This window comes from Chelonia mydas, chromosome 3, assembly GCF_015237465.2.
Source record: "Chelonia mydas isolate rCheMyd1 chromosome 3, rCheMyd1.pri.v2, whole genome shotgun sequence".
In the NCBI taxonomy this organism is placed as follows: domain Eukaryota; kingdom Metazoa; phylum Chordata; order Testudines; family Cheloniidae; genus Chelonia; species Chelonia mydas.
Genome location: NC_057851.1, coordinates 159,995,351 through 160,571,848, shown reverse-complemented (window position 1 = coordinate 160,571,848; position 576,498 = coordinate 159,995,351). Strand labels below are relative to the sequence as shown.

General features: G+C 41.8%; 3 protein-coding genes, 1 long non-coding RNA gene and 2 pseudogenes across 7 annotated transcripts; 4 read left to right on the top strand and 2 right to left on the bottom strand.

The window, feature by feature from the left end:
* Window positions 1-844: 844 nt before the first annotated feature.
* On the bottom strand, window positions 845-175,985 carry PTPN14 (protein tyrosine phosphatase non-receptor type 14). Of its 2 annotated transcripts, XM_043543657.1 has the most exons (20): window positions 175,199-175,985; window positions 171,465-171,677; window positions 105,778-106,102; window positions 97,831-98,000; window positions 59,927-60,024; window positions 57,034-57,101; window positions 54,243-54,313; window positions 53,676-53,763; window positions 49,822-49,910; window positions 47,196-47,283; window positions 46,409-46,491; window positions 43,175-43,232; window positions 39,463-39,541; window positions 35,959-37,445; window positions 32,439-32,582; window positions 26,398-26,616; window positions 18,147-18,275; window positions 16,579-16,813; window positions 14,115-14,278; window positions 845-8,566 (listed from the first exon to the last, which is right to left on the bottom strand). In XM_043543657.1, the coding sequence occupies exons 3-20, from the start codon at window positions 105,949-105,951 to the stop codon at window positions 8,438-8,440; spliced, it is 3,573 nt and encodes a 1,190-aa protein (XP_043399592.1). In that variant the 5' UTR covers window positions 105,952-106,102; window positions 171,465-171,677; window positions 175,199-175,985; the 3' UTR covers window positions 845-8,437. The 2 variants fall into 2 exon arrangements, with proteins under 2 accessions (XP_043399592.1, XP_007064812.1); XM_007064750.4 differs by lacking the exon at window positions 171,465-171,677.
* LOC122465187 lies at window positions 72,011-88,997 on the top strand. Its single transcript, XR_006289836.1, has 3 exons — window positions 72,011-72,212; window positions 73,880-73,885; window positions 88,987-88,997. It is a non-coding gene; the product is annotated as an uncharacterized LOC122465187 (long non-coding RNA).
* A 16,996-nt stretch (window positions 175,986-192,981) lies between the features above and the next one.
* CENPF (centromere protein F) lies at window positions 192,982-269,166 on the top strand. Of its 2 annotated transcripts, XM_037895725.2 has the most exons (19): window positions 192,982-193,132; window positions 198,836-199,042; window positions 201,338-201,534; window positions 207,836-207,951; window positions 209,146-209,237; window positions 210,959-211,250; window positions 213,369-213,571; window positions 224,150-224,275; window positions 229,045-229,173; window positions 231,469-231,591; window positions 234,998-235,133; window positions 238,254-241,816; window positions 253,708-256,017; window positions 258,065-258,241; window positions 259,777-259,938; window positions 261,476-261,638; window positions 263,385-263,858; window positions 265,059-265,252; window positions 268,036-269,166. In XM_037895725.2, the coding sequence occupies exons 2-19, from the start codon at window positions 198,881-198,883 to the stop codon at window positions 268,243-268,245; spliced, it is 8,829 nt and encodes a 2,942-aa protein (XP_037751653.1). In that variant the 5' UTR covers window positions 192,982-193,132; window positions 198,836-198,880; the 3' UTR covers window positions 268,246-269,166. The 2 variants fall into 2 exon arrangements, with proteins under 2 accessions (XP_037751653.1, XP_037751654.1); XM_037895726.2 differs by lacking the exon at window positions 229,045-229,173.
* Window positions 269,167-286,091: 16,925 nt separating this feature from the next.
* On the bottom strand, window positions 286,092-395,727 carry LOC122465086 (annotated as a pseudogene).
* On the top strand, window positions 344,810-346,382 carry LOC122465280 (annotated as a pseudogene).
* KCNK2 (potassium two pore domain channel subfamily K member 2) lies at window positions 369,291-576,212 on the top strand. Of its 2 annotated transcripts, XM_043543656.1 has the most exons (10): window positions 369,291-369,401; window positions 370,218-370,262; window positions 373,933-374,089; window positions 407,660-407,850; window positions 451,404-451,714; window positions 470,842-470,956; window positions 523,787-523,947; window positions 529,157-529,343; window positions 540,950-541,089; window positions 574,550-576,212. In XM_043543656.1, exons 4-10 carry the CDS (start codon window positions 407,817-407,819, stop codon window positions 574,865-574,867), a joined length of 1,266 nt encoding a protein of 421 aa, XP_043399591.1. In that variant the 5' UTR covers window positions 369,291-369,401; window positions 370,218-370,262; window positions 373,933-374,089; window positions 407,660-407,816; the 3' UTR covers window positions 574,868-576,212. The 2 variants fall into 2 exon arrangements, with proteins under 2 accessions (XP_043399591.1, XP_037751652.1); XM_037895724.2 differs by lacking the exons at window positions 369,291-369,401; window positions 370,218-370,262; window positions 373,933-374,089; window positions 407,660-407,850 and adding an exon at window positions 447,427-449,107.
* The last annotated feature ends 286 nt before the right edge of the window (window positions 576,213-576,498 follow it).

Here is a 576,498-nt window from a genome sequence, read left to right as displayed (position 1 = left end):
GAAATCTGAGATGGTAATTATTTTGTAGCCGCACACCACCTACCCAGTCTGCTGCCTTAGTTTCCCCTCAGTTCCAGGGCTGATTGCCTGCCTTCATTCTCCACCCTGTGTAAGCAGGCTTGTTTCTCCAGTCCAGGAAGGACTAACCACACCAAGTTTTTCAAGTCCTTTCTGAAAGTCTACATGACAAAATTAAGTCTACCTAAATTAATCAGCTTACAACCACTGCAGCAATTAAAATTGCTTTTGCATGCCCACATTACACTCCATGTGTCAGTGGTGCATGTCCTCACCAGGAGCAGTTGCACTGATTTAACTGCTGATGTAAGCAACACAGCGGCTGAGGCTACATCGACCTCAGTGCTACACTGAGACTACGTCGACCTAAGAGGTGGAGTTAAGCCAGGGTAGCAAGCGAGTTATAGCAGTAGGAGCTACGTTTTAGTGTAGATGCTTACAGTTAAGTCGATGTAAGCTGCCTTCATTGACAGAAAAATCCACAAAGTGATGCACACAAGGCAGGATGACACTCTACCTCCCCTCTCCACTGTTCTTGACTCTGAGCATGAGAAGATTACACTAATCCAGTGTGACCACTTCCAACAACTGCTACACTACCTCTCTTTGATAGGGCTTTCCTACCATAACTAGAATGATGATGACAACCACTACCAATGTTTATAATCCTACCCCAAGCAGTGGATGTCAGAATTTTCTACTCTTCTTCCTTCCCTAAGGCCTTTGGTGTGCCAACCTAAGAAACATTGGAGGTGCTCAAATACTGCACTGAAGGGTGCAAGTTTAAAACCTTAAGCTAGACAGGAAGGGAAACAAGTGAATTTCCTTAGGGGAAAAAAAGTTTATTGCATACTATGAATACAAAGGATAGACAATCTTTTACAAAAAAAAAAGCTTAGTGAGGCACGAGTCTCACATCTGAAAAGGCATATAGGAAACTATTTACACAAAGGCAGTGAAAGATGTCAAAGTTATTGCAGTCATCTAATGCTGAATAGTTCTTTTTATAAAGAGAAGAGAAACAGTGCAAAAATACTGTCAAAAGTAATCAGTTTTATACACAAGATAAAACTGATAAGCATAAGCTTATGTACTGATATGAAAAATATACATTAAAATATAAAATAGCATGCATAGTTTTTTTTAAAGACTTTCAATAGTATAAAATGAGTATGCCATTCATCTTGAATTAAAGGGGGGCAGAGGGGAATTGACCTCAATTGTCTACAAAATGTATACATACCATGAGGCTGAGAAATTGTTAAATCATTGTCTTGGACTTAACTGTAATGTACAGAGTTACAGAACAAATACAAAAGCAAGCATTGAAATACTGAAGTAAAATAGAACATCCAGTGATGTAAAACTAATTTAACATGTTATGTCATGTAACACATGTCCCACACAATTATACATGTGTAAACTTTTTTCCTTTGAAAAATATCAACAGTAGGTAATCAATTCCTCTCCATTTCACTCGGGCACCAATCCTCCTGAGCTGATTAGGACTCTTACCTCTATAAGGAGTGCTGAACTGGGGCCCTAGATAGGTGAATATTGACATTAAAATAAATTGCAAATTTTAAAGATTTGATTTGTTTTTAGAAATGTTAGTTTTATTTCCACTATTTCGAAATAGTGCTGGGATTGTTCAGTTAGGGCTGCCGGTATATTGCTAAATTTCCATTTGCTGCCAAGGTGCACAGTCCTGTAGTTCGTGTGCTTGTAAAGCACACAATGAGAGTTGCATATGCATCAGATGCAGAAAAGCTATCCTTTGCATACAATGAAATACTGATCAACTGGCAAATGCATGGATAGGCTGGGGACTTCATAGTGGTTTCAGGTAGAGCATGTTATGGTTTTATTTGCTGGAAGAATTGGATGAATATAAATACTTACATTTTTGACACACATTGTCTGGTAAATAACAGTTGACATTAAAACAAAGGTTAAACAAAACTTCCTAAAAGAATTTACCCTAAAGCCTCAAGCTTCTGAGTCCAGAATACATAGCAGCCAAGCCATTCCCTCCCATCAAATGAGCAGTCCAGTCTTGTTTCATTGAAGTCAATATCTAAACGCATGAAAAATTCTAGGAGAAGTCAGACCCTAGAAACTCCCATTGATGCCGTGGGGACTGCAGATGCTCTGCCTCATTCAGAATTTGGCCCAATGAGCCTGATCCTGTTGATGCTAGAGTCCATATCAGTGTTAGCAGGCTGACTAGCTCATTCAGGCCCGCTTTCACAAGGAGTATTGAAAATGAAATTTACAAATAATCCTCAGGTGGCACCAGATTATGCCACCGTCACTCCCAATGCATAGCATCTTTGTTTACAAGAAATACCACTGATTCTAAATGGGTGCTGCCTGGGACTATTCATAGAAGATGCTATTTGTCATAAGCATTGGTCGCAGAATTTGGCCCTAGACTCACTCACTTTTCCAACCAGTGCACAGGAAATTCCCTTGAGCAACTGCCATCAATGCTAGTATGTTCCTTTCCTGGGCATGTAGGTTGCAGATTCTTGATCTGACAACAGCCAGTTCGATCACAATCCCACCCCCTGAGAAGCTTTGAGAGGCAGACTGTTGAATAAAGCTGTTATGGCCAGTAAGTCATGAATTTGCTTCTTTTCCCCACTGATAAAATGGCTTGCAGTAAAGAGGGGAAGTTACCATGCCATCCTGAAAAGAGATCTATCAGAATTTTAAGAAGTCAATGTGTGCTACTGAGACTAAAGAAAGGTTTAAAAAACAAAACATACTTTCTGTACTAGTTTTAAAAGATCTTCTCTGTGGAAGTACCTAGACTTAACAACACCTTTCCAACTTGTTCTACACTTCACAAGTTGTGTTCCTGTCAATTTAGATGAAATGAGGAAAACTATGTTTTTAATTCTATAAATACTGAATGATACTTGGAGCTGGGACGACAGATAAATAAGCCACAGCTAAGGGGGCAGAAGCGTCCTTCAGTGAAATTGGTTTAAATGTCTGGACTGTGTTAGTAATGTGAGCAGGTGCAATTAGTGAAAGAATAACCACAGCCTGCTATCCTCTCAATCCAGAACAAAGCAAACAACAGCTGACCACTGTTAATGTGAGTGAAGTGAATGTATTCGTTCCACCTACAATACAAAGTTACATCAGGTTTAGTATGAAAGCCTCAAGACTATATTCCACTAACTCTGAAACCCTGTTTGGTGCTTAGGGACCTCGCCAGGGCCCAAGTGGATGTAACTCAGTGTCCAGACCATTGTATCAGACTGTGAAGCTAGGTATTTTTGCATGCAGAGTTTCACCCTACCCTGCCCTACTTGTGCCTGGTCACATGCCCATCTACCATTTATATGCATGGCACAATGGCCCCAAATTCTGCAGCAGGTACCTTCAAATCACGTCATGTTCAGGGTTCCTGAAGAGACAGCACCCAGCTGCTGGCATGGCGGGTTGTGGCAGGTCTGCAGAGGGAAGTTGAGGCAGCCAGGGACAAGGCGGTGGAATGCAAACTTCAGAACTTATGGAGTTCTGATCAAACTATTTATGAGTGGATTCTAAATTTAGCAAAGCCATTTCTCCCATCCCTGACCTCTATGAAGTTGAGAGCATGAGCTGCCCATGAGCTGGGGAATTGGGCACTATGGAATTTGGGGTCAATATTAACTATTAGCAGTTCAAAATGTTTAATATTAAACCAAAAAAGTTATGACTGTTAAACAGTAACATTTTATCTAGAAAAAAAATGAATGCAGGCTTATTGATCTACTCAAGATTCCCTTTTATGAAGGAGATGAAGGAGCATAAGTCATCAACAGGGATATAGCATGGGCTAGTATGTCAGACAGGAACTGGCAAGAGTTGGAAGAAGTCTATTTGGAATTAGTTTTCAGAATTGCTTCAAGTTGCTGTGCAGTTCAATTTGTGGGAGTTGGTGCTTTAAAAGTGGTTTCTTGCAAACTACCCATTGCCCACGCTTTGATGTTAATACAGCATGAAAACCACAAATATAACTAGAGTTTTCATTCTCCTTTTCCTTTTAAAAGCTCCAGATGCTAAAACTGTCGGAGAGAAATGAAAAGATACTGTTCCTTTAAGTCCCATGTTTCATTTCTACTGTAACAAATGAAATTGGATAGAAAATGCTTATTCCTGTCCTTCCCTTAAGGTTAAGAAAATATGTTCCAAAGAACGTGGGTGTGATAAAGCTGCAGTCCTTCAGCATCAGAAGATTCAGTTTTTCCTCTACAATATGGGGTAGATTCACCTCTCTCAATTGTGAAACCCTGGCATGATGAAGTTACAGTTACAAATGGGACTAGAGAGGAAGCTCTGGAGACATACACCATCTCAGTTCATCTAAGATGCTAGCTGATCTAATCAAGATAAAATCTAGCAGGAAAAATACACTGAAGTCAGAAAAAAGGAAAAGTATAAAATTACCAAGCTTTCAATAAAAGGGAAAGAGTGAGTCACCTTGGACTCCAGCTACCATTTTAGTAACCAACTGAAAGTGGTTGTTATGTTACCATCTCTCTGGCTCATTAATAGGCACCTTTTGCTAATGGGAAAGGCATTTGGTGCCATTTTGTAATTAATTTTTTTGAAGAAACCTATAATGTGCCTTTGCACTACAAAAAGCCACATAATGACAACAGTGCTGAATTTTCTTCCTTTTTAACACAGCTATGTATGCTCTCTCATAACTTTTTTTCCTGTGCTTACAGAAGATCCAAAGCAGCAGTAGTCATATACATTTCAGCCAAGATATCTGACTAATACGACCCAGGAACAAATTATTTTCCCTTCTGATTTTCTACCTTTCAAATCCAAATGGAGCAATGGAACTTGACAGCACTGAGTTCAAACTTAATTCATCATTAGGAAATTATTCAAAAAGCTATAACAAGATAACTAATGTAATACACTTTGCTTCAAGGTTTATTCCTTGGCCTGATTCCCAGATATAAAGCATCTCTGTGCAATTACCAGGCAGATGCCACTGAAAAGACTTTAAATGGTTGCTGCTAATTTAACAAGAGAAATGTTGGCACTAGCAGAAGGTATTAGAGAAAAACTAAAGATGACTGAAGAATCAACTGATTCTTAAACATAATATCAAGATAGTTTAACTAGGTATATATTATTTCTCCTAACCATCCTTTGGTGACTTGAACTGAAACCTCTCTCTTCTTTTCTCACCATTATACCTTCACCGTGGTACGTTATTGTAAATGCTAAGCTACCAGCATAGACAACATCTGTAAGGCACTCAGACCCAGAGCCTCAAAGGTATTTATTTAGGTGCCTAATGGGAATTAAGTATCTAAAATACCTTTGAGGATCTGGTCTGAGTGTCCTCCACTCCCAACTGAAGTTGAGGGCACTCAGAACCTTGTAGGAGTGAGCGTTTAACCATTTGTTTAAAACAATCACCTGGCCTTTGCAAACAGCTTTAATCAGAACAAACAGAAGAGTTTACATTTGGCTGCCAAAGTCCGGGAGACAAGTTCTGAAAAAGCAGCAGCTTGGGGTGACCATACTGAGTGCAATGTTTCACCCTAATCCTGGCTCTCCTATAAAGTTGACACACTGCAGGCTCTGCTTGCTGGACTACGGTGGGTGTTTCCAGATTAGGGGTTAGGGAGCATGGCTCTAAACCCACCTACAGTCACTATGTACCCATCCAGTTTAGATTATTTCTAGAGTAAGATAGGTGGAAGCTATAAAATGGGTCATGGCTCGCCAGGATAAAACAAATAAAACACAGATGACAGCAGTAAATTCTGTCATTTGGGCGAAGTGTGGAATTTGGCCCTGATTTATACATTGTATAAGCTCAGTCAGGCAATAGCAAGGGCCTGAGTAGAGTTTTTAAAGTTAAGCTTCCTTTTTTCTGCTCAAAACTAACACAAAATCGGCCCATCAAAAATACTGCCGAGTGACTATACCAGACCCAAAATGCTCTTCCATCCATTTCTTTCACAAGTGTTGTAATATAGTGTCGCTTGCATACATTTAAAGCAAACCCTTGACTGAAACCACATTTACGCTTGGATTCGCTAATGTTTTCTGGTATTTCAAGCAAAGCCTGCTTGGGCCTTGCAGCGTGATGTACGCAGGTGGACTCCTGCCCCTGGCTTCCGGGGGTCGCCATGGGAGTGCACTCATGACCCTGCACTACAAGATCAGGGCTGTCAGTCATATGGGGCTAAAACTGAGAGCTGATGAAAGCAAATGCAGTTCCACTGAGCTCAGTACATTACACCGGATTTGAATTTGACCCGTTGTACCAAGTTTTCTAAGATATGGTGGTTTTGGTTTTTTACGAGTCAGCGCCACCCAGCTAAACTGTTAAAAAAAAAAAAAAAAAAAAAGTAATTAAGTACAGGAGCTATCGCTTTGGGACAAAGCGATCCACAGTGAACGTGTGGCAACAGTGAAATAATTTAATGACCTAGAGGATGAAACTTGCACAAAGGATGTGGAACAGTCATCCAGTATCAAGGGAAGGTAGAGGGAAAAGAGAGGAAAGGGATGGTCTGGTGGTTAAGGTTCTGGCCTGGGATTTAGAGCCACAAATGGAACCCACATCTCCTGCCACAGACTTCATGTGTGACCTTGGGTAAATCACTTAAAGTAGCTGTACCTCACCTCCCCACTTGTATAATGGGGATAACAATTCCTTTCTCTCCCCATTTGTCTGTCTTGTCTATTCAGATTGTAAACTCTTCGGGACAGGGATTCTCTCTCCTTATGTGATGTAGTAGACTGGGGCCTTCAGGGACTACTGGAATATAAATAAAAGGAGAGAAAGGATATAAAGAGACCTGGGATAAAAATGGGCAAATGGCCTCTGCAATTTAATGTAGGGGGCTGGGTTGGGGGAATGAAAGCTAAGAAAGTAAAGCTTGCCAGTCCAGAAGGGCTAGTGCGTGATACGGTCATAAACTGCAAGACACTGACTGGGAAAGAATCTGAGGGCAGGAGCAGACTGTAAAAATTTCAGCTCACTATTTTGGCAGCAGCCAGGACAGTAAGCAGAACACAGGGATATAGGTCAGAGAGCACAGATCACTATGGCACTGTACGAAGGGCTAGAAAGTAACCCATCTAAGTGACAGAGACAACGATTCGTGCAGAAAACAAAACTCTGCGACTGGAGATGAGATGTCTAGACCTTAATGACATTCCTTGCCTGAATAAGGTGAGTGGGATTTGGCCTTGTGACAACAATGAAAGCGTTGGTCATTTTTGAGAACAATGTTTGACTTCTATTTTCTGGGTTGCAACTGGCTGACATTTTTCTACTGCTCAATCCAAAGCCCACTAAGGTTGATGGAAAGCTCCTACTGACTACAGCGTGGTTGGGTTCAGGGCCCTAGCAAGAGTATTACAGCTCTTTATCTAGGAAGGGATCAAAGGCTGGTGGGTATTAACAAAGGTCATGACTAAGGTATAATATGGCTTCTTGTCAAGTACTGAACTGCAGGGGTAATTCTTGCCAAATTCTGAACATCCAAGCTCTCTGTATACCTTATTACAGTGGCGTTGGAATGATTTTTATCGTGGGGGTGCGCAGAACCATTGAACAAAACTGTAAACCGTGTATACGATGGAAACCACTTCAACCCAAGGAATACTGCCACGCCCCCAGCATTCCTGCCTGAAATACCCTACTGCTTTGTAATCATAGAATAGAATATCAGGGTTGGAAGGGACCTCAGGAGGTCATCTAGTCCAACCCCCTGCTCAAAGCAGGACCAATCCCCCATAATTGCCCCAGATCCCTAAATGGCCCCCTCATGGATTGAACTCACAACCCTGTGTTTAGCAGGCCAATGCTCAAACCACTGAGCTATCCCTCCCCCAAATGCTTCCATCCATTCATTCATTTAGGGATGCATGTTTTGGCTTCTCTGCATTGTATCTTCTCTGTATTTATCATTGGATTGGCCCATTACAGAGTCTTAACGGACTTTTAGCAGGTCTTGTTTTCATGGTAAAAGCCACAAAACTGGCTCTAAAATGTTTTTACTGGAAAAAAGCCATTCCCTGAAGACCTGTTCATTTCATAAACCATATAACAGAATACAGGTCAACAGAACACCCCTGGAGAGGATGACCTTCCCTATGGACACATGGCAATGCAGATCAGTTATGTCAATCCAAACCTCACCACAAGTTTTACAAGTTCAAGAAATTCACAAGTTATTCCATGAAAAATAAATTACCTTGTACAAAATAATTTGTGGCACTCTCTCCTGAAGAACAAGGACTCCTTACTTTTGAGGCAACTTGAGCAAGTGCAATATTTGCACACCATGAAAAAGACACATTGTCAAAAGAATGTGTCTATCTTGCCAATAAGGTTCAGTCCAATCCACAAATACTGCGTCTGGGATCTCTAAGGAGATTAAATGAGTCTAGAGTTTTGTAGGAACTGGATGAGCACTCGATAGACAAATTTGTACTGAGCGATGGTCTGAATCATAAACATTCTCTGCTCCCGCAGGTGTCTCAGCATCACCGGAACATCCACTTTCTGGAAAGTGAAGATGACAAAGATGTGAGGCTGTGTGTTAATTAAACCCAACACCACCAGAACCCTCCGTTGACTAAGTGTAAGGAAAGAACAAAGATAACTCATTTATAGTGAATCACCACAGTTTGTTTTGGCCTTGCCTTCCGCATTATAGCAAGGAATATACATATATATTATACACACAATATGAAAGGATACCAAGGTTCCAATCCTGCTTCCACTGAAGTCAGTGGTAATTTTAACATAAACATCAATGGGTTTAACATTGAACACCTGGTGTCTTCCAGCTATGTATCACTGTTACCTCATATAGTGCCACTAATTGAATGTGTAGTAAAAGGTTATTCAGGAAACTGAGCACTCTCTTAAAATCCTACCTGGAGGCTTCTTGTTAAATATAGCCACACTCAGCTTGTCAAAAATTAACCAATTTTGTCACGTTACCTGACAAATCATATGCTGGGAAAATGGAGAATTTCAATAATCAAAATTTAATTTCTTGGGTCAGCTCCCCTCTGCCACCCACTGTGCATGCAGGCATGGTAGCCATTTGCACTCTGATTCATGGTCAATTTTACTTATAGAGGAAGGACATTAAGGTTCTACAAATCACGGGAAGCAATCAAGAGTCCAAACAACATTGGGTTCCTGCCAGAACAGAAGGTTTGGCAAATATATCATGACAGTATGATGCAGCTATTGCTCCCTCTTTTCAGGCCACTCAATTCCTCGCCAAAAAAGAGGAAAGTCACTGGCAACATCCACAAGACCCAGAAATCTGACACTTGACAGAGATGCTCTGACCTTCTTTAATTGTCAAAGCCAGGACATGAACCAGATTGTGTGAAACACAGAGAGGCTTGCAAGATGAAGCATTAGAATTCACTGGAAAATATATGAAGCATTAGCATTGTATTGCCTGCATTGAGAGAGCAAAAGAAGAAAAAACAACATAGGTAACTTGTTAGAACCAGGTATGTGAGGAGTAGTTCAAAAATCATTGAGCTACAGCTCTCAAAACTACCAAGGCCCAAATTGAGGGACCAAAATACTATTCATGCAGGAAACTTAAAGACCTGAGGAATTCATTCCTTTGGTGTAAATAATTCTTTCCATAACCTCAAGTTCATAATTTCTGATGTAAACTATTTTCATTAACAAACGGGGGAGGGGAGGGAGCATCAAATTTGGGTGGAATGTGGATGATTTTGGGAATAAAACTAACAAGAACCCTCAAGAAGACAACAGCCAAGAGGTTTGCATTCAACCTCCACATTACTATGGACCCTGTTCCAGGTTCCTGGAACAACAGTTGTGTGCTGTCTCTTACATGCCGAAAGAGAAAACCCATGTCTCGCTAAAGCAATGCTATACTATACTTTTCATTCCAGAAGCACAAGTTGGAACTAACAAAATCTTTTGGCTGAAGTCAGCAGCATTATGAGAATGAGGTTAAGGCAAAGGGACAGGGATATAATTGGTACGGCCTTTAGCCACCAGAGGCTTTCTGTATTAGGAAACTATTGTGGTTTCCATGCATTATGGGACTTGTTTCTAGAAAGTGAAAATTATTTTTTAAATAATTTTCACTTTCTCATTTACATTTCTGTGCCTTTACGTAAAACGATGGAGGCCCTAGTTTTAATTAAATAAGCCCAAACTGACATGATCACCAATGTTCCCTCTACAATTTGTGCGTGTTTGTTTTGTACTGAGCAGGTTACAACATGCACTGGACACTATATTTTTGTCCTTAGGCAAAGCTTACACTTGAAGTGAGGGATGTGTATGGGAGGTTTGTGTGGGTGTGTGCAGGAGGGCTGTGCGTGTGGTGAGCGGTGTGCAAAGAAGGCATTGTGTGCGTGCATGGGTGCACGTGTGAGTACACTGCAGAGCCCAGTCAGGCCCCTCACCAAAGCTCCTGCACAAGGGGCACCCCGGAGCTGCCACCACCTCCTCCAAGCCAGTGTATCCCTGAGATCAGAGGCGCTTCCACTCTCCCAGCAGCGCGCCTGCACATGTTCTGTCATGGGCGGGACGGGGGCGAGCAAAACAGGTTCTTAAAGGGCTACACCACATCCCTGCTGGAGCCACCACAGAGAAGAGGAGAGCGGCAGTGCCTGACCTGCACCATATATACAAGATTGCTGCACGGCTGTGCAGTTTACAGGGAACACCAGTGATCACAACTTTAAACGTGGAGCTATATTTATGCCATTCCACAAACGAGCTGTTACAGGAGACATGGATGCCAGTTTTGGTTAGACGTATTCCTGGATGTTTCATCACATGACAATCCTGGAGGGTTGGCAACCCTAACTGGAGGGTAGTTATAGATGGCCCATAAGTACCAAGAAGGGTAGAAATTGTGATGAGGATTTTCATTTTATTTTCAAATCCGTGCAGATGAGAGCATAAGCTCCTGTTTTGGGTTTACACAACTAAACCACAGAATGCCTGAGCATGGAATTTGATGGTTAGAAAAGCAATTAGGTCATGTTGAGCCAAGCCATGTCAGAACTTGCCTGAACAACGACAAGACAAAAAAAAAAAAAAAAGAAAAAAAAAAAAAGGCAGCAAGCCAGTTTGGGCCTGCACAACCCAAATTCCAAGCTCAGCATTTGACAGTTTGTTGATTTCTACTAGGCCAACAACATTTGGTAATCAGTCACTTTCTGTGTCATCACAACACGGGTCAGGCTTTGATTAATCTCAGAGCTATTTTGTGTGTGTGTAACACTAAGCCTATCACACACATGTAACTTCTATATTTATAGTCAGCCTTACAAGGATGTACAACAGGCCATCCCCGACCTATCTCAGGAGAGCTTACTTAACCACTTTATTCCAGGAATGGGGGAATCTTTGGATTCAAAAGCCACCAGAGTGTATCTGTCAACACGAGATTAATAATGCTTAATAAAAGGTGATATTTAGTAAGATACAGAATTAAAACAATTACTAGCTTTGCCTTCCACACTACAAACATCTTTCTCACATAAGGGGCACTGCAGCAAGGATCACTCGTTCATGTTGGAGTGCCAGGTCAGTGCTAGATTCAGGTATACTGGGATCTGACTTTTCTGATTACTATAGTACAATGTGTCCAGAAACCGTGCATTGTTGATTTGAAAGGTTACTATCTATAGAGTAAGACATGAAAAGTCCACACTCTCAGCAGTAGTGAGAACTACAGGCTACATTCCACCAGCAAAAGCATAGAAGCCACAGTTAAAAAAGCTGCAGAGCAATTGATAATGTTGTTGTAGTTAAAGCTCAGAGCTGAGAAACAAGAGATCTGGTTTTATTACCAGCGCTCCCACCAACTTCCTGTATGACCATTGGCAAGATGGTTAATCTGTGTGTGTGTGTCAGTTTCTTCATCTGGAAAATGGGGATAACAACTTATCTATTTACCAGGTGGGTTGTGAGAAATTCCCTAATTCCCAAGGCTGCAAAGCGTTTTAAGGGGATATTGTATGGAGTGTAAAGAAATTGGCAGTTTTATTTCTGAGCCAATAGAAATAATTCTGCTCCAAAATAAATAGAAAAAAAGCACAGCTCATTTACAACAGGGGTAATGTTTTTGTATATGAAAAAAGTTTTTATCCCTACAGTATGTGATGATCACCATAAGTATCCATCCTGATTCTCTTGAAAACAAATAGCTCAACTGGGGGGGGAAAAAAACCCTAAAAACTGAACTACTCATTTACTGTAAATCTATTTAAACCCATTTTCTTGAGCTACAAAGTCTTGAAGAAAAAAACACACTAAAAAACTGGCATTAATATGTCACCATTAATTATGCCAATACTCAGGAGAAAGGAGAGTTTGATTAAAGTCAATAGAGACGCTCCCCGCTGTCAAGAGCTCTATATTCGCCGAGTGTTTTGCTGAGCATTCCTCAGAGCCCTAAAAACCGTCCCCCGCACCCAATGTATTATGGGCTCCATTACCAAAGGCTCAGACTCATGCCAAATCGTTCTTCTCACAGAAGAACTGGCTCCCTCTGTAAGCCAAAGACACACCAAGATGGCCAGAAGGGTTGCACGATTGTTATTTAATATTTGTCCACAGCAGCACTAGTATGAGGGGTTTCTATAGAGTGATATGAAATGCCTCTTCACCACAAACGACTGAGCATGCTATCATCTCTGCAGCACTCCCAGCCCTCAGCTAGCTCAAGATCCATGAGTCAAACCTCAGCTTGAATCCCTCTCTCTGGGAGGGTGTAGGGGGAAAGGATTAAGGAGGAGTGAGGCTGAAATGAGATCAGTGCAAAGTTAAACAAAAAAAAAATGTTTAAATTGCTCTATGAAAATAAATTCATCCTTAGTGTCACTCAGTTGCGGTCAGAGCAGTTACAGTAGGTCTGAATTTATTCCAGTACCTCTAAATGATCACCCTGCAACTACTGTGTGGTATACTCTGCAGTACCACACAGCCAGGCATTTCCTTTTATTTTGGTTAACTAGCCAGCAATTACCAGCCTTTGGAAGATTTTGGGAATGCGGGGGAGAGAGAGAGAGAGAGAGAGAGAGAAAGGTACATCATCAGTGCTGAACAAATGATGGGGAGAAAAGTCCACTGGCACTTGTCCCTCTGTGCCAACAGGCACACATTCTTGAGCGATAGCATTTTTTCACTTCTCACCCCTCCACACATGGGTATCAGATTCTCTATTTCAACAAATAGATAAGGGATTGCTGTGGGGTATAGGTGAAACCATGATGATGTGTGTCTATTTGTAACATCTGCTGCATTCTTTCACCTTTAATATCTATACAAGGCGTTAAAGTCTTCCAGCAGTTCACTTGATGAAGGAAGCCCCTACATTTCAATAGCTGTTTTCCTGAGGTTGGCATTGTACACCAACATCATATTTTTCTTCAGGACGTAGTGTTTTTGCTGCACTGTTCCCCAATGACAAAGAACATAGCAGAACAACAAGTCGTTACACACTGTAACTTTTATGTTGTTGATAGTCTGTTAGAGTACCAGCCTGCGTAATAGGTCTCATAATACTGGCTGTGGCCCGTCAACCTTTTTTTCCTGTTATTTTTGAGTCGCAGCTGAGCTTTGTTCCAGTCTAGAAGCCAAAGACAATGAATGTGAGAGAGGGAGAGGGAACGAGAACATGCTGAAGACAGAAGCTAGAGAACTAAATCAATAGCTCAAACCAGTTTGGAAGCCAGCACACTTCTCCAACAGCTCTCAAGCTGCTCTTTTACATAGTTCTGTCTCCAGATTGACTAATTAAGACACAGGTACAGACCCATCTTAAATTAGATTGTAAACTCTTCGGGGCAAGTGTCCTATCTCTGCAGTGCTATATTAAAATAATAAAAATAAAAACCAACAATACCTACAAAATAGTCAAGGTACACATGGTAGCTAGTGACAAATCTCTGCTCACTGTGTCTGGGTACACTAACACAATGAGATAGATGATATTTTATGACTAGGTTCCCCCCACACAAATGTAGTAAATGACTCAGTGGACCAGCTAAGAGAAAAGCAATTATTAAGGGGGAAGTTTACTTACTTCATTATGTTCCAAGCAGCCAATCATCAGTTCTGTTAGGATAACCACCCCTGTCCTCCCCACACCTGCACTGCAGTGAACCACGATTGGCGGGTTGCAATTGTTGCTAGCATCCAACACGCTGTTGGTATGGCGACGTACTGACTGTATCTCCTCCAAATAGGCTGTAAGATAAAATGCAAATTATGCTGTAAAATCCTGTATGGCTTCACATAAAAGTTGAAAAATTGATGAGAAAGTCAGTTTTCTTTTTAAGTGACAATAATTTACAGTTCCTACAAGACACTAATTATTTGGCCACTGTGCACTGAGCAGCACTGAATCCAGCAAGTACCAGCTGGGTTTCAATTATTACTTGGGAGTTTGGTCCCTTAAATTAAATAGTTCTTTTAAAAAAATTAAATTCTGTTTTCCCCTCTGCAAATCCCCAGTTCCCCAAAGCAGATGATTCTAGACATTACTTACAGCAATTCCTGCTATTAACAGGCTGGGATCAAAAACAACAGCTAAGTCCCCTTGAAAGTACCGCCTGCCAGAGCCAGTAGCGGATGGGAAGTGAGCATCCATCTGCCCTTTTCTTTCCTTCCCTTGTAGACTGAGTGAGAATGTCAAACAGGTCTCTACTTTTTTGTTTATTTTTCAACAGGTATTAGGATTTTTTTTGGACACAGTTCTCTGTGGCTTTCCTGTAATCTCTACTGCAAAGTGTAAGGATATCAGAAAGTCCTCTTGTCTAGCTCTAACGCTCTCCAAAATAGTGGTTTTTTGCTTATTAAAAGTATAAACATTTCAGATATCCCAGTGGCTCAGATGGTTGGGTAAACACAATGCAAACTAGGACACTCAGGTTCTGACCAGGGTATGGGTCTCTCCCACGGTTATTCCAGCAGGAATTGTATGACCCGCAGAAATGAAGTCTCTGGACCTAATTCACCATTACATTGCACCCTGTGGAGTCCTTCCCACCTGTGCAAACTGGGTGTAAAATGCCATCAGAATCAGAAAGGTGGCATTTTACACCTACTTTGCACAAGTGGAAGTGATTCCATTAGGTGTACAGCAGTGGTGAACCATGACCTCTATATCCAGCTGTCTCAATGGATAGCTAGATTCCAATTTTTACAACTTCACAATTGCTGCGGTTGAATGTTGGAAGACTGTCCTTTCAAAAAAAAAGCTTGGAAATACAATGAGAAATAGAGTAGCCCAACTTAAAGTGGTGGCTGAAAACTCCATTACTAACCCATAATACCCTGAGTCATTTCTTTGGCAAAGCTGAAAATTCTATTTGCATATTATTCCCTCCAGTTGTAAAGTTAAATAAAAGGGGTGTGCATTCCTTAGGGTCATTACGGTAGCATTACTATTACTGGTGTATTAAGTGTTTATTAGTAATAAAGTAGTAAGGAACAGTACTGAATTAATAAAAGTCAATACAATGGTTGAGAATTTTTCCTCTCACCCAAGCCTCCCACACTTCAACTATGTACAGCCCGATAATTAAAACACTTCCTAGGCAGGTAGGGAGTTAAGATTACTGCCCCTGACTGACTAACAATTAGGCATATCTTATTATTTTTATGACCCTACTTCCCCTATCTGATCTCCTTCTTGGCTGGCCAAGCTTGTGAAGGCCTTACACTCCACTTGATGATATTTCTGTATTTGTCTGTCTATATGTAACACAATAACTTTTGAACGCCACATCCAGTCAATTCCAAAACGTCAGGGAACGTTCTATGCACCCATGGCTAGAACCCCATTGATTTTGGAGAAAAATGGAGAACTGACAGAGGGAAAAATGGGGGACACATACAGATCAAATAGCCAGTTGATGGCAGCCATTAACACCTTCCAACATAATAATACTCTATCTCATGTCTGCTCATTCTCCCAGTAGAGTTAAACATATTGGCACCCTAAGTGACTTATCTCCCAGATAAACAACAATGGGGAGCATGGGAAATGGGGGTCCTTGATATGGAGGAGGGAGGAAGTGAGGGCACAGAACCCCTGGTCGGGGGGAACTGAGGACCATATTCGAAAGACGGGGACACACACAGCCCCTAGCACGGGAGGAAAGGGGTAGACAGAGCCCTGGGGAAAGGGAAAAGATGGGGGAGGGGGTGCACACAGAGTGCCTGCCTTGAGGGAAAGAATGGGGGGCCCTGGAATGAGAAGGGCACACAAACCCTGGGATGGGGGTGAAGTGGAAATGGAGGGGAAAGGAGCACACAAAGCCACTGGCAGTGGGGAGAAGGGGGGAAGTTACAGGGAGCCCCTGAAATACAGGGAGCTTGGAGGATGGCATATAGGGAGCTTATCGGCTGGAATAGAGGGAAGCCAGGAGCCCCTGGCATGTGCAATGAGTTCGGCTGACAGAAGCTACAAAGCGTGCAATGCTCCCTTGATTCTTAAAAATGTTCATGGACCATAAATGTGTGCATTAATTAAGGAATCTTACATAAAAATCCTTGGACTTCTTCTGGGCAACCATGATCAGGCCAGTCAGTATATTGCAAGTGCCACACTGTCCTCTCCTGCCCAGACAAAAGATGCTTGACCTTCAGCCCCGTAGTAGCATAGCATCCAGAATCTGTGCGGAACTTAGTTGTCACCTTAAACTTCCCATACGTGGTTGAGCTGTGCTTAGAGCCAAGTTTAGGCCAGTAGCGATGACTCTTGCTTCTTCCTCCTTCCTGAACCACAAAAAGCAAAATTAAAATGATTCTTCTTGTAGTGTCGCAATTATAATTCTCACAAACAGAACCACTTGTTCAGCTAAACTGGGTACTTCTATTTATCTTCTCTTGTAAGAGAAGAACAAGGGGCTTCCCAAGAAACTGAATGGCATTAAATGTAAAATGCCACATTTTACAAAATATATATTTAATCTGTGGAACCTCAATGCCACAAAATATCATTTAGTCCAAGAGTTTAGAAAGCTCAAGGCTTGAACATTTATATGGTTAATGAGAACATCCACAGTTACATTACAGCAGGCCCGCCGACAGGGGTAGGCAAAGGGGGCAATTGCCCAGGGGTCCGGGCAATTTAAAAAGGGCCCAGGAGCCCCGGGCCCTTTTAAATCATCCAGGCAGGCTGCAGGGCTACTAGGCACACATGACCACTGTGAGCCCCGCGCTTTGGGGAGCCCCGCGGGCCAGCGCGATTGGCCACAGCGGTCGGTCCTGGATGTGACGGATTCATCACCCGGAATTGCTGTCGACAGGCCTGCATTAAAGAGACTAAAAAAAAAAAAACCTAAGGAAAAAACTCTCATCCTTCAGGGCATACATCAGTCAACTTCTGACTGCAATAGGTGAGGAAGAAACTTCCCCATAGGTAGGTTATTTCATAACTGTCCAGTAAGAGGATTTCGTCTCTCTAACCTCTGACAATCTGATACTGGTTTATGTCAGAGATGCGAAAGTGGACTAGACAGAACACTGGGCTAATGTGGTATTTTAATTCCTATGTTCTGATAAGGCAGGAGGGTTCAAAGCTGGATGTAGTGTTAGTTAGCAACGTGTGCCAGTTTTTATAACATAGCACACAGTTCTTGGATTACAATAAAAATAATTGTTTTGCTTGGCATAGGAATAAAAAGGTTTTTTTTTAAATGGACACTTCTCCAGGAACAACAGCTTCTGGTCCCTTTTCAGCGATAAGGATGACAGTATGCAGAACTGGCCTTGGATGGGCTGGGAATAAATGTCTTTTTAACCAAGAGCAGTTCAGGGTACTCATTCCAATGGAAACATTTTTGCTTTGTTTGGCAAACCAAAGTCTTACAACTGAACTAAAGCTTGGAGGTTGTTGTTTTTTATTTTAGTAAATGACAGGCTAAATACTAGAGAGCTATAAAAGACAAGGTCACAGCAGTAGATTATCTCCAGACACGTGTTCAAGGGGAATAAAAGGAGAAAATAAAAGGGCTGCTAAAGAAAAACAGATTATTGGAATGGGAAGCAGTGACAATGGTAGAGCTGCTCACATTCAGAAAGAATTGCTCTACGTAATTTTACGTACCTCTTCAGCTGTGACCATGGCTATAACATTCACCCCCTGCTCCCACACCATCTGCCAGAAGTCATGGCATGTGTGTGGCAAAGGTCCTTGTGTGGCTATATAGTGCCATTCCTCCCCACCTACAGTAACCTAGGAGTCAGGAAAAAAAAAAATACAGTTAATGCCAGAATTTTCTGCAGTGCCTGTGCTAATACTATTTTTAAACGTAAATGAAGATTATAAAACCTTTTACTCTTAAGTTTCCACACTAATCCATCCTACAATTACAGCAAATCAGCAAAAAATTAACCTTGGATGCATACAACTCCTCTCTTATCACCCTGAGCACAAGGGCCTGGGCAAACAAAAAAACACCCACAAGATTTTATACAGCTGGCACGTTAAACACAGACATCCGCAGGGCTAGTTTACAGCAGGGACCAAAAAGCAAGTTTTAGAGAAGCCAGAAAAACGGTTGTTCTTTGAGATGTGTTGCTCATGTCTATTCCATTCTAGGTGGGTTCATGCCCACATGCACAGTCGTTGGAGATTTGTGCCTTAGCAGTATTTGTAGGGTCGGCTGTAGCATCCCTTGAGCTTATGAGTTGATATATTAGGCGCCGTCGACCCTACACGCTCTCAGTTCCTTCTTGCCGGCAACTCCAACAGAGGGGTAGGAGGGTGGGTAATAGAATGGACATGAGTAACATCTCGAAAAACAACAGTTATGAAAAGTTAGGTAACTGTTTTTTCTTCTTCAAGTGCTTGCTCATGGTGATTCCATTCTAGGTGACTCACAAGCAGTATCCTCTGAAGTGGGCTCGGAGTTCACAGTCTAGCAGCGTGCAGCACTGCTTTACCAAAGCCAGCATCATAAGGACATAAGAACATAAGAATGGCCATACGGGGTCAGACCAAAGGTCCATCCAGCCCAGTATCCTGTCTACCGACAGTGGCCAATACCAGGTGCCCCAGAGGGAGTAAACCAAACAGGTAATGATCAGTAATCTCTCCTGCTATCCATCTCCACCCTCTGACAAACAGAGGCTAGGGACACCACTCCTTACCCATCGTGGCTAATAGCCATTAATGGACTTAGCCTCCATGAATTTATCCAGTTCTCTTTTAAATCCTGTTATAGTCCTAGCCTTCACAACCTCCTCAGGCAAGGAATTCCACAGGCTGACTGTGCGCTGTGTGAAGAACTTCCTTTTATTTGTTTTAAACCTGCTGCCCATTAATTTCATTTGGTGGCCCCTAGTTTTTATATTATGGGAACAAGTAAATAACTTCTCCTTATTCACCTTCTCCACACCACTCATGATTTTATATACCTCTATCATAACCCCCTTAGTCTCCTCTTTTCCAAGCTGAAAAGTCCTAGCCTCTTTAATCTCTCATATGGGACCTGTTCCAAACCCCTTGTCATTTTAGTTGCCCTTTTCCGAACCTTTTCTAATGCCAGTATATCTTTTTTGAGATGAGGGGACCACATCTGTACGCAATATTCAAGATGTGGGTGTACCATGGATTTATATACGGGCAATACAATATTCTCCGTTTTATTCTCTATTCCTTATTTAATGATTCCTAGCATCCCATTTGCTTTTTTGACTGCCGCTGCACACTGCGTGGATATCTTCAGAGAACTACCCACGATGACTCCAAGATCTTTCTCCTGATTTGTTGTAGCTAAATTAGCCCCCATCATATTGTATGTATAGTTGGTTATTTTTTCCAATGTGCATTACATTAGCTATCTTCCAGTCATTGGGTACAGTAGCTGATTTAAAGGACAGGTTACAAACCATAGTTAATAGTTCCGCAATTTCACATTTGAGTTCTTTCAGAACTCTTGGGTGAAAGCCATCTGGTCCCGGTGACTTGTTACAGTTAAGTTTCTCAATTAATTCCAAAACCTCCTCTAGTGACACTTCAATCTGTAACAATTCCTCAGATTTGTCACCTACAAAAGATGGCTCAGGTTTGGGAATCTCCCTAACATCGTCAGCCGTGAAGACTGAAGCAAAGAATTCGTTTACTTTCTCTGCAATGACTTTATCATCTTTAAGTGCTCCTTTTGTATCTCAATCGTCCTGGGGCCCCACTGGTTGGTTAGCAGGCTTCCTGCTTCTCATGTACTTAAAAAACATTTTGTTATTACCATCATGCCAGGCCTGCTGGGTCAGCATGTAATGGGATGTGAAAGTGTGGACAGACGACTGGTCGCCGCCCTACAGATGTCCTAGATAGGTGATCTGTGATGTTGATGTGTAGGGAATGATCGTGACTCGACCAACGACCTTGAGTGCTGAGGTTGACCAGGTGGGCTCCCCACCCCAGGTCCGAGGCATCGGAGATGGGGGTCACCAACAGGGACAGAGCCATGAAGGGAACTTCTCCCAACACCAATGCAGAATTCTGCCACCTGGTGAGTGACAACAGTACTTGGTCCGGGACCCTGACCACACAGTCCATGCTGTGTCTGTTTGGGACGTAGACCGATGCCAGCCCCGCCTGCAGGGGCCTGAGGCGGAGCCACTTCTGCCGGATGACACAAGTGCAGGCTGCCCTGTGGCCCAACAATTGCAGGCACCTGTGAGCGGTCGTGAGAGGGTGGGCTTGCATGCACAAGATGAGGTCAGCCATGGCTTGGAACCAATGAGGAGAAAGGTTCAGGCCTTGGGGAGGAAGGTTCAGGCCTGAGTAGAGTTGAGGACTCCTCCAATGAACTCCATACGTTGCACTGGATTTAAGGTAGACTTTTCCTCGTTTATTAACAGCCCCAGGTCACGACAGGTGGAGAAAACCAGATCAAGATGCTGCTGCGACTGATCCCAGAACCAGCCCTTTATTAGCCAGTCATCGAGGTACAGGTAAATTTGACCACCCCGGCACCTCAGGTAAGCTGCCACTAGTGCTATGCACTTTGTGAACACTCTTGAGGCCGACGAGAGACCGAAGGGCAGCGCCGTGCATTGGAAATGGCGCTGGACCAGCACAAAATGGAGAAAGCGCCTGGTGCCCTGGAAAAATGGAAATACGTGTCCTTCAAGTTCCAGGCAGTGTACCAGTCTCCCAGATCCAGGGAGGGAATAACTGAGGGCAAAGAGACCATGAAAAACTTTAACTTCTTGAGAGACTTGTTGAGCCGGCGCAGGTTCAGAATGATGTTCAGGAGAGGGCGAGGATCGGTGCTTGCCCAAAGAGTGGTACCAGGGAGCCGGAGACCGGTGCCCCTACAGGAAACAATCCTGCACCGGGGAGTGGGTGGGGGGAAATAGATGCCTGGGAGACTGCACCATGGCGATCTCTGGTGGGAGGCCCGACGGTACCATGGAGATCGGCGTTGTGACTCAGGTGTCCCGTTGCCATGGAGACCTTGGCGTCAGAAACCTGTGTCTTCTAACCAGGGACTAAGGCTGTGGTGCCGGGATCTGAGGTGGTGATGGGGATCAACGCCTGTGGTCCAGGGACCGGGGATGCTCTGCTGCTTTAGAGGGCGGTCCCATAACCAGCTTGCCCGTAAATGCCAGGGCCTTAGCCGGGTCCATCACCTGGCTTGGTGTCTGTGGTGCCAGCCGGCTTACTTGCTCTTTGGCTGCCAGGCCCGCTTTGGGCACAGATGATCCTGCTAGGGATCAGAACCCTCTGCCGCTCCCAGGAGTCGGAGGTGGGTCCCTGGCTGGGCTAGGGGCTCCGACTGCAGCAGCAATTCCAGGGCGGGCACATGGCCTGACACTAGTCTTTTGCCCAAGGCCCCCATTTTCCGCGGTGTCAGCAGGCCCGTCGACTTTGACTGTTTCCCTTAGGCACTAGGGAAAGGGAACAGTGCAGGGTGGTTTGGTGGATTCTGGTGCTGGCGGTGCACTGCGCACTGATGCCAAATTGCCAGGCATGAAGTCCGATCGAGAGGGCTCTGAGGTAGGACGAAAAGCAGCCTCCACAGGGAGGGCCCTCAAGTGAATATCCCACTTCTTTTGAGTTTGAGGGTGAAAGTTTTTGCAGATCCTGCACTTATCCTTTCTGTGGGACTCCTCCAAACACTTTAAACAGCTATCATGAGAGTTGCTAAAGGGCATCAGCTGGCTGCATGCTGAGCATGACTTAAAGCCTGGGGAAAGGGGCATGCCCCGCTCTGAGGCAAAGTCCCAGCCGGGACTCTAACTCCTAAACTACTAGTCTAACACTTAACTTAATGGTCTAAGTACCTATCAACTAAAAACAAAGAAGACAGAACAACGGACTCTAAGAACCGCTAATGTTCTTGTAATGCAAGACAAGACCAACCATCACGGTGGTAAGGAAGAACTGAGAGAACGTAGGGTTGGCGGCGCCTAATATACCAAGGGGCGCTATAAGCGACCCTACAGATACTGCTAAGGCAAAAACCTCCAATGACTGTGCACACACCTAGAATAGAATAGACATGAGCAAGCCCTCGAAGGAGAATACTTCTTCCTGTTTTTGCAGAAAATTAAGACAATGCAGTGCACCAAATGGAAAAAGGAAAATCTTTGTTTAAGGGCCTGATTCAAATCCCATTGAAATCACTAAGGATATGTCTACACTGCTGCTGGGAGTGAGCCTCAGATGAGCCTGAGTGCCCGAGCTGCAGCCCGAAAGCAATGTCCACACTTTTATTTTTAGCGTGCCAGCTGGAGCCTCTCTAGTTCAAAACTGTCTACCTGGGACAGGAGGCTCACTCCCAGCTGCAGTGTAGACATACCCTAGAAAGACTCCTGTTGAGTCCTATGGGCTTTGCATCAGGCCGTCAATGATTGCTCTGAAAGAAAGTCTGAGCACTAGGCAGATTCTATATACATTTTAAAAGACACTGCATGGCTGCAGATAACACACAGTTTTGTAAGCACCATTTGAACATTTTGCATCAGGAAAGCAAGAGGCTGATTAGTCCTCTGATGTCACTAGATTTGATCATGCTTAATTCTTTTATAATGGACAAAAATTATTTCTAGTAAGTAGTCCTGTTCTGTGGATCACTTTCAAAGTTGCAGTTGAGCCTGTTCCCAAATCATCCAGTTATGCCCACACATTGCATATAATACACTGATCTGATATGCCAGCAGAATTTGCTTTGAATTTCTCTTCCTCCACTAATTTATGGTGTTCAGTTCAGTGGTTGCAATCTATCATACAATAGATATGGCACATTTAACCGTTTTTCAAAAGTAAATTATGAAAATCCTTTCCCAATACATATAATTGACCTAACAGATCTTGAAAAAACACTTTTGGTGCGTTTGCACTGCAGCATATAAACAGGTAATTAAAAAGCATATTTGAAACAAGATATACATGCTCTATACTGTACAATAATTAAAATGTACTGTTAGATCACCTTGAAAATTCCCATTTAAAACAGATTATTTGTAATCCTCCCATGAAGTAAATCTTCTAAAATACTTAGATAATTTAAAATTTACTCAACGATATGTGTAAAAATCTGCCATTTTAACACTATCACCAACTAAACGTCACTTTTTTTTTTTTCATATCCAAACTATTTTTCAATTCTTCAGGTAAAAAAACCCCAAAAACATTTAAAGTCACTAAACCTAATTATTTTTTTTAAAATACCTTTAGCAGCTTAAAAACAAAACCAGGTGAACCCATTATTTTGTCAAAGTTAAAATATATATATATATATATTTATATTTTCTGTCTCTCAGACTGGGACCTCTAATTCCAAGTTTCAGCCCAGAGCAACTTTTTATTGACAAAGTTATAAATCCCAGAGAAAAAGATTGATATTATAAGGGCTGACACAACCATAGATATCAAGGTTCTGGCAGCCAATGCTATAAAGAACAATCAATAACTCTGACAAAACTAAGTGCGTACCATACTTGAGATGCAAGTCTTTGTATAAATTTTAGGAAAGAAATGTCAGTTTAGTTTGTATTGCTGAAACAACACTAAACTTAGATGTTTGGCTTTTGCACTTAGATGCCACAATGATTAGAGCTGTATTTAAATTATTGTTTTCAATATACCAGGAAAGATTTTTTCAGCCTTAAATCTAGCTCCTTGTTTTGTTTCCTATTCAATCATATACACCACTCTCCTGTATGGATAGTAACTACAATCTGTGGGCCAAATCCAGATAATTAATGAACAGTGCTTAAAACCAGTTGAAATTTCAGATACTCGACATCTGGACCCGTATTTGTATATGTAGCTGTATTCAATATATGATTTTTTTATTTGATTGCATTTTTGTGTAATATGAACCTGATCCAAAGTCCACTAAAGTCAATGGGAATCTTTTTCCATTAATTTCAATGATCTTTGGATTATGCTTTAAGTGCAGCAAAAAAGTTTTTTTTTTTTAAAAATCCATAACTTAAATTATGATTTGTGTCCCTGTATTCAGACTCTGCTTAACATCTTGACAGGATAGGCCACTGTTAAGTAAGCAGAGAAGTGCTGACAACCCACAGGGACTGCAGACTTAGTGGTGGAGGGGGTCATGATCCTCCAGGCATGGATCTTATCAAAATGATATAGGAGCTGTCTGTCTTCTGGCCCAAATATCCAGCCTCCTGGTATCAGATAGGATAGAACCATAAATAGTCTGGAGGGAGAGTGATGCCTGGAATGTTTACTGCATTCTAATGCCCTGACTGCAGGTTATTAAAAATTGAGTATTGGGCTGCAAGCACACACTTTATGCTACGGAGGTAAATTTCACAGATGCAATTTCACCTTCTAAGCAAAAAGATCATCTGCTTGGCTTCTGTAACAGCCACTAGGAGTTCAAGGAGAAAATACTGGCAAGAGCCAGAGTGTCAGATAGTAAAACATTAGTGCATGTTCCTGCATGCTCTCTAGATCTCAAATGAGTGTGTGTCCAATAGTGACACACAAGATGAAAGGTGGACTCTTAAAATTGGCTGGGGAAAATTCTTTTTCTGGCTGATACCACCTTATGGGCAAAATTTATATTGTTAGAAATTTTTTCTCCCACAAATTAGATGAAAAAAAATGTGATTCAATAATCTATCATTCTAGCAATGGCAGATGATGCCAAACAACAGTATCTGCTACCCACCAGGACTCTGGTGTGAAAGTGATAACCCCCCAGGATCCTGGTTTAGAAAGGTATTTTGAATCAACAGGATTTAATATTGTAAATCATGACTAAGATTAGCTCATCTCTTCGGACTTAAAGGCCTTTCTTCCACGAAGGTGTAAATGCACAAAATGTTTATTTATTATTATAATTTAATTTTTTTTCATTTAGCTTTGGACAATGGGAATGCCACATGCCAGATGACAGCCACATGCCAGCCTGGCATGAACTGAGTACCACGACTTCTCTCAGAACAGAGTGATAATCACCAGGGGGCCTTGAAAAGCTGTTATTAGAAACTGAGAAGATAAAAATGAGTTTGCAGCCACCCTGAGACAGCTTACTGCTGAAAATGACTATATAGCAGGCTTACAAGCAGCATACAGGGTCAGACTGTACCTAAACCATTCATACAATGAATTTCTGAACAGTAACATAACTTCATTTTACAAAACTCCCATTTGAAACAAGGCAATATGAATGCTCATATGACCAGTCTAAATGAAAGTCATTATTTTAGGGGTCTGATTTACTAGACCACTGGACATGCTCAAAAGGCAAACATGCATTTAACAGCCCTACATTTTAAAAATCAAGCCCCATAAGATTTAAAACTAAAAGAGAAGCTCTGGGGCCAGAACTCCTACTGATTCAGTGCACTCCCCTTCTCCCCGCACGTTTCCATTTAAAGTTTCCCCTGGTGGAAGCACTGCCTATCCTCCTCCCTTGGGAGGAAATTCCCGCTGGACCAGCTGCTCCTGCAGGGTCAGGGTGATGGAAATTGTATTGGTGAGAACTAATATGGGTAGAGCTAGCCCATTAGTTAAATTTGAGATATGCTGAATGCCCTTTTCAGCTTAACGCAAGCATTTAGCCGCTAGTCTATGCAGCATTGCAACAGGTAAGGAAATTTCTGTACAATGATTTCTAGGTCCCAGAAGTGTAATAAATACATCAATTCATGATTGTTCACTAAGCCTTGAAATTAGGAATGTGATGTAGTGACATTGTCGTCCCAGGTAAAACAACCTGCCCATTTTTTAGACAAACGTAGGTAGATGTGAGTAAATAACTTTTTGCAAGTCCTCTGTTAGAAAACAATGGCCATCCCTGTAACAACATACCCACTCCCCTAACATTTCTTCATGTGCCATGTTATGCTTCAAAAGCCTTTACCTTTATGTGCGAGGCATTGATATAGCCTGTATTATTTTCTTTGGTTGGCACCAGCTCTACTCTGTTCTCCTCATAAGGAACAACTTCCCTGATGCGGTTGCGCTCAGCATTTTCAGGCAATGCTGCAGTGGTGAAGATCCCATCTGCCTTTTTCTTTGGAATTTGCTCATATTCGGTGAATACCATCCCCTCTTCCAACTTCCTCTTCAAGATTTTGCACTGTGATTTAACAGAAGGAAAGGAATACTCTCATCAATTAATTTTTCGAGACAGAATGATTGCAAAAGTATCATAGGGCAGTATTTTATCTCAATACAGAACGAATCATCAAAAACTAGGATGTTCTCGTCTTTTTGCTTGGAGCTATACTGCTTACTATACACAGTTTTATGTGGTATGAGAATGCATAACTCTGTCTGATTCAGTGTAGTTAAATCAGCAGAGAATTTTATGTTTCTAGTACATTCTCTTTTTATAGTTATAGATTCTGGTGCTAGATAAAGCAAAAACCTTCTAGTTAACAATCCTGATTCCATAAATGGACTTATCTCAAGTATATTTTTGAAAAAATTCTCTTTAAAAATAGTCACTCTTTTCTCGCAATTAATTTAGGTCCACATTTTCAAAACATGGTCTTAATCTGTACATTGCCATTTCTGTGCACATACAAAAAAAGACAGTTACCTTTTTCCGTAAGTGGTGTTCCTCGAGATGTGTTGCTCATGTCCATTCAACTTAGGTGACTCCCAGCAGTACCCCTGGAGGAGGGTAAGGAGTTCACGGACATGGAGATTACAACACAGCTCTGCTGAACCCAGCATCATTCCTGGCCTGCTGCGTGATGGCATAGTGGGCCATGAACGTGTGTGTACCGAGGACCACGTCATGGCTTTACAGACGTCCTGGATTGGAATGTGTGCCAGGAAGGCTTTTGTCGAGTGGGCTCTGATGATCGGCGGCGGAGGGACTCACGCTAAATTGTAGCGGGTCCGAATGCAAGAGGTGATCCAATTAGAAATCCTTTGCATGGACACCGGGAGGCCCTTCATCCTATCAGCTGTAGAGATGAAAAGCTGAGCCGACTTATAGAAAGGTTTTGTCTGATCTAGATAGAAAGCCAGGCCCTTCTGACGTCTAAAGCTTGAAGGCGTCTCTCTTCACTAGTCTCATGGGCCTTCGGGCAGAAGACCGGAAGAAAGATGTCCTGGCTCATATGGAAAGCAGACACCACCTTGGGAAGGAAAGCTGAGTGGGGACGGAGCTGGACCTTGTCCTTACAGAAGATCGTGTATGGCGGTTCCGAGGTCAGGGTTCACAGCTCGGAGACTTGCCTCACCAATATCACCACCACCAGGAAAGCTGCCTTCCAATGATAGGTGAGATAGGGAGCACAAGGCCAAAGGCTCAAAGGGCGGACCCGTGAGTCAAGACAGAACCAAGTAGAGATCACACTAAGGGGATGGGGACCGGACTTGAGGGAAAAGCCTCTCAAGGCCTCTAAGGAACCTGACCGTCATGTCATGAGAGAACACAGTCTGCCCCTGAATTGGCGGATGAAAGGCCGAAATGGCCACCAGGTGCACCCTGACAGAAGAGTTCGCCAGGCTCTGGTTCCTTAAATGAAGCAGCAAGATCGACTGCACCAAAGAATGCAAAGGGGAGATGCACCGTTCGGCCGCCCAGCAGTAGAACCTTGTCCACTTTGCCAGGTAGTTCTGCCTAATCGAGGGCTTTCTACTCTCGAGGAGGACCTTCTGGACTCCGACCAAACAGGCCCGTTCATTCAGGTTCAGTCACGCAACATCCACGCTGTGAGGTGGAGAAACGTGAGGTTGTGGTGCAAGAGTCAGCTGTGATCCTGTGACAGCAGGTCCAGTCGGTTTGGCCGGGGCCACGGAGGGATCGCTGACAAACTTGAAGCATCCCAAACCAATGCTGGGGAGGCCATGCCGGGGCGATCATGATCATGCGCCTTGTTCCTCTTGATTTTCACTAGTACCTTGCTGATGAGCTGAATCAGAGGGAACACATACATCAGGCTTCCTGCCCATGGCAGGAAGAAGGCATTGGAAAGGGAGCCCTTGCCCAGACCTCATCTGGAGCAAAGCCTGTGGCACCTCCTGTTCTGCCTGGTGGCAAATAAGTCCACTTGGGGAGTTCCCCACCTCTGGAAAATCATGCCGGCTACCTCCAGGTGGAGCAACAACTTGTGTTGAGAGGAGAAGTCCCTGCTTGGTTGATCTGCTAGTGTGTTCCTGGCCCCCAGAAGGTGACACGCTTCTAGACGGATTCCGTGGTCGATGAGGAAGTCCCAGAGACGGAGTGCCTCTTGGCAAAGGGCCGAGGATCACACTTTGCCTTGCCCGTTGATGTAGGACATCGAGGCTGTGCTGCCCATCAGGACTCTGACCACTCTGCCTGACAAGTGAGGTAGGAAGACCGCACATGCTCTGCACACCATCCTGAGCTCTTTGACGTTTATGTGTAGCATTGAGTCCTCTGGGGACCACGTCTTGGGTCTGGAGGGTGCCAAGGTGCTCCACACAGTCAAGGTCCGAGGGATCCGAAACCAACTCAACTGAGTGAGGAATGCTGACGAAGGGCACTCCCTCCAGGACCTTCCCAGGGTCGGTCCACCATCGCAGCAAGGTAAGTACCGTCGCGGGGATGGTGACGACCTTCTCCAGGTGGTCCCTGGACTGGGAGTAGACTGTCACCAGCCATTGCTCCAAGAGTCGCATCTGGAGCCTGGCGTGGCACACCACACACATACACACTGCCATGTGACCTAGTATGTGTAGGCAAACCCTGGCCGTGGTCACGGGAAACGTGGAGACTTCCGTGATGACATCCGTCAGTGTCCTAAATCTCTCCAGTGGCAGGAACACTCTGGCAGAGGTTGAGTCGAGCATCATTCCAATGAACTCTATCCTCTGTACCAGAACTAACATGGATTTTTTTGTCATTCACCAACAGGCCGAGGTGACGGCACATGGCAAGCAGCACCACGACATCCCCTTGGACCTGGAGTTGCCCTTGACGAGCCAGTTGTCGAAGTACAGGTAGATCTGGATTCCTGGACGTCTGAGGTAAGCTTCCACCACCGACATGCACTTGGTAAATACCCATGGTGCTGCCACTAGGCCAAACGGAAGAACCGCGAACTGATAGTGGTCGGGACCTCCCATGAACCAGGGGAAGCGTCTGTGTCCCTTGAAGATGGTGATGTGGAAGTATGCATCTTTCAGATTGAGGGTGGTGTACCAGTCTCCCGGATCCAGGGGAGGGGATGATGGAAGCTAGGGAGACTATGCGGAACTTCAGTTTCGCTAAGTAGCGGTTCAAGCCCTGCAGGTCTAGTATGGGCCGCAGACTGCCATTGGCTTTGTGGATTAAAAAGTATCAGGAATAGAACCCCTTGTTTCTGTACCCCACAGGAACTACCTCCACCGCACCCAGCTGTAGTAGACCCTCTGCCTCCTGTACAAGAAGATTCTCATGAGGGGGTTTCTGAAGAGGGACGGGGAGGGGGAGTGGGAAGGGGGGGGTAGAAAGTAACGGAAGGATGTAACCAGCCACCATATTAAGGACCCATCGGTCCAATGTTGTAGATGCCCACGCAGGGAGGAAGGAAGAAAGGCGGTTGGCAAACAGAGAGGAGGAAGGATCAGGGAACAATTTGGTAGGTCACCCATAGGTGGTCCGGCAGCTTGCTCGCCCACTTCCTCCTGTAACCTGCAGTGGGGTGGGAGAGGGCGGTAGCCAGTCTCTCTTAAGCTCCAGATACTGAGCGCGCGGCCTGAGAAGGCTAAGCAAACCCCCCATGGGTACCACTGTGCCGGCCACGGAGTCTGAGGCCATGGGCCTGGTTGCAGTGCTGCAGCTGTAGTCTGCACCGTAGGTGCTGGGGCCTGTCCTGCCGCTAGGGAACCTTGCTCCGAACCGAAGCCAAAGTCCGAGCGGTCGCTCCCCTGCGACAAACACAGGGCTGCTTGGTGGCTCTGTCCTGATCGGTACCGGTCGCCCCTCCTGGAGTTGGATCTGGCTGACCTCGACGAGCGTCTGAATTGGGACCTTGGGCACTAGTGGCACTCGGCGGACCTGCGACAGCCCTGGGCCAGCGATCTATGCCTCACGCTTAACGAGCAGTACCAGGATGTGGAGCAGGATCGGGAACTAGAGCGGGCTTGGCGTCACGAAGATGTAGCCGCATGCAGTGATGCCACCCTGGGGGATCGGCGATGGTCCACGGAATGGTACCGTTGGTCCCCCTACCTGTCCCTGGAGCAGTACCGGTGCCGTGGAGATTCTGGGCACTGATTCCGAAACTCCTGCCAGGGGACATGTGCCTCCAGAGGTCTGCGCCCGGTCACCGGCGAGCTGCGCCTCGAGCCTCTCTGCCCTTGTCCCAAGTCCAGAGAGGGGATGGGGCTGCAAGGCTTCTACCTATCATGGTCAGAAGCGTGTCGGGTGTGTGAGGGCAACCACTGGCGGGACGTCCCCCGCAATGGGGAATGCTACAGGAAAGGTGGAGACTGTGGTGGTGGTCCCAATGCGGGTTTACCCCGGGACCCCGCAGGGGCTGGAGTGGCCAGCACTGGGAGGGACATAATGTCTTGCGTTGCTCGGAGGGCCTCCGGCGTGGACAGCACCTGGAGCTGACGAGGACCTCCACCACTATCCAGGGTAGCCGGCAGGTAGCGGGTTGGGCTACACCGCTTGACCTGAGCTGGGGCCCCGGGATCCCAAAGTGGGTGAAGAGGCACCCAAGACAGGGCCTTGGTCCACCCCAAACTTGTCCTTTCCCTTGCGGAAAGCTGGAAACCTTCCTTGCCCCATCTTCTTGGGCTTCTTGGCTGGAGCCATGGAAGGAAACCGGTGCCGGCTCATAGATGGTACTGGCAGGGCGCTGCACACTGAGGTCATGGTACTTGGCGCTGAATCAGAGCACTGCTCCAGCATCGGGGTAAGGGCAGACTCCATCCGGAGCACCTTCAAATGAATGTCACATTCCTTCTTCGTCCTGGGCTTGAAGGACTTGCAGATTTTGCACTTATCACTAATGTGACCTTCAACCAAGAACTGTAAACAACTATTATGTGGATCGCTAATGGGCATGGGCCTTTTATCTAACTTAACAAATAGGTTGAATAAACTAGAGGGAATCTATATACAGTAATATTTGCAAGAGGCAAATGAGTTCGAACTAACGAAAAGCAACAGCTCTAGCTGAAGCAGTATCAGTTCCATGCACAGTCGCTGGCGGCAAGAAGGAACTGAGGGTGGAGGGGGCCAGCAGTGCCCTATATGCTGCAGCATATGCGCGCCACTCCAGGGGGCTCCAGAGCTGGTCCCTTTCGGATACTGCTGAGGGAAACACTTCCGGCACTGGTGCATGTGGCGAGCAGACACACCCCTAAGTTGAATGAACATGAGCAATCACTCAAAGAAGAACCTCTGATGTGTATCTGGGAGAAATGGGCTTACCATATGTAATTGCTGTCATTTACTTGTACAAACTGTATAGGGTGCAAAATTCCATGCACAAAAATCAGTTAATGGCACAGATATTTTTATTTGTTTTTAATTGCATGCATATGCATACACAGAAATGCAAAGAGAAATCATTAAGAATGAATCTTTTTTGTCTCTTGGACTGCAACTAGGGCTCTTCTCAGCAACCTACATGCATCATTCAGCACATTATGTTACAACAAAGAGTGACTGGTGTATCAACCTCCCTGGCCAAGAGGAGATGTGCAATATTTTAGATTTAGGGCTTGATCCTGTGCGACGCTGAACACTCCCTGAGGTGCAAACCACCTTCAACTTCCACTGACTTCAGAGGGCATTCAGAACCTCTTACAATTGTTCATCACCCAAGATTTTGGCCTCACCGAAGCAGTGACAATACCAAAGACCTCCATCACTGATGGTGCTCTCAGCGTGGCCACCAGTAACAGTTTCCAGTTTTTAAAACTTCAAATGCATACAATTGCTAGAAACAATGGAATAAATAGCACTTTGTGAACCTTTCTTACCCTCTCATCCATTGGCACCTTGGCTACTTCATCCTGGCTATCCTCAGGCACTGGAACTCTAGCAACGGAGAGTCCATTTAACGCTGCCAACATCAAGGGCCTCTTCTGGGCCTCCAGGCCTGCCATCTTCTGTTTCTCTAGATTCTTTTGGCAAGAAAAGGCATGTTTTTCATCTCTGTGTTATCTATAATGCCAGTAAAACACTGGAATGTTTTTTTAATCTCCAAAATCTGCAACTCTCTAGCCAAGGAATGCAGATGATCACCATTAGCAGAGTAAATTCAAATAAAACCTCCAATTCTTCCTATTATTCCCCAGGGGCCTACTCCTACATGAGCACAGAATTTTAATTTCAAAGGAACAATCCAAAGGTAAAATATAGCTTACTTGCTACCAAAAGAATTGCAAATACAAATCTTGGGCATCTTTTCTGTAATGGTAAATTGCTAGCAGGACATAAAGAATCATCCCACCACGTCATGATGGCAATACTTATGCAAACATATCCTATACTGGTTTTAAACGGTGTTCAATTCCATTTACTGCAGCAGAAAACCATGAAAAATATACACTGCTTGCCCCACTGCAAGTTTTATCTTTGCTGAGGTGTTTGTTTAATGCTTAGAATGGGAAATACTTTGGTAAATTTAAACTACTGTGTTTGGTAAATGTCCAGCTGTTAATGGTGCCCACTGTATACTGGATGCTAAGAATGATCTCATGGTGTTTAAAAACATATTTTAATATGATGTGATGCACAGAACTTGCTTTACATCATATTCATGTAGTACATTACACTGCTGTATGGAGAGTTTGAGTTCTAATTTCGTTCTGTGGCTAGTGGGAAATGATACATCTAAGAGGTGGAGGGCCACAACTCCAGGAAGGTGAAGAGGGGGAAATATTTCATTTCATTCTCTTGGCGACTCTTCCCGCCTGATTTTGGGGGAAAGCAATGCACAAAGGCTGTCTGGATCACAGCTGCTTTTGAAAACTGCTATTACAGCATGGTCCAAGCTCTCCTGCTGGAAAAGCACTCCCCACGGGCATATAGTAAATGGATTGTTTCTGGAACGGGCCAGTCTGCAAACTTTTTCATTGCCATTAGGTACCTTGCCATAACTGCATAAAGATACTCATCCTACTGGTGAAACTAGCAAAAATTAAAGCCATGTTTTTACCAGATTTACAGACAGTTCAAGATCTGGTAATTTTGCCCAATTTCCGTTTGGTTTTCTGCTATGGCTTCATAAAAATCTGCTGTCTTGGACAAAACAGAATGTCCCAAAGTGAAAATGGTGAATTCTGTGCTTACGGGATCAGCCATGGCACCAAATTCACAAATGGTTAGCTGATAGTTTTCAGTGTCCATGGTGAAAGAGGTAGAAATGTCATGTGATTCCTGAACTAGACTGGAAACCATTTTAAAAGCAATTTGAGCATAAAAAAAGAGAATAACCTCTGTTTGCAAAAAGCAAACATGCACATGGTGTTGATGGGGTGAACAAAGTTGATCTAATACTGAATGAATATCCAGAACGGAGGTTCTCAGATTATTTTGCCACTCCTGGCCCCAATACCCCAAGCTTTTCTCTCTCTTTCCCCACATCTAGAATCCTCTGTGCCCAGTCTCACAATCCTTTGTGCTTCTCTGGTCTCTCCAAAAGTCTAAAATGCTGTAATACACACACACACACAAATTTGTTTTGAATTCCTTGGGCTGTCTACAGCTAAGGAAGACAATTACACTCAATGCATAACCCTTTGACCACTTCATATCTGAAAGAGATCAAAAAATATAATTCAGATAGTTTTACTGAATATATTCTGGGATGCTACACAGTTAAAAAGCCTTACTACTGCAGTATTTACATGTGAGAGTTTATATTTTGCAAGCAGAAAGTTTATAACTTTTTTTTTTGTTTGTTAAATAAAAGCTTAGATACTGTAGGGAATAACGTAATCTCTAGGATACAGCTTTGTGGTCCATCTTGAGACCTTGACCCCAAGAATCAGAACCAATGATCTAGGAAGTGACAGTTTTCAGGATTTGAGAGATCCATTTTTGCATTTGTTCTAGCAGAACTCAAAGGAAATGGAGGGCCCGTCAACTTTCAGACTAACAAATAATTTTGTTCTCACTACTTCTAAATCATTATTTCAAATGCAAGAATCAGTGATAACAAAATGGGAGCTTTCTAAACAAGCTTGAAAAATCCCCGGGGGTATAGTAAAGTGTTTCATTCTAAACGTAGATATTAAGTAACCTCATTTTATTTGCTGACTAATAGCCCCGCCATGAAGAATATTAACAGCAAGGCTAGTATTATTTCCTAAACACCCCCAGATCACTTGGACATCACATTAATGTAAATGGATTCAAAATTTCTTCTGCTCTTGGACCCATCCTGAAAAAGAAATATGCACTTTCTTAACTTGATTTCAATAGGACTATTCACAGTTTCTAAAGTTAAGCCCATGACTAAGTCTTTATATTTTGATACCTTCCCTGCTGTCTATCATCGAGGTCTATGGAAGACCAGACTTTATATCTGTCCATTTATTATATTATATTTTAGGGAACATATGTTCTGTATTCCTACAACAAGCAGAAGAGATGGACACTCAATAATAAGTCTCTTCAAAAAGGCATGTCAGTAATGCAGGATGTCTAAATTAAGTTGTTAAAAAAATAGCATTTCACAGTTAGTCACTCTTATCAGTTTAATCTCTTTAAACACTGTGCTCGCCAGGTATGCGCATAATTCATTAACTGAGTGTTGTGGGCTGGTACTTTCATCTGAAAACTGCTGTAGTGTGCAGCTGTGCAGGAAAAAGCAGTTGCGTAAGCATCTTATGTTTGTTCTAGGAAACTGAATGAGAATTTAAGGATTCCCATTCCACACGCTTCAGAGAAAGAAAAAACAGCATCTCTACTTCCTCAAGTTAGCAGTATTGCTCCTTTTGTTGTGCTTCAAGTCACTAGTTTAGAAAATCAGCAATCCAAATTCTAGTGCCACCAAAGTTTTGTCCTCATAAAACTCAGTCACGTAGGTTAAGTAAAATTGTAGGCTAAGCATATGCTACATCACTGTCAAAGCAACAATCCTAAGCGATAAGCCATCTAAATGTCATGGGTTGGACGCTCCGCACTAACACTGCATATTATGCAGTGCTTTGCTTTATTTCCCTGCAAAGTAGGGATAATATGCTACTGAACCAGAATTCTCCACTCGTACTGGTGATGGCATTGCAAACCTATTCAAATTACAGCGCTCTAAATGACTGCACAAGCAGCCAGGCAATGGAGAATCAGACCCTGCATTTTTTACTCACTTTTACCTTCCAGCTAATCCTATGACTGTCAAAAACTCTTTTCTGCATAAGGCTGTTTTACATTCCTCATTGTTTAGGATATAACCGTTTTCAGTTACGCATTTTGGGAGATTAAAAAAAACAACAAAAAAACAGGTTGGTTCTTTGGTTCAAAGAAGCCTCTGCATTAGAGAAAGATACTTACCCTCATCATCATCTCTCTTTCTATAATGCTGTCCTCGATAGAAAACATTTCGGACACAGGCCTTTCCTTCACTGGTTCTTTCTTGACCCTCTCCTTTACACTCGTGAGGTCAGGCTCTGAGATAGATGGTCCAAGTGAGGACCCATTCATTGTCATTTGATCAGTTCGAGACACACTAATGGCCTTGGTAGGCCCTGGCCTCATGGCCTTGGCCCTGGCTACAGCCACTGAAATGTTTACTTGGTCCTGCCTCAGGGCTCCATTGCTAACACTTTTCCGTGGCCCGGGATACTCAGGAGGAGGTTTATTTGGTATTCTAGCCAAAGCAGCTTGCAACTGAGCACTATATTCCACATTTTCGTGGAGCGGTGCTATCTGTGACACTGATTCTGCAGCTTCTTCTTCCTCTTCGCTTTCGCTGCTGTGTATCAGCATCGTGGCACTCGAGAACGTCTTCTTGTGATGGTAGCAAGGGAGCTGCTGAACTGCATGTTCCACCTGCAATGCCTCTTCTGGCTGCACCTGCTCTCGCAAAGTGTTTCTACGCGGCAGAGGGGCATTTAAAGTCTTTAAAGCCATAGCTTCTATACCACGTACCATATTGCTGATGACCTCCAAACTATGGCGCTTGTTCAAAGCTGCATGATGTTTGACTGCCATGAGGGGCTCACTAACCTCCTGGAGTGACTGATGAACCACTGGCAAGCTGTCCTCTTGGAATGTCTTCACTGAGAGCTGGACCTTCCGAGTAACCAAATCAGGGCTACTGCCACTGACATATTTATGACGGTGGCTCGCTAGGTCAGGTGTGCTGGTGGCAGGACGCGGACGTGGATATGGAGGTGGTGGCCTGAAAAGGTAGTTTTTTAACATATGGGCAGTACTATAGTTTTGACTGCTCTGCAGCTGCATGTTAGCCAGTTCTGGCGTGCTAACTGTGTGGGATATGGCACTGGCTGCTGCCTTATTCTGCACAGCATTATTAGGGTTCATTTGGTCAGACGGGGCAACAGGTTTGTTATAACCACCATGCGGCCCATAAGGAACGGTATAGGGATGTCTCTCTCGAATCTCAGGTTGGCTGTAAACCAGGTCTTCTGGTTGGTTGTAAGCATGTGTGTTTCCAATATTGAGGTTCCTTAAAGATTGACTTTGGCTATCCATGTGAATAACCCCTCTCTTCATTTGCCTCATGACAGTTTCATAGTCTGGCGTCGGCCTGTAGGACGGCACTATGATTGCACTATGTCTATGGCTGGGGATGTAGTCTGCTCTCATGATATCACTTCCTGGGATGCTGAGATTGGAGGACATTGGAGACGCCTGAACAAAGTTCTGTGAACGGTTGAGGGAGTTCATGCTGTGGGCACTGCACATACTGCCATTTGGCCCATTACCATTTAAGTAGCTGAAGTCCATGGGACACCTGTCCAAGCTGGTCTGAGACCTACAATAGAATGTTTCTTCATTTCCATGGAAAATGCTGTCTGTGTATGGTAGAGATAAAGAATAGGACACTTTAACAAACAAGGGCACATTCAATGTCACGATCCTCAAAACCTTTCCTAAATAAAACCACCAAAACTTCAAATGCATTCTGGACCAGTGATTAAGAGGCAGCCTTGTGTACATCCGTGCAGGACGTGTGGTCTCAGGACTGGCCTTTCAGATTGTTTTGCCACTCCTGTACCCAATACCCCAAGCTTTTCTCTACCTTGCCTCACATTCCAGAATCCATTGTGCTCTTTCCATCCCCCCAAAAAGTCCAAAATGCTGTAATACACCCGCACGCTGTAGTTTGTTACTTGTGTCAGAAATGGGATCAAAACAATACTCCAGATCCAAACGTTCCTGCAATTTCGGAACATTTGGAGGTTGAACACTGTCTGTATCATTGGCTGCACCTACATCCTAGATCCAAATCACGCCCATGCTTTGAAACAGTTCAGATCCAGACCCTCTGGCAGGTTCTTAAGGTGGAGGAAGTGGTTGTGGAACTCTCTCTTCCCCCTCCTCCATCTGCCTCTCAACAGGTTCACAGCTGTTATCTAAAGATACATCCCACCATTGGCAGCACTAGGCCCCAGAGCTACTGTACCACTGAACATTCTCTGAGGTCTCCTCTTGATATACTGCCCTCCCTGCCCCAAGCAAGCAGAGATTGTGAAGGGGGGGCGGGGTGTCCCTCCAGGGCTGTAGCAGGTTCCTCAACATCAAACCAATTTCTTGTCTCCAGGACTCTAAGCAAGCCAAAGCAAGCTGATCATGCCCCCGAGGAAGCAAAACAGCCTACTGATCAGGTAACTGAAGCACAGAAATTAAATGATTTGGCCAAGGTCACAAAGGGAGTTTTCGGCACTGGCAGGAATATAAAAAAAAATCAGATCTCGAGTCACAGCTGAGTGTCTTAACCATAGGACTATCCTTCCTCCTAAATCTCACAGGACTCAGAAGGATGGCCACCTCCAATGATTCTGGTGTAAGCAATTGCCCAACATCATATGAGAAGTCTTTGGTAAAGTCCACTCCTGCTGCGTCTCAGTCCATTCCTTTCTATGGCCCCTGCCTCATGCACGAGACACAATCACTACACTAAGATTCCATCATGTGACATGATTGGCTAGGGCACTTCAGCTGTGTCTCTCACAGTATGCAGACATAGCTTTGAGAAAATCATTTAAAAAGAGAGGGTGGTTAAGTGAACGACATGTGACTCTGCCACATTAGAGGCCAGGGCTCTGTTTCCAGTTCTAGTGGAAGTGACTTGGTGCAACATTTCCATCATCTCATCTGCCAAAAGGGGTGGTGGGAAATGATAGTTGTGTCTCCCTAGTGTAGAGGTATGTCAATAACAATGCATGGAAATACAAACAGATGTCAGCAGAACATATGGTCTCCTCATGCCCAGGCCAGTGCACTAGGCTACAGGATATTTTGTGAGAATCTCTCTCTACTCCTTAGATTCCAGCCATCATACTTTCCTCAGACAACCCTTCTGAGGCTAACCCTGCACAGAGCCAAAAACACAACTTTTTATTCACACGCTTCTGAAGCTTGACTCTGGTGACAGGCACTAGAACAGAGCAAAGGCCATCAAGTAATATACAGGCTATGTGGATCTACTCCCCCATCAGCTCCCCAGTTTCACTTGATCTGCAGAAAAAAGCAGTATAAGAAAGTTGCAATTTTAAAATCAGGCCATTTGGGGAGACCTGTAACTTGGCAACCCCTTGACTAACTGACCCCAAACATGCCCTATAAACTCTACCCACAGCACTTAACTGGTATGCCAAATTCCAAGCCCATCTAACGGTGCAGGTGTATTTTAGATAAATTTGAAAATTGGGCTTTAAACAGAACCCTGCTGCAACCTTAACTATGAAGTTATTGTGGAGGAGTGATACTAACTCCCATTTGGCGAGGATGGCATTCTGGAAATCAAGATCTGATGAACAAGAGCCCCTTTGCTGGCACATTAAGCTGCAGATCTCTGAAAGGAAATACCTTGTGAGTTGTTTGTTTCAGTGTAGTGTTCTCCGCACTGGACATGCATAGGTGGCAGTATAAATGGGTGCTGTCTTGGCTGAAATAAAAAAAAAAAACATGAATAACCTCGGCAAACTGGAGCTTTGCCACAGTTTTTGAATATGAAGTGCAGAAGAAATTACTCTTGATTCTTTCCGCAATACAGAACGTTTTCTTACAGAGTTCTGCAGAAGTGTACAGAGCTTTACAAACAAAAGACACAGGGTAATGAGTTCAAAAATGCCTGTGTGACTTAGGCATCTACATCCCATTTCCAAAAGTGACTTAGCTACTTAGGAGCCTGGTTCTTATTGAAAATCACTGGGGCTTAAGCTCTCTAACACATAAGTCACTTTTGAAAATGGGATTAAGGCTCCTTGCTCACTTTACTTTTCAACATTTTCACCCAGAGTCCTTGCCCCTGAATAGCTTAGAAACGAGGCTTTGACAAAAACAAGAGGAGACAAAAACACAAGGAGTAGTAGGTAGGAGATGAGGGCAAAGGCAATAGCAACATGAGGTGGCTCAGCAGAGTCACGCAGTGTCTTGAATGCAGAATTTCAGTGAGCAAACCCCCAACTGATAAATATTGCAGCTAGCACTGTGATATGGTAGGAATCAGTGGCAGGGATGCTTTAGTATTAAATCAATGGATTATTTAAAGGTAATATAGGTAATAATAAATAAATAATAAAGGTAATAATATAAAGCATGGATGATTTCATAATCAGCAGTTTTGTCCATGCATAAAGTGAAGTATTTGGAGGATGGCACTGCAGCCACCTCGGCTGTGGGTGTGATTAAGTTGAGAAGTTTATGGAAGCACACACAGTTGTGTTCAGAGAGAGACAAACTGTTCCGAGTTCTGAGCAAATGTACCTGCAGAACCACCTCAGAGGCACCTCTCACACAGGCTGGTTCCAGGAGAGCAAAATACTGACTGAGCCCATAGCTTCAAGGAGAGAAGAGGCACAGTTCACCTTTGTGCAGAGTCAAAGGTGAACAATGACAGCCAGCCACTGAACGGGCGAAAAAGGAGATAGGCTCGGCTTACACCTATATTTTCTATGGGATCAGGGGAATAAAAAAAGTGAAAGCGACTGTGATGAGGCATCTAAATCCTTGCACGCAATATGACAGGGAAAGGGTTAAGTCAGAACCAGAGGAAAACAGGAAATGCTCCTGCTGGACCCAGTTACAGGTGAGGGTGTTCCGAAGAGCATGGCTCTAGGCAGCAGAGAATGGTTCTACTGGCAGCCTGAGAGGCAGAACTTAGTCTGGCAAGCGCTGAAGGAGCCTACGTAGGTCTGAGCCAGAAAAAAAGCCTTCACACTAAAGAGAACGGGTCTCCTGCTAGGAATGTATCATATATATTAGGAAATACAGGAAACAAGCTGAATCCCACATTATTGTGGGACTGGTCTGAAGGACTCTTCTGTTATTGGAAAAGCAGGACTTTTCTGAGAGACCAGACAAAACAGTCTACCCTGAAGTAGTTGGGGAGTAGCTTGAAGCCTGGAGGAGTCAGAAATCCAATTCAGGGATCACTGGGGGGTTAAAAAACAAAACCACACTAGAGCATCTTACAGGCTTTCTTCCACCTGTGTGAGAGTCATTGGAATTTTGGCTAGAGTAAACAGACTTTTGCTCAATGGAAATAAAAAAGTACAGAGTTAATGGGCCCGATTCTCATTTATCATCAAGACCATGACAGAGCAGTATAAAAGGGGCTTGAAGTGGGTATAAATGTAATTATGCTGCCAAAGCGGTATAAGGAGGCCTTAGTGTAAATGAGAATCCAGGCCACTTTGTCAAATGTCAGAGACACACCACAGACTTCACTTCATTATCCCACTTCTGCCTACTGATTTATTACAAGGCTACCATAGAAGACCAAGGAGTAGTGATAGTGCTATCTAGAACTGCTGTATACAGCTCGAGGAGGCTGTCTGCAAGGCTAATTGCTATAAAGAACAACTACTCTAACAAGTGAGCAAAACTACTTTTAAAAAGAAGCACGTGAAAGTTCATTTGAACAGAGAGAAAACCAGGCTGTTTTTGAGAGGAGAGTCACCTATTCCTCTTCTCATTGCTCTCAATCCATTTTCTCATTTGCCAATAGTTTACACATAGAATCTAAACAAAGGAGGCATGATTAATTTTTCCTGTTAAAATGTAGGCTTCCATTTTCCATATCTGATAGAAAGAGGGTCTTGTTTTCTTTGCGATAAAGATGAGGCTGATCAGATCATAAGGCATTTAAGGGCCCTTTCATTTTCTTACATTAGCTATTTCACATCAAGGCTCATAAAGCAAATTAGCAGAGAATAAGAATTTTATATTTTAAAGAATGTAACACAGAAAGTGCAATAACCAAACTGTGGTAACCAATAGCTCTCTAGAAGTAAGCTTAAAATGATAGGCAGTTTTGGAAAGGAAACTGGACAGGACTATTAGTTTAAAACATAGGTACCTGCCCACATGTGAAAACTATTAAGCTTTTGGAGAGAAAATTTGACAACTTTTAATACCACTGAAATAGAATGGACTAGAACAGATTTGTAGAAGGAACAGAATGAATAAATGGTACAGATTTTGTTAAAACACAGGCACTGCCCATCTTGAAAAGGGACAGCTGCTGTGGATGGAAAAGAGGTGTCAAAAACAGAACTACCAACACTGACTGTCACACAGACATATGCTAATAAGATTTATTACTTCAGGAAGGTGCTACAAATCAAGAAAACTGTACTTCATTACTGGGCCTGAATGAGGCAAGAAGGAAGCCTATCTTCTTTTGTTTCACAAGCAAACCATTTTATACAGCCATGATAATCTTTGCCCTCTATGGAAGGGATTGGCAATGTTATTGCACCTTGCATTCTCTCTCAGGTTTTCTGCTGGAATTCGATATTTCTTGGGGGTGGTTCAAGGGTGCTGGGAGAAAAATGTAGCAGCAAAAGAAAGCTTATCCCTACAACTGGCTGAAAAATGGAACATAATGTTTGCAAAAATTTCTAGGAAAATTGTCTCATTTTTGTGAAAATTTCAATTAAAAATATTGTCAAAAATTGAAAGCAGCTCTATTTAGCTGCGTGGATTTACAAAAGAAAGAAAATATTGAATCACAGAATTATGTACTGATTGTAAAATTTTTACTCAGAAATATTAGGCACTTCACAGAAACACATAACGAGATAAAGTTCCCAGTGTCTAAATGCAGACTTGACACCTTAGGGTGACAAAAAATAGAGGACAGAGGAAGGGTTCAGGGCAACACACTGTAAAATCATGCAGTGATTCAGTTTTGGCGTATGTATGTTTTGAGGTTCCGTTACGTATACAGTAATAGATTTTTCAAATTCTACCAACCTGCAGGAGATTTCTTACCCTGCAGGACAAATCCCATTGAACATCACTGCATTCCTGCAGAAAAGATGTTCCATTTTTGCAGGACAAGTAGAAACATTAAAGCCCCAAGGCCTATAAGTTTTAGAATCAGTAGTACTAATTTGTTCCATTTAAATGAACGCAATTCCTGTAGGCAATATGGCAGGAATGAGTTTCAAGAATGCCGATGTCTAGTCAATCAATATATTTGAACTTTAGAAAATGTCCCATCTCATGAATTGCCCCATCCCTGTATCAGCAATACCAGCATTATTATTGAAGACCGCACTATAGTACATACCAAGGATGACCTACTCCAGGTGGGCCGCCGTCTGATAGGGGGAGGAGAACTTGATTGTCTGTGGGGAAAAGTGGAGAGAGATATTAGGAACTGGTCTTACTACAAAGTTTAAATTCTGATTCAAGACTGGCTGAGGAAAATAAGAGCCTAAGATACTGAAAGGTATTCCTTATTGATAGATATATATCAAATAAAACAGATGGAAATAATTCAGTTCCTGCTCTAAGTATAGATGTATTTTTATTCCAAAATAAACATGCTTTCTGGCCATTATCCTATTGGCCTAATTGGAAACAAGGGAAAGAAAATAAACTCTGGTTTATAAATGACAAATGTAAAACGTAGACGTCTCTTAAGGAAGCATGGGCCAGCTCTCAAGATGATACAGGTGAACAGAAAAAACATTGAGAGCATCTTGGAGAAGTCACAGCAAATCACAAAAAGGCAGTGCACAGATCAAGAGAGGAAAGAGCGGCTGAAGGACAAAGCTAGGGAGGCAGGTATAATGTTGGAGTAGCCAGATGTAGTGGGAATACTTTAAAAAGGAAGGGGGAAAGAAAAGAAACTTTGAGGAGTCAGAAATATAGTTCTTACGTGTAGAGAGGAAAGGTGGAATTTCTCCTCTTAGAATTTCTGATCTGGTGAATGATGTTATGTGCGATTAGAGGAAATGCTCACAGAGGAAATACAAACAACAACAGAGTCATTTTAACACAGAAGTTGGGAAAAGTGTTCAGTCAGAAAACACACTGCAATATGTTGCTTGCTATCAATACATGTAACTCTAACACAAATGGTGGTGCAAGGACAAAACCAGTTAACTTAGTAACTGTATTTTAGTCCTATTTATTTCTCTCAGCAACTTCATTTTGCTACTTATTTTTATCTGAAAATAGAAAAATGCAAGTGTTTTTAGATGTTATATATCTGAAGTGTCTCTCTATACTGGACTTATGGTATCCGAGCACCTACCCCTCAATGTCAAGGGATAAATAACTTGAGCAAACGCCACCGCTTATGAAGTCTGAATTTAAGCAGCCTTTACTGTAATAGGAGAATCTTCTGTGTTGACCCTGGTATATAGTTTCAAAGTAGAAATATGCTCCTTTCCAGGATCCGCTCAAAGTTTTTTTTACCCTTTTAACCTTCACATTGCTTTTTGTTTTTCTAGAGGAGAGAATCAGAAGCTTCCCTTTGAACTTGCTCCTCAAACTGTGTGTGATGTTGCACCCCATAATGCTCTATAGAAATATGCTTATAAGTGTAAATATAACATAACTGGAATATGTTTTACGCTAGATATCCCATGTAACATATCTTTGCAAAGGTTCTGTTCTACTGCATTTATCATTTTTATATCTGAAGTCATGAGAGTTGGCTCTATGCTTCTATTTCAAGTGTTTGCTGTAGAAAGAACCTAAGGCAGATTTGGTCAACATAGTGTGAAAGGGTTATTCAAGTAAATGGAAGTACTTGGTTAACAATGGACCTTGATAGATGTCAATTCACATCTGAGCGTTCCTGGGAACGTTCAGGCTAACATGTGAGCAATGGCTCAGCCTGTAGAGAACTGAGTCATGCATGAACATGCGACTTGCCCATGTGACTCCAAAGCTCCATCTTGTAGCTGTAATTCTACACAGGGGGAGAGAGGGATGTCCACCCACAAGAGAGAGACTATGTAAGCCCCTGGAAACCCCTCCATTTTGTCTTCAGCTGTCTCAGAAGATAGCCTCTCCACCCCAAAGAGATGCCTGAAAGAAACTGGAACAAAGAACAATAACTACAGGGGTGTGAGTGTTTGCTGGACCCAGATTAAGAGGAAGTCTAGTCTGTAAAAGAAGCTTATTGGAACATCTCTAAGAGTGAGCTTTACCTGCATTTAGTTTCTTACTGTATTAGGCTTAGATTTGCGTGTATTATTTTACTTTGCTTGGTAATTTACTTCGTTCTGTCTGTTATTACTTGGAACCACTTAAATCCTACTTTTTATATTTAATAAAATCACTTTTTACTTATTAATTAACCCAGAGCAAGCAAGCAATTCCTGCGGGAGCAAACAGCTGTGCATCTCTCTCTCTCTCTCTCAGTGTTACAGAGGGCGAACAATTTATGAGTTTACCATGTATAAGCTTTATACAGAGTAAAATGGATTTATTTGGGGTTTGGAGCCCATTGGGAACACTTCTTAAGTTGTTTTCAGTTAAGCCTGCAGCTTCTGTGGGACGTGGTTCAGTCCTGGGTCTGTGTTTGTAACAGGCTAGTGTCTGGCACAAGCAGGCAAGGTACTGAAGTCCCAAGCTGGCAGGGAAAATGGGCTCAGAGGTAGTCCCAGCACACCAGGTGGCAGTTCCAAAGGGGGTTTCTGTGACCCAATCCATCACACTGTTCAAGACAAAATTAAATCCACAATGTTGGATTATGAAAGTGCAAACATATTTCTACCAAGAAATAAATAAAATATTGGAAACATGTCCAACTCCCAAGAATAGTAGAAGGCATTTGAAATCTGATCAACTACAAGCTTCTTCTTTGGGTGATAAGGCAGTAGTCATATTTAGAATTTTCTTCATAAGCCCTCCACTAACTTACCCCATTTGAAAATTTATTTTATGCTCGCGTATGTGCGCACACACTCCCCCACACACCTTCTAGTCTTTCCTTCCATTATTTTGGCCTTCCATTTTCCAACAGATGACAACACCCAACAGAACAGATGGATGTCCATCTGGGTAAACAGAACTGTGGTGATGATGATGGGAGCTTCTTCGCAGTTTTACAGTTAACTAATCAATGTGTTGGATACTTTACAGGGAATTCTCTCAGTGCATGGCATTGCTCTATAACCTAGCATTATTCTAAAAATGTCAAACTCTAAAATCACAGCTCTCCACTCCAGTAGGTGGATACATGTTGAAAGATATTTGCAGCTAATAAACTGGCCTTTGTCCCTACACTATACAACCTAAGCTCCATCCATTCCTCTTTCATTAGGGTGCAGAGGGCAAGCTCAAGGCCTGTGCATTACTAAGGGCTCAAAATAGACTTAAGCGGCATATAGTGATACATAGGCCTCATATGGTACAGGAATTATTCCTTTGTTATATCTTAGTAAAAAGGAGAGAGGGTAAAGAGTAATTGCACATTTTTTTTTTTTAAATGACAGACAAGCCAAAAATCAGAGCACTTCCAATGCAGTGTACTGAAAAAGAAATCTGAAGTATGCATACTCACTCTGTGCAGATTTTATTCTGTTTGTAAAACTTATGCCTTGCAGCAAACAGCCGTGAAATATATTTTGCATTTTCAATATCATCCTTTAAAACACAAGAAGAAAAATTGGAAAAGCCGTCTGATTATTCACTCTGCTGCTATTACAACGAACTGATTTCAGCAACCAAAAGCGTGTTCTAAAAATTCAACGGCAATAATGCCTTTTAAGGGATGCCACACACAAAGTCAGCTGCCAAGAACATCTGCAGTGCCCTCAAACCCTGGACCACTGAAACGCATCAGCCACTTTGCTGCTAATGACAGTGAAAAAACAAAAAGAATGGTTAGAGCCAGGCTGTGTAATTTACACACTGGCCTGTGTTGGGGGTTATGGGGAGTTGCAGTTTTCTCAGAGCACTGCACAGTCCCTCCTAGAGCTCCAGAGAGCACGTATACAGGCTCCACCATTGCTCAGGCAGCTGCAGCTATGAGAGCATGGCGTGGTGAGGGGCCATGGACATTTCATCCAAAAGGCAGTCATGTCCACAGAGCTCCCAATAGAGTGGATTTCAGGCTGTCTAGAAGGTATTATGTACATTGTAAAGTAAAAAATAAATTGAGTTCACCCTCCAAATACAAGTGATGGAAATGTTGGAAAGGGTGAGCAGGTGACCAACTGAATTTGTGATTGCCACCCAAATGCAGGGGAGTGAGGTCTCAGCTCTATTCAGATATTGGGACTTGAAGTTCAGTCTTTCTGATATACTGAAAAGTTTTTCTGTTGATACTGTTGAGGTACTTTGCTTACTGTGTGAAAGAGCACGGTTTCGTCTTTGTTGATCAACTCTACGATGATTGAAGACTTGTTATGTACTATATTCCCAATATCATTCCACCTGTGGAAAAGAAATGCTGCTGACTTTGCCAAGACACACAGTCAAACATTTCACCAACACGTTAGGAATGTAATAGTTAACGTGCAGGTTCATTTTATGTGAGAAATGCTGTTTGATGAAGAAACACAGCCGGCAAAAAATCACATGCTGTGATTAAAGAAAAAGCCACCCAGAAACACTGCAGAATTTAGAGTAAAACATTTATTCTTCAAAAACAGCAATGTTAAGGGTTACAATAAAAGATATAATTGGAAATATATGAATGCTTAATTGTAAACTGAACTGCATTGTGTCACAATTTAATTACGATTTGACTGTGACTAGCTGGCAGGGAAATATGTACAGTTCTTGTTGGATTTTTTTTTCAAAACTGTTTCCAAATTTCCTAGATTGAGGCATAGTCCATACCAGAAAATTAGGTCACTTTAACTACGTTGGTTGGGGCATGAAAAATCCATACCCTGAGCAATGTAGTTAAACCAACATAAGTCCCCATGTAGACAGCAAGAGGTTGCCAGAAGAATTCTTCCCATCGACCTAGCTACTGCCTCTCGGGGAGGTGGATTACCTACACTGACAGGAAAATCCCTCCTGTCAGCATAGGTAGTGTTTACACTAAACCGCTAGAGTTTGTTAATGTGCTTTGATCTAGTCGTTTTTGAAATGAGACTAAAGTGCACTAACGAATTTTTAATGAATATCAGCAGGGCCCACATAGACAGTTAGTTCACAGCAGGCTAGTCCAGGGTACATGCACACACCAGTTTGCCCCAAATTAATTGTTTGTGTAGATAAGCCCTTACCCATTACTGTTTTTATACAAACAAAAGATACCATGTTACTATTTTGTGTTTTATGTTCCTAATTTTTTTTTGCCATGTGTTAACTTATTCTTTCCTCCAGTGACTGTCAGGTTGGTTAAGATCAGTATTATGACCTTTTTACAACTAGTTGGTGTCATTTGTGTCCATCACATGAAAACTTTTGGGATAGAAATGATTTGCTCTTCTGGAAAATGTACTTGGATACATCCGGTCATTACATGCATGGGAATGCATGCTGAAACAGAACAAGCAAGCATTTTCTGAGGACATCTATACCTTTAAAAAAAAAAATAATCTGAGAAGTGTCTCACTTTTGCAACCTACATTTTCAAGAAATCTTGGGAATGGCACAATTTAAAAGAAATCTACTCTGATTTCTTCATAAAACTACACATTCAAAAATGAAAGATACATGAAAAATGCAAAAAAAGATGGGAATCTTGATGATGTTGGAAAAAATAATCTAAGCCCTTTAAAATAAATGTTAAGGTCTTTGGAAAAAAAGCTCCAACCACTGGCTAAAAACTACAGTATGACTCCTTAAAACATCTGTTTTACTACGAGTGCTGTACAAACATTCACACACCAAGAGCACTGGTCAGAAACAAATCGCACAGATTGTGGTTTATCATTCTAAGATAACAATGAAATAAACAAAAATAACCCATGAGACCACAGAAACAATAAAAAATGGGGACGGCAGATGAAATCCTGGCTCCACTGAAATCAATGGGAGTTTTGCCGCTGTCTTCAAAGAGGCAAGGATTTGACTCAAAGCTTTTTGTTACATTTTTTTTTTGATAGAGCAATAAAGTTGGGTTTTTTTGGATAGAATAACAAAAAGATAAACAAAATTTAAACAACTGGAATTGATAAAACAATCCTTTGGCCAGAGGCTCAAATTTTGCATTAGCAACACTGGGTAATCCCACAATGAGAAAAACAAGGGCCAAATTTAAATTCAGATATCACTTTACCAGATTCTGATCTCAGAAACTCTTTATCTGAAGGCTGCTCAGTGTCCTATGCCAAATGAGTTAGTTTCAACCTAGTTTCTCATGGATCATTGTCACATTATTATTTAGATAGCTCCATAAATGAACATAGTGCCACACACATAAAGAAAAGACAATGGTCAAGAATTTAAAAAATGAGCCTAAAATTCAGCTCCTTTACCCTTATAAGTGACCTGATTTTGGGGTGCTGGAACAATTTGTTTAGTGGGGGTGCTGAGAGCCATTGAACCAAACTGTAAACCCTGTATATAGTGGAAACCACTTCAAGCCAGGGGGTGCTGCAGCACCGCCACCATCCCTAGTTCCAGACCTATGGAAGTGTACACACCTAGCAGTCCCCACTGAAGTCTAACGTATTTGCTTTCAGGTGCAAGAAAATAAGTGATTTAAGCATAAACTGACCCTAGAAAGGCAAGAGGAGAAAAGGCATCAAAATCGCATAAGCAATTCAAGTGTACATGATAGCCTTGTCTCTCTAGACATCAACCCCATTCACAGACATCTATCACAGACTATCCTTTACTGCATAGACTTTTATGGCCAAGAGGCCAATCCTGAAAATCCTTACTCATGTCAGTACTCCTTTACTCACAGAAACAGACCCACTGAAGCCACACTTGATGCTGAAGTCATTGGAAAAAAAGCACAGCTTCCTGTAAAAGGAATTCACATTAAAAGCAGATGTCTCTTGATGGTACCTGTATATCACTGCTGGCCTTCCAATTCTATTTTTTATGAAGATTCCCATGAAGAAAATGCCAAGATGCATATCATTTCCATGATTGTCCTGCACAAAAACAACAAACATTTAGTTAATTAATACAAAAACTGGTTTTACATGAAGAACGCCCATGGAACTACAATAAAATGTTTAAATCAAAATCATCCCCTAAGATGTACAGCATATCAGGCATTCAGAGTCTGTCTGTACATTAACTAACCAAAAACCTCCACAGTCTGCAGAGCAATTGCTTCTTATTTACAAGGTATTTACACAGTAATTCAAAATAAATGTCATATGAATATAAGCCATGTGGCTAAAAAGGATTACTGTATGGAGCAACCTAAGGGAAATTAGTGTGCTCTAGTGGAATAAACAGTAGACAGAGTCTGAAATTCCTGCATTTTAATTCATACTATATGGATTTGGACCATTCACTTGACCTTTTGGAGCCAGATTTTCAGACTGGTTTTAAATGGGCCTCCATTTTGATAGGTGCAAATACCCGGGGACACAATTTAGGTAGCTTAGATGTCTAAGTATCTGATCTGTGGATGCAATCTGGTACTCATACATTTAAATGATAAATTGCATCCCAAAAGAATTATTCCTGTTATCTGTGGATGCAAAACAGTAGATCTGTATTTGCAACTCTGGACCTCTGTGACTCAATTTGCCCTTCTCTAAAAGAAATAATACTTACCTACCTTACAGGACTATTTATACAGTGCTTCTAAGATGTAAACCACTGTATAAATACAGCTCTATCCCGATATAACGCGGTCCTCAGGAGCCAAAAAAAAATCTTACCGCGTTATAGGTGAAACTGAGTTATATCGAACTTGCTTTGGCCTCGAGCATTTCCGTTATTAATAGTCAGCAAATCATTTTTGTTAGAACTAACACGGTGTATGCAGTACTCACCTCTGCTCTTTGTCCCCCTCCTTGTCCCCTGACTACTCCCTCGAGAGACCCCGCGCCCCTAACCACCCCTCCCAAGACCCCACCCCCTATCTAAGCCCCCCTGCTCCTTGTCCCCTGACCGCCCCCTCCAGAGAACCCCCCCGTTCCTAATCACCCACAGGACCCCACCCCCTACCCAACCCCTCTGCCCCTTATCCAACCCCTCGGCCCCGGCCCAGCACCCTTAACATGCCGCTCAGAGCAGCCTGTCGGAGCCAGACACGCTGACGCGCTGATGCACCAGAGCACGCATCCCCACCCCCCAGAGTGCTGCTCTACCGCGTTCTATCCGAATTCGTGTTATATCGGGTCGCATTATATTGGGGTAGAGGTGTATCAAGAATTAGTTTTACAATAAGTAATATTACCTTCACTTATTGAAGATAACATGAATTCAGTTCTTTGAAATACAAAGTAACATTTTTGTTTTTCCTATTTTGTACAGAATAGGCACTTTGAGCTTCTTATTTAACATGGTCCAGAATGGCATGAAATAGCTAAACAGGGACATCCCATATACAAAACCTGAAAAAATTCACTTGCTAGTGCCAAGTGGAAAGCTTTCCCTGGAGAGGGCTGGTGCTTACGCCATCACATTTCTGAAGATTTTACAAAAATAAATATGTCTATAGCTCTTATGATTGCCAAGAGATAAATCCAACATGAGCCAAATGTGAAGTGATGCAGTGTTGTCTTCCTGAGTCTGTAGGCAGGTAGTCCAAGTGCTTCAGCTGCTGCTTACTGGTTTGCAAAGCTTCAGAACATGAAATTAAGATGACTTTCAGTGCTGGGTGGGCCACAGTGACACCATCACTCTGCTGCTGCTATGGGAGAATTCTCTGAGCTGCAGCTGAGGCAGGCATGGCTGAGACACACACAGTATATGGGCCAAAGGGACCAAAACAGATTGAAGGTGAAGGAATAGAGGAGACTCCCTTCTGTTCCCCAACACCCTCACACCATTCAGGACATGTTGGAAAAGAGATAGAGGGTGGACCTCTCTAACCTATCTCTCTTCATTGACTGCTGTTTTGAGAAGAGAGGGAATCCTGTATCCCTTCCAGCTTCTGGAGAGTGGTGAGCTTCAATTTTATCAGATGCCTACTACCAACAGGGTAATACAAAAAGATGAATACCATTGGCAGTGTCCAAGACAACACCCTGTTCAAAATCCTAGCTACCTTCTCATTCTCAGGCTTTGTGGATGAACACACGTCTAGATTTTGTCCCAAAGATTCGCTGGTAGTGTGCCCCACACGTGCATTTTGTATTTATTTCTAGCTAGCAAGGGTTAATCCCCTAGTAAGTAGATGTCTGGTACATTTTTCAAGCCCTGTACATGCAGATTCCCAATGCTGCACACACCAGAATTCTTCAAATTATACTCCAAATCTGCTGTGGTTTGGACATTCTCCGCTTAATCATGGGAAGAGCTATAATAAGCAAAGAGATGGTGAAGATTTTATTTTAATTTTTTTTTAAAAGGTGGGGAAGGAAGGAAGAAAGGAAGGAAAAAAGGAATCAGCTCTCAAATGCCCATCTCCAAAAGAGAACTTTCTCCAGGGTCTCTCAATACACTATGTTTGTCCATACGTCTATCCTGCCAGCTCTCCTGGGAGGGTGGTGGTTTTTTTCTGCGTCTTGCACTGTATGAGCATGCAATTGGTGCTTCACCCAGCAACCAACAACAACAACAAGGCAGAATGAGAAATTCTGTTAAAGAAACAAGTTGCCACAGTCTAGAGTTTTAATGGGAATTAATCCCAGAACAAAGCTTTCATTTCTTTTAGATGCATAAAGATTTGACATCAGAAGACCACATAATTTCTGCCTTCCAGTGAAAAAGCCATTAACTTCAGTGGAGGCCATCACAAGATCCAAAGTACAATCAGCCAGTCTGTTTGGTTTTTTTGTCCCTTCAGGCTAACTTCAGGGTTCTCTTATTTTTTAATCTCAGTAGCAGGAGAGGCAGAAAAACACTTTTACTAGGAAGTGCCTGGGGTCAGGGACAAGCAGAACTGTTGAGCAGTCCAGTATTTCTAACAAATAACCACAGAAGGAGAGTTTGCAATTGCAGAACAGGCTAAAAGTGTTCTTCAATTTTTTAGCCACCCAGTGGATCATAGTGACATGTGCTGTTCAAACTTAACCAGGTTGCAGATGGCAGCATGGGGCATTAAGACAAGGAAAACTAATTAAAAATTCAAGGGAATGCAACATAAAAAGGACAACAATATATTTAAGAACCCTGAAAAAAAAACACAACAGTTGTTAGCCTAACGTTACCTTGCTTCTGTTCAGTTGACAGAAGCTAGTACGGTCATACAAACCACATCTAAACATCCTACCTTAGCTAATAAAGTCTCAACTCTCCCGTGAAGTGAACAAGAGTTGTTATATTCATTTCACAAATGAGGAAATTCAGATACAGCAGTTAAGTGACTTTTAACAACAGTAACTCAGAAAATCAATGGCAGTGCTGGAATAAAATCAGGGCCCTGATTCTCCATTGCTGTGCTCCTGATATAGTCATTTACCCCTGTGCAAAACGGATCTAAAGCACTACCATTCCAATCTGGTAATGTTTTACACTGACTTTGCACAGGTATATAGGACTACTCAAGGTGCTAGATAGTGAATGTCCAGAACTTGAATCCTTGCTCTGTTAGAAAACACTTCCTCTCTCTATCTTCTGGTACATGAAAGGGTTCATTCTTCATTTGGATGTACACATATTGCTTACAATAACATGAGTTATACACACACATCACCATATACCCCTCTATTGTCTCTTTTTTTTCTTTTTTTTTTTTTTTGGATGGGGGTTGTAAGAAGGCTATGTAAATAATAGTAACTAGAGCCCCATACCCTCACAGGGAAGCTTTCCTGTCCAAACCCTTCCAGACGTTCCACTTCACTGATGTACATAAGTTCAGCTTCTGCTGCTGGTACGCCACTACAATTAAAACAACATAAGACAGCAAGAAATTGTTCAGTGTAACAAGTCATATTAAAGGTTCTAGCCAAAAAATGGCAGAGCCAGAATAATCTAGATTGACTCACTTTAGATACTACTGAGATTCTGAAGAAAATGTACAATATAATTAAAAAACAGATCATTACTTATATTATCAAGATGAGACAGACATTTTAGTTCATTCTCTATATTGTCATTAGTAGGATGTAGAAAGCACAATCCAAATCTAGAGAGGAGCAACCAATGTGACAAAGAGGCACTTTCTATTCCAATGTCTAAACACAGGTTGGCAACCAGGGCTATTTTATATTTGTAAAATTTTGTGAGAAGCTGATTAAACTTTCTGTACAGACTAAATAAAAACTCAACTTAAAGTAGCAGAACAATAGCCATATGTATCAGTTTCCTACTGCCAGTGAAAACAGAACAGACCTGTATCTTAACATTTTGGGACTCACCTATGAGTTTTATGTTCCTGAGCTACCTTTTGAGTCAGATCTTCCAGGACTGCTTCATCTTGAGTCCAGTCCTATAAGAATACAAACGAGAACACTCTGTTTATTGAGGGATACTAATCAGGAAAGAAACAAAGCAAAACACAGAACAGACACATTGTGATGGTGTATGTTTTAGGGTTGCCACGTGTCTTTAAGCTTGCAGGACAGTGAAGATACCTAATACTGATTGCAATGGAAATCTGGATTTTTTTGTTATTACCAAAAATTTTCTGAGGGCAAGGTACCAGAGCTTCAGGGAAAACTTGGGGAGGGGGATTGGAAATTTTAAGAAGATTGTTAATTCAAAACAAAAAGGGCGCTAGAAATTTCTTCCCAAATACAGAACAGAAAGACTTAACTCTTTTGTTTTAGTAACTGTTTCAAAAAAGGAGGATCAAAAGCTTTGCTGTTCCTTTAAGTGCATAGTAAAGTTTGCCTTGTGTTCTCAACACACAGTTGATGAGGAAATTGTTGTACATTTTGTAAATGTGCTAGTGTGCGTATGGCAGGAATAATTCTGAAATCAATTGAGGAAAGACAAAAGAAGTTTGGTCATAAAATCAAAGCCAAAAAAAAAAAAAAAGGGAAAATTAAAAAGTTACCTAGCAAAACCTCAAAGTGATTATATTCATATAAAAAAAATACGCCTCAAGGCTGTGTGTATTGTATGTGGCTAAACTGCCTTTTTCTTGCTCAATGGAGGCCTCCCTGCAATATTTGTTTCTGCCACAGAAAAATGTCAAAGTGGTATCACGCTAATGAAAAATGACATGGTACGTGCCTGTACACAGCTACACACCTGTGGGGTGTTCTATGTACATATCTTTGTTCTTTTCACTGAAGAAATGCCATTTGACACATAATGTAGCCTCACAAGATCAAACAGTCCAAATGCAGCTGCCCCTCCCCCATTCACCAGCACACTGCAATAATGTATTTTTCAGCAAATCAATGTTCCCCTTTGAGACCTCATCTACTCCTAAGAGCTGCACAAATCTCCTCACCGCTGCTCTAGCACTGGGGCAGTCTACAACAGTTGGCAGTGGTTACAGCGCTAGTATAGGGGGGTTTACCATTATGTTACCTAACCCTGCCCGGGGAAAGGACGAAGTAGAATAGGTGACTCAATGCTGGAGGACAACATGCTCCAAGGGTAACTGCTTCGGCTGGAAGTGGCAGCAACAATACCCCTCTTCAGCGTTGGAGGATGTCTGTGCTTGTGCAGCACCTAGAACAGTGGGGCCCTGGCCCATGACTAGGCTCCTAGGCACTATGGTAATACAGCTAATACATAATAATACAATAGTAGTATTAGCAACATAAAAGGTAGGTAAGAGACAGCGTGATGGCAGGTGCAAAGCAGAAGTCAAACAACCTAGTCTAAACAACAACAGAGGGCAGGAATGGAAAAAGAAGGTATCAATCCAGAACACTGGATTCAAACTCCCTCAAACTAGGGAGAAGTTCATCCAAACTTTGAGACCCATCTTTATTTTTTCTATTGACAGAAAACTAATTGCAGTGTATTGAAAAAGCTCAGTAGGAGTGTAGTCCTTTGAAATGTGGGCACACAGTGGTACACGCACTGCATATCTCTCTGTCCACAGTGCCGCCATAATCTTGCCCCAGGCTGTTACCCACAATATGATAAAAAATACCCCTCATGGAGTAACACCAAAATAGCTAGTAGTAAATGAGAAAAAAAAGGCCTCATGAAAACAAGAATTCTGCTAGTCACTCTACATGCGTTGCTCAGTGGAAGTTAAATGCCATCTGCCACGGCATACACAACATATGGCTTCTTACACTTACGCAGGCTCGTTATTTTCCCCCTCCACTTGCAGTTTTCTCTCAGATACTTCTGAATTCCCAGCACACATGACTGACATTCAATTGCCATTTCTCAGCCACTCTTGCTGTCTGATGAAAACACCTATAGCTTTACAATCTCTACACATTTAATTTCAACTCAGAAAGAACGTCAAGATCAGAGCCTGATCGTTGAAATTTTATGAAGGTTAAGCTCGTTAAAGTTATTCATTCTCCCATCAATTGCTCATTGCTATGGTGTCAAAGTAGCTGGTATCTTACCTCATTCTGTCTTATGGCAGCAATTTTACATTTCTCTGCAGAATTTATCAATGGACATAAAATAGTTCATTAAATATCTGAAAGATTCGATAGTTTCAGATTTAGATTTGAATAACTTTTACTGCACACTTACTGTGGGCCAAACCCTGAAGTCCTCATTCACCTATTATTCAGGGAAGAGGCTGATCCATATTGGTGGGAATTTTTCTTTAGTAAGGACTATATGATTTGCTCTGTAAGTCTGCATTTGTTATATGAGCCAGTCCTCACATCCCATTATTATTTACTGTTTTTATTGCAATACTGCCCACAGACTCCCATCAGGAATATGTTAAATGCTGTATAACTTTATACTTTGTTCAAGTAAATATATTTACTCTACTGAAATCTGTTCCTAGGGGAGAAATAAGCATGAATAGAGCTCACAAAGGGTTAAATTTATGCTTCATGTAGTTGTTTAGCTAAATGTAGTTGGTAATGGTAAATGTAGCTGTTTAGCTAAAACCATATGAAACAATCTCTTTGGAGGCAAAGCTTACTTTAGTCATTTAAAAATTTAGCACTAGCTCTTTTCATTGAACTATCAACACCACCACCTCTGAGGGATGGAGAAATTACTCATAGGAGACCATGAAATAAAGAGAGGAAAAAAGTAACTCACCATAGGAAACAGAACATATTCTCGGAGGAAATCATGAGATTCAAACTGATTATAGTCACCAAAATCCGCTGGAAAAAACAACATCACATTTACTCATATTACATAGCACTTTCCATGGATACTAAAGCCTCAATCCTGTGAACCTTTGACTCACATGCTTAACTTTAAGTGTGAGTTCTCCCACAGAAACCAAAGTGTTTGTAGGATTGAGGCCTTGAACACCAGTTTAAAAAACTCTCTTTTTTTTTTTTTTTTTTTTTTTTAATGTCCATACCTGAGTTAATGGTGTCACTAAAGACCAGTTAAAGACTGACCTTGGCACAATTACACAAGGATCCTCTCCTTTTTTTCAGTGCCCCACTCCTTGGAGCACAGGGATTGCTACTCCATACTGATGCCTCATTGGCTGCTGCCATCCCAAAAGAGATGGGGTGGCTTCTGGTAGGCATTTTGCTCCTCATAGCTTCCATCCTCCCCTAACACATAGTACAGTGTGGCCCTGAACATTTCACTCAGTCTTTGCTAAAACACCACAAAGACCTATGTGAAAGGTGCTAGATTTAACATCCCAGGAGGCTGAAATCCCTTGAAAATTAACAATATCAATGCAGAGCTTTAAGTAAACTTGGATTTTCCTTCTCATCCCAGACTGATATATACCAGGCTAGCCAAAAGTTCCTGCCATGGGCGCTAGTTTAATACTTTATTCCCTCATCCTGGCAATTCCCTCTCATTTGCCCCCCATTCTCTCTATCCATTAAGGAGCGGATACAATCTTGGCACTCACAGCACTGCTCTTAGTCACCCACATGCAACACCCAAAGGATTATTATGATTTAAATGTTCTTAAAATAGTGCAGTTTTGAAAGTGCTTCCTAAAAATTAAAATGCTTCTTCTGAAATACGCACACACAAAAACCCCAAACAAAAACCACCCCGCACCTCAAAAAAGCCACGTCTAGATTTATCTATTTGCTAAATACACAACAGCTTATAACTAAAGAATGAACTTGCTGAAAAGTTATTTTATTTTAACTGAACCAGATCAAACCCCATCTACAATATACTAGTATTTAGAAGTTGGAAATCCCCACCATAAATCACAGTAGCCAAACATTCTTGCTAAGCTTCTAGACAATTTCACATAGCACAGGATGCCAAAAATGCTGTTTCGTTTTGTTTCACCTCAGAGTTATGTTTTAAAATACACAGGGAATCAAAATGGACATAAAACACAAAGTACGCCATTAAAAATAATTGAATATATTCCAAGTCTCTTTACAGGATCATGTGCAAAAGATAAAAGACAGCAACACAATGTCATGAGTAAGCAACAAAAATGGAAGTGTCAGATGCAGCTATCTATCATGATAACAGATTATGCAGAAAATTCACAACAAAAGAAGTGATTATTATTCAAACCACTTACAAAGACAGGAGAATGGACAAGTATATGTTAAGCCACTGGAAAGGTCCCAAACTGAGACAGAGTAATCCAATTTGGTGTCTGTCCATCACCAATTCTTGGCCTTGTACTTTAGGAAAACCTCATTAAACCATACTGAAAAGTTCAAGGTGGACATATCTTTTCAATTATACTAAAAGATTTCAGGGCAATGGTCAGAAGAAAACATTAGGATTTCTTTTTTCCTTTTGTTTTTGAACACCCAATAGGACATTAAAATGGTATTTCTACCAGCGCTGGCAAAGATCATATTAACTTACTGAATACTACTACTCTTCACCCATTCAACAGCTTTCATCCTGGGCACTCAAAGTGCTCTAAACAGGTGGATATTAGTATTCCTAAACTGAAACAAAGAGTAATTAATGATCTGGCTTTCAAGGTTGTGAGCATCCACAGATCTCACTGATGTCAGTAGGGATGGAAGATGCTCAGCAGATCTGAAAATCAATCCACAAGAGACTTGCAAAGGCCTTTGAGCCAGTCAGTGGCTGTCAGAGGTAGCACACAAGTTCTCTACTGCTAGATCCTTGTTCTAACCACTAGATCACACAGAAATGGAAGTTCCAGAAGGTCACAAATTAAGCTCTAGAAAATTTCATTTCAGCAACAGAATGCTCTACAAATAAGCAGAGACAGGATGGTCATATGTTCAAATAGGTTTCAAAAATGTCTAGGGACCTGTTGTACCACAAAAATCTTTTAATTTTTGAGAAGCCAGTAACTGTGCTATTATTTTAATAATATTAGCTATTATTTGTATGTACAATTACCTGATTTGAACATTTACATTTGGATTCTTTTCAGCAGGCACATCTGTTGCATCAAGTTTTGAAATTCTGCCTATTAAAGTCTATTAGAACTAGACGGTCTGAGAGATGATATAACCTAATACACATTTATTTTTCTATATTATAGGTATACTTTTTATCTCTCTCCTTACTAGGCTAAGAGTAAAATCACAATAATAAACAGCTGTAATAACCACTATTATGTACTCTATAGTACTTCTGATAGGAAGTGCCCGCTACAGCAAAGTGAATTTTTAATTAAAGGCAAAATTAAATTCAGGTTGAAAATGGAATTACACTGAAAACAAAGTTTGAAAAACAGTCAGCTCTCATCATTTTACAAAGTAGTCCACTATTATTACAAGAAGAATCTAGATTTGTTTGTTGTTAATCCAGAAAATCCAATGTTGGAGCTGAACAGTGCTTATATAGTACCTATGATCCCAGCCCATGATCTTACACCTGAAAGTAAATCAAGTAAAGTAAAGAAAGCCCAATCCTAGTCCTACTGAAATCAATGGAAAGACTAATGATCCTTAACATGAATTGGGCTGGGCCTAATTAGTGTCAAATGAACACTTGGAATTAACTATAGAGGGCAATGTTGGAAGAGGACTAGCAGGTAATTTAATTTTACCTTGCACAGCTAAGCCAGCCAGCCGGATCCCCTGATCCAACGAAGAACGCAATCGACCATCAAGAACATCTTTTTTCACTTGTAGGTAATACTGATACCTGTGAATAAGTGAAACAACAAAACGAGACCCAAAGTTTATACACTTGGATATTTTCTACAGAACAAAGATTGCTGAAGACAGAACATTTTTACGCAAAGGTTGTGTACTTAAATTGTACTGTGCATGTTGCAGATGCCACACACAGAACCTTAATTATAGCACTTTAAATATATAGACTAAAATCACCAGTGTGATCCCTATCAGGACCATTGTTCCCAACTGTACAAGAGAGAGAAATCAGAATTCCATTGTGTGCTTATTGGACCACACCACAAGAGTGACAGCTTCTGGAATTGCATCCACCCATAAATTCTGTAGGTGCAACTGAGGAACGTACATCCTTGTATGCAGTGTTGTTGTAGCCATGTTGGTCCCAGGATATTAGAGAGACAAAGTGGTTGAGGTAATGTCTTTTATTCGACCAACTTCTGTTGGTGACAGAGAGAACCTTTCTGAAGAAGAGCTCTGTGTAAGCTCGAAAGCTTGTCTCTTGGAACATACATCATGATATTCCCAGATCACATGCAACAGAATGAAATTAGTCTGGGAGGAAGGCACAGACAGAATATGGAGGATAACAGGAAATGGAATTAGGCTTGGTCTAAATTTGTACTAGTACAACTGTTTCTGTTACAGGTTTGATTTTTACCAAGATAGTTAAAATGTGTACAATCCTTCTAGTGTGCCTTATAGTGGTATAGCTTATCCCTCTTCCTGTATGTACAAGAACAGTTATGCTGGTATAACTGCATCCACACTAGGAGAATTGTACTGCTTTTACTATACAGAGTTAAAGCAGTAATCTGTTTGTGTAGACAAGTCCTAACAGTATTAGAAAAGATCCTTGTTCCAACTGTAAGAGCAAGTAGCTCGAAGTGCCATCTGACATTTCTGTATGCTGCATTAATCTAATAAAACCTTTCACATTCTTCTAGAGTGAACTCCTAAATCAGAACAAATGAGATTCAGGATCTTGCCACTAGACAGCACCAAAGTTCTGATGAGACCTGCATTCTCAGGATTACAGCAATAGTAGCAATACTATAATTTGATCAAGGCAGCATTTTCAGTGTAAAGCCCATTTTCATTTCCTTAAATTAGAGAAATTCCCCTTTGAGCTGAAATTTTTCAAGTTTACTTAAAGCCCAAAAGTTGAATTTTAGGTGAAGTAGGTGAAGAAAACCTTTGCAGATAATTTTGGGTTACTAGACTTAAAAAAATAAATCAAATCAAAGCTAAATTTTTTTCACACATTTTCTTGTGCTCTGGTAACTCACAACCAGTTTCACGTTATAAATTTTGATTTGGCATGCACATAAAGACCAAAGAAAATTGAAAGACTCCCATTAATTTCAAAGTGCTCTGAACAATCTGATTGTGAGAAAGGAAAGCATGAGCCAATGAGAATAGCACATAGCCTCTATGCTTGGCCTTTCTACCTCCAATCTCAAATTTCACAACTCTTGGATTGTGTGGCCTGGAATTCACTTTACTGTGCAAAACATAGATAATCTGAAATTGCAAAAAAATTGGCACCAGAGGCAGGCAGAAAGACTGCCAGACTTGCCTTTGACATCACCTTAAATGGAGGTAGGAGGACACTACACTTACAATTTCACAATCTGCACACTAAATGACTTGTAGTCCATGGGAGTTTTGCCACTGAGTCCAGTGGGGCCAGGATTTCAACCACAGTTCCTGCAAAAACTAGAGACAAGCCACACTGCAGAATACACAAACAGCAGAAAATATACGATGATACCACAGTACCTGCATCAGACGTCATGACAAGATTTTGAAAAGTAACTAGTGATTTTGGGTGCCTCAAAATTCAAGACCAGTGGTCCCCAAACCTTTCATTGTCATGCCCCCCCCCTTGCCCCTCTCTGTGCCCCTGATCCCCAGAGTCAGGGCCGGGAGCAGAGTTGCGGCTCCGGCGGGGGGAGTCATGGACAGGGGTAAGAGGACTGAGGCTGGGGCCACAACGAGGGTTGGGGCTGGAGCCAGGAATGGAGCCGCAGCCAGGGGCCGGGGCCAGGGTCATGGCCAGGCCATAGTTGGGGGCTGAGGCTGATCCGGAGCAGAGATGGGAGTGGAGTGGGGCTGGGTGGTGTTCCCTCCATGCCCCCTGTGGGGGGTGGCCCAGGCCCTGCCGTGTCCCCCTGAACGTTCCTCCACGACCCGCTAGGGGGCACACCCCACAGTTTGGGGACCTCTGTTCTACGTGTTTAACTTGCAACACCTTTAGAAGGCTTGATTTTAGGAAAGTTCTTAGCACCCACCTTTGTGATAACCAGGTTCCTTTATAGTATCTCACACTGAACACCCAAAAATGGGGACACCCACAAGCACAAGTCACTTTTTAAAATCTTGACCTGAATGTTTTTTACAGCACCTGTATAAGGCACTGTGTTGTGCGGCGTTGAATTGTATTAAACGGATAGCATATATTAAACCTGACTGGCTGCTGTTGGGTCTGGAGATTGGTTATTAGTTTATTTTCTAATATTTGCTAATGTTCCCGATATATAAGCACCCATGATAAAAAGAAAGAAATCCAAATAAATAAATAAATAAAGCAGTAGAAATGTAACACCTACCAACCTTATCGAAAATACATACTGTTAACTCAGTATTTATTAGAGTATTCCCTTGTACTTCCCCATATTTGCTGTAGGAAATACTACAGATATGGAAGTTAGCCAACTGCAATCCTTAGTTGGGGGGCATGGATCAGCGTTCATGTCATGCTCCCCCCATCAGTACCCAGCCTGGGCCGGGCAAGCTAATGATCCAACCAGCGACCAAATTTGGTGATGAATCCTGATCATGTGCCACTTGAGGCACATTGGGTACATGCTAAGAAGAATCCTTATTTAGGCTCTGCTCCAAAGCCCATTGAAGTCAATGGAAGGTGGACTTTAGATCACACCCTTGGCTATCTAACGTATCTGTCAAGTTTTTAAGTACTGTCACTTTATAGTACTCTTGCACAAAGAGTTAAGTCATAGCTGCTTATGTTATTTCTACTAGGTGGTCACCATTTTCTTTATAAACCCTTATTTTCAGAATTTATAACTTGATCATAAACGTATGCTGTGGGCTGAGATTTTGGCATGCAAGGGCTCAACCTGGAACAATTTATTTATTTATATTTACAAAACAAAAGGTCTGCTTGGACAATTTTCAGCCAATCATTCTTTTCTTTAAAAAAGGAAATTAACTGGCTCGGGATGGGTATAATTCCAAATATAGGCACTGACTCCATGGGTGTTCCGGGGCTGGGAAAAATTAGCAGGTGCTCCTCACCCACCAGCAGCCAAGCTCCCCCCTCCTCACCCCCAAGCGCGCCACGTTCCCACTCCTCCTTCTCCCTCCCAGCCTCCTCCCAACAGCTGTTTGGTGGCGCTTAGGACTTTCTGGGAGATAGGGGGGAGAAGCGGGGACGCAGCGCGCTCAGGGGAGGAGGAGGTGAAGAAGAGGCAGGGCAGGGCAGGGGACTTGGGGGTGGAATGGGGGCAGGGACGAGCACCCACCAGGCAGAGGGGAATTTGGTACCTATGATTCCAAAGCCACTTTGTTAATTTTAAAAAACACGTGTGGCATCCCCACTCTTTGATCTATTTTAAAGGAATATGAACAGCTGAGTTTAGGCCCAAAATTCCAGTCTTAGCTTTGGCTGGTGGTTGTTTTTTATTTTTAAAGGGGGTTGATTGTTGGGGATGGGTATCAAAAGCTACCATGAAAAAAAATGGCTATCTGAAATTAGCAAAAAGTTATAAACACAGCATTTTCTTTTTGGGTGGAAAACATTTGCTTGCAGGAGAATAATATGGATGCACAACCCCTCCAAGGGTACAGTAGAAAAATGTAGCCCTGACAGGAGCAGAGTAAAATCTAGAAGCCTGCTACGGTTGGGAGAAGCTTGTTGAGATTGAGAGATAATAAGGGGCTCTGACATCACCTTTGCCATGGGAATTGCCATGGGATTGAACAAATGTTGGGACTGTTGCTGGGTGCCGACTCTGGTTCTATTCCTAGATAGGGGATGGTCATACTCCAACATGCAGAGTCCCTGGGAAATCACCAATTCCTTGACATCACACTAGATCATATGTGTTGTGAGGAAGAAGTGATGGGCTCCACTTTCTAGGAAGGGGTGGAATAGAGGAGAGACTCCACTACCGCTCCATAGGTACAAAGCTCATCCATGCTGCAAGGCCATGGTCTGGCTCTGTGCCCGTTCTGCAGGTGAGTCAGGCTATGGCCCATAAGCTGTGAAATCCTTAGGGCTCCTTCATATGAAATTATATTAATTAAACGTTATGTCACTAGCCAAGATTATGTGTTTTTTGTTTTAACAGAAATTAAATATTCACTTAGAATCCTAGATGAATAAAACTTTTTTTTTAAATTGCCTAAATAAATATTCACTTCAGAGAAACTGCCTCAGAAAAGTAGATAAAAATATGTATTTTATAAACTTTCAACGTTTTATATGTTGGAGAAATAAGCAAATATAATAGACAAAAACATGTTTGCTCATTGCTACAAACTGTTACACAAGATGGCAGAAATCAAGAAGTTCACAATTATGAAGCCCTGGTTCAGAGTTATGGGGAAAGGGGAGAGAATTAAAATATGAGTTGAGAACTGAGGTTCAATCTTCTTTGCTAATTTTGGGTTAACTTTTGAGCATAGTTTTTAAAGTTTAATAAAGTCTACCGCTGTATGCCAGCCTGTAGTTAATTCCAAGGGGAATGGGAGTGGACAACAAGTCTGAACAAAACCATAATTACAAGGATATAATTTCCCACAACTCCATTCAGCAAACACAGAAAACATTACGAGTATATTTGTTTCTATTGCTTCATCAAGTGAGTCCCGTTCTTTAAAAAGTAACAAAACTGCAAGCAGATATCAGAAAGTATCTGAACTTTGTTCAAATACAAAACCTGCCAATATCAATATCAATCAGTTAATACCACAAAAGAGAAAAACCAAATGAGCTTAAAAACGTGGAAAAAGGGTGCAGGCTTAAAACTTCATTCCATGATCCAGAGCCTGTCTTAGCTAGAGCTCCGTATATCTTGAGAAACTCCAACTGACAACATAATTTTTCATTGCAAATTTAGCACAGCATATATCATCGCTATCTTTCATATTGGTTTCATTGTCATGTTTGTTTACAACATTTTTGGTTTAGTATTCGTAACATGACTTCACCTACTGGGATGCTTCAACCACCACACTCTGTCTGATGCATAACCGGTGCCCCTATTATAACAAGGAAATAATTAGGTTCCCCATTTGTTTTAGACTTTTGTTATTTTGGGTGGTGGACTTCTTAAATCTCAAAAGCAAAGTAGGGACAGGCATGGTGAATATTGGAGGAGAGATTATCCTGAGAAGTTTATGGGGGCATTCAAAGATAGCAGGTATGCGAGTCAGTCCTGCAGAGCCATATCAGTGTTGGGTCCTTCCCTTTTTTTGCTACAAACTCCCAGATAGAACTCTGTAAGGAAAACATTGCATTCAAAGCACTCTGTTGATCTCTGCTTCTTGGGAGGAGGACAATGTAACTGCTGCACATATAGCGTACTGCCTCCGGTTGACAGATTTGGTTAGCAGGGCTCATGCTCCCTAAGCTTCAGATCCCAAGCGCCAACCCAAGCTGCAAGTTCAATTCACTGTCTACACTGCTATCTTTAGAGCGCTAGCGCCAACCCTGTTAGCCCAAGACCATTCAGCTGGGTTCAGAGGCTTGCTTCCGCGGGCTATGTAGACGTACACTGCAGACAGAACCCAGGAACTCCAGAGCCAAAAATACGGCCCCTTATATTTCAACTTAAACCAAATGAATATTTCAAGACTTGTGGTGCTTATAAACTGGCATTGCAGTAAGACTAGTGTTACGCCAACAGACCGCAGTCATCAGCGAGCAGGATCGAACCGGGGACCTCTGGAGCTTAGTGCATGAGCCTCTACAGCATGAGCTAAAAGCCAACTGCCTGTTAGCTAAGGCTGTAGAGCAGACTCATTAATCTCACCCTCTAAGTGTTCCCGTTGCCACTAGCTGGGACAGAACACCACACCCAGAAGGTGTGTGGGTTACACAAGCGCTAGAGAAGAATGGGCATTGGACAGAGGAAGCTGTACAAATCAATCAGGACCCCTCCCTCCTCTTTCTGGCTTCCAGTCCTCAGGAGATGCTACAGCAGATCTTCTATACTGTGCAAGGGATTCTCCCCAAGTGTGCGCAAATATTTGACATAGGAATAGGGCATCCCCGTAACATACACATTCACCAAGTTAGATTCAAAAAGAAAAGAAATCATGAAGAATGTTTAACTATCCAACTGTGAAGAAAAGAAAACAACACAATCAGTGGCAATCAGGCTGCTTTCCTTTACACTCCTGCAACATTTGTCGGCAACAGAGAATCTAATTTCTTTGGTTAAGTCACCTAAAGAACAATAAAATATAATATGTACTGAAGGGATTCTATGATCTGTAATGTACTTTGAATATTTCTATTGTACTTGCCTCCACTGTGCATCAAAAGTGTGGGCTTCTTTGCCAGACACATCAGTTTTGGAGGGTTGGCAAATGTTATTTCTAGTTTTTTAAAAATAAATGCAAGTCTGATTTTGCTGGGAATTTTTGCCAAGTATAAATAAATATATTAAAGAATATTTTAAAAAGAAAGATTTTTTAAATTTGATTACATTGGATGTATTTGAAAAACGACAAGTTCTTGGTAGTAGCTTACAAAATGTGCATTGCTTACTCAAGAGGTACAACGCCTTTAGAATTGTCCCTAATGATGTAATTACTAGATTCACCAGCAGTTTTTAATAACTCATTAGGTACTTCTTTGGAGCCAAGCCGATCTGTTAGGTAACTGCTAAACTACATAGTTTTGTTTTGTTTTTTTAATGGAGGAAAGAAGAGAATGGCTGTAATGTTACATAGAAGCAATCAAAATCATTAAGAAAATGGAGGGGAGGTAGTTTGGCCATCAGAGGCACAGTACAGGATTTTAGCATTCAATCCTTCCGCTCTTTTACTATTTCAGTATTTTTTTAAAAGTGATTAGATCATAATACAGACCTATCAAATTAGTAACATAATAAGCGCCACACTGAATCAAAACACTGGTCCAGCTAGTCAAGGATTCTGTCTGAGAGTGGCAAGTATCTTCTTCAGAGAAAGAAACAAGAAACCCTGCGTTGGGCAATCATGGAATAGCCTGCCTAGAAGGGAAGTTTCTTCTTAACAGCACGCTTACATCCCTCGGTAGAATTATTTTTTAAATATCAGCATCTCCAATATGGATAGTCTTGTTGTCCATACCATTTAAATTGCTCTTGAAATCAATTATATCTTGTGGCAGTGAGTTCCACAGGTTGAGTGTGTTGTGTTTTTTAAAAAGTATTTCCTTTTTTTTTCTTTTAAATTCATCTGTCTTTTATATTTTCATCTTCGGTGCTGATTCAATCATTGGCCTACATGCTGAGAGTACAAAGGAAGGTGCTGATGAGCACTGACTGAAATGGTGAATCTCTGTAATGTAGACAACTCTCCACCAGTCTGAGGTGATACCCATGTGAAAGAGTTTGTGGTAAGCCAACAGCATCCAAGAGAGCGCAATAACTTTTCCTCATTGCAGATAGGTTTTGAAATAATAATAGAAAAAAGGGAAATGTTCAGTCCTTTCAGGCATCCAGATACAACCTTCAGCATATTGGCATCAATAGTGTTACTATCGTGTTATGATTTCTGGTCCTGGATGTGCTGAAACAGATTTTAGAAGCTGTAATTCAATCAGTATAGTTTAATCTAAAGGCACTTTAAAAATAAAAATGTATATATTGATGATTTCATGATAAGTGAGAGTATGGCAAGCCTTCATCCCTGCCACTGGAATAATTTAGATTCTGATAACGAATACCAGAATAACTCTAACTTGCTCCACTGGAATTGCACCAACCAATCTACCAATGGAAGCCTGAGGCTTCTGGATACTAATGACAGCCATTTATCTACTTGTGGTAGAATATCAAATACAGTAGCTGTGTTTCACTAAGGAGTAATATTTTGGAAGACTGTCATTTAGTGGAAATCTGCCACACCCTGCAAAGGGGGAAAAAAAAAAACCAACAACCAAAAAACCCTCAGCAGGCTAGCCAGGAAAAACTGAAGGAAAATGAAGAGCCAGCACTGTACCCATCAGACTCCTCCCTTTAGAAACTCAAGCTGTCCATGCCAACTTTTAAGTGCAGTCATAAATAAAAGGTTCCTGGGTCAGAAAATCCTGGAGCTTGAACAGCCTCATCAAGAAATTCCAGGTTAACTGCAGTTGACTGATCAACAGACCCTGGCAAAGACAGAATCAGAATCGCCTTCTAGAGCTGGGTGAAAAAAAATACACCATAACATTTCATTTTGTGAAATTAAAAAAAAAAGAAAACAGCTTCTGGGAGTCTTTGGCCCTAACTACTGATACAAAAGGTCCTTGCTGGGCCAGGATTATTCCCATGACATCTGTTCACAGGACCAAAAGGGAGGATAGTTCAAATACACAACTCCTATCACCTACCTCTGCCTACTTCAACTCTTTAGAGGCATCTGTTTGCAAACCTGCTATTGTAACTCTTCTCAGAAGGGCTTTTTCAGGGTCAGTTGGGGAATTTCCTTGGAATTCTGGTTGCATCTCCAACCCTTAAAGCTGAGAGGATCCACTGGGTCAACCCTCTCCTGCAGGCTAGCAAATATCTCATGCAGTAAATCTGCCAACTGGACTTTGAGGAGGGGAACCTCCAAACAACCAAAAAACTATCCACAGTTATAGGAAAGTGGCCTACTGAAAAGGAGATTTGTGTGGGGGATAGCAGAAGATGAACGACTTCGATTAACAGAGATGCCAACTTCACAGAGAGTCACATTCCATTCATTTCAGCGGACGTTTTGTGGGCATATGTTCAGATAATATAAACTGTTAGCTGACCTACTCATATTGCCAGTAGCAATAAGAAACATATGCAAAGACAAGTTACCACACCAAACTGATTCAAGCTCCCAAAAAAAAGATGCCGAATATTTTTCAAATTGAGGCCCAGCTACAATATAATCACTTATCTAAAGGCAGCAGAATGTGAAAACCCTAGCACATTTAATTAAAGTTATATCCTAATAAAAAAAATAGTGCTGTACTGCTCATGTTACTTGCAAGCCCCATTTGCTCAATTTACTACTAAAAAGTTGTTCTTATTTATGCATTCTAAAAAAGACTGCCAATCCAAATTTCAGATCTACTGTATTTTGTTCCATGCTATACATAAGCACCACCAGATTACAAACAAAAACGTGCATTTCAGGCATCATGGGCCCAATTCTGCTCTCCTACTACTGTAAACCAGAAGTAATTCTAGGGAAATCAACAGAATCAAATTGGTGTGAGTGAAAAGAGAATCAGGCATTCAAGAAAGAAAAAAGTATAGACATTGGGATTTGGAACTGGATTTGAAATTTTTCTTGTGTAAACTGCTAGTTCAAATCCAGCCAAACTCACTGGGGATCAAAAGTTGTTGCCGTTTGGTGGTCAATGTGAATTGAATTGCTAGCGAAATTCCTAGTGGTCAGACGCCAATCATTATCACATTCAGCATCTTTGCTGGGTGTGTTTGGAAGTGAATTGTGGCTAGGTAAGTGGTGTAGGGCTTTGGTTGTGTGGAACATAGGTTCACCTTCTGTGAGGAGAGAGGTCTATATAGTTTGGATAGCCTCCACCTCAGTAGATAGGGGACCAATCTCTGTGGGGACAGGCTGGCTAGAGAGGGCTAAACCAATGTATCTCAAATGTGGCCACTGTGGCTATGTGCAGCCACCAGTGGCTTTTCATGCAGCCACAACCTCCTGGGTGGTGATTTGGGTTGGGGGGAGGGAAGAAGTGGCCCCTCCCCTGAGGCTGCCAGCAGGGGCTGGGTCTCGCCCCATCTGGAGACACAAACACTGGAGGAACAGGCAGCCAGTGAGTTCCCCACCTGCCTGGGGACATGGGGGTCGGGCTCAGCCCTGGCATGGCAGGCAGCAGGCTCCAGCTACAGGGCTTCGGGCTCCATCTCCAGGCCCTGGGGTCCATTCCCAGGCCCCATCCCCTGGGTGCAGGGCTTCGGGCTCTGGCCCCTGGCTGTGCGGCAGTGGGCTCTGGCCCCATGCTCACCCCCACCCCATCACCCCTGGCCCCGCTGCCTCCCTCAGCCCCCCATCCATTCCCCCTATTACCTTTGCCCTCCTGTTTCCCTACACATCCCCCATCCAGGGCTTAATTTGTCCCCTGGCATGCCGGGGCTGAGTAAGTGTGCTATGAAAAGTGATATTTGTATGTTTGTTAATATCACTTTTCACAGGAGACTTAGTAGGTAGCTGGGTGGTTGTGAAAAGTGATATTAACATACAAGTGTCACTTTTCACAGCAGCAGACTTACTAGCCAGCAAGTCTAAAATTAAAAAAGCAACCAAAAAAGTAAAAGAAACAACAACAAAAGACAAGAATGGGCAAAGCACCTTATTTGTGTTTCTATTCTGTTTAGATTCAGTAAAGACTAGAGTCACCGTACATTATTTTTAATACCGAGTCTTCAAAAAACCCCTAAATAAATAAATTACAATGATTTGGCCATAAATGTGCATATTTATTTGTTTTTCCTCTGACGCGACCAAAAAATTTGTTGAGAGAACCCCGGGGCTAAACTAATAGCAAAAGGGAGGGTAAAAAGAAAAAGATAAGAGCACTTAGCACAAAATTGAGATGCTGAGAACAAATTTAATCAAGAAACTACAAAGAGAGGAAATTCCTGAATTGCCTATACACCAACGCTAGGAGTGTGGGCAAGAAACAAGAGGAATTGGAATCGCTCATTTATGAGCGTAAATTGAGTCTAGCTGGCATTACTGAAACCTAGTGGGATGATTTGCATAACTGTAATGTTAAAATCAATGGTTATAAAGCTATTAGGAAGGACTGAGTTGGCAAAAGGGGGATGGGGAGTAGTGCTCTACATAAAAAATGGCATTACCTGTTTCCAAGTCACTGATAACTCGGAAGAAAATGATCTTGAATGATGATGAAGCAATGTCTTAACAGATAAAGCACAAAATACAGTACAAGTTGGTCTCTGCTACAGACCACCAAATTACTCTGAGGAACAGGATGATTGCCTGCTTACGCACCTATCTATAAAGTGAAGGGAGAGGGGGGAGAACTGTGTGTAGGGTCGCTGTCTAACCTCGCAAACCCAAACACCCTTGTCACACCCCTTCCCCAAGGCCCCACCCTGCTCACTCTATCCCCCCTCCCTCCAGCACTCGGTCTCCCCCACTCTCACTCACTCTCTTTCACCGGGCTGGGACAGGGGTGTGGGCTCTGGGCTAGGGGCGAAATTTTCAGAGTGTGGGAGGGGGCTCCGGGCTGAGCCTGGGGCAGGGATGCAGGAGGGGTGTGGGGTGCCAGCTCTGGGAGGGAATTTGGGTGCAGGAGGGAGCTCCAGCTGGGGCACGGGGTTGGGGTGGTGGCTCAGGGCTGGAGCAGAGGATTGGGGTGCAGGAGGGGGTGCGGAATGCAAGCTCTGGGAGGGAGTTTGGGTGCGGGAGGCAGTTTGGGGTGTTGGTTCCAGGAGGGGACTCAGGGCTGGGGTGAAGGAGGCGGTGAGGGCTCCAGCAGGGCAGCACTTACCTTAGGTGGCTCCCGGTTGGCAGCATAGCGGGACTAAGGCAGGCTCCCTGCCTGCCCTGGCCCCATGCTGCTCCTGGAAGCGGCTGGCATGTCCCTGCAGCCCCTGAGGGTGCAGGGGGCTCCGCATGCTGCCCCTGCCTGCAGGCACTGCCTCCACAGCTCCCATTGGCCGCAGTTCCAGACCAATAGGAGCTGTGGAGTCGGCACTCGGGGTGGAGCAGCATGTGGAGACCCGCTGCCCCTGCCCCTCCCAGGGCCGCAGGGACGTGTCTGCCACTTCCTAGAGTGGCGCGGAGCCAGGGCAGGCAGGGAGCCTGCTTTAGCCCCGCTGTGCCGCCGGACTTTTAGCAGCCTAAAATCTCCCAATTTGGCTTCAGTAGCCGCTGGAAGATAAAGCCCGATTCCGGGAGACTCTGGGTGAAACCGAGAGGGTTGGCAACCCTAACTGTGTAATCATGGGGAACTTTAATTTGAGTGTCATATGCTGGAGGTCTCATGCTGCCAGTACTTTAACATACTTGGAATTTCTAAATATTATAGATGACAATTTTCTAACTCAAAAAGTGCTGAAGCCAACACAGGGGAATTCCATATTTGACCTTGTCTTAATAAATAAAGAAGAACTGATCACAGAACTAAAGGTTAATGGTAGCTTAAGTAGAACTGATCTTGACTTGATCACATTTTATAATGTGCAAGCAGAATAAATTCCAGAACAGTTATTTATATACTTGGTGATTTAATACGGACAGTTTCATAGAGCTGAAAACAATTATGAGCCAAATCAATTGGGAGAAAGAACTGAATCAGAAAAATGTGAATGACAATTGGGAATCATTTAAGTATATGTCACAAGATGCCGAAAAGCCACAATTAAGGGAGAAAGCTATGCTGGTTAAAAAACCAATGTGGTTTAGAGGGGAAGTAATGAGCATAAATCAAAAATTAGGAATTGTAGAAAACTGATAAGGGAAGCCAAGAGACACAAGGAGAAATCTATGGCCAGCAGAGTTAAGGACAACAAGAATAAGTTTTTTAAAATATATTAGGAATAAAAAGAATCTTGATAATTGTACTGGTCACTTACTACATGGAAGTGGTAGGATTGTCAACAATAATGCAGAAAAGGCAGATGCTCAATAAATACTTTTGTTCTATATTTGGGGAAAAACAGATGATGCAAACTCATCGTTTATGCCTTCCATTTCACTAGTATCTCTGGAATATATTAAACAGAAGCTACTGAAGTTAGACATTTTTAAATGAGCAGGTTCAGATAACTTGCATTCAAGAGTTTTAAAAGAGCTGGCTCAGGAGCTAGCTGGGCCATTAATGTTGATTTTCAATAAGTTTTGGCACACTGGGGAAGTTCCAGAACACTGGAAGAAAGCCAATGTGATAATTTTTTTTAATGTGTAAACAAGATGACCCAGGTAATTATAAGCCTGACATTAATCCCAGGCAAGATAATAGAGCAGCTGACAAAAGTCTTGATTAATCAAGAACGAAAAGGGGATAATGTAATTAATGCAAATCTATTTATGGAAAATAGATCCTGTGAAACTAAATTTTTTTAATGAGATTACAAATTTGTTTGACAAAGGTAATAGCGTTGGCGTAATATAAAGACTTCTGTAAGGCATTTGACTTAGTACTGCAGGACATTTTGATTAAAAAAATAGAACATAAAATTAACATGCATTATGTGTATTAAAAAATGGCTAACAGGTCTCAAAATAAAACTAAACTGGGAATCATCAGAGTGGATCTGTTTCCAGCGGGTCCCACAGGAATTGGTTCTTCGCTCTATGCTATATAACACCTTTGTCAATGACCTGGAAGAAAATATAAAATCATCACTGATAAAGTTTGAAGATGACACGAAAACTGTGAGAGTGGTAAACAATAAAGAGGACCGGTCACTGAATCAGAGTGATCTAGATCACTTGGTAAACTGGGTACAAGCAAACAATATGCATCTGAATATGGCCAAACGTAAATGTATACTTCTGGGAACAAAGAATGTAGGGACTTACAGGATGAGGGAGTCTATTCTGGGAAGCAATGACTCTGAAAAAGATTTGAGGGTCGTGGTTCATAATCAGCTGAACATGAGCTCCCAGTGTGATGCTTTGGCCAAAAGAGCTAATGCAATCCTGGGATGAATAAACAGGGAAATCTTGAATAGGAATAGAGAGGTTATTTTAAGTCTGTATTTGGCTCTGATGAGACCTCTGCTGAAATACCGTGTCCAGTTCTGGTGGTCCACAACTGAAGGATGTTGATAAATTGGAAAAGGGTCAGAGAAGAGCCACAAGAATGATTAAAGGATGAGAAAACATGCCTTATAGTGACAGACTCAAAGAGCTCAAACAAACAGAGAAGTTTATGGGGCAATTTAAATTACAGTCTGTAAGTACCTACATGGGAACAAATATCTAATAATGAGCTCTTCAATCTAACCCAGAAAGATATAACATGAAGTGGAAGCTAGATAAATTCAGACTAGAAATAAGGTATAAATTTTTTTTTTTTTTTTTTTTTTTTTAACAGTGAGAGTAATTAACCCTTGGAACAACTTACCAGGGTTCTTGGTGGATTCTCCATCACTGACAATTTTTAACTCAATATTGGATGTTTTCCTAAAAGCTATGCTCTAGGAATTATTTTGGGTAAGTGCTCTGGCCTGTTCTATATGAGATGTCAGACTAGATGATCCCAATGGTAATTTCTGGCATCAGAATCTATGGCCCGGTCTACAGTACGTGATTATTTTGGAATTAGCTGAGTTAATTCGAAATGAAACTGATTCCGTCCCACGACCAAACCAGCTTTTTCGATTTAAAGGGCTCTTTAATCCGATTTCTGTACTCCACCTCGGCAAGTGGAGTAGCGCTAAAATCGAGATCGCAGTTCCGGGTTACAGGTACTGTGGACGCAATTTGACGTTATTGGCCTCCGGGAGCTATCCCAGAATGCTCCCTTGTGACTGCTCTGGACAACACTCTCAACTCCGATGCACTAGCCAGGTAGGCAGTAAAAGCCCCAAGAACTACTGAATTTCATTTCCTGTTTGGTCACCATCAGCACAGTCCACCATCACAGGCGACCATGCAGAGTCCACCATCACAAGAGACCACGCAGTCCTGAATTCGCAGACGAGCTCCAGCATAGTCCGAACGGGAGGTACTGGATCTCATTGCAGTTGAGGAGACGAATCTGTTATGGCAGCACTACGTTCCAAAAAAAAAAGAAACAAATACATACACTAAAGTCTCCAGGACCATGACGGAAAGAGGCTACTACAGGGACACAGAGCAGTGTTGTACAAAAATCAAGGAGCTCAGGCAAACATACCAAAAAGCCAAGGAGGCAAACGGGCGCTCTGGGTCACAGCCCCATACATGCCACTTCTACCGTGAGCTGCATGCAACTATGGTGGGTGACGCCACCACTACCCCACCACTGTCCGTGGACACCTGCAAGGGGGGAGTTGCACAGAACGAGGAGGATGAGTTATTGGAGGATGAAGAGGAGGAGGAGGAGGATGACGACAACAGTGAACAGGCGCGGCAAGTGGGGGGTGGGAGGGAGGGGAGTGTCATGTGAAGCGATCATCCCAGAGAGCCCACAGGCCCTCCTTTTATATGGCAAACCCACCAGCCATTGCTTGCTATGGGAAAGGGGGCCTGGCAGTTTGAAAGCATTGAAATGAATGCGGAAGAAGCAGAACCCTGCGTGCCCCTGCGGCTTACCACGGCTGCCTGCAAGCAGAATTCTGTTGCCCGGCCACGTGGCTGGCTTACACCAAAGTGGCAGGCACTTCAGTATAAGAGGCAAAATGCGACCCTGTACAGAAAGAACATGTGTTGTGTACTATGAATTGCCTGTTCCACTGAGAAAGTGTCCCCTTTGTTCTTTAAAATGTATCTTTTAAAATACTACCCTCCCTTTTTCTCCTCCCGAAGGTGCAGATGTTTCAACACGGCCCCTATATACTTCGTCCCAGAGGCTGGTCCAGATTAGAAGGCAGAAAAAATGAACTCGGGACGACATGCTTACCAAGCTCATGCAGTCCTCCCGCACTGATAGGGATCAGCTGAATGCGTGGAGGCAAACAATTGCGGAGTCCCGTAAAGCATTAAATGAACATGAAGAGAGGAGGAACACACGTGATGAGAGCAGACAGGATGCTATGGTCAAGCTCATGGGGGAGCAAACTGACATGCTCCACTGTATGGTGGATATAATGCGGGAAAGACAGCAAGACCACAGACTGCCACTGCAGCCCCTGTAGAACTGCCCCCGCTCCTCCCCAAGTTCCATAGCCTCCTCACCCAGATGTCCAAGAACACGGTGGCGGTGGGGGGGGGGGGGGGCAGAGAGGCTACAGGGACACACACACTCAACCCCAGAGGATTGCATAAGCAGCAGAAAGCTGGCATATCCGAAATTTGATTTGATTTCTGGACTTGTTCTTCCCTCCTCCTCCACCCCCCTTCCCACAGTACCCACCACCCGGCCCAGTTTACCTTCTGATTTCTCTCAATGTGTTGTGCAACAAATAATAAAGAATGGTTTTTAAACAATTGTGACTTTATTTCCTTTCATATATAGAGGGGTGGGTAACTTCAAGAGAAACACACACAACTGTCAAACCATACCCTGGCAAGTCATGAAACTGGCTTTCAAAGCTTCTCTGATGCGCAGCACGCCCTGCTGCGCTCTTCTAATTGCCCTGTTGTCTGGCTATGTGAAATTGGCTGCCAGACGAGTTGCCTCAACCTCCCACCCTCTCACAAACATCTCCCCCTTACTCTCACAGATATTGTGGAGCACACAACAAGCAGCAATTACAATTGGGATATTGGTTGTGCTGAGATCTAACAGAGTCAGTAAACTGCGCCAGCGCGCTTTCTAACATCCAAAAGCACATTCTACCACCATTCTGCACTTGCTCAGCCTATAGTGAACTGCTCCTTACTACTGTCCAGGGTGCCTGTGTAGGCTGGGTCCCCGAGGATAACTATAGGCATTTCAACATCCCCAACAGTAATTTTCTGGTCTGGGAAGTAAGTCCCTTCCTGCAGCTGTTCAAACAGACCAGAGTTCCTGAAGATGTGAGCGTCATGCACCTTTCCTGGCCATCCCACGTTAACGTCGGTGAAACGTCCCTTGTGATCCACCAGTGCTTGCAGCACCACGGAAAAGTACCCCTTGTGGTTTACGTACTGGCTGCCCCGGTGCTCTGGGGCCAAGATAAGGATTTGCGTTCCATCTATTGCCCCGCCGCAGTCAGGGAACCCTAGCACATTAAAGCCATCCACAATGGTCTGCACATTTCCCAAAGTCACTACCCTTGGTAGCAGCTGGCCAATGACTGCATTGGCTACTTGCAGCACAGCAGCCCCCACAGTAGATTTGCCCACTCCAAACTGATTCCTGACTGAGCAGTAGTTGTCAGGTGTTGCAAGCTTCCACAGGGCTATGGCCACTTGCTTCTCAACTGCGAGGGCTGCTCTCATTTTGGTGTCTTTGTGCTTCAGGGCAGGGGACAGCAAGTCACAAAGTTCCATGAAAGTGGCCCTACGCATACGAAAGTTTTGCAGCCACTGGGAATCATCCCATACCTGCAACACTATGCAGTCCCACCAGTCTGTGCTTGTTTCCCGGGCCCAGAATCGGCATTCCACGTCATGAACCTGACACAAAGCCACCATGATCTCCCAATCAGCACATGCCGTGCTCCTAGGAACGTCAGTGTCCATGTCCTCATCACTATCGTAATTGTACTGTTGTCGCTTCCTTGCCCAGTTTTGCAGGTACTGCACATACTGCTGGATAATGCACAAGGTATTTACAATGGTCAAAACTGCAGTGGAGATCTGAGCGGGCTCCATGTTTGCCGTGCTATGGCGCCTGCACGGGTAATCCTGGAAAAAGGGCGCAATACATAGGAGAGCAGAGTGGCAGCGGAAGAGTGGCTGTTCGGTTCATAATAGCCAAAAAAAGGCGGGAAATGGTTGTCTTCTATAAGCTTTCACAAAGGCGGGAGCCCAGGACAGACAACATGGAGAAGCTCGGTAGCGCAGGAAGAGCGGTAGAGCAGAGTTGGTGGCGGAAGCTGTGCTGCTCGGTTCACAATGGCTGAGCAGAGTTGGCAGCGGAAGCAGTCGATGAGGAAGAGAAAGAGTAGATACTTATAGAGATTACATAGAAAGACGAGAGGAAAAGCGGGGTAGATTCATAGTACCAGGAGAGAAGCAGTGCACTGTACTGCACCATCTGCTGAAAGCAATATGGCGTCTGCACGCCAAAAAGGCGTGAAACGATTGTCTGCCATAGCTTTCATGGCGGGAGGAGCAACTGACGACACACACCCAGAAACACTCGCGAGAATGTTTTTGCCCCATCATGCACTGGGAGCTTAACCCAGAATTCCAATGGGCAGCAGGGACTGCGGGAACTGTGGGATAGCTACCCACAGTGCACCACTCTGACATTTGATGCTAGCCTCGGTACTGTGGACGCACTCCGCCGAATTCACGCGCTTTAGTGGGGACACACAAGAGCGAATGTATAAAATCGCTTCTGAAAATTCGAATAGAATAACTTCGAAATAAATGTAGACATATCCTTAGAATCAGAGAGACCAAGTACTGAATATACTTGGAGACTGAACTCAGCCCTACAAGTTCTCCCTCCTGGTGAGAGTTGAAGTACGTGGGCAGGCCAGTGTAGACTACTGCTGCTCATGTGTGCCTTTTCTGTTCATTAACAGAGGACTCCTTTTGTCTCTAGGCCTGCCAGTTCAGCACTTTTCACCAGCACTAAATTTTTTTGGAAAAAGCGCGCGGGGGGGGGGGGGGGTGGAAGATACATCTAAAACACAAGCTCAGATGAAAAATGCTCTGCAAGTTTTTTGTTCTTCCTGCAAACTACAAGCTGCTACATGTGCCGAGGCCTTGTTAGGCTGTAGGCATGATACAAGCCTTTCAAAACACATACTTCTCTCTTGAAAAGCTTACCCAGCAGACTTGGTCTTTCACTATCCACCAATTTCTACAATATTTAGAAAGAAAGAAACCCCAGCCACAACAGGTCTAACCTCCAGCCTAGAATCTTTACTGTTTGTTAATAATGTATTATACTTTTTGGATACTCTACGTTAAAATAACCCCTTAAACATGAAGTTAGACCTTAAATAATAAAGACCAGTAATAACATGCTTTTGCAAGAGAGAAAGGCATGCCACAACCTGATTCTTATTTACTGTCCTTGAACTCTTGAATTAATTATAACAAATTACAGGGAGACTAGGTACAATTTATAAGCACAATAAACTCCCTAATAACCACCTATAATTTAATCTGGGTTAATCAAAAATACCAGAGGTATTATTCAATACAATAAACCAACATGCTTTTTAAAGTAAAGTAAACATTTGCGGTATTGTCTAATCTTCGCACAGGCTGATCTTGACTTCTTCATGTTGAACTGGCTTCATAAATTTCAGTGACTATAAACCCAAGTGACAACAAACACCTCAGCATTCAGTTTGGCTAGCCCAGTTTCTAGAGCTTGGAGTGGAATGGGAAAAATAAGGCAAATCCACAAACTGAATCAAAGGGGTGAGGGAAATGTACATTTTGGCAGGTTTTCAGTTGAAAATGAGGTGTTTGATGCACACATGTACATTACAGAGACACTAGTACAAGAGACTTGGTGGTTAACACTTTGTTAACCATATTCCTTTGAAAGCCTGCTGAGGCCTGCCGCTCTGATCCATCAAAGCACTTAACCATGTACCTAATATTAAGCACATGAACAGGCCCAACGTGACTTAAATACCTTTCTGAATTGGTAGAAGGCCTTTCTTCCTTGTTGGACAAGACAAACAGAGCCTTCACTCTTTTAGACCTGGTTGTAAAGGGAAAAAACGTATAGCTACTTGATGACAAAATATTCGATTTTGATAACGCTCCTCCCCTTTCCTTTCCACATTTATTAATTCTTTTTTAACATAAAATTTTAAAATATAAACAAATAAAATGAAACAATATTTTGTAGCCCAATTACTCAAGAGGTCAATAATGAATAACATACAACACTTCATCCATAGATCTCAAAGTGCTTTACAGAGGATGTGAGTATCACTGTTCCCATTTCACAGATAGGGAAACAGAGGCACAGGGAGGGATGTGACTTGCCCAAGGTCACCCAGCAAAGCAGTGGCAGAGAGGGTAACTGAATCTAGGTCTCCTGCCTCCCAGTCCATTGCCCTATCCACTAGGCTACACTGCCTCCCCTGTCAAACTCAAGTGGATTTCAAATCTGTTGTGAAAAATCTCTCTCGCTAAACGTCCTTCATTGTGTTTTGTCTGTAAGGAATGAGAGAAATGCAGGCTTCCAATGGGTTATTTGCGACTCTGCAGCTCAATTATTCTCTGATTTATGCTGAATAACTGCAATATAAGTATAGAAACTAAAAGATGACTCATGGCTGTGTATGTGGAGGAATACGTGTCTTGTTAGGGGAAGAGAACCACAAGTCCAAAGAAGTTCGCACTCTCCCCCTCCCAGCCCCCAAGAAAAAAATTACATTAGATTCTGTCCTAAAATACAGATGTCTATAGCTCAGCCTACTTCTTCCACTAACACTGGCTGACTCAGTTCAAAATATGCTGTTGCCTGCCCTGAAAGGTAAGTGCGACTAACATTAGGAGTTATTATCACTGTGGGAAAAGATGGCTTAAGTTACATATAGAAGCAACATGAGTCAACAGTTTGAAGTTTTTTCTGGTAGCCAGCCAGGTTAGTGGTCAAGTAGGTTAGAGTGTCATGCTAAAAAAATGTCATGAGTTGACTAGAGCAAATGTTATGTAGCCTGGAAGGTAAAAACTTCATAGGAAGGAAGTCCCTTAAAAAATGTGCTTTAATTCAGAAATAGCTTGCAACTGCTCTTAGTTTATTCTTTAGGCACAAACAAGTCACTTACGGAATTCTTTTTAAAAGCACTCTGCTCCAGAAGAGACCAAACGTCTTGATTTTCAAAGGCCAGCCACCCATTGCATTCACACATCACTGTGCCTACACTTAGCAGTGCAAACATCTCTGACCCCTACAACAGCACCTGTGCACTTGCATATGTGTGATTTCACAATCTCAAAATAATGGGATTTGTGGGTACAAACTCTAACACTTATGTGTACTCAGGTGCTATTTTATTTAAAGGGCGAGTATACATTCAAACTTTTACAGAACACATGCAGGTGTTTGTACTTGGAAACTGCAGGCTCTGGTACTGGCAGCAGAATTTTGTTTATGCACAAATGGGGGCAGGGTTAAAGCCAGGGTTAAATGTACCTCTAAGTATTCCATCATTAATACTGGGAGACACAGGATCACAAATCTGCAACTGACTAGGAAAGCCATCAGTAGAGCCTTTGGATCAGATTCCAAACTCAGAACAGTGTAAACCTATTTATTTTAGAGGAGGGGTTTTTTTTTTCCCCCTGCAGTGAGATCAGAATCTAGCCCATTCACTGCACAGTGCCTTTGTCACCGACTTGTCTTGGAAATGTTGCACGAAAATATTGCTTAAAATGAAATGTGAGGAGTCAGAAGCTTCTACAAAATAGATAAAAACTATCTGGCTTCAGCACCATCAGTATATCTTAACAAGATACATTCCTGTGAAAGGATTGCCCAAGTACCCTCCCCTTTGCAGTAGTAACTAATAGCTAGCAATCCTGCAGAAAGCAATAAATTGCACTCAACTCTCTGACTTTATTTTCTGCAAAGACCTTGGAGACCTCGACACCTCCATTGGTATGATATAAACTAGACCCCACTTATCAGAAGATAATGGATCAAACCATGGAAGACAGAGAAATTCTAACATCTCAGCAAACATGACCCCGTGTTAGTGAGCAGTGCTCTACTAAAGGCAGGATGTTGCCAGCACACTATGTGAATCAATGCCTTGCCTGCTGGGTGAAGTTTTATTTGGGTGAAGTTTTATTTATTAAGTGGATTTGTTTTATTAAGTGAGTAATTATTCTTTGTAAAACCTTCAAAAACAGCTGAAGATACCAAGTGCCACAGCAGCTGCCAAAGATAAAACAGTGAACCAGTAAACATCTCACTGCACAGGAATCTGCCATCTTCCTACACTGGTATTTCTGCCAAATTCTTGTTGAGATTTTCATAAGGACCTCCACACAAATGCTTCTTTTAAACTCATTCAAAGTCCCCAGGACTGTACTGACATCCAACTGCAGATTTTTTTAGCCTTATATCCTACCAAGAGGGGAAAAACGCTGAAGGTATTTGGCTCAAGAAGAAGGCTGCTTCTAGAACTAGTTCCATGGTTTGTATGTATCTTAAAGAAGGAGAAAGTTTGCCATACCTTGTAGTATGACTACCACATTCAACCATTTTTAATAAAGATTAGATAGGTTATTTCAAATAAGGTTTTCACTGCTTGACTTTTTGAAACATAGTATATTTAAAAAGCAACAGCCCATACATTTTTGCATGACATTTCTTGCACAATTACGTGTGAATCACATAATTGTGTCAAAAATGTGTGAGGTCCTCAGGACTCTCCTGTTTAAAACACAGGCCCACTGTAATATATTCAGGGTTCCTTTATTAGCTGACTCAGTATCTGAGCACTATTACACATGTTCAGTATAGGTGAGAATGTTATTCTGTGATCCTTCAAATGTCATCTATTCTGAAATGTAACTGTAAAAATGGCACTTTCTTACACAGCAAATCTGCTCAGTGTGTGTGTGTGTGGTGCTGTTATAGCTGTGTCAGTCCCAGAATATTAGAGAGACAAGATGGGTGACGTAATATCTTCTATTGGATCAACTTCTGTTGGTGAGAGAGACAAGCTTTCAAGCTACACAGAACTCTTCTTCAGGTCACAGTGTGTGTGTACTCAGTCAGATCTGCAGTGAGAAAGGTACCATTTCTTTACTACACCAAACCAGCACAGGTCTGGGAAGTGAACTGCATTCTTTGTGACTTACACAAAAACAGACTTGTTAACTAGCTCCCAATTGCAGAGTCACCTGTACAACACCATCGTCTTCAAACTGTGCAGTTACACCACGGCATTCAGTGCAGCTGCATATGCATAGCTGAAGGTATAATCTAAGGAAAGTGGGATTTGTACAGGTGTAAGTATGGACTTCATTTGGTTCCCAGTACCTCTACTCTTTGTGGAGGTACACAAACCAAAAGAAACAAAGCCAGGCTTTCAGATCCCAGACTGAATTTACAGCACTGGCATTTAAAAGCAAAATTGATATAGAATTCATTGAGACACAAATGTGGAACCCCACAATACCTAGTCAGGAACAATGGTCTCATGGTTACGGCACTGGACAGGGACTCTGGAGATCTGGATTCAATTGGCAGTTCTTCAACAGTCTTCCTCTCTGACCCAGAACACATCACAATCTCGCTATGCCTAAGTCCCCGTGTGTCATATGGGGATGATACTTCCATTCGCCCACGCTGTCTGTATTTAGATCACAAGCGTTTGGGGCAAGGAGTGTCTCTCCCTATGGGCATGTACAGCACCTCACACAGTGCGGCTCCAATGTCATTTGCTGCTACTCTAATACAAATAATAATTTTTAGAGCCATCCCAGAAAAGGACTATATTTCAATTTTTACATTTCCTAATTGTTCTGTCTATATATATATATATATCTTAATGTAGCATCCAAATATGGTGGGGTGGGGTTTTTTTGGAGGGGCGGGGGGTTGGCATTTCATTTCCTCTGGTTTATTTTTTAATGGAAAATAAAGTGGGATGGTAAGACGGAGAAAAATAAAGTGCCTAGGCATGTCAGTATCATTATTTATTTATTTGGATTGAAAAAGCATCTATCCCAATCTGCAGGCATTTGTGTGAAGTCTAAAAAAATATTCAGAATTTAAGGACAAATATCTCAGCTTTAAAGACGTGCTCATAACAATCCATCCCTGCAGCCAAAGGATACAGCACTCTTTAAAATAAAAAAATAAATGCCACTCTGGCACCACTACACAAATTCTAAAGCAAACTCCCCAACAAAAGCAATGAAACTAGATAAGGGTATTGACTATGGAGAAATGTAGGATGAGGCAAGTGGTGGTAAATCTACATACAGTCCACTGGTTTTCCATGCACTAACTAGCTGCAGGGACCCTGGCACTGTGCACTAAAAGTTTCCTAGCATGCTCTGAGCTACTACTACAGCAGTACTTTCAGTGCATCATGTAGACAAACGTTAAGTGTGACTGAATATCCCCCCAATTCCAGACTCCGCTAAGCCAAAGGCTAGGCATGAATTCTGGGGTCAAGGTTCCCTCATGCAAAACCCTTTCTGCCAGCATTCTCATGGGGTATATCTTCACTGCAGTGAGACTGTGTGATCTGCACCCACATCTGAGAACCCAGGTTAGCCTAGCTAGCCTATGTTTGAGCAGCCACACTGCAAAGCTATACCTGAGTTACTGTGTACTCACTGATGCCGTGCTCCAATTTGTGCCACTAGGACTTTGGTGGGCACATCCCATGGTTCTTTGCACTGCAATAAGCTGAGCCACTCTATGATTCTTTCCCACCAAATAACTGGAGAACTTCTCTGTCCTGCTGAGCACACAGGGAGAACTGTGGGAAGGCACTTGAGAACTATCAGCACTTGAGTGATTTAGCCCGTGTTCTCACTGCAAAGTCAGTGGGTTACCAGCCTGAGTGAGCAGAACCCAGGCTCTAACCCCCACCCCCACGCATGTCAGGTTGAAAGCACCACTTAACTCAGGTGAGAAGTTTTTGTGCATGGACAAGAGAGGGGTTAGGGACAACACCCAAGTAAGAGCTCTGGTTAACTCTGCAGTGAATATGTATCTTTGGTTGAAACCAACATTGTTAGCCCCAGTGTATGTCTGCTGATGAAGCAGCCTCTCACAGGAAGAGCTAAGCTCTTGAGAAAACTAGTCCCAAATCATTTAGGGCATGTGTGTGCCAAAAAAAAGAGTTCCTTCGGCTACACCTGAAGACAAATTGGAAGCAGTGTAACATTCACTCTGCACACAACACTGCCTAATGAGCAGGCAACACTGTTCTATATTGACTGGAAGAGGTATTTTTATTTTTTAGGATAACCCCATGTAAGTCACATCGTCACCTAAAAATTAGGCTATTACGAAGACAGAGATTACGGTGCCTTAACTCCTCCGCCTGAAAGATTGCACTCTTCTCACCAAATGTAGAAGAAAGGGAAGGCCGATGGCCAGAACTGCTACTTGAGGATCCAGGGATGCAAAGTTATCCTTCTCACTCCTAACATAAGAAATTCAGTGGATAGCCTTCTAGCACTACGGCCCTTGAAAAAAATAAATAGCCCTCTCTGATTTATTAATCATCTACACGCCAGCTATACTGAAATTTTGCACAACATATTGGGGGAGAAAAGAGACAACATCAGATTAATTAACATAGGTTATCCATTCACTAACCTCAGTTACTTTCACTACAGCTAGGACCAAATTCCTTTCTGCCAGCCACAAGGAAGAAGGTATAAATAGAACAAGAAAGGTGCAGGTCAGTTCAACAAATATTTCCCTAAAAATGTATGCATGTATGCATTTATTTAAATATTTATTTATTTGAAAAAAACCTGTGTTGTCATGCAACATGACAACATCCTTCTCCTGGAGAAGTTTAGATGTAATGAACATTACATTAATATACAAAAAAGTATCCTGAGCTTCGGTAGGGCTGTCTCAGATAGGTTGATGAGAAACTGTCATTTATAATTAGTGAATAAGCATAAGCTGGTCTTTGTGCTGTAACATGGATCATTTTTATTCAAGTATTTCCTTTCCAATATATAGATGAGAATTAATTGAAAAGAGGGAAGGAAACAGGAAAAAGTCTACAAAGGAAATACATCTAGCTCTAACACATCACTTTTCTACTGTTCCAGCTTCTTAGGCTTGTTTATCTTCACAAAAATCATTAAAATGTGGGCTCTTTTTAGGCTAGCAAATTAGGTGCTGTACACACTGATTCATGGGAAATTATCACAAACCATGTCCTCTCACCAGGGTTCACAGGGATCTTACATGTTGATTTTCTTAAAAATTACATTGCACCCATCATCAAGATATCTAATGTTACTTCCATCAATAATCAAACACAATGAAGGCCTTTATAAACAAAAGAGGGTTTCCCCCCCTTCCTGCCCTACCCCAAACCAAAATTTTGACAAAGTCTCTGAGAGTAAATACCTACATGCAACAAGTCTTATAATCTGAAGTGCTACATGACTAGCTAGATTTGCTGTTAAAGACCACTTCCCTCTACAAACCCTTAGGCTATAGGGTTTTTTTTAAAAAGTTCATTATTCAGAAGGCCATTCATTTCCCTAAGATAGTGTGCCGCATAAACAAAGCTAGACTTGTAATTTTCCACTTCATTTCAAAAGGGGGAAAAAAGTTTAATTTTCATGCATGCTGCAGAACATCACAGGAAGTTTACAATGGTGCCAAAATGTGGTTTTAAAAGAGAGTCTCAATCAAGCATAAAACAAAAACAAAGGAACACATTCAGATCACATAAGCAGACTTCAGCTGGAAGGTGCTTGAAAAATTTATGGGCAGTACTGGAAAAATCTAATGGAGAAAAGCCTACAGCCACAACATACTTGAAATACAGGAACATACGAATTTATGTACTGGATCCTACTAGTGGTCCATCTACCCCAGTTTCCTATCTCCCAACAGCTGCTTCAGAGATAAGTGCAAGAAAGAAGAGGTCATCCAGAGCTAGTGCAACAAACTCATTACAACATATACATAGACAACAGTTTGTCTGTAGGGACAGACCCCAGGACCTGCAGCACCAACACCACAAGCCCCTACAACCTGAGCCCCTAGTGAGTAAACGACAGGTCCTTATCCTCACTGGGGTGAGCCAGTACAGACATGATCACATCCTACACCTTTGTAGCACAATACAATGACTTGAGCAGATCTTTAAAATGATTGTCACGATGTGTGTCTATTATTTCCCTTTGCACGGATTGCAGTGTGTTCTGAGCAACAGGTTTGAAAAGTCTTAGGGAAGCCTAGTCAGCAAGGAGAAGGGTTTGCCATCCTCAGCAAATGTTCCCAACAGGGAATTAAATGTTGAATCTTACTCCTCCTTCAGAGTGAAACAAAGTCCCAAGAAGGAAGCCCTTGTCTATTCTCTGTGGTTCATACAGCATTGTTCATAATGTTAGGGGGTTGCCTCCATGGTCAAGGACAAAATTTCCACCTTTCTCCTGGTTGTGCAGTGTGCATACACCCTCTATCCAGCTGGCTGCCCTCCATCACAAAAATGGCTGGCTGATTCTAGTATTGCCAACCCCCAAGCATTAAAAAACCATGAGTCAGGCCCCCAGAAATTTATCAGATTATTTTTAAATCAATTAGATTTTTTTAAAACAATACACTTGGGGTTCTTCTTGTTTTCATGTTGGGTTTTGAGCCTTTAAGGTGCACTCGAGTCACATTTTCAAGCTTTTCTTTGCAACCGTATTGGCTAGAAATCTGTTACTTTTTATAAAATGAAAATGGAAATTCTCATGGAATTGCATGACTCCAGGAGCTCGGGATTTAACAACTATTGTGAGACACACGATACCACAAGAGTCGGCAAGACGGTTTCCTATATTAGTGTACAGTAGGTGTAATATACCTGTAAGATTAGGTATACCTATTAACAATGGGCTTGAGTCATTCCTGGGTGGTAGGCCCCAGCTATATTACTTCAGTCACGAACATTCTTCCACAAAGAGGCCGAGAGCCAGCTGCCATAGCACACGGCGTGGGTGGGTTCAGCCTAAGAAAGGGCAGGCCAGGCCATCCACCCTCTCCCACTAGTGAATGCTTCCACCAATATAGCAAAGGCAGATCTTGCCCCATGTCTTTAAATAGCTATGATAAAGATGTATAACTTTAGAATACTAGGAACTCAAAACCTAACCCTTGGGGAAAAGCTGCCATTTAACAAGGCACTATACAAAAACCCAGCTGATTTTAAAGGTACACAAGTCCCAGTGGGAGTGACATATGCATGAATATGAGACTAAGCCCCCAAATCAAAATGAAGTAATATTTCCTAATGATCAACATGAAAACATTATGCTTTCTAATGCCAGGACATTGCTGTTACAACATTTCTGACCTTCAAAACATACGAGCCAGCATTTTTCCTCCCCCTCTTTTAAAGTAGCCTGGATTTTAACACTTATATTTACACAACATTATTCCATGGAATGTTTAAATATGTACTCAACTCCACCCCCACCACACGCATGAAAACGCACTAGCTCTCTGGGCTAAAAGCATAGTATAATGTTTTAGATTAGATCTGGGTGTCAACGGCTTCTGAAAATATCTGGCACGAAAAGCTCAGCTTTCAATCACCAACACACAGAGAGAACAAGCTCCTCATTCACTGGAGGGAGTCAGCAGGGAGAAGTGTTTGCCATCCTCAGCAAATTATTTTATAAACAGGAATTAATGCTGAATCTTAAGTCTGCCTTGAAGAAGCTCTTATTTTTAAGTCCACAAGAGAGTTTTACGAGCCATTAAAACAACATTTCTAGCTAACATAAGAAGTGGGGAAAGAATCCACTGAGTGTTGTTAAAGAAAAAAACAACCTCCCTCCCCCCCCCCCACCACATTATAACAACGTGAAGCACTCAGATTTTGCTTGTTTTTTAAAGGAAAATATTAAAGCCATTTAAACACCACTTTGTTTACAATAGGGAAGGGCAATAAAGCTGGTGAATATATTTTGTGCTGCAGTAACTATCAGTATTAAAGAAACCCAGTGGTTTAAAAAAAAAGTGTCACAGAAACACCGAAACAGGAAAAGGAAAATACTTCAGATTATCTAGTCTAATACAGGATTCTTCCCTAAGGTAAATTTCATTGCTTTGTCCACTTTGAATTTATATGATTCAAGTTTCTGCTGCTTCTTTTGGGAGACTGTATTACAGTTCAATCTCATTATTAAGGTATTTATGCTGAAGTCTAACTTTTCCTTTTCTTTTTTTCATCACATTACTCCTGCTATAGCACTTTGGATCAATCCTTCAGGTAAGGCCTATTAGACAATTGCCAAAGTAAGTCTATGTGTAGCCTACTAATAACTTTTAGAGTATCTCTTTAACGTGCATAATCATTCAGTTTCCTTGGAGGGAATTATTGAGTTGGGGACAACCGAGTTTAACTAGAGTAAAGAGATAAAACTAAGAAGAGGGCAATTTAGACTGGATGTCAGGAAAAAAAAAATCTTCCTAACCATGTGATCTATTAGGCTATGAAAGAGCTTCCCCGATAGAGAAGTGGTAGATATCTCACTGCTGGAACTTTTAAAACTAGACATGACAACTCTGCAAACAGTGAGAAGGAAATGATAGATATGACTTCAGTCATTCTTTTCCATTTCTAATACCTGCTGTTTTAAGATAACACTTATTGTGCTCTTTCGCTATGATCGCTATATCTGGAAATGGTTACTTCTCTTAAAGTACAATCAGTGGGCCAGACCTGCAGCAGGTGTAAACTGGAACCGCTACCACTGAAGTCAATGGAGCTACAGCAACTGACGATCTGGCCCAGTGTCTTAACAGGTAACACAAAATCAATACATTTTGGAGGCCTTCAAAGTTACTTAACTGGACAACAAACAGTTAAAAACAAACAGTCTTTTTCCTTAGAGCACTGAAAAGCTACAGAACTGAGACATCAGAATCTAGAGATACCAATGTCTAGATGATAACTCCAGACAGGTAAAATTGTCTAGAGTGGATAAAATCTGCACTGAAGGAGAAATCAAAGCATGCTCACTTGTTGTATAAAACAACAACCTGCTTCAGAGAGGCTGATGCTGCAATGCCGGAAGCTTCCGCTACAGTCCACTGTGAGAGTGAGGTGCTCTTAAGAATAACAGGTGCAGTAACATCGTGGGGAGTGAAGCCTTCTGTGAGGTGGGACAGATGAGGGATGTCTAACACACTACCACTGGTTTGAGACTTAAAATCCCATTTACATACTTCAGTGCGTACTTCAGCAACTAAATGTAGGATTTGCACAGCCTCTTTAGGCTCTCCGTGATTAAGAAGTTGGCTGTGAGGGCAGGAGTTTTAAATCTGAATTAACAGCCGTGACTTCAGTAGAGTTAACCTAGGTGTACACTGATGTGAGAGAGATCAGACTCCAGCCTTGTGTATTTAAATCCCTCCTTTCCACTCCTTGCATCTTTTCTCCCCTCACTGTCAGTTCTCGCACAATTCACCCAGCCTATCACGTGACAAGACGTTTCATTTTATTTTATTTATTTTACAAATTTACATTTGAAATTATTTGTATTTAAAAATTCTGATGATCTTTTACACAATATTAATGTTAAGGATCTTTCTACGTTTCTTGTCGTTCTTGTAAAATCACAGTAAGATACAAGCATGTGGCACTTCTTTGCATTATGCCTTACTTCACACCAGAGGTGTGCATTAATCAGCACTGCCATACAGTCTGTCATGTCTCATGACTTCAGGCAAATGCACTCTTGATTATCCTGAATAAATCCTATGGTACATACCCCATGATTTTCTTGACATACATATGATGTTCTGAATATCTATTTTGGCTAATGGCATTGCTATATTGCTCAAACCCATTACTCCACTTTGAATTCTGAAGCAGACAAAGACTCTCAGCCACAAGGTACAGATGTGACCAAAATTGAAAAGAAAAGCAGTTTATGTACTGTACTACATTAACAGCCAAAATTGTTCCACATCACTGAGCCTGCCACAAAGAGGGACTGACTGGAATAGAAAAATACGTTATCCTTATCAAGGCAAGCAAAAGCACCATTTAAAAACAGTGACTAACGCAAAAACAATCAAATGATATTTGTATTAAAAATTATAAAAACAGTAACCACACTCAGCATTTGAGGATGTTTAACTTATCTAAAAAACACAAAATGAAACAGATTCAAAGTAAACATAAGTTCAAATAGCTGAGATTTTTAAGAGAGGGACTTTTTCTCAATGGAAAAAAAATTGAAAAGGACAGATCAAAAAGAGCCCTGATCAAAACAAACTGATCTTGCCAGCAATTTTCTGTTTTTCCCCCGGAATATATTTATGTTCCACATCTAGTCACAACCCAGATTTTCCCCCAGCCCTATTCTCCAGTGAAGTCAAAAGCATCCGTTCATAACAGTCTGTTGCCATGTTAATGGTAACAGCGGATCATCAATTCCTCACTTTGCATTTGAAGCAAAAGAAAATAGGAGGAGAAGGGCTGTGAAGAAGAAACCTTTGTTTAAAGCATGACCAGTACAGCTGGGAGAAAAAAAAAAAAAAAAAAAGGTGGCAGTGAAACACAGGAAGAAATGGATGTAAACTGAGTTAAAAGAGGGTAGTGCTGGGGCCAGTTTTTCAAAAGGCCTCCAAAAACATGCTTGGCAACCAGAAATGCTCCTTTTACATCTGCAAATACATTCGTTTCCAAATTTGGTCCCTGCATAAAAACTGTACATTGCCTTCCTCAAGGAAAATGCAGAGCTGGGAGTGAGATTCAGATTAGGGGCACAATCCACCATGGTGCTGAGCGACTCCTACAAGATGCAGAGTATTCTGATCTTCCTACACAAATTGGTTAGTCTCTAAGGTGCCACAAGTCCTCCTTTTCTTTTTGCGAATACAGACTAACACGGCTGCTACTCTGAAACCTATACAGACAATAAACCAAATCCTCCAAAGTGCAGCATGCCTCCTGTGAGATGCTGTATGCTTTTGAACCCCACTGACTGCAATTAGAGGAAAGGTGCTCAGCATCTTGCAGGATTTGGCCCCAGAGTCCCAATTCTGCAAAGTGACAAACACGAATACCACTCAAAACAATAAGAAAAGGAGTACTTGTGGCACCTTAGAGACTAACCAATTTATTTGAGCATGAGCTTTCGTGAGCTACGGCTCACTTCAGCTCACGAAAGCTCATGCTCAAATAAATTGGTTAGTCTCTAAGGTGCCACAAGTACTCCTTTTCTTTTTGCGATTACAGACTAACACGGCTGTTACTCTGAAACCACTCAAAACAATGGGTTTAAATTCTACAAGGTACTGAATGCCTCCTGCAACACGGAATTTTTTAAAAAGGCACTGCAAGATGCACACCACCGTGCAAGATCATGCCTGAAGATCTGAATACAATCTTCACACCTCTCCTGAAATTGTCTGCAGTGAGTGGGGACTGACTTACACTTATTCAGAAAACAGTATTACACCCACATGAGAAGCGGCCATGAGAGCATGTGGGGTCTGTTTGCAGAACAACAGTACAATGAAAACAAGTTGGTTTGCTCTAGACATTATACAAAGGCTTATTTTTCAGCACAAATGGTTGGAAGGATGCCTCCTCTGAGTTAGCAGCAAATAAAAGGCAGATTTACAATTTCTAATCTATGCAAATATCTACTCTGCAGGGCATCACAAAGACTGCTTTATATCAGACACCACGCAAATCCAAGGCTCTTTAAATATCCAAAGCAGACACCGCATCTCCACCTGTGATGGCTGGTAACTCGGAGAACAGCTGGACGACTGGAAAAGTTGTTGTTTAACTAGCCTGTAATTGAAATAGTGCCTTCCATGAAAAAAATATTTTGCTAATGTACCAAGACCCCTACTTCCAACTCCATTGCTTCTGCTATAGTTGTCATTAAGGGCAAAGGGCTTGAGAAATCCTAGAAAAAATCTGTGGATAAACCAGGTAGCAAAACTGTGTGAACACTTAAATAATAAAACTGCCACTGATTACGCAGCAAAAAAGAGTCTGCACTTACATTAGACTCCGCTAGGAATTTCTAAACTAGAAAGGAACTTTTACCAAAAATTTCTAGGTGTAGTTTTCTGCCACCGTGGACTTTCTGTTATCTTACTCGCTCATCCAATGTTGAGTTATCATGGTGTGCATTTATAAAGGCAATCATGACCATAGTTCATGGGCTCACTTCACATGATTTAGATGAAGAGTCAATATCATCTTCCCAAATATAGGGCCCTGTTTAGGTGACTAATAAGTTGATCTGTAGTCAGGTTATTAGTAATTCTTCTGTCTAGGCAAGGCAGGGCTTCAGAAGTCTCTACCCCACCCTGCAGATCCCAGTCCTTTTTAACTAATGGACAATTATGTGAAGAGGCATAACAGCCTTCATATATCATATATGTCCTCTGAGCAATTGTTCCGTGACTCCTACCCTCTTCCAGAGGTAAGCTTGTAATTCACCTAATGTGGAATGGATGTGAACAAATACTCGAAGAAGAAAAAACGGTAACTTACTTTCTCGTAACTGTTGTTCTTTGAGATGTGTTGTTCACGTCCATTCCACCACGCACCCTCTTACTCCTCTGTCGGAGTCGCCGGCAAGAAGGAACTGGAGGAGGTCGTGCCGGTGGGGGTATATATATGCGGGGCACAGTGGCGCAACTTGGGGGGCCCGCCGGCAGCCGCTAAGGGGAAAAGTTTCTGACGCTCATGCACGAGGCGCGCGCACACCTAATGTGGAATGGACATGAACTAGCACTCAAAGAAGAACCACACTTACTAATCTTATAGAGCAGGGGCACAGAAAACTTTGCCAGTAAACGAAATGCCTGGAATTCTGCATATTTGTGGACTATGTGTATATTTGTTGACCCTGACCACTTTATATAACAATCCAGTAATATTAATCAAAGTCAGGAATTCCAGGCCCTGCAGTTAGTGGAAAGTCTAGATTTAGAGAAGAGTTTTAAATCACACTCTAAACATGACCAGGCTGAGGCTTAGACATATTTCAAGCAAGAGCAAATTCCTGAAGTAAGGCTCTCTCATTGGCTTCATGAGCAGTAAAATTTTTGGTTTCTTTTTGGTAGTTTTTGCAGCTTTAAACGGAGTGAATGATGTGTTTGATCAGAAGGAGATACTTGAAAAAAAATCAAATTCCAATTCATACAATTTGTAATTAACAGGCCAGATAAAAGGCTGCTGCTAGCATACACTAAGGAGCAGTACTTCCAGGAAGGGGAGCTCTGGAAACTTCATCAGGAGGGCCACAGCTAGCCAATACACCTTCATATATAGAACATGGCCTAGCATTGATCCTATGGAGCAATGACTAGACGTTAAAGCTTCCTCTCCTAGAAATAGGGTAGTTCAATTCCCATCCTGGGGAGCAGCTGCCTCCAGTGGAGCAGTGGTCGTATGATGTTCTCTGTTTGTCTGTGGGTTGCTGTCATTCCTTTTAAGTTTGACTCTTCTCCATAACCATCCTGTTATTCCAGATTTGTCAAAAATTATTAGACTCTTGGCCCAGCTAGTCTTCTCTCAACTGATCTTTGATGCTTCAGACAGATACCCTCCACTGCCCATGGTGGAAGGGGGAATTCTTCCTGATCCCCACAAGTGAGCATCCCATGCCCTGAAAAATGAAATTTCTTGTCCTTATCTGAATTTGCATAGCTAAACATTAGGTACAATAAGATTTTCCAGCTCCTTGATACCTAGGAGTAATTTTGCATTGACATACCACTGTAGAACTATGTAGGGGGTCGTGTTTCCTTTTTTTATTCTAAATTTACTGCCCTTTAATTTCCAGACTCTTTGTTCTCATAACAAGTAACATAACAGAAAGACAGAAGCCACATATTTCCATTGTATCCTCTATAATTTTAATGCCTTTATAATATAATGTACTGTACCAGAGATCCATTAGTGAGTTACTATGTTCACTCTTGCCACTTAATAAGAAAAACTGTCAACCCCAGCTTAAAGAAACACAAAATGTAATTATAGGAATCCACAGCCACTCAAACCTGCAGTACTCGCAAGTACAACAGAGGTTTAAAAGGCCTCAGAATTACCTTCCCAAAAAATTAGTTTACAGCAAGACTGTCAAATGCCTAACACACCTGTGCATGGTAGTAAGGAGGTGTTTCTCTTCTCCCCTGTGAGAGCTACCAGCACTGCAGGTCACAGCATCCAAGGATATGTCTACACAGCAGTAAAACAGTAAAACAGCCACAGCTGGCCTGCGTCTGCTGACTTGGCCTCTCAGGGCTATATAATTGCAGTGTAGATGTTCGGGCTCACATTGGAGCCCCTCCCTGGGCTCAGGGACCCTGTGAGAGGGGAAGGTCACAGAGCCCAGGATCCAACTTGAGCCCGAACATCTACGTTACAATTTTATAGCCATGCAGCCAAAGCCTGAAGCAGCTGACACGGGCCCATCGCAGGTTCTTTACTGCAGTGTAGACATACTGCAGGGGCCACTATTGCCCGTTCCACACAGGTGGGCAGGCAGGGGTGAGGAAAAGACAGTGCCTTAAGTCTGTCCTCCAGTGTGTACACTAAGAGGAATGAGACCCGCTGAAGGGCTGGCATGAATTTCTTCCCCCCTACCCTGAAGCAAGTGGGGAACCAGGGAATAAATTGGGACTGAGTCACAATTCACTCTCTAGGCAGCCCCTTATCCAGGGCAGATTTTATTGTCAGTCTAGTCACCAATTTGGTGGGAAGATCTGTCTGAGGCTAAATATCCAATTGTGAAAGGACAGGGTGGCAAAAGGTGTTCCTTTTAAAACTAGGGCTGTCAAAATTAATCATGATTAATTGCAGTTTTAATCGCACTGTCAATAATAGAATATCATTTATTTAAATATTTTTGGATGTTTTCTGCATTTTCAAATATATTGATTTCAATTATAACACAATTGCATCCGTTATCCGGACATGCATCTGACGAAGGGGGTATTCACCCACGAAAGCTTATGCTCCAATACGTCTGTTCGTCTATAAAGTGCCACAGGACTCTTTGCCACAAAATACAAAGAGTACAGTGCTCACTTTGTGTTATTTTTATTACAAATATTTGCACTGTAATAAAGGTAAACAAAAGAAATAATATTTTTCAATTCACCTCTTTCAAGTACTGTACTGCAATCTCTATCGTGAAAGTCCATTACAGGTAGGACCCCGTAAATGTACACAAACTTGTTCACCTTAGCGATTGGCTGAACAAGAAGTAGGACTGAATGGATCTGTAGGCTCTAAAGCTTTACATTGTTTTATTTTTGAGTGCAGTTACGTAACAAAAAAAAATCTACATTTGTAGATTGCACTTTCACGATAAAGAGATTGCACTACAGTATTTGTACGAGGTGAACTGAAAAAATACTATTTCTTTTGTTTATCTTTATTACAATGCAAATATTTGTAACCAAAAATAATATAGTGAGCACTGTACACTTCGCATTCTGTGTTGTAATTCAAATCAATATATTTGAAAATGTAGAAAAAATCCAAAAATATTTATAATAAATTTAAATTGGCATTCTTTTATTGTTTAACTGTGTGATTAAAAAAAAATCTTGATAGCCATTTTAATCGAGTTAACTCAAGCAATTTAACTCAAAACAAATTAACAGCCCTATTTAAAACTAAAAAACCTCCCAACTTAAATCCACCACTCCCCTGACAAGAAAGAAATCCCCAATTTTAATGTAGAACCTATGTAAAACTCAGTGGTTTATGTGCCCCCTTTACTTACTTGCTCTACAAAAGCCAGCCACTGTTTCCTGAATTTTGTTGTCAAAATGGTGGGAAAGCGACGCATAAACAGTGAATTTACATAAAATAATATTTGAAATTAAAAACAAAAAAACGTTAATTGCAAACCTGTCATGAACTGCAGGAGGAAAAAGGAAATCACAAGAAAAATATGGACAGAAAACAACACTAAGATTTATTTACAGCAGAAGTTATTAGAGAATATAAAGTAGAAACCAAAAATGTAAACAGATGTCAAATGTGTAAGGCTTGTAGAAGAACACAAGCGGCAGACTGAAACTTTATTACTCAAAACACAAGGGAGAGGCAACCCATTCTCTCCTATGCCAGGCATTTAAGTGGTTTCACTGAAGGGGTTATGGGGCTCCTACCATATAATCCATAATTCGGGGTAGGCTCTCCTCAACCAATTCTGCAAGACTCAGCTTGCTCTGAGTCTTAGCCCCTCCCCCCGACGAGGGGGTCAGAGGACGCCAAAGGGTGGGGACTTTGTCCCATAAGGGCCACAAGATCTGTACCTATGCGATGAGCCCAAGGCCCATCAGCAAAATCCCAGGTCTTTTTCCTCTGGGCCCATGCAATACCCTTTTAACTGCACTGGAAGCCAGCAATAAGTTGCTACAAATTAACAACTTAACCAAGTACATCAGTTAGGTTCTAAGCACATTCCTACTTAACCCACTCTGACTCCAAGGTGCTGAAAAGAAGGCAAAAATGCTCCCTGGACTTCTGCCAATTGGACCTGTGCAAGATAAAATTCCTTCATGATCCCCAAACGGGCGACAGGCTCAACCCACAGCATCTGCCAGGTCGGATTCCCATTTCTAGTTCAGGGTGGGTAGGGTGGGACTTCTGGAATGGAGCTGAAAGAGGCTCTGCATGGCCTGTGCTCCATGTTAAATCCCTGGAGCTGGGCTGTGAAGGTCAATCAGTGCCCCTCTCCATCAACCGGTCAATGGATGCCAGAGACTGGATGCCAGAGACTCCAACGGACAGGGAGGAGCTACATGGAGCCCCTCACAGTGAGTGTCTCCCTCCCTTGCTGCTGAGGCTGTCCCTCTTCACTGCTGGCCCCATCAAGTTCCCCCGCCAGTTGAGGCAGGCAGGTAGGATTTCATGTTTTTAATGTGTATTTTATCATCTCGTTTTTGCAGAACACTAGCTGAGATGCAACACACAGAGTAAATCTTTTCAAACGGATATGCCAACTGGTCATTTCTCTCACTGGTTTTACTTGGAACTGGACAGGAAGGGAACAAAATAGATGACACTCAAAAATCTTAAAAATCAAAACAAACAAACAAAAAAGAGTAATTGTCCGTTCATACACAGCTATGCCACAGATTTACTATCAACAGGGTGACCAGAAGGAATTCACATACCTTGTGACCTCCTGCTGCAGTCGGGACACACTGGGCACATAGAACATTACCCCAAAGAAAAGCAAAGGCTCATTGGCAAATTTGTCCAGCTGTTTCTTCAGAGGTTTTTCCAGTTCTACCCATCGTGCTTGCTGGCTCTTGCTGAGAAACCAAAGGCCAAAGTAGTGTGTCTAGATAAAGAAGTCAAATAGAGACAGTTTATTTTCAACACCACACGCACAACTGAGGTCATAAATGCAAATAAAAATGGAAGGCAATAGTGTGTCAATTTTCCCAATGCAGATGCAAGGCCAAAGTTGTCTTTTGCTTTCATTTTTACTTCTTGGGACTAATTTAAAGATGATGTCAAATAATTTTTGAAATACAGTATACATCACAATACGGGATCTGTGCTTTTCACTACTATCTATACAGGGTTGCACATTAACGGTATGTCTACTCGGCAATTAAACACCCACAGCTAACCTGTGTCAGCTGACTCAGGCTCACAGGGCTCGGGCTGCAGGGCTGTAAAACTGCAGTGTGGACATGCATCTGTTGCAGAGAAAGTAGGAGCCAACTGCTAAGCTGAAAAATACCTCTTCTGTAGGAAGGTTTTAAGAGGGGTATGGTGGTAGTCCCCCCCCCACCCCCCATCTAGCACCATGAGATACAAAGAATCTACACATGGAACTTTAGGATTAAAGTAAAAGATTTTATACACATTCAGCCTTTTTTCATGAAGTTTTGAAAGGTCTTGAATTCTTTCTATATCAATATGAAAACACATTATAACAGCTCAATTTTTTTCCCCAAAACAAATGTTTTCTGGCCAGCTCTAGTACTAATAAGCCCTTAAAGTGTGATGTTAGCACGTGTTAGAAATCGATGTTTCTGCATGTATATCTACTGTCCAAGAAAAACGTGTACACTCCAAGAAATTCCAGGTCATGTACATAAGGCTGGGGCCGTGTGGAACATAAGGCAATTTTTAGAAAACTCTGGAAGAAAACTGTACCAACTTTTTTTTCCTACAGCTCTTCGTATGTGTGTGAAAGGTGCCAGACTGAATTCTAGCAAGATGCTCTCTTTCTATCCACAAAATGGGTCCACCATGGGTAGTGCCATCGCAAACTTCCCCTCACAGTACCTCTTCGAAGCACAGTTCATCGCAAGTGCTGCTTCAGTCACTGGCCTCTTTGCTGAAATAGTCCTACAGTGTTGCAATTTCTGCTAGTTGTGGCAGTGGGTTTTTTTTATGCAGATACTTGTCCAGTGAAAACTGGCGATCTGTGTGAAATGAGCTATTCATCTTCATCCAAAGAGCCATCAGATGGTACCAACTTTTGGGAATGATATATCTGGGCTGGTTCGGAATCATTTGCCGAGAGATGAAAGGCACTCTATTCCATGGCTAATACCCAGAGGCAGAGTCTCCACATTTGTGAATTACTTACCTTGCTATACAGGAGGTCAGTAATCTTCAGGTTGTTTAACTCCTTTAGCATTATAAAATATTTGAAAGTGTCAAGAATTAATGCCCCAGTGAACTTTCTTTTCTTTTAAGTCAGGTAGCTGAGATTCAGCTATCTGGTTCAGCTTTTTTATGAGTCATTTATCACGTACACAGAAAAGTACTCTGTGCACTCACAAGTGTATCCAGCCTTTAAGTTTGTGACTTTAAGTTTGTGACTTACTTCTCCTCCCTTAAAGCATTTAGCATATCACTTCTTCTACATTCCATAAATGCCCACTGTACTTTCCACTTTTTCTTCCACAGGCCATCATTCAATTATCTGAGATGCATACTGCCCTTGGACAGCCTGTTACATCTACCAGAACATGCCAGAAACTTAGGGCATGGCTACACTTGCAGGTATAGAGCGCTTTGAGTTAAACCAGCCTTCGGAGAGCGCAGTAGGGAAAGCACTGTAGTCTGTCCACACTGACAGCTTCAAGCGCACTGGCATGGCCACATTTGTGGCACTTGCAGTGGCACTGGGAGCGGTGCATTCTTGGCAGCTATCCCAGCATGCAAGTGACTGCAACGTTCTTTTCAAATGGGGGGGAGTGAGGGGGAAGTGTGACAGAGAGTGTGTTGTGTGTATGTGGGGGGAGAGAGCGCGCGTTTTTGGGGGGCTGAGAGCATGTCAGCATGCTGTCTTGTAAATTCAGACAGCAGCAGACACCCCCCCCCCCCCACACACACAGCATTCCACACTAGTGGTTGCTTCGTCTCGGAGCAGATAAGCAGCTGGCTGTCAGAAACGGAGCTTTCAAAAAGCATATCCACATTCCTGCAGCAATTCCAAAACAATGACAAGAGTGGACGCTTGACTTAAGGAGATTATGGGACGTTTCCGGAGGCTGATCAGAGCGCAGTAATGCAACACCTTGTCCACACTGACGCCCATGCATTTCAGCCAAGACATGTCAAGCGTTAATCTTCTCGCTGAGGTGGAGTACCAGGAGCGCTCTAGCCATGGAGTCAGAGCGCTCTATGTGCCTTGTCAGTGTGGACGGGTAGTGAGCTAGGGCGCCCGGGGTTGCTTTAATGCGCTCTAACTCACAAGTACAGCCAAGCCATTAGAAGTCAGAGGTGAATTCACGTCATTTTCCTTGGAAAGTTTAAAGTAGTTCAAAATGTTTGATTTTATTTTCCCTTAGTTTTTATTCCCAGGGTAAAATGACTTCTGCTGTTCAAAGCCTCTTATTCACAGTATTTATATTATTTCCCTCGCCTCTGAATAACAGATGTAAACTTTAGACTACAAATAATCTTGGTTATTTGGGTGATTTTTAAGATCGCTGACACTGGAAACTTCAATCCAAGATGACACGGATTACTGTAAGCCCTTTTAATACCTTGAAAGTTCAGTACAGTATTTTCAGTACTTGTGTCATTTCACGTTGAAAGTGAACTAGTTAGTTTCAAGAGTTCATGTATTAAAGGATTTCTTCTGAAAGGTGGTAAAATTACTATACTTTTTTCTACTCCTACACATTCCTTTTCCTTGCAATCTCTCCTCTCCTCCCACCTACAACTAAATCTAATCTAATATAGCAATGAATTAGTAAGGAAGGAACATTCATTTGATGATGATTACATATATGGAAAGATTATGTAGCAGGAAATTAGTTTTAACTGTGTGTTTATTATTTTTTTAAGTTTATACTTTGGGATGCATTATTGCTTCTTAATGTTTTATTCCGCCTATTCCTTTAAAATCTTGATGGAAATTCTACATTGATTTTAAACAAAACAGGGACAGTTTGCCTCACCGTACCAAACAACTGCGAAGAGTAGGGCAGAAGTCACAATTTTCAAACAGCCTTGCCTATAATATGCTTCGTATTATACATTTTTATTTAAATATACTTTTTCATCAGAATTTGAGGAGGTTGGAATTTTTCTTTAAATAAAATGTTGTAAAAAGTTCCAACATTTTCAACATTATTTCCATTTTACAGGGTTTAATATACTTTTTAATATATTTCATATATTTTTATTGAAATTTTTATCAAAGACTTTATTGAAATGTTTAGTTTTACTTTAAACTGGGTACCAGTATAACCCTTCCTTCTACTGTTCTACTAATGTACCTCAACCCTGATGTGGAGGGACCCCAACTATAGGGATGAAAGGGCAGAACATTTCAATATCTGTTCAGTCATTGGCCTCTTAGAATCATAGGGTTAGAAGAGACCGCAAGGGTCATCTAGTCTAACCCCCTACCAAGATGCAGGATTTGTTGTGTCTAAACCATCCAGGACAGATAACTATCTGGCCTCCTTTGTGAAAACCTCCAGTGAAGGAGCTTCCACAACTTCCCTAGGCAGTCTATTCCATTGTCCTACTGTTCTTTCAGTTGGAAAGTTTTCACTGAGGACATGTCTACCCAGGGACACATACCAAAGGTGAGCCAAATTAACTGAAGGTGTGAAGTTAAAGTGCATTAATGCACTTTACATGGTGGGTTCAGAGATATAATAATCAATTCATTAAAAATTATCAATGAGACCTTTATTTACACAAAACTTTGTTGTAAAGGCTTAAAAATCCCACAACTTTCAGTTTAATAAATTTTTGCTATACAGTAGTACATCAGAGTTACAAACACCTTGGGAATGAATGGAGGTTGTTTGTAACTCTGAAACGTTCATAACTGAACAAAACCTTATGGTTGTTCTTTCAAAAGTTTACAACCGAACAATGATTTAATATAGCTTTGAAGCTTTACTGTGCAGAAGGAAAATGCTACTTTCCCTTTATTGTTTTAATAGTTTACATTTAACATGGTACTGTACTGTATTTGCTTTTTTTCCCCCCCCCTGTGTCTGTGGCTGCCTGATTGCGTACTTCCGGTTCCAAATACTTCCGTGGTTGACTGGTCGGTTCGTAACTCTGAGCTTCTACTGCATCCTGCAGTCTATAATAGAGACGTCCCTACTCATTTGTCAGACAGCATGGTGGGATGCCTGGAGGAGGAAGGCTAATAACACTTGTTGAAGTAATTAACTTAAATCAAAGGAATCTAGTGACTCAATACCTATTGGTATATTCAGCTATAATGCCAAGTATAAACTGAACTCTAAACAAGAGGAAGAGTCCTTGCTGCTTTAGCCATAAAGCACCAGCATACCTCTAATAGAAGAGTTCCCCCTAATCCCATCCTGGGATATCAGTTCAATACTGATTTAGAGGGGAGATCACCACTTACTGCAGCTGCTTGTTCTTGGAAGTTCTCCCATTCATGTACTGATTGGGTATAATCCTGTTTAGTTTGAGACGGAGACAAGTCAGACACATTTGAGGCAGTAGGACTGCAGGATGCAGGACTTCCTGTTATATCGGGCCAGTCTGTGGACAGGAGTTCTTCCAAGAAAAGCCCAGAGTGCTGTAGTAAGAGGTGCTGATGATTCAGTAAGTAGCACTCTTCCCTCTGCCTCAGTACTGAGCCAGTGATCCATGTGAAGTTCTGTGGCACCATATGGTGCTAGAGGTGCCATTTTTCTTACTTAAAAAGGTAGGGGTACTCCCAACCCCATTATGCCTGGCTACTGAGAGTAGCATAATATCAAGGTAAAGTTTGCTGTGCATGCTTAATATCAACCAACTAATCTATTAAATCAGTTAAAAAGTGCATTATTGATTTACATATCCTTAACCAAAATAAAAAAGAAACAGTTTCATAGCCAGCTAACAGCAAAATTCTTCTGTAATACTTAATACAGATACTCCTCTCCAATAAAAAAACTGGTGTAAGTCCTATTGTACTAAATTCCTTTCCTGATCTCTCTCTCTCTCTCTCTCTCTCTGAGTGTGAGAGAATATAATGCTAAAAGTACAAAAAAAAATTAAGGCCTACAAGGGCTTACATAAAACTTCATCTTATTGCAACTGATAACTGTCAACAACTCAAAATAAATCAGGTCTTCAAGCTGATGCTTACTAGAAAGGATTCAAGTTGATTTTACAGTAGTTACATGGCTATATTTTCAGCTGACCTATGCTTGACCCCTGACTCAGTCAGGGAAAGAACTGCATTCCCTGGAGATCAAATAAAAATATGCATAACCCATTAAATACTGTTTTTCAGTCATGTGTGGTACAGTGATTGATAGCTCTTCCACAACAATACACATAGTCAACTCAAGCAAATTGAGTTTTGTTTTTGACAAAATATTTTCCTTCCAAGTCAGCCTGACTGAAAGGTGTGTTTATTTCTGATCCTGAAGGTACAATTTACAACACATATATAACAGGAGAACTAGTACAAGTATATCAAATTAAAAACACAATTACTGTTTATTTTTAATAGAGTCTTTCATACAATTAACATCACGAGACACCCCAAGGTCTAAAATACTGATTTTTAGATAGACACACAAAAATATATAATTTTACAAAAAAGAGATTAAAGAAGGATTACAAAAACTATCTAGATAAAGGCAAGGTGAGGGTAGGACTCAAGGTTAGTGAGAGAGAAGAGAGGCAATTTTCAGGGAGGAGACATTGTGCAGAGTTGGTTGTGGCGTAACTCACCACCTCAACAAGGGGCATGGCTCCCAGCGCTGGTGCACTGTTTACTCTGGCACTTTAGAGCGCTGCAGCTTGCTGCGCTCAGGGGGATGTTTTTTCACACCCCTGAGCGAGAAAGTTGCAGCACTGTTAATTGCCAGTGTAGACAAGCCCTTAGTTCTGCACCTGTAAAATGGGGATAATAGCACTTCTCTACCTCACAGAGGCATTGTGAGGAAAAATACGTTAAAAATTGTGACATGCTCAGATACTACAAGGGCCATATAAGTACCTAAGATAGAGATCAAGGGAGTAGCATCTGTTTACAGCTCATCTGAATTTTGCCCGACATGCCTTCAGAGAATAGGTTGTGCCAGGATGGAAACCAAAGACATAACATAGGTTCACGAAGAACTGGTGCCACCTGCCAGCTATGCAGGACTTGGGGAAATATGGATTGTAAATTAAAGACCCAGGGCTAATCAGCAAGTTTTGGCAACAGAAACCTGGAGATAAATGTGAACAGGAAGGTGCACACTTCATAGCGGCAGTCCAAACCCAATGGGCCAATCCCTGCCTTGACTTACATCCTGTGAAGCCCTGTTGACCATGGTGGGCCTGCACAGGATATAAGTCAGCACAGAATTTGGCCCAGAGTACCTAAACTTTTTTTTATTTTTTTTTAAAGTATCTTTCTTACAAAATCAATTCTAAAAATAGCCATTTACTCCTATGGCACAAAGTAGAAAATAAAAGAAGGACGAGATATAAGATGGGAAGGCTCAGCCTCTCAACAAATTTTGAGAATAACTATAAAACATAAAAAGCCGCCAAAAGAAGGTCTTCACATATCCACAGGATTTCACTACATACACTACTCAACTTCTATGTAAATTTTAATAAATAAGTAAGTTGCTCTTACCAAAGCCTATTTTCATATTAAAATAGTGTTCTATGCTGCCCAAATTCAAAAGACAATGGACCTGATTCCCACCATTGTAAATTAGAGAGTGGAGTCACTGAAATCAATGATGTCACATCAAAATAAAACCAACGTAACCAGGGCCAAAGATATTGCCTAATGCAGGAAGATGTGTCTTAAGGAACAGTCAGCCATTACACAGCTATCACGTATAGCTTTAGTTAAGGTGTAGGTCAAGTTCTTCTAACTTTTTCTTTTTACCCACTCAACTTTCTCAATCATGTTTCTTTTGGACTGAAACTTCCCACAAAACATGGGTTCCAAACAGAGACGTCACTATGCTAAACTGATGGAATGATCTGATCATCATGTATTTTAATAATATTTTTTTTAAAAATACATTCAAATACTGCAACTATATATACATATTGTCTACACAATAGGGCTGCTACCAAGAAATAAATTCAATTATACATATAAAGAATGAAAAAGAAACAAATCCTGAAGTCTATCTCCAGCTTGTCTTACTAAGGACTATGTAAAAACCTTAGGATTTGGCCCAAAATTTGCACAGATAAATAACTATATTTTGGTACTTTGGTCCTTAACAACTAGTCCTTTTTCCAACAACAAAGTAAAAGAACATTAGTCTACTGACTCTGCCACAAGTAGGAGTTTTAACATTTTTGATGTGATGCCCAAACGTGGAAATTATCAGCTACCCACTCAAAGGTAAAGTAATATACATTTATTTTCATAAGCAAAGAAGAAAGCTCTCTTTCAGATCATGTAGATTTCTTCCCAGCAAGGATGAACATTAATCACAGTACAAACTATAGGCAGTGTGCTGTCATCAGTTTTCATTAAACCAGAATATGTTTGCCAAAGTTCCGTTTACTGATAAGATCAGGCCAACACGAAGAATAACATGATTCTAATAAACAGATTCTACATGACAAAATTGCTTGAGCTAAAAATATGTTAAATTACAACTGACAGATGGCCTTTCCTGGGTCACACTTACTTCACGTAATTCCAGCCTCTGGGCCACCGCCTCCAGACACTCCTGTCCTGTGCTCTCCACTGAGAGTGTGCACTCGATCACATTGTTGTCCAGCAGACGGATTTGTGTCACAAAGCAGTTCTTGCTCAGGACATTATAGCGCCTGGTCCGTCGCAATTTCAGCCCGAAAGGCATGGTTGTTGGGCTGGAAGGCTGCCCCTTCCTGTCACACTTTGGATATCCTCAGCACGTTTTTTGGTTTCTCTTGAATGCCACTCCACTAGTTACTACTCTCCTCCAGGACTGGAAATAGTTGTCCATGCCCAGGGCCAACTCCAAGGGATCCCTGTAAAGAAACATGAAACAAACAACAAATATGAAGCATAGTTAACAATATGGATTAGGATAAGATGTTACTAAAGATCAGTGGAAATGAATGAATCTTAACGGGTTTGAACTCAAAGAAAGACTTACACTTGACAAGTAAAATAGATTCCAAAGCACTTTCTACAGCTCCCCAAAAACAAACAAAATCTTTTAAAACTATATTCCGGCACTGAATTTTAAATGCAACTTTAATGTCAGACTATGTTTGAGGAGCTCCAGAAGCAGCTGCTGTATAGGTAGGGTTGGAAGAATTACATTTTATCAGAAATTGTCGGTAAATATTGATTTCCCCATGCATACGCACACTAACTATATATTTTTTTTCCATCAATAATAATCAAAATTTACAGATAGACAAATTAAGACAAACACAGCTTGAGAACAGAATAAGACATCGAGAACATGCTTCAGAGTTTGATTTAAGAATATTTACTTTCTATATTTTGACATGTGATTTGACAGTTTGTGTTTTAATGATTATAAAACTTTAACTTTTTGGAATCTCAATGTCTGCTGTCATTAAATGATTTGTCTGGACATTCCCAGTGTCTGACGTCTCCTCTCCACTAATTTCCCACAACTGTGAACATTTAAATAGATACAAATTGAAACAATGCTTAAAAATAAACATTGATAAACATTTTTTTTTTAAATTTAACTCTGTCAAGCCCCATTGACACCATTAACCTCCCACCATTAACCTCCACTAAAGGACCTATAACCTAGCCTTGTTCTAAACCTTTGGTGCCCCCAGGCCAGCCCTGAACACTGGCTTGAAGTGCTATGTATTCAAAAGAGGCCTGATTTTCAGAGATGCCGAAGTCAGCAGGAGCTGCCGGTGTTCAGCACCACTGAAAATCTTGCCCAAAATGGCTAGAATACATGTGAAAGGGAAGAAGTGTCAGAAACATTAGAGAGAAACCTCCTGTGGGGCAATTCCTGCCATTCGACTCATTTCAGCTCCATAATACTTACATGTCCCACTCTGAGCTAGGATAAATAACGACAGTCGCAGCTGACAAAGAAGGTAAAGCGAAATGGGAGGAGGAGAGCATGTAGTTTAGATACTATTTTTAATTAAAACTATTCTTAACAGTCATACACATCCCTGACAAGATTTGTCTTTTGGGCTAAAACAGAATGGACTTAGAAAAGGGGACGCAGACTTCTCAAAAAATATAATGAAGTGATTATTTAATTTTGAGGGCTAGAGCTTATTTCCGTTTTAGCTAAAGTCAATTAGGAAGTGGTTTAAGATAAAGCAAAAGAAGCCTCTCAAACCAAAATAAGGGGTTTGCTCTGGTATTACCAAACTAGTTTAAACCCAGTTTAATTTAAAAAGGTGCAACTTTCTCCTGGGCCTAAATACAAAAACGGAAAAGGCTTGGTAGCAAAATCCCCCCAGATTCCTTTTTGGTGAGTGTGTTTTGGGGTACTGCCCTTACGACTAAAAAGGTCATTTGCTTTTAACAAGTATTGTAGAAAGATGAATAGTGAATAAGAAGAAGAAGCTGTCATTTTCGTTCTGCTGAAGAGAAGTAACAAAGTGCTTCCACCAAATTATGCATAATTTAGCTAAATGTAGTGAAATTTTAAACTGATAGTACTTTGCCCACATGTAACATTTGACATGAAACTGCAGCCATCAGTTATTTTCAGTTTTTACTAAGTTGCTATGGTAATTATTAGAAAGGACATAAGCGATAACCACTGCACAGCAATGCAACCACCATACAGTTGGTTAAAGTTATTTTTCAAAACACTTTATATCTTGACATTTACTAGCAGTTAAAACTAGCTGCTGTTGTTGAGCTTTCATAATTGCCCAGGCAGTATGATAACTTTACCATGAAACACACAGAACTTCGAGATGCCTACTGATGTATACTGTAAGTAACCATCTTACACTGGCATCTGTAGGTATCCCATCTCTAACGTCGGAGCGCGCGCGCACACACACACACACACACACGTGTGTGCATTATATTCACATTACTGTGTATTAGTGTATTTATATGCCCTCACATCATCAGAACTTCTGAACACTTTAAACAGAAAATTTATCCTCATACTGCTCTCCTGCCTCATAAGGGTGTTATCATCTACAAATGAGCTGTAGCTCACAAAAGCTTATGCTCAAATAAATTGGTTAGTCTCTAAGGTGCCACAAGTACTCCTTTTCTTTTTGCGAATACAGACTAACACGGCTGCTACTCTGAAACCTGTCGTTTTACAGATGGGGAACCGAGACAAAGAGATTTAAATGACTTGCCCAAGACCATTTAGGAACTCTGTAGAAGATCCAAGATTTGAATCTGTATCTGGAGTTCAGTCCAATGCCTTAACACTCAAATCTTGTGACCTGAGAGTTATTTTTAATATACCCAAAATAATAGTTTGAAGCTAAAAATTAGAAAGAAAAAAAAAGAAATCACAGACAACTTAGGCAGGATAGACCCATGTCTTATCAAATATTTTTGTTAGAACTCTGATTTTGTTCTCATTAGTCAATCCAACTTTAGAGAGCCCTTATCCTGAAGTCAGTATGTTCATTTAGTAAAGCATTTTTTTTAAAATACGCCTTAGCTACACAAGGAAATTTACTGAAATAGCTATGGTAGAATAAACTAATCCAAAATAGCTCCCCATGCGGATACACTCTTCTGGAATAAAAATGACTTTTATTCTGGAATAGTTCCACCCGCAAAGCAGAGTCGGTATTCCAGAATAAAAGTGACTTTTATTCCTGAAGAAAGTGTCCACCTGGGGAGCTATTCGGGAATAGCTTATTTCACAATAGTTATTCCAGTCAATCTCCCTGTGCAGACAATCTTCACTTTATTATTATTATTATGATTATTATTATTAAGCAGCCACAAAGAGGAAGAACAAAAATTCAATTTTAATATGTTAATAGGTACTCATAAAAGAGTGGTGGGTCAATATAAGAAATTAGAGAGGTAAAGCAATGTAGGGTTTATACAGATGAGACAGAATTTGGAAGTCAGGAGATATGGGTTCTATTCCCAGCTTTACCACAGGCTTTGAAAGGCCTTTGAGCTCCACCAATGGAAAGTGCAATAGAAGTGCAAATATAGTGCAAGTATGGTGAGATTTTCCATGGGGCCTAATGGAGTTAGATGTCCAACTGGGCATCCAGCACCCTTAAGCTTCTTTGAATGTCCCAGCCTTACTATAGAATAACTGCATATTACAAATGTTTTAATCACTATATAATATATCCTGGTTCTAAAACAACACTTGCCAGGGCTCTCAGAGTATTATAATAAGAAAAATATAACACTATATAAACACACTCTCTTAAAACACAGCACAAAACCACTCTCATAAAACTAGATATTGCCAGGCAGGAGAGGAGGAAATATTATTCATTTAACTGTATTTAAACAAACACACATAAAAACACTTATCTGCTCCTCTAAGCATCACTGCAGTCAGTTACAAACACAATGCATAAACATTACAAATAAGACTTCAAAAATACACTCACCCACTTATCCAGGCACTGCCACCTCTATCTTCCCCTAATGCTGACTCAAGAAAATGGGCTTTGCAGCACTGCCTGAGTACCAGGCTATTTAAGACCAAGATGAATAGTGAATTTCAAAGTTATGGGGCTGTTACAAGGACGATCCTGCCAGCCACTCCCTCTCTTGTATACCAAGGGAGCTCCAGCTTGCGAGCTTCTTCCAATTTAAACTGCCGCAGTAAGGCACAAGGCAAGAGGCAATCTCTCAAGCTGGATGGTCCCAGTTGATTCAGGCTTTATAGGTCGGAATCAACATCCTAATGTCCACCCAGAAGTCAACAGACAGCCAGTGCAGCTCATGGCATTAATCAGAACCACCGCCATCCTGTCTCATCCTATCAATGGAGATTAGCTTGCACTCTTTAAAAAAAAAAAAAAAGTACATAGACTTTGTGAAGTGCTGCTCTCGCTATATTTTCATATCAATCAATAATTGACTACGCATGGATTACCTATGGCACCTTTTATATTAATTTATTTTATTAATTTTAACAAACCAAATTATTTGCCAAATAAAGACTAAACTGAAAAAATAAACCATCAGTTTTACTCCACCCTCCCACCGCCCGCTTCCCAGAGAGCTTATGCTGAGCCAGCCAGAACCCTTTTATGACAAAATCAGTGATATCAACACAGGAAAATCTTTACCCTTGATTCTGTGCACAAGACTAGCATTCCTGTTTGGTCACATATCAAGAGGCAAGGCAAATTTGCTCTTTGGCTTTCATCACTGTCTTAAGATGACATTTTGCAGGTTTAAATAAAACTTTCTGAAGAAGATATAACACAGAGACCCCTGAGCATGCTCAAAATAAATTTGTTGGTCTCTAAGGTGCCACAAGTACTCCTTTTCTTTTTACAGAGACCCTGGTCACTTTTGGTCCTTAAAAGTGATCTTCAAATACAGGGTGAGGGATAGAGGAATTGTGCTTTTGCCTCACTTCCTTCATTAGGATGTATAAGAAAGGCCTGAAAGATTCTATTTTCCTCTCTCTTCTCCTGCTTCCTAACCCACCCCCCATATCCTTACAAGTACCAGGAATATTGATTCTTGTCTACCGATATTTCTTGGAGAACTCTGAGGAGTAGAGAACTGCAAGAAGAATTCTCTCCACCCTCAACCAAAAGGACAGGAGTGCTGAATTTTTTTTACAAAGAGCTTTTCTCCCAAAAGGTTGTCAGAAGCTGGGATTAAATAAACAAAAATCGACAGCATTTTGAAACAGTTTAACTAAAGACATCTCTTCTCTCTCAATTATTATTATAATTTGTATTGTGGTCATGCCTAGAGGACCCCAGGTGCCAGTTATTATACACCCAGAGAATGAAAAGACTATCCCTGCCCCATATTTCAGTCTACGGTTGCCAACTGTCTAATCACACAAACTCAAACACCCTTGCCTCACCTCCTACCCGCTCCTTCCCTGAGGCCCCACCCCTGCCTCAGCCCTTCCCCAAAGCCCAGCCCTGCTCACTCCATCCCCCCTCCCTCCATTGCTCGCTCTTCCCCACCCTCACTCACTTTCACCAGGCAAGGGTGGGGGGTTGGGGCGCAGGAAGGAGTGCAGGGTGCAGGCTCTGGGAGGGAGTTTGGGTGTGGGAGGCATCTCCGGGCTAGGGAAAGGGGTTGGGGTGCTGAAGGGGGTACGGGCTCTGGCAGGGAGTTTCGGTGCAAGAGGGGGATCAGGGTTGGGGCAGGGGGTTGGGGTGCAGGAGGGGGTGAGGGGTGCAGGCTCTGGCCAGGCAGCGCTTACCTCGGGCAGCTCCTAGTCAGCGGCGCAGCAGGGCTAAGCCTGCGCTACTCCCAGCCAATGGGAGCTGCGGAGTTGGAACTCAGGACATGGGCAGCACGTGAAGGCCCCTGCCCCCCAACCCCAGGGGCTGCAGGCTGCTTCCAGGAGCAGCGTGGGACCAGAGCAGGCAGGGAGTCTGCCTTAGCCCCACTGCACTTTTAGCGACCTAAAATCTCCCAGTTTGGCTTCAGTAGCCTATTTCAGTTTCGTGATATGGTTTGTGCTGATGCATCCTGGCTTCAGGAGTACTTTTGACCACTGGGAACCTACAGCCTGGAGTTTGCTGACAGAAGCCCGTAAATTCTGGGTAGGGAATCTGCTCACAGTCTGTACTAATGGATGGAAAACATGCTTACTATGAGCTATATTCTGCCACCCTTACTCATATTGAGTAGTATCTTATTCCATGAGTAGTTTCACTAAAACCAATGGGAAATCTCATAAATAAGATATACCTCAAATGTGCATAAGGATGCCAGAATCAGCCCCTGTATTATTTTTACAGCAAATTAATTGCACATGCACCAATCTAATTATGGAAACATTTTTAGGGCAGCAATAAGAGTTATATATATATACACATATATATATATACACACACACACACACACTTTAATGACGGCCTGTTTATTTCATGCTAGGGTCACCACTGCTTCCCAGCTGTAAGGTTATCAAAAGAGAGTTAGTATTCCTAGCCAAATTAACAAACTCAAGAGGTGTTTGTAACACCAATTCTTGTTCACAAGCCTACAGGCTTTCAATTAAATCAATTAAGCAAACCAATAAGTGGTGGGTCAAATAAATATTATGTGCATATTTCATTCTGTTTTAAACAAGTCCCCTCGTTATGACTAAGGCCTTGTCTACACTGGCAAGTTTCTGCACAGTAAAGCAGCTTTCTGCGTTGTAACTCCTGAGGTGTACACACTGCCAAGCCACTTAGTGCGCAGAAACTGTGCAGTTGTAGCGCTGTAAAAAAACCCACCCCGATGAGAGGCGTACAGCTTTCTGCACCGCCAGCGTAGACCCCCTGGTCAATTACAGCACTGCGACTGGCCTCTGGGAGGTGTCCCACAATGCCTGTTCTCACCTCTCTGGTCATCGGTTTGAACTATACTGCCCTGTCCTCAGGTTACCAACGCTCCAGGCGCTACTAGCACTGCAAACTGAGCAGCTCCGCGCCCGCCCTCTCCTGCGGCCGCTGTTGCAAAAAACTCTTTCCCAGGCTCCCTCCAGACACTGCCAACACACTCTTATCTGGCTCCAGTCTGTACCTGCTGCATTCCAGTCCTGCCCCATCACAGTCCAGCCCTGCGGACTCCCTGTACCCACTGCGCTCAAACACCCGTCCCTTTGCAGTTTAGCCCTGCTGAAGTACAGTACCCACTGCACTGTACTCCAAAGGACAAGGTTGCATATGATACCTCGACATACACAGATCTTTAACTGTCCCAGGACTCCACCTCCTACTGGGATCCTCCCTTCCCCCATCCCCCACAGTGCTGATGTGTTATTTTTGTTTCTCTCTCTCTCTCTTCTGGTTGTTGTTTTTTAATACAAGAATTGTTCTAGTTTGAAAGCAATCTTTATTTCATTAATTGAAAGCAAACAGAGCCCTGCAAAGCAACTGATAATTTTCTTAAACCTTCATAGTGTATCGTCTGCACCAATCACAATCACCTCCTCGCATTACAAGCACTGCACTCCCGAGCATAGCAACAAATAGTAGTGGATTTCAGCTTCAAATTGCTGCCCCAAAGGCATCCCTGATCCTCATGGCCCCGCGCTGCACCTCTCTAATAGCCCTGGTCTCTGGCTGTTCAAATTCGTCCTCCAGGCACTGAGCATCAGCGGTCCAGCCTTGAGTGAAGCTTTCACCCTTGCCATCACAAATATTATTGAGCATATAGCACGTCGCTATAAGCATAGGAATATCGTCATCAGCCAGGTCCAGCCTCCCATATAGGCAGCACCAGCGGTCCCTGCTTGCAGCTTCCTGAACAGGCCAGTGTTCTGAAATATGCGTGCGTCATGCACCTTTCCAGACCAGCCTGCATTAATGTCCATAAAACACCCACGGTGATCCACAAGTGCCTGGAGAACCATTTAGAAATATCCCTTCTGATTAATGTACTTGGTGGCTAGGTGGTCTGGTGCCAGAATTGGAATATGCATGCCATCTATCACCCCTCAGCAGCCAGGGAAGCCCATTTGTGCAAAGCCATCCACAATGTCACGCACGTTGCTCAGAGTCATGGTCTTTCAGAGCAGGATGTGATTAATGGACCTGCACACTTCCATCAACACAACTCCAGCGGTTGACTTTCCCACTCCGAACAGGTTAGTGGCCGATTGGTAGCAGTCTGGAGTAGCCAGCTTCCACAGTGCAATTGCCATGCGCTTCTCCAACGACAAGGCAGCTCTCATTCTCGTGTCCTTGCGCCGCAGGGCTGGGGCGAGCTCATCGCACAGTCCCACGAATGTGGCTTTCCTCATCCGAAAGTTCTGCAGCCACTGCTCATCATCCAGATGTGCATGATGACGTGATCCCATCACTCAGTGCTTGTTTCCCAAGCCCAAAAGCAGCGTTCCAATGTGGTCAGCACTTTTGTGAATGCCACAAGCAATCTCGTGTCGTAGCTAGTACGCGCGGCGAGATCAGTGTTGCACTCCTCTTGCCTTTGCAGTTTAAGGAACAACTCCACTGCCACCCGAGATGTGTTGGTGAGAGTGAGCAGCATATTGGTCAACAGTGCAGGATCCAGTCCTGCAAACCAAAGAGGCAGAGCACCGAATACACAAACCATTGAAAGATGGCGCCAAATGCGGACAGAAGCACAGGGATTGCTGGGATGCGAATCAATACATCACAGGGCATTGGGACAGGACCCAGGATGTCCTGCGACCACCTCCGCCTTCCCACAACTCTTAGCAGCAGAAGAGGAAGAGATGCTCTGTGGGACAGCTGCCCAGAGTGCACCGTTCCGAATACCACTGCCAATGCTGCAAGTGTGAACATGCTAATGCGCAGGCAGCTGACAGTATGAACACACAACAGCGGTTTCCCTTCAGTGTTCTCTGAGCAGCGCTCTAACTCTGCCAATGTAGACATACCCTATGTGTATTTCAGGTGGGAAAGGCAGTGTCCAGGTTAGAACCTTATTTATCTATCTATCTATCTATCTATCTATCTAAATGAAAATTGGAGATTCTTTGTGTTCTTTACTTAAAGTTTTGTTTCTCATAGAAAAGTGTTTTGCCGACTCAGATTTTGTTCAAATGTTGTTTAGGAAAAAGTTGAGACTCTCAACAAAAGGAAGACAAACAAAAACACCAACAAAACCACAAATGTCACTCCAGGAATCCTGCTAATCTGAATTGAGGTTTGTATTAAATCCTCAACTAGTAAGCTGTCTAAATTCTACTATGTATGCCTGCAACTGATTGCTAATTCAAAACTGAAGTCCCAAAATTATAAGCTGAAGTGAGGTCCCTTTGAAATGGTGCAGCACTAAAAGTTTTAAAATATGTATGGGGATAATAAAACCTCATAGAATTAATGCATATTATTTAATGTTTGCAAAGGTTTTTGAAGATGAAAAGTGCTATATTAAAAAAACAACAACTTTTTTTACGTTCAGGGCTAAGCCAGAGTGCAGTGTACTGACTTCAATTTAAACTTTTAAAAACTTTTCAGCATCTACTCATTTCAAGAGGCAAACTATGTCCTGCAAAATATTGTTCCCAAACCTCTGTAAAACATTGATGCCAAATGTGTCATCTATAAAGTTGGAATAACCTATTCAAGAATGTCTTTCCTGAACACAGACCGTTCAGTACAAAGGCTGAAAGGACACCATCTTAGAGGTGATCCAGTGAAGCATGAGAAACTTCAGCTAGACAGAAAAGATTAAACCAAGAAATATTGAAGAAAATAATTAAACCAATCCATTGCTACCATGGATATTAAATTGGATATGGCATGTTATTTACTTGCAAAGCCATGTGAATAAGATCATTGGGGGGATAAAGTGAGAGAACAGATTTAGCACAACGTAAATCCAAACAGTCTCCTCTTCCAATCCAAAATAAAATCTCTAATAGTTTTTACTGGACCCCTGCCAGATTCCAGGCTGCTAACATTGGACTCTGTGTCCTCGTGGAGATGGGATTGTTGATCCACCTCCTTATCATACATTCTTTACTCTTGCCAGAGTACTTCCCACATATGGACAATAACCTGGATGCACACTGCAGAAACACTATATTACTCTATCACCCTTTCCATCACTCTGACAAGAAACACCACTATTACTATCCCACTTCAAACGAGGAGGACAATGTTCTTGCAGCCATTACTTTTATGTAAATGAATCCAAATGAGTGTGGAAAGATATCAGTCCTCCACCCTTGGTATAATGGAAAACAGCCCTTGGACCCAGAATTGTTGTACTGGCTGTGCATGCCTGTATGTCTCCCTCCAATGGCTGGCTCACATGGAAGAGCTACCTCCCTGCTCACTGGTCAGCGAGTTACTCCTTTGGGTCAAGTAATTTAGTCCTATTTGTCTGGTGCTGAAGACACTGGGATCTATCCCCATTAATGACAATGGTGCATGCAGCAACTGGCTTACTGCATATTTCTAATCGCTAAAGAGGCAACATGGACTGACTGTCCTAAATCTTAGGTGTTTCTGCAGGAAGAACACTACAATAGCCCCTCTATGTGAGCACAACCTAGAGAATGACTAGGGACTAGTCTATACGAGAAGTGCTATAGCAGCACAGCTGCTCCACTGTAGCGCATCTGGTGAAGATGCTCCATGCTGACGGGAGAAAGCTCTCCTGTCAACATAATTAAACCACCTCTGCGAGCGGCGGTAGCTATGCCGGCGGGAGAACTTCTCCCACCAACATAGTGCTGTCCACACTGGAGCTTAGGTTGGTGTAACTTATGTTGCTCGGGGGGTGGCTTATTCACACCCCTGAGCGACATAAATTATGCTGATATAACCTGCAGTGCAGACAAACCCTAGATCTTTCAAATCTGCAGGTTCTCGCTGCAAAGAGCACACTTCCCTACTCTTCTGTGTATCTGCTGGAGTTTAACTTAAAGATGATGTCAGGTCATTTGGTCTCCTTGAAATGGTAGAGACAGATGGCTTTATTTCCTTTTTGCAGAAGTGGACTCCTAACAAGCTAGAATTTAAAAGTGGTGGATTACTTTTTAATCCACATAACATATAATCTGGAAATTTTCGATGCATATTGAGACTGGTAGAACTGGTATAAACTATCTGATCAAAGGAACAGGGAGCATACATATGGGGTTGAGAAAGATAAAGATATACAGCAACCACAAAATACATTTTTCTTCTTTACATTAGCACTCAGACAAAATATTAGCCCTCTCCCTCTGCTGGAAATTGTTTCTAGACAATCTAGTCAAGCCTAATGTTTTATATCCCCCCATACTTCATAAGCGATATGTTGGAAAAGAATACATTTTGAGGGAAATGCGTGCTGAAATAAAACCTCCTGGATAAAACTGAAGAATTTACTCAAAACACAGTCTGGGTGCATGATCAGAGCACTCTTCTTCAAGGCAAAGATGGTGCTAAAGGAAAAAACTGCAGCCTTAACCAACAGTTGAGGAAAAGTAGCCACACTGTATTTAGAGCAGTGGTTCTTAACCAGGAGTCTGGGGCCCAAGGGGTCTGCCAAGCAGGGCCAGCATTAGACTCGCTGGGGCTCAGGGCAAAAAGATGAAGCCCCACCGCATGGGGCTGAAGCCTGAGGCCCTGAGCCCCACAACCCAGGACTGAATCCAAAGCCTGAGCAATGTAGCTTTGCGGGGCGCCCTGTGGCCTGGGGCCCCAGGCAATTGCCCTGCTTACTAACCCCTAACTCCGGCCCTGCCTTTTATATGCAGAAAACCAGTTTTTGTGGCACAGGTGGGCCGTGGAGTTTTACAGCATTTGGGGGGGAAAGGGGCCTCAAAAGGAAAAAGGTTGAGAACCCCTGATTTAGAGCACTACGGTTATGCAAATAACTGGCCAAACTCTGAAGTTCTTGACTTCAGTGATAATTTTGCCTGTGAGAGAACTAAATATAAGCTCACAATTCAGTCCATAGCTCTGGGGCATTTCTATTTTAATTGCGGTTTCTGATAAATTCTGTTAGCCTTATTTACAACATACATCCCCTCCTAGGGTTACTCCTGATTAAGTTCTGATTCAGATGAAAATTCATCTTTCCATCATCATGCTATTTTTTTCTCTATAGAAGACTACAGTGGAGCAAAGCTGATATAGGACCTATGCTAAGCAAAAAGGACAAACAGAATACTTTGCACCCATTGCTGCATGTGCATATGAAGAGGCCAAGGAGACCAATTCCATTTAGGAACTGCTCCCCTGGTTCCCCCATGGCCAGCATTTTGGGACTAGGAGGAGCAGGCAAAAAAGTGTTATTTATTAAGACTGATGGGGCAAGAGCAATGGAAAACTCTGGATTTGGAGTACAGGGAGTCCGCAACCAAAGTCTTCTTGTGTGGTGAAGGGCACAGAAGCAACTGCTGCTCCAAATCACAGGCAGTTCTCTCACTTCCCCTAAAAATATTTAATATCAGCACTGAAGAAGGGTCTATATATTAAGGCCAAGAAGATTCTCGGGATATTCCCGGCATATGCCCTGCTCCTCTTATTATAGGCTTCAGCTACTTTAATGTACTGTATTCTAAGGAGAAAAACTGACCACTTAACATGTATAATTAAATAATATTAAAAAGACTTTTCCTACTACATTCGCTTTTGAATTTAATTTCTAAAATTCCAGGAAGACAACAATTACTGTAAAACTGCGGCCTGTATTTACTACCAGCCTCTGGAGCAATTTCAGCATTCCATATATTACAAAGCAGATGCACACCTAACAGAACTATGTAACCCTGGGCAGGGCATGAGAAGGGAATAATTGATGCAACTTGCTTATGCTGTGCAAGCTTGCAGTTTTAGGGAAGGGTAAAAAATAAGTGTAAGGGAGACAGGACTCACCTGGAGTAATTCATCTAACAAGAATTCTTTCATAGGTTTTTGAAAGAGACAACATTCTTTCCACTGATTAACCATTGTCATGTGAATTTCTCCTGCAGAAGTTTTACACTACAGCCTATCCAGGTAACACAGCCAAGGCAGAGTATATTTTTGTAGTTGATGAGATGTCTCCATGCTAGGAAGTGGGTGGGATTTGGATAAACCCTGCTACATGGTCAACACTCAAACAGAGTCATGGACAAATGATGTTTTTCCTCTAGGATTATAAATCCCCAAGGGCAAAGACTGTCTTCTTGGACAACAGGGGATGGATCACTCAATAATTGCCGGTTCTGTTCATTCCCTCTGAAGCACCTGGCATTGGTCACTGTTGGAAGACAGGATATTGGGCTAGATGGACCATTGGTCTGACCAGTATGGCTGTGCTTATGTTCTTTGTTTCTTCTCCGTACAATGCCTAGCACAATAGGGCCGGCCCTGATCCAAGACTGGGTTCTTAGGTGGTACCATAATGCAAACAAATAATGCACAATTGATAATATCCACACCTAACTTTTCTGGTTGAGCGGACAGTCAGTTTGCCATTTTGTTTCATTTTAACAATTAAAATGACATTTTACCCAGGAGCTGTACCATGGAACATTCTCTAGGTCTGATTCACTGTACACCTGTCTGCACCAGCATGGCTTTCTCGCTCCACTGGGGGATCCAACCCAAAGGATGGGAGGTGGAGGGACCATGACTGCTGCCCTCCCACAGGAGGCTCCAACTCATGTCAGGTACTCCATAATGGTTCTGATGGCACAGTCTCCTGAGAAGATACATACAATCAATGCTCTACTTGGACACCCAAGCCATGCAGTCTCCCAGCCAGCTCCGCCCATTTTTGGTGTCCTCTTCAGATTCCTAAGTCACCTCGCTCAAAGGAAACTGCAGCCACTTTCTACCACTGCCACCTCCTCCTCCGACTGACCTTGTGCCCCTGAGGCGTCTAACAGACCCTATGCTCTCCATGCTTTGCAGCTACCACATCTCCCCTGACACAAATTACTGCACACCGTAGGCAAGACTTTGTTCTAAGTAACCCCACTCTAGGTCTGGAATGACTCAGTTGAAGACAAGTGAATCATTCTAGACTGATACAGGTGTAACATTAGAATTCGATCCTTTGTTTCTTCTCGTTTTTATGTTTAAGAGAAGACGAGAAGGCTACGAGAAGTTAAGATAACTCACTAGAAAACAAGTGAAATGTTAGCCAAAATGTTAAGTGAGGAAAAAGCTTTTTAAAAGTTCCCTCAATTATGTCAATATTGCTTTTTTGTTAATCTTTTCACCTTTCGTATAAAATCAAATGTCACATCCTTTCAAAAATCTGATCACGTCCTCCGTTGGTGAGTGTCCTACCATTGCCTTCTACCTACCTACCATACTTATGAGACACTTATTACCACAGTATCTGAGCGCCTCACAATCTTTAATATATGTATCCTCCCAACACCCCTGCATTGTATGGAACTACTCTTAGCCCCATTCTACAGATGAAAAACTTAGGCAAAAAGACTATATGACTCATCCACAAGGGTCACACAAGACATTTGTGGCAGAACAGGAAACTGAACCTGTATTTCCCAAACATCAAACAAGGGCCCTAAGCATGAGACCACTCTTCCTCATTGGTGGGGGATGGACTCAATAACCTAACAGGTCTTTTTTATTGGCCAAGCTTGAGAAAGCTGTATGATCAACTAGATGATATTTCTAACACTGCATCAGATCAATGCCAACATTTCAGAGAAAGTTTGAGCAATCAACTATCAGAACATTATTGATTTTGGGCAAAGATTGGAAAACTAACAGGAAGAAAACTGGAAGACATATTGGGTAGGTTTACACTCCAATTAAAAGCCCGCAGCTGGGGCTGCAGGGGTGTTTAATCGCAGAAAAGATATCTGAGCTTGGGCTGGAGCCTAGGCTTTAGGACCCTGCAAAGTGGAAGGGTCACAGAGCTCAGGCTACAGTTGGCGCCAGATCGTCTACACCACAATTAATCAGCCCTTTAGCCTGAATCAGCATGGTCCATTCCCAGGTGTCTAATTGCAGTGTAGACATACCCTGTCATCTGTTTAGCATAGCCGCAGCTTTAGACACCTCTTGATTGTCTGCAGATTAAACAACAGTTGATGGTACCCATTAATGTCTTTCAGAATAACAATACCCCTGCTCATCCTCCCAGTAGATTTGAACACACTGAATGACTTAACTCCCAGATGAATAATAATAATAGGGGAAAAGGAGAATGTGGGGACATTGAAGGAATGGGGGGAATCAAGGCACACAAAAAGCCAGGGTGAGGGGAGGCACAATGGGGGACCCTGGTATAGGAGAGGGGTGGAGAGTAGCATTGCAGGGAGTACCTGAAATTGAGGGGGATGGAAACGTGGCACACAGGGAGCTTGTGGGGTGCAATGGAGGGATGCAAGGAGCCCCTGCGGTATGCAATAAGTTTGGCTGACAGAAGCTGTGAGGCGTGTGACCCCCCCACACCCCTCCAGGCTATAACTATTGTGATTCCATTGTGGCATAAAGAGCTCTTCTTGGATTTGAATAGATGTTCACCTTCGCATTAATACTTTTATGAAGTGATCCATGTGAATAATGACAGAGACAACTTGTGTCAATTTCTGCTTTTCTTTATATCAGAGTAGGAAATCTCTTTAAAACGGTCAGTGATGAAACAGGAACTTTCTCTTCTGGCCTCTCTAACTTGTACGAATTCATATCTGGGGGGAAAAAAATACCCTGAATTGTTTTCCTCCTTGAATATGCATACTCTGCCTGTTCATGCCAGCAATGCATTCCTAGCAACTCCACCTCTTTTAGAGGGAGTTATGCAACGCTAAAGAGTACAGCAGAGTTAACCCTTTATAACCTCAGATGTGGTCAGATCTCAAAGTAAACAAGGGTGAGACTGATCGGTACTCAGGGGTGCTGGGACAATTTGCATAGTGGGGGTGCTGAGAGGCATTGAACCAAACTGTAAACCCTGTATATGGTGGAAACCACTTCAAGCCAGGGGGTGGAGGAGCACCCCCCAGTGCCAGCACCTATGGCAATATCTGGATGGAGGGCCTCTAAGGAACCCTTGGGGCTAGTCTACATGGGGAAATTGACCAGAATAGCTATTGCAGAGTAAGCTATTCCACAACAGCTCACCATGTGTTCTGGTGGGCATATTTTATTCCCAGTTAATAGTGTGCTCACAAAGTGCACTAATTATTCCAGAATCAAGTGACCTGCTCCAGAATAGAGTGGCCATATGGAGATCTGTTCTGGAATGACGACTGTGGAATAGCTTGTTCTGAAATAACTATTCTGGTCAATTTCCTCATATAGACAACACCTTTGGTGCTGCAGAAGTGGGGGTGGCAATTCTGAAGTCTGACATACTATATTCTCTCAAACTAAAGTGTAGCACTATGGTCCATTCTGTTGCTGGAGGTTCCATTAACCCTCTTTCGATAAGACATAATATCAAGGTCCTGGACCATCTGTTTGTTGTATATCCCCTTGTCCTACTGCAAAGAAGAGAGGGCTATAATCCTGAGGGGCCTGGCCAAATGATAATTTTGAGTAATTACATTCTGCCTGTTTAAAATTTCCCTTGTGGTTTCAATTGGATAAAGTATGCTTCATTTCTTGTGCTAAACCCTTTCCACATTCCACTTCAGGGTGGCTACATTCAATGGTAATGAAGGGTTCACGCCATATACATGGTATTTCAGTTAGCTATGTTTGTCAATTGCTTTCAGATCCTTCAGGGTGAAGGGTACTATATAAATAAGAAATTTTATTTCCTGATTAAGGTAATTAATGAATGTGCAAAAAAACATTATAGAACAGCAACTAAATAGTGTTTGAATGAAGAATAGTTTTGGGTGTTTGTTTTCACATTTCTTTCATACTGCAAAGACACAAGCAAAATCTTCTCTGTGAATGAATATGCCTTTAAAACACCAATCACCTGGCTACCATCTATACAGTTAAAGTGCAGCAGCCCTTCATCAAAGTGTGTTGTAAGAAAGAGCCTTAGAAGAAAGCAATTAAATTATTAATAATAAATACACTTTTAACATATTGCCACCAGTGTGCATGTAACTTGTCAAACTGTAGATTCTTTGTGGCCTGGATCTTGACTATCTAAAACATAAAAACCCATAACTATCAGTAACAGAACAAATGACTACAGGTTAGGAAAATTAAAAAAAAAAAAAAAAACACACACAAAGGAGAAGTTGCACAAATCCAAGTCAGCTGTTACACAAGTAAAATCTGCAAGCCTGGGTGCCAAATTTAGAAACCTGACTCAGAGGCCTGAGCACGCACAACTATTATTACATTCCACAGGAACTGTGGGTGCTCAGTCCCTTCGGGGTGGGGGAAGAAATTGGGCCACTTATTCAGGTGCCTAACTTTAGCATCCAAGTTTGAAAGACTTGATCTTTGTAGCAGCAACTGATTTAGATTTATTTAGGTGATTTATAGATTTGAATGCCAATTTTAGACACCCAAATTAGAAAATTTTGGCCACGTTGTATTATCAACAGTATGCAAGTCAACAACACCATGTGGGTTAATGAAGTGCTATGAACATTCTAAGCAATAAATTTTCTTCAGAATCAAGCAGCTGGATCAGGTATGAGAATGACCAAAAACTAGTACAAATGGTGCTAGCTGCTGAGGTGTTGCATAATCTCAGATGACGCAATCAAAAGTTAATTACAAATCACATCGACAAAATTTCCAAACAGTATCTATGCTGCTGAATTTAAAGCCAGACCAAAAAAACCATCAAATTTCTTGAAAAGTTCAGTGCATAGTCAATTGTCCGTTAAAAGGCTGAAATTTTGTCAAGCGGCTCTGAGACATTATAAACCACCAGAGCTTTCCTGCCTAAGAGTACAGCAACTAAAATTCTTGTGAAAAGACGACAAATGTGTGTCACATAATTTCATGTAACCAACAGAAGTATCAAAATCTCTGTATTGGTATCACTAGTGTGATCTCATGCCTCTCTCCTGTTCTGAACCCATGTACTGCCAATTCTATGACACCTCTGTTCCTATTCCTCCTCCTGTCCCTTTTTCTCATGGATGCAGTCTATACCTGGAGTGTCATTCCTGATCCTACATTCCATTCCTTGTCTTTTAAATCCCTCCTGAAAACCCAGCTTCTTCCATAATCCCAGTTACATCTGACACAAGATAGAGAGTACTGTGGTACAACAATAGAAGTCTGGAATATAAGCCTAAAAATGAACCTGTACAAAAATTACTCGGACCTCTAAAATGTATTAATCCAAATGGAAATGGGAACAACAAAAACCCACAAGTACGCTTACAACATACTTTTAGCACATGCCATTTTATCAGCCCATACAGTAATTTAACATCTGGAAAGAATAGGCTAAATTCACTTCTGATCACTTGAGAAACCCCCCAGAAGAGTAACTGGGTCTAAGGGAAAAACCTGGTTCCAGCTATTCATTTAATTGACAGATTCCAATCCTGCTCTGAAGTCATTCTCTCATTTGTGCTCAGATTTCTACACAGAAAATACAGCAGAGCCTTTACCATTCAGAGTTGTGTAAAAGAAAAAAAGTGCTCACATGTTTTGTTTTAAAATACAACATTTTTTGAGGATACCAAGTTAAAGGAATTATCCTCTCAACTAAACAGGAATGTAGGAAGGAGAGGTTAGTCACCTTGTGCAGTAACTGGAGTTCTTCGAGATGCATGTCCCTATGGATGCTCCGCTTCAGGTGCACATGCACCCATGAGCCTTTCATCAGAAATTCATCACACATGCACTCTAGTCCTCCTCGTGCTCTGTACTGAGGCTAGATACAGCTGCCCTCAGTTCCTTCTCTAGCCAAGAGACAAGATTTGGGAGCAGAGGGGAAGGAGGATGGGTAATGGAGCACCCATAGGGGGGGACACATCACAAACAACTCCAATTACTGCATAAGGTGAGTACTTCTCCTCCTTCTTTGAGTAGTGTCCTATAGATGCTCCATTTCAGGTGACTCCCGAGCAGTAACCCCTGATGGAGGTGACACCTTCAGAGTCAGATCTAGCACTGAAGACTACATTGCCAACAACACCAGCTCTAGAAGCATAAACCAGAGTATAATGTTTGGGAAAAGTACATATTGAGGTCCAGGTTGCAGTTCTGCAAATTTCAATAACTGGAAAATCCTTCAATATGGCTACGGAAGTAGACTTTGTAGAATGGGCTATGATCACAGAAGGAGGCTGAACATTGGCAATGTCATAACAAGAGATCCACTTTGAGAGTCTTTGAGATGAAACTGCAGAACCTCTGGATCTGTCACCAATTGACACAGAGTTTACGAGACTTTCTGAAAAATCTTTGCTTAAGTCTAAATAGAAGGTCAATGTCGCTTGGACATCCAACAAACATAAGGCAGCTTCCTCTATGGTCTGGTGTGGCTTTGGAAAGAAAACCAGGTGGTGAATACCCTGATTCATATGGAGTTCAGAAGGAACTTTCAGTAGAAATCTAGGATGGGGTCGTAATGAAACTTTGTCCCTGAAGAACATTGTGAAGAGAGGGTTTGCCATCAGAATCCCCATTTCTCCAACCTTTTGGGCAGAAGTAATGACCACCAGGAAGGCTGTCTTCACAGACAGGTGGAGTAGTGAACAGGTAGCCACTGGTTCAAAAGAGGGCTTCATATCACAGTTAAGGACCAAGTTCAAATCTCATACTGAGGTGGGTTCCTTAATCTGTGGAAAAAGATGCATACGTCCTTGGAGGAATCTTGCTGTCATGGGGTAAGCAAAAACTGAAAAACCCTCCACAGATGAATGAGTGGTTGTGGTAGCCACCAAGTGAACCTTGACAAATCTCATAGCAAGAACTGACTTTTCTAATTCCAACAGGTAGTTGAGAACAGTGGAAAGGGAAGAGTGAAAACAGGCAAAGTCTGTCATCACGAACCCTAACGGTGAAATCTCTTGCATTTCTGAGGGTAAGTATTTTGTGCAGAAGTCTTCCAGCTGTTTAACAATACCTTTTTCTTACTTGGTTCAGTAGATCTATGGTAGGATGAGTATTGAGCCAGATGAGATCTCTGTGCCTGCTAAATTTTCCTCTTATTTTCAGGAATATTAATGCCAAGGGACCTGAGAGTGGCCCTAGAATCTTTAAAGTGTGAAAGAATTCATCCATGGACTCAGAGAAGAGTTTAAGCCCATCAAAAGGAGGGTCTTCTACAGTTTTTGTATCTCCCTAGGAAAGCCAGTCATAGCCAAGATGCTCTACACATAACAGCAGATGAGATAGAGTGGGCCACTGTGGGAAGCTTGTAGAGAGATTCCTGCTAAGATCTGACTTCGTCAATGATGGTTTGAACTGTTCTCGATGTTCCATCTGGAGGTGATGAATAAAATTATAGAATGTGTCATAAATTATTAAGGTATATTTTGCCATCAAGACTTGATAATTAGTGATTCAGAACTGCGGAGTTGCTTGCATCCAAATAGGTTGAGATGCTTTTGGTCCGTGATAGAGAGTGTGAACTTCATCTGATGTTGTCTGCCACACTCATTGACTGCCTCTACAACCAAAGAATTTGACTGAGGGTGGAAGAACGTATTTTTCATTGGTATATGAAATATTTTTTGTCCACCTGTTTCAAGTAGGCGGTGCAGTGGCTGGAGTTTGCCAGATGGTTTTAGTAGGATCAAGTATCGCTTCATTCACTGGTAGAGCGACTCTGCCAGAAGTTGATATATGTAAAATGTTCAAAAGCTTATGTTGAGAGTCCTGGACCTCTACTAGCACAGTCTGTAATGATTTAGCAATATGTTTCATCATCCGCTCCTGAAACTGCTTAAAGTCATCAGCAACAGAAGGTGGAGGTGGCTTTACAAGTCTTGTCTGGTTAGGATGAAATATTAGTTTGTGGTGTCACCTCCTTGTCCCCTGCAGCTTACTGGTCTGCAAAAGACTCCTCCTGAGGCTGTTGAGGAGTGAGTGATGAGACAGGGAGTGTCTCCCTCAATGATCCCCATGGGAGGAGCTCTGAGGCTTTGAGAATTGCAGGCAGTATACAGTCTACGGCTCCCAGTAGGGCCACTGAGGTGGATCATAAGGCAAAGGAAAAAGTATTCAATGCTGGTCATGCCAGTAAGGAAGAACATGAGATTGTCTGTACCTTGAGATCTCCCTCTGAGGATAGAAATATGGGGGAATGTCTCTTGTAGAATAGTCAGCGGAACCCTATATGAAGACCCTATAGGTGTCTGAGGAATCATCCTCAACATAGTCCAAAGTCAGTGCTTAAATTTGTGCCAGTGCTTGCCAGAAATGAACCCTGGCACCTCTAGGCTTGACAGTTCATAGCCCCAGCACCTCTGAACTTGCTGCATCAGTTATGAATGCAAAAAAATTGTGTGAGCCCAGCAGCTAATTGCTTGAGCCCCGGCACCTCTTTAATTACAAATTAAGCACTGTGCAAAGTCAAATGCAACTGCCTGTCTGTTGTGATGGCTACCAGAGAGCTAGGAGGTACCAGTCAAAGATACCATCTTGGTGACCCAGTAGACCCTGGTACTGACATTCATTGGGTACTCACTAATAAGCGGGATTCTGGCTTGTCTGACATGAGCAAGTCTCTAGAATATCTAAATCCTTGTGGTATCAGGTATAAATGAGCCAAAGTCAGTTGAGGCTCCACAGGAATCTGTGTTGACACTAAAGGGACTGCCTGCTTTGGTGGTCTCATTTTGGAAGATGGGACAAGTATCGAAGGCAGTGATTGCAGAGACACAGGCCTATTAAATGACCTCCATATCAAGGTTGTAGATAGCCTCTGTTGTACTGGTGCCAATGTCTGGGATACTTGTTCAGCAAGGAGTCTGAAAATGGTACAGGCTTCCGCGAAGTAGAGTGTTTGGTGACTTTGCTAGGTCTATCATGCTTCAGTGGTACCCGAGCTGGATCCAGTACCAAAAGTACAACTGGTACCAGTGTTTCAAAGAACTGTCTTCAAAGAGCTCCTGGTACTAGAACAGCTTGGGCCTTCACAGAACTCTTCTTGGGACCTGAGGTCTCTGGAGTGTGCAGTCTCTGAGGTGACCAGGCTATTTTGAATGAAGACTCTCTACAAGGAGAGCTAGAACTTCTTTTTCTTAGGAGCTTGTCAATACCTTTTGAAGTCTTCTCTGTCAAGGATCTCAGTGACTGAGAAGCAGAGGTCAAAAGGACACTAAGAGTATTCAGAGGCTGATGTACTGGTGTGGTTTCCCTGGCCCCAGATCGGAGGCTTGTCACAGAGCCTGGCTCCACCATCAGGAGCCTAAATTTGATTTCTCTGTTCTTCTTCAAATAAGCTTTTAAAAGAGGTGCAGATCTTGCACTTTGCAGAGTATCCATCACTGACTTGGATGGATTCTTGGCAGGAGAGGCAACATTTGAATCCTGGCATACCACAGCAAAAAACAACCCTTGAGGAACTCCCCTCGGAGGGTTGGGAGGGGTTATCACATGGAAACCCCCCCCCCCCCCCCGTGAAATCACTACCAGATCAAGTAAAGTGAACTCAAACTAAACCTACTAGTTAAAATTAAAACAGCAATGCTAAGCTAGAGGCTTAGCACAACGTGGGCACATTAGATGCTCTATCTCAGGCCGAGGATGGTACAGACGGAACTGAGAGCAGTCCGCCCATGCGGCTATCCTCAGTATGGGGCACAAGGAAGACTAGAGCACTCGTGCAGGCTGAACAGGCACTGCTTCAGAAAATCTCCAATCACAGGTGCATTCTCACCTGAAGTGGAGCACCCCTAGGGACACTACTCAAAGAAGAAGGGCTAGATTTACAATTACAGATTTCTAAAATGCACCAGGCCACAAATACCTCTAAAAATTACCAAAAAAAAAAAATCAAATTATGTGTTCAAAGAACCAAAGTCACAACATATTACGCTCAATGGACCAGCAGGAGATAATCAGGTCCTCAAAATACACACACTGTAAAGCCTAAAAAAGGGGGTAACCATTCCAGCAATATATGTTTTTTAAAGAGACTAAACAAAACCACACACACTCCATGTGCTAAACAATCTGATGTAAACAAACTTGTGCATGATAAGAGGAAAAGATTCTTATCTGTCTTTTAGAGCCTAAGGAATCAATTCTGCTTTAATTGACTGCAGTGATTCAGGATTAGGCCCTTTAGTATTTATGGTATTAGTAATAAAGCTTCAACTGTCTTCACGATGCCCACAGTAGAAGACCACCTCCCAGTGTGTCAGAATGGCTTAATTAATTGAATAGGCAAGCTGATTTAAATGGGAGGACAGGAAAGCTGGGAATGCTTACCAACAGCTGAATTTGAGCACAGAGACAGTACTGCATATATTAAACCTAATTTAAGTTAGATAAATTGCTATTTAGTGCTAACTCACAACATGAACTTTCGAACTTGGGTAGCAGTGGTAAACTCTCAACCTGGTCTCAACAAAATGTGAATTGTACCAATCACTGAAAAAACTCTTTAAAGGCCTATCAGAGAAAGTCTATATTGCGTATGCATGCATGAAGAAAGTGAATCTGTTATCTTTAATTGAATAAAAGCCTTGATGTAAATCATGCTGCTAACAGTTTATGAATAACGGCATTTGTTTCAATCTCATAACAGAACAACACCTCCTTTGCAATACTGAGTAGTAGTCGGAAGTGAGCTAATGGTACAGTTCTTTTTGTATGATAGGATTATTTTCCAATTGCACTGTTTAGGCTTAAAAACTCCAGCCTGAAACAGCCAAAATATTTAGCAGGAAGATTTATGGCTGAAATGAGGGGGATCTTTCTTTGAAGTGACTGACTTCTTTGACTGGTGTTTCAGAATTACAAAGCTTCAAAAGGACCCCTTTCTGTGAACAGCCTTTTACATTTTTCCTTCATCTCCACTGCATATAATTATATTGCTAAACAATGTTTGAAAATAATTAAGTGGACATCAGTAGGGGTGAATGGAACATAAGAATGTAGATGTTACTGAAAACAGATGTCCACTACTGTAATAACGTTAAACAGAGAAAGTGGTATGATTTCCTTTACAACAACTGCATAAACAAACATTAGTAATTCTTCAGAGAGCATTAGCAATTCTTCAGGGAGCTAGAGCATTTTTCATCAAAAGATCTTAAAGCGCTTTACAAACATTAATGAATTTAGGCTCAAAATGCACACGAGATAAGTGCTGTTATCCTCATCTACAGATGAGGCAACTGTATAAGTTGTAATTACGTACTGTTTCTTAATGCAATAGTGTCCTTCTCAATTCTGACTAATTATAGCTTATCAGAATAACCTGCCCATTCCAATTCCGCAGGTTGTTTATATTTTACTTCCTCTAACATATATTATTCTGCTTTAATTATCATCAAGAGAACAGTTTTGCAGTAAAGGCCAGAAAAAAAAAAAAGTGGAATACAAATTTGTAAGTGAAAAAAATGTTGTACACAAAACTATTGAAAATCAATTGAAAAAAGTGTGACGTATTATACTACTGAGTGTAACATGTTATAAGGGTATGTAATAAGCCCTCTACAACCACTGTCCAAAGGAGGGATTGGCATGATGTTTGGCATTTGAATATGGTGCTATCCTGAAGCACCACCTCAAAGAAAGCTTTCAGCTTTTAATGAGATTAAAGTTTATCGTCTCACAGAAAGTGGACATGCTGTGTGGCTAGTAGACCTACTGTCATTCCTTATGTTTTTCTATTAACTGCCCTTGCTATTCAAACAACTGCCTTCAAAACATTCCATGGAAAAACATTTTACATAAGTTTACAAAAAGAGTCATGGGAAAGCTAGAAATCCTACTTTAAAATACAGAGCTTGTTTCCCCAGTTACTCCAATTTTATACCAGTATACAACTGTATATAAAGATGATGAGGAGGAGTCTATAATTGCCATGAAACTGGAGCAATGCAATAATGAATTAGCTGTACATATTTTCTTATCTGCAAACAACATATTTGAATATTAAAACTCTAGAAAAAAAACAGCTAATTTAATTTTCCCCATTTTATTGTTCATTTGCATTTTTTGCACATTAGTTAGCTTAAATAATTCAAACAGAGAAGTCAGTCTCGATTTCTGGTTCTGACACAGTAGCACTAAAGATGCTGCAAAGCTGAAGGTTGCAAAGGAATAGTTGTTTCGATCTAAATGTTTTTGATGCCATTTTTTTTAAAAATATGAAAACACTTCTATTAATGTACTGTCTTTTTATTACAGATGTATACAGAGGTAGCCCAATAGGCCCATGAACTGTTGCAGTCCTCTAGGTGCTATTACAATACAACTAAATAAAAAACAGGTTAATTTTTAAACATTTAAAATGAAATTGTTGTGCAGATTTGGTCCAATGTTTACATTTTGTATTTAATTGGAGAATTAGGAGAAAAACCGATTGCTCCTCTATACATAGCCTGATTGGAGCTGCAGGGGTGGCGCCTGTGGATGGGGCAGCACGCAGAGCCACCTAGCTGCGCCTCCGCGTAGGAGCCTGAGATAAGGGCCGCCAGGAGCCTGCACCTCTGAACCCCTGCTCATGCCCCAACCCCCTTCCCGCACTCCAAACCCCTCAGCCCCAACCCAGAGCCCCCTCCTGCATCCCAAATCCCTCATCCCCAGCCCCATATCAGAGCCTGCACCCCCCCAGGCAGATCCCTCACCTCCCACACAAAACCCAACCCCAGCCCGGAGCCCCCTCCAGCACCCTGAACCCCTCATTTCTGACCCCATCCCAGAACCTGCACCCCCAGCCCAGAGCCCATACCTCCTCCCACACCCAACCCCTCCCTCAGCCCAGAGCCCCCTCCTGCACCCCAAACCCCTTGGTCCCAGCCTGGAGCCCCCTCCAAAACCCCAAACCACTCATCTCCAGCCCCATCCCAGAGTCCGCACCCCCAGTCAGAGCCCTCACCCCCTGTGCCCCAATCCCCTGCCCCAGCCCAGAGCCCCCCCCCACACTCTCTGAACCCCTTGGTCCCAGCCTGGAGCACCCTCCTACACCCCAAACCCCTCATTCCCAGCCCCACCCCAGAGCCCACATCTCCAGCCAGAGCTCTCACCCGCTCATGCACCCCAACCCCAATTTCGTGAGCATTCATGGCCCGCCATACAATTTCCATACCCAGATGTGGCCCTCGGGCCAAAAAGTTTTCCCACCCCTGACATAAGTGCACTCTTAGTAGACTAAGAAACAAATGAGTAAGTTGAATCCAAAGAACACCAGGAGAAGAAACAAAAAGTGAAGTGCGGAAAGACCATGTGACAGTGCTCTTCCTGTAATTCTGTTCTGAGCTAGTCAGCTGGAAGCAGTGCATTCTTTGACCTGGAGCCCAATATGTAGGTTCCTTTGTAAATTAACAAGGATGAGGGCAACAGAATACATTAGTGTCTTAAAGAAGCTAAATAATTTAGTGTAGCAAGCCCACAATCTACAAATTAGTGGATAAGAAGCCTTATATCTGTATCTACTGAAGAAAAAAAAGAAATCAAAAGGAAACCAACTTTCATGACAACTATTTCTCCTATAAAAAGTAGTCAATTAGGTGCATAACCAAGAGACATAAGACCTCAATCACCAAGTTCAACCCTAGATACACAACTCCACTGAAGTTATTGTGTTGTGTGACCCCAACAGCTTTGAAATGTGTTAATCAGTATCTGCAACCATATATCTAATTATAGCATTTGGACAACTACTGGTAAATGGCTTTTGGCAGAACTGGAAACCAAACAGTGGACAGAGCAATAAATGATAGTGACTTGATCATTTACCTGATCATTTACCACAGCCAGATGTTGGTAATAAGAAAATAATAGTCATATCATCACAAAACGGAACATGTATTTGATATTACTTTTCCTATTATATTGGCTTAATAATTACCATGCATCAGAAAAGCACAGCAAATAAAAATGTATTGTTCTATATTTGTCTTCTAGGGACACCTACACTGTGTTAGGCAATTTCCATCACTCACAGGAAGATGCAGTCTCTGCCCGATAGAGTTAACAATTTATTTTGATTAAAACAGGTTCACTAGAATTTCAGTTCTGAACCCTTAACTGTCACTAATGGTTGCTCTTCCCATTTTCTGTAATAAGGTTTTGACAGCTAAATCTTAACAGAATTATTTGCTTTTTATTAAAAAATATCCTTTTTGTTTTTAAAACGGTTTAAGGTGAACTAATACACTCCAAAAAAGTGAAGACCCTTATAACATGCTTACTTGGGACACTGACCTATAAGGCTAAACCACTAAATAATGGGGAAATGGTCATTTTAGAGTAAGGACTGAGCTAAACAACTTCCCCGGAGACTACAGGCACATCTCAAACCTGCCAGAATTCCTGAGTTCACTCTTGAATGGAAGAGGGAATCCGATAATAGGCCACAAGAAGAGGGGAGAAATAATGGCCAATGACAAAGAGCCTGACTGCCTAACTTACCCTCCCCCCTTAGCTCACATTGGGCCTACATCCAATCTGGTGACAAAAGGAGAGAAGAAGCAGTGACTAAACCAACCATGTTGCAGATACCACAAAGAAAGATTAGTACCTCTTCCTCCTGGCATCTGAAAAGCTAGTTAGCTGAAAGGGAATGTTATAAACTTTAGCCATAATTCAGGTGACTATCCCTCAGAGGCTAAATTGCAGTACAACCCTAATAATATAATCAATATGAAGGTTGTTTCAGAACTCGCTACCTAAAGTATATACCGCCGTACCAGTCTACTCTTTAAGAAGCCAACAGATTGAAGAGCTATCCCACAAACAACTGTCTGGTTTCCTGCGGGATATTTTATTTAATCATTGGGGTGCCTTGTGGTCCAGTGGAAACATAACATGTTGCCACAGCAGGGGATTGGCAGGTGACAGAGTTCACATCCAGTGAAATCTCTGTGGTGGCATCATACTTAGCCTCTTGTTGGTAAAAGAAGGAATACTCCATTTTTCTCCAATAATTTCTCCCTTTGGTGGGCACAATGGGGTAGGTTAGACTAGTTCCAGAGAGTACAGTCAGTGTCTAAGACTAAACAGGCCATTTGTATACAATGGTGGGGAAAACAGAAGAATCCTTCTGAAGGACCATTCTAAAAAACTGAGCATGTTTTTGGGGAGTCATGTTGTAAGTGGCAACATATTAGCATGTCAAACTCAGGAAGTCCCAAACTATCACTACTCTGTTAGCATGCCCTGGAATGTTTACAAACAAGTATGTAGAAGCTAGTGAAGAATACGACGACATTTGCTTCACAGACTATTCGCAGGGCTTTTTGTCTTCACCACTCTCAAACACAAAAAAGCTTGTGGAATATTTTTGCATCCTTACGTAATTTCATGGCTTTATTATTATTATTGGCACTTATTAGTACTGCTCCTCAACTACAATCTTACACCTGTTGTTATCAGTGTATTACTCAGAAATATGAAATTGACAGAGAAGTAATGAAGCTGATCATCATGAATGGAAACCGTTGGGAGGGAAGAGGGGGAATCTAAATCTATTAGAACTCTGGAACTTTATTGTCTGCAGGCTTTTACACATGAAAAGATCTCAAAAAACAAAACAAAAAAATTCAAGCTTAGGAGACTGTTTCACATAAAAGCTGTATCTAGAGAAATAGTAAAAAAAAATCCATCCAGCAGTTTGACAGAGAAATGTAAGGAGAAGAGACTGTGGTCATGGGTAATCAGATGACTCTTATAGTTCTAACATATAAGTGGTACAACTATTTTAGGTAATTATAAATCAACAGGCAAGGCATTTTCTGTGGAATAATAATAATAATAATAATACGATGAAGAATACTTTGCAAATATACCGCAACTTTGTCCAAAAGTTCTCAAAGTGTTCCACTAGCATTAATTAAATCTTATATCCCTTGTGTAATAAAGGAGTTTGCTATACACAATTAAACAAACTGAGACACAGGAAAGGCAACTGACCACCCCTAAGACCAGACACTGCATTAGTAGAAAATCTAGAAACAGAATCTAAGAGTCTTGACTCTAATTTCATTCTCTAATCATTAGAAAATACTCCAATTTATACCCTGCTTGGGGAAGCTGATGGTCAAACTTACAATTTGAGACCATTAATCCCCGTGAATTCTGTAAGCTCCTAAGGCTAGGGAACCTTATTTCCTTCCTTCCTTCCTTGCTTGCCAGAACTCTATGCTTAAACATGAGAGAAAGGACCACCAAATGTTGTCTAATTCATATCATCTGTTTCATACGTGACAGAGACAGGAGTGCTGACAGCAGGACTGAATGACTAGTCTCCCACCAAAGTGTTCCCCCCCTTCAAACACCAACAATAAAGTGCACACATCATGAAAAACTCTAATCCACTTAAGTTGCGGTCACCTATGGTCCCTATAAATCTCCTCCACCAAGCTGTCCCTGTGCTCCTCAAAATTTCACCAACTTGGTGAAAGTAAACTATCATCTAGACTAACATATGCAGTATTACCAACTTAAAACATTCAAATCATGGGTCAGCCCTCAACAAAGTCACAAGACTGATTTAAAAATCATGAGCTTGTTAAATAAAATACATAAATAATAAATAATAATAATAATATTTATTTTTATTTACTCTGAAGTGCACTCAAGTCACATTGTCACGCTTTTCTCCATAAGCTTGAGGACTAGATATTTACTTAAAAGGAGAAAGAAAAGCGAGATTTTCATATGGTCACTTGTTTCCAGGAGTCAGGGCTTAAAGTAAAACACCTAATACCATGAGACTAACAATAAAATTGCAAGAGTTGGTGACAATATGCAAAAGGCCAAATACATCTCATTTTTTTGCTGTGCCTTGTCTATCTAGCAGCTTGCTAGAAAATAAAAGGAAACATTCACAAACCCCAACAAAAATATAGAAACAGTTTCCTACTGTTACTTTTCCAATTGCTGTAGTTGCCAATGGCGCGTTACACGACTGTGACTGGAAGGGAGATGGTATGTGCTATTGGAAGGGGAAATAGTACATGCTATTGTGAACAGAAGGGAGGTATCCATGAGACAACCTCTGTATTAAGATTGGTCCACTGATGAACAAGGATGGAGGGAGGAATCTGATAGTAATAATGAATTTATTTTAAATAACATAAGAACCAAACTGCTTTACAACTGTATACAAATAGAACCACTGAAATACAGCCAGCTCCCTTATCAAGAGTGATAGTCAAAATACAGTATAACAGAATAGGGAGGTAAAATTAATCTATAAACAATAGTGCAAGCCTCTAATTTTAGGCATGTTTTTCCTACAAAACAATGAGTGAAATATTCCATGTAACATTTTATTCTTCTGCAAATCAAGTGTACAGCACGCAGACTTCCTGTAGTTGAATGCAGTTTTCTTTTCCATGTGCAATTTAAACTGCCAAGATTAAACAGAGAAAAATATTATATGTATCCATGGATATCTAAATTTAGAAATACAAACAGTTCTCCTGCTGCTGCAGCCTGAAAAAGAGATGGTAGGAAATCAGTACTTGCTAAGAATCATACAGAAGAAGCTGTCATGGTATATGTTGTGAATAGGGCACTGGAGGTATTAAAAGACTAAGATCTAGCAGCACTAGGGCAAGTACACATGCTGGGGTGGGAAAGGGTCATTTATACTTTGCAGTTAAAATGAACTGGAAATGGTAAATGTCAGCATGCTGGCAGCAATAGAAAGATGCCAAATAAATGAGTAAACAGATTGAAAGGTCTGCACTTAGGCCCATACAAAGAAAGAAAGCGGGTTTCTACACACAACTCCTGGCACTAATTTAATTAAAATAAGCACAATCCCCTAACGTGGCTTCAGTTACACCATTATCAAGCTGTTTATATTGGTACAGTGTTCCGGTCAGCTCAGAAGGACTTCAGTGCAGAAAGCATTCTTTAGTACATAAAGAAGCATTGCTCTGATGCCCTGCTGAGCCAGGCAGACCCTGGAGTAGCCAGCTACCTATCCTCTCTTTGAGGAAAGCCAAGATGCCCTTAAAGCAGGGGTGGGCAAACTTTTTGGCCCGAGGACCACATCTGGGTATGGAAATCGTATGGTGAATGCTCACAAAATTGGAATTGGGGTGTAGGAGGTGGTGAGGGCTCTGGGGTTGGGCCAGAAGTAAGGAGTTCAGGGTGCAGGAGGGGGCTGTGGGCTGGGGCAGAGGGATCAGGGCTGGGGCAGGGGTTGGGGTACATAAGGGGATCAGGAGTGCAGGCTCCGGGCAGCACTTACCTCAAGCAGCTCTTGGAAGCAGCGGCATGTCCCTTCTCTGGCTTCTGTGCAGAGGTGCCACCAGGAGGCTCTCTGCGCTGTCCCGTCCACGGGTACCGCCCCTGCAGCTCCCATTAGCTGAAGTTCCTGGCCAATGTGAGCTGCGGGGGTGGTATTTGGGGCAGGGGCAGCACATGTAGCCCCCTGGCTACCCCTAAACGTAGGAGCCGGAGGGGGGGACATGCTGCTGCTTCTGGGAGGCTTGGCACGCGCGCGCAGCGTGGCCTCCAATCCTGCTCCCCAGCTGGAGCGCAGGAGCAGGGCAAGCCCCAGACCTCGCTCCCCGGCGGGAGCTCAAGGGCCAGATTAAAGAGGCTGGAGGGCCAGATGTGGCCCCCGGGGCATAGTTTGCCCACCCCTGCCTTAAAGGCTTTCCACACATTTTCAGGTTTCATCCCACGAGTGTAAGCACTGACACTGGCATGCTTCTAACTGCATGACAGTGACGCTAAAGCATGCAAGTAGTTATACACTGTTTTATCCAGTAGCCATTCTTACACGGACAGAATCTGGCCAGAAATTTTTTAGTAAACTTGTTTGAGGATCTGTTCGTACCCAGGACCTGAAGGAGAAAACAATATATGTTGTGCTGGATGTAGTAATACCTTTCCTTACTAGTGCTACCAACAAAAAGGAAATGAAATCCATTATCTAAATTATACTTAGAACTCCTAGGAGGAGGAGAAATATAGACCAAAACCCTCACAAATCATTATTTCAAATGTGTTGCCCTTCTTTTTAGGTAAAAATTTCAGTTGTAATGCTCAAGACAGAAAACACACATGAGACACAAAACACACTGGCTCTGCGGCATTACAACAGCCAACAAAGCTGAGCAGGCAATTCAGAATACCAGCCTTCAGATAGGTAACAGTTAAATATGCCCAAGCAGCATGGGCCAGGTAATGTGTAAACAGCGAGTTTTCCAGGTCCTCTATGGAGGTGTTAGAGAAGGATGAAAATACTACAGAGTAACAAGGCAGAGAAATTAAGAATCCATCATTCTAAGGGACAGGCTGGTAGGGAAGCTGACTGGTGCGAGTGCTACATGCTCTTCCCCTTCCCAAAACAAGGTGGTGATATGATGAAACCGATGAGACTTGGGTAGTGAAAGCTCCTGTTCTTAAGGATTTCAGTTCCACTTGCAAAGAAACTAGCTGCGAGCAAAAGGATGGTAGGCTGAATGGCACGTAGTCAAGAACTTTCTGCGATCAAGAAGTTTCTTGATAATGAATGGCACTGAAAGAGAGTCTTCCATGTGGAGCACACATTCTGTGGGTATAATTACAAGTACTGAAAGCTTCTTGAGACAGGAGTATTTTCAAATATTTTTAAAAGATAAACATATATGAACTACCTCATTCTTCTAAATGTAAAACAAATCATACATCACTTCAAATTTAAGTTCATTTTCTACTTCAGTTTTATGCAAGCTTATGAACGTAATAACAGCCCTCAAACAAAATACTTATGCTCACTTGAGTATGTATTGCTTCTGCATAACTAGGGCCCAGCGAACAAATAAGAAAGGTACCCAAGAGGAAATGCAGAACCACAGTATGCAAAGAGGCTCTGGAGTAGAAAATCAGACTGGGAAACAGTTTTATAAATGTAATATCCATGTTGGAAAACTGATGGTAGAACTAAGGGGTGAGGAAATGAACTTGAATTAGCCTAGATAGTTGTAGGGCTCCTTCATTAGCTCCCAGCATTCATCACTGGCGCAACTCCATCACTGGTATATATGGTTTCTCAAAGGTGTTTTGAATAGCATTATAGTGTGCCTTGTGAGCAGTTCAGGCACTGGGCCAGTTTCAATTATGAACACACACTATAATTCAGAGGTACCTTCAGGTTGTGTTGTGCAATTTATAAAGCATTGTTACATTATTTTAAAAATAATTAATTTAATATTTGAAGCAAGAATTGCCATCTCACCTTAGGAAGTGAAATTTTGTTTCTCATGTCTTTGGTCACATGTCCAGGATCAAAAGGAACTTTACTGGTCCTGAAAGCTTTTGCACTAGTGGGCCAAACCGTCTCTTATCCTGCAAAGTCATTTGGACTTTTAAAAGCATTCTCATTCTGATGTTGCTTCCCCATACTACACTTCAATTATCACATGATTTTTAACAGCTCATGAATTTCAACCATTGCAGATAAGTTTGTATCAGTGATTCCAGATCTTCAACACTAGTTCTTAATTTTTTGCAACACTCAACACAAACTGCAAAAATCCAGACAAGTGAAATGGGAAAAAGAAAAAGAGTAATCAGATCACCATCATCTTAAAAGGTCTCACTTATCAAGACTTTCCATGGCCATAGACCAATAATTCCTCTCACTGAAAAGCTGAGGTCAGCTTCCCAAATGAATCAGATATGCATTTCTGACCCTGATGTTTGCAAACTGTTGGACCACAGGAGCATTTGATCCTTTGGTTTAACAGTCCTCCTTTTGGCACTGGTCCAGGAATGAATGCCGCAAGTCCCAGATCTCAGAACAGTGCTGCTTTTATTCCCTGCCCTTCCAGAGCAAATGCAATAGAAATGTCCTATTGGAACCGTCCCATTGTATGAGATGTATGTTTTCTTAATTACCTTATGAATGTTCAGCCAACTGAGCAATCTGACCATCTTAATGTTAATAAAATGCATTATTAAACAATAAATTTTAAACTTGGATTACCCATTAATGATGGTGCAATTAAAAATTGGCCTGATGCTATACAAAACAAAAACCAAAAGACCTATGGAAACCCAGGAATTTTGTATTTTTATTAACAAAAATTAATTTTAAAAATTGGAGTAGTCTTAAAAAGTTTACAATACTATTGTGATCTCAATGGTGGCTGCAGAACTAGCGAAATTCCTTATTGTTCAACAGCTTACAGAGTGACTATTGCATTAAAAAGGCAAAAAGCTGTAAATGAGGTGTTTAATCATCATAAACAGAGCTGACCTTAGGCACAAAGCTTTTCCTTGGGATGCCTAAATCCTATATGGACCTTGCAAATCAGGAGCCCACGGAGTTCCCCACTCTGACAGTTGGCCAATATGGGGAGTCAATTCATGGCCCAATCCCCTACTTCCATACAAGGCTGCCCTCATTACATATTTCTTCTCACATTAGCACATCCCTAGAGATTAAGCATAAATGATCAACAGTAGATCAAGAAAACAACAGTGAAAAAAGATATTAGTGAAGTAAGACAAAAGATGTTTCCCCTCTCCCCCACTAAAGCCAGGCTGTGTGTTCTACATTTCAACTTGCTAGAAATTTATCAGCCAGATTCACTCCCCTTGCTCCAGCCACTTTGCATTGGTGAAGTGACAGAACCTCACTCTGAATGGCTAGCTGAGAATCCCCCAGCACAGAAGTTACGCCAACAGGCCAGGGCACCCTGATAACCAGGTAGGTGATTGTTGTGCCGAGGACTCTGGGCCGATAAAAGACGAACGGTACTGACTGAACACACATTACACAAAGACCTCAAATCCTTGTAGCCAAAGGGTAAAAGGTCAGTGAATTCAAGCTATAATGCCAAACCTAGAGAGCTAGTACCCAGGTCATAAACATATGTTCAAAAACTGACAGAAATGGTCATTTGAAATGTGATCTGGTTTCTTTGATACAGCTCAGTAGTTTAGAAAGTGGAGAAATCATATCCTATTAAAAAACAGGAAACTGATTGTAGCAATAAATCTAAAGCTCTGGCTGCTGCTATTTCTTATCTTGGACGAGCAGTTGTTAGTACGTAAGAGAGCAGATTTTTTTTTTTTTAAACAAAAAAATTAGGCTAAATTCACTCTAGAACTGCAGCTTCCACTTGGTGATATAACTGACCCTGTATCAGTGAGCCATAGCCTTTGGACACATGGAGCCCTAAGATTTTCTTTTTGTCATGGCAGGGTATCTTGTTATATTTCTGATGGTTTATTGCTGCCTGCAGGCAAAAATGCGTCACTGAGAAATCAGTGCACTGAGGTTGATGAATCCCAAGGAATCTAATCAGGGACTTTGACAGTACTTGTGTATTCCTTTTTTGTGATCTCTGCACCCAAATGATACCTATAACTCCTCTGATGACATCTCTCCCTGTCTATTAAAAGGAATGAAGATCTGGTCAAAGATCACGACTTTTTTTTTTTAAACTGTTTGAGGATTTGTTTGTTTTTAACACAGAGGTGTAAGTGACTTTCCAGTCTTATTTCCTGCCCAATCTAACCATTAGTCTGCAATGTCTTTGCATTTGCTTGTTGTTCTGATTATTTGTCATAGGAGCTCCTTTGTTCCCTGGGGCAGGCGTTCTATATGCACAGAATACAATTTTATGTTGGATCCATTTTTTAAAACACTCAGTATGGGTCAATGTAGGCAAGAGAGAAACTGACAACTGTTTTAGTACAATGGACAAATGTTCACCAGAAGAGCGATAGAAGTCCCCAAACCATTTATTCCATGCCTATGTTTAGAGATATACTTGATATTTCTCAGTTGGGTATTCAGTTTTTGTATGAAATATTTACAGAAACAAAAATACAAAGGTCTGATGGCAGCATCCAGGAGAAAGTAAGTACTTCCAATCCCAATGGTTTATATTCAGCCCTGGTGCAAGCAGGTCATTTCAATCGAGTTGCAAACACTTGCATCAGTATTGAATATCTAAAACATCTATTTGGCACAAATTTAGGGCCCAATACTCTCCTCAGTGGTTACCAATGGAAGGCAAGAGGAAAGGGAGCTCTGTCTCATTAGCATCCTGTGAGCTTCACCCCTCTGCATAAGAGCCCCAAATCAACTCCACAGCCCCTTTGGAAGAGTGTTTCAACACATGGAGTTCCCTACAGTTTCCACTCCTTTATGTGGGTTATTCTGGCCGAGGAGACAAGGAGGCTCTCTTTGTTTCAAATTATGTTCTTAGGTAGCCCAAACCACTGTGGAATCTGAGCTCCTGTAAGTTACTGTAAACAATTAATGAAGTAGAAGACAGCTACACCAAAGCTCATGTTCTTCTTGCTCTACTTTGGCAAGTGCATTCTTTCTACGTAAATGACACCAGTGTTTTAACTGACAAAACTGCTGCATCCACAACTGTTGTGTAAACCTTTCACTCCAAGTGCCTCATTTTGAGCCGAGACTAGTATCTATTCGAGAACAGTTTCTGAAAAGCATACGATGCCTTGTCCATATTTAGAGACGTAGCCATCCCAGTTTAAAAAAAAAAACAACACTTTGTTTTTATAAACCGTTTCCTTGCATTGTCTCTTCTGTAGTACAGATAGTACCCTATAAAAGTTTGCAAAGTGATTGGGGATACTTCTGGAGGAAAGTTGCCATATACAAAGCACATCATCATCATCATCATCTCAAGCCACCATAATGCCTTTCAACTCAATTATTAAAAGACAGATTTACAGCCACGGAATTCCTTCATGCTTGAGGGCAAACTCTTACCAACATCAACCCATTTATCATACGTTGTTTTATGTCTGCTTTGTTTTTCTTCTGTTTCCAAAAAGGGAATGCACTTCAGAAATGTTACGGACCACCAGATTTGTTTCATATTTTATCAAAACTAAACATTCAAACATTTTATGGAGATTAAGAGATTACAGTCCAAGTGTTTTTATTCTTCTGCATGCAAGGTTCTTTCTTTTTCAATCAAATTAAGTAGTACTGCAAGGTATGATGTTAATTCCTGAGGAGAAATGATATATAACACACACACACACACACGCAATGAAGTTAGCTTGCTTGTGATTGCTTTTAGAGCCTGGAATCCGTTTCAATCTATGCTTGTTTAAAAAATGTAAACCCACATTGTTCATTTGCTAAAAGCCCTGTGCAGTTAAGTATTCAGAATACTAGAACTGATACTCATGTAACTTCTTCCAAAAATTACAAAAATGTCTACAAAATACATAAACAGTAGTAGTAGTTGTATGCAGGATTCATTGGTAGTCACTGCAGAATTCCATAATCTAACCAATTTCATAGTTTTGATAAACCATATATAAGTATTTTAAGTGATGAGTAAAACTTTAGATTTATACCACAATCTGGGAGTGACTATTTACTACTGAATCTAGCACAAAACTTTGCCATGTGTATTGTCACAGAACTTTTTGTATCTAAAATACCATTGCCATGAACACTGCTTCTGATACTGTCCAAAATAGTAAGTCTCTGGGCTTTTACTAAAACACTTAAGCCAAGTTAAAAAAAAAACAACAGGAAATGCAGGACACAGTATGCAAAGAGGCTCTGGAGTAGAAAGTCAGACTAGGAAACAGTTTTATAAATGTAATATCCATGTTGGAAAACTGGTGCCAGAACTAAGGGATGAGGAAATGAACTTGAATTAGCCTAGAAAGTTGTAGGGCTCCTTCATGAGCACCCAGCATTCATCGCTGACACAACTCCATCACTGGTATACATGGTTTCTCAGAGGTGCTTTGAACAGCATTATAGTGAGCCTTGTGGGAAGTTCAGGCACTGAGCCAGATTCAATTATTAACACACACTATAATTCAGAGGTACCTTCGGGTTGTGTTGTGCTCCTAAATCCATATTTAGGCTCCTAAATCCGTTTTTAAATGCCTAAGGAAGTAGCCTGATTCTCAAAAGCACTATACACATAACAGTCTGTGGGAGGTGTTAAGTGCTCAGCGCTTTTGAAAATCAGAGCACTTACTCAGGTAACTAATTAAGGATTTAGGATCCTAACTTTAGAAACTGCTAAGTGCCCAGTCCTCCAGCCCTTTGCTCACATAAGCAAACGGTAGCAGGATTAGGCCCACAAACTGTTCTGAAATGGTTCATTACCTACAAGAATTTTATATGGATTATTAAACATTTTAATTGACTGGGATGTGTCATTCTGCTCTCTCTCAAAAGCAAATATGAGAAAATTAAGCCTTGGAATGCAAAACAATTTTAGCCTTTGGATAATGTAGCTACTATTCCCCCCCAAATTTATCCTCTCTTCAGTTCTCTATTCATATAGCATTTCTCCATGTGGTCTGTTTCGCTGGTTCTAGAGACACTAGGCCAAAGCTGCTTCGACTTCCACCTTACGCATTCCCACTGAGACAAGTGCAATGGGACTGCTCAGTGCAGAACGTAACCCTGTTTGACTGATGTTGGTAACTCACCATCAAAGTCACCATAGTACCTGGACTCTGTCTCATTTTGTTGTGTTGGGGACAGAGCTTTTTCTTTTATTAATCAAATGAAAAGTTGCTTTAGAGAAGGATTTCGGATTGTAGTGCAAGACACAGAGAATAATGTCCAGAAATTAATAAATAGTTTAGAAGTATTTTTGTTTGAGAAGTTAACAGTTGAGACCCCGATATCAACAATGAAAACAAAAGTAGCTGAAGGTACTCAAAATTGATACGCACCCCCTACGTTCCCTTTAAAACAATGTCAATTCCAATACACCAGGAAGTACACAGATACTGCTCTGTAAATCATGAAGGGGGGGGGGGGGGTCAGTATACTCTCCCAAACACAATATTTTTAAAATGAGAATGTAATTTTCACTTCTAAATTTATTAAACCAAACTGCTCGGTACAGTACAAAAAAGAGTTAAAGCATTATTAGCACGTGAGATATTGGAGGGAACAGAGGTGAGATGAAGGAAGGACAGAAAGGATAATGTCACAGCCACCAAAGCACAGAAAAGGGTTTTTGTATTTAGGATAGCAAGGAAAGGATAGATCCATCTTTCATCAGTCACTATATACATTCAGAGCCTGGCCTGTCTGATGAAACAAGAGTGTCAACTATGATGATCAAGTGCCCACAAAATTATTAGCAATAGGAATGGGACACTGAACAACCACCAAGCAATGTTTTTGTTAACTACTAATGTAGTCTTCATTTGTACTTCTACATCATTGGTTCAAAATTCTGTGATGAATATCTAATCTCTTGAATCATTCAATCCTCCTCATGGTCTGATTTTTCTAATCATATGGCATGTAAGGATACAAACATTTTTATTTACAAAGTTTAAATGTCTTTTAGTGGATCTGGGGGAGGGATTTAAAAAAAATCAATTCTCCATATTCACCTTGATCAAAAATACATTCTGAAGATTTATAACAAGACTCTGCACATTTCAATTAATAGAGAAAACACCACCAGATACGGGGTATGAAACTACATACATATTTCTTGCTGCTAAAAGCATGGAAACTTATTTATTACTATGAAAAGAGGACACTTTTATAGCAAGGAAAAGATGCGTTAGTAAGTTTGGTTCATTGGTATTAGTGTACACCTTAACTTGTTGAATATGTCTAACCACCTTACATTTTGTCAAGGGGCCACAAAACCAAATTTTGATGTTTGCAGGTTGGTCTGAAGTTTTAAACTGGATGATGCATATTAAATATATAAAAGTGTCCTTACTTTCAAAGGTGCTGAGAACATCTGAGTATCAGGCCTCTTATTTAGATACTAAATATGGGTTTAGGAACTTAACTTTAGGCATCCAGGTTTGGTATTTTTGACTTGCTTAGAGCTACACTAGTTTGAAAGCGTAGGGGTAAAACAAACAAAAAAACCGAAGATATGTAAAAGCAGGAAATATTTGCTAGAAACAAACGTTGCTGAACAGATGAGCAAATATAAATGATTAATTATACTTAATAAGCTGTGTTACAGTTATATAGTGCTATTGTTTATAAGTGATAGGCATTTAAAATTTGAAATTATTACAGCTTGCAAGAGTTAGGTATTGCAAATTCTCAATCCATGTATTCCAAGGCCAGAAAGAATCATTGTAATCATCTAGTCCAGTGCTACTCAAAGTGGTGGTCCATGGACCGGTGCCGGTCCGCGAGCCATCGGCTGCCGGTCTACGTGCACATTGGGGAAAAAAAATTGCCGGCACCCCACATCAGATAGCTTGAGAAGCACTGATCTAGTTTGTCCTTCTGTATAGTATAGGCCATAGAACTCCCCCCCCCCACCCCACCCCCAAAAAAATTCCTAGAGCATAGCTTTTATAAAAGCATCCAATCTCGATTTAAAAATTACCAGTGATGGAGAGTCCACCTTGACATTTGGTACGTTGTTCCAATTATTAATGACTCTCACTAGTATAAATGTATACCTTACTTCCAGTCTGAAAGTATCTAGCTTCAACTTCAAGCCACTGGATCATGTTATACCTTTCTCTGCTAGATTGAAGAGCCCATTATTAAATATGTTTTCCCACATAGGTACCTATAGACCACGGGTTCTCAAACTGGCGGTCGTGACCCCTCAGAGGGTCGTGAGGTTATTACGTGGCGGTTGCCAGCTGTCAGGCTCCACTACCAAACCCTGCTTCCCCTCCAGCATTTATAATAGTATTAAATATTTTAAAAATGTGTTTTTAATTTATAAGGGGGGTAAGCACTCAGAGGCTTGCTGCGTGAAAGGGGTCACCAACACAAAAGTTTGAGAACCACTGCTATGGGCTGTGATCAAGTCACCCCTTAATCTTCTGTTTGTTAAGTGAAGCAGATTTTGATCCTTGAGGTTATCCATTTAAGGGAGGTATTCTAATCCTTTAAATCATTCTCGTGGCTCTTCTCTGAAACCTCTCCAATTTTTCAACATTCTTCTTTAAGTGTGAACACCAGAACTGGACACCATATTCTAGCAATGGTCAGACCAGTGCCAGACAGAGGTAAAATAACCTCTCTGCTCCTACTTGAGATTCCCCAATTGGTTTTAGTGAACTGTAGTGAACAGACCAACAAGTGGGATGCCAGCAACCGCTTCCTTGCTGGGGGCGGCTTCACCCGTTTCGCCGACTGGCGGTTCATCCACCATGCCTGGCTCAACTGCGTCCCGCTCAATGGAGCCGTCCGCCACGGGAACCGAGACAAGCATTGCAGGAAGTGCGGCTACTCCAACGAGACCCTGCCCCACGTACTGTGCATATGCAAGCCGCACTCCAGAGCCTGGCAGCTGCGCCACAACGCCATCCAGAACTGCCTGGTGAAAGCCATCGCACCGTGCCTGGGGAAGGTCGCCGTGAACTGTGCCATCCCCAGTACTGACAGCCATCTGCGACCTGACGTGGTAGTCACCAATGAGACCCAGAAAAAGATCATCCTTGTCAACATCACAGTCTCCTTTGAGAACAGGACCCCGGCCTTCCGCGAAGCCCGAGCTCGTAAGCTGGAAAAATACGCCCCCCTGGCCGATACCCTGAGAGCAAAGGGCTATGAGGTGCAGATGGATGCCCTGATCGTCGGAGCCCTGGGCGCTTGGGTCCCTTGCAACGAGAGTGTGCTGAGGCCCTGTGGGATCGGTCGACACTACGCACAGCTCATGCGGCGCCTCATGGTCTCAGATACCATCCGATGGTCCAGGGACATCTACATCGAACACATCACCGGCCACCGACAGTACCAGGAGGTGTGAGCTGGTACGACATCATGCATCAACTATGGGAAAGGGACTGAGAGACTTTTTCCATTGGACCATATGAATTGGAACCATAAACTCACTGAACATTAAAAGAAAAGGAGTACTTGTGGCACCTTAGAGACTAACCAATTTATTTGAGCATAAGCTTTCGTGAGCTACAGCTCACTGGTTAGTCTCTAAGGTGCCACAAGTACTCCTTTTCTTTTTGCGAATACAGACTAACACGGCTGTTACTCTGAAACCTGTCACTGAACATTAAATCCGACCAAATGAGGGTAAATCCATCCTCATCATCGTATCCACTCATTATACTCCACACCTGAACATAGCCATTACATGAACAACATACCCCCATATCTCAATGTCTGTACTTTGACCCATTAAACTTTTACCCCCAATCAGGGAGATTGCAGATTATGTATTCCTTACGCCACCCGTTCCTAAACCGAATTTCGCACCCCTTGATAATCTGTACCTTATTCCCTGATAACCAGAAACTTCTATGCTTAAACTCTGTACCATTTTCTTTTTACTTCCACATCATCTTAATAAAATTATTAAATCAGTTAGCCGCCACCTTCTCATTCTTAGCAGATGACTCACCAGAGATAAAGTGTTAAATCTGGCATGTTGCTCAGGTTAACCCTCTGGCTACTGACGTTTCTTTCCTCCTCCCCTTCCAACATCGTAAACAAATGATCACAGTAAGGTAGAGTCTATAGGTGCCTATAGTAGCCTGGTAGGGTTGATCCTCAGACTCAGTGCCATAGTCATTTTGATTGCAGTGTTGTTGTAACTGTGTTGGTCCCAGGTAACATATATATATATATATACACACACACACACACACACACACTCTTTAAACTTCTGTGGTGGAAGGTACAAGATATCAAGCTATACAGAGCTCATCTTCTTCGTGTGTAGCTCGAAAGCTTGTACCTTCCACCAACAGATGTTGGTCCAATAAAAGATATTGCCTCACCTACCTTGTCTCTTTCTAATCACTTTGAGTCTTTCAACAGTCATGAGCAGAACATATCTTTTCATAAATTAACTGAGTCACAAGAGGTCATGTATCATAAAAGAAAATTAGCAATTTTCAGAGGAAATCAGACAACTGCTTGAGAGGTACCACTTCCTTCCCAAGGGCAGATCCAAAAATGGACTCTCCCATCTTCACCCCACAAATTGTTGAATGTGTACCACCACACAGAGAAGCAGGCTCTCAAATACACACCATGCCCAAACCCCACTCCACCCACAGAGGAGGGCTCTATACAGCTTTCTGCCAATTGCCTACTCCATATTGTGGAATCTGGTGAAGCTTCTCTCTACAGCTCCTTGAACCTCCAGCTTCTGAGCAGCTAATGCAGAAAACACCCCAGGCACCTGAGGCCACCAGATCTAAAGATTCCTGGAAATAGCAGAAGTGGTCAGCTCAAGCTCCTTTTGCTGGAGAGCTCCTGTCTTCCTTCCCCTCCTTTGGGCTGCTGCTGGTGACTGGGGAATCCTATGGCATCCCTCTTCTTTTTGCTCTTCACCATGGACTCCTCTTAGGAGGTTCTGGTCCGTTATTACTTCTTCTGATGAGTTTGTACATGCTATTGCTATTCCATGTGACAGGCCTAAAAGGCTCCATGTGCAGCCACAAGTCTGACACCTATTTAGGACTGGCTCCGTCTATCCGGTCGTGCAGTTTCCCTTGTTGGTCATGTGTGCCTTTAACACAGCAACAAGGGAGAAACATTTTTTAAAAAAGGGGAGTGTGACGGTAAAACCAAAATACGGTAATTGGCAGAAGGATTCAAGGGCAAGTTTAGTCCATGAAAGGTTTTAAGTTGGTGGGGTTCCTTTAAAGTCCTGATTTGCTTCAATGAACTGCAATGTGAAAACTGCATTTCAAGTTATTGCAAACCTCCAAATACTAGAGGCCGATAGGAAAAATAATGACTTTACTATGGACCAAAATTTGGCCTCATGTGAAAAGCCAGCATAAACTGGCAAGATAGGCAATAGGTCCTTCCTACAGGCTGTAGTGCACCAGAGGAGACATTACGTCCTCCTGAAGCATGAAAAAGGTGTTTATGTCCTACTAATATTGGGAAAGATATTAATAGTACTGAGTTCTTCAAAAATCATTCTGGTAGACCACTTATTTGGTGGTTTAACTCCTCAAGAGGATATGCCAGAAAATGCACTGGACCCTCCCCATGCCCGATACCAACAAAAATGTGTGCTGCAACTCAGTCTTCGAAAAAGGAGCCTATCAAGGGGATGCTGAACTAAGGACCTGCTTAGACTAACAAAAATTTGCACTGAAATAACCACATTGATGTAGTTACACTTATGCAAATCCTAAATGTAGATCCACTGCACTGGTGCAAGCATAGTCTTGAACCAACAGGTGAAGTTTATCTATACTGGGCAGTTGCATCAGTGAAATGCCTTGGAATAGCTATACTAGTACCAAAAAAAAAAAAACCCCCAAACCACCACAACAGTAAGGACAGGGCCTTAGAAACTTGCAATGGTACATGGTTTAGGCAACTATACTACCTTTCCCCATCAAGTGTCACTTGTATTTGTATGTCCACATCTGTGGAGACAGATGTGATCCTCTGTAATGAAACATATGGTCTTAAACTGGCATTGTTTGCAAACAGGAGGAGCTTCTGGCAGGAGATTGAACATGAAGTGTTCTGCAGGCTGCCCCTCTTAACCCATCTTTGTTTGGATCCTCTGCTGTGCTGAAGCTAGTAGGCTACTTTGTGAGTGGACACAATGCCAACTTAACAGATGGGCAGGAGTGAAGTCATGCCAAAGAACCAGAATGTGCATCTAATTTGATAATTAGGGTCTGAATTCCCCTCTAGAAATATTCAAATGGCAGTCTATGCTGAATCTCCATGCTGAAATGTAAGAGAATATGATTATATAACTCCAGCTCAGGAGCGGGTTAATTTTAAAAATTAAAAAGAAAACAAATCAGTTAGTCAGCCACAAAGGCAAAACTGTGGGCTCCTGTCATTCAGGATTAGTGTTCTTCAAGAAGAGAGAAGACAAGCATTAAGATTAAGCCTTAAGATTATCCCCAGTTATCCATGACGGTCACCTGCAGATCTTGGCCAAAAGTGTTCTGTGGCCTTGCTGAAATAATTTATGCTGAATAGAGAGAAAAATGAGGAACCGATGGCCATTTTACAAAGCATTAAACACAGCTTTCCTGTCCCCAAGAAGTAAAAAGCTATTGGTTAGTCATAAGCAGAGTATGTACAGTTCAGTGGAAACAAAAAACACCAAATATAAAAATATATGGATAAACTTTGAACTGTTGACAATTACTGTCTTGGTTTTGATTTACTGTAGCATAGAACTGTCTACTTTTTTTAAAAAAAGAGTCAAGCGGGGGGGGAGTAAAACTGGGATTGAATTGTAATTTCTTTTCCTATATTCGAACAATGTACACATCTTCTTCATACTTCAATGCAGTGGTTCTCCAACTGTTATCTGCAGACCTCTGTGGGGGCAGGATCTTCTCATGGGCCATTTCCTCACCATCAACCCTAATCCCTTTCTTCTTGTTTTCCAAAACATTTCATGCTGGAGATCACAACCACCAAAAGCTAAGAAAACCACAACTTGAGAATCCACAACTTTAATGCATCCCCCTCCTTCCCTTCATTTTTTCTTCTAAACCACTTATTTTAAAGATCCTCTTCTTCTTATAAGAGAGCTAGTAGTGGAGGATTTACAGCTTTTTAAAACAAAACTATTAAGAGCTATATCACTATCAATCTGAGGATTTAGAGGGGTTTGTTTTGTGTAAAGAAAAAATAAATTCCAAATTCACCTTTAATCCTTATTATAAAGCACTAGATTCTAATATTTGAGAGATTTAAATGTAAGCAGAGAGGCACACTGGTAGTGATACTCATGTTGTCAATACTTGGGAAACAATCTTTCCAGGTCCAGTGGCGTTTTTAAGATTTTTCAGTCCTGAGCAGGGAACTTAGCCACATTTCTTCCATTAAATTAAAATTAATGAATGATGTGGCTTTGAAAACCTCAACCAGACATTTATCATTGAAAGACCTTGTCTATGAAACCTGCTCTCTCTGATTGTCAAACTCTGGCAGACTATCTTATAGATATAATGCAAAGCTTTCTGCTATGTAAATTACCACTGAGGCAGGCATGCAAAATATAACTTGGTCAACTCAATTCAAACAACCAGTTAGAATTATTCAAAAGTTTTGTTTGTTTTTAAATTAATTGTTACTATGGTTATAGACCTGATTAAAAAAACCAGAAGATTTCAACCAATCATTTATTAAACATTTCCCTTTTAGGTCTACATGGATTAAATGATGATACTTAGGGCTGGTCTTCACTATGGGGAGATCGATGCTGCTGCAATCGAGGCAGCAGGGATTGATTTAGCGGGTCTAGTGGAGACCCGCTAAATCTATGGCAGAGCACTCTCCGGTCAACCCTGGTACTCCAGCTCTCAGAGTAAGAGAAGTCGACCGGAGAGCGTCTCCTGTCGACACAGGGCAGTGAAGACACCGGGGTAAATCAACCTAAGCTACATCAACTCCAGTTACGTTATTCATGTAGATGGAGTAGCATAACTTAGGTCGATCTACCCCCTCAGTGAAGACAAGCCCTTAGTAACTAGGAAAGCAGAAGAACCACAAAGTAAAGAAAATTACTGCTGTGGAAATAAAAATAATTAGCATCCTGAAGGCTTTATATCAAGGGGTAACTTGCCCAGTTAAAGTCAACACAGAGTTGAGTGAATTGTGGGGTGAAATCTTCTCCCAAATCTCCTCTTTGGCATTGCCGTAGACTTCATTATAAGAAAGCATAGAAGGATACACCACAGCCATCGCATGGCTTAAGTACTGAAGACACAGTGCTTCCACTTTTAGCAGGTTAGCAGCTTGAATTAAAGCCTACAGTTGAGCCTGAGGTTGAACTCAAGATCCTAATCCAAGTTGTTGTGGCTTCATTGCTACTTTAAACTGGATTAGCTAATTTGAATTAAGAACACTTTTTTCCTGAAATGTAGACAAACCCCGAATGACAGTTCAACCAACAAGCAAAGACCAAAAGATTGTCCAGCATGGCAGACAAGCTATTAGGCAGCTGGAAGAACTTGCAAAACCAAAAGAATCCCTACATCAAATAGTATTTAGAGAGGGAAAAATTTATGGGATTTAACCATATAGAAGACGTGCAAAGAGCAGCCCATGATAGACAGGGATAGTGGCACCTTGTTTGTGTCCTAATCAATGTCCGATAGAATCAGAAGGCTTCAGAAATAACTCTGGGCTTCTAGAGGTCAGAGACTTTGCTTTGTGGGTTAACATTACATTTCCATACCTCTCCTTGTGTTCTTATCTATTGTTCATGACCACATCTGAAACTTATCCCTTCTCTTCCACTATCTTCATCCTAGCCAGTTTTACACTAACAGCATCTCATCTGAAAACGCTGAAGTGTTATAAAAGAAAAAAAAGTACGTCTAAAAAAGAAACCCATCCTTTTAAAGCATGGTGGCTGCCTTCAGAAAACAATCAAACCAAACCAAACAAACAAACCCTTTTGCCCACTATATAAGGTACCTGGATGAGAACCACAAACAAACAAACTATGCCCCCATCTCAAATACTGGACAACCAGTTCAGGCATGTTTTGCAACCGAAGGCTGGCCTGCAAGCACCATACCTGCAAGATGCTCAGAGCTCTCAACTTCCACTTTAGTCAATGGAAGCTGGAGGTGTCAGCACCTTGCAGAGTGAGAGGAAAGGCATTCTATAGGAGGCACTCAGCAAACTGTAGGATCAGGTCCTTGCAAGCAAATTTGGGGTCAGAGCACCTAAATAGGCATTACAGCTGAACAACTAGTTTAGCTCTGCCAGTTGTACAAGCCATGGAACAGTAACAATCCCAGAGAGGAATAGTCTCCTGTTTTCCTAGCCTGAGGGTTATCACCACAATGGCTATTGCCATTAAAAAACAAGCCTGATGCAATTTCACAGAGGTAGAAAGGTGAAGGTCTGTTTGTAAAAGGGAAGGAAGGAATTTATATCCTAAAGTATCAAAAGAAAAAAAAAATCAAAAGGTTAAGTAAAACCCCTAGAATCACTTCATCTGATTACAAAGAAGAGTAAATCACTTTTTTCTTTTATCGAAAACATGATCATAAATAATTAGCGAAACAGGAACTTGTAATAGTTGTCTGCTGATGTAATATGTGATAAAGGAAGTATTGTTTAGCCTTCAAAACACATGAGAAAACCTGGAGATTATTTTAAGGACAATTCTATTATTTACTAGATTTTCTATTCTTAATTTAACATTTGTTTAATATATATAATTTTATATTTTCAGTACAAAAGAATTAACTTAGAATGAGCTGTTAAAAGTCTCCAGCCTCTTTCATGCATTAAACTTTAGCGCAGTTGTAAGCGGGGGAATAGTCCCGCTATTGTGGGGAACTTTCCTGACTTCTGCACTACCCCGGTGGAGTGGGACAGCGAAAGGATCTGAGTCCTCGCTCCCACTTCCTTTACCCAGTGGCCTCCCTGCCCTTGAAGACTCCCCTTCCACTCTCCTGTCTGGCAGAGTCCTCGTAACCCCCGACAAGGCTGGGCCCCGGATTCCTGGGGGGCTCGACCCCCAACCTTGCTGTGGTCACCTAGGACAGGGGCTAGGGTGTCCCCACTCCAGGATACTCTCTCTGCACTGGGCACTTCTCTGACCCACTGACCATTACATACAATTTAAAGCAAATGCAAGTTATTTAATCAACAACTAATTTTAACAAGAATAAGGAAAAATGGGAAAGGTTAAAGGAAACACATCACCCCGCTCTGTGGCAGGGAACATCACAAACAGTGTCTCTGGAATGTCAGGGCAGTTCACAGTCTGTTCCTTGTAAGTCCCAGGCCTTCTTCTCAGGCCCTGGCTGCGCTGTAGGGATGCTGTGGGTTGGACACTTGCTCTGGTGGTGGCCACACGCTCTCAGGCTCTAAGTGGTAGGACCCTTCTTCCCAGTGTCGCCCCACCCTGTCGGGGTTATGATCCAAGCCTGGCCTACAGAGCCTCTGGGCTAAGGCGTCTCCCTGTGCTGGGCCCACTGCCCAGGGTCCCCCTCGGTCTCCCCAGCTTCTCACCGCACCCAGCTCTGGACTGCTCCAGCCCCAGCTACACCACTCTGTCTCAGCACTGCTGCTGCTTCTGTGACTCTGCTCCCAGCTCCCTGGGCTGCTTCTTTGGTCCCTCTGCCACTGGTTGCTACAGCTCTGCTCCCAGGGCAAGTCTGCTCTCTCTGGGTTGTGCCTCTGGCTTTGGGGCTGCAGCTCTGCTACCAGAACAGGGGCTGCTCTCTCTGGATCTGGCACAGCTCTGCTCCCCAGCTCAACTTGCACCCCGCTTTCTCCTTAGCTCGGCCCCACTCTGTCTGACCCAGGCAATTCCAGCTCACATGGAGGACGGGACCTCCCTGGCCTCCTGACTCCCTGATTAGCCTGCCTGCCCTGCCATTCATGCTGACCTGGAGCACTGGCCTCTCCCCATTGTTCCTGGGGACTATCAGTCTCAGGTTGCTGATTTCCCATAGACCCTTCCCCTTTTAGTACTGGGAGCTAGCAACTAACACACCCCCACTGAATGTTAGTATACACAGTACTTCCTTTGTCACAAAGTACTGTGCTGATCCTCCAAACCTGTGCCACATGAGCTGCCTAACTGGCTTCAATGGGACAAGCTGCAGGAGTAAGAACTATCAGCACGTTTAAGGCCTTTTGGAATTGGGACCTACGTCAGCAAACTACACTTCTTGCTGAGAAGCTGCAGTACCAAGGCAACTAATCATGACACACATCTAAATCATTCACGATCACGGAGATACTGGATGCATCAATTAGGAAAAAATAGACTGACAGTTCAATTGTTAGATATTTTAGTACATATTCACTGTATTAGAATGTAATATATTACATATGCATTTTGAATTGTATCTGTATCTCCTGCACCAGGTGCCACACCCACTCAATTTAATTATGTTGCTCTACAACTGTCTCATTCAAAAGGTCATTGTTTAAATACTAGAACTCTCAAATGTACATCTTTCAAACTGTGTTCGCTCTCAGCTCACAGGGCTCTTACTCTTTACTCATTTAGGACTGGATAAAATATAGCGGGCTGCAGCCCCACAGTGGCAGGAAAAGGACAGAATAATCCGTTTTGCAGGCATGAAAGCCAGGTATTTTGTTTGATTTATTATTATTATCTCCACCACCACCACCTTTGGCCCTTAGAGTGTGTCTTTGTAATTTCTCACTATGTGTCAAGCAACACATCTCTGTTTAAATAAGCTCTGTACACCAACTACTACCACAGATGTTTGACAATGTCCTTTGCCCACACTTCCACCAATTTCACACAGCGTTGTAATTTATTCCTACAGCTTTTTTTTTTTTAAACAAAGATCAAAGGGCAAGAAAACTCAGAGGTATTGGTACCAAGTGGATTTTTGACATTCTGCATTTCAATGCGGTGTGCATGTTAGTGGGGCATACATGTGATAATTTTAATTAACATTTCAAGGTGTTACACACACACACACACACACACACACACAGAAAATGATTATTTCATTATCTGATGTGTTTACGATCCCTAGCAGAGGAAATATAACTGTGGAGATATATTTTCTGGGCAAGTCAAGACATTACTTTTTCAAGGCAGAACCCTACAATGAGCGTGTCAATAGGCAACACAACACTGCTATCACAAACAATATTACTGCCTACAGTCTAACAAAATGTTTTAGTTTGCAGGCTTATGAAAAACCATAGAAAAGAACATGGCTCGTGTTGCAAGTAAATATGGTTGGCTACATAAACTGAAGGCACAAAAATAAATAAAACAGCTGTTAGATGAGAAGTTTCCTCCTACTGCACAAAATAGTTCCTAATTTTTGTTTTAATTAAAAAAAAAAAAGGGAAATAATTGCCAACATTGACAAGCTGTTCTCTTACATAGGCAAAGCTGAAGAAGAGAAGGTATCAAATACGCAAAATAAGGCCCTGATCCTGCAGCGAACTCTGCACACAGACGACCGCGTGACGAAACAAAGCTCCACTGACTTCTCCAGCTCCACGCAGGCGCAGGACTCAGGTCTCCTCCTGCACGGAGTCCACTGCAGGACTGACACCTCGAACAACCCCGCACTGTTGAGGCAGCTATGGGTATGGGTTTCAGTGGGTATATGAAATATACTGGCAATACTGTCGATCCTACATGTTCAACAATCAAGAGATGAATAATAAACAAACTTTATTTGCCTTTTGGTTTTTGAGCCACTAGGAGGCATGCAGGTCATATTTCCAAGCTTTTCTCTTCAGCCATGAGGACTAGAGACTTAACTTTCATATTAAACAAAACAAACAAATGAAGGATTCTCACATAATTATTCATCTCCAGGAGGTGAGGCTTTAAGTAAGGCCCGGTCTACACTATACAGTTTTGTCGGCAAAAGGCAGCTTTTGTCAACAAAACAGTGGAGCTGTACACACTACAATGCTCCTCCCGCTGACAAAACTCTCCTGCTTTGCCAACAATATCAAATCACCTCGACGAGAGGCATAACTTTTGGTGGCAAAATTAGATTGACAAAGTGTCAGTGTAGACACTGCATTCGTTACATCACCGTAACTGGCCTCCAAGAGGTTTCCCACAACGCCCACCATGACCACTGTGCTCACAGTTTTGAACTCTGTTGCCCTGCATCCAGCTACACAGACATGCACCCATCTTCTTTCAAAGCCCCAGGAAGTTTTGAAACTGCTCAGCATGGAGAGCTCACATAGCTACTGCTCAGTTAAGCATGCCAGCTCCCAGCAGCAAACATACTCCTGCCAGGACTACAGGGGAGGGGGTGGATCTCCTTGGTTTGTGGGGAGAAGAGAATGTGGGAGAACTCTGAGGGAGTCAACGAATCAAAACATGAATGTGGAATCCTGGGACCACACTAGGTGGAATCACTAGGACCACAGTGGCAAGCAGGCAGGGCAGGGGTGGGGGGGAGAAACAGAGCCAGGGAGGGAGGCGGGGGCTGATTTGGGGTGTCCCTCTCCTGAGCTGGGGGTGGGGGGAAAGGGACCATCAGCTATCTGTGCACCAGCTTCAGCCTCAGGACTGGTTGCTTCCGGCTGCTGCCTGAACTTAGAGAGACAGCATATGCTCACACACTCACTCTCCCCCAAGGCACACACTTCCCCAACACCCCCCCCCACACACACACACACACACACCCACACCCACCCATCCCACAAACACAAGAAGCCAACAAATGTGTGTGTGTTCAGCTGTCAGTTTGGTCACATTACTGAGTGCTACTTTAAAAAAAGAACAGGAGTACTTGTGGCACCTTAGAGACTAACAAATTTATTTGAGCATAAGCTTTCGTGAGCTACAGCTCACTTCATCGATGCATAGAATGGAACATAGTAAGAAGCTATATATATATATATACACACACACACACACACACACACACACACACACACAGAAGGTGGAAGTTGCCATACAAACTGTAAGAGGCTAATTAATTAAGATGAGCTATTATCAGCAGGAGAAAAAAAAACTTTTGTAGTGATAATCAAGATGACCCATTTAGACAGTTGACAAGAAGGTGTGAGGATACTTAACATGCGTTTGGAGTCTGTTTTTGAAGCTTTTCTGTTGCAAAATTGCCACCCTTAAGACTTTTACTGAGTGGCCAGAGAGGTTGAAGTGTTCTCCTACCGGTTTTTGAATGTTATGATTCCTGATGTCAGATTTGTGTGCATTTATTCTTTTGCGCAGAGACTGTCTGGTTTGGCCAATGTACATGGGAGAGGGACATTGCTGGCACATGATAGCATATATCACATTGATAGATGTGCAGGTGAACGAGCCCCTGATGGTGTGGCTCATGTGATTAGGTACCATTAATTTGAGTTTGAATAGAGACTGGGAGTGGATACAACTGAATGATTGCTATACGCTTTTGTAGAACACAGAATAAAAACGCTGTACCATTAAATACCTTAGCCTTTATTTATGGTTAAAAAAAGATAAAACCACACAACTGTGCATAGCTCCAGTTATCATTGTGCGAGCTGTTGAGAGGGGGTGGAGCGATGGGGAGGCTCAGGAGGGCTATGAAGTGAAAAGGAATGTGTGGGCATAGAGGCGGGTGGGGTTGGCAAAGAATTGTGCATCTGCATGTGCTGTAGGGGAGGTTGACCACGGATCTGCTCAGATCTGCTCAGCTGTATCAGAGACTGGAGCATCCCTGTCTGATCCTCCATCACTTTTATCATCCGCTCTGTCGCTTGCCTAGCAAATGCTGCATTCTCTTTTCTGCCCTGCCTTCCGGCTCCCCAGCACTCTTTCCGCTCCCTGGTCTGTCTCTCACCATGCTGCAGCACCTCGCGGAACAGGTCTTCTTTGCTGTGCCTAGGGTTTTTTCTTATCTGCCGAAGCCGGTCTGCAGGGTATGTTCTTCAAGGTCTATGCTGAACAGAAGAGGGATTGTTACATTCCAGCAAATGATTCAAACATTTTAGTAAAAAGGGCCTTTTGCTAGTAGAAATCACTTTCTCTCAGACTCTAGGCAGGCCCACAGCTCCGCGACCACCCCAATCATGGTGAGTGTCAGGAGTGCAGGGAAGGTCGTTCTGCGTACGGATAAAAAGGTCACGGCTTGCAGGGCAGCTTTGCAGAGAACTCATTCTAAAGTTATCCCACACTTTTTCACAAGCAGCCAACCTGCTGGCTGACATTTCTCTGCTGCGGGTGACCAGAGACACCAGAGCACAACTGCTGAATGCTTGCGGCTTTCACCCTGGTCTACATGCAACTCAGCTATGTGCTGCTTTGGTCACAGCTCCAGTGATTGCTAAATGGCATGATACAGTTTCCTACAATGGGGGAACTAACAAGGCTGCAATCCCTTGGAATCTGTGGCAGAGGATTAACAAGTACCTCTTGGAAACTTTCCAGAGCCTCTCTCTGGAGGATTCCCTGCAGGTCTCGATGCCCATCGACACCCTGTTTGGCCATGCAGATTAGGTACACAGGGCAACATCCAGCTCACAGAAAACACTACCTGCCTCCCACTTTTTGATTCCCTACACAAGCCACAGCAACTTACTCAGCATCTCATCTGCTTCCTGTTGAGCACTTCTGGAGTGGAGAAAAGTTCCTGGCTGCCTGCCCCACCGGGCGACCCCACTGGGAGCACCACATCCTCTTCTAGCTCGACTTCTTCATCCAGAATTTCAGCCTGCGGGTTACCCCCTCTTTCTGCTGCCTGCGAAGTATCCACGGGGCTATTGGCGATGGAGGTGGGGTCACCACCAAGGATAGCATTCAGCTCCTTACAGAAGCGGCAGGTCTTAGGTGCACCACCAGAGCGATGGTTCACCTCTCCTGCTTTATGGTACGCCTGCCTCAGCTCCTTTATCTTCGCTCTGCACTGCTGTGTGTCCCGATCGTAGCCCTTTTTGCACAGGCCTCGAGAAATTTGCCCATGTGCGTCCCAATTCCTACGGGTCACTCGCAGCTGCGACTGAACAGACTCCTCTCCCCATATACCGATCAGATATAACAACTCAGCAGTGGTCTAAGCGGGAGCGCGTTTGGTGCGATAGCCCGCCATGCTTACCTGGGAAGCTCCTCTGGGAAGCCAGCAAGCAGGAAATGAGATTTAAAATTCCCAGGTCTTGCAAAGGGGAGGGGCAGGTTGGCTGCAGGGCAGCGGAGTTCAAACCGCTGACCAGAGTGGCAGCATGGGAATTGTGAGATACTTTCTGGAGGCCAATAAAATCGGCGAAAAAGCTGTGGTGTCTACACTGCATGTTTGTCAACAATAAAGGGCAGGGAAAAAACAAAAGTCTCTCACAGGGATGGAAATTTTGTGTCGCCAAAACTAGGTGTTTTTTTTCTAAAAAAGTCACATTGCAGTGTGTACGCTATTGCTGTTTTGTCGCCAAAAGCCAGTTTTTTTGGCGACAAAACTTGCCAGTGTAGACAAGCCTGCAGCGTTAATATGCTCCTTCAAGGCATCCCCCAGCTGAATAGCCCCTGTTGGGCTCCTCTTATAGCCTTGTGTTCATAATGCACAGCACAATGCTGAACAGCAGTGCCAGATCCATGCTTTCTGTCAGAGATATCTGGGTTGCAGGTTACCAGGGCAGTTGAAAAGCAGCTGGCAATCTAGTAGAATGCCCATGGAATGAAGGGATTGAGAAGCCATCAAGTGACACCGTTCCTGCCCCCATGAGGCACTGCAAACCATTCCCAACGCGCACTGCAGCCAGTTGCACAGTGGGATAGCTACCCACAGTGCACTGCTCTCTGTGTCAACACAAGTGCTGCTAGTGTGGATGCGCCCTACTGTCCCAATTCTCCGCTTCTTTGCATCTGGAGCAGTTATTCATACCTGTTGAAAGTAAGTATATTGAAGAATATTAACTTTGTCTTGATCACCACAGTAATTCCAGGCAATCCTGCTCATGCATTTCTGCTACTGTCCAGTGGACAGCAAGTTAATAAAAAAACCTCCTCCAAGGCATGCTTGCTACCAATGGAATGGATTGCTACTGAGAACCTGAGGTTGGAAAAAAAAGCAAGCAAATAAACTGCCAGGGTGTGAGCAGCGCTGTTCCCACAGATAAGTGACTCTTGTGAACAAAGCAGACCACACAGGTCAGAAGAAGTGCACTGCAGGACAGCGGTGAAAAGACTCTTTGTACAGTTAGTGATATTGTGTGATCAATTCCTGTCCACAACAGCACTACACCAGCAGAGTTAAGAACCTTACTCAAACTAAGTCTAATCCAAAACAGAGATGTGGTCACCTGTGCATCACTGAAAGCAGGTCTATGGAACTGTTTAAGGCATGCTAAGCTGTCCAAATGGTAGTTAGCATACCAAACTTCTAAGTGTAACCAAAAGTACAAAATTATGTTACAAAAGAAAGAGATTGCTTGATTCACCATGAAACTGGACTACCTATAAATATATACTTTAAGTGTCTCCTGCTAAGTTTTATACTGCTATTATATGTGGTTATTCCAATCTCTTGTTAAATATAGATCTCCCCCACTACTATAGATTTGCATATGGTAAGAATTATCAAAGCTTGTGAGCACAGATGTCATAAAATCTGTTTTATATTCTCAAACCACCACCAAGTGGGAGACCTATTCAGTTGCAAAAATTAGAAGTCTGTTAGGTTCCCTACTTCATCTTTCTTCCAGTACGGAATTACTGGTGCTTTGTCCAGTCTTGTTAGTGCTGTAAGTAATGCAATTCCCTCTGACATGCTTGAGAAATTATTCCACAGCCTAATAGAGCTGATATCAGGAAGTTTTGCTGATAGAGAAAAATTTAGGTTGCCTTTCTTAGTATCCACCTTTTATTTGCTATTCTTTTTCATCACTAGGTCTCTGCCAACATTACAGTTTCACAGGTTTCTCCCTTCTGCTGAATGTGTTTCAGATTATTTTCCCCCAGACATATTAGCGTACCTCTTTTCTAAACTGAATCGTGTTTTGTTATTTCCTACTCAATTGTTATTTCCTTTATATTGTAAGCCCAGAAGCTTGGTACTACATCTGCTAAAGTAAAGACTACACTCTAAACAGTCACTCTGCTTCTAAAAAGGCTTCCCCATGCTCAGGGAATTCAAAATCATGCCCTACAATATTGAAAAATCTATTGCTTGATCTCTGATATCTATCTTCTTCCTGAACTGAACTTGATACCAGAAGAATCTCCAAACTCATCCACGAATTAAGTTATTATCCCTGATTTTATAAAATTTTCCCCACTCACACTAATTGTTTCATCCTTGGAATGTTCCAGGATAATTAATGACGTCCTTTACTGTTATTGTCATATCCTCTGTACTGGTATCTGGAAGGTAGCATATCATTCTGACTGACTGCAAAACACCACATGGAGCTGTTGAGAAGTACATTCGCTTCCATCCTCTTTATAGCTACATTTTTTGGTTGGAAGGATTAGATTTCCAATAGGCTTGAAAGGATTAGATTTTTATCAGTAAATGTTGGTAAGCATTAACATAGACGCACACAAATCAAAGAAAAATATTTGCTTATTTGACAATAAGCAAAGGAAAAATATTTACTTATTTGACAATAAGCAAAATTTACAGAGAGGCAAAGTAAAAAAGATGCTGCTTGAGAACTTATGAGAATTTGATTTAATGAATATTTACTTAGTAAACGGTCATCATCATGTGTCAAAATATGTGTTTTAATTATTATAAAACTAACTTTTTGATTCTCAATGGCTACTGCCATTAAATAATTGTCTCACCCCCTTATAATTTCCTGCAACTGTGAACATTTAAATTGATAACAAAATGCTTAAAACCCATAATTTTGTGCAACTGTGAAAAATTAAATAGATAAAAATTTAAGAATGCATAAAAATAAACATTGATATCTGCTGAAATTATTCTGCCAAGCTAAATATAAATGAGGCTACTTAGGGGCAAAGAACAACCCAAGCTAAGTGGCATGTAATAATATGCACTGCTCCTTGAAGTTAGCTCTTGGAAGTCCCTTTTATATTACAGATATAATTGCATGACATTTGCTCTATTGGCCTGAATACACAGTCTCACTAGACATGAATATTTACTTCAAATACATTTTATATTAAAAGAACTGAAAGAGAAATTTCACAGCAATTCCCAGAGACTTAATGACAGTTGTTGAGTATACTAAACATTCAGGCATGACCAGAGGACTAAGCTATTTGTTAACAAACTTCTATTGTATCACAAGCTAAAAATCCAAAATTAGCATTTGTAAATCAGGCCGGGAAATCCTATATTCACATTAACAGAGGTTAACATTACTGGCTCAAACAACAAAGAAGTACAAATTGCCTCAAACTCATGCCCACCCCTTGTCAGATATTTTCACAGATTAATTACTGCCTGGGTGACAATCTAGAAAGCCAAATCAGACTTTCCAGAAACCTATACAAAGCACATTTATAACCTTTGTGGATAAAATCATTTGTATGTCGAAGGTAACATCATACCCTTCACTAGGCAAAGTTTAGAATGTTGCAGAAATATACCTCATCTACGTTACTTGTTTATTTCATCAGCAGTGCAGCATTACAAACTCATAACTTTATGTTACAAAAATATGGAGTTGTACTGTAATAACTAAAAAAATATTGAAGTTACTATTATGTCAGTGACACAAAAGATAATAGAAGGAACTACAGCAAAGCAGAACATGGTTGGTAGAAAGAATAGTAAGATGTTACAGGCCAGATCCTCTGAGATGTTGAGCAAAGCAGCCACAGCTCCAAATGACTTCAGAGGAATTTGAGGGTGGTCAGGACTCCGTAAGAGGTGGTCATCCCTTCGCAAGATCAGACATTATGACAGTAAATCATTTCTCTCATAAGCCATATTCCCCTGAAATCATTTAATTTGAAATCAAAATATGTTGCAGGAAATATGCAACTCTAAATGTACGTTTAATAGTTTTATCATTTTAAATTACTTCTCCAACCAAGAAACTTTCAAGCAACTAGCCAGCTAATCATTACTAATGAGAAGAGCAGATAAGGACAATTTGTTCAAACAAACCTACAAAACTAAAATACATTTGCCAGCTTTTATCCTGCCTACTTGTTGTATTCGTTCCTATACCCTTCCTTTTTTTCTCTCTCACCCACCCCCCCGCCCACCCCCTTTGGGATAAGGACTGTGCATTTTTTTATATTTGTACAGTGCCTGGTACCTGCTGACTGCTACTGCAATATAAAAATAATTCAAAATAAGAAAAATAGATGGAAATCTGAACACACAGTACATGGCAAAATAAGGCTCTTTTCCTTACAATACCTCTTCTTTAAACATGCCTCTCAAGAAAATGCTGCAATACAATAGTATTACATGTAAAACATATCCACAAGATATAAAATGTAGCGTCTAGGATAAATTTTATACTTTAAGAGTAATTTATATTTCCTAAATTTCACAAAGAAACTGAAGAAAACCAGGTTTCAGAGTAGCAGCTGTGTTAGTCTGTATTCGCAAAAAGGTAGCTCACGAAAGCTTATGCTCAAATAAATTTGTTAGTCTCTAAGGTGCCACAAGTCCTCCTTTTCTTTTTGTGAATAAAACCAGTTTTTGAAATGTAACCATCAGCAATGAACAAACATACTTGGTATGCTGGTGTTATATACTACATTATCTGGATAATACTCTCTTGTAATATTTTAGTTTTCACTTTTATGGCTGAGACTACTTTAAGCACAAATGAATTTTGTAAGTGTCACTGAACTGTAGAGGGGAAAGGCATTAAATTGTATGTGTCTGCAAGAAATAAGTTTTAAGATAACCATTCCACCACTTCTTTTCTTTGTTCTCGGAGTGCCAGAGGCAAGCAGAACTACTGCAAAGCAATAGCAGCACCAGCGTATGTAGAGAGGCTACTGTGCTGTGATCTGGCTTTACCTTGATGTTGCACGTTCACACAGCTGTCGCAAATCAGATTTTGCAAACAAAGGGTCCAATGTGGCAAGTAACAGGAGCTACAATAAGTGAATTACAAGAGTTCTTATGGGTTGGAGTGGACCAACTGGCCAGGAGGTTTTCTTAGATAGCTTAAAACCTTTAACATACTGTTGAGAGGGTAGGAAGTCACCAAACTGCTGACACAACTCTGTGGCTCCAACCCAGTAGCTGGGAAACTCAGCTAATGAAAGGTGCCTGCCCAGAGAAAGATCCAGGAGGGTCATAAATAAAGTGTGTTCAGGAACCCCCCCTAGCTAACTTCCGACCTCAAGAGTTCATCAGGGATTTCTATCTATACTGAACCTTCAGGTAGTTTTCCCACAAAGAGTGGAGTTCGCTTTCCTCATCTACATGAGGGTGTGATTTTCAAAAGCACTCAGCACTGGCCTACCTCTACTCTCAATGGTGGAGTGTTACCATTGACTGCAGTGGGAACAAAAGTAAGCCCACCTTGTGAGTGCTTTTGAAAGTCCCAGCTCTAATGTTTCACAGCTTGGATGTTTTGTTTATTCTGTGTTACAGTAAACAATTAGGCCAAAGCTTGTGGCAATGTAGGCGAAGTAAGTGCTGTCTCACCAGCCCCAGAAGTGAACATTACCCATTGGTTGGGGGTTTAATGCAGGCTTCTCCAGTAGGGTTGCCCAGTCTTGTGAGGGGAAGTTCTAAGGGGAGAGAACATACAGTAGGCACTAAAAGAAAAGGAGGACTTGTGGCACCTTAGAGACTAACAAATTTATTTGAGCATAAGCTTTCGTGAGCTACAGCTCACTTCATCGGATGAAGAAACTCGAGCAGGAAATTGATTACTAGTAGCTGAATCTCAGACTGCCAAACCCCCATGATCAGGCCTGTCCAAACAGCTAGCTTTATCATCCTCATCAATAAAAGGCTGCAGCCAACTTTATCTACAAGTCAATGTGTGTCTTTTCTCAAAAGAGGGAGTACTGTGATAAGAGCTAATCTAAGAAACCTGAAGAATGTAAACTATTTTTTCTTCGTACGAAAAAACACACAAGCACAAAGCTAGAAGGATTACTATTGACCTCACCCTCTCTGCCTGATTTATCCTGGGTTATGGCCTGCTGCAGCGCCCATTGAAGTCAACATGCCTCGGATCAGGTCCATAGTTTTTAAAAGGATGTCATCCCAAAAGGAAGACAAGCACCCTTCAGATTTATACAGGAATGCTAGTGGCTCCCAAATGCAGGAAACTAGAAACTAAGGCAAATAATTGTAGGTACTTATCTTAATAAATACCCGGGTCTTCATCCTCACTACCAACATGAAGTCAGCAGAAAAAACTTGACTTTTATTTTGTGAATAATGTTAAAATAAGGGAATTGGAAGGAAAGCCCAGGAGAGTCCCCACTTCCATGATACTGAGAAAGCATTTATTCAGTGGCCAGAGCAGGGCACAGTTTAGCAGCAGATACTCTTAGTTCCATTTGGCTGTGGGGAACTTTGCAGAGTTTGTGAATGTGGCTAGATAGGGTACACTTTATGATGCGTAAATTCTCAAACAGAACTCTTTTTCTCAGGCAGCATTGTTCATTTTACCTTAATCTGTAAGAGCCCCCTATCCCTTCTCTTTTGCAGAATTAGTGCACTCCACAGTTTGGACAGATATAGAGACTTTGACAAATCTTTGCAAATATTAGCCAAGTCCGTTATTCTGAAGCACTGAACAGATCTCTTGCTAAGTTTTCATATAAGTGTCTAACACATTATACTCCTGATTTACTGGTATTATAAGAAGTTATGTACTATTGACCCAATCTGTCTGCAGAAACAGCTGCAACTCCTATTGATTTAAAAAGGGTATTTCTGCCCTCAGTTAAAGGGATGGATTTGGCACTCCCTGTTTTCCTTTTGAGTACACCAATACAGTTTTCAAATATTTCTTATTGTACTTTTAAAAAAGTGTTACAATATACACAGAAAAAGGGATTCTTAATAATGTAACAAATTAGAAGTGAGGAGACATGTTGTAATTGAACTGTTTCCCCTCACTTTCACATCTTACACAGAGGCAGAATTTAAAAAAGTCTGTAGTTGTATTAAAGTTTCAGAGATAATTCAATTATTTTTTCTGAAAAACCCACACTCACTAAATTACACCAAGGTCTGCTCCTTACATTCAGAGAATGGCTCACATGTTTCTGACAGTTAGAATGTTTCTCACATTTACCACTGTCATCTAGATGTAAACAATTATCCCAATTTCTTTTTCAAGAGAGAATTCAGGAATATTATGCACATCTTAAATACATGTGTAGTTTACAATGAGCTTTATAGAATTTTTTTTAAATGAACAAATTATACCAAATAGATTACATGATTTCAGTGACAGGTGCCAATGGTAATTGCCCTATGGTACTTTAAATAGGGCCTAAGTGCCAGCTCTTCTCCCCTCTCGGCTAATCCTCATCATTGCCCAGTGTGCCCACCACAATACATAAAACATAAAATATATATTACATCATCGTTATGTTTATTTCAGGACCACAAATGGAAGTCCCAAAATAGGCTTTCCTTTCCAGCATTGGTGTAGCTATATTAAGTCCTCTCATTACAGGTTCATTATTTTTAACTAAAAACCATCACCACAGAGAAACACAGCAATTGTCATACGCTGTCAAACCAGACGTCCACCTAGCCCATTATCCTGTCTATGACAGTGGTTTATATACTATGTGCTTCAGAAGATGGTACAGGAAATCTCATAGTAGACAATTATGGAATAACCCCTAACGGAAGTTTCTTCCTACACCATGTCAGAGAGTGGTTGACATATAGTATATATAAAATCCTTTTATAAAAAAAATCCTACTTGGCCTCAATGATATCGTGTGGCATTGAGTTCCGATGATTGTGCATTGTGTTAAAAAAACCCTACTTTTCATCAGTTTTAAATTTCTTGCTTTTTACATTCCTTGGATGTACCCCTAGTCATGCATTATACGAAAGAGTAAATAAGAGAACATGGTTTACCTTCTCTATTCTTTTACATCCGTATCATGTCTCCTCTTATTCATCTTCCCCCTAAAACAGTCCCAATGTTTTCAACTGATCTTCATATGGAAGTCTCTTAATTACATCCCTTTCTTATTCTGCTATACCTTTTTTGAGATATAGTGACCAGAAATGAACACAGTATTCTGAGTAGAGTGTGGTCACTGATTTAAATATTTTAAATTCTATCCTAGTACAGTACTTTATTTCCTTTTCTGTTCACTGTGACACATTAAGTAGATGTAGAAAGTTCACTGAACCCACCAAAACCCAAGTCTTTTATTCTTAGTGGATATAATAAATTTAAAACCCAGTAACATGTATGAGTAATTCAACTATTCCTTCCAATAGATGTAATTCAATGTTGATATTGTCCTGCCCTTTCATCTGGCTTTATTAGATCCTCTCGGTCTTCTCTAGTCTTCACTAACCCAAATAATTTTGCATCAGCAGCAAATTTTGGCACCTTGCTGTTCAGCCTCTTTATTAGATCACTAACAACATTAAACAACAGTTCTTCAGAGTTCTTTTTTGTTCAGAGTCTAATTCAATTAGACTATTATTATAATTCTATTACTACTACATAAAACAAAAACCTAACTAATGGTGGGGCCCCAATCTTGGTACCCCCTAGGCACTAGAGTAATAAACATAATAAATAATAATAGAAATACACATCTTGTTTTATTTTTCAAAAAAATGAAATAAGGGAAGAAACTTGCTGCAGTCTGTTAAGTTTTCAAAGTTTGGGTTTTACTCCTCACATTAGCAGAGCACCAGGAAAGTCCCTTAAAGAATGTCAAATTGGGATTAGATTACCCAAGGTTTCTGTTAATTCTAGAATACCAAAGGTTTGACATTTCAAATACCATGCTGACTCCCTTAAGAGGAATGCCTTTCATATGGATCTGTTTTAAGATTACGATATCATTAAATTCCTATCAGACAAAGTATTTTTCAATAGCTGCTTGAAAATAACCACAATTCTTTACCAGGCTAGCAGTAGCAGGGAAAACGGTGGAGGATGAACGCTTAGAGCTAGAGGAGCTTTAAAATTCTTGTCCTTAAGCAATCTCTCAGTTACTTTAAGCAGTGATTAGAGCCGCATGTGGTCATGAACAGGAGGAGATGCCACAATACAAAGCCCAAGCATAGGAAAGAAACTTATAAATGTGGATGCACTCTACAAAGTCCAAAAGGGTCAATCCCCATGAAGGGGTTGGAAGGCAAACCACTGTGCAAGCACAGTTATGTCACACTTATTACACCATGATCTAATGTTGCTAATTCATTACAGTAGATCTAATTTCATTACAATATCATCATGCCAATGTCATTACAAATAAAGGCAACTATAATAACTGGGATCCTGCAGTCCTTCCTCTCACAAAACTACCCTTGAACTCAATGAGAACAATTTTTTAAATTACCATGTTATAGTATATTATCAAGTACAAATCCAACATATCAGATAAAGTCAATGGAGACTATTATGATTTCAAAAGAAAAATGTGCCATTTGCTCTATCTTAAGGGAAATGTATCAGTAAAACTATATTAAGACAGAATACTGTAAATCCCAAGGAAATTCTGAGTCATAGTTCCATGTTGTCCTTTACCACACACTAATCGGAATCACTAATCAGAAGGTCCAGCACTCTAACATACGGGTGAAATATACAGTGAAGAGAGAAAAATATACATACAAACTGAATACATACTGTCTATTTGCTCTTGTGGCTAAAACATAGCTTTGGTAATCAGGAGATCTTGATTCCCATGTTCATTTCAGAAATTTGTAAAATTAGAAGAGTACTGCACCACTGCCAAAAAAACAAACAAACAGTGACTCATGACTAAATAAAATGGGACAGAACTATTCAAGTGCAGTAGCTTTAGGGTAATAGTAGTAGCTCACCAATGAAGTGACTAAACGAGGTAAATAGGCATTTATCTATCTATTCCAGGTTGATTTCAATGTGTGTTCCCATTTTTCTTCTTATCCTTTTCTATTTCCATCTCTTCAGTTTAAACAAACATTTTGATATGTTATTTATTGTAATTATTTGCTTTAAGCTTTTTATTCATCATTTTAATCTTTAAATTGTTTTCCTTGGTTTCGTAAGAGGTGGAAAAACAATTTAAAACTTTTCACAAAAAAAGTTGAAATTTCAAGGGTGGGGGCTCACTTCAAAGTGTTTGACATGGAGCAATTTTTGATCTTATTAAATTTCACAGAATTTGTTTTCACCACAAAACTTTACAATTTTTTTATTTATCAAACATTCAATTTATAGTAAATTATAACAAACATAATCAAGAGTTTTGTTTTTTTTAAAAAAGAGCTGAAAATAGAACAGAAACCACACAAAAAAAGGGGCAAATGCATTTTAAGATCTTCCAGTGTAGCTAAATAAGATTTTCAATACAGGAAAAAATTAGATAAATTTCCCTAACAACTTGGATAAAAAAAAATTAAAACAAAACAAAAAGTCTATGAATAATTTTGTCTGTGAAGAGGCCATTTTTTGATTACGCTCTAATGATTTCTTGTGGTTTTATGATTTTTGTTCTTGTTTTCTGTGTTTTTCCCATCATTATTGTTAGTAATTAATTATTTATTATTAATTATTATTATTAAAGGACCTAGATGCCTCAATCTGAAGTGGTCCCCATTGTACTAGGCAATTGTTTATAAAAAGAGAGAGAGAGCGAGAGAGAGAGAGAAGATTGTTCTTTGGGGCAAGGATTATCTACCAAAAAAAAGACTATTAATAGCCAGACAGGTTTCAGAGTAACAGCCGTGTTAGTCTGTATTCACAAAAAGAAAAGGAGTACTTGTGGCACCTTAGAGAATTGGTTAGTCAGACAGAAAATAACCAAACTATAGGTATGCAACACCTCAGAAATACAAACTTGCTACACTCCCCCGCCAACCCCATCTCCCATTATTTAGTTTCCCCAGAACCAAACCCACTCTTCCTCCCCTCTGTGCACATACCAACCTTTCAGCCTGCCCACCTCATAAAACAGCTGCAGGCTCAGTCTGTGAAAACACACTCACAAACTGGCTCAAAGTGTGTGAAGGACTGCTCCTGGGTAGTCTCTATACTCACTCATTTACTCTTTCCCTGGGCTTTCCCTCACCTGGATCACCCCACACTCACTCTCTCCCAGCCCTTCCATCCACTTTTGTTAAGTCGACCAGACCGACGCACATTTGCTATTATCTTTCACCTTTCATGGGCCACCATCCCTCCCAAATTCTTTCCCACCCCCTTATTCCACAACATCTGCAACCACAATCTCTTCACTCCTTCCCACCTAAGGTGACCAGACGTCCCGATATCAGGGGCTTTTTCTTAAATAGGCAACTATACCCCCCACTCCGTTAAAAAAAAGTGACCCGATTTTTCACAGTTGCTATCTGGCCACCCTATTCCCACCTGTCTTCTGGAGTGTCACAAGGCATTGTCTCTTCTCACTGTTTTCCTTCATTTTGGGCCAGGAGTCTTCCTCCTCAGAACACCCACTCGGGAGTCCACATTCCTGGAGTTCCAGAACTTTCCTAACTTTCCAAGGGTCTCTGGGCGGGCCACAAGATGTTTCAAGGGGTTTGGAAACCATGGGTGAAAAATCACATGTGGCATAACTCCATGCTGTTCAAGTGGTGGTGGGGGGGAATGAGGGGGGGAGAGATAAGGGATGAGTGAGAGAGATTCATCTCAAAATTCCCTGTAGTTCTGCTGCATCCTATAGCTAATGGAGTATAGAGATGAGGAGTGTGGCACACTGGGCTCCTTAACAGGCTGCTGCAGTTAGTTGGTGCAGTAGGAGCAAAGCAGAAGAATAGCCTAGTTGGGAGGGGAAAGAAATAGCTGCAGGAGGGAATCCAACTGGGAAGAGAGGGATCGAGTATGGCTGGTAATCAGGGTGATCACCCTGGGCTCTAACTACGAGGGGTGCCAAATCAGCATATGGGGGGACATCCTTCAACCTTTTTCTTTTTTGGGCTCAGTTACTTGGTGGGAAGAAGGGGACAAAAACATTTTTTATCTAGGATGGCAAGACATCTACGGTCCTTGGAATGGCTTCATTTCTGCTACCCCACCCGTTCCCTGGTGGAAAAAAATTAATTAGACATAAGCATAGGACTAAGAGGTCAGGACACAATCCTGTGCTCTAGAATTAACTTTGGACTTCTCTTCCTGGTTCTGCCACACACTAGGATATAACCTTGGGCAAGTCACTTAATATATGTACCTCAGTTTCCCAATCTATAAACTAAGAACAATAATATTGCCTACCTTATGAGGCTCTGTGAAGCCTAACTCAACAGTATTTGTAAAATGCCTTGAGGTCCCCAAATAGAAAGTATTATAAAAATAAAAATTATTAAAATATTACCTTACAAAAGAGTCTTTTAGAACTTAATGAAGATTAAATCAATAGGGTTCTATGGATATTACTCTGAACCACCTGTGTAATAAAGAATTATCTTAAATATTCTTAAATATTAATACAGAACTACATGCTTTTATATAAAATTCCATCAAAGTCTACAGATGGTCAATAGTTTTCTCACAGGAAAAATGGTCTTCACAGCTTGTTTCAAAAACAACAAAAAACTGCCCTTATGAATCTTTCTGTTGACATCAATGTTTTTAGGCACAAGAGGATTAAATCAAGATTGCTATAGTATCCCTACAATATAACAATCTCTATTTTGGTAATTGTGCTTGATAAGTACAATCATACTATGTACATCCTAATTATTATGGCAAAAATGTATGCACATACTTAATATTTACACACACAAGTAGTCCCAGTGGCTTCATTGCATGAAGTTAAGCACATGGGTAAGCCTTTGAAGAACTGGAACCTATAATTAAAGTACTGAGTATGAAAGCCTAATGAAAAACTTTCTAAGACATATTAAATAACTGCATTCTCACAATAGTTATATCAACAACCTAACTACAACTTGGGTACAATAGAACTGACATGCCAAGGAAGGAGCCTGATTTATTTATTTTTTTAAGTGTGCCTTTCATGCTACAGATATGCATGCAAAGCTATTAAATTCAGAGTCAAATAATACACTTGTGCTTTAGCACTATGTAATTAATTCCAGACCCAAAGTAAAGACAAATAAGATGAAAAATATCTGTGGTCCTTTGACTACACTGGTACCCGACAGTTTTCAAAAGCACCTCTGACCCTTCTTTGGGCTGAAAACTTTCTCCATGTTTGGTTTAGCCATTTTTTTTAGCAGTTTGTGCAAATTTGAGTAAAAAAACAAAAAACAAAAAAAACCTAATTCATGGAAGACTGTTCCATATTTAAGCAACAACAACTGAGGCACAAGGCATCTGCTGGCATTTAATGACACGAGCCATTAACAACAGTGGCTAATTAATCCTCAAGGAACACCATTGTGTTATAATAGCTGTAACTACTGGGGTGCAAACATTTGAAAGTCACAGATTTTAAACATATATTTTTAAGACACATTGTATGTACAAAGCAGCACTAAGGGCTCCACCCTGCAGTTTTCATCCATGCAGGCCCTGATCCTGCAGTCACCCCTGTAATTGTACAGAGCCATCGGACCTTTACATGGGCACAAGGGTTTCCCCATACAGATGTGATTGCAGACTTGGGGATCCAGGAGTTAACCCATGGATTTAAACGACTATCATTTGAATAAGGGCTTTGGGACTGGGCCCGAAATCAGCAGTTTGCATGGCTCAGAAACTTCTATATCATGGCCACTGGGTTTGGATTTAGGCCCCAATCCTGCATAAAACTCTGCTCAGACAAACGCCCTGTGTCTGTGCAAAGACCCACTGAAATCAAGGGAGGTCCAGCTGCAGAGTCATTTACAGATCATTGCCCAAATCCCATTCTATGCATGTACAAAAACTACATTAACCTCTTATTTTAAACCAATGTTAGATATGAGTGACAGCCTTCCTAAAAGGGCAATAGCAAACCCTGGAGTCTGTATGTCATTATAATGTTTGTTTGATACAGACAATTTCAAATAAATGGTCAGAAGACACCAGACAAGGGTGACAATCTCCAGCAAGTATCTCCTAAAACTACTTGTCTTCTTTAATCTCTCCTACCCTCACAAGGCTGGCAGGTGGCTTCAAGAGCTCCTGCTTAAGGGAGCCATTTTATAGACTGAAGTCACAAGCACTAAAGAATTCAGCATACAGTAAGTGTATGTTTTCACACATTTTAATAGCAAATGTCTATGCCGAAACAGAGTAAAAACAGTTCATTCTACTGTGAATACTGCCCTTGATTGTGGGCCACATACCACAATCTCAGGAACAACCTCTGAGTGATCACTGTTATTGCCCAGTTTACCAGTAACTATTTGTTTCTATAAAGTTAAAGTTACAAGCCACTATAGATAGAGAGGTGCTTATAATGGAACTGCCTTTGCAACCAAAACTACAGTGTTCCTAATGGGAAAACATTGTAATGCCCGAGCATGCACGCACACAATACCTACTGTATGGCCCAAATGGATTGTAATATGGGAGGTTACTTTGGAATCTTTTAAGATTATTTGACTTTGGCACATTAGAAATGAGAAGAGATGTCACAATGCTCACACAGTCTTGTAATATTGTAATTTCTGCCCAACTTGTTACAGCCCTTGCTGTAGAGGAATGGCCAGTGTAGACTTGACTTGTAACTAACAAAGAACAAGGTAAATCCATCCGGTGGGGTGAGGCAGGGGAGAGGAGGATCCTGGAAACTAAACAGAGTCATGCTGCAGTGTAAATAAGAAAGCAGCTCAGCAGAAAGCTTAGCTTGTCCCCAGCTGTTTACAAATATATATTTATATTGATTCTATAAATCATATATTGTTTAGACATTTGCTTCAGTATATTTCTGGATTAGGACAAGTTTAATTCAGATAAATTTGCATTATGTACACATACAAGTAATGTGTCCATAATTGCGTTACAACAGATGATAAATTATAATGGATGGGAACCGATTTTTAAACGCACACATACGCCATAAATTATGACAAGCCTGTTTTGAAAAAGTCACTACCGCTCCGGCGCTGCGATCAGTGGTACAACCAACTACAAGTTACGCATTAAAACAACGCGGACAAACTTCAGCAAACTCTACTGCTCCTGCTGCTGCTTACCTGGGTTTACATGTAGAGGCGGCTTCTCCTCTCGGGCAGGGGCACTGGGAATGGGCCCCCCCCTTCCTCGGGAAAAGGCAACAAGGGTAGCTCAGGCTTCGTTCAAAGTCCCCCAGGAGGGTTTCCCAGCAGAGAAGGTTTCCGTCTTGACCGGGAGAGGGTTCCCAACTGGTGAGGGGGGGACAAAGTAGGAACCGGTGCTGCTGGGAAGAGCTGATTGCTGCTCAGCTGGGGCGAGGGGAAATCAGGGTGGTGCCGGATTTGGGGGCTCCCGGAGGAGAGGGAGGGAAACTAAACCAACGACCCCCACCCAATAATGTTGTCCCCGCTGCGGCGGGGAAAGTTTGAAGGAGTTTGGGGAGGCGGAGGCAGGACGCTGCGGCCGGGAGGGGAGTTTGCAGGCGGTGAAGGGAGCCGTGGGCTCCCGCTGCAGCCCGCGGGGGTGGGGGAAGGAGAGAGGGAGGGGATTGTTGTCCCGAGAGAGCGAATGGGGCCGGAGGCGGCGGCTGCGGAACGAGTGCGTGTCGGAGTCGCTGTGGAGCGTGGGGCTGGAGCGCGGAGTCACAGCCCTGGAATCCCAGGAATGCGGAGCGGCCGCTGCTACTGCGGGGCCCGGAGACGTCGGGGACTTGACATGGGCTGTTTTGTTGTTGTTTGTGTGTTTTCTTTGCAGAAGAGGAGGAACGAGCCCCGTCCGCGGGAGGAAGAGGAGGGGCGGGCTCCTGCCAATCCCGCCTGCTGCAACTCTGCCAAGGTCGGGGCAGAGCCGCGGGACGGGCTTTTCGCTGCTTTCCCCTCGGAGCCCCCCCTGTCTGCGCTGGTCCCGCCCGCGCCCCTTCGCCTGCGCTACCTTTGCAACCCAGTTCCCCCCCCCCCGCGTTCTTCCAGCCAGTGAGAGGGGCAGGGAGCGAGGGGCGGCCGGGGGGTTGAGGGTGCTGGGAGAACAGGGAGAGTCCGAGTCCGCAGGGGAGGGTTTGGTTTGGGATGGGGGGGGAGAGCGGGAATGTTTGAGGGGGAGGAAAGGGCTGAGTCAGTCCTAGGGAGTGAGTTTGGTCTGCGGGGGCTGAGGCAGCCCAGGGGAGTCTTTTGGAGGCCAGTTTCTCTGCCCCTCCCTCCCCGTTTCAGCCCCGCTTCCTCTGCTCTGCCCCCCAGCCCGCCGTTCCACCTCCCCCCTGCCCTTCAGGCTGTCTGGTCTAGCCGGCCTCCAACCCCACCCCTCATTCTCTTCAGCCCCTTTCCCTGTATTACATAATGGGCCGCCTTTTAGCCTCTGCGCGTTTCCCTGCTTCAGCCCCTGCTCCCTGTCCTGTCTCTTTTTCACATCTTGTGTTAGGACCCGACCCACACGTGTCCAGTGGCAGGGCGCTGGGGAATCCAGCTGCTGCCAGTTCTCCCTACTCCTTCCCAGCTCTTTGCTGGGATCCTCCAGAGGGAGCAGACGAAAGGCTCCCTGGCTACCTGCAATGCTGGCACCACCGTAATTGGAGAAGAAAGAGCAGAGGAAACCCTGCAGCCCCCCCAGATGTGGTATCAGAGATGGGAATGTCATGCCAGAAGCATAACATTTGGTGGATGAGGAAGGGCCTTTCTAGTGGCTGCACTAAGGTTGGCTGAGGAGCATGGTTGGGGCACATTGTAAAGCCAGGCTGCAGCTTCTGCCGAGATGATGAATCAGTTATGAATGAACTGGTGTTAAGAATATGTAGACACCCTGCAAACAATTCCCCAGATATTTATACCGTTTTACAGGTGTTGGGCATTTAAGTAATATATCATTAAAATAAATTCACAAAAATTTTACTCTTAAAAAAGAGCCCTTGTTTGCCTAAAAATCAACACTGAAAATCGGGAGGAAATTACCTAAACCAGATTTTGAACCTTTATATTAAACCACTTTTAGCTCTTAAATTCACCTTACTGTGCTTGATTTCAGGTATGGGAGATTGTTTAGGAGGGTAGTTTGAGTAAAATCTATTTATTCATTTTTGAGTTAGCAGAGCAGGGGAGAACCAAATGGAGGGTAGGAGCAACCCTAGAATAGGGCACAGAATTCCTCTTGGTGTCAGTTAGAGACGTACACAGAATATGCTCCGAAAACTGTAAAATTCCCTACACGGGAGTTAGAGAGTCTCATGAGCAGAGTAATTTCTAAAAAAAAATGGGTGACAATTGGAGGATTGGTTGGTTGTTTTACACTTATGTAACAGATTTTGGTATTCATACATACTTTTCTCCTCATTGAAGGGCCAGGTCCTGCAATACTCATTCAGTACATGAGTAGTCAGTGGGCATTACCCACATCAGTAAAGGTAATAGGATCAAGCCCTTAAAAAAGAGAGAAATAGCACAGTTCCTCAATTTAGATAGATTCATAATTGTGCTTCAGGACCATATGTGGAGTCACAAGTCTGTGTCTTACCCCTGGGATTGTAAAATGTAATTACACTTTGCAGAGAAAGTCCTATTTATCTGAAACGCTCTAACAAAGCTGTTGTGAGGCTTAGTGAAGTAAGTAAATAGTATCCACATCTTACAGATGGTTATGCTGAGAAGTGACTCTGATGTTAAACTGTTGCATTCAAAGGTTTTTCTTGCTCCAGGTCACACACTGAGTCAGATATGGAGCTGTGAATAGCACCCAGCTACAGAACTACAAAGACACATTCAGTCACAGCACAGCAGTAGGCAGTGCACCATGGGCAGAGTAGCTGCAGCTGGTAACAAAGCAGGAGAGGACAGTGGAGTTTAGAGTTTCCTTACTCCAGATCTGTAAGATTCTTTTTTATATTTTTCCCCCTCACAAGTAGAAAAACACAGAGGGTGGGGTGGGATGGGGAAGTGGGCATGAAACTCCTGAAGTTTCTGCTGGATTCTCTCCGCAACTTTGAGGCCCTACCAAGCAGGCAGAAGACTTTACTTCTAAACACCGTGGAGGCTGGCATTCACAGGCATATCTTAATGCCTCACCACAGGGTGTTAGCCACCTCTGTGGTTTTGTTGGGCCCCAGGTACTGCTCCTGGCCCCTTTGTCCTCCTCTAGACCTCACTGCACCTGTACAGAACTCTTCCATTCAAGGAGTTTTAAGTGCGAGCATATGGTAATATTGCAAGCAGCACTAACACAGTGGCAGATACTGGCTCGAGTATCTGCTAGTTTTGAATGGGAGCTGAATCCCAGCTCCTGTCTCTCCTGTTCCAGCACAGTCTCTGAAATACTGAAGAGTCCAAGAGATAAAAATATGCCCCAAAATACAGCAGCTTACAGAGCTGACCCTTTTGCAAAGCCCTGCCTGCAATGGCAAGCTGTAGCACAAAGAGAAAACCCACCCAAATATATAAAAGTTGCTGAACCAAGGAGTGGTGAAAAGCATGGCCTACTGTGTGACAATACAAATATTAATACCTTTATTTGGCTCTTAGATACTATGGAGAGAGGTGCTTTAAGAAATACACAATTAGTTAGTACAGACAAGCTTCTGAGTGGAAATATGTCACTTTGATACCACTCCCACCTTCAGCATGTGTAGGACCCATTGTATTCTTGTTGCCATTCCTTTGCTCCCAAAAACAGAATGGAAAGGAGCATACAGCCCCGACGTTTAAGAAAACATGTTACCAGCTTCCTAGAGACCATGTTTAAACATAACTCTTGCTAGAAAAGTGTTGCCATGATTAAAATATTATTAAAGATAGGTTTCAGAGTAACAGCCGTGTTAGTCTGTATTCACAAAAAGAAAAGGAGTACTTGCGGCACCTTAGAGACTAACCAATTTATTTGAGCATAAGCTTTCGTGAGCTACAGCTCACTTCATCGGATGCATACTGTGGAAAGTATGCATCCACAGTATGCATCCGATGAAGTGAGCTGTAGCTCACGAAAGCTTATGCTCAAATAAATTGGTTAGTCTCTAAGGTGCCACAAGTACTCCTATTATTAAAGATGGGACTCAGTGGTTTTATATGACAGTTTATGGAATTTATCTCTCTAATATCCCATCTGCCCTGGAAAAAGCTTTTTGTTTGGGTATCCTTTTGCAGCAGAGTAGTCCTAACAAAGTTAATATACATTTTGGATTTGCAGAGCAGACAGGACTGAATCATGTTTTAACTCTGTTCCTAAACCATGCTAAAGTCTGGCACTAAGCAGAGCTGTAACATGGCTCAAAAAGAAGTGAAAACATAATCCAGTATATCTATACTGAACGAATGGTGTGTCAACCATATCAGAGGATTATTGTTTTTTATCTGGGTTCCTGCACAGTAGAATGTAAAATGTCTATGGGTCTTGGATATGGTGTACAATGAGATCTGAAATAGTTCTAGCACCTGGTAACACCTGTGTTTAAACACTTCCAAAATGTTTATCCTGGGCTAAAGCAATTTTTAAAATCTTGTTATAACACGGAAAATGTTCAGTCCTTGTTTATTGGCAAAACCATGTCATAACCTGTTTTCAACAAAACTCCCTTTACCCTGTGCTTAAGCAACATCTGGCGGTTTGCTCTGAGAACAGTAGATGAGGTTTAATTAGCTTTACAGCCATCTACGTTACAATCAAATCAAAGGACACAGTTGCAACACAGTTCGAATGTGTAGTGTAAATATGACCTTAACTGTGGTCCCTAACTATTCGAAAACCTGGAACATGTGCTGGGTACCCTGACTTGGCTGTAATTGTAATGGAGACAAAAGCTTAGGCAGTATACTGGGAGAAACTTCTTAGTCCTAAAACCATATCTGTACTTTGTAACTTGGTACTTTCAATTTTTTTAAGCTTACCATAATTAAGACAAGTTTACTTGTCTAGTGCCCTATGTGCTTGTTAATGATTGCATTTAATAGTCCTTTTCAAAAATCTTCTCTTTGAAAAGGAATTTGGATTACACAATTATGGAAAACAAACCTGTTGCCATCAAGCATGAGCTAACATGTTATAGTACTCTATAGCTTACAGTGGCTTACAGCCAGCACCCAGTTCTGTGGACCAGAAAAAGTTTTCTGTGATCATCCATACAAATAAATTATGGAACATTGAACATTCTAGTTTGCTTAAAGTTACAGTCTGTTTCTACAGGTTTGGGGAATAACTGAAAATCTCGGCCTTTTTTTAATCCTTGAATAAAAGTTTGTAAAATCAAAAAAGTTTTAGTGTTTGAGACTGATTATAGTGGTGAACTCTTGCTTCCACAGTTATGGTTGTGTCACCACTTCTATTATAAACCCCATTTTTCATGCTCTTATAGAAATTGTATAGAAATGTGTTTCAGGGTGGACATTAATTTGTCACAGAGACTTAGGACAGAAGCAAATATTTTTCCTAAGTTGTTTTGGGGTGGTTTTTTTTAACATCAGTTAGGATATTCTTAGGATATTCTAGCACAATTAGAAATTTACTATTGTAATTTTTTAGTTTATACAATCCAAAATCGGCATTCATTTAAAAAAAAAAAAAAAAAAGCTCATTTTTTTTTAGTGAATTTACTGCTCCTGAAATTACTGGTTTGACAACCCTGGAGATCCAAATCCATAATGTATCCATATAACAAGGCAACAGTAGTGCAAACCTAAATAAAAGTGACATGATTTTCAGAGGTGCTGAGCACCAGCATCTCATAAGGGCACATTTCAGCAAAGAACATTTAAGCATGTGCTTAAGTTCCATGGAAGTTAATGAGACAAGCACATACCTAAAGGTAAGCATAAAGATGGACTACTGAATCAGGGTCTAAGTCTAAGGGAATTTCAGGTGCTCAGAACTTCTGAAAATCAGTCTCTTATTTAGGCACCTAAATATGTATTTAGGTACCTAACTTTTGGCACCCACATTTGAAAATATTGATCTATAACCCACATTTGAAAATATTGATCTATAACCACTCTCTGAGCCATTCAGTTCCTGAAAATAGCAAAGAATTGGTACCAAGAGACCTGAATTTATTCTTGGTGCTTTGACTTTGACACCTACACGTTGCTTATCTGTAAAATGGAGATAATACCCTCCTAGTTTACAAGATTGTTGTAAGGCTCAATTCATTCATGCTTTTAAGGCTCCTTAAAATCAGCAGATGGAAGGCATTATATAGTAATATAAATATCAGCTTTGTCTTCATATGTATTTGTAGAGCACCTAGTATAAGGGGATCCAGATTCACACTGGATTTTATGACAACTACAATAATATAAATATTAAATAATTATACTTTTTCTTTTCATTAGTGATTAATTCAGAATATGATCATATGGTTTTCTGATATATAATAAAGCCATTTTAGAATGTTGAGAGACTGAGATTTAAAAATTGGTTATTATATGTGCTTCACTTTAATTTCCACAAAATGTTAAGTATTGTCAGTATGTGACCAATTCGCCTTCATACCATTCCGAGTCATTGCAATCTATCTGGTCAATGATTCATGAACTAAGAGTGATTTAATCAATAGTCTGTAATGAACATCAGGCCAAAAAATGCATTTCTACATAGCCTCTATCATTTAGAGTTTTAATTCATAGAGACATGATTCCAATAAATACAAGTGACAAGTGTATTGAATAAGTGATACCATTTGTCAAAAAGGTGAAGTGTGATTTAGGGAACTGGTAGTGGGATTAAACCCTTTTACCTCATGATCAGTGATTTGAATCTGACCCAAATTGTTGTTAGTGACTGAAAGTTGTTACTGCCTGATGGCTCTTTTTATCTGGGGCCTATGTAAATTAGTTAATGACCTGAGTCCACTTCTCAATGGACAGATTTCCACATTACAGATGGCCAGTTTGCCAGCGGTCTTAGCAGAAAGGCCAGTTAAGACTCAGTGGATTTTCAGACTGACTCACCCTCAGATTCCTAGATGTGGTCTGATAAAGAACAGCATTGAGGCACATTAATGGAATTGTGCAGGGAACTTCGAAACGGCCTACAGTAGATAAGTTTCAGAGTAACAGCCGTGTTAGTCTGTATTCGCAAAAAGAAAAGGAGTACTTGTGTCACCTTCGAGACTAACCAATTTATTTGAGCATAAGCTTTCGTGAGCTACAGCTTACTTCATCGGATGCATACTGTGAATTGGTTAGTCTCTAAGGTGCCACAAGTACTCCGTTTCTTTTTACAGTAGATAAATGATTTCAGTTTCCAGCTGTGGAGAATTGGGCATCTTTCATGATCATTAAATGATTTAAAAAATTGCATAGCAACATCCAGATCAAACCAATACCTTTTACAGATATACTATATGTTTTTAAAATAAATACACTATATATTTAGAGTTGCAGCTGAACTTCTGACTTGATCTCATCCTAAGCACTAGCCTGTTACATACAGTGTTACATACTATACCAGGGATGGTCAAACATACTGGCCTTCCGAGCCCCATCTGACAATCTTCAGAAGTTCAAGAGCCGGGACACGCCTGCTAGGGGCTGGGCCTTGTGGCTTCAGCCCTGCGGGAGGTGTCTGACGGGGCTCGGGGCTTCAGCCCTGCTCCTGCTGAAGCCTCAAGCCCTGGGAAGTGTGTCCTGCAGGGCTGAAGCCCCAAGACCCCCTTCCCCGCTAGGCACAAGCCCATACCCCAGCACCCTGCTGCAAGGCAGGGGTCCCGAGCACCCCCACCCATTCTAGTAGGTGGAGAATGGTGGGGGGGATGTGGCGGGCTCTGAGAGCCACACTTTAAGGGTAAAAGAGCTGCATGTGGCTCGAGAGCCACAGTTTGGCCACCCCGTACTATACCATAACTTATGCAATGCCTGGATACGCTATAGCAAATTAAAGTGAATGTTAAAGTGAAGACAGAGGGCCAAATGTTTCCCCCCTGCTGAAAAATCTGGGGAGAAGTGCTGAGAGAACTTTGGCAACTTGGTGAATTTAAGCTTCCTAAGAATGTTCCCCTCAGGGAGAGGGATTGCAAGCCTCAGAGAGGGGGCAAGGGATGTGGCCTTGAAAAAGAAGTCACAGTCAATCCCACAGATCCTGTAAGGAAGACCAGCCCTCTAACACCTATATAGCATGGTGACTGGTGTCCTATCTTATGTAGCCAATCCCTGGGCTCCCCTCTCCTTGAAGAGACAAGTAGTAACTCCCACATAGATTTTCAATCAGAAATTGGCCTACTCCAACTAAACATACCATGTAGAGCAACTGGTGTATGCAGCTATAAAATGTTGATATTTTCTCTGTTCTGCACTTTTACATTTCTAAGAACTCTCCGTGTGTACAGAAATCAGCAGTAATTCTCAGAGCTTGCTACAGACTGTCAGGAGAGACACATAGGCTGTTCTCATCAAGACTTTATTTTTGTTCTTTCTTTTTCCAAGGGCAGCAGAGAATGGGAGTGGAGCCAGCCAGCAGGAGTTGAGGTAGCCAAGCCAGAGCATGCCAGAAGTGCTCTGCCCAAAGTGTCCAGATAGGAACAGAACCACATAAGGAGAATTGAGCCAGACATAAAAAACTGGAGGAAGGACAGTTTTGGGTGGTGCTTGGAAGAGCCCCACCAGTTTTTTTCCCCCAGTCTGGAAAAGGTATTGTCAGGAAGATATTGGGACCAGTAACATATCTAGTTGCTAGGAAGTAATACGAACTGTATTCACCAGGTGTACTAGATAAAAGGCGCAGAACAGGAAATAAAGAACTGAAGTTAGAGCTGAAGATTATGTAATTAGTGTAAAGGGAAATGATTTTTTTATCAGACTAGAGATGATGTAGGTAAAAATGTTACTGAAGGTGAATCACAAAATGCAGATGGAGGAACTGGAGCAAGAACAACTGCTAACCATGCTTATTATGCACCTTCCACAAAGCCTTTTTTTTTTTTTTAAGTTACAAGAGTAAAGTGTAGTGTATATAGCTGTGAAAGTGTTATGCCTTGTGTGACAGAGTGACAATATATTGTAATATCCTGAACAAACCTGATGGAATCAAGATAAACTTTATCGAATTAAATTATTGAATTAGGGTTAATAACTTTGGCTTACATTGTATTAAAAATGCAATTGTGGATGTGTTATTGTGGCATTGTATGTACCTTCTCCAGTAGGGAGGAGGATGCTAATGTCCTGCATTATCAGCCTTTTGAAGCCACCCTCCTGGAAAGGTCCACATATACTAGTTCAAATTGTATTCTCCAGGGACTAACAGACAAAGAAAGGATTGTTGGATAAATAGCATGGTTTTAACCTGGCACGGGGCCTTCTTCCTTATCCAGCAAATGGACAGGACCCCTGATCCATGGAGAGCCCCAATCCGTAGAGTAGGGTTGGAAGGATTGAAGCTGTGATGAACTTGTGACCACAAAGAAAATTCCTTGGGTGCAGTGTTGAAGGACTACTCCTGCTAGAGCCCCTGTTAGAGCTGGGGTGATGTCTGGTGAGCTTATTAGCAAGTGTGTAGGATTTTTAATTGTATTTAATATTTTTTCTGTAGTGCTTTTACCCTAATAATAAAATTAGTCTTGCATAAAAAGAGCTATGTGGTGCCTTATAACTGTAGCAATTACACATGTTAACCATCTCTGAGGAGAAAGCAAGCAGGTGTCCTTGGACAACCTGTCTGCACTGGGAGTAACACAGTGAAGCCAAGGAACTGTGCAGCCTGGAAGTACCCCAGTCGGAAAGGGGAGAGATGTGGGTCTCCACCCAAGAAAGGCAATGGCTGGGGAACAGGAAGCCTAGGAGTGGGTGCCCTTACCGGACCACTGGGGGGAAATACAGGTGCAGTTGCCCTGAAATGTGACACCTTGTAGTGCACTTGTAAATTTCTGAACCACTCTTCCTGTGTTCAGAGTTCAGTTGCTAGTTTGTTGTTGGAGCTGAGCTCCTTATGGATTGTCAGATGATGTACATGCTGTTTGTTCACATGGAGACTTTTTTTTTTTTGTTTAGCTTTTCACTTAAACTAAAAGTCATTCATACCAAATGTCTCTATCCTCTCTTTGACTGGATCCCGCACAAAGGAACCAGAATCTGCTTACCTTTATACCTGTCACCACATTGACTTTTGTGTGGCTGCAGTGGTGTAAGTGGGCCCTAATTCTGCAACTCACAGTCTGATCCAGTCTCCTCTGCTGGGAGTGGACTGGAGCAGGGGACAACTCATAGTTGTTCCCCTACCCCAGCAGCTAGCAGGCTTGAATGTTATAAAGTTTGTATTAAAGTTTCTCCTTTATCTTAAATACCATTGACACCATTAAACAGAGTGCAGCTCTTATTGATACTTATTATTTTAGAATTCACAAGAAAATACGGTATGGGCCTAATAAAGATCCTTAAATACGGTATCTTTTTTTTTTTCTTCTAAAATTCCAACTTTATTTGCAGTCCAGGCATTGGTAATTTACAGCCCTACAAAAGAACTGAAGACTTAGCTGTATCATTTCATAATGTAACGGTCATAATTATTTATAATTTCATTCTCATACTAAATCCATGAGCGTTACTGAAGTATTCATAGCCTTGCTCCGCTAGCACTCATTTATAGTAACTCTGAACAGCATAAATAGAATATCTTTGTGGGTTTGCTCTTATTGCAATCACAGCATTGCTGTGGCCATGTAACTTGCCAAACTCCCCTTCTGACTGACTGGGCATTTTTAAAAAACATTGCTGTTAGGCTCATTATTACTTTCTTTCCAGAGCATAGGGAATCACCTAGTGGCAGCTGTAGAAAATTTTCATGATCTAGTTCATGTTACTAACATTTACATTATTGAGTTGCATTTATGTAATATATTACTGACAATCAAATAGAAATGCTAAGATTTTAGCAGGTGTTTGTGGGATAATACAAGATAAATTTTAGCTAAAAGTTACATCAAAGTTACAAGGGAATATTTTCCTATGTTCATAACTAAGGTTGTGAGTCTTTCACGGAGGTCACTGAAGTCACGGATTCCATGACTTTCCAGGACCTCCGTGACTTCTGCAGCGGCCAGTGGGTCTGACACCAGAGCCGCTGGGGCGGTCCCAGGGCCAGCTGCACCAGCCACTGCTCGGGCTACCCGGGGCAGCTGGTCCTAGGCGCTACCATGGAGCAGCGATCCAGGAGCAGTAGCAGTGACCTGCAGGGCCCGGGGCTGAGCAGTAGTGGCAGGGCCCCAGGCCACCCCTTCCCCTAGCAGGATCCCGCCTCCCCGCACCCCCCAACAGCAGCAATGGTGGCATGCCAGAGCCTCCCTCCTCCTCCGCCACCGGACCAACAGCAGCTGCAAGAGGTCCCTCCCCCCGAGCACCTAAGTTTTAGTCGGGGCATTTATATAGTACAAGTCATGGACAGGTCACGGGACAGGCCATGACTTTTTGTTTATTGCCCATGACCTGTCCATGACTTTTACTAAAAATACCCATGACTAAATTGTAGCCTTATTCATAACTATTCACAGTAATTTTACCTAAAAGTTATCAGATTTTTCCATACTTTTTTAAAGTGAAAGCAGCAACCATAAGACCTTATATAAATGCTAAGTGGAAAGTTCCAAAACAAAGAAATACAAGTTAGCCCACACGGCAAAGTTGAATTAATCAAATCACCCACTATCACAGCGGTTCTCAACCAGGGGTCCGGGGCTGCCACCAGGTTTCAGGGGATCTGCTAAACTAAACCAGAGAGCAGGGTCAGTGTTAGACTCCCTGGGGCTCAGGGCAGAAAGCTGAAGCCCAAGCCACGTGGGGCTGAAGCCAAAGCCCAAGCAGCTCAGTTTTGCAGGGCCCCCTGTGGTGTGGGGCCACAGACAATTGCCCTGCTTGCTACCCCTTAACACCAGCCCTGGCTTTTAATCTACCGGATGTGCAGAAAAACAGTTATTGTGGCACAGGTGGGCCATAGAGGTTTTTATAGCATGTTGTGGGGCCTTAGAAAGAAAAAGGTTGAGAACCCCTGCCCATCATACATGATAGAAAGGCGCTATCATCTAGTGGTTAGATCACAGGCTTAGCTTCTAGTCCCACTTCTACACAATTCACTATGTGACCTTAAACAAGTCATGTCACCTCACTAACCTCTATACAGTAGAACCTCAAAGTTATGAACACTTCGGGAATTGAGGTTATTTGTAACTCTGAAATGGTCGTACCTCTGAACAAAACGTTATGGTTGTTCTTTCAAAAGTTTACAGTGGAACATAGACTTAATACAGCTTTGAAACTTCTATGCAGAAGGAAAATGCTCCTTTTAATCATCTTAATTTAAATGAAACAAGCACAGAAACAGTTTCCTTACCCAGGGGCAGCAGGTTTGTATAATTTTTGGTGGTGCCCAGAACAGGTCCAAGTCCCCGCCCCACACACACACACGCATACCTGCCTAAGGCTCTGGGAGGGAGTTTGGGTGTGGGAGGAGGTTTGGGCTGCAGGGTCTGGGAGGAAGTTTCGGTGCGGGAGGGGTGCGGGCTCTGGGAGGGAGTTTGGGTGCTGGGTGCGGGCTCCGGGCTGGGGTAGGGGGTGGGGTGCAGGAGGGGGTGCGGGCTCTGGGAGGGAGTTTGGGTGCAGGATGGGGTTTGGGGTGTAGGCGCTGGGGAAGAGTTTGGGTGTGGGTGGGGTGCAGGCTCTGGGAGGGAGTTTGGGTGCTGGGTGCGGGCTCCGGGCTGGGACAGGGGGTTGGGGTGCGGGAGGGGGTTTGGGTGCTGGGTGCAGGCTCTGGACTAGGACAGAGGGTTGGGGGTGTGGGGAGGGGGTGTGGGGCATGGGGCTGGGCTGGGGATGAGGAGTTTGGGGTGCAGCAGGCTGGGGTGCGGAGCCAGAGAGGAGGACTCCCCCCAGCCGGCAGCAGCGAGCTCTTGGGGGAGAGGTCCCTTCCCTGGTCCCCCGCAGCATAACACTCACCCAAGCCCCACCCCCAAGGCTCCTGCTCAGGAGGTCCAGCCAGGAAAAGCCCCCGCCCCTTGGAGTCGCCTGCTGGGGGAGGGGGGCTATACGCCTCCTCCCTCCACGGGTGCAGCAGCTGCCTCAATCTGCCCCCGGCGATGCTCCCTTGTAGCTGGCAGTGGCTGGCAAGGGAGCGCAGCATGGAACTTCAGGGGGAAGCCACCCACTGCCCAGGACAGGCAGGGACACTCGGAGAAGGGGGTGCATGGAGGCAGCAAGCGGGGCCGGGGGAGAGACCCGGCCCCACACATTGGTGAAGCTGGGTCCCCTGGGCCCTGAATTTGCTGGAGCCTGGGCACCACGGGCCAATACAACTTGCCGCCCCGTCCTTACCTTGTCAAATCCTTTTTTTTAAACTTTCCTCTTTTTTTTTCGTAGTTTATATTGAACACAATACTGTACTGTATAGTACTTGATTTGTGTGTGTGTGTGGTCTCTGCTGCCTGACTGCGTACTTCCTGTTCCAAATGAGGTGTGTGGTTATCCAGTCAGTTCGTAACTCTGGTGTTCGTAATGCTGAGGTTCTATTTTGCTAGGAAATTTTACTAATGCTGTCCAATAGGTTGTTTTCAGTGGTGCTAGGACTGAACTAAATACTACAATATACCAGATGTGGACATTTTTACTACTTAATGTGCGCACACAGTCTATATTAATACCTCCATTAGTGTTAGCAGCAGGGCTGTTTGGGAATACTAGGTGAGAAATTTGCTGGCTGAGATGCACCCAAAGGGTGCAAATGAACCATGACTCAGAATTATTTAACTGCAAGTGTAGAGTGGACCTAGTCATGTTCAGAACCATTTCTGAAACCTATGGTTGAGCTTTGCTTGAACCAAGTCTTTTGGATACAGTGTTGGAAACAGTTTGTTCCTGTCTATTATTATTTATTAAGATAGCTCCCAGAGGCCTCAAACAGGATCAGCCCCCCGATGTACTAAACACTGCACAAACACAGAGAAAGATGTGGTTCCTGCTGCAGAGGGAGATTATACTAGCACTTAAACTGTTAACACCAGTGCAGCTGACCTAGCTGCTGATGAATGCAGAGTATGCCAGTGTAAACAAGGCGTCTATGACTCAGATTCCACATCTGTAAAAGAGAGATAACATTTATCCACCTTTGTAAAGTGCTTTTGAGAAATGCGCTATACAAATGCAAAGTATTAGGCCTTGTCTACACAGGAAATGTTTTCAGTGTAGCCTAAGGTGTGAATTTAAACCAATATTGTTATAGCTGTACAACACCCTGTGAAGATGCTCTTATTCCAACGTAAGTGTGCCTTTTTCAGTTCAGCTTCTGTAGCTTGGGGAGGGGATTAAACTGTACTGAAAAAAGCCACTCATGTCAGAATAAGAGTGTCCACATGGTGTGTTTTACCAGTATACTAAATCAGTGAAACTGGTAAAACTTTCCCACATAGACACGGTCATAGCTCATCATTCATCATAAGGGATGGTCTTTCATTTTGTTCCTGAACTCTGAAAGGCCTTACAGATCAATTAATTGTTATCCAAGCACTGCTCAGGGTCCATATACAGTATTCCAAACTCAAAAGTCACAGATCCCTGCAGAGGGTAGTGGATACTTATACTTTTAATCACCTCTACTAGAGATACAGCATAAAGTGATAGCATAGAAACAATGTGTCAGTGATATGGCAATGACATGGTATGAGAAGATGGATCTCTTTTTGGTTACAAATGTTCTCAGGTAGACATCCTGGAAATTGTGTGGTGTAGTCAGGTGGCCTAGAACAGTCACAACATGGGGTCATGTGGAAAAGATGAGGCTGCATTGTGCCAGGAGGAAGCAGGATGGAAACAATGTGTGGGATGTAGGAGATGGCATGGAACTATGTAGCAGCTTGAGGATTATGGCCTCAAAGGTCAATACAACAACACAGCCTGAGGCAGTGGTATCAAGATGTTCTTGTTTTTTAATGTCACGTTGTCCCAAAGCACCAGCCACCGGCTGAACAGCTGTTCGGCAGGTCCCACCCATCAGCTGCTTGGGGGATCCAGCCACTCAGATGCTCGGTGGACCCCACCCATCCGCTGTTCAGTGGGTGGGTGGGAGTCACTGTGGGGAGAGGGCGGAGCAGGAGTGGGAAAAGGCAGAGCAAGGGTGGGGCCTTGGGGGATGGGGTGGAATGGGAGCGGGGTCTCGGGGCGGTGCAGGGGTGGAGCACCCACCGGAAAGAAGAAAGTTGGCACCTGTGGCTGCCTGCTAACGTCAGCTGGAAATTTTTCAGACAAAAAAATAAATGGCAAGTGCAGAAAAACCCTTAAGTGCAAATGATATTACTGAAAAGCCTAAATTCTTACTTGAGTTATGTGGGAAAAGATCTCTTATGAGGTTTGGGGAAAAAAAATTAGCTGATGTATGCGCAAACTCAATTTCATAGCCTTCAAAATATGCTATGGTATACGTCTGTATATTTGAGGCTAGTAGTTGCACTGTAGTTGGTTTTTCAGTATAGTGGGAATTATTCTGAGTTTCTGTTTATAACAAATTTCGAATTAATCCTGAATTTGGTTTGCATCTTTTAACTGACTGTTTGTTGACCTTGCTATACTAATTATTATGTAGGATAAAGAGGGTGTCTTTCTCAGGATAAGAATGATAGGATTTTGCTTTGTTTTTTGCCATTTCAGGCCTATTCTGTACAATAGGTTTGTGTCCAATGTTATATGTTGTTGGTGGATGTAAGGGTGGGTCTGCTCAGAGGGATTAAAGCTAAGTGGACAAATTATTGGTTAAAGGAGGAGGAGGAGTGAATATAGGGGGAGCTGGTTGTAACCCCTCAAGTTAGATTGTACAACACTTTCTGTTATAAAGGATTTTTGAGATCATTCCTTTGAGAAGTTCTCACACCTCTATTGTTTGCAGTGGTCTGTTAACATTCAACAGTGAGACTACCCTTAGCCTAGGAAAGTGCCTTTTCTTTGTCCCCTGAAATTCCTTTCAGCTTTTCCTGATGTACAAACAGTTAAAAATCAGCAGGCTTTTAAGAAAATGTTATACAAACATCTATCAGGGATGGTCTAAGCCTGCCTCATCATGGAGGGATAGACTAGATGACCCCTTGAGGTCTTTTTCTATTATTTCTTTCTTTCACTTGTGTTCCTCAATAAAATGTTGGCAGTAGGCTAAAAGAATAACCAAACACAACATTCGAAGGTTGGGCATATACATCCACCAAAGCAGCAGCAGCAGCAGAGTCAGATATATGGCAATGCCTTAGAACAGCCAGCTAAGCTATAGTGGCATGGGAGTTAAGGGGAAAGAGGGCTGATCAGCATGAGGTCCCACCCCTTTGGATCTCATACAACGCCTCTGGAGACACCATATGGGACTTCTTCCCCACATTCCTCTGGATCCTGCCAGACTCAGCATCTGGCCTCAGTAGTTCATTTCCTACGCACACACCTCAGGGGCTACTATGTGGGACTGGAGTTCTGCCAACTGCAAAGGAGGGTGGGAAGGGAGAGAGAGATGGGCCACACTCCCCACAAACAACTCCTGGATTTAGCACATGGCTTCAAGTGCCCATCCCCCCTGCAGGGGTACCACAAGGGCAGGAGCTGCACCAGTTTCTTGGGGAACAGGGAGAGAGAGAGAGAGAGAAAGAAATACCAGTGTTGAGCTCAACTCTCCCCTTTGACCACACCCAAGACCCAGACAGCAGCTAGACCCAGTAGTCCATTTCCTCCTCTGGAATAACAGCTTTCTCCTGTTGCCAGCTATAATCCTATGTTGCTAAAGGTTAAAGTCCCACTGGTGATGGCAGGGGGATTGTTATAGTTGCACAACCAGATTTACAGTTACTTGTGCAACCTTAATTCAGTCCCCTTGTGCCTGAGGCATTATGATACTGTCCTTAATTACATGATAACACACAGTGTTTGTCACAGGACCCTGCCTCATTCACTGCACAGGATGGATGCACAAGGGGCAGAATTAGGTTGCATGAGCATCCTTAAACTTGGCATTTCTTAACTTTTGAGTGCTTGACTTTCCAACCTAAGTAACACCATTTTAATGCATTTTTGTGTGTAATTTATATTAAGATAGCACCCAAAGACCTATGGGCCCATTGTGCTCAGTGGTGTATAAACACAGAAAAGACACACTCCCTGCCCTAAAAGGCTTACTAATTCAAAATACAAACAGAGGACAGATAGAGGATGTAAAGTATGGTGAAGAGTTGGCAGAGTTTTCCTAGTAACTTGTATTGTGGAAAGAAAAGGAGGACTTGTGGCACCTTAGAGACTAACAAATGTATTAGAGCATAAGCTTTCCTGAGCTACAGCTCACTTCATGCTACTCTGAAACCTTGTATTGTGGAGGTGGTTTTTTTTCCGTTTAAATGGGGGTTAGAGGAAGGAAAGAACTGAGAAGGGAAAGGAAAGGAATAGGAACAGCTTTTCACCTCTCTAGCCAAGATCAGCAGGCTGGGGTTTGTAGGCACCATGACAGGCAGCTGATCTTTATGCAAGAGTCCCACTGAGGTAAATATGAGTTCGGACTGCAGGATCAACGCTTGTGGTGTGGTGTGGTAAGGGGGTGGGGGGTGGAGGCAGATGTGGACAGTTAGAAGCACCGCTCACTATCGTGTCACCATATCGTTTCCATGCGACCTTTCTTTTTCCTGCCCCTTCACAGCACCATAGAACCCAGCCCTGGTTTTGGTGAGGGATCTACCCATCCCATTGGACATACTGGCTGACGTGTTGCTTCTGAACCTCCCTAATAAACAGCCATTAACGCCCATGCCCGCCGCGATTGCTGCCTATTTGCGCCGACAACCCGCCCCAGCCTGCGCTGCAGCCTCAGAGCCAATCACACCCCACCCTCCTCCAGCAACAGCCAATGGAGTTTGAATCATTCCGAACGCACCAATCGAAGAGGCTCGGCCCTGCGGCTTGAGCCCATTGGTCCAACGGGGAGGGCTGGTGTGTGAGCGGCTGCGCTAATGGCCAATCAGCGCTATCCTGGGATGTGTGTAACTGACCGTGCGGCGGCAGCTTTTTGAACCTGGGCGCTGGGGAAGGGAGCGGGGTCCGGCAGCCCCGGGCGCTGCGGTGAGTGTGGGGCTGGGGGGAGCCGGGTGCTGGCTGGCTGGCGGGCGGGCTGGCGCTGCCGTCTCCCGTCGGGGTCTGGAGAGGGGCAGGAGCCGGTCCCCGCGCAGGCAGCGGGGCTGGGGGCGCCTCGGCCCGGCCCTTCTCCGCCTCTCTCTTGGTTCGCCCAGGGCGGCTCTCGCCGCTCACCTGTGCGGGCACCGCCGGGTCTCTGGCCCGCTGCCCGCGGGCGCTCAGAGATCGCTTCTCCCCCTGCCTCTGGGCTACGGTTTAGGCTTCGTCCCTGGAAAGGCTCGTGTAAAACTGGCTCCTGCCTGGAGACAAGGGCGGCCGGGGGGCGGGAGGGCTCTGCCTTGCCCCAGCTTGGCTCTGCCCTGCTGTGTATCGATCCCCCTCCCCGAGCCTCCCGCTGCAGCCCCGGCTTCAGCTGCGTGTGTAAGCGTGGCCCACAGCAGGCCGCCTGTGCTCGCCGGGAGTGTGCTGTGCTGGCCCAGCCTGGACAGGGCACTGGCCACTAGGAGCAGATTTGGGGCGGGTACTCCAGAGCAAGTGCCAGCAGGTCACCGTTTCTCAAACCCCCTTGTGTACCCTCCTCCTTGGAAAAACTGATCGTTTGTGTGCAGATCTCTTTCCTTAGTATCTTCTGACTCCTGTTGCACTGTTTTTTCTTGTGACTGCTGTCAAGTGTTGTGAGAAAACGTCTTTCTTTGTAGCAAATGGTGAGCAATTTGGCCTGCTGGTAGGATGTTATCATTTTTCCTAGTACCACCTTGGATGACTTGTCCAAAGTCTTTACAGGTTTGTATGATTAGGGCCAAGGTGCTGTTTATTAAATTGTTGAGGATTTCACTTTAGATCTTCATGGAAAGCCTCCCAGAATGTCTAGATCTTCTGGGATAAGACTCATTGGTAGAGCTCAGGACACAGCTAATCTAGGGCATGTCTTCGCTAGGGTTTTATAACACATGTAACCCCAGCTGTGAGGCTTGGCTTAAGACTTCTCTCTGTTGCTTGCTGCTTGGAGTGGCTTCTCACCTCAGGGGTATGGGTCCTGTGGGCTCAGCTGCTGGCTCCGGCCCCTGCCTCTGGCCCCAGACCCGCCCTCCCCCCCAGCTGCAGCCCCAGCCTTGGCCCCTTTACTCCTGTATGCGTCCCCTCTCCCCACTCCCCTTCCCCCCCATTGGAGCCACAGCTTTGGTCCTGGCCCCACCTCTGGGAGAATGCAGCAGGGAGGAGTGCAACCATCAAAAGTTTAGGGACTTCTGTTCTATCCTATAACTTTCAGGCCTTTTTAAAAATTCCACAAACCTGCATGGTCCTCCTCGCTGTCCGCAATCTCTGACAGAAGCATGGAACGCGCACAGCTCTGCACTATTTTCATAAGCATTGCAAGCACAGGACACGTGATCCTCCAGTATTTCTAGAGCCATAAGAAGAATCGAATCAGTGGGGAACATGACTTTCTTGGAGGACAGATTGCTGTGGGACATAGTCAGAACCAATTCAAGGTGGTTGGTGATGTTCCTGTAGCACTGGTTCTGAGGCTGAGAAATGAGGATTAACTGGTGAGGTTGCATTGTAATTCAGGTTTGGGATGACTAGCAGTGGCTGCAGAACTCTTGGATGTGCAAGGCCACATTGCTGGATCTATGGGCTGAGCTCACCTCAGCCCTCTGGTGCAGGGAGACCAAAATGAGAGCTGCACTGAGAGTGGAGAAGTGAGTGGTGATTGTGCTGTGGAAACTTGTAACACTGGATTGTTGTTGGTCAGTGGGAAATCATTTTGAAGTCGGAAAATCCATTGTGGGGGCCCTTGTCATGTAAGTGTACAGGGCCATTTATCTCCTCCTATGCAGGACTATGACTCTTGGCAATGTGCAGGACATAGTGGATGGATTTGCAGCAATGAGATTCCCAAACTGGTGGGGTGATAGATGGCACGCATTTCCCTGTTTTGGCACCTTGCCACAGGGTACATCAACAGAAAGGGCTACTTTTATATGGTTATGCAAGCATTGGTGGGTCACCAGAAATGCTTCACCAACATCAGTGTTGGCTGGTCAGAGAAGGTGCATGATGCTTGCATTGTTAAGAACACAGGACTGTTGAAAGTTGCAATCAGCTACTTTCTTGACTGGCAGATTACTATGGGCAACGTTGAAATGTGAGTAGTGAGGTTGGGTCCCCCCCAGTATATCTCTTTTTCTCTTAACTCATGAAGCCATCCACCTCAACAGCACCAAGGAAAGATTCAGCTACCAGCTCAGCATGTGTGGAATGACAGTTGAATGCGCTTTTGGTAGATAGAAGGGGCACTGGTGATGTTTAATCACAAGATTGGATCTCGGGATGGGGGACCCATGGTTTAGCTGACTGCTGTGTCCTGCATAATATCTGTGAAGCAAAGGGGGAAAAGTTGCCACTAGGTTGGTGGTGGAGTGGCTGACTGCTGAGCTCGACTAGCTAGACATGAGGGCTGTTAGCGTTCAAAGTGAAGCTGTACGGCTCAGGGAGGCTTTGAAAGAGCACTTTAACACTGAGCCATAGTAATACGTTGTGTACTGTGTTCAACCTAGTCCTGCTGTTTTGGGGCCTTTTGGGAATTGTGTGGTGCTTGGTGTACATCTATAAATATTACACTGTCACCGATTCTATTAGTTGTCACGCTGTACAGTAACAAGTCCGTTACTCTGGTGTTCTACGGGTGTGGAGAGGGAACCTCTCAAGGCTGCAACAGCAGCAGGTTCAGATAAAACACATAGGTACCATTGTTGATATATAGTAGAACCTCAGTTACAAACACCAGAGTTAAGAACTGACCAGGCAGCCACACACCATATTTGGAACCGGAAGAACATAATCTGGCAGCAGAGACCCAAAAAAAAAAAAAGGCAAATACAGTACAGTAGTGTGTTAAATGTAAACTACTTACAACAAAACAAAAAAAGGGAAAGCAGCATTTTTCTTCCGCATAGTAAAGTTTCAAAGCTGCATTAAGTCAATGTTCAGCTGTAAACTTTTGAAAGAACAACCATAATGTTTTATTCAGAATTATGAACAACCTCCATTCCCAACCCTGAGGTTCTACCATAGTCACATTGGAAAGTGCAAGTTACAATTCAGAACTCCCTTCCCTTGCTCCCCTAAAGTTTTAAACGAGATGTACTTACTGACACTTCATTAGAGTGCTTGTGCACAGCATCGCTCAGAGCAACAGCCATGCTGAGTACAGCCTGCTAGGGGTGAAGGAATTGCTCAGTGGCATGAAACTGAGTTCAGGGCAATGCTACTGAATACTGGCACCATTTTCTACAGGTGGTGGTGATTTTTAGGTAATAGCTCGCTCCTGAGGGTAACAAAGATCTAGGGAGCACAGCTGCTGCTGGTGTTCTGAAGCTGTCCGCATGTTGCTAGCCTGGGTACTGCAGTGATGCCTTCCAAAGTTATCACGGACTGGCATGGGAAAGCATCCTACTATGGAGGAAGAAATAAGGCTTCCATCCCAAACCTTTGGCAGAGGATTAAAACTTTCACGGAGATACTCTTCATTGCACTGTCTCGGGAGGATACAAGGAACCGTCCCTGAGTATGTAAACAAACTGCTCCACCTAGCCTCTCTTGCCTAATTCTACAGGGGGAATGAAAAGCAGATAATGCTACCTCTTTGTTGTACCACTTCCTCTCTGAGTGAATTAATGAAAAGTCGATAGCTGTGCCCTAAGTACACAATTGTAATAGGAAAAACAAACACTTACCTAAGGTTCCTTACCCTGCATTGGGCTTGCCTGTGCTCAGCTGCTGGGACTGACTGGGCTGCGGTGGAATCTCAAACAGGTCCTGGCTCATGGCATAGCTGCATCCCACGGTTGCATGGTTTTCATCCTTCACTTCCCCTCCACCTCCTTGTCCTCACTGTTCACACCAGGGGCCTGTGGCTTGGGCTTCTCTGAGTTATCCACGATGGTTTGTGGGGTGGTGATGGCAGATTGACTGTTGGCCTCTCTGGTCTTCTGATATGCCTGGTGCAGTTTCTTTGCTTTCACATGGCACTGCTGCTAGTCCCTGTCGCACCTCTTCTCCTGAATTTCCCCCATGCAGCCTGCTCATAGGTGTCCACATTTCTGTGGCTGGTCCATAGCTATGCTTACACAGCCTTTTCTTCCCAGAGGCCCAGGAGATCCAATATCTCCTGTAAACTCCAAGCTGGAGCACATGTGGCTGGCATGTTCAGCTGGGCAGTTGCATACAGGAATGGAGAAATGCTAGGGAGTCAGTCAAGAAAAAGGCATTTCAAAAAGTTGCGGGACTTTGACAGGGAGGGGGTGGCATTCTGGTCTCTGATCCCTGGGCAATGGAGTTTGCAGTTGTGACTAGAGCAGTCAGTGTCAGGCGTTGTGGGACAGCTGCTGGAGGATTGTTAGTGCCGACAAAGGTAACACAGCATCTATACTTGTTCTGCATTGACCTAGGTACGTTGACCATGGTTCAGCGTCGCTTGGGGAGGTGGTGTTACTGTGTTGCTGTAATGGGGCGCTTACATCAGTGGGAGAGACATTTAAGTGTAAACACATGCACAACTAGGTCGACAACTAGGCTTAACATCAGCCTAACTTGTTAGTGTACACCATACCTAAGTGCTTATTTTCATTTGGTAGTACAATAGCTTCTCAACAAAGAAAAATCTGTATCTGTTTTCCTGGCAATTATTTGCAGTGCTTCATAACTAATAAACTTTTTCTGTCTTAATAATCTCAAAAATCTGATTATTTTATTTGCCATTACATCAAAATACAGTTCATCTTGAAGAAACAGGTAATCCTACAGCTGCATCAATACGCACAGCGGTTGAATGCATGTTTACATTTGAGTGCTTGCCTCAGGCTGGCAGAAACAGTGCTTATAAACTATTTTTGTATTCCACTACTCAGCTATTTTGCTTTCCAAAAACTGTAAAACTTGTAAAGAGAAAAGCACAGCAGACACCTAAAATGAAGGTATAATTTTTCTCAGCAGAGAAAGCAAGGCTGTCAGAGTGAACGTGTGTGTGTGTGTTTTGCATGCATAGCAACACATCAATGGAAAGATCTTTAGCAAACTGTTTTTGTGTGATCATAAAAATAACATAGTAGAGATGCATTTCGGAAAGATGCCTCCAAGTGTGGGGTTCAGTAGAGGTAAAATTATCCCTAAAGGAGATGGAAGTCACTTTCCTTTTTCCAACTTAATTTAATAAGCTATGTCTCCACTAGTACTTTTGTCAGTAAAACTTTTGTTGTTTACCAACAAAAGTGCCAATGTGGGCTGCGCTGTGTCTCCCACTGACATAGCTACTGCTACTTATTGGGAGTGTTTTAATTATGCTGATGGGAGAATTCTCTGCTGTCCGCATAGAGCAGCTATATGGGAGACCTTACAGCACTGCTGCTGTAAGGTCTCTAGTATAGATATAGCCTAAGGAATCAGAATGTCAAATTAGAAGTTATGCTCCAGATATAAATTGCTAACCCTGGTTCAAGAGACCGGGATGTGATCCAGCGTTGTAACAGTTTCATAGAGTAAAATTCTTTCGACCCTGTCTTAATTATTATGAAAGTGAGGAGTAATTTTAAAATACATATTCTTTACTGCATTCAACGAATAACATCAAAATTTTGAAACCTAAGCCTTTTAAAAATCAGTTTTAGTAATGTTCTTCTTGTGTTTCAGGTTCAGTGATATTCACTTTGTATTAAGGAAAAAAGCAGATATAAAATGAGCTGGGTTGTGGAAGAGTGGAAAGAAGGCCTTTCCACAAGGGCCCTTCAGAAGATTCAAGAGCTTGAAAGTCAACTAGACAAGCTTAAAAAAGAACGGCAGCAAAGACAGTTTCAGCTTGAATCGCTGGAGGCAGCTTTGCAAAAGCAGAAACAGAAGGTAATAGTTTTAATGCACCATGTAACTTTTTAATGCAATTTTGTTCTGCTCGTATCCATTCAGAGTGCTGCTGCAAAGATTCTCCTGCCTGTCACTTTGACCATGTCACCTCTCTTGGCACCCCTCTGTTCTCTATTGCAAAAAACAAGCTGCTTGTCTTCACTTCCAAGCTCCTTCATGGCCTACCTCAACCTAGGCATCCTTTTTTCATTCACTATTGAAATGTCAACTCCTGCATCCAATCAGCCCATAATACATCCATTTGTTAAATTTTTCAACAAGCACCTTTGTGCTTTCTCCCATGCTGACTTTCAACTTACGCTTGGGAGGAGCTTCCCATAACCATCTGCGAAGTCCCTTCATCTTCTTTCAAAGCCCTCCTTGCAACTATCCTTTGCTGTGATGCCTACAAAAACTTGACAACAGTTAGACTGTGGTCTCAGTACACAAGTCGCCTACCCTAGTGACCAATATTTTCTCATTGTTTCCTTGTACTCTCCCCTTTTTCCTTGTCTTGTACTTAAATTGTAAGCTCTTTGGGGTAGGGATCGTCTTATTGTTCTGTTTGTACAGCGCTTAACACAGTGGGGGTACTGGTCCATGACGAGGGCTCCTAGGTGCTACGGTAGTAGCAAACCATCACTTATACAATGCGTCTAGAGTGCTGTGCAAACATTAATCTGATGAGGCACAGTGGAAAAAGTAAAATTTTTTAAAAAGACCTTTATGTAAATTGTTTTGATTATACAGGGTGCTTTGTAAAACAAATTATTTCTACAAATGGACATCTGTGAACACTCATCACTCATATAAAATTTTTATAAACATACCAAAATTGTCATGTTGATGATTTGCGCCCAGTTTCTCATATCAGATACTCATTGGTATTTTGTGAACGATTAGCTCAACTTATTTTGTACCCAGCAACAGGCTCATTCAGAATTTACACAAACTTGTCTGTATATGTATGGTGGTTCTAAAGTACTGGAGTAAACTCTGTTATAATGGCTATTAAAAATTGCTGCTTTTATTTTCCTAGATTCCTAGGCCAGAAGGGGAGCATTGTGATCATCCGTTCTGATGTTATATAAAAGATCAGAAGTCTCAGAACCTCCCAGAAATAATTCCTAGAGCATATCTTCTAGAGAAACATCCAATCTTCACTTAAAAATTTAAAAATATTATGTACAACTGTAATACCCCCCCACTTATGCATCATCAGCATAGTTTGAACCTCAAACCTTATCATTATTAGCACAGACTATCACTTGAGCTAAAAGGACTTAACTCTTCAGCATAGAGCCTCCAATTTAATCAGGGCTTTTAGTCAAAAAAAGCCATAACACCTAGGTTTATAGCTGATCAGATTAATATATAACGTCTATGCTGCAATCAAAAAATTAACTTACCAGTAAAATGTAGACTACTCACTAACAGTTTTTTGTGCTAATAATCACTCTGAGCAGTGATTCACACCTGTGTAAAGTAGTGAATGAAAATTACACTAGCCCACTATCCAGGCCTTGCTATGTATTCAGTCTTAAACTGTCACTGGCCTCTTGCTCTGGTAGTGCTTTTTTGGGACCATTCTATCAAGGATAGGAATGTATGCAGTATACTTCGCAAAGGCTGGAAATATCAAATCTGTTTTCCAATGCTACATAACGTAACACAGATCATGAGAGAGGGATCTTGAAATTGCATTATTCTGATTACTATCTTGCATCCCTACTTCAAATCAGACATGGCTGTTCCAGCTGCTATCTTGAGGCAATGCAACTTGAGCATTGATTTCTAATTCTAGTCATTCAGGAAATACTGGTTGCTAAAATTGACAGATTTGAAGGGAAAGGGGCAAGATGATGATCAGAGTCGTATCAGTTTAGCTCGTCTGATGATGTGCAAGGGCTGGATAGGTGTTTTTATAGCCAATAAACTCTTCCACTGATTAGAGAAATCGTTTTAATATTAATACCTAGGTGGAAATTAACATAGACTTGTGGTGACTATATTTTGATTTTAAATGTTACACAGGGAAGCCTTTTCAAAAATGTGATATGGACATTATTAGAATAGCAAAATAGCTTTGTGTGTAACTGAAATTTTTAGTGTCAGGCCTTTGAAATGTAGTGAATAAAAATATTCAAGTACTACTTTTATAATAAAGCAGAAATTGTTTATTTTGTAAGTGGTCTCCACGCTTCACTCTGAATAAAGAGGTTTATTCTCAGGCTTGATCAAAATTTTAAAATAAGATTTTTTAAAATTTTTTTTATAATTGACTAATCAAATTAGGTTGAAAATGAAAAAAACGAAGGAGCAACACTAAAAAGAGAAAACCAGAGCTTGATGGAATTGTGTGATAATCTTGAAAAAACAAAGCAGAAAATTTCACATGATCTTCAAGTAAAAGAATCACAAGTTAATTATCAAGCGGGACAACTAACTTCAAGCAAGAAACAAATTGAAAGACTAGAACAGGAACTTAAAAGGTGAGACCATACTGTTCTGCTTTAACTTAAGTGTGGCTGTTATCCCATTTAAATATTATTTTGCTTAAACATGTAGATGACTGTCAAATTACTGTCTTCGTCCACTTTCTTATTTTAATTTAACTGTATTCCATATTTAAATAGTTTGAATTTGTGGCCAAAATTTTCAAACCTGGGTGCCTAAAACAAGGCTCCTAAAGTCCCACCTTTAGGCCTCTGATTATCTAATGTAATGCACACCTGGAACCCCTACTGAGCTCAGTGGAATTCATAGCTACTCAGCACATTTGAATATTTGGCCCTTTCTTTGTTGGGCAAAAAAAGTTTTATGTTTCAAACCTGTTAGCTTAACAGGATTGAAAAAAATATATACTTTTTTTGCCTATCAAGATAAGGCTTTGTTAAATAAGTGCCTAAACACTTGAAAGTTGTCTTGGCAAAATTCATCTTTTATAGCACAGCTTGGTGTGTGTCCACATTTAATTTTCTCTACTCCAACAAAATCTTCTGCTTTCTCTGGCATTAATTATTTCTCTTTTCCAGAGTGAAATAAGTCCCCTGCCAGTATAGTTCTTGTGGATGCACATGTACCTGTACCAGTATAAGCAGTCCCTACCTTCAATCCCACAATGCAACTTTCCCTTCCAGAGTGACTGTCTGTCTGGTAACACTCTTGAACTCCACTGTCCAGGGTGCAGCAACCTGGAAGTTGTCCTCCCCTCGCTTTTAAATGCCAATATGTTTCTTGTTCCCTGCTACATTTTCACTGAGTGTGGGTTCCTAGTTCTGTCTCATGCTGCTGTCCATTCCAAGAGGGGGGTGCTCAGTTTCCTTGCACTGGGTGTGGAGGAGCATGGGCAGGCATATCTACAGCACTCCTGATGGAAGAAGAAGAATATTTACAGCAATTGGGTGAAGGCTATGGCAAAATTCAGCCTTGTCAGAGAGGAATTTCAGTGCTACACAAAGGAAAAGGAGCTGAGGCAGTGGTACCAGAAAGTGAAGAAAAGATGAATTTTGGAGCTACCTGCATGACCTGTCTCTCAGTGAGCTGGGTACTATATTTTGGAGGGGCCCTACCTCCTCCCCGTAACCCTGTGGACACTCCGTGTCATGGTGAGGAGAAGGTAATCCCTCCCTGTAGTAATGGATGAGCAAGAGGTATCTGGCCCTGACCAGGAAGGTGGGGACAAGGAGGGATACAGCAAGGCAGGTGACAGCCAGGAGCTGTTTCATACCTAGCCATGACATGCATCAATGTTTCCTCCTTGGGTGAAGGCAGAGTGTGATAGGTGAAAGTGGTTAATATCCCATTAAATAAACTATTGTTTGCTGATATGCCTTAACTTTTGGCAAATGCATACTTGTGTGCAGACAGTAAGGTGGTATTTCCCATATATCCTCTGCATACCACCCATTATGGCTGCAAACAGTCAGCCATTACTCCACATTCCCCCACTTTGTCAGTCATCCATAACAGACACTCTGGTGTGGGTTTTTCCATTCTCAACCTTCCCAAATTGATCTGCCCCTCACCTAGTTTCTATCAGGAGCTGTACCCAAATCTTCCTCTCAAAAAGACAGACCAGCGTACCGTGTACTGAAAACGTCTCTTTAAAACAAGATTTTTACTGCAAAGGTTCTAACTGCATCAATAGTAACAGGAGGCAGAATTGTTTGTAGCAAAGTCAATGAGGCACAATTGACAATAACTAGCTTCATTAAGTTGATATCCTAGGATTACAGTTACATACAGAATCTATGTGTACACGTTCTCTAATAACAAATCTGCACTTTAAGGTATTACATGTAGCTTGACAAAGCACTATAAACCATGAACTGAAACATAGTGCACTCTAGGCTTAGAAATTCAAGACCACGCGACCTACACTTCCTTTCAGTGGAGATAGCACTGCACTGTTACTGATCTGATGGCAGTATATACAATGTGGAAAGTCATCCGGAACTGCAAGTGCATACATACCACGTGGATCGGATACAGCGGGCACAAAGGGGAGACACGTTCAATTTTAAACATTTCAAGGAACAGTATGGCTAGAGAAAGGAAGCAAGTTGGCACGCCATCAGTTGGTGTCTTGCGGTGCTTTGAGGTACAGACAGAGCAGCCTGTTAATTTTTACACACAAAGCTTTCTGGTTTGTGGGCACAATTTCACGAACTTTTTTTCAGGGAGTAGTATGTAAGGCTTACCCAAACATTATGTTGAAGATACGCTTTGGCCAGCCCACCATGGTATGACACATCCCCATGCCACTTTGCCAGGACCTCTGAGGGGATTATTGCAGAAAACAGCATGGCTGCATGCTTCCATGGGCGTACTAAGGCCTCTTAAACAGCTCCTTCTTTGCCACTTTAGGATCATTTCAGGAAGTCAGGCCCCTTGCTAAGTGCAGTTGTCTTTATTAAATGCTATCCTTTTTATATATCGGAATGAACCCCACCCCCTCCCCAAGGCATTGGGTTAAGAAACCTGCTCTACTCTCCATGTAAGGTCTAGCACTCATTTTGCCTTAATAATTTAGAGGCAATCCACATAGTTATCATGTACAAGGTAGGAAAATCTGAGTAGCTGCAACAATTATGTCATGGAAGGCCACCTCCCTTCCTCTCCACCTAACAGTTCTCTCTTTATCAGTAACCTTGATAGGGAGAATCTTGAGGAGAATCCCACTAACACCTGTGCAGATCACTGTCCGAGCCAAAAGGAAGTGCACAGAGAAGGACGTGCTCTGTGAGGTTATGCAGGTGTAAAAGTGAAATGCAAGAGCAATAAGGCAGGGGTGTGAACAGCTGCTGAAGGAGTAGAGGGAGGACAAAGATGCAAAAAGAAATGCTGCTGCTGATCCAGCTGCTCAAATACATTGTTGATCAGGGAGCATTAAGGATCTTACTGAATTAGTTCACCCACTCCAAAGCATGGATAAATATGGGGTGTTGGCAGGGATCATAGACACCTCATCCCCTTGTGTCAGTTCCCTCTGTATTCTACTCCCATGGACAACATGTTAGGGAACAAAGAACTTTGATTACACATACGGTCATTTGTGATGCACTGACATCTAGTCTGCATGTTGTACTTGTACCTAGTCAAGGTATATAGCTAGTAAAGTTATTTATAAGTAATCTCTCTTTTTTTTTTTTTTTGAATGTCTAGCATGCCGCGGTGTTAATAAAGTACATACTTGAAAGTTGGTACAACTTTATTGTGACTCTTTGGTATTGCAGTGCTAGAAAGTAATACAACCAGAAAGGCTTCCATACCTCTCAAAAAAGTCAATACATGTATATTACAGAAGTGCTAGCCTTTATTTAGTCTAGAAATACACTACCTGTACTATACTGATGGTCATAGAAACACTGTCAATCTTCCATACTTCAATAACAAATTCCTTAAAAGTCATGTGTATCTCAAAAAACCCACACATGTTCTATTAATAGCCTAACCCCGTTTCTTTTAAACTATTACCTACTGTCGAAGTAAGCTTTTAAAGCTTCCCTTACCTGAACCGCGTTAGCAATGCAACTGTTAGCTAGCCTATTTTAGATCCAGCCTGTCCACCTCACTCATCCACCCTGGCAATAGGGTCTCATCAGATAGTGCTGAATGCTGTGCATTGCATAAGAACTGAGAATGTTTTACTTGTTGATATGGAGCTTTGGCATGAGACCCTTCCACCTATCTTATTGTCTTCCAACTCTGTCCACTTTACATTCCTTCTTCAGCTGCACAGGTGAGAGTCAAATCTTTCTTTGCTTCTGTCCAGCTTGCTAGTATATGGTTTCTTGAGCCAGAGAATTAAGGGTAGGTAGTTTCCATAAACTATGATTGGCACAGAAACGTCATTAATTCCAGTTGGATGGAGTGGGGAGTCTGCTTTCAATACGTCAAAAAGCACAGTGTTTCTAAAAACGGTGGGTATCCTGAATTTTTCTGAACCAGCTAGTGTTTGTCAGCAACCTTTCCCTTGTGATCTACCAAGGCCTGCATATATTTTGAAATTACTTTTTTTTTTTTTTTTTTTTTAATGCTCAGAAGCTGGGCAGGGGGAGCACAGAATGGGGATATATTCCCCACCTGTAACCCCACCATATTTAGGGAAACCCAGCTTATTGAATCCATTTATTCTTTTTTTTTTTGCACAATTGCCTAGCCTAACTACCCTGTACAGCAGGGTATGCTTTATTGTCTTGCATACCTCAATGATGAGTGTCCTTACCATTGATCTTTTTTTGTAACACCAAATTGATTACCCCACTAATTGATAGCAAACTGGTGTTGTAAGATACCACAGGGCAATCACCGTTTGTTTCCCCACTGTAAGGGCAGCTTTCACCTTGCTGTTTCTGTGCTGAGGGATTGGGGTGAGCTGAGCATGCAACTCTAGGAATGAATTTCTGCATCTAAAAGTTCTAGAACCACCGATTGTCCCAGCTTTGTGACAATTCGGGCCCACCGCTCATTAGACAGGCTCAAAACTGCCACTCCACCAGATGTGGTTGTTCCATGAATACCCTCTGCATTTATTTTCCAGTTATTCTCAGTTGAGTCTTTGAATGCCGAGTCTTTGGGAATATAGCACTGGAATGCCTATCCAGAGTGCAATGTGTTTTTGCCAGTATAATTCAATGCTATTTAGACATATCATGCCAGCAGAAGTGGCAGAGTGTAAAATGCACTTTGCCAAAATAGTTTTGGCAGTGTCACTATGACAACAGAATTTTTACCACTGCAGCTTTCTAGTGCAACTTTTTAGAGAGACAGGCTTGAAAATGTTGACCTAACGCTCTAACTTTATCACTCTCATTAATATAATATAAAGAGTTTGGAGGTTATATGACCCTTAAGGGGATTGTTGTACATATAGCAGTAGCTTCATAAAATGGAATCTTAATAAAACAATTTAATTATGAACATTTGGGGAATCTGCCTATGTACAGTTTATGAATTGTTTGATATTGGGGACCCTGTGTCAGACTGCAAACTCCGTTTTGAATGTGGGTCTTTTAGCCTCTGTCTTTTTACCTCCATCTTGGACTAAAATTCCAAGTGCTGGGGGCACAAAGCAAACAATGACAGACTGTTAAACTCTGATGATCATTTAACTGGAGCACCCTGGGACAAAGCAAGGGCTACCATCCAGGCCAAACTAGTTTTTTCAAAATCTGAATTCTAGGCATGATGGTAACTAAGCAACAGAATCTGCGGTAAGGTACTTTAATTAGCTGATGAGGCTTATTGGGAGTCACCTGAGAAAGTGGGGGAAGATAATAAGAGGGTCTCTAACTAACCCTAGGGAGGGGGGCAAGGAGAGAAAAGACTACAGATACTCCATGATTCAGAGGAGAAACCATGTGCAGGAGGGCAGAGAGAGAGGAAGAATCCTGAACTAGAGGACTCTGAGCTAGGTACAAAGAATGCTCTAAGAGTGGTGAAGAAATTGAGGCAGGGAATTGTGTATAGGGGTGTTTTTTTTTGTTTTTTTTTGGCCAGATCTGAATACTTATTGTGCTTGCTAACAGAGTGGTTTTTGGGAATGCTTGTAAAGTCTGTGTGTCTGTGTTCAGCTACCACATGTCACTGAAGAGGTGAACTGTGTACCCAGGGTGCCCACAATGTTGGAGCTCTGGGGAAACCGGTGTGTTTGTCGGCGGGGTCAGTGCTGGCCTGGATGCCTAAGACAGCTAGGTTGTGTGGTCCCATTTCTGTGAAGTGGAACTAAGAGCCTGTGCCCTGGAAGTGTACCAGAGAAGCCAAAGGAAAAGGCAGTGCTGCAGCCTATTCAGGCCAAGGGAAGCTCAAGAGCACAAATCTAGCATATTGGGACCCAAACACAGCAGTCTCGTGAATGTCCAGCAGAGGGAGCTTTATCAGAACTGACTGATCTTAATACTGTATAATCATTGTAATTCCTTTTCATCCATGTGTCCTTTTTGTGTATAATTCTTTTCGTTTTGAGTCTTCTGAAATCTTAAACCTTGAGTCTGTATCTAAAATATAAACAAATTGTCTCTTTCGTATAAGAATAAATTTAAATAACAATCAAATATCACTAGAAGTGAAAGTACAGATTCCAATATTTATTTGAAGGTGTCGTATTGTAATCTAGAATTGATATATAAATCATTTTTGTAGTGATATATCTTTATTGTGCCCAATTTTATATTCCTTGAGTAACCAAAATTGCCATTCAATGTGCATTTTGGGCTCTTAAAAATGTATGATTGGGCCCTATTTGTTTCTGTAACTAATTCCTTGAACTTCTAATTTTCTTTTAAACAGGTACAAATCTGAACTTGAGAGAAGTCAGCAAACATTGATTACAGGAGACTTATCATTCAGTAGTACACCACAGAAGAATTTTGCTGCTCCTTTAACACCAAATCAAAATCACAATGGTAATTTTCCCCCTGTGTCTAGTAGGCAATTGAATAAAATGTAAATTCCTTTGAAAGTACATGTCACTCCAGAAGCATAAAAGAAAACAGAAGGTGAATGAAGAAAACAGCTGACCATGTGTTTGGCTTATAATCTGTTAATGTCTATAAATTTCCAATATTTGAAAATTAGTTCTCATGAGTGAATATGTAAGAATTTAAGTGAGAGTGCTTTGAGAGTCCAAGAATATGCTCTGTCTTGATTCAGGGGAGGGCACAAATGCAGATACTAATATAGACATAACATATGTACATCCTAATTATGTTCTGTAACAAAATATTCAGGTGAAGGTTCATTAAAAATAATTGAAATTCAGTTTCGCTGGCTGGTGAATCGAGGTCTTGAGGGATTTAGTAGTAAGTGCTCAGGTTTCAAAATGTTTGCCAGTGACAATGTACATCACACAATTTGTTTGTGTTTAGGGTTGTGAAATTCAGAATCTACAATACAAAACATACACATTTCATGGACACTAAAACAAGGTACTGCCAAAAACTTGCATTTGGCTACCTGACTAACTGGAAGTGGAGATCAATCCTTGTTCTCATTTGAAAGCTGAGATTTCAGATGCTTTCGGAAGATGCAAAGCATTCTGGCTATGGTGTTGCTTGAGAAAGTGGCTGCTACAGTTATGTAGGAATTAAAGTGGAAAGAAGCAAGATAGGAATCTGAGTGATGTGACTTTAAGCTGAGATTTTCAAATATGTGGTGATTCCCATTAGCAAGAAATTAGGTGTCCAAGTCCCACTGGTTTTTCTTTTTAAGCTCCTTTGAATATCTGAATCTCAATGCCTGATATTTCAGTCATGCTACAAATGAACGTTAATTCCAGGGGAGCGATGGGGAAAAAATTCTTCATTCAGGTGATATTACAATATACACTTATAGCCCTGGTATTGGTCCCTCAGTCTAGTGGTTGCATTTTCATTGTGGCACTGAGTTCCAGATCTCAGTTTTCAGTCCCTGAAATACTCAGGTTTATTGGTTTTCGAAGAACTCCCCTTGAGTTGTTGTCTTTTATATATCACTAGAGGTTAATGAGGGCTGTTGCTTTTATCACCCTTGTCTAATATTAGGCATAAGAAATGGTATAAGAAAGATATTATGTATGAAATGAGTCAGATTAACAACAAATATTCATTGTCAATTTGTAGATTCCAAGTTTGAAGAACTCCAAGAAAAATACAATAAAGAAATTGAAGAAAGAAAAAGGCTGGAGGCAGAACTGAGAAATATCCAGATTAAAGTAAGTATCATTTGAAATGGGGTATAGAGTATCTCAGAATTATAATCTCATTTATTGTGTGAAATGGAGAAAGGTGCAGTTCTTCAAAATTAGCCATATGATTTTTCAGGGAAACTGGTCAAATTAAATTTGCTCACTGTTCATGCCACTGAGATTAAAGTGTAGATTTAAGAAGAGTAAGCAGTGGGTATGGTTAATTTCCTTACAGCATTTTCAAAAAGTTAGTACGAATCAGAATACACAAAAAGGATTTTTTAAACATATTGTTTTCATCTAAATAATCACACATGACTGAGAATTTCTCATTACCCACAGTTATAAAGAGGGATAGAATTTATGAGGAATGTATATGTTTTTGCATTCAAAATCTGAAAATGACCTCTTCTGTTTTAAAAACAGAACAAACAAAAAACCTAACCTACTCAAGTTGGGCACAGTTGTTTTACCACCTTAAGAATATTTATACTACTTCAACATGCTTAAATCCTTTTTTAGGAAATGTGTACTGAAAAGCTACAAACAAAATTAATACAATACTTGTACAATCACCTTCTAGTAAATTTAAAAGTTTATTTACACAATAAACTCAGTGTAAATATCCAGGAGTATTCCCATTAAAGTTTTTCAGTTGGTGTTTCCTTTGTTGAAGTTTTAAAGACTGATAGTGCTGCCACGGAAGTCAGGGATTACATTCTTGTTAATTTTGGGGGACCAGTATTGGGGCCCCTAGTGCTTTAGTCACAAACTCCATTCAAATGTTAGACATATTGAAAAACCAAGTTCAGTAAGTACCAATAGCAGCTTTCTTGTATTTTTAGAACATAATGGCCCTAATGGATCAGACCAATGATCCATCTAGCCTATTATCCTGGCTTCTGGATGATGCCAGATGGTTCAGAGGGAATGAACAGAACAGGGCAATTTACTGAGTGATCCATCCCCTGTCATCCAGTCCTGGCTTCTGGCTGTCAGAGGTTTAGGGACACAGAGATTGTCTAGTGAAAGAAAAATATCTGATATTAGAGCCTAAACATGTTTTTTGAGTCCAGGTATTTTGTAAAAGTAAGTGCAAATAATCTCTCTCTTGTGTGTGGAACGATTTACATGTAGAATTCTTGCTAATGGGATCACCACACATTTGGAGATGAATAGAGCCCATAGTCTAAAATTGTATCTATATTTTTCCACAGAACACAAATGAGTATCAGATATAATTTACAGTAAGTCTAGAACAAAGTGCATAAATGAATGTTATGCATGTCAATAGCTAGCTTTACAAAACTGATCTGATTGTGAGGAATGTGGAGGGAAGTACCTCAGCGTTAATTGATAGGACGCCTCTCTTAAAAAAACAAAAAAAACCTGATATGCTCAGTATAAGGAACCACAAGTCAAACTTCTTGTCATTGAGATGCTGGCCAGCTTAGATGTATTTGAACTGCAGATAGTACTGTCCCAACCCTGTTCAGCTGCCTGTGATGTTAATCGGCAAAGTATTCCAGTCAGTTGACTGTTGGGGGTATAAAAGCAGACTGGTGTGATTTATATAGTACTCTGTGCTGATGGATGATCTGTGTTGCTGACTCTGTTATCAAAAATTGTAACTGACAGCTTGACCTACTGCCCTATCTTATTTCCACCATACAGTAGTGAATGAATTCTTTTATAAATTGTCAGCTGTGTAAAGGTAGATATGCTTTCCCCCCCTCTTTTTTAAATAGAAAATAAATCATTCTCATCCTCAAAGTACTAAGAGTCACAGAGAGATTGCTCGGCATCAGGCTTCTTCATCAGTATTCTCGTGGCAACAAGAGAAGACACCAAGCTGTCCTTCATCCAGCAGTCAAGAAACCCCTTTAAAGAGAGGTTTTACTTCATCCCATTTTCCATGGGAACAAGAGGCAACGCCAAGCCACTGTGGCTTAAGATCAAAGAAGACAGATTTCAGCAACAGTTTCTCTGACAATTGTGATAATTCTTCTGTCATCGAGCAGTTAAAAACAGAGAACCAAGGTATCTTGCAAGTATAGTTATGACTTGAAATCTATTTTATAAATAAGAACATCATTTTTTAAAGATAATTAAAACCCTCTGTGTTTAAGGACTTCATTGAAGGCTGTTTTATATATAAAATGTGGGTAAAATACTTACTCAACTTGTAAGACTTTTTGAGATCTCTGGGTAAAAAACACTATATACGTGTTTATTAATTATTTTATTGATTTATAAAGTTTTTCCAGTATGAAAAATTAACTGAGGTAATAAACTGACTTGTTTTATTGTGTTTTGAATTTAGTTCTTTGGAAGATTCTGTAGAGTAATCTGCTCTATCAAGAAGTCATTTTTCATGGAGATCCTTGCCTGGTTAAACTAAAACCATAGTAGAATGAGCATTTGGAGCTTCTTCAACTGAGAAGTGTTGTGTCGTCCCCCTCCCGTCCCCGCCGACATTGGCTACACTAGAGAGTTTAGAGCTGCACTGGTGCAACTGTTCCGCTTTAAGCTCTTTAGTGTAGCCACTCTAAGCTGATGTGATAGAGGTCTCCCATCAGCTTAATTACTCCAGGCCCCGCAAGCAATGGTAGCTATGTCGGCAGGAGACGTGCTCCCGCCAACATAGTGCTGTCCACGCTGACGCTTAAGTCTGTGTCAGTTACGTCTCTCAGGTGGGTGGCTAATTCACACCGCTGAACAACATACCTTATGTCGACTTAAGCTGTAGTGTAGCCATAGCCTCAGTTCAGCTGATATCCACTCGGAAGTCTTTGTAGACATTTAATAAACACTATAGGATGAACCTTATCTTCAGCAGAAAAGGTGACAGGTGACTTAGGGCCATTTCATAACTTGTGCTCTGTCATTCTGTCTTTGGTCTTCAGCTTTTCTGTCGGTTAATTTTGTTACATTGTTGGAAGTGTTTAGGACAGTCTGGATCCTCCATTTTTTCAGTGAATGGATGGGCCTCCTTTCTTAGATTTCTACTTTAATCCAATTAAGGCCAAATTGTTGGAAAGTGGTCTTCAGAAAAGATAATTTTTTAAATGGTAATGCTGTTCTGCAGGGTAGTTGTATCAATTCAAACACTCACCCTTTGCTTACTGTTAGTTCAATTGGGTAGAGTTTTCATTCAATGTTTAGCTTATATGCATGGTCACATCGTAAAGTTCATTGCAAACCTAAACTGAAGTTTCAGCTTTGGAAGACTGAAGGGTTTTTTGGGGGATGGGGCAGGGAGAAGGGTCAGAGACTGAAAAAAGGAAAATTCTCAACTGCTATTGGCTGCCATCTGTTTGTTTGCAGCTAGAGTACCAGTGGAATAGGTCCTCATGAAAGAATGATCAGATAATTTATTTCACATGCTAATAATCTGTAATTGCTGACTACTGTTCTTCATGTATAAAATTCCATTGAAGTGTGTGGAAAAGAAACTGTATAGATTCTGAGCCTCCCCAAACACACACACATGTATCATGATAAAAGCAGTTTTGATTTGTAGATACGCAATGTTTTAGTGATGTGAAAAAAAGACCATAGATTGTATTTACTAAAGGACCCTTCCAAAAAGAGAGACATGCATTGAATAAGCTAAACGAACACTATTTGGTTAAATTTGGCCCAAAACATAGGTTTGTAATAGCTTTTCTTAAGAAGCAGCTTTTTCAAAACTGAATACCAAGCAGAAATGTTTCAATAACTTTTTAGAAAATTCCAGTGGAGGTAGTTCTTAAAAACAAAGAGCCTCTGCAAAATTGGTGGCCCAAACACTGCAACGTTGTGCCAATGCATAAAAATTGGAAAATGAAGCTAGTAAAAAACAAAGTGAAACTGATCTATAGTCACTATCCAAGCTCAAAAAATAAACATAAATTGTGCCAACTAGACTTTTAAAGGCCTTTCAATTTTCCTAATTTGATAATAGATTTTTAAAATTTTTATATTGCTACATATTTAATCTGATAAGCAGTTTTTAAATAGTTTTTATTTTTTATTTGCATTTGATAGGTGCCTGAAGTCTTATCAAGTGCATAGAATATGTCTAATTAGAATGTGTAGGCTGCTTTAAAGTACTAATACAGTAAATACCTTTTTAAGTAGAAGGCATCATATTAATCCTTTTTCTTTTAAATTAAGAATTAAGCTCCAGAGTTCAAGAACTAGAGCATCAGCTACAAGATCAAGAAAAAGAAAAGAAATTCCATATGAACAAACTTCAAGAAACTCAACTCCAGCTGGAGAAAACAAAACTGGAATTCACGGACAAAGATTCTATTTTGCACAAAATTAGAGATGAATTGAATAGAATGACAGCACAACGTGATCAAGCTACTGCCCAGGTACCATGTTGCACAAGGCCTCTTCTGGCTGCTTTTATAATTATTGTTAGCAGTAATGTGTGCAAACATTCAGTCATATTTACAAGATTCAAGATATTGAATGATGTTTCTTAGAACATCCTGAGGATAATGAATTGAAAGTACGTATTATGTTGGACAACCTAAAGTTCTTAATTAGCTTGCCATTTTCTGCAAGGTTCCAAGCACTTCTTAGCAGGTACTTAGCATCTTGCAGCCTCATGCCTTTGGGCATGATTCACTAGAGATCTGGAACATCTTCTCCGATAAGTAGGGCCCTACCAAATTCACGGCCATGAAAAACACATCACAGACCGTGAAATCTGGTCTGTATAGAACAGGGTAAAAGTACACAAAAGATTTCGCAGGGGAGACCAGCATTTCTGCAAATCTAGAGAAGCCCTGCTCCAGATTTACTTAATGGGTAAAGCAATGAGACTAGCTTCAGGACCTGGGTCATATAACCGTCCTGTAAATGCCTTCTCTACTCCTTAGAGTGCTAGTACTGGGTCCTTAACTTCCTGGGCCTCATCAGCAACATCCTGTTTCAAAATCTGGCATGTTGGACAAGAAGCTTTCTGTGAAAAAGGTACAGAGATGGAAGAGTACAGAGATGATCCCAGACTAAGATCTCCTCAAAGAGAAGGGTGGAGAAATCCAAGCTTTTATGCAGATCCAACTTATGCTATCTTATGTCCGGACAAAGTGTGTTTAGGACACATCCTGTGTTCCTACTGACAGTTGTCACAGACTTACATCTGAACTAGCAGATTCATCTGCCTATATTTTTCTTTGAACCACCTGCTTCTAAGGCTCATGCTATGCTCCATATGTTGAATGTCAGACATGCTTTGGCATGTTGTTTGCATGTTATTTCTGCCCCTCCATAAACAGTTAGCCCTGGTCTACACTACGAGCTTAGGTCGAATTTAGCAGAGTTAGATCGATTTAACCCTGCACCTGTCCACACAACGAAGCCATTTTTGTCGACTTAATGGGCTCTTAAAATCGATTTCTGTACTCCTCCCCGACGAGGGGATTAGCGCTGAAATCGACATCGCCGGGTCGAATTTGGGTTAGTGTGGACCCAATTTGATGGTATTGGCCTCCGGGAGCTATCCCAGAGTGCTTCATTGTGACCGCTCTAGACAGCACTCTCAACTCGGATGCACTGGCCAGGTAGACAGGAAAAGGCCCGCGAACTTTTGAATTTCATTTCCTATTTGGTCAGCGTGGCAAGCTGATCAGCACAGGTGACCGTGCAGATCTCATCAGCAGAGGTGACCATGGAGTCCCACAATCGCAAAAGAGCTCCAGCATGGACTGAACGGGAGGTACTGGATCTGATCGCTGTATGGGGAGACGAATCCGTGCTATCAGAACTATGTTCAAAAAGATGAAATGCCAAAATATTGGAAAAAATCTCCAAGGGCACGAAGGACAGAGGCTATAACAGGGACCCGCAGCAGTGCCGTGTGAAACTTAAGGAGCTCAGGCAAGCCTACCAAAAAAACAAAGAGGCAAACGCCCACTTGGGGTTAGAGCCCTAGAGATGCCGCTTCTATGATGAGCTGCATGCAATTCTAGGGGGTGCCCCTACAACTACCCCACACCTGTACGTGGACTCCTGCAAGGGAGTCTCACGCAACAGGGATGAGGATTTTGGGGACAAGGAAGATGATGAGGAGGGGGAGGCTGAAGATAGCGCACACCAGGCAAGCGGAGAAACGGTTCTCCCCGACAGCCAGGAACTGTTTATCACCCTGGAGACTGTACCCTCCCAACCCGGGCTCCCGGACATTGAAGGCGGAGAAAGCACCTATGGTTAGTGTACCTTTGTAAATATAATACACAGTTTAAAAGCAAGCATGTTTAATGATTAATTTTCCCTGAAGACTTGGGATGCATTTGCAGCCAGTACAGCTGCTGGAAAAGTCTGTTAACGTGTCTGGGGGTGGAGCGGAAATCCTCCAGGGGCATCTCAATGAAGCTCTCCTGGAGGTACTCCCAAAGCCTTTGCAAAAGATTTCTGGGGAGGGCAGCCTTATTGCGTCCTCCATGGTAGGACACTTTACCATGGCAGGCCAGTAGCATGTAGTCTGGAATCATTGCATAAGAAAGCATGGCAGCGTGTGGTCCCAGTGTTGGCAGGCATTCAAGCAACATCCGTTCTTTATCTCTCTGTGTTATCCTCAGAAGAGTGAAATCATTCATGGTCACCTGGTTGAAATAGGGGAATTTTATTAAGGGGACATTCAGAGGTGGCTGTTCCTGCTGGGCTGTTTGCCTGTGGCTGAAAAGAAATCATCCCCGCTGTTAGCCACGCGGTGTGGGGAGGGGTGAAGCGATCATCCCAGAGAATTGGGTGTGTGTGGGGGGGGTTAGTTGGGTTTGTGCTGCACATTAACCCGAAAATATCAGCCCCTCCTTTTAAATGGCCAATGTGTCTTTTTCAGTTTTACTCTCCCTTTTTTTTCCTCCTGTAGCTGCAAATGTTTCAACACTGCCACTAGCATCTCTGTCCCAGAGGCTAGCGCAGATAAGAAGGCGAAAAAACCGCACTAGCGATGAAATGTTTTCTGCGCTCGTGCCGTCCACCCAAACTAGAAAGAGCCCAGCAGAATGCATAGAGGCAGACAATGGCAGAGTCCAGGAAAGCACAAAATGAATGCGAGGACAGGAGGGACGCACGAGAGGACAGGTGGCGGGAGCAACAGGAGAGGTGGTGGGATCAAGAGGAAAGGTGGCGGCAGCATGATGAGAGGAGGCAGGATACAATACTGAGGCTACTGGAGGATCAAACTGATATGCTCTAGCATATGGTTGAGGTGCAGGAAAGGCACAGACCGCCACTGCAGCCCCTGTGTAACCAACTGCCCTCCTCCCCAAGTTCCATAGCCTCCTCACCCAGATGCCCAAGAACTCACGGGGAGGGGCCTCCAGGCACCCAACCACTCCATCCCAGAGGACTGCCCAAGCAACAGAAGGCTGGCATTTAATAAGTTTTGAAGTGCAGTGTGGCCTTGTCCTTCCCTCCTCTCCCACCCCACGCGGTGCTTCCCTCCTCCCCCACCCCTCGCGGGCTACCTTGGCAGTTATCCCCCTATTTGTGTGACGAATTAATAAAGAATGCATTAATTTGAAACAATGATGACTTTATTGCCTCTGCAAGTGGTGATCGAAGCGGGGAGGGGAGGGCAGTTGGCTACAGGGAAGTAGAGTGAACCAAGGGGGCGGGTTTTCATCAAGGAGAAACAAACAGAAACAAAGTGGTTTTCAAAACTTCTCTGATGCGCAGCGCACCCTGCTGCGCTCTTCTAATCTCCCTGGTGTCTGGCTGTGTGTAATCAGCAGCCAGGCAATTTGCCTCAACTTCCCACCCTGCCATAAACGTCTCCCCCTTACTCTCACAGATATTGTGGAGCACACAGCAAGAATTAATAACAATGGGAATATTGGTTTCGCTGAGGTCTAACTGAGTCGGTAAACTGCACCAGCAGGCTTTTAAACGTCCAAATGCACATTCTACCACCATTCAGCACTTGCTCAGCCTACATTTGAACAGCTCCTGACTACTGTCCAGGGTGCCTGTGTATGGCTTCATGAGCCATGGCATTAAGGGGTAGGCTGGGTCCCCAAGGATAACTATAGGCATTTCAACATCCCCAATGGTTATTTTCTGGTCTGGAAAGTAAGTCCCTTGCTGCAGCTGTTCATATAGACCAGAGTCCCTGAAGATGCGAGCGTCTTGTATCTTTCCCAGCCATCCCACGTTGATGTTGGTGAAAAGTCCCTTGTGATCCACCAGTGCTTGCAGCACCATTGAAAAGTACCCCTTTTGGTTTATGTACTGGCTGCCTTGGTGCGCCAGTGCCAAGATAGGGATATGGGTTCCGTCTATGGCCCCACCACAGTTAGGGAATCCCATTGCAGCAAAGCCATCCACTATGACCTGCACATTTCCTAGAGTCACTACCCTTGATAGAAGCAACTCAGTGATTGCGTTGGCTACTTGGGTCACAGCAGCCCCCACAGTAGATTTGCCCACTCCAATTTGATTCCTGACTGACTGGTAGCTGTCTGGCTTTGCAAGCTTCCAGAGGGCTAGCGCCACTCGCTTGTGAACTGTGAGGGCTGCTCTCATCTTGGTATTCTTGGGCTTCAGGGCAGGGGAAAGCAAGTCACAAAGTTCCATGAAAGTGCCCTTACGCATGCGAAAGTTGCGCAGCCACTGGGAATCATCTCAGACCCGCAACATTATGCGGTCCCACCAGTCTGTGCTTGTTTCCCGGTCCCAGAATTGGCGTTCCACAGCATGAGTCTGCCCCATTGCCACCAGGATGGCCAAATTGCCAGGGCCCCTACTTTAAGAGAAGTCTGTGTCCATGTCCTCACAACTCTCGTCACCGCGCTGCCATTGCCTCCTCACCTGCTTTAGCAGGTTCTGCCTATACTGCATGATAATGCATGAGGTGTTTACAATGCTCATAACTGTTGCAGTGATCTGAGCGGGCTCCATGCTTCTTGTGGTATGGCGTGAGCAGGAGAGCAGAGTTGCACAGGAAGTGGTGATTGGATGACCAGTTTTGCAGACCTACTGTACCGTCTGCTACCAGGACAACAGCTGAGTGGGCTGCGTGTCGCCATACCATGGCAAGCATAAGAGCAGCCAAGCAGAGTTGCAGCAGAAGTGGCGGATGACAACAGTCATACAGAGGACCTGCGAGACCACCAGGAGAGCAGAGTGGTAGCGGAAGCGGTCGTTCGATGACTATGGCTTCCAGACCTAGTGCACCGTCTGCTGCCGGGACAGAGCAGCCAAGCAGAGTTGCAGCGGAAGCGGCCCTGCGAGACCACCAGAGAGCAGAGTGGCAGTGGAAGCAGTCGTTCCATGACGACGGTTTGCAGACCTACTGCACCGTCTGCTGAAAGCAGTATGGCGCCCGCACGGAAAAAAGGCACAAAACGATTGTCTGCCGTTGCTTTAACGGAGGGAGGGGCGACTGACAACATGTACCCAAAACCACCCGCGACAATGTTTTTGCCCCATCAGGCATTGGGAGCTTAACCCAGAATTCCAATGGGTGGCGGAGACTGCAGGAACTGTGGGATAGCTACCTACAGTGCAATGCTCTGAAAGTCAATGCTAGCCTCGGTACTGTGGACACACTCCGTCGACTTAATGCACTTAGTGGGGACACGCACAATCGACGGTATAAAATTGCTTCCTAAATATTGACTTTTATAAATTCAACCTAATTTCGTTGTGTAGACATACCCTTAGATTAAAGAAGTTATGTTGCCTTGGGGGAAAGGAGCCACCACATGTGTCTTCTGTAGGTGTGATGGTTGTCACCTACCCTTTCCTGTCAGGGTTTTTATGAATGCATGCAGATTCTGCTGCCTACCTAAGAATGTTAGAAAATTCTGCTGCTTCCTACATCCCATATACAGGATGCTGAAGATTATACTGTCACATGAATGGGGGTTAAGAATTTGCCTCTGGAGAGATACAGCAATGGTGGTTGTTTGCTACCTCTGTGAGGACCCCATTGAGAGATGCTCTTGGCTGGGAGTAGGTTGAGGCCTGAGACATTGAGCCAATCCAGTGTTATTACCATGGTTGTATACAGATGTTCAAGTAATTTAACAATGAGAACTTTTGACCTGTGACTAGGCCCTCTCCACTTCACTGACAGCAAACTGGAGAGGAAAGATTGATTGGTTGCTAGTTCTGATGTCACAATAATGCTACTTATGAATCACCTGAGTTACTGGCATAGTTCTGTCACCATAACCTCTAGATGTGACTGTTAAGAGCTTTTCTTATTACAATCCAGCTTCTTTAAATGAGTTTTAAATCTGATGTAATTACAAATTATAGTATTAAATTTGGAACATATGAAGAGCCTGTGGTGGTCTATCATTGAGATAATCAAAGCCAAGAATAAGGTGAGAGAACAAGTGGAGAATTTTATTAATATTGTGATCTTAAAAAAATTAGTTTTCTCTGGCAAAGTAAGAAACTATTTTATGCAGAAAATTAATATGTCATTTAAAGTGTAACTCTGCTAAACTTGGAAAATAGATTAATTTATTGTACTGTGAAACAAGGATTTTTAGTTCCGCTTTAAATGCCAATGTCAACCTGTTGGGTGAAAATCAGATCCTCTTCAATTTAGGCTTAAACAATTTTATTTTAGCCTTTATTATATATGTTTTAAGACAATGCTAGTATCACCTATGAATTACATAAACATGCAAAAAAAGGTAAGGCAAGAAAAGGAAATGCTCGGGTTCTCTTTCTTGGGGACAGGGTGACTCTTTTCAAATTTCTGCTATGCTTGGCTATTTTCCCCCTATATCTTCTCCACTATTATGTCAATTATCTATTTTTTTTTAATCCTCTGTTCTGTAACTTTGCGCAGACTCAGTATAGGAACCTACCTCATCTCTGTCTTTATCCATTGTGATAAAGTTCCTCCTCCGCCTTGGTGGGTCCTGCACTTATTGGCGGATTTGCTCGCCTCAGAGGTTCACGGCAGCCCTCAGTTTGGCCACTTTCGTGGCTCAAATCTGCCATTCACTCAGTTCGCCTCATCAATGGCCAACATGGGGAAAAGAAGAAGAACAATCCCCACAGTCTCTGCTGATCCACGTAGTGGATCGGGGACAGGTCAGAGACCTTCCCCTGTGGTGGAACCCACAGTCCAGGTCAACTCCTCCGGTATCAAGTAAGGAGTTGGAGGGATGGGGGGAACCTGGGCCCGCCCTCTACTCTGGGTTCCAGCCCAGGGCCCTGTGGATTGCAGCTGTCTACAGTGGCTCCTGTAACAGCTGCGTGACAGCTACAACTCCCTGGACTACTTCCCCATGGCCTCCTCCCAACACCACCTTTATTCTTACCACAGGACCTTCCTCCTGATGTCTGATGATGCTTGTACTTCTCAGTCTTCCAGTAGTACGCCTTTTCACTCTCAGCTTCTTGCGCCTCTTGTTCCCAGCTCCTCGCACGTGCACCACAAACTGAAGTGAGCTCCTTTTTTAAACCCAGGTGCCCTGATTTGCCTGCCTGTCTTAATTGATTCTAGCAGCTCCTTGATTGGCTGCAGGTGTTCTAATCAGCCTGTCTGCCTTAATTGTTTCCAGAAAGTTCCTGATTGTTCTGGAACCTTCCCTGTTACCTTACCCAAGGAAAAGGGACCTACTTAACCTGGGGCTAATATATCTGCCTTCTGTCACTCTCCTGTAGCCATCTGGCCTGACCCTGTCACACCATATACATTCCATTCTAACCACCTACTTAAAAGATTCTCCTGCATAAATCACAATAACTAACCCAATTTAATACATTTTTTGCTTATCTTGCTAAAACTTACTTATGTCTGTGTAGTTCCCAACACATCTATTCCTTGCTGTCACGGCCACTGGCTCCATCCAGTTGTACTTACTTTACAGCAATTTTTATTCTTATTCATCTGTTTTTGTGGCTTTGAGTTTTTACTTGTTAGCTGGTCGAATGGACAGGTAGAGGGTGAGGGATTGTACCTGACTTACTGAAAGCTAACAGCTCTCTTCTCAAGCCTGCTATCCGCTTGGCCAAGAATTTTATATATGAGAGACACAACCCAGTTTTCTGATTTACAAACTGTTTCAGCAAAATCTGACCATCTAAAGCATCAGAAATACATACAAAAAGCAAAAATTCCTTCATATTTTCTTATAGGATTATATATAATATTAATTTCTCTAACATTACTTAGTACATATTTGACTAACACAGTTCATTACACAGTTCTTCAACAAAGCTTAACTTTGTATGTGCTTGCTAATGGTGGCTCCATAATTTACAGTAGAACTTCAGAGTTACGAACACCAGAGTTATGAACTGATCAGTCAGCCCCACAAAGCTCATTTGGAACCAGAAGTACACAATTAGGCAGCAGCAGAGACACCCCCCCCTCCCCCCCCCCCCAAAAAAGGCAAATACAGTACAGTACTGTGTTAAACATAAACTACTAAAAAATAAAGGGAAAGCAGCGTTTTTTCTTCTGCATAGTTAAGTTTTAAAGCTGTATTAAGTCATTGTTCAGTTGTAAACTTTTGAAAGAACAACCATAACATTTTGTTCAGAGTTACGAACAACGTCCATTCCCGAGTTGTTCGTAACTCTTGAGGTTCTACTGTTTATTTAAGTCCACCATTTTCCTCCATTTCCCTCTGCCCTTAAAAAATTTAAAATAAATATCTTTACATGAGCTAAAACATCCTGTACTTTTGCTTATGCAGCACCAGCACAGGCAGAAGTTAATAAACCCTATTCGTAGAACTGTAATGCAGTCTGTAAAGCTGATACATAAACAAGGAAACAGAACAGTGCTATCCACTTAGAGTCACAGACCTGCATGATCCAGGACAGGATTTTTCTATATCCTTTGGACCCTCTAAATACTAGTGGTACCTCTGGATCCCTTCCATGATAGGAAGGAATTTACACACCATACTGAAGAGTTTTAAAGTGCTCAGAATGCAAGATCTTGGGTCTTTCCAAGACCTCTACATTTTGCTCCAGAAGAATCGAGGGGAAAAAGGGCCTCTTGTATTCAGTGCAAAGAAGCCCAAGAAATTTCTGTGGCTATAGTACTGATATAATTGAAATGTTGAAATAATTTGCATTAGTGGAGCAAACGTGTATTAATCAGATAAAATGGATTTTTTTTTTTTTGCTAGCTAAAACAGATGCCAGACAGCTGTAAACTGATAAGAGTAAAGGAATTAAGCCAGTCAAACCCAGCCTTTCATTAAGAGATAAATCCCTCTTTGGCCCCTGTCTTCCCATACCCATGAAGGGACCTATGCTTTGCTAATGGGAGAGGGTGGGCAAGATTTCAGCAGCCTGCACAACACTTCCTTTCTCTGCAGGAGCTTCCTTGCCACTGCATGTGGTGGTTGTTTGGTTTAGTGGATCAGCCACTGCACTGCTATACTGGACAACAGAGCAGGAGAACCATGGAAACTAGTGGATCATCTTCTGCTCTATGCCTTTTGGGATTAGTGATTGGTTCCTTTTTTTCCCCTACCTTCTCCCTTTCAGAAATTCCCAGCACCCATCCCAGCTATGTGGGAGGGTGCTGTGGGGAAAATCTGCACCTTGAAAACTTTTCCTTTATGGATAAGTTGCTCTGATAGACTGAACAAATAGTAGGCCAGCTCTCTAATGAGGCAGCCAGCAATGCAGTACTGTTGTTGTGGTAGAGTGAATAACTACAACAAACATCTAAGAAACACAGACATTTTATATATACTAAAGCCATTTGAAAGTGTCATAAAAAGACATTTTAACAGCACCACTGTCTCCTTCTTTGAAAATCATTGGCTTTTCACCATAATTACATTCCACAAATACATCAAAGCTGAAGCAACAGGAGATGCTCTTGTCACAACGTTCTATTCCATTAATATTCTAATTCATTTATGTGTAAGCAGGACCTCACTTCAACAAAGCATAAATTAAAATGAAATATAACTCCACATATGCCAGTAACATTGTCACATCCCTTTAAAATTATATTCAAATAAATTGTTCATCTGCTTTAAAAGTATCCAACCATGAAGTTGATTTAAATCTTATCAGTGGTTCACTTTTTTATTACCTTTAAGAATAGTTACTTGCCGTAAAGAAAAGATTTCAGAAAATAAAAACGTGTTCCATAGAGAGAGAAAAACAGTTATTCTGCTAGGACAGCTTTCTGGTAAATTTGTTGTAAGTCTCCCTAACATGCTGCGAACATAATGAAACTGTAAGAGGCAAAGGAGCAGTAGCATTACAAACAGCAGTATTGTGTTCTGAGAAAATGCATAGTAGTGTGCTTTCGGCAACTTTCAGACTTATATCAGCAGATTGTTTTCACAATAGAAATTACACTGGGAATTTATTAAATGGGGTTTCAGTGTACTCTGGTTCTTTATAAACCACCAAAATTACAAGCAATATATTATTTTAATAAAATGACAGATAAACTGAAACACTTCTAATAGGAGAATTTCCTCTCAAAAGGAAATTCTTAGCATATTGATTTTCAGTTTAAAATTTCAGTCTAACCTACTTTAAACAATGAAAATTGTTCTGTTCTTGCTGTTCAAAATAGTTTAGTAATGTTTTTCTGTTGAATCAATGTGCTGATTCACTGTAAATTGAGTTGCATTGAATTTATCTCCTGTGCCTAAACACTTCTAGTTTTTTTCAGTTTTTGCTGCTCACTTATTGAAACTTAGCACACACTTGTACTATAGCCAAGTGTAATTGGTTATCCGTTTGGTATGGGATACCTATGTGGGTGTCCACTGCGTCATGGAAGACTGTAAGCAGTTTTGGGGCAAAGACCATGACTTCCTCATATGTATGTATGGTTTTTTTGTTTTTTGTTTTTTTAACTAAAAAAAGTTGTTTTTTACTAAAGTGGGGTTTCAATCCTGATTGTGGGGGCGGGATTGCTATTGTAGTACAAATAATAAATATTCCCCTTGCATCGCTGTGATTTATGATGAAACTTTTTGTAGTATGAAATGGTGGAGCAAAAGATGAAAAAACTGTCAGAAGAACTGAATTGTCAAAGACAAAATGCTGAAAGTGCTCGTCGCTCATTAGAACAGAAAGTAAAAGAAAAGGAAAAGGAATACCAAAAGGTAAGACGAGACCCATTTTTTCACAAGTTTAAAGTTGCTTCCAGACTGCTATTATCAGAGTGAACAAGTTGTTCATTGAGTATTTATCCATGTAGATCCCACTCTAGGTGCATATGTGCCTCAGGCACGCAAGATTGGATACTTCTTCTTTGAGTGCTTGCTCATGTCGATTCCATGTTTGATGTCTGCGCGCCCTTGCGCCCGCTGTCAGAAATTTTTCCCCTAGTGGTACCCCTAGGGCTGGCTTTGGCAAACTCTGGAGCCCCGTGCTTATGTGCCAGTATATTGGGCTCTGCTGGCCCCCCACCCTCTCAGTTCCTTCTTTCCACCAGTGATGGTTGTTGGAACGCTCCTTGTTTTCACAAATCCGATAGTGGTTTCTCTAACTTTGGACTCTTTGAGTTTTTCTGGTATATAGTTACTGTAGTGTTAGTATTATAGTTAGTAGTAGTTAGCATTTAGGAGCGGAGTCCCGTTAGGGACATAGCCCCAGGGACAGGGTATGCCCTGGTCCCTGGGGTTTAAATCGTGTGCGGGGTGCAGCAAACCTATTAGTGACCTGCACAAGAGCTGCCTTAAGTGCCTCAGAGAGGCGCATATTAAAGAGAAGTGCAGGATCTGCTAAAACTTCAGACCTCACACTCTTAAAGACAGGGACAGCCGATTTAAAAGCCCTGTTGATGGAGGCTGCCCTGCGCCCCGCGTTGGAACCATGCCGCTCCGACTCTGCATCGAGCACCTTGGCGTTGGTGCGGAGTGCCCCTCCGACACCGGGATCTTCCTGGTGCCGCTCCCCTTCTCCCCAGCCTAAGAAGAGGCATAAGAAGTCACGGTTGGAACGAGGTCATTCTCCGGCACCATACATAACTACCTGGGAGTGCCCACATGAGTTGAGACCTGCACAGGGCTGCTCGATTTCCCCAGAGCCACATCTGGCAGCGGCCACACCACGTAGGGCACCGAGGCCAAATTGGGAACCACCACCTACTCCTGGGAGCCGTCGGGGCCCACAACATTTCATGACACCTTCAATGTTGGAGGCATTCCAAGGAGCAAGAGACTTGATATCTCTCCCTGTGCCACCCATGCCTCGGAACCTAGGCCCATCTTTGGAAGACACCTTGAAGGCTGTTCCCTCTAAAGGGAAACCTGTGATGAGGCTACCTTCTGGGCCTCCGACGTGGCACCGCTCCCCAGCCTGTCGCTCCCCGTCACCACATCACTGCTCACCACTTCGCTGGTCTCCACCTTCCCGGCACCAGTTCTCAGTACCGCGAAGCACATCTCCAGCTCGGAGACACAGGTCACCTTCCCCTCGGTGCTGCTCCCTGGTGCAATGGTGATTCCCAGCAAGCCATGGCTACCAGCATGAGGCCACCTCAGCTCCACCCTAGTCTCCTAGGGAGGAATCTTCCTCGGGGTCCGAGAGTGAGCCCTCTCCAACCCAGAGGCATCATCAGCACCAGTCTTACGGGCTGGAGCCCGCAGCAGGCCTGCCGTCAGGTCCCTGGCCATCCACCCAATGGCCACCGCAGTGGCTGTATTGGACCCTTTGGGGGTTCCCTCCCATGCTGTGCTCATATTCTCTCCAGGCACCCTTGGTAGTTTCTGAGGGCCAGGCCTTGGCTACAGTGCCACCGGAATCTGGCTCAGAACCAGACCCTGGCACCGAGACTCCGGCGGCCCCTGCACAGTCAGCACCAGCAGTTGAGGATGAACCGGCTGCAACGCCTATGGCTGCCTCCTTCCCCGACGAGGCAGTGGCTGGACCTGCCAACCTTTTGCCACCCGACAATTTCTGTGCCCACCAGGAGCTGCTTAAAAGAGTGGCCTCCAACTTGGGGCTAGAGATTGTGGTGCTCGAGGAGCCGACTGACAACCTGTTCGACATTTTGGCGCAGCAACTACACTTCCTGAAGTGAGGGACCTTCCTGGGACCAAAGTATTGTATTCCTGGACCTAATGGTCCCCCCTGTCCCTGTTAAGAGCCTTTAGCATCATGTTCCTTATCACCTCTCTATGAAAACAGGATATTTGGTGGCTGTTATCTCCACTCACAGGCTAAGCTAGATTTAGGCATTAATGGCAGGATCTCTTTTACTATATTTCATAAAGACAAGATGACTCTTCTTTGATCTCGCCCTAGGTTCTTATTCAGAGTGGTCTCAGGCTTTTGTTTGCATCAGTGCATACGCCTTCAGTGTTTTCCCCCAAACCTCATTTGACTCCTAGAGGGGCAAAACTTCATATGAGTGATGTCTTTAGGGCACTTTTCTACTACCTCCATAGAACAAAGCCTTTCCATAACTGGCCTAGAACTTTTTTTGCAATATTTGGGACAGATCTAGAGGGCTCGTTATTTCAACCCAGAGACTCTTGAAATGGATATTTGATTGCATAAAGATCTTCTGTGAACTAAATAAATTAGATCCACCTTCTTATATTAAAGCAAACTATACTAGGGCTTAAGTGACACAGACATGCTTGAGGAATGTTCCTATGTCAGAAATTTGCAAAGGAGTCACTGGGAGCTCATTGCATACTTTTATTCAGCACTACTCACTAGTTGCAACTCCTAGTTCTGATGCCCAGTTTATTAGGGCAGTCCTGCACTCTTTATGTAAATTGGACTCTTGACATTCCCCTCCATAGGGAGATAACTGCTAGTCACCTAAAGTGAGATCCATGTTAACAGATACTTGGAGACAAAACCCCAATTACTGACCTTACAGTAATTCTGGTTCTTCAGGCTGTTCTGCCCACATGGACCCCACGACCAGTCCTCTTTCTCCACTACTGTGAAATCCATTAGTTTTGGGATTCTGTATTGGCAAAGAAACTGAGAAGTGGCTGGGCCTGCTCTGCCTGCAGGTGTGTGGGTGTGTGCGTGCATATTAAGATACCTGCTGATGCTACATCTGCACACTGTCAACCAAAAGAATCCAATATCATGCACCTGGGGCACATGCACACCTAGAGCAGGATCCAAGTAGACAAAACATCTCAAAAGAAACCAGTTAGTGTAAGGAAAACAACTGTTTTTGTCACATGATATTCTAGTTGTGCTACTAAGGGGCAAATTTTAGTAGCTCATATGCAAATTGAGGGAAACTTAGAGGGAAAATATTTTAAGTATCTCCACTCTGACCTTCCTCCTTTCATTTTTTTCTCCTTTGTCACACTCTCTTGCTACGTTTATTTGGATTTTTTCTTTATTTTAGTTTGGCAGCTGGATGGATCTGCATTTGTTATTGAAACAATTTATTGGCCTACCACGAATTAAACTGACTAAAACTATGTTCCCTAGCTGTTGATAATAGTAGTCTGGTGGTTATAACTTGGTGGAAGTGAATCCATTTTTTTTCTTCAAGATAGGCTGGGCAGGCAGGCTACCAATTTGTTCACCTCTAATTTATAGTTAGATGAAAAAAAAATCAGAAAAAAGTTTGAACATTTTGCTAGTAACTGGCTCACTTATTCCTGAGTGTGAACCTCCCCACCTGCATTCTTCTGCTCCTGGCAGGCCAGCCCAGGGTAGGAGTGGGTCTTTGGAAAGGGTATGAGAGTAGAGAGGCTGGGGGTAAAGGGGGAAGACACAGATATTTTGGGAAATGGATCACTGGGAGCCAAGAGGGTTGGGGACTTCATAGGACAGGTCTCTGGCTGGCAGTGAGAGTGGGAACAGGCTGTGGGGGTACTTGAGGACATGGGCTGGAACAGGTGTCTTGCAGGAGGATAGGAGGGTGCTTAGGAGAAAGCAGAGGGGAAGCACTAGTACTTCACTACCTTCTCCATCTGACAAACCTGCTGTGATTTGTTAGAGGGGAGTCCTGCAGCTGCTGCCAAGAGAAGTTTGGCAGAGAGGTTTCTTGCCAGGAGAAGCCGCTCGTGCTTTCCCTCCCCTATCTTCCTCTGCTTTCTGCTCCCCTACTTAGCCCTCTCTTCTCCTTACCAACTCCAACACCCCCTTCTAAAAGTCCCATGCCCTTCATAGCCCTATTCCCCCACATAAATCCCCTCTCAAATTCATGTAGATCCCCAACCATAAGGACCGTAGGGCTGGGAAGAAGCCTCAGAAAAGAATGACACCTGGATGGATATCTACTTTGCATCTCCTAAAGATTGCAAGAGGTGGGCTAGATTCCTAAGGATCTTAGGAGGTGTGCATTAGTGAAGTTCTGCTCCCCCAGACCTGAGGAGGGAGGAGTGAATGCCCCTCTACCAAACTTCTGTTGCTGCTCAGTCTTATGTTAAGTCAAATTGAAAAAAACTAAGGCATTTTCCCCACGAAAAACATTGTTACAGCAATAAGTTAAACATGTAACCATAGCAAAGAAGGGAATTTTTTTCCCCAAAGGACCATGGTTATTGAGGATTAGTCTGGTTGCTTAGTTGTAATGCTCAATGTTATATCGATTCAAAAGAAGATCTCCATATAAGCTTCATTCCATTATTTGCTAGTATTTTTTTTTATCCATCTGTTTTGGTGTAACAGATTAAGTAGGCTACTCTGATTGATTGGCCAAACTGAGTCAGGACCCATTAGTGGTCATAACAGAATTTATGCTTTACTTGAAATTGGTTTTTAAACTCTTTTTGATTCTGTAAGAGAGGGCTTTAGTATAATTAGTAATTATTTAGAGACTATTTACAGGGATTATTTACAGTCCCTCACCCACGTTTTCCAGTGTTAATAGTTACAGTAACTTGACTAGAAACATGTGACAGGAGTGTGTTTCTGCCCCCCACCCCAACATCTAAATTTCTAGGAACTGTTTCGTCAGCAACATTCCTTACAGACAGTGGATCAGCAGTGCAATCAGATAAAAGCCAAACTGAACCAGGACTTGCAGCAAGCCAAGAATGACAACAATGCTCTACGGGCAGAACTTGACAAAGTAGGATTTTTAATATCTGAACTATTCAAATGGAAGGGTGATGCTGAGTTTTTATTTTAAGTAAAATTTAACTGTCCTCTTTTCTGTGTTTAAAGATATATACATGACTAATATTTAAGTGCAACTAAATACATCAAAGGTCAGAGCAAGCTGCGGTATGCTCCTGTCACAGGGTGAGTTGGTCCATTAAAAGACTGGGGCACAGCTGCACCTTTTGTCAGGTTTAGCGCATCTCCCTGTATGATGGGAATAAATACAAGGGTCAATACAGAAGCATGCATTTAAACCAGGCCTGCTGGCAGGTAAAAGGGCAGCCTGTGGTCATTCAAGAAAGAGACACCCCCCGCCCCAAAAGTTCAGAGAGACATACTCGCTCCTTAGCTCCCAGGCAGATAGCCTGTGAAGAGGGCAGGTGACAATTTTCCAGAACTCCAAGGCAGAAGACTTTTGGGGGAAGAGATTTGCAAGGAACTGGAAACTGTGCAGGGATAAGCCTCCATTGATGGACCTGCAGGATGAAGAAGTCGCAGCTAGGAGAGGGGTTGGACTACAAGGATGGGCATGCTCTGATAAAACTTACGAGGCATTATAAACTGAAAGGAATAATTGAGGCTGGTAAGAGTATGTTTGAGTATTGTGTTATGATAATAAACCAAACTGGAAGAGAGCACTACTGTAAAATCGCCACATGATAGCTGGTTTGATGAAAGATTGAAGGTAAACTGAGGTAACAGATGGGCCCAAAGGCAGTCTGGGCATAATGCCCTGCAACAGTTCCCTTTAGCCTTGTTCTGATTTGAGCACTGCTTTTTCTCCACCCACACACTTTAACAGAAAACTGCTTTTTTATTTATGATTTATGATACACACGGTCTACACTGACTTAATACAGAGGTTCTAAATTTGTCCATGATAGCTGTCCTGCATAGCTGTGTGTCATCCTAGCTGTCTGAGCACATTAATCAAACATTTTCTACAGAGATGGTTGGTATTTTCTCTACACATACTCTTCTTTCCATGTTTACTCTTTAAACACTAGATTCATACTGAAACTTGGATGTCTATAGATTTTTATCCAGAAAAGCATGCTCCTTTCTAGAATGGAACTAGATGATTTCATTCTCATTTTTTTCCTCTTGATGTTGGTAATAAATGTACTTCCTTTTTAATTTGGAGTACTATAGAGCTATTGTGACAGATATAAAACGGATAAAAAAGGTTGAAAACCAGTTAGAATTTGGTGGTGTTACAGTTATGATCCTTTTAACTTTCTGGTTTCGATAGTGGTATAAAGTCATAAGATAAAATTAAGGTAGAGGATAGCACTACACTAATTTCCCTTACCCCCGAAGACTGTAGTTATGGAGACAGAGGTGCAAGCTGAATGTCTTTGTTGGTTCATAAATGCAGAAAATTAAGGTGTACAAATACTGGTTTTTAAGAACATGTAATCTATTCCTTGAATATATAGTAAGTGGAAAAGGTAGAGTAATTTGTCAATCTCTTGGTATTTGGATTATACAGAATTGAGTCTAGTTTGGTATTGATCCTTTCCATTTGTTGGCTCTTCAATGGCATATTTGGTGATAGCTGATCATCAGTCCAACACCTAAATGTTACCTCTCAAATGAGCAGCTGAGGACTAAGTGGGAATGGGGAAGCATCTTCTAAACCTAATAGGTGCTTGCTTTGACTAAGTATGTTACTTTATAAAAATTGAGAGCAAGTGTTAAATCTGCTGCCCTTATGATTGAACTTAAAAGAAAGCACTGGTTAGGATTCCCAATGATTAACATACTGTACTATAAATATAGCTTAAATTATGAATATATTTATACATTACAACTATATTATTGAAAATTTGCCTGAAAATATTTTTCATATCCTTGCCCAGTCTTGAATTAAAGATTTGTGTTACCTTAACATGTACTGTTTTTGGTATGGTTGACTTTAACAGTTGTGAGGGAAATACAAAATCTAGACCCCGGGATTGGGCAGTGAAAGGAGGATGGATGTTTCAGATATCTGGGCTATTTTTAATTGCATTTTTTTAAAGCCATCATGCTGAGTTTCAAGGTTTAGGGCCAAATTCTTCTCTTAGTCATACAACACTGAAGTTAACAGTAACTTCAGACTTCTCTTTCTGTAAGAGGAAGCAGAACATAGCTTATTCTTTTCGATTTGTTTTATAACATATCTTCACAGCTCATCATTTAAAGGGACATCAGGAATTTTTAATTTTTTAAAATAGATTAAATATGACTACAAATAAAATGTGATGTGTTTTCCTCATAGGCAATAGCAGTGAAACAACGTTTGGAAAACAACTCCAGTGAGCTTTCACAGAAGCTGTGCAGAGCAGAACAGGCTTTACTAGCAAACCAGTCAAAGGAAAATGATATGAGGAGAAACTTTGAGGTAAATAAATCAGAGGGGCAACTGGAATAATTAATAATTTAAACTGGGAATCAGTAAGAACTGGTGCCCCATATATGCCTTACTTACTCACAGGGGAACTCTGCAAGCTGTATGTTGGAGAATAGTGTATTTCCACCAGAAGTTGTGTTTTGATACTGTCTTAGTCTGGCTGTACTTTTTTGGACCATCTTAAAAGACCTATAGTTGTGATACAAAATAAGGCCCTGATCTCGCAGTTTTTGCAATTGATTCCATGTGGACTAACCCCATGTGCAAAATTGGTTGTATCGTCAGGGTTTACAAAAATAATTTTGCCCCAGCATACTACAGATAGGGTTACAGTTCATGTGGAAAGAGAACAGGAGAACTTGTGGCACCTTAGAGACTAACAAATTTATTTGAGCATAAGCTTTCATGGGATACAGCCCACTTCATCGAATGCATAGAATGGAACATCTAGTAAGAAGATATATATATGCACATACAGAGAACATGAAAAGGTGGAAGTAGCCATACCAACTGTAAGAGGCTAATTAATTAAGATGAGCTATTATCAGCAGGAGAAAAAAACTTTTGTAGTGATAATCAAGATGGCCCATTTAGACAGTTGACAAGAAGATGTGAGGATACTTAACATGGGGAAATAGATTCAATATGTGTAATGATCCAGCCACTCCCAGTCTCGATTCAAACCCAAGTTAATGATATCTAGTTTGCATATTAATGTGGAGTTCATGTGGAGTTATTTGTCTAATCTAATTATGTAGTATGGTTCAAGAGACTCTTTCTATGTTTAGTCCTAAAAATAAAACATTTTAAATATCTGTTTGAGTTCATTTGGAAATTCTAGAATCATGAGCTGCTTCCTAAGCTTTGTGTTTTGCCTAATTCCAAGATTTCATGGTGGAATGGGTACTTTTTTGGTCACACAATCAATTTAAAGCAAGAGAAAATCCCCAAAATGATTTTTATAAATAAAGAATCCCTGGGAGGTACTGCCAAACTCTTTGCCTCTTTGCATTCACATGGGTAAGTCTCCTCCTCCAGTATAATGTTCCATTACATGTCTTTTTAGTTATATTTGCTTTGCTAACAACCAAAACAAGTACATTTTTACTTTTGTGAGCACTATAGACCAGCATTATCAACAAAATTCTAGCTATGAAGCCAGATCCTGACTTGGCATATATTAGCATAGCTCCATTGAAATGAATAAAGTTATTCCAATTTACACTGCAAGGATCTGGCTGTAAGTTTTGATTTTAAAAAAACCTTGATTGTTGATTAAAAGATTTTTCCTTTAATTTGTAGTTAGAAGGAAAATGAAAGGGACGAGAGCTCAGAATAGTCATAGAAGGAACATCAGAGATCGTTGTTTTTTAAGTTCCTATATTGTGCCAATTGCTGTTGTATCTGAATGCTTTCCAGACTTAAGAATAATTAAGGTGACTAGAATCTGTCATTTGAGGTTTCTATTTCTCCCATATACCCCAGAGCAGTGGTTTTCAACCTGTGGTCCACAAACCCCTGGGAGTTCACAGACTATCTAAGGGGTCCTTGAAAGGTTGTCGTTACAATGGGACAGTGGTTTTCAACCTGTGGTCTGTGGACCACTGGGGGTCCACAGACTATGTCTAAGATTTCCAAAGGGGTCTGCACCTCCATCTAAAATTTTCTAGAGGGTCTGCAAATGGAAAAGAGGTTGAAAACCACTGTCCTAGAGGGTAAAGGGTGTGCGTGGCGGGGAGTAAATATGAAAAATGGTCATGTATGTTGTCATTCTAAGTTTTTGCAGGGGTCAATTTCATAGTATTGGGCCAGCTCCTGAAAAAGCCCTGTCTCCTGCATATGCTAGTTTTACTGCTGATGTGTAGACAGTTGTTCTTGAACATAGCTACTGAAGTCTGAGAGAGTAAGATGGTATTTTGGGCCCATGTTCTTTATAGCTTTGAAAATAGCTTTGAGTCTTGATTCAGTGTTCTGTTGGGGAATCAGAGAGTGAGTGAAGCATAGGACTGATGTACTCAAGTGAACCTGTATTACTGAGAAGGTATGCTGCTGTGTTCTGTAACTGTTGCAGATTTTTCAGGGCTGATGCAGTCAAGTCTAAATACATTGGATTTCATTTATTCAACCAGGAGTTAATGAAGGCCTATGTGATTTGAGGCCAAATTGTAATCCCAAATGATGGGATGTAGCCTTACCAGATTAAGGTGGGAGAATGCATTTCTTGCAAATGATTTTGTGAAAGTCCAGCATCAAAGCATGGGATTTTTTTGCAGCTATGTTAGGTTGTTTGTTCCAGGTTTGTGTTGAATGCTTCTTAATCAGAGCCACTTGTGCAGAGTCACAGCAAGAGGGGCAGGCATTTTAGCCATTTAAACCCCTTGAATTTCATTGGTATTTTGAACACAGGAAGCTCAGAATTCATACAGCTTTGAAACATTTGTCATACATCAGCATTGCCTGAAAATTGTGTCTCTTGACACCTGTGCGTTTTAGAGTGATTGATAGCAGAGAGAGTGTGTGTGTTTCGGTATAACAGTTGGATATTTTGGACTAGGAAGTTGTGAGAGGAAAGGAAAATAACTAGAAGCAGCCACGGTTTTATTTATGTTCTTTGGGTGACTTGTTTAAATAGCTGAAAATACAGACCTGCTGTGCCAGCAAGGTTTTAATTTGTTTTCCATCCAGACCCTCCCTTTTCTTGAATTTGGCTTCTGTGCACTGGTGCCATCTGCTAGTAGTAAGTAGATGAATAAATGATGGCTTGCGTCCAATAGAGTCCCACCAATGCCATGCCATCTGTTACCCAGCAATGCAGGAGTTTGGGTGGAAGGAGTTAGTTTTTTAGAAATAACTTTTATTTAAGTTCCCAGGTAGGACATAGTTGTATGGGGCATTTTAACTTTTCTTAACTTATTTGGAAAAAAGATACTTAGAAAATGTACTATCCTGAACCCCCAGGTATTGCTGACTAATAATACTTTACATCTAATGCTATCTTGCTGATGAGCAATTTCATATATTTGAATCATCCACACTGAGAGATGGGTGGTCTGAGAACAGGAGCTGGAACTGGAAACTTCTCCTGAGTTCTGATACTGGCAGTGAAATTGACTCCGCTCTGTGGCTTTGGGCAAGTCACTTAACTTCACTGACTCAGTTTCTGTGGGCTGGATTCTATCCGGTGTCAAGATCTGCTATGGGCAGGCAACAGAGAACTGGTTGCAGCTCCCTGGTTCCATACCCTGAGCCACTTAAGTACTGCTGTGATCTGTGCCAGCTGAAACCAAGGCCCAACTTTCCAGAGTCTTCATGGGACTCAGATGGGTAGTATACCACATTACACTACTCTAAGTTTATTGACTTAATCAACTGTTTTGTAACTAATGTTTTGTTGTAGGAAATGAAGAAGGAAAAAAACCTTCTTCGCTGCCAGTCTGATCAAAAGTCACGAGAAATCCATCAGCTGGAAGAACAACTAAAAACAGCCAAACAGTTTCTAAAGGAGAGCCAGAATTATGCTGAAGAGATGAAAAGTGAGTTACAGATTTCTACCTATTAAATCCTATTACAAACCATTACTTTAGTGTGAAGGATCTGTAAACCTCATTATAAATGGTGATTTGAAGCATACTCAAGGAAAAAAAGTTCCCAGTGTGTGATATAGTTAAATTAACTTTTAGCTAATACACGCAATTTTCTTTCCAAACTGAGATGGAACTTTTTTATACAGATATTCTAACTCATAAAATTATATGGTTTTAAAGCTATTTAAAATGAGGAATAAATATGTCCCAAACAAAACTATAGGGTCAGCAAATTAAATACTACAATGTGCTCCTGTGTTTTAAAATCCCAAGCAAACAAATACACCTCAAATTATTATTCTTTAGCTTGAATATGGACTCCATCGAGCTAAAATGTGATGAAATATTACCTGCCGAGCCCTAATTTGACTTTTCCCTACATTTGTATATTTTGTTGGGAAAATGCATTTTGCATACTGTGGTTTAAGAGAACCGGTAATTCTGCTAAATAGCCATTGAAAAGGAGACTGCTCCTGCTTATCTCTGTAGAAGTCTAACCTCACTTAATGAGATTTCAAAATTAAATTTATGGAACCAGTCCTGCTCCCATTTTAATCAGTATTTCTGCACTCTCCAATCCATGAGTCCATCCAAATAACTGGTTTCAGAGTAACAGCCGTGTTAGTCTGTATTCGCAAAAAGAAAAGGAGTACTTGTGGCACCTTAGAGACTAACCAATTTATTTGAGCATGAGCTTTCGTGAGCTACAGCTCACTTCATCGGATGCATACTGTGGAAACTGCAGAAGACATTATGTACACACAGAGACCATGAAACAATACCTCCTCCCACCCCACTCTCCTGCTGGTAATAGCTTATCTAAAGTGATCATCAAGTTGGGCCATTTCCAGCACAAATCCAGGTTTTCTCACCCTCCCCCCCCCCTCCCCTCCCCCACACACAAACTCACTCTCCTGCTGGTAATAGCCCATCCAAAGTGACCACTCTCTTCACAATGTGTATGATAATTAAGGTGGGCCATTTCCTGCACAAATCCAGGTTCTCTCACCCCCTCACCCCCCTCCAAAAACCACACACACAAACTCACTCTCCTGCTGGTAATAGCCTGTCCAAAGTGACCACTCTCCTTACAACCTGCATGAAAATCAAGGTGGGACATTTCCAGCACAAATACAGGTTTTCTCACCCCCCCCCCCCTTTTTTTTTTTTTCCAAAAAACACACACACACAAACTCACTCTCCTGCTGGTAATAGCTTATCCAAAGTGACCACTCTCCCTACAATGTGCATGATAATCAAGGTGGGCCATTTCCAGCACAAATCCAGGTTTTCTCACCAAACCCCCCCCCCCCCCACAACACACACACAAACTCACTCTCCTGCTGGCAATAGCTCATCCAAACTGACCACTCTCCCCACAATGTGCATGACAATCAAGGTGGGCCATTTCCAGCATAAATCCAAGTTTAACCAGAACGTCGGGGGGGGGGGGGTAGGAAAAAACAAGGGGAAATAGGCTACCTTGCATAATGACTTAGCCACTCCCCTAAGGTAGCCTATTTCCCCTTGTTTTTTCCTACCCCCCCCCCCCCCCGACGTTCTGGTTGAACTTGGATTTATGCTGGAAATGGCCCATCTTGATTGTCATGCACATTGTGGGGAGAGTGGTCAGTTTGGATGAGCTATTGCCAGCAGGAGAGTGAGTTTGTGTGTGTGTTGTGGGGGGGGGGGGGCGTTGGTGAGAAAACCTGGATTTGTGCTGGAAATGGCCCACCTTGATTATCATGCACATTATAGGGAGAGTGGTTACTTTGGATGAGCTATTACCAGCAGGAGAGTGAGTTTGTGTGTGTATGGGGGTGGGAGGGTGAGAAAACCTGGATTTGTGCTGGAAATGGCCCAACTTGATGATCACTTTAGATAAGCTATTACCAGCAGGAGAGTGGGGTGGGAGGAGGTATTGTTTCATGGTCTCTGTGTGTATATAATGTCTTCTGCAGTTTCCACAGTATGCATCCGATGAAGAGAGCTGTAGCTCACGAAAGCTCATGCTCAAATAAATTGGTTAGTCTCTAAGGTGCCACAAGTACTCCTTTTCTTTTTCCAAATAACTGCTTTGTGTTTTGATCTTATTTCTGGCATGTAGCAGCACTTTTGGCTAGCTAATAAAATGTAATGCCTTCTAAGTCCATTTTCTTGCTTTCACTGTCTTCTATCTGTGGTTCTTACTCTACCTCTAGTAAGGTGTCAAATGGTAGCATTATCTCAGTTTTCTGGAGGGAATAGTTATGAACAAAAAATAAGTCAGAAGATGTTTGTGCTGTAGCTCTGCACTGCAACGAATAATAACTTGTCCTAATTGAAACATAACTGAATGTGGGTGCCCAGAGTCCTAGGCTGTCACCTTTAACCCCCGGACAGTTCTTCCTCTCTAATTAGTCTCTGATTATCCTCTCTAGTTATACCTTTTTTCCCCCCTTTGAATCGCCAAATTCTGGGGTCTTGGAGACATTGAATTTTCCTTGTCCTGTTGGAAGGGAATGCGTGGTCTTGTTTTATATGGTAAGTTGGTGTTATTCAATAGAATTCTCTTTGCAATACAGGAAATCTCTTGTATCGTCTGCATCTCTTAATTTTACTTCATAAATCAGTCCATCAAACACCTTGATTATTTTTATATATTCTGGATCCTGAAGACAGGAAAATGGACAAATAGGGCACCAAAATTCTTCATCTGGTACTGTTACCTGTCAACCATGCGTTTCAGAGTACAAGCCATCAGACCTCAGTAAAAATGGGCTGTAGAAACAGAGATACAACTGTGAAGCATAGAGCAAGTTGACTAGCAGCAGTATGTTCTTTCTGCAAAACTGAATTCTGGCAATGCTGAAATTGTCTCAGCTATACAATTTCATGGTTTGGGAATAAAGGCAGTTTTGGAACACATATGTAATTATATTCTGAAATTCTAAGAAAATTTATTGCTAAGTGAAAAATTGAAAAATGTCAATATTGCCATTTTATGGTGTTACCCATAAAAGCTACTATTGCATATTTGACATAGTTTGCTTTCACAAATTAACCACTTAATTTTTTTTATTACTATAGATAAGAGTTTGTCTCAGGAAGAAGACCTAAAGATACTCCAAGAGAAACTCAACAAACAAGATGCCTCTCTCACGTTGGAGAAATTGAAATTAGCTATAGCTGATCTGGAAAAGCAACGAGACTCCATTCAACATCTGCTGAAGCAAAGAGAAAGCCATACTGAGGAACTAAACAGTAAGATAAGTAAAATGGAGAAGGAATCAGAAGCCTTGCTGAAAGTTGTTGGATTAAAGGAGGGAGAATGTGAAGAACTAAAAAAGGAGTTTACTATTCTTTCTCAATGGAAAAATGAAAATGAACAACTTGTGAATAAGCTTGAGTCTGAAAAGGAAGAATTGCTGAGCAAAATTAATGACTTGGAAAGTTTTCTCAAGATTCAACAAGTTAAAAGTAATGAAAGTAGTGAGACTGTCAGAATAATGGTAAATGAGAAAGAAAAATATAGTTTAGAGATTAAAAATCTCAGAGACATGGTGGAATATAAAAGTGAAAAACTAGAGGCACAGAAAAAAGCTTATGATGAACTTCAACAAAAAGCGGAATGTTCAGATCAAAAATATCGGAAAGAAATAGAAAATATGACCTGGAAAATATCTCAGCTCACCAACCAAGTTGAAATTCTAGAACAAAAGCTACAGTTAGCAGCAAACGAAGTACTGGAAAAGGATCAATGTTATCATGAGTTGCATGGTAAATATGAGAAAATTTGCTATCTTGTAAAATCAAAAGATATTTCTGAAGTAACAGAAGACAGAGAACTAAATTTACAGAATAAACATTGCAGGACTGTTTTGGGTGGTGAAGAACAACTTCCAGTGAAAAATTCCATCACAGATGTATTAATGAGAGAACCTGGAACAATCAGTGAGGATTGGGAAGACCATTGTGCAAAAGCTGTCCTAGAAACAGATAAAAATGATGGACAGGATATGTCAATCCTACAAGATCAGGTCTCTTCTCTTGAGATTTCATTAATGGCTCAAAAGCAGTTTAAGTCACTTTTGCAGAAACCCTATGAAAACTTGGTAGAAATCAAAGGTGAGACGGAAAAAAAGCTAGTTGAAGCAGAACAGATGCATGGAAGTTTTGTGACAGAGACTAAAAACCATATTCGTAACTTGCAAGGGGATACTTCTGCTCAGCAAGATTGTATTGATAAAACATTAGCTGCCCTTGAGGAAAAGGACAAGCAATTGCACACTTTGAACAAAGAATTAGAAACTCAACAAGCAGAGATTTGGGATTTAAAAATCAATAATAAATTGCTTGAGGATTCAGTAAAGCAGCTACAACTTGTGTGTGACACATGGAATTTCAAGAAAAAAGACATGTCTACAATGCTTTCCTTACGTGAAAAAGAAATTGAGGACCTTACTGAAGAAAATGGAACCCTTAAGGGCATTAACAAGGCTTTAGAACAAGAAAAAGTAGACTTACTAGAAACAAACATAATTTTTTCTAATAGTTTAAAGGAAAGAGAGGAAAGCATTTCTGAGTTGTCCAGAAGACACAAGGAGGAAAGACTGTCACTCATAGAAAGATATGAAGAAATTGAAAAAGAACTTGTAGATCTACAAGGAAAATACAAATCAATGGAAGAAAAAAATGCCAACACAGAAGGCATTTTAAGACAGCAAAAAAGTCACTTTCAGGAGAGTAAAGCAGAATCAGAACGACAAGAGAAACAGCTTAGGGATGAGCGTAATGAATTCTTCTCTAAACTAGTGTCCTTAGAGGGAAAAAATAAAGATTTGATTCAGGAACTTGAGAAAGTGCAGTCAGAGTTGCAATTTAAACAATCTGAGATTGCTCACATCCAAAATGTATCTTCAGCTGAGTTGGATTGTTTGAGACAGGAAATGTTAAATGTCAGGGCAGAACAAAACAAAATGCAAGAAGAACATAACGTCTTGCTTCAAGAGAATGAGCAATTGAGCAAGGTAATAAAAACAAAGAATGAATCTCTAGCGTGTGACTTAGTTCATGACAGAAGGCCTACATCAGAACAGTTGAGAGTGTCCATGGAAGAAAAAGAGAACGAGCTGAATAAATATCAAGTTAAACTTGAGCTACTTCAGATGGATCTTGAGGACAGAGAAGTCTCTGTAGAAAACTACAGCACACAGGTTATGCAGTTGGAGGCTGCTTTAAAAAGTGTGGAAAGAAAACTTGAGGAAAGTGAAAAGGAAAAAGAGAGGATGCAGCAAGAATTACAAACTATTAAAGAAGAATTGGAAACTCCAGATCCTAAGCTTATAGTGGTAGATAAGAATGACCAATCAGTGGAGTCTGTTGTTGATGCTGATTCCCAGGTCAACTCTAAAAGAGAAATAGATGAAAAGTACTCTTTGGTTCTTCATGAGCTGACAACAAGCCAGAATGATGATGTCCAACTAGTATCCTCTTTACAGATGACAATGAACAGACTAAATGAATTGGAGAAAATGTGTGAAATGCTGCAGATTGAAAAGTTAGTATTAACATCCGAACTTAATGACTCAAAAACTGAATGCACCACTACTGATAAAATGGCAGAAGAGGTAGAAAAAATAGTGAGTGAAGTTAAAATATTAAAAGATGAAAAAGCTATTTTTCCTGATGAATTAATGGATCAGAATGTTGAAAATGAAGTAGGAATACACTTTGATGACGAGCAAATGTCTTTCAAATCTCTGGAATGTAGTACTGAACCTAACTATAACTATGAAGATTTAAAACTGTCCAACAAAGAAGTTAAAATGCACTTTGCTGAAGTAAAAGAGAAAATTTTCTCTTTACAAAGAGAGCATAAAATCTTACATGAGCAACACTGTAGTATGATCTTCAAAGTGTCTGAGCTACAGTCCTGTATTAAAACTCTTAAGGCAGAAAATTCTGCATTGTCAACAAGTCTGAATAAAGTTAATGCTGATTCAGTGGAAGTGCAGGTGACTTCTCGCCAAAAAGATGGAGAATTTAAATTAGAGGAAACCAAGTCCACATTCTCTCCATCATGTCTTAATGAGATGCCATATTTTCCAGAAGCAAATCTTTTGGAGTTGTCCTTTGATAGTGATCTGTGCAAATGGAGAGAAGAAAGTATTTGGCTGAATATTTCTCAAGAATCTGTTCTAGGAGATAAAACAGAAATTAGTTTAGTTGAAGAGCCCCATAATGATCAGGCATTGGACTTCATTGCAAAGAGAGAGAGCATTATACATAGAAAATCTAATCTGGAGAGTAAAATTAGAGAACTTCAGATGATATGTCAGACATATGAAAAGTCCATCAAGAGCTTTGAAGAGCAATTTCAGTCTCGTGAAAATATGAAAAATGAGATACAAGAGCTAAAACAACTAATTATTTCTGAAAGGAAAGAATCAGATGACCTCAGAAAGCAAAATATATCTGACAATGAACAGTGGCAACAAAAACTGAGTAATGTGACAATGGAGATGGAATATAAACTGGCAGCAGAGAAGAAACAGATTGAGCACTTGTCGCTGGAGCTAGAAGTAGCAAGACTCCAGCTACAAGGCCTTGATTTAAGTTCACGTTCCCTGCTATGCATAGATATTGAAGATGTAAGTAAGAAATTTTGTGTGCATCATTGTTTTCAGTTGATTTATAGTAAAACCAAAACCAGATTCACTTAGGTAAAATGGAAACTATTCAAAATGATTTGTCCTATATCTTAGTTGAAATGATACAATACAGAAAATAACAAAGCCATGTTATTTTCAGTCTCTGTTATCAATGCTGGATAAGAGCAATATCAATATCCTTTGCTGACAGTTAATAAGGCATTTTATACTTAAGCTTTTAAGAGCAAAAATATTAAATTGTGTCTTTTTTAATATCTATTCTCATATAACATTTGATATAACTGCTTCATTAGTAGTATTGAAATCTGATTAAATCTGTTATCTTATAAACTTCTGGCTATCAAAGATACAAGAGGTCTTTAGCGGGACACCTGAAAACATGCTAAAATGTGCACATTTTGTTTGTTCTGCTGCCCAGCTTTTCTCCTCATTCGTAACAAAGCGGTGATGCCTCTCACCTGTAGAACTGGGAGGTGGACCAGTGTTGTTGATGAAGGCTCCAGCACTGAGCTCCACCCTTCAACTCAGGCCACCAGAAATTGTGTCCAGCAGCAGAAAAAGTTGGCGGTTCAGTTTCTCCCAACAACTTTGTTTTATAACTAATTTTTGTTCATTTTTCTGCAATACTAATTTCATTTCAACTTCTTGCTCCTCTCTCCCTCCCCTCAAGTAAGTTCTCTGGATCTGCAAATGCAGCACCTCTCAGTAACTCCCTTTGACCGCTATTGCAGTGGTAGAAAAGCCCTGCAAGATCAAGCTAAGTCCAAGTAGTGCAGTGGGCAGCTTTTTAGGAGTCGGGTATGTCTATACTACCCACTGAATTGGTGGGCAGTGATCGATCCAGCGGGGGTCGATTTATCGTGTCTACTCTAGATGCGATAAATTGACCCCTGAGCACTCTCCCATCGACTCCTGTACTCCACCGGCGCGAGAGGTGCCGGCAGAGTCGATGGGGGAGCGTCAGCAGTCGACTCACCATAGTGAAGACACCGAGGTGAGTAGATTTAAGTACGTCGACTTCAGCTACGTTATTCACGTAGCTGAAGTTGTGTAACTTAGATTGATCATCCCTCTCCCCCCCCCCCCGCCCCCACCAGTGTAGACCAGGTCTTAGAGGGTGACCTATGTTCTGCTGCTACAAGCCACCAATCCTTGCTCTGTGAGGGGATGGGGCTCTGTTGGACCAGCGTACTAGTGCCATGCATGCGCACATAACACACCTATTTGAAGTCCTGATTCCATTGTGAGAAGGCTTGATGAGGAGAATGAGGATTCTCTAGTTGATGAGAACCCCACATAGCCTGCTCAGGAATAACACTTGGAAACTCCATATGCTCTGGGTCCCAAAAAGACGAAAGGAATTGTCCCCTTTGTAAGGAAGTCATATGTATAATTAATGAGCAGGTTGTATAAACATAAGGCTTTAAACTTTTTCTCTTGCCTTCCCACTCTTAGGATGCGTTTGCTGGGGTTTTCTCCTATATATGGGTCTCCTGGAGTGCTCTGTATCAGGGTCACCGCCCCCTCCTACCCTGGAGTATATCTGGGCATGCAGAGACACGTTACTTCTGTGAAGCCCTGTCTGAGTTGGCAGGGTAATGTAAATTGTTTATCTCTGCTTTTCAGCCTGGGACCCTCTTTCAACCAGGGAAGGGGCCCCAAATTTTAGGTCACAATGGAGTGGGAATTGTTCCTGTCCATCTATCAGGTCAAGGACGCACGCTTTACCAGGGAAAGGAGTTTGGAGTCTCCTCCCCCTCTCTATAGGCTTGCTCAGCGTTGAAGTCTAAGGAGCTTTCAGACAGTGTGTGCCCAGAACAGAGGCACTTAAGAATTCCATTCCTTATGTACCTGCACCATCAGGGGATTACAGAGGCGTCAAGGAGAAATCCCTTCCCATGTTCAAAATGGCTCCTGCTTTACTGAGTAAAAAGCCCCAAGTGGTACTAATTTTCTTTGGAAGTACTTACCTGGGCTCTTGCTTGGCCAGCCTGAGGGTGTAGACAGAACCCTTTCAGGCACCTGGGGCCATCTAGCAGGCTATTCCAACAATCAGCATTTGTCTCAGTATCCCTCCTTAGTTGAGAAATCCCCAGATCAGGATGATTACGCTACCTCACTTCTGTAAACAACTGGGGGAAGTACCCCATGTACACCACCACACAGAAAAAAACCCCAAATCCAGATGACTCTCTCAGCTCTGGAAACCAGTGTCTTGAAAAAAACCTCTATAATAAACTATCTAGTTTCTCACACTTTCCTCCTTTGAGATCATCATTTCCAGTTAAAATTAGATGTTAAACTAAAATGTTATATAAAAATATAAGGAAAATTTGTAAATCTGGGGAACCTAAGTGCAGCAGTAATCATACCAGAAAGAGACACAGCCATGCCCCCAGAAGGGGGTTCCTTCCAAAAGATTCCATTTACCAAAAGAGTGAGGACACGACATCAAAATTTCAAAACTTCAACTGTGGCCATTTCTTATACCTAGTAAGGAAAAGCTACTTGGTGGCAAGCAAGTGGGTCATAGTCTCTAGGGCAGGGGAATATGCTATTCCCACAAGAAAGGTTGGGGACCACTGCTCTAGGATATGATCCTCAATTTGAGTGTGAGAGTTCTCTGGGTTACAGTCTAGTCAAATCCTTGAAGTGGTGTGCAAGATACTCTTTCATGGCAATTTTTCCTCTATCTTGATGTGATTTGTGTCAAACCATCCTTACTCTCTGGCTATAAGGAAACTGTTTACACTCATGAACATGAAAAAAATCATCCATACCCTGTGCATCCACATTTACAAGTGGACGGCTATTTGGGGAACCAGCAAAATTAGTCACTGAGATAACAGAAGCCTGAACCCTCCTTGTCAAAGCCAGCATAGTAATCTGTTGGTCACTGCCAACACCAAAGGTATTCATGAAGGGAGTGTTTGCCTAGCAGAGGGAAAAGTGTGAAGCAGACGCTCACATGGAAGACCTAAATATTTTTCTTCCCAAACAATTAAATCTTCAGCATCACACAGACAAAATGATCGTTTGTGTGTGAAGACTTTACAACTCCTATACAACACTCTTCGTTTTGACCTACCCTCTGTGTCCAGAGGTTTAAATGGCTGGTAGTAGTCATAGCAAGGCTGAGGTCCCACGTTACACAACCCGATCCATTTATAGATAACATCACTGTTTGTGCCCTGTCCAGAGAAACAGATCCATTTATAACTTGCCAGCTGCTAGAAAGGATTCCAACCCACCTGGAGTTCAAAATCAAGAATATTCTGAATCCAGTGCAGGAAATTGTTCAACCAGGTTAAAAATAGGCATGGCTTTGACTATAAATTTACCACTATGGTAAAGATTTACAAAGACCCAAAACTTCATCTCATCAGTTGTATCCTGGCAGCAGTCACCCTGTAGCCAGTCTTCTCCAGAGACCAGGTTTGCTGATGCCATGCATTGGCACTGTCTTCTGCGTGGGATTTCACAATGTGCCTCCAGAAATTCCTTTTGTGGACATGTCATTCTCAGATCCTGTCCAAATGTCTCTTCTGGGGCAGGTAAGTACAAGCAACATACTTTAAGCCAACCCAGTTTTCACTTTGGCCCTTGGATGATTGCTACAGGAACAAACCTCACTTGGTGAAGAGCATACCTGGAAGGCAAGATGACCCCAGGGTTATGGTCCCTCACTCAGAAAAAAAGAGCATCCAGCTTTCTCAACCTCACAACTTGTGCTGTACAGTTTTTCAGTATGTCAGGGTACACTTCCTTTTAGTTTACTTTTACAGAATTCAGTAGTGTTGGAACAAAAACATAGGAATGGACAGATGGGATCAAACCAGTGGTCCACTGAGTCCTCTGTCATCTGACAGTGGCCAATAGCAGTTGCTTCAAAGGAAGGTTCAAGAAATCCTGTAGAGGGCAGTTAAGGAATAACTGACCCACAAGGGAAATTTCTTCCTATCTCCTGTTAGAGGTTGACTTGTGCTCTGAAGTATGAATGTTTAAATCCCTTTCAACATAAGTGAGCAACCAGAGGTCAGAACTTTTCTCTCAGAGGCCATGGAAATGTCAGATGTAGAGAAGAATCTGCTGCTTTACAAGACAGTTTGCATAAACGGAAGAGGAAAGAGCTGAAGTCATCCTTCTAGTTCTTCACTCGCAAGAAGTCCTGGGAATTTTTGGACATGATTGATAGCTCAGGAAACTCCACTATAGCTGCAGAAGAACCAGATCGCTTGAAGCATGGGCCCCCATTTCATCTGTACCTGAGCTGCCTATAATTTAACAGCCTGGATGTCAAAAGAAAAGTGCAGTTCAGCAGAGATTATCCATTAGCCCAGTGATTCTCAAACTTTTGTGCTGGTGACCCCTTTCACATAGCAAGCCTCTGAGTGTGATCCCCTCCTTATAAATTAAAAACACTTTTTTAGCCTCACTGATACATTTTGGTATCCAGACAGAATTCAATCAGGAAATTTCATTCATTGTTCTGGTAAAGTTTCACTTATGGTGCAAAGGAAACAATACATTTTTGGGTGCAGGGACTATCTCTTTGTTATATGTTTTTGTGGTACCAGCACAATCGGGCCCTGGTGTCTAATTAGTACAAAAAATTAATAATGATCACAACATTTGGATGATCTTAGCTACACTGGAGTTTCTCCCATATGGTTGGTTAGAGACCTACAACCAAACACCATAATAAGTTTGGGTACTAGCCATAAGTGTTCTTTATGCAGGTATATCAAACTCCCAACTGAGCACCAAATGTCAAGTTTCATCAGACTGGCCAGCAGTTGGCTTTTCTAGTTGCTATTCGTTCCAAAAGTCAGGTTTTGGAATGATTTCTTGCAGCTTGGTCGATCGGTCGTAAAGAGAGGTTTCTGGGCTGTAAGAATAACCTTTTCTGCCCAAGGTAAATTCCTCTTTCCACAATTCTTGGAAATTAGTTGGTTTCAACTTTAATTTTGGAAAGGTTGTGGCATTATCGGGGATTCTTAGATCTCTAAAAGATGTATCTTAAGCATATAGGAATATACACGCCAGTCATACATTCATCATCTCTTGCCATCCAAAATGCAGGACCTGGGGGTTTCAAAGTTGCTACAGACAAGATATTAAAATCCTTCACTAGTTGGCACCCTAGGCATTTGAGAAACTATTCACTGAGTGAATCAAGGCTCTCTCCATAAGGTCCCTAGTGGTACTGTGGGACAAAAATATCAGCCTCATCTGAGGAAGATTTGCAAAGTAGGTTCCCATTTCTCTGCAGAGGCATCCTTTTGTAGGTTGCTCCTTGGTTGATTCCCAAATAATTCCCTCAATATGAAGCTTTTGCTTTATATGGGGTGAACTCCTAATTCTGTCCTATTCTAACAAAAGCGAAAATTCTGATTTATCCTTTTTCCCTCCCACACACACTTCTGTGAATCACAGAATCATAGAACATCAGGGTTGGAAGGGACCTCAGGAGGTCATCTAGTCCAACCCCCTGCTCAAAGCAGGACCAATCCCCAATCAAATCATCCCAGCCAAGGCTTTGTCAAGCCTGACCTTAAAAACTTCCAAGGAAGGAGATTCTACCACCTCCCTAGGTAACGCATTCCAGTGTTTCACCACCCTCTTAGTGAAAAAGTTTTTCCTAATATCCAACCTAAACCTCCCCCACTGCAACTTGAGACCATTACTCCTTTTCCTGTCCTCTTCTACCACTGAGAATAGTCTAGAACCATCCTCTCTGGAACCACCTCTCAGGTAGTTGAAAGCAGCTATCAAATCCCCCCTCATTCTTGTCTTCCGCAGACTAAACAATCCCAGTTCCCTCAGCCTCTCCTCATAAGTCATGTGTTCCAGACCCCTAATCATTTTTGTTGCCCTTCGCTGGACTCTCTCCAATTTATCCACGTCCTTCTTGTAGTGTGGGGCCCAAAACTGGACACAGTACTCCAGATGAGGCCTCACCAATGTCGAATAGAGGGGAACGATCACGTCCCTCGATCTGCTCGCTATGCCCCTACTTATACATCCCAAAATGCCATTGGCCTTCTTGGCAACAAGGGCACACTGCTGACTCATATCCAGCTTCTCATCCACTGTAACCCCTAGGTCCTTTTCCGCAGAACTGCTGACTAGCCATTCGGTCCCTAGTCTGTAGCTGTGCATTGGATTCTTCCGTCCTAAGTGCAGGACCCTGCACTTATCCTTATTGAACCGCATCAGCTTTCTTTTGGCCCAATCCTCCAATTTGTCTAGGTCCCTCTGTATCCTATCCCTGCCCTCCAGCGTATCTACCACTCCTCCCAGTTTAGTATCATCCGCAAATTTGCTGAGAGTGCAATCCACACCATCCTCCAGATCATTTATGAAGATATTAAACAAAACCGGCCCCAGGACCAACCCCTGGGGCACTCCACTTGACACCGGCTGCCAACTAGACATGGAGCCATTGATCACTACCCGTTGAGCCCGACAATCTAGCCAGCTTTCTATCCACCTTATAGTCCAGTCATCCAGCCCATACTTCTTTAACTTGCTGGCAAGAATACTGTGGGAGACCGTGTCAAAAGCTTTGCTAAAGTCAAGAAACAATACATCCACTGCTTTCCCTTCATCCACAGAATCAGTAATCTCATCATAGAAGGCTATTAGATTAGTCAGGCATGACCTACCCTTGGTGAATCCATGCTGACTGTTCCTGATCACTTTCCTCTCGTGTAAGTGCTTCAGGATTGATTCCTTGAGGACCTGCTCCATGATTTTTCCGGGGACTGAGGTGAGGCTGACTGGCCTGTAGTTCCCAGGATCCTCCTTCTTCCCTTTTTTAAAGATTGGCACTACATTAGCCTTTTTCCAGTCATCTGGGACTTCCCCCGTTCGCCACGAGTTTTCAAAGATAATGGCCAATGGCTCTGCAATCACATCCGCCAATTCCTTTAGCACTCTCGGATGCAACTCGTCCGGCCCCATAGACTTGTGCACGTCCAGCTTTTCTAAATAGTCCCTAACCACCTCTTTCTCCACAGAGGGCTGGCTATCTACTCCCCCTGTTGTGATGCCCAGCGCAGCAGTCTGGGAGCTGTCCTTGTTAGTGAAGACAGAGGCAAAAAAAGCATTGAGCACATTAGCTTTTTCCACATCCTCTGTCACTAGGTTGCCTCCCTCATTCAGTAAGGGGCCCACACTTTCCTTGGCTTTCTTCTTGTTGCCAACATACCTGAAGAAACCCTTCTTGTTACTCTTGACATCTCTTGCTAGCTGCAGCTCCAGGTGCGATTTGGCCCTCCTGATTTCATTCCTACATGCCCGAGCAATATTTTTATACTCTTCCCTGGTCATATGTCCAACCTTCCACTTCTTGTAAGCTTCTTTTTTATGTTTAAGATCCGCTAGGATTTCACCGTTAACCAAGCTGGTCGCCTGCCATATTTACTATTCTTTCGACTCATCGGGATGGTTTGTCCCTGTAACCTCAACAGGGATTCCTTGAAATACAGCCAGCTCTCCTGGACTCCTTTCCCCTTCATGTTAGTCCCCTAGGGGATCCTACCCATCCGCTCCCTGAGGGAGTCGAAGTCTGCTTTCCTGAAGTCCAGGGTCCGTATCCTGCTGCTTACCTTTCTTCCCTGCGTCAGGATCCTGAACTCAACCAACTCATGGTCACTGCCTCCCAGATTCCCGTCCACTTTTGCTTCCCCCACTAATTCTTCCCTGTTTGTGAGCAGCAGGTCAAGAAAAGCTCCCCCCCTAGTTGGCTCGTCTAGCACTTGCACCAGGAAATTGTCCCCTATGCTTTCCAAAAACTTCCTGGATTGTCTATGCACCGCTGTATTGCTCTCCCAGCAAATATCAGGAAAATTAAAGTCACCCATGAGAACCAGGGCGTGCGATCTAGTAGCTTCTGCGAGTTGCCGGAAGAAAGCCTCATCCACCTCATCCCCCTGGTCCGGTGGTCTATAGCAGACTCCCACCACTACATCACTCTTGTTGCTCACATTTCTAAACTTAATTCATAGACACTCAGGTTTTTCTGCAGTTTCATACCGGAGCTCTGAGCAGTCATACTGCTCCCTTACATACAGTGCTACTCCACCACCTTTTCTGCCCTGCCTGTCCTTCCTGAACAGTTTATAACCATCCATGACAGTACTCCAGTCATGTGAGTTATCCCACCAAGTCTCTGTTATTCCAATGACATCATAACTCCTTGACATCACCAGGACCTCCAGTTCTCCCTGCTTGTTTCCAAGGCTTTGTGCATTTGTATACAAGCACTTGAGATAACCTGCGGATCGCCCCTCCTTCTCAGTATGAGGCAGGAGCCGCGCCTCACAGACGTTCCTGCCTGTGTTTCCTCCCGGTATCCCGCTTTCCCACTTACCTCAGGGCTTTGGTCTCCTTCCCCCGGTGAACCTAGTTTAAAGCCCTCCTCACTAGGTTAGCCAGCCTGCTCGCAAAGATGCTCTTCCCTCTCTTCGTAAGATGGAGCCCATCTCTGCCCAGCACTCCTCCTTCATGGAACACCATCCCATGGTCAAAGAATCCAAAGCCTTCTCTCCGACACCACCTGCGTAGCCATTCGTTGACTTCCACGATCCGACGGTCCCTGCCCCGTCCTTTTCCTTCCACGGGGAGGATGGACGAGAACACCACTTGTGCCTCAAACTCCTTTATCCTTCTTCCCAGAGCCACGTAGTCCGCAGTGATCCGCTCAAGGTCATTCTTGGCAGTATCATTGGTGCCCACGTGGAGAAGCAGCAAGGGGTAGCGATCCGAGGGCTTGATGAGTCTCGGCAGTCTCTCCGTCACATCACGAATCTTAGCCCCTGGCAAGCAGCAGACTTCTCGGTTTTCCCGGTCAGGGCGGCAGATAGATGACTCAGTCCCCCGGAGGAGAGAGTCCCCGACCACCACCACCCGCCTCCTTCTCTTGGGAGTGGTGGTCGTGGAACCCCCCATCTCAGGACAGTGCATCTCATGCCTTCCAACCAGCGGAGTCTCCTTCTGCTCCCTTCCCTCAGACGTATCATCTGGTCCACTCTCCGCATTAGTACCTGTGGAGAGAACATGAAAGCGGTTAGTTACCTGTGTCTGCGTTGCTGAAACCCGGACATCCCTCCTTCTTCTTCTGGAGGTCACATGTTGCCAAGCCTCTTCACTGGCCTCTTGGCTCCGCTGTGCAACCTGCTCTAAATTTTTAGAGCTTTGTGCCCGTAGAAGCATATCCTGACTGCTTGCTATTTCCCATTTGTGATGAATGAAGAGAAGTTCTTCAGCATAATGAGAAATTTCAAGGGCTTGTCAAGCGATTAAAAAAATTAATCACACTGTTAATAATAGTGCTTAATAATAGAACTCTCTTTATCATGAAAGTTGAACTTAAAAATGTAGAATTATGTACAAAAGACTGCATTCAAAAACAAAACAATGTCGAACTTTAGAGCCTACAAGTTCACCCAGTCCTACTTCTTGTTCAGCCAGTCACTCAGAGAAAGAAGTTTGTTTACATTTGCAGGAGATAATGCTGCCCACTTCTTGTTTACAATGTCACGTGAAAGTGAAAACAGGCATTTGCATGGCACTGTTGTAGCCAGCGTTGCAAGGTATTTACGTACCAGATGCGCTGAAGATTCATATCTCCCTTCATGCTTCAACCACCATTCCAAAGGACATGCATCTATGCTGATGATAGGTTCTGCTCAATAATGATCCGACGCATATTCATTTTCATCCTCTGAGTCAGATGCCACCAGTAGAAGGTTGATTTTCTTTTTTGGTGGTTCGGGTGCTGTAGTTTCCGCATCATAGTGTTGCTCTTTTAAGACTTCTGAAAGCATGCTCCACACCTCGTCTCTCTCAGATTTTGGACAGCATTTCATATTCTTAAACCTTGGGTCAAGTGCTGTAGCTATTTTTAGAAATCTCACATTGGTACCTTCATTTCATTTTTGTCAAATCTGCAGTGACAGTGTTCGTAAATCGAACAACATGTGCTGGGTCATCATCCGAGACTGCTATAACAAGAAATATATGGCAGAATGTGGCTAAAACAGAGCAGGGGACATACAATTCTTCCCCAAGATGTTCAGTCACAAATTTAATTAATGCACTATATTTTTAACAAACATCATCAGCGTGGAAGCATGTCCTCCAGAATAGTGATGTCACAGAGCGAGACTCACCCCTGCGGCACCTCCTGCTGGTCTCTCAGGGAATTAGCTCTTCCAGCCTCTGGAGCGCCCTCTGCAGGCCGTTGTCCCACGTGCCACTGGCCCCCGTGTCCATCTTGGACCCCGGTGCCCCTTTTACCCAGGGTGCTGCCCCCTAACAGTACCCCCACAGTCTCTGTGTCTCCCCTCCCCAGGGAACCCCCACCCACTATCCCTACCTCGCCTCAGTCTTTGGCTACTGCTAATCACCATCTAGCCCCCACACACTGGGGCAGACTGCAGTGTACAAACCACTCATCACAGGCAAGGGGGAGTTTGGACCTGCTGCCTCTGCCTACCCTTGGGCTGTCCCCTGCAACCCCAGTACCTATTCGGCCTTATACTAGGCCACAGCCTGGGGGGTTTCCAGGCCGGAGCTCCCCAGCTCCTCTGGCCTTCCCCCAGCCCTGCTCCACCTTAGGTACATAGGTATGCTCCCCAGCAGCCAGGCCCTTCTCCCTCTAAAGGCAGAGAGAGCAAGCTCCTAGCCCACTGCCCTCTTATGAGGGCCAGCTGAACTCTGATTGGGGCATGGCCACAACTGAGGCTGCTTCCCCAATCAGCCCAGGAGCTGCTTGCCCCCAGCCACAACCCTCTCCTGGACTGTTTTAAGCCCCTAAGGGCAGGAGCAGGTGACCACCCCGCTACAGGTGGCTGAAGCATGAAGGGGCACACAAATGTTTAGCATATCTGGCACATAAATACCGTGCAAGGCCGGCTACAAAAGTGCCACACAAACACCTGTTTTCACTTTCAGGTGACATTGTAAATAAGAAGCAGGCAGCAGTACCTCCCGTAAATGTAAACAAACTTGTTTGTGTAAGCCATTGGCTGAACAAGAAGTAGGACTGAGTGGACTTGTAGGTTCTAAAGTTTTACATTGTTTTGTTTTTGAGTGCAGCTATGTAACAAAAAAAAATCTACATTTGTTAGTTGCACTTCATGATAAAGAGATTGCATTACGATACTTGTATGAGGTAACTGAAAAATACTATTTCTTTTGTTTATCATTTATACAGTGCAAATATTTGTAATAAAATAATGTAAAGTGAGCACTGTACACTTTGTATTCTGTGTTGTAATTGAAATCAATATATTTGAAAATGTAGAAAAACATCCAAAAATATTTAATACATTTCAATTGGTGTTCTATTGTTTAACAGTGCAATTAAAACTGTGATTGATCGTGATTAATTTTTTAAATTTAATCGTGTGAGTTAATTGCGATTAATCGACAGCCCTAGAAATTTCTTACCTGATCATTTTCTTTCAACTAGTAGCATCTCTTCATTCAGCCCACTGTCCTTATCTGATAAATGAACATGACACAATTTATAGAAAATTGGAATATTTTTTCTAAAGGGAGATTTAAATATATAATCATCTTAACATTAGTTATTATAATTTCAGGTTGTCTTAAGGTTAGTAATAGTTTGCGAGAGTTTTCCTATAGCTTTGGAATAACTCTTGTAATGGCCTGAGTTGAAGGGTGAGGCTTAATCCTGTAGCCTCCAGCAACAATACTGGATCAAATTGCACAGGTGAGTTGCATTACCAATTTGTTCGGAACAAGAGAAGTTGCTAGCGGAAAATTACCAGGTAAGAAATTTCTCTGTGTTCTTTGTAGACTCACTCTTGTTTTTCATTGATTTTTACCAATTGCAGACTTCTCCTAATGAACAAGAAAATAATGGCGAGCATCCGTTGCAAGTGCATAGTTTGCCTAATGAAAACTTGGCACCCAAGCGAGAGAAACCTGAGATAAGACTATGTGAACAAATTACTATAGAAAAGAACTCTGAATGTGAAAATGTAGCTGAGGTCACGGAAGCAAGATCTGCAGAAGAATGTCCAGCAAAACTGATCTCTGAGACTGAATATAGAAATACATTGGAGAAAAAGACAGACTGCCACAGTGAATCATCATTTTCCAATCACAACATATCTCTAACACCTCTGGATTTCTTGGAAAATCAGGTAACAATTGAAACTCTTCAGCTACAGATAAAGCAGACATCTAGTGAAAACCTGAAGCTGCTCCATGGCATAGAAGAAAGCAATAAAAAGGTTGATGCTCTGCTAATGGAAATCAAAGAATTAAACTCAAGGTTGGATTTGCAGCATACAGAACTAACTGCAAAGGTAACTGCTTATGCAGAACTAGAAAAAACAGTTCTAGTACTTAAAAAAGAAAACTCGGACTTAAATGAGAAATTTGAATCTGTTTCTTTTGATAAGCACCAGATAGCTTATAAAGTTATGATTCTAGAAAAAGAACTTGACAAGGCAAAGTCTGACGTGGACGTGTACAAAGTTAGATTATCTGATGTAACAGACATGCTGGAGGACTTAGAAATGACCAAAGGAGACTGGCATGAGAAGTTCCTTCAGTCTGAAAACGAATTGAGGAGAACAAAATCTGAGAAAGAGAACATTCAGAACCATGCCCTGTCCATAGAAGGTGACATAGAGGAACTTCAGAGAAAAAATCAGCAGTTAGAAAAAGACAGTGAAAATAAACTGAAAACTATTTCAACTCTTCAAGAGCAACTTGCTGTAATCACAAGGGAGAGAAACCAACTCAGTCAAGAACTGAGCATTTTGTCAGAGAACAAAGAGGAGTTGGATCAATTGTATCAAACACTGCAGGAGAAAATAAAAGAGCTAGAGTCAAATAAAGTGGATGCTACTGAATTTATCAGGATATTAGAGGCTGAAGCTAAGACACAAACCAAACTGCTTCAGACCACAAAATCTGATGTAGATCAGTTATCAAGGGAAAAAGACTATCTTGTGCAGCAATTGCAGAATGTGGAAAAGGATGCAGAGGTTCTCACATTAGAAAAAGAAAAGTTGCAAAACCAAATGCAGGATCTGGAGGAGGAAAAAAAAATGATTCTAGGGGAGCCTGAAATGTTGCAGACTAAGTTAAGTGAATCAGAAATGGAAAACTCTAAGCTTTCCAAAACTTTGGAAGGCTCATTAATTGAAAAAGGAGAACTTGCTGCTAGACTGAACTCAACACAAGAAGAGGTGGATCAACTGCGATATGGAATTGAGAAGTTGAAAATGAAAATAGAATCTGATGAGAAGAAGAGGCGCCACACAGTTGAAAAACTGAAAGAGAGTGAACGGAAAGCAGACTTTCTTCTGGACAAAACTGAGAAGCTTGAAAGAGAATTGCAGATGTCAGAAGAAAATCTAGAAGATGCAATTCTTCAGGCAGAGACTGCTAACACAGAGACAGAAACATTAAAAATTGAGATGGAAGAGATGGCTGAAAGGTTGAAAAGTTTAGAATTAGCAGTCAATGCCTTCAGGTCAGAAAAAGAAGGTTTGACTAAAGAACTACAAGAAAAGCAAGAAAAGATATCTGAATTAGAATCTTCTAACTCTAACATTGTAAGACTGCTGGAAGAAAAGGAGAAAGAAAATATGCAAATTAAAGAAGAGTCTGAAAATGTCACGGTATTGATAAAATCTCAGCTGAAAAATGCAAGTGAGGAAATAAAGCTTTCTTTCAATGAGCTAGAAATTTGTAAGGCAAAAGAACAAGACTTAATTTATCAAGTGGGTTGTCTTGAACATGATAAAACACAACTATTACTGGAACTTCAGGAAGTAAGAAACATCAGTACCAAACTAGAACAATCACTGGAAGCATTTGTACAGGAACTTGCAGACTGTAAACAAACCCTGGATGAGAAGATCCAAGAAAATGGTGCGCTACAAAAGAAGATTAAAGATGTAGAGCAGCTTTCTGTACAGCTGTCACATGCGGAAAGTGAACGTGAATGCTGGAAGCAGGAAAAAGAAGGGCTGCAGAATTTGATAGCTGAATTGAAGCAGAAGGTTCAACATCTATCTAATAATGAAATTTTGCAGACTATCCTAGAAAATCTAAAAGCATCTCATAAAGATCTTGAGAAGGAGCTGGAGTCCACGCTGTCTGAAAAAAATGCTCTTGTTGAAAAGGTAATTCAATTTAAGCTATTGTACAGTCGTCTTTGTAAGAATGGAGATAGAAAGTCCTCTGGGCTGACTGCTTCCTTGACAAATTAAAGTCCAGACGAGTTTAAACTGAGGGTTGTACAGTAATCACTGACAAAAATTTGTGGTGCTGTGGAAACAATAGGTCTGATTTTCAGTGAATGTTTGTCTCACAGGGAGTTGTTCTATAATAGCTATTTGTGATTAACTCCCTATGTGGATACTTTTACTCTGGAATAAGACCATCCTTGCAGGGAGTTAATCAGGAATAACTATGCCACTATAAATTCATACCCTACCATAATCCGAATTAATTCCTCAATGTAGAAAAGCCATAAGATTGTATGTGTGCACTTGCAAGTCTACAAAGATTTGGGTGTATGCACTAACAGATAGGCATTCACTTACCAGGTAATGTGTATGCAATGTAGGTGTTTGTTTGCCTATACCCACAGACCTACTGAAAGCTGTGTGTGTTTTGTATTTAGGGTTTTTGTATATGTGGTACCGTTGGCAGCTTTAGGGCGCAAGTCAGAGTCCATGGAAGTCGATGGGAAGACTCCTATTGACTTCACTGGGCTTTGAATCAGATTCTTATTGCCTATTTAACAAATGGCCCTTTTAAAATGTATCCTGGATCAAGGTATTCCGGGAGGGTTATAGAGCTGGAGACTGCCACTAGGGTGTGGAGAGATGACTCGGAGCTAGAGAAACAGGAGAGAGAGCGTGAGGAAGAGCAAGTGTAATGCCAGAATCTTTCTCTTCCCTGAGAAGGGAAGAGGAGAAAGGACAATGAAATTAACATTGGGGGGCAAGGGAGGGGAGTAAAGGTAGTCTGGGGAAAAAGCAGTCAGAAAGCTGAATAATCTTCAGGAACAGAGGGAAAACAGCCAAGTTCGTTACTGTATGAGGAATTGACTTTTCCAAGTTTGAGGGCCAGATGCTCAGCTGGTGTAAATCTGTGTATCTTCATTGAAGTCCATGGATCTCTGCCAGTTTAAAGCAACTGAGGTTCTGGCTCCAACATTTTAGGAAATTTAATACTCTGTTAATATTCTCCTCTAATACAGAATGAAGATGAGCTCACTGTTCTTTCCCTTTCCTTCATACTTTGTATTTGAAAACTGTTTCACTGGAAATGGGAGGCCTCAGGATGTCATCCTGGAAAGGCTGCTCTGACAAAGGGCTCTTCTCTATTTCAGGCATTTATATGTCTTCCATCAGCAGAGTATCTGAGATCAATTTGATAACTAGTATAATGTTTCTCAAGTACTTATTTTTTAAAAATAAACTTTTTGACAGCTCTCTAGGGTAGATAAAATCTAGGTTCATATTTAAGCCTCTTATTCTAAAGTGCTCATATTTCATTCTCCACGTTTGATGTCTTACAAATCATATGAAGTGCAGCCTTGCTTTCGTTTATATAATCATTGCTTCTAATTTAAATAGGCATGTTAGCTGCAGAAACCGTGTGCAAAACTACATGGCTATGGGCCTGTTCCTGGATGTCAATAAATGTTTTGCCATGAATTTCAGTGTGACTTTTAGGAATCAGACCCAGAATTAACTCTCTATATCCTAATATGTCCACAGAATAGTCACAAAAATAGACAGCTTAAATACTTCAGGTTGTTGCAACATCTTTGTCATGGTGAGACTAATGACCCTGAACCTCTCAGAACACTCTCAGTAGGAACAACTGCTGTATATGTTGTGAAGTTAGCTTTGGCTTTAATGCTAACATCATTTGTGGGATGAAGCTTCTTGTACAACCCAGAGCTAAAATGCCTTTGTAAATGACAGAGAGGCCCATCTTCTCTGTAATCTTGTATGCTACTGTTTTGTGTTTAAAAAGTTTGAGTCTGGGACTACAGTACTGTACTTATACAGCCGTTAAATAGTTTTCTCTTACCTTGTCAGTTTTTGACATTATAAGATTTTTCCAGATGCAAAGCCAAATTGTCTAATATGTAAGCTATTTCCCAATCTATAAAAATGTAATTACCAAAGACTGAGCAACTTTTGTTTGTAGATTCAACTGGATCCAACTACTTCAGAAAAAAATGAACCAAATAAGAGTTTGGATGGGGTTCAGAAAGAGCTGGAGGAAAAAAAGAGAGAAATGAAAAGAGAAATATCCGAATATCAAAGCAGACTTCTTCAGGTGGAGAAAAATCATCAGGCTCTTCTGGCAGAAGCAAACAGAAAGGTAAAGCAAACAAGAAAAGGGCACGGGGGATCTTAAGGAAGATTTGAATATTCAGCAAACAACTTATGTGTATATAATATCCCCTAGAAAGAGGTTGTCTTTGCTATAGTATTTCAAAGCACTTACTTCCGATAATTACTATGGGGAAAAATGAATGTGTATAGCCTGTCATAAACTTAATACTTTGAATGCTGTGTTCACACATCTTCACTGGGACTACTCCAGGGAGGAAGGGCTTGTTAGAGTGGGTCTAATATTATGGTAATCTAGGTAAAGACAAAGGTTACAGCATTGGGGATTGTGAGGAAAGAGTCAATTGTGATTAAAAGGAGGACGTGGCAGGATTTGAGAATGAAGAGACTGAATATGAGGGAGAGAAAAGAGTTGAAGGTGACAGGATAGCGGTGTAATAATACTAGTCCTTCTATCCTAGGATTTCATTGTTTCACAAACAATTATTTAAGCCACAAAACATCCCTGTGAAGTAGGTGTCTCATTGTATCAGAGGTGATAGAGGTGGAATGTGGTGGAAATTAATTAATAGCAAAGATATAAAGGGCCAGATTCTCTGTGTGCTGCATTGTGTGGTAGTCATCTACACCAGTGTAATGTAACTTTGCAGTGGGGTAAATGACAACACAAGGTGCAGGGCAGTAGAATCTGACCCAAGAACTTCAGATTTGAAGAGACTGAGCTGGAGCCTGTGTGGCATCCAAGCAGAAGATTTGAGAGGCAGCTGGAGAAGTGAGAGCAAATAGAAGGGAGAACCTTGAGGAGTAGTATTTCTACATTTAGCTTAGTAATGCAAGAATTGGAGGCTTTTAGTAGGAATGCTAACACAACTTTTAACTGTTTGCTCTTACAGAGAGCCCACATAGATCCCATACAGAAAAGCTAGCTATGAAAACAGGAAAAAGCATGATCTGTTAGATCTGCCCGTGTTGTACAACACTTTGATTTGTTTAAGGATCTCTTCTCATCTTTAAGTGTAATGTTTGGCTTTTGTGAGCTTAAGTCACACTGAATGTTACTGTAACTTAGTTCTATAGATTTTTCAAAATAGTTATACTTTACAAATTGTACTGAAAAATACAAGGCTTAAGAACACTTCAGAATATATATTTACTCAATAGTCATTAAAAAGTCCTCCTTCCTCCTTTTGAAAGAGTTGTCTGCTTATCTGCAAAAATGTGTACCTGGAAGCTTTTCAGATGCTCAGTGCCCTAGTTCATGTAATAAATAACCCATTTGAAATTATTTGTGTCTTTTTATTCTTTTCATTCCTATGAATTAAAAACGTTGTTTGTTTGTTTTTAAACAAGAATTCTAGTAAACTATTCTTTTTAAAATATTGTAGAATTCTTCCAGTTTTACACACAAAGCAAATTGGTCTTTCCCATTTTAAATTCAAAATAAACATTTATATTATGCAAGCTTACTGCAAAGCTTCCGCAGACAATAAGTACATTTTCTGTGTAGTATTTTGTAGGGGGCCTTTTAAAAATTGTACTTGTTATCTATTTATTTGCCTATAGAATGAAGTAGAAATTCAGGCCTGTCAAGAGAAATTGAATTCATTGGAGCAGTGTCTGAGTCAAGAAAAGTTGGAAATGGAGCTCTTGAAGTCAAGTAAAGAGGAATTAAATAATTCTCTGAAAGATGCTAACCAGACAATAGAAGAACTTAAGAAAATTAAGGTATGTATTTTCCCTATAAGCTGTTTAATTTTTGACTTTCGAACTAAATTGCAATGTAGTATCTAGAAAGAGGCATAGTATAATGGTATAAGCACAGAACTGGAAGTAAAGAGCTCCTGAGCTGACCTCTGGCTTTGACTCTGCCTTAATTTCACCAACTAAAATGAAGATAATACCTTATTTGCCAGGGTCTGTACTTGAAAATTACACCGTGTTTAAACATGTCTTTTCACTCTGCCCCAAGGTTAACCATAACTGACTGATGTGATAGTAAACATAACAGTGCAGTGTCGACACTGCATGTTGTAACATCATGTTAATTAACACATTAATTAATACCTTATGAAACTTTCCAGTGTAGACATGCCCCTATTGTCTTTAAATCAGTCTGATAATAGATGCTGCTACTACCTTAAGTATTAGTGTTTCATTATGTCACACTCACTTTGTGCGAGCATATCAGGCCTGATGTATGCAGAATTTCCATCTAAATCATTTAGTGATTCTGCTTATGACAGCACTATTTTTGCTAATAATTTAGATAGAAGTGTGAACAATTCCACGTCATTGCAAAAAAAAAAAATCTGATAATGACTGTATGAAGTTTTACCTGTAATGCACATAGGTTGGGTGTTTACTGCTAATCAGAAGGGGCAAAGTTTTTAAACCTGTCCATCTAGCTGAATTTTTTCTTATCAATTCCCTCTGCATTTTCTAGTGTGCAGTCTTTTTCTACTTCCATTTGTGGTGAATGATGGACTGTAGTTCTGTGCTCTCACTTCAGAAATAAACACATCAAAAAGCACTCATGTAGCACACTGTGGAGCCGATATTGTGGCAAGCAGGCACTGAGTTACACTACTCACTCCATGCCCAGCTAATGGAGCACTGTGCTTGATATTTACGTATCCTGAGGTGTGTTTTATAAGGCTGCTAGATATCCACCATCCATTTATTTTGGCATTCCAATGCACATAGGGTAGACAAACCTGCCTGGACCATGTGCTTTTCAGCTGGGTTTTGTCATTTGTTTATTTCAAATATTATATTTAATTATTATTTCTCTATCAAGGAAATCTACACGCGTAGCTTTCCAATAAACATGGCTTTAATGTTTCTCTGTTGGAATTAGAAGCTGCTATAATTCAATTAAAAGAAAAGAAGTACTTGTGGCACCTTAGAGACTAACAGATTTATTTGAGCATAAGCTGTATTTTCCACTGAATGCATCCGATGAAGTGAGCTGTAGCTCACGAAAGCTTATGCTCAAATAAATCTGTTACTCTCTAAGGTGCCACAAATACTCCTTTTCTTTTTGCGAATACAGACTAACACGGCTGCTACTCTGAAACCTATAATTCAATTGTATATTACTAAGTGAACGCTACTGTACAAATTCATATTATAACTTTTGTCTGGTTTTTTAGTTGCACTGAACTTTTACTGGCAGATGAGATGTCATTAGTGAGCATATAATGCTTAGACAGAAGAATGGAGTTTCCGATTAGCAACTAAAAATAATATTTTTATTTTATAGGTGGACAATCTGAAGTGTATAGTTCAACTGAAGAAGCAAAATGAATTTGCTTGTAGTAAAATGGAGATATGGATGAAATCCTGTAAACAGCTAAAGCAGGAAAAAGAAATGTTGCAGAAACAAATTGCTGAACATGGTGCTCTATTAAAGAAACAAAAGCCAAGTATGTGGTAGTTTAATAAGGAAATGCTATACTAGAATGTCATTATAAGTGAATCATAATTAAGGCTGCAAATCATTCACGAAAGTCACAGTTTCCGTGACCTCTGTGAATTTTGCAGCGCTGGTGCAGCTGACCCCAGGACCACCCCAACAGCTGGGGAAGCCCAGGAGCCAACATCACCAGCCACTGCTCTGGCAGCCCCAGGCAGCTGGTCCCTTGCGCCGCCCTGGAGCAGCAGTCTGGGACCAGCAGTGGCGGGGCCCCTGGCCACACCCCTGCCTCCCCCTCCCCCCCCGCAGCAGCATCACCCTGCTCTGTCCTCCCCCCCTGCAGCAGTCTTCAGGAGCACCCCCCCTCCCAGTAGGTGAGATTTAGTCATGGGTATTTTTAGTAAAAGTCATAGACAGGTCACGGGGACCTGACTTTTTGTTTATTGCCTGTGACCTGTCCGTGAGTTTTACTTAAAATACTCATGGCTAAAACACAGCCTTAATCATGATCCTGTTTCTAGCCTTAATGCATTCATTTATAAAACATGTTTTCAAAACATCCATTATTACATTTGATTCAGATGAGGGGCCAGATCCTCAGCTGGTGTAAATCAGTATAGCTTCTGAAGCTATGCCATTCACACCAGCTGAGAATCTGGCCCAAGATCTGTCTCCTCAAATTTCAGAGTCTTCTTATATGTTATGAATATAAATTTCCAACATCTATGTTTTGAAATCGAAAATGACCTTAGGATGAAAGGGAGCCTATTTTTTTAAACAACAGTAGAGTGTGGTGTGTAACTTTCTTACAATGCTTTGTTTGAGACATTTACTACTGACAGAATGTAAAATGTTGGAGTGTGTCTGTTCTTTCCGTTGCTGACCATAACAACAAAGAAAATTCACATTCTGGGTGTAGATGGCTGATAGTTCAGCATCCACCACGGAAAAATTTACATCTTTTAGAGTTTATACATATGTCCTTCCCAACAGCTTTTGGTGTCCTCCTGGATTGTACACAGTGAGAGAGGAGCAGCTCTTAAAGTGTTATGCTTCAGATAGTACCTCCATTTTCTAAATATCATCAGCCTGGTACTAGTTGCAGCTTTCTGGGACCAGGAAGTGCTGGAGTTTATTAATTTGAACAAATAATGTTTTTTAAGACACATACATAGGGGTTTTATTGATCACAAGTTTCAATCATTTCAAGAGTTGTCAGGGACTAAGTACAGAGCTAAATAGGACAACAATTTAAAGTGATTACCACAATGTGTAAAATACTACAACTTGACTGCCATTATCTAGGGTAAGTTAGGCTAGCAAATATTCATGAGTGTCCAATAAGCAGAATCACTAGTGGTATAAAAAGGGATCCATATTTCTGAGGTAAGCTATATTCAATTATATAAACAAAAACTGTTAAAATAATGGTAAGGTGGTAATGTTAAGCACTTAAAAGTTAGGAAATGCCAGAATTAATGTTGCCCATGCATTGTGTGTCAGGAACAGATTCCAAAGAATTGGGGTACATGGCATCCTTACAGTAAATATGATATCAACGGAGATCTCTTCTGTAAAGTAACCTTTACATGATGTCTGTTTTGTTTTATTTGGTATAGTTTATTGTGGTTGCACAAGGACACACCTTATGTACTTAATTAACAAATGAATGATTGAGATCATTGCATTGTAAACTCATCTTTCCAGAGTCTCCTTAAAGTTATTTGTACAGGTAATGACTCTTTCCTTTGGTCAGGTGCTGATGAGGTTGCCAGTGCAGAAGAAATGAGGTTGAAGCTGGAAGAACTAAAAGAATCTTTAGAAGAGAAAACCAAGGAAGCAGAAGAGAACCTGGAGAAGTACTGCACTCTGATTATTAAGAACTATAAACTAGAGGAAGAAAATGAGATGTTAAAAACGCAGGTCTCTCTGCTGAGTGCTCAGCTGAAACAACCAGCAAATGCTGTTAATTCTCCTTCACAAAATTCAGATAATCCAGTAACACTGAACAATCAGTCAGTTACAGAGAAGAGGTCAGATGAAGACCCTACTAAGCTTTCAGGTAAAAGACAAAGATGCCAAAAAACCAAGAAAGATGATGGGGAACCAAAATCCCCTATACCAGAGACCTTATCTAAAAAAATGAAAAAGGGAGCATTCTACCAACATTCACTGACCCATGAGAATACTGAGTATGAGCCAGACGGACTCCCAGAGGTGGTGAAAAAAGGTAATTGTTACTACTTTAGAGGAGAACTGTCCACATTTGTGGGGAGTGTGTGCGTGCATGCTTATCTAAATAATCGTGTTGTCATATGTGTGACCTGGAAGCATTGTAAAAACTTGGATATCACTGGCCAAATTCAGTCCTGGTATAGGTTGCATAACTCCATTAAACTCAACTGCTTGTCAGAGCTGAGTTTAGCCCCATATGTTTTTAAAAAAGCCCTATTATACAATTAAGGCTATAAGGGGACAGTATCTTTTGTTGTAGGTATATGTAATTTTTAGTGGTTTTGTCTTTTGGTCTGTGTGATGTCTGCCCATCTGTACAGTTTTGTAGTAGTTGATGACAAAAGGAAAACAGCCAAAAATTCTGAAATCCAGAATCCTAATATCATCAGGTTGTAGTTTTGAAAATCAGTCTAGATAAATTTTGTTGACTTTGGGACTCCTCCAAAAACTTTGCAAAAGTCCTCTGGCAAAAAGAGAGGGATTCCAGGCCCAGTCATTCCCAATATAAAACACCCCTTCCTTCTGGTTGATAGGAAGGGGGAATATTTTTGATTGAACATTTTTGACTAAATGTTTTTTCATTGAAATGTGCTGTATTGTCAAAGCCGAAATGTTTCACGGAGATGTATTGATTCTGACAAAGTTTTCGCTGGGAAGGTTTCTGAGGTGCAAAGTGAACTCTTGCAGGGAGGAAGGCCCCCAAATTGAAAACCTGATGTTTCTGATACAATTTCATTTTGTGAAAGCATTTGAAAGGCTTTTGTTTTCATTCCAATCCAGGAAAAAAATGAATTCTGAAACCTCGAAAGGTGTTGCAAAACAGAATTGTCACCCTCTGGCCAGCTCTACTTAGAACAATAGAAAAGACATCATTTTCAGATGGAAATTATTTTCCAGTTAATGGTGTCCCTTTATAGGAAAAAGGGAACATTTTCTTGGGGAAAACTCTTTTTGCCTTTTTAGTAGAGTTGTTGGAGAGATCCACACCCTTGCCTGAGTTCATATATAAAATTCTGGAAACACAAAATAGTCCTAATAATTCCCCCATTATATTTTATTCAGTGAGTAAATGCCATTTTACTTTCTTATATTATTATCTGTTGTCATCTCCATCTTGAAATGAGCAAGATCAAATTGATTTGAACAATAAAGTAATTTAATCAACTGTGGTTAATTGAAGCTGTTTATTTTTCAGGGTTTGCTGATATTCCTGTTGAGAAAATCAGTCCTTATGTTTTGCGTAGAACAACTCTAAACCTAAGGACCAGTCCCCGTCTTGCTGCCCAAAGCCAAAGATTGTCACCAAGTGCCCAAAGTTTACAAAAAGGCAGTTCAGATAATCTGGCGGAGATCTCTAAACTGACAGCTGGTGGCAGCAAATCACAAAAGGTAACTGATCTTAAAAATGTATCTAAATATGCAGGGCATGGGAAATCCACATTATGTATTTATCTATCCAAGTGAGTTTGAAGATATGCCATGGTATGTCTGCCATGAATATACTGAAGACAAGGTCATAAATGTAAATACAATGAATAAAGCTTGGCCTAACAAAGGTCTGGGCATAATGGTAAACTTAAAATTGTTGGTATGATCAAATCTGTGATCTCATGCCAAGTGCTCGTTAACTTGGTAAATGGAAATGAGGTAAATCTTCCTACTTTAATGCTCATCACAAATATTTGATTATTTCTTGAAAGACCTGGATGCCTAGAGCAGGGTGTGTGTGTGTGCGTGCATGCGTATATGGATTACACGCAAAAGCACTCAAAAGTTCGGATATGCCAGAATTAAGGCTCCTTGTCCCAGTCTCTCTGCTCAGCCAGTCCCAGTTTTCCTCTCCTCCCCTTAGCTCTGTCTTCTCTCAGTGTCTTCTCCACATTTCTCCCCCTCCTTTCTCTCACAACCTTCCAGTCCTAGCCTTGCCTACCAGCTCCCTGTCCTTAGCCCCCTTCCCCCCCCAATTCCAGTCCCAGTCTTGCCAAAATCCTTGTCCCAGTCTGCCCTACCTCCCCCCCCCCCCCCCCTTTTGCCCTCTCTGCACTTGAGTCCCGTATCTTCCTCCTCCACTGTGCTTCTGCACCAGCTTGGAGGGGTCATTGGGAGTACAGGAGAGAGAGGTTCCTGCTCTCAGTTCTGGTTCCTGGCCCAAAAAAGCTGGGATGAGCAGTTGCAGGAAAACTCTGGCTTTGACCCCTGTAGGTCTGGGCTGGAGCATAGTCAGTTGCTCTGTGGGGATGGCACAGTGCTGTGTTTTCGCATCCAGGAGCTGTGGGGAAATGGCACATGTGCAGTCACTCTGTGGGGAATAGCTCATGCACAGTTTGGTTAACACTAAGAGCTGTGCGAGATTCAAGTATACTCAGCGAGGGAGAAATCTTCAGAGATTTTAGCTGCTAAAAAATCTAAGAATTCTCTCTACTGAGCATCTGTGAACTGTGATTTTTTTCAAAGGCTTATAACCTGGCCAAATTCGGGCAGGTTTTCATGGGGATGGCAAAAGGCACATTCTCTGACACAAAGGCCACCCCCTGCAAATTACACGTCCCTGCTCCAATGCATAGGTGCATTTAGAACTTTTCAAAGAAAAGTTGCCAGAATATTTTAATATGAGAAAAATGTATATTTCTCTAGCCTTGATCTTGGGAATGGTTTAACCATTTTGGCTGAAATTCTGCCTCTGCCCCCAACCCCTGAAGAAAAAGAGCATGAGGCAGACATAAAGGCATGGAAAATTTCAGCCAAAACAATTAAGGTTTGTAAAGTTTTATAAGCAACAGAAAACAGGGTCTTGTAATGGGAGGAGTCAGGTAACCTTAATAATAAGCGATGCTACTAGCTTCGCCCGTAATATATATTGGTAACAATTTTGTTTTTGCTGTTGCATTGCTGTGAACATAGCCAATTTAAACAACACACAAAATCATTCTTTAAATAACAGTCTCTACAAAAACAATCATACTTCAACAAATTGTTTAAAGAGATATTCTTTTCCCAGAGTTTTCATTTTTAGGGCCAGACCCTGAAGTCTTTTCTCAGTCCTTATGCAAACTTGATCTTATTTTTTTTCCTTTGCTTTTTATTATTGAAGACACTGGAATGAAAACTGATCTCTTTCTTTAGAAGTTCTGGTACTGAACTTTGTCTTAATGCTTGTATTGTGATAGCCTCAACCAGACACTGGAAACTGCATGTCTACAATCTGAGACTTTGCCCATTGCTAGAAAAACACTGTTAGAGTGAAGGAACAATTACAGAGGTGGCACACTATCTCTACAACTCTTAGGTCTAAAAAGTCCTGATTCTCATCTCTCACACAGGACCCACATCAGTGTAAGTGGGATCAGAATTGGGGCCAATTACCTATACTATCAAAAGCTTTGGCATTCAGGTTTCAATTGTCGTGAAGCACACATTTATAACTACTAAAGTTTTAGCTAACTGATGCTAAAATCATGTCAATTTGGTGGGGAGTGCAGGGAAGACAAGGAAAATTGTAATAGCAGTGGGGACTGGAATTTGAGATAACCAAAAGGTATAAATATTGTGAAATTTTTTCAGCAGTTTTACAAAGCTAGTGTTGAACAGCACAACAAAAATATTGTGAAGATTATGTTAAACATTTAGAATGACATGACATTCTGTTGAATATTTCATGATACATTGGACAAGATATCCTCTGCAGGCCAGCGTAAATGCTTCAGGACTAAACAATTTTTTCAAGTGCTATTATATTTACAGAATAAACTACAGGGCATTTACAAATTCATTATGAAATATCAGTAATTAAACTTAAATTACATATCTCAAAATACAGTTCTGCTGATTAGTGATTGAGCAAGAAGAGACTAGACAAGGAACTACTGTGTACTACTCCTTAGCTTTGCCTACACCTTGTTATATCATGTGACTTGCCATCTGTAAAACACGGATCATAATGCCCATTCTAAACTTGAACGTGGTGAGGAATAGGTAGTTGCTGTAAAGCATTCTGTATAGCACTGCTGTATTTTAAAAGTGATAAATATAAACATTGAAGATTCTTGCTTTTAGAGTGTGTCTGCTAATTCATGCTATTCAGTCGCTTGGAATGGGTCTCTCACTTCCTGCTGGTAATTAACAAGGTTCTCCCATACCACTAAAGCATGAGACTTTTTTTGTTTATGTTGCAGGTAGCTGATACTCAACAGTGCCAAGCGGAAACAGCTATTGAACCCATGGAATCTAGTTCAAGATCTCCTCTTCGCATAAATAAGCAAACCACAAAAGCTGTTGCTGAGATCTGTAGGGAGAATCTTAACACACACAAAGGCAGATGTTCCCTGAGCACACAAACATTGCCTGATCAAAATGAACAAGAAAAAAACTGTATGGTACAGTAAACCTGCAGTTATATCCCTTCAGATCAAAATAACCTTTGGAAGATAAATAGTTTTCATGACTAGGTATGAAAACTACATGCCCACTATTTTTTGTCAAAAGCATTTGTATACTACTTTGAACACTAAATCATTTTTACAGGACTTGTTGTTAAACACTTACTGATATCTATGTCAGTAAAGCTACGTTGAAAGAATGGACATATCCATTTTTATTTCTCAATATGTTGGTAATGTAGGTGATCATTGTACAATGTTCTGTAAATAAGTCTATAGAAACTTGTCTGAAATAAAGTTTAATAGAAATGCAGTTAAATACCAAACCACACATTACATTACATTAGCAGCATGTGTGACCATGTCTTTTCATGATAAGATCTACCTGTCTCTTTGGAGGTCGGCCGAGTGATCATTTCAGTTCCCGTGAGTACCACTTAGTGACAGCTGCAGTCCATCGATTGTCAGTGAGCCTCACTATATGCCCAGCCCATCGCATTTTACTATGCCTGCTCTCAACAACAACATCCTGCACTCCACTCTGCTGTCTGATCACTTCATGGAGACTCGGACGTGGATTGAAATTCCCAGAATTCTTCTTTCCATCGCCCTCTCCATGACAGACAGTTGCTGCTCCTCTGTCAGTGCCTGTGTTTTGCTGCCGTACAACATTGCAGTACTGTTCCGTTGAAGAGGCTGGTACGTGTTGCCTTGTTGATTTTTCCTTGAGGACATCCTTGATAGAATTGAATGCACACCAACATGCTTTCTTTCTTTGTGAGAGTTCACCATCCTGATCGTGGAGCATCTTAATTTCTTGGCCCAAATAGACATATTGCTCTACTTCTTCTATTTGTTCTCCCTTGATTGTTATTTGGGCTTTTGGCAAGGTATCAAACTGCATAAATTTAGTTTTGGAGTGGTTAATTTTCAGTCCAACTTGGCTGTTTTTTGTGTTGAGTTCTTGCAGCATTTTCTGTAGTTTGATAGTATTTTTGGCAATCAACACAATATAGTCCATGAATCCAAGATGGTTAAACTGTTCTCCGTTGATGTTGATTCCACCCTTCTAATTCATGTGCCTCATTACCATTTCAAGGCAAGCTGTGAAGAGTTTTGGTGAAACCATGTTGCCTTGTTTCACACCGTTCTTAACTGGGATGTGAAGGGGAGTATCAAATAAGGTTATATCTGTAGTGTCGTCAGAATTTGCTTCCTTTAATAGTTTGATATAGTTTGCGTTGATGCCCTGCTCTGCAAGAGCATTCAACACTATATTGATGTCTATGCTGTCCAGCGCTATTAATTTCATTGGGTGACCCCTGGTTCTTGTGTTATGTGAAGGAATAAATAACTCTTCCTTATTCACTTTCTCCACATATGATTTTCTCAACATTTGCCTTGATAGCTACAGTCCACCTAGCAACTCAGTTCATTCATGTCCAACAGTATACATATATAGCTCCCAACTGAACTAAACGCATTTACCAAACCTATGCTACTTTTTGAAGCGCCAGTATTCAAAGGGAACACCAGACTGCCTTGTTGTGTACACCGCTGCAGTAGTTAATGCTAGCTATACATCACGCTCTTCACAAGAATTTACTAGTCCTGTAAGAATTTTTCTTGAGAAGGGGAAGAAATGCCTTAACACCATCCATCTTGTTGCTTTTTCTGCTTCTCTCTATCTGCTGCTGGTATTGATTGCACACAATTGTGTCACATGTTAAGGAGAAAATATTAATAACATATTAGGTGGAGCTGCTATCTATATCTGAAACCTGGGCAGATTCAGACATGTACATTGGAATATAATTCCATGTAGTCCTACAATTCTTAGAAGAAGATCAGAGAGGGAACTAGAACAGGTGTACTAAACTGGATTTTCTTTACATTATGAATTACAAATGTGCTCTTTTTACAAATGAAAACTTAGCAGACTAAGGTAAATGTGCCCTGTCCTGAAGAAAAAACGTTGGCCCTTGGTGTAGATTACAGCCATTCTCTATAGATTTGCCCCTGTGACTGGTTTTGTGTGGCTGCTTCATGCTCCTGTTCATTAGGACTTAGGCCAACTTGACCCTTGTAGTGGCTTTAATTCCCATCACCACTATGAAGCAAAACATGTCCTACCTAGCAACAGCCTTATTAAGCAAGATATACTAAGGCTTTCATTCCTCTGTGGAGAGTTCAGTTCAAAACAATTTTTTAAACTTTCTGGCAATGCTGATGAGTATTTATTTGGTTGTCTTCTATAAAATGTGGATTACAATATAATCTCAACCATGATAGTACTGAAATTGATTTTATAAACCCATAGTAAATTCCTGGATTTGCATCAAAATGGAACTGTTAAGATTGCGGTTCCAAAGATGGTACAATTATATATAAAGCTTTTCAGTGTGTAATGTGCTCAGAAACTGAACAGCACTTTGAAAAGCTAGAGGGTAGCTTTAAAACAATTCAGTGTCCTCAAATATATTTGCATTGTTTTGTCTTCTTTGAATGCCTGACAAATCAATCTATATTCATAATTCAAGCTTTCAGATCTTTATGTGAATGCTTCTGAGACTGATCTGTGCACTGCAAAATCCGCAGCCCTCAATGTTCTCCTCTCTATGTCCCATTTTATAAATTAAATAGAGAGATGACAGATTAGTGAGAGTCTGTTTTCAATATTCCATACTGTCTTCTGAGAGTTGCGAGTTCCTTGAAGGGAGCCACTTAGAGTAGGTGTGGAACATGATGTATATGCTTCTAATAACATTGCTGAAAAGACAAACATTTAACTTACAGGTTTCAGAGTAGCAGCCGTGTTAGTCTGTATCCGCAAAAAGAAAAGGAGTACTTGTGGCACCTTAGAAACTAACAAATTTATTTGAGCATAAGCTTTCGTGAGCTACAGCTCACTTCATCGGATGCATTCAGTGGAAAATACAGCGGGGAGATTTATATACATAGAGAACATGAAACAGTGGGTGTTACCATACACACTGTAACAAGAGTGATCAGGTAAGGTGAGCTATTAAGCAGGAGGGCGGGGGAGGGGGGGACCTTTTATAGTGATAATCAAGGTGGGCCATTTCCAGCAGTTGACCAGAAAGTCTGAGGAACAGGGGATGGGGGTGAATAAACATGGGGAAATAGTTTTACTTTGTGTAATGACCCATCCACTCCCACTCTTTATTCAAGCCTAAATTAATTGTATCCAGGTTGTAAATTAATTCCAATTCAGCAGTCTCTTGTTGGAGTCTGTTTCTGAAGTTTTTTTTGTTGAAGAATTGCAACTTTTAGGTCTGTAATCGAGTGACCAAAGAGATTGAAGAGTTCTCCAACGGGTTTTTGAATGTTATAGTTCTTGATGTCTGATTTGTGTCCATTTATTCTTTTACATAGAGACTGTCCAGTTTGGCCAATGTACATGGCAGAGGGGCATTGCTGGCACATGATAGCATATATCACATTGGTAGATGCGCAGGTGAACGAGCCTCTGATAATGTGGCTGATGTGATTAGGCCCTATGATGGTGTCCCCTGAATAGATATGTGGACAGAATTGGCAACGGGCTTTGTTGCAGGGATAGGTTCCTGGGTTAGTGGTTCTATTGTGTGGTGTGTGGTTGCTGGTCAGTATTTGCTTCAGGTTGGTGGGCTGTCTCCCAAGACCTGTGAGAGTGATGGGTCGTCCTTCAGGATAGGTTGTAGATCCTTGATGATGCGTTGAAGAGGTTTTAGTTGGGGGCTGAAGGTGATGGCTAGTGGCTTTCTGTTATTTTCTTTGTTGGGCCTCTCCTGTAGTAGGTGACTTCTGGGTAGTCTTCTGGCTCTGTCGATCTGTTTCTTCACTTCAGCAGGTGGGTATTGTAGTTGTAAGAATGCTTGATAGAGATCTTGTAGGTGTTTGTCTCTGTCTGAGGGGTTGGAGCAAATGCGGTTGTATCGCAGAGCTTGGCTGTAGACAACGGATTGTGTGGTGTGGTCTGGATGAAAGCTGGAGGTATGTAGGTAGGAATAGCGGTCAGTAGGTTTCCGGTACAGGGTGGTGTTTATGTGACCATCGCTTATTAGCACCGTAGTGTCCAGGAAGTGGATCTCTTGTGTGGACTGGTCCAGGCTGAGGTTGATGGTGGGATGGAAATTGTTGAAATCATGGTGGAATTCCTCAAGGGCTTCTTTTCCGTTAGTCCAGATGCTGAAGATGTCATCAATGTAGGGCAAGTAGAGTAGGGGCATTAGAGGACGAGAGCTGAGGAAGCGTTGTTCTAAGTCAACCATAAAAATGTTGGCATACTGTGGGGCCATGCGGGTACCAATAGCAGTGCCGCTGATTTGAAGATATACATCGTCCCCAAATGTGAAATAGTTATGGGTGAGGACAAAGTCACAAAGTTCAGCCACCAGGTTTGCCATGACATTATCAGGGATACTGTTCCTGACAGCTTGTAGTCCATCTTTGTGTGGAATGTTGGTGTAGAGGGCTTCTACATCCATAGTGGCCAGGATGGTGTTTTCAGGAAGATCACCAATGGATTGTAGTTTCCTCAGGAAGTCAGTGGTGTCTCGAAGATAGCTGGGAGTGCTGGTAGCGTAGGGCCTGAGGTGGGAGTCTACATAGCTAGACAATCCTGCTGTCCGGGTGCCAATGCCTGAGATGATGGGGCGTCCAGGATTTCCAGGTTTATGGATCTTGGATAGCAGATAGAAAACCCCAGGTCAGGGTTCCAAGGGTGTGTCTGTGCGGGTTTGGCCCAACTTGATTATCACTGCAAAAGGTCCCCCCCACCCCCGCTCTCCTGCTTATAAGCTGACCTTAAGTGATCACTCTCGTTAACAGTGTGTATGGTCACACCCATTGTTTGATGTTCTCTGTGTATATAAATCTCCCCGCTGTATTTTCCACTGAATGCATCCGATGAAGTGAGCTGTAGCTCACAAAAGCTTATGCTCAGATAAATTTGTTAGTCTCTAAGGTGCCACAAGTACTCCTTTTCTTTTTATTTAATTTACAGACACTTAGGCAATCATCCAGACCAGATTAACATGTTCTACATTTTGGTTTTCATTGTCCTACATCTTTTAGAAGCAAATGAGACAGAATTGTTTTTTTCCATTGATTTGCACTGAAATAAGTATTTGTTTTTATTCTTTCAGGCTTGTGCTAAGTAACTCTCAATACACTATGCTACTACTGATTTTTCAAAGTGTGAATGGCCTGGATTTATTATATAATTGAAAAATAACCTATCAGTAGTTTTGGTCAGCAGCGATCAATTAGGGTCCTCAATTCTTCTGAGAAAGTCAAAAAGAAATATTAGCAGGAGTGTAGTAAGCAAAACACAAGAAGTAATTCTACCACTCTATTCAGCACTGATAAGACCCCAACTGGACTACTGTGGCAAGTTATAGACACCACACTCTGGCAACGAAGCGGACAAACTGGAGAAAGGGCTGAGGAGAGTAACAAAAATGATTCAAGGTCTAGAAAACGTGACCTATGAGGAAAAATTGAAAAAATGGGGTTTGTTTAGTCTGGAGAAGAGAAGACTCCCATGGAGGTGCCACTCCAGGGGTCGCTGGGGCGCTCCCCCCTAGGGGTACTGCTAGGGGAAAAACTTCCAGTGCATGTGGCGAGCACGCACACCTATTGTGGAATAGACATGAGCAACACATCTCGAAGAACACCAGTTACAGAAAAGGTAACTGTCTTTTCCCATATATTTGGCATTGGTGAGGCCTCATCTGGAGTACTGTGTTCAGTTTTGGGCCCCACACTACAAGAAGGATGTGGAAAAATGGGAAAGAGTCCAGCAGAGGGCAACAAAAATTATTAGGGGGCTGGAGCACATGACTTATGTGGACAGGCTGAAGGAACTGGGATTGTTTAGTACCACTCCTTCACCCTCCTTGGGTCACTTCCTACTGGTCTCTGTGTTGGTCTCCCATGAGTCTTCGGGGTCCCCCTGGACAGCTGGGCTGGCTGCCTTCTCTGACTCCTCCAGTTGCCCGAGTTCAATTGGGCCTGGGGAGGCTCTGATTCCCGATGCAGTCAGGGGCTGTGGCTGGCCTACTGCAGAAGCTTCCCAGACAGGTCCTTCCCCTGCAGCTGCCAGCCCAGAATGAGCTGGGCTTCCTCCCTTTATACTACAAGAACATTTAGAGCATGCCCAGTCCCACTGAGGAGGTGGGACTTCCGCTGTCAATAATATGGCCCTAATCCTGTCTGGGCTAGTGCTGGGTAAGCAGACCCTGTCACACAACCCCTCCCAGCTTGGTATCAGCCACATACTTTTATAAGCGAATTCTCTATGCCATTATCTAAATTATTGATGAAGATATTGAACAGAATTGGACCCAGAACTGATCCATGCGGGACCCCATTAAATATGCCCTTTCAGCTTGACTATGAACTGATAACTACTCTCTGGGAATGGTTTTCCAACCAGGTATACACCCACCTTATAGTAGCTCCATCTAGGTTGTATTTCCCTAGTTTGTTTATGAGAGGATCATACAAGATAGTACCAAAAGCCTTACTAAAGTGAAGATATACCACATCTACTGCTTCCCCCCATCTACAAGGCTTGTTACCCTGTCAAAGAAAGCTATTCGGTTGGTCTGACATGATTTGTCCTTGACAATTCCATGCTGACTGTTGCTTATCACCTTATTATCTTCTAGCTGTTTGCAAATTAGTTCCCTCATTATCTTTCTGGGTACTGAAGTTAAGCTGACTGGCCTGTAATTCCCTGGGTTGTCCTTACTTCCCTTTTTATAGACGGACGCTATATTTTCCCTTTTCCAGTCTTCTGGAATTGCTCCCATCTTCCATGACTTTTCAAAGATAACCAAAGATATGTTCCAATATGTTCTGGAGGGCAGTCACAAACAAGTTCCCCAGAGACAAAAGGCTAGCCAATGGCTCAGCCAGGTGTTAATGAGCTCAAATGAACAACCACCTGTGTAAGTGGCCACGCTTTGGCAGAAGAGAGGTATGGGGGAAAACATCTACATTTTGACAACGAAGTAGTTTGTTTCCTGGCCAGACACCAGCTGGAGATGATACTTGTGCAAGAGACAGGGCTATAAGAGGAGACGGCTGATGCCTCAAATCATCTCTCCCTTGCTCTCTGCCACTGGCATCATCCACACCTGAAGAACAAAGGAAGTAGCACTGGACTGGGGGTGAGATCCTGACTGAAAGAGGTTCACCCAGTAAGACTGCTGGAACATGTGGTGAGAGAGAGATCTTTGCTTTTTATTCACTTAGCTTGTTAAAAGGTAAAACACAACTAATTCCTAACTTATTTCCTTGTAACCGATTCTGATTTAGATGCCTCATTACTTGTAGTAATTTAAAATCTATCTTTCTGTTGTCAATACATTTGTTTTGTTGTTTTATCTAAGCCAGTGTGTTTGGACTGAAGTATTTGGGAAGCTACCTAATCAAAATATTTAGGATTTCTTCACAAAAACCCCCAGCAGTTCATAGAATCATTGAATATCAGGGTTGGAAGGGACCGCAGGAGGTCATCTAGTCCAACCCTTGCTCAAAGCAGGACCAATCCCCAACTAAATCATCCCAGCCAGGGCTTTGTCAAGCCTGACCTTAAAAAAATCTCTAAGGAAGGAGATTCCACCACTTCCCTAGGTAATGCATTCCAGTGCTTCACCACCCTTCTAGTGAAAAAGTTAGTTTTTCCTAATATCCAACCTAAACCTCCCCCACTGCAACCTGAGACCATTACTCCTCATTCTGTCAACTGCTACCACTGAGAACAGTCTAGATCCATCCTCTTTGGAACCCCCCTTTTAGGTAATTGAAAGCAGCATCAAATCCCCCCTCATTCTTCTCTTCCACAGACTAAACAATCCCAGTTCCCTCAGCTTCTCCTCATAGGTCATGTGTTCCAGTCCCCTAAACATTTTTGTTGCCCTCCGCTGGACGCTTTCCAATTTTTTCACATCCTTCTTGTAGCGTGGGGCCCAAAATTGGGGACACTACTCCAGATGAGACCTCACCAATGTCGAATAGAGGGGAATGATCACGTCCCTCAATCTGCTGGCAATGCCCCTACTTATACAGCCCAAAATACCATTAGCCTTCTTGGCAACAAAGGCATACTGTTGACTCATATCCAGCTTCGTCCACTATAGCCCCTAGGTCCTTTTCTGCAGAACTGCTGTTTTGCCATTCGGTCCCTAGTCTGTAGCGGTGCATGAGATTCTTCCGTCCTAAGTGCAGGACTCTGCACTTGTCCTTGTTGAACCTCATCAGATTTCTTTTGGCCCAATCCTCTAATTTGTTTAGGGCGCTCTGTATCCTATCCCTACTCGCCAGCGTATCTACCTCTCCTCCCAGTTTAGTGTCATCTGCAAACTTGCTGAGGGTGCAGTCCACGCCATCCTCTGGATCATTAATGAAGATATTGAACAAAACCGGCCCCAGGACCGACCCTTGGGGCACTCTGCTAGATACCGGCTGCCAACTAGACATGGAGCCATTGATCACTACCCGTTGAGCCCGACAATCTAGCCAGCTTTCTATCCACCTTATAGTCCAGTCATCCAGCCCATACTTCTTTAACTTGCTGGCAAGAATACTGTGGGAGACCATGCCAAAAGCTTTGCTAAAGTCAAGGAATAACAAGTCCACGGCTTTCCTCTCTTCCACAGAGCCAGATATCTCGTCATAGAAGGCAATTAGATTAGTCAGGCATGACTTGCCCTTGATGAATCCATGTTGACTGTTCCTGATCACTTTCCTCTCCTCTAAGTGCTTCAGAATTGATTCCTTGAGGACCTGCTCCATGATTTTTCCAGGGACTGAGGTGAGGCTGACCGGCCTGTAGTTCGCCGGATCCTCCTCCTTCCGTTTTTTAAAGATGGGCACTAAATTAGCCTTTTTCCAGTCATCTGGAACCTCCCCTGATTGCCATGAGTTTTCAAAGATAATGGCCAATGGCTCTGCAATCACATCCTCCTTATGATTTGCTGGGGATGAGAGGGTTTAATATACTCACTTTTCATGACTGCTGAGCTAGGGAATTGGGAGAAATAAGTTTCTCACTTCAATTGGACATGATTGGCCATCTGTGCATAGGGGGCCCAAAACTGAAACTGCAAATCAAGGTGGAGGTGTACTGCTAGAACAGTCTGAGAAGCTTACAGCAGCTGGCTGGTGCCTTGTATTAAAACCATTATTTTCAGTTCCTAAAGTCACATAAAAATAGAAAGGCAACTGAATTGACTAGAGTGAGATTATGTCCTTAGTATGGCTGCGAGAGCCTCTAAATGTAAACGTGGCCTCGGGTCGAGCTCCTTCGTATTTGGGTAAGCTGAATTTTGGGCAGCAGCACTCTGAGACGGACTGCATAAACATGTGGCAAGTACTATGCCTGTTGATCCTGTGCTACAGCTGAGATTGATACCAGTACTCTCCTGTCTCGGAGGGTGGAGTGAAACTCAACTTGTAAGAAGCTTTGAGCTGCTAAAATGAAAGATGCTGCAACTGCAAAATTTCATTGGGCATTTCCTTCCATTTTGTTTCCGAGCACACATCCTTTACTGTGAGTGGAAATGATTTGATTACAGCCTGCCTAGGAACTAATAGACCATTTTCTGTCACTGCAGTTATAGCTGTTGCATCTAGTATATTCTACAAATTTTGCTGGGAATGCTATTCTCCTGTCCTCTATCCAAGCTGGCCCTGTTGCTGGGTTACCCTTAGCAAGCAGAGGGAGTTCACAAAATTCTTATTTTGTCTTTAGGACACTGGAGAGATTTCTACAAACTCACCAATTCAGCAGCCAGTATTGTACAGCAGTTCCCGGTCAAACATCTTACTTACACTGCTGGATGATGAAAAGTACATCATTCAGCACTCCTATTCATTCTTCCCCCCCCCCCCCCCCCAAATTATTTGAAAGCTGTGTTAACATCTGATTTTTGGCAGTACATCATTGCTTTAAAATATGCCTTCTATGCTAATTTCTCTCTATACTCAATTGGCTTCAGAAAAGCAAACTGGAATAAGGTTTCAATCAGTGTACATACTATTTTTGCCCTCACCATCTCATTCATTTATATCTTTTAGCTCATTAAAAGGAGACTCAGTGACTGGATATCTTTCTTTTTATTCAGCACCTTTCATCTACAGGCCTCCCAAAGAGATTTGCACCCCACTATTCAGACTACATAGCCCAGGTTCACTTCAATCAGCAACAAAATGCAGCCAGTGCTGGGGTGAAATATAATAGCCATTTAACAGAGTACAGCAGCAGTATACAATAGCGTGGTGTGGGAAGTGAAAAGTTCTATTGTATCAAGTTGAAACTGTAGAGTGAGTTTAAGTAAGCGAAATGTAACTACTTGTGGCAGAAGACTGTCCTCATGGCATTTTCTAACCAGAGAATAACCGCAGCATGTTGATGAAAGAATTGCAGGACATTCTGTGATTGTTCCGGGGGAACCAATTTTAAGTCTATCAGCACCAATGTGCTTTCTATCTACACTAGAAGGGCAACATGGCTAGCAGCAAGAATTCTTTTAAAGAGGTGTAATTGTAACTGCTGGCAGTGCTTGTGAACCACTGCAAGCGTTGTTGTTTTTTTGGTGTGCACAGACACATGGTTTCTTACCAAGCATGGCAGATGTTTGCAATTCCAAAATTCTCTAGTGTAGATCAGATTTTTCTGTGCTATCCTGTGACCAACTTTCGTCCACTGCAACCTTACAAGTTATGGGATATGTGCTAAATGCATCTATGATCCAGCATAATAGGTGAGCAAGAGAAAAGATTGATTTGAAGGCATGTCAACAGAAGATTAGATTCCTTGCAGTAAGTGGACCCACCAATAGGTTATTCTTACAGACTAGTAAGGAGTTCTACTCATAGCACTATTCTATATTTAAATAGTGCCTTTCATCACACAGGCATTCACTTACCAAGCTGATCAGTGCTATTTTAAATACATAAGAGTGACAGATTCCAGAGAATCAGAAAGTGCTCTGCAAATGTAAAGTCTGATCCTACAACCTTTATTCAACTTGCAGGGCACTACTTGCATGAACTCATCTGGAGAGAAGGGTTGCAGGATTGGGCCCGCAGGGCCTGATCCCACTGAAGTCAATGGGAAAACTGACTGCAATAGTAACTGAATGGCACAGAGGGTTCACTATGTCCACCATCAAAATGCATGAAATGAGGCAAGTTTAACAGTATATAGCAGTGCTCTACCCTAGGTCAGGGCAGGCAGTGAAGAACAGTGTATCCATACAAAACCTCAAAGAGAATATAAGTAAGCAAAATGTAATCACTCAAGCTAGAATTTGGCTAGGACAGAAAGGATAATGCTCCTGTTCTTACAGAGAAGTACCATGGTATCATTAATGGGCATAAGATCCCTGTTTTTAAGTCTCATCATGAAGATGCAACCTCCAGCAGAAAAGTACCATGCTGGGGCCATTGCTTCTGTATTGACTCCAAGAGAAGAGTTCCATTTACTGGCTCGTTGGCAGAAATTTCTGTAAGTCAAAAAACAGTACAGAATTGTATCTGGTGAGGATACAAACTGCAACAGATCAACAGTTGGATCCTGTTTTAGTTTCACAGCAGGAATATTTTGATATTTACTGTTATCTGTCTTTAAAATACCTCCGAATACCACATCCAGTTACAGCACATAAGAAAACCAAGTTGTTGTTACCTTGGATTTAAACAATACCAGTACATGATGCTGAAAATGTTTGTTGTAAATGCTTATAAGTTTTGATGATTAAGCTGGTAATTAATGCTTTCACATATCTCAAGTTATGCTGGCCAGCAGCTATACTTTCTTATATTGTGATCCCGTTAGCTCTGCCAAGCCTAAGCAAGGGAGGGGTTAGTACTGGGATAGAGGAAAACCAGAGAACCCTACGAGACAGTTTTGAGGGATTCAGTACAGGCATTCTTTCTTCTGCTTCAGTACTGAAGCAAGGAGCCAGCATAGTGTTAGCACTGTGATTCTAGCTGGACCATCTTTTGGATATAAGGTACTAAAACTATGGTCCTGACCATTTATGACTATTAAAATCCCATAGTGCTTTCTGCAGGACGTTGAATGTCCTACACAAATTCCAGATCTAGTAATTACTTTCTGCCTAGTTAAATGGCTCCCTGCACTATCAACTAGATGAGGCATTCAGCTGCCTATAATATTCTTCACTTCCTATCCTAAAATGTTTAGTAACATTGCTAAGTGCTGTTTAACAGCTGCTGTGCTTCACCCCCAGGCTAGCTGGAGTGGTGTCTGGCTACCCTTGGTTGAGAGAGCACTTCAGGATCAGCTGAAATTAAAGGCATTCCATAAATGTCAGATATTGCTACACTGTCTTCTAAATCTATTTATCTTTTGGTTTCTATGACAAACTTCCAGGAAAGGAGTTACTTGGAATGAGCTGTTTTGCAGAAGAAGAGCCACCAGAGCCGCCGTGCCCCCCCAACAGCTGCTGTTATTTACCAGCCATTTCACAAAATGGTATGCTGTACTGACAAACATATTGCAGCAGCTAGCTTAGGGCTAAGAGTGACATTTTCCAGCTTGTTGAATTCCTAGAAGCCCTCTTTTTGGCTCCTAACATGAGAAGATATGTTTTTTTCAAGAAAATTTCCCATGGAAGTTATGGCTTCTTGAATTGAATCTGAGCATGGAACAGATTTTGAGAATGATTTTCTGCATCACTGATGTACTTCTAAGGGTTAATGGACTCCCAAATTTAATTTTTGATCGGGGGGTAAAGGTAAGCAGCCCTTAAGGCAGTAATTTCCAATTAGGATGATCCTTACTGCAGAAAATAGGGACAATGTCTCTCCATAAAAAGCTGTCAGAAAACTCCTGAATTCCTTAATGTTAAAGATAAAAGGCGGTCATAAAGCCCAAGGAAATATCTATGAACATCCAGGGCTGGAGAGGTGCAAATAGTTTGGAATTATGTGCTCCTCATGCAAGAACATTAATTCCAAAGGCAAACAAAATTGCTCCTCTGAAGTATTTGGCTGAGCCTGGGATGAAAGCGGTGTCAGGGTGGAGACTAGTGAAGGGACTGAACTCCACCAGACAGAGTACTTCCTTTTGTGCTTCCACTTGCCACTGATAAATACATAGTCTATATGAATCAGCCACTATGGCACTATTCGTGGGTGTTTTATTTTAACACTTCTTAAATATTTTAACTTCCTGTGGCTCCAGTGTTTGTCCTTCCTTCACTTTCCTTCCCAGGGTACCTTCTAGTATATTGTTCCCTGTGTCATTCTACACACTTTCCCTCCCTCCCAGCTTTTCCATTCTCCTCTTTCTTTTCTAAGCTATCTGTTCAAACTCTCATCTCCCCTAACATCCACTAAAGCACATAATCTCCTTCCCTAACTTGGCTATGATTCTGCTCTATCTTGCCTCTTCTCCAGAGATTGGGAGGAGGCTACTGCTGCTGCAGATGCTTGTTTCCTCATGTAATATGGCTCCACTCACCACACTGGTGGCTGCTGCAGTTGTATTGGGGATTAGCTTCGCAGATCAGTATGCCCACTCCTGGTGGTTCCTCACCTGCCATCGCTTCTGCTCTCAGAGCCCACATTACTCCAAGGACTACAGCACTGTCTTCATAACACAGTCCTCCAGCCATGTCATGAACTGTGTTACCCCATTCTAAGGGCAAGGGTTGCAGTCCAACTGTCCCGCCATTTCCACAGTGGTGACTGCAGCCAATTGTCCAGCCACTTCCCTGTGGCCCCAGCACCTTCTTCACCCTTGCCTCAGCCTGCAAAACCCAGCAACCAGTCAGGAGCTCTTCTCTATCTCCCCTGGTCCTTGCTAGCAGCACTGCTCTGTCCAGGGTGATAGCTTCCTTCTGCCTGCCAGGCACCCAGTTCTCCCTCCGTGAGCACCAGGGAGTAGCTGATCTTGCTCTGCCCTGCAGCTCTTCTTATATGGGCCTGCTGTGCCCAGATTGGCTGTTCCTTGCAGCTTCTCTTGCATGCTACTGTGGGGTGGATACCCTATCACACCTAGTAAATAAGAGGAAGAGCTTCAAGCCAAATTGGGTGGCACATGAGGCTCAGCAGAGGCAAGTTAAAAGAACAATGGGCAAGGCCACCCAATTCACCTTAGCTCCCTGGTGATGCACACATAGCAAGGGTCCATAGTAGGTGCTGTTTCTACGTTTAGGTCTGAGGCATTGTGCTGTACATTCAGCTGCCATCAGGAATAAAGAGATCCACACTGACTTTGGAGAGTATGTGTATGGGAGGAGCTGACCAGCCTTGTAGCTTAAAGAAGTAACCACCCTACTAGTCAAATGACTAGTTGCCTAGAAGTCCAACTGGGATTGCAGACATCCTCTGGAAAGGGTTGTGTGTCTAAAAAGATGTTAAGTGAAAACAAATGCTTTGTTTTAAAGACAAATAGAAACTGGAAGTGGAGAAGATCTAGATCATCAAGGCCCTGCCAATGCAGGATTCTTCTCTAAAGAACTGATGGGGACAAAGCATTAAAGTCTCAAAGTAAGCGGGCTTCCATCACCTCCCTTGTGTGGGGATGGAGGGTAAGCGAAACTATTCTCCAATCTTATCTGTATCAGCAAGTTTCTGACAATCAGAGTACGTTTCTCATTTATTTAATCTAACCCTTATTTATACCCTTTTATATGATACCTCTCCCTCCTTGGTATTTACACTTTTCAAACTCATCTAGATGATCTTGCTGTTCCCCAGCAAACACTGCTTAGCCAACCTCAGTTATACCTGACATTTTAAAAACTCTTCCTTATAAATCAATTCCTCCTCTGCTCTAATAATTTTTGTTGTTCTTTTCTGAATTCACTCTAGTTAGTTAATAATTTTGATAGGAATATGCCCAGACCTCAACTTCTTAGTCTGGGGACAGTACAGTAAATTCTTGGGTAACAAATACAGTGCAGTGGGATACAATAAAAAAAAATCCACTACCATTTAAGGACCCTATCCTTAGAAGTGCTGAGTGCCTCCAGAGAGGAATAAAGCCCCCTCCAGTTCCCACTGGAGTTGACGGTGCACAGTATCTCAACATATGGCATTCAGGATCTTGTAGGATTAGACCTTAAGCAATATACACTCGGCATTGTCTAGTCAGGACTAAATTACAGATCCTTTCAATTTAATGCATCACTTCAGAAAGTTCCTTTGTCTATGAAATTAACCTAGAATTCACTAACATCAGCTTTGATTGTTCTTCAATAGCCTTTTCCCTGCCTACTGACTGTCACTCAGACTAATGTCTAAACTGCTACCAAAAACACCCATTCTAGCTGAATTGAGGCACTTCAAAAGACACAAAATTACATTTTGCATTCCAATTACTTTGTAATTATCTAGATTGCTATTTAATCTTCATGCAAGGCACATGGTTTAACTCCCACATAACCCACTGCTTAAGAGAGTACACCAGGCAGCACTCCAAAACTGGAAACAAGTAAGCAAAGACAGCCCTACAGTTTTAAAGGACATTGCATGCCAATTCCTCAAAAACTGATTCTACCTGAATCTATTGCAGCAGTGTGAGTTTTAAGCAGCAATACCCTAAACCTTACGTCATTAACTCCAGTTGATCATTAAACCCTAGGAAATTCCATGTATTAAGGTCTTAGTCATTATTGTTTGTTTGTGTGATATTCAATTTAGCTCTGTTATTTATATATATTCTTATAACATGCCCCGTATTTCTGAAGAATGAATGCCTGGTGCATCAATAATAAATACTATTAATTTATACGTGTCTCTTCCTTTCATCTGAAAAGATGCCAGAGCACAGTACATAAATACACAAAGTCATACTCAAAAGGGCACACTACACACTGAACTATAAGGGGCTTTGAGGGCGTAGAGTGTTGGTCAAGGATATAGTGACTAATCTTTTCTCCTGTGAAAGGACCCATGAAGTCTTAGTTGTCCACTCAGAAGAGAAACTCAATTTTTAAATTTCTCACCCAAGGGAACCCCATGCAGTGAGCTGTATGAATACCCTGTCATATTTTAGCACTTTGTGCTTAGAACAACAGGGCCCTATTCAATGACTGGCAACCTCTAGATGCTACCAGAATGCAAATAATAACATAGCTATGATGGAAAGATACAGCAGTTAGCCAGTCTGATGCTGCTAATCATTTAGTTCTTGGGCATTCTGACCACTAATGCAAGTGCAGAGGACACAGGTTAGAGAAGATGGGCCTAGGGGAATGCGGTCTCTTTAACATTCTCCCTTTTCATTGCCTTTGAGTCTCATTGGAAAGCTGTTTCTTCCAGGGGCAGAGAATTGAATACTAAAATCTTTAACGTCTGTGAGAAAGTTTCTAACACAGATGTTTCAGTGGCATAACGTGAGCGACATGGATCTCCTGGATCAGATATATGCACAAACAAAAAACACTGATGCCAGTGTGCAGCAGTCAGCAGTACCGCCAATGAGAAGGACCCAGAACTTTGATTTCCATAAAGGTAAGTACCACACTCTAGTGCAAGAAAAGCAAATGACAGCTACTTTTTTCTAAATGTGACGTTCACCACTTTAAGGATCCAGGTGTTTTGGGGGGTCCTGGACCACACACGCCATGAGACCCCCAGCCCCAGTTTTAGCCTGGTTGAGAACCACTGGTATGGGGAGGCTTATACACCTACATCGGCTTTGTGGGTCACAGTGTTGGTTCCTGTGATTTTTCTAGGTGTCTAAAAGTTAGGCACTGCCAGGCTCAGCATTGTAATGCCTCAGTCTCTTCATGGATCCCATTCTAAGTGACTTGCCAAAGTTCACACAGGCAGTCTGTGTCACAGGAGAGACCTGAACCCAGTCTCCCAAATCCTAGGCCAGTGCTCTAACCACTGGACCATTCTTCCTCCTCTTTTTCACCCCCCTAAGTGGTTATCAACTAACTTTACAATCCAGTATGGGTCAGTCCTAGAGCTGGACAAACCATTTCCAGAGAACAATGTATTACTTTAAACCCCTCTTTCTGTTTGTGTTATCCACAAGGAGGCTTCAATCTTTTCAGATTATCTCATTATTTGACATTATTTGTCTGAGTGTATTGCTGCATATGGGTTGCTCACAAACTCTTTGTCAGGGCTTTTGCTTAAAATGTTTTCTCTTAGTAATTTGCTATTTGCAGTGACTGGTTGCCAGTCCTATTATTTATTTGAATGGCATAATGTGGCCAGTCCACTGGAGTGCGATGCAGGAGACCGGGGTTCTATTCTTGACTTGGCCACTGGCCTGCTCAGTGGCCTTCAGTAAGTTACATCACCCCTTCTGTGCCTCAGTTTCCCCATCTGTAAAATAGGGGATTGATCCTTACCTCCTTGGTAAAGCACCTGGAGCTCTACCGATGAAGAGTACTAAAGAAGAGCTAGATGGTGTGTTATTGGTGCCTGGGAGCCCCAGCCATGGGTCAGAACCCCATTTTGCTAGACGCTGTATAAATATAGAACAAAAAGATTGTTCTAGTCCCACAGACTTTACACATGCTGACTGCTATCTGACTGGATGACTCCGAAATCTTCAAAATGGCTGCCAAACACATGTAGCATGGATGCATACTCATAGCTCTTTTAGAGTTTTCTGCAAATGAACATTTGCTTAGATGAATACCCAGGGAGTGAAAACAAAAGGGGTCACCAATAGCATTCAGGCAGATTTGCAGTTCTTGTTTAAATTAATGTTCATGATGCTTTGCAGTATTTATTTGGCTTCACTCAGCCTGCACTTTGGTCCACAACATGCTGCAAGGAATGGGTTTTGAAGCTGAGGGAACTTCAGAGTTTGTTGCTGAGCTTTGAAGTTCATCCTTCTATCGACCCACTTTCAAAACATTGGGGTACAAATCCTCCCTTGCTTTGTCTGCTACAGCAATGGCAGAAAGAGCAGAAATCTGTAGAGATAAACACTTGCACAGAGGCCCTGTGCAATTTAAACTAATCTGAACATTAAGTACTTTATTAAAAGCTTTTGGGAAGCCACAGTAGAAATGTACGTACAAGCAGACAGGAAAAATTTTGTTTTGCTAGCTCTAGCTATAACACACCCTGTAGCTGTTGCCTTTTGTCGGAACAGGGTTTCTTCTCTCCCTGCCCCCTCACCTCTTTTCATTTTAAATTGCGTAGGAGTCAGAATGGTATAAATTGTTGCGCACTGATATTAAAATATTTCTCCTGCTCTGGGTGACAGGGTATTTAATATTTTTTGCTCACCTCATCAAGGTCATGGCTTCTACTTCTAATGTGCATTTGAAATACATCCTCTATTGCCTTAGAAAGAGAACAACCCCCTCCCCCATCATCAGCACAAAAAAAGACCACACGAAAGACAATATATTTGCAAATAAAAAATACTGATTGGTCCATCTTTCAAATCTTTATAGATGTATCCTAACTTTTCACTTTTATTCTAGGTTCCCTACTTTTCTACCAAAGGTATAATCATATTTTTTTTAACCTCACAAGTATTTGAATTTTTTTTTAAAAAAAATTCTAATCCCCTTCATTCTGAAGTACACACATCAATCAGTGAGAGTTCTGTCTGGGATGAAATACAACCAGATAACAACAGGGCTCCCACTTCGTGCTTTTAATTTCAATTCCTATATATTCCTTTCATCCACCTTTAATGGAGGGTCTGTCTATGGTACCAATATAACACTCATTTGTAACATGGTGGCCCCCTTATAACACTTGTATTGCGGGTGGGATCTAAGTCCCAGTAAGCTGCCTCAGGCTGTCCTGCTATGTCCCAACCACACCACGAATTGTAACTGTGGTGCCAAAGGATGATTGTACCCTTTGACCCAGCTGTTCCTGGACACACCAGAACCTGACAGCAAGACCTATGAGTTTATGAGTCACGGTGATCAGTAAGATGCCCACCCAACAACTGAACCCATGGAGGAAGGCTCCTTGGAATAGCTCAGGTAAATAGACTATAAAAAGCAGAGGTCAAGGTAGTTGTAATGGGGTAGGAACTGCCCTGGGGTTGCGTAAATCTAAACAGGAGACTTACAGCTGTTTCTTTTCTGAAAATCTCTCAACAACTTCAAGAAAAGGAGTACTTGTGGCACCTTAGAGACTAACAAATTTATTTGAGCATAAGCTTTCGTGAGCTACAGCTCACTTCATTGGATGCATGTAGTGGAAAATACAGTGGGGAGATTTTATATACAGATAACATGAAACAATGGGTATTACCATACACACTGTAACGAGAGTGATCAGGTAAGGTGAGCTATTACCAGCAGGAGAGAGGAGGGAAAAAAACAAAACAAAAAAAAACTCTTTTGTAGTGATAATCAAGGTGGGCCATTTCCAGCAGTTGATAAGAACGTGTGAGGAACAGTGGGAGGAGGGGGGGAATAAACATGGGGAAATAGTTTTACTTTGTGTAATGACACATCCACTCCCACTCTTTATTCAAGCCTAATGTAATGGTGTCCAGTTTGCAAATTAATTCCAATTCAGCAGTCTCTCGTTGGAGTCTGTTTTTGAAGTTTTTTTGTTGAAGAATTGTGACTTTTGGTCTGTAATCGAGTGACCAAAGAGATTGAAGTGTTCTCTGACTGCTTTTTGAATGTTATAATTCTTGACGTCTGATTTGTGTCCATTTATTCTTTTACGTAGAGACTGTCCAGTTTGGCCAATGTACATGGCAGAGGGGCATTGCTGGCACATGATGGCATATATCACATTGGTAGATGTGCAGGTGAACGAGCCTCTGATAGTGTGGCTGATGTGATTAGGCCCTATGATGGTGTCCCCTGAATAGATCTGTGGACACAGTTGGCAACGGGCTTTGTTGCAAGGATAGGTTCCTGGGTTAGTGGTTCTGTTGTGTGGAGTGTGGTTGCTGGTGAGTATTTGCTTCAGGTTGGGGGGCTGTCTGTAAGCAAGGACAGGCCTGTCTCCCAAGATCTGTGAGAGTGATGGGTCGTCCTTCAGGATAGGTTGTAGATCCTTGATGATGCATTGGAGAGGTTTTAGTTGGGAGCTGAAGGTGATGGCTAGTGGCGTTCTGTTATTTTCTTTGTTGGGCCTGTCCTGTAGTAGGTGACTTCTGGGTACTCTTCTGGCTCTGTCAGTCTGTTTCTTCACTTCAGCAGGTGGGTATTGTAGTTGTAAGAATGCTTGATAGAGATCTTGTAGGTGTTTATCTCTGTCTGAGGGGTTGGAGCAAATGTGGTTGTATCGTAGAGCTTGGCTGTAGACAATGGATTGTGTGGTGTGGTCTGGATGAAAGCTGGAGGCATGTAGGTAAGTATAGTGATCAGTAGGTTTCCGGTATAGGGTGGTGGTTATGTGACCATCGCTTATTAGCACTGTAGTGTCCAGGAAGTGGATCTCTTATGTGGATTGGTCCAGGCTGAGGTTGATGGTGGGATAGAAATTGTTGAAATCATGGTGGATTTCCTCCAGGGCTTCTTTTCCATGGATCCAGATGATGAAGATGTCATCAGTGTAGCGCAAGTAGAGTAGGGGCATTAGAGGACGAGAGCTGAGGAAGCGCTGTTCTAAGTCAGCCATAAAAATGTTGGCATACTGTGGGGCCATGTGGGTACCCATAGCAGTGCCGCTGATTTGAAGGTATACATCGTCCCCAAATGTGAAATAGTTATGGGTGAGAACAAAGTCACAATGTTCAGCCACCAGGTTTGCCGTGACATTATCGGGGATACCGTTCCTGATGGCTTGTAGTCCATCTTTGTGTGGAATGTTGGTGTAGAGGGCTTCTACATCCATAGTGGCTAGGATGATGTTTTCAGGAAGATCACTGATGACAACACCTTTCTAGAGACCTCTGAAAACCTACACAACGGTAGCGCAGTAGGGGTGAATCTATCATGCATCAGTTGTTTTGGCTCATGTCTGAGACGCAGAGCTCACAGAGTAGACCCCAGATAAAAACAAAATGGAAGAATGAACCAGCTCGGACCTTGTAATTGTCATGGGTCACAGCATTCTTTTTCCACAGGCTGCTGTAGAGTGTGTTAAACCATGTGACTATAAAACTTGTTTTTTTTTAAATTTGTCACTATGAACATCTTCTCTATACTCGTGTTAGTAAAAGAGATTATAACTCTCATATCTACACAGGAGGCTCAGTTAAAGAAAATATATTATGCCCCCGGGAAAGTTGGAAGCTACAGAGGGTGAGCCCTCTTTTTCAAGCAGCCAAAAAACCTAGTAAAACTTTGCATAGAAGACAGGGAACAGCTTGGCTTTCAGACCAGGATACTTACACTTTACACAAACTGGTACGAACACGTGTCAAAAGAAACAAGACCGTTGTTTCAGATGTGGATGCACAATGGCAGGAAGATTTGGTGGATATGCAGCAGGTCTCCCCACACAACAGTGGTTTTAAGTATATCCTAACAGCGATAGACATTATATTTAAACATGCTTAGGTCCTACTCCTAAAAGACAATACGGGAGGTGAAGTATCCAAGACCTTTAAAACTATTTTCAGCGAAGGTCTCATGCCTCAAAAATTACAAACCAAATGGGGGAAAGAATTTTAAGTAAACTGCTAAAGCAACATAATGTTCAACATTTTGTTACTAATACTGAAGTTAAAGCAGGGGTTGTATAGCCGTTTAACATAACTTTAAAATCTAAGATATGGAAATATTTTACAACCCACAACACGTTTCACTACGTTGACGTGTTACCAGAGTTTATAAACAGTTACATATAATTCTGTGAAAGTTTTAGTTGTATCAGACCTGCTGACGTTAATCCCTCAAATTCTCTGAAGGTATGAAAAATGTTTTTTGAAGAGAGTTTTAAAATAAAGAAGATTGGTGCCCCTTTTAGAAAAGGCGACAGAATGCAACCATCTAAAAGCAAAGGAGCTGTTGAAACAGGTTATGAAGAAACGTTTACTGATGAAATATTCAAAGAGGATGAAGCCTTAACCAAGGAATAGAGAACTATATGCCGATTAAAAGATTATGGGGGTGAGAAAATTCCTGGCTCTTTTTACCCTGAACAAGTACAAAAAATTAACCCCAAACAGGACAGGATTTACAGGATTTTAAAAAAAGTTCTAAATGAGAAAAGAAAGGGGAGAAAAAAGTGGCTACTGGTGAAATGGTTAGGGTGGCCCAGTAAGAGTTGGGCGAAAGGTTCTCAACTGTGTGACATTTAGATGTGAAAGGAAACAATTATTCCTGTAAGAAGCGAAAAAATGAGTGACAAAGTTTTTTACACTTGCACCAATTGGTCACATTGCTCTTGGGGAGGACCTATAGTGCTGAAACCATTTCCATTTGGTACAGAGCAGTGGAGAGAGTGGAGAGACCCTTTTTAGAAGGGTCACATACTATCCTTTCCTTCCTGACACGTGCTAATCTTTGCCCTGGAAGTAATACACCATGGGAGGGTCTTATGGAGCGTGGCGGGGGCCTTATGGACTCAGGGGGCAGGATCAACATTTGAGTGACATTGTACCTTTACAATACTTACAAGCTATCACTTTAAATCCTAAGGATTTCTTGGTCTTGCTTGCAGGCTAGGGAATCTCCGAGGGAAGCACGTGATCTGGGTCCTCTGCAATAGTCTGCAAAAGAGCCAGTCTGGAGAAACGTGGGTTGAATTGTGCCCCTTTGCCTTAAGTGACAGCCGGCTATATCGCTCTCTGTGTTTGATTGTTGTGTGTTAGAGTACTGATGTTTTGTTTCTAACTCTGTGTGTACATGCTGCAAACATAGCGCTATTCAGACAAGAATGTTTGGATTTCAAAATGTATTACCTTTTGGTATCCACATACGCCATTTGTAGGTTCGCTCTCTAAACAGGCTTCTCTTTCAGTAACTCTTAAGGGACTCACTAAGGGGAGAACTTTCATAGCTCAAATCCTTGTTAACCTGAACACAACCTCTTACACTTTATACTACAAGGTGTGTTCTGTTGTGAAAATGCTTTCAGAATGCGTTTCTTACTCCAGTATGAAAATCCCTATTTTTCAAGATGGCTGTGACAAATATAAAAGAAACACTAATGGAAACATGTAGACATAAGAAATAAGGGTTTAACTGAATCGGGAAATTAGAACTTCAAGTTCTGCAATCGTAATTCAGATCTAGTTCTGCCCCAGTGATTGCATAACTGTAATGAACTAGAAGTCGCAGTCAAATTCTTCAAGCATTATACTTATACTGCATATCTGAACTGGGTATTTTCCTTTGGAGATACTGAGCTAAATGAGGGGAGTCTTTAAAACGTACATCTATTATATTCATTCTGCAAGAAATCAGCCAAGGCCACCAGTTGTACCTTTTATAGGCTCTCCTTAAAATCAATTTAGCAATTCAACTCTGAGTTTTTAAAAAGAGACCATTACTGACCAGAAGTTTTAATCTTCAAGGAGATTAAATGTTGTTGTTAGAGATTTACCAGAACAATACTGGGTCACTATTCACTTTTTATAATATATCTATCTTAGAGTTTTATTCTGCCACTCATCGCCATAGTATCTGAGTGCCTTCAACAGAAAATCAACAGGGAAGTCCCCAGCAGACTTTGGTTCACGCACCCGGTAGGCCTGTAGTGTGGACCACCTGCATCAAACCACATGTCCCAAGACCCCGTATGTTCAGAGAGCAAAAGGGCAAACGTGGCTTTGAGTTGTGGGGAAGTGAGGCTGTGCACTGGTGGCTGTTCCCAAGGACACTGTGATACAGAAAGGTAAGATACCTATGGGAGCCCCACACAGCAGCACCTGTGGCTATGTCAATGTGCAGGGTGTTAGGCACACTCTTCTCTCATTCCCATACACCAGCTCAGCTCTACTGGCCAATGGAAACAGGGAAAGAAGGATGGTGGCCTCATCCCACCTTCTTTAAGGAGCCTAGCTCTGCTCTGGGTGTTAAGATCCCCCAGTCCTTGCAGGACTGAGGTGCTATACTGGGATTGTGTCTATCTCCCACATTGCAGAGGATAGGCACCCTGCACCCTCTGTGCACCCAGACAGGACAAGGCATAATCTAGTACTACGTATGCCTAGGGAAAAGCTAAAAGGTGATCTGGCAAAGAGAGCCACTTGTGACTGTTTTAGGAAACCACAGTAAAGAAGGTTAATGTAGCTACAGTTGTGTGATTTTTATCTGATGATATTATTTGTGGTATTTTCTGATGGACACCAATCCTTCCAATTCATTTAGTTGCTGCCAGTGCACGCTTTAAAATAATATCTAAGTTACAAATATATTCATAGGCACACAAAATATTTAATTAATTGCAACTTCCCAAACCTAGCAAAGCTTCAGTATTTTTTAAACAAATGATGAATGTTCCTAGGCAATTAAAAATGTAAACTGATATAAACCAGTGCATAGAAGTGTGTTTTCCGCTGAGCCTAAGGTTGTCAGAGACCTGTTCCATTTATCCTTGATGGGGCAGGAAGAAAACCCTGAACTTTAAGTGATTTCTCAAAAAAATCCAACAAGAACCAAAACCTCACAATTGTGTTAATGGCTGGTTTTTTGTTGTTGTTTTTTCTTAATTTCAATCTTAAAGATTTTGGCTGGAGTCTGCTAGAAGGAAAATGAAAGATTCTGATTTGGTGTCAGTGACGAAAACAACTAGGAAATCCTAGCATTAATTCAACAGAAAAGAACTGCATTCTGCAACTGGCAAAATGATTCCTCTAACCAACGAAAACATGAGGCTTACCACCTGCTCAAAGCTGAAGTCCAAAGGAGGCTATGAGACATCAAAAATAAGTGGTGGCAAGAGATCTTCTGAGATCCAGGGTTTCAGGGACCAGGATGACATAAGAAGCTTCTTTCAAGCAATAAAAACTATATATGGGCCAAGCTCCAACAGCCCAACCCCTTTATGTTCCCAGGATGACTCCACCCTCCTCAAGGACAATGTGCCATTAAACAATGCTAGAAGGAGCACTTTGAGAGCCTACTAAACTGTGAATCCACAGTCTCTGAAGACATCATGGAATCTATTCCACAATGCTTGGCAATGGAACACCTTGCTGATCCCCCATCTTCTGAGGAAATCCAGTGTGCCATCACCAAGACAAAAAATTCACAAGACACAAGGCCCAGAAGGCATCCTAGCTGAGGTTTTTAAAGACAGTGGAACAATGCTCCAACACAAACCTTTGCAACTCCTCGACATTCTGGACCTTTGAAGAAATTCCACCTGACTTTAAGAATGTGAACATTGTTACAAAATTCAAGAAAGGGGACAAGTCTTTGTGTGGGAACTACAGAGGTATTGCCCTTCTCTCTATCACAGGGAAGATCCTTGCCCAGATCCTACTAAACTGCCTTCTCCCCATTGCTGAGGAACTTCTCCCCGAATCACAGTGTGACTTCAGGCCATCCCGAGGCACAACTGACTTGATCTTCGTGGCATGACAGATTCAGTAGAAGTGCAGAGAGCAACACCAGGAACTGTTCATGGCATTCATTGATCTAACCAAGGCCTTTGTCTCTATTCATCGGGATGCCCTATGGAAGGTACTGTGTAGGTTTGGCTGTCCACAGAAATTCATTTCTATCATCAGACTATTCCATGATGGGACAATTGCCATCACTCTGCAATGGCTCAGAGACCAAACCATTCATCATTCGCACTGGTGTCAACCAAGGCTGTGTCATTACTCCAACACTCTTCTCCATTTACCTTGCTGTGATCCTGATTCTCATTCATGACCGCCTTCCTGATGGAATCGGGATTGAGCATTGTATGGATGGTGAACTCTTCAATCTCTGACGTCTCCAAACAAAATCTAAGATCACAAGAATAGGCATCACTGACCTTCAGTATGCAGATGACTGTGTCATTCTCACGCACACACACAGGCCAATCTGCAAAGTCCCTAAATCTTTTTGCAGATGCCTATCACAGCCTGGGTCTCTCTCTCAACACCAGGAAAACCAAGGTACTCTACCAGCCCTCACCTGCACAAACTACTCTTCGTATTCCACAAATCTCCATCAGCGGAGAACCCTTGGAGAAAATGTGGACCATTTTCCATACCTTGGCAGCCACCTCTCCCAAAGAAGCAGCATTGACACAGAAATGGAATACAGGATACGCTGTGTCAGCACATCCTTTGGAAGACCACTCAAACAAGTCTTCAATGATAGGGATCTACAAACAGGCACCAAGACCTTGGTTTACAAGGCAGTTGTCACCCTCACCCTTCTCTATGAGTGTGAGACTTGGGTAATCTACAGATGACATCTCAAGTGACTGGAATGGTTCCAACAGCGCTGCCTTTCAGGATCAGCTGGGAAGATCGACACACTGACATCAGCGTTCTCTCTGCAGCCCACATCAGCAGTATAGAGGCACAGGTCATAAAACTCCGCTGGGCTGGCCACTGTGTATTTATGCCTGACACTTGCCTCCTGAAGCATGTACTCTTCTCTCAGTTAAGTCAGGCAAGAAGGGTTCATGGTGGGCAGCGGAAGTGCTTCAAAGACGTATGAAAGTACACCTTAAAAAGGGAGGCATCAACCCAACAAACTGAGAAGACTCGGTGTGGAACAGAACACAGTGGCGCCACGTCAGACACCAAACCACAGCTCATTTTGAGGAGAACAGACATTCTCCTGAGACAGAGAAATGACAAAGGAGGAAAGAAAGGGCACAACAGTCCAGCCAACAACTATGTCTCCTCCAAGATTACACCTGTCACTTCTGTGGAAAAATCTGCACGAATCGGGCTCCTCAGCCACTTAAAAACCCATCAGTGAGCCCCCCTTGGCAGACATTATCCTCGCATCAAGGGATAGCCAAAGAAGACGACATGACTGATTGTGAGGGTTGGCACCTCTCCCTTCTCTAGATGGCACTTCACAAAGATCAAGGCCTAAACATGCTTGCAGTTAAATTCTCTCTCATCCTTACAGACAAAACACCTTCTAGTTAAGGTGCAGGGCATCAAGTAGAATAGGAGAGGGCAGACTTACATTAAAGTACATTTTGTCATGCTTGGATTCACTGAGGGCAAACAGGGAAGTGTGGTTTATCAGAACCTTCCACAACCTTCATTATTAGAAATGTAAAACAGTGTAAGAGTGTAAATGCATAATTTAAATTAGGCAACATGAAAACTGCACATGATGCAACAGTTAGGTACCTGCGTTGGCTGGGCATATTAGTTTTTTATCTTCATTAATGATTTAATAAGAGAAGTCAAGTGGAATGATGCATTGTATACTCTAAAGAAAAAAGCATTGCTATATAGATATTAATTTATTCCACCTTTTTTGTTCTTGTGTTGGGGAGAAAAAGCACCCTGTGCAAAACCTCCTGCTCTGAGGCACTTTATTACAGAAGACTCAATGTAGCTCTGTGTTACTTTATCTAGGCTCTGAGAAACCAATTAAAACCAGAACTGGAACACAGAGCCATCACTATAACAACAATGCATCTCACCATTTTATGCAATGGCTCAGTCCTACGAATAGACTCTGAGAACATAATGTCTGTTTACATCTACTCTACGTTATCAGGAAATAGGAAGATCACTGCAAATATTTCCCATTTTGTATCTCAGCTGTGTGTGTTATTGGCGATTCTATTACAAAGTGTAAAAGCCAGGAAAAATAAAAGGACAAATCAAAGGAATTGATTTCAAGAATAGCATTATGGCCTTCATCTTCACAAGTCCTCCAATACTTCATACTGATTATAAAATTAGTCACAATTTCTTTCTTCAGATGAATAATTAAGAAGAAATGTCAAGTTACTTACTCCTTGCGGTAACAACTTCTAATCAAAATATCATTTGTAACTTTTTGAAGAAACTGAAGGTATTTCAACTCTTCTTCTCTATAGAAGCATGAAACAGACCATCAGCATCAATATTCCCAAACAAGACAGGGCTTTGTGTTTTATTTCCGTCCTTTTTTAATGTAAACAGAAGACAAACCAACTTGCAGTACTAATGAGTGTGATCTTATTTCAACAAAGGTGGCTTTCATTTTTTACTACTGATTGCATTTTAAAGGCTTGTCTTCATTAGGAAATCTTATTGTGTTTCAGTACAGCTTTGAAGAGTGAAGTTAGCAGAGTTCACACTGGTCACCATATTATCCTTGTCTACCCTGACCAGTTTGTTGTAAAGAGAGACAAACCCTAAGAGGCTTTGTTAAAATGTTAACAAAAGTTCAAAGGTATCTAGTAAAGTAAGCTTATGTGCCAACTCAGAGCATGGACAATGCATCCTTTCCCAGGGATGCAGACAGGAAAACAGAGCTTCTGGGGATGTCCCTGCTCCTATATGGAGGGCTTGCTGTCTGCCAATTGTTCCTATTTGCAAGAATTGTAAATATGCTGGCTGTTCTGAGATATAGGCCTTTCTTTCTTTGATCATTGCTGGTCCAGGAGAGCAGTTCATGCTAGTCAGTGGTCTCCACACACACACCCTCCCTTTATCACTCATCCGTATCTTAGCATGGTGCTTTTTCCAGGCCATTGTCAATATTCTCTTACTGCAATGCCAATACCACTGATTTAACATTCAAAAGAGAGGCTTTGTTTTATTTGCAGCTCTTGTTTAAGGACTGATTTTATTGAGCAATCCTATGGACGAAAACATTTACTGAAGAACATTCCCAGAAAGTTCTTATTTGGCTGGCGTTCACGGTGATTACAAGACATTTCTAATAAAGAATTTGGTCAAGATTTTCAGTAGTGACTACTGATTTTTGCATCCAATGAAGTGAGCTGTAGCTCACGAAAGCTTATGCTCAAATAAATTTGTTAGTCTCTAAGGTGCCACAAGTACTCTTGTTCTTTTTATTGATTTTTGGGTGTCCCCACTTTTGGGTGCCCAACCTGCAAGAGCTGGGGCCTGATTTTCAGAGGTAGGGAGCTTTGAACTTTCTGAAAATCAAGCTTCTTTAAAATGTTTAAAGTTGGGCACCCAAATATTACTTTGAAAAATCTTCGCCTTTTATGTATAACCTATTTAAGAAAAATAATAGCAACATCCAGGGGTATGGTTACTGTGAGATAATCCCCCATCTACATGACAAAAATCTGTATCATTTGTGTTGTCACTTCTGCTTACTGTATTGTACCCGTTTCCTGGTAGTTAAACAAGCTCTGGTGATATGGTTTCAATTTTCTGTTAGCTTCTTACTTTAAATATTTCAACACACAATAAAAAATAATTGAAAGGGAGAACAAATAATTCACTTACTTCTCCTTAAGTTGTGATCTTAGAGAATGAGGAGTTTGAGGCTTCAAAAACCACAATTCATGTTCCTATCATTTTCAAATGAAGAGAAATAAGATTCTTTAATACCGCTATATTAACATTTTACATTCCCAATGAAATTGTCAGGGGAAAATGATTTGTGCTTGAAACACATATAAGAGCACTCCAGTTCTGTTGCTTTTACACAGCAGCACACTGAAGCAACAGACCGATTCATACACAGTAGATGACTCAGTGGCATATGAAACCCCCGGGAATGATAATCAGTATGAGCAAAGTACAGGGGAAATATATCATTTAAAGCAGAATGTGTCTATGTAGATAGAGAAACAAACATACACAACCTGATATGAAGGATACAAGCACTACAATAATTTGAAATGGCAGGTTTCGAGAAATGGAGAACAGTTGAGGAGTTTCCTAAAATAATTTCAAGACTTTTTTTTCCAGGATGCATCCTAAAATACATTTCTTTATCTATAAAAGAGAGTGTGAGAAAGTGGGAATTTTTGTATTTTTTTTAATGAAGCTGATGTATGCCTCAGTTTCCCCTATGTACTCCAGTGTTACCTAGGGAGTAGAAAGGGTTGTTTGCTTTCCATAAAGGCTCAGAGACTTGGGGCTGAATGGCTCCTAGCTGTCTAGGGTTTGGGCCCCATATCAAAGGAGCTTTTGAGGAGACAATGGCAACTCTACTCAGCGGGACTTTGATACCTGGCAACCAACAACCATGGATGGCCCACTTCACTTCAAGAAGGCCAGCACTGTTTGCCCATTTGGAGAACAAAGGACTGGGAAGGTGCTGGGGATGGTGGGTAAAGTTGGCTGCTGAGGGTTTCTGGCACACACCTGAACTAGCACAAAGAGAGGGACAGGGCTTTGAGCTCTGCTGACCAAGATGGACTATGCTGTAACTTTCTTTCCTCTATGCTAACCAAGGACTTCCTATGCTGTGTTCCAGTCGACTAATAAACCCTACTGTTTGACAATGCTGGCTGAGTGTCCCTGCAGATATTGGAAGAGGTGCCTTGCTCCCTAAGATTGTACAAGTCTCCCTCAGGCGTTTGCCTCAGCTGGACTCGCTGAACGGAGCTCACATTGTGAAGCAGGGGTCTAAAGGACCTGAGGTCCAGCTTAGAGAGGTGGTGAAGCTGCGTGGCTTCCCCTGGAGGAAGAGTGAGACCCCCAGCGGGTCTGGCTCTCTGAAGGGGTCCTCCCAGAGACTGTTCCAAATCTGGGGCCATAGCACCAATCCTTTGGATCTATGACAGAGAGACACAAAACACTAATGAGGAAGGGAGTTGTATGTGACACATCTCTCACCGGAAGGTGCACAAGGGCTTAGCAGTTGGGAGCAGGGTTGAGTTTAAGGAGGGTGCAGGAAGGTTTTGGCAAATGGATTAGGAATATGGAACAGCCCAAACTCCATTGCATTCCTGTGTGCTTAATGTTTCAACAGAGTGCTTCTGGGCTCCTAATCTTCGGAGTGGAGGGCATCAGGAGGTCAGCAGGGGCAAGGGGCTTCAGAGAAAGGACGGTTAGTAATGGGGGATGTTGGCCAGCTAGGACAAGGGAAAAGTTCACTTTCAGCAGAATGGGCTTGTGCATTCTCAGACAACCAGGGCATCTGGGTCCAATCCAATGCATAAAGCATCTTCATCATACTGCAGGAGGGATGAGACTCTGCATTTTTTATATCCCTGAACTAAAACAACTGCCCACTGTGTGAAGCTGGGCTAGCTTACCATTAGAGCGGCTTTGCTTAGCAGTACATCTCCACTCATCAGTCTTATCTAACCGCTACATTACAAGATGCATACAATGCTATTGTCTCACAAGGATTTAGAAGCATCTACTAAAAATACCAGTCCTTGCTCTAATGGGTTAAGAAACCAAATTCAGTAAATATTCCTCATTTCCCAGAGCTCTGTGAGTTCCTTCCTATCTGTGAATTCTATTTTCATCAACTTGGCAGAGAATAAGATTCACTTCATTACACATACACTGTAGATACACTTGGCTTTTGATTTGAGATCACTCTTGCTGTCTTTGAAAATCCTTTGGAACTCTTCAGAGTACATGCAGTCCCCACTGCCTTTGCAATATTCAAGACTGGCCAAATGGAAAAGAAATAGGGGACGCTCTGCAAGATGGTTTCAGACTTCTTGTTCGCTGTTCTTGTTCCCTGTCACTTTGACATCTCAAAAGCAAAATAAATATAGGATAGCATTTGACATTAAGAAAATAGGACTTGTAGAATAGAAACGGAATTGTGCATTTTCCCATCTGATAACTAACTATATTAGTCTAGTTTCACACACAAATATGCCTTCACATTCATTCCCTGCGTAAAGAACTCAAGGTGCTGGAGTATATTGAGCTATTATTTTTATATACCTCAGAGCCTAATTTGTGTTTTTCAAAGAACTCAGTTATTTTAGCTGTTTCTATTGTAACCACACACACCTATTGTCATTATCTCGCCTAACATGCTAGATTCCTCAGATTTCTCACTTCTCAATAGCTTACATATCCTGTTTAAATAAATGAAACCTTATAACATGATTCAAGTTTGTCACTCTCTCCTTTAGCTATGTCCCATGAAGCCCCATTATGTTATCAATTGTTCTAAAAGCACATTACACTCAGAACCAAGTCAGCTTTTGTCTCTGAATAGTGCTGCCATATATTTACCTCATACCAAATGGGTACAATAACCTTAACTGGATGCCGCGTGGAGCAATCTGCATCAGATGTGCATCTTCTACAGAGCTGAAAGATTAAATGAAAAATGCTCAATAAAGATGACTGCAGTTTTAAATGATTTTCTTGGAAATGAAATCATTTAATTTTTACCATTAATGTGCAAACAGAAGAGAGAAGTACCCCTTTTCTTCCAGTATTTTACCTGCATAACTCTCTTGGCCTTACACTGTATGTTCCAGTTGATCTAAGAGATGGTCTTCCAGGTGAGATGCTCTTCATTTTGTGGGGAGGATTATAATACCTGTACTTTGAAAGAAATGATTGACTTGATGTCTTTAAAATTTGGGGGGCAAAAGGCTGTTTTTTTTCTGTGAACCAATCAGAATGTTTGTCAAGGAGGTCGCCACTATATGTTTTCTTCTGAGGGTCTTGAAATGTTGTCTTCCTGCTGCAAACCACCGCACACAGGTGAGCCTAGCTATGTGGTGTAGTGGATAGTTTGAGCATATTAGATCTGTGAACAGGAGTCTGAGACAAAGCTTGCTGAACAGTGTCTTGAATAGTCTCTCGTGCAGTTAAAACTGGTGATGGAATTCTTGAGGGAGGCTTCTGAAAGGGTACAGGTGAGCGCTGTTCTTCCTGAGTCACGGAGCAGACTTTCCCACGTGGTGCCAAATACAGGCGACTCTCATCCGGCCACTGCAGTTCAGAGAACAAAACAGATGAGACACAAATGCCGCAGCTTACAAAAGACAGAGTGTCTCTAACGAATCCATTTCACCATAGTGTTCTGTTTAAGAATGATTAAGAGGAGGCTCACTGCTCCAGAAGGAGCTCTACATGGCCTTGGGTCACAATGACTTCCAGAGCTCTGGGGGCTGCAATGGAAGCAAAGCTGCTGTGCCACCCTTACACCTGGTCATGGCCTTGCCCCCAACTCTATGCCCTTTATGGAGGTTAAGGCTGGTAGTAACACTAGCTCTGGAGAGCCACTGCTCTCCCTCAGCTCAAGAGCTCCTGGTATGCTGGGCCTGGCTCAAGGAGAGGGATCGGAAGAGGGGAAAGGCTCTTCCTTCTCCACAGGCTTCTGTGTATTCCCGCTTGTGGAACTTGTGCCCCCTGGAAACAAGCTCACAGACTCTCTACCAAAACAGGGACTGCATCATCCACTTTCTGCCTTATATACACATGCAGGTGTTAGCACAACTGGTCCCCAATGTTTGAATTCAAATAGGAAGTCGTATGCTGTCTGATTGCTCTAAACATAAATGGTGAAATCCTGGCCCCACTGAAGTCAATGGGAGATTTGACACTGGCTTCAATGAAGTCAGGATTTCATCTGTCATGTGTTGCTTACCCCTTACATAATTCAGATGCTTGCAACACGCTCCGTGGCATAACTCCATGAACAGAGCCAATGGGAATTTGAAGGATGTAAGAAATGTAACTTTCTTGTACAGTTGTACTGAAATAAATAAAGTACTGATTTAAGTCAAAGCAGGAGTTCAGGTCTGGTGGTGCAATGGGGTTATTATGCTAACCTTCCACCTCTTCAGACAGACTGTATTGTCACAGTTAAGATTTTAACATCAGGGAACACCACCAGATCATCAAGTCTGACCTACTGTATAACACAGGCGATAGAATGTCACCCAGTTACCCTTGTGTTCAGACTAAAGCATATCTTCCAGAAAGGCATCCGGCCTTGTCTCATCCAAGTTCCAGGTAAACATTTGTCATACCACAAACAAACAAACAAAAATTCCAAACCCTCTAAGAAAACCTGAACCTCACAATGTACTTGCTAAGCAATTTCTGCTCAAGACAGAGTCAGGGACTGGTAGTAGAATTGTAGTGGGCTTGCAGGTTAGAAGTGAAGTCCTTTAGCAGAGTTTGGTGTGGAAGATTTCACAGCACCTACCCACAGTGATACAAGTCTCTGCATGCTGTGGTAATTGACAGTTAAACATGTAGACAGATTAAGCAAATTCTATTTGTCTTCATTTCTTCCTGAAATAATGAAATTACTGTATGGTGAATGGCACAACTAGTTGAAAGACTGTATTCAAAGAGTAATCATCAACGGTTCCAGCTGTGAGGACATATCAAATGGGGTCCCAGAGGAGTCAATCTTGGGTCCAGAACTGTTCAATATTTTCCTTAATGACTTGGATGAAGGAGTGGAAAGTACGCTTATAAACTTTATGGCCAATGTTAAGTTGGGAGAGGTGCAATCACTTTGGAGGACAGGGTTAGCATTCAAAATGATCTTGATCATATTGGAGAATTGGTCTGAAATCAATAAGATGAAATTCAATAAAGACTATTGTAAAGTACAACATTTAAGAAGGAAAAATCAAATGCTCAATTATAAAGTGGGAAATAACTGGCTAGGAAGTAGGTATGCTGAAAAGGATTTGGGGACTGCAGTAGATCACAAATTGAATATGAGTCAATAGTATGATGCTGTGACAAAATGGGCAAATGTCATTTTTGGATGTATTAACAGGAGTGTTGTATGTAAGAGAAGGGAGGTAGTTGTCCCGGTCTATTCGGCAATGGTGAGCCCCAAGTACAGTGTCCAGTTTTGGGCATCAAAGGATGTGGACAAATTGGGGAGAGCTCATAAGAGAGCAATAAAAATGATCAGAAGTTTAGAAAACATGACCTATAAGGAAAGATTGAAAGAATTGGGCATGTTTAGTCTAGAGAAGAGAAGGCTACGATTGGACAAAACAATCTTCAAATATGTAAAGGTTGTTATAAAGAAGATGGTGATCAATTGTTCTCCATGTCTACCAAGGATAGGATGAGAAGTAACCAGCTTAGTTTCTAGCAAGGGAGATTCGAGTTAAATATTAGGGATGAAAATTTGTAACTGATCACTTTGCACTGATGCTTGGGGCTAATGAGTCAATATCAAAGTTGGAAAACAAAAATGAAGTGCCATTACATGTTAAAGAATCATTTGAAATAATTCACTTGTAAAAAATTAACGATGTACTTTCCATCACTGCTATGAGGAAGTACTAGTTTTGTAAGAATACATTTTCAAAAGAACTAAATGTCAGTCATTTCCATAGCATGCACACAAAAAATACAATAGCTTTTTCTTGTATCATACTTTATAGAATCATAGAAATGTAGGGCTAGAAGGGACCTCAAGTGCCAAGGTAGCATTACGCATACCCCGACCACCTCTCACACATATTTCTCTGACTTGTTCTTAAAAACCTCCAGTGTCAGGAATTCTAAAACCTTCTTAGGTAACCTGTTCCAGGGCTTAAGTATCTTTCCTGGGCTGAACATTAAAACACCGTGGCTCAAATGAGCAAACGTGTGTTTCAAGAAGACCGATTTTGTCAGTGATGAGGCCAAGTAAGGATTAGAACAGTGAGATGAGTAGGTTGCAGTAGGCATAAGCTGTAACTATCATCAAAAATGACTAAGGCAGTGTATTACAGCTTGTGTCAAAAAATCATGGTGGTTTAGTTTTATTCAGCATGAGAGTAGCAAAGGGGCTTTGGGGTTTTTTTTAGTTTGTTCCCCAAACTTAAATCAAATATTATTCCTGATTTAATAAACTTTGTTAAACAATAATAATACAGTTGTTTGGTTAACACATAAACAAGCCATAGGTAATAAAACTGCATTTACTACTGCACTACATGCCTTTCAGACTACAGCCATTTGAGAGAAAGCTCGTGTCTCCTTTGCATGCACTTCAATGCCATCTTAATGCAAATGTACTCAGATCCTACAACAACAGCCGGCAAGGAATATGCTTACCTTCTGCTGTTTCGTGGAAACACTCCTGCAGTTAAATTTGGGGGCAGAAACTATCCATACAAGTTCCTTCTTATATTTTTCAACCGCTTTGACAAGTCTTTCTTTTTTTTGCTGATCCCTGTCTGTACATGTGAGAATGCAAAAGGAACCGTTACAAGGCTAAGTAATGGTCAAGTGACAGAATATTAGTATTTGCCCCCCAGGTGATATCACCTTCTCTTGACACCCACCTACATACAGAGATAGCAAATCCCCTGTCTTCGGAGGGTTTCATCGGCAAGTTCACTCAGTTACTCCCCAGAGCTCACCAAAAAAGCATTGTATTTGGGGTGAAATTCAGCCCAGAGCCTTGCATGAGCCATCTACACTGGGGAGATTTTGTCATTGGACAGTGAATAGAAACTGCACTCTCTAGTCTCCTTCTCCACTCAGTCTAAAGTGGTCGAAGGACAAGGGCTTGGAGAAATGGATGGGAACCGAATTAGGCCAGAACGGAGTGCTTTGAAAATCCCACCCTTAAAAACCATATATTAGAGGAATTGGGAATCAAATGAACATTGAAGTCTGTGGGAGCAGATTTAAGCCTTCACTGAGTACTTTTGAAAATCCCGTTGTTAATGTTATCTGGTCTTTTTAGCTTTTCAAAACTATCAGCGGACACAATAATTAATCACCAAAGGTCTGATTCAGCTCCCATTGAATGAAAGTCTCTCCACTGATTTAAATGGGAGGTGGTTATGGTCCAAAGTACAGTAAACAACTTCCTGATACTTTGTATATCAACACTGCTCCTCAGTGACCTGTTATGATGACCATTCAGTGAGCTTAATGTGAGGTGATCCATTACTAGCTGAAACACAAACGTGTTTGTCAATTGTTGCAGTCCAAGGTTTGCAGTTTCTTTGAGGATCACCAGTGACAACGGTTTCAGATTTCTATGCAATCAAACAGACATACATGTCATGTCAATTTTTGTATTAATACCTACCTGATGAGCTACTTCTGTCATTTATTTGTAAGGTTAGCAGAATTTGATATTCATTGATAATTTTGATGGATAATATCAGTGTTTATTTTTAAGCATTTTTTTCAATGTTTATCTTTTTAAATTTTCATGGTTGCAGATCATTATAGGTTTTAAGCATGTTTTTTTTAGTTTTTTAATCACTCAATCTAAATTTTCACAGTTAGTGACAACAGACCAGGGGTGGGCAAACTATGGCCCGTGGGCCACATCCGGCTCGCAGGCCCGTCCTGCCCGGCCCCTGAGCTCCCGGCAGGGAGTCTAGCCCCCAGCCCCTCCCCCGGAGCCGCTCCGCCACACGGGTAATGCTCTGGGGGGGGGGGCGGGGCTGCGCGCTCCTGCAGGGCAGCGCGTCTAGCTCCGTCCAGGCCACACACAGCATGGTAAGGGGGCTGGGGCTGGGCAGTTGAATAAGGAGCAGGGAGTCCCGGGGAGCAGTCAGCGGACAGAGAGCAGGGGGTGGTTGGATGGGGTGGAGGTTCTGGAGGGGCAGTCAGGGGACGGGGAACGGGGGGGGGGGGGGGGTTTCGATAGGGCGTGGGAGTCCCATAGGGCCTGGGTGTGGATAGGGGTCAGGGCAATCAGGGAGCAGAGGGGGTTGGGTGGGGGGTTGGGTCTTGGGAGGCAATTAGGGTGGGGGGTCTAGGAAGGGGGTGGTCAGGGGACAGAGAGCAGGGGGCTTATATAGGGGGTGGTTCACAAACCACTTGCATTCAATATTATGTTCATTAGCATTTAATACTGTACGGTCATCAACATTATGCATTAACATTTGGCATGAATGTCCACCAGTGGAAAGTCATGACTGCCAGCACTGCAGCTTTAAGGAAGCTGAATGAATTTATTTGATTATCCATAACCCTGTTTTCTTATTAGTGTGAAACTTAATTAATAAAAGCAGGTTTCAGAGTAACAGCCGTGTTAGTCTGTATTCGCAAAAAGAAAAAGGAGGACTTGTGGCACCTTAGAGACTAACCAATTTATTTGAGCATGAGCTTTCGTGAGCTACAGCTCACTTCATCGGATTCATGCTGTGGAAATCGCACAAGACATTTTATACACAGACACCATGAAACAATGCCTCCTCCCACCCCACTCTCCTGCTGGTAATAGCTTATCTAAAGTGATCATCAAGTTGGGCCATTTCCAGCACAAATCCAGGTTTTCTCACCCTTCGCCCTCCCACAAACAAACTCACTCTCTTGCTGGTAATAGCCCATCCAAAGTGACCACTGTCTTCACAATGCATATGATAATCAATGTGGGCCATTTCCTGCAGAAATCCAGGTTCTCTCACCCCCCTCCAAAAACCACACACACAAACTCACTCTCCTGCAGGTAATAGCCTATCCAAAGTGACCACTCTCCCTACAACCTGCATGAAAATCAAAGTGGGCCATTTCCAGCACAAATCCAGGTTTTCTCACTCCCCCACCCCCATACTCACACAAACTCACTCTCCTGCTGGTAATAGCTCATCCGAAGTGACCACTCCCCCTACAATGTGCATGATAATCAAGGTGGGCCATTTCCAGCACAAATCCAGGTTTTCTCACCCCCCCCCCACACAAACTCACTCTCCTGCTGGCAATAGCTCATCCAAACTGACCACTCTCCCCACACTGTGCATGGCAATCAAGGTGGGCCACTTCCAGCATAAATCCAAGTTTAACCAGAACGTCTGGGGGGGGAGGAAAAAACAAGGGGAAATAGGCTACCTTGCATAATGACTTAGCCACTCCCAGTCTCTATTTAAGCCTAAATTACTAGTATCCAATTTGCAAATGAATTCCAATTCAGCAGTTTCTTGCTGGACTCTGGATTTGAAGTTTTTTTGTTGTAAGATAGCGACCTTCATGTCTCTGATTGCGTGACCAGAGAGATTGAAGTGTTCTCCCTGGATTTGTGCTGGAAATGGCCCAACTTGATGATCACTTTAGATAAGCTATTACCAGCAGGAGAGTGGGGTGGGAGGAGGCATTGTTTCATGGTGTCTGTGTATAAAATGTCTTGTGCGATTTCCACAGCATGCATCCGATGAAGCGAGCTGTAGCTCACGAAAGCTCATGCTCAAATAAATTGGTTAGTCTCTAAGGTGCCACAAGTCCTCCTTTTCTTTTTAATAAAAGCAGGGGGCATACGTGGGGCAGCCTGTTTTTCCTGTCACCAGTCCACTACTCGTTTGGGAGCACATCAGGAGAACGCTGTTACAGTCTATGAAAACAAGTACACAACTTACGCTACAACAGCTTACTTTGCACCTTAAAACTACAAAAGCAAAGACATCTTGAGTTTAAAATGCCACAGACCATTGAGCCCTTTTCTCCTTATGCCTTGAATGTAAGATCTATTTATGTAGCTATCTATAGCAACCATCTGCTTACCTTGCATCTTTTTGCCTACTTTATCTCAGTAGCTACTCTATCAAGTTACCTTCCTACTAAATCTACATTGAGGGAGAAATCCTGATCCTATGACATCAATGACAAAATTCCCATTGACTTCAGTGGAGCCAGGATTTCATCTCCAATGTGTCTTCCATGTGGCATCTGAGCATTGTTTTTTAGTTTTCTAAATGAAAGGGATATATCTGAATGAGTTGTGATATGTAACAAAACTCCGTCTCTTTATAACGTTATTTATATTACAGTAACATTTAGGGCCTCTCACCGACATTGTGCTAAATGCTTCACAAACCCATGATAAGAGACAGATCCTGCCCTGAGTTTACAATCTAAAAGAGAAATAACATACAAAAACCAGAAACACACAGAGGTGAAGTGACTCTCCCAAGGTCATGTAATAGGTCTGTGGCAGGAACAGAACTCACGTTTCCTGACTGTGACTAGACTAAACTGCCTGCACATTATAATTAAAATAAAAATTATATAATGAGGACTAATTGTGCTGGTTGCTGTGCAAACACAGATAAAAGCTCAAGATATTAAACTCTGAATGATGGTTATGAACATTTGTTACTTTTCCCGATGGGTTTTATAATCCTTTTGCTTTCCATTGATCTGAATAGGATTTAGCATTCTCACCATGTTCTTAATAGGATGATGCTATGATCGCACGTCCTTGCAAGCCTGGAAGCCAGGTTACAAGGCTGAAGGGAAAACTGATTTCACCAATTTTAGCTATTGTTCATAGCTATCACTTTTTTCAGTGCACCAAAAACCTTTCAGCCACTTTAAAGAGCCATTCTCAGCCAGTCTATGCCCAAAATGATGCCTGTTACCAAATTGCCTTTTGGATTCTAAACATCTAACTGCTTTTTAAAAAAATCAACTATTTCTTCTACAAGAAAACAGAAATATTACTTTTTGTAGGACCTACTTTAGAAAGTTTTTAACACTTCTGCTTATTCAGCAGCAGCACTTCATGCTGAGTTCAATGACACTTTAACAAGGCATTGACCCACTCCTGCAGTAAGCTGGTGGTGCTTTGGCCAGGTGTAACGCCTTGGCTCTGACACACCACTACAGAAATGCACTGCGACTTCTCTCACTTCAAAGCAATGTGTGATATCAAAAGACGCCTGTCAGGAAATCTCCTGGGCTGGCTTTTCTAGCCATTTCCAGCCCTCTTCCCCAACAGTCAACAGACTGTTTTTTCCAGTCAGCAAGGATGCTGCTTACACACCTCACCCGCACAAAGCCATTTGGAAATGGCTGGCGTGCGTGTCCAAGCTGCCTGACAACTCCCACAATGGGCCCCCCTTGCTTTGCTCACTTGCCTACAAGCTCTCCTAGCAGTGCCCTCTCCAGCTTTTCTCTTCTTTCAGATGATCCTTCCCATCTGTTTCTCTCCCTGTGCTCCTTCTCCACATCTCATTGTTCCAGTACTGCTAAAGCCCTCATACCCATACTGCCCCCTCCAATTCACTGTGCAATGCTCTTTGCTCCCCACCTTTCCTGCACTCCCCACCCATGCAACAGTGTGAACTGTCTCCTGGGCAGAAAAGGAGGAAAAGAAAACACAGGAAGCTGACTCCAATTAACTACTCTCTCTGAGGCTGCTGGGAGGGGGAGCGGTCTGGGGTCTATGTAAGCCAGACCCAGCTCATTCTAGAAAGAGAGAAGAGGAGGAGAGGCAACACTTAAGACTGAAGGAGTGCCAAGGGGAAAACAGTTCTGGAATGAGGCAGGAGAGACAAACCCCTTAGGGAAAAGGTATTGAATTTGGGGAGAGCAGGGCAGAGGCTGGGGCCTGCCTCCTTAGGAGACTTTGGACTTGGCTGACAGATAAGAGAACTTTTAGGAAACTGGGGCTAAAGACTTTAGGTGTGGATGATGGTGTTTTGGAACTATGTTTTCTGTAGCTTCCTTGTTTTTTTCTGACTATTACAGAAAGGGTTGGGGGAAGTCATCCTGGCCTACCACGCAATGGCTTGGTGACATTTGGAGCTGTGGGATTTGGGGTTTAGCAGGAGGACCAAGTCACCTTGGTGATTGTCTACCAAAGTCATCATAGAATATCAGGGTTGGAAGGGACCTCAGGAGGTCATCTAGTCCAACCCCCTGCTCAAAGCAGGACCAATCCCCAATTTTTGCCCCAGATCCCTAAATGGCCCCCTCAAGGATTGAACTCACAACCCTGGGTTTAGCAGGCCAATGCTCAAACCACTGAGCTATCCCTCCCCCTCAGTCCCTGGGGCTGGTGAGAATCCAACGGTTCACCCCTCCAACCCAAATGTGGTAGCACTGCCTACTTTGTCATCATAGATCACTATTAAATTTATCAATGAAAGGGTTAAAAGTGGAAGCCCTTTTTGCTTCCATCTGGTTATCACTTTTTTTCAAACACAACATGCACCAGTTCTCTTCAGGTTATGCAGTAATGTGCTCTTTGAGTGTTATCTACTATCTTATCAAGCTCAACTGCTCAAGCTATTTAGGTTGCACTGCTCACAAGCAAGAATTTTCTAAGGACACTAGGATCATCTGTCTCTAGTGCTTTCATGTAACCATTGTCAATGCCAAAGAATTAAAAAAAAAACAAACACCTGTAAAATCTATATCCCAAACCATAGTTGTCTTATTTCTTTTATGGGAAGAATAGTGTAAATCCATGGAAATCACACACGTGGAACTAATCTAACACGGCGGTGAATCTGGCAAAACAGGTTTTGATTTTATCATATTTCTAGCCTCCTAAACTGTAAGAAACTGGTAAAATCTCTTACAGCCACATTGAACATCTTCCTCTATTCCTTGAAAAGGGGCTGGTGTGAGGGGAGGGGGGCCTCAGTTGCCAGTTTTCCCTTGTGCCCTGTACTGATCAAGAAATCAAGAACCATTCTTGATTATTCTTGCGAACAAAATTTCATATCACAAAGTTGGGATATCAAATGATGCTTGGTGTTTTTGTTTCTTTGTTTTTTGTTTTACCAGTTCCCTGAGTCAACCAGTCCTGCGTCCATCCGTATGCAATGGAAATATGCATCTCTACTTCTGGAAATAACTCCTTACTCTAGTTGAGTGGTGCCAGTCATTCCTGGCATTAGGAGATGAAAATACTCACTGTTTTCTCAAATTTCCTTGGTTTCTGAACATATTTATTTATATCTGAATATATGTGCCTGAAATAACAAATTTGGCTGCACTGTTATTCCATGAGAATAAGTTAACGATCCAGCTACATGATGATGAAGATGATAGAATATACAGAAATAATATTTAGGTGTAAGTTTGCCTGAAAACTGATAAGAAGGTGTGGATTCTGGGTATTCTTGACAAGCATATCTTTCCGTGTCCTTTGTTTGCTTTTTCTGAAACGTTTGATAAGCCAAAACCAAAAGGAGATGGGGATAAAATGCAACCCAAGATCTATTAGCATGCAACTGGTATACTGCAAAAAATGGAATTGTAAAAGCTGCAGTACCATAAGCACATGTGATTTCTTTCAATTCTGTTAAGTACAGAAAGTCTGCCGAAGTTTACTTTGCTTTGACAATGGCATAGAGAAGTCCAATGAAAACAGACTCAATACACAATGCTTGTGGTAGTATTCTTGATCTCTGTATGCTGAAATGGTACTAGTAGACTGTCATTTCTCAACAGAGATTAAATAAATGTATATCTTTACATACACTCTCAACTATCACTATATTGGCTCACTGTGAGAGGAAGGATGGTTTTGTGGTGAAGGCACTGGTGTCCGAGTCAAAAGATCTGAGTTCAATTCCCATCTCAACCCTAGTCTTCTAGGTGACGTTAGGCAAGTTAATTAACCACCTTATGCCTCAGTTCCTCATCTGTTAAATGGGGATAAGATTTCCTTTCCCCCCACTCTTTGTGTCATGTCTCTTTGGGCATTAAACCCTCTGAGATTGCCTCTGCCGAGATATAGATGCAGCACCTAGCACAATGGAGCCCTCATCTCAGCTGGAGCTTCTAGGCATTACTGTGAAACTTGCAGGGAAAAGAACCAGTTGAGTTGATTGATCTAGCATAGATATTTGAATATAATATAGTAAACTGAACTCTTACATGTGGTTGTAATCTCACTCACTTCATTAGAACTCTATCTTTGGTACACAGGCACAACTGTTTTCATAACTCATAAAATTAAAGAATTATTAAAACACCTGCACTACAAATTTTATAGAGCATTAATGGGTGGGTGTGTGTGTATATAAACAAGTTAATTCTCACAGGTTGCTGCATAATCCATCACATTTTCCTAGATTTATGGTGACTAATACTCCTACATCCTACAGGGAAAAGGCTTGATTTATGTAATTGATTAATATAGATTACCCACATAGGTTGCAGCTCTCTTGTGGAAAGATACTGCAATTTTGTATTTATTTGAAATATTTCCTTTTAACTGCTTAAGTCAGAGCTAACAGACGGAACCCAGCTCTTGTTGCTCCACTGGTACCTAGAAGCGGAGTTATATATATGTATATAAAATACACTCACACTGGACCTGATTCTCACTTCACTTATACAGACTTTAGACCAGTTTAAGTCCATTGGGCCAGAGCATCAGCTAGTGTAAACTGGCATAACTCCATCAAGATTTATAGTAATTCAATGAAGTCAAGTTGAGCTATGTCAATTTACACCAAATGAGGATCTGGCCCCCTGATTTCAGTGAAGTTACTCCAGATTTACACTTCACAGAAAGCAGAATCAGGCCCACTGTGTGTAATGATAAAAATCTGTCAATTTTTCTTGAAGAATCTGTTTTTACTCTGAAACTTCTTTTGACACCATATTTCTTATTTGCCATTAACACATGATTATTATACCCCACTATTTCCAGAGGAAGGTGTAGGATGTTTGTCTTCCTCCAAGGTAGCTCTCAAACTTAGCTTCTGACGTGGTCTTGAAAGGAGTGCACCAAACGCCCTTTCCCCACAGAGTGAGTGCACCACCTTTGTAGCAAACCTGATTTCCACTGATTCTGACGGTGGGAAACCCAAAATTCCTCCTGAGCAGGCATTTTCAGCACAGCAGCCAGGCCACAGGGATGGCCATGAAATCAAGTGTGTTTTCAGAGGTCAGTGCCACTTTCATGGCTTTTGAAAGTATCTCTGCTTCCTTTTATCTGCAACAGCGATGCTTATTTGTGAGACCACAGATGAGGAACCATGTCTCACATTCTGCTAGACCCTGATGTGACTAAAGCAGATGCTTCTACTTCTCAGTCATGAGGCAGATAGACCCTTCTCCCCAATCCTTTGAGGAGAATTGGGTGCTGGGCACTTGCTTTCCCGTTCTAATAGCAAGAGCAACAATCTCACCAATATGACGAAGACTTGGACCCAGCCATGTGTTGTGTAGCTAAGATAGCTCAGAGATCCTCCCAGTGCCACTATCCTTCTCCCTGCAACATTTGCCATCAGACTGCATAATCTCAACAGAAGTTTTGAATGGTGGCCATTACTAGATTGAAGCGTACAAGCCTCATTATTTGACCTGAGTTAGTTATCATTCCATAGCCAATACAAGAGACCACCCTTATTAGTCTTGCTTCTATCTTAAAGACCAACCCAAAGCATCTCAACATATATTGGGTACAGTTGTATTTATTTTACACACCCACCCACCAATGAAGCAGTTTGCTGATGACCTGTTTCACTGTGTGTGAAACTGGAAGCATTCAGCGTAAGAATCCCATTATTAAAGATGCAGCATTAAAACCTATAGTCCTGCCAAATGCACTAACTACTGTGAAGTCTCTTTTCAAGACTTTCCCTGATCAAAAGGTAAAATATTCTGATTGAGAATCAGCTCCTTGCTTCCCAGCCCCAGTACCAAAGTATTAAACTCTCCAACAAAAGCATACCTTGAGCCCAATAGCCCTAGGATCAAAGGGTCTCATGAACTAAGACAATCTGTAAACCACTTTTTAAAAAATACTGGAACTACCCAAAGATGGCAAGACTTTGTTTCATAAATAAAATATTTGACCTTTTTCATATATAAAGTATTGACCTTCACAAGTTTGCCAGGTGAAAATGTTTAGGTCTATTTTTGATCACTTATATTTCTTAGCAAGGGCTGTTACTGTATACTGGAAAATTCTGTATGTCACTGGTTTTCTTCTGCACTATTAAGTTACGTATTAAGGTCCCTAATGTACATAACCATTTCCCTTTTTGTTAGCAAGCTCAGACTGTATAACAACATAAATAAGTCAGAAAAGCCATAACAAGCTTGTGCTGGAAATATATTAAAATCTGATGTACCAGAAAATGCATGAACACTATATTTTGTATGCCATTTTATTTATATTTTATTCTCTAAAATTATGACAAACAAAAAACACAGACAGTAATGCAGGGTTCTGGTGCTATCAAATTTCAAGGGTGGCAGATATGCGTAAAACAGAGTCCTTATTTAGGAACATGTGCTAGTACACGGTCATTTGTGCACTATGCTGAGACTGCATCTAAGTCAAGTTCTTAACCAGATTCAAAGGCCCATAAGAAGAGTGTTTCAACACAGTGTGTGGGAAATTAGTTCCCCTTCTTGAAGTACATACAGCTAATTCTCACCATACTCCTAGCTACTCTAGAGTACGTGGCTATGTAAATGTGAACACAGTAAAGGCAAATGACTGTAAGGAGGAAAAAAAGCATTTTTAAATCCAAGGTCTATCTGAAGGCTTCGAGGGGAAAGTCCTACAAACTGGACGTCTTAGCACCTGTCCTGCCCATATATGTCTTAATCAGTGAAAGTATAAACATCTTGTAAAACAGTGCATTTTCAGACCGTCAAAGGAGCTAACTACTTACAAGATAGATGTCCGTGGTGTATTTATTCTTCATTAAAACAAACAAAGAATTGGTATACAGTATTTCTGCCATTGTCTCAGAGAATCTGGATTTAAATTAATCTCAGCAGCTGTTTGGCTTCGCTATTGAATGACCTGAATTTTCTTACAGGCCAAATGCATCACCTGTATTTACAGGAGCTTTCCAAATGCATGACCTGTATTTACAGGAGCATGTGGACTAAGACAAGGTAAGAAATCATGAAGAATGATTGTTGTGATACCAGAGTCTGTGTTTATCAAAGCCCTTGCCCATTATGGTAACCTGCATGGACTTAAAGGAACGCCATATTTATTAAACAGTAACATCATTAAAAGGGGGAAAGTTTTCTCAATTTTTTAAGAGAAAAGAACACACTCTAATATTCTACTAGGGAGAAAATTAGCTGTGTCCTCATAAAGAAAAGGAGTACTTGTGGCACCTTAGAGACTAACAAATTTATCTGAGCATAAGCTTTTGTGAGCTACAGTTCACTTCATCGGATGCATGTAGTGGAAAATACAGTGGGGAGATTTTATATACACAGAGAACATGAAACAATGGGTGTTACCATACAAACGGTATGTGTATATAAAATTTCCCCACTGTATTTTCCACTACATGCATCCGATGAAGTGAGCTGTAGCTCACGAAAGCTTATGCTCAAATAAATTTGTTACTCTCTAAGGTGCCACAAGTCCTCCTTTTCTTTTTTGTGGATACAGACTAACACGGCTGCTACTCTGAAACCTATGTCCTCATATCACTCTAACAGCCTCGCTAAACATCCCCTGTTTATTCAGTACTTTTCAAAATGCAAATACTAAGCAGAGGCCTATTTTTGTAACCATTAAGTCATTGTATACTGCAGGAATGATTTGCACATCAACCCCATTAGCTGTGACTGTAGTTCCATTGTGTTAGTGTCCTATTTAAAGCTTTAGAGGGAAATAAGTAAGTACACCATTTCCCATGGGTCACTTCATTTTGACTTCTTACCTGTTGATATGACACCCTTGATAATATTGTGATTTTGTCCATTGCTGCTTACAAACCTTTATGTCACAGGAAACAGTCATTTCTGGGGTTCATCTGTCAGAAAGAGGACTGGCTGGGCATCCAGTGCCTTTCGGTAAAGTATAAAAGAACAATGGCCATTTACATCTGCCTACTGATAAATAATAGGCAAAGATACATTGGGCCCAGCTTGCAAATGCAGCCTCCCACTGACTTCAGCTTCAGCGGTGAGTGCTCAGCACCTCTGAAAAATCAGACCCATTTCTACACATTTAGGGCAACATTCACCTCAGAGCATAGAGCCTACAATGGGCTCTCCACACCACTTCAACCCTACTATGCTGTGCAAGGGGGACAGGAGGGCATGGGTGGATAGACTTATGCATTAGCTCAGTGGTTTGAGCATTAGCCTGATAAACCTAGGGTTATGAGTTCAATCCTTGAGGAGGCCATTTAGGAATCTGGGGCAAAAATTGGGGATTAGCCCTGCTTTGAGCAGGGGGTTGGACTAAATGACCTCCTGAGGTCCCTTCCAACCCTGAGATTCTATGATCTATGAACCTTCTGCCCACTTGGATCACAGATCTGTGGGGGAACCCTGAGGGCTGAACACAGAAAGGTGGTGCCAGAAAATCAGCTGTTTTGTGGATCATTTGGTCTTTCCCTTTTCCCCTGTCCCTGAATGGAGAAGCAGCACTAGAGGCATAGAAACCATTGAGCCATTTGCCTGGAGAAGCCTCCACAGAGAGCTCTGTAGGCCGGGATGGAGGGAGGATGCCTCCATCATTTCCCCCTGTGCAATTCACAATGCCCACCTCAGTTACTTGGGCTGGAAATTGGAGAAATGAATCTCTTTCATCTCTGCTATGATTCTATTGTAACCCACTGCTCAGTGTATGTTATGTGTCCCCTCTGTGCTTGATCCACAGAGAATATGAATCAAGTACAGCTCCCACCTAGAAGACCTAGTGCTCTACCTCAAGCAACAAGGGGTCATGCTATTAGCTCTGGAGATCACAGGTTCACTCCCTGGTGACAACCAAGATGACTTTTGTTACATTTTTAGAACATCAGTGTATCTTGGTTAGCCTTGTTATTGAGTTTAATTAAATGGGGCACCAGTGAGGTCCAGAGTTTCTTTTGACTTCAATCTCCAGCTCAGAAGAGACAGTCACAATTAATACTTTTATACTAAGTAAAACACATTGGGGTAGATTTTCAGGTTACTGCACAAAGTTTTGTCCAGTGGATTTTCTTACAATACTGGGAGCTGTGCAGTTAGACCCCTGTGTGACACTTCAAAAATGCTCTGCTTTAAGATTTAAGTTATGGACACATTGGCAAGTTAAGGCAGAGTTATTCATTTCCTTGTATTACAGAAGTAAGAGTAAGAGGTGAACTATCTACCCAGAGAAGTATGTCTTTGGTCACCTATCCCTTTAATGGGAAGATAAAAGAGGGAGAAAAAACAAGTGCCACTTAAGGAGAGATTTTCTTCTGATGACAAAAATGACTCTGTGGAGAGCATTTCAGCTTTCCCTGATCAATAGACAAGGGAAGGAGATGTAGCCCTGGTATATGAGGGAGAGAATATTGGTGTCTTAAGAAAAAAATCAAATGACTTTTCTTGTTCCTACACTCTTCCAGCAGCATTTTCTAAGCAGCGCTCTCCCCAAGTAAGGAACAGAGACTGTGAAGTAGATTAGAGTAGTTAGGCAGTTCCAGCTATGCTGTGCTGGGGTAGGACACAAGGAGACTTCCCATACAACCTTGGGCAGTGCACATAATGATCAGGTGAAATTGCAGCCTCTGTGCATAGGGGACTGCAAGGACTGATCCCTCCAACTCCTGGGGAGGTGGGTTGGGGGGGAAGGTACATAGTGACCCAACATGGCGTGGAGGTTCTTCAAAGCAGAAAATCATGCCAGTGGAAATGTCAGTTCACTTGTATGGAGAATACTAGCCAAAAATCGAAGAAAAAGATTTTACAGCACTGGACAACATTTATATACATTGGCATTTCCTAGAGGGTCAGAGATATTCAGTCTAACTATAGTCGTGTGATTCAGGCACAGGATTAGACTCTGGAATTGTGTGTTCAGTTCCCGTGCTCTGCCTTATACTCCTTGTGTGATCCTGAGCAAGTCCCTTAAACTCTCTATGCCTCCGTTCCCCATCTGTAAAATGGAGATAATGCTTCCTTTATCCCATCCTCTGCCTATCTTTCTATGTGGACTATATAATCTTTAGGACAGGGATTGGGTCTTATTTCATGTATGTTCAGTGCGTAGTACGAATGGATTGCAGTGGGGCCTTTAGGTATGTTGTAATGCAAACAGTACATAGCATAATACTGTATATTATATATAATGAATACACCTGTTATAGAAATGTAGGTACCATTCCATCCAAATACATCACTTTATCTGAAACATTCCCTATTGTTTATGACATAGGTAGTTGAATAAATTCTGTCCTCTTGATATTTCTGAATCAAATAGGTTTGTGTGTCTGTGTATGTTTTTTCCCTAAATACTAAGCTTACAGTGAGGCTTCCGCAGTATTTTGCTCCTTTACTGTAGAACTAGTTTCATAAAATTGTTAATGGAAAAAACATAAAAAGAACACACTAAATGAAATGCACAGAAGGAATATTAATATTGTTAATTAGGAGGAGTTATTCCACCCTCCCCCGGCCCAAATAAGAAAGAAAATCTATATTTTCTGCTGTTATGTTCTAGGGTGAACACAGCTGTAAATCTATGCTCTACCATTGTCTTAGCCATGAGTTTCTTTGCTTCAAAGTTTTTTCTCCTCTGATGTCCTACTTTAGGTATCTAAATAATCATAATATGGAGCTATGATTCCACTGTGGAAAATGGAAACTTTCCATTTTTCCTGATTTTTTTTATTTGATAAGATACTGCACCTCTCTGTATAAAGGAAGTACATGTTACTAGCTATACAGCCATCCCATAGAGAAGCAGAGGAATGCCTCACAGGGGTGGGGAATGAAGGAACCTGTCTGCATGCCAAAGGGATACAGTGCCCATGGGAAGGGGATGAATTTACTGCTCTCCATGTGCCACCAGGCTCTTTACCGTTTGGGAGACAAAGGTTAAGAAAGGATTTCCCTACACACCCAACTCCAAAGATATACTTCATGTTTCAGCCAACAGGTGGCATTAGGATCTAGTGCAATGCTCCTCTACTCTAATGATATCACTAAATAATCACAGCCTGCACCTACCCAGAAGTTCTTTGCAGCTTCATGAGCAGTACAACGTTGTCTGCCTTATGGCCAGTGTTGATTAGCAAGGAATACAAAAGGCTGGTGAATATCAGTTCTATGTATATGAACTAGAATTTCTGGATTGTGATGGGAAAATAAAGCAAGAGATTTATATCCCAAATAAACAGTCAATACTAAGTTCCAGGGCCTGGGATTTAGCCCATATCAGCACGAATGTGCATCACACAGTAGACGTGGTTACTTTGTTATCTTGACCACACTTGGAATGATGCAAACTTTAGTTATACGTGTGTCTTTTCAAAACAGCACCAGCATAGCACAACAAAATGAGATTATCCAAGACAAATATTTCTAAACCAAACAAATGAAGCCAGAGGTATTTGGAAAGGAAAACAAAACCATACTCACATTTAATGCTAGTATGCAAACTCTTTGGTACAGAAGAATCAACAGCAGCTGGATTAACAGAAAAATAAGCATGTTTATCTATGATCTCAATATTTCACTTACAAATCACAGTAGAGAGCACTGGACTAAAACTGAAAGGGATGAACACTAGGGGTCTGATCCGCCAAGTATTGGATTCACTGGGAACATTGGATACTTGGTGCCAAGGTTTATAATATTAAAGATATTCATAGTTAATTTTGTTTACAACCAACTAAAATCTATTATTTTTCTAATCACCTGCACAGATCTTCCCCTTTGTTCTTAGCCAGTTGTGCAAAATATTTGGAACACAACTTCAAACACGACGAAACTCACCTCCTTCCAGATGTTGTTACAAACCTAAAATAGCATGTTGGATTCATGGAGATTAGAGAATCAAACAGTCCCTGGCCAAGTTGAACTGAGTTAGGGTTGATTTATGGTTTCACACGGAAATGTCTTAGGCTGAGTTTTGTTTGGGAGTTTTCCCAGAACCTAAGGGTTGGAAACCCACACAAAGCAAAGCCTGCAAAATAATTCACATGAAACCCTGCCTCCTGAGATTGCCATTTTTCTTGTAGCTCAAACCATCTTGACAAGATACTGTCTGTCGGGGTCTAGCCAGATTGTGACACCTATCGTAAATGTGCATCAAGTATTGTTACATGAATGGAATGCAGGGATTTCCCTACACCCCCTGGAATTTCCCCAACTCTCCCCCCAGTTTTGTGACCTAGTTACATGCAGTGTTGCCAATTTAGTGATTGTTTGGAAATTTGAATTGAAGTTGAAACATTAATACACACTTTAAAAGCATATAAAGTGCATGATAAAATACATGTACCTGAAAAAGTATTATAGATTTACTCAGACTTTAAGGTCAGAAGGGACTGTTATGATTGTCTAGTCTGTCCTCCTGCACAATGCAGGCCACAGAATCCCACCCACCCGCTCCTGTAATAAACCCCTAACCTATGTCTGAGTTACTGAAGTCCTCAAATCAAGGTTTAAAGACTTCAAGGTGCAGAGAATCCTCCAGCAAGTGACCCGTGCCCCACGCTGCAGAGGAAGGCGAAAAATCCCCAGGGCCTCTGCCAGTCTGCCCTGGAAGAAAATTCCTTCCTGACCCCAAATATGGCGATAAGCTAAACCCTGAGCATGTGGCAAGACTCACCAGCCAGACACCCAAGAAAGAATTCTCTGTAGTAACTCAGATCCCACCCCATCTAAATCCCATCATAGACCATTGGGCATCTTTACCACTAATAGTAAAAGATCAATTAATTGCCAAAATTAGGCTATCGCATCATACCATCCCCTCCATAAATTTATCAAGCTTAGTCTTGAAGCCAGATATGTCTTTTGGCCCCACTGCTCCCCTTGCAAGGGGGAATGTGGATGTTACAAAGTAATTTGAACATGTACCCTTCAGATTTGGTGGTATTTTTATGAAAAGAACTATCTAGGTGCTTCGTAATACTGAGCAGAATGCTTGTGCTAAACATTTATTTTACAAGTAGAGATCCTTGCAAGATTAGCCTTTCTACATTTCTCTGTAAGTTTAGCTCCACAGGGAAAGTACAGAAGTAATTTATGAAACATAAGAAGTAAAGTACGTTTTAATAGTTTGTTTCTCAGATGTGATTTCATGCAGAGTTTGTTTTTTGTTTAATGTCCCAAATCAGACTTTTAAATAAAAATCTTCAGACTTTCCTAGTAAGACACACAAGTATTAGAAATCTTTATCAATCAGAATAGATTTGATTTATAGCTACCATAAAAAGAAAATTAACGACGTTGCTGAATTTTGCTGTGGATGAGCGGTATCATCATCTGAATGAAATAAAATTTAAACCTGTTTGAACAACTGAGATATAGTACTGGAGATCTTGTTCTGCCAGGATCTTCTCATAAATTCTCTTTTGTGCTACAAGAGCGTAATAGACTAAAAATCCCATAAAGATTGTAAAAAAAATCAACTAAAAAAATCCTTGCATCAGTCTTCTCCCATGTGTGGCTGGTTGGGTGACCAGAAAGCAAGTGTGAAAAATCAGGACAGAGGGTGTGGGTGGGGTGGTGGTGGTAATAGGAGACTATATAAGAAAAAGCCCCAAATATCGGGATTGTCCCTATAAAATCGGGACATCTGGTCACCCTAGTGGCTGGCCCCCTCTCTCCTCTCCTCATGGCCTGACAGACAGCTTTGGTTTAACTAGCAGAGAAGAGAACAAGTGTGAATTATGTATAGCAGTCTTCATTATCCTCAGGTAGTCCAGCTGCATCTGTATATTTATGGGCAATGCATTTGCTTGGGAAGAAGGTTATTTGGGTTCTACAGACTCAGGTGTGCATTTTTTCTGAATTAAATGTATTAGCTACACATGAGCAAAGGTCATTTAAACCCAACACTATGCAGCAGAGGGCCACACATGTCTGTGTATGAAAGGATTTAAAAAAAAATAATGTGGTGAGGTGAATCAAAGGTTAACCAGGATGATTTTCAGCCTCACAGCCTCTCTCCTGGTTGTGGATTAGTTGTGATTTTCAAATGGCTATTTGTCCTTGTGATGGGGTATCCACCCCACGCAGGCCCTGAGCAGATTAATGTGGGACAGAAGGGGCCAGCTGAGCTTATAAAATGCACAGAGAGGGCTTAATATGCACTAATTACAGATGAAGCCTGGCTGTGGAAGGACCCGGATGGGAGTATAAAAGTTAGGAAGAGAGAGCAGGAATGGACAGTTGGTTTGCAGGCAGGCTAAGGCTTTGACAAGGCAGAATGAGATGGAAGAGATCACAAATGAAACTAAAACCAGGCTAGACAATAAGGACAGGGAAAGCATTGCAGAAAACTGGATGCAAATAAGAAGAGGGTAGATTCTTGAAAACCGGAAGGACCAGCAAATAAGAATGCAGGAAAATTACGTGTAACCCTTCTGCCAGGCTAAGTTGATAGCAGCAAGGGCCGGGTTCAGTACACAGGGGTTCCCTCTCATCAAAGCAAATGCAAAACTGGCTCGAGCACCCACCCAGTGACCTGGGAAAATCTTACACACCCCGTGGGCGCCTCAAAGAGGCAATACTTCCCCTCTCGCAAGCACAGAGTCTCGGTGTAGCACAGAATTTTTAATAACATGAGGTAAACGACATCAGCATTAATTTGGGGAAACACCACAACTAGTGTTCATTAACCAAACCATGAGCAAAGACCCACCCCAGCAAATTGGGCCACATCCTTTCCCTCGGGTTCTTGAGTCCCAGAACCCAAACGTCTCTTGAGTCCAGCAATCCACAAATCACCCAAAGTTCAAAAAGTCCAGCCCCAGAGTTCAAAAGTTCATCTGCAGAGTGTTACTCCCCAGTCTGGCTAAAATGTGCCTGTGTGTGGAAGAGGTAAGGGGCACCTTACGTGTCCTGAAGCTGACTGCCCCACAGGGCTCTGGTCCGCTCCGCTGTCTCCCGAACAGCTCCGCCCCACCACGACCGGCTCCGCTCTGCACAGCTCGCCGTCTCACGAACACTCCGCTGTCTCACAAACGGCTCCGCTCTGCACAGCTCACCTCGCCGTCTCACAAACGCTCCGCCAGCCTATCCACGAACAGCACCGCTGCACTCTGGTTCTTCCGGCTCCCCACTACTTGACACAGTGCTCAGTGATTTCAGCTCATAGTAGTGGGAGCCTTAGTGCTGGTGCACCATAAGGCCAAAGTGAATTCAGCACAGTACCTGTAGCAAGACTCTTAATAGACCCAAAATTAGCTCTGACATTCCACAGTGGAGAGAGACAAAGGTGCAATTGGTGTTTCAGGCCCTCACAAAGGGGCCCACACCACCAGGTACAAATACCTGTCTCAAGCCTCTCTCCATTCACAGAGTTTTGGAACCCATGTCCCTTGCTTAGCGAGTGCTACTTAGTTGATGGTGAGTCCCTCCATCATAACAAAAGGCCAAGTACAGTTCCAAGCACAGTTCCCATAATCAGGGTAATAACAATTTATTCTTCCCGCCCCAATAACAGAGACACTGGGGATCCCACAACAGCCAAAGTGACCATTTGGGCAGCTATGGCCTCATTCTAGGCGCGTGGGTGTGCCTATGCAAATGAGATCAGCCCCTGAAGTTCTTTTCCACAACTTGCCACACCTCACCACCAGATGTCAGGGTGGAGCTCATCCTGACTCTGCTTACATACGTAACAGTAAAATCTTTAGGTAAGGACATAAAGATACGGGATATCAACTCCTTGAGGATTGCTGAGTGGATCAGTAGACGTGCTGGAAATATAGTAAGAGCTAAGAAACTTTCTGGAGGAGACTAGTTAGTAGAATGTAAAAAGAAAGGACAACTAGGGAAGCTCCTTAAGATAAAGGTGTTAGGTAAAACAAACAAAACAAACACAACTAAGGTGTTAGCTACCCAAATTTCTCACAGGAACAAGAGGGGTAGTATATGGCGTGCCAGTTGAAGTGTCAAAAGATGAAGTAAAACAAGGAATAGGTGAAGAGACTAATTTAGCAGACTAGGCAGTCATAGCAAGCCCTGGACAGCTGTGCTGTTTACATTTAAGGGACGGATGCTACCAGACAAAGTAATTTTAGGGTATTAAATATTCTGGATTAAGCCCTATAATCCCCCTCCTGTGAGATGCTACAGAGGCCAAAGATTTGGTCAGGTAGCAAACAATTGCAAGAGGGAAATATGGTGCAGTAAGTGTGGAGGTAAACATTCATACGATAATTGTGAGGTAGGACCGAACAAAATGTTACAACTGTGGAGGAAAAAACAGCTTAGCCTATGGAAGATGTACTGAGGCAACGCAAGCCAGAGAACTACAGAAAACCCCAAATTACTAATAACATCTCATATGCAGAAGCTACTAGGAGATATCTACAAGAAAAAGAGAGGGGAAAAAAGAGAACCTGATATGGGGAAAGGGAATAGCCAGCAATAAATTAATAGAAAGGAAGTAATGAGTGACAGCCAGGTAAAAGGAGATGACATACTACTTACATAAACAGAGATTCATTGCATTTATGATTGAAGTAATAAATTGTATGTCTCAAACAGGAGAGAAAATGAGAATTATAATTAAAGCTGCTGAAAAGTACCTATGAGCTAGCAACCTAAGTGAAGGAAATATTGAGGGTAAAAAGAATGGTGGTGATTATTTTCAGCTGGCATGCCTATAGCCTAGTAAAAAGAAAAGGAGTACTTGTGGCACCTTAGAGACTAACAAATGTATTTGAGCATAAGCTTTCATGAGCTACAGCTCACTTCATCGGATGCATGCAGTGTAAAATAAAGTGGGGAGATTTTATATACACAGAGAACATGAAACAACGGGTATTACCATACAGACTGTAACAAGAGTGATCAGGTAAGGTGAGCTATTACCAGCAGGAGAGCGGCGGGGGGAGAGGGGGGACCTTTTGTAGTGATAATCAAGATGGGCCATTTCCAGCAGTTGACAAGAATTTCTGAGGAACAGTAGGGGGGGAAATAAACAAGGGGAAATAGTTTTACTTTGCGTAATGACACATCCACTCCCACTCTTTATTCAAGCCTGTTGTATCCAGGTTGCAAATTAATTCCAATTCAGCAATCTCTCGTTGGAGTCTGTTTTTGAAGTTTTTTTGTTGAAGAATTGCAACTTTTAGGTCTGTAATCAAGTGACCAAAGAGACTGAAGTGTTCTCTGACTGGTTTTTGAATGTTATAATTCCTGATGTCTGATTTGTGTCCATTTATTCTTTTTTGTCGTCATCATGAATAGGTCGGAATATGAACAAGAGGCTGTTAGGCAGCTCTCCAACACCACTTTCTACAAGCCATTACCCTCTGATCCCACTGAGGGTTACCAAAAGAAACTACACCATCTGCTCAAGAAACTCCCCGAAAAAGCACAAGAACAAATCCGCACAGACACACCCCTAGAACCCTGACCAGGGGTATTCTATCTGCTACCCAAGATCCATAAACCTGGAAATCCTGGACGCCCCGTCATCTCAGGAATTGTTACCCTGACAGCAGGACTGTCTGGCTATGTAGACTCCCTCCTCAGGCCCTACGCTACCAGCACTCCCAGCTATCTTCGAGACACCACTGACTTCCTGAGGAAACTACAATCTATTGGTGATCTTTCTGAAAACACCATCCTGGCCACTATGAACGTAGAAGCCCTCTACACCAACATTCCACACAAAGATGGACTACAAGCCGTCAGGAATAGTATCCCCGATAATGTCACGGCAAACCTGGTGGCTGAACTTTGTGACTTTGTCCTCACCCATAACTATTTCACATTTGGGGACAATGTATACCTTCAAATCAGCGGCACTGCTATGGGTACCCGCATGGCCCCACAGTATGCCAACATTTTTATGGCTGACTTAGAACAACGCTTCCTCAGCTCTCGTTCTCTAATGCCCCTACTCTACTTGCACTACATTGATGACATCTTCATCATCCGGACCCAAGGAAAAGAAGCCCTGGAGGAATTCCACCATGATTTCAACAATTTCCATCCCACCATCAACCTCAGCCTGGACCAGTTCACATAAGAGATCCACTTCCTGGACACTATGGTGCTAATAAGCGATGGTCACATAAACACCACCCTATAACGGAAACCTACTGACCATTATACTTACCTACATGCCTCCAGCTTTCATCCAGACCACACCACACAATCCATTATCTACAGCCAAGCTCTACTATACAACCGCATTTGCTCCGATCTCTCAGACAGAGACAAACACCTACAAGATCTCTATCAAGCATTCTTACAACTACAATACCCACCTGCTGAAGTGAAGAAACAGATTGACAGAGCCAGAAGAGTACCCAGAAGTTACCTACTACAGGACAGGCCCAACAAATAAAACAACAGAACGCCACTAGCCATCACCTTCAGCCCCCAAGTAAAACCTCTCCAACGCATCATCAAGGATCTACAACCTATCCTGAAGGACGACCCATCACTCTCACAGATCTTGGGAGACATGCCAGTCTTTGCTTACAGACAGCCCCCCAACCTGAAGCAAATACGCACTCACCAACAACCACATACCACATAACAAAAACACTAACCCAGGAACCTATCCTTGCAACAAAGCCCGTTGCCAACTGTGTCCACAGATCTATTCAGGGGACACCATCATAGGGCCTAATCACATCAGCCACACTATCAGAGGCTCGTTCACCTGCGCATCTACCAATGTGATATATGCCATCATGTGCCAGCAATGCCCCTCTGCCATGTACATTGGCCAAACTGGACAGTCTCTACGTAAAAGAATAAATGGACACAAGTCAGACGTCAAGAATTATAACATTCAAAATCCAGTCGGAGAACACTTCAATCTCTTTGTTCACTCGATTACAGACCTAAAAGTGGCAATTCTTCAACAAAAAAACTTCAGAAACAGACTCCAACGAGAGACTGCTGAATTGGAATTAATTTGCAACCTGGATAAAATTAACTTAGGCTTGAATAAAGAGTGGGAGTGGATGTGTCATTACACAAAGTAAAACTATTTCCCCATGTTTATTTCCCCCCCTACTGTTCCTCACACGTTCTTGTCAACTACTGGAAATGGCCCACCTTGATTATCACTACAAAAGGTGCCCCCTGCTCTCCTGCTGGTAATAGCTCACCTTACCTGATCACTCTTGTTACAGTCTGTATGGTAACACTCATTGTTTCATGTTCTCTGTGTATATAAAATCTCCCCACTTTATTTTCCACTGCATGCATCCGATGAAGTGAGCTGTAGCTCACGAAAGCTTATGCTCAAATAAATCTGTTACTCTCTAAGGTGCCACAAGTACTCCTCTTCTTTTTGTGGATACAGACTAACACGGCTGCTACTCTGAAACCTGTCATATTGCCAGGTAGCGCATGGGCAAGAATTAAAGAAAAATATTATTGATATGAAAACAAAGTTTGATATAATATGCATACAAGAGACTTAGCTAACAGAAAAACTAGGCTATAAAATCCCAGGGTATGGCATATATAGAGACATGATAGAGAAATAGGAAAGCCCACGAGGGGGTGTCTCCACCTTCATTAAGCATAATGTGAGCTGCCTGGAAGTAGAGGTTTAAAAAAAAAAAACACCCAACCCTAAATATCAAATATATGCTATTGGGATACCAATATAAAAAATTCTGCATCTCTAAGGCTTTATAATGTCTATAACCCATGCAGGAAACTAGAGGCTATGAACCTGACATAATTAACTGTAGATCTTACATGCCCGTTCATTATCTGTAGTGATCTGAATAGCCACAACAGATTATGGGGAAGTAAGAAAACTGATAAAAATGGAAAATATTTAAAACCATTCTTTGAAGAAAATAATTTAGTACTATTAAATGATGGAGCACCTACCAGGTTCAATATGACTGACGGAAGCTTCTCATGCCTGTATCTAGGAACAGCTTCTAGCACAAGAGCAAGTACATGCAGCTGACATATTTACAGAGATGAGGGAATAGGTAGCGACCACGTCCTGACATTAATTACACGTCAAGGAAAAGAAAATAGTGAAGACAAGGATAATATCCCCACTTGGAATCTAAAACTAGAAAATTGGAAACTCTTTAGAAACAAAAGTGAGGAATGTGAATGAGCAATATATAGATGAAGATTCTGAGGAATTATAAAGACAGCCTACATAGCTATTCTGAGGATACCAATACTGCTTAAAGATAGGGAAAGTATTCCATGGTGCAACAAGGAATGTGAAATGGTAATTAAGGAAAGGAATAAGACAAACAAGACAGCAAAAAAATTTCTTAAATAGTGAGGACTGAACGAAATATTAAAGAAAGGAAATTGAACAAAGGGCTACAAAAAGGGCAAAAAAGAGAGCTGGAGAACTTACCAGGAGACAGTAACTAAAGATACCAATACAGCAGAGGTATATCAACAACTTAGAAAAATGAATGGAATAAAGAGTAAGAGCCACATAATACCAAGCCTTGCATTTGCTCCAGCAAAGAAAAAGTGGAAATTCTGTCCACCATGTTACAAAAAGTCAGTAATGATGAGGCTCAGAGGATAGAAATTAGGGAGAGGAAAGGAACATTCATTAAGGATAGTTATGAGATGATGAAGAGGTGGAAGGAGGATGTGGATATTATTTTAAATCAAAACTTTAATATCAGAGAACTCCAAAAAGCGATAATAAGGAGCAAAAGCAGATCACCAGGCAAGGATGAAATAAGCTTTGAAATGCTTAAGCCCCTAAGTTAAGGAAGCTTGAGGGTGATACTAAAATTATACAACATGTGGCAAAAAGGTGAAATATCAAAGGACCGGAAATATGCAATTATTGTCTCACTGAGGAAACCAGGTAAGCTGTGCTCCAGACCCTAGACATACGGACCAATTGCCCTCATGGCATGTTTAGGTGAAAGAATGGTAGTGGAGCAATTAGTAGCACACCTACAAAGAAATAGGTTTGGATGGAATGCAAACTGGTTCAGAAGAGGTAGGAGTGCAATTGACCACATTGTAAGGATAGAGGCAGAAGCACAAAAAAGCAGGAGAACAAAATAAACTTTGTATCTTTTTTTCATGACCTAGTCTTGCACTTAACGAATTGCAGAAGAGCTTTTTATTATTGGGCCCCTCTTTCATAGTGAGGTGCTGATACCACCTTAAAATGCTGCTCCTCAATTTGAGTCATGTGGTTCAAGATAGAGCACAGGATACTGGAAAATGTTCAGTTGACCGGCCTTCCTGTAAAAGATGATAGCAGCTGCAATCTGTTCTATTGCATGAAGATTACATGAGGTCACCAGGCTCACGGCACGTTACCAATGCAGGCTTTGGTTGGACAAAGCCTAGGTAGCGTAGGACTAGAGGATTTAGAATAGTCTTAAACTGGCTATGGATTTTCACTCGCTTCTTCATTTCTATTGTCATCTCTTTCACCTTCCGCTGAAGAATCAGATGTTTGCCAATGCTGCAGGCAGGACTTGCTGGAGCAATGCACTGATATGGCAAATTCTGTGTTCCAAGTTCTCCCCACAGTTTGCAGCCATTTACAGATAGTGTTTGGAACTGCTGCTGGGCCACAACCATGAGTCTCGACATTAGTGGAATTTAACATTAGTCTGTATAGCATCACCACTTCTATAATTTTCCAGATCTCTAATGGCAGGAAGCAGTCACCCCAATGTCACCCTTACAATGAGTGCTGCCAGTTGAACACCTGGGCTTGCTCCAATTTTATCTTTCCTTGGTAGCCAAGCATCAAACACATCTCGAAACAAGGAAAACACTATTGAAATAAGATGGAAAACTACTTGGCACTGCTCCCTCTTCTGATATCAGAACTGGCACTTGTCCAGGGGCAGCATTTCGGCCATCCTTTTTTTTTTTTTTTTTTTTTGCTCGCACGGCATTCTGGCTCGTGGGGCGGCCCTGTCTGATATGTATTTGTCACTTTGCTGAACAATTTGAGGGGATAACTACTGCAGCACTCAGCAATCAGTCTTGCTGTTCCCAAGACAAGGCTTCAGCTCCAGTCAAATTGTCTAAAACTACTACCTTTTATAACATACTGTGCGCAAATTCCTTGGCTGCTAAGTGTAGACTTAAAGAGAGAATGGGTGGGCCATCATTTAGTTGAATCATCTGAATGGGCTGCAGCTTATTTTGTAGAGAGAGAATTCTTCACAAAGGTGCAGGCCCATTAGTCTGGTAGCCAATCTACAACACTGACTTGTAAACAAAATGTTATGGTGAAAGAGTCAGTGCATTTTTCTCTGTAAGAGTGTATTTAACTGACAAAACTATAAAGAACTCTAAGCCCTGGTCTACACTAGGAGTTTAGGTCGAATTTAGCAGTGTTAAATCAATGTAAACCTGCACCCGTCCACACGATGAAGCCCTTTTTTTCGACTTAAAGGGCTCTTAAAATCGATTTCCTTCCTCCACCCCTGAGAAGTGAATTAGCGCTTAAATCGGCCTTGCTGGGTCGAATTTGGGGTACTGTGGACGCAATTAGATGGTATTGGCCTCTGGGAGCTATCCCAGAGTGCTCTATTGTGACCGCTCTGGAAAGCACTCTCAACTCAGATGCACTGGCCAGGTAGACAGGAAAAGGCCTGCAAACTTTTGAATTTCCATTTCCTGTTTGCATGGTCACCTGCAGCTTGCCACGCTGGCCAGAGCTCATCAGCAGAGGTGACCATGCAGAGCTCATCAGCAGAGGTGACCATGATGGAGTCCCAGAATCGCAAAAGAGCTCCACCATGGACCAAACAGGAGGTACGGGATCTGATCACTGTATGGGGAGAGGAATCTGTGCTATCAGAACTACGTTCCAGTTTTCGAAAAGCCAAAACTTTGTCAAAATCTCCCAGGGCATGAAGGACAGAGGCCATAACAGCGACCTGAAGCAATGCCGCGTGAAACTTAAGGAGCTGAGGCAAGCCTACCAGAAAACCAGAGAGGCAAAAGGCCGCTCCGGGTCAGAGCCCAAAACATGCCGCTTCTATGATGAGCTGCATGCCATTTTAGGGGGTTCAGCCACCACTACCCCAGCCATCTTGTTTGACTCCTTCCATGGAGAGGGAGGCAACACAGAAGCAGGTTTTGGGGACGAGGAAGATGATGATGATGAAGTTGTAGATAGCTCACAGCAAGCAAGCGGAGAAACCGGTTTTCCCGACAGCCAGGAACTGTTTCTCACCCTGGACTGGGAGCCAGTACCCCCCGAACCCACCCAAGGCTGCCTCCTGGACCCGCCAGGCGGAGAAGGGACCTCTGGTGAGTGTACCTTTTAAAATAGTATACATGGTTTAAAAGCAAGCATGTTTAATGATTAATTTGCCCTGGCATTTGTGGCTCTCCTGGATGTACTCCCAAAGCCTTTGCAAAAGGTTTCTGGGGAGGGCAGCCTTATTCCGTCCACCATGGTAGGACACTTTACCACACCAGTAGCACGTACTCGGGAATCATTGTAGAACAAAGCATTGCAGTGTATGTTTGCTGGCATTCAAACAACATCCGTTCTTTATCTCTCTGTGTTATCCTCAGGAGAGTGATATCATTCATGATCACCTGGTTGAAATAGGGTGCTTTTCTTAAGGGGTCATTCAGAGGTGCCCGTTCCTGCTGGGCTGTTTTCCTATGGCTGAACAGAAATGTTCCCCGCTGTTAGCCACGGGGAGAGGTGAGGGGCTAGCCACGTGGTGGGGGGAGGCAAAATGCGACCTTGGAATGAAAGCACACGTGCTGTGTATTGTGTTAACAGCAAGGTTTACCGTGAAAGAGTGTAGCCATTGTTCTATAAAATATGTCTTTTTAAATACCACTGTCTCTTTTTTTTTTCTCCACCAGCTGCATGTGTTTCAAGGATCACAGGATCTTCTCCTTCCCAGAGGCTAGTGAAGATTAGAAGGCGAAAAAAATGCACTCGTGATGAAATGTTCTCTGAGCTCATGCTGTCCTCCCACACTGACAGAGCAGAGACGAATGCGTGGAGACAGACAATGTCAGAGTGCAGGAAAGCACAAAATGATCGGGAGGAGAGGTGGTGGGCTGAAGAGAGTAAGTGGCGGGCTGAAGAGAGTAAGTGGCGGGCTGAAGAGAGTAAGTGGCGGGCTGAAGAGAGGGCTGAAGCTGAAAGGTGGCGGCAGCGTGATGAGAGGAGGCAGGATTCAATGCTGAGGCTGCTGGAGGATCAAACCAATATGCTCCAGCATATGGCTGAGCTGCAGGAAAGGCAGCAGGAGCACAGACAGCCACTACAGCCCCTGTGTAACCAACCGCCCTCCTCCCCAAGTTCCATAGCCTCCTCACCCAGACGCCCAAGAACGTGGTGGGGAGGCCTCTGGCCACCCAGCCACTCCACCCCAGAGGATTGCCCAAGCAACAGAAGGTTGGCATTCAATAAGTTTTAAAGTTTTAAACTTTTAAAGTGCTGTGTGGCCTTGTCCTTCCCTCCTCCACCATCCCTCCTGGGCTACCTTGGTAGTTATCCCCCTATTTGTGTGATGAATGAATAAAGAATGCATGAATGTGAAGCAACAATGACTTTATTGCCTCTGCAAGCGGTGATCGAAGGGCAGAGGGGAGGGTGGTTAGCTTACAGGGAAGTAGAGTGAAACAAGGGGGGTGGGGGGTTCATCAAGGAGAAACAAACAGAACTTTCACACCGTAGCCTGGCCAGTCATGAAACTGGTTTTCAAAGGTTCTCTGATGTGCACCGCGCCCTCCTGTGCTCTTCTAACCGTACTGGTGTCTGGCTGTACGAAACTAGCAGCCAGGCAATTTGCCTCAACCTCCCACCCCGCCATAAACGTCTCCCCCTTACTCTCACAGATATTGTGGAGCGCACAGCAAGCAGTAATAACAGTGGGATATTGGTTTCGCTGAGGTCTAACCGAGTCAGTAAACTGCACCAGCGTGCTTTTAAACGTCCAAATGCACATTCTACCACCATTCTGCACTTGCTCAGCCTGTAGTTGAACAGCTCCTGGCTACTGTCCAGGCTGCCCGTGTATGGCTTCATGAGCCATGGCATTAAGGGGTAAGCTGGATCCCCAAGGATAACTATAGGCATTTCAACATCCCCAACGGTTGTTTTCTGGTCTGGGAATAAAGTCCCTTCTTGCAGCTTTTGAAACAGACCAGAGTTCCTGAAGATGCGAGCGTAATGTACCTTTCCTGGCCATGCCACGTTGATGTTGGTGAAACGTCCCTTGTGATCCACCAGTGCTTGCAGCACTATTGAAAAGTACCCCTTGCGGTTTATGTACTCGCCGGCTTGGTGCTCTGGTGCCAAAATAGGGATATGGGTTCCGTCTATGGCCCCACCACAGTTAGGGAATCCCATTGCAGCAAAGCCATCCATTACGACCTGCACATTTCCCAGGGTCACTACCCTTGATATCAGCAGATCTTTGATTGCGTTGGCTACTTGCAGCACAGCAGCCCCCACAGTAGATTTGCCCACTCCAAATTGATTCCCGACTGACCGGTAGCTGTCTGGTGTTGCAAGCTTCCACAGGGCTATTGCCACTCACTTCTCAACTGTGAGGGCTGTTCTCATCTTGGTATCCTTGCGCCTCAGGGCAGGGGAAAGCAAGTCACAAAGTTCCATGAAAGTGCCCTTACTCGTGCGTAAGTGTAGCAATCACTGGGAATCATCCCAGACCTGCAACACTATGCGGTCCTACCAGTCTGTTCTTGTTTCCTGAGCCCAGAATCGGCGTTTCACCGCATGAACCTGCCCCATTAGCACCATGATGCCCACATTGCCAGGGCCTGTGCTTTGAGAGAAGTCTGTGTTCATGTCCTCATCACTCACGTCACCGCGCTGACGCCGCCTACTCGCCCGGTATCACTTTGCCAGGATCTGGTGCTGCATATACTGCTGGATAATGCGCGTGGTGTTTAATGTGCTCCTAATTGCCAAAGTGATCTGAGCGGGCTCCATGCTTGCCGTGGTATGGCGTCTGCACAGGTAACTCAAGAAAAAAGGCGCAAAACAATTGTCTGCCCTTTCACGGAGGGAGGGAGGGAATGGGGGCCTGACGATATGTACCCAGAACCACCTGCGACAATGTTTTAGCCCCATCAGGCACTGGGATTTCTACCCAGAATTCAAATGGGCGGCAGAGACTGCGGGAGCTGTGGGATAGCCACCCACAGTGCAACGCTCCGGAAGTCAATGGTTGCCTCGGTACTGTGGACACACTCCGCCGACTACATGCACTTAGAGCATTTGTGTGGGGACACACACAATCAACTGTACAAAAACGCTTTCTACAAAACCGACTTCTATAAATTCGACCTAATTTCGTAGTGTAGACATACCCTAAGACGACCCCAAACTATAATTCACACAGGAATTAAAAGATACAATTACATCCTTCCCCAAACAATTCCAAGAAAAACTACAACTTCATCCCTCCACGAACTCACCCCAGGGACTTTCTACATGCTTCCCAAGATACACAAACAAGGGAACACAGGCAGACATATTATATCTGGCCACAGCACTCTTACTGAAGGAATATCAGGACTCAGAAAAACCATCCTCAAGCCACTCCACTCAAAAGGGCCAGTTTCCTTCAAGACACATTGGACTTCCTCCAGAAACTCTGCAATATTACCAACCTCACCCAGAACACCATGCTTGCCACCATCGATGTCACCTCTCTATACACCATCATCCTTCACCATGATACCATCACTACCTGATTCAAATACCTGCAAGATAATGTACAATGCTCAGAAATCCACCCTAAACACATCACCAAACTCATCCATTTCATTCTCACCCTCACCAACTTTACATTCAACAATAAACACTTTGCCCAAACCATTAGATAAGCCCAGGGTACTAGTCCTCCCCAATGTGCCAACCTCTTCAAGGGCCACTGCAAGGAAGAATTTCTGGAAAAAATACACTTGAGATACACTGATATTTTCATCCTCTGGACAGACAACCTAAACTCCCTCATAGGTTTCCACCACAACTTCAACAACCACTACCCATCCATCCCACTTTCTCTAGAACACTCCCACTCCAGCATCAACTTCCTGGACATCACAATCAGCTTAAACAATGGAACCCTACAAACAACTATATACAAGAGACCCATGGATCATCACACTTACCTTTACAGATCCAACAACACACAGCCAGAAATCTGCCAAGTGTTCAGATATCACAGAATTTGCTCCATAGCAAAAGTTCGGGATATACACCTAAACACACTTAAAACCACCTACACTAAACAAGGACATTCTACCAGAGAAGTATATTGCATTATGGAAAGGGCCACCCAAATATCCTGGGAGAACCTGTTTCAATACAGAAAGGCCCCCACTGACTGCACACCCCAATAGTCACCAATCACCCCACACTGGAACCCCTATGAGATATCATCAAATTACATTCCATATTTGATGGGGACTACATCCTAAAAGGAAATCTTTCCTGAACCCCCTCTTCTGGCCTTCAAACAACCTTCCAGCCCCGTCAAGCTAATCATCAAAAGCAAGCTCACAGCAGACCAGGACACACCGACTCAAAGCGACACTAAACCCTGACAGTATTTCCCAGTATTTCCCCTGACAGTATTTCCCCCACAACACACCTTTCAAGATCCATGAGTGCCATACATACTGATCACAACATGTGGTATATCTCATCCAGTGCATCAGATGCCCCAATAACCACTATGTGGGTGAAACAATCACTACACTCTTGAATGAACTCACTGAGAAAAATAATAAAATAAAAACACCACATCACCCATAGGTGAAAATTTCTCACAGAGTGATCACTCCATATCTGATCTTTCAGTCCTTGTCCCCAAAGAAAACCTGCACAACACCTTCAAAAGGGAAGCTTGGGAACTTATGTTCATAACTCTGCTGGACACCAAAAACCATAGACTTGCCAGAGATACTGGTTTTATGGATCATTACAACAATTTGTAGCACGCTCCACTTCCTGGGACATTGGCAAGGACATTCCAAGGACATTGACACCTAAATAGCTAAAGGAGGGGGGGAAGCACACGACACAAGTTACTGTGCAATGATATTTAGCATGTGTTCTTGAAATGGAGTGACTTGCCCCTGTAAGGGCCAGAGGCCTGGATGTGGGCAGCCCCAACCAACAAACCCCACATTAGCTCAGTACGGAGGTGGGGATTCCCTTATAAAGAGCATCGGGAAGGAGACAACCAGAGTGAAGCTAGATTGAGACTCCAGGGTCTGATGGGAATGAGTCGGCTCCAGCAGGGAAACTCAAGTCTTTGTGGAAAAAGGCTTCAGGTGGGAGACCCCAAGCAGGAAAGACTAGGAATATGAACTTCATGAGGATTTGAGAACTTTTATTTTGAATCTTTAACTTAATAAATCCAGCGCTGAGGGGGGCTTTGCTGAATGAGAGAAGAATTTGTGTATAGAGTTCTTAAGAGGGGGCTGAGCTGAAGAGGGAAACTGAGACAGGGCTCTGCCAAGTGACCTCGTGCTACGAGAGGATACTAGGGAGGCAAATGGCCCATTCACTGTCCTGTTAGTACCACTTTTTTTCTGTTCCTACTTTTGTTAACATTTCAAAGAGGTTCGCAGCCTTTATGGAAGAAATGTGTTAGAGGAGTGGAGGCACAGTCCAGGAGAGGATTTCAGACAATAAGGAGCTTTATTTATGGAAAAAGGCAAGGAGATAAAAGTGAAAGGAGGATATGAAGAGCTCATAAGATAATGTGATTGTGGTTTTAAATGGTAAAAAAGGGTTTCCTTATATCAATTGCCTCTCTGAGATGGTACATACAAAAATAACGTGGTGTGTGGTCTACAAAGACTGTTGGTTTAACTGGAGACACAACTCCATCAAAAATATGCCCTAGTCCATGACTCGGGCTCTTAGTTGCTACAATAATACAAATAATGCATCATCATAATACTAAACCCAAACAAAGAGACAACATAAATTAACCCAGTGGTCACTTTGGATAAGCTATTACCAGCAGGAGAGTGAGTTTGTGTGTGGGGGGGGCGGGGTGAGAAAACCTGGATTTGTGTTGAAAATGGCCCACCTTAATTATCATACACACTGTAAGGAGAGTGCTCACTTTAGATAAGCTATTACCAGCAGGAGAGTGAGTTTGTGTGTGTGTGGGGGGGTGTGGTGTGTGAGAAAACCTGGATTTGTGCTGGAAATGGCCCAACTTGATTATCATACACATTGTAAGGAGAGTGATCACTTTAGATAAGCTATTACCAGCAGGAGAGTGGGGTGGGAGGAGGTATTTTTTCATGCTTTGTGTGTATATAATAAGATCTTCTACACTTTCCACAGTATGCATCCGATGAAGTGAGCTGTATCTCACGAAAGCTTATGCTCAAATAAATTGGTTAGTCTCTAAGGTGCCACAAGTACTCCTAATCTTTCCTCTGTCTCTCTTGACTATCATGTTTTAAATCTCAAGGGCCTGATTTTCATCTCATGTCAGTTTTACACCAGTGTAACTCTACTGACTTCAGTGGTCTTATTTCTATCTTGGTTCTGACCCAAAGCCTGTTGAAACTAATGAGATCCTTTCCATCAGGTATTTGCACAGGAGAGTGGAGAACCAGGCCCTGACTATGTAACATTTTTAACTCTATTGAGAAAAATAAAATAAGTGAGATCTGTAAGAGTAGCAATTGTTAAGGTAGTAATGCCATGCTTGTTGTGAGTCAACGGTGCATAAGCACCCAGATAGTAAATAAGGGGACTGTGTGGCAAAACCTGTCCTGAGGTTCCCTTGTATTACAGAGCAGCTGCACAAAAGAAGCGTTGATGCCCAGGGTAACCTTTAGTGGTCAAATGGTCCTAGATGAGGAGCTTTGGGCTAGGGGCTTTCACAGGTAAAACACAGAGGCTGAGGCAGGAATAGGGGGTAGTGTGTTTATGAAAGTCCAGGTGGTGTCTTAAACATAGGCCCAAGAGAGCTGCTTCTTGGTGAAGGTCAATGGTGATTTAGCAGGAGTTTCTACAACAGGGAGTTACACATGTGCAGGGAGTTACCCATGTGCAGTTGGTGAGTACCTCCATTTAAGGAAACAGTTCTTTTGTACATAAACAAACAACACTAAGAAAATATTCCATTTAATTGATTTCTACTTCAAATGAGAAACTGACCCACAAGGCCCTGAAATCTGCCACTGCTTGGCAGAGGGACACCATGCTATTTGAACGGTACTCCAAAGGCAACCCAAATCCCAGATTTACTAACTAATCATTCTTCTACATATAAATATCTTATTTTGTATGGATAGTGCTGGATTGACAGCTCAGCTGAACAGGCATGGGAAGGGAACTACCCTGAAGATGGCTGTTCCACTTTAAGAGCAGAGGCAGTAACACTTGCACTGGTTCTGCCATATTGTGCCTGCTCTACGGAAAGCGTACTTAAATGTCCAAAGCCGGCCATCAGGCATCTTTCAAGGACATTTTAGTTACAAGAAAAAGTTAAACACAGTCAGTAAGATCTTCAATACTGAGATGAAACCAGATTTCAAGTTCCAGATTGGTATGTCACATCACATACTTGTCATACCTAGAACATAGTTGTATATGTTCTACTGGAGTCCTCTGAATGTACTATATTGTGCTTGGGTTTTCAAGTCTACCGACATCCATTGAGTTAATGTGCGGGGAAACTTAGCAAGCTGGCCAAGAACAAGTGTAACCAACTGACCCTTAACTATGACTTTATCTACCAGCCTGATGGCTACAGTCATCATGATAGATTTCAAATACCTTTGGAGGACAGCAATTTCCTATAATGGGTTGCCATGTGATCTTGAATAATGTACTGAGTTGACAGCTTGCAGGAAGATCCAGGAGAAAAAGCTGAAAGAGTAAAATTTTATTTCAGTCAAGAGGCTAAGAAATGGCTCTCTCAGGCATTAATAGCTTTAACTTTTTTTAAAAAAAGATTTGCCCCATTCCGCTTGTAATAAAAACAACATTTTTAAAAAATTTTCTGGATACTTAAATTGTGGTTTGCAATACATGTATGAGAACTGTCTGTGTATTATTAAATCACCAATACTTTATGTATTATTCTTTACCATTATATATCTCTGGAGAAAATTAGTTTGTTATTTAATCTTCTCTTTAATGATAAACTTCTGCCATTTGAAAGATTTAAAGCTGGAGACTGTGCGAGGGAATTGGAAAGAAATGCGCTTGCACGTCTCTAACTGCTTCACCAATACTGGGCTAAATGAAAACCCCATTGTTGTGAGTGTGGTTGAATGGATGTAAATTATGGCATAACTGGGCCCACTGAATTAAACTGGGATGCACAGTGGAAATCTATTCCCCTGTAAATTGAAGACAGCACTCTTTCGAGTCTCTAAACTACAGGGCTTCCAGAATATTCAGTTCAAACTGTTCTGGTGGTCCAGAAAATGAGGCCACCTTACCTAAATCCTCCATTACTTTAATTGATTTCTCATCCACTTCAGAAATGATTCAGCATTTCCCTCATGATTTTCAAAACTTTATACTGACTTACTCTCCACCTTACCTATTTAACCTCATATCTACCTAATCCACCACGTGCACAGTCCTATTCTATCAACATGGTCTTTTCTGTGCCTTCTCCACTACTGTCCACAGTCACTCTTTCATCTATGCAGCTTCATTTTCTCTCTGCCTATGAGTTTGAGTCCATTCCCCTCTTCAGAACTCACCTTGAAATCAGAAAAGGGCCTGACGCAAAACCCATGATTAACTGAACATTCCTGAATTTGGGGAAGTTCAGAATCCAAACCTAGATCTAGGCTTTGGTCTTATCTCTACTAACAGTAAGTACGTGGCAAACTGTGATGTAAATGTACTCCACGCTAAGTGTTTGCGTAGAGCTTGCTGCCACGCACTAAAAGTTCCATAAGGTGCTTTGAAATGGGAGTAGATTAAAGTGAACTACGAAACTTTTAGTGCCCAGCAGCAGGGTCCACACAGACACTTGGGGCAGGGCAGGCTACTGCAGGGTAGATTTACACCCCAGCTTGCTATGAACTAAGTGTTTGTGTAGACAAGCCCTTAAATTTCCACAGCTAGCCCTTATATCTCAAATGGGCCAAATCAAAACCTCTAATGCAAATACCCCTAAACTCTGGGGAAGCGTAGAATCTAAATCCGAATATGAATTTTGCAGCTTGGTTCTATTTATGCTTAAATACTTCATCTTAGCCCACAATGAAGTGAAAAATACACAAGCAGTTTGTTAGTCTTAAATGTTTGTTGAAGGCTGAGTCCAAATTCAGGGCTTGATCCCCCATACACTTACCACTAGGCACAGGCCCATTGAAATCAGTGAGACTATGAGTGGTAGCGATGTCTGGTAATGTTTGCTGGACTAGGTCCCTTAACATTTTCCTCCAGAATTAGGCAGAATCTTCCCCTTGTCTAACAAAAGTTGCCTTTGAGCTACAGAGGGTTTGTTACCTAATGGCAAAAGAGATGGAGAGAAGAGGACAGTAAATTCCTCTCTCTTATGTAGAATTAATAGTCAAGCTGTTGTGAATCCCAGTTGTATGAGGTCTTGATCCTGAACCCAGAACTACACAGTGGCCCCCTTCACCCATGTGGACTCTGTACAGGCATGGGGTCTGCCAGCAGGACTGAGGATAGACATGTAATTGATTTACGTATTTCAGCAGGGGAGGTAGAAAATGGTATCTAGAGGCTTAAATGAATGGCTTTCCACCAGTTTTTTTTTCTTTTATATGAGAGCACTCTCCATTCTATTTTAACCCCTTTCTGAACAATGTACAGTAATTTTCCAGTCCAGGATTTTTTCTCCAAGCATGACACAGGCTTTGTGGATGGACAGTCTTTGGCAGATAACAGTAACAAATTTTAAACAGAATACTGGAGGCTAGAATGGGAACTTGACTTGGACCTTTACATCAACAGGTGCAGAAAAATTCTTAATTAGGGTAATTAGCCCAACCTATTCAGATTCAGCTTTGTAGCTGAGTAAAGTAAATGATTGACTGCTTTATCCTCCATGTCCCCAAGGTATAGTTGTAGTTAATCATTTAGTGTCAAACTTTTAATTTAAGTTGGAAAAAGAGTACAGGGTTGGGAGTCTGGGACTAACCCTGGCTCTGTTGCTGACTTGCTATGTAGCCTTCTCCGCTGCTCACAGTCCCTCATCTATAAAACAGGGATGATCCTACTGACAAATATATGCATTAAGGCTTAATTAATGTTGGTATAGCACTTTGAGCACATCAACAACTATACAAGAAAGAGCAGAAAGAAGGATCTGAGCATTGATGCTTTATGTCCTCATTTTGTTTCATCTTGTTTTTGTTGTTTAATATCCTGTCACTGCAATTCACTGTGCAAAGGCATTAGTACAGAGCCCAGCTGTCTTCAGTGGGGTACCCAGACACAGTGGCATATCTGAATACTATCAGTTGCAGGAACAGGGCCTTAGTCTGGCTCTTGAACCCTAGTTCTGACACTAGGCACAAAACATGTAAGCACAAGTCAAGGTTCTAGCCAGATGGCATTTTATTACTATGGAGAAGACAGGCACATACTGTACAGCCCATAGACATGAACATAAGATTGCTATAAAACTCTTTAGAACTTAGTAGTGCAAAACAAGGGTTTGATTGTGATATCTTTATTCACACTGTATAGTATGTTACAGCACAAGTATGTTCAGTCCCATTGAAGTCAAGGGGACTACTTGTGATCTAAGATACTATTGAATGAGAGCAAAGACACCACAATGGGACCCCATATTTGAGGCAGATGAACATAAAGCTAGATTGTGAGCCACTTATTCACACCGGTGGTGAGTAGTTGTACATATGAACAGTCCAATTTCAGTCGATCACTCATGGAAGTAAATACTTACCAATATAAGTAAAAGGCTCACTGTCAGGCCCATAATATTTCATAGTTTCAGGAGTTATCTGCAAAATCTCAGAAGCACAATTTTTCGTAAGTTTTGCTAACTGTACAAATTTTTTCTACACAGGCTTATCCTTGCATTGGCAAATGTTTTACAATAAACAAAACAAAGTATTTGTAGACATCTGTCCATAGCCTTAGTTAAGTAAACTGGCATAGCTCCATTAACTTCAATCAACAGAGGTATACTGACTTACACCCTTGTCACTAAAGATGCAGTTTTCTTTCTGGGAAACACCAAAATCCATTGCTGACCTGCAGTGACAGGCTGGTTTTAATAAACGCAGAAAAAAAAATGGAGTGTGGCAGAAGAACAGTGTAATAACAAAACCATTAGATGGGAAAAATTGGCTGGAAAATCCATTTGCATGAGTAACATCCTTCCCAAAATGAATTACGGCCCTGAACTCGAGAAGCTAAAGACTATACTACTTTCATTTCTTGTCTTTCATAAAATAGGACTCTTTCTTGGATCAGAAAAATTACTATAATTTTGCAGTAAAACAAACTGTGGGCGCTCTGCTCTTACATAAAAAATAATAAAAAGTGTTGATGGGTTCAATTCCCTGAACTTCCTGTGTGGCCTTGGGCAAGTTATTTAGCCTCTCTGTGCCTCAGTTCCCCACCTGTAAAATGGGCATAGTAGTACTTCCGTACCTCAGAGGGGTTTTGTGAGGGTAAATACATTAAAGATGGCGAGGTGCTCAGACACCATACTAATGGGGGTCACATGTACAGGGTAACCGCACTGTAATGACAGTATAATTCCAGTACCCTTATTATAAAGTATGATAAAAAAAAAGTTGACTTGCTAGTGTCTTTTGTAAACAGCAGAAAAGTAGAATTCTAGCAGAGAAGCTAAGGGTAGTGGCAAAGTGTTTTCAGTTAAAAGCACAGTGAAGAACAAAGTCACCTCTTACATGCTTTTCAAATCATTTTGGTTTATCAGCCACATGGAAGAGACGTGTTTTATCCCGGTCATTGTGAATCAAACTTTAGTATTGCTACTTCCAGATTTATGATGGAGAATATATCTTCCGACATGAGATTTTCTTCAGACATGATGTGCAGAAGAAATCTACCACAGTTCAATCTATGAAGGCTGGGTAAATTAGTCATTGTGCAATAAGACATGTTAAACTACAGTAAATTACTTAAGAGACATCTCAAAATGAAAGAGAAAAAGAATCAGTGTTGCGACATTTATCACTGTTTTTAACAGCTCATTCCTGGTTCTACGTTTCCTAGATAGTTTTCCCCAACATATAATAATAAGATGCATCCTTTTTAGATAAGAAACATTCTGTACTTGCATCCAAAGAAAACTGTACCCAGCATCACAGCTGGATTTAACAGAGGCAGGAGGCTTTCTAGATTTCCTTTAGCTAAATCTACATTGCTAGGGAGAAAATTCTGAATCTCAAGTTTTTAAAAGAGATTGGACTAAGCCATGTTTAAAATAATTCATATGCAAACTTCATACAGATAATGGAAGTAAATTCAGTTATTGGACTCTGTTCAAACATGGGTCTGAAAATTCCGCTTGCCTTTACAGTAAGCAATAAGACTACAGGCAGTGGAGAGCTGGAGCCAGTTCGCACAGGTTCCCAGGAACTGGTTGCTAGATTTTGAAGCAGTTTTAGAACCAGATGTTAAAAATTGTTAGGAAAACAAATGTTATAAAATTATCTTAAAACGCATAATCTTAATCTTATAAAATGGTGTAGAAAATAATAGGGTAGGGGTCGGCAACCTGCGGCACGCCTGCCAAAGGCGGCAGGCAAGCCGATTTTTACCGGCACGCTGCTGCCAGCCGGGGTCCTCTGGCCCCACTCAGCCCGCTGCCTGCCTGGGTGAATGGAACTGAGCGGGGCCCGCGGCCGGAACCCCAGCTGGCAGGAGCCGGCGGACGGAACTCCAGAGCAGCGGCAGGTGAGCTGCTGCCGGTCTGGGGTTCTGTCCGCCACCCCGCTCAACCCGCTGACTGTCTGGGGTTCCAGCCATTGGCCCCACTCAGCCTGCTGCCTGCCTGGGTGAACGGAACTGAGAGGGGCCGGCGGCTGGGACCCCGGCTGGCAGGGGCCAGCGGCCGGAACCCCAGACCGGCGGTGGGTGAGCCGCTGCCGGTCTGAGGTTCTGTCCGCCACCCCGCTCAGCCCGCCACCGGATTGGAGTTCTGGCTGCTGGCCCCTTGCCAGCTGGGGTCCCAGCCATTGGTCCCTCTCAGCCCACTGCCTGGCTGGGACCCCAGCTGGCAAGGGGCCAGCGGCCAGAACTCCAGTCCGGCGGCGGGCTGAGTGGGGTGGCGGACAAAGTCTGGGGTTCTGGCCGCTGGCTCCTGCCAGCCGGAGTCCCGGTCGCCAGCTCCGCTCAGTTCCGTTCATCCAGGCTGGCAGGAGCCGGTGGCTGGAACCCCAGAGCGGCGGCGGGTGAGCTGCTGCCGGTCTAGGGTTCTGTCCACCACCCCGGTCAGAACCCCAGCCGGGCAGCGGGCTGAGTGGGGGCCAAAGGCTGGGACCCCAGCTGGCAAGGGGCCAGTGGCCAGAACTCCAGTCCGGCAGCGGGCTGAGCGGGGCAGCAGACAGAACCTGGGGTTCCGGCCACCGGCTCCTTGCCAGCTGGGGTCCCGGCTGCTGGCCCCTTGCCGCCCTGCTCAGCTCGCTGCCAGACTGGGGTCCCGGCCGCCGGCCCCTTGCCAGACAGGATCCCAGCCATTGGCCCCGCTTAGCCCACTGTCATTCTGGGGTTCCATGGGGGGCTCAGGTAAATGTAAAATTTATAACTGGCACGGGAAACCTTAAATTAACAAAGACTTGTAATACAGTATACAAAATAAACTTCAAATGTAAAGGAACATGGAATTCTAGCAGTTAAAGAGCCGTTTCTACAACAGATAGTTCAAGATTTATGTTGCTATGTGCGTGCGCATGTAATGTCGTTGCAGGCTGAGACTCGGTCGCATCCAAGTTCGTCCTGACGTAAGACAAACGTCTTGTTTATTATTTTATTAACAGGGGTTGCACGTGCCTCATTCGTGCACTTGCTCAACTGTTTTCTATACAATTCAACATGTCCAGTGAGTCATAGTCTGTCTGTTTGTTTCTAGTAAATTGCGTGTGATATTTCGGTGTGTAATACTAACTGGACTGTTATTCGAAGATTAAAGTTTTCTATTCAATATTATTTACCCTTCATAATGAAACGCCAGAAAAGCATTAGTGATTGGTTTTCCACTAAAATGACAAAATCATTAGTCAGTAGTTCTAGTAGTGAAAATATTTAAATACTGCAAATGCCAATGACAATAATTTTGGTGATGAAAATATTTTAATGTTGAATCATCTGAAAATGTGTCCACAATGGAAGAGGATTTACATGATTGTGAAAATGTAGTACCCGATTGTTGGACTGCCAAGCAGGCACAATATTTTTTAAAGAAATATAATGGCTTGATAATTGAAGGCAAAAAACTTGGCTGTTCCCACTGTGCAAATATGTCACATTTGGGGGTCCTTGGAGGAAAATCTTTACATATTTCTTTGGAATGGCAGAAGTGTACTATTAAAGCATCTGGAACTGATAAAAAAGTTCAGCAAGCTTCATTAAGAAAAAAAAATGAAGGAACATTTCGAATCAAGCTCTCATGTGAGAGTTATAAATATTTTAAATGAATCTAAAAAAGAACCTCTCACTACAGTGATTGATAAAGTTACTGAAAAAAAATATTGCAATAACCAGCAAAATTTTCAACATAGTTTACAGCTTAGTAAAAAGAAACAGACCAATGTCAGATATGGAGGATGAAGTAGAGCTACAAATTAAGAATGAAACCGATTTAGGGAACCGCCTACATTCTCGATTTTTGGCCATCAGAATCGTAGAGCATATTGCTGAATTAATAAGAAAACAAATTTTTAGTAAAATCATTGAAAACAATTCAAAGAGTTGTATTATTATTATTGATGAAGCTTCTACAATTTCAAGTAAAACTGTGCTTGTAATTCTTATAAAATGAGAATTACAAGATTCTTCACCAACAATTTTTCTCAATTTAGTGGAATTAGAATCAACAAAAGCAGAAAATATTTACAATGCTTTGAGAAATACGTTAACCGAAACAAGATTTGACACAGAATATTTAAGGAAAAATTTAATCGGATTTTGTTCTGATGGCATGAGCACCATGCTTGGACATAAATCTGGAGTTGCTACAAGACTCATTCAAGATTTTCCAAACATAACAATTTGGCATTGTTTGAATCATCGGCTAAAACTGGCTTTAGATGATACTATAAATGATATTAATGAAATAAGCCATTTCAAGATTTTTTTGGACAAGATTTATGCAATTTTTCATCAGTCAAATAAAAGTCAGTTTGAACTTAAACAAGTTTCTGAAGAACTATATATTGAAATAATCAAAATAGGCCGTGTTTTTGGTCCACGATGGGCTTCTTGTAGCCTTAGAGCTGTCAAAGCGGTCTGGAGAGCTTATCCAGCTCTTTATTTTTATTTTTCCAAAAATAAGAAATTTTCTGGCATGGAAAAAAGATTGAAAAAAACAAAGAATTTTTAAAAGACTTGGCATTAATGATTGACATTTTGGATGAACTTGCATTATTATCAAATGCACTGCAAGCGAGACAATTGAGTTTAACAAAGGCAGATAAGCTAATCATATGAACAATTGATTTTTTCATACAATTAGAAGATAGTTTTGGTATACATGAAAATAAAATTAATGAAATGATAGAAAGTGGTGCTTTTAAATGCATAGAGTTTGAAGATAATGTAAGGTTTAAATCACTGCCACGAGACAAAGTAATAGAGTGTATTATTGAAAAAATGAAGGCAAGATTATTAAACGAAAATCACATTAAATATAAAGAAGATAATTTAGGTCATTTTAGTAATACACCTAAAAATAGTTGAATTATTCAATGTTATGGATCCCACTTCATGGAATATTGAAGAAGTCAGGTTACCCTGGAAATCAGGAGAAGAAAAAGTGCATGAATTAAACAAATTCATAAAATTTGTAGTCAATTTAAATGATTTTCGTGACTATGTAGAGAATAACATTCAATCAAAACATCTTCCTGATCTGGAAACAATAAGGAAAGCAAAGCAAATTATTAACACAATTGCAATTAGTTCTGCAGAAGCAGAAAGAGCTTTTTCATTGATGAATATTATTTGTAGTGATAAAAGGGTGAATTTAACAATTACACATATCTCAAGCTTTATGACCATCAATTTGTTGGGAAAACCACTAAGTTCCTGGAACCCAATACCATATGTTAAAGCATGGATGAGAAGTCATCAATCTGCATTAGATATCAGAGTTCGTGTATCCAACACCAAAGATTATGGAGAAGATCAAGAAGCCATTTGGAAATTACTACCTAATTAATAATAAATAATGTACTTAAATATTCTTTAAAATATTGCTTGTTGCATTGTATACTGCAACATGAATATATTACACTTTTTATTTTTAATAACCTAAGTAGTTCACATGTAATATTTTAAAATACAAGAATAGGCATTTCATTCTTAAATATTATCGTTTGCTTACTCATACATCTCCTCTTTATATTTTCTTCTTTTCAAATGTATTTTAAATTCATTTAAGAAAGCAATACTTTGTTTCTATTGTAATAAACATGTTAAAATGTTTTTTATTGTTAAGTATGACTCCCAAATGACTCAATGCACTGCCACTTCTTATGGAAAAAGGTACAAAAAATACATACTGTGGCACATCCCTTAAATCAGAACTTTTTATAGGGAACCGGTTGTTAAGATTTTGGCAGCTCATCACTGACTACAGGTGCTTAAAGTTACACACATTTAAAGAAAAGGAGTACTTGTGGCACCTTAGAGACTAACAAATTTATTTGTTAGTCTCTAAGGTGCCACAAGTACTCCTTTTCTTTTTGCAGATACAGACTAACATGGCTGCTCCTCTGACACATGTTTAAGTGTTTTGCTGGATCTTATGCGCAAATCTCAATGTAGGCTTAATAAGGGGCTAGCTACTACAGATACCTCTAATATCTTTTAACTCATTTCTTTTCTCAACTTAATAAAATGTTTTAAGATTTAAAACATAATAAAAAATCCCCAGTAAAATTAGCTGATTTGTCACCATGCAGAAACTGAACTACTTCCCCTTTCCTCAACCTAACTCCCAATGCATTGCCCGAGGAGACGCTTCCCCTGCTTCAAGGGCCACAGTGAAAGCTGTTGCTTCTATTTAAAAAAGAATTAATGTCAAAGCTTATTTGCCAAGAATGGGAAACATTATAGTACCTGTGGCATATAATGAGCTGTGTTTTATTTGGTTAAACTAGATAAGCCACCAACAACTCTCCCAAGGGAGAGACTAAGAGGAAATAATTGACAAGTCACTTTTGCGTCTTTAGAACAATTATGTCATTTTACAAGTAGTTTCCAGCTCAATTTAGTCTAAGGAAAACATCCTCTGGTGTAGCTGGAACACATCTATCAAATAATATCACAAACATTAGCTTCAAGCCCTGAGGAAGAGCTCTGTGTGGCTCAAAAGTTTGTCTCTCTCACCCACAGAAGTCAGTCCAAAAAAAGATATTACCTCACCTACCTTGTCCCAGCTTCAAGATACACAATTAGGTGAGTTAACACCTGCCTTTATAGCATGGCTTTTTGAAGAGCTCTAGTAGGGCTCTTTGAAGTAAGAGCAGTGCAGTTTTTGATTGACTAGGCCAGTGATTGGAAGCAGCTCAGTGAGAGGGAATGAGTCACCCATTCTAGCTGTGTGTGCGGCCCACACTTTAAAAAGCACACAGGCTCTCAGTGGCTGGTAAGATGAAGGCAGCTGGGAAACTAAGAAAGTTTGCCAGTGCAGGAAGGCAGGAAGGTAGGTATTCTACAAGGAAGAAGCCACAATGGGAAAAAAAATGGCATACCGCCAACCTCACTGCCTGCTCTTCCTCTGCCTGCAATTGTGGACCTCCCATCAGACAGGCTTCCACTCAGGCCCTAGTTTTGACTCGCTGGGAATGCGGCCTGCATGTCGCTGACGGCAAAAGTCAAGCGGGGGAAACCATCTGGTGTGAGAGGTGTCTGTTAGTGGAGTCCCTCAGGAAGTAGGTAAGAGCTGCAGGAGGAGGCAGCTTGTCTATGTTGCATCCAGGAGTACGAGGAATTCATCGACAGGATGCACATGGAAACAGCTGAGACAGGATGTTAGATGACTATAGATGACTACAGCAGCACCAGAGGGGGAAGGAGAACCAACTGCTCTATAAGGAGGAGACTGGCTGCTGGCCACCTTGGCCAATGGACAGTGCTCCACTTCTCTCACCTCCAAGGTTCCTTGTCCACGGAGGTCAAGAACTGATATGCTATACTGGGAACAGAAGGTGAGGAGCAGACCCCAATGGCTGAGGAGGAGCCATCTGCCTCCAAAGCTGGGAGGCTCACAGCCATTGCACTCAAGAGGAGGAGGTGTAGGCTGGTGGTGGCTGGGGACTCCTTTCTGGGGTGGGGGAGGCATCCATCTCCCAACCGGACATGATGACCCAGGAGGTGTGCTGCATGCCTGGAGCTTATGTTTGAGACGTCACAAAGCAATTGCTGAGGCTCATCCTTCCCTCTGACCGCTACTCCATGCTGCTCATCTACATGGACACTAATGATATTACCCAGTATGCCCCGTGCAGAGCAGCTGTGACTGCAGGGCTCTGAGAGCAAGGGTGAAGGAGTCTTGGGGGCAGGTTGTGTTCTCATCCATCCTCCCGGCTGAGGGTAAGGGCCCAGGCAGGGACATGTGTATATTGGAGATGAACACTTGGCTGCCCAGATGGTGTTGATGGGAGGGCTTTGGATTCCTCAACCATGGGATGCTGTTGTGGGAAGAAGGTCTGCTGGGAAGAGAGGGGGGTCCACTTGACCAAGAAGGGGGAAGAACAGCTTTGCACACCAACTCGCCTACCTAGTGAAGAGGGCTTTAAACTAGGCTCAATGAGGGCAGGTTACAAAAGCCCACAGGTAAGCATAAAAAGGCAACCTTATGAGAAGGCTAGATGTTGTTGGGGACGTGGAAAATTATAATAGCGTCTTACAAGCAACAAAAGGGAAACCAGTGGGGGAATCTGCTCCACATCTTAGGTATCTATACAGGAATGTAAGGAGTATGGGGAATGAACTGGAAGTATTAGTCCATAACCTAAATTAGAACTTAATTGGAATCACAGAGACTTGAGGGGATAAATCTGGAATTATAATCAGTATTGAGGGATATAGGTTGCTCATGAAGGACAGGCAGGGAGGACCTGTTGCATTATATATCAACAATATATACATTTGTTCTAAGGTCCAGAAGGAGATAAGAGGCAGACCAGTTAAGTCTCTATGTAAAGATAAAAGGGATAGAAAAATAGGGGTGACATCACGGTAGGGGTCTTCTATAGATCACCAAATCAGGAAGAGGATGAGGCATTTCTAGAACAAATAGAAATATCCAAAACACAAGTCTTGATAGTAATCAGGGGCTTTAACTACCCAAACATCTTCTAGGAAAGTAATATGTCAAAACACAAAATTTACAATAAGTTCCCGGAATATACTGGGGACAACTTTTTATTTCAGAAAGTGAAGGAAGTAACCAGTGGAACAACAATTTTAGGATTGATTATGTCCAACAGGGAGGAACTGGTAGGAAATCCGAAGGTGTAAGGCAAGTTCGGTGAAATTACAGATGTCATGATTCTCAGGAAAGAAAGGCAAGAGAGCAGCAGAATAAACAAAATGGACTTCAAAAAAAGCAGACTTTAACAAACTTGGGAACCGGTAGATAAGATCATATGGGAAGAAAATCTAAGGGAAAAATGAGTTGAAGAGTACGGGCAGTTTCTCAAGGAGACAATACTAAAGGCACAACTGCAAACTATTCTGATGCAAAGAAAAGATAGGAAGACTAATAAGAGGCCAATATGGCTCCATCAGGAGCTCTTTAATGACCTGAAAATCTAAAAGGAATCCTACAAAAAGTAGAAACATGGATGAATTGCTAAGGAGGAGCACAAAAGTACAGCACAAGCAAGTAGGGACAAAATGAGAAGGGCTAAGGCACAAAATGAGTTACAACTAAAAAGAGAGCTAATTGATGTCATCAAGAAGGCTGAGGTATTTAATGCCTATTTTGCTTCACTAAAAAAGTTAATGGTAACTAGATACTCAACACAATTAATAGTAACAATAAGGGGGAAGAAGCGCATGCTGAAAGAGGGAAGGAACAAGTAAAAGAATATTTAGATAAGTTAGATGTGTTTTACGTCAGCATGGCCTGATGAAATTTATCCTCGAATACAATTAAGGAAGTAGCTGAAGCAACCTCAGAACCATTACCTTTTGGAAGATAGATGAAGACCCAGAGAGCTAGAGAAGGGCAAATTTAGTACCTGTCTTTAAAAAGGGGCACAAAGAGGATTTGGGGAATTATAGACCAGTCAGCCTAACTTTGATACCTGGAAAGATAATGGAACAAATAATTAAACAATTAGTTTGTAAGCACTTATCCTTATAATAGGATTGTAAGGATTAGCCAGCATGGAATTGTCCAGAGCAAATCATGCCAAGTCAAACGAATTTCCTTCTTTGACAGGGTTACTGGCCTAGTGGAAGCATTAGATATGATATATCTTGATTTTTAGTAAGGTTTTTGACACAGTTCCACATGACATTCTTATAAGCAAACTATGGAAATGCAGTCTAGACAAATTTACCATTAGGTGGGTGCACAAGTGGTTGAAAGACCATACTCAAAGAATAGTTACCAATGGTTCACTGTCACTGGGAAGTTGTATTTAGTGGGGTCCCACAGGGGTCAGTCCTGGGTCCAGTACTAGTCAAAATTTTCATTAATGACTTGAATTGTAGAGTGGAGAGTATGCTTATAAAATATGTTGATGACACCAAGGTAGGAGGGGATGCAAGCACTTTGGAGGACTGGATTAGAATTCAAAGTGACCTTGACAAATTAGAGAATCGGTCTTAATTCCACAAGATGAAATTCAATAAAGTGCAAAGTACTAACTTTAGGAAGGAAAACTCAAATGCATAACTACAAAATGGGAAAGAACTGGCTAGGAGGTAATACTGTTGAAAAGGATTTGGGGGTTACAGTCGTTCATAAACTGAATGAGTCAACAATGGGATGCAGTTGCAAAAAAGGCTAATATCATTCTGGGGTGTATTAACAGAAGTGTTGTACGTTAGACACTGGAGGTAACTGCCATGCTCTACATGGTACTAGTGAGGCCTCAAGTGGAGTACTGTGTCCAGTTCTGGGCACTACACTTTAGGACAGATGTGGACAAACTGGAGAGTCCAGAGGAGAGTACACAACAAAAAATGATAAAAAGTTTAGAAAACTTGACCCATGAGGAAAGGTTAAAAACCGCCATGAGTATGTTTAGGCTTAAGAGAAGAAGAATGAGGGGGGATCTCATAACTGTCTTCAAATATGTTAAGGGTTGTTATAAAGACGATTGTGATCAATTGTTCTCCATATTCACTGAAGTTATGACAAGAAGTAGTGGGCTTAAACTGTTGCAAGGGAAATTTAGGTTAGATATTCGGAAAAACTCTCTAACTCTAGTTAAACTCTGGAATTGGCTTTCAAGGGAAGGTGCAGAATCCCCATCATTGCAGGATTTTAAGAACACGGACAAACACCTGTTAAGGGATCATATAGGTTTACATGGTCCTACCTCAGTGCATGGAGCTGGACTTGATGACTTCTCAAAGTCTCTTCATTTATATGATTCTAGATTTCATAATCCTCCTTGTGACAGAAGGGAAAAAAAGCGAAGTCCCCTTGGAAATACTCTCAATACTGGCTCCTTGGGATGAGAGTTTTGCATAAGGAAGGACTGAGGGCATTTTTTTTTTATTGCTGTTGTTTAGACTGTGGTAGCATGCACCATGTGCCAGATGCAATCCACACACACACACACACACACACACAGTCCCTCCCCAGAAGTGTGTGCATAAATTTATGCAAGATGGGAGAAGGGGCTATGGTTAGGGGCTATGTGCGGAGATCACTGCCTATCATCCCTACATTGTCTCATAGTGTCTTACGCTCCCCCATCTATCTGTACTCACCTGTTGTCTCTTGTCGTATACTTGTATCATAAGCTCTTTGGGGCAGTGTCCGTCACTTTGGTCTGTGTTTTGTACAGCGCTTAGCAAAATAAGGTCCTGGTCCATCACTAGGGCTCCTACGTGCTACTAGGTGTACATATAACAATAATAATAATGACCTATCAGCAGAGAGGCCACAGTGATGGCTAGGATACACATTGGTACATCCTCTTATTTTGGGTTTTTGATTTAATTGTTAATTATCCCCAGCTACCCTCTTATAGAATGATTATTTCTGTTGCGATTTTCAGGGATAACCTTGCAGGAGGAGCTCTGGCAGGCATTGGGCCTGAGACAGCTCCCAACCATAGTGCAGCCTGATTGTCCAGGTATGAAAAAGCAATGTCCCTGCTGCAGTCCCCTTCAGGGAACGTAGCATACGTTCTCCTGTGCAGGTGGCCAACTTTGGTGGCTGGTGTGGGGGAACCTGTTGTGGGGGAATGGCCTGCTCTCTGCCCCCTGTGTTCTTTTTGGAGGAGGCTAGCACCTTACAGGCACTAACAGGCAGCAGTCCCTGTACTAAGAGGGTACATGGCTCTGACTGTGTCTGACTCCTGAACAGGAGGCACTAAGACTGGTGGAGGTTTCTTGCCTGCCTTCATGAAAGGACTACAGGACTAAACCCATACTGAGCTTGTGGGGTAAGGTGCGGCAGGTGTTGGGGGATGTTGGATGTCCTGTAGGATGTTGCACCCCATAAGGCTTTATGGAAATATGCTTATGAATGTATATATGACATAACTGGAATATGTTTTATGCTACATATGCCATGTAACATATCTCTGTAAAGGTTATGATCTACTGAATCTATTCATCCTATTTGTATGCATGTATCATTTTTGTATTCAAAGTTATGAATATTGGCTGTGTACTGGTTTGATTTTAAGTAGCCTTAGTAAGGCATTTGGCCAGCTTCTTTAGAAGGGAATTTGCAAGTTAAGTGCCCAATCAAGAAACACTTAACAGACAATGGATCTTGGAAGGCTCCAATCCACATAAGAAGTCTACTTGAGGACGTTCAAGGTAGCATGTGAACCATGGCCGCTACCTGTAAGTTCTGAGTCATGCATGGACATATGTCTTGCCCATGTGACTCCAAAACTCTTATCTTGTAGCTGGGCTTCTACACAGGGGGAGGGAGGGGTGTCCACCCACAAGAGAAAGTCTATTTAAACCCTTGGGAGATCCCTCCATTTGGTCTTCAGCTGGCTCAAGAGAGAGCCTCTCCACCCCCAAAGGATACCTGAAAGAAACTGGAACAAAGGAGAGTAACCACAGGGGGTGTGAGTGATTGCTGGACCCAGACTCGAAGGAGACTAGTCTGTAAAAGGAAACTTACTGGAACACCTCTGAGGGTGAGGTTTTAATCTGTATTCAGTCTTCTTACTGTAGTAGGCATAGGCTTGCGTGTTTTATTTTATTTTGATTGGTAATTCACTTTGTTCTGTCTGTTACTACTTGGAACCACTTAAATCCTACTTTTTGTGTTTAATAAAATGACTTTTTACTTATTAATTAACCCAGAGTATGTATTAATACCGGGGGGGGGGGGCGAGGGGGTGGGATGACAGCTGTGCATATCTCTCTATCAGTGTTATAGAGGGTGAACAATTTCTGAGTTTTAGCTTTATGCAGGGTAAAACAGATTTATTCGGGGTTTGGAACCCATTGGGAGTTGGGCATCTGAGTGTTAGAGACAGGAACACTTCTTAAGCTGCTTTCAGTTAAGGTTGCAGTTTGTGGGATATGGTTCAGACCTAGGTCTGTGTTTGTGGCCGGCAAGCGTGTCTAGCACAACCAGGCAGGGTTCTGGAGTCCCAAGCTGGCAGGGAAAGCAGGGGCAGAAGTAGTCTTGGCACATCAGTTGGCAACTCCAAGGGGATTTCTGTGATCCAACCCGTCACAGGCGGAACGCACTTAAAAGGGAAATTTCAGTTACAGAGCAAATTTTCAATTTGTTCCTCTAAAGTTGCTCCAGGCAAAGATCCTGAGCTAGATTGCTTGCAAAATCTTACTTGCTCAATATAATCATTAGCTGGGGCAGTCAATCATGGTATAGACAACTGTCTGTTTTATCTCTTTAACCACTAAACTTTTCCTATTAAATAATGCCATTTCCACAAAATGAATGTAGGTCCCACAAATATTTATATTATCACCTGAAAGATAGAGCTTGCAGTATTCATTCAAGTATTCATTTTAGTACTTACGGCTACTTTTGATACTCATGTGTCCTCTGAAAGGACCCATCATGGAATACTTGGGGACCATGGCTAACTGGGATCCTAGAAAAGAAGGAAAAATACTGGTTAGCTGTTTATTAAAGCAGGAAATATTCAGCTGTCCCAGAGCCAAGAGATGATGAGGGAGGAACGTTGCCTAGTGGTCAGAGTGCTCACATATTACCTAGGCAGGGAGCAGAGGACCAGGACTCCTGGGTTCTTATCCCAGCACACTCATTGTGAGCCACAAGCTGCTATGACTTAAAATCCAGAAACCCACCTACTCCACTGAAGTTGTAAAGGGTGTGAGTCAGACGAGGAGTTGCTCCTGTGTGACTTTGAGTAGGTCACTGAACATCTTTGAGCCTGTTTTCCACTGTAAAATGGGTTCAATAATATTTACATCTCTCTCAGAGCGGTACAGAGAGGCCTAATCTATAAGTGTTTGTGAACATCAAGAGCTCTGTAACAATGGATAGCATTATTATACTAATAATCTACCAGCTTAGAGCCTGATCCAAACCCCACTGGAATCAGTGGAAGTCTTTCCACTGACTTCAATTGGTTTCGGAACAGGCCTTTAATGAGGAAGAGCGCTCCTTCCAATTACGAACACAGCCACATAATTTATTCAGCCCCTCTTCTTACATGTAGCTAGGTGGAATGAAGTTTGCTCATGCAGATTTCAGTATGAGAGTCATGGTGGAGGGGTACCCCATGAAAGCTCTTCTGTGGGGACTCTGCACAGTTCCAGCTGTTGAGATTTGGAGGAGCAGGACAGCCAGATTCACCACAGATTCACCCCTTCTCCCAGCTCCCAGAAGAAGCTGGCACAAGTGCAAGTAGACTTCAACGATATATATTGTTTATCCCTCCCCACTGTGCCATCCCCATACAGGTGTTCCAGGATAGCCTTGGTTTGGGGAACTCCTGGCCATCATGGTTCCTACATGAACAAGGCTGTCCTGCAGAGGTAAAGAACTAGGATGGGGGAGAGGAGAATCTGTTAATAATATAGGGAGACATGCCCTACTCCTGTTGCCTTTAAATAGGACTCAGGCATCTAATTGCCTCTTTGAAAAATCTCCCCAATATTCCCCCTCCTCCCCATTTTCATTACCCGTTAGCAAAGACTTCGGCGAAATCACCTCAGGAGAAAACTCCCTGTTACAGCAGCATCTTCCCGAGAATCTCCTCAATGCAAGAACAATGTACTATGTTGACACTTGCACAATGTCACATAATATACAATCATGTGAGGCATCCCCTGTGGAGCATGTAAACATCTGCGCTAACGAAAAGGCAAACCAGCATGCTGCTATGTAATATGACTCATGGCTAGCATGAGCAGTGAAAAGAACACAATGCAAATTACTTTTCTAAAGATATGGGGGGACAAAATGGGCCTGCAGCACAGAAGTCAGACCTAAAACAAAACCCTGAAATGAGCCCTATGTAGCTTCAGAAGTGAGGGAGTAAGTACAGAAGCTGACAAGGAAAACTGAATTGCATTGACATTATGAAGGTCTATTACAATGCTGACTGCTGAAATTTATTTCAAAGGAGGAAATGCGGTTCATTTTCCAAACTGCTTACATGATTTAGGTGCCTAAGTCCCATTTTCAAAAGTTACTTAGCATTTGTTTTCATGAGCAATTTGCATCAACATAATTTAAACTGGCTTTTAAACTGATATAGTTAAACCAGTGCAAAAGACTCCCTGGACACCCTCATTTCAGTATGAGCAGTTTATTTTGATTTAGCTTAAACTTGTTCCTAATCAATTCAAGCTAAACCATAATAAGCCATTCTTATACTAAAATAAGAGCATCCACACAGACTTTTGCACCAATTTAATTAAATGGATTTAAATTCACACCCTGTGCACTCTGTCACATGGACAAGCCCTCAGGCACGTAGGAGCCTATTTCTCATTGGATTTAGGTTCCAAAGGACTTGTCTACAGGAAGAAGTTGAACCAGTTTCATTTAAATCAGTTTAGAAAAAATTCTCTTTGGAATTACTTTTATGAGCCACAGTGAGAAGGGGCAACTCAGCTACCTCTATGGACATAGTGACTCTGCCATCAGAACCAGAAAAAGCAAAACTCTTCCTTCAATTTGGAGGCATAACTTTAATTTGCAGACCCTAGGAGCCCAGAGATTCTCCTTTAGTGTGTAACAGATGGAATGTGTCTAGCTGCACCCACATGCTGACAAAAGAGCCCTTGTTTTGGTTCTTGTCTGTGCACTCCAGGACAATATTTTGCTCCAGATATACCTGTGCAACCCCACTTACCTAACTAGTGCTTACATAACTAAAAGCTAAGGTCAAGATTTTCAAAAGTGGCTAGTGAGTTTGGCTGCTGGAGACCCCTTCAAAGGGTGCCTGATTTTGAGAGGGTGGGTGCGCTGCACTTTCAGAAATTCAGACCCCTTTATTGGTATTCACAATTTGGACACTAAAAAAATGGAAGCTCCCACAATCACTAGTCATCATTGACAATCTTGGCCACCACTCTTAATTTTAAAGGGATGCAGTTAAGAGATGACATCAGTGTCCAGAGCACTGAAACTATGGAGGCTGTGAAGGTTCTGGATAATATAATTATTTGGACCAAATCCTGCCACCTTCAACGGAGTCTTACATAGGCTAATCTTCCTTTGAAATCAATGGGAGCTAAGATTGAGGATTGTGCTCCCCTCTGTTACTATTTCTAATCCTCATGTAAGTAAATAAAAGCCCTGAACTAAAGGCCAGTGTCTCATTTTACAAGAGCATGCCCTATAATCACAGCAGGATAAGTACAAAAGGAAGTTCCTCGCTCAACTCCACAATGCTAGTCCAGAATGTTTTTAAAAAAAAGATTAAAAAAAGATTTCTCAAGCACTTTTATTCATTTAGTATTGAAAGCCATTATAATAATTAGATCATCCTTTAATAAACTGACTTAACATTTAAAGAGGAACTGTCTGTTTCATTAATTTAACATTTGTGATACCCTGCACTGCATGTTGACAGAATTTAAAATATTACTGTTAATCACATTCATCTTTTTATTCCTTCTGAGGCAACATTAGTAAATTATCTCTGGAGAAATCTAGGCTTGTTTCAACAATATTAATTATTATTATCGTTATTATTATTTATTGTGAACAAGCTGTAGAAAAGAGGATAGAGTTAAGGTCACTTTATTTAAAAGAACTTTGATTCGCAAATGAATTTGTGATAAATTGTTAAAAAAATGCGGAGATTACTTATTTGTGCCCCATTTTATCCTGACATCCTTGTTCCGTGATAAATCTCCAAGTGAAGAAGTCAGTAGGAGACTACCCTGAGGTAAAAACTGAGCAGGATGTTTGAGCAGGATCACGCCTTTAATGATGCAGAAGAATTGCAAATTTGCAGTAGCAAATTGTCTGATACTGAAACACTGATACTGGAAATCACCTACACCTTTGTACCCTCCTGCTGTAGAAAATGGTACAAGTGCAATAAGGCCCCAATTCAACAATGCAGTTTACTGCATGCTAACATCCCTTTGGCTTCACATACACCGGATGTATTTTGGCACCTTTCCCACAAAAATTTAATGGTGGAAGTCACCAGATGGCAGTCACACATAGCGTTACGAGTTCTTTTTCTTAGTGAGCAGCCTACAGTCTTTGAAGGAATGCTATACTGTCAGTTTGGTTTTGTGAAGTATTTTCTTTGGGGAAGCTATGGCAAGCAGCAAGAGTTTGCTCTCTGCCTTAATCTCTCTGACTACAGTCAGTTATCAGAGTAGACGTTACTACCTGGGAACTCAACATTGTTGGGTTTTGGATTGAGACTTCTGAAAGAGGGCTTTACCTGCATGCCTATTATGATCACCTCTGTTCAAGAACTGGGGTATACAGAGTAAATGAACAAATTGTACTAAGAATATATACAGACTCCCCATCTTTGATTTCTGATCCATCAGAAAATCAACCTACCAGGCCTGATTCTGCTGCCATGAGGCAGAGGGGTGACAGGGCCTGGGCTAGTGCACTATCATTTTTATTTAATGGTGTATTTGTTGTCTGTATAATCTCTATCCAGTTTCTCTGTATTTTTTTCAGTTTCATATTAACTGTACTGTCTCACTATCCCCTGTATGATGTCTCCAGCAACTGCTTGCATCTGTACCAAGCATCTGCTTTAATTTTTCTGGAGTATAACAAAAATAATTTGTGAAATAAAAATGCAACACTTTGTTGCTAGAAGAACCAGGCACTGATGCAAAATATAGCATTTTAATGGGAGACAGACTGTAAATTAAATAGAAGAAAAATCAGATACTCTTAAAGCAGGTAGACAAAAGGAAATGCCCTACCCAGGGAATTCTTTCTAGTGACTATAAGACACAGCAACTATAAGAAGAAAAGGAGTACTTGTGGCACCTTAGAGACTAACCAGTTTATTTGAGCATGAGCTTTCGTGAGCTACAGCTCACTTCATCGGATGCATAGGTGAAAGTAAACATTAGAAGCGCTAAGTAAAAATTACAGAACTCAGGATGCACTTTGCTAGGTTCCACCTCATAATAATGCACAAAAACAACAAGACATTGATAGTGTCATTCACAAAAAAGAGGAGACAGACTCTCCCTGAATATTTAGAATGAAATAGAATAGAAGAGATTAAAGACCATCTAAAAGAAAGAATGGAGCAGTTATTGCTGTAGGAGAGGATCATTCTCCAAGGATAAAGGGCTTGAATTTGCATGTTGCTGAGCACCTCCAGCAAGATGCTGAGCACCTTCAACTCCCATGAATTTCAATGGCAATTTAGAGTGCTTTGTCCCTGGCAGGATTTGGCCCCTTCTGCGAAAGAGATAGTGACAAAGGCAATTCCTTATGAAGCCTTGTCCCCTGTCACATTACTCATTACAGTTATGCTGTCTTGTATCACACACTTCTACTTCTAATGTAGGGGTTTGTTTGTTTGTTTTACAAATTTAGGGAGGCATATTATGGTGTGGTTTCAAAGTAGCCACATGGTGTTCCTAGTACTAGGAATGTGCAAAGTTTGAAAGAGAAGTGAGTTTGATAACACACATTTAAACAGATACAACATGGGATTTTTCAGATGTTTTCTATTAATCATGCAAGGTTGGATACAAGTGGGTGTGGATCTTCTTCCCCAGCAATACAGAAATACTATATTTGAGACGTACTATTAACAGTGCACACAGTACCAGTTCTTCCTGCACATACTCCACCACCAAAGCACATTTTAAAACACTTTGGTTAACACTTTTCAGCTTCTTAAAACACAGGATAGTTTCCCAATAGACTGTAATAGCTCTGGGCTACCGTGAGAATACCTACAGGATGTAGCGTTCCTGGTTTGGTATCAGAGGCAGCTCACATCACATAAATCAGAAGATCCCAAACAGCTCTTTATTGTTGTTTATATAGAGCTCACTCTGTCTGTACTATACAGAGTCCCAGCTGGATGCACTTCCTAGTATCTAACTACCAGGTCTTGTAAAGACCCAGTTCACCACTCCAGACCCAATTCACCCCCACTTTAAACAGCAGTCAGCGACCCATAGGCACCTCCCTCGTAGAGAGAGCCTCCAGGAAGTTCTCAATCAGCCCATACCCAAACTACCCAGACTATGCCCCTCCCTGGCTAGGAATGCCCACTTTTTAGCAGTGGGCTAGACAGCTGTGGGACTACTCAGTGGAGCAAGAGTAACCTCACTCTGAATGGGCTTTCTGGCACCGGGTGGCCACCACTATAATTGTAACAGCAAGAGAGAGATGAAAGAGGGAAAAAGCATAGCCTTTATCAACTTCCTTTGATATCAAGGAGAGTTGTGCACGGATCTATCCCCATAAAAACTGAAAAATAAGAACAGAAGACAAATACAATAAGGAGCACATGAAAGTAAAGGGGAAATTTAACTTCACAGGCAGCTTCTGACCACTCTTCGTCACTTTTCATTAATAGCACCTGGAATGGTAGCCTCTAATAGATTTAGCTGGCAGGATATTTAGAAATGTCTTTCTTTTTTAAGACCTAGCAGCCTTAATTCTACATTTTGACTCAGTCTAGAGCTGTGTACATCATCCATACTGCTCTGTGCATCTGCATTCATTACTGGCATTTGTTACAACCAGTACTAGTCTCATAATTTTCTAACAGCATTTTCAAGCATCTTAAATAGTAATTAAAACTTCCCAATTGCACTAGCCTTATTCAGCTAATTAGCTAGCTCCTGTTTCTCAAGTTGCAGTTACTCACCCCCTCTGCAACAGGGTAACGTTCTAACATGTCTTTCTGTAGCATATGGGTCATGGCTCAGCCAAAACTTGCAATCTTTTATGCAGTATCCAAATGAGATAACTTGTACACGCTGGGGAGCCTGCTCATCAGTGTTTAACCTGCATGTGGTGGCAGGACAGATGAGCTAATTGCCAGGTAGAGCAGCCAAACAGCTTCTCAAGCATGCAGCCCAGCCATTGCATCTTGGTGGGCTTTGGCAGGAAGCACAGTCAAGCACCTGTTTCAGTTAAGGCAGAGACACTTTAAGGTAAGGCATTTTGCAGGTACAACACTTCAGACTGCATTCATTAACAAAGGATATGGCCCCCCTCCTGGGCAAGTAAGAGCAAAGAATAAATAGGCAAATGCTATCACTTCTGATGGCCAGGAACCTGCTGCCTGCACATTACTGAAGTTCTTATTATTTTAGATTCCTTAAAGACAGTATTTGGACTGCTAAGAGTCATCTCCATTTCTATTGCCTAAAAGTTTTCTCCTGACATCCTTTGCATGGTCCCTGTGATGTTTCAGTACTTACTTGTACCTAGATTATTTATTGATTGACTGTACTGTAGTAGCTCCTAGAAATCACAAGTGAGATCAGGGCCTCATTGTGCTAGGCACTGCCTAGTGAGAGACACTCCCTGCCCTGAAGACCTTACAATTTAAACAGCCAAGACCGGCAGAGGGTGGAAGAAAGGATGTAGATACCAGGGTGACTGGTGCATGGAAATATGAAATATGCTTTGTCATCTCTTTCACTAAAGTGCAGAGTCACTCTCTCTCTTTCTCTGGCACAATGATCATCATGTGATCATCTCTTTCCTCCCTCTTGGCTTTGCCCCCACCCCACCCCTTCAGAGTCAGGTGAGCATTACCTCATCACAGTTCCAAACTGACCAAAGAAAGAGGGGTGACTCCCTCGAGAATCTAACAGATTCTTTTGTTGTTGCCTAGGCCACCGCCCTTTGTTCCTGTGAGGCTGGGCTGGGTTTGTCCCATCCACGCCCTGATGAGGTGTGAATTGCCCCTCTGCTTCTGGAAAGTTTTTGTCTGGGCTTGCTTTAAGACATGAGGATACATTTTCAGCCTCATAACTATATACATGAAATTATAACCTATAACATCACTATAACAATTACTAAAACATCACTATAACAACCATGCTCAGTGCATCATCAGCCTTCTAAAGACACCCAACATGACAAACTTTGCATTGGACATCACACAATCATTTTATAAAGATGAACATGGGGGTGCTGGGTGTTTCCCCCAAGGTACAGAGTGCCACAGTAAGATAGCCCACCAACTTCTGAGAACTCTTTGCTCTGCTCTGCCAGTAAAAGGGAGTTTCGTGTGGGTATAACTTACACTGGGAATTAGTCTTGTCTCCTAGGGATTTAGCACCAGTTTCAGACATCAGCATAGCTGCACCAGTGCAATCCCTTGCTGTAGAAAGGGCAAAGATGTGGTTTGCCTTTGGTGCAGTTTATCCCTGCTTGCAACCAGTATAAGTTCTATCGGTGTAGCTTGAGTTGGTTTTGATGCAACTACATCCGCGGCTGAAACTGGGGGTCATTCCCATTAAATAAAGGTCAAAAATCCACTTAGCAGCAGCTAAATGCAATAGCAGATATCCATAACCTTTACTGATACATTTCATCTGATGCCTAGATACCATTGTGATAGTATAAATGTTCTTGTTGAACTTAATGATTTTTACTAGAAAACACCAAAGTAGAAGATTAAAAAGGAAATAAAATCCAAAAAGTTTGAAGGATGTGGAGAAAGGATGCTTAATATGAGGATTACTCATTACTGTTCTCTACTATTTTCTGTGACTTTACATGGATCTTTACTCTCTCCACTTATTTCCTCCCATTTCAGCACCAGTATGGTAAGGTATATACTTCTCCTTCTTATACCACAATATTAGAATGACAATGTCAATGAGATCAAAAAGAAAAAAGTGAAATGGCACAAGTAATCCATTTTTAAGATGAGTTTGGTTTTATTCGGTAAGCAGTTATCAAACTTCTGTTTCTGATTAATGCTGAGATACAATCTATAGCTCTTTGGAGAGGTGTTCAATAAGGGTCCTGAACTACAAAATGTATTTTCATAGATCATTCTATTTTTTATATTCTATTATTTATTATTATTATTATTATAGTATTATTACTACTTTTCTATGTTGAAACCAGGGGACTGTAAATCAAATTGATGTGTTGGTGTAGTACATTAAAGGTGACAGTCTTGAACATAGCATCCTATCCAGAGACTGCAGTTCACATTTGAAACCCTTTGGTTCACAGCAGTTAGCAAGGAGAAAGTCATATAGGCTCTTCTGGAAGCAACAGAAGCACAGAAAGAAATAACAGATACATGGTTGCAGGGGAGAAGATGATGACAGCAGCTTTTTTTTTTTTTTTTTTTTAAATTGATGCTGCTTCAATGGCATGCTTTGCACTTGGCCAGGCTGCCAGGAAGTTTACTACAGTATATTAATCACGATCCTTCTCCACTGTAACACTGGGTGCTATAGTGCTCTGTACTAATGGCTTTTTTCTAATTGATACTGGTGATGGATAATTGACCTAAGGTATCACAAAGTAAAAGCAATGTCTGCTACCATGTAGACCTACAGGATCTGTTCTGCCAGAGAAACAGGAACATAAAGCCAGTGAATTTGGCTGGCTAAGAATTCTCACGAGTAGGGGAATCTCTGGGCAGCACAAAGCCAACATAGCAACTCTAGCTATCCACTCATACAGGCCCGAGCTTAGGGGTGGGGGGGACATGGCCAGAGCATCTCTATGCCAGAGCAGTCCACCAGAGCAAGCAACAGGCACAATTTGGAGAATCAGGGAGAATTGGACTTTATAACTTTAAACACTATGAAGTTTTGGCCCCCCTCCCTTTGGTGACATATGCTGACAATGAAACAATAGGAACATATGCGAATTTCCATATTGTATCCAACCCTGGGATCTATCTAGTCTAGTATCCTGTCTCCAACAATGGCCGGTAATTCAGAGGAAGGTGTAAGAAACCTGAAGTAGGTAGAGATGTAGGATAATCTGCCCTCCCCCCCATGTTAGATGTCATCCTCATTCTCTCTAGATTGACTTAAATCCTGAAGAATGAGGTTTTATATTCTTTGCAAACTTTTTGTTATAATTAATTATGAAACAGTGCATACAGGCATATTGGTCTTTTGCCTAAATATCAGGGATACAATAAAGAAGATGTCATCCTAATAATACGTCAGTATATTTTTGTACAATCGATTATTAACAATTACTTCAGTAGCTGTCTTGAAAACACTTCAATTGCCTTAAATAGCTAAGTAACATTACCTTAGCATTAGCAATATTCCCCAAGTGTTCCTTTTAGTAACTACTGTACCGGGAATGCTGCAAATCGCTAACACCACATTAGCTAATTATCTAATGCACAACTGGGAAGTTTTAAGGAGAGTTGCTGATATCTAAATTACTAGGAAAAAAATTAAAAACAATTTATAGTTAATCTAAAGTTACATGGTCAAGAGATGGGGGTGAAACTGAAGCAGAATAAATATCAATTACAATCTCTGTTTTATCTAATTGGACTTGTCTAAACAGATACTATGGGGGAAATCATGATATAGAGCAGTGGCTCTCAGTCTGCTTGAGAATTGCTGAGGGTCTCAGCGGACCACTTAATGATCTTTCCACATGTTGTTTGTACTGTTAGCTAACTCTTGTAAAGCGCTTTGGATAAATGTGCTATATAAAAAAAACCTTAATAATAAACTTTTTTGTTCTACAAACAAAAGCACACAACTCATATTTTATTATCAGTAGTCTTACCTTTCTAATGCGATGGATGTGCCCTCTCCCCCGCCGTGGCAGCCCGCGAGTTGGAGCTGGGAAGGAGGGGTGTCTCTCCCTCTCTCCCCGCCGTGGCAGCCTGCGAGTTGGAGCTGGGAAGGAGGGGTGTCTCTCCCTCTCTCCCCCGCCGTGGCAGCCCCCGAGCTGGGGCTGGGAAGGAGGGCCATGTGTCCCCAGCAGCCGCAGCCCTGGAGCTGGGGAAAGTCACCTCTTTGGCCCCCCGCAGCCCTGCATGTCCCACATTCCCTCCACCCCCTCTTCTCACCCCACTGCTCCCTCCCACCTATCTCCTTTTCCCCTCAAGGTCACCACCTCACCTTACATGTGCATCTTCTCCTGGGTCAGGCACCTAATTAGTGGAGCCACGCTTGTGTGGCTCCACTAATTAAGTGGGTTGGCCCTTCATTCTCTTGTGTGCGGCCGCCTAGGCGCGCACTTTAGAGGGAACTATCCGCGGGCCACCTGAATGGAACTTGTGTACCACAGTTTGAGAACCTCTGATATAGAGCCTCATCCTCTAGTCATTTAGCACAGAAGTTCTGATGATTTCAATTAGAATTCATTCCATGTGCAGCATGGCAGGATGGGACCAAACAGTCGTGAATGGCTCTTACACACTATAAGATCTTTGGGGCAAGGACTGTCTGTTTGTTCTGTGTTTGCAAAGCGCCCTGTACAATAGGGTTCTGGTTTGACTGGGGCTCCTAGGAGCTGCAGTAACACAAATAAATAATAACTATAATGTGTTAAAAGAATGACTGGCACTAACGACTAGCAGCCCCATTGTGAATTATCAGTGTAAACTCCAACTGAAATTAACTAAACAGGAGTTGAGGGGACTCAGCAACTCAAGGGATATACTCAGCAACTCATAGAATCAGACTCTTCGTAAATTTCCACGAGGCACCTATCTGCCTCTTTAGACACCTAAATACCTTTGAAAATCTGGCCTTAAGTGAATAAATATGGTTAAATAATCCAAGCTGTGGTATCACTTCATTTATTTTGACAGACGTGCAGTTTAGTTTTACAGTAATTATTAAAGATTTCTCATAGTATATTAGTAAAAAAGACTACCATATTTTTGTTTAAAAAGTCATCCTAGTAATACGAGACATCGCTCTGCTATTAAAAATGACCTGAGAATTGGGGTGAGACCACCACATTATTTATGAGAATTATCAAATAGGAAGTTTAGCAAAGTGATAATTAGTTAAGTTCTACTGTATTGACATAGCTAACAAAACTTATTTTCCTGAGAGTGTTGGCCTCTTCTTTTTGTTGACTTTTACTTCTTGGCAACTGAGAAAAAGTACATAAAAATCTGGTATAATTACAGCAATTTAAATCTGCTGCATGAAGAGACTGACTATGTTTTACCAGGAATATAGGATTGTACAAGAACAGACCAACAGTCCACCTAATCCAGACTCTTATCTGCAATAATGACCAGTTACTTCAGAAAAAGTTGCAGTTATGGAATAATTTGCTCATAGGTATAGTGTCTTCCTTATCTCTCTTTAATTATAATTGGTTTATGCCTTGGAGTATGAGGGTTTATATCTCTTCCAAAACTCTTAAGAGTGAAATCCTGGCACAATGAAGTAAATGGCAAAACTTCTATTGACTTCAGTAGAGCCAGGATTTCACTCTTAGTTATTTGTTTTTCAATCATCGCTATTGCAAATCAAGGTAAAATCCTGGCCACACTGATAAGAGTTTTGCTATTGGCTTCAGTGGGGACAGGATTTCCCACTCATTGCGCAAATCTCCCATTACAGTTGATAGGAGTCCTGCACAAAAAGGGTTTGCAGAACTGTGTCTGTAGAGCCATCTCTTCAGTGTAAATCTGTGTGGTTCCACTGACTTCACTGGAGCCACGCTGCTTTACACCAGCTGAGGTTCTGGGCCATTAATTTACAATCCCGGAAATCAACTGCAAACAATGGAAGGTTTATGCTAAACTACAAAATGGTCACAATTTGTTAGATTTTATCTTCTTCTTTTTTAACTTTCTACCAATTAAATTTTGGATTTGCAACCTGTTTTTCTTTCATAGCTCTAGAGGTCTCGAGGTGCCATCACAAGCTACTCAAAATTACATGTAATGGAAATTAATTTCTGGGATGCTAATTGCTGTTTCAACATTAGATACAGAATAATCTTGGCAGTATTTAGCCCTGAAAGCAAAATGTTTGGAGCTTTCAATTATGGGCCCAATCCTACAAGGTCCTGATTTTTTTTTTTTTCTGTGAAAAATTTTGCACTGACATTTTTTCTTCAAAATACCTTGGGTTTTAGTTGCAAAATCTAACATTTATTGTCTGTTGGCAACTGAATGGTTTTTGATTTGAGAGTGGGATGAGGCATGGCTCCACCTTCAATTTATGCCTTCTGAAGCCACTGCCAGCAGCATTGGCCAACTACCCTATCTCCTCCTCCTCCCCCTCGCCCTTATCCCCAGCACAAAGAGATGCTGTTTGGACAGGTATAAGGAACTTTCTGCTTTGTCCTCTTCAGTTCATCCAAGACAGAGCAGCCATGTTTAGTCTTAATGCTTAGGCCTGGATTTGAACATCTCCAGAGTTCAGGAGTGTTCAGATCTGGAACTTTAATTTGTTCCTTTGTAGAGATAAGCTTGGAATCTCAGATACAGTTCCAAACATGTTTGACTTTGATTTGGGCTCATTCAATTCTATTTGGGTCCTATCATGTTTGTAGGCCCATCTATATTACAGTAAGAATCCCTTTTCAAGTGAAATCTCTCTGCTCTAGATCCATAGAGGGGACTTAGACTCAAAGCTTCAATGCCTAACTTTTAGGTGTCCTGCTGCGTTGTGAAATCAACAGAACTGAGTTAGGCACCCTGGCTCCCTATACAACACATGGGGAGAGGTAGGCATCTAAGAATGGAATGCCCAAAAGCACAACACCTGAGTAGATATCCGCCTGAGCCAGCCAAAAGGAAACGCCAAGGAGATGGATGTGGCCTAAGACCCACTCTGCAAAGAGTTAGGTGCCTAACAGGAGGTGCCTCCCTCTACAGAGGATTCACAACCATGAACCCTCTCCTGGACTTAGGAACCTAAGCCAGGTGAGTCCCTTCTCACAAGAGAAATGAGATACTGTCCTTTTTTCTCAATAGACCAGGGATTAGAGCACTCAGGAAGACTATGGGAGGCTCTAGTTCAAATCCATCCTCTGTCTCATATGGAGTAGGGACTTGAACAAGGAGCTCCTATGTCCCAGGTGAATAACTGACCCACCAGCCTACAGGGTATGCTGATGTACAACACTCTTAATCTTTCCTGTTGAAGCTGTTCTACTCTTTATAAAATAATTAACTATGCATTGGAACAGCAACTTGAACCCAGGCCTGCCCCCTAACCTCTCTAACCACCAGGCTAGATTCTAGTTTATGATTCTTACTAGGGCTTACCTGTGAGCTGGGCATTCAGTAGCAGGATGGAGGCAGCTGTGTGCGTGCCCACCAAGAGAAATACATGCACTGGGGGCCTTTATTGGCATAAATTTAGGTGACTAGGGAATTAAGGCACCTGTAAGATTAGGCGGCACCAGAGCATGGGTTTTGAAGATCTAAATTTTGGATGTAGATGTTTAAAATGGCAGCTAGACACCTAAATCCCTCTGGTGTCCAGCTCTCGCTCTTTCTCACCCTCCATATTTTGCAGCTCAATTGATGTACTAATTTGAAGGCCAGCATCCAACTACATGAAAGGAGAAAGTCCCCACACCTGATGAAACTAAACAACCACCTGTGGGGAGGAGACTTTTTTCTTTCTGTTTTTGTGTGTGCGGTGAATTTCGGCCGCTGAAAAGCCTGAGGCGCTCTGAGTAGAGCCAGAAACCCCTCGCCCAAGGGAGCGGCTCCTAGGTCGATCCACTAGGCGTCGGAGCTCGACGGACTGAACACAGCACCCAGTCAGACCAGCGAGGAACCCCGCGGGGGACTCAAATCCCAGCTCCCCCCCGGTATTTCTCTCTCCCCCTTGGTAGTTAAAGCGAAGACGCCTCACTCTGCACCCGCCCGCCTGTGTTCGGCAGGGCAGCCGGCGCCCTGGTTACCTGGGGGAGCCGCGCCGGCTGCGGCCACGGCTCAGTCCCCCTGCCCCGGGGAGCGCCGCAGCCTCTGCGGCGTCCCTCCACCCCCCTCGCGGGCGGGTGGAGGAAACGTGCCGAGGCCTTGGGAAGGGCTACTCAGCCGCGTGATGATCCCCATAACAACGGGAACCAGGGGCCGGTCGCCCGGGGAGCAATGAGCGGCGCTGGGCAAGAGGGACCCCGCCTGGAAACCAAGCGAGCGCGGGTCCGCTGGCGTGCGCAGCCGCCTCTCCCGGAGCTCTGTGAGCTGCCAATCCTTCCCTGGGCCGGGAGGGGGCTGCACCTCCCGCCCTCTGCCGCTTCCCTCCTCCTGCTGCGTCAGGACAAGGCCTGGCCTGTGGGTTCCCCCGGCCCCCAGCAAATGGCCCAGAGCAATCACTGAGCTTCTTCCTCGGGCGGGGCGGGGCGCAGAGTGTGGCTTCGGTGTCACCTCAATTTCTGTGCAAAAGATGGCCGTGACCTCACCCCTCTCTGGGGCAGCAGGTGGAGACGAGGGCATGGTCCTCACTAGAATTTCCAAGTAAAGCTGTATTTCCAGAAATACAGATGGGATTTTGCAGACCTGTCCCACTCTGACCCCCAAACCTCTCTGTCCCCGGAGAAGTTGAGGGCTGCCCAAGGTGGGGCAGTGAGCCTGGTGCCCCATGTTAGAGAGGGTTCCCCTATTGAGTGGCATTGTGACTTGGCACACAGGGCCCAACCTCAGCCACATGAAATGTTGGGAGGTCTGACAATAAGTCAGTGGCATCACCAAAAGTTTTGGTGCAAAATGTGTGCAAAATTGTGGCACCACCAGAATTTCCATGCAACATCTCTAATTTATAGGATTATTTTTCCTGCTATGAGATTTCACATCCCCTCAGAGCGTCTAGTAAATAATACAGTATTTTATTTCAAAGCAGTAGTGTTTACAGGGTATTTTAAAAGCTTTTTACATTATGTCTATTTATAGATTGTTCTTTTCTATTTTTAGACTTGAGTCTGGGATTTCTACAGCAAAGGTTAGAAAAATATGTCTGGGTGTGGTTGGTTAACAAGAAATCAATTTTTATTTATAGAGCACTTCTTGTGTGAAAGAGGACTGCAAGTGCTGTTAAAATGTGGTAAGTACAGCCTGAGTGATAAAAAGTGTCAATTCACCAGATTAAAAATTTAGAACTCTACAGTGGCTTTAAAACTGCTAATAGAAATAATGTTCTTGACATCCAGGGCTATAGCTTCAGTGAATTATAGACAAAAGCCTTTGTGCCAAAGGTTTAATATGAGAGAAGGATAAAATAACCAGGGAACTGCACATTCAGACTCAAGACAATCATATATTTAGACACTTTCTAACAGGCATCTTTTTCAAATAGTTATGACAAATACACCCCAGAAATATAATGCTGGGGATGGAATTGGAGGGGAGGGAAATGATTACAGCCTACCAGAAAGAAAAGAATAGCAGAAAAAATGGTTATAGTATATACTGGCAGAATAATACATTCGTGATTATAGTAAGTCATATGTGAGCCATCAACTAACAATCATAATCCGCTATTTAACTGTCAATAGCCGGTCTTCCAAATGAGTTTAGAAACAGGCTTTATTGTAAGAGCACATTAGTGGTAATCATTTTGAGGGCATGACCTTACTAAAGGTATGGTCTCCTCTTGTTTAGTAGATTAAATTCTCATTTATGATGATGGGAGTTGTAGACATATAATTGAGGCAGCAGCTAGCCCTTAGGGGGATATGCTCCATCATCAGAGTCCAGTGTGTACATCTCAGAAAAGTGACTGAAGCGTAAGCCAAGCTTATTGTGAATTGAGACATTCCATGGAGGACCTGCTGGGGTCTGCTATACTCCTAAAGCATGCTTATCCAGACCGCTATATCTCCTGCCTTTCAGATTACGTAGCTCCAAAGGTAAGTGTTAGTAACTCTAGATAATCATATGGGAACTGGAAAATCCTCAATGGGAGGAGTAAGTACAGAAAACAATGTTAGCTAAAACTGCCCAGCTATCATGTATAGGTAAGATGTGTAGCATATGTGACTGCATACAACTCCCACCTTGAGTCATCAGCAGACATTAAACCTTGGAACTACAAGGTACAGCCCTTAACCACGTGACTGAAAGAAGTAGCTCTATTTGCTGTTAGTAGTAACAGATGCTTAGCCTCCGGGATCTAGCCACAAGGGAACACAGAACAATTAGTTAGTGAGTTACACCTGCTATTTTGCAGAGGATATGGATGTACACTCTGTGCATGACAAATAATGCTTGTTGTTACTTGGGTGCATTTAAAACCACTGAAGTGTATAAATTGCAGAGCAGAAGTTACTGCAGGGCAAGATTAATTTATGAGTTTTCTGTAGAAAGCTCAATAGTATTCTAGTATCCCATATTACAGTTAGCCTGACTCCTTTCCAGTTCCCGCACCCTCATTTCAGACTTTGGCTGAGATGGCCCAAGCAGCGTGTCTACGATAAGTCACAGGTATTGTGGTTTGGTGTTGCCCTGTTGTTTTGCACTAAAATGTTCCCCGCTCTTCTAGCAGCAATTTATAATCTGTATCAGTCATGGGAACGTATTGCTCACTAGGAGGAGGGCTGGATACCTGCATTTGGCAAAAGGGCCAAATTCTACCCTTTGGTAGTAAATATGGAGAGAGAGTGTTTATCTTGGGACTTATTGTGCTATAGCCATGGGAAACACCTACTTTTCTCCTTCTGTGATCAAGGAGCAAGTCTCAGTGAGACTTTCGTTCAAATGTTTTTGCTCTTCATTTCAAGGATCATTGCAAAAACTTCTCCCAACTCCATGTACCGTGTTTGCATAGTGTGTATTATGTCCCTCTCTGGTGGCTGGTCTACACAGAGAATAAGAGGCAATGATTTCTGCCTGTTAAAGGAGCTATTCTTTTAGCTGAAGTGGTAGAAGTATGTGCTACAGAGATGAAGGTTCTATGTTCAAACCCAGTTGGTGACCTATCCTAGAGGTTGTTACAGTTACTCCCAGCAAAAAATTGTGATCTGTTGTTTATCACCAACTTTTGGTTTTGAAATATTTCAAAAAACATTGTTTGTTACCAAATATATTTAATTAGGGAGGCAGTGTGGTTTTGTGGACAGAGTGCTAGTGCGGGACTCAGGAGGCTTGTGTTCTGTTCCCAGTTCCGTCACTGGCCTGCTCTGTGATCTTATGCAAGTACTTCACCTCTCCCTGCCTCAGTTTTCTCATCTTTAACATGGAGATAATGATCCTGACTTCTTTAGTAAATCACTTTAAGAGTCCTTTCTCCAACACTTGCTGAAAATGAAACAATGTGGCCAGCCTTTGTCTGTTCCCAATATTATAAAGAATACTTAAATAGTCTAATGTCTGCAAGTAACTTCGGAAGAGAGGAATCTGATACTGGAAAGATCTCAGTTTATGAACAGCATCAGTCACCTGAATAGTGAACACTCCAGAGAATTGTGAGCTCTGTAGAACGTTGGCACATGCAGAAGTCAAATAGTATTCAAGCAGCTTTTCCTTATTTAAAAAAAAACACACTGGTTTAGCTGTATGACAAATACCTTGTAGTCTAGACCACAAACTTATTCTGTCTAGAACAGAGACATCCTTAAACCTTAACCTAGGAGACTTCTGAAAGAAAATGAGCATACATGAAGAAGAAGCATACATGAAGAAAGAGAAGCACTAAATATTACTCCAAGAGTTTCTTTTCAAAGATATGGAAACTGTGCTGATTCATCCTAAGTAGGAGAGTATTGAGAACTTGAGTGCTTTATTCACTAGATTTAATAAGAACAACTGCACAAAGGGGAGGTAGAACTCTGCTCCTAGTAGTGGTAGCTTCTCTGATTCTACATTCAGTAGAACCTGCCTAGCTGTACCAGAAAATTATTTAGCAGTATCTGTGTATGTGTATTTAAAACTAAATAGTGAGCTGGAAATGTTGAGTGATTTGGGACTATATATGCTATTCTCTTCAAGTGAGGTTTCAGTTTTAAAATCAATGGTACAATGTGGTCCCTGGTCTTTAAAAACAGGTTTTAATTTCAGTGCATGTTAGTGAGAGATTTTTGGGATTATCCTGTTAAGAAAAATCTCCAGCAGGAACTGATCCTGTTAATTAATATATTGATTTACTAGGTAACATAAAGAGAAACAGCTAATATGTATGTATAACCATATAGTATTTAGATCAGGAGAAGTTCCATGCTAGCTTTGTGAAATCTTGTGTTTTAATATCTTCCAGTAGCTTCACTTATAATCTAAGCACATTTCAAATTGAAAAGATGTGTTTTCCCTTAAGCCTACAAATTCAACCAGAGATCCAATCATTAAGTTAGGTTCTTATTACCTTGCACATCATCACAGGTGATAAAGTTTCTGCAAGTTATGCCTTAACTTTCACTTGACCAGTTGATCTTCACAGATGTGAACTGATTAGCCTTGAAATTATCACACATGACATAGTTCTTTCAATGATAGACAAACAGAGATGTAGTTCACTCTTCCTGACTTGTTTTGGTGCTGCAGGAATAAGAAGTAATAAAAAAGTGTTTTTGTTACAGAAGTCAGCAGATGCAACTCTGAATTCACACAGGGAACAGATGTGATCAGTAAAAAGATACAATGGGTCACTTTTCAGAGTAGTACTGCAGTTTAAGACAAACTTGCATAGATCCTAACTGAATATTCAAGAGAAGGCTGCTCTCAGACATATTAACACTTTTTAAGTCTCATAAAACCTTAAACACTCCCTTTTCTCCCGTCAGCCATTGCATCAACTGCAGAGAAGGAAAAATACCATTAACATCTGATGTGGCAGAAGTAGTGCTGTTCTGAAGAGCTGCCATTACAAATGCTTCCCTTGAGACCCAAAGTCTCAGCTGCAGAAGATCTCTGGTCTGAAACAGGCTTCCTTGTGAACAGGTAAGCACTGAGACTTTTATTCCATTTTAATTTAGTGGAAAAGGCTTTTACCTCTGTTGTACTTAATTAAGAGTCTCCTTTTCTCTCCTTATACCTGCAGTCTTGGAGAGGGGAAGTAAAGCTTGCTGAGAGAGTAATCTGATAAGGAAAAGAGATTCAGAAGGTTGAACAGAGTATGGATGGCAGCCTCAGAAAGGGAAACAGAGAAATCTAGGAACTCTTCAATCTCCCTTAGACTTAGCTTCTACTGTTGGTGCTAGTCAACATAGCCACAACCTTGACTGTAGTTCCACTCTGATATAACTAGGCAACAAGACCTTTGATTACATTTTATTTTCTAGAAGTAAGGTAATGCCAGTCCCAGTCAAGATGCTGGCTTCTAACATGAATCATCTCTAAAATGTTAAAGAACTTCCAATGTTAAGATGGAAATATAATTCTTCTTTCCAGAGTGGCTTAAAAATGGTAATCCCTGGTTGTCTTTTGTTTGAGAAGTAGTTCATAGTAAATAGCTTTGTATTTTGAAGCGTAAGAGAAAACAAAAGCATTGCACTTAATGATAGTGACATTTCAGCTATGTTGTTTTTTGCCCTCCATTTTAATACAGTTCCAGCAGGAGAAAATACAAAGAAAATTACAATAAAAACATCAGTCTGGTCCTGCAACGCTTACCCAAGTGAGTAGTCCCACTTCAGTTGGGCTACTCACAGAAGGGTTGCAGGATTGGGTGTTAAATCAACTGTTTAAAAGTTAGACTTAAACATTTAGTAGAACCCAAAAGGAGACCCCGAAAAATTCAACATTGTTGCACTTTACAAGCGGCACAGCGACTAAACAAACATGGTTGAGTGATCTAGTGGCAGCAGGAGACCTGCTAATGCAAATACTTAGTGGAGTGACTCATAAAAATAAACCAAAAGAAAAACATTAATCAGCTTGCTTTTTTAAAAACTTAATATCTTAAAAGCACAAGCAGATCAGCAAGCACAAACTTTGAACACAGCTTACACATATAAGCTGTGTTTTTGTGTTTGTTATCCTGTACTTGAATGTGGCATATCCAGGAGATTTCACCATAGAGTTGAAAGTAAAATAACATTTCTTGTTAAAACACAAATAAAACTTTTTGTTAAACTTGCAAGAGGTGAAAACATCTGAAGAGCTTGCCTAGCTGTCTATATATACTGTGCTGCTCATCATTATGGTATATAGTGGCTAGTCCAGACATGGCAGGCTGGGATTGTAAGATTTTAGGGGCAGGGATTGTTTTCTTGGTTTGTTTATACAGTGCCTAGCACAACAGGCTGTGATCCTTGCCTGGGACTCTTAGGCGCTACCACAATACAAATAGAGTAAAACAAATATTGAGAATAACATTTTAAATGCAATTACATTGCAAAACCTATTTAGAAGTTCTAGGAACTCATTCTCAGAAGTGCTTAGTGCCTCCAGTCCCAACTGAAATAAATGGGAACTATGAGGACTCAACGCTTTTGAAAAACTGATCGGTAATGTATTGATAGGAATCGATTATATTCCTGTGTGTGTGTCTCTCTCTCTTTTTTCCCCCCTTCATATGTTTTCAGTGGATTGTATTATCATAAACTAAATGTATTGCAATGCCTATTTAGCTTGCTATGCAACTTAGTATACCTTCACTACTCTAGGAATGTGTTAAATAAACCCTACTACTTCTAAATCTTCCTTCCTAGGAACAGTGATGGCAGGATTTAGACCAACAAACTAAAACCCTGATTCTGTAACTAGCTGTGCTAGTGAAGAGTCCATTGACTTCAGTGTGGCTCTGTGAAGACATGACATTGGGGAATGGTGGTGTATGTAAATCCAACTGCTTGGAGGCTAGGGACTTAAAAAAGCTTTTGTCTGTAGTCACTGCATGCAGTGATGCCCAACTATTACTTAGGCATGAAACAATTTTGTTAAGGAAATATCTAAACTAATGAGGTTTAGCTTTTGCAAGAGAAAGGACAGTGTGCCAATACTTGGGCCAACACATGAAAATTAACAAGTGCTCAGCACCTTGCAGCATTGAGCTTGGCACAAAGATTGCAGGATTGGGGCTACTACTTTTAAACCTAAAACTAACATAAACCACATCACGTAAAATCTGTAACCCCAGTGGCATTGCACACAAGAACCAACGTAAGTTCATCTGCCCTGGTTACTTTACTTACATCTGTTTACTTACCCCTTTAAATAGGCCTTAATGAAATGATTAGAGTCATTCCTTTGATTGAAATGGTAGCAGGAACGTCTGTTCCTTTGTCTCTTGTCTAATACATAAAGAGCATGATTTGATTCTTGCAGTCCTTAATTTCTGGCTGCAGTAAACTGTTGGAGCAACATGTTTCCAAAATACATGCTTCCAACCACTGGAAGGAAGCCTATTTTGCTATTATCTTTATCATTAATTTGCAATAATCATCCAGAAACTCAGACTGGCAGGAAGGATAAAAATATAGAGACAAGCCTTAAATAGCTTGTTGACAGATAGCGCTGGAAATAAATTTAACATCAGTTTCTGCTACAATGAGCACCTGCTTCTATATGGCATCATATTGCTTAAGATGGTATGGTACAGAACATGTCCTGAAGGGCAAATCTTTGGAGTTTGGTAGGCTCTGCAGGAACAACCATGGAATGGTTCTGCTACTACAGTACTCCGGAATCTGGGGAAGAGAACTGTTTCTTCCCAGTCGCAGAGAATCCCCCTATGCCAAGTCTGGCAACACAGGCTTGGTGTGGGGTAGAGGAGATTTTTTAACTCATGTAGGCAGGGACCCAGGTTCTTATTTGAGCACAGCTGTCCTATGTTCAGGACTATACATATCTATGGTGCCATATAAGTAGTAATATTTATTGTCTCAGTTGTAGAAATGGGTAAAAGCAAGAATGGTTTTGTAGGATAGGGTTTTACCTTTGCAAAACCAAACCCAAAGCTGGTTTGGATTCAGGTCTCACTTTATCCAAGCCCTCAAAGATCAGAGGGAAGGTGAGCAGCATGGTTCAGCTAGATAGTTATGGTTTTGGCCCACCTGTAAACTAGTTCCATACCTAAGTAGAGCAGCGATCAACTGAATTGTAAGCTTAGTACTGTACTTTGCTTAAGAGCCTTTGGTGAGGGACTTGGATTATTATTTCAGAGAGCCTTTGACAATGTCAAAATAGTCACAACAAATCCTCCTTTTGGATGCACACAGGTGATTTCCCCCTGGGAGTGACATGCATGGACATCTGAGAGCAGTATTTTATTCTAATTGCGATTGGATTTATTACAATGGCACATACCATTACAGTCCCATACTATTTGTAACTTTGTAACATCACACTGTCCATACCATGTGGGGCCCTCTTCACAGGGCTCTGTAATAGGCTTGGCTATTCCTTCCTGACAAAGATGAGGAAGAGTTAGAAGCCCATGATTTGTCTGACTCCTCCTCTAATAACCTTAAATAAATGTCATGCACATAACCTTATGACTCCTTCTGGAAACTGATAACTTACTGTGCATAAGAACATAAGAACGGCCGTACTGGGTCAGACCAATGGTCCATCTAGCCCAGTATCCTGTCTTCCGACAGTGGCCAATGCCAGGTGCCCCAGAGGGAATGAAGAGAACAAGTAATCATCAAGTGATCCACCCCCTGTCGCCCATTCCCAGCTTCTGGCAAACAGAGGCTAGGGACACCATCCCTGCCCATCCTGGCTATTAGCCATTGATGGACCTATCCTCCATGAATTTATCTAGTTATTTTTTGAGCCCTGTCACAGTCTTGGCCTTCACAACATCCTCTGGCAAGGAGTTCCACAGGTTGACTGTGTGTTGTATGAAAAAAATACTTCCTTTTGTTAGTTTTAAACCTGCTGCCTATTAATTTCATTTGGTGACCCATAGTTCTTGTGTTATGAGAAGTAAATAACACTTCCTTATTTACTTTTTCCACACCAGTCATGATTTTATAGATCTTTGTCATATTCCCCCTTAGACACCTCTTTTCCAAGCTGAAAAATCCCAATCTTATTAATCTCTCCTCATACGGAAGCTGTTCCATACCCCTAATCATTTTTGTCACCTTTTTCTGAACCTTTTTCAATTCTAATATATCTTTTTTGAGATGGGGCAACCACATCTGCACGCAGTGTTCAAGGCGCAGGCATACCATGGGTTGATTTATATAAAGGCAATATGATATTTTCTGTCTTATTATCTATCCCTTTCTTAATGATTCCCAGCATTCTGTTCGCTTTTTTGAATGCCGTTGCACATTAAGTGGATGTTTTCAGAGAACTATCCACAATGACTCCAAGATCTCTTTCTTGAGTGGTAACCAGTATCAGGGGGTAGCCGTGTTAGTCTGTATCCACAAAACCAACAAGGAGTCTAGTGGCACCTTAAAGACTAACAGATTTATTTCGGCATAAGCTTTCGTGGGTAAAAAACCACTTCTTCAAATGCATGAAGTGAAAATTACAGATGCAGGCGTTATATACTGACACATGAAGAGAAGGGAGTTACCTCACAAGTGGAAAGCCAGTGTTGACAGGGCCAATTCGATCGATTGGCCCTGTCAACACGGCCCTTTCAACACTGGCTCTCCTCCACTTGTGAGGTAACTCCCTTCTCTTCAACAGAACTCCAACTGGCCATCACATACAGTCCTCAGCGAAAACCTCTCCAACGCATCATCAATGATCTACAACCTATCCTGGACAATGATCCCTCACTTTCACAGGCCTTGGGAGGCAGGCCAGTCCTCACCCACAGACAACCCGCCAACCTGAAGCATAGTCTCACCAGCAACTACACACCGCACCATAGTAACTCTAACTCAGGAACCAATCCATGCAACAAACCTCGATGCCAACTCTGCCCACATATCTACACCAGCGACACCGTCACAGGACCTAACCAGATCAGCCATACCATCACCGGGTCATTTGCCTGCACGTCCACCAATGTAACATACGCCATTATGTGTCAGCAGTGCCCCTCTGCTATGTACTTTGGCCAAACTGGACAGTCCCTACATAAAAGGATAAATGGACACAAATCCAATATTAGGAATGGCAATTGTGACGGGGCAAGGCCAGATAGATATATTAGCTCCAGGCTAAACAAATCCCTGGTACCAGGTTAAGTGAAATGGAAGCTGCTCCAGGTCAATTAAGACACCTGGGGCCAATTAAGAACTTTCCAGAAGGCAGGGAGAATGCTAGGTTGATTGGGACACCTGAAGCCAATCAGGGGCTGGCTGAAACTAGTTAAAAGCCTCCCAGTCCATCAGGTGGGTGTGCATGTCAGGAGCTGTGGAAGGAAGTTGCGCTGTTGGAGAGGCTGAGTAGTACACACCATATAAGGCACAAGGAAGGAGGCCCTGAGGTAAGGATGAAGTGGAGCTTGAGGAAGTGAGGGCTGCTGTGGGGGAAGTAGCCCAGGGAATTGTACATGTCATGTTTCTAAAAGGTCAGCTACCATAGCTGATACTATTAGGGTCCCTGGGCTGAAGCACGGAGTAGAGGGTGGGCCCGGGCTCCTCCCCCCCCCCCACCTTTGCCCCCTGATTAATCACTGAGACTGGGAGACATCAGAGACTGTGCAAGGAAGGATAACTTCTCCTCACCTCCTGTGCTGGCTTATGATGAAAATCGCTCAGTAGACTGTGACCCTTGTCCCTAGAAAAAGAAGGGTTACGTGGAGGGTCACAGTGAGCTTCTGAGCCTAGCGAAATCCGCCAGGAAACGCGGGACCCATGGAGGCAAGGACAGAGCTTTGTCACACAATATACAAAAACCTGTAGGGGAACTCTTCAACCTCCCTGGACACACAATAGCAGATTTAAAGGTAGTCTTCCTGCAGCAAAAAAACTTCAAGACCAGACTTCAAAGAGAAACCGCTGAGCTTCAGTTCATTTGCAAATTTGACACCATCAGCTCAGGATTAAACAAAGACTGTGAATGGCTAGCCAACTACAAAAGCAGTTTCTCCTCCCTTGGTGTTCACACCTCAACTTGCTAGAAGAGGGCCTCATCCTCCCTGATTGAACTAACCTCATTATCCCTAGCCTGATTCTTGCTTGCATATTTATACCTGCCTCTGGAAATTTCCACTGCATGCATCCGACGAAGTGAGTGTTCACCCACGAAAGCTTATGCTCCAATATGTCTGTTAGTCTGTAAGGTGCCACAGGACTCTTTGCCACTTTTACATCCATTTTAGAACATGGCCCTGGGGAATTGCAGTGGTAACTAACACAATGTTAAACAGGGCAGTCACTGGCTACGTTCAGGGCTGGATTTTCATTTATGCTAAAGCGTCCTACATCACCTTGGAAGTGTAAAGGGGTCTTAATGGATGTAAATATTAAGGCCCTCTGTGTTTGATTTTAAGGTCATAGTCATGTTCTAATGTGGTGTAATTTCCCAGTGTAGACAAGCCCTCAGTCAGCCCTTCCTCTTGCACCAGAGAATGCAGATAATTCAGGAAGAGATTGTTGTAATGACTTTTGTTTAACATAATAGCTTAATTTCAGCTCTTTAGCTGATATGTTTTGCATTGGAACTTTTGTTGACTAGCACACCACTTATTTATTAATTGGCATATGAAATCCGATGAAGCCAAGCCACAGCATTCTTATCAACGATGTTCAAGGCACAAAGACCAATATGTGTTATGGTTTGTGGCTGCCCACATTGACATAGTGACTGTCTCTAAACACCACTGAAGTTCGACTGCAGCACAAATTCCATGTCTGGTATGAAACTGGTTCAGAAGGCTCCACTGCCTTCACAGTAAATCAAACCTGGACTAATGTTGAGTGGGGTCCGAGATGAGATAATGATTTGTCACTTTCTCAGCAGACCATGACGCTCACCACACATCCTTTACCATAAATCCCTTACCCAGTAAATTTATCCACAACAGGTGGCATGAGGGAAGATGACCCTGGGGTGAATTAAGTCTTTAATTAACAGTAGATGTGGCATATTGCACCACTTTGTCATGAGCTTTACTACACTTTCCTCTCTGTGAGCACTGGGTGGAACAATATTGCAGAGAACCAGTAACCATGGTAGAGAAATAGATTTTAAGTGTGCCTGAAATAATACACATGGTGCAATTAAATTGTATGGTGATCATCTTTGTGCGAGATGAGCAAGCCCATACTGGAGTGAGATACTCCACTACCAACTAACAGAGTGCCAAGGCTGAAGTGCATAACTTTTGGGCATTGGTGCTCCATGTTGTTCTGGCCAGTTTTCTGAGCAGATTGTTGCACATCAGATTGTTTTTGACTTTAGTTTCTGTCTTTGTAAGATGGTCACGATATGTGAACAGTTCTATCCAACACGACACCTAGATAAACCGGGTGTGAATCATGCTTTATTTGCTGAGCACTGAGAACTATGTTCAGATCTCTGCCTGCTTGTGCATGATGTAAGAGAAAGATACTCAACACAGTCTTACTTTCACTTGATATCAGGCACTACTGACGACAATAATCTGCCATAACCACCATATCTGCATTCAGGGCACTCTCAAGTATGTCAAAGGAGTGTGACTGTGTTCCGAGGCATATCTTGTCCGCATGAACAAACTTGTGGGACTCGGTATGTAGGAGGTCATTCGAATATAAGTTGAATAATGTTGGAGAAAATACCTCCTTGCGGGAGGTCATTCTTCTTCTGGTGCTTTCAATCACATGTTCTAGTACCAATATGCACACAGAAATGGTGATTTCTCAGAAACCGAGCCATTGCATATACTAACCAACTTGACATATTTCTAGACAATTTCATCAAAAGGCCTGTGTGCCAAACCGTATTGTATGCCACAGTCAGGACAAGGAAAACTGATCCATTCTTCAGCCTATGTTGGAATCCAATGCCAGCACTTGATCACCTGTACTGTGATTGCAGTGAAAACTGGCTTGCTCTGGTGCCAGCAGGCCTTCCATAGATGGTGAAATTCTTTCCAAAATCAGATGCTTGAGCACCTTAAAGCAGACACTTAGAAGTGAAATTGGTCTGTAGCTAGAAGGCAAGTGTGGATCTTTCCCAGGTTTCAGCAAGGCAATGATCCTCGCTTGTTGCCAGATTCTAGGCAATCTGGATTCACACAAAACTCTCACGAGCCATTCCTGAGTGCAAGGACCCAGATGTCTCATGAATTCAGGTGCAACTCGATCATATCCAGGAGCTGTACCCATTTTTAAATCATTCAGCCCTTTACCTGTCATTTGATAGCTTTGTCAACAGGAGCTTTGGTATCCTTCAACAGATGACTGGCAATCTGATTTGGAGTCACTGCTGGCCTGGTTTGTGCATATGGATGTTGAGCTGCACCTAGTCGACGAATTAAGCTCCATCTCTTCTGGCTTGACTGACTGTGTAAAGTTAAGCACCACTATTGCTTCCCGCCATCGAGACTGGTGAGGGGAATGATTCTGTAAGATGATCTGCAATCTCCAGATCACCTAACTGCTCATACTGCCTCAGCCGGTCTGCACAATCCTCTTTCAAACATGGAATTTACACTGGTTGGAAGTGTAACCCTTCTGCCAGGCCAAGTTGATAGCAGCAAGGGCCGGGTTCAGTACACAGGGGTTCCCTCTCATCAAAGCAAATGCAAAAGTGGCTCGAGCCCCCACCCAGTGACCTGGGAAAATCCTGCACACCCCCTGGGCGCCTCAAAGAGGCAATACTTCTCCTCTCGCAAGCAAGCACAGGGCCTCGGTGTAGCAGAGAATCTTTAATAACATGAGGTAAACGACATCAGCATTACATTGGGAAAACACCACAACTAGTGTTCATTAACCAAACCATGAGCAAAGACCCACCCCAGCAAATTGGGCCACATCCTTTCCCTCGGGTTCTTGAGTCCCACAACCCAAACGTCTCTTGAGTCCAGCAATCCAAAAAATCAGCCAAAGTCCAAAAAGTCCAGCCCCAGAGTTCAAAAGTTCATCTGCAGAGTGTTATTCCCCAGTCTGGCTAAAAATGTGCCTGTGTGGGGGGGAGGAGGGGAAGAGGTAAGGGGCACCTTATGTGACCTGAAGCTGACTGCCCCACAGGGCTCTGCTCTGCACAGCTCGGCTGCACTCGCCATCTCACGAACACTCCGCCAGCCTATCCACAGACAGCACCACTGCACTCTAGATCTTCCAGCTCCCCACTACTTGACACAGTGCTCAGTGATTTCAGTTCTCAGTGATTTTAGCTCTTTAGTGATTTCAGCTCATAGTAGTGGGAGCCTTAGGGCTGGTGCACCATAAGGCCAAAGTGAATTCAGCACAGTACCTGTAGCGAGACTCTTAATAGACCCAAAAGTAGCTCTGACATTCCACAGTGGAGAGAGACAGAGGTGCAATTGGTGTTTCAGGCCCTCACAAAGGGGCCCACACCACCTGGTACTAATGCCTGTCTCAAGCCTCTCTCAATTCACCGAGTTTTGGAACCCATGTCTCTTGCCTAGCGAGTGCTACTTCGTTGATGGTGAGTACCTCCATCATAACAAAAGGCCAAGTACAGTTCCACTGTCCTTGATTCCCATAATCAGGGTAATAACAATTTATTCTTCCTGCCCCAATAACAGAGACACTGGGGATCCCACAGCAGCCAAAGTGACTATTTGGGCAGCTGTGGCCTCATTCTAGGCGGGGTGGGTGTGCCTATGCAAATGAGATCAGCCCCTGAAGTTCTTTTCCACAACTTGCCACACCTCACCACCAGATGTCAGGGTGGAGCTCATCCTGACTCTGCTTACAGAAGCTGCATGGAATTGTTGCACTTGCAGCTTTAAAAATGGCACAACAAAAATGCCAGTTTGCATCTTCCATGGAAGAGATGTGTAATGGGATGGTTACAATGCTCCGTTCTAAGTACTCTGTAAAGGAGCCCCAATCTGCCTTCCGGAAGTTCCATCTAGGCTTCAGTATGCTCCGTATCATCGGAAGACTTATTTCCACTAATGGTAGAGGGAAGAAACTCAGTCACAACATTCCCCAGTTTTTAGGAAGTGAAGCTCCTAAGGCTTTTAAATCCGTATATCAAAGAAAACGTGCACAGGTGTGAAGGTGTCAGCTCCCTAACACCACCACCCTGTTAGCCACTCAAGCACTCTCCTCCTGGAAATACTAGACCTTACTTTGCCTTGCAGGTTAACAATAGTTGGGCCCCAGTTTGCAAGTTCGTTTCAAGCATTCCCCTTTAGTGCCCAGCCCCTTATCCACTGAACACCCACAGAAATACCAGGCCTGCTGTCCCCAGGGGAACAGCACGCACCCCAGCTTGTGTGAGTCCACTTAGGATCATCTCCTTTGTTTAATACCATAACACTTAACGTATTCTTGTTTTCATATAAATATATATTACCAAAGATTTTGAGAGAGAGTGAGTGTACGAATAATGGAAATAAAAGGTTACATATAAAATCATAACGTGCTTTCTAGAAACTAAAATTAACAGGCTAACCTGCTGTCTAAAGCAGCTTACCCCTAAGGTCCTCTGTAGTGTTTCAGCCAAGACTGGTTGTGATCTCATTTTTCATGATTTTAAACATGCTGCTGTTTGCTTCCAAGATGCCGGATGGAGTGGGGGGAGGGATGTTGTCTTTATTCCCTAAATATAGTCTAGCAAACCTCTTCAAGTGTGTCTCAAGACAACGTTCTCTTCCACACTGTTTCTATACCTGTTGGCTGAAATTCTCGCAATCATTTATCTGCATTTAGCTTAGATGGGTGATGCGAGACTCGTTTGTAAATGAGACAAAACTTACATTGCAAAAGAAAGACAGGTGAATAAACATGTCTTGGACTAACAGCTTTTCTGCCAGATGGCTCTGCTTTGATACAGACTTTAGAAAACATTTTCAGTAGATCTACATAGCTCCTTACATAGTATCTGTACATAGATTTCACAGTGATATAAATGACCTGTGACCCTGGCTTTCATTTAAGATATCATGTGACATACATTCTAGTTTACCAAAGTATAAACCAGAATCAGGATATTCTTCTAACCTGCTGGCCAGTAGGCAGAAAGAGGTTCTTGGATTACAGCAGGCATGATTAACATTATAGTTTTGGGGGTAATAAAAAGTGAGGAGGTAAGTTTCCAATGCTGTTTCTGATACTATACAATTCAGAGGCAATAATTGATCTGTCATGTCCTATTCCTTGGTTTCTTTGCTTTTTAAATAGGTGAAAAGTTTAGTCTGCATTTAATAGGTGGGATTAGAATTCAGAAATGTCTGTCTTCCAGTGTTGTCTTTGTTCGTGCCTATGCATGTGTTATGGATTTTAATATTTGAATAAAAACTGGATTTACAATATGTAAAAAATATAATGAACTAGCACAAATCAAAATAAGATCGGAACCAGTTGAAAATAATTACATGTCACTCTGCACTTTGCTAGGTTTCTTCATTAATAAAGAAGTAAAGGCAACTGAAATTCTAATTCAGGATACTTGCCAAAGCCATTATGCCTACTCTGCATGCAATTCATACTCCAGTGCCATGGGCTAATGAAGGATTTGCCAAAGTCTGTAGTCAGACCCTCACTAGTTTTTTGTCAGTGAGTGGAAGAACCTTCTCACCTTTCTGGATTTTGGGGAAATGAAGTGCATGCATATGTCTTCTAGTGACACTGGTCCTTAGGACTCAATTGTCATGTATGGGAGATGGGCTGTATGGAGTCTGACTCCACACTTTTGGAGAAGTAGAGGATAGGCAACCAGACAAGAATGTGTATCCCTCTCTCTTTTCCTCTCTCCAAGGGTAAAGATGCCCAGCTCCTTGTTGGGATTTTTCCATCTGTTTCTACAGAGCCTGCCTGGGCCAAAGAACTACTGAAGGTTCTGCACTTCTGGCACTGCTGGCCCTTGGATTTGGTCTGTAATGAGTAAATTGTATTGTATTTTGAATCTGCTGCTGAGTTACATTTTAAATCAGCAAACCAGTAGGAGAAACAAATACGTAGCTTAATAAGCCCATACATCTTGTATTTAGTTATCTTGCATCTCATTCTATTATTTTTGTACTTAAGACAAAAATACAATAACATGCCCAACTTAAATACATTACTGCAGGATGCTAATATACCAAGGATATTGAATATGATGGTCATCCTGACAAAATGGGCCAACAGAACAAATAACAAAATGCATAAATTAGTGAAATGATTTGATGTGATTATTCTGCCCTGAATTTCTAGGGAAAATAATTATCAGTATAATTTCCTTCTCAGAAATCCTGAGCAGCCAAATAAAGGAAAAAAAAGGTTGCTATTGGAGTCATAAACAGATGACTTTGTACCATCTACAGTAAATACTACATCAATTTATTTTAAAAAGCATTTTAACACAAACAGAAGGGGCTCTTTCCTGTGAACATGTATAATATAAACGAACAACACTTGAGCTTTACAAAGCTAAATTTATACAGTACTACTGTCTATAATATACCTGTTCTGTGGACAGACCTCCATCATCTACCTTTTCTTTCGAAAATAATCAGTGCCAGAATATTTAATGTAGGCTTGCTACTCTGCCTTCTTAGATGGATTTTGCCTTTCCACAAGTGGTGTTCTGAAAAGCTCATTTAAACAAAGAAATGCTGAATGATGGGTCACATTAAAAATCTGTTTCTGATCTGCTGCAAGTTGCAGTACTGTCACTGGAGTCAGAGGAATTCCTCTGTATCTGTACCACTGTTGTGGAGATCACAATCTAGCTTATAGTACTATTGAATCCTGTCATCTGAGGTGAATTTTCCTTTTCTTCATGTGCCTTCTCCTATGATGGCACAAGCTATAAAAGAATTGAATGAAAAGTCAAGAGCATCAGAAGGCCTACCCACAGGACTGAATTCTATATGGTCTGTTGATCAAACATAATTAAGGTTAAGATTTTGTCACAGTTATTTTTAGTAAAAGACAGGGACTGGTCATGGGCAATAAGCAAAAATGTCAGAGAGATTTCTGGCAGTCTTCATAGCTTCCATGACATAATCTTAGGCCTACACATAATGAAAATGAGCACCAAAGGAAAGATGGGTAGATGCTTCAGAAATTTCTTCTGCAGGCAACCTTCAAAGTGATTTAATAGAAGCTGCTTCCACTGCTCATCATTGTCTCTGAATGAATAAAGATCACGGTGTGTGGGGGTCTCTTGTACACACACAGCATGGGTGGAGAAGGGTTGCATAGTGGCTTCCAAATCAGCTTTCACTTTGCACAGACTATACGTTTAGGGCCATCATCTCTCATAAGTTGTTAGTTTTCTGGTGTCATTCACATCATCCATTTCACTGGAGTTCAATTACCGCACTTTGTGTATGAACACACTGCATACAGCTCTAACATTTAACAGTAGGAAAAACAGTAGTTCAAATATATTATGTGTAGTAATATTTGCAAAACTTTCGTATGGTGTTAACTTGAGACCTCATTGGGAGCTCAGTCCCTACGCTGTCACCCTGTTGCTTTACCAAAGTGTGATTGAAGAAGGCCTGTGTTCTAATCTCCAGATGGCCAACTGGGTTTTATGTCCTAAAGGTCTACAATGAGATGTTTGTTTAAAAAAAAAAAATCTAAAATGAGATCAATAGTTTTCTCTGAGACTTACACACAAGCTTTCCTCAAGTGTCCCTCATTTGAAGGAAATCACTCCGTTTAATCCACACAAACTTGGCATGCCCTTCCTTTTAGGGCTTGGCTACACTTGCAAGTTAGAGCGCATTAAAGCAGCCCCAGGCATCCTAACTCCCAACCCGTCCACACTGGCCAGGCACTTAGAGTGCCCGGACTCTGCAGCTGGAGCGCTCCTGGTAATCCGCCTCCACGAGAAGCATAAAGCTTGCTGCGCCTCGGCTGAAACGCCCCAGCGTCAGTGTGAAATGAGGTGTTGCATTACTGCACTGTGATCGGCCTCTGGAAACATCCCATAATCCCTGAAGTCAAGTGGCCACTCTTGTCATTGTTTTGAACTCGGCTGTAGGAACATGGATATCCCCTTTCAAAGCTCCATTGACAGCAGTGACAGCCGGCATGCTTATCTGCTCTGGGACAAAGCAACCATTACTGTGGAATGCTGCTTGTTGTGAGAGAGAGAGAGAGAGAGAGAGGCTGGGGGTAGGGGAGTCTGCTGCTGTCTGAACTTACAAGACAGCATGCTGACACACTCTCAGCACCCCAAAAACCAACTCTCTCTTCCCCCCCCATACACACAACACACTCCCTATCACATTCCACACACACCCCCGTTTGAAAAGCACGTTGCAGCCACTTGAACGCTGGGATAGCTACCACAATGCACTGCTCTCTGTGGCATTGCAAGAGCTGCTAATGTGGCCACGCCAGTGCGCTTGAATCTTACCATGTAAACACACGGCAGCATTTTCCCTGCTGCAGTCTCCAAAGGCTGGTTTAACTCCCCGCGCTCTACATCTGCAAGTGTAGCCATGCCCTTAGTGTTTAAAAACTACTTGCATCAAAAATAAGGAACCATGAAAGAGAATTATTTACATGAAATCCAACGTCATTTTTTGGCGGTTTTTTTTTTTCCGCATGAATAATTGTTGTATCCCTCATGTTGGGTGTGTGTTTGCATTGCCTGGAAGGTTGAGGTATGTACTGTAACTTCCCATAAAATAGTGGTGCTATCTGGGTATTCAGGAATTGTTATGGATGTCTGTTTTTGTCTAATAGAAAAATCAAGGTATCTTTCCTTAGAATGCAAATAAATGATTTGATAAAAGTTAGAGTTAGAGTCACTACATGGCTTATGGCCTCCGAGTACCTCTCAGATGGCACAAAGAGGCCATAATTGTCTGCTAGGCATTTGCAGCTGGGTTTTCTTGTTGGAAGGAAACTTCCTGTTTGGTGCACCCACACTGGAGCCAGTCTCTGCAACTCTGCTCTCTCCTTACAGAATAGGTGGGAGACCCGATCCGGCAGGACAGTGTGTGCTCTGCTACAGTAGTCCTGAACTCCCTTAGGATCTTTAAGACCCTAAGCCAGTTGTGCAACTTAAAGCGTTCAGTTATAAAGCACAATATTTCTTTATCTGGTCTTGACATTGGTGAATAGCAATGAATTGATAAATGCAGCCACAATGACTTCAGAAAGATGTGACAGACCACTGTTAAATAACAAAAAGAAAAGGAGTACTTGTGGCACCTTAGAGACTAACAAATTTCTTTGAGCATGCTCAAATAAATTTGTTAGTCTCTAAGGTGCCACAAGTACTCCTTTTCTTTTTGCGAATATAGAGTAACATGGCTGCTACTCTGAAACCTGTTAAATAACAAGTCATCTTGTGTTAAGAGGAGATGAGCCTAACAATAGAGCTTTGAAAATAGTAAAACTCTTGAAGCTAGTTTGTAATGTGACACTGATAAAATAACTGTTCCTTCACTATCTAAGAAAAAAAGATTCTAGCGGAATGAGATCTCTCTTGCTAGTCAGTGGGAAAGGTCTTCCATAACCGTCATTAACAGCTGTGATGTTTCTGCCTTGTGTTCTTGCTTGTCACAGGAGTGATTCAGTATGAATGTCTTTGAGCTACAGAAGTGGAAAATAGTAGAGCTCGGGAAAGAGACAATGCGCAAGGTTTTGATCTCACACTAGTAGAAATATATCAATCTAATCAGTCAATCTATATAAATCAATATAATTGATTTACAGGATCTGATTTAGAAGTCTGGAGTTTTGCCACTGACTTCATACACAGCAGGACTTGACTCATGAGCTGCATCTCAGGAATACATACTGTACTGAACACTCTAGTTCTGCATAGGTAAATATTTAAGTGGAGTACAACTCACTATGATAGCTGGATATTAATGTTTACAATAATTAGATATGAAGTTACTGGGGTTTCACTGATATAGAGGGGCAAAATCTGATCCACTGGACATTGCAGCTAGAGCCACAAAACACTGGTGCATGTTCTCTATGTAATGCAACAGGATGTAAGTGACAGTGAAAAGTATGCAACATGACTCTTAGGTCTTGAATGTTTAGAAGATCTAAAGGAAGTTTAAAATAATAACAGTGTAGAGTTCAAATATCAGTACTGAAATCTATGGGAGAGTTCCTATTAACATCAGTAAGGTGAGGATTTCACTCCAGGTGCCTAGGACTTTAACAAGAGGTGTGGCTGCTCCTCTCAGCAGCCTAATTCATCTACAGCCATGTCAATAAGACAATAAACCAAGGGTTCTCACCCTTTTTCTTTCTGAGGCCCCCTCAACATGCTATAAAAACTCCATGGCCCACCTGTGGCATAACAACTGTTTTTTTGCGTTATCAAAACTAGGGCCAGCATTAGGGGGTAACAAGCAGGGCAGTTGCATGGGGACCTTGCAAACCTACATTGCTCAGGCTTCGGGTTCAACCCCGGGTGGCAGAGCTCAGGGCCACAAGCTTCAGCCCCATGCAGTGGGGCTTTGGCTTTCTGCCCTGGGCCCCTGTGACTCTAACACTGGCCCTGCTTGGCAGACCCCCTGAACCACTGCAATAAACGATGGGCTAGATACAACAACTAAGCAAAGCTTCTGGATGTACCAAAGTGGTCAACAAACATACTACATAAATGGAATCCAGGTGGTAAAGCAAGCCATGACAGCACCATCTCTCTAGCTCAGTGGTTCTTAACCCACAGCCGGCAGGCTGCGCACGGCCCAATTAGCACACAGCTGCGGCCCAGCTCAGCTGTGTGCTAAAGGCTGGCCTGGGTTCCCAGCTGCCCAGGGGTCACAGCTGCCCCAATGCAGAGGGGTCTGGCTGCGCGGCCTTGTCACCCAGCCCAAGCTCTGGGGCAGCCGCCCAGCCTGCATGGTGAGCGTCAGGGCTGCCGCTGCCCTGCCACCAGGCCCCTGCAGCCCAGATAACACATTGTGGGCCGCATATGTGGCCCACAATGTGTAATCAGTTGAGAACCACTGCTCTAGCTGTTATGTTGTTTTAAATGTCCACAGTCTCCACAGTAATTAGGAGCTCTGCTAGCATAGGATGACTTGTGGCATACTGAACAATCTATGTATTTGTGAGGTCACCATATTGACACAAGCAGCTAAGAAGATAGCTATTAGCATAAGATTAACGAGTTTCATGTCATGGACATGGAAAATGCACCACCGCTATTTTACATGTAATGAGTTTATATACACACACACACACAGGTTTTGCTAAAGAAAACTCCTAAAACATCTGTTGATGTAACTAGATGTGTTTCTTGTGGGTCGTAGTAATCCAGTGGAAGGGATGGGAAATAAAGGCTAAATTCATGCTGGATTAACTTCATTGATTTCAACAAGGTTACTCCAGGGATACATTTTACCCAACACATTTATTCAAAACTCTGCAATAAACCTGTTAATTCATAGAAAACAGGGTTATGTGCAAGACAGAGATGGCAGATTTGGGTTCTAGGTGATGCAGTATGAAGAAGACAATCCATGTTCCTAAAGAAAATCACATCGTATTCAGATTACTGAATCATATTGTCAGTTTTAGGGTTTAGCTATACTGGGACGCTCTGGAAAATTAAATCAAATTAACTAAAGGTGTGAATTGAAAGTGGATTCAGTTGCATTTTACCCTGTGTGGATCCTCTCATTTAGAATGAAAGAATTCAGTTTATTTTAATTCTCTTTGGAAGGGGTTAGTTGATTCTGATTAACTTTCCTCAGTATGCCCATGTTGACAAGCCTTTAGAAGTGGCTTCTATTAGTCCACCCCAGGGGTCTCAAATACGCGGGAGTTATTTCCTGCTGCCCGCCATAGGCGCTGACTCAACCGGCAGCCAAGCTCCCCTCCCCCCGGATGACGTATGGTCATCGTATCTACACCTAGCTGGCAGCTGTGCAAACAACAAAAGCTGTGCCTTAGGAGGATAGGTTTGGATGGTTACAGGATGGGACAGGGGAGGGATACCCTGACTGAGGAACTGGAAAAAATTTAGGACAGTGTCTGATTTAGCCAGTCAGGTTTTGGCTGAGCATAGCAAAGAGCTTGGACATTACAGCACATTTCTGCCATATACTGTATTTTCCCCTTATAGTGTGGTTCTGCTTTAACAAATGTCTAGTAAAAATAGCTTTTCCTTAATCATCAAATCTGTCTTTATGTGCTTCCAGAGTCAATTATAACCATTTAATACCTGAAATAAGTTTTAAATAGGTTTTTACTCCTGGAGAGTGAGCAAACAGTGACTTCTCCAACCTCCACCCCAGTGAGTCTAACTTCTGAATGAGAAGGACTCTGAATTGTATTTAATTTTTGGTGTTTCTATGCCAGTGCTTTCCTGATGCTGTACGTGTCGCTGTCAGTTTAGTTTTAATGTTTATAATTATGTAAATTAGACTGAACATATTTTCTGGAGCTAAAGATCATTGCTATCCCTCTGTCTCTGGAACATCTCCTAGGGGATTCTTCACTACAAGATCTTGGGGGAACAAATATTATTTCTTCTTTGAGTAATTGCACATGTTTATTCCACTGTAGCTGTGAGCGTGACTCATGCGCAGTTGTCAGAGAACTTCTTCACTGAGCGGTACCTGTCAGGTGGCTTGATTGCCCTCTGCCATTGTGTGCCACTGCATGCCAGTGTAAGAGGATGGAGCCTCCCCCAACTCCCTTCAGTTTCTTCTTGCCACAAGTGACTACTGTTGGAGTGCTTCCAGTCTTGCTGTCACTATTTTTATCCCACCAACTACGCTTCTTTCATGGCAGGACATGACAGCGGAGTCCTTGTGATGGGAAGACTGATGCTTAACATCAAACACCAATCAGTTCCCATCACGGACCCTAGTGCCTGTGCTCCCAGCTTTGCCATATTGTCAGTGGGCCCTTCTTAACTGATTCCAGATTGGGCAAGGCCTCTGTGCAGCCAACCAGCACTGTTGGGGTTTTCAAGACAATCCAAGCTGCAGCACAGATCAAACAATGATACCAGTTCTCGAGGAGTGCCCACTAGCCAAATTTAGAAGTGGGCTCCGAGAACTCCACTTGGCCACTAAGAATGCTATTTCTTGGCTCGGCGAATATGCAAATGCTAAATAAATAAAGTCACAAGTTTATTTCCCTACTCTTTTTGTATATGTTTGTTTTGTCATTTAGTGGCTAGTAGTTAGTTAGATATAATGTAGAATGATAGGTTAGTGTTAGGTTTCAGTTTTTAGGTTCTTTTTGGACCATATTTGATTCACGGTACCTGGACTTGTGCTGGAGGCATACCTTGATCTCTGGGATTTAAGTCCTGCTGGTCATGTGCCAGACCACTGCCAGTCCAGTGACCCACATCCCAACTGCCTAAAATGTTTGGAGGAGTTCCATATCAATGACAAGTGTCACACTTTTGTAGTGGGTTTAAGCCTTGCTTTAAAAAAGAGAGAGCAGTGAGACTTAAGTGTCTCCTTCTGGGGGTGGCCCTTTGCTCTCTAGTGGAGCCATCAGGTTCAGAGAGTACTCAGAGTGTAGCACCACCATACAGAGTGCACTTCCTGAGAAAGACAGACTTGAGACGCAAGTTCACTCTGATGGTAGGGGAGGGCAAGCTGGTGGCAAGGACAGCTCTCCAGGACAGCTTGGATGTGGCATACTCAGCAGCTTGATCCATGGTGTCGGCCATATCTATGAGGAGATATCTGTGGCTGCAGTCTTCTGGTTGCCCTCCTGAAGTACAGCAAACCATACAGGACTTATCCTTTGAGGGGTCTCCTTCTTTTTGGAAAACATGGACGATAGGCTGCATAGTCTAAAACATTCCAGGGCAGCACTGAAGTTGCTTGGAACCTACACATCAGCGACAAAGAGGAAGCAGTTTTGTCCCCAGCAGGCTCACAGCTATCAGAACTTTATATCTCTGCCCCCAAGAAAAAGGGGCAGGAATTACAGGAGGCAGCCTCTTCCCCATGCCCCCCCATATCATCTGCAACAGCAGGTTCTTCTGAACCAACAGCCCTGTCTAAACATGCATTTTGTTGAGTTTGTCAAGGACAGCATAACAATATTACAGAACAATTTGTCCCTACCCATATCTTTGCCAAACATCTATCCCACTTTCTTCATGCGTGAACTCGCATCACATCAGATCAGTGGGTTCTAAGTACAGTGGATCTGGGATATTCCCTTCAATTTGTTTTTCATCATCTCTTCCCCATACCTCTTCAGGGATCACTCTCATGAGACCATTCTTCAGCAAGGTCCAGTCTCTCCTTCTAGAAGGAGCCATTGAGGAAGTTCCTCAGGAAATGGGTTTTTATTCCTGTTGTTTCCTTGTTCCCAGAGCACAAGGTGATCTCAGACCTATTTTAGATCTAAGAAGGTTAAACGAATTCTTGAAGAAAATTAATTTCTGCATGGTTACCTTTTCTTCCGTTATTCCTTCCCTGGAACAGGGCGGCTGGTATGCTGCCCTCGACTTAACGGATGCTTAAAGGTCTGTATAACTATCTTTTTGGCCCACTGGACTTTTCTCAGATTTGTAGTGAATGGAATCCATTACCAATTCACAGTACTTCCATTCAGCCTGTCAGCAGCCCCTCATGTTTTCACAAAGTGCATGGTGTTGATAGCTGCTTATCTGAGAAGATTGTTCCCCTACCTGGATGACTGACTGGTCTGAGTCTCAGTACTATTCAGCATCACCATCATCCAGTCTGCCTTCAAGGGCCGGGGGCTATTACTCAGTCTGGACAAATAAACTCTATTCTTTGCACAGGTTTTAGAATCATTGGGCGCACGCTTGGATGGGACAAAACCCTAGTGTTTCTGCCCAGTCAAGGTTCCAGATACTCAAGACCTGGTCTTGGATCTAAAAGAACATCCCGTTACTACAGTTCACACTTGCCTCAGACTCCTGGGATACATGGCAGTATGTACCTATGCAGTACAGCACGTCCGACTAAACCTAAGGAGGCTTCAGGGATGGCTAACATCAGTATATGTCCTCTGTCAACATTCACTAGACAGTGATTTGCATTCCACATGGAACTCTGTCCTTTCTGGACTGGTTTGCGGACCCTCATAACACTTGTGTAGGAATTCCCTTCATTTCTCTGCAACCAGTGCTCGTGTTGGTCACAGAAGCCTGATCCCCAGGCTGGGGGACACCCATCGGAACTCTACGAACTCAAGGGTTGTGGTCCTCCACAGGATCTGAGGACTCATAAACATCAGAGCTCTACGTGCTATCCATCTAGCCTGTTCAACCTTCTTCTCACATATTGTGGGGGGGAAATCTGCTAATGTTAATGAACAACACAGTGACTATGTTCTATGAGAACAGACAGGGCGGGGCCCATTTGTCCCAACTGTCTACTTTATGCAAAGCTCCCAATCAACTCCATTCACCTCAAAGCTGCATACCTTCCAGGAGAGCAGAACACGTTGGCAGATCACCTAAGCAGGTCTTTCTCACCACAAATGGTTAGTTGCTACGTTAGACCCATCTTCCAGCTGTGGGGGAGTTCCCAAAGTGGGCCAGTTTGCAACAAAGGCCAACAAAGTGCTGTCAGTTCTGCTCCCAAAGGTGTCACAGTTTGGGTTCTTTGATGGACAGGTTTCTGCTATCATGGACGAACTCCCTGCTATATGCCTTTCCTCTGATGCCATTACTACCCAGAGTCCTGTTCAAAACCAAACGGAATCATGCTTCCCTCATACTAATATCACAACTGAGGTCTCAGCAACATCAGTCTTGACCCTACTAGCATTGTCAGTGAGAGCTCCTCTGCCTCTCCCATTGGATTCAGACATAATTTCTCAGAACCGTGGCTGTCTGCTCCACCTCAGCATATAGGCCCTCCACTTGACAGTGTGGGTGCTTCATGAGTGACACCAGTGGAAATGGCTTGCTTGAAAGAAGTTCAGGAAGTGCTTCTGAGTAGCAGAAAGTCTTCAAGTAGTTGTACTTAGCTGGCTAAATGGAAACATTTTTCTGTCTGGTCTCGGCAGCAGTTTGCCTCTCCAGTGCAGGCTTCCATTTTTAACAATGTTTTGGATCATCTGTTGCACCTAAAACATCCAGGTCTGACTGTTCCATTAGAGTACGTTTGGCAGAGATGTCAGTGTTCCCCTCTCCAGTGGGCAGTAGACGACTTTTTTTTTTTTTTCCAGCCCTATGACTGTCAGATTTCTGAAACGGTTGAACAGATGACAGAAAGGTGCAGGAGCTTGTTCCCCTATGGGATCTCAACCTAATGCTAATAAAATTTAACGGGACCTCCCTTTGAACCTCTCTATAAAAGTGGCATTTCTGATTACTGATAACCTCAGTAAGGAAAATAGTCGAATTGAGATTCTTCTTTTACAGTTTTCCATAAGAATAAAGTTTACCTCTGCCCTCACTCAAAGTTCTTGACAAAGGTGGTTTCCCAATTTTTACATTAACTAGGCCACTTATTTGTCAACTCTTCTTCGCTCCCTGAAGCCTCATATGTATACAGATGAGCAGAAGCTTCATTTGTTTGGATGTGAGGGGAGAGTGTTGGCCTTCTACTTGGACCTCACCAGATCTTTTAGAGCCTCAGCTCAGTTAACTGTCACATTTGCAGACAGGGTGAAAGGTAAACTGGCTTCCATTCAGAGTATTTCCTCTTGCATTTGTGAGTACAACCAGTTAGATAATGTCACGCCCCCGCCGAGAGTACTGGCTCATTTTGACTAGAACACAAGCAGCTTCAGCAGCTTTCCTAGTGCAAGTACCTATTTGAGACATTTGTAAAGCAGCAACCTGGTCATCAGTTCATACATTGGTGCTCATTTGTGCCATTTCCATCAATCCAGGGATGAGAACAGTTTTGGACAGGTTATTCTACAGTCCCTATTCAGGTAGACTTGGATCCTACCTCCATATTAATCTGCTTGTGAGTTACCCAGAGTGGAATGGACATGTTCAATCACTTGAAGAAAAAGAGTTTACCTACCTTTCCACAGCTGTTGTTCTTTGGGATGTGTTGAACACGTCTATTTCACGTCCCACCTGCCTTCCTTTCTGTGATGGAGTCTGTCTTGGATGAAGAAACTGAGGGGAGGCTTGGGGTCTGCTCCATCCTCCCATACCAGCACTCAGTAGGGCACGATGGCAAGGGCACGCGAGCTGCCTTGATGGGTACCACTGAAAGAGAAAATTCTCGGACAACATCCACATACAGTGGAATGGACATGTGCAATACATCTCAAGGAACAACGGTAGGTAATGTGGTTTTTTCACCCCTCTTCAAACAGGCAAGCTGCTAAGATTTTTTTTTTTTAATGTTTTTATACTTCTAGTAGATGGACTGAGGAGCGATGCCAAAATGGTTCAAAACAAACACTGAAGGGGGAATAGTTGCAGGAAACTGTCCTAAAAGATACTGTTCTCCTTAAAAGCAATGTGAGTTCATGCGACTTACTGTTTGTGACCAGATTTATAACATCAGCCAATCCAGCACATAGACCAAACAAAGTCCTTACTGAAGATTTATTCAGGGAAAACTCCCAGCGACTGCAATGAAAGGTTTGCCTGAGGAAGAGTTGAGGGTTTGGAGCCCTTGAGAATCAATTTTAAAAAAAAGAAAAGTAGTGGTAGCTATAATTTTTCAGATTGGAAGTAAGGCATAGATTTTTAATGGTCAGAGTAATCAACCATTGGAACAATTTAACAAGGATCATGGTGAATTCTTCCTCACTGACAACTTTTAAATCAAGATTTGGATTTCTTCTAAAAGATCTGCTCTAGGAATTATTTTGAAGAAGCTCTGTGAACTGGGATAGGGATGAGCTGTCCACCCACTACAGTTTGTTTCTACAAGGCTCACTGAGGTGGATGGGTTCCTCCATTTCATAATGAGGATCTGTTAATCAGAATTTCATGTTTTAGACATCCTGAGCATGGGTAAATGTCCCAATGTATTGTTATGGCAACTGGGTTAATGAAATGCATTTTATGAATGAATTCTACAAATGTATTTTTATCTGAAACTCTCTTCATAGAAAGGGCTGGATGTATCAACAGCACCTGGATGATCATTAAGGAGACCCTCAGTTGTTTTTAGTCTGGACTGAAACTAGAAGATGAGTTGGCTCTAATGGACATTGATTATAGATTCTACTGTCTGAGAAGTAGAGCTCTTCATTTAAAAAACTGTTTCTGTTTTGTGTTTTTAAATGTGTTGCAAAATTTAGATTTTTGTTTGCCCTATTTTCCTTTTCTGCCACTGAGTGCCATAAACTTCAACAAAAATTCAGAAAAATGGCAAGATTTTTGCAAAAGTTTTCAGTTAAAAAAACCCCCATATTACTGTGTTTTTTTTTGGGGGGGGGGGGAGGCAGTTAAATGGAAAAATCTTGACCAGCTGTTAGCATTAACCTCCAGAGCTATACCTCACTAGGTGTTGACAACAATTACATCTGTGTGATGAAAGGCTGATGAATTGGGAGGGAGGGCTTCCCACATAGGTGGATGAGGGCTGCATAGGAGAATAAGCAAAAAAAGATCAAATACCAGAAGCAGTTTCCTTTTTTCTGGTATATCTCAAGTTGGACTCTGTGTCTTAGCTTGAGTTTCTGCAAGTGGAATTTCATGTGTATAGATTTGGCCACCTCTGAAGATAAACAGGACTTGTGTACACTTCATAAATAGATACATTACACTAGAAAGATTCTAGTTAGGACTGGGTCCGTTACTGAGATTTAACAGTTGTATTTTAATTTTCAGCAGCAAAATCAATACATGATTTTGAACTTCAACATGTGGCAAATTAATTACTGATCATGGTCCTACTCCAGGAAAAATAAAAGTAGCTGCAGGACACCACTGATGAATTTGAGAAGTAGACTAGATTGAAAAACTTGTGGTCATAAAATATTTTGGAGATAACTTAAGGTAGTGACATGGCCCCCTTTTTTATCTTATGACTAGCCAATCTTTTGGGGCTCAAATTACCTCTTGACTTTATTTTTTTTTCCAGTGATGATATTATCCCAATCTAGTTCTATCACCAAGGTTAGGCTTTTAAAATAAAATGTATTTGGGTGACTAATGGGACTTTCAAAAGCACATAGATGTCTAACTTCACCCATGCTTTTGAAAATCCCATTAGTCACCTAAATACCTTTTTTAAAATCTGGCCCTTTTATAACTACATAAGGAGGCTTCCACCATGAGGCAGGTCTGCTGCTTTCTTGCTGCCTGTTTTAGGAGTCAAGAGCATACTGCAGATCTGCCTAGCAGACAAAAACTTTCTGCCCCCCCCCGACCCCCCCTTGTCTCAACTGTAAAGCTGAAATGTACATTAATGCCACTATAATTATATATTGATTTAGTGCTAAGCGGAGCACAGGATCTGGTCCAAGAGGTGAATATAGCTGGACTGCTTGGTAATAGTGAACATAATATAATTAAATTTAATATCCCTGTGGCAGGAAACACACCACAATGGCCCAACACTGTAGCATTTAATTTCAGAAAGGGGAACTACACAAAAATGAGGAGGTTAGTTAAACAGAAATTAAAGGGTACAGTGCCAAAAGTGAAATCTCTGCAAGTTGCATGGAAACTTTTTAAAGACACCATAATAGAGGCTCAACTTAAATGTATACCCCAAATTAAAAAACAGTAAGAGAACCAAAAAAAAGCCACGATGGCTAAACAACAAAGTAAAAGAAGCAGTGAGAGGCAAAAAGGCATCCTTTGAAAAGTGGAAGTTAAATCCTAACGAGGAAAATAGAAAGAAGCATAAACACTGGCAAATAAAGTGTAAAAATACAATTGGGAAGGCCAAAAAATAATTTGAGGAACAGTTAGTCAAAGACTCAAAATGTAATAGCAAAATTTTTTTAAAGTACATCAGAAGCAGGAAGCCTGCTAAACAACCAGTGGAGCCACTGGACGTGCATTCAAGGACAATAAGGCCATTGCAGAGAAACTAAATGAATTCTTTTCATCTGTCTCCAAAGCTGAGGATAAGAGGGAGGTTCCCAAACCAGAGCCGTTCTTTTTAGGTGACAGATCTGAGGAACTGTCCCAGATTGAGGTATCATTAGAGGAAGTTTTGGAGCAAATTGATAAATTAAACAGCAATAAGTCACCAGGACCAGATGATATTCACCCAAGAGTTCTGAAGGAACTTAAATGTGAAATTGCAGAGCTACTAACCGTAGACTGTAACCTATCATTTAAATCAGCTTCTGTACCAGATGACTGGAGGATAGCTAATGTGACGCCAATTTTTAAAAAGGGCTCTTGAGGTGATCCCGGCAATTACAGGCCTCTAAGCCTGACTTCAGTACTGGGCAAATAGAGATTTACTTAAGCATTGATATGGGGTTTTATTTCCCTGTCTGTATCTATATAGATACACTTTGTAAGCACTATCTATAACAGCTCTGGATATTCTTGTTTTTCATATCAGTGTCCAATTTCTCTATGAAGCTTGGTAAGTATTTGCTTCAGCATCCCCCTTTGGTATTTCCTTTGACCAGTTTTGAATTTGCCACCTTTCATTTTCATTGAATGCCCACAAGCAGTGAAATTATGCCTTTGTGCTATACTAGCCTCCTATTGTGTAACTGTTTTCTTGCTAATACATGTGCCCAACGTATATGACTTAAAAAAATATTTTGCAGCTAAAATTCACATCTCCAGTTCCTGTAGGGGGTTTTCTCTTTTAGTTCTTTAAGTGAAAACAAAGAGACACAGCTGCATAAATAGTTTCTTATGTCTAGGGCCACCAGTGTCAACAGCTGAAACCAATATGGTTCTGCAGATCTGCTGTAACACTGAAGGTGAACAGAAACCATTTACAAGATATTGTACTCTGGGAGGATTGAGAAGATTCTACTAACAAAATATACCTGACAATACCGCGAGAAACAATATTAAAATTAATCTAAACTAGCATAGAACAGGTCCACAAATTTAAAAAGTCAAGGCACAAAGTACACATTAGTATAATATAGTTTAAAAAATAAATATTTAGCATGTATATGTCTTTAAAGCCCTAGGAAGTCTGAGACGTGGCTACTAGAGACCATCTCACAGCTCAGTCAATTTTCACAACCACAATGGACGATAAGATTCTTCTGCAACTTTTCAAAGTCTTTAAGTGATCTTTTAGAGAGCAAGGTACTTACTTGTCTTTGGAAATAGTCTCTTCCCTGGTGCAGTCTGCTAATGCTCAAGCGTAACATCTTTCAGAGCTGGTTGGTTCTCTTTTGTTTTCTCCTTATGTTCTTGATCAGTCTGTGTTGGTTTTCAGTGCTATTAGTCCTCCTTTGATACCCATTTTAAGTGGCTTTGCTTAGCTGACATGAAGCCTTGTGGGAGTTTAGAGATATGGGTTCAGTAGCTTCTTCTGCCATTTTGTTTAACCTTGGGCAGGTTTTTACCTTACTGTGCCTCAGTTTCTGCATCTGTAAGAAGGGAGAAGTTCATGCTTACCTCAGGGCTGTAGTGGTGTGAGATTTAATTCAGGCGTTAGGGAAGTATAAAGTATCCTCATTTTTATTTATTTGTTGGTAGCATAGTGCTTTTAAGAAGAAAAACAATTTCCAGAAGACTCATTTATTTCCTTATATCTTTGGTAGACCATATGGCTGGGATTTTCAAAATCATTGTTCTTCCATTGACTTCATAGAATATCAGGGTTGGAAGGGACCTCAGGAGGTCATCTAGTCCAACCCCCTGCTCAAAGCAGGACCAATCCCCAATTTTTGCCCCATATCCCTAAATGGCCCCCTCAAGGTTTGAATTCACAACCCTGGGTTTAGCAGGCCAATGCTCAAACCACTGAGCTATCCCTCCCCCACAAAAGGAGCAGAGTTAGGCCAATGATGAACACTTTTGAATCCTATGTTTTGTTAGCCATCGTAGCATTGGCACTATATATAGCCATTGCATAGTCTGATATTTCCTAGAAGGCATGTTTTGGGGGGAAAAAAAAGGTCATGGGAAGTGTATACCCTGCATTCTGGTGCAGAGCAAGTTAATATCCTTATCCAGAGTAGGAGCCAAATTTTCCTTCCCACAACCAAATGGGCCAAATTCAGACGTGGTATAATTCAGCTGAAGAGTACCCAAATGCATCAGGTTTGAATTTGGCCCATTGTTTCAGGTGTCAGAATGGAGTCCAGTTCCTCTCGGTGAGGAAGATTTAGCCTAGCAATGGGGAACCTGCTGGGGCTAATTAACAGGCTTGTGATTTATAAAAAGGAAGAGGGGAATGTTATCTATTTCTCCTTTGTGATAGTTTATCACAAAGGAGAGTTAAGGTGTGAGACCAAAATCTGAACAGTGTAAACAGGAAAGGCTTTTGTTATCCCCCTCTGAGAAGGGTAACTTGTGTGACTCATTTGTTATAAACCTGTTGGTGTTTTTATGGGCTTATGGAAGAAAACCAAAAATACACTTTCAAGTCTTTGAACCATTTTTATGCAGTATTTTTGCCAACTAAGGTGGTACTAACCAATGTTTTACTTTGATGGCAGGCTAACTACTGCAGTCGAAGAGAGAGAGAGAATGCTTCTGGGGTCTATTATTGTGGTGTAATATTGAGGACTGTGTTGGAATTGCAATCTATAGCTTTAAGAGCCAGGGGGTTCCTTAGTCCTGCTTGCAGGCTGGGGAGCTCTGTAGAAAACCCTGGGACTCGGAGCCGTCACTTTGCAGACAGACAGCCTACAGTAAGGTGGAGTAACTTGTGCCTCTCTATTTTAGGGAGCAGCCTGCTTTGTGTGTCTGGTTTGTTTTTGGTTTCTCCTGTGTTTTTGAATTCTAAGAAATAAAATAGTGTTATGCTGCAACCTTCCAGCAAGAGTATTTTGTTTTACCTATTTCCCTGGTTGTTTGCTGAGAAACATAAGCAGTCTAAAGGTAGAGCACAGTAAAGAGGACCATTAATACTGAAAGAGTGCAAGAACACTGACTCATGTATTCCTAACACACCTAGAACCACAGAGTATGTGGATGTCACACTTTGAGCAAATAAGTCACCATATTTTCTCATTCTAAGATGTAGTCAAAAAGGAAAATAGTGTAAAGGTAATTGCAAATCAACTTACTTTGTCTCTTTGTGGAAAAGGAAAAAATGTTGCGGTGATCTCGCTGACGTTTTAAGGGTTTCAGTGTTGATAAACTAGATCCAAACAAATGTTTCCTACTTGCAGAAAATACACATGCACAAATTGTAAAGGACACTGGAAAAACCACAGATGAACATTAAAGTAAACATTAGAAACCAACAGAAAACAAACCTAAGCAGAACTGTTTCATAAAGCGTGACAAACATATGGAACCCGTTTCTTTTTGCTCTAGTGGTCCTGTTTGACATTGATGACTTCTGGGGCCAACTGCTGTAAATATCTTTCTAAAGAGGAGACTAGAGGGCTGCTGAGGGCAGGGTGGGGGAGAAGGAAGGAAAGGATCAAGCTGCAAAGAGCAGGGCAAAATTAAATTGCAGTGTTGCTGCAATGTGGGGAGAGCTATTTTACCAGTTTTCCTGATAAGACTTTTTTAAAAATCCCAGATTATGACAGAGCCGTGGCAATGCTAGAGTTAAGGTTATGTTGTTGGCACTAAAAACAGGATTTATGCTCTCTCTGTCTCAAATAAAACAGAGTTGGGTCTGCACTGATTCTTAGGACATGTTCTCTGAGTGAAACTTGCATTTCCTGAAGTTTCAGAAAATTTGGTTAATTAGTCATAGGATCACAAAGCCTGATTTTCCTCTCAAACTGATTTATACACCAGTGAGACTCCACTAACTTCCAGTGGAGTTAACCCGATTATCACTTCGTATGAATAAGGAGTATTCCATCTGATTTGTTCCATACACGACTAATCACAGTTGGTTCTCAAACGCACAGGTACCAGATTCACACACATACTTGTGGCACTTGCTCACAGAAATGAGACCTGCAACTGTGCCTAACTAACAGGCCCTGTATATGTATATCTAATAGTGAAATTATTTGATTGTTTAAATAAAGAAAATATAATAATAGTCCAGGTGAATCCTTTCACTTCTAAATAAACAAGTCAAGGGTCTCATGCAGAATTAGAGCACAGAAGCATGTCCTGTGAAAAACAATTAGTAAATTATACCTCTGAATTGCAACATGAACTACACTAGCTTAGCATCTGCAATGCCTCACTAGTATAGTATGTACTTCAGGTCCAATAATATCTTTACTTATTTATAACCTAAAAGTCCTGGTGCATGGTTTCCTATGGGACAGATTCTTGTTGCCGCTTCAGGGGCAGCCTTTAAAACATTTGTGTGTTCCACAGAGAGGGAGAAAAATGCCTGTTCAGCCTAGTTTACCTTTATTTCAAAGTAAGTGAGAGCAAAGTAACATTTTGTATCTGAACCGAAACATAAAATGGCAGCTGGGTCTGTAACAAGACTTGAGCTGCTCTGTTTAAAGAAGAAAATAGAATAACATCTTTCACTTGCAGAGCTACTTGTGTCACAGAATTACTAACAAATAACACAGGGGCAATTCTTACTATAATGCTGACTTACACAGTCTCTCACACACACACTTTAAAACCCAGTATTACCAACCCCAACTGTTCAAAAATCATTAGTCAGGCCCCCAAAGTCATGAGTAAAAGAAATTGTTAGGAGCTCTTTATTTGATTCTGAGACTTTAGGATTCATGTTTTTCTTTCCCAACCTTGTGCATTTACCTTACTCCAAGAGCTGAGGTGTTAAGAAAAACATCAAATATCACAAGACTCATAAAATCACTAGAAGTGGCAATGCTAGAAACGGTTGGAATGCTAAAACGCTAATCAGACTGACTTAGAAATGGCTACATTACCACAACAAAAGACAGCGTAAAGATAGTTCACAAACAGAATATTATACTGTTGCTCAGTGGCACAATATTTTGCTCTAAAGTAGGGGTGGGCAAACTTTTTGGCCCGAGGGCCACATCTGGGAATAGAAATTGTATGGTGGGTCATGAATGCTCACAGAATTGGTGTTTGGGGGGTAAAAGGGGGTGAGGGCTCTGGTTGGGGGTGTGGGCTCTCGGGTGGGGCCAGAAATGAGGAGTTCAGGGTGCAGAAGGGGGCTCCAGGCTGGAGCAGGGGGTTGGGGTGTGGGAAGGGGTGCAGGATCCGGCTGGGGATGCAGGCTCTGGAGTGGGGCTGGGGATGAGAGGGTTGGGATGCAGGAGGGTGCTGCATGCTGGGATTGAGGGGTTTGGCAGGTGGGCGGGGGATCAGGGCTGGGGTAGGGGCGTCAGGAGAGGCTCAGGAGTGCAGGCTCGAAGCTGTGCTTATCTCAAGCAGCTCCTGGAAGCAGCAGCATGTCCCTTCTCTGGCTCCTACGCGGAGGCACGGCCAGGTAGCTCTGCGTGCTGCCCCATCCTCCGGCACAGCCTCTGCAGGTCCCATTGGAGCACTGGAGGGGGCCATTGGAGCACATAGGAGCCAGATGGGGGCAATGCCGCGGCTTCCAGGAGCCCTGTGGTGCGGCCCCCAACCCTGCACCCCGGCTGGAGCGCCGGAACGGGGCAAACCCAGACCCTGCTCCCCAGCGGGAGCTTGCGGACTGTCTTAAAATGACTCGTGAGCTGAATCCAGCCCACGGGCCGTAGGTTGCCCACTCCTGCTCTAAAGCTTACCGTGTGTGGCTCTGTTCAGAAGAACTGGGCCCAAACTATGTCCCTTTGAAATCTGTGGCATAACTCCCTTTGAATTCAGTGAGAACAAGATTGGGCCCAATAGCAGATTTAAATGGTGTGCAAAGCTTCCAGATGATTTTTGCCTCATCCAGAGTATGCAAATATACACTAAGGATTACTGACTAGGCACAAGGAAATGTATGGTCACAGTTGAAAGTCACAAAATAATGAATACATCAAAACAAGTTTTCTCTGATTGCAAAGTTGCCTTTATTGTAGATGAATGTCTGCATTGTGAAATTGTATTGGAAAATAGTGTATAATGAGTATTATCACATTTATTGACCTATTAAAACCAGATGTTCAAAAATCTAATATGATATGCCTAGAAATTCCAAAACAGATTGTATTACTACTAGATCACCACATTACCTAAAATAGTACTGCTCAGCTGTATTTTTGTTATGACTTTACTATGGCAATTTTATGTTTCTACAGGTTTTAGGCTGATATGACACATACCAGTTTCTATAGGTTCAGTGTACCAGAGCAATTTGCTTTCTAAACAGATGAACATGTATAACTCTATGGCATATTTTTTCTCTTTCCCTGGAACTTACATAAACATAATATGCTTCAAATCTATAACTTCTGAGCATTGCAAAAAGCTGTGTGCAGCCAAAGAGAGATTTTTTTCCTTCAAGTAATTCTTGGGTATTTACAATATGTTGGACGTTGGAATAAAATTTTGGTAACTTATTTTTTTCCCCATTGATTAAAATGTAATAAGGAACAATAAAATCAAATCCTATGAGGACTGGGTAATTTCTCAATCAGTTCACATTAATAGATTCCAGGAATGTTACTACAAGCATGAAAAGCCTGCGCTTAGCAAGCTCATGAGCGTAAAAATAACTTTTGTCTTTTTAAAGAACAGAAACATTACGTACTTCAAAGCACCATGGGCCTCTAAAATATACTTGAGATGTTATTACGGTAGCAGTTGCATGACATACTGCATGTACATGTTTTGTTCATGAATGGTACATATTCTGGAGAGACCGAATAAATAGGACTAATGATTTTGATCTCTTCATTCACAGTAAAGAATTTCTGGCCTTTTAAAAATCTTCTGGACCATTTACGTTTGAGTATTCAATCTACTAAGGAACCTCAGTAATTTTTTTTAGGAGGAAAGCGAACAAAGTAAATGATGAAATCAGCTACCATTTGTAAAGTGCTATGAAGATGTAAAATGCCATATACATGCTATGTCAGGGGTGGGCAAACTGTGGCCCGGGAGCCACATCCGGCCCTTCAGACATTTTAATCCGGACCTTGAACGCCTGCTGGGGAGCGGGATCTAGGACTTGCCCCGCTCCGCATGGCTCCCGGAAGCAGTAGCATGTCCCCCCTCTAGGTCCTACATGTAGGGGCAGCCAGGGGGCTCCACACGCTGCCCCCGCCCCAAGCGCCGCCCCTGCAGCTCCCATTGGCCAGGAACCAAGGCCGATGGGAGTTGCAGGGGAGGCGCCTGCGGATGGGGCAGTGCGCAGAGCTGCCTGGCCACACCTCCGCATAGGAGCTGGAGGCGGGACATGCCCCTGCTTCCGGGAGCTGCTTGAGGTAAGCGCAATCTGGAGCCTGCGCCCCTGACCCCCCACCCCCACCCAGCGCCCCTGCCCCAGCCTGGAGCCCCCTCCCTCACCCTGAGTTAATTTCTGGCCCCACCCCAGAGCCTGCACCCTGCGCTAATTTCTGGCCCCACCCCAGAGCCCACACCCCCTCCCACAACCCAATTTTGTGAGCATTCATGGCCTGCCATACAATTTCCATACCCAGATGTGGCCCTCAGACCAAAAAGTTTGCCCACCCCGTGCTATGTACTTTTTATTACTGATTGACTGACTGACTCTTGTATATACTTGAGTGTTTTGGACAGGAAATCCAAGCACAGAATTTATATGTACTTAAGGAAATATGCTATGAGGAAACAGCTTGTTCCAAACAGTACTTAAAAGGAACCATGGAGGAACTGCTGTATCTAAGAACAAAAAGATGGTGACTTCAGAAAATTACATCACCAAATGAGGAACCCACAAAGAAGATATAACTCCTACTGTAAGTATCATTAGTATAGACTAATAGCCCATACTGCATAATTTTGGTGGTATTGTAATTCTGAATGTCTAATCAGACTCTGGATCTTGACATGGTGGATCAGGTGAACTAATTTCTATCTTGAAGCTAAAGTTCAATGGCTTTCAATTTACCTGCCAAATCCAAATAAACAGATAATATTTTTGTCCGGTTTCTTTTGAAACTAAGATCTTACATTAAGGTTTATATGTAGCTACATTATTTAATGGACAAATTATGTGTATGTATCTCTTTCTCTGTATTTAGATGAGAAAATTTAAGCAAATTCACTAATTTCTCTGTAATTTGTCTTCAGTTATCATTTATGAAGTTTAATTCTTCTTTGATCTGATCTAGTATACACCAATGATGTATCTTGAAGTACACATACACTTCCATATCTATTTAGGGCTCAATCCTGAAATATGCTGAACACTCTGACCCAGCAAAACTCTTAAGTGCTTGCTTTTCTTCGAAAACGTTAGTACTTAGTGGTCCTACTTAAGACAAATATATATTGAACTTAAAACTAAGTACATCCTTAAGTGATTCCCTGGATCAGGGCTGAAGCCCATCACCTTTCAGGACAAGCTCTTAGTGCCTCTCTATAGAAGTTAATTCTTGAATGTAAATGTTTTCATTTGCAGTTTTTTTGGATTATTGTTCATAACTTGGTATTTCTGAAATAGAAGTAGGATTCATCTTTGTTTTGCATGCTGGGTTATGCTAAAATGGTATCTTCTCAAATACTTAGCCCTTATTTTTTATTATAGTGCCATCATTCACTGGTTTTAACTTGAGCTTTTGTTAATCACAGGTTTACATAAACCTATTTTTAAGATATGAAACTTTGCTGTAAAAGTTGGAATTAAATACAACTCTGAGTGATTTCACCTTATTTTACTTCCCACTTCCCCACCCCATGGGAAGTCAATGTGATATTAGAGAATAATGGCTATTGTCTCCTTTGAACAGGAAACTTCTTTAATAATTTGCAAGTCACTAGCTTATAACACAGTCTTGAAACTTTGGAAGAAAAATAAAATGACAAATATTTTAATTTTCAATACTAATTTAAATATTAAGCCAATGTTAAATGTATCTTGCATAATATCTCCAGTGATCCCCAAATAACTAAGGTGAGACACAGACAGACTTGTCAAGATCATAATTTCACCCAAATCTGCATGAAGTATGGCAGCTGTTTAACAGCTCGCAAGAACATTACGCATCAGTCCAGCACAAAATATGAAGAATACTTTTTTGAAACCACAGGGAGCGCTTAGGTAGGCAGAACGCAATTACCTACTCTAGAATTCAAGCAGAGCACTAAGCCTGCTTGCAGAGGAAGGTGCTATTCAACATCAGTCAGGGAGCCAGAATCTGGTTCTCAGAATATTTAGTACACAGACTAATTACATGTGCATGCAGCCATCATTTGAAATGATGACCCTACTTATTATGTTAATAACTTTCAACCTCATAATGGAACACAGCCATATTGTTGTTATACAATCTGCATTTAATACAATGTGTGACTATGTATTTATGTGATGAACATAACTTCACAGCAGGTGTTGTGGTCAATCTGAAATCTAAGCAACTTTAGTTTAAAAGGTTTCAGAGTAGCAGCCGTGTTAGTCTGTATTCGCAAAAAGAAAAGGAGTACTTGTGGCACCTTAGAGACTAACAAATTTATTTGAGCATAAGCTTTCGGCTTTCGTGAGCTACAGCTCACTTCATCGGATGCATCCGATGAAGTGAGCTGTAGCTCACGAAAGCTTATGCTCAAATAAATTTGTTAGTCTCTAAGGTGCCACAAGTACTCCTTTTCTTTTAGTTTAAAAGAGAACTTCCCACATAAAAATAAAGGAAATAACTACCTACGGTCAAAGGAAATGTCACACATGGACACATAGCAGGATTGGGCCCCTTCTGTCTGTAAAATTATATTAGGACTGTGGCATTAACCAGCCACAGGAAGCAAATTCAGAAGCCAACAGTTAATTCTCAATTCTTCATACTGAGAATAATTCACCCTTTTGTGGAAGGTGGCCAAACAAGGTCGGCATCCAGGCTATCTTGGCTTTAGTGTTACAGGGCATGGCTTGAACCTGGGCTCTGCATCAGGTCCCAGTAGGCTGGTGCAGAAAGCAGTGTTAGAGTTGGCCTGCAGTAGGGGACTACGTGGACAGCACTTAAAAAGATCCAGTGGCCAGGTTATCTTCATAAGGGAGGAATTCCTTGGAGAGAAATCAGCATGTGCTTTGCTGAAGCAGGACCAGGCAGGGTCAGTGGAGTCGCCTCCTAGCCTCAAACCCCAAATTAGTTCCTTGAACAAAACCTGTTCACTATTTTGGGAGAAGGGAGAGGATGAATTTTATCTGCTGTGCATTCAGTTCTATGGCTCATGGGTGCCTGTAATACTTACTTGTGGTGAATTGTACCTTGCAAGCTCCAGTACTTCAAATGCAACTGAAAGACTTAAGATTGATGCATCGGTTTTAACCACTTAAAATTTTAATGCTCAATAGTGATATTACTGGCAACTTGTATCCATTATTAGATAGATTTAGTGGGATTTATATGCATTCTGAAGCAAACAGCAGTTGAGCCATGTAAATTCAGAATGAGATGGCGATCTCATTCCAAAGACGATCAGTTCTTTGTGGTGGATGTGACTTCTTCCCCCGTCCTCCGCCCTTAATGAAGGCCATCAATAAAATTGACAAAGCAAGTGAATGCAGTAGAGAGAGTGTGAGCTGATTCTCCAGAAACCCTGAAGCATTGGAGCGCTATATTTACATAGGTTTATTAATACTATCTTTAATTTATATTAGAACTTTCATCCTTCTCAAAGTGTAGTCATACTACACTAGTGAAATGCATCAAACTCTGGGGGGCCTAGTAGAAGCTGACTAGTGCACAGTACAACAGAACGGCTAGCGAAAATTTTGGCCATGGACAGTGGAGCAAAACCCAATCTTGTGAATAATAACATCATGCTTAAGGGCCATTCAGAGCAGACAGTATTTGTTTTTAAAGTAGTCTCTAATAGGGCTTTACTCTGACTGCATAGCCATGTTGCTATTTGTGTACTCACAGAATAGACATTGCCAGTAAAGCCATAATATAAAATTAGAGAGGCTAGTTTAACAGAGGAAATATTACAATCTAGTAAACATCCTGTTACCCCAAATAGCACTACCAGGACTTCATTTTCCAAACATACCTGAGAGGCTGAGGTGGAAGTGTGTAAGGGGGAATAAAAAATAGGAAGCCAGAACTGGAAATTCTAGATGCTTTAAAACAGTGTCATGTTTGAAACAGAAAGATAAAAGAATTGGAGGGTGTCCCACAGCAGCACTTTCAAGTTCCAGATGTTTAAAACATCTGCAGCACTGGCAGTTGGTCAAACAGTGCCTTAGGTCAGTGGTCTTACCAGACAGGTTGTACTAAACTCTTGTACCTTATGTTCCTTCAAGCAGTGATGTTTCTTGCAGTTGTAGGTCTGCTCAGCACTTTGTTTTCAGAAGCTATTTACACTTGGGTGCAGCCTGTATGATTGTGCTGTGTCTCATGGCCCAGTTTCTTTTGGTGCAAACTCAACGGTGGTGAAGATTGTGACTGATGTGAAATTTGGGAAGGTAGCAAACGCACAGGACAGAAGTAAACTACAAAGAGACCTGCTGAGACTGGAGCAATGTGAGCACTAGACAATAAGTAGAAATTCAGTCCTACTAAGTGTGAAGTCCCATGCCTAGGGAGAAGAAATAAACAATACGAATACAAAATGAAGGTGACAGAATTAAGGAGCATCACATTGACGTGAATTTCTTTTTGTCTTGTCCCGTTTAATACTGTCCTAATGTAATCAGTTACCATGGCTACTGGAGGGAAGGAGTAAAAGAGGATGTGATCTACAAAGACCTAAGTCTTAAGAAGTGATCTACAGTATGAAAACATTTGAAAACCATTGCCTTCTGTTATTGCTATCATGACAGCCAAGTAGCACTTTCCACACAGCTACATGCCCAATAATGGAACCACAAAGCTACTTAGGTACCTAAGGCCTGTTTTTAGGTGTCACTGTAATCCACAAAACTGCTGCTCACCTACTGTCTTTCTCTATAGGCACTTAAACTCACTTGGCACTGAAGGTTTTGCAGTAAAAGTTCTTAAGGTGCCTAAGTTATTTCCCCTGAGCATGCATGCTGCTGCCTTGCTCTAGGTGTCCAGATGCCTATCTCCTCCCCTAAGTTTCAGAGGCGTCAATGAACCAGGACATTGTAGACCATCAGTTTGTGTTCTCCCTCTGGCTGATGGGGAGAAGAGATGTAAACAGTGGTCTCCTACCTCCCAGGAGAGTGCCCTAACCACTGGGCTATGGTGTCAGTCTCTCTTTCTCTGGCTCAATTAATATTTAATTATATAATTAAATTGTAACAACTTCAACAGGAGAGAGTGAGGGAGCCCCATGTTAGACTATCCCATAGGCCAGAGGTTAGGAGCCTCCCCTGAGAAGTGAGAGACCACTGTTCAAATCTCTTCTAATCAGGCAGAGGCAGGACTTGAACTGGTATTATCTCACATCCCGGGTGAGTGCTCTAACTACTGGGTTAAAGGTTAGAAGGAAGGACTGCCTCCCCCCCGCCCCCATCTCCCCAGGCTTTGTGTGCAGTTAGGCAGCCTCTGAGCATGCTCACTGCATTAGGTCCCAAATGCAAGTTAGGTGCTTCTCTGCCTATCTTCCTCCACTTCATGGCTCACGAGCAGAGATAGGAGCCTCCCTGCACCTGGGATTTGCCTATTCACATGAGAGGGGCAGGGCACAGGGCCACACCCTTCTTGATGGCATCTCCCATTGCCTAGCATAGATGACTCCCTGCTTAGTGTGCTGGCTTTGTGAATCACATCCCTCCTCATTAACTATATAGAAGCCTAGGTGCCTAAATCGGGCTTTGTGAATTGCAATGTTGTACATGTGATTTTTTTTCCCCTGGGCACCTAAGTTCCTTTTGTGGATCCAGGCCTATATGCTTATATGTCCCCCATCTGTCCATTATCTGAATGCCTCACAATAATTAATGAATATTATCCTTGCTACACCCCTATAAGGTAGGTAAGCATTATTCCTATTTTTCAGAAGGGGGAACTGAGGTATAGAGCTAAGTAACTTGTCCAAGGAGACATAGGAACTCTGTGGCTGAACTGGAGATTAGATGCAGGTGTCCTGAGTTCACAGTTCAGCTCCCTTTCCATTAGACCATCCTTCCGCCACTCTCACCATCTTCTCTCCGTATTTAGTTACTTGGTCAGTGTCCAAGGTGCCCAGTTTGTGTGGGTCTTCACAAAAAAAACACTTAACACTCCCCTCCACCAAATTGCCCGTGAGATTCTGAGGCAGGTATGGTACATAAAAACTTCTAAAATTACTAGATTACAAATTGCATGATTCCCAAGATAAACAAACAAGGTAATACAGGCAGACCCATCATATTTGGCCATGGCATTGTTACTAAAGGAATATCAGGACTCCTAGAAACCATCCTCAAAGCCACGCACCTTGCAAAGGGACAGTTTTCTCCAAGACGCTAACGACTTTCTCCAGAAACTCTGCATCGTTAACTACCTCCCCCAGAACACCATCCTTGCCACCATGGGCGTCAACTCCTTATACACCAACATCTCTCACCATGACAACATTGTAGCTTGGCTTAAATACCTACAAGGTAATGAATAATGCTCGGAAGTCCACCCGAAATGCTTTGCCAGACTCATCCATTTCATTGTCACCCACACCAGCTTTACATTCAACAACAAACACTTTGCCTGCACCATGGGAATAGCCAAGGGTACTAGGCTGGCACCCCAATATGCCAGCATCTTCATGGACCAGTACAAGGAAGAATTTCTGGGAAAATGCACCACAAATCCAACGATATAGCTCGATGATATTTTCATCCTCTGGACAGATGACTTAAACTCCCTCATAGATTTCCACCACAATTTCAACCACTCTCCATTTATCAAACTTTATCTAGAACACTCCGACACCAGCATCAGCTTCAATAGAGCCCCCAAAATGGCTATATACAAGAAACTCACTGATCACTTACCTCCACAGATCAGCAATCACCCCAGACACACCAAGAAATCTGTTATCGACAGGCAGGCACTCAGATACCACAAAATTTGCTCCAAAGAGAAAGTCCAGGATACACCCTTAAAACTGCCGTCACTAAAAAAGGGAAGTGTTCTACAAAAGATGCAGTTGTAAGTGCAATGGGTTATAACAACAACAAAACAGTTAAGATTAAAAGGGAAGTAGATTGCATCCTGGAAAAGGCCACTCAAATGCACCAGAAGAATTTGCTTCAGAACTGGGGGGGAAAACCCCACTTTCTGCACACCCCTACTTGTCAGCCACCACCCCACACTGGAACCTGTATGGAGTAACATTGAACACTTGCAACCCATTCTTGATGGGGACCACATCTTGCAAGAAATCTTTCACTTATCCCTCTTCTGGCCTTCAAACTCCACCCCCCCAACCCTGCCATGCTCATGATCAGATGCAAACTCCCCACAGACCAGGACACGCCAACTCAAAGCAGCACCAGATCTTGCTAGAACAACAGTTGCAAAGCCTTCAGACATATCTCCACTGCTACAATGATCAATATGCTGCACAACATTCCTGTAAAGATTCATGGGTCCTACACATGCCTATCACAATGTGTAATGTACCTCATCCAGTGCATCAAATGCCCCAGCAACAACTGTGTGGGAAAACCAGATAATCATTGTACTCTCAAATGAACTCACAGTAAAATAAGAAAACAACATTATCACCTTGGGACAAAACTTTCCACAAAGCAGTCACTCCATCTCAGATCCCTTAATCTTAGCCATCAAAGGAAACCTGCACAACCCTTTCAAAAGATGAGCCTGGGAACTTAAATTCATAACTCTGTTGGACACAAAACCATGGACTTAATAGAGATACTGGTTTTATGGCACATTACAACACTTTGTAAAACGCTCTACTGCCTGCTAACCTTTAATTGCCCATTTCAAGTGGTCTCCTTCAGCATGTGTGAACTCCTTATGCTTAACAATCTGTCCCACCTTATATTTAGTTTGGACACGCTGGCTACCTTCTCCAGACCTGAGGAAGAGCTCTGTGGAGCTCAAAAGCTTATCCCTTCCACCTACAGAAGTTGGTCCAATAAAAGATATTCCCTCACCCAATTTGCCTCATTAGATTTCAAATTGGCTGTTTCATTTTAGCAGTCAGTAGGGGGTGTGTGTGTGTGTGTGTATGTATGTATGTAAATATTTTAAGTATTTATTTGTATTAAAAAAGTTAATTTGACTGTGATGGTTGCAGACACCTCACAAACAAAAATATATGTGTTAAGGTTGGGCGAATAATTCGTAAAGCATATCCACTTAAACAACGTCTGCAAGCACCCAGATTTTGGTTTAATTTCTTTATTCATGTAAGGAATAGTCACTTCTCCTCAGGGGTGCTGGAACATTATTTATAGTGGGGGTGCTAATGATGGAAACCATGTATTTGGTGGTGTTACTGCTTCAAGCTAGAGGGTGTGCACAGCACCTCTAGTTCCAGCACCACTGCTTCTCCTTCCCCTCATAACTAACCTGGGTTGGGAAGAGGACTCTTTACATCTAAAGGCCCATTTTTTTAATAAAGGCTGCCTCTTTAAAGAGATGGAAGCTGGACCATGCTGACAGCAAACTATCTGTGACCTTTCTTGTTGTTTAAACATTTAAATATGATGTGGTAAACCTCAGAGTAATAGGAAGGCAAAGTTTCTTTTTGGCATCCCTCCACTGCATGATTTATCTCTTCCTTCTTAATTATTTGGCTCGTGCAGAAGGAAGGACTCTTGATAAAAGTAATCTTGCCCTTTTATTAGTTGCTTAGTATTTTGACACACTACCTAGTACACTAAAAAAGGATAGTAAATAAACAAAAGTGCAGTTCTTTAATGATTTCTGAGTTACCCAAAAATAATGTAATATTTCTTTGATGGGAGAGTGGGGCGGGGAATGGGGGATCAGAATTTTATTCTTGTTCTGCTTCAGGTGAAGATGAGATGAAGGTGACATAACAAAATAATGCACATAGGTATGCATACTATTGTGTCCTGGGCAGCATTCCAGGGGGAGTGGTGTATCTTCTCCCCTTTCTTTTTACCCCACTGGGAGCTGGAAACACCGAGGGCTAAATTCACAAAGGTACTTAGGTGCCTAAGCCCAACATTTAGGTGCTAATGAAATCTCACAACCACCACTCAACTACTGATAAACTCTGTAGGTACTTAAGTTTCTGTAGGTAGACATACACAAAGCCACCTAAGTCCTGATGCTGTTCCACAGTTAATGAGCTGATCAGAATCCCGGATCATTCCTGAGCCTCAGTGGGGTTTTCAAACTAGCCATTCCCCAGCCTATCTTGCCTGCAGGGTATAATCAAGAAGAAAGGAGCTGACCATGAAGGAGTTGGACAGAGGAAAATGTCAGAGAAGGCCTGGCAGTTCATAGAAAAGAATATGGGGGCATTCTATGCAGCTGGAAACAGACAAAGATGGGCAGGCTGTGGCCAGCAGAGGGAAGAGGACCAGGAGGAATTCTGTACAGGTCGACATTTCCAGAAGGATACCAGGTTCTCAGTGTGGAAGATATCTTTCAAGATCCAGCTGGTCCAAGGGAATGAATAGATATACAGGTCATACCTGTGGATGGCAGCTTGGTCCAACCCGTAAGAAAATCAAGTTTGCCCCTAAAGAGTTCTCTATCTGTCCAATGAAGACAGACTATTCTTGTTGGGGATTCAATACCCAGAAGAATTGAAAGAACATTCTGCAAAGGACAGGTGGACAACAGGAGAGTGTGCTGTCTTCCCAGAGCCAAGATACAAGATTCAGAGTGGTAGCCGTGTTAGTCTATATCAGCAAAAAGAACGAGGAGTACTTGTGACACCTTAGAGACTAACAAATTTATTTGAGCATAAGCTTTCGTGGGCTAAAACGAAAGCTTATGCTCAAATAAATTTGTTAGTCTCTAAGGTGCCACAAGATGTCACTCTAAGATTCGGTAGGCTTCTGAAGATGACTAGTAAGAATCCGTTGATGATGGTTCATATCACCCTGTGATGCAGTGTCAGTGCTATCTCACAAATAATAGATTTATTCTTCAACACACTTCTGAGTTTGCTGACGTATGTCCAAGCGATCATTGCTGAGATCCTTTTGTTCCATGGATGAAGGAAGGCAGAAGATTCTGCAGGAGAACCGCTCTCTAGAGAAGCAGCGTTGGACGGAGGGTTTGGCTTGGTGGAACATTGGTCCACCGTCTATGGGGAGAAAGAGCTGTATAGTTTTGGATTACCTCCATTTTAGTAGAAGACGGACCAGTTTTCTTGGGGCTAGGCTGGAGGGCATTAAACTAATAACAAAAAGGGGAAGGTAAAAAGAGGGAAGATTTGAGCACTCAATTTGCACAAAATTGATATGTTGAGAACAAAATTAATCAAAAAGTATGAAGAGAATAAATTCTTTAGTTGTCTATACAATACTAGCACCCTCAGTAACGAACAAGAGGAATTGGAAGCTAATTTATTAGCATAAATTTGATCTAGTTGGTATTACTGAAACCTGGTGGGAAGATTAATAAAGAATTAAAGGAGGGTAGTTTAATTCAAATCAGCGTGGGTTTATGGAAAATAGATCCTGTCAAACTAACTTTATAGCTTTTTTAATGCAATTACAAGTTTGGTTATTAAGATAATAGCATTGATGCAAATATACGTAGACTTTGTAAGGACATGGTACCACATGATATTTTGATTAAAAAAACTAGAATGATATAAAATTAACATGGCACACGTTAAATGGATTTAAAATTGGCTAACTGATGGGTCTCAAAATATAATTGTAAATGAGCAATCGTGGTTGAGGGGTGTGTGTGTTTTCAGAGGGGTCCTGCAGGGATCAGTTCTTGGCCATATGCGATTTAACATTTTTATCAATGACCTGGGAAAAGACATAAAATCATCACTGATAAAGTTCTGCAGATGACACAAAAATTGGAGGAGTGGTAAGTAATGAAGAGAACACAGGTCACTGATTAAGAGTAATCTGGATCCCTTGGTAAACTGGGTGCAAGTAAACAATATGCATTTTCATACAGCTCAGTGTAAATGTATGTATCTGGGAACAAAGAATGTAGGCCATACTTACGTGATGGGGACCTCCTGGCCTGATATGGGTTTTTTAAGATCCATTTACACCACTTCAGCCTTCTTCCCTGCAGAAAGCTAGAGGAACAGAGGTGAGGGTCTTGCCCCAATAGCCACCCTTTAAAAATTTGCTAATGTTGCCTAAAATAAATAGATTGCATTATTTGCACTATACTCTTTACTAATTATTATACAGAGTAAAATTCTGTACAGGGTACAGTTCTCTGGAGATTTTGAGCACGCCATAGGGCAATTTGCAAATTTAAGAGGCATCACTTTGTATCTGTCTCTTAGTTCAGAGAAATTAAGCTGCTGCCTGCAAGACATTACTGAGTCAAAGTTCCTCTGAGAAGGGAAGACCACCTTCCCTTCTCAGAGGTCCAAGTGTGACTTCCATTCTCTTTGAGGGGAGATGCATGCAAGTATTCAAAGATAATTTTGGGCATTCTACAATCAGATGCCCCATCCACTGGAGGGAGGGTGATCTAGAGGTTAGGATGCTAGCCTGGGATGTGAGAACCCTAGAATTCCATTGCCTGCTCCGCCACAAACTTCTTGTGTGACTTTGGGCAAGCACTTAATCTATCTGCCGGCCTCAATTCCCCATCTGTAAAACGGAGATACCTCACAGGGGTGTTGTGACAATAAATACATCAAAGATTGTGAGGTGCAGAGATATTATGGTAACAGGGGACCATATAAGTATCTAGGATATGTAGATCCAACAGTTCTTACTCATGAGAGTCGTTCTGTGACACAAGGAAGGGTTGGAGGTCTAGGCCCCAAATTTTAAAACTGTTTAATGCCTTGTATGGCCACTATTGGGTACTACATCTTGCAGATCGTATTTATGCATGGATAGACTTGATGATTTTAAATGTTTTGGGGCTGGTGGGTGCCGCTTTCTACTGTGCTTTCACTTCCATCCAGGAGCTACATACACTGCACAAAAGGAGATGTTTAGTTCTCTTTTATAATGGAGGTCTCCTTACTCCCAAATGTATCTTGTTAATATTGTCTCTTGTGTTTTCATGCCTAATTCTGAGGTCCCTCCTCCAGCAAACTCCCTTTGAAGATCATTAGCTGGCTAGATACTGAAAGCATTTGGGGGCTGATCCAAAGACTATTGAAGTCACCGGAAAAACTCCTATTGAATTCAATGGGCACTGGATCAGACCCTGAATGCCTGCCAGTTTTCTGGCGTCTGTTGAAGTCCAGTGTGAATTTTCCTGAATAAGAACTGAGTTATAGGTTCATAGGTTTGGCCTGTTGAGGCCTCGGTAGCAACAATAAGTGTTTTATTGGCTAAATTATCAGAGGCAAAAGCAGAAGAGAAACAACATATGGGCACTTCTTTCTAAACTTTTGGATTTAATGAAAATGTTTTAGAAAGAGCGGACAATCAGTTTTCTTTTATCAGTATTTATTGTTTTACCTGCCTTGAAATGTCAAAGCACTGTGTAAATAAAATAGGTGGTTCTGTTTCATTGTAACTTTTGTATCCTTTGGTGTTAAAATGCTGTAGTATAATTTGCCAGTATCATACATGTCAGAGAATTGAAGCACATCTCCCTGCTCATCCTAAAGCTACAGTACACTTTGGCCTTCCTTATACTTCAAATTTAGGTTGGCATTTCTGTGGTGCTCAGGGTGTGAAAAATCCACATCCCTGAGCACTGTAGTAATGCCAACCTAACCACTGGCAGCTAGGTCGATGGAAGAATGCTTCCATCGTCTTCTGTTGTGGGGGAAGGTGCTAGGTCTACCATGACAAAAAAAAGCATTTCAACCCTCTTACACGGATACCAGTAAGTCCTGTATTGCAAATGCAGACTTAAAAATCAGCCTCTCTTCTCTGAGTACTCCAGTGCTGATTGTACTGAAAAGGAGGAGTATGTTCAAAAAATAATTAGATACATTAGATGGAGGATAGATACATCAATAGGTATTACCCCAAGATGGTCAGGGACACAACGTCATGCTTTACATGAAATTTCCCCGTTCTGTTCGTTCCCTCTGAAGCATCTGGCAGTGGCAGCTGTCGGAAGATAGGATACTGGGCTAGAGGGACCATTCGTCTGACCCAATATGGCTGTTCTTGTGTGTGAGCCTTTCTTATCTAGAACATGTGTGTCTTTAAAGAAATGCACTTTGTTTCAGGAGCATTTAACTGACTAAACAGAGGTGGTTGTGAGTTGTTTTTCTTAGTAGGCCAAATGAGGTCTCTCTTTCTAGAAACTCTTTGAGATAGTGTATTTTAGAAAGTGATCCTTATCTCAGTATATCTTTTTCTTGCGGAATGTGTGCTTGCAGATCGACGAAAACATACTGCTCTGTGCCTAAAAGCAGAATTTTTTTGGCAGCTTTTTTTAAACACAGAACTATTTCAACTGTTATATGTATTCCAGGAACAATGAGATTAAAAAGCAAAACTCAGGATATGTGAACTCACATGAAGCAGAAAAAAGATTCCCATGAGATCCTCTGAACTGAAACCACCAGGTTTCACAAAGCTCTGGTAATGAGTGGGTAGAAAAATAGGATGTTTTTATAAATAGATACTCTTCTCAGTCCTGTAATTTTTTTAATTAGCTAATTAACTCACATGTTTCAAAAATAAAACAAAACATTCTCCTCCAGTCTGAGTATCATAACAAACTTGAAAATGGAGAGAGGCCCCCCACCATTCCCCTTTGTGAGAAAGTTAGAAGTGGATAAACTAAGGCCTGCAACCCCCTACTCACATGTACAATCCTGCTAATGAACTAGTCATGGTAATAAGGGCCACAGGACTGAGACCTAGAACAAAAACTATTTTTCAACCTTAACGTTGGACGCATGTCTGTGATTCTGTACTGTAAATTCTCAAATGGGATTGTACCTTTTATTTTTTTCTAAATAAACCGCATACCTGTTTCTAGGAGAGAGGAGCTTGCTAGACACAGACACAGGTTGCCTATCTAGGAACATGCAAGCATGAGCACAGAAATGATAGCATTACAGGGACAGCGGGGGTTGCAAACTCGGTGTGTTTGAGTGATACTTTTATTTGGAAGTAATATTTTAGGGAAATATTTTGATTTCTTACATTTTGTAAGAAAACCTTTACACGCTGAATGGAAAAATAAAAAATGTCTTATGACAGCAAATGTCTAAAGGTATAATTGAAAATTAAAACTTATTAAGAGCATGGATTTTTTTTTTCATTACCACAATGCTTTATTCTTAAAGTTACTATTCAGAGGAATTAATTATGCTTCCTAAAAGTGCAGTCAGTTAAACTACTACCTCAGTCTTCTAAAACAAAAAAACCCCTTGTTTTGATTTAGGAACTGTGGGCATGATCTCAAAGGTTAGTGGTGTCAGGTGGAGTCTTTTGACTTCAGTGGACTTTGGATCAGAAGCGATATGCCTCAAGTTCAGTGTGGTTAGTATATTTAATAACTATTTTCAGCAGCATATTAACACAAATTTCATATTTTCTACCAGGTCCACTGCAGATTATATTTAGCTATAATATGCAATTTCTTTTTAAATTCTCGACTTCTACTGTACACATCACAATTTAATATTTTTTCAGTACTTACTTGAGTTCAGATTCTTGTCCTGTTCTTGGATTTCTTGCAAACAAGACAGAACTGCTCTCTAAATCGCTTTTTAAATTAAAACTAAGTTGCAACAACACAATCTGCTTCGAAATATGTAACCCACATTAGAAGCTTCATTTATATTTTTATGGTTTGAGTGGTCAAAATGTATTATAATGCACTTTTTCTATCTGTATTGCCAATACATATGCCTGTAGTCCCAGTGAAGTTGATGGGTCTCTGTGCAGGCATAGAGGCCCATATTAGAACAGCATGTCAAAGTGGGGCGTATAGAAGACTGGCTAACTGCCATGTTATGGATCAAGCCATGTTGCACAACCTTATGCTTTCTACACAAACCAAACATTGCACTGAAGTTGACAGAATATTTTTATTTTATGGGTCCTGATTCTGTTCCTTATCTCTTCATGCAGTTCAAAAATGATTGCATGATATGTATAGACTGCTTAGATTTTTTTTAAAGTACACCTCACCATATTTTAAGTAGCATAAGTTATGCTATACTAGAAATTGGCAGACTCTTAAAAAACCTTGTTCCACAAATGCAATCATCTGAAAGATGAAGTGCTGTTTAGTGAAGTATTCATTTTAGAATGGATTGGGTTTCGCAGTAATCACTTTGAAACAGAATCTCCAGCTTCGTTGCCCTTTATCCAGTTGAGAAATGCCTGCTGTTTTGTTGTTCTGTTTTCATTTCCATCATATTCCAAGCCAGAAATGCAGCATTGTCTAAAATGTGGTGTTAGGTAATTGAGAGAGGCAGCTGAAAGGTCAAATCTCTTGCAGACTGGTAAAACCACATAGCTTAAATTTAAATTAAAGCCACTGTGTGTGATCAGACTTATGATTGTAGCATAATTTATAAAATAAAGAACACTGTCATTAAGGACTAGGACTGCAGTCCTGATGAATAAAGCTAAACTTTGATTGACTTCCCTTTAGATGTGTGCTGGGTTTTCTTCTGGTTGAGGTGAGGGTAATTATTTGGATTTCCGTTGCCCTTCCCAATACTCCTTTCACTTCTTCCCACCCTTCACAAAAATTCCTGTGTAGGAAATAAACAAAAACTCCTCATCAGAGAGTTCCTTGTGTAAGGACTTCAGCTACCTCTTTCAGCTGTTCACCAACCTCTCCTTTTATACTAGATTTTCTTCTGAAGCAAATGCATCATGTGCCACCTGCTGTGAATATAATACATTTAGCAGTATTCTGGAGAGAGTGCTGTCACCACAGTTTATATTCTCACAGCTTGTGACTTCACCTCTAAGAAACCCTGTAGGATCTTTCAGATTCCTCTCAGAACCTCAATGTGATGCATTCCCTAGGTGTGGCTGACTCTAGAGACTGTCAGTGCTACAATGGAAATGGCCATATACCTCATGGCAGAGGCTGTGACCATGATTTTCAAACGTGGGTACCTAAAATTCATCCCCCAAATTGTAGTGTTTAAAGTCCGAAGGGGCAATTATGATCATCTAGTCAGATCTCCTGTGATTCACTCATATTTAAGCACCCAAATGAATCTGTCCTGACTTTGAAGTCAAATGTGGGAGATGAGGGTACTCAGCATTTTTGAAAATTAGGCTAGTCGATTTTTATTTTGTGTGTGTGTTACTTCTACAGTAGCCCTAACCCTTCCTTTTGAAGAGCCAAGAAAAGGACTGAGGTTGGATCCTCTGCAGAACGCTTACCTCTTGTTTTCTTGGTGGCCTTTTCCTATGAGATGCACATGAACTACTTTATGGTTTTACTCCTTAATGATGGTGAGGGCTCTGGGGATCTTTTTTTTCCTCTGGGCTACTTTGAAGTGTTTTGAATACCTTGCGGTTTTTTGATGGGTTCTTTTTTTTACCTCATTATATATAGTTGCAATCTGATATTAAAATATCCAAAGGGAACTGAAATTTTAACCTATGCATTTCCAACAAGGGTACAACATTTAATCTGCTGTGAAATCTCTTAGCTAAGAATACATAGAAACTGTACACACGGGGTGTTTTTAGAAAAAGTTGCAGCTGAAAAGTCGGTCCTTGAATGAGCATCTACAAACCAAACATTCTGTCCTTGACTGACTAAGATCCTCATGGGAGAGAAGAAAAACATCCTTTATTAGTCTTGTAAAATGCACTTTTTTGTCATTGTTAAATGGATTCCGTGCATTTATTCTGTCTTCCTAAATGTAGGGTAAGAAAGATCTGATAGTTATGTTCTGAATTTGCCCCTCGCTTCTATACTTGTTATACCAGGTAATTAACACAACTTGAATATAATAAAACACCACTATAAAAGTTCAACCCACTACCTGTTGCCTGTTAAGAAAGAGGGCCGGTATGTCAAAAAGGAAACTCTATATAGATGGGTTCTGTCAGATGAATTCTACAAGCTTTTGGCTCCAATGTGCCTTGGAAACTGTGAAATAGCAGAAAATTGGTTATGAGCTCTTCAGTATGAAAGGGTGACTAGTGTCTTCAGAGTGTAAATGTTCTTGAGAGCATCACAGAATCATAGAATATCAGGGTTGGAGGGGACCTCAGGAGGTCATCTAGTCCAACCCCCTGCTCAAAGCAGGACCAATCCCCAGCTAAATCATCCCAGCCAAGGCTTTGTCAAGCCTGACCTTAAAAACCTCTAAGGAAGGAGATCTCACCGCTTCCCCAGGTAACCCATTCCAGCGCTTTTTCACAAGGAGGGTGGTGAAGTTTTTCCTAATATCCAACCTAAACCTCCCCCACTGCAACTTGAGACCATTACTCCTTGTTCTGTCATCTGCTACCACTAAGAACAGTCTAGATCCATCTTCTTTGGAACCCCCTTTCAGGTAGTTGAAAGCAGCTATCAAATCCCCCCTCATTCTTCTTTTCTGCAGACTAAACAATCCCAGTTCCCTTAGCCTCTCCTCATAAGTCATGTGTTCCAGTCCCATAATCATTTTTGTTGCCCTCCGCTGGACTCTTTCCAATTTTTCTGTATCTTTCTTGTAGGGTGGGGCCCAAAACTGGACACAGTACTCCAGATGAGGCCTCACCGACGTCGAACAGAGGGGAATGATCACACCCCTCGATCTGCTTGCAGTGCCCCTACTTATACAGCCCAAAATACCATTAGCCTTCTTGGCAACAAGGGTATACGGTTGACTCATAACCAGCTTCTTGTCCACTGTAACCCCTAGGTCCTTTTCTGCAGAACTGCTGCCCCGCCATTTGGTCCCTCGTCTGTAGCAGTGCATGGGATTCTTCTGTCCTAAGTGCAGGACTCTGCACTTGTCCTTTTTGAACCTCATCAGATTTCTTTTGGCTCAATCCTCTAATTTGTCTAGGTCCCTCTGTATCCTATCCCTACCCTCCAGCTTATCTACCACTCCTCCCAGTTTAGTGTCATCTGCAAACTTGCTGAGGGTGCAGTCCACGCCATCCTCCGGATCATTAATGAAGATATTGAACAAAACCGGCCCGAGGACTGACCCTTGGGGCACTCCGCTTGATACTGACTGCCAGCTAGACATGGAGCCATTGATCACTACCCGTTGAGCGCGACAATCTAGCCAGCTTTCTATCCACCTTATAGTCCATTCATCCAGCCGATACTTCTTTAACTTGCTGGCAAGAACACTGTGGGAGACCGTGGCAAAAGCTTTGCTAAAGTCAAGGAACAAGACGTCCACTGCTTTCCCCTCATCCACAGAGCAAGTTATCTTATCATAGAAGGCAATTAGGTTAGTCAGGCATGACTTGCCCTTGGTGAATCCATGCTGACTGTTCCTGATCACTTTCCTCTCCTCTAAGTGCTTCAGAATTGATTCTTTGAGGACCTGCTCCATGATTTTTCCAGGGACTGAGGTGAGGCTGTCTGGCCTGTAGTTCCCCAGATCCTCCTCCTTCCCTTTTTTTAAAGATGGGCACTACACTGGCCTTTTTCCAGTCATCCAGGACCTTGCCCGATCGCCATGAGTTTTCAAAGATAATGGCCAATGGCTCTGCAATCATATCCGCCAACTCCTTTAGCACCCTCGGATGCAGTGCATCCGGCCCCATGGACTTGTGCTTGTCCAGCTTTTCTAAATAGTCCTGAACCACTTCTTTTCCCCACAGAGGGCTGGTCACCACCTCCCCATGCTGTGCTGCCCAGTGCAGTAGTCTGAGAGCTGACCTTGTTCGTGAAGACAGAGGCAAAAAAAGCATTGAGTACGTTACTTTTTCCACATCCTCTATCACTAGGTTGCCTCCCTCATTCAGTAAGGGGCCCACACTTTCCTTGACTTTCTTCTTGTTGCTAACATACCTGAAGAAACCCTTTTACTCTTAACATCCCTTGCTAGCTGCAACTCCAAGTGTGATTTGGCCTTCCTGATTTCACTCCTGCATGCCTGAGCAATATTTTTATACTCCTCCCTGGTCATTTGTCCAATCTTCCACTTCTTGTAAGCTGCTTTTTTTATGTTTAAGATCAGCAAGGATTTTCCTGTTAAGCCAAGCTGGTCGCCTGCCATATTTACTGTTCTTTCTACACATCAGGATGGTTTGTTCCTGCAACCTCCATATGGATTCTTTAAAATACAGCCAGCATCTGCGTAAGTATAGCACTAAACAGTGTGGTGGTTTAATAGAATGCCTTTTATTCTCTTCAGAACTGAATTAAAACTGCACTGGACCAAAAAGATAAAAGTTTCTCTTGACAGAGGAAATACAATGGCAGGAAAGATAAACAGGTCTGTATCCAGAAAGCATGCTTACTATTGAAGGAGGAAAATGCAAGCTTTGCAAAAAAGTTCAGGATTTCTAGTAAACCTGCAGATGCTATTTAAACTCAGTGCTTTTCCAGTATAGAAATATTGCTCTCCCACCAGGACAATCCTATTTTCACCTCCACAGGTGCAGAGGGCCATGCATACAGTAGATGTCTGCTATGGAGTTGGGAAGTAGGCATGAAGAATGGCAGGCAGGTAGTGTATACCCCTGCACGGTGTCAAACTCCATGGCCTATTCTACATGCTGTTGCACATGCAGTGGGGCGGGAGGGATCTGCCTTCTGTTGGATCCTCTGGTGTTTTGTCAACCCTTGTTGAAGGTCACAAGCCCTTAGCCTGGAACATCAAAACACTCCCCTTTTGGGTCCAGAAGGGAGGATTCCTCCAGTCTTCTCCCCACTGACTTCCCCATTGTCCAGCCCAGTCTCTCAGGCTCACCAGTGGGGAGAGGAGTTTGGCTGACTGGGAATAACCCCATGATCACAAGATACAGGACTGGTCCTCCATTAGAAGGCAGTGCACCTAAAAATCTTAGCGCAACTAATACAAAATACTGTTGCTGGGAGTCTTCTGGGATGTGTGCCTTCTTTAGTTAAGACTATCTCTAAATTTTATAACAGCCTCTTCTTTCCCTTTGTTAATGTTTGAATAACCTGGGAGGGGGCAAGCCTTGTAGTTATTAATACAAAAAGCGATAGGTGAACACAACTTGAAAACACTATTTTGCTGAGTTTATTCTTCATGATATAGCATTGTACATGGACTCGGCCATTCAGAGTGCAGGGACTTGTACAGTTATGAATATCTAACTAGAGATTTTTCTGCAGTCTGGTCATGGATGTCTAATTTGCATAATTGTAGTGTTACTATTCAATAATAGGGAAGTAGAAGAATCACTGTAATCTGGCTATTTGTGCCAGTTAGCCAGTCAGAATGCAGGGAGTAGCATAATGGTTGTAAAGTTCCATTCCAATAATGCCACTGTGAATATGCATGTATCACCCCTTAGTATGTCTGCCAGAATTCTCCTGGCATCTGTACTTAGACTTTTCAAGATGCCATGTCAGCTTCTTGCTCCTCTTGGATGAAGCAGAAATACTGCAAAATTTACCCAAGAATAGGAAAAATAATTCTCAACAGCAAAGAAAACAGTGCTGTGAAATTGTTCCAAGGAAAACAGTAAGTAAACCAACCAACCCACGATCCTCATGGTAGTCCACACACACTCCTGATTCATTTCCCTCATTCCTCCCTTCTCTCCTCACAAACCCATCCTTCATTCCTTACAGCAAGGTTCTCGTCCTCAGAAGAACTGTCCTCTTTATGCCTTCATCATCATTGGTTTCTACTGGGAGAACCCAGCCTCTTTCTCCTCATTCAGTTTCTAAACAAAGTATAAACTAGAGGTCCCCATAGGGCTGGGGAGGGAGCACCACCCACCAGCTCTGCTCCTGGCCCTGCTCTTGCCCCCAGCTGTGGCCCTAGCCTTGGCCCTCTTATCCCTGTCTGTGTCCCCACCTCCTGGAGATGTGGCCCCGCTCCTGGCTTGGGGGAGGGAGATGCAGACACAGGTAAGAGGGGGCATGAGGTAAAAAGTTTGGGAACCGCTGGTATAAACAGACCTATGTTGTGGCAGGGAATAACCTTCCTGGCCTGTAGGGAGAGAAGGGTGGAGATGAAGAGAATAGAGATGCAGGGAGGGGAGAAAGTTAAGGGGGCTGAGAAGAGATGATGATAAAAGGGGCAAAAACCTCCTTTTGGTCTGGTTTCCTCTATAGTTTGCATCTTGGCATTTTGTCAGCTCATTTCATGTAGTTTGTTTTCTCCTTCGTTTAATATTTAAATATTTAATTACAATTTTAATTACATAACTTGAGAGTACTACCTCACTCAGCAATAACCTCATCTTCAGCTAATAAACTCCTATTGCCCATGAGCTTAAATGCTTATTTGCTGTAAACACTTTGGCCTGGGAGTTCCTTCAGCCCTAGATACAGTTATTACCTCCTAAACCGGAAACATCCTCAAGTTATCAATATATTAAAATTTAACTAATTTTGGAGCAACGATGAGTTCAGAAGATCCTGAAGAGCAATCCACTTTCATGACAATAATGTGGTATAAACCTGCCCAATTTTCATTGTGATTCAAGGATTATTGTAGTTAAAATGGGAAAAAAATGTAAGGAAAAGAGGGTATTTTAAAACATTCCTTCATAAATCATTTTTCTGGATCTTCCAGTTCTTATTTTCCACCTCTTCTAGCCTGCAAGCAATCTGGAGTGCAGAGTGCCTGAATAAGGGGGGAGGGATAGCTCAGTGGTTTGAGCATTGGCCTGCTAGACCCAGAGTTGTGAGTTCAATCCTTGAGGGGGCCATTTAGGGATCTGGGCCAAAAATTGGGGATTGGTCCTGCTTTGAGCAGGGGGTTGGACTAGATGACCTTCTGAGGTCCCTTCCAACCCTGATATTCTATGATTCTATGATCTGCATTTTCTACAGTGGACATATTGTTGGTGCTTGGCAAATAGCAATAGAATCATAACAGAAATGCTGTAGCTCTAGACGGGATTGTGAATTTATCTGAAAGCTTAATTGGCAGTCAGGATACAATGAAAGGGGTCCAGCATTTTCTGTGGCACTTCCGTTGGGCTCTGGCACTGTACAATCCCAAGGGTCAGATTTTGGCCAACCCCTGCATAGGTGCAAGAGAGAGGAAGGATAGCATGCACCCATGCATAGGCACCGGCCAGCATCCTGTTGGTGGAAGAAGTGAGTGCTTTCTTCAAGTGCTGGGGCATTTAGTGGTAAGAAAGGTAGTTGGACAAGGGGGGTTTTGGGTGTGTAAATTGTACCCTCTGAAAGAGAAACTGTTTTGGTACAAAGGGCTGAATTCTTTTCTCAGAGGTGCATATGTGACTCCGCTGACTCTGATGGGAGCTGCATGCAAACACCCAAATGCATAATTTGGACATTTTACAATCTATGGCTCTATCTAGGGGTTGTTAGGGTGCTATCCTGAGACCTGGGTTTAATTCCTTGCTCTATCACAAACTTCCTGTGTGACCTTGGCACAGTCACTTAATGTCTTGTCTGTGAGGCAGAGATAATAGTACCTCCAGACGTCATGGGAGTTTTGTAAAGATATTAGGACTGTCCATTCATCACAGTTAACTCACACGATTAACTCGAAAAAATTAATCGTGATTGAAAAAATTAATCACAATTGCAGTTGTAATTGAATTGTTAACAATAGTATACCATTTGAAATGTGCTAAATATTTTGGATGTTTTTCTACATTTTCAAATATATTGATTTGGAACAACATAGAATGCAAAGTGTACAGTGCTCACTTTATATTATTTATATTACAAATGTTTTCACTGTAAAAATGATAAACAAAAGAAATAGTATTTTTCAATTCACCTCATACAAGTACTGTAGTGCAATCTCTTTATCATGAAAGTTGAACTTACAAATGTAGAATTATGCACAAAAACTAACTGCACTGAAAAACAAAATAATGTAAAACTTTAGAGCCTACAACACCTCTCAGTCCTACTTCTCATTCAGCCATCGCTAGGATGAGCAAGTTTATTTACATTTACGGGAGATAATACTGCCCGCTTCTTATTTATAATGTCACCAGAAAGTGAGAACAGGTGTTCGCGTGGCACTTTTATAACCAGCATTGCAAGGTATTTACATGCCAGATATACTAAACATTCTTATGCCCCTTCATGCTTTGGCCACCATTCCAGAGGACATGCTTCCTTGCTGATGATGCTCGTTAATTAAATTTGTGAACGAACTCCTTGGGGGAGAATTGTATGTCTCCTGCTCTGTGTTTTACCCGCATTCTGCCATATATTTCATGTTATAGCAGTCTCAGATGATGACCCAGCACATGTTCATTTTCAGAACACTTTCACTGCAGATTTGACAAAACGCAAAGAAGGTACCAATGTGAGATTTCTAAAGATAGCTACAGCACTTAACCCAAAGTTTAAGAATCTGAAGTGCCTTCCAAAATCTGAGCAGGACAAGGTGTGGAGCATGCTTTCAGAAGTCTTAAAAGAACAACACTCCCATATAGAAACTACAGAACCCGAACCACCAAAAAAGAAAATCAGCCTTCTGCTGGTGGCATTTGAGTCAGATGATGAAAATGAACATGCGTCAGTCTGCGCTGCTTTGGATCATTATCGAGCAGAACCCATCATCAGCATGGACGCATGTCCTCTGGAATCGTGGTTGAAACATGAAGGGACATATGAATTTTTAGCGCATCTGGCATGTAAATGTCTTGCAACACCGGCTAGAACAGTGCCATGCGAATGCCTGTTCTCACTTTCAGGTGATGTTGTAAACAAAAAGCGGCCAGCATTATCTCCTGCAAATTTAAACAAATGTGTATGTCTGAGTGATTGGCTGAACAATAAGTAGGACTGAGCGGACTTTGTTTTGTTTTTGAATGCAGTTAATTTTTTGTGCATAATTCTACATTTGTAAGTGCAACTTTCATGATAAAGACATTGCACTACAGTGCTTGTATTAAGTGAATTGAAAAATATTATTTTATTTTTACAGTGCAAATAATTATAATAAAACTAAATATAAAGTGAGCACTGTACACTTTGTATTCTGTGTTGAAATTGAAATCAATATATTTGAAAATGTGGAAAACATCCAAAAATATATAAATAAATCGTATTCTATTGTTTAACACTGTGATTAATCACGATTAATTTTTTTATATAGCTTGACAGCCCTAAAAGATACATATGCTAAACATTGTGAAGTGCTCAGATACTATGATAATGAGGGCATAGATAGATAGATAGATTCAGCAACCCTTAGTCATGTGATTAGTCCTAGGAAGGGATGCAGGGTTGGATTATACATTTCGATCTATTTCATACATAGTATGTCTACTGTCGGGTACTGCATCTTGAAGACTGTTTTATACATGCCCCATTTGCAGATATATATACACAGTGAACAAAAGAAGATGCTTATTTCTCAGGTTTAGTGGAAGTCTCCCTACTCCCAATGTTATCTGGCCAGTGTTGTTGTGTGTGTTTTCATGCACTAATGGTCAAATTCTGAGGACCCTTCTCTCAGGACTCGCATTAAGTTAATTAGCCAGCTAGGTACTGAGAGCATTGAGGGCCTGATCCAAAACCCATTAAAGTCAATGGAAAGACTCCTATTGAACTCAAGGTACTCCAGATCAGGCCCTGAATGCCTGTCAAGTTTCAAGTTTCCACTGTCAGTGTGAATTTGCCTGAATAAGAACTGTGTAAAAATGGAGAGAAGGCTTTGAGGTTTGGCCTGTTTAAGCATGGGTGCCAGTAATAAGTGTTTCCTGGCTAAATGACCAGTGACAAAAGCTGTAGAGAAAACTCTGGGAGCCCAGAAGAGGAAACCTGGTTGATTCAACTAGCATTCCAATCACAGTGCATCCCTCCTGCTCTAGGGCACAGGGAGAATCTAGCCTCCAGCATGGGTGTTCTTGAGTTCTGAACACCAGGGTGCTCCAAGTCCCACAGAGCATGCAGACTTCATAACTCATGGTTCTGGGGACATGGTGGTGGCAGCAAAACTGCCAAGTAGACCACTACTGGGTCCTTCCAATGCCATTTTTGGTGTGTGTGTGCGGGGGTGCGCATATCAAGAATGAAATGGAATAAGTCATGAGGATTTTCTCCTGGATCCCAATGAAGCATTTTCAAAGGAGCAGCCTTCTGTCTGAGGAAACAGAATGTTAAAAAAAAAGTATTAATTTTTGTTTTTGGGGGTATCCTGATTTCTAGGTGTGGTAAAGATTTCCAGGCTTTCCTCCCTTCTGCTCACTAGTCATGTATAGCATGCAACAGGCCTGTTAGTTTGACAGCTGTAGTGTGCAAGGTCTTGGAAAAATTTTTGAAGGAGAAAGTAGTTAAGGACATTGAGGTCAATGGTAATTGGGACAATACAACATGGTTTTACAAAAGCTAGATCATGCCAAAACAACCTGATCTCCTTCTTTGAGAAGGTAACAGATTTTTTAGACAAAGGAAACACAGTGGATCTAATTACCTCGATTTCAGTAAGGCATTTGATATGGTTCCACATGGGGAATTATTAGTTAAATTGGAAAAGATGGAGATCAATATGAAAATTGAAAGGTGGATAAGGAACTGGTTACAGGGGAGACTACAACAGGTCATACTGAAAGGTGAACTGTCAGGCTGGAGGAAGGTTACTAGTGGAGTTCCTCAGGGATCAGTTTTGGGACCAATCTTATTTAATCTTTTTATTTCTGACCTTGGCACAAAAAGTGGGAGTGTGCTAATAAAGTTTATGGATGACACAAAGCTGGGAGGTCTTGCCAATATAGAGAAGGACAGGGATATCATACAGGAAGATCTGGATGACCTTGTAAACTGGAGTAATAGTAATAGGATGAAATTTAATAGTGAAAAGTGCAAGGTCATGCATTTAGGGATTAATAACAAGAATTTTTGTTAAAAGCTGAGGACTCATCAGTTGGAAGTAACAGAGGAGGAGAAGGACCTCAGAGTATTGGTTGATCACAGGATGACTATGAGCAGCCAATGTGATATGGCCGTGAAAAAAGCTAATGCGGTCTTGGGATGCATTAGGTGAGGTATTTCCAGTAGAGATGAGGAGGTGTTAGTACTGTTATACAGGGCACTGGTGAGACCTCATCTGGAATACTGTGTGCAGTTCTGGTCTCCCATGTTTAAGAAGGATGAATTCAAACTGGAACAGGTACAGAGAAGGGCTACTAGGATGATCAGAGGAATGGAAAACCTGTCTTATGAAAGGAGACTCAAAGAGCTTGGCTTGTTTAGCCTAACCAAAAGAAGGCTGAGGGGAGATATGATTGCTCTCTATAAATATATCAGAGGGATAAATACCAGAGAGGGAAAGGAATTATTTAAGCTCAGTACCAATGTGGGCACAAGAACAAATGGATATAAACTGGCCATCAGGAAGTTTAGACTTGAAATTAGATGAAGGTTTCTCTCCACCAGGGGAGTGAAGTTCTGGAACAGCCTTCCAAGGGGAGCAGTGGGGGCAAAAGACATATCTGGCTTCAAGACTAAGCTTGATAAGTTTATGGAGGGGATGGTCTGATGGGATAGCCTAATTTTGGCAATTAATTGATCTTTGACTGTTAGCGGTAAATATGCCCAATGGCCTGTGATGGGATGTTAGATGGGGTGGGATCTGAGTTACTACAGAGAATTCTCTCCTGGGTGTCTGGCTGGTGAGTCTTGCCCACATGCTCAGGGTTTAGCTGATCACCGTATTTGGGGTCGGGAAGGAATTTTCCCCCAGGGTAGATTTGCAGAGGCCCTGGGGGTTTTTTGCCTTCCTCTGCAGCGTGGGGCATGGGTCACTTGCTGGAGAATTCTCTGCACCTTGAAGTCTTTAAACCATGATTTGAGGACTTCAATAGCTCAGACATAGGTTAGGGATTTATTACAGGAGTGGGTGGCTGAGATTCTGTGGCCTGCGTTGTGCAGGAGGTCAGACTAGACAATCATAATGGTCCCTTCTGACCTTAAAGTCTATGAGTCTATGAGCTCTTCTAATGTTTCTCTACCCAAGACTTGCATCCTGTCTCCTTATCCTGCTACTACAGATACTAGCCTGGAACAAAGCCCATAACAGTGAAATTAAAAAGTTCATGGGCCAAAACCTCTGAGTTACACTGGTGCAATCCAACTTAAGTCAAGAGGCTTGCACCTATGTACAGTAACTGAGAGGATAACTTTACCTGAGCCCATATTTTTAAAAGTATTTAAGTGCCCAAGTCCCATTGAAATCAATGGGAGTTAGGTGCCTAAATACCTTTAAAATCTGGTTCCTTGTTTCTATTTCTACAGCTCTGGCATGGATTTTGCTTGCTTTCGCTTTACAAATGCGGTAGCATTAAAAAAATCTGGAGATGAGGTGTATGACATTGCTGCTACTATCACAACTTCTTGCATGTCAGGGTGTCTATAGGGAGGGCTCTCAGGAAATTGGCAAAGGGATATGGAGCCTTTCATCTCTAGAACGTAAGAACGGCCATACTGGGTCAGACCAAAGGTCCATCTAGCCAAGTATCCTGTCTTCCGACAGTGGACAATGCCAGGTGCCCCAGAGGGAATGAACAGAACAGGTAATCATCAAGTGATCCATCCCCTGTCCCCCATTCCCAGCTTCTGGCAAACAGGCTAAGGACACCTAGGTTAGAAATTCACACAAGCAGCTCTCTTTCAGAACTCTGTTCTATTTAGTGACAGCCCCAACCTTTATGCGAGCTGCAGTAGAGTTCAGCTTTCCTATTTGCATACAAGATCACTAAACTACTACAGTGGAACCTCAGAGTTACAAACACCTTGGGAATAGAGGTTGTTCATAACTCTGAAATGTTCATAACTCTCAACAAAACATTATGGTTGTTCTTTCAAAAGTTTACAGCTGAACATTGACTTAATACAGCTTTGAAACTTTACTATGCAGAAGAAAAATGCTGCTTTGCCTTTTTTTTTTTTAGTAGTTTACATTTAACATGATACTGTATTTGTCTTTTTTTTTTTTTTGTCTCTGCTGTGGCCTGACTGCATACTTCCGTTTCTAAATGAGGTGTGTCGTTGACTGCTCAGTTCGTATCTCTGGTGTTCGTAACTCAGAGGTTCTACTGTAGTATTTATCTCATTAGTAAAAGTATTTTAATATAGCTGTAGATGAATGATGACCTATACATGTAGAGTGTGTGTGTGTGACATTTATATCTGCAACTATGTATAAGTAATAAATCGGTGTGTGTGTCACTGCTGATTCACTAGTAGTACATATTACACCATATTAATGTTGTTTATTTCTATTGAGCCATAGGTGCGTGTGACATTTCAAAAATATAAGACTGTTCTTTTCCCCATAGAGCTTACTGCCAAATACTCTACGTGAATGGAATATACTAGGGGTTATTCTTCAGGCAATCATTTTGGATTACTAGTTTTTATATTGAACACCTGGCATGTTTGGACAGTTGGCGGGTTGGGTTGATTATTTGTCTAAAAGAGGGTGGGAATAGCACATATTTCAGTAGTAAGGACAAGGATTTCTGATGAGCAGGGGGGTTTTTTGTTGTTTTTTTTTGTTTTTTTAATTCTTCCATCACCATCAATCTGTTGGGGGTCAGAAGAGTGCAGAAAAAGATCACTAGAGAATAAATGATTTCTTCGTGGAGTTATTTTAAACAGTCAACTAATGGGAAGTTTCTTTGATCTATTTTAGTTGAATTGATTCATTCGGTTAATTACTGTGTTTGAACTGGGTAAGCAGGAATTTTCTGTGTGTTTCTGCATCCTTGGGTAGTTTGTCTTTTTAAGTGTCAGGCACGTAACTTTGATGAAACCTTTGAAGAGAGGTATTGTCATTCTAGTGTTTAAAGAATAAGGTTAAATATCCATTAATGATAAATGTACCCATAAGCAACTAAAGGTATATTGTTTCTGTCATGTGATTGGGAACTCATATGTACATGTGTTTAGCTCCCTGTGTGAGATTTGTCAAAGGCAGAAAGGACAATTCGGCATTGCAAAATCATTTTGATGAAAAATTTCTGACCAGCTCGAGCTTTGACCCTACCATAACTGAAGTCCTTGGGAGTTAGACCAATAAGAGCAGGAGCAGTGCCTTAAAGAATAAAATTACCATTTTCATTAGGGTCTTTCATCATTACAGATCAATTCAGTCTTAGTTGGGATTCTAACTTTGGTATGTTAGAATTTCAAGACGTGCAGTTAAAATACACACTGGTAGATTCTCAGCTAGGGTAAATTGTCATAAATTTACACTCTCTGAGGCTATGCCCCAGGGTGTTATCTTGGCAATTTAGCTTATGTATTTTTGTAACTCTCACTAGGCACATAAGTACTTTTCTAAATTTGGCCCCAAGGTACTTTTGAAAATAGGATCTGGGCTCTTATTCACTTAGGCACTTCTACATTACCATTAAGAGCACAATTTTCAGAACTTACTCTCTGCAACATTTTAAGTTGGGATGAGAGATATTTTTACAGCTTCCATAGGGACAGGTTTTGTTGTTTTTTTCCCTTTAAGATGTTCGCATTGGATGAAGCCTTACATAAATGTTTGAATCAGCAATCTCCTTAAAATGTAAAGCGATTATGAGGAAGAACATGAAAAGCTAGAAAAGCAAGAATTTCAGAAATTGATTTCTTTACAATTCTTATATTAAGTGCTGTTGGCAATAATAGTTTATAAAACAGTATATTAGCATCCTTCACAAAGACACTATTGAAGGTAAGCAACCAGTTACAGAAGGCCAGACAGGTACTCAGTTGCTAAGCTAGAGCAATTTAAGAAAAAAAGAAAAGTAGCAAAAAGCTAGTTCTGACAATAGGCTAAGCCAGCCTGATACAGTAGTTTAATTAACCTTGCAATTTCTTACCTGCCCATTCAATTGGGAATGAATAAGTTTTTTGGAGAAAGTGAATAAAATATATTTAGTCCTTAAACCTTATTTACTGAGACGGTAATCCCATTAGAAACGGTATAGATTTTTGTGTCTGGGCTGGTAAATTTTCATAGCTGTTTCATTACATTGACCTAATCTACATATAAAGGCTATGTCTACACGATGAGCTAGGGGTGTGATTCCGCTCATGGAGCTAGCACAGGTATAAAGAGCAGTGTAGCTGCAGGAGCACTGGGAGCAGTAGTGGAGGACTGGCTCAGCTGTGCTGAGTGAAAACCCACCTGCTTGGCATGCTGAGCCAGGCCTCCACTGCCACTACCACAGTTACGCTGCTGTTTATACTCACACTAGCTTGATGACAGCTAGTGCGAGTATGCGTACGTGGGCAAGGGAATCACACTATGAGCTCCTAGCTTGTAGTGTAGATGTAGCTTTAGGCTGCAATCCACGAAAGTACTTAGGTATCCCTGTGATCCACAAAACTCCCTCTCAGCTGCCGTCTAACTCTGTAGGCACTCAAACTTACTCGGCGTCTCGGTGTTTGAAGTCAAAGTTCCCTATGCCCCTGTGTATCGGCCTCTGAGCATGCGCACTGCAGCCTCCCTCTAGGCACCCAGTAGCCTATGTCCTGCTTAAGTGATTCACAAACTAGGGAAGATAGGCATTCAGCTGCTTAGGTCAGATGTGGGAGGTGTGCTCAAAGGTTGCCTAGTGGGTTGGGTCCCTCAGCCAAGTTCACACAGAATGGTCAGAGATGGAGGAGAAGGACTTCCCTTATAATCTTTAGCTTAACAGATAGGGTACTCACTCCAGATGTGGGAAATGCCTGGTTCAAGTCCTCACTTTGTCTGAGGGGCAGAAGGGATCTGAACAGGGATTGGCCACCTCTCAGGTAAGGTTCTTAATCCCTGGGCTACGGGATATTTGGATGTGGGGTTCCCTCAGTCTCTTCTGTTGAGTTTGTTCCATATTAATTAATTGACTAATTAAATATTAATTGGCCAGAGAAAGTATTAGAATGACTCTATAGTCTAGTGTAGTGGTAGGCAACATGCGGCCCGCAGGCCTTACATGGCCCATCAGGGTAATCCGCGAGACAGTTTGTTTACATTGACTGTCCCTGCGGCCTGCACCACTTCCCGCAGCTCCCATTGGCGGGGAACAGTGAAACGCGGCCACTGGGAGCTGTGGGCGGCCATGCCTGTGGATGGTCAATGTAAACAAACTGTCTTGCGGCCCGCCAGGAGATTACCCTGACGGGCCTCTTGCGATCTAGTGGCTAGAGAGGTGACGAATCCCTGTTCAAATCCTTTCTCCCCCTGAGGTGAAGGGGGAACTTGAACTGGGGGTTTCCTGCATCCTGGGTGAGTACCCTGTTCACTGGGCTAAAGGTTATGAGGGAGAGCCAGCCCCCCGCTGTTTTGTTTTAGGCCCTGTATGTGACTTAGGCAGCCAAATGCCTATCTTCCTCTGGTTCGCGGACCACAAGCAGAGATCAGTGCCTCCTTGTTGCCTGCACTTAAGTGTCTGTCTCTGTGAGAAGGGTGGGGCTTAGCATACACCACTCTACTTGGCATCTCCGATTGGCTAGTTTAGGCAGCTTCCGTGTAGTGTGCTAGCTTTGTGAATCCTATTTGAAAGCACCTCTCTCTCCCATTCGTTGCATAGGGAGACTTTATTCAGGCTTCATGGATCACAGTGTTGTTCCTGTCATTTTCTAGTCCCTGCAATGCTCAATATAACAATGCCTAAGTCCCTTTGTGGATCTGGACCTTAGTTTCTTAACTATGTTAGGCCTAAATGTTGCTTGACTCTCCTTGTTGGGTGGAGTGTGTTCACATCTGTGCAAGGATAAGAACATGGGATATGCTTTCCTCATTGATTCCTGCAGTCTGAGTCAATACCTGGATCCTGGGCTGGAGGAACATTCAGTATTTAGTGTTCCCTGTAACTGAAAGTGAAACACATTATGATTCTGTGCAATACAAAGAACTCGTTATTTCTTAACATAGGCAACCGGAGTTGTATTGCAGCTGAAAGGCCCTATCTGTAGAAAATGTGAGAAGGTATTCACAGAGATTGTAAGGCTGGAAGGAACAATTATGAACATCTAGTTTGACTTTCTGCATAACACAGATCATAGAATTTCATCCAGTGATTCCTTCCTGAAGCCCAATATCCTGTGGCCAAAATGCTATGCACTTCTTTAAAAAATGTAGGGGTTCAGTGTCTGAGGATGGCAGCACTGAACAATATTGCTGCTAACCTATTATCTACAAGTGAAATTTACTCCAGTGTGCAATATTGACGTGCAGTACTAAGGTAGCACTTGTCAGAGTCCAAGCGCTTTATGAAAAGTGGGTCTCATTCACCCAGGTTGTTGCAGGGGTTGTCCCTCCCTGTGCCCAAAGAGGGGTTCACTCCCCAGTGAGGGCAGGGGTGCTTATCATGAAGTTAATTGGACAAACATGATAGTCAACATTCTCAGATCTGGATATCTAATGTCAGGCTATTAATGAGAGATGAGGTTACGTAGCACTTCTAGAAATCACAGGCCACATTTATTTAGGCACCTAAATATGAATTTGGGAGCTTATTGTTAGGAATCTAGGTATGAAAACTTATTTAAGTTAAATAATCATTATTTACAACTACCATAGTTTGACCTCAGCCTCGGTGCATGGCTCAGGCCCATACTGGTGATTTAAGAGTTCTGTGCCTGGCATGAGAGTAGGAAGAGACATCCAAAATAACTGGGAGGAGATAAAATAAGAGGTGTCCTTTTAGAACAATCTATCAATGTAATAAAAAAATGACTTCTTCCAAATGCCTTTTGTTGTAGAAAAAATATACCTCATCGTTCCCAGACAGATCTCAATGCAGCAATACACACAGACTACCAGAAATGAGTCTCATATGCACATTTGAAAATACTCCATATATATATATCACAAATGCTGTCCTTTTATAGCTGCTGCCATCTAGCTTGGGTCAGATGCTTTTAAAACATAGAAGATACATAATGTTCCCCTTTTTATATCTGCTCATCAGTTTTCTTTATTTCTGCTAGTGAGTTCTCTGATTTTGCCTGTGTGATACTTTCTTAATAGTGTCTGGACTGTATTTTCTTCTTTTGCATTTGTCTGGACTGTTTTGTGTCTTTTAAATTGTACTTGTGGCTTACTATGTAACAAAGACTAATACTATTTTTGGTGATTTCCAGTGTCATATATTAGGACTGTCAAGCAATTAAAAAAAATTAATCACACTGTTAAACAATAATAGAATACCATTTAAATATTTTTGATGTTTTCTACATTTTCAAATATATTGATTTCAGTTACAACACAGAATACAAAATGTACAATGTTCACTTTATATTTATTTTTATTAAAAATATTTACACTGTAAAAAAACAAAAGAAATAGTATTTTTCAATTCACCTAATACAAGTACTGTAGTGCAATCTCTTTATCATGAAGGTTGAACTTACAAATGTAGAATTATTTTAAAAAAACCCTGCATCCAAAAATAAAGTAGTGTAAAACTTTAGAGCCTTCAAGTCCACTCAGTCCTACGTCTTGTTCAGACAATCGCTCAGACAAACACATTTTTTTTTACATTTGTAGGAGATAATGCTGCCTGCTTCTTGTTTGCAATGTCACCTGAAAGTGAGAACAGGCGTTCTCATGGCACTGTTGTAGCCGGCGTTGCAAGATATTTACATGCCAGATGCGCTAAAGATTCATATGTCCCTTCATGCTTCAACCATCATTCCAGAGAATGTGCATCCATGCTGATGACAGGTTCTGCTTGATAACTAGCAGTGCAGACCAATGCATGTTCTTTTTCATCATCTGACTCAGATGCCACTAACAGAAGGTTGATTTTTTTTTTTTTGTGGTTTGGGTTCTGTAGTTTCTGCATCAGAGTGTTGCTCTTTTAAGACTTCTGAAAGCATGCTCCACACCTTGTCCCTCTCAGATTTTGGACGGCACTTCAGATTCTTAAACCTTGGGTCAAGTGCTGTTGCTATCTTTTGAAATCTCACATTGGAATCTTCTTTGTGTTTTGTCAGATCTGCAGTGAAAGTGTTCTTAAATCAAATAACATATACTGGGTTGTCATCCTAGACTAGCATAACACAAAATATATGGCAGAATGCAGGTAAAAGCATGGAGCAGAAGACATACAATTCTCCCCCAAAGGGTTCAGACACAAATGTAATTAACACTTTTTTTTTTCAACAATCATCATTAGCATGGAAGCATGTCCTCTGGAATGGTGGTCGAAGCACAAAGTGGCATATGAATGTTTGGCATATCTGGAACATAAATACATTGCAATGCCAGCTACAACAGTGCCATGTGAACGCCTGTTGTTAGCTTCCGGTGACATTGTAAATAAGAAGTGGGAGCATTATCTCTCGTAAATATAGACACCATCATAGGACCTAACCACATCAGCCACACAATCAGGGGCTCGTTCACCTGCACATCTGCCAATGCGATATATGCCATCATGTGCCAGCAATGCCCCTCTGCCATGTACATTGGCCAAACCGGACAGTCTGTTCGCAAAAGAATAAAGACACAAATCTGTCATCAGGAATTATAACATTCAGAAAACAGTAGGAGAACACTTCGAGCTCCCTGGTCACTCAATAACAGACTTTAAAAGAGGCAGTTCTTCAACAAAAAAAACTTTAAAAACAGACTCCAACGAGAAACTGCAGAACTGGAATTAATTTGCAAACTGGACACTATCAAATTAGGCCTGAATAGAGACTGGGAGTGGATAGGTCACTACACAAACTAAATCAATTTGTTAGTCTCTAAGGTGCCACAAGTACTCCTTGTTGTTTTTACAAAAACTAATCTCCCCTTCCTAAATACTCACACCTTCTTGTCAACGTTTCAAATGGGCCACCTTGTTTACACTGATCTCATTAACATTACAGAAGTGATTTCCACTCCTTCTTGTCAACTGTTGAGAATTGCCTACTTCCAACTTAAATTGAATTGGCTCGTTAGCACTGACCCCCCACTTGGTAAGGCAACTCTCATCTTTTCATATGCTGTGTATTTATACCTCCCTACTGTATGTTCCACTCCATGTGTCTGATGAAGTGGGTTTTAGCTCATGAAAGCTTATGCCCAAATAAATTGATTAGTCTCTAAAGTGCCACAACGACTCCTCGTTGTTTTTGCTGATACAGACTAACATGGCTACCACTCTGACACCTATAGACAAACTTGTTTCTCTTAGTGGTTGACTGAACAAGAACTAGGACTGAGTGGACTTGTAGGCTCTAAAGATTTACATTGTTTTGTTATGGAGTGCAGTTATGTAACAAAAAAAAAATCTACATTTGTAAGTTCCACTGTCATGACAAAAAGATTGCACTACAGTACTAGTATGAGGGAATTGAAAAATACTATTTCTTTTGTTTGTCATTTTTACAGTGTAAATATTTGTAATCAAAAATAATAATACAGAGTGAGCACTGTACATTTTGTATTCTGTGTTGTAATTGAAATCAATACATTTGAAAATGTAGAAAAAATCCAAAAATATTTAATAAATTTTAATTGGTATTCTGTTGTTCAATAGTGTGATTTGAACTGTGATTAATCACAATTAATTTTTTTAGTCACGAATAATTTTTTTGAGTTAATCGCGTCTTTGCATGAGTAAACTGCAATTAATTGACAGCCCTAATATATACCTAAAAAACTTTTTTGTTTAAGGATTTTGTAGTAGAGATCATTGTAGCTTTTACTAGAGTGCTATAAAATATGTATGTGGCACTTTACGAATGTAAAAGGGAGATTCTGAGCTCTGCAAGGCAAGGCCTTTACTTCCTTGCTCAAGCCAAACTGCCCTTACAGTCAGTGCAAATGTTACCTAAATAAGACTGTTTTGTCAGGCCTAATGCATGTAATAGCATATGCATGTCTTTTTTTGTACTAGTGTAGTCTATCACTGCCTCTCTGTGTGTATACAAAATAGAAAGATCATGTCTATATATCTAGATCATCAATCTTCCAGGACTGCCATGAAAATCTAACAGGGGAATTACATGACTTGTATAAATTGTGATTGAGCCAGCGATAGAACTTAGATCTCCTGCTCTGAACCTAGACTAATTAGGCAAAAATGAAGAAAAGAAACAAAGTTAAATACAGAAGAACATTGGCTATGAATTTTGGAAGCAGCCCCGAGCACCGCTAGCTTTTCTTCCACAATAGAATATTAATTCAAAATAGTAATCCATTTTTTCTGCACACAAGTAATCCATAACTTGGTGACGGACAGTAATTCACATTTATCTGTGGAAGAGTGGCAACAAAGACTTTGTCATAACTGCCTCTTCTGAGATTGTCCGAGGATAACAGATTTGTGAAAGCAAATACAAAAAAATAAGCAAAAAAAAAAAAACTGTTGAGAAATAAATCCCATTAGATCTTGTAATATGACTTGGCAGGGAGAGAGACCCACTGGGAGATTAGCAAACCTGTGAAGAAAAATATAGATTTACAATATTAATTACAACAGCACTTATTTCATGAATTCTAAAACATCTTCTCACTTAACTGCATGTGAATAAGAGTTATGAGAGATGGAAAGAATTGGAGCCCAATTAAGACTGACAACTGCATTGTATGAAAATAGACAGGTATATACAAACATTTTTCTACAAACTGATGATGTGAGATAATTGTTTAGCTGTTTTGCAAATAATTTATCACACTGTAAATCAGACATGTGGGTGTAATAATTACTGTTATTGAGGTGTTACTCCTTGATATCTATTCTCAACGTGTTTTTTCCTCAGTAAAATATTACAATTATATATCGTCTGATTTTAAAGATTGGACATTGGTTGATGCAATGTTAATGCAGTTAGTCTTTCATAACATACATGAGAATTGATGGGCTCATTCCTTCAGAGGGCAAGTAGCGGTGCATTAGGAGAGACATTATAGGAGATGGGAGTGGCTGAGTTCTGTGCAACACCATTTAGCAGCCAGGTAAGTTGGGAGTGGTGCTGATTCCTAGCTGACATAACAGTTTCCAGATTGTGGATGAAGACTTAGGACCGCTGTGATGGGCCTGCCCAATGTGCCCCACTGTACCTTACTTTGGCTCTTTCATTTGGGAGAAAATCCAGGTACAGCTTGCAGTGCACCAAACTGAGCGCACCCCTTTTTGAACTGCACTGTGAGGTTGCTGCCTACACAGCTTCTGAGCACAGCCTATACCCATCCCATCTGCACGTGGGAGGGACAAGCCATAGGTCATTAATTTTTTATTCATGCAGATTTCCATGGAAGGATATGACTAACACTTTAATGGCAGAATATGGCCCCAGCATCCTCATTAGCCATACTTAGACCTGCCAGTGACATCTTAATGTCTCCAAAGAAACTTAGAGACAGACCACTTTAAAAAATGACCTGCTGAATGAATAAAATTAGGTTTAAAATTAACTTTGTAAACCAAGTACAGTAGAACTTACTTATTTTGAACTCAGCTATAATGAAACTTCATTTAAGGTTTGCCATTGACTTCAAAGGGATCTAGGGTCTGGCCTTTTCCGAAAGTCTCAAGTTGCTTCTATGCATTTCAATGAATTTCCACTCCTGCTACACAGACGCTTCACTATGCTTATACCCCCCAACACACAGCCTGAATCCTATACCTAACACACAGCCCATGCTCTAAGGCCCTGATCCAACAAAGCATTTGTATGCTTTGTTGGATCAGGGCCTTAGAGTACACAAAGTATGTGAATAGTCCCATCAAAGTCAAGGGATTTGTAAGGAAATGCATGGCATTTCAAGTACAAATCCTCTTCCAGGTTGCAAAAAGTCAAAAAAGCCACTTCATAACCAGTACTTCAGCATCAGAGCTGCACTCCTGTTCATTGGGAGGAAGATAGTGCATAGATACGTATGCGTGTAGCAAAACATGCCTAGATTCTTGCCCTGCCCTGCCCCCCATCCTGCCTCTCCTGTGTGGTTAGGCCTGGGATGCTGTGTTTCTGACAGGGGTGCCAAAACTCTGTCTTGCAGGGGGAGGGGAGTAGAATTTTCCCCGTAGTGAAATCCTGTGGTAATCCTTTGGGAACACAGAAATTATTAGTGACCAAATAAGTATTAAATACTGCACTGCAAGCCTATTATCAGGCTGAGCAGAGAAGGAATGGGAGAAGAAGTTGCCACAAGCGAGCCGGGAGAGGGCTAAGGAAGAGTCACTAACTTCATACTTAATGCAGTTGCTCTTCATTAAGAGTGAAGGACTAGCCTTTCAGACAGGAAGTGCCCCCACACTTGAAGGGGAATAAAGGAAGTGCCCCCAAGAGATGGGGCTATTTTGGCAGTCAGGCCTTTTCCTGTTACACTGGAACAACTCTGCTTACAGTGATGTATTTTTGTGAAACAACGATTTCCCTACAGATATGTTCTAGTCATATCTATATTTAGATCATCTATAGCTGTTCATAGTATGAATATGTTGTTTGTTTATCATGTAACTTTGACTCCTTCACCTGTACTCTTCCCATCCATCCATCTCTGTTGAACGTACTTTTAACATATCCCTCCTTTTGGGCAGCTTTCAGCAGCCACTTGAATGTGATTAATCTTGCCATTCCAAACTCATGCCAGTAATATGTCCCCTCGCTCTCTCTGTAATTAACATGTAATAGACAAGTTCTGACATAACTTTCATGTACTGAATTACTTCCCTGTGTTGCGCACTTTAGAACTTCGGAGTTTGTGCAGATTCTCCTTTTAGAGTCTCCTGTTGTAACCCCTCCTATTATTTAATCCTGTCCATGTTGGTTGGTGGTATGTTTTGTCAGCAATGGGCTGTATTTGAGTGTGTTTGTTTAGTAAAGTTCAGAACTGCTACAGTCCTGACACTTCAAACTGTTCAAATGTCAGCTTCAACTCTGAGGGCAAAATGGTCACACACAATATTCAAACAATGTGCGGTGTAGGTTACAACAAACACATAGGTCATGATTCTCCAGAATAGATGGAGGAGCTCTAGAAGGCCTCAAGAAAAGGAGTTCCTCTACACAACAATTTTTGTTGTACCCCACCAACAGAAATGTTCTTTCTGGATTTCAAGAAGCATCTCTTAAAAATGCCACATCTGGTAGCATTAGCGCTGAGTGCACAGAAAGTGGGTGCCATGGCATAGCTAGACTCCTTTCTAAGAAAGCAATAAACTTCAGTCAAGAATGTTACCAGTGATTGTCTCAGGTGGAAAATTATAGCTAATTAGTGTATGCAGTTGACATATTGATATTAATTTCCCAGAGACTGCTTCTCAGGTACCAGATTTATGGATACAATACAGTAATTCCTGGAGTGGAGTTTCTTGTGTTGTCAAAATAGTTTCTACCTGTTTCACAGAATGTATTGATTTAGGGCCTGATCCGAACCCATTGAAGCCATTGGAAGGTTCCCACTGATTTCAGATTATGGGCAGTGGATCTGGCCCCGTTTGAGCACTTTGTAAGAACTCAGGAAAAAGAATCCCATCCAAAATATTTAGATAACTAAAGAAAAGCATGTGGTACTATTTTCCATAATATTCCTTACTGTCTCAGCGCTGCGTGGAAGAAAGTGTTCATGCTCGTTTTCCCATAGGGACTGGAAGGAATCCTATGAAATGATTATTTTCCACATGAAAAGAACAGAAAGTATTTGTACAGGCTTAGGGGTAGCAAACCTTTCAGGGGGAAGGTGAAAAGATGGTCGTGTTTTATGTATGAAATGTTCCAAGCGCTAAAGGAAGAGAGCTGGGTCATGTAAATAAGCAGTGACCCCCAGGCTATCTGGATTCTCTACTAAAAGGGGACCTGATCCTGCAAACCCTTGCTTTCCTACATAGTATTAGAGCCCAATCCTGCAACTACTTAAGCTAGTGAGTAATTTTACTGGGGTGACAAGACTGAGTAGAATACTTGCATGAATGAAATTACTTACATGTTTTGTATGGTTTCAAGATTATACTCTTAAGGCAATGAAATGGTACTGTGTGATTTAAGCACACTTTGCAACTGGATTTTTTGGATTTGGCCCAATGTTTCCTATTACTCAGCAACTGTTTTACCAGGCCACAATGGTGGTGAGTGGTCTGCAAAGCTCAGACTGAAACAGCAGATGAGATTTAGAGTTATACTCTGAGTCTTGTAGAGACTTGAACGCCCTAGAGAAGACTGGCATGATGGATACTGCTGCAATCAGAGTTCTGGGGAACTCAGTAATGTATCCATTTGTCCAATTTGTATTATGTCACTTTAATTGGGAGAGGCCTTAAAATAAGTCAGTTCAGTGATAGTGCTTCTGATTCAAGGAGGATTATAGCCTATAAACTATGGGAGGAATGCCATACTTCAGCAGTTTTAACGATACAGCCTTTGGCTTCAAATGTTTGTGACCCAAACCATTATTATTGCTTCTTGACTATTTGTATTTGTTCTGACTTTTTTTTTTTTTGGCCGGGGGAGGCAGGATGGCAGGTGGATGGTAGATATTTATTGCTGCATACTGGCAATACATTTTACCTTGAAGGGGCATTCACCTATTAACCACTTGTGAAATTGACCCAAGGGTAATGTCACAGCTGATAGATAACCAGGAGACCTAAGATCAGTCTGTGACAAACATAACAATAATCTCAAGCCAAGGGCTAAAATCGCAGTGGAAGCAGAGTCTCTCCTTTACAGTGCCGATTCAAACTGGAAGCAAGCAGAAGCCTGTGCATGGTATGGGAGAGGTACCAAGCGGTGACTCTCTGCTCCCAGGTGATAAACTTCTCCCAACAAAGTACCGACTCGGGAGGTTACAACGCAGATCTGCGGAGGAGGAAGAAATAGACGGGGTCCCCGCGATGTGAGAGTCGCTGCACTCAAACTTTCCCAAGCCTGGCCTGAGGGCTCTCTGCTCGCTACAGTGATATTTCGTCCGGTTCAAAAGTTCCCTTCTTGGGGAAGCTGTGGGAGGAAGATCCCCTGGGGGCCGTGGCGAAGACCAGGAGCAGGTCTTGTGTCTCAGTGGTGGGGGTGGGGGTTGGCTTTTCCTCCACCCCACTGCTCTCCCCTGGGGGCTCCCAAGTCAGCGCCCACCAGTTTGGGATTTATCTTTCCTGCATGGACCGCTTTTCTTAACCTTCTTCTCCCCCCTTCATCCCTGCAGCATCTGCCTCAGCCTGGTCTTTGCGCTGCCGAGCGAAGGGGCCGGGTGGAAATGCCGGGCAGCTCATCGAGATGAGGGTGCAGCTGCCCCTGGCGCTGGAGCGGGGTAGAGGGAGGAAGGGGGAGACGCACCCAGCGGCTGGGATACACCGGGGGAAAGAGAATGAGGAGAGGAGCGGGCGCCCACGCACACGCACACACACACAGGCGGAGAGCAAGGAGACACACAAACACACACACAGAGTTCTCGAGGCGCGCAGCTGCACCCAGAGTCAGGCACCCCACGCCCAGTGCCTGAGACAAAGAGTGACAGAGCGGGGCACAGACACCGCGTGAGAACCGGGCCCCGGGGCTGAGATGCACACGGGAGAAAGCGGGGCCGAGAGGAGGCAGGCCCCCGCCCACACTGACTGACAGCGGGACGCGGACACACACACACACACAGAGAGACCGAAAGACACAGACACACTGAGATTGTGACAGACACGCCTCGGAGACTGGCAGCCACACACCGAAAGAGGCTGATACACACACCTGGCGCCTGAGCGAGTCACACACACAGGGTGATCACACACACACGGCGATCTCACACACACACACACGGCGATCTCACACACAGACGGTGATCACACACGGCAATCACAGGGTGATTTCTCTCTCTCTCTCTCTCTCACACACACACACACACACCCCGTGATCGTACACACCCCTCCAGTGACAGGGAGGACGCCAGGCTCCGGTCCGCGCGGAATCTGAGCTCAGCAGCAGCAAACCCGCCCTGGGTCTGGTCCTTTTCTCTCTCTCTCTTTCCATCTGGTCAAACGGCACCTACCCAAGCCCTGAAAAAATGCCTGCCCGTGAAGCGAGGAGAGGGCGCCGGGTCTGTAAATAAGAAGTGAGTACTGGCACAATGGCGTGTGTTTCTAGATCAAAGTCTGCCTGAATGCTGCATGCTCCCTCGCTTTCCCAATGCCTCCTCGCAGGGGGGACCCAGGGCTGCTCAGTCCCTCTCTTCGCCCCTTTCCTTCCTGCGCCTCCGTCCCGGATTTTGCAGGCTCGGTTAAACACCCGCCTGCCTTTTGTTTCTAACACTTCTCCTTTGTCTAAGGTGGGTGTAGCTCCCCCTGTCCGGGAGGGTCGGGCTGGGCTCCGGGCTCCCACCCGGACCGTTTCTCCAGCCAAACCCCGCTCTGCAAGGATGCCTTTTGCAAGGGCTTTAAACCCAGCGCATCCTTGCGAGCTGGCTGCTGCGGAGAGGAGTGAAGGATAGGGGCAGGGCCCGTTCTGGCTGGAGCGTCCACGTTTTGCCCCTCTCGGGAGTGTGAAAATGTCCTTGTCGACTGCATTATCCCATCTCCTGGCAAGGTGGATGGGTGTCAGCAGGGGGCTGGGAAAGTTGATGGGAGGGATGCAGAGCATCACTGGGTGGATCAGTTTAGGGCGCCTCGCAGCCATCCTGTTCTCCTTTGTTAGCTGCATTCAGCGGGCTTCAGGAGTGTAGCAGGAGAACTGGGGGGCAGGTCTGCCCTTCTTCATGGTGCTAGGATTGTGTGTGTCTGGAAGTGTTGAAGCTAGGCAGAAAGAGGAGCAGTTTCCTAGTCTACAGCACGAGGCTTGGTGTAGCCTGAGGTGCCCCCAGTTTTGGGTTTGGACAGCGGGTCATGATAATGTAGTAGGAAAAATTCCGACTGGCAAGGGGAGCTCTGACTGAAAGGAAAATGTGATGGCGCTTCCGCCCCCCCCCCCCCCCCCAACACAAATCATGTCAATCCCAGGAGAGAGCAAAGCTTGGAGGAGCAGTTATTAAATCAGGTGTCCTTTCCAAATTTAGCCACACACATCGATTTTTGTACAGGGGCATATCAATAGCCTCATACAGTATTCCATGCCCACTACACTTGAAGGGTATTTGCATTCTGGTCTGGTGCTCCCGGTTAGTTAGAACCAGATTCTAGTTTTCTAGTAGCTGAACAGTAACTATACCACAGCTGTGCCCCGAGTCAGGAGCGGAGCTTTTTCATGTGGGGCTGCCTGTTCATCCTCTAACCCTCCCCCCCAGGGTTCAGGTCCACTGTATTAATTTCCTAGGTCTGCCTTTCTTCTGACCTGTATTGCACGATTCTTTTAGAATGTGAGTTCCTGTAACCCTGTAGGTTAACCTCCAGCGGGTGCTCAAGAGAAGATCCTATCCATGTGGAAAATGACACTCCCTCCCTCCTCTGGGGCATGCCCAGCTTCCAGAGACCTGAGAGAGAGACTTTTGAATCTACATTTAGAAGTAGGCTATCCCCACAACAGCTGAAAGTGGTGTTGCAGCCATTCAAAATATATTAATCATTTTAAATATAGTATTGTTGTTGCAATCTTCCCTCAGGAGACCTTTAAGTGTACTTGATGTGGATTATTCTTATCTAATTACTAGTGTAGTTAGGTGTAATCACATAAGTTATGGGTCTACTTGATAACACACTCAGGTGATCATTACTGTCCCAGTGGGTTTCTTGTGCAGTAAACAATCAAATATCCTATAATAAGATGATTGACTTTTCCAGTAGGCATGCACATGTGTTCCTGGTATTTTCTAAAAGGGTATAGTCAACACTTTCAAACTGTTAGGATTAATAATGGATTATTTTTATAGTTACCTGTGTGGGGGGAATTTGGAAGTGAACTGCAAATATTCTAATGAGTGTCTGAATGCAGAGTTGAGGGTATGTAAGACTTAAGGAAAGAGTCCTGTTTTCCTGATAGTTTTTTAATGCTGAACTAAAATGTAGTCTGAGAAGCATATTAGCAATGCCTAAGATTATTCAAGATGTGAGGACGCTCTACTGAAAAATACCTTTTTATACTGATTCAAAGGAACACAAGAAAATAGGGAAAATAGTGCATGTTAGAACTACACTTGCAGAGTATTTATAGAGGACATATATATATAGTAAACAATGCAAGTGTGTGTATGCATGTGTGTACATATAAATAGCATATTATTAGTCCTAGCAGTTGCTGAAACCAGTAATTCTATAGTAATATAACATGGTGTACAAGTGAAATGCATTTATAACACAGCTATCTATGAACTCTATTTTGAATTAATAGGATCTCTGTAATCTTCTGGCAAGAAGGGTGTACAGCTAAATACACCTCTGTCCAACGCTGTCAACATTAACATTCTTTTTCTGTTTTATTAGTGGCGGCACCTGACTTGCTGGATCCCAAATCTGCTACTCAGAACTCCAAACCACGGCTATCATTTTCTACAAAACCCACAGTGCTCTCGTCACGGGAGGAATGTGATTCGGCTATTAATGTTATGAAATGGAAGACGGTCTCAACGATTTTTCTGGTGGTTGTTGTATATTTAATAATTGGAGCTACTGTCTTCAAAGCCCTGGAGCAGCCACATGAAACTTCCCAAAGAGCCACCATTGTGATTCAGAAGCAGACGTTTGTATCTGAACATTCCTGTGTAAATGCATCGGAGCTCGATGAACTAATTCAGGTAATTCATGCAAAAAACTTGTTCCTATGTTTTAAAAGAATGAATTCTTCTATAGCAATGGTTCTGTAATAAATGGGACACTGCTGTATCAGCATGTGGGCTGCAAATGTAGCAAGAAGTCTAACTTAAGACAGAAAGGTTGGCAATAGCATTTTCAAATGAGGCTTCAATTGAAAAGTCATTGATGATTTTTTTATGTTCAGTGTGCATTATAGACAACTTTTAAATTGAATGCACCTGTGCTAATTAAATGACTATTCATTAGCAATATGTATTATTTAATAGTTCACAAAGGAATGGGTGTATTGATTGAGCTAAGTTACTGGCTTTGTCAATATTGGGAAAGCAGAGCATGGCCAACCATTACCTTAAGAAAGTTCAGATTTATCATTACTTTAGCAAACAATTCTCTCTTTTAGCTGTACATTTCTTTCCACAGTTTTTTGTTTTAAATACAGCAAAATAATATTAGCTAGCTATTTCCATTACAAATCTTGATTTTTTAATTTTTTTCCAACATTGAAAGGCTACATCCTCAGCTGGTATAAATCAGTGTCACTCTGTTGAAGTCAGCTTACACCACTTGATGATCTGGCTCATCATAGTCTCTGGTGTTTCAAATTGCACCGTGAACTCAGGGATTGTACCTTATAACTGGAGAATTGCAAATTTAGTACTTATATTTAAGAAAGGAAAAAGGGTGATCTGGGAAAGTACGGACCCATTAGTTTGGCCTCAATTGTATGCAAGGTCTTAGAACAAATTTTGAAAGTAGTTAAAGACATAGAGGTAAAAAAGGCAATTGGGATAAAATATGACATGTTTTTACAAAAAGTAGATCACTGAGAAGATAACTGATTTTCTAGACAAAGGAAATGCATTAGATGTAATCTACCTGGATTTCAGTAAGGCGTTTGATACAGTTCCACAGGAGAAATTATTAGTTAAATTGGAGAAGATGGGGATTAATACAAGAATCGAAAGGTGGGTAGGGAACTGGGTAAAAGGGAGACTATAACTGGTCATACTGAAAGGTGAACTGTCTGGCTGGAGGAGGTTACTAGTTGAGTTCCTCAGGAATCATTCTTGGAACCAATCTTATTTAACATTTTCGTTAATGACCTTGGCACAAAAAATGGGAATGAGCTAGTAAAATTTGTGGATGACACAAAATTGGGATGTATTGCCAATACAGAGAGGACTGGAATGTCATACAAGAAAATTTGGATGACTTTGAAAATTAGAGTAATAGAAATGGGATGAAATTTAATAGTACAAAGTGCAAGGTCATGCACTTGGGGACTAACAGCTAGAATTTTTGTTATAAGCTAGGGACGTATCATTTGGAAGCAACAGAAGAGGAGAAAAAAAAGGATGACTATGTACTGTCAAAATGATGCAGCTGTAAAAAAGGCTAATGCAATTCTAGGCTGCATCAGACGAGGTATTTCCAGTAGAGTTAGGGAAGTGTTAGTACTGTTATACAAGGCACTGATGAGACCACATCTGGAATACTGTGTGCAGTTCTGGTCTCCCATGTTTAAGAAAGATGAAATCAAACTGGAACAGGTGCAGAGAAGAGTTACTAGGATGACCCGAGACCTGGAGAAGCTACCTTACAAGAAGAGACTTGAGGAACTTGGCTGTGTAACCTAACCAAATGAAGGCCGAGGGGAGATCTGATTGCTCTCTATAAATAAATCAGAGAGATAAACACCAGGGAGGGAGAGCAGTTATTTAAGTTAAGGGCAATATTGGCACAAGAACAAATGAGTATAAACTGCCATCAATAAGTTTAGGCTTGAAATTAGATGAAGATGTCTAACCATCAAAGTAGAGCCCTGCTGTGGGACTGGGATTCCATAGGACTCGCTGCTGTAATAGTGGGAGCGGGTAAAATGTTTTGTTACGGGTGGGATTGGGTGGGTAAAAAAATCAGACTATGGTATTTTGTGGGAAAACATTAAATCTCTCATCAGTTGGTCATAAATAGAATTTCAGCAGTGCAAAGCAAGTTTTTCTTTTTTATTAAATAAAGGTTTTAATACTTAAATTTAAGTGAGAGATTGAAAGAGATTAATGTCTATTATAACAGGAGTTAAAGTGTTTTTTTACATGGTTAAAGCAAGATTTGTTTTATTCTTTTAGTGGTAAAAATTGTGTCTGAATTCCATTTATATATATAACATATTAACCAACTGTGGTGAGGTGGGTTTTTTTGGTAGCACGGGGGAATCTGTCTCTGTTGTGGGATTTGCAGAATCTAAGGTTTTTGCAGATGGGAGTGGGATAAATATAAAAGAAACAATGCAGGAGCAGGTGGGAGTAGATATTGCAGGGCAGGATGGGAGCGGGATTAAAAAAATAGTCCCATGTAGGGCTTTACATCAGATGAGTGAAGTTTTGGAACATCTTTCCAACGTGAGTAGTGGGGGACAAAAATCCTAACTTGTTTCAAGACTGAGCTTGATAAATTCATGGAGGGGATGGTATGATGCGATTGCCTACAATGGCATGTGGCCAATCTGCAACTGCTATTAGCAAATATCTCCAGCAGCACTAGATGGGGAGGGCTATGAGTTACTAGAGACAATTCTTTCCTAGGTGTCTAGCTGGTAGATCTTGCTCACATGCTCAGGGCCTAACTGATCACCATATCTGGGCTTGGAAAGGAATTTTCAAGATTGGCAGAGACACTGGTTTGTTTGTTTTTTTGCCTTCCTCAGCAGCGTGCGGCCTGGTTCATCTGCTGGTTCGAACTAGAATAAATGGTGAATTCTCTGTAACATGAAGTTTTTAAATCATGATTTAAAGACTTCAGTAACTCAACCAAAGGTTATGGGTTTATTAGAGGAGTGGGTGGGTGAGATTTTGTGGCCTGTGATGTACTGGAGGTCAGACTCGATGATCATGATGGTCCCTTTTGGCTTTAAAGTCTCCCAGACACTTGTTTTACTGCAAATTTTTAAGGCAGAGGACTGATTTACCAAAGTTGTTTTTCGAGTATGTTATTTTTTTAAGTTAAATTGGTAAAACATGGAAAATTTTTATAGTTTGAGAATTTTATTTTTTAGTCAAGTTGGGTTCCAAAAATGGTAGCCTTTTAAAGTTATTGAAGCTATTACTTTCTCCCTGCACCCTACAATACTTTTTTACTTTAGAGCAAGTTCTTGTTGTGAAGTGTCGTGGTGCTGAATTGTCACTCATAGCTAGACATAGTCCTTCCTGAACACAGCTGAGGTATGTTTGGCCTAAAAGTTATGGGAAGACAATGCTATGCACCTTGTTAGGGTAAATGGAATACTTCGTACCCCACTGCTGTCAACCTGGTACCTTTGAACAGATACTAAATTACTGAAGAAAATAACCTGGCTTTTCTGAGTATGTCTGATTCTTAATACAATTTTTATATAGCATTTCTTCAGTTCTGATTACTCTATGTGAATACAAAAATAATGAGTGTGATGAAGAAAAAGTAGTCACACCAGTGTGAATGATACTTTAGAAATCCTCTAAAGGATATGTGTCTGAAAATAATGCATACTACAGTATTAGGTAGCTGTAATGGTTAGTTGTATGTGAAGAAAATTACAGAACATACACATTACAATATTCTCTTTTGTCTTTACCTTTACTTCAAACTATAGTGAAACACTAAACTTTTGATTTTGAATTTAGTGCTCTAGATATTCACTCTGATTTGTCACTAGCCAGAGCTCGGACAACTTATGATGCAAGGGTCTTCCAATCCAGATCAGTTCTGACCTGCATAATTTGGTTATCCTAGTTCTGGGACAGTCTTGAGCATCAGAAGTTTCTAATTGGGGTCAATCCTACTAAATTGTGAAGTGGTTTGGTGATATGAACATATCAGGAGGACTAGATTGAGAGCACAAATTCAGCCTAGAAAGGATTTGAATTTGTGTTTACCCAGACAAAATTCACTAGCCTAATAGTGTCCATCTAGTTTCTCTTTTTCCTAATAAAGGCTTCTCTTTGCCATGTGACTTGTGTCAAGGTTCCTTCCCACTCTGAACTCTATGGTACAGATGCGGGGACCTGCATGAAAGACCCCCTAAGCTTACTCTTACCAGCTTAGGTTAAAAACTTCCACAAGGTACAAACTTTGCCTTGTCCTTGAACCCTATGCTGCCACCACCAAGCGTGTTAAACAAAGAACAGGGAAAGAGCCCACTTGGAGACGTCTTCCCCCAAAAATATTCCCCCAAGTCCTACACCCCCTTTCCTGGGGAAGGCTTGATAAAAATCCTCACCAATTTGCATAGGTGAACACAGACCCAAACTCTTGGATCTTAAGAACAATGAAAAAGCAATCAGGATCTTAAAAGAAGAATTTTAATTAAAGAAAAAGAATCACCTCTGTAAAATCAGGATGGTAAATACCTTACAGGGTAATCAGATTCAAAACATAGAGAATCCCTCTAGGCAAAACCTTAAGTTACAAAAAGACACAAAAACAGGAATATACATTCCATTCAGCACAGCTTATTTACCAGCCATTTAAACAAAAGGAAATCTAACGCATTTCTAGCTAGGTTACTTACTAACAAGTTCTAATACTCCATTCCTGTTCTGTTCCTGGCAAAAGCATCACACAGACAGACAGACCCTTTGTTCCCCTCCCCCCCCACCCGCCCTTCAGCTTTGAAAGTATCTTGTCTCGTCACTGGTCATTTTGGTCAGATGCCAGCGAGGTTATTTTAGCTTCTTAACCCTTTACAGGTGAAAGGGTTTTGCCTCTGGCCAGGAGGGATTTTATAGTTCTGTATACAGAAAGGTGGTTACCCTTCCCTTTATATTTATGACAACTTGTTATAATACAATATAACGCACTCAGGCCACGGTATCAGAAAATATCCAAAATACCCCACAGCAGTTCTTTTGTGGTAACAAGACTGTATTAATGCCAACTATTCAGCACCTACAGTTTCCTTGGCTGGCTTGAATTCCTGGAAGACTGTCTTTTTACAGTTTCATGGGAGGGTATGGATCACTCCAGGGTACTGAATATGAATGTATTCCACTTTTCTATATGTTTTGATATGAAGCACGAGAAAATGGACAAATGTTATTCAGTTTAGGATATATAAAAGGCTAATGAAATGGGACACTCTCATCTTTTTGGTGAAATAGCTGCCTAAGAACAATGAACTGGCTTTTGCTAACAAATGTTAGGGGTGGGAGGGAGGGTCAGCCCAGTCCAGTGGTATCACTCCTGCTTTGGCAGAGAGATGGATTTAATCATAGAATCATAGACTTTAAGGTCAGAAGGGACCATTATGATCATCTACTTTGACCTTCTGCACAATGCAGGCCACGGAATCTCACCCACCAACTCCTGTAACAAACCCCTAACTTATGTCTGACCTATTGAAGTCCTCAAATCGTGGTTTAAAGACTTCAAGGTACAGAGAATTCTCCAGCAAGTGACCCATGCCCCACGCTGCAGAGGAAGGCGAAAACCCCCCAGGGCCTCTGCCAATCTGCCCTGGGGGAAAATTCCTTCCCGACCCCAAATATGGTGATCAGCTAAACCCTGAGCCTGTGGGCAAGACTCACCAGCCAGACACCCAGGAAAGAATTCTCTGTAGTAACTCAGATTCCATCCCATCTAACATCCCATCACAGGCCATTGGGCATATCTACCTCTAGTAGTCAAAGATCAATTAATTGCCATCAATTAATTTTTCCATCTCTAACTTCCATGATTCAGTGCTGCAAACCATCTTAAGTGGAAACCATGCCAGTTTTCTGCTCTGTATCCTGTAGTATAAACCTGCCTGAGATGAAGTACAGCAATGTGTGACCCTCGGTGCTGAATCAAGATGCATAACGATTTTTGAGATATTGCCTAAGTCCTGAAGGCATAAAACATGCACAACCATAGGCACAATGGCTCTGCAGTCAGTGGGGTTAGGGTTCAAACACTGGATGCCAACTTTCGGTGCCATTTTAGGCCAGTCTAGTGTAAATCAATATTACAGGCAATATCACCTGGTACACCATATGTTGTGCATGGCAACAATCAAGTTGGCAGTGTACAGCAGCATGTGATGGGATGTGTGCCTTTTAGAGGGGAGCTTGCTATTATACTTTATACTACCTTTTAGTGGTCCCTATAGGAAGAGGCACAAAAAAAGCCAGACAGCTGTTCATTTTTTAGATTAAAACCTAGGGTTTCAAAGTTTCAGTTGAGAGGGTCTTTAAAAGGGACTCAGCTATTATCAGGAGAGAAAAAGATGGGTTTGCTGAAGTCAGGATGGAGAGCTCTAGGGATGCAAGATCTGTCTTGCTTATGTTTTGTTCAGTTTTTTTAAATCTTGTTTAGAGTTTGCAGACTACTAAACTGCATGAAGGGAATGTGGCCAGAGACTTTGCTGCTGTGTCGTTTTTTGGCTGAACAAAAGCTATGTAAATAACCTGAGAGGTGTTTTTGTTGTTGTTGCTCAGTCTGAGCATCTTGCGCTGTGTGGTAGGGCCAACTTAACAAAGAATTGCCATACAACAGAATAAAAGTGTTCTCTAGCAACTGGTATACAAAGAACTACAGGAATCAGAGATAGAAAAAATCTATTTAGATCTAGTGTAGGATTGTTCCCTATAGTATACCAGCTGCTGAAAATTTGAAAATGTTTGAGGCAGTTTGCAATCTCAGATGCAAAGTACCTGGTAGAATCCCCTCCTGTACTTGTGCACACATGCTCAGTAACAGAGTTTTGAAGACATTCGACAATACACATCTCTAATGATCAGCCTATTTTTGGCCAATCCTCAGGTGAAACTATAGTATCATTATATATATACATATACACAGTATTATTATAGTATCATTTTATATATATATATATATACACACACACACTTTTTTTGGTTGCTTTTGTTAATATGTTGAGTTCTTGCTCCACACAGACAATAAATGGAAGTGCAGAAAGTCTGTCTGTGGGGAAAGGTGAGTCCGACTGAATTGTGTAGTCAACAACTTCCTAACATTGTCAGTATTCTTATTTTATATCCAGTATTCTATACCCTACAGAATATATACCTCTCAGAATATAAAAATGAGAATGTTCAACACACTTGTCTATTGGAAAAAATGGATTGGCTTCCCAGCCCATAGGTTGCTTCCTTACTCTAGAGTTATTCCTAAGAGAGAATGAAGTCAGCACTGCAATGTATTCTGGGATGCCTGAGTAGAGTGAGAACTTGGCAATAAGAGCTCTACTTTGTCATCTCCTGCCAAAGAGAAAATTGATTAGAGAAATGAGAAGAACTTTTTATTTAAATGCTACCCAATTAAGTGAAGCTCAGCTTCTAAGGTAGGCCCTTATAAAATAAAACCCAACAAAATCTGTTCATATTCAGCGGAAAAGTAATATAACACATAAGCATTAAAATGTTGTAAATAAAAGAAATGTCATCCCTTGGTTAAAATACCTTAGACTGGTGTGTCCCAACAAGTGGGGTGTGAGCCAAAGCGGATTGCCCAGGGCTGACTGCTGGGTTGCTTCATAGCGGTGAGGAACAATCAATCTGTATGAATCCTAGGAGCCAGCTAGAGTGAAAAAAGATATTTTGCTCATTCCTTCCTCCCTGTTACATTCTGCCTTCTCCTCTACCGCCTTATGCCTGAACAGAGCACAGTGTTAATGTGCCTATTGGAGCCTGCACAGACTGAAATAATATTGCAGAGAAGTGTGAACTGCTCCAGTCATCTCAGTATGTTAATGCTGAAACCTATAGATTACACTTTAACTAAATGTACCTTAAGACTTAAAACTAAAGATGTCAGTAATGTTAATGACTATATTTCACTGCTGATTCTTTTAGCAGACACATCCTGCACATGTGCTTATCCCACATCACAAACTGGTAGGGAATGTAATATCAAAATAAACAACACGGGGGTCAAAGGCACTGAGTGTAGTATTAATTTTCTTATTTAATTCAGGAAAAACCTACTTTTTAAAATGTAAATGAAGATGCCACAGAGTCTCGTCTGCTGCACCAAAGTGCCCCTGTAGTGAAGGACTCTGCCACAGAATTTTAAATCCAGCTTGCTCCGAAGTATGCAGGTTCTTCCTGAAAACTGAGTTCCTACAAAATATGAGTTCATGTTTTTAGAAATATTTTGTGAATCACCTGGATGTATCTAACCTGAGTGACTATGACCCCATTCCCACAAGGTGATCTGTATGGTGTTCCCCATGAGATCCACCTCCGCAGATTAGCTTGCAAGGCTAGGGTCCCTGTCATCATATTTCCATAACCTATGTCTGTTTTCACCCTAACCTTGTGTTGCTTAAAATCTCCCTTGTCTATGCATTCACCATTTAGACTGTGAACTCTTTTAGGTAGGAATCTGTCTTCTCTTTGTCTTCTGAGAAAAGCCTCTTATGATTGTGGGTGTTATAAAAATAACTGGAGCTGCATTCCTTGTGCCTTAACTTTCATCACCAGAATGCCAGGATAACTGCTTCCTATGTGATTAATTTCCTCTTTAAAAATATTTGACACTTTAAACACTTATTTTAGCTGTTTTTACTCTTTTTTTGTAACTAGATGTAACTAGAATATATTTTTCGTTACACTGCACCTCTCCTTTAGTTGACTTTCTGTTCCATGCATAAAATGTTTCACATCTTGTCTCTTAGTCCCAGGAAACCAATGCTGTTGCATTTTCTGAAGGGTGTTCTTTAATTTTAGCCAGTAGGCTCCTTCAGATGCAACCTTTCAGATTCAATAGAAAACTATTATGCAGTTAAAATGATTAAGTAGGATTTCTTGTTTCTCTTCCAGGTATTAAAAAGCTTAAAACTCTTCTTGCTGTGTCATTTCTGGAGCTATCATAATATGTCCCTGACTGAGACACAGGGTTTGTGTAGGTCCTGAAATATACTTTGTAAATCTGAGATTCATAAGCTTGATTTATTAAAATTAGATCATTTATTTTAACCACAAAATTAAGGGCACCATTTCTGTGGGATATTCTATTTTGCACAGCTACCATGCAGGCAGTTTTCTTTTTCCAGGGGATTTAAGGCGGGTGGTTGTTAACATTGATAGCCCCACACCACACAAAACAACACACCGTGCTCTGGCTGGTTCCCAGCTTGCAAGCAGCAGGTGTTAGGCTTGAAAACCTTGAAAGACCTTGTCTATAAAAAACTGATGCTGCAGGATATTCTTTTGGCAATTCAAACTGCAATTGCATCAGTTTTTTTATATACAAGGCCATTCTGGAGCACTTGAGAACTGAAGATCATAAGGAAGTGCAAATATCAAGGGTACATGTACCTTCTTTACTGAGTGTTGGGAACAATTTGAGGTGTCTCATTTAAGGCAGTTTACACATGGAAGCCCAGGTACAGGACTTTGTGCCTCCACCTCCATGCATGCCCCTGCCAGTCAAAGCACTTCAGCTCATTCTTAACTGTAACCATATGAGTTGTCCCACCGTGTTGAATTGTGGCCTATTTCTATTTTTCTCCTCTTGTTTCCCCACCTTCTTGTGTTCCCTAATTTCCATGCAGGTGCCTCTCCCTTTCCTAGATCCTGTCTACTCCATTCTTGCTAAAAATAAATTTCTGGATGCTATTATCTGCTTCATTCCATAGTCAAGCATGCCATCTCTGCCTGTATTCCTGATGCACAACACCATAGCGTAGAGGAATCTGCATTATAGGCAGGGCTTGGACTTGATCTGCTGTAAAAGATCCCTGTCAACAGTCTGGTCCAGTCCCTATTTCTGAACGGACCACAAGTCTATTCTGAGGGGATCCATCTGCTGAATCCAACATGCTGCTAAACTCCCTGTGTCTAGGTAGTGCCTCATGACTATTCCTAGCATTGGGTCCCTTGTTTATGTACTGCCAGGAACCACAAGCTACTTTTGATTGCTGAGAAATCAGTGGGAACAAAACAGTATGTTTTCTCTATTTAATCAGAAAGATATTTTAAGATGGTTTCACTTTTATCTCTGGATAGATAGTCAAGGATTTAACTATTCAACCGGGCTAGTGCAGTGCTAGAATAGAGCTGTATTGTTTCTAGTTGAAACAATACCAGTTTGTTTCTGATGAGTACTCATGATTATATACTACATCGTTTCATAAAAGCATAGTAGCTAAAGCAGACAAATGCAAATATTCACTGCTTGCATTCAATACTACTTGCTCCATTTTTGCCTTACTGAAGACACTGCTTAGGGGAACTCTGGAACTAGGACAGTTGTCTTGTTTTTGTACAGGGGGAACTTGCTGCTTTAGAAGGTTGAAACTTTGTCTCTAGTTTTAGCTGTCAGTTCACACAGTTGTGTATGGTAGGCTATCAGGCAAACCTGAGACAGCCTCTCGATACAGATTCCTATATGATCCCAATGTGTTGCAGTATGAAAAGGACAAATTAATGACTGTGCAATGTATTAGCAAGAAAAAAGTTTCTAAAATTACTGTATAAAGGGAATTCATAGGAACCTATTCCCTATCACCCATGTCTGTATAGAAGATGCGGCGAAACCCATGGTGCTGTTGTCTTACATGAACTGGGGGAACCTTAAACTGATCCTGAGCCAGTGCAAGTTAGTAGAGGCCAACACTCCTCAGGCAATTTCCAGCAGGATCTTGTTCATATGGGTATTCATATTGCCCGTGGAATGAACTATTTAGCCAGAAGGGAGGTCACTCACAAAGACCTGGCTACTAGAAACTGGGTCATTGATGATTCACTTCAGGTTAAGATTACTTACAATGCGCTATCCCGAGACCTATTTCCCATGGATTATCATTATCTGGGAGATAATGAAAGCAGGCCAGTGTGGTGGATGGCTCCTCAAAGCTTTGTTAACAATGAATTTTCCAGTGCTAGTGATGTGTGGGCATTTGGAGTAACACTGTGGGAGTGGATGACTTTGGGGAACATTCCATATGTGGCTATTGACCCTTTTGAGATGGCTGCATAGCTAAAGGATGGCTACAGAGTGGATACTGAATTTAAAAGAGTATTCAAAGTTGACAGTGCTTTGTTTTTGGCACTGCTCGTATTTCAAGTAGAAAAGCTACAGACTGAGTTTTCAGGCAAAAATTCAAAAAGTTCCTCAGTGACTTAGGAGCCTAAGTCTCAGTTTCAAAAGTTATATTGGCACTTAGGAGCTCGGCAACTCACGTAGGCTGCTAAGGTGGTTATATTGCTTTTGAAAATGGGCGTTAGGGTCCTAAGTCACTTAGACACTTTGGAAAATTTTACCTCAATTCTCTTTACTGCCAAGAAATATAACACAATGTAACCATGAAAAAAAGAATTAAAGAACAGTAAGTTGTGAACAAACTATTCTGAATACTATTACTGTATTTATTAATTATTATTATTTTATTATTTTATATTATGGTAGCACATAGAAGCCTTCAACCAGTCTCATTGTGCTAGGCACTGCACACAGACATAATAAACAGAGAGTCCCTGGCTCAATGAGTTTACAGTCTAGCGGCACCATATGATGAGACAATAACAGATGGATAAACAAATAAATTGAGGGAGGATAAGGTAACCAGAGAAACAGTCCTAACTAGCTCAATAAGTGGAAATGTCAGCACACCAATGGCCTAGCTACTGTTGAGTGGTTTATAGGCAGTGCAGCAGAGGTGAGTTTTAAGTCAGAATTTGACTTACGGTAACACAGAAAAAATAATTTAGTCTACTAATCTGATCACATTTTACAATTTATTTTACATAGTAAAGTTAAGTCCGGGAACCTTCCTGTTAAAATCTTGTAAACCATCTCAAGAGGCTGAATGGAATAAATTGGAGTCAGTGATGATAAAAGTACAGATTATACAGAATTTCCATGATTCTAACTTTTTCAGGCTAAAGGAAAGTGATACAGCACCGCTAGAGATACACAGACTTAATTACACCACGGGATAAGTAGGGCTGCGCCAATGAAGGACAAAGTTGACAGGAAAAAAAAATTGTAAGTAAAGATGACAGTGTCATGCCAAACTTATGACAAATGAAATGACTATGCTTTCACTGTTATTACAGCAAGGCAGCAGTCAAGGGGAAAGGCAGAAGACTGACAAAATAAAATGGAAAACAGAATCAAAGATAAATAGGCATTGGCAATAAATATCTTGCAATTTGTATATTAAGGGTGAAATTCTGGCCCCAGTGAAATCAACAGAAGTTTTATACTATTGTTTTAGGTCAGTGATTCCCATATTGTCAGCCATTGCTCCCTTGGGGAGCCACAAATGGTTAATGGGGGAACCCCTGTTGTTTGGGAATAAAAAAAGTCCTGTCTAAAGAAACAATTGCTCCTCACAGAGCCATAGGAGCATCTTATATTGTAGCCATGCAAAGTGCAGAATGCAAACAGGCATGTACCATAGCAAGACCCTTCTACTTCCAGCAATAGTAGATGTATAGAATTATGATTAGTGAGCACACAGCCATGAAAACCATTCCTATGTCACATAATGCCATCTGTCAATGCACTGATGGATGATCTTGCAGAAAATGTCCAGGATAGACCAAGCTGATAGACCAAGGAAAGAAGAGTCAATATTTTGCACTGCACCTTGATGAATCCACACACATAGCCAATATGGCTAAGCGTCTATGTTATGAGAGATTTGTCACAGCTGGTCCAATAGTTGAAGAACTTCTATTTTGCAAAGAAATCCCAACTCAAACAGCCACTGAGCAAATATTCAAGATCCAATTCATAGCAGAGGAAAGTCTCAACTGGGCTATATAAGTGGGGTTTTGCACTGACGAGGCAGCAGCTATGACCAGAAAGACCAGTGGAGGTTCAGCACAAATAAAGTGGCATCAGCAGCAGTACATGAGGCCCTTAAAATTGTTATTAAAATGGTTAATTTTGTACAATCCCAGGCAATACACACACATTGTTTTAGTATGCCGTGTGACTAGATGAGCTCTGAGCCCACTCACAGGGAGGTCTGGTGGTGGGGATGTGGGAAAGTGTTACAACCCTCTTTGAATTGCATAATGAAATGAGGATTTCTCCCTTGGGAAAACAGATCTTCCAGATTACACATGTAATGTGGACTTCTTGACTTACGTAATGGACGTATTTGGCGAATTGAATGCACTGAACCTAACACTTCAAGGTAGAAGTACAAATATACCTGATTTAAAAGAGAAGAGCAAGGGATTCATGAAGAAACGTTGTCTTTGGTGATATCACATTGAAAAGGGAATTATTGAGATGTTTCCAATGTTATCAGACTTTTTAAAAGAACAAAGTGAAAGTAATCAAAATGTCATTAAAGACCAAAGATTAACTAATTTTTCTGTCTTGTATTCCCATTTTGATTAATATTTTCTTGGCTTTGAACATTAATCTCCGGATACTGACTGGATTCTGAACCCATTCTCTGTAATTGTTGACTCCATTCCAACATTAAGTATCCTGGCTCAAGAAAGTCTCTTAGAATTATCAGGTAATCATACACTGAAGACCAAGTTTTCAAATCTAGCAAACCAGGAATTCTGGATTTTTGTTAGAGTAGAATACAGAGAGCTCAGTGATGAAGCTATGAAAATGCTGCTTCTGTGAGTCTGGATTTTCAGCAATGATTTCTGTGAAAATTAAACAGAGAAATAGCTTAAACTTGGAAACTGACTTTTGTCTGGTGCTATCAGAGATTCAACCAATCATTGTGCAACTATGAAGTTTGAACCAGGCCCATCCTTGTTGGTAAAATCTTAGGCTGTGTCCAAACATGCCACAAATCCATATTTTCAAATTGTAGTTTGAAAAAACTTGGATTAGACTGGCTTTTATCATTAAGCATACATCATATAGTTGAAAAAAGTCACAAAACTGTCTAAACTTTAGTGTGCCTCTTGACTCTAGTCTCTTGAACTATTGAATCTGGTTTCCTGAGTCAGTAAAAATATTGTATTTTGTTCTGAGGACTCAAAATATCTCTAAATACTAAAAGGTTTGGGAACCATGGTTCTAGGTAACTTTGTGGTCAGTAGGGCAGACACATTAAAAAGAGAGATGTTGAAGACTATATTGGATGCTTTCAACCATTTCCCCAGTTCTGAAATGTAGGGAACTATGTGGATTTATATCAACTGGAGATATTATTATTTATTATTTATATTACTGTAGCACCGAGGAGCCTTAGTCATGGACCAGGACCTCATTGTGCTAGACTGTGTACAAACACAGAACACAAAATGATGATGCGTGACCCAAAGAGCTTACAATCTATGTCCGACAGCTGGAGACAGACAGACAGACAGACAGATGTGGAAGGACAAGGAAACAAGGAAACAATACTGGTCTGCATCACAGGCCGTGGTCTTTGCACACCGACAGCCTAAAACAGTCAGGTTTTTTGTAGGTATCACAGCAAAGGAGAGTTTTGAGGAGGGATTTGAAGGTGGATAATCATGGGGCTTTGCGGAGGTTTACGGAGAGCTCCTTCCAAGCGTGAAGGGCAGCACTGGAGAAAGCACAAAGGTGTTTGTTTTAAAATTTAACAAGTGCATAATGGAGACTGGCATCTCTTGTCCCTTTGTGACTAAAAACATCTTCAAGTTGTACCCTTTTGACCAAGGGAGAGATCTCTTAATGTGGTCATCAACTGCAGTGTACCATAGGTATGACATTGATAGTGTTAATGTGTCCTCGTATTTTACAGATGAACGACCTTATATATAAGAGAGAATGATGTACTGTAACCTGAAAAGTTTTCAGTGACAATAAAAAGTGCAGAAAACATTTTGCCTCTATCACATTAGAAAGGTCAGTCTTGGTAAAACTGCTTAAAAACATGTGTATTGCTCTGTACAGTGTTACTGCAATACAAAAGAACCACAACACTTCATGGATAGTCCCATAAAAGTGTATTGATCTCCTGCTTTACCACATCACATACACACTAGGAAGTATGTTCCCATTTCCAGGTGCAGGGATTTATGATCAAAACCCTTTCACATTGAAGTGAAACCATGCTGCACCCCTAAGTGTGGTCTGAATGTAGTACAGCAAAATTTCCAAGAGCAAAAGGACTATTTGTATAGTACTATTATTGTATAACTAAATTAGTATAACAGATCTTTTTGGCATGTTGCTTAAAATAGTTTGTCTTTTTACACTAACATTTAAACAGTGATCAATACCAGGTTCACTCGTTACTGTTAACTGATGTAGAATGTGCTAATGTACACAAGGCCGTGTTGTCCAGATCCAATCCAACAGTGAATTCTGAATTTTGTTTACTCGATATATTTACAATCTGAACTATAGCTATTTTAAAAAGGGACAAAAAAGGTGGACCTGGGGAATTATAGACCAATCCGCCTAACTTTGCTACCTAGAGAGAGACTGGAACAAATTGCTAAACAGTCAGTTTGTAAGTATCTAGAGGATAATAAGGTGATAAGTAATAGTCAACATGCATTTGTTCAGAACAAATAATTCCAAACCAATCTAATTTCCTTGTTTGACAGGGTAACTGGCTTAGTGGACAGGGGGAAGCAGTAGACATGATATAGCTTGACTTTAGTAAGTTTTGACACAGTTCCACATATGTAGTGTAGTTGTACCTGTGTCAATCCCAGGATATTAGAGAGACAAGGTGGGTGAGGTAATGTCTGTTATTGGACCAAGTTCTGTTGATGAGAGTCCCACATGACATTCTCAAAAGCAAACTAAGGAAATATGGTCTAGATGAAATTACTATAAGGTGGGTGCACAACTGGTTGAAAAACTCTCCTCAAAGAGTAGTTATCAATGGTTCAGTGTCAGACTTGGAGAACACATCAAGTGAGGTCCCACAGTCATTTTCATTAATGACTTGGATGTTGGAGTAGAGAGTATGCTTATAAAATTTGTGAATGACACCAACTTGGGAGGGGTTGCAAGCACTTTGGAGGACAGGATTAAAATTCAAAATGATCTTGATAAATTGGAGAATTGGTCTGAGATCAATAAGTTGAAATTCAATAAAGACAAGTGCAAAGTACTTTACTGAGGAAGGAAAAATCAAATGCACAACTTCAAAATGGGAAATAACTGGCTAGGCAGCAGTACTGCAGAAAAGAATCTGGGGGTTATGGTGGACCACAAATTGAATGTGAATCAATAGCATGATGTTGCAAAAAAGGCAAATGTCATTCTGGAATGTATTCATAGGAGTGTCGTATGTAAGATATGGGAGGTAATTGTTCTGCTCTACTTAGCACTGGTGAGGCATCAGCAGGAGCACTGCGTCCAGTTTTGGGCACCACACTGTAAGAAAGATATGGACAAATTCAAGAGACAGTCCAGAGGAGAGCAACAAAAACGATAAAAGATTTAGAAAACATGACCTATGAGGATAGGTTGAAAGAACTGGGCATGTTTAGTCTGAAGAAGAGAAGGCTGAGGGGAGACCTAGTAACAGTCTTCAAATATGTAAAGAGGACTGTGAAAATTGCTTACCATGTCTTCCAGTGGTGGGACAAGACGATTAGTTTGCAGCAACGGAGATTTAGGTTAGATACTAGGAAAAACTTTCTAACTGTAAGGGTAATTAAGCTCTTGAGTAGGCTTCCAAAGGAGCTTGTGGAATCCCCGTAATTGGTGGTTTTTAATAATAGGTTAGACAAACACCTGTCAGAGACGGTCTAGGTCTACTCAGTGCAGGGGGCTGGGTTAGGTGACCTTTTGAGGTCCCTTCCAGCCCTACCTTTCTGTGATTCTATATGTATGCCCTAACCCCATAAATATAATATTAAGTCACAGTAGTTTATTTGTCTTCTGAGCACTGTCAGTAAGCATATATACAATTTACAGATACTGGACCTGATTCTTCTCTCTCACCAATTTTTACACTAGTGGAACTCTGATTTATACCAGTATTAGGCAAGAAGACAATCCTGCCCCTTATCTTCATTTAAGGGCCTTCCATTTCTTATTTTAAAAATGTGATGATTGGGGTTAATAATTAAGCACTGTGTAAGAGCTAGACATTATTATTTCTATGTGTTACTATTTAATAATAATAGTATGCCACCTCTTTTAAAATATGCTAGTCTCTTTGGGGGATGGGAGGTAAGGGAAGAGGAGGTTAAGGTTTCCTGGGAGTCCCTGTTCCTATACTGGGGTTAAACCACTTCTCTCTGATATAGAGTTGGGGAGAGCTGTGGCCTTGCAATCCACTGGAGTTCTGATCTCAGCTCCAACCCAGAGCAGTAGCCACAGTCACCCTGACTTCTCACTGTGGCGCTGTGAGAGGGGAGGAGAGCTGTGCCTGTACACAACCTGTCTTTCAGTAGCATGGGGGAAGAGATACCTTGCCTTGAGGCTGGGCGCAGAAAGCCTGCAGCTCTGCTTTCAGCCCCTGGTGCTCCATATTACAAACACCTAGTCTTGTTGTCTGAGCGGTCAGTATGCAGCTGCTCACAGGAGCGGGTGTTTGTGAAATGAAACACCACGATGGGGAAAGCATACTAGAGTTAAGTTATGAATAGGCATCCAAACTTTTGGCTACACATCTGAATTTTCAGACCTTTGGGATCTGCCACGGCTATTTTTAAAGCAAATCAAAATTAAAACCTTTAAAGACATATAGTTGCAGTCCTGGGCTTCCTAACAGCTACTACTTAAGCAACTGACCTTTGAAAGTAGCAAGTTGAACATGCTGGCTCTGAGGACTTGTCTATATGGAGAGAAATTGACTGGCATAACTATTCTAGAATAGTTCTAATTTTATTAATTTTCTATTCCAGAATAATTCCCCAGTGTGTGTTGGAATAAAAGTGATTTTATTCTGGAATAATTACTTAACTTTGTATTATTCTGGAATAAAGTCACTGGAAGAATGTCCACATGGAGAGCTATTCCAGAATAAGTATATGGAATAGCTAAGTTCACAGTACCTGTGCTTAGGCCTTGGGTAGTTAAAACATTCACTTCAATATTGTACTCTTTGTTGGTTTTTGAAACACCAATTACCAATATAATGATCACTTATAAAATTTGTTCTGCTTTAAGTGAATGTTATAGAATACACCCTTAATTTATATTTCATAAAACAGTTTAATAAGTTTTAAAATAGCATTATTTCTTGGTGTTTAAAAATAAAATAAATACTGGTATGGGTCTGCACTAGAAACTGCTACACAGGGACTTTTTTGTGATAAGATAAATCTCAGTGAGATGACACTGCAGGATCTGGGAATTTTTTGTGAAAACGTAAATTTCACAATAATTGTGCTCATTCATTTCCACGGACAGAGCTGATGTGTTTGAGAAATACATTTTCAGTAATTACCTGTATTACATATATAATAGTATAAATCTAGAGGTCAACTTATATGGATAATTATTGTATAATATTTAATTCTGAATTTGTGGTTATCATATTGAAGATTTAATAACCTTATCATACAATTAAAGATATTTAATTATTACATTTTCTATCCTCTATGAATGTTCTTAATTAACTGGAATTTATTTGACATAAAATTACTCTGGGACATATTTTACCAGCATTTTAAAACAGACTTCTCCACTGATATAAGTGGGAATCTCTCCTTAACAACTGATGGGATGATGTGGCTCTGTTTTTTAAAACTATGGACCGAATCTTGCTTTCCTTACTCGCAGATAGTTCCATGGAGTCAATGTGAACAGTAGTTGGGGAACTAAATGTAAAGTGTTCATGTAATATGTGTTTTTCTGCATACAGAGAAAGGGTTACATTTTTAATTCTAATTGTTTCATCTAGTTAGGGTGATCCAAAACTCATTGAAGTCAATAAGGGTCTTATTATTGACTTCAGTGGGCTTTGGATCAAGTGCTCGATGCCTTGAGGTCCAACTGTGGAGTCCTGACACAATAAAATTTCAGTAGACATCAAGGACTGCAGAAATTGGTCCTTTATGTCTGAGATTTACTCTAAGGATTAAATACTAGCCTCATTAAAGTCAATGGCAAAACTCCAACTGACCAAAGTGAGCCTTTCTCTTTTTCACTGTTTACATCTAATAAGTGGCTTTATCTTTGTGAATCTACTGCATAATGTATGTTAACATCATTGTTTATGTTTCATGAATATTGACAAGTATCTTTTTTAAACTTGCAGCACGTAGTGTCAGCAATAAATGCAGGAATCATACCTTTAAGAAACACATCTCAAATCAGTCACTGGGACTTGGGAAGTTCCTTCTTCTTCGCTGGCACTGTTATTACCACCATAGGTAGGACACAACTTTTTATATTTTTACAGTACATGAGCTGTAATTTAATTTTAAATATGTGTGTGCGTGGGTGGCAGTGGGGATTAATAGTAACTATGGCAGTTTTGTGAGGACAAAGTATATTTGAATTTAGTAGCTGTGTTATCAAAATAGCTCAATATTAGACATTTTAAATCAAATATGTGCATTAAGCCATTGAGATATGCAGAGCTGCAAATCTCTACAATCAAGCATTTTTATTGTTGTCCTTTATAAATTCCAAGAGAGATGAAAAATCTCTAGGGATTCAATTTAACCTTACTAAGGGCTGGTCTTCACTACGGGGAGATTGACACTGCTGCAGTCGATGTAGCAGGGATCAATTGAGTGGGTCTAGTGAAGAACCGCTAAATCAATGGCAGAGTGCTCTCCGGTTGACCCTGGTACTCCAGCTCTCCAAGAATAGTAAGGGAAGTACACCGGAGAGCATCTCCCATCAATGCAGTGCAGTGAAGAAACCGGGGTAAGTCAACCTAAGCTACGTCGACTGCAGCTATGTTATTCACATAGCTGGAGTAGCGTAACTTAGGTTGACTTACCCCCGTAGTGAAGACAAGCCCTAAGTTCATTATAAAAATGGTTTTGATAGTCAGACTAGCATGCAACAGCTTGGTTTGCTTTTCAGCAAGTTCCTCTTGGGGTCAGTGAAGCTCAGAGCTTCCAGATGAATTGTCTGTGGTCACATGCTTAGTCAGCAGTTGGCATCCTAGACTCTTTCAAACTCTTAAGAGCCATTGCTCTGCTGTGCAGGTGTAAATAAAAACAATATTTGACTTTTTAAGTCCTTTGTTCTGACCTCAAGACAATGCAGCTTCCTTATAGCCTAGATATTAATTTATGTATGGGCAGTCCTTTTTGTTCTCCTGTTTATTTTAAATTATGGGATAAGTCCATAGGGGATAGAATTGGCACCCATAACATATTTATTAATTTAAAGAAAAAATAAAATTATAAATGCAGCATGTAGGCAATTATGCAGATCATTTTAGCACTGTTAACATTTTTATTGTAATGTAATCTTTATATACATTTCTTCCAGGAAAAGGATGCTCTCTTCAATTGTGTTTAATATGGTGACTTGAGTTCCTTTTTTATATAGGTGCATTTTATACTCTATTTATTATCTGTAAGTTTATATCTGTGCATATACATGAGTGTGTGTATGTGCATTTATATAATAATGTGTGTGTATGTATGTAATGTTTTGGCAAGTCATAAACAACCAAAACAATCAGCATATAGGATGAAATCCTGGCCCCATTGAAGTCAATGGCAAAATTCATATTCTATTCAATGAGTCCAGGATTTCACCTATAGTGAAATATAAAATAAATGATCAAAATATAAATGTCAATCTAATGCATACCAACAAAATCAAGGGAATTCAGAAGCAAGGCTATGATATTGGCTTGAGTCATCCTTCTTTATCTAATATCAATAGGCTTTTTTGCCTCAAATTAATCTCACTTTAATGGTGTAATATGTATTACAATTGGTCAAGAACTTATTCTAGTTCATTATGGTTTTGTTTCTAAATTCCTCATTTCCTCCTATTATTTTGAATATTTTAAACAATAGGAAGAAATAAGGCATTTAGTTCCAAATAAACCGGCATGCACAGTCCTGAATAGAACTGAGTGAAATCGAAATATCCTTCCTGCAGGACATTCTGATATTTCGACCGTTTGTTTGTGACCCAAATCAGGACAAAGAATTGAAATATCAAAAACTTTTGTGGAATGACACATTTAAAAAAAAAGATTTGGAAATGGTGAAATATTTCATTTTGGCATTTGCTATCAAAACAAAATATTTTGGTTTTTCTGAAACTAAGTGTGTTTTGTTTCAGTTTGTTGAACTGTCCCAAAATGTTTCATCTAGAGTCAATTCTATAATAAACTGCATTCCTTTATGGTGGCACATAGAAGTTGTAATTCAGGTTCCATGCCCCAATTCTTTCCTAGGGCCATACTCTCAGGCCAGGTGACCTTTCAAGCAGTCATATGACTTCCTTGATGTACCATCCTGCTTAGGCACAGAGGAGAAGTACTCTGGACAGCAAGCCTGGTCCATAGAAAAGAATGGGGGTATTAGGTCTCAGAATTACATCTCCCATGAGGCAATGTGCCACAACAGGAAAATGCAGTTTAGTGCTGAACTAACTTCAAGTGCAACATTTTGGATCAATTCAATAAGCCAAAATAATTAGATTTGGGTTGAAATGACCCCAAATTAAACATTTTGTATCACTTTTCCTAACAGAAAATCAAAACATTTTGGCAAAATCAAAATAATCCTTCAGAAATTTCAAATGTGCAGAAACTGCATTTTCCACTGATGGAAAATTCCTGACCAACTCTTGTCCTGCGCAAGAGCTTATATTTGTTTCTAAGTAATACAGGCACTACATTAAGAACTGTTTGTTCTTTTGTTTTCTAATCCTTCCTAGATTAATAAACTACATACTAAACTGAATTAGGCAATAGAAATGATCCTCACTTCTAAAATGTACTGGTTACCCCCGCCCAAAGTCATGGCTTTACATTGTAACCTATTTGACACCGCATCATCCCATCGTGACACAGAGGATTGACACTGTGGGGATTGACACTGCTGCAGTCGATGCAGTGGGGGGTTGATTTAGCAGGTCTAGTGAAGACCCGCTAAACTGATGGCAGAGTGCTCTCTGGTCGACTCCGGTACTCCACTGGAATGAGAGGAGTAAGGTAAGTCGACGGGGGAGTGTCTCCTGTCAATGCAGCACAGTGTAGACACCGCAGTATGTCAACCTAAGCTATGTCGACTCCAGCTACATTGTTCATGTAGCTGGAGCAGCGTAACTTAGGTCAACTTATCCCAGTAGTGTAGACAAGGCAAGGGATGCAAATTGATGATGGTGCAGAGGCCTTGTGATGTGCTGGAAATTTGGCTGCCATGAAAACCCTGAGAGAAGTGATGAAATCAGAACTAATGTCATTTTTTGCTGCAGTTTTGTTGGTCCTGCAAAAAAAAAAGTATTCTCAGTGTGTGATTTGACTCCTTATAGCATGATGACATGTCATCAAGTGATACTAAGTCCTGATATTACAGAGCCTGAAATACATTTAGGAATTTCTGTTCTAAATGTATTTCAGGCTCCGTAATATCAGGGCTCAGTATCACTTGATGAAACTGAGGCATTCCTGCCAATTTTGGGACAGATGGCAGTTACCAAACTTGATATTTTAAATGCTCATGAGACTGAAAATGCAGGCCATGGACATCCCCAAAGAGTTTTCAGGTGACTCAACCAAATATTACAGATAGTCTATGCAGAATTCCAGAGGGAACTTTATAATTATTTTCTTATATTTGTTCATTCTTTAATAACAAGCAATACCTCAGCCATGTACTTGAATACACGAAAAAGGTATTACTACCATTTACAGAAAATTATAGCTATTAAGTATAACAGCTGACAGCACATTCCTTGATTTTCTTAATTGCTCATCTATATAGATCTTTATCGAATCATTTCTACCACACTTATCACTGTAGCATCTAGGCATCTCAGAATTCTTAAGGCAACTGAAAGGTTTGCCTCTATAGAACTTTTGTTTTAATCTTCTCCCAGGAATACAATTCCTGTTATATATTTATCCATCACTGTCAAGTAGACTGGCTACCACTTACCTGGAGGGATTGACAAACCTATAATTAGGGATTCATCATGGTGTTTGAACCTTTTTCTCTGCCACACAAGCAGAGGGACTAACGGGGAAAAGAGTTTTCAATTGGGTAAATTCAAATACCGTAGTGATGGAGCAACATGAGTACATAGGTTGATAGAGCTGTTCAAACCATGCCGATTTTGACAGACTTTCTAGATGCTGTTGATGCATATGGTTTCACATTCTTTGAATTTCATCTGGAGTTTCAGATTCACTCAAACCCAGAAAGATGTGGGCAAAGCAAGCACAAGCTATCAGCATTCATTATAGCTCTGTGCATTGCAGCTGGGTTCCTGGGGCGATAGTTTTTTCAAACCCAGAAGTCAAGCTAGTGATTACTTGAAATTCTCATTTGAGGTATGCAGTTAGGTGAGAGAGGTTGGACTGAGAGGAGAAGAAAGCAGCAGCAGCGAAATCTCACAAATGGCTCTCTGACTGGGGTATCCAAAATTACTGAATTAGTAACCAGTAAACAAAAAGCAAAGATAACACACCAGTATTTATTTGAAGGATCAGGGTTTAACACTTTTAATTTTAATTACATTTCAATTTTAGGGTTTTTTTTAAAAAAACAGGTGACTTTGCCTTGTAAAAAAGTGTGAGAAGAGGAGCAGGATGATGCAGATGCCATGGCCCCATGTGGTCTCTGCTGTATCCCTTTGAGCAGAGAAAGATTTTGAATGTAGGAACCCTTTATGTTGGTTGTGTCTGACTGCAACAGCAGTGTGGCAGGGGCTGGTGGAGTCTCATTGAGGGAAACACAGCTCTTTGATAACAGCTCAGCATCACCCAAGGCTGGTGAGTGAAGGGTCCTATTGCCAACAGCAGAAAGGTGAAGGGTGCAGAAATCCCTAGTGCAAAGCCAGCCGATAGTTGTAATCTCAGCTGCTGAGGGAGATGAGGGAGAAAATTGAGCTTGTCAGCCAGCAAGAATGGACCATAAAGGAGCCAGGGAGGGCATGGCTGAGAGATGGCTGATGTTCAGTGGCAAGTAGAGGGAATGTGACACAGGGAAGTATGTCAAAAGGAACTGGTCTTAGCTTTGTTCAGCTATGTGACATCCTGGCCCAAGAAGGGACCTCAGAGTCTAACACTGGTGTTCCGTGCTTGCTGGGGGCAAGATTTTGTTACAGGTATGGCAAAGAAATAGGAAACAATAAGGCCACTTGGGATATATACACAGAATAGATGATGGCTGCCTGGAACTCATGTCTCCCTGTTTAGTTTCATATAGAAACTATGTCCCCCTGTTACCTCTTCACAAAGAGGTAAGCAATAGAGGGACATATCAAAAAGGGTGGTTGGATCACATGTTTAACCATAGTTCCCTGAGGAACTATGGATGCTGAAAAATATAAGGTATCTTCCTTTTCCCCATTATAGCTATGCTATTAAGGCATTCCTGATCCAGGACCTTTGTACAAAATAAGTTAAGAACTACATCAAACTTGAGGTAGAGCTGCAGATAGGGGGGGAAAATGCTTTTTCACCATTACTTTCTGCTCTGGACAATCCTTGTTGCCTGTGCACATTCAGTTTTGCCTGCTCTTGGTAGGAAGCTGGAAGGAGAAGAACTAATAGGCCTGTCTCCATGAGAAGAACCCTTACATTTTAGATCCTAGGAAAATTCACTACTAGATACCAGGTGAGGAAAGGGGAACTCTCTCTCCAGAAGTCCAGTGTCAGACCTACATATAGAAAAGTAAAAAGAAACATGTTAGGTGAAAGTTTCAAGACCCTCTGCAGTCCCTTGAGCTCACTTGGCTTTTTTCCCTATGCCAGCTTTCTCATCACACAAATCCATCAGTAACAATGTTCATAATGAAAAAATGCCCAGAGACTCCAACAAATATCCCAGCTTCACCCCAGCCAGCTATAATAATGCCGCCTTTTCTCCAGTCTGTCGACAATGACTTCTTGAAGCATCAGAATTACACAAACAACAGGAATAATATTTAATAGCTGTAATTTTTTAAACCACCAGAGAATGTAACATTTTACACAGCAGTTGTGGGGTAGACTCTGGTGTCTCAAGGACTGGCTGCACCTGCATTGCACACCTATTTTTAGGTCCTCCCATATGTAAGAAGCTAATGGTTCCACAGAGCTTCACAGGTAACTTCTGAGCTCTGGAGTATACTTTTTAGGTGTATTGGTGCCCCAGCCAAAGATTTTTCTTGGCAACCTCTATAACCAAGTCAACAAAGCAGATTGTTCCATTTCTTTCTCCCCCTTATTCTCTCAGTCTTCTTTTCACTCTCTTTTCACCATCCTCTACATTTCTCATCAACTTGGGTTCTGGCTGGCTTGCCATCTAGAGTTGTTATGTGCACCTGAAACTTGATGTCTTGGGTGAAAATGCATATCCCGTGCCTGAAGCCACCAAAGTTTGCACTGATCCCATCCATGACAATAATGAAGTTAAATTTCCAATACACTGTAATACTAAGACGCTCATGCTTTTTGGTTCCAAATCCCTAGACTCTTATTACAGATATCAAGTGTTATCATAAAGCATAAAGAAATATGCATATTTTCCTGAAATAAAATGCAGAGATTTTTTTTTTATTTCTGTTTTAGGAAACAATTGCAAATAGCAAACAATTGTTGGCATTCTAGAAGGCGGATCACATTAGTCTACAGATCTGAACTAGCATTTGGCAGACAAAATTAAATTTTGTAATTTCACATTTGTAATTAGATGTCTGGTCTACATATGTTCAAATACAACTTCATCATGAACACTGTTGCAGGTAGCTCTGTGGAAGAATGTAACTCTGTGGATGATTGTATTTTTTGTGAAATCAGCACTTTTTAAACAACTCTTGTTATGTAGTTTATTGATTTGACTCAGTTATAAAACGGTTCTGCTAACTGTCCTTGCTAGCAGACTTTCACTGCAGCTGTAAGGAATATGTGTTAACTCAGTAACCAAAAGCACAAACATATTGTATAATGCCAAATAGTCATTGTAGACATCTGAATTTGCAAATGACCTTTCTCCTTGGCTCAGCTGGACAAGGTAGTATCATCTACTCATCTCCATCAAATTATTTTCTTTTTCATTTTTGGTGCTACCCAGCAGCAAAAGCACACAGTGTAGTTTTTAATGGCACCATATAATTTAAATGAAACAGATGAAGTAACATCTTCCCACCCACACTTATCTCCCCTCCAAACATCCACACAATTTAGAACAAGCCCTGGAACGAGGGGTCATTTATATTGTTCCCATAAACATTTGAGTGAGCTGTCAAGGATCAGTATAAATATTACATTTCAAAAGAGTACTGGTATTGGTTTACCTGGTTATAAATGCTGAGGCTTCATAATGATCAAGAATATATAAAATAGTTGGCCAAGAAATGTTCTGTTACATGATTTTTTTTCCATCTTGGCATAGTTCAGACTTTTGCAATACAAGGCTATCGCTTGAACAAAACTAGAATAAATGCACTAAATTTTGCTGATGCAAATTCCTCTGGGGCATTTCTCTACTTGAGTGCTACAGAAACTGGCTGTCAAAGATTAATAGGATGTTGCAATAACCTACTGTCAGAAAGCAACAAGTGTTAGCCTAATTAACTTCATACAAGGAATTGGTATATAGATATTTCTTAAAATAAAAAAGCAAACAAATGTAGATTCTATACAGCTGTGAACTCCACCTTACCAGACGCAATTGCAAAGGGAAATCTGAATATGATTAGGACTGTATGAGATGTTATCAGAAAAACACTCTACTACCTATCTTTGTGTGCCTGAAAATTTCTGCTGTTGAGGAACTCAGGGACTTTTGAAATGGAAAAATGCCAAGAACACTCTCTAGGCTTGTCTACTTTGAATTAACATATGCCACATCATGAGCCTAGTTCATCCCCCTTTTAAATCTCTTGATGTCAGTGGATTTCTAGTCAAATTCTTCTCTGGCTCTTCCTCAAGTTATTTAAGTTTTTCTTCATTGTGACCTTTGCAGTATGTGACCGATGGGACTTTCCCAGCCAGAGAACCTTCCTCAGTTTTCTATCAAGGGTTCCAGTTAAGGCACCATCAAGCCACAGCAGTGAACCTTCCCTCTATTACTGGCTTGGAAATGCAAAGGGTTAAGTACAAGTCATGGAGTTTCAGACAGGGATATGTTTCTGTGCGGAAGGGGAGAGTAACCTGTTGCAAATACTCATCGGGATGGTGCAGGCAGAAGGTGGCAGAGAAGCAAATGGTGTTATGAATATGTGGTGATGACAGACATTTCGTAGGTGGTTGCTAGGGGATGAGGGGTTTTAGGAGCCGGAACTAGAGTGGCCCTCCACCTCTTACTTTGCACACAATCCACTCCCCACACCTCATTTCTGCTCTTTAGCAATGTATTTTTTCTATCTTCAAAAATATATGATTCTAACATAAAGAACTATTTTGTTTAAAGAAATCCCATCTACATGCCTTTAGCACTCAGTTTTTTCTTCAGTTTAATTTCTTGCATGCCTTCCCATCCACTCACCCCAGTTCTTGTATAAAACATTGATTTCAATAGCTTTGTAGATACTATCTTCTCCATTCTCATTTTTATATGTCTGTTAGATCTCTGCTTCTATTCTGTTGAATTGTAAAGGGAGCTGGTAGTGTCGTCTGTACTTAGGGTGCCCAACATTTCCCATTATAAATTTATGGTCTATTTATGGTCGCTTATAACTTAACACAACTTTAACCATTTTGGCTGAAATTTTCCATGCTGGGTGTTAGTTTTGGGATAAGTATTTTTGAAAAGTTTCAGCAGAAATGGTTCAGCCATTTCTAAAAATAAGATTACAGAAAAATAAATTGTTTTGCCCACGTTAAAAAAAAAACCTTTTAATTAATTCAAGGAAAAGCTCTAGCACCTTCATACTTGAGAGCAGAGAATTGAAATTTGGCAGAGGAGGGGACTGTGTTGTTAGGGACAAGGAATCCATTTTGAAGAACTTGGAGGAGAGGAAGGTGATCAGGAAAAGTCAACATGGATTCACCAAGGGCAAGTCATGCCTGACCAACCTGATTGCCTTCTATGATGAGATAACTGGATCTGTGGATATGGGGAAAGTAGTGGACGTGATATACCTTGACTTTAGCAAAGCTTTTGATATAGTCTCCCACAGTATTCTTGCCAGCAAGTTAAAGAAGTATGGATTGGATGAATGGACTATAAGGTGGATAGAAATCTGGCTAGATTTTTGGGCTCAACAGGTAGTGATCAATGGCTCGATGTCTAGTTGGCAGCCACTATCAAGTGGAGTGCCTCAGGGGTCGATCGGGGGGCTGGTTTTGTTCAACATCTTCATTAATGATCTAGATGATAGGATGATTGCACCCTCAGCAAGTTTGCAAATGATACTAAGCTGGGGGGAGAAGTAGATATGCTGGAAGGTAGGGATAGGGTCCAGAGTGACCTAGACAAATTGGAGGATTGGGCCAAAAGAAATCTGATGAGGTTCAACAAGGACAAGTGCACTGCTACAGGCTGGGGTCCGACTGGCTAAGTGGCAGTTCTCCAGAAAAGGACCTGGAGATTATAGTGGACAAGAAGCTGGATATGAGTCAACAGTGTGCTTATGTTGCCAAGAAGGCTAACAGCATATTGGGCTGCATTAGTGGGAGCGTTGCCAGCAGATCAAGGGAAGTGATTATTCCCCTCTATTCAGCACTGATGAGGCCACATCTGGAGTATGGCGTCCAGTTTTGGGCCCCCCACTACAGACAGGATGTGGACAAATTGGAGAGAGTCCAGCGGAGGGCAACGAAAATGATTAGGGGGCTGGGGCACATGACTTATGAGGAGAGGCTGAGGGAACTGGGCTTATTTAGTCTGCAGAAAAGAAGAGTGAGGGGGGATTTGATAGCAGTCTTCAACTACCTGAAGGGGGGTTCCAAAGAGGATGGAGCTCGGCTGTTCTCAGTGGTGGCAGATGACAGAACAAGGAGCAACGGTCTCAAGTTGCAGTGTGGGAGTCTAAGTTAGCTATTAGGAAAAATTATTTCACTAGGAGGGTGGTGAAGCACTGGAATGGGTTACCTAAGGAGCGGTGGAATCTCCATCGTAGGAGGTTTTTAAGGCCCGGCTTGACAAAGCCCTGGCTGGGATGATTTAGTTGGGGTTGGTCCTGCTTTGAGCAGGGGGTTGGACTAGATGACCTTCTGAGGTCTCTTCCAACTCTAATCTTCTGTGATTCTATGAAATGCCTTTTGGTGTTCCTATAAAAACCACCCAATTTTGACCAAATTATAAGTTTGAAAAAAAATCTCAGTTTGCACATGTTAAGGAGAGACTTGTGAGAGTTTGGCAGTTAAATTCCTCAAAGATTCCATCTGTACTGAGCATGCCCCATCCTCGGACTGCTGGGACTGAGCCGTACTTTCCCGGTAATTGATGCTTCCAAGAACTGTGATGCTTAGTACAGGAACTGAGAGCAATTGTGCGCTCTCAGTGCTCACCTGCTGGTGATCAAGCAGCATGGAAGAGGAGCAGCCTGACTCAAATGGGAACAAGAGACAGACTTTGGGAGTGAGGGGAGAGGTAGGGATAGGTTCAGTTACCTCAGGAATTCAACTTTGGAATCCAACAGGGAAATCCAACTTTGTACATTTAGCTCTGCTAAAATATTGCTGTTGTGTTAAAAATCAACTGTGATATAATAGATGGTCTCCCATTTTCACTGTATGGAACTTGGAAATTTTCACATTATAGTAAGTTGATGCTGGTGCAAGTGAAGCCTACTGGGGTAAAATGAGAGAACTGCTAAATGTAGCAAAGTTATTTCTAGGATGCTTGTCTGAGTAAAATAATACCCCATTCATTTATTTCTTGGTTTTAGTAATTGCATCAGGACTGGTAAAATTAACCACCAGAGCCTCAAATTCTGTAAGGGAGAGGGTCACAAGATTTTGCATCTGGAAGAAATCTCAGCAAAGTTACATGATCTTGTGCTTTACTTCCTTTACAAAATATAGAAGAAAGCATGTGATTTTGAGTCATGATTTGTATTTATCTATTAAAGGTCACTATAAAAGCACTTTTATGTAATCTGTAGATCTCCTGGGTAAGCTGATGGTAAACGCTCCTTTGACCATGTTAACTTATTTACCATCCTGTGCTGCATGATTCACAGCTGTTTGGCTTCACCTTTCAGTCAAATAGTTATAAGAGGTCAGAATTTTCAAAAAAGCTCAGTATGTTGGGGGCTAAGCTCTTTTGAAAATCTGACCATAAATATCACAGTAGGCGTTACTGGCTGCTGAAAGTTGCCACTTTTGAAAGTTGTCACATTATCTGGAGTGGCTCATGACTGTGAGGCCTACCTCAGGGCAGACTGTCAGAAACAGGCAGATACCCCAAGCTGGTGGTGTGTTCTATAATTAGATTTCACCAAGCCAGTAACAAATGTGAACTCCTGGATCACTATACCGGTTTTACCAGGGAGTCACAGACAGTCCCTTTAGACTCTCCAGCCTATCTTGCCACTCAGACAACCTGAACTTTGTGATAATGGTCTCTTAAACCAAAAATCACACCACATAAGGTTTCTCCCAGTCCCAAGAGACCAGTCACTTACCCCAGGTCAATTGGTATTCTGGATTGTACACCAAAGACAACACTGGCAGCCAAAGCTATAGTAAAATAATTAAAGGTTTACTGGCTAAGAAAAAAGAGCAAGAATTATTGAGAGTTTAAAGCAGGTAAAATATATGTACAGGTGAATCACAGTTTGTAATTCCAAAAGGTGGCAGTGATGTAATAAACTGCCAGTTTCCCAAAAGTGTTTTCAGGGTACCCAGATTGTTTCTGGGATCTCTGGTTTGCATCTGGCACACTTCCCTGTAAGCGTCCAAACAGTTCAGAGATGAAGGATCTTTCTTAGAATCCGTATTTATAGCTTCTTCACACAGAAAGCAAGCTGACAGTGTCTCTACCCACATGGGCTTCTCCTTTGATGACAGTGAGTGAAGAATGCACTTAGTCTTTTGACCTCCGACCATCATACATAATGGCCACTTGCTTTGAAATTAGCATTTTCTGTTAAAGTCCTTAAGTCCTTCATTAGCATTTCACAAGATTTCTTTGATGGGTGGGTATACATAATGTAAATGTTTGCTATTACATTATAACAGGAACAGGTAAGTGAAAACAATACAAGTAACATTCCACTAGTTTTTGTGAAGTTTAAACACTGCATATACTTATATTTACATGCATTTTGATCTATACCAGTGGTCTCAACCTGTTTACCATAGAGGGCCGCATATGCAGCTCTCTATATGTTATTGGGCCGCATCCACACAATATATATACTACCTGTATGGCCCTGTCACCTGTATTAGCACATGGGCCCCAGCTGTGTGCTGATTGGGCTGCAGGTTGAGCATTACTGGTCTATGCTAATATACAAGTGAATTGGCCCAAATATACTCTTGCATGACCTGGTCAGCCAGCATCACAAAAGTAAAACCTTTATTTAGGTGCCTTTTCTTTTGAAAATCTAGCCCCAATTTTGGGTACTAAGTACTTGAAGATCTCTTGCTGAGCAATTTTGGAAATCTGTCCCATAGTAGCCAATTTTATTTTTATTTATTTGCTATAATACCATGCCAGTTTTCATCAACTGAGAACCTGGCCAAATGTAATCTAAAATCAGTTCCTCCTTTACTTACTCATCAAAATATGAATTCAGTGTTCATGTATTTCTCCTGCTAGACTTGACAACCTCGCTAATGCCTACAGTAGCACAAGAAGTGCAGTTCCCTGTACTGTTTTATGTTTTAGTGATGCTGCTGTAGAAAGACAGGATGCTGACCTGAGGTTTTGGAAGATAAACGCTTTTCAGTTAAGTTTTTTTAAAAACAAAAATATAAAAAGCTTGTCTAACCTGATATAAAAATAGTACCTCTTAGATTTATGGATTCTACCATTTCTGTGGTCTTTAATCATTTGAAAAGCAACTACAATTTCATTGCTCAAGAAATAGGACGTACAATCAGATTGAGAGCACGATAGTGCCAATAGATTTCTTGAAGAAAGAAATGAGGTAGAGATGGTGTCTAGTGAGAGTCGCTTTATCATTAGCATGATACAACATAGTATCAATCACGGAAGAGTCTAAAGAAAATCCATCAATATGTTATGTATGTTTGCCTTCCTTATGCTGCTTTCTCTCTTTTATGTTCCTGTTATCACCAGTAGCTTGCTCCCACTGAAAACTAACTGGAAAACTTGTGCTGGGAAGAAATAAAGAGTAGAGGGAGATTTTCAAAACCACTTTATGGATTCTGGAGCACAAATCCCATTGATTTTTTTCAATGGGACTTGTGGTCCTAAACTCCTTAAATTCTTTGGAAGAATCTCACTCCTATGGCCCAATCCTACTATGAGGTCTGCATAGGGAGATATCTTATGGGGCTCTGTGTGGCTATAGCATTGCTTCTGCTCAGACAAGGGTAGGCTCAGAGGGCCTACATTTTCAAAAGTGAACATTTGTTTGAGCAGGCATGTGTGCAGAGCCAGAATCTGCAAAAGCAATGCAACGAGCAAACAAACAGTGCGAAGGTGTTTGAAAATTAGGAGTTGTACTGATAATGCAGATTAATTGGTAGGGTGCAAAAGCCAGGGTAGTGATGACTGTGCACCTGATTTCTGCCACCAAATGCACAGAGCAGACACATTTTCAAAAGCACCCTATGCACTTGGAAATTGGTGTAAGGCAGGTGGTGGTAAGAACCCCCAGTTTGGAGGAGCAAGGGTAGGTCACAGAAGTCTCTCCAACAGTCCTTCACATAGTATGGAGTTCCTGGCCACCCTGTGCCTAGCCAAGGAACAGCCAGCAGGAAGGCAGGGGCCATAAACTGGGAAGGAAAGCTGCATAATAGCTCAGCTGAAAAATAAATAGTCGGTGATGAGTGTCCATTAGCGCTGAAGCTACAGTCTACCAGTTGTTCTTTGTTTTTAGGTGCCTATCCTCTGTCCTGATACTGGATACTGCCATTTACATTCCCAGCTATCTTGACTGGCATAGGAAGATGCCTAAGAATGGTATTTTTTTGTTTCTTGTAAATTTACTTTCTCTAAGTCATTCTCTTCCAGCTCTGGCATCCTTGGTGTGATTTTTTTTTTGTATTGGGAGAGTTAGAACTGATCTTAGAGTATTTATTTAGTTATTCAAGAATTAGTAGTATTCATTTTTCAGGAAGCCTCTGTATAGGGTCAAATAGCCAGACAGTTTTATAGGGTGGTGACTTCACTGGAGATTTGCTTTTCTCTTTTTCATTGTATAAAATGAGTTCTCATCCATTTATCTGGACTGACATAGGAGGAAACCAAACACAGTTAGAGGCAAAAAATTATCATGGCACTTATAAGACATCTTTTTTCTGAATGTTTTGGGAAATGACAGCAACCGCAGTGAACTATCTAAATGTGAGCCCCATTTTGCAGAAAGAAAACATGATGGTGTAACCGTGCCCCCATGGGTCACAACTGAGAATACCAAATCCAGGACAAACTGCTGAGAAATAGGGCAGACACACCCCAAAACTGGTCGTTATTCTCCCATAAGATATACCAAACCAGCAACAAAAGTAAAGTTCTGTTTCAACACATTGGCTAACAAGAATTCAGAAAATCAGTTTCCTTAGGCAATCCAGTCCTTGCATCACCACCAAAAACACTAGACTTAAAGATGAGTGGTTCTTTAAAAATTATTTAATCAACTAAAAGGTTCTTCTGATCCCAAAGGACCAGCCACACACCCAGGTCAATATATAACTCAGATTTTACCCAATAATCCACGCTGTTGCCAATCTGTTAGTATCTAAAATCCAAAGGTTTATTTATAAAAAGAAACAAACAAAGAAAGAAAGGTGAGAGTTAAAATTAGTTAAAGGAATCAAATACATACAATAATTGCAAAGATCTTGGTTCAGGCTTGTAGCAGTGATGGAATAGACTGCTGGCTTGTTAAATCTCTGATTGCTTCCAAATCATTGGAAGGTCCTCAGTCCTTTGGTTAGAATGCTTCCATTTGTATAAGTCCATAGTCCAGAGCAGTGGTGGGAAACCTGTGGCCCGTGAGCCGCACGCGGCCCGTCAGAGTAATCCTTTGTAGGGCCACCAAACAGTTTGTTTACATTTGCACAGCCGCCTGCAGCTCCCGGTGGCCAATGGATGTTACCATCACAGTTCTGCCTCCCTTACTCTCAATGGCTAGCATATTTAAATTTTTTATTAAAGCTAATGTTAAAAAATATATAATACATAGGTTGGGAAAAGAGTATCTGTACATCTAGGTATAGTGCTTAGATTATCTACAAATACAAAGTTAGTCTTTAAAAGTCATTTGATACATAGAGTACATAATCAGCAATAACCCAAATTAGGTGAATAGATTTAACAATACAGTTTAGATATTAGAATCCATACATCGACTCGGGTACATCACTCATGAAAAGTTCTATGGAGATTTGGTTGTGGAAAGGAGAATATATCAATGAGTGGAGATTGTCCGTCAGTAATTGAGAATTAGGTTGATTGTCCATTTAGAAAATACAATCCACGAGGAAAGTATTTGTTACTTCTCATCGGCACTCCAGCTCATCCTTCCTGTTATTGCTGATTCCCAGTGATGTGTTCTATGTAGATGTCCCTCAACCACCTGGTGACATCCTACACCATGAGTTGCCACATCAGCCGAACATAGCGTTGACTGATTCCGCATTCTCTCAGCACTTGCTCGTTACTGGGGTCCCATGCGCCCAAGGTTCCGACGATCAGTACATGTGTCTGGACCTGGTAACCCTTAGCTCTCAAGGTTTCGGCCAGAGGGGCGTATATCTCTACCTTTCGAGCTCGGGCATTGTGGAAGGCTGGGGTCCTGTTCTTGAATGGCACTGTGATGTCCACCATGATGATCTTCTTCCAGTCCTCGTTGGTGATGACGATGTCTGGTTGCAGTTGACTGTCAGTTCTGGGGATGGCAGAGTTTATGGCAACCTTCCCCACAGGTGGTGGGATGGGTCTGTCCAGGCGATCTTGGATGGCATTGTGTCGCAGCTGCCAAGCTCTCAAATGGGGCTTGCAGCTACACAGGATGTGGAGTAGCGTCTCGTTGGCATAACTGCACTTCCTGCATCACTTGTCCCAATTCCCATGGCGGATGGCTCCATTCAGTGGGACGCAGTTGAGCTGCGTCCTGTGGATGAACCTCCAGTCTGCAAATCAGGTGAAGCTGCTCCCAGGGAGAAAGTGGTTGCTGGCGTCCCATTTGCACATCACCTCGAACGCCTTGTGGTGTAGCTTCCATATCAGGTTTTCCACGTATTGGCAGCAGATGGCATCCTTCAGGGTCCTTTCCAGCATGGTTCTAGCTTTCGGAGTGATCATAGTGTGATATTACTCAAGCAAGTTGTCCAGTTGAAGACCATGAGATGCAGTGTGCTTTGATACTAAGGAGATGGGAGGGGGTGACATATCAGGGTACAATCCAGACGAAGGAGTAGCTGTGTCACCCTTGCCCTGTAACCTGGGGTGCCCTTTACAGTGCCTTGCTGCTGTAGCCTCCAACATAGACTGCCCACAAAGAGACTCCAGCATGTAAGTTACTCCCAACTTTGTCTGTGTGTGCTGCAGCCAGCCAGCCAACCACCCTTTGGCTCTTATCATCCTTAAAAATTACTACAGGGTGACCCCAGCACACTCCCAGTCCTAGATTTTCTCCCAGAAACATATGTTCTGTACTGCCCAACCCTCTCCTAGAAGGTACAAATATATCGAGTCTGTTATTCCTTTAAGGGAATACTATGCACACAATTTGTTACACCAAATGGAGTTACCCAGACACTTCAATTTGAACACACTGGATTAGATAAAGCCATAAAACAAATCCATTAACTAACAAGAGAGAGGTTTTAAGTGAGTACAAGTAATGAGGCATAAAAGTCAGAAATGGTTACAGAAAAATAAAGATAAAACACTTACTGGTGCCTAAATTAACAAACTACATTAGATTCAAAGAAAAGTTTTCTCAGCACATACTTTCAGCAGTCTTACTGACCAAACTCTTTAGGTTGGGACCCCTCTCCCAGAAACCTTCCTTTGTTTCTTCAGGTGCAGTGAATGCGATGGGCACGGAAAGAGAGAGGTGTGTGCCTGGGGGTGTTCGTCCCTCCATTTTATAGTTTCAGTCCCCCTCTTGAAAAACATTTCCAGCTGAAACCCGGGAAACAAAGAGTCTATGTGGAAGAATATTCCCTGATTTTTTTTCACTTGTTTGAACTTCCGTTGTCTTCTCTTCTTGCTTGATGACTCTGTTAACTGCTTAAATGCAAATTAAGGGAAGCACACATTCCTTCCTTTGTTTAGGACAGACCTGACTTCTGCCTGGCCAGGGTTGTGGGGTTTGCAACAGGTGTTAATAATATCATATCTGGGAATCTTATAACTTCACATACAATGTTTCCACACATATTTTACCAGGACAATACTGGCCAGCAAATTATGAGTTTTCAAATGATACTTTAAAAGGCATACATTGTGCAGAGATTATTAAATAGTGTGTAGGGTGTGAATACAGGGGTGTAGTCCGTCACAGAGGGCCATGTAAATACATAGATAAATAGACAGAAGATGATATGCAGAATGAGCTAGAATGGCCCCGAGATAGTAAAATGCCTTTAAAATAAATTACTTGGATGGTAAAGTTCATTTTCTCATTCTGTCTGGCTCTGCAGCATGCACAGGTGTTGAGTTTCACTACATTGTTCAGACATTTTCCATCAACTAGACATTTTACTCTTTTCAGCTGCATCACAATTTTAGTAGAATTCTCAGGTTCAATGTGTGTTTAGGCTATACTTTATCTGATATGTGCCAGATATCTACACTGTACTCTGTTTTAGGTTCAGGGTGAAATTGCTGGAAGTCTCTGGTTGTTGATGGTTCTCATCTCCCAGGATGTCTTGGAGGATGGGTAGAAATGTATCCAGATCGAAAACTGAGGCTCTTCTCTTTTGATCTGGTTTCATCTCTGCTCTTGCAATCAGGTCCAATTTGTTTCCTCCTGGTGATCAATGACTTGCTATTCTCAGTTCTTGCTTCCTTATTTTCTCCTGTCTAGGCAAATAGTCTGAGGTTAATGTTTCTCAAGTATAGCATCTCAGATTTCTGCCATTTGGGGATTTGGCAAAAATACCCCTCTCTGACTCTGTGGGTAGTTACAAAACTTCTTTGTCCCAAGAGAGTTTTCTCTTTGAAGATGAAATGCTTGTAGGGTCAGATCCTTTACAGTATATAATTAATATATAAGCCAGTGGAGTTACAACTGTCTACACCAGCTGAGGTTCTGGCCCTTAAATCCTTTTTCCGCACTGTAAAAGTTTTCAGTCTTCTTCTTAAATATGGGATAGTACAGTAGCTTCTAGGGCTCCCTTCTCAATACAATTTATTCTATATATACAGCTGCTGTTTTTCACTGTCTGAATTCACAATACTATTTTTTTCCTTTAAACTTCCTAAACCTAAGCCCAATTATTGTTATTTCTAGTTGACCTGTTGTTTTTACAGAGTCTCTGCTTTAGATGATACCATAATGTGTTATCATATTACTGATGCATCTCAATTCTGGCTGCTCTCTTTTGAGTTTTCTTGTCTGCTTACATTTGTCTTACTCTTCTTTTCCTCATTCAGATGGTTCCCATGATTAATAAGAGAAGGGTTGACTCATTTCCTCTGCTGCTTTTCAGAATATATGACACCTATTTAACAAATTATTTCTTAGGGATAGATGATTTAAATCAGAGCCATGAATATCTGAAAGCATAATTTAGTCCACACTATAGTCTACATCTTACCTAATAAGGACTACTGTGTTCAGCTTGTCTAAATTTTCAGTCTTTGTAGTTTGGAACAAAATATTTAAAAGAAAAAATATGGATTAATGATTTGGGTTCAGGAGTCTTTGAGGCTTCTTACTTTATGATGCATCCTAACAAACATGGAACTAATTTGACATTTGCCCAACCATCAACCTAATCACTGTGCTTGTGTGTTGTATCCCTTTCCCCAGCCTTTTGTCAGTCTTATTTATTTAGATCACAAAGTCTTTAAAGCTGGCAGTGTGTCTTTATAGGTGTTTGTACAGTGCCTCACACAATGGAGACCTGAATTAGATGGGGGAACAAACAATAAAGAATAATAATGATAACATTAAGAAATATCCCAAATGTCTCTATATTGCTAATTTTAATTGATGACATTTTAAGGAAATATCTGAGATCTCTTTATAATATGTAGCTAATACTGCTAATTTTAATTTCTGAGCTTTCTGGAAGCAGGACATAATTTCTGCACCAGAGGTCAAAGAGTTTTGTACTTCCTCCGAGTGACATAATTAAAATGTATGGGATGTCTTACCACTATTCTTCTAGCAATGGCTAAGTTAGATAATAATGGTAAAAATTATTACTGAGTCCTGTCTACACTGGCTTCTAAGTTTGCTGGTATGGTAGGCAGCTTAGGAGACTCAGACTGTGATCTATTGTCTTCTGGGTATAAATTTCTGGCTGGTACAGCACTTAAAAAAAGAAAACGAACCAGGAAAACTGAAATAATGTGTTTGAGTCCCAAGCAATGGTTGATCTCGATCCTTTCAATTATTTTCTCACCTAAATAGTTCTACAGTAGTTGCCATTAAAATAATTGCAACTTTTCCTTTGCAAGGAGGTCCATGGTATTTGAGGAATTCCCCTTAGGAATTAACCTTGTAATAACTTACATAGAGAGACAAGGTGAGTGAAGTACCGTTTTGTATTGGACAAACTTTAGGTCAGAACTCTGCGTAGCTCGAAAGCTTGTCTATCTCACCAACAGAAGTTGGTCCTATAAAAGATATTCCCTCATTCACTGTGTCTCTCTAATATTCTGGGACCAACACAGCTACATTAGTAATACAAACAATAACTTACAGAGGCATTTGTATCCATTTTAATGGCAACCACTGTAAAATCATATCAGTCTCGTCTATCAGCAGTCTGGGTGTAAATATGCTAGAACACATTCAGGTGTCTCCAAATTCTCTTATACTGTCAACAACATTGTCAGGTTTCACCCTGTCCTCCTGAAAGCTGACCTGGGCAGTAATTCATGCTTTTTATGGGATCCAAGCTTGAATACTGTTTGATGGACTCCAAGCTGATCAGAAGACTGCAGATTATTTGGAGAACTCAGCAGCCAGGCTCTTGATGAAGATAAATGAGGGCTCCCTTTGTGGCAGTGCACAGGAAGGAGCAATTGCGAGGGAAAAGCAGCTACAGGGAACCTGTTGTTGCATGGATCTGCCCATCCTTGTCTCTCCCCACTTGCCAGGTGGAGATGCATAAGAGCTACAGAGCTCATTCCAGCTGTTGGACTGCAGTAGCCTTAGTAAAACGGCTCCTCCACCTGAAAGAGGAGGAATTATCTATCTCCCCTGTGCCTGTCCATATATCTGTCTATTTCCTGAGCACCTACCTGGCTTAAGCACTGGGCAGAGGATTTGTCCATCTCAGAACAGGGATTTATTATCTATTCCATCATTCTACTTCGTAAGATTGAGGCTTACAGACACCCAGAGCATGGGGCTGCATCCCTGACCATCTTGGCTAATAGCCATTGATGGACCTATCCTCCATGAATTTATCTAATTGTTTTTTGAACCCAGATATACTTTTGGCCTTCTCAACATCCCCTGACAATGAATTCCACAGATTGACTGTGCATTGTATGAAGAAGTACTTCCTTATGTTCTATTTAAACCTGCTGCCTATTAGTTTTGTTGGGTGACCCCTGGTTCTTGTGTTATGTGTAGGGGTAAATAACACTTCCTTATTCACTTTCTCCACACCATCCATAATTTTATAGGCCTCTGACATATCCCCGCTTAGTCATCTCTTCTCCAAGCTGAACAGTCCCATATTTTTAAATCTATCCTCATATAGAGGCTCTTCCATACTCCTAATCTTTTTTGTTGCCTTTCTCTATAAATTTTCCAATTCTAATATGACATGGGGAGACTTGAACAGCACACAGTATTCAAGGTCTGGACGGAATGGATTTATATACTGGCATTATGATATTTACTGTCCTAATATCTGTCCCTTTCCTAATGGTTCCTAAGATTCTGTTAGCTTTTTTGACTGCTGCTGCACATTGAGTGGATGTTTTCAGAGAACTATTCACAGTGACTCCAAGGTCTTTCTCAAGTGGTAACAGCTAATTTAGGCTCCATCATTTTATCTTTCAAGTTGGGTTTGTGTTTTCCAATTTGCATAACTTTGTATTTATCAACACTGAATTTCATCTGCCATTTTATTGCCAAGTCATCCAGTTTTGTGAGATCCATTTGTAATACTTTGCGGTCTGTTTTGGATTTAACCATCTTGAGTAATTTTGTATCATCTGCATATTTTGCTACCTCACTGGTTACTCCCTTTTCCCAGGTCATTTATGTATATGTTGAACAGCGCTAGTCCCCATACAGATCCATGGGGGACTCTGCTATTTACCTCTCTCAACTGTGAAAACTGACCATTTATTCCTACACTTTGTTTCCTGGCTTTTACTGATCCATGAGAGGACCTTCTTCTTATCCCATGATTTCTTACTTTGCTTAAGAGTCTTTGGTGAGGGACCTTGTCAAAGGCTTTCTGAAAGTCCAAGTACACTATAGCCACTGCATTACCCTTGTCCCCAGGTTTGTTGACTCCCTCAAATAATTCTAATAGATCAGTAAGGCATGATTTCCCTGTATGAAAATTGAGTTGACTCTTGCCCAACAAATCATATTCGTGCGTGTGTCTGATAATTCTGTTCCTTACTAATCAACCACTGGTTCTGTTTGCTCGTGTTAGAGTTATATAATGTTTACATTAAAATTAATTTTAGTGTTAAATGCACACTCTCTGCAAAATACAAACTCTCTGTGGAACAGCACAAAGGACAGGAGATAATTTGTTTCTCCTGTGTATAGTCTGACACAATGGTAAAGGTGCATTATGTTGTGGGATTTTTCCACCCTACTCTGAAGTAACAGGCGACTGCCAGAGGCAAGTACTGGCTTTGTTGGACCAAGAGTGTAATATGATATGAGAAATTCTATTTCCTATATACTGGGATGATTTACAGAGTTAAAAAACACACAGAGCATTCTATAATAAAAATTGGAATAGCTTAAGTAACATGTATAGGTAAGGGACAAAAAAAATGTTTCCAAGGGAGATTTAAAGAAATGGTCAGATTAAGAGATACGGGAAGGCTGTTTCAGGTGGTTGCAGTGGAGAATGCTCAGGTACTGTTGCGTGAAGGAGGCAGCACTAGACTGGGGCAATGATCATTATTAATCAGACTTCTAGATTATTTGCAGATAGGCTGAAAGTTGTTTTCTGTACATGTTTGGGTCTGGAGATAAGGAAATTTCAGATACCACAGGGCATTAGTGATATTATCCTGCATAATATGGGTTTATTCTTTTGTGGAAATGTCCTACTGCAACCAAATGGATAAATTACTCCAAATATGAATTTAATTTAAAAGCAAGATCACCTTTCTATAGAATGTTTCAACCATCCTATAAAATTTATTAGAAGAAAGGTGATCTTTCTCTCTAATTTTTTTAGGACTTTTCCAAAGGGTTTGCATTTGTTTGAACTTACAAATATCAAATATAGCACTGCAAGAGGAAGTCTACAGATCTGTCTCTGCTCATGTTTTCTCTTTCAGAATGTATAATTTTTTTCATCTTGTTCTTGCCTATTAGACCTCTCTAGAGAAATGAAATATGTTGTGTTATCTATTTCATTTGTTCTATTATTCTATGAATTTGTCACAAATTGTCTCATTATTATCCCATAGTTTGGCCAGGATCTGTCTGTGAAACAGCCTTTTCACCTGAATTTTGGAAAGATAATGTGATTTATTTTTCTCCTGGGATGAATAAACTAGTTCCATACTTACCTGGGTAGGACCTGATCCATAGCCCCATTGACATCAATGGAAGGACTCTCACTGGCTCCAGTTGACTTTAGATCAGGGCCATCTAGAGCTGGTCCATTTTCTGTTTGGTTAATGGCACTGTTTGTGAAACCAGAGCTCCTGCTGAACTGTTGACTCCTTCCCCTTGTGGTTCTCGAATTCACGTCTGTGCCAACACTAACTCTTGCATGGAGATGACAGTTAATATTCTTTGTTGCTACCCTAAAATCTGACAGATTTTTTTATTGCTGATTAAAACCTTAGAATGAGAGCATATCTGTCTTATATTATTTTGTTCTAATCTGTTTCCCTAGTAACTGCATAATTAGTGCATTCTAGTTTTTCATATTTGCTGTTTAAAAAAAACTCAAAAAGTTGTTGCAGGTGACCCACTTTTCCTGTGCAAACATTAAATTGGACTTAATTAAAAATAAATAATCACACTCTCCATTACACTCTGAAAACAATGAGCTTAGAGTAGCAAAGCTCGTAATTGAATTTATAGATACAATATATGAAAGATAAGCAATATAGATAATTTAGTTATCAGTCAAGCAAATAATTATTAGTACACTCATTTCAAGGCCAAAGAGCTTTCCCTTCTCCAGGTGTTGGCAGATTGTGCAAAAAGTACAGAGCAAAATCCTGTCCTATGCTTCACAAGTGTGCTAAGGGGGTAGGGAAAAAGAAAGCAAAGAGGGTCTCTTTCCCCAAACTCTCCCCACATTAGCAGCAGAGTAGGGTCCCTTCATAGGCCCTTAACCTGCTTCCATTGAAGACAATGAGAGTTTTGCACTTGACTTTAGCAGAAGCAGGCCCATAGTGTTTAAATGGGTGGCATCTACATCAGTGTGCCCTGTTCAGCGCTTTGCGATCTATGGATGAAAAGTGCTGTATAATATCTAGGTATTGTTATCCCCCAAGGGGGTGTAGCCTGCCAGTTATGGGACTATCCAAGCTAGGATATAGGCTGTAGCCAGCAGTATGCACTTGCTGTGGCCATATACTGTACTCCTGTTTGGAAGGGCAATAAGCAGTGCATGGTGGCGCATGCCCTTGGCTATCTTCCTCTGAGATTGCGGTGTGACTTTTGAGCTGGATGTACAGCTGGAACTGCTTTATTCCCACCTCCCCATGACTCTGTTAGACGAAGTCAGGAATTTGCCAAAGGTGAGTGTAACAGGATGGCTTGCCCTGTCGGCTGGAGACCCTTAGGTTAAACCAATCCTGATTATGGAGTAAGCCACACCAGAGGGGAATCAGGAAATTCCCTATGTGGAGCAGAAGGTGGCTGCACTGAAAAGGGGAAGCCCAGGGAGCTGCAGCTATACTGGTGGACACTTCAGGGATAAAAAACAAAATGGTTCCTGCAGGCCCATGGCATTAGGGAGGTTGGCGAATAAAGACCAGTGATTAGGAGGCTCCTGGAGGGGTGGGAAACCCTGACTGCATTTGGGACTGGTTGTCAGAGCCCCAGTGAGGGAGAGCTGGCAGAACTGGCTGAGATATCAGACCAGGATGGAAGAAGAGCCCTGGGCGTGAGAGGAAAATGCCAGAGGTTATGGGCCTATTACAGGAGTGGGAGGGTGAGGTTCTGTGGCCTGTGATGAGCATGAGGTCAGACTAGATGATCATGATTATCCCTTCTGGCCTTAAAGTCTATGAGTTTATGCGCTAAGTATGGACTTTTTCTTTGTGTTGCTGGAATGGACTGAGTTTGGGACTCTGGGTGATTGTAAACTGGTTCTGATATTAAACTAACCCCAGACAGGACATTTGTTAACCAAAGCCTTTGTGAGTTCTGAAAGAGCCCTGAAGAGAGGTAAAACAGAGGGGGGAACTTGTGGAGACACCCCGGCTAGGAGGGGAAACGAAGTAAGCAGCAGTCCTATTATAATGGGTTATCCTGATTTCCTTACAAACACCTTACATCTAATGACAGGGATACAGCATTAAAGGCTGTTGGAAGATGAAAGAAGTGACCTCATACCTGTTATTTGTAGTAGACCCAGCATGCCACTACATAGTTGCAGAGAGATAATAAAGATGAGAAAGTTTAGGATTGTGAAAAGGATTCCTTGAAGATACGTAAAGTGTTTCTATTGCATTTGAATCATAAATGACAATATTGCAAATTGGTTAAACCAAGGAAAGAAAACACCATTTGGAACCACCTTATTTTTTAATCATAAATATATAACCCACCAATTTGTTTTGCCACTGGGCCAGATTCTGATATCCTTAGTCACACCGAATAGTACCTACTTCTTAAGCAGCGCCACTGAAATAAAGACAAGGGTATCAGCATCTGACCCACTGAGAGTACTGTAGGATTTTAAGATAAATCATAACAATGGCTTGTTCAGAATGTCCCAGTTGAAGAGTGTGCTTATTACGTACCCCCAATTCCCACTACAGTGTTTCTTGTATATAGCGTGTAGCACATGATGCTATCATCAGTGTCATGCTTAAATCCGACAGAACATTCAAGATCATTTTTACCCAATAAAGAAATATCAAGTTAAATTAAATCAGTAAGGTGATACCAGACAGAAGTTTTAGGTTTAGATAAAAAAATCAAGTGTATTTGTACATATTGCTATTAAATTTGTACCGTAAATGGACAGAAGCATATAACATAAGCACAGTTAAAAGTACTATACAATCTTCTAAACGTGACGGAGTTAAGATGTTAGGTCCCTATCCTGAAAACACTTATGCACATGCTTAACTTTAAGTATGTGAGGAGTCTCACTGAAGGTCAGGGCCTTAGAGGGCATGTGTGGAAATCTCATTATTGTGAAGTTGAAATGCGCTGGGGGTTTAAAGTAGATTTCATTATTTCCTAGACCACTGAGACTCAGTCTTGGTCTACACTAGGAGTTGAGGTCGAATTTAGCAGCATTAAATGTATTTAACCCTGCACCCGTCCACACGACGAAGCCCTTTTTTTCGACTTAAAGGGCTCTTAAAATCGATTTCCCTACTCCACCCCTGACAAGGGGATTAGCGCTGAAATCAGCCTTGATGGGTCGAATTTGGGGTACTGTGGACACAATTCGACGGTATTGGCCTCTGGGAGCTATCCGAGAGTGCTCCATTGTGACTGCTCTGGACAGCACTCTCAACTCAGATACACTGGCCAGGTAGACAGGAAAAGGCCCGCGAACTTTTGAATTTGAATTTACTGTTTGGCCAGTGTGGCAAGCTGCAGGTGAGTGCAGAGATCATCAGCAGAGGTGACCATGCAGAGCTCATCAGCAGAGGTGACCATGATGGAGTCCCAGAATCGCAAAAGAGCTCCACCATGGACCGAACAGGAGGTACGGGATCTGATCGCTGTATGGGGAGAGGAATCCGTGCTATCAGAACTACGTTCCAGTTTTCAAAATGCCAAAACATTTGTCAAAATCTCCCAGGGCATGAAGACAGAGGCCATAACAGGGACCCGAAGCAGTGCCGCATGAAACTTAAGAAGCTGAGGCAAGCCTACCAGAAAACCAGAGAGGCAAACGGCCACTCCGGGTCAGAGCCCAAAACATGCCACTTCTATGATGAGCTGCATACCATTTTAGGGGGTTCAGCCACCACTACCCCAGCGGTGTTGTTTGACTCCTTCAATGGAGATGGAGGCAACACAGAAGCAGGTTTTGGGGACGAAGAAGATGATGATGATGAGGTTGTAGATAGCTCACAGCAAGCAAGCGGAGAAACCAGTTTTCCCGACAGCCAGGAACTGTTTCTCACCCTGGACCTGGAGCCAGTACCCCCCGAACCCACCCAAGGCTGCCTCCCGGACCCGCCAGGCGGAGAAGGGACCTCTGGTGAGTGTACCTTTTAAAATAGTATACATGGTTTAAAAGCAAGCATGTTTAATGATTAATTTGCCCTGGCATTCGCGGCTCTCCTGGATGTACTCCCAAAGCCTTTGCAAAAGGTTTCTGGGGAGAGCAGCCTTATTCCGTCCATCATGGTAGGACACTTCACCACTCCAGGCCAGTAGCATGTACTCAGGAATCATTGTAGAACAAAGCATTGTAGTGTATGTTTGCTGGTGTTCAAACAACATCCGTTCTTTATCTCTCTGTGTTATCCTCAGGAGAGTGATATCATGCATGGTCACCTGGTTGAAATAGGGTGCTTTTCTTAAGCGGACATTCAGAGGTGCCTGTTCCTGCTGGGCTGTTTGCCTGTAACCGAACAGAAATGTTCCCCACTGTTAGCCACGGGGAGGAGGGAGGGATGAGGGGCTAGCCACGCGGTGGGGGAGGCAAAATGCAACCTTGGAACAAAAGCACATGTGCTATGTATGTAATGTTAACAGCAAGGTTTACCATGAAAGATTGTACCCATTGTTCTATAAAATGTGTCTTTTTAAATACCACTGTCCCTTTTTTTTTCTCCACCAGCTGCATGTGTTTCAAGGATTACAGGATCTTCCCCTTCCCAGAGGCTAGCGAAGATTAGAAGGCGAAAAAAACGCACTCGTGATGAAATGTTCTCTGAGCTCATGCTGTCCTCCTACACTGACAGAGCACAGACGAATGTGTGGAGGCAGACAATGTCAGAGTGCAGGAAAGCACAAAATGACCGGGAGGAGAGGTGGCAGGCTGAAGAGAGTAAGTGGTGCGCTGAAGAGAGGGCTGAAGCTAAAAGGTGGTGGCAGCGTGATTAGAGGAGGTAGGATTCAATGCTGAGGCTGCTGGAGGATCAAACTAATATGCTCCAGCATATGGTTGAGCTGCAGGAAAGGCAGCTGGAGCACAGACCTCCGCTACAGCCCCTGTGTAACCAACTGCCCTCCTCCCCAAGGTCCATAGCCTCCTCACCCAGACGCCCAAGAACGCGGTGGGGGGGCCTCCGACCACCCAGCCACTCCACCCCAGAGGATTGCCCAAGCAACAGAAGGTTGGCATTCAATAAGTTTTAAAGTTTTAAACTTTTAAAGTGCTGTGTGGCCTTGTCCTTCCCTCCTCCACCACCCCTCCTGGGCTACCTTGGTAGTTATCCCCCTATTTGTGTGATGAATTAATAAAGCATGCATGAATGTGAAGCAACAATGACTTTATTGCCTCTGCAAGTGGTGATTGAAGGGAGGAGGGGAGTGTGGTTAGCTTACAGGGAAGTAGAGTGAAACAAGGGGCGGGGGGTTTCATCAAGGAGAAATAAACAGAACTTTCACACCGTAGCCTGGCCAGTCATGAAACTGGTTTTCAAAGCTGCTCTGATGCGCACCGCGCCCTTCTGTGCTCTTCTAACCATACTGGTGTCTGGCTGTGCGTAACCAGCAGCCAGGCGATTTGCCTCAACCTCCCACCCCGCCATAAACGTCTCCCCCTTACTCTCACAGATATTGTGGAGTGCACAGCAAGCAGTAATAACAGTGGGATATTGGTTTCGCTGAGGTCTAACCGAGTCAGTAAACTGCGCCAGCGTGCTTTTAAATGTCCAAATGCACATTCTACCACCATTCTGCACTTGCTCAGCCTGTAGTTGAACAGCTCCTGGCTATTGTCCAGGCTGCCTGTGTATGGCTTCATGAGCCATGGCATTAAGGGGTAGGCTGGGTCCCCAAGGATAACTTTAGGCATTTCAACATTCCCAATGGTTATTTTCTGGTCTGGGAATAAAGTCCCTTCCTGCAGCTTTTGAAACAGACCAGAGTTCCTGAAGATGCGAGCATCATGTATCTTTTCCGGCCATCCCACGTTGATGTTGGTGAAATGTCCCTTGTGATCCACCAGTGCTTGCAGCACTATTGAAAAGTACCCCTTGCGGTTTATGTACTCACCAGCTTGGTGCTCTGGTGCCAAGATAGGGATATGGGTTCTGTCTATGGCCCCATCACAGTTAGGGAATCCCATTGCAGCAAAGCCATCCACTATGACCTGCACATTTCCCAGGGTCACTACCCTTGATATCAGCAGATCTTTGATTACGTTGGCTACTTGCATCACAGCAGCCCCCACAGTAGATTTGCACACTCCAAATTGATTCCCGACTGACCGGTAGCTGTCTGGCATTGCAAGCTTCCACTGAGCTATTGCCACTCACTTCTCAACTGTGAGGGCTGCTCTCATCTTGGTATTCTTGCACCTCAGGGCAGGGGAAAGCAAGTCACAAAGTTCCATGAAAGTGCCCTTACACATGTGAAAGTTTTGCAGCCACTGGGAATCGTCCCAGACCTGCAACACTATGCGGTCCCACCAGTCTGTGCTTGTTTCCCGAGCCCAGAATCAGCGTTCCACCGCATGAACCTGCCCCATTAGCACCATGATGCCCACATTGCCAGGGCCTGTGCTTTGAGAGAAGTCTATGTCCATGTCCTCATCACTCTTGTCACCGTGCTGACGTCGCCTACTCGCCCAGTTTCACTTTGCCAGGTTCTGGTGGTGCATATACTGCTGGATAATGTGTGTGGTGTTTAATGTGCTCCTAATTGCCAAAGTGATCTGAGCGGGCTCCATGCTTGCTGTGGTATGGCGTCTGCACAGAAAAAGGGCGCGGAACGATTGTCTGCCATTGCCCTGATGGAGGGAGGGGTGACTGACGACATGGCTTATGGGGTTGGCTTACAGGGAATTAAAATCAACAAAGGAGGTGGCTTTGCGAGAAACAGAATGGCCCCCTCATGGATAGAAGTCAAAACCTCAAGGATAGAACTCAAAACTGGGTTTAGCAGGCCGTTGATTTCACGGAGGGAGGGAGGAGAAAATGAATACAAAACAAATCTGGTCTATTTCTTGTTTTAATCCACTTCATCTATCTTTATACATCTTGCTGGCAGCAGACTGTGCAGTACGACCACTAGCCATCGTCATCTCCTGGGTACTCGGCAGAAGACGGTGCAGTATGACTGCTGGCCATCGTCTTCTGCTGGCTGCAGATTAAAAGACAGTGCACTGCCGCTAGGACTGAATCGCCATGAAACGAAACTTAAAAGGGAAATGACTTGGCTGATTCACTGCCATGTTTGCCCAGGCGCACCTGACCTCATCAAGGTCGGTTAAAAGAGCACCCAGGACTACGTCGATGACAGCTACCAGTCATACTGCACTGTCTGCTGCCAAAAGGCAATAAACTGCTGCTGTGTAGCAATGCAGTACCGCGTTTGCCAGCACCCAGGAGACATACGGTGACGGTTAGCTGAGCAGGCTCCATGCTTGCCATGGTATGGCGTCTGCACAGGTAACTCAAGAAAAAAGGCGCAAAACGATTGTCTGCCCTTGCTTTCACGGAGGGAGGGAGGGAAGGGGGGCCTGATGATATGTACCCAGAACCACCCGCGACAGTGTTTTAGCCCCATCAAGCACTGGGATTTCTACCCAGAATTCAAATGGGCTGTGGAGACTGCGGGAACTGTGGGATAGCTACCCACAGTGCAACGCTCCGGAAGTCGATGGTTGCCTCGGTACTGTGGACACACTCCGTCGACTACATGCACTTAGAGCATTTGTGTGGGGACACACACAATCAACTGTAATAGAACGCTTTCTACAAAATCGACTTCTATAAATTCGACCTAATTTCGTAGTGTAGACGTACCCTTTGACTCAACATTTTTCACTCTTCTGTTTGATATTTTGCCTGCAATAGTAGTATACTACTCTAGCTCCTTTCTGAACTTGTCACATTTTGTGTTCCTCGCTGGCTGTTCTGTGATATTTTAATATAAATTCATCTGAGAGCAATTGGAAAAAATCATACTTTAAAATAAGGTTTCCTAAATCTTTAACATGGCAAATACTACCAGGATCCACTTTAAAAGCAGGTTTCTGAATACCGTAGAGTATTTGGACACACATGCAATCTTTAAAATCTCTTCATGCCAGCAATATGTGTGGCTCCAGAATCTGATTTTGAGACCTCTTTGAGAAATCTCTTCAGTCGTTTCTTTTAACGTGTCACTTCTTAAATTTCTGTACTGCAGAATTTACCTCCTTACATGTCTAGATTATCTCCATACTCTTTAAGCCCTCTCCCCATCCACATTCTTTCAGTTAACTTTTTAATTAGTTGAATATTCTTACTGGCGGATGGGTTTTTATTCTGCTTAAAGCATTTAAACCCACCCTTCAATCAAATACTCAACTCCTACTTGCTTCCAGCTGCTGCTCTGTTACTTCCCACCCCCAGCATGTCCTGGACTCTACCCCTACCCTTACCTACCCCAAAAGTATCAACCTAAAATAAATTGAAATGAAGACTTGCTGCAGTGCAAAGACTTTCAGATCTTGCTCTTTCTTATTATCATCTTCATGCAACACATGCTGTCTCAGCGGACAATATGCTAGAGGGGTAGCGTTGAAACTGAGTCTGCCTGACCAGTCAAGTCAGGTGCTTCTGCCCTGAGATCTTTTAGGAATTTCCCCACCCTCCATTGGTCTAACATTGGGGCGATTTCATTGGTGCTAGTGGGAGTGCTAATATGGACTGGTCAGAGGTGTTTTTATGATTGTGTCAGTTTACCTTGCTCAGAGCCACTAGGAGTTAAAATAACTTCTCTGTAATATGGCAAAAACCAAACCAAAGCATGATAGTATGTGAGGGTATAAAGAATGTATTGGCATTTGTTTAAACTGGATTCAGCAATCATGAATCATACAGATGCCAATAAGAGCAGTATGTCACTATCTTCTTATATTCTCTGATTTGCAGATACATACAATGTACACATGTGTAATAATTGCATATACGTATGTAGCTATGTGTATGTATATACACACATATGTAATGTTTATAAATATATATGCATTTGTACACAAGCTATATATGGTTGTACTTTTCATCATAAATTTAGTATTTCCATCTGTTGTAAAGTAAGTGCACATTGTCGCTTTCATGTGTTGTGGAGATTTCCTTTTAAGATCAGTACAAAGAGGCTAGAGGCAAATCAACTGTGAGAAGTCATTTCTTTGTCCTTTATTATCTATGTTTTTGAAATCACTGTTTGGTTCAAAGGGACTAACTATTTCTCCTGTGCAGCTGATATTTATATATATGGTGGAACAATTTTCTAATTTCCTTTGAATGTCTTTGTTTCTCTTGGGTGCTATCTTCAGCTGATATGTGTATACACACTTAGTTATCATAGGGGTCTGTGACACCATATACTCTGCTGTTCTCTTCTCTGTGCAGCTTTTGCCTGACAAGTAAACTCAACATGTGTGAAAATGATGGTGTTGGAATGACAGTAGTGGTGTTTCTTGGGAAGTATTTCTGAAGGTGTCAGACTCAGTATAGGGTAGTTCTTTGATAATGTTTCCAAGAGCTTTCAGTGCTGGTTTGTAAGGCCCTGTCTATATTATAAATCAAAACTGCGCTAATAACAAGCGCGTTTGAAACTGTCAGCCAAATTCTACCCCACACAGGACTAATTAAGTAGTTCAAGTTCCCAGAACATACTGGTCTTAGGATATCCACTGGAAGCAAAGCGCCATCTCTATGGGGTTCTTGGGCCTCCACATTAGCTCTGAGGCACAGTTCCCTTTCTGGCATCTAGGCAGAGTGGTTCCATTGGAGTTGTGCTACCAGGGGCTCACTGGTTGCTATGACCCCTAAAACCTGTGTGTGTGGAGGTTCCAAGGGCCAGAGGGGCAAATAAACAGAAGCTCATTCAGTTAATTTGGGATGGGAAAAATCCCTGCCCTCCTCCCTTTTACTGAGAGCCACCATCCTCCTCAAGCCTCCAGGTGCAGGATGCCAGACTTCACTTTGCTATAAGCTCCTGCTCCCTCCCTCAGGCAGAAAACAGCTGGAGGTGTCAGGCTGCAGTAGTAGCTAGCTGAAGCCAGAAACCAGTAGGTTGGTGGCAAAGATGTCAGTACAGGGAAAAGGGGCTGGTGGCTGAGGTAAAGCAGGCAGAAATGTTAGGCTCTATATCTGCCTTGAGGTGAGGAGCAAGAGAGGACAACTGCAGTGGAAGGAGCCTCACAAGGGTCAGCTGAGGAAGAGGGCTGGACAGGGAGGGTGGGAGGTTTTCTTGTTGAGATGGGGAAAGGGAGGTAAAGAGGAGCCAGAAGCCAAGTTTTCTCATTTCGTCTCAGGAACCTCAAGATCCTTCTAAGGGCAGGGAGAAGTTTTGTTGTCATTTTTATTCTTAATTGTCGTACAGGAACACCTAGAGGCCCTAGCCAAGACTGAGACCTCATTGTGCTAGGCACTGTACAGACACATAATAAGAAACACTCCATGCCCAAGGAGATTGATGTGTTTGCCACCAGCTTGAGGGCATTAGGGTTACAATGAGAAAAGAATGAAAGAAGAAACATCAGTCAATCTGTCTGTGAGAATTGTTCAACTTTTTTTGTTCAGTTTTAAAGTTTGACTCACAAAATGTTCATGCTGCTTCTCACTTTCTGTCCATTTTCACTAATTTAGGCACTGTCTATGGAGCATAGCATAAGACTCTAAATAGACAGTGTATGGTAAGAAAACACATTTCCGTTTCTTTATTATTGGCTGAGTGCTCAAAATATGCTGGGGGTACAATGGAGTAGACAAAATCCCTGCTCTGAGGAACTTACATTTTTAATAAAATGAACAATAGGCAAAAAGCCCCAGCTATCATTACTGTAAGTGCAAGAAAACAATAATTGGACTTGGAATTTTTTTTTTATTCTTCAGGTTTACATATACTTGAAATAGCTGTGCTGGTCCATATTTTTAGATTTACTGCCCATGTTTCCCAGCATAAATTGTTCAGTTGGGTGCTTCGGTTGTACCAACTGGTTTTAGATTTGTAGGTCATGAAAATGATGATACCAAAGTTGCTGTGGGAAGGATCGATCTTGTAATAGATATTTACTTAAGCTCAGTGGTATTTACTGAAGGTTGTGAGTGTGGATTTTATGATGCAGTTGGGGCTACACAATGTGGTTTTTAATTGGGGAAGCGGGTTGTGCTGAAACACTTCATGCCAGGGTCTGTTAAGTGCAGGTTATATTTCTTAAGTGCAGAGATCAGATTTATAGCCCTTTTTTTCCGAAAGCTCCTTTTAGCATGTGAAAATGAAAATAGATGTAATAGCATCAGGTGGTTTAGCGCTATATGATGGATGTTTTAAGATGTGCAGGGAAAGAAGCATGCTCTCTGAGACAGCTATTCTTGTCTCTGTGTTATTGTATATGGCTATTTGCAGTTCACCATATGCTGTTGTGCTGGTGGTATCTAAGAGATAGAATTGTTTTGGAGAGTAATCTATTTTGAACTTTTATTGATGGATGGAATTTAATGTATTGTTGAAGTGGTTCTGGTTTTCTTTTGGCTGGTGTCCATATCTGAAAAGTTTACTTATCAGTTTACTGAATGATTTGCCTTCAGGATTCGTTATGAAGAGTGATGTGGTGCTATTGTGGTACCTACAGCATTTCCCACAGTTTGTAGTTTTTTAATTGTCAAAAACATACCTAGATGTGCTTGAGAACGTGATTCATATGCTTTATACCTGGGATCTTGTGAGATACAAGTACCTCATCAGAATGGAGAATACTGCAGTTTTGGGATTTAACACTCATAGGGACAAAAATAGTGGTGGGAGAGAACAGGCCAGCCTCTGTGCTTTAACAGTGTATGCCATATATATTTATTTGTCCCGTGTACAAACGATTTTTAGGATATTCTCTACCCATCTTGATGTTTCTTCTGTCAAGGCTTGTGTCACAGTTTCAGGGTAACTGCACCTGTACACCTCCCTCCATGGTCCATTCCAGCTGTTCCCAGTCAGGTCTCAGGTCTCCAGCCATCACCTGACTCTGGTGAGGGACCAGTGTCCCACTCACTTCAAACCAGTGGTTTTAAGACTGCACAGCTCTCTGCCTTCCATTGATATCCCCATCAAGCCAGCTTGCGTAAAGGCCACTGCCTGTGGTTTGCTTTTTCTCTTTGAGGGCTATGAACCATGTATTGCCAGCAGTTCCCAGTGATCACACAGCTCTTTCTAAGCAAACACACTTATTTTAAGGTAACAGCATTACAGAGAAAACAGTAAAAACAATGAACAGGTTTAAGCACGCACTAAACATACCAGGAGTCACCCATCAGTCATATGGAGCCCTAGTAAGCCAGAGTTTTTTGAACCCTTTTGCAAAGGTTGTGGAGGCCCCCTTTGGACAGAAGGACCTGTCCGTTTGCTAGATCAGAGAGAAGGCCTTGAGTCAGTTGAAACTCAGTCTTTTTATGTCAAAAGCACTTTTTTAGTCTGTCTCTGGAAAAACCAGTTTGAACCAGTATATGCCACCATACTGAGGGTGGTACCTCTCTGCAAGTGTTTATAATTTAAGTGAGTCACCTTAATCATCCCTTTGTTCTTAGTTCCAGGAGAAGCTGTGGTAATCCTCCTCCATGGAGTGGAGCACAATCCTATATAACTTTAATACAACGGTTCCCAAAGATACTGCATGGAATTGCAATATCTGTCACAGCTTGATCCTGCTCCTTCAGTGTCAAAATTCCCATTGACTTCAAAGAGTGAAAGACTGGTCCTGTAATGTGCAAATGCATGATACAGTCTATTTTTCATTGCTTATGTCATAAATATAAGGGAAGGGTAACCACCTTTCTGTATACGGAACTATAAAATCCCTCCTGGCTAGAGGCAAAACCCTTTCACCTGTAAAGGGTTAAGAAGCTAAAATAACCTCGCTGGCACCTGACCAAAATGACCAATGAGGAGACAAGTTACTTTCAAAGCTGGAGGGGGGGGGAACAAAGGGTCTGTCTGTCTGTCTGTGTGATGCTTTTGCCAGGAACAGAACAGGAATGGAGTATTAGAACTTGTTAGTAAGTAATCTAGCTAGAAATGTGTTAGATTTCCTTTTGTTTAAATGGTTGGTAAATAAGCTGTGCTGAATGGAATGTATATTCCTGTTTTTGTGTCTTTTTGTAACTTAAGGTTTTGCCCAGAGGGAATCTCTATGTTTTGAATCTGATTACCCTGTAAGGTATTTACCATCCTGATTTTACAGAGGTGATTCTTTTACTTTTTCTTTAATTAAAATTCTTCTTTTAAGATCCTGATTGCTTTTTCATTGTTCTTAAGATCCAAGGGCTTGGGTCTGTGTTCACCTATGCAAATTGGTGAGGATTTTTCTCAAGCCTTCCCCAGGAAAGGTGGTGTAGAGCTTGGGGGGATGTTTTTGGGGGAAGACATCTCCAAGTGGGCTCTTTCCCTGTTCTTTGTTTAACACGCTTGGTGGTGGCAGCATAGGGTTCAAGGACAAGGCAAAGTTTGTACCTTGTGGAAGTTTTTAACCTAAGCTGGTAAGAATAAGCTTAGGGGGTCTTTCATGCAGGTCTCCACATCTGTACCCTAGAAATCAGAGTGGGGAAGGAAACTTGACAGCTTACTACTTGTATTTTTAGAACAATACACAAGGCTCCGAGTTTGGGTTCCTGATTGTGTTAGTGCTTGTAGCTTGGTCTGAGTATATTTTTGGGAAGGTTCTTTTGCTGTAAATAAATACATTCACATGTGTCAATATACCTCAGTGGTACTATGTTTTTGGAGCATTTTTGATATTCTGTCAGGTGACACCTATGGCAAGTTTCTAGAAAGTCGGGTAAAAAAAGGAGGCCCTCCAATCCATATTTTGCACCTGTTTTTTTTTACAGTTTTATTGTATTTCTGAAGTTAACAATGCATGCTAAAGTAACACTGTGCTATTATGTTATACAAAATCTCTTGTGTACAGTCTCAGTTTCCTGAGCGTGATTTAAAAAGTGTGATTCTTAGGATTGCTTATTTTATTGTTGGTTAGTTCAGTTAAAGGTAGCAGTGGGTCACTTAACTTTACTTCTATATCTTATGTTTACTAGAATAAATTTTATAAGCATCTTAATCTACTAGGAATGTGCATATGGTAGCTGTCATTTACTGAATAACTTTGCCTTCAGGCATTTCATTAAACATTTGATTTCTGTCCAATATACATGCTTGTTTTGAACATCATGAACTCACTACTGTATAACTGAGTGCGATTTAAATCTATTGAGAAATGTTTTTGGGAAAAGTTATTTACAGAGGGAGAGGAAGTGAGTAGATTTACTGTTTATATGTTTTTACTGAATCCATCAATGTAGTATTTAGACACCAAATCTAAAAATATCATCGGTTCCTCTGAAAAGTCCATGGTGCACAACTGGTTGCAAAAATGTACTCTGAGAGTAGGTATCAATGGATTGCTGTCAAACTGGAAAGATGTATCTAGTGAGGTCCTGCAGGGATCTGTCCTGGGTCCTGGTACTAGTCGATATTTTCATTAATGACATGGAGAATGGAGTAGAGAATATGCTTATAAATTCTGCAGATGACACCAAGCTGGGAGGAAGTTCAAGCATTTATTAGGACAGGATTAGAATTCAAAATGGTCTAGATAAAATTGGAAAATTTGTCTGAAATCAAGATGAAATTCAATAAAGACAAATGCAAAATATTACACTTAAGAAGAAAAAACCAAATGCACAAATATAAAATGGGGCATAGCTGGCCAGCCTGTAGTCCTGTTGAAAAGGATCTGGGGGATATGGTGGATCACAAACTGAATTTGAGCCAAGAATATGTACAGTTGTGAAAATAGCAAATATCATCTGGAATGTATTAACGGTAGTGTATGTAAGACATGGGAGGTAATTGTTCTGCTCTACTCTGCACTACTGAATTTTTAGCTGCAGCACTGTGTCTGTTTTTGGTGCTACACTTTAGGAAAGATGTGGACAAATTGGAAATAGTCCAGAGGAGAGCAACAAAAATGATAACAGCTTTTGTAAACCTGACCAATGAGTAAAAGGTTAAAATATCTGGGCATGTTAATCTTGAGAAATGAAGACTGAGGAGGGACCTTGTAGCAAGGCGCGATGACTCACTGGTGCGGCACCTCCTGCTGGTCATCCTGGGAATTAGCTCTCCAGCTCTGGAGCGCCCTCTGCTGGCCAATGTCCCGCTTGCCTCAGGCCCCCCGTGTCCCTCCCGGACCTCTTAGCTCAGGGTTCTGCTCTCTGCAGTATCCCCGCAGTCTCTGGGTCTCCCCTCCCCGGGGAACCCCCAACCCTCTATCCCCAGCTTGCCTCAGTGGCTACTGCCAGTCATCGTCTAGCCCCTGCTCACTGGGGCAGACTGCAATCCACTCATCACTGGCAAGGTGGGGTTTGGACCTGCTGCCTTTCCCTGCAGCCCAGTACCTGCTTTGGCCTTTCTATCAGGCCGCAGCCTGGGAGGTCGCCAGGCCTGAGCTCCCCAGCTCAGCCTGCCCCTTCTCCAGCACTGCTCCGCTCCCTGCCCTGAGCTCCCAGGCAGCCAGGCCCGTCTCCCTCCAAGGCTGGAGAGAGACTGACCTAGCTCCCTAGGGGTGGCAGGTTTGTAGAAATTTTGGTGGTGCCCAGAACCCGCCCCCCCAAACTCCACCCCCCACCTGTCTAAGGCTCTGGGAGGGAGTTTGGGTGGGGGGAGGAGGTCTGGGGTGCAGGCCCTGGGTTGGGGCAGGGGATTGGGGTACAGGGTGCAGGCTCTGGGAGGGAGTTTGGGTGCAGAAGGGATGAGAGGTTGGGCTCTGGGAGGAAGTTTGGGTGCGGGATGGGGTCTGGGGTGCAGGATCTGGGACGAGTTTGGTGATGGGAGGGGGTGCGGAGGGAGGGGGTGCAGACTCTGGGAAAGAGTTTGGGGGTGAGAGGGGGTGCGGAAGGATGGGGTGCAGGGTTGAGGGGTGGGTCTGGGGATTCATGATGCAGGAGGGGGCTCAGGGTTGGGACAGAGGGTTAGGGTGTGGGGGTGGGTGATGGCTCTGTCTGGGGCTGGGGATGAGGAGTTTGGGGTGTTGGAGAGGCTCAGGGCTGGGGCAGAGGGTTGGAGTGCAGGGGGGTGAGGGCTCTGGCTGGGGGTGTGGGCTCTGGGGTGGGGCAGGGCTGGGGATGAGGGGTTTGGGGTGCAGGCAGGCTGCCCCGGGGCTGGGGCCAGAGAGGAGGACTCCCCTCAGCCCTTTCCCCGCTGGCAGAGTAAGCTCTGGGAGAGGGGCCCCCCTCTCCACCCCCAGCAGCACACTCACCTCGCACCACTGTCACTGCATGTGCTCCTAGGGCCCCTCTCAGACCCAGTAAGACACCTTGCCTCCCCTATGGTGGGCGCCGGTGGGGGGGGGGGAAGCTGCCATCACATGGGTATCTCCTCCCCTGCTGCTGCCCCTCACTGAGGGTGGGGGATGGGGCTTCCCCTTGCCCAGTGTGGGGCAGGAGCAGTGACTGTGGGCGGGGGGCCCCCCCATGCTGGTGGAGGGTCCCGCTGGAAAAAGGAAGGGTCCGAGGCAGAAGGGCAGGGGCAGGGCAAGGCAAGCTCGCTGGGGGCACTAGGACCCTGCGGCAGCAGTTCATGCTGGGAGCCAGAAGAGCTGAGTCAGGGTGGAGCTGCAGAGGAGGGCAGGGACACTCCAGGACCGGCGCCCGGGGGCAGCAAGGGGGGGTTGAGGGACACTTGGGAGAGGTGCAGGGGGGGCAGCAGGCGGGGCCAGGGGAGAGACCTAGCCCCAAACATTGGTAGAGCCAGGCCCTGAATATTGCTGGAGCCTGAGCACCATGGGTCCATACAGCTTAGTGCCCCTGCCTGCCTAGCAGCCCTTTTATAGGGCCAGCTGTGGCTGCTTCCCCAATCAACCTAGCCTATTGGCACCGTGGGGCAGCCCTTTTCCAGGGCTGTTTTAACCCCTCCAGGGCCGGAGTGGGTGAGCACCCCGCTACAGACCTAATAGTTTTAAAATACATTAAGGGCTGTTATAATGAGAACAGTGAACAAGTGTTCTCAATGTCCAGGGAATGTAGAACAAGAAGTAGTTGGCTTAATCTTCAGCAAAGGAGATGTTGGTTAGATACTAGGAAAAACTTTCCAACTATAAGGATAGCTAATACTGGAATACTGTAAGTTACCAAGGGAGACTGTGGAATGCCTGACTCAAGGTTTTAAAGAACAGGTTAGACAAACACCTCTCAAGGATGGTTTAGGTATACTTAATCTTGCCTCAGTGTGGGGAACTGGGAGTGATGGGCTACATAATCCTTTGAGGTCCCCTCCATACCTACATTGCTATTATTCTATAATATAATTGCCATCAGTTATTCTGCTCGCTTAAGAGGGAGGTTCTCAGTGTGTGCCCAAGAAAGTTCCAACCATTTGCAGTCATTGTCATTGAGTGAAGGCTTGCACAAAAAGATGCATTTTACATTGTATCCTGAAGTGTAAGATTCTTACACACCCTGATCTGAGGAATTACATATTAAGAGTCTACCACTAGGAGAGCCTAGACCCTAGAATTTCATCCTGGGGCTCTATCTGCCTTTGATTGCAGATTTTACAATGGATCACAGGGAGAGTGTCTGTCTCCCTGTCTCTCTGTAAGGCCTGATTGAGGAAAGCACTTAAGCATGTGCGTAAATCCCACTGATTTAAATTTAAGCATATGGGATGTGGTAGGGATGCTTTCCTCAGAGAACTACTTGCTAGTCCGTTGACAGATTAAAGAGTAGTATCAGCACATCAGGTTCTTTGGAACTTCATCTTTTTAGTGATATTATTAGTGCCTTTACATGAGCATGGGAAGAATTTAGAAGAGCACTAGCTGAAATGTATCCCAGAATCCCATACCTATGTAATTTTAAGAAAGGAATATAAGGATTTAGTGCATGACTCCCATTAAAGTCAGTGGAAAACCAAACAAGAATTTGAAAACTTAGCTTTCATCTGTTCTCAGGCTATTTGCATGTAAACAAGAAAGATTTATTTGCTGCTTAAGATGTCATGCTGCTTTTTCTCCACATGAAGTCAGAGAGTCATATTAAAAAATACAAAACAACGATAAAAAAAATAGCCTCCTTTTTGTTCCTGCAAATTAGATATTCAGACATCTGGAGGACACACATAGTTCTCAGAAATATTTGTAGTCATAGAAAAGACAGGTGTGGTTAAAATGGAGCTGAAAATCTGGCTTTAATCTTCAATTTGTTATATCACAGTTACCTGGTAAGTAACTAATTAGGAAGTTACAAACAGAAAATTATGATGAACTCTTGAATTTACACCATCAACTAGTATAAGACCAAGCATTTAGATCTGTGGGGTGGTATTTTCAAAAGTGTTCAGCATTGGCCTAATGCTGCTTCCATTGAAGTCAGTGAGCACTTTCTAAAATCTGGTCCTATGAATGTAAAAGGGCTAGGGTTAAAAAACTTAAAACGAACAGAAATGTTTTCTTGAAATTAAAAAAAGAAAAGAAAAGAAAATTATTTGGATTTAAACATTGCACTGCAGAGTTTTAAACCCAAAATGACTACTCTGTTTTCATTGTCCATACAGCAGCAGGTGAAATGCAAGCAGCAGAAGGAGTGGAAAGTAAATCTGATTTTTTTAAATTCCATCAATTTTAATGATCGAAGGTGTTGCTTACAGTTGGTGGAATTATACTTTCAGAATCATTAATTGCAAAATCAATTCTCCCCCTCCCCCTTTTGGATACTTTAAAATTCAGAATTACAGTGAAAGTGTTTGAACAATGTTTTGCAGAATTCATCTATCTCTAAATATTTTTGAGGGTTACGTTTACATGCAATTTTCCCATTTTAATTAGCAAGGGGAAATAAATGTTTAAAACAATGTGTGCAGATAGATTTATTTCTGAAGACGATTTTTTTTCAGAATGTAGCCTGCGGATTCTGAAGTTCTGTGGATTTCTCCTGTTGCATACTGTAGTGACCCATGTGAACTTCATAACTGTTAAAAGTTGTCATAGAATTTCTGTTAGAGCTGGTGATGGGACTGAGCTACTAGAAGTTTTCAGGCCTTTGCTGGAATTTGTAAATCTCCATCAGTGGAATACTGGCTATTTAAAAAAAATAATGCCCTCAGACTTTCATATGAGTTCTCTTCTGTTATGCATTCTAGACGACTTGAGTTTTAAGAATGTTTGTTTGACACTTTATGATATTGTATTAGAAATGGGGCTGGAATTTGTAGTGCCTTCAAAATTAAGTAACTAAAGTCAACAGATTTGTATCCACCATGAGAGTATAGAAAATGCTATCCCACCCCCAACCCAATCTTGATTTTTTGTTTTTGTTTTGCTTTTTCAGATTTAATGGCAGCATTGGGTGTACTGTAGTTTATTTAATTGACCCTTTTCAGTACTTATGGCTATGCTATTTAAAAACCATTAAAATGTATTATTCATGGGTTGCATTATGGCTGCTCTGTCCCTAAACTCTCCATGCTTTAATGTTAAATGGGAAGCAACATGAGATGATTTCTTTCATTAAACAGATGTCCTTGTCCTTCAGGTCATAGACATACTGTGGTTCTTAAGAAAAGGGAATAGTTGCATTGTCAGCTATGTTTGTGCCCATTATTTTAAAGACTGGTCACACTTTTTAGAGGCAGAGACAAGAAAAAAATCAGGACTGATATTTAAAAATTGGTAAATGGGTGAACAAGTTTGCACAGAATAAGAGCCAGACTAAACCTTTGCACATCCCCTGAATCAAATGAACCCCCCCCCCCCCCCACACACACACTGACCCTCTTAATTTGGAAAGTGCCCATACCTACCCTCAGAGAATGTCTTTCTCCCATTCTGACTCTTCTTCCTGTCAGGCAATCGTAGTGAGATTTCACCCACTTTGGACCATCTCTAATAGGGCTTTGTTGTAGGGGAGGGGAACAGCAGGCTTCACAGCCCTCCCGAAAGGTAATCTGACACCAAAGAGCCTGATTCTACTAGGTACTGAATGCCTGCAACTTCTGATGGTGTGACTGGGAGAGCAGAGGAGATTCAACACCCTCGAAGAGGCACTCTATTTACAGAATCGAGACCAATATTAGGGAGGACCAGGGATTTTAGAGGTGATGGGGTATGCCCTTGGGTGTCGTACACACAAAGGAGAGGAGCCCTCAAAGACTTCAAATAAGCTTCTGATCTTTTAGCTATCACCTCTCCAAGTCTTTTTTCTTTTGGTTTGCCCATTATTAATAACAAATCCTGCTATCCTTCCTAGGAAAAACAAGCCCTGTCTACCCTAGAAAGCAAGCCAGGTTTGAAAACTGTTTTCAGAGACAACTTCAGCCCCCTCAAATTTGAACATGCTGAGCTGGCATGTTTGGCCAAACTCTGTTCAGCACCTGACCCAAGAACAGCACACAAAATACATCGTCAGAGCTGGTCTAGAATATGTCTTCTGAATCAGATGGCCTGGGCTGCACATGCTTGGTCTGCATATACATTTAAGATCGGTTTTAGTGGGGGGCAGGAGTGAAAAATGACTTTTAAATGCCACTCATTTTTTAACATAGGGCACATTCTACTACTTTCTGTGCCTCACTTTGATCTGAATTGAAGGTCTCAACCAATTTAACTTAAGGTCCCTTAATTGAAAGTCTATCAATATTTTGTAAAGTGTTCCATTCTACTTTCTTCTGTTTTCCCATAGCCAGGTGAAGTGATTTGATATTATGGAACACTTCACTTCAGTTAATTCAAGAAAAGATATGGCCTACACATTTAACAGCGAGGTAACCTGGAGATGGTGCAATTTTTTTGTTGATTGGTGCAATTGCTGTCCATGGAAAATTGTGCTGGATGAATGGCTTTAGAAGCAAGAAGGGCCTGGAAAGCAAAAATACTTCCATGGACCAAAACCAATAAAACATGATAGTGTACTTCATATTTCCAGATAATAATTTTTGTGTTTGCTTATATCACAGACAGTAACAATTTTGGATTCAGGGACCCGTCTTCTGAGAACTCTGTGTTAGAAGCATCAGGCCAATGTTACAAGTTACCCTCTCTGTTCACTTCCAGACTTTCCCAGCTTTGGATTTACGGCTGTATCAAAGAATTCAAGTCAGAATATTAACTGAGGATTCAGTTAATCAATTTATTAGATGTTTGTATGTAAATGTTCATGCGTACTGATGAACTGGGACCATTCTATAATGTTGGTGAGCAATATAGTGCATAGCATCCATTGTATTGAACAGAAAGCAACATCTATCTATCTATCTATCTATCTATCTATCTATCTATCTATCTATCTATCTAATTGTTTTAAGGCTCCTACAAGTTGAAAACACAGAATTAATTATTAGTCCTTTGAAAGGTTTAAAAATATTTTTACTGTCCTGTAACTGTGCCTGATTTAGCTCCTCAAATAACATCAGAACCAAGAGATTCTCATGCAGAGTGAAATTCTAGGAAGTAAGAGAACATAGGACAGTTCGAGTTCCAGGAACAATTTCTGCTACCTCATGACTTTTAAAATCTGCTAATACATTTTTTTACTACTTTGTTTCGTAGGTTATATACATCTTTGTGTATGTATGTATGCATATAGGATATGTATATATGCACTTGCTTAAATGCTTGACGAGTAGGGATGAATTTAAGCGTGTGCTTAAGTAATTTGCTGAATTAGGGCTACAGTATGCACAGCAAGAGTCAACCCAAATACTTGAAGTCAGTGGGAGTTTTGCCTGAGTAAGAACTGAGCAATAACTTCAGGATTTACCCTGGAAATAAAATTTCCATAATTCAGAATTGATATAAAATAATTCAGATATACAGTCTGTTAAGTTTAATCACACTGAGTTTCATTGCGGACTCCATCAGGCATCAATCATAGCTGTCATGGCAGATCTCATGAAGAGAAACAATCTCAAAGGCAGCTGTCCCCGCAGCTCATTGAAGGCTTTAAAGATTAGTACCTACATTTTAGGTTCATCAGCATTTCACCATTTTGGTGGTATTAATAGTACCGTTTAATAAGTGTGAAGAAGCAGTTAGCAAAACACCAGCTGACACACATCTCAATATTGGTTCAATCCCCACTGATGCCTGTGGGAGTTTTGGCATTGAATTGGGCCCTCCAGGGTGGGGCTAGCATGTTACCCGCTATTTTCTCATTACAGCTTAGAAAGAAAATTAAAAGTGTTTCTGTAGGTGACAGCTATCAGAGATATTCCTTTTGCTCTTTTGGTGGAAGCTTGTATTTTGTGGCACAGGAAGACCAAGGCCTCCAGTCTTAGCTCATCAGCTGTATGCTGTTTTATTAGGGAGAGGGGATAACCTATCTTTATTTAAGATTGCAACTTCAGTCGCGTTACGAAGATGATTTAAGTCCTTCTTGTGCCTCCAAAAAATAAAGAAGTAAAACATCCTTTCACTTCAAGACACTTAGGTGTAAGTCTTATTAACAACTAGGCTGTTCTCTGAATTTTTTTTGAGTAAGGACTTTTAAGAGTAAAAAATCCTTAACCTCTTAGGAATTTTGCAATATTTTGTGTTTCTCTGTAACTTTGATCCACTCAGGGAAAATACACTTCTTAACATACAGGTATGTTTTAATACTGGTTCACAAAAGAGGCAGTTTTCAAGGGTAAGAATAGTAAAATGTTTAAAGCACACAATTCTCTTTCAGTGAAGCAGATGGAAGAAGAAAAAAGAGGATGAGGGAAAATATTTTCATAGCTGAATTCCAAACTGGTCAAGGCTACTTCTCAATAGTGAAAGGAAACGCTGGGATCTGTATATGGGGTAACTGAGAAACAGAGTTAAATGACTTGTCAGAAGTTAACATGCAATCTTATGGCAAAGTTAGAAATACAGACTTGATCTCTCCAGTAGCCATAGTGCCCCATATATAAATATATAAACTGTATTTAGGTTAAGAATGTTTAACAACCTTGTTAAGAGCTTGAGACATATAGATGGAAAATCAGTAACTGGAAAGCATTATTATTAGCCACATTTTTAAACAGAGTAATGCTCAGAGATTCGATACATTGGCTGACACTGGGGCTTAATGGGTTAAATGCTGGTGGCAGAATTAATCAATATAGGTTCTAGTCTTGGATCTGGCACTTAATTTGCTAAGAAATTTTGGCACATTTGACCCATATTTGTAGCCACTCATGCATGTACAGTGCAGACTGTAACCTGCCTGGAATTTGGAGGGAAGATTGAATGCATGCTGCAGGAGGGAAAAGTTTGAAGGTGGCACCAGGAACTCAGTCTGTGTGCACATGTTTGGAAGGACAGCTGCAGCACCTCTGTAACTAGTAAAGAGTTCTTTTAATAAAGAGCCAGTTCAGTTTTTAAAAAAAACAGAGTCCTCTCTTATTATGACCCAGCACACAGTATACAAAACATAGTGGTAGTGGTCATTTTAGTGAGACCCGCAACAAAGAAGAGGGTTTAATTAACAGACAAAGAAAATAGGACCTAGAAACACCAAAGAGGCAGCATGGAGACCACTGGGAATACTGAATCTCCGGACGAAAGCCTTGCACGAGCGTGGAAGAAAGAATTCAGTGTGTATACAGATCTGACCATGCCCTAGCGAAAAAAAATGAGAAAATGAAGGTGCAGCTTTTTTACTATCTCATTGTGTGGGGGGAAAGGATGAGAAGGGAATGGGGGACACTGCTCCTGGGAATAATGCCCAAAACACGGGGATGGCTGATCAAGGTGCTGGATGAGTACTCTGACCCCAGGCAGAATGAGATGGTAGAGAGAGATTTTTTCCTACCAAAAAACAACAAACAACAAGAAGCAGAAAAGGGAATAAATACTCACATTACAGAGCTGAGAACTCTAACACTCCCATATAACTTTGGACATTCCCTAATTAAAGGCAGGATGTTCGTGGGAGACATGATTCCAGGAGAGAGTGTTGAGGAAAAATAGCTCTAACACTTGATAAATGTCTCCAAAATAGCAAGGGCGTCTGAACGGTCCAGTGAAAGGATTAAAAAAACCCAGATCCACTGCCATTAGTGCAAAACAAATATGCAGGCTCAAGCTAAAGGAACCCAGGACTCAGGTCAGAGATAGAATGACCAACAATATAAGCATCATGGTCCAGTGTATCTGTTTTGGAAAGCAACACAAAAGGCAGAATAAAAACCACCCAGCCTAGTGGCAATGGTGCAAGGGGTGTGGGAAACAGAACCACTTGATGTCCTGATGTTGCAGTGACACCAGGAAAGAAAAGCTCAGTCATGCATGCAGTAATTGAGGACATAGAGATTTCAGTGAAGAGGAGGAAATCTGCAGTGTGACTTGATCAGATTTGGGACTCACAATGTACATGCACTAAAGAAGAACTCTGCCAGCTATTCAAGGATCACATTTGCAACTATGTTATTAAACCAATGAACAATTCAGTTCCAGCTGGGTTGTGGAGCCAGCTGCCAAGTAATCCCAGCTACACCGATAGGCAGTAATATTAGACTGGAGAAATGAGAACAAGTGGCAGTGATGTACAGTAAAACCAGTCTGAGGCCAGTGGGCAAATTCAGACTGTGGATAAGAAACTCAAGAAATAGGAGACATTATCACTTGAAGTTTATAGTAGTTTGACACACAGGAGCACCATCCGCTGCTGGGCTGCAGGGCAGTCAAGTTATGGATTTGATCACAGTAAAACACCAGAATATCTTCAACGTGAAAGAGGAGACTCACCGCAGAGGCACTCACCTGGGCTGTCGGAGACTCAAGTTCAGGTTCCTGCTCCAAACCAGGGTTTTGTACCTGGATTTAACACATCGTAGGTGAGTGCCGTAAACACCAGGCTATTGTCTATTCTAGGCTCGGTCTTTTTCATTCTCTCCTGTTTGGAATTGTTGCACATTGTTTAAATAATTAAATATTCATTGGAGCAGGGACTTGGGTCTTCCACATTCTGGGTGAGTGCCCTAACCATTGGGCTATAGAGCCAGTCAGTCTCTCTCTTTCTCTCTCCCTCATACTAAGTGGAACAGCTCCATCAGGAAATAATGAGAGACCCTCCCAAGAGTCAGGCAAAGCAGGAACTTGAAACTGGGTCTCCCAGGTGAGTGCCCTGACCGACAGGTGATAGACCCAACCCAGAATAGCCAATCTCTCTTCTCAGAACACATGGAAAAGGCTTGATTTTTGTCCTGATGTGGAACAAGAACATTTTTGAAATCTCAAAGCTTCATGGGATGGGAAAACCAGCTCCTCTCAGGACAGTGGTGGCAACAAAACCAAAGATAACTGCATAATAGTGGCAGATAGCAGGCACACTGGGCAGACAGGCCAGATCTATGACAAGGAAGATTTAGAAAGAGCCTCAGCCATCAGCTGGCCTGTTGTTGGAGAATCATTGGGTGATCCTGGGTTCTTGTGTTATGTGAAAATAACACTTCCTTGTTCACTTTCTCCACACCAGTCATGATATTATAGACCTCTGTCATATCCCCCCTTAGTCATCTCTTTTCCAACCTGAATAGTCCCAGTCTTTTTACTCTCTTCTCATATGGAAGCTGTTCCATACCCCTAATCATTTTTGTTGCCCTTTTCTATACCTTTTCCAATTCCAATATATCTTTTTTGAGATGGGGCCACCAGAGCTGCATGCAGTATTCAAGGTGTGGGCGTACCATGGATTTATATAGTGGAATTATGACATTTTCTGTGATTGTCTATCCCTTTCCTAATGGTTCCTAACATTCTGTTTGCTTTTTTGACTGATGCTGCACATTGAGCAGATATTTTCAGAGAACTATCCACAATGATTCCAAGGTTTTTCTTGAGTGGTAACAGCTAATTTAGACCTCATCATTTTGTATCTATAGCTCAGATTATTTTTTTCCAATGTTTATTTATCCGATGTGCATTACTTTTCACTTCTCAGCATTGCAAATGGGAGACTTATTCAAAGATCACCACCTTGAAGGACTATGAGGCCTAGTAGGTCGCAATGGGAGGGCAGTAAAGGCCATGTTCCTGTTGTGCATTATGTACGAATAACCTGTGGCCTCAGCAAATACTGGCACAAAATATACAACAACAACAAAAATCCTTGAATGGAAAGGTGTAGCAACCTGCATGGAACTTGCAGGGGGGAACACAGGTTATTGGAGAGAAGAGTTTAGAGGAGGCACCAGAAAGCGAGTGTGTGTACATGTGCTTTGAATGCTTACTGCAGCTGGAGCACCTCTGTAAATAGTTCTTTTTAATAAAGAGACAGTTTAGCTTTAGCAATATGGAGTACTCTCATGTTATTATCTAGCCTGCGGAGCATGAAACAGCATAACTTAGCTACGTAGTGAATGGGCATAGACTGTGTAATGTGTTATCTTGCTGAATAGAACATGTAGCAGTATTTGCAGTGCCCTTCCTGTCTTGGTTCACTCATGGGTGAATGGAAGCTACTTGGTTTTAAAATGTGTTTCTTGTATCTGTCTGTAACTACCTGTCAGAGAACATGCTCGAAATGCACACGAACCCTTTGGGCATTAGTGGCACACTTAGCATTTTAACACAGCATGGAAGGCATTTTAGGAAACCAGGAGGTAAGTCATGCTATGGTGTATTAAAGTAAGGTAGGGGACATTCTGTCTGTGACCCAGTTTTGGAAGTAAAATGTGTGATTTTCTTCTAGTTCCCTGCAGATAGGGCCTGATAAAAGCTCTTTGAGGGGAATCTTTTCATTGACTTCATTGGGTTTTGGATCCCTTAGTTCAGTGGTTTTCAAACTGGGGTAGGCGAGAAAAATCCTGTAATGGCGGACAATGCATTTTATTTAGTAAGACTGGGCAATGTAATCATAGGTATATTATGACTCTATCTCAGATGGGGGTACGTGGTAGGCTACGTTATCTGGAAAGGGGTATGCAGCCAAAAAAGTTGGAAAAACACTGCCTTAGTTCATGTCCACAAACTGTTAGAAAGAAATACTTTGACTCTAGATCCAGGAATCACTTATGTACCAGAACCAGAGGAATAGAAACACACACGGGACAGGAGGTGTGAAGAATCTCTCCTTGCACAGCAACTGCCTGTGTGGTTGTGGTGTTGACCTGTGTGCAGAGCCTGAGAACCCAGCCATGTTTCTATTTACAAATGCTGGTCCAGGGGACGGGAGGAGAGAGTGTGTGGAGGGGTGTAAATGTTGCTGATTCGGAGAGGTAATTCAGCCAATATGGCAGACTGGGAGCGGGATCCAGCATCTGGATGGGCCTAGGGCTGCTAATGGAGCAAAAGAGAGAACTCTGCAGTGAAGACCTTTGCTGCCATGTAACTTATTCAGTGATAGAGCTATAGCAAGTACAGTCATGCTGTGAATGTCTATGTGATCATTGAAAATAGAAAAGAGCTGCACGATACTTGGAGGCATGTAGTGGTGTCCTTACGGTTTATGTGCTAGCATCAGCACGATGAAGCTATGTGGGATGTAGTTTCTCTCTCTTGTTGTGTAGGAGCAGCATGCTGCTGATGGTTTTTAGAGAACCATAGCTTTCTTTTAGACAAAATGTTCAAAAATTAGATCAACCACAGTAAGCACATGTAAATTTATTCTCCCATTCCCTAAATCAAAGAATACCTCACAATGTGGGGAAGTAATAAGACATTATTATTTAGGGACAATTAATGTAGCTATGAAGACAGGCTGATATGTAATACATGGTAGCATATTACTATGAAACATAATATTGTGCGGGTGATGGAAATCTTATAACAGACCGTGTTGCTAGGGCACTAAGTTATAATGATAGATCCCAAAACACATTGTCTTTTTTCCTGAGAAGTGCGCATCCAGCCAGAGGTACACTGCACCACCTGTCACGGCTGGCTGTTAATCCAGAATGTGTGTGTGTGAGAACCCTTCATATGTAATTAATTAAAAAGAGACCTTTTCTATGGTGTTTCTACATGAAAAAATCTGTTATGAAGAGCATATACAAGTAGTTGAGGGCCATAAAAGCAAAGAGATGCATAATCTGGTTCCTATGTAAAGTACGTCCCTGTAAATATGTAAATATATAGAGCTGAATGGGAACTAGACGTCCTGGAAGTGATTAGTAGCAGATTACAAATAGAGTGCACAAGAAACATATCTCCTCTGACAGCAGTGGGAGGAATGGAAATGGAAATGTCAGAGTCAAAAAGGAAAAAAAAGCCTCTTTCTTTTGAGTATGCTTAGTTGGGTGAGTATTTTATCATCACTGAGAGGATGTGGAACAGGGAAATATGTCTCTTTGCTCTACCAAAATCAAGGGCTATTGCCAAAGACAAGAGTTTGAATTGCACATGGTGCCCCTAGATGCTTGGCTCTAAGTCACGCAAAGGCCTTATAAAAACTGAACAATAAAATCTATTCAAAAGTACTGTAGCCATATACACAGACCTGTTAATTAAACCAGACTAACTAGTATTTGTTTCGTTCTGTTGGTTTGGCCATCAGTAAACAAAAGCTAATTTATTTTAAAAATCTGGGACCAGATTCTGTCGTGCTCTGAGATCTGCTTGGTGCAGTACAGTGGGGAATGCATCAGTTTACAACTCCCTGAATGGTGAACCTCAGTGGTTCCAGTCCTGGCTCCAGATTAACTCAGAGCACTGTATTACACTGCCCCATAGAGACATCATGGGGGTAGTGGGCAGGGAAGGGAGAAAACATATATTTAGTTAAAATCAGTTTAGTCTAATAAGAGACCACAAATGCTAAAATGTTTTCATTATAATTGTGATTTTTTTGCATAGTGTCACTACAGGGCAGAGTTAAGATTGTTTAGGTGCCCTAACTGTGCATCTCTACTCCTTAATAGGTTGGCATTTCATTTAACCTTAACTGAATTTTCTGGGTTTATAATGCTTGATTCTGGGATAATTACAACACAGATAACATTTTTTGCTGTTGATTCCTGATCTGTACTCAACCTTAATTCCCTCATAACTCATTTTTTGTCTGGTAATTTACATTAAGGTTGAAGGTTACATTAAGGCATATTGAGCCAAATTCATACCTTGTATAATTCTGTTTTCTTCCGGGGAGTTATTCCAGGGATCCTTTTGGCCCCTGCGTATACAAAAGGATACCGGTAGTGTTTCTATTAAGAATAATACAATGCCTGCAACATAAATTTGGTTTGGGATACTTTGCATTCTTGAAATTTGAGATAACAATGTTTTTCTTAGTTCAATACAACTGCTACATACTTTATTACAAACATTTCCAATGTATGGCTCAAGCCATAGCATTCATAATCAGATTTTCATTTAAAATTTTCCAAAGTGTGTATGTGTTGGAAAAGGGGAGATGTTTGGATACAGGATTTTGGTTCTGATTTATCTCTAATTTCAAGAAGGGCAATAGTAAAAATAAACAAAATGCTGCATATGAAGAAAATTTGTTTTTGGTGCCAAACCAGGGTGCTCAAAATAGATAAACAGAAATTGAGTTAGATACAAAAAAGAGCTTCACGTATTTGTATTACCTCTTGCATTCTGGAAGTTCAAATGCCCCTATTTATACCTCCATTTACCTGTTTTGAAATAGAGCTAATATGCATGCTAGAAGTATGTTTTTAACTAAATTCAATAATCTTTGTAAGTGATTTGAGTTTTCAAATGGACAGTGGCATCAAATTGCAAAGTCTTATTGTGCCTGCAAAAACCTGTATGTGTGCGCTCCTTCAGTCCTAAAGTATATGAACAGTCCCACTTAATGTACAAATCCTCATCTTGCTCATCCAAATGTGTGGTTTCATGCTGCCTCCCTTGAAAATGTGGCTTGTTGTGATCTTGGAACACTGTTTATACTACATTTGAATGTAAGCTGCATACAGTTTCAATGCATTGCAGTCTGCAAAATTGCAATTCCAGTTATAGTAATTTCCACTTAGTAGGGTCTGATCTTGCACCCTGTGCTCAGGTTAATCTCCCATTGAAGTCAATGGAAGATTTGCTCCAAGTGATTTCAGTGGGAGATTTGCCTGAGTAAGGAGTGCAAGGAATCAGCCTCTATGGTGAAGCTACTCTGTGGGAGAAGGAAAAAAATTCAGCGATATAAGAATTATACGTATAAGGGAGACAAAGGTTAATTGGACAACACTCTGAATGAGGAAAATGAGAAAATCAAATTATAAGGGTGAATCTATAGAAATGTACAATGTATAATGTGGTTGATCCAATGGGGACCGCCTAAGTTTTCTCCTCCTGTAATACTTTTGGACATGTAATTTAATATGTGTAAGTAATTTATAAATAGCCCAAGTTGTTTGTAATGTAGGCTTTGGGAACATCTCGCCACGTACAGAAGGTGGAAAGATATTCTGTATCATCTATGCCTTATTGGGAATTCCTCTGTTTGGTTTTCTGTTGGCTGGAGTTGGAGATCAACTAGGGACCATATTTGGAAAAGGAATTGCCAAAGTAGAAGATACGTTTGTTGTAAGTATGCTAAATATATTGTCCTAAATGTTACTCCTCACTTTAAAATTAAGTAAAAATACAGTAAACTTTTTAAAGAGAATAATGCATTGAGTCATTGTTAATGTCTCGCAAAAGGTGTGTTGAAGGTTACTGTAAGTACATGTTATCCAACACTGTTGATAGACAACTGGGTGAAGTTCAACATATACATTCAGATTCAGTTTCCTAAAATAATTATGACTGGGAAGAGAAATTGGATCCAAATCAATCAACTTATCTTTTTTATTTTCCTTTAAAATACTCTAGAGCAGCAGCAGTTTGTTTCAAAAAATTATAGTATTGCACTATAGTAAGAAATCACTTACACAGAAATGTGGCTGAATGGGATTACTTTAGATAATATAGGGGAATCGGTGCAGGCGCTTTGAGATTTATGGTAAACCATAGATAAAGCATACACTGATATTATAGGCAGTGTTCAAAGTGAGCAGGAAGTGAACTCTTGGACTTCCTTGCTACACCTTCTAGTGGGCCCTTCTATTGCCTTTCCATTCCCCATACTGTATTGAGATCTTGCCCTCCTTCTACAGCCCCCACAGCACAGGAAGTGACCGTTGGACTCTCCTCTTCTCCAGGACTTCCCCTGAACTAAAACAAGCATCCTTCTGTTTAATTTTAAAAAGGAGGGGGTCGGAAAGAATATAGTCTTTAAAAGAAAGACTCTCTATAAAGAAAATAGAACTTGAGAGAGATTAGAGGGTTTTAGTTGGCCAGTGCTCTCTTCTGCTTCATTATAAGTGTGACTACATGGGTTAAGCATGTGCAAGTGGTAGTATGCAAAAATTGTGCTTACACATACACAAGAATCCATTTGAAACGAAGTCCCATTGCCTGTTTTATACACTTTTTTTTCTGAGCCTATAATAGCTTTATCCCACTGATTGCCATAAAACAGATATCTAAAAGGACACTAGCAACTTAACTTTCAGAGTATGATTTTTTAAAAATTTGTACTTCTCTGTTGTGACAAGTAAGACCTACAATTAATGTAACTGTTTAGAAAAAAATTCTCCTTTTATTTCATTTTTTTCATATGTATTTGACAGGTCTTGGCTTCAGTGTTTCTTGGCATAGTTGAAGCCTGAGTCCTACTTATGACACCATCAGGTGTTCTGCTGAGGTCAATGGGATTGTTCACGTGTGAAGTTACTCACATACATAAGTCTTCGAAGGCTGAGCAAGTGGCCCCTGTTCGGGTTGGTCTTTAATCTACAGTAGAAATAGGGCAGAGAAAAACATCTTTTCAGAACAGGACAGTGTAATTGTAAAAGCACGAAAATTTCCCCGGGGGAACTTAGGAGCAAGTTGCCAACCCCAAACATTCAAAAATCAATGAGTCAGGGCCCTCTAGGACTGCAATTTTTAGAAAAGTACTTTCGGGTTTCTTTTTATTGGCTTTCTGGTTTTTGAGCCTTTAGGTGCACCAAGGTCACACTTTCATGCTTATCTTTGCAGCCATGAAGGGTGGACACTTTAAAAACATAAAATGAAACCTGAGATTCTTACATATTCACAGGAATTCAGCAGCCAGGACTTAAAGAGAAACATCAATGGTTGCAAGAATTGCAATAAAAATTTGAAAGTTGGCAAAACTGCTCCTTTTAAAGACACTGTAGTAGGGACTGTCACATGGAAACCTCCCCATTCCTACCTGACGCCCACCACAATGAGTCTCACCCCCCACACTTGTTGCTGGATCTGGAAAAACAGGAGCAGAGGCAGAAAGAAGCATGTGCAGACAGCTACATACTCTGCCTCTGCCTAGTTAAACCTACAGAAGCGTGTATTTCCTCCTCCGTGTCGCCTCTCTCTGTGGCTGCCTGTTGTGCTGTAGGGCTAGAAGTCCCTCAGTTGCATCTAGATCTACTTCAGCCTCCAGTGGCTAAAGCAGTTACAGCTACAACCCGAGCACTGGTTGTCCCAGTGGCAGCAGGTGGTGCAGTACCTGTCATATTACATTTTTAAATACATGTTTATTTAGCAGCCTTAATTTGCAGTGCAATTTCCTGTTGTTTGTACCAGCACTGCAACTGTTGTAGGTTCAAAGGGACCAATTCTGTGCAGCATGCCCTATTGTTTGCCTGTTTTCCTGTATAGTAAGAACTGTCTGCTAGCATGGTTGCTTTTGAGATTCTCACAATGCAGAACGGTGTTATGCCAGACAGTTTCATCCACCAAGCAAATGCTGACTTTAAGACAAGTGAGAAGAAAAGGCTCAGAGTACTGACTTTCAGCTCAAAGCCACCATTTCAAACCCAGCTGGATCATTGGCAACCAAGAGCCATTTGCATCTAGAGTTGGCTGAAAAAATGGAAAGAAAACATCACGAGGTGTTTTGATCATTCTTTACTACTTCTCTTCAGAAATCAAACTTTTCATGAAAATTTTTGTTGAAAAATTCAGATTCTGGAAAGTTTTGACCAGCTCTATTTGCATTTATTGGCTAATTGTCTCCCTGTGTGGAAAATAGCTTAATTCATTTCCTAACAGTTAGGTATTGTGACAGGGTCGGGCCAGATGGCTACAGGAGAGTAATAGAAGGCAGATATAGTAGCCCCAGGTTAAGTAGGTCCCTTTTCCCTGGGTAAGGTAACAGACAAGGTTTTTTTTTTTTTTTTTTTTTTTTTTTTTTTTTATACTTCCAGCAAAGTTCCATTTTATTAACCCATGATTTGACTATTTCAGCAAAAATAAATTAGTTTACCAGCAACAAAACATGCTTTTGAAGTCTTTGTGACAGGTCGGGCCAGATGACTACAGGAGAGTAATAGAAGGCAGATATATTAGCCCCAGGCTAAGTAGGTCCCTTTTCCCTGGGTAAGGTAACAGACAAGGTTCCAGAACAATCAGGAACCTTCTGGAGACAATTAAGACAGACAGGCTGATTAGAATACCTGCAGCCAATCAAGAAGCTGCTAGAACTAATTAAGGCAGGCTAATCAGGGCACCTGGGTTTAAAAAGGAGCTCACTTCAGTTTGTGGTGCGTGTGTAAGGAGCTGGGAGCAAGAGGTGCTAGGAGCGAGAATGCATACTGTTGGAGGACTGAGGAGTACAAGCATTATCAGACACCAGGAGGAAGGTTCTATGGTGAGGATAAAGAAGGCGTTGGGAGGAGGCCATGGGGAAGTAGCCCAGGGAGTTGTAGCTGTTGCACAGCTGTTCCAGGAGGCACTCTAGACAGCTGCATTCCACAGGGCCCAGGGCTGGAACCCAGAGTAGAGGGCGGGCCTGGGTTCCCCCCAAACCTCCCAACTCCTGGTGAGACACAGGAGGAGTTGACTTGGACTGTGGATTCATGAAAACGGCCAAACTGAGGGCTGCTGTGAAGCTCCAAGGTGAGCAAATCCACCAATAAGCACAAGACCCACCAAGGTAGAGGAGGAAATTTGTCACAGTATCCATATTTTAAAACTGATTAGCAATTTGCTCCCTTGTTGGCAGTCTCTGCAGGTTTGATTTCCATAGTCAGACACTGAATGGCTCTCTCACTCTTAGAGGTGATTTTCCCCTCCCACTCCCCACCAGCAAAATAAAATAAAAATTGAGTCACATCATAGGAGATTTTACATCACCACAGCCTGTGCTTCCTGGTTTTGAATGATAAAAGCTTGGCTTTGGTCTTGATGACTGTCTGGACTAGCTTTCACAAGCACTAAACTAGTTAAAAATAATGTAAGGAAAGGTCAATCAGGAACCAGTTAAGCTCTTTTCTGAGCTCCTTTATTGTCTCTACAAGAGGCCAGATTTTAAGAAAGTCTCAAATTTTGTGGGTACAATTTTCTGCCTGCATTTAATTGAACCAATATAGTTAGGCAACTACCTGATTTGTGGGTGCAGTCAGATATTTAGGAGGCTAAAATGCATGATTCTTACTCATAGTTACTTGCAGGTGCAAAACTGCACCCACAAAAATAGAAGCCATTTGAGGCCCATTTAAACATTTAGTTAAGTATGCCAGTATGACAAATCTGCTGAAACTTTAGTATTACTTTATTACTCTATTTAGTATTAGTGGTATAAATGCCATTCGTTCAGACCAAAAAGGGAATCACATTCAGAGTCTGCAGATGTTTCCTGGAATATCCACGTGTGCTTTGAATAAAAACCTCTCTTCCTGTGGTGGACTCAGAGGGTAATTCTACAAAGCAATTAAACTCCTGCGACTGGCCTGGATTGGCTGATTTGGACTCATGGGGCTCAGGCAGCGGGGCTGTAAAATTGCTGTGCAAACATTTGTGCTTGGGCTGGAACCTGAGCTCTGGGACCCAGGACATCTACACACCAATTTTCACCTCTGCAGCCTGAGCCCCACAAACCTAGATCGGTAGACCTGGGCCAGCTGCAGCTCTTTTATTCCAGAGTAGATGTACCCAGAATAATAATATCCTATCCTTCTGAGTGCAGCTGGGAAAAAAATTTCAGACAAATAGTTTATGTGCTGAAAAATGCAGTTTAGCTGGACTGAAATCTAGTCACAAATTTGTTGAATCATTTCAGCTCTAAATTTTTTTTCGGGCTGGATTCACAAGGACACTTAGGAGCTATTTGAGATGTTGATGAGAAAAGAGGGGCCCTGCTCCAATGCATATTTAATTATTTGTGTGAAGTAGAATAGCTTTAACAGGAGAGGCTGAGAGGAACCCACTCCAGAATAATCAATAGCCTGGGGGATAGGGCACTCAACCTGGCAGGGAGAGACCTGGATTCTAATCCCTAGTTTAGATTAGGGATTCGAACCTGTATCTCACGCATCCCAGCTGAGTGCATACCCACTGGCTAAAGGTTATAAGTAGAGCTCCTTCTCCTCCTCTGGCCATTTTGTAACTCCAGCCCTTCATTTCCTTTGCTTTTATTTTTCAAAAGGATTAAAATCCCTTTATAAATTAAACACTTTGTTTCTGGTTGGACAAAATATTTCATTCAACCGGAAAAAAAATTCTGTTGATTTGTGTCAGTTTACCAAAAATTCTGAAACGTTTTGTTGCCATTCTGGTTGACTGATTTTTGTTTTCTTAACTGCCAATGAACTGAAAAATTAATTATTCATCCAGCTCTGCTCCTTAGTAAAGATGATGCTCCTCATTCTGGATTTGATAGGTGCTCAAGTACAATCACAGTTTTATTAACCATGGATTTTTCTTTCTCCTCTCTCCCTTTCTTCTGTAGAAATGGAATGTGAGTCAGACAAAGATTCGCATCATATCAACAATAATATTCATATTGTTTGGCTGTGTGCTGTTTGTTGCTCTTCCTGCTGTAATATTCAAGCATATAGAAGGCTGGAGCACATTAGATGCAATTTATTTTGTAGTTATTACTTTAACTACCATTGGATTTGGTGACTATGTTGCAGGTAAGATTTTGTCATGATTCTTTATCCCAACCTAAATCTGTAATATTTTTAATAGTTATACAGGATTTGCATTGTGATAATTAATATAACTATTGTTCATGTAACCATCAGAATGTAGATACTTTTGCTATTTCAATCGGAATCATTTGCATGAACAAGAACAAAAAACCTTGTTTTAACTTTGTAATACTTTTTTCTTACTTTAGACAAGTACAACATTATAATAATAAGTAAATTATTTCAGGTTGTTAAATATTTTGGTTTTTACACTGGGGTCATTTAAAAACAGCTCTGACAATGGTGATCTTCTGCTCTCACTTGTCAAAATATTGTTTCAGAATTTGGTTTCAGCTGTACAAATATCCCTAGCTGTCATGCTCTCTCTTTTTCTGTGCTTTCTGTCTCCTGTGTTCACTTTCGCCCTGTATCTATTTGTGTGTGTGTATGTTATAGGCAGATTTGGCAGCATTGTGCTGTAGTTAAGGTTGTGTGGCACTTTCTATTACAAGACCCTGTTTTCAGTTGCTTATAACTTTGCCAAACTTTAACTATTTGGGCTGAAAATGTCCATACTGAGTGTCTGATTTTTTTTAATGGAAGTTTTAGCTAAAACTTTGTAACCACTTTTCAAAATGAGGATAGAGAAAAATTATTTGTCCACGTTTACAAAAAAAATCCTATAACTGTTTCTTTGAGAAGCTTTAATGCCTCCATGTTTTTTTAGCAGGGACTTGAAACATGGCAGGGAGGTTGTCCTGGTGTAAGCAATGTGTCTGTTCCTGTAAAAATCTGGCCAAATTATAGACTTTGAAAAGTCACAGTTCACATACGCTTGGTAAAAACTTGTTAGAGTTTGGGAGCTACATTTTTCTGAAGAGTTTTTTCTGTTGTGAGCATGTTCACAGCTCCCAAGTGCTGACTGAACTGCACATGCACCATCCCCACAGAAAGAAAAGGAGTACTTGTGGCACCTTAGCGACTAACAAATTTATTTGAGCATAAGCTTTTGTGAGCTACAGCTCACTTCATCGGATGCATGCAGTGGAAAATCCCCACAGAGTGACTAAGCATGCTTCATCCAAGGCTGCAGGAACTGAGCAGGTCTTTCTCTGCAATTGCTGCTCCTAGCAGCTGGGATTTATTCAATGAGCATCATCTAGCCTGTGCACTGAATGAGGCAGAGAACCTGTGTAAAATATAGCATGTGATCATGTAATTAAAGACTGTAGTATAATGCTTATGCCCAAGGGGGCTGAATTAAGGTTACACTGGCAAACTTAATTGTGGCATTTCCTAATTTTTGAAAAAAGAAAGGGAGTACTTGTGGCACCTTAGAGACTAACCAATTTATTTGAGCATGAGCTTTCGTGAGCTACAGCTCACTTCATCGGATTGCTTGACTGGAAAACTGTAATGTTCTTTTAACATAGTGTTTGTGTGACATACACATAAATATAAAATGTGAATGCATGTTATGTTTTATGTCTCTTGCTGTTTTTTCTCCCATATTCCTTTCTATGGTCTTTATGTTCTCTTCCTTTCCTCTGCTTGCTGTTCTGGCTGCAGGAGTAGACATTGGCTCAGAATTTGTGATTCCAGTGAGATTCACCTGCTGCTGGCTAGCACTATGTCAAAGCTGACACACTGCTTCAAAGCCAAAGCTTTGGGTGTTTTATATTATCTTGATGCAATCAGCAGTACATTAATGCAAGGCCTGGTTATATTTATAGTAGGGGCATAATGTGAAATGGCCCACTTGGCTATAACTGAAACATTGAGTACACATTAATCATTTCTTTCAATATAAATGTTTGTACATTTGTCTCTTCATGGGCTCATTTGATATAATTTTGTTCCTGCACCGCACAGTATAATTAAAACTTGTATTTTACCAGAAAACACATTATCTTTCTGCAGAACATCCTGGCATGATTTTACTCAGTAATAGTTCATTTTATATACATTTTCATTTCACATTTCCACTATTAACATGAAACTATTGATTTTTATTTCCACTCAGATTAATGTGCAGAAGACTGGTATTTATATAGTAATGTAGTCAATTTGTGTACCACATAACTGCTTGCCTTTGTGTCCTGGGTCCTGTACTGGTAATGGTGATTTTCAAGTTGTAAGGGCCCATGGTTTCAGAGGAAGAGCATCAAATTTCTATCTCTGTTGTAGCTGTGACACTCAGAATGGTTGCGACAGATCTGAAGTTGGCTGCTGATTTGTTAAACTTTATCCTTGGTTTGTGAGTTAGTTTATTTTGCATCAGCAGCAGGTGTCTGGAATATTTTGCAAAGATCAGTTCATTTCTCCATAATTCTAAACATATAGCTAACTTAATGGTTAGGTTTCTTTATTAGATATGAGAAAGCATACAGAACGTTTGCAAGTTAGCTACTTAATAGGGACCATGTACTGTATTAAGATTTAAGTTTTGCTCAGTCACTGTAGCATGGCTTTCTCCTTTTTCTGTTTAGCTCTGCTGAAGTAGTGGGTAAATCCTGTATGCTTTTGAGACAGTAGTGTGCATCAGCTGAATAAAATCTCCTAGTTTGTTGGAGTTGTAAAATGTGAAATGATGCCTAGTTTTGTATTTATTACAGTTGTGTCATGTGGCAGGTAAAAATGGAGCTGTAGTCCAGGTCTTAGTGCATAGGTGTCTTACAGCTGAAAAATTCATTTACAACTGGCACTGCTGCTGTCTCAGAAGTGAGGGCCAAGTTTTAATTGAGTCTGAAGTAGCCTCCCTCCTCTCCATTTTAGGGTATGTCTCCAGTGTAGCTGGGAGCATGCTTCCCAGCATTGGTGGACAAACATGGGCTAGGCTCTGCTTGAGCTAGTGTGCTTAAAAATAGCAGTATGGCTTTGTTGGCACGGCCAGTGGCTCAGGCTAGCTGCCTGAATATAAGCCCGCCTGACCCTCTGGGTACCTGCTTGGATGGCTAGCCCAAGCGCTTCCCATGCCACCGCTGCCACACTGCTATTTTTAGTGTGCTGGCATGAGCAGAGCTAGCACGTGTCTGTCTGTCTGCTCTGGGAAGCACTCCCAGCTGCAGTGTAGCCATACGTTAGGGATGATCTTTCCAGGTCAGAACTAAGGTACGCTGGTTGGGCACTGTGGTGTAGCTTGCCACTTCCAGTGCCTGAATAGTGCCTGTTTTGTGCCTAAAGAGAAGAGGCAAGTCCCCAGACTGGCATCTTACACCTGCCCAGACCTCACTACTTTTTAAAGAGAGGAGCTTTGCAGAAAACAAGACATGAAGAGGCTGAGAAAAGTAAGGAGGAGACTTGAATCCTTAGGGAGACAAGAGAGAGAGATTGAGTGTGTGTTGGAGTAGCTGGGACAAGGAAGGGAGCAAACAGAAAATTTGGACGTAGAGAAAAGTAATGAAACTGAAAGGCTGTAATGGAGGCTGCCTTGGCAGAAATTCCAGTAGATGCAGAGGTGAAAGTAAGCCGGTATGGTCCGCTATGGCGTACCGGCAAGAGCCAGTACGCCGTGCCAGACCGGACCAGCTTCCCCAGGTGGGCGCTTTAAAGGGCCTGGGGCTCCGGCCGCTGTGGGGAGCCCCGGGCCCCCCTCCCCCCCACCGAGCCCCGCTGCCGGAGCCCCGGGTAGTGGCAGCAGGGCTCCAGCCGTGCTTTACAGGGCCCGGGGCTTTGGCCGCTGCGGGGAGCACCAGGCCCTTTAAAGCACCCCCCCGAACCCCCAGGGCTCCCCGCAGCAGCCGGAGCCTCCGGGCCCTTGAAAGTGCCACCTGAGCCCCCCTGCCGGAGCTCTGGGGTAGCGGCAGCAGGGCTCCAGCGGTGATTTAAAGGGCCCGGAGTTCCACTGCGGTAGCGGCGGCCAGAGCCTGGGGCCCTTTAAATCGCCCCAGGGCTCCCAGCTGCCTCTGCAGCTGGTAGCTCCAGGGGTGATTTAAAGGCCCCAGGGCTCCCAGCTGCAGTCGGAGCCCTGGGGCCTTTAAACCTTGATTTAAAGGGCCTGGGTATTTAAAGGCCCCGCCTCTTCCGGTCAAGGCCCCGCCTCTTCCAGTCGAGGCCACGCCCCCCTGCTCAGGACTCCAGAGTACCGGTAAGTCCTTTAAGTTACTTTCACCCCTGAGTAGATGCCACTAGACTCTTTCTCCTTGTCTCTGTTGATTTCTGTTCGAGACTCAGTATTCCCAGGAAGCAGTAGACTAGCAGATCTTTATTATATCCAAAACCTAGTTGCCATTTGGAACCAGTGGAAACTTTCAGTGGCTAGTTCCACTAGAGTAGGATATGTTAAAGCAACCATAGAGGATTGCAGTGTCCCAGGATGGGAAAAAAGGGGTGAGAGAGATGGAGAGAGAGTTCTTCTGTTATATGTCCAAGAAAATAATTAAATAATGTTCTTCCTGTGAAAGGATTTGATATTTTGATGTTCCAATTTGTGACAAAAACAAGTGTCAAAATATTGTATTTTGCCATGACACATAACAAAGTGACAAACTTTTCAAATGGAATATTACAGTACCTACTGAGGAAAATAAAAAGTGACTGGTAAAATGTGGCATTCCATTGATCCATATCCTGTATTTTGATTTCTAATGCTAAAGATTTTGTTTTTCTGAGTACTATAAAAATCAAACAAAATACCATGTGAACATAAATAATAGTTTTAACAAGATGTGTTGACCTCACCATTGAGTTATTTTATGTTGCATTTTATTCTCTCATTTTTCATATATTTATGTTTTACAAAGGTGTAAACCAGAGTTACTACACTGATATAAACAGAATTGCGTGCTGTGCTTTGGTTGCTATGTAAATAATAGTGTCTAATTAACATAAGTCTCGATTCTGCCACCTTTACTCACATGGTGTAGTATCTTACTACATGAGCAATGTCCTTTATTCCAATGAGGCTACTTGTAGAGGAGGGCACTAATCAATATAGGTAAGCATGGCAGAATTAGGTAGTTGGTAGACCATCTAATTTGCAGGTCATGTCCCTGAGAAAGAAATAATTTCCATAACTGAACAAAGCTTTACAGCTGTAGTTCCTATTTGCGAAAATGAGGTAAGAGACAGGGCTTGTGGAATATCCTCTGTTGAAAAATAGGACACTGTGGTTCTAAATTCTCTCCTTCTCTTGCTTTGAAGTGAAACCATTGACTTTAATAGTACAGAACAAATCAGGCCAATAATATAAATGTTCTATGAAGGTCAAAAGTGGAGAGCTTTTTCATGTCACATCTGTCATCTTTCAGTATAATGAAAGATATTATCAGGTACTAAAGTTAGCCTCAAATCGACAATATTTGTAATACAAGAATAAATTATTTGTATATAAAAATAGTGCAAAGTAGATAACAGGTGGATGAACAGGTATTGTCAAGCCTTTCTGAAATAGCTAATCTTAATATGGCAGGTATTATATATAATTGAAATGAGATGTCCAAAAACTCAAGTAAATTAGACAAAGGTCAAAGATGGGAGCTGCATATAAATAAATTATGCAAGTCTGTTAGGCTTGAATTTCCATAGGTATGCATGATATTGTAGGCTCACTGAGACAACTTAATTGCTCTTGCCCTTAGTGATAGAGGCCAAGGTGTCAGGTATAAGCTCAAATTTTGCATGGTGCGGAAATAAGGGCATGGAATAATCCCTTGAGACTGAAAGTGATTGAAAACAAATTTCTTATAAAGATTCTTGGTCTCCCAAGTACAAACCCAGCTGCTCTTAGAGCCGAGTCAAGCATGAATTCTTTACTATCCATAATATCAATTTTTGGTTTCACATTCATAGTATGCTTCCACAATGTTTGCAAAGGCTTTGCTTAGAGAAACTGTTCAGCAGGGCTTTCTCACATACATTTTTTTGGTTAGAGTACATTCAAAATTCTTTTCATTCTCTAGACCTCGCATAATTGGAAATTATTAGATTTAAGTTTAAAAATATGAAACCCCTAATCAAGCTGAGACTAGACGATATTGATGGCAATATGTTATCTTGATTCCCCCTTGTTAAAAAGACTTATCAATATGCCAGATATTTAGACAGTTTGTCCAATAACAAGTTAAGGAAGAGGGCCTTTAGAGCTTTCCATTTTCAATCTATGCAGTCAGCTTACTCAGAAGGCCAATATACCAGCGTTGAGAAATGTAACCAAATGTCCATGCAGCTCTGGCCAGGTAGAAGTCCTACCCCATTATTTATTATATTGTAATTTGTATTGCCACTTGAGATCAAAATGGCTTTCAGTGTTTTTGTCCTGGATGCCTTTTTCTAGAAACTCTCAGAAAACAGAATACTTATTAGGAACTGACAACGTATCTGTGCACCAAGGGGTTGTGCTATTTGTATGGTCAAGTGCTAAAAGAAGGAAAAGACTAGTGGCGTAGGAAGCATATATGGTTTAATTAGTTTATATTCTTTCAAATTTGTTTTTATATAGATTTTAAAATTCTGAATTTAGTTTATTGTGCTATATTTAGGTTTTGGTGCATTTGGCCTATGGCTGAGTCATTATTAATAAACTTGACCTGACTTGTAAGCTCACATCACAACCAGTGCAATTTAAAAAAATGGTAAGATTTGCCTGCATATCTCATGCTCACCACTTTGAAAATTGACTCCAAAATATCCTCTTTACTTGCCTCCACCTTCAAGTTCACCTTAAAGTTCCTTACGGTGTTCTGCAGTGCTTAGATTCAGTATATTGGCATTATTGATAGTGCTTCCATTGTCTGCAGGGCACAGAAATGGCCTAACAACGTTAAGATGGAGACTTAAATGTTTCCACTAATGTACTGGAGTCAATGAAATTATTTAGCCCTATAATTGAAAGCAAAGTTCAATACTAATGACAGTTTTTGCTTCACACAACCCCGTAAAGCTGGAATGCTAAGTGTATTAGTCACTGCAGCACAGTTTATGTTCCACCACTAGATGATATTTCTGGTAAGTTCTTATAACTATAACTGGGGTTACATCAGTTTTGACATAAACCATTCTTCGTCATTTCAGGGCTTGGTTGTTCCAATAAGCTCTACCTGGAGTGAACTATGAAGGCTACTTGATGCTTCAGTTAGTATGGAATGTTGCTATACACCTCCTCAATAGATCAGACTGGAGAGAGCATATTGTAATTGTTCTTCCTGTTCTGCAGTAGCTGCCTATATGCTTTAGATACTAGTTACAGTTTATAAAGCCAAAATGGCCTAGTTCCCTGTTACCTTAGACTGCTTCTGCCACATGTCCTGCATCTCCCTGAAAGGCTTTGGCTGGCTGTCCCAAATGTACAGCTCACCAGAGCCAGGAGAAGAGCATTCTTTATAGTGGCACTAATAATATTTGAAGCCTTAGCTTTAGAGTAACCACCTCTTTATACTGAAACTTACAACACTGGAGGGGTTATCTTGTCTCTTATTTATTTATATATAAATAAATATATATTTAAATGTCTGAAACAAAAAAAGAAGCTACTTTTACAGAAATAATTATTCATTTCTCTTTTGTTTCAGTGGTTGCTTAAACAATATGAAAATATACTGTATTTCTGTAAAAGTAGCTTTTTTAACATTCTCAGTTTGGTAGGCAATGGGGAGCCAATCTGGAAGTCTTTACTAATACAACACTTCTATTGGAGTTCAAGGGATTGTTATCTCAGTAAGGGCTTTTGGATTGGGCCCAGGTTCTAGGATGTATTAGGTAACCATTGAAAGTCCCAAATCACTAATTTGTGGGGAAGATGTGCAGAGAGGCAGCAGTAGTGTAGACCCCATCCTGGAGCTTGGTCTAAAGCCCACTGGAGTTAATGGGAAGACTCCCGTTGATTTCAAGGGCTTTGGGTCAGACCCCTGGTGTACTCCACACTCCCCTGCATATTAGTGAGGAGGTCTCAGTGGTGGACCTCTATAGAGCCTCATGGAGGGAGGATTATGGGCAGGCAAGGGGTGCGATCAATGGATCTGTGCACAGATCAAACAGACCATGTCCCCGGCTGGAGGGGCACAGCTCTTCTCCATGGTCATTATTAGTAACTGTATCCAGGCTGCACAAACCACCTGGCCAAAGAATTAGAATTTTGTCTCTCAGTACTGTTTCTGCAAAGAAAACATGTTCAAATGGGTTCAGCTTCTTGCTAAATAGAGCATTCTGGCTTTTAAAATAAAGATAACAACGTTGAGTAAATGATTATGCTGCATAAAAGTCAATGCAAATGTGTTACATATTGAACTCCTTTCTTTTTCTTTGTTTCTTACAGTATAAACCGGTAAATTCATTAGCTGGCTACTCTCATACATTTTATTGGGGATGCGTTTGCTATCATACTCATTCATCTGAACTGTGATTCAATAGTTAATGAATCTCATTAACTCTAACTTCAGAACAGTTGTATTAGTGATTTGAATCCCATTCTCTTACCTATTTAATTTAATGAGATTCTTGGTTAACCTTATTACAGAACTCCATGAGGTTTAACCTTATGTGCTGAATGCTTCCCACAGCCAGAGGAAGAGAAGAAGTTAGCATATTAGCTCCAGGCTTGGTACCACACAACCATCTCTGTAAGGACTATCTGACTCCCACTTTGAATAATGCTGCAGCATGCACCATGCTTGTGACTTTATAGCTGCTAGAGAAGCTTGTTGTAGCATGGACTCAGCTTTTAGTGAGTCAGCTAAATGCTGAGGGCTTTAAAACATATTATATGGGGTTTTCCATATTTAAAATAGTTTTTCCTTTATGTTTTTCCTATATGTGCAAGACCAAGCAGTTTATTTTAAATGGACACATTCCTGACTTCCTATAGACTATTTCCAGACTCCAGCAAGGTTTATTGGTGGCAGAGCCATCACTTGGAGTGGGAGCCAGCTGCAATGGGGTGAATATTCTGGGATCTAAAAGAAGAAAGTCACTTATAAAGGAAAATTTTGCTGAATGCCCCTCCTAGGCTGGCTGTTGAGTGTATTTATCACACTTAGTTAATTTTGCTGGAATTTTGCACTTTCCCTTCATGGATCACCTTTTTAACAAGAGGAGAAATAAAAATAGTGCATAGTGCAGCTCCAGTTGTTTTGTTAACAAACTCCACAGTATAAAAACTAACAAGTATATAATAATTCAATACGGTAGAAGGACTACCATTTTTGTGTTAAAACTTTTTAAAAGCACCTCTGCTTTTAAAATAATGATAAAATATATGCAAGAATAACATCCACTATGGAGAAGCAAAAAATGCTGCAAAATGAAGTCTGGATCTCCTCCCAGGCTGCTCTCATGACGAGCAACCTCCATGTCCTTCTTATTTCTGCATGTTTGTGTTCTAAGACAAATGAGAGAAACTCCTCCTGCATCACAGGCAATCTTTAAACCTTATATTAGATCTCAATAAATAAAAAGTGTATATGAAAAATATTCTGCCATACCAACATAAGATCCTCATTAAATTGGGAGAAATGGGTGTTACCTATTTCTGAGGATCCATCTCTTCGCATAAGTACGGGGAATTGCAGTCCATACGAAAAAGATTTTGTACATGATTTTTTTCATCAATACGTAACTCTGGCTCAGTTAGTAGCTCAAGGTTCCATTCTGTCTTGAAAGCAATTAGATAACATTTGACCAACATTTTTAATGTGTCAAATTACCACCCTCATTCACATCCATTTGCCTCGTTGTCCAGTAGACTACATTTGAGCAAGCACGCAGAAAGCCGGTAATGTCTTTTCATCATTTTTAATGGCTGTCATTTCATTTTAAACACGCTAGTGGATCTTATAGATAAGATTTTTCTTGTCAAGTCAAGCACATTTTATATCTCATTATTTGTGGCTGCTAAATTCACACTTGCAAGTGATATTTTTCCACCTTATCCTGGCAATGAATTTTCTATCCTTAAATTACAACATTCTATATTAAGGTTTTCCTCCCTATGTTGCTGATGTATAATTTCAACTCAAACCTCAGTTTTATAAGGATAGTAGTCTGAGAGTATAATAAGATAAAATATAAAGATATTATAAAGGCCAAATAGTATAACTTGGTTCAAAAAAGAATTAGGTAAGTACACAGAGGACAGGTTCATCAGTGGCTATTAGCCAATATGGTCAGGGATGCAATCCCATGTGCCAGGTATTAAATCACTGACTGCTAGAAGTTGGGACTGGATGAAAGGGAATGGATCACTCGATAATTCCCCTGTTCTGTTCATTCCTTCTGAAGCATCTGGCACCGACCACTGTGGGAAGATAGGATACTGGGCTCCATGGACCATTGATCTTATCAGTATAGCTATTCTTATGTTCTTATATCTGTGCGCCTCTTTTTACATTTCATTGCCATTAGTGGAATTGCAGAATGTTACTGAATTCAGAATTTCCCTGTATTTTTGGAAGTTCATACACAATTGAATAAAAAATCTTGTTATCCATGGGTTTGTCCCAACAGTTTTGATTGACAGGAACGTTTATTATTTGTACATATAGAATTAAATCTATGCATTAAAAAGCCTTTCCCTCTAATAAGTAATCATCAGTAGAATTCCATAATCTGTATGTTATTTCCGTGTAACTTGTGGATTCATTGATTAATAACAACCACAAGCTTATAAACATGGCTGGTTTGGATGCTGCTGCCAAATCTGCAGTCTCAGAGGCTCCAGATTAGGGGCTTTATCATATCATGGCCAGGCTGAATTGCTAGTGTGGGGTTTAGTGCTCAGTGTGCTATGTGGTACTAAATATAAACTACTTAATGTTGAGTGAAAGCTCTGTGGTGACCATAACTTGAGTCCCCTGTGGAATTGGAATGTCTATTCTTTATGATGGCCCCACCATGGGCATTTCACAGATTTTTCTCTCCTTTTTAATAAAAAGGGAAAGATGGATGATCTTGGCACTTGGTTTAAAGAGATCTGGGTTCTGTCAGTGCCAGAGATTTGCTCTGTGACCCTGAGCAGTTTAGTTAGTCTCCGTGTGCTTTGGTTTCCTCATCTGTAAAATGGAGGTGATACTATTTCCTGCTTCCCAGGGATGTGGGGAGGACAAAGTCATTCATGTTTGTGAGGTGCTCAGGGCACTAAAGTGATGGGGACCATGAATATACCTAGACAGACAAAAGCCTCTACTCAATGTAGTTCTAACTGCTTCCACAAACACCCCACCCCACCCCCCAGACCCTGACATATTACCTACTCCTCCGTTAAACTTGGATCAGCCCTTAAAGCTGACATAGTATAGGAGTTTGGAGCAAGTATGGGAGAACCAGCAGTGCTTATAAATAAGTCTGTCAGCTGTTAGGTGGGTTCATTTTTATAATTATTATAACCTGATAGCAGTTATTGAGCCACACTTATCCTTTGTGTAATGCAATGGATTTCAGTGCTTTTCTACCAGGGATGAATTTAGCCCCTTGTCTTGTTCAGTGATTTTCTTTCTTTTAATTTTGTTGCCTATCTGTATTTGCACTGATGTGAAAAACTCAGTTGGGGAAAAAGAATTTTTTTAAAAGCCTTAAAAATGTACATTTTTAAAATTGAGTGTTTTAGAAAAGGAAAGCATTAAGTACAATTTTGTGTATACCAATATGAAGCACACTTTATTTTTAACTTTGTCTTTCAGGGGGATCAGACATTGAATACCTTGATTTCTACAAGCCAGTGGTGTGGTTTTGGATCCTTGTAGGACTTGCTTATTTTGCTGCTGTCCTGAGCATGATTGGAGACTGGCTAAGAGTCATATCGAAAAAGACAAAGGAAGAGGTAAGAGCATCTTGCATCTAAGAACAACTTGCTTCTTCGTTTATATTTGGATTAGAGAACAGCAAACATAAAGTAAATGTTTGCTTTTAGGGCATGAATCAAAGTTGCCTATATATGAGGTACAGCATGGGCTGAAATAGCTGATGTCATTATACAATTCATTTGTACCAGTCTGGTTGAATATATATTGATTTTATGTCACTATATATAAACTCAGGTAAACATAGATATCAATTAAAGGAAAATATGTGCAGTGGAAAAGTACACCTGTCTTGCTGGAAGGAAATGTCTCTTTTTATAGGAACTATTTTTGATAGTTAAGCCATGCACTCAGTGTTTGGAGTAATAATATTTTATCCAATGAAGTGAGCTGTAGGTCACGAAAGCTTATGCTCAAATAAATTTGTTAGTCTCTAAGGTGCCACAAGTACTCCTTTTCTTTTTGCGAATACAGACTAGCACGGCTGCTACTCTGAAACCTAATATTTTCCTGTGATTTTTCGCTATATGATACAGATATGTAAAGCAAAAGAATCAAATGTACCACCACATAGTCATATTAAACAGTAGGCGACTCCTGGACTTGTTTTAGTGATACATTAATTTGTCTTATGTTACTTGTCATACAGTGCACTGCACCTAAGGCATGGACCATTAAAATATGCCCAGAGGTGTTTTACAATAGTCTAATTCAGTTACATACATATTAATTCGCAGTCAGATGTGTTGGTTTAAGTTCAAATGTGCTTTTTCATGTAAATTTGTTTCCATCATTGGAATGATGATAAAGTAGTTTAATTAAAATGTAATCAGTTAGCCAAATGGCTTGGTTTCAGTAAACATTTGGGGATAAGTAAAACCTCTTTTGGTTATGGCTAATGAGAACAGGCTTGATTAAAAAGCTTTAAACAGAAATTCATTAATTAAGAAAAAATATTTTGTTCAGAAGCAAGATATTCATTCCATGTGCTCTAGGTTCACGTCATCTGCAAATACTTAATCTGCAGTAATCAAAGACAATACAAGGAATCATTGTTTTCAGTGGAGTACAATGTGAACTGCTCCGCTTTATCTAGCGCTGTCTTGTGTTGCCTATGTTTAGTGGTATCATTCAAGTAGCTGATTGCGTAGCGTTGATATGAGTGCATTTTTAGTGTGAATTCATAGTCACTTATTCTGAGAAAAGAACTGGCGTCTAATTAATGAAAGGGTATTAATCTAATCTCCTCTCTTTGAAGACAATATGTGTATTAGATCTGCAGTAGTTAAAGAAGATAGCTGCTCATCTTGGCCCTATTCGTGCAAACCTCTAAGGATGTTTGTAACTTTACTCACATGAGTAGTCCATCTGATGTCAATGACACTACACATGTGATTGCTTGCATTCACAGCATGTTTAACCATTTGCACGTTTGGAACCCTGCTTTCTGGAAAAGTGGTGAAGGAATCTGTGATGCCCACTCAGCACTGGCTGCTAGTAAATAAACAGGTTACTTCAAATCTTGCTGTTACAGCCCTTAGTAATCTTAGCATAGGGGGTGTGTGAGTCTTCCATTTGGGGAGGCTCACATGCGAGCACCGGAAATGCCCTAGAAGTGGGTTGGGCCACTGGCATCTGGACCATGGCCCCGCCCCCACTCAGCCTTCCCCCCCCCATCCCCACCCTGGCTCCACCTCTTGCCTCCCCCAAGGCCCCGCCTGCCACTCACTCTTCTCTGCCCCTTCCCCCTAGGCTCCTGCCACTTGTTTCTCTTGGTCCCCTTCCCAGAACGGCAGGGGCCGCCATGGGGTCAAGGCCCCATCGCTTTTTCCTGCCTTAGGTGAGCGATGGAAGAGAGGGGGCAGGGGGAGGCCATGGGGGACAAGGCAGAGCAGGGGCGGCAAGAGGTGGACCAAGGGTGGAGCCTTGGAGGGAAAAGGCAGGGAGGAGCATGGCCATGGGGAGGCCTTCGGGGAAAGAGGTGGAACAGGGATGAGGCAGAGCATGGGCGGGGCCATGGTCTGGGTGCCATTCCACCCCCTTCTATCGAGCTTTGCTTACGGCACTCCAAAAGTGGTGGCAGGCTGGCGCGCTTCTGGAGGGGTAACCTGCGCCACAGCCATTTTCCCCGCTGCATGGTGGACTTTTGCCTCCCCTGACCTTTTATCCGTGCCGCCCATGGATCTGAGCCTGACACACTTGAGGAAAAACCTCTCTCTCTCTCTATGTTACACTGAGGCAATTGCAGTCAGCTAGGTAATTCTTGTACAGTACTCCTGATATTCCATCTGAATCTTTCCTTTACAAGGCCGCCTTAGCTCAGGAAAGCAATTTCTGGAACCTCCTAGGTAAGGATTTGTGCCAGGCTCCCTTTGTGGCTCTCTTCAGGGTTTAGAGCAAGGCCTTTCTGTTCACGTCAGTGCATCTTTACCAATTCGATCTCCTTTTTTCTTCATCATCTGCTATTTTTGGACGATTTTCTTTCATCCAGTTTTGTGAAAGAAACAAGCTGATCTCTCTGGGCATGTATCCATGTTTTGTTTACGTTCCATCTAAAGCTTATTGAGTATCCCAGATACTCTGTGTGGAGATGGGCACTTCATCACTAAGGGAGAGAGTTTCAGAAGTGCCTAAGAGGCCTTGCCTAGGGGCAAAAGTCACATTGGAAGTCAACAGAACTGGTGCTCCTAAATCCCGTTTACACTTTTGAAAGCTCTCCAGAAATTAATGTTTATCATATCTATTGGTTTCAGTGAACATGCTTTGAATTCTGTGAAACTGCAAGGACTTAATTTAATATTTTTGGAACATTTTGGTGTTGTGGTTGACGCACTGCCTTGGGATTCTAGGTTAGGTTCCTTGCTTTGCTGTGGGTTTCCTGTGTCCCCTTGTGCAAGTCACGTAAAACTGATTCTCATTTACATTAACTTCTCATTGCAGAGTGTAAATGAGAACCTGGTCCTTAATCTCTCTGTGCTTCAGTTTCCCATCTGTAGAATAGAGATAATAAAGCTTCCTTTTGTGTACCCTTTTATTTTCTCTATTAGGCTATGTCTACACTTGAAGCTGTGGATGTGATTCCCAGCTTGCGTAGACATATCAGCTGCCATGCTAAAAATAACACTGCCACTGAGGTGGCATGGGTAGCACCTCTGGCTAGCTGCCCAAGTACATGCCCAGAGGGTCTGGGTGGGTACATATTCAGGATGGCTCGCCCGAGCTGCCACCCATGCTACTCCAGCTACGCTGTTATTTTTAGCACACTAGCTGGAGCAGAGATAGAGCTGGTACCTCTACATGAGCTGGGAATCACACCTCCTGGTCCAAATATAGATGTAGCCTTAGATTGTAAGCTCTTTGGGTAAGGCACTATCGGTACCAAATGTTTGTACAGAACCTAGCAAAATGGAGCCCTAATCTTGGTTGGGGCCTCTATGTACTACCGTGTCATACATTAAGATTTATTTTTATTAATTGGACCTGGATTTTTTTTTAAACTTCACGTGTGTTGATTTTAACTATGCACTGTAGGCATTTGAGTCCAAACTCAATCCTTGGTAAGAGTTAAACAGATACAAGTTGGCAAGGCCTATGGATGCTTTTAAATTCATTCCCCTATTGCATGTTGTCAAGGTTCCTCCCCCACTCTGAACTCTAGGGTACAGATGTGGGGACCTGCATGAAAACCTCCTAAGCTTACTTTTACCAGCTTAGGTTAAAACTTCCCCAAGGTACAAATTAATTTTATCCTTTGCCCTTGGAATATCCACTGCCACCACCAAACTCTAACTGGGTTTACTGGGAAATGTAGTTTGGACACGTCTTTCCCCCCAAAATCCTCCCAATCCTTGCACCCCACTTCCTGGGAAAGGTTTGGTAAAAATCCTCACCAATTTGCATTGGTGACCACAGACCCAAACCCTTGGATCTGAGAACAATGAAAAAGCATTCAGTTTTCTTACAAGAAGACTTTTAATAGAAATAGAAGTAAATAGAAGTAAAAGAATCACCTCTGTAAAATCAGGATGGTAGATACCTTACAGGGTAATTAGATTCAAAACATAGAGAATCCCTCTAGGCAAAACCTTAAGTTACAAAAAAGACACACAGACAGGAATAGTCATTCTATTCAGCACAGTTCTTTTCTCAGCCATTTAAAGAAATCATAATCTAACACATACCTAGCTAGATTACTTACTAAAAGTTCTAAGACTCCATTCCTGTTCTGTCCCCGGCAAAAGCAGAATACAGACAGACACAGACCCTTTGTTTCTCTCCCTCCTCCCAGCTTTTGAAAGTATCTTGTCTCCTCATTGGTCATTTTGGTCAGGTGCCAGCGAGGTTACCTTTAGCTTCTTAACCCTTTACAGGTGAGAGGATTTTTCCTCTGGCCAGGAGGGATTTTAAAGGGGTTTACCCTTCCCTTTATATTTATGACACGTGTTAAGTAAAATGATACTTGCCAGGTGATGCAGCACTGTACAGTGCCAAACAGATTTCTCTCAAGCACCAAGAATGCATACCCTATTCCCTTTCCCCTCCCTTCTCTCTTTTGTAGCCTCAACAAGCATATTCATTGTGGCTACAGAAAGGAACATTTCATTCTTCATATATATATATATTCATGTTCCCTTAGCTAATGCAGGGGTTCAGGATATTGTCATACACTTCTCTCTCTAGTTTTTTTTTTTTTTTGAGGTCAGATTAAATACAGCCCTAGAATAGCTGGCACTATTTGCTCAAGTAATTGCATCCCTCAGGTACTGAAATTTTCATCATGTTGAGATGCAGAGACTCACTGTGTGCTTCTTTAACCCATTGCTCAAGCATGTCTGTGAGTACTCACAACAGAGAATGTTGTAGCCATAGCTGTTAAGGTTTCAGAAGTAACAGAAATCAGCTTGAGGAGTCTGAGTTTTGGCAGATTTTTGTGCTATTCTAAGAAAATATTAAAACACTATCTTTCTATTCTACTCCTGTGCACTTTGTATAAAGGAAGTTGTATAAAAGTATATGGTATTATGCTGTAAGTCTTGTCTGGAAGAAGCTTTTTCTATGTTGATAAATCATAAAAGCTTAACTTGAAAAGCCCAATTACCTCATTCAGTGTTTTCTCCAACCATACAGGATGGTTCCCTGCCCTATTGTGCAAAGAGTTTGCTCTACAAGTGACTTTTCAAGGACAAACATGCTACTCCATTAGTACAATTTTGAGGTTGACTTTTCGACTGACTGAGGACCCCATGATGAAGAAGTTCATAGATTTTTAAGGCCAGAAGGGACCATTATGGTCACCTGACTAATCTCCTGTCTAACACAAGCCATAAGATTTCCCTATATTAATTCCTGTTTTGAGTCCAATAGCTGTGCTTGAACTAGAGCAGTTGTTCCCAAACTTGTTCCGCTGCTTGTGCAGGGAAAGCCCCTGCTGGGCCGGGCCAGTTTGTTTACCTGCCGCGTCCGCAGGTTCGGCCGATTGCTGCTCCTAGTGGCCGCAGTTCGCCGCTCCAGGCCAATGGGAGCTGCTGGAAGCGGTGCAGGACGTACTGGCTGCCGCTTCCAGCAGCTCCCATTGGCCTGGAGCAGCGAACTGCGGTCACTGGGAGCCACAATCAGCCGAACTTGCAGATGCGGCAGGTAAACAAACCGGCCCGGCAGGGGCTTTCCCTGCTCAAGCAGTGGAACAAGTTTGGGAACCACTGAACTAGAGAATGTCTTTTAGAAAAACATCCAATCTTGATTTTAAAATTTCCAGGCATGGAGAATCCTCCACAACCCTTAAGATATTCCAATGATTAATCATCCTCACTTCCAAAAATGTACATACCATTCCCATCTGAAATTGTCTAGCTTCAACTTCCAGCTGTTGGTTCTTGTTATATCTCCTAGACTGGAGAACCCTCATTATCAGATTCCTGTTCCCCAAGATGGTACTTGCAGACTGTGATCAGGTCATCCCGTAACCTTCTCTTTGATAAGACAATGAGACTGAGCTCCTTGAACCTTTCGTGATAAAGCCATGTTTTCTAATCCTTTAATCATTATCCTAACTCTTCTCTGAACCCTTTTCAACATCTTGCTTGAAATGTGGACACCAAAACTGGACACAGTACTCCAGTAGATTGCACTACTGCCAAATATAGAGGTAATATACTCCAACTCGATATCCCTGTTTATACATCCAAGGATTGAATTAGTCCTTTTGGCCACAGTATTGCACTGGGAGTTCATGTTCAGTAGATTTTCCTCTATGGTTCCCAAATCTTTTTCAGTAAAATATTCTTAAACAATTCCTAATTATTATTCACATTTTTCTATTTAAATTGTTTCTTCCAGCTGATTTGGCTCAGAATTTTTTTCAACTTTGGGAAATTGGCCTTTTAAAAGCACCACATAAATATACTACTGGTTTATTATGTGTGCACATTACAAGTGTAATCCAGTCTTGATCACTTGCACCAAAGCAGCCACTGATTTTTATTTTTATTTTTAGTTCTGAGATCAAGTCCCTCTTTATCTGACAAGGTGAGGTCTAATATAGAATTTCCCCATATATTGGATACCACTTGTTTTTTGAGTGAGAAATTTGTCTATAATTTTGTAGAAATGTCAAGGAAGTTTTAGTCCTGGCAGCATGAGATCACCTGCATATGTCACTCAGATTTAAGTCCTCCATGATATTTACCCCTACACATTGTAGATAGATGTGTAACTAGGCTGTCGTTCTCTGTCATTTAGACACCAATTAGTATTCCATTTTGTGCTCTATCTGTTAGAACATTAATCCATAAGGATTCAGGATAGCATGCCATTCCCCCTCCCTTTTTGGTCACTCATACCTTCATAAATAAGTTATAACCAAGGATTTTAAGATTCCAATCAAGTGAATCTTCCCACCAGGTTTCAGTAATATCAGCTTCATCAAATTCATACTGATAAATGAGCAATTCTATTTCATCTTATTATCTGGGCTCCTAGCGTTGATGCACAGTCAATTTAAGAATTTCTTCTCTTCAAGTTCCCTGGTGCCTTGATTAAAATTTTATTCCTTACATCTTGCTTTTGTGCTAAATGGGTGCTCCTTTGTTCCCCTTTCTCTTTCATTGTTGGGAATGCCCACTTGACTTTCTGTCATCCTGGCCTCCCCACAAGGTTCTGCACTCGAGGAAGTCAGAGCAGATTCTGAGTGAACCTGAGTATTGTGTTCGTTTGGCTTTCAGGTAGACACTGGAGCCAAGTTCACCCATGGTCTGTTCTGGTTTTCACTGTGCAGATTCTGGTGGAGGTCCCTAACTGGAACTCAGATGCCACAATGATGACTGCAATAGAAAATTCTAAATAGCAGCCTGATGATTTACTACACATCAGGACATTTGATTCTCTTTCCAACTCTGGAGGAATTGCTCATTTTGTCATAATTCAGAAAAATGAAATTGATGAAATCCAATGAGAGAGAGTTTAGTATAAAATCTATAATGCCATAAATGATGCATTGCTAAAACTGAAATAATTCAATCTATTTAGTGGAATATATTGGACTCCATTAAAATATTCTGCTTAAAATTAAGGACAATAGGGATTTGCTGAAGGTGTGAAGTAGAAATTGAAAAGCAGTGTATCATGGATAGTAAAACCATGCATAACTGATGGATTATGAGACAGGTTAAAGAGGTATTAGATGTCAAAATACAAGCTATGCCTACATTTCTGCTTTCATTTCCCTGTACTCCTCCACTTGCTCCTTGTGCCTTCTCAATCCTCTCTCCTTTTGTCTCCTCCGCCCACTTTCTGCTTTACACCTTCACTCATACTGCCTGCCTCACTGTTCTCATATGCAAACTAGCTCTTGCAATCCACTGCTTTTTTTCCAGTAACTCTTCCTACCACCTTCTCATCATCAATAATCCCCAGAGCTTCCCTCACCTGAACTATAGTCCTGTCTCATTTGTTTGTCTTTGATAACTTGGCTTGTAAATTCTTTAAGACATTTTGTCTTGCTCTATTAATTAAACACAATATACATTTATAATAAGTGACTTAAAAATGATGGACCTAAACAGCCATATCCGGGAAAGATCCCATTGAAGTCAAGGAGTTCTGCAGGATATGGGCCAATCATAATAATAAGCTACCCCAGCCTTCTGTGCAGTATTGTGAACAACATTAATCCTAGCTATTCTTCCTTATTGTAAGAAGTGGCTACATGAAGCTTTCATAATGGCAAAACCAATTGTGCCATTAAAAGAGTATCCGTCCCCCTAGAGAAACAGAATTGCACTTAAATAGGCAGCAGGTTCTGAAGGAATGATGTACAGATTGAAGAATAATTCTGACATCTTTTAAAAAAGCCTGTGAAGAAACGTTATGGACCCTTTGGAAAAGGAATAACAGTATTGCCTGCATAAATTATTACATTTTCTATCAGAAAAGAATCGTGTGCGTATTTTCCTCCTTTCTCCTTTGTTGTTTGAACAGTTTATACAAGAAATATAATATTAAGAATATATTTTTTTTAAATATATTCAAACATGCAGTAACTTGGACTCTCTCCAGATACGAACACAGAGCCAGAGGTTTCAGAAAATCTGTTCGATAAGTACTGTAGCAGGCCGCTCAAGAGCTCCATCCAAAAATGAGGACGTGCCCTCCAGAAGTTAAATGTAGATGAATGATATTCTATTAGTATTGAAGAAATGCAGCTTCAGTATTTGCTGAAAGGCACTAACGTTGGCTGTATGATTCAACAAAACTACAGTATGACTCCACTAATTTGCCAGTGTCCGAGAGAACGTTTGAAAAGAGCTAAAAACTTTTGTCCAACCAACTGATGAGATAAATATTGGTTAAAGGAAATTTTGCTACTGCAACATATGTTTTATTCAACCAAGCTGCAGTAGCTGATGACAATCCTCAGTTGTTAATGTCAACAGTTACGGCAGAGTTACACAGCTAGAAAAATATTACGAATACAGCAATAAGGCCTGCAAATTACCCAGGTTTTATGGTAGATTTGTCATGACCCTTTACTAAGAAAAGTAGAACTGATTGTAAATTAGTTGATTTGGGCAGACATAGCATTTCCTTATTAATGCAGTTCTGTAAGGTTTGGTAGGGAGTGTTAGCTGGCCAAAGCAGAGCCTGGTTTACAAGGACCATATAAGTTTTAATAGTATTAACAGCTAACCATGGTTTTGGTTTTTTTCTTATTGTTCAAGGGCAACAGGCCTGCCTTTCTAAAAGCAGAAGATTCCATTAGCTTTGCCCCTGTTCCCACTGATCAATAGCAAAATTCCTGACATCAATTCCTGAATCAGGAGCAGATTAGCCCTATTATTAAGGACATTAACTCATTAAGAATAAGTGTCTTTTAAACTACACCTGTGGAATAGGTCCTGAATCCCTGTTCAACCTGCTGTAATCTGGTATGGCAGCACAAAGTAGTCGGAAAGCCACCTTTAACCAGTCATTTTGTGAATTTTCCCAGCACAGAGAAATTACTCCCTCCTCCCCACTACTGGCCCTAGGCTAGGGGGAGGAGGCATGGCTGCCATACTGTTCCGCTGTGGTCACCTCCAACTGGGAGAACAGCCTTCTGAATGCCAGGACCAGCCCAAACAACTGAGAGCAGCCCTCAAGATGTTCTAAGTTGCTCTAGGGATCAGTCCAGCCTCAGTTGTAAAGCACCCATCCCCTCCTGCCTCCCTCCCCAGCTCCTATACAAATCAACCATGTTTTAGTCTGTGTCTTTGATAGCTGCTTTCATATATGGCCATAATAATCCACATAACCCTATTATCGTTGCTTGGGTTTTTTGCTAAAGTCAAGAGTAGCAGATCAGTCCTTAATTGAGACTTAGGAGATGGTCTTATTGATGATTAATATTATCTAAGTTCTACAGTCCTATGTAACCTTTCCTGCCTTTGCTAATATTTTGCTTAAAAAGGAATTTACAGAAGGTATGGAGGGAATAATACATTTTATTGTCCCAACAGAAATAACATTCATAATACCATTTTTGAGATCCCACAGGTAAGTCTGTCAGGAATAAGTGGTGGTGTGATGAAAAACTACACCGCCCCATTGATGATACACTTCCTTTGATTTTTTTAAATGAATTGTTCATATTTTTAAAATAGAATTACTTTGATGAAATGCCATTGCATTGCTGAAGATTTTTAATTATGGGGGGTACTCAGTAATATCTCAATGTTTTTACTGTTAAAAGTATGATAACCATCATGCCTGTCAGGAGTTCAGATGACCCTAATTTAGACTCTTGCAGCGCACTTGAGAGTTTGAAATGTATCAGATGGGGTGGGAAGTGAAAGACAAGCAGAGACAGAGGTGGGAGTTTTTGGAGGCTAGATCTGTTGCTAGAATCAATTCATACAGCAAGACAGACGAGGAGTCAGAAAGGCAGGGGAGCATGCTGTGTGCACTAATCTTAAGTAGGCGATCTGTCTCTCTGAAGTTCAGCTTTGACAGTACTAGCTTTCCTCAAACAACGTCCTCTTCATTATTCTCTAGACTTCGATTACTCTGAACTCTAATTTGGTCTTTTGACTATATGTTCCTTTGAAAGGCAAGATTTCAGCAGGAGTTCTCCCTTGTAGGATTTCTCTTGACTTCTGAGTGCTGCTGCTCTTAAATTGCTGTGTTTCCTGTGAGAATACATGCCCAGGTCAAGTATTTTAATAATTTTAGGCTGGGATTTTCACAGGAACCTAAGGGACTTAGAAGCTCAAATCCCATTGAAATTCAATGGAAGCTGAGTACCTAGCTCCCTTAGGCTCCTTTGAAAATCGCAGCCTCAGGCTCTGATGCAGCTCCTGTTCAAGTTGATGGGATAATTTCCATTGACTTGAATGGAGTTGGATAAGGCCTTTAAAGACTGGATCTAGAACTTCAGCAATGAAAAATAGTGACTTCACTTCGCTTTGAAATTTGAGGGGAAAATTATTATACTTGTAGGTAGAGCACTGCAGTGGGACTAGGGACGCAGGACCTGCTGCCCTAATGAGGGAGCAGGTAAAATGTACTGCTTTGTGGGTGTGATTGGCTGGACCAAAAAATCCCACACTGTGGTATTTTGCAGGAAAATGCTAAATCTCTCATCAGTTTGTTGTAAATAGAATTTCAGCAATGTAAAGCAAGTCTTGGGTTTTTTTAAAAAAATAAAGGTTTTAATAGTTACATTTAAGTGAGGGATTTTAGAGTAGCTTGTGAATCGTCATGTCCATCTGCTGTCTGATGGATAAAATTGACAATTTGTCATGTAAGTCTACTTCCCAGCATAGACGTCATGCCAGAAAGACTACTGTATCATCAAACATGTCTAGCTCCATCTATAATAAATGTTAAAAGTTACAAGATGCTGATACATGGCTCAACTAATACGGAATTAAAGGAGGTTAATGTCCTCATGACTGATGAGAGGAGGCTGAGGGAAATGGGCTTATTTAGTCTGCAGAAGAGAAGAGTGAGGGGGGATTTGATAGCAGCCTTCAACTACCTGAAGGGGGGTCCCAGAGAGGATGGAGCTAGGCTGTTCTCAGTGGTGGCAGATGACAGAACAAGGAGCAATGGTCTCAAGTTGCAGTGGGAGAGGTCTAGGTTGGATATTAGGAAACATTATTTCACTAGGAGGGTGGTGAAGCACTGGAATGAGTTACCTAGGAAGGTGATGGAATCTCCATCCTTAGAGGTTTTTAAGGCCTAGCTTACTGGGGGGAGGGATAGCTCAGTGGTTTGAGCATTGGCCTGCTAAATCCAGGGTTGTGAGTTCAATCCTTGAGGGTGCCATTTAGGGATCTGGGCAAAAATTGGGGATTTGAGCAGGGGGTTGGACTAGATGAATTTTGGGGGAAGTTCTATGACCTGTATTATCCAGGAGATCAAGCTAGATGATCACAGTTGTCCTTTCTAGCCTTGGAATCTATGAATAAAAGCAATTTGTCACTGGTAGTATATTTACATAAGTATGTAGTATGTTACAAGGACAAAAAATAAATTTTGATCTTAAGTGGTATATTACTCTATATTTGTTTCTTTCAAAATAATGGAAAGGCTGGGACTCTTTTCAAGGAAATATCACCTGTTATGCAGCATTTTCAATTATCTGCAAGAAAATATAAAATAATTGATGGTAAAGTTTGCAGATGACCAAAACAATTGGTGAAATGGTAAACATATATATAAAGTCAGGTCACTTCTACAAATGGATACTGGGTAAGCTGGATTTATATGAATGTGTGTTTTAATAAAGTCAAATAAAAGATCATACATCTAAGAACAAAAAGTGTAGGTCTCACTCACATGATATAGGACTGTTTCTGGAAAGTAGTGAATCTGAAATATACTTAGCAGTTGTGGTCAATAACCAGCTGAACATGAGCTCCCAGTGCAGCGCTGTGGTAGACTGGGCTAACGCAATCCATCACTGTAAACAGAAGAAGACCGAGTAGGAGAAAGGAAATGTTATCTTTACAGACATTAGTGAGACCATGACTGGAATACTGCTTCCAGTCCCATCCAGTTCTGTGCTCCACACTTCAAAGGAGATGTAGAAAAATTAAGAAGGGTTCAGAAAAGAGCTACAGGACTTATTTCAGGTTTGTAAAATATGCTTTAGAGTTGGAGATGTAAAAAAGTCGATCTATTCCGCTTATTCCAGATAAAGTTACGAGGTGACTTGAAAACAGTCTGTAAGTACCCTCAAGGGGAGAGGATAGCAGAGAGCACTTTGCTACATGTGTGTCTGCTAGCCTAAAGTACAATGGCTGGAAACTGAAACTAGACCAATTCAGACTAGAAATAAGGCACACATTTTTAGGAGTGAGGGTAGTTAAGCATTGGAACAACTTGTCTGGAGCTATGGTAGATTCTGTATCACTGGCATTCTTTAAATCAAGATTGGATGTCTTTCTAAAATATAAACCTGTAGCTATGCTAGGGTGACCAGACAGAAAGTGTAAAAAATCGGGATGGGGGTGGCGGGGGGGGGGGGGGGGGGGGGGGAGGGAGAATAGGTGCCTATATAAGAGCCTCCAAAGTCAGGACTCTTCCTATAAAATCAGGACACCTGGTCACCCTAAGCTCAGCCAGAAGTTATAGGCTCAATGCAGGTGAAATTCTATGGCCTGTATTATGCAGAAACTCAGATTAGATGATCATAATGGTCCCTTCTGGCCTTTAAACTTATGAATTTAATGAAATCTAGGACATATCCAGTGTTTGTTAATGAAGCAGATTATCTTCCTTTAATGGTTATATCTCGTGCAGCCTTGCCAAGGGTCACGACACTCATGCAGGCCACCACTCATGTATTCCTGCAGCCCAGATTGAATGTCTCGCATTCTATTGGTCTGCAGGAATGGGTTGCAGTTGTGAGCCTCCCCCCCCCCCCACGCCAGCGATGCCAGCTGAGCAGGCACCACAGTGGCCTAAATAGCTTCTATATTGTTGCTTCCCCTGCTGGATCTGAGGAGCTGGTGTGGAGCAGGCTAGTGACAGCGTTGATAGCAGGAGAACATGGAGGCTGTAGTGGCAGGGATGCGGGTGGGGGGAGGCTGTACTACCCACAGGTGAACCAGCCCAGCTTCCTCCCCAGACACTCCCATCTGCCCAACCCTCAGCAACTCCATCCTGCTGCCCCCATCTTCCCTCTGGGCATTGTGTTAGCCCCCAGTTTATTCCCCTTCTACTCACCTACATCCTTGGTTACCTAGCTACCACTCAGCCAATCGCTAGTCAGCCAGCTATCTCACTGGACAACACCACAAACTCATTTCTCCTCCATCTTCTCCCTGCTTCACCCGGACACTCCCACAAATCCACCTTCCTTTAGCTATGCCTAGATTCACTCAACCCCCCTTACCAGTTTTCTGCCTAGACACCCCCAGAAACACAACTTCTCTTAGCTGCTTCCCAGTTTTCTCCAGCTTCTTCCACCCAGACCCTCTGGTAGCCCCCATCCACCCTCATCTTTCACCCAAACAGCCTCATAAACCCACATGCCCTGGCTTCCTCCCCTCAGACAGCCCTACCCGACACCCACCTATTCCCAAGGCTTCCTTCATCATCTAACTGCCTACCACGGCTACCACCTTTTGTGCAGCTTTAGGTAAATTGAAGGTTATGGTCATATACAAATTACTGGAAAATATGTAAATTATGCAGTGAGCTAATTCGTATCTTTGCAAATAATTTGCATAAAGTTTCACAAATGGAACTGGACAAAACTGGACAGCTCTGCAAAAATAAATTGGAGTGAAAGGTGAACAAAGGGGTAAATTTAAGCTGAATATCAGAGAAGATTTCCTAATTACAAGGATAATTAGTCTGTGGAGTAAACTTCTCTAGGGAGTGGTGAGGGACCCTATACTTCAGTAATGGTATAACTGGACTAGGTATGAGTAGAAAATGTACTATAGTGAGGAATCTTTCATTAACTTCGGTGTGTGAAAAGATATAATGAACAAAAAACTATATGAAAAGGTTGCAAAGTCAAACACTCAAAAAATAGGAGATTCTACCTTTTGTACATTTGCACTGTGATGTCTATTACTATGTGTATGTAAAGCATGTAGCACTCTGGGGCCTAATCTCATTTGGGGCCTCTGGACACCACTGGAATACAAATGGATGATGATATTATGACATAGATGTCAAATATTTAAATTTTAGGAGACCCATGAAAAAACTGAAAGCCGATGCAGAAGTAGTCTTTGCTGAATGACTCCTAAATATTTTCCAATTGCACAGTGCTGTATAATGGGACAAATTCATTACTACTGTAAATGTTCGAGTCAGTGCAGTTACACCAGTGATGAGTTTAGTCCAGCTTGAATTTTTCTCTCAAAATGTAAGTAACAATTGGGAAGTGCACAGCTTTTGATAACATGTTCTTCTTTTAGAATGAGGACTAGATTATTATGAGAGGAAAAGGGGAAAACAGGTCACTTTTAGTTAATAAATCCCTTATCTCTTTATAGTTATGAATTCTAGTATTATTTTGTGAAAGAATGAGAGCCTTTGTCGAATGCTTTTGCATCTTGAGTAGGAGTGTGCTTCACTGTAGCTGGCACATCCAAGAGTCTGTGCAGTCAATCCAGGATATTGGGTGAGGTGTGTTTTATAGAGAAGTGCTGCATTCAGAAAGGCAATAGTTTCTAGGCGTTTATATTTGAATCAGATGTTAGAGAGGCCCAAAGCACTGTTAAACTCATAAATGGTTCTGGCAGAAAATACATCCAGATGCCTTTGCTCAGATGTACTAATCCAACAACTGCATTTTAAAAAAATCTATTTGAGATACAGTTCCCCTCTCATACATTTTGTGTGCTGTTATGAATGAAAAGTATTAACTGGATGGCTATTGCACTATGGTGCCATGCACTTTGAAAACTTTCTAAATCTACTCCTCTTAGCTGTTAAATTTCATATCCTGGAAAAAATTTGTAATGGAATTTTTTTTAATGATTAGAATGGATATTTTGTCTCTTTTGCATATGTCCCTGAAGTAGTAATTTTCATACTGGATGATAGTGACCGTCTCCATGTACCAAATAGGTCAGACAATGCTAACAGGATCAGTGGAAAAGAGATTTTTATTAATGAGAGATTCAAAAAAGAGTGGCAATTAGCTAAGTGAGCAGGAGTATTGGTATCATTAACCATTAGTGGCGATCTGGCTGAATTGATTCTGAGTGGAATTTGGCCTTTTCCCCCTTCTCAAAACAATATTTCCCGATTGTGGGTTATAGTGCTATAGATTCTGGTTTTAATTATGAAATGCTCAGTGCAGTCCACCATACGTTGCTCCTGTACTGAGCACCCGTCACAAAGAGAACATAGCTACTAAATGCAATGAAGTGCACATAACATGAAGATGGGGGGAGGGATAGCTCAGTGGTTTGAGCATTGGCCTGCTAAACCCAGGGTTGTGAATTCAATCTTTGAGGGGGCCATTTAGGGATCTGGGCCAAAAATTGGGGATTGGTCCTGCTTTGAGCAGGGGGTTGGACTAATGACCTCCTGAGGTCCCTTCCAACCCTGATATTCTATGAAGAAGTCTGTTCATCTAGTTCAGGGACACTCCTCGGGCTCATAGTCTACTGAGCCCTAGAACAACTGAGTTGTGCCTTGTGCATGACCTGGAATAGATGGCAAGATGATTCTAAGCTATTTTTCCACTCTTTTCATCCTCATCCTGACCAGAGGCCAAACCAGGTCCCAGCATACCTTAGAGCAGCCTAAGAGCTACTCTAACTTATGCTGACTAGAGCAGTCCCCTAGACATCAGTGATCATTGGAGAGCACTGTCTCTGGCCATCTCATGCTCATGGCCCATGCAGGAATGGCCCCCTCCATCTGGGTAAGGGGAAGGAAAAGGTGAGTGGTATGGACCAGCTCTCTCCATCCACTAGAAATGCTGGAGCACAAAAGAGCCAGAGCCAGGAACCAGAATCAGGCCTGAGGTGTTTTTGTTGTGGTGGTGATGATATTGTTGTTTAATATTTGTATTGTGGTAGTGCCTAGAGGCCCCAATCAGCTATGAGGACCCCATTGTGCTAAGTGCTGTATATCTGTATAATGAAAAGACTGTCCCTGCTTCACTTATTGTTTCTAAATATAAAGCAAGACTGCTGGTTTATACAGCAAACAGAAGGGGAGACCACAAGGTAACAGCAAGGTAGTTATGACTGTGGCTACATTTTAGTCAAGGGTATTTTTAGTAGAAGTCATGGACAGATCACTAGCAGTAAACAGAAATTCACGGCCTGTGACCTGTGCATGACTTTTACTATATACCCCTGACTAAAACTTGTGGGGTTGGCCCTGGGGGTGCCACGGGTGCTGGGGGAACGGTCCAGGGGGTGTGGTGGGTGCTGGGGGAGCGCGGGTGCATGGAAGCAGCTAAGGGGGGGCGTGGTCCATGGAAGCAACTCAGGTGCTCATGGGGGGGGGGCTGGGGTGCTAGAGGGGCGTGGCCAGGGAAACACCGCAGGTACTCGGGGGAGGGAGTTGTGGCCCAGGGGACACCGTGGCTGCTTGGGGACCAGGGGTGGAGGGTTGGCAGGGCTGGGGCAGGTTCCCTTCACAGCTCCTGAGAAGCGGGGACCCCAGCTACTAGCTCCATGTACTGCCGCCGCTCTGCCCCAAGCCCCGGTTCTGCAGCTCCCTTTGGCTGGGAACCGCAGCCAATGGGAGCTGTGGGGGCGGTGCCTGTGGGCGGAGGCAGCATGTGGAGTTAGGAGCTGAGGGAGGGGAGCCCCCTTCTGGGGAGCCCCCCCAGGTAAGCACTGCCCCCCACCCCAATCTTGAGGTCCCCCCCAAACTTCTGTGCTGGGGTGCAGGGGGGCCTGAGACTGCCCCAGCAGCAGCCAGTGCAACTGGCCCAGGGGCTGCCTGAGCTGCTCAGGTGGCTCCCAGGCCAGCTGCTCCGGGCTGCTGCAGAAGTCACAGAGGTCACAGAAAGTCATGGAATCCATGATAAACACGGAGCCTTAGTTATGATTAGTGTAGTAAGCACGCGCCACAGTGCCCAACCATTGGCCTCTACTACCTGCGAGGGGTCAGGATTTGAACCTGTGCAAATAATGGACATTTCAGTTTGCTGGGAATTAAAAAAAAAAACTTGTTTCAGGCCTAAATTTTTGGCAAATAGAAAAGTCAAAAATGTTTTGTTTTGAGTCTAATGATTTTTTTAAAGTTGTTCTCAACCAAAACACATTTGTGAAATCAATCTGAAGTCACAAATTGTTTTGGTGTTGTCAAATCTTTTTTTCACTAAATGCATAAAAAAACAAATAGTTGGAACATTCCAGCCAGCTCTACATGTGACCTTCATCGCCACAGAACAGATCTTTCATATGAGATCTCTCAGTGATTACCATCTTGGTTTTTAAAAATAAAAATAAATAAATGATCTTAATCATTTAATAGTTGTCCTGTGCTCATGTTCCTCTTATTAGCTAATGTTTCCCTTTATTGTGGAAATGAAGAAGTCATGTTCAACCAATAGCTGCCCTCTTCACTGTTACTGTATTCTTTTATCCGTTAAGTTCTTTTTCAGAAAGTTAAATATGAGTAAGCACCTAAGGATTATTTTTAGACATTGAACTATTCTACTGCTAGATAGCTCCTGAAAATTATTCTTTCCAACTTATCAGCATATAGGTATTTGTAATCAGCTGTTGTTCTCACCCTGTTCTGAAGAGAGTATGCACACAGCATATATAGTCCAGGTTTACTGCTTATCTGGAGTTTGTTTGACTTTATTGATAACTTAAGGAAAAAGCCATGGATGATCTTTCTCACCCAAGTAGGCTGTTTTTAGGGTTTTCTCTCAATCCCAGCTCTGTGTTCCTTCTGCCTCAGAGAGACACTCAAATCTCTTCTATTATCCTGCTTGGAGTTAGCTGTATCTACCTTCCAGCATTAGTCAGCAGAAATTACTTTGAATATTTGTGCAGAGTTCTAGCTCCTGAGCTTAAGGTCACTCACCAGAAGAATCTGTGTTCCTTGGCAGTTCTGTGGAAATTGTCACCCCGTAGCAGCCGCAAACAGCAAACATTTTTAGAATATGGCTAGGAGCATAGTGAACCCAGGTCTCCAGAAGTGGAAGGCTAGTGTGTTAACTTAAATCCCATAGGGGAGAGACAATAATTGACTCATAAGCTCAGTGTGCTTTTTCAGTTGCAAAGTCATGCTAATGAGCACATAAGAAACTTGAAGTTAGCCATGGTTTTGTGACAGAGTTGAGAATAGCTCTCTGTAACCACGGATTCAAATTCCAGTAGGACTGATTTAGTCCTTCAGCCTTCCAATGTCAATAAACGGAGTCTAGTACTTTTGGAGTGAAACTTTAGTACCCCTTTTTAGTATTCTGTGTGGCTCCTGAAGCTCCTGTGACATCTTTTAATAAGAAAAGGGATCCTTAGCTTTCCAAATCGCTTTCCGCTATTGTTGGGCAACCTGCTGTGTGCCTAACTGCCATACATGCTCTGGGAGGTGCCCGCCTTCTCTGGCAAATTGGCATTGCATGGCTATCAAGTGCCTGGGGAGCGTTCCAAATGAAAGGTGTTAAATGCATGTACTTTATTCATGAGCCAGTAAAAGATATGACCAAGTCTCTCGAATACCCTTTTGATATCTTTCCCCAATAGTATCCATACTCTATTTTTAAAAATAAAGCACTTTCCAGTTTTTAGGATTTTAAGTCCCAAAACTATGGGCCAAATCAATTCCTGGTATAATTCCACTTCATGTCAATGGAATTAAACCAGAGATGACTATAACTCAAAGGGTCAAAGGATCAAGTAAATCTTGACATTAAAAGTTAAGATTTAGCCACTGATAATGTAATATTGGGAATCTTCTCTGAGAAATGCTTGCACAATAAACTGAACTCTCTATTATCCACTACTCAGTTAGTTGATCCTTGTGTCACCTTAATACATTGGCTCACTTTTGATCGTTCTCTTTCCTGGCATAATGTTGTAAGTAATTGAAGCTGGCTTTATTTTTTATAAACATTAGTAGGTCTCATCATCATTGTGGTTGTGCGTTGTCTGAGAGAGAAGGAAATTGTTTCCATCAAAAAGAAGGAAGTGAGCCACATCTTTAAAACTGTTACTTGGGAGTGCACTAAAATTTTCAACAAGTAGCACTTGAGCATCAATTAGTTAAAGCTTATATGGTGCTATGAAAATGTCAAGTGCTGCATGATTGCTGAATACTATTGGGAGCAAAGAAATTATTGAATGTCCAAACAGAAGCCCAATCCAGCCAAAATAAATCTCTCTGGAGTATTTCCCGTCTCTCACTGTCCTATGGGAGGGGGACAGTGCCTTCATAATTTTCTTGAAAATTTGGTTCTAGAACAGGGGCAGTCTTATTTTTTGTCAAGGTCCAAATTTTTTGGTCAAGATAAAGTCAAGGTCCAGACTCCAGAGAAACATTTTTCACACTGCAATAACAATAATGATAATAAGTAAATAAAAAGATTTCAGGGTCCATTCAAAAGCATCTAGTGGTCTGGATTTGGCCAAAGGTCTGCCTATTGACTACCCCTGTTCTAAAACCTGCATCTCCAAACATTCAGCCCCCTGTAGATATTGAGCCAGTGACAACCTGTGCATATGGCTTTACATGGTCAGGTTTGTTTTACCGTCAAAAACCAACCTTCTTGAATATTACAAATTGACATATTCTGAAGCATTACAATGGGTAGTCACAAATCTATACGTCAATGGAAGTACGGAAAAATAGATGTCAGAGTCTCCTCTTTTACATGAAGCATTTTATATAAATCAGCAGCAAACATCCAGTGTATGAAAAGGAGTGGGTAGAGGGTGGTTAGGAGACTGGAAGGGACTTGAAGATCTGTAGAGCCACTCCACTTTCAAATCTCTCCTTAATACTTTCCTTTGCTGTAATGCATACAAATCACTCCCAGCTAGATTGACCTAGTTGATGACTTCTATCTTTCTCCTCAATTCTGTTCGTTTTCTTATAGCATCATTTTGCTTTAGCCTCCTGTTGCATACTATCTGAACTGTAGATTATGAACTTACTGGGGCAGGAATTGTCCTTTGTTGCATTACATCTCTGTACAGCATCTAGCACAATGGTGCCCTGATCTTTGGCTGGGATTGCTAGGCACTATCATAATACAATAGTAATATATAGTAATAATTAGTAATAATTCCCCCATCGTTGTGGGGAATGACAGACAGAAGTCTAGAAGAAGCTACTTTGGTGGGGTAGTGGTATTGAGGAGAGATAGGAGGACAAATAGTGAGAAAGATGGAAAAGAGAGCCAGGAAGCCCAAAGAGCCTTTCAGCAGCGTGAGCCTTGAAGAGGACCCCTCTTTGTAACAGAGGGGCAGTAGTAGCTTCTGTATGTGGCTAAGGTTGTTGCTGTGCAACAAGTTAGTTCAGTGCAGTAATGCCCGCAGGCCAGAAGAGCTGTAGGGGAAGAAATAGGCCAGCTCTGCTGCTCATGCCATGTATCAACCCACCCAACAATTGCCCTGTTGCCTTGCTTCCTATCTATATGAATTACATTTAAAAAAAAGAGCTGAACTGTACAGTTTCTGAGAATATTGCATAAGAGTTTCTCCAAAGACAAAACATGATGTACTCTCCTCTTCTGCGAGGACAATGTGACACTTTCATACTCTTTCTAGTTTTGACTCAGACTACTGTGTCCAAGAGAGATTAATTCAAAGTTTTATTTTGAAGAAGAGTTCACCTCAGGGAAAAATGAAATTGCAGTGCTCCGGAGGAATGTATTAGTGGTAATTGTCAGACATTACAGACTTGGGAGCATGTGCTTTAAGAATATCTGTAAACCAGGCTTCACATATTTCTCTACAGAATTAATAGGGGGATATCTCCAGCCCCAGCCCACCAAATTGTTATTTAATTCCTATTTTTGGCTTAAAGTAGCTTTAGGAAAATGATTAAAATGCACAAGCCAAAGAAAATAATGTAAAAGTACAGCTGTCAAGGAAAAACAAACAAAGTAAATAGAAATACTTACTATAAAATTTCCTTTTTCCTCTCCTATGATACACAGTACTTATCTATCTCCTTATATAGCATCCATTATCACAGTAGTTGAGTGTATCTTAATTAGAAATAGTGATATCTCCCTTCTTTCCCTGTGAATAGAAGTAAATTGCTTGCTAAGATTATAGGGTTTTTGTGTGTGTGTGTGTGTGCGTGTGTGTGTGAGAGAGAGAGAATGAACTTGTAGCGGGAAAGCTAAGTCAAAGGATGAGTTTTGCATTTATTTCTGAAAGTGGAAAGGTTCATAGTCATTCTTGCCTCTTCTGGTAGGGAGTTCCAAAGTCTCTCGCAACTCCTGTGCTATTTTTTAACAATTTCATAGTTCCAGTGGAACACAGGAACTGTTATTGGAAGTCATGGTTGCAGAAGGAGAGGCAACCTTTCAGATGCTTAAGATCAGTTTGATAAAGGGCTATTAATATCAGGAGAGAGGTTTTGAATTTAACTCTCTGCAAGAGGCAAGAACAGAACACCTGGGTGATGTGCTCACAGTAATGTGTGTCACTAAGAAGATCGGTTAATGTGCTTTGTACCAACTAGAGCTTTCTTAATGTGTTTAGTTTCATTCCTAGTACGACTGAATCAAGCTTGGAGGTCATGAATGCATGCCTTGCTGTGGTCAGATCGCTGTCTAATAGAATGGGACTCAGTATTGCTGGATGGAAGCAGGAATTTTTGTTGATTGTGATTTGTTGTGGTTGTTTGGGCACCTATTGCAATGAGGAGTCCTAAAGGATCGCAAGGCTGCAGGCAAACTTGAGGATCTGAGGGTAAAGGTCCCACATAGCGGGGGAAATTATAGAGACACAAGTCCTTCAAAGTTAGAGTGACCAGATGTCCCGATTTTATAGGGACAGTCCCGATATTTGAGGCTTTTTCTTATATAGAAGCCTATTACCTCCCACCCCCTGTCCCGATTTTGCACACTTGTTCTCTGGTCACCCTATTCAAAGTGCTTTCCGTCCCAGTGGCATCATCTCAGTCTTGCCTATGTTAAAAAGCCAGATGCTCCCTTCTGGCCGTAGGCTATATGAAACTTCATCGAGGTGCTGATCTTAGATAAGCATTGAGAAAGCTGGAAGAGCGTTGAGAAAGCTGATTACATTTGACATACGGGGTACTGATGTATTGTAGCCCATGCTCTCTCACCATCTCCCCCAACAGTTTTGTGTAGAAATTGATTAGGATGGTGTTGAGGACTAAGCCTTGTGGCACTCCAAATGAAAGGACTCAGGAGGTGCAGGGACGGCTGCTTGTAATGACTCAAGCCATTTCAGGGCACTTCCATTTATCTTCATGGCTTCTTGGTAATGGGTTTGACTTCCTTAATCTAACCACTAGCCCACTCTAATGCTGTTGGGGACTTTCCCTAGTCCTGCCAAATCCTGCATGCCTGTCTAATAGTAGCATCAGCAAAAGGTCTGTGCAAAGGTCTGTTTTGTTACTGAACAGGGAAGTTCAAGTATTTTAGGTGTGTCATACTAAAATGGTGGCTAACTGTTTTATATTATTTGATAAATGTGTCAGAGATTTGTAAGTTAGAGAATATTCCACATTATGTTATAACCAATTGAGATTGATATTTTCACTTTAGGCAGATTGATGGTCTTTCTTCAAGAGAAGCATATCTGGTTCAATATGAATTCCATTAGTCAGGATAGTGAGCTCTCTCCTGTTCCATGATAAGTGCATTACCATATTTCTGGAAGAATCTGATGCTACATTTGAAGTTGCTATGGGAAGACTTGTGGGACTGTGGTGTCTGTTGGGTCAGGAAACATAATAGCATAAAGGTCCATGATCAGGAGAGCCCAAAGCAAACAAGCAGTGTTTGAAAATTCCTATTAAAAGCGAATTAAGTAGTACTGAATACGTAAATTACCACATTAAGTATAAATTGTAAATTCTAAATGAGTGCACATTGCTTATACAGATCAGAGAGGTTCAAAGAAAACTTGTAACTACCTATAACCTGAATGCCTGATCTGGGGTTAGAGATACTCTGTGCACAAATTCAGGACTTAGCCACAGTCACAAGATAGCTGGATATTTTTTTCTTTAAGACTATCAGAAAAGTTAGTTAGTCGTTGACATTTAAATTGCCATCATAATGCTCTAGAGTTAATACTCCACTGAGATGAATGAGGATGTTTAACTCCTCCCAAATCTATTTTTGATTGCCTCTGTAGAAAAAGAGAAACACTTGGGGTTGGACTTGGAACTACTCACATTTAATGATGGTGTTCTAGCATAGGTTTCTATTGGCAAGAAGATATTGGGCTGCTGGCACTTGTACTATCTGTTATGTGGATGAGTCTTGGGCTGTCATTCTGATACCTTTCACCAGCACTTAAGAAATATTGTGCATATTCCAATCCTTGCACTCCATGTTAGTGATTAGCAGTCTTCATCAGTGTATCATATGGTTCAGAACTATTTGATTAAAAAAGCAGACATGTCTCCTATGGAGTCTGCAGAGTAATCTATTTTTGTGAGGCAAGGGGACTTGAAGAAAAAGTAAACAGTTCTTGCTGTAGAAATTTATGTGCAGATATTTTTGGTTTTGAACAGCAGACAACTGGCATTTCAATCACTTAGCATCAGATATGAAGTGGCTACCAGACCCCAAATTTAGCTAAAATTGAATGCAGTATGAGGAAATGTCATACCTTGGGGACTGAGAGAACCTGAACATTCATTGAAATGTCATTATGAACAGAGGAGGAATTAAATTACAAGAGCAGGTTGTTTATGTGCTCTGGCAATTTTAGAAATTGCACATTACTCTTTCAATAACCCCTTGAGCTCGAGTCCATAAATGTTACGTGGTAAAAGATGCTGTATCTGAAAGGGTAAAAATTTTCTTTAAGTGCATTCCAGGGCCCACAAAAGTTAGGGGCTGAAAGCAGCAATTTGGGCCAGACATAGGACACACAGCACTTATTCCAGCTTCCCTGTGCAGCGGTTATTCCAGCTTCCCCGTGCAGCACCATTGCATTTCAATCCTTCTTTCTCTTATTTTATAAGAATTGATTTATGGCAAACTGTGTGATAGTTTTGAAACACGAGCCGATGATAAGACCACGACATTCATGTCTTTTATTATTTAAATCAGGAGTTGAATCCAAGTCTCCAACGAGGATATTTATGGGAGAGCCTCACCAATTACACCACCTAGCCCCCAAAAAGGAGATTTTATTAGAATTTAATTATTAGATAACCTAATAACTAGACTTTTAAAATCCCATTGAATAATTAATGTGCCTAACAGTTAAAATACAGCAAGTGGCCCAGTGTTATGAAGATAGCATGGTCCTCTGCATGTCGCTGAGTGGCCATGAATAGTGAATAAAAAGCATGTCTTCGGGACTGCCAATAATTAGTTGTGCCAGCAGCACAGCCAGTTGGTTATTTGTGGGGAAAGCATGGGGATGGGGAGAAGAGAGCTGAAGCTGCCAATAGAAGAAAAATAAGAGTGAGGTTAAAAGGGTGGTGGGTAGGTCAGTTCAGAATGCTTGTGGCTTTCAGTAGCTTGCCTGGGCATAAGAATGGAGCAGGCTGACAGAGCAGAGGGATGGTAATCAAAACAAAGCTAGTTCAGCAGGTCTAAATTTAGATGTACCAATCTTGACAACATCCCTTGAAACGTGACTTGTCAGCAATGTGTCTCAAAGTGAAATATCTGGGCTAGATCCTCAGCTATAGCCGAGAAGTACTCACGCAGCTGCGAAGGTGCAAAGATGTGGGGATAGCATGGGAATTGTATGGATATTGATCTCAAAGGCCTAAAGAGTTCAAGGTGTTTATAAACTCATCACTGGTCAACATTAAACAGTGATAGATAGCTTTGGGGTGAATTTTAAACAGAGGCCTTGGTTTTACTTAGTTACTTGGCAAACACCCAAAAGCATTAATTCAAATTGAATATTTACGGATTAAACTCTCACACTCCCAGACAAAGAAGAAGAAAGTAAAACAAGATTTATATTGAAACTGTGGTTAAGTGATTATACAAAACAAACTTCAGACCTTATCAAAGTCTCCTCTCCTTTTGGAGTTAAAGTATCAGAGTCTCTTATTTTCAGAACAACCTTTCTTTGATGAAAAGGAAAAGGTTAATTTTACTCTCAGCCCTGATGTGAAGGGCATTCACTTACCCTGTTCTTAACAAACAGATGGACACAAGGTGGAGGAGAGACAGGATAGAAAAGATAGGTGAAATATGGCTTTTGTTGATGTTTTTGGAATGCTGCACCTCTGGTTAGTTATGAGTGGATGCTTTGGCTGGCACATTGACCACAACACCTGCTGCTTGGACTCTGGTTAGTTATGATTTAGTCAGGGCTATCATCTGTTTGGATTCTTTCTCCTTAGACAAGGCAGGTTTAGATGAATGCAGCCTAGTTGACTTCGGGATTTGATGAAAACCCACATTAGTGAGATAAGATAGGAGGAAAGAAACAGTGGGCAGGAAGTAACACAAGGGAAGGGAATACAATACAGGATCTTAGGTACCTTTGTGGTGCTGGCAATTAGATATCCCAACTGGTGGGCTGAAGAATCATAGAATATCAGGGTTGGAAGGGACCTCAGGAGGTCATCTAGTCCAACCCCCTGCTCAAAGCAGGACCAATTCCCAACTAAATCATCCCAGCCAGGGCATTGTCAAGCCTGACCTTAAAAAACTTCTAAGGAAGGAGATTCCACCACCTCCCTAAGTAACGCATTCCAGTGCTTCACCACCCTCCTAGTGAAAAAGTTTTTCCTAATATCCAACCTAAACCTCCCCCACTGCAACTTGAGACCATTACTCCTCGTTCTGTCATCTGCTACCACTGAGAACAGTCTAGATGCATCCTCTTTGGAACCCCCTTTCAGGTAGTTGAAAGCAGCTATCAAATCCCCCCTCATTCTTCTCTTCCGCAGACTAAACAATCCCAGTTCTCTCAGCCTCTCCTCATAAGTCATGTGTTCCAGTCCCCTAATCATTTTTGTTGCCCTCCGCTGGACGTTTTCCAATTTTTCCACATCCTGCTTGTAGTGTGGGGCCCAAAACTGGACACAGTACTCCAGATGAGGCCTCACCAATGTCGAATAGAGGGGAATGATCACATCCCTCAATCTGCTGGCAATGCCCCTACTTATACAGCCCAAAATGCCATTGGCCTTCTTGGCAACAAGGGCACACTGTTGACTCATATCCAGCTTCTCGTCCACTGTAACACCTAGGTCCTTTTCTGCAGAACTGCTGCCGACCCATTCGGTCCCTAGTCTGTAGCGGTGCCTGGGATTCTTCCATCCTAAGAGCAGGACTCTGCACTTGTCCTTGTTGAACCTCATCAGATTTCTTTTGGCCCAATCCTCTAATTTGTCTAGGGCCCTCTATATCCTATCCCTACCCTCCAGCGTATCTACCTCTCCTCCCAGTTTAGTGTCATCTGCAAACTTCCTAAGGGTGCAATCCACACCATCCTCCAGATCATTAATGAAGATATTGAACAAAACCGGCCCGAGGACTGACCCGTGGGGCACTCCACTTGATACCGGCTGCCAACTAGACATGGAGCCATTGATCACTACCCGTTGAGCCCGACAATCTAGCCAGCTTTCTATCCACCTTATCGTCCATTCATCCAGCCCATACTTCTTTAACTTGCTGGCAAGAATACTGTGGGAGACTATGTCAAAATCTTTGCTAAAGTCAAGGAATAACACGTCCACTGCTTTCCCCTCATCCACAGAGCCAGTTATCTCGTCATAGAAGGCAATTAGATTAGTCAGGCATGACTTGCCCTTGGTGAATCCATGCTGACTGTTCCTGATCACTTTCCTCTCCTCTAAGTGCTTCAAAATTGATTCCTTGAGGACCTGCTCCATGATTTTTCCAGGGACTGAGGTGAGGCTGACTGGCCTGTAGTTCCCAGGATCCTCCTCCTTCCCTTTTTTAAAGACGGGCACTACATTAGCCTTTTTCCAGTCGTCCGGGACCTCCCCTGATCGCCATGAGTTTTCAAAGATAATGGCCAATGGCTCTGCAATCACACCCGCCAACTCCTTTAGCACTCTCGGATGCAGCGCGTCCGGCCCCATGGACTTGTGCTCGTCCAGCTTTTCTAAATAGTCCCGAACCACTTCTTTCTCACAGAGGGCTGGTCACCTCCTCCCCATGCTGTGCTGCCCAGTGCAGGAGTCTGGGAGCTGACCTTGTTCTTGAAGACAGAGGCAAAAAAAGCAATGAGTACATTAGCTTTTTCCACATCCTCTGTCACTAGGTTGCCTCCCTCATTCAGTAAGGGGCCCACACTTCCCTTGACTTTCTTCTTGTTGCTAACATACCTGAAGAAACCCTTCTTGTTACTCTTAACATCTCTTGCTAGATGCAACTCCAAGTGTGATTTGGCCTTCCTGATTTCACTCCTGCATGCCTGAGCAATATTTTTATACTCTTCCCTGGTCATTTGTCCAATCTTCCACTTCTTGTAAGCTTCTTTTTCGTGTTTAAGATCAGCAAGAATTTCACTGTTAAGCCAAGCTGGTCGCCTCCATATTTACTATTCTTTCTACACATCAGGATGGTTTGTCCCTGTAACCTCAATAAGGATTCTTTAAAGAATAGCCAGCTCTCCTGGACTCCTTTCCACCTCATGTTATTCTCCCAGGGGATCCTGCCCATCAGTTCCCTGAGGTTGTCAAAGTCTGCTTTTCTGAAGTCGAGGGTCCGTATTCTGCTGCTCTCCTTTCTTCCTTGTGTCAGGATCCTGAACTCGACCATCTCATGGTCACTGCCTCCCAGATTCTCATCCACTTTTGCTTCCCTTACTAATTCTTCCCGGTTTGTGAGCAGCAGGTCAAGAAGAGCTCTGCCCCTAGTTGGTTCGTCCAGCACTTGCACCAGGAAATTGTCCCCTACACTTTCCAAAAACTTCCTGGATTGTCTGTGCACCGCTGTATTGCTCTCCCAGCAGATATCAGGGTGATTGAAGTCTCCCATAAGAACCAGAGCCTGTGATCTAGTAACTTCCGTTAGCTGCCGGAAGAAAGCCTCGTCCACCTCATCCCCCTGATCCGGTGGTCTATAGCAGACTCCCACCATGACATCACCCTTGTTGCTCACGCTTCTAAACTTAATCCAGAGACACTCAGGTTTTTCTGCAGTCACCGGAGCTCTGAGCAGTCATACTGCTCTCTTACATACAGTGCAACTCCCCCACCTTTTCTGCCCTGCCTGTCCTTTCTGAACTGTTTATATCCATCCATGACAGTACTCCAGTCATGTGAGTTATCCCAACAAGTCTCTGTTATTCCAATCACATCATAATTCCTTGACTGTGCCAGGACTTCCAGTTCTCCCTGCTTGTTTCCCAGGCTGTTTGCATTTGTGTATAGGCACTTGAGATAACTTGCTGTTTGTCCTGCTTTCTTAGTATGAGGCAGGAGCCCTCCCCTTTCGCGTTCTCCTGCTCATGCTTCCTCCCAATATCCCACGTTCCCACTTACCTCAGGGCTTTCGTCTCCTTCCCCCGGTGAACCTAGTTTAAAGCCCTCCTCACTAGGTTAGCCAGCCTGCTTGCGAAGATGCTCTTCCCTCTCTTCGTTAGGTGGAGCCCGTCTCTGCCTAGCACTCCTCCTTCTTGGAACACCATCCCATGGTCAAAGAATCCAAAGCCTTCTCTCCGACACCACCTGCATAGCCATTCATTGACTTCCACGATTCGACGGTCTCTACCCAGGCATTTTCCTTCTACGGGGAGGATGGACGAAAACACCACTTGCGCCTCAAACTCCTTTATCCTTCTTCCCAGAGCCATGTAGTCCACAGTGATCCGCTCAAGGTCATTCTTGGCAGTATCATTGGTGCCCACATGGAGGAGAAGGAAGGGGTAGCGATCCGAGGGCTTGATGAGTCTCGGCAGTCTCTCCGTGAATCCTAGCTCCTGGCAAGCAGCAGACTTCTCGGTTTTCCCGGTCGGGGCGGCAGATTGATGACTCAGTCCCTCTGAGGAGAGAGTCCCCGACCACCACCACCTGCCTCCTCCTCTTCGGAGCGGTGGTCGTGGAACCCCCATCCCTAGGACAGTGCATTTCATGCCTTCCAATCGGCGGAGTCTCCTTCTGTTCCCTTCCCTCAGATGTATCATCTAGTCCACTCTCCGCATTAGTACCTGTGGAGAGAACATGAAAACGGTTGCTTACCTGTATCTGCGCTGCTGGTACATGGACGCTCCCCTTTCTTCTTCTGGAGGTCACATACTGCCAAATTCCTTCACTGTCCTCCTGTCCCCGCTGCACAGCCTGCTCTGAATCTTCAGAACATTGTGCCTGTAGAAGCATATCCTGATGTCTGTCGAGAAACTGAAGATTTCCTGTTATACAACGCAGGGTCGATATTTGTTTCTCCAGACCTTGAACCTTCTCTTCCAATATGGAGACCAGCTTGCACTTTGTACAGACAAAGTCGCTTCTGTCCTGTGGAAGAAAGACTAACATGGCACATCCAGTGCAGGTCACAACAGCTGAACACTCCCCATCCATATTACCTTCCTTCTACGAGCTTCCTCAGGAGTTGTAGAAACTACTTGGAAAATCCAGCAAGATGTAAGCCTCAGTGGGCTCTCCCCGGGGCGAACTCCCAGGCAAACTCCCACTGTTAGCCTCTCTGCTGTTCGCCGCTCAGCTGACTGGCATTTTATAACAGTCAGGCCCACTCAAGGCTCACCTGGAACAAAGCACTCCCAATTCACACTTTTCAAACAACCAATCAAGCACACGGTCAAATTGTCCCCACAACAGACACTCAGATACTCACCAACACAGCCTCCCTAATGCAGCCCTTAGCGAACCTCCTCTCAGACAGATCCCAGGCAAACTCCCTCTGTTAGCCTCTCTGCTGTTCGCCGCAGACTGGATATCAAGATAATATAATGACTTTCAGCTCTTAAATGGGAAGACAAAGTTCCTTAAACAAGAGCAAGGCCAGCCAGCCTTCCTCTCAGGAAGTGAGTCCTTTAGAAGAGTTGAGAGGCGTTGAATGCTGGCACATTAGGGGATGAACTGTCCCAAAAGGATTAAAGCTGGTGGCATATATCCTCATTGTTTTGTCCACCAATTAAATCCATTTCTGTAAGGACAAATTTGGAACAGGTAGCTTTGTTCCCACATTGTCTTGTTTACCAAGTATAATCTCACCACGGTCCTTGATTTATATCAGTAGGCCATTTGGATTGGACTAATCGTTTCTCTGTGTGGTTTTCTTACATCTGTTGTAACATTCATCGTTGTAAACAACTGACCTATTATTTGTGGTTATTGTAACATCTTATGAACTTTCACATACTTTTTACAATGGATCTTAGGGTAACTTTGTAGAGCCAATTATCATAACACAACCCATACGCTTTTTCTGTGCCATCTAAGGATTCCCCTTCTCAAGGGGATCTTCTAGTCGTTGGGAAAGCCATTCTTAGGATAGCTTTACACCAGTTCAGTAGGGCAAAGCTGCCCTAATGTAGGGGAAGATCTAGCTCATTGTTTTGGTGGGGTTTTTTTTTATTACTTGTTTTCTATTAAGAAAAGTACTGGCACAGTTAAAATCTGTAGGTATCACAAGCTTTATTGTTCTAAAATCTGAAGTACATATGTCAGTGTTATTTTTAGCCCGGTTTGAATACTGATTAATTATTCAGCTAGCGTAAACTGCTATGCAAAACTGAAAAGAATCCTTGTTTTAAAAATATACATATTAGGCCACATTCATTTTTGGTGTAATTCTATTGAAGTTGAATGATGTACAGATTTAATAACATGACCTTTGGATCTGGGGGCTTTTTTGTTTGTGCAATGAGAAGAAAAGCTGGATTAAACACCCCCTTATCATTCCCCCGTGAGCTGATAACTTTTACCACCATTGTGTTTCTGTTTCCAGCGGCACTGCAAAATATACATAGCCCTGTGGCCACCTTCCAGAGCTAATGTACATAATCATTTTAAAGGCAAAGCCTCTTGTTTCTCTGACTTTATTTTCATTTGATTTTTGTGAACAAATATGTGCTCACCTTGTCACTGCTTGTTTGCCAGCGATTGAAATTCTGGGACTCCGCGCTACAAATTAGAGTAATTTATTTAAGTGGTTTAATTCTTTTAACGTGCTATGCTTTGGATTTACATTAGTCTACTCTACCATCTCCTTTCTGAGCCTAACTTACCATTAAAACAGTCTGAAAAGTGGAGACTTAAGGGAAAAAAATCCTCCAAAAATATCTGTTCCTGAGTTTAATTGAAAAAACAAAAAACACAAAACCCTGAAAAACAACCTAATCATTCCAAGGAGTCCTCTTCATTTATTTTAAATGGTAAATGGAGGGTTTTCTCTGCTTGGTGTAATAACTGTATCCTGGGCTAAGTACAGTTAAAGGCCAGTGTGTTAATGTTAAATAAAGGCAGAGGCTGAGGTTCATATCAGCGCAGTGTAAGGTTATTGCCAAATTTAGAGGAATCCCCCTCCACGTATTATATGAAAACATTTTCTCCCTCCTCTTATCCATTTCCTCCCATTGCTACACCTCAGCACCTCCCAGGCCTTTGCTACTTAGCAAGAAACCCTAACCCCCACACAGCTCCCTTAAAAAAATAAGTTTTGTAACAGTATATTTAAAAGCTTCTCTCTCCTTTTGCACCACCCCCACTTTCCATGTCCCTTACTTCTCTCCATCCTCTTATCTTTTTCTTTGCTCCATTTACCCCCTCTCCAAAAAAGAGTGCCTTTCCTATTTCAAGTGGTCAAAAGGCTGAACATTTTGGGCACTGGGAAGTAAAGGGTAATTTTGGACTCTCCCTACCCCCTGCCCACACTCATATGCATGTGCGTGCACACACATGTTCTTCAGGCCTGCTGATACTGAAAGCTAAGCGGAGTGTAAAGTTGAGGAGAAACATGGTTGAAAGACTGCTGTCTTCACTGAGAGTGGATCAGCCCCTGTGTTGGTTCCTGGCAAATGCATTTGGAGTGCTGAGAGCAGGAACCAGTCAAAGTGCAGGGATCTGCATATTTCCTAATTGAGAAATAGCAGTCATTATGCAAATCAGAACACCTCCCGTAGCCAATCAGAATGGAGGGATTTTCATAATGGCAATAGAATCATAGAGCTGTGAGACTCCACAACATCTCTGCTCTCTGACTAGTGGACATGGTTTCATTTCAGGATAATTAGTGACAGCCCTCGAGTCCCACATTGTACTCCTGTTCCTTTCTCTATTTGAAATAACAGACTTAGTTGAAATGGAAAGAAAAAGCAAAGCATATTGCTGACTTGACTAAAACTGTCACTTACATTAATCCTTGTTTTGAACATGCGCTAAAAATAGAATACAAGCAGCTGCCATTTTTCTTTTAAAAGCCCTTTCCATCTATATTTAGAAAATCCTGTGGCAAGCTTCACAGAGATCTTTACACAGACAGTAAGTGTGTCCATAAATAACCCTGTACATCTCCCCTGGTAACAATACATAACACAGTCTGGATTTCTGGGAATTCAACACCCCCCGGCCAGCTGGGTTGTTCTCAACTGCCAGGACCTCATTTTTAAAGGAAACTTCCCCTTATTGATTCCATATAAATCAGCTTGTCCATTTTTAACTGTATAGATTTTTGTTGTTGTTGTTGTGTTTAATGTCATTCTTAGCTCTTGTTGTATTAATATGTCTTCCTTTTGGACGAAAGAATATAACTCTATGAAACTAGACTTTTTTTTTTTAACAAAAGGTAAACCTGAACCAAAAAAGAGTTGTGCCAGTGGGCAACAGTTTTGTTCTCTGTTCGTGCTGGGGTCCCGAATATAAACCATCCTTGACGTGCCTAATCATGTTGTGTTTCTCTCCCCTTCTCTTTCATTGTGTGTGTTGCAGGTGGGAGAGTTCAGAGCTCACGCTGCCGAATGGACGGCCAATGTCACGGCAGAGTTCAAAGAAACCCGCAGGCGTCTAAGTGTGGAGATTTATGACAAGTTTCAACGGGCTACCTCCATCAAAAGGAAGCTCTCTGCAGAGCTCGCTGTCAACCACAGTCAAGATCTGACCCCTTGCAAGAGAACCCTGTCAGTCAACCACCTCTGCAGTGAGAAGGACATCTTGCCTGCTCTAACAAAGACAGACAGCATTTATATGAATGGTTTGACTCCTCACTGTGCAGCGGAAGATATTGCTGTGATTGAAAACATTAAGTAGTGCTGACTTTGGATGCCGATCCTTGGAGAAGCTTTTGGCTTAAACTAGCCATATACTTCTTTTTTTTTCCTATCCATGATTGATGCTAGTAACATTTTATACATGTGCATGAGTTCAACAGAAACCACCACGATAGGGATTCAGTGTCACCATCATATCTCTTCAGACACAAGATGAATGGAATTTCTGTTGTTGATAGATGCTGGAGCAAGCAACGTCCAATGCCTTTTTGTGCTCAGACTGTTGTTCATTTCTCCTAATGTGCCATATGGCCTAAATAATGAATTATATTTGTTTATGTTAACAGTGTAGCTTTGAGGGATCAGTCCTTACATTTTCAGGGTCTACCTTACTGAGCCTAGGAATGGACCATTTATGGACTACAACACATTTGTAAATGGCAAGAAATTCTTATGCAGCCTTTTACCTAAGAAATTTTTGTCAGTGCCTTATCTTTTGAAGAAACAGAACCTCTATAACTCTTACATGGTTTGTGTTTGTTTGTTTGTTTTTTGCAGGAGTAATGTATTTCATTTGAGCTTTCATCTTGCCTGAAATGATGATGTTTTAAAGGTGTCTTTAGTGAAGATAGCAGCATTGAGAATGGATGCCAAAAATCAACAGACATCAAAGCGACACTCCTAAATCTAGCTTTAAAGGCACGGCAGTTACAAGAGTTGCAAAAATGTCCCCTGAAAATATTTATTTTACTCACATCCAGGTGATGCATGCTCACACTATATTAGAACCAGACCTGTAGAATTTATGGATCCATTTTGGGTTTTATTTTTCAAGAATTGTTTAGCAATGTTATCCCATGTGTCAGATTACCAAAAATCTCCAGTGATGTGTAATTAAATTATTTGCTAGATCACAAGAGGAAGTAGAAGTTAATACAGTGTGGAAATGTTTTTAATTGGTGCATTCTAATAACCATACTCATTAAAACATTACAGAAGAATACCACAGCAATTTCTAATCATCATAAATCTGCTGCCAGAAAGTTACTCTCTGAAAAGAATTTTAAACTTTTTATTTAAGCCAACTCACACCAGGCTCCTACTGGATCCTATTGGAGTGCTTTCCTGAATGTCACACTGTACATTGGTTGCCTACACCGGAACTATGACTGATGTGGGAATGCAATTGAAACTGGTATCACTGTGACTTTCTACATATAAAATACAGACTTCTCTGAATACAAATACAGACATGAAGGAAAGCTGATAAATAGCACAATCTGAATGCCGATGATTGTTCAGATAGGACAGGCTGATGATATGCAGATCTGAAGCCAATCCTTGGGGTTTCTGTATTGGTTTTAAAGAAAAGCATTGACTTTAATTCTATATCTGTTGTTTTGTTTATAGTTGTGTGTGAGATTCAGAAGGAATGCAGGATAAAAACAAGGAATGGATAATTTTGTCTTTTTTAAATTTTTTCATATTTTAGTCTATTGTAAGCTGGCTGTACATAAAATGAATATAACAAGCCCTAAGGGAATAATTTAGCCTCTGTGCAAATTAAAGAAAAATTAGACTTTGTTGATTGGCCATGATGAAAATGACAAATTTGTAGCATTTCTGACCATTAGATAACATACAAAATATGAATGTTAATGTTCTGGATGC

Excerpts from the sequence above, each read along its gene's own strand:
- CENPF (XM_037895725.2), top strand. The coding sequence starts at position 198,881 with ATGAGCTGGGTTGTGGAAGAGTGGAAAGAAGGCCTTTCCACAAGGGCC. Across the intron at positions 258,242-259,776 it reads TGGCAGAAGCAAACAGAAAG|AATGAAGTAGAAATTCAGGC; the intron begins GTAAAGCAAACA and ends ATTTGCCTATAG. Across the intron at positions 259,939-261,475 it reads AAGAACTTAAGAAAATTAAG|GTGGACAATCTGAAGTGTAT; the intron begins GTATGTATTTTC and ends TTTATTTTATAG.
- PTPN14 (XM_043543657.1), bottom strand. The coding sequence starts at position 105,951 with ATGCCTTTCGGGCTGAAATTGCGACGGACCAGGCGCTATAATGTCCTG. Across the intron at positions 98,001-105,777 it reads AGAGGCTGGAATTACGTGAA|ACACACTACTTTGGCCTTTG; the intron begins GTAAGTGTGACC and ends TTCTTTATCTAG. Across the intron at positions 39,542-43,174 it reads CCTGGAGTAGGTCATCCTTG|CCAAGACAGCACCCATTTAT; the intron begins GTATGTACTATA and ends TTTTTATTTCAG.
- KCNK2 (XM_043543656.1), top strand. The coding sequence starts at position 407,817 with ATGAGGAACCCACAAAGAAGATATAACTCCTACT. Across the intron at positions 407,851-451,403 it reads AAGAAGATATAACTCCTACT|TGGCGGCACCTGACTTGCTG; the intron begins GTAAGTATCATT and ends CTGTTTTATTAG. Across the intron at positions 470,957-523,786 it reads CACTGTTATTACCACCATAG|GCTTTGGGAACATCTCGCCA; the intron begins GTAGGACACAAC and ends TTTGTAATGTAG.